The sequence below is a fragment of the Caretta caretta genome, chromosome 8, assembly GCF_965140235.1.
Source record: "Caretta caretta isolate rCarCar2 chromosome 8, rCarCar1.hap1, whole genome shotgun sequence".
Lineage (NCBI taxonomy): Eukaryota > Metazoa > Chordata > Testudines > Cheloniidae > Caretta > Caretta caretta.
Window position 1 is genome coordinate 10,103,036 of NC_134213.1, and position 576,716 is coordinate 10,679,751.

The window sequence follows — 576,716 nt, forward strand, 5'->3', positions numbered from 1 at the left end:
AGATAGCATGGCGATGGATACCTTCAGGAGAGACTTATTAAACAGAAAACCACAATTTGCAAAACCTAATTGGGGAGGAAACAAGCTTGGAAAAGAAACTAAGTTAATTAGGTTTTGCTTTTTTAATCCATTTTTAATACACCCAGTTACCAGGTTTTTGTTTTAAAGTACATCTTTCTAAAGACATGACATTAACTTCACAGATTTAAGAGCTGACATTGAACAGAAGTACAGTTGAAAAATAACTGAAAAATAACACGGACCAGGCACTTCAGCACATGCTTCTATTGCTGACTCTAAGTACGGCAATACCGTAGTTTGGATCCCCACAGTATAAAACAAAAGGAAGGCAATGCGGAGTCGCAGACAAATTAAAATTTATTGAGACAGACAAAAATTTAACTATTTAGGACTACAATTAAGCATTTACAGTTAACCAAGGAGGTTAACAAAATGTTCACATTCCAGTTAACGCCTCATGAAAAAGCATTCAGAATTTATTATGCTAATCTAATTTACTATGACAGCCTACATTCCATCTACAGTAGGGACATCAAACTTAAACACGTAATATTTGGATTTCTCCTTACAACACACCACATTTAACAGTAACGGATATCAGCAGCATTGAGAAAAGTATAAAAAGACCAAAACCCACCTACTGTAGAAAGGGCTCTTTCATGTATAGTACCTGTACAAAGCAGTCTATGAACTAGAACGACATACAGAACAGACTGCAATGAAAGCCAAAAAGTGTAAGAAGCTAAGCATGAGAGATCTTGTGGTCTGTAGCAAATGACGACCTTAGATCTTATGTCATTTGCTGCCTGGGGTGAAAAATGCTGCAAAAAACATGCAAACATTAAAATATTCCTATGCCAGGAAAGTACACCGAGACTCTAGAGTAGGCTGGATAGGCAAAGAGAAGCTTTCACTAACAAATTGTGTTGTTTTCAAAATAAACTTTACATCGGAAATATAAACTGTAGAATAAATATTAAATAAACACAGAAAATGGGTTAAAACAATAGCCAAAATATTTTGATCACATTTTGATTACATCGTGTTCATGAAGATGCCAACAACAAAAATTATGTCAGAAACTGAATTCAAGGGATATTTTGAGTTAACAATACTAGTGAAAAGGACACTTGGAAACATAAAATAATACTTCACGATGTGTCATAATCCTTCAAAGGAAATGTGATAAAATTAGTCTCCATCTTTAAACAATGGAGCTCCTCTGTTTCCATCTTTCACAATGAGAAAACATTTGGAAGGTCAACAATTTGAGGCAAGTGGAATATTTGACTTTGTAACAAAAATGGGAATTAAATCAAGCCAGAAGCAAGTGAAATGCTCCCTACAAACCTCCTGATTGTCATGCAGGCTGTTTAATTCTGTTGCAGTTTGCAATGGCCACTGGCTCTGGATACAATGCACTGAATGCCTCATTGCTTTACTACTTCAGTAAACTGGGAGATCTTCTTAAAGCATCTTCTACAATTGGCCGGAAAAAATCAATAGAAAGAACTCTGGTTTGTCATTCCACCGTTAATGGCATGTGCTTTACCTGCTGTCTTAATCTGACAACAGCAGTAATAAAATAACAAAAAGTTAAAAATCAGGAGTTTCTGTACTCGGTGGGAAACTGTGATTGGCAAAATTATATTATTCTGCTGAGCAAGTTGATTTGCCAGGTGGCAGGGGGTGGAAACTGTTGTAGCTCCATTGACTTCAATGGAGCTTTATATCAGCTGGGGATCTGTCCCTAGATCCAGACATATTCTTAACTGCTTTTCTCAAAGCATGCAGCTCCGTCTTACACAGTTCTTACCAAAATATGGGGCATTATTTTTTTATACAATCTGTATAGCTTTTTACATGATACATTGTATTTCTACTCTACTAAACTAGATAATGGTGTTAGTCTTCTCAAATTATGACCTCCATTCAGGAAAGCACGTAAGCATATGTTTAAAGTTAAGCACGCAGTTAAGGTGATTTCCTGTAGAGGGATGCTTTCCTGAACCAGGACCTGTGAGCTGAACGGAGGCAAAGAGCTTTGCACAAGCCCTCCAGACCAAGTTGAGTGTCACCCAGGGAGCTACAGCAGAAGTTGTTCAAGGTCAGATTCTGCCTTCAGATGTACACACAACACCCCATTGACTCTGATGGGACTTGTACAGGTGCATCTGAGCACAGGTCTTGGACTGTAATGCATTCACTTTAATGTTGATTACTTCATATTTGCTGAAAATAAATGCAGCCAGTCTCACCTGGAAGAGTCAGGTGAGAAGAGGCTACAGGATGAGGCCCTAGCGCTAGAGAGAATGAGGATGAAGACCAGCTGGGCATTGGAGTGACCAGAGTGCCTGTCAATTAAGCTGTAAGACTGACTAGATTTATTTAAGGAAATATTTAAAAAATGCAGGGAATGAAAGAGGATCCTACAGGATCTGTAGGAATGTGGATGCAGTAACCTGACGCCCTGTGCAAATGGAATAGAGAGGCTGCAGCCACTACTCACATCTTCCCTACCCACCTGCGTTTCTTCTGAATAGTACCTGATTATACAGGCTGTAAGGGAGCAGAAGATTTGACTCTCAAAGCTTTATGTGGTGCACAGCACTGTGTAGGAGCCAGCTGCCCTGGGCTGAGTTTAGCACTAGCAGAATGTTGGTATGGTGTCAGCTTTCATGATATAGTTCTTAATGATTGTGGAGACCCCCTGGATTTCATGGCACGATGGGGTGCCCCTTCTGCTTTGATGGTGGGGCCTGGAGTCTGTGAAATGGCAAGGCCGTGGGCTTGGGAAAGGCAGTGGGCAAAACCAGAGACTTCATCTGATTAAAATCAAGCTCCGAATGAAGCCAGATCTGATGTGCGAGATGCAAGATATTGACCGTGCTCAAGTAACAATGATGTCAAACTACAAGATGTGTTTGTTCCTTTTGAAAATCGCTATCTTTTTTGTCAAAGGCAAGGAGAAAAGAGAATTCTTTTCGAGGTCTGTAATTTATAAAAAGTGATTTTCAAGAGATGGAAGCAAACTAAAAGGAGTCAAAGCCCAGCTTCCTGAGGCTGTTCCAAATCACTGGTTTGGTCTGGAACACACTGGGGATGCTGTTGATTTCACAGCAGTTTTATACCATTTAACCCCAGTAAAATCAATGGCCTTACTGCTGATTCACACCAGTGTAAATGAGGTCAGGGCCAGGCCCATTTTGTTGCTGTTCTCGTCACTCATTATACAGCAGAGCAGAATGAGCTTCCCATCTCTGTCTCTCTTATGCTCATTTGGTAGCAATCTATAAACATCAGAAGTCAAATAAAGAAGTTGACTCACCAGCATCACAGACAGGACATAACCATCTGGATCATGCAAAACAGTAGCTGCATTTATTTCTTTGCACATACACAACCCCCTAAAACAATGCCTCCCCCCAATTTTAGCATAATGAGAAATTCATTGCGGGATTCTCCTGTGGCCTGAGAGAGCATCTGGAGGCCATGTCTGCTTAGGGTTAAACAGTACTCTCGTCCTGCACGGGCACAAAAGTTATGTCTACACTGCATTGTAAACCTGAATCTGTGTGAACCAGGCTTGTGTATTTCCAAGCCCATGCTTGAGCATTCATACTGCATTGTATAACTGGGCTTACAATTGCTGGATCCAGGTCTCATAGCTGTGCTAATGCACCCATACTGCATGTCTGTGGCTTGAGCTGCATCCACACTGCAAAATGACACGGGTTGGACTGAGTCACAGTCCCTAGCAGGGTCCTAGGACCTAGTCCTGAGTGTTTGCTGGCCTTAGTCAGACTCATTGATGTATGGACAGAAGGGGCACTTGGGCTCAAACCTGAGTCATGCCCTGTGCATAGAGTGCAGTGTAGACATACCCAGAGAGGAGTAAGAGGGAGAAAGGCCCCCTCACTCCATTCTCCATGCAGCCTCACAGGACCTATATGGATCTCGGTCTAGTGGCAAGACGGCAAGGCTGCATAAGTGGTACTCCCCCATGGGAGTAAGTGAGCAGAGGGAGGTTGGGGAAGTGTTGAAGATGGGCAAGAAGCAGGTAGAGTCATGGCTCCATGCCCCACCACGCACCGGTCAGTGGAGCTGGCTGCATGCAAGAGGGAGATTTATGCAGCATACTCCCCGTCCCACCCAGTGCATGCAGGGAACTTTGGAGGAACAGTGCCTCCGAAGGCACAATGCTTTCTGGGGGCTGCTCCGGGGCTGCGGAGGCTATGTGCTGCTCAATGCTTAGGGCTGACTCTAAAGGCTCAATCTTGCCCTAAAAAGTAATCACCGTGAATCAGAGTGGATTGTAGGATTTCCACCAATTGCCTTAGCTGCCAACCATTTTTCCGCACAAAAACAAAGAGCAAACCAAACCACAGTGGATACCCTTGCTGCTTCCTTTTCTATTAACACCAATCATGCAGTCCTGCTCTTTATTAACTTTCAGGTCATGACTCCAGACAAACAGAGAATAAAAGAGCCGAAAACAACTAAGCCCCTATAACAACTTGTGTTTGAAACAGTAAAATATAAGCTCATTTGATGTTCACAATTCCTGTTGTCAAGGGACTTTCCCATTTTGTTGCGTTATTGTACCAGTGAATTCCATGGATGCATGTGTGAATGAAGCCTTCCCTTTTACTTTCAAATCACCTGCACACTGGCTAGATAAGGAGAAACAAATTATTTCTCCCCTTCAGACAAGTTCTGTTTGTAATGAGAAAATTTTCTTTCTTCAAAACAAATTGCAGGCAAAGGTTTTGAAACAAGACTTTAAAAATAAAACCAGCTTTTGCTGTTTATAATGTCAACTACAGGAGCTAGTGTGTATTTCAACTGTGTGTGTGTGTGTGTGTGTGTTTGTGCACACATGAATTCTAGCCAAAGATTCAAGTTAAGTTGCTAAAATGTTTTAAGTCTTAGCTACGAGCACATAGGTGCTGTGATGGTGTCCAGAAAACAATGCAAGGCATACGGAGTCCATTTGTTGGGCTTGCATAATAAGATCATACATACAGTGGATTCTCTAGTATGAAACCTTTGGGTTGGAGCCTGCAAATCCCTACTTATGTGGGCTGAAGAATTTTCAGGATCAGGCCTTTATTTGGAAACATTTAAAGCAATGCTTTTCCCCTCAGTCACTAAAGACCCATGAGATGGTAGACAATACAAACACCAAGGGTAAAGTACACCCTGAGAAGGATGTCTGACTTGGGCTCATGTTTCACAAGAGCAATGAATTCAGACTGCTGGCTTGAGGACATGAAACCTAAAGGAAACAGGTGAAATATCCTGCTTATGGAATGGAATTTGGCATTTATATTGGTAGATTTCATTTTGCAAACTTTACCTTGTAATGACATGATTCACCCCCAAAAACGAATCATGGAACATGCAAGATAGATAAGCAGGCAAAGTACTCCTTATATTGACTAACGGTCTGGGGGTAAACTGCACCGCACAGCTGCTTTTGAAAATGCAAGTCAATTCACCCAAGGAAGTAGCATCTTTAACAGAAATATAAAGGCCTTCTTTGAAATGCCTATTGGCCAAAATTCATTTCTGGTATAACTCCATTAACTTAAATAGAATTACGCCTGCCACCTCAGGGTGCATTTGGCCCTAAAAGATTTTGGAATTAAAGTTCTATCATGGGTCACTTTTGTCCTCTTAAATACAAAAATGAACTGCTTACAAACGTATTCTGTCCCATGGTTCCTCATCGTTATCATGTTTTCCGATAATCTGGATAAAATAACAAAAGGGATAAAAGACATGATATGGTACATTCATTTTACCCATGACTTTCAACAGGGAAGAGCAGTAAATATTTTAGCTTCAGAATGCTGTCATACAACTGTGGAGATATGAATAAATGGGAATGGCTTAAAGAATCATAGGATTCAATTTTAATACTATTCTTCTATTTTATAGGTGTGTATTAGGAGTGCATGATATTTCATATTAAGCAGAAAGGATGTTAGTTGGAAACATGACTATCTTAGGTTGTTTTTTATACAGACTAAATAAATATTCACAATTTAAAATAAAGAAGAGACAGCTTATTACTTTTGATGGTGAGTATCTTTGACAGCTTCCTAGCTTTGGAATGAGGAGTTACTTAGACTAAATGAAGAACAAGGGATTTCCAGCAGATCCATTAGTGTGTTATTCCAGAAACAGAGGCAGCATGCATGACATTTGGGCAAACTCTTAGTCCAAACTAATTAAAACAGAAACCCAAGATTTGCTAGTTGGAAAATGGTTACAATGATCTAGATTTACAAAACATTCCAACATTCTGGAAGGTGGTTAAATCATGTTCCTTTGCTATGAGGCTCAAAGTTGGTGGTAGCTGTAGATGCTCAGCATCTCTCAGGATCGAGATCATATTGTTTACTATGAAAACTAGGTGACAATGATCTGATCCTGCACATTTGCAGACAACGGGAGTTTTAACATTGACTTCAATAAGGGCAGAACTGAGCCTGTAGTAATCATTCTTAGAGCAAGTAAAAAAAAAATACTGATGGATTTCTTCCTGATTTAAAACCATCAATATTAGCGAGCCAGAAGTTATTATACACAGATGACTGGCTCTTTAGCGACAAGTGGCAGACACAGGAGAGAAATTGAGGCACCTACTGCATAAAAGAAAAGCGATTACTTATAGCATGGTCAGAAAATTCAGTTAACAGCTGATGACAAAACTTCTCCAATGTTGATAACATAAAACAGGCTTCTAATTCTTGCACTGGTTTGTTTTTTCTCTCTTATTTTTTAATCCCATAAACTATATTTCACAAGCTGTGTGGGTGGGGATTAAGCTATGAAACTTTGCTTAAACAAAACTAACAAAACTCAAGAGCCCTGTTGATAGAAAAAAAATTCACTGCATTCAAACCAGTAGCTAGTTGGAAAAAAGCCATCTTGAAAATTATATATACTGTACAAAATTAAACAGAGAGGAGAGAGATTTTGTGCCTGATGTTCTCAGACACAATTGCAGAGATATGAAGTGACTTGCAATATTGTGCAAAACATGAGTCCTCAGAACGGTGACAACTACCATATATAACCAATTTCATCATCCTTATCATCATCTTCATCTTCATCATCCTCATTAGCTGCTCTTACATGAATCTTCATTTTCCCTTCTTTGTCCTTTTTCGCTGCTTCACGGTCCTGTTCCAAATCATCCAGTAATACAACAGATCCACCACTGCCAAAATCCCCTGAGGTTTCTTGCTCTTCTTCTAAAATAGGTAAGAGTAAAAGGTCATTCTCTTACCCAACAACCCAAAAATCTCTTTAGTCAATGCTTGTTAATGTTCTGACTATGCAAACTACTTTATTTTTTTTGTGTGCAGTAAATTGATTTTTTAAAGAGGCAATTTAGCGAAGGACAGTACAGCAGGCCCCCTTAAAAATGTACATACATCTGTTGTGCCCATGACCACAAATCTGGGAGGAAGTAATACTTCAGTGGGATCTAGAATTAGATACAAGGCCTTGCATCTCTAGATTTCCAATTTAAATCCATCCAAGGTGAATGGTGACTGAAAATCATTACCATCTGATGATTGTTTGGTGGTCTACATGAAATGAGTTGGTGGTCTCGGATCAATTCCTGAAAGTCAAATGTCTACATTAGAACTGGATGGAAAACAATTTTCCCAACCCATGAAAACTGTCAAGATTTCAAAAAAAACCCCACAACAAAAAACAACCCAACCCGTTTGTCCTGATTCACGACGAAATATTTCACAAACTGAAAATTCCCCCCAACATTTCATGTGGTTCAGCTGAAGCATTTTGTTTCAATAATTTCAAAACACTGTGTTTCAATTTTGACTGTTAAATGGGTTTCTTTATCCCAATTAGCTTTTTTTAAAACAAAAAGTTGCTTTGAATCAGAAAACCAGAATATTTCAGTCAGAAAATACTGAGGCAATTGTACTACTTAAAAAAAAAAGTGAGTCAAGAAAGTCAGCAAAACTGACCCTTCCCTGCCAAAAGTTTCGGTGTCGATGAATTGACAATTTTCCATTAAAAATGTTTTGTCAAAAATTGCCAGTCGGCTCTCGTCCACCTCACAAAATCCCTGTCACAATCAACACTAACTTCCTTCTCGGAGGCCAGCCTCAGCGGAGTACGAAAGAACTGAATGTGCACAGACACTGAAATGCCCTCTCAGTGCAACTGATTCACACAAAAAGAAAAGGAGTACTTGTGGCACCTTAGAGACTAACCAATTTATTTGAGCATGAGCTTTCGTGAGCTACAGCTCACTTCATCGGATGCATACCGTGGAAACTGCAGCAGACATTATATACACACAGAGATCATGAAACAATACCTCCTCCCACCCCACTGTCCTGCTGGTAATAGCTTATCTAAAGTGATCATCAAGTTGGGCCACTTCCAGCACAAATCCAGGTTTTCTCACCCTCTACCCCCCCCCCCCACAAACTCACTCTCCTGCTGGTAATAGCTCATCCAAAGTGACCACTCTCCCTACAATGTGCATGATAATCAAGGTGGGCCATTTCCAGCACAAATCCAGGCTTTCTTACCCCCCCACCCCCATACATACACAAACTCACTCTCCTGCTGGTAATAGCTCATCCAAAGTGACCACTCTCCCTACAATGTGCATGGTAATCAAGGTGGGCCATGTTCAGCACAAATCCAGGCTTTCTCACCCCCCCCCTTTTTTTCCCGGGGACACACACACACACACACACACAAACTCACTCTCCTGCTGGCAATAGCTCATCCAAACTGACCACTCTCCAAGTTTAAATCCAAGTTTAACCAGAACGTCTGGGGGGTGGGGGTAGGAAAAAACAAGGGGAAATAGGCTACCTTGCATAATGACTTAGCCACTCCCAGTCTCTATTTAAGCCTAAATTAATAGTATCCAATTTGCAAATGAATTCCAATTCAGCAGTTTCTCGCTGGAGTCTGGATTTGAAGTTTTTTTGTTTTAAGATAGCGACCTTCATGTCTGTGATTGCGTGACCAGAGAGATTGAAGTGTTCTCCGACTGGTTTATGAATGTTATAATTCTTGACATCTGATTTGTGTCCATTTATTCTTTTACATAGAGACTGTCCAGTTTGACCAATGTAAATGGCAGAGGGGCATTGCTGGCACATGATGGCATATATCACATTGGTGGATGTGCAGGTGAACGAGTCTCTGATAGTGTGGCTGATGTTATTAGGCCCTGTGATGGTGTCCCCTGGTGGCATAGTGGGGATGGGGCAGTGCTGTGTGGGTTGGGGTTGGACCACCAGGGAGTTGGGATCTGCTTTCTCATGCACACATATGCTACCTGCCTATATTGGATGCGTATCTGGCTGGGGTGAGGACAGAGGTGGGCACACAGGAATCTGCGTGCCCATCTTTGGTAACCACACGTGCAAATGGTTCTCCAATGCTATGCATATGTTGCAATTGCTTGATTTTATGTACACTCATGCACATCGGCTCCTGCAAAAGCACCCGCTGACCCTGACAGAGCGACTTAGGATGTAATCATGTACATTTTAGAGCTTCTAAAGCTTTGCCTTCTCTATTTTTGCTGGAAGTAGAGCAACTGAAGCTATCATTACACTGAGTCACACTGAAGAAATTTTTGTTTGCCTGATTATATAGAGCCGTCCAGTAATTTTACATGTCAGTGTAATAATACTGTAGTATCAGCACTTTTATAGGGCCTGGTTGTTAATTTATAAAACTTTGTATAGTTAAAAACCTTCCCTTCTCAAGAAAGCCCTGATTTATGAAGCCCCTGTAAATGTGGATTCTACTGTATAGGGAGGACTATATTTAATAACCAAGCATAACAACCGCATATATTTTATTTTAATAGCATCTACTGCATTTGCCAAGCTGGTAGGAAAAACATTTTCTTATCAGTGGTTATTGCCAATTTCATACTCTTGTACACACGCTCCAAGACAAAGGTACATCTGTGAGCACACAGACACTTTTATATTGTGAACTGGAATACATGGGAACATTTGGGACTCTGCTAATTATGTTTCCTGTATTCAGAGGAACAGCCGTGTTAGTCTGTATTCGCAAAAAGAAAAGGAGTACTTGTGGCACCTTAGAGACTAACCAATTTATCTGAGCATGAGCTTTCGTGAGCTACAGTTCTGATGAAGTTTATCACGAAAGCTCATGCTCAGATAAATTGGTTAGTCTCTAAGGTGCCACAAGTACTCCTTTTCTGTTTCCTGTATTGTCGCTTTTTGTTATCATGGCTGATCTTACAGCAATTTCTGGGCTTACAACAATGTTAATTTTTGTGTTGTCTTGGTCATTACTCACCACAACTAACGGTGCCTTGTTTTCTTGAGCCGGCAATCTCATTTCCATATTTATCAACACACCAGCATTGCCCTGTACTTCCATGACACTGAGTTGCTTTGTAATATCCTTCCTCATTGCACCGTGGAAGGAAAACACCTGAATAAAGAAAAAGGTTTCCTTAGTAAATCCTAGTCTTTACAGGATCAAGCAGGAAGATATACTGTAATTGGCCTGTTTCTTGTTTAAAGTAAAATGCCTCAATATGGCATAAATTACAAATGGAGCAACCTGGAGTGGCTCTGGTTTTACAAAAAAGTCCTGGATCAAGTTCTGGATTTACAAAACTAACACTCAAACTGTGGATTGTTTGGCCCAAGCTCCCATTTTAACTCCATCTCCGTATATATATTTGCACCTAGTGTTTGTTGTTGACTTCAGTTCATTTGTTGCCCATTGGGAGTATCTGTGTGTAGATAGATAGATAGATATAACTGAAAACATTTGCATTGGTTCAAATTCTAGCCAGTGGTCCTGATTTCTGAACCACCTGTAAGATTTTCTCCTTTTTGATTAAAAGTAGTGCCATTTTAAAGTGAAAATATACATTCTGGACTGCCAAACTTGGCCTCCTATTCTTATCTCTCGCAGAAGCTTGCTATGTCCAGCGCTTCTGGGGAGAGGTGGCAGAACAATTGCTTGACACGCTCCCTGTTCCTTCCCCCCTACTTGCTCACAAGAGCACTGGCTGCGCACGGGCTTTGCTGTGCTGAGGATCCAGACAAGGATTGGGATAACCCTAATGCAACCACACAGGATCGGGATTTCTTAATTCTCTTTACTCCCTCTGTGTGCACTGGTGCCAGCTACAATACCTCCTTGAATGGTTAACATCTCTATAGGCCTCCTTTCAGGGTTAAAATGCCATTCTTACGCCTTGTCCTCCCATATGTAGCCTTACCCAAGACAAAATTATTTCCATGTTTCATTTTTAATTTCCATTTTTTCTGGTGTTTATCATATGAGTCCTTCCACAATATTATAATTACACCTGAAAGGCATCAGCCACCTGCTTGCTATTTAATTTATACTAAATTGAAGTATAACTCCAGATTTCCTAAAAGTATTAAAGAATCACTAATACTTGAGCTTTTCAGGGAAAGACAGTAGGATACTGAGGCTAAACAAAAAAATAGCCCAAGATTTGTCTCATAACAAAACCATTGCACATTAGCCTTTCAGAGCATGGTGCATTCTTGTTTCTTGAGACAAGAGAAGCCAGTATTATTTCTGCCACCACTTTCAACAGAGGTAATGCAGATGTGCTGCCATATAAAAAACCCACTTGTCCTCGGAGATCAGTTAGCTTCATTCCCAGGGGAGGTCTGTATAGACACCTTCCATTCTCTGCTGGTTGCTTCTGTTCCGGGAACAGAAAAACCACCTCTTATTGTCTTAAATGATTTTTGAGAAAGTATATTTTCTCTTTGTCGAAGAGCCCAGTGATTTACTGCTCACACAATACTTACTTTTCTACTTCAGTGTGTGGAGCATCTCTACAGATTGTTCATATATGTCAAAAGGGCTATTTCTACTACATTTCCCATGGAAAAAATGAATGAGAAAACATTGCCCAAATGCTCTGCAATTACTTATATAAAAGACATAGAAATGGGAAGTCAGTCATATATACATTATGAATGTCTGAATTTACCATCTCATCCCACTGCAGATATTAAAGTGGATGTCTAATTTTTAAATGTCACAAATGTAATTCTGAAACATTTGAACATTAACCTTTCTATATCTGACCTGATCTCAGAGAACATTTTCATACTTATTAACTTTGCTATTTCAAGCAAGCAGAAGCAGTGGTGTTAGCAAGTTCATATACCAGGACAATTGAAAGGAAGATGAAAGATTATAATCCCCAGAGACACATCTTCTTTATTTACCCACAGTCCAGTAATAGTGTGGACATGTTCAGCCATAAAGGTTTTCCAAGTTCACTCATTGCTCAGTCACTTGTTTCAATATTGATCCTGAAGGACTTTCCATATTCATACTCTCTTCCTTTCTTATTTAAAGACTAAGACATGCATTGGACTAGACAAACCTGAAGAAGATTACAGAGGATCAGATCCTGAGTGGGTGTAAATTGACATAGTTTCATCAGAGTCAATGAAACTATGATCCTCAGCTGGTACAAATCCATTCAATTCAATGGGTCTATAGCAATTTACACCAGCTAAGGATTTGACTCCAAATAATGACTGATGCATCAGTCTGATATTATATATATAAAAATATTCTTGTGACTTTTCGTGAGAAACTAACACCTCCCCTGGCCTTTGAAATTCAGCATGTATCATTTGTGCAATGTTCACACAAATGCTTTACATGTGTTGCAAAAGATAGATTTAGAAAAATAATGGGCCAATCTCTTTGTTAGCATAAGTGAGTGCCACTCAGTTGTTCTGAAAGCAGTCCTCAGCTTTGGTGAACTTGGCCCCATTTATCTAGGAGTTTAAAGGAAGACCAAGAACGATGCACAGAATGATGGCAATTTCCCTGTAATTTTGCATGTGCATTTAAATAGGGCTTTGAATAGCTAGTTGTGGGTGCAAATCAGGTATCTAGAGGAGGAGCAAATACTCTGAGTTGGGGCTGCAACTCATCTTGCATACCATAGTCACTGCTCATCTTTCCCGGCTGCCAGAGTAAGGACCACATTTTAATCCACTCTAACTTTTTCCTTAATTTATCAGCTGGTGGGAATAATCTGGTGGGGACAGAGTGTCCCCAAGAGCTTACTTTCCTATGAAACAAAATATTCCTTTACAGTAATCATTTTCAGCGTTGACTAAAGGTGAGTCACACCACAAATCCAGAATGTCTGGAATTTAGATTTCACATTTAGGTAATTTAGATTTAGATCCACATTTGGGGGATAGTTTGATCCCAGGTTTTGGGATGGCCCATCATAAAGAGGGAAACGATCAGGAGCCAGGGCCACATTTCTTTTCTAATCCCCCTGCTCATACGGCTGCCATCACTGTAGAATCTGAGGGCCTTCCCCAGTGAGTGAGGGTCATATATGGGGTTTTGATTTGAAGCCATCTCTAACATTAAAAGCATGTCTACATTACCAGTGCTACAGTGGCACAACTATGGCATTGCCGCTATGCAACTGCAGCACCAGAGCATAGATGCTTTCTACATTTACAGAAGGGGCTTTTCCTTCAACGTAGGCAATCCCCCTCTCCGCGCAGTGGTAGCTAGACGGATGGAAGAATTCTACTGTTGATCTAGTTGACCTAGCTATGTCTACACTACATGCGTGGTCAGCTTAACTATGGTGCTCAGAAATGTGAATTTTTCATACCTGGGAGTGATGTACCTAAGCTGATCTAATTTTAAGTGTAGACCAGGCCTAAGAGTTAAACAAACAGGCTGCCAATTGAGTGTTTCTTGATTTGGTGTTCAACATCCCTGTCCCTCTTGTTCTCTGTCCTCCTCTGTAACTGCTCCCTTTGTCTCCTGTTCCCACTCTTAGCTTCACATCTTCTTACTGCCCCTTTTACCTGGCTCAACCTCCTATTCCCCAGGAGTCAACTGCTTCCTCTCTTCTGCATCAAACCATCTTCTTTTTTGATGGTGGCTCTGTGTTTCCTTGCATTTCAACTATCATCCTATACCTGAGGAGCGGGGAGTGTTTTGTAAAACTCTGTGTATGCTTACAGCACCCGAGAAATGATAGACTCCTATCAATATGAAAACACTGCCGCTGTCTTAACTTTGGTATTGCTACTGCTCCACTATAATGATAACGGATAATAATCAATGGCCATCTATTGTGGAATATATAGAAAACATTGGTTAGAGTGCTAGGCTGGGTTGTGGGAGGACGAGGTTCATTTCCAGTTTTGCCACACACATCCAGTGTGACCCTAGGCAAGTCCCTTTGTGTCTCAATTTCCCACATAAAATGAGGGTGATAGCACTGCTGTATCTACAGGGGTGTTGTGAGGATAAATGCATTGAAGATTGGGAGGTGCTCAGATACAGCAGTGATGGAGGCCAGACTAGTATCATACATAGAATTAACAGCAAAGTTGAGACCTACAGAAGAGCCATGTAAGCTTCTCTCTCTAACCAACCTAAGTTGGTCCAGTAAAAGATATTACCTCACCCACATTGTCTCTCTAATACCCTGGGACCAACATGGCCACAAGAACACTGCATACAAGCTGAGGGCTGGCAGGCAGATCCCTGTATTAGCTGTTATATCACAGAATTGATATAGGAGAAGACCCAATTTGAAGATACTGATGAAAGCAGAGGTTAGGTATCTTAGTGATGTAGGAGAAGTGTGAACAGGCTAAACCAGTGGTTCTCAACCCACAGCCCAATCAGCACACAGCTGCAGCCCATGTCACATCCTCAGGGCCATACAGGCAGTATATAGATTGTGTGGATGCAGTCCACATAACACACAGAGAGCTGCATATGTGGCTCACAATGGTAAATAGGTTGAGAGCCACTGGGCTAACCAGTTTTGCTCTTTGAAAGTGGTGTCTTTACATTTAATTGCCCCCTAGGTAAATCTGGCCAGAAAAGATGAATGGGGCTGTTTACTTTTTAATTCAAACCACTGGGATGATGGACTTCATTTGAAAGTCTCCAAATTCAACAATACAACATGTTTAATGACAATGGCTTTGACATACTTTGTGGCAATTCTCAAACTCCTCATTTTTTCAATGAATACGAGTTTACAGAAATCTTCCCTGTGCACAGTGTCCAGAATATAAATATTTCATTTTACATATCAGAGAAAGAGAATAATTAAAGAACAGTCTCTTTGACGCTCGTATCTTTTTTATCTTTACTACAAGCAGCATTTTTGTCATGTGAATGTTTTGTTTTCCAGCTGCACGATTTTGCAACTGACACAAGAAAAAAACCCCACATTGTTCTACTCTGTCTAAATAGCAGTGGGATCAGATAAGAGGCTCTCCAAAGGGTGGTGTTATGCAGGAAGACTTTCAAGTTGCTAACTGAACCAGAGAGTTCCTCTTTTCTGTATTTTCTTCTAGCCCGTAGAGCAAAGTATTACAGAAACCTACTGATTTGTTGAATTGAGCCAGTTTTTTTCCTTCCTTTTTTAAAAAAAAAAATATTGTAGACTGACATAATTATTTGTGGGAAGAGAACATTTTATACCAGTGTTATTTTGTCATTTTACTCCAGCTATTGTGATCTGATCCCACTGGCATGCAAAGGGGGTTGTTTGTATCGTTGTATGTTCTACACACTGTGTGAACAGCCGTTATTTTTCCTATGTGTAAGAACAAACCATTTTTTAGCCTAGCTGACATTTATTTCATACTGCACAAAATAAAGACTGAAGAAATGTAGTGCTGGATTTTCCATGTTGTCTAATGGACCTGGACACCCAATTCCCATTAGAAAACAATAGGAATTGGTCAACCCATTCTGTTAAGTGGCTTTGAAAATCTCACCCATAAAAGCTTCCATGAAAGAGAGAGAGAGAAAACAGCAGCCACCTATGCAACCATCTGCATCTGAACTGAACCATTTGCCCATTCCACCTATCCTAGGTGTTCCCTAAAATTCTCAGGGATAATTCCAAGGTCTTTGGAAACTAAAATAATTTTACATTCGTTGCTAATCTGAATCTTCATGAGTCAGAATAGGATATCAGACAGCTATGCACCTTACACTTAGTTGGCTTGTATGTTCTATATTTTGCCTAATTAAAATTTGTTAAATATTTAATATGAATTGCTGATTATCAGGCAAATCTTGCAGTCTTTATACGTGCAATTTTCAGTCAAGTAAAACTCCCACTGATATCTTGGGGCCAAATTCAGTCTTTTTACTCCAACTGTTGCCAATACCCACCCTGTGTGATTTGGCCCTACGTAAATTAATGAATTGGAGATGCACTACAATAATGCCACATAGACTGCAGTCCACAGAACACCTTGAGATTTCACTGGTGTCCAATTACCAATTTAACAGTTTGACTTTTCAGCTTTTAAAAAAAAGAAACTATGTGTCCCAGACCTCAACATCGCCAACAGGAAGTAGTAGAACAAAACATTTAAAAGTGTAATTAGACAAAATTTAACTCCAACAAATGTATTTCCAACCTTATAATTGGAAGAATCTGAACTCTCTTCATCTATATACTCTGCTTTTTTAACTAGTCACAGGAGATTTGAATTAAAAATACTCTCTTTTGCCTTTACATGCTCAGATATGCTCAGCATGCTTTACATGCTCATGATGACAAGCATGGTGTAAGAACCTATATAAAATAACATTCATGTTTTTGGGGAGGTGGTATCAATTTGTTCTGAATTAGTTGCATAAATTTATGTTGACACCTCATTATTGGTTTAATTTCATGAAACATCAGGCACAGGCTCAAAATATTAATTTCTAATTGAAAAACGATAACTGCACACAAAGTTACAGTGATCACAGAGCTTTAATTAGTTATTGAAACGAATGGCATGTGATCAAACTTACCCAGCAGACTCTTCCCTCTACTTAGCTTTTGAATCCTGTTCATTTCATTCTGGCAAGGGAGACCTAAAATATAATGTATGAAAGTCAGTTTCCAGATGGTACGGGACAGACTCTCTAATGATTGGCTTCACTATTTACATGCAATGTAGTCTATTGTACACCTGGGACTGAAATAACCCCATATGCTGGTAATACACGGCAAAACAAATGTATGTCATTAGCTTTACTAATTAAAAAATTCAAAACACAGTATATTTAATAATAGTGTTTTGGGGCCATTTGGGTTGTTAAACATTTTTTTCTTCTCCTTCATCAAACTGAAATAATGCCAGGCTTCTAATTTATGATTTCCTAATAAACTAATTTCCACATTAATAAGAACACAAGGTCATAAGCCTTCTATTAGCAATAGAACTAATTCCTGAATTGGAGTGCCAGTAATTTGATTGCTTCTTTGTTTGTTTCACCAGTGAAATACATGTAATCGACAATATTTGCCATTGCTACACAATGCCCTTTCTCACCAGGGATACAGAAAAGGGCTTTTTATTTTTAAATGAAAAGGGCTATGAATTACCAATTCAAAATAAATGGCAGTGCAGTCAAAATGTAAGAAAGATGTTGAAACCTAGAAAATCCTAAAAAAATACTACATATTTGTGAAAAAGAGAAACCAGAACTGTTTTCTTATCAAGGCAACTACAAGGTATTAAAATGTATAATATTATTTTGAAATATTAATCTGAATATGGTAACATTTAAGCCAAAAGTTTTAAATTTGTCTGGCTACACTTGGGTACCTAATTCCATATTTAGGCACCTACATGAATAGCCTGAACTTCCCATGCGAGGAGCACCTACAATTCCCACTGACTTCAGTGGCAGCTGCAAGTTGCTCAACACTTATCTGGCCATTCTTATTTAGGTGTCTAAACATGATTCCCAAGTTTGTAAATGCTCCCTAACATCCTGTCCAATGCTCTGGCCACTGAATCATACTTAAAAGCTTCTTATCATCATCCCAGGACATATGGTGATGGCTGTTTTGCATAAATATTATTATTAATAATAATAGAAAAGCCATTTTGCCAAATTACATTTTCCATACCATTATTTTAGCATCTATAGTAATGAATTATAAATCAGTTTTATGTTACATAAGGGAATGACTTACCTCCTGGCTTTTGAAAGCAGTAGCACCATTCATTGTTAGAAAGCTTTCCGTCCTTGAAGGAGTCACATGAGTTGAAGAGGGGCTTAATGCATGGCTCATACTTATCAAGATAAATTGCATTGATCTCAGAGTGATCCAGCAGGAGGTCATAGTTCATATCAAGTTTGTTGAACATCCAGCCTAATGAATCCTTACAGATTGGTAGTATGCTGGTGTCAAACCCTACGAGAACACGGGCAAACAACCATTAGTGAGTCACACCACAAAGGCCTGACATGCATCATTGCTCAATTAGGATGTTCTCTCTCTTGCATGTTCTTTTAACTGAAGTATGGAGTGAACTTTGTTTCAGATTAACCCCTTTCTGCCCAACCAGTAGGAAACCAGAACAATACCAACGAAGAATGAATGAACTGGTTGAATCAAATCAAGCTCAAAACTAGATTTGATTCTGACCCAAACCCTGGATAAGAATGCCACTTACATTTTTTGGAGAAAAAGGGGGTTGGGGTCCACATCTGATTACTGCAACTCAAGCCCATCTTTACTTAAAAATCAACCCTAACTTACTTTTTCCTCTCTTTTTTTTTTTCCATTTGCAAGTGTATTGGCTTGGTTTCAGGAAGGATCAGAAGCAGAAACACCATGAAAAAGGCTAACTTCACTGTGTTTTCAAAGTAGCTGAAAGCAGAAAGCAACAGAAATCTTGAGAGAAAGCCTATCCTTGTGTGATTACCAGCCCTGTTTCTAGTCATCTTGCTGAATTCTTTATTGGCTGCTTCTCACCTTCTACACTAGATCCAAGCTTCTTGCCCTCTCCTTAGAGACCCTGCATGACCTTGCCCCGCCTGCCGCTCTGCTCTAATTTCCTTGTATTCCCTCTGCCTACATTTCCCCCCCGCACATTCATATTTTCCTCCCAACTTCCTTCTTTGCATCTTTGTCCTTGCTTCTATTACACTTGACAGTGCACCAAATGACCTCTTTTTTGTTGTTCTCACATCCCTTTTGAAAACTCACTTCTTTCACCAATCCCCTCAATCCTAACTCTACATTTCTGGAAGACCTGACCCCCCCCAGTCCTGTAGTATATCTGACCCTGAATTTTCTTTATCTGATCTAGATTGTGAGCTTCTTGAGGTGGAGTTCATGTCCTCTTGGCTTGCACTGCTCTGAATAATCACAGTGCGGGGGTTTGCTGAGACCACAAATGCACATGGAATTGGGCATTTGCACTCAAGTGTCACAGAAGCCATCTGCATTGCAGCTGGGTTAGATCTTTTGCAGCTGAAGAGGATTCTTCAACACTTCAGGGAACAGGATTCGTATTCATTTTAATATCCCACATCCTCTAAAGAATGCAGCAGGCAGGAGCATCAGATGAACGCCATTACATTCATGTGCATATTTGCAATTTGTACACATGCATTTCTGCAATCTTTATAAACACAGTTAGGGGCGTCATTTTAGAAACATTCTGGAGAAAGGGAAGGCAAAGTTGTGTCAGCATGTAGAACATTATTTGATTATATTATATTCTACAAAGTTGGGGCGGGAAGGCAAAAAGAGGAGCATACACACCTATGAAAAGCTTGGGGAAGGGGTGTGTGTGCGCGTCAATTGTGCCTCTTCCCCCATAGCAAATTATGCCCCTGAACACTGAACTTGTCGGAGGAGGGTCACCCAAAAGAGAAGCTGGGATTTGTATGTCCTCAGTAGTAATTAATATACTTACATCTTCAATACATGGTACAAATGCTAACTAACCCTACAACACTTGTCTGTTGCAGGAAAGTATCATTCACAATTTATAGCTGGGGAAACTGCCATTAAGAACCCCAGTTTTACAAAGGCTCACAAAACATGCATATGCTACTCAGGGTTTTGCACTCATGTAACCCTAATGAGTGGGACTGCTTCGTGTGACCTGCAGTCAGGGGCTGCATCAAAGAAGCCGTTATGGAAGGTCACTTATGAAGATAGTTAATTATATTAGTTTAATACTTTTCTATTGTTGCTGTTTTAAATAAAGAAGGGAGCTGTCATGACACGATCAGGCTTTTCAGGTTAAGGTTTATTACAAAGCCTCTCTACTAAGCAGACAGTGCAGTATGTAAGTGTTCAGCTATTACAGTGATGGATAGCTATTACTAACTAGTGAAAAGGTTACTATTAGGATGGCCTTTCAGCATGCAGATGAAAGTCAGACACAACATCAGTTTCTACCTGCACTTCAAATTGCCTCTTGATAAAAGTTTCTTCCAATAAATTACCTTTCTCCAGGTCAATATCAACAGTCAAAAACAAAAATGCTGAAACTCAAGCCCACCTCCTCCCATGTTCAAGATTTAAAACCAAGTGGACTCTCAGTAAATAAAGCTGAATTCACAGTGCAAAGCTCAGCGGGGTAAACTCTCAGGGCACTGTATCGGAAATCGTTCGCAGAACTCCGCTACTTTTAATTGGAAGTCACTGCTAGTATGTATAACTCTTTGTGCGCCACAACCAGAATTCACTCCACCTGCTGTAGACAATTGGCCGGAGCAACGATAAATGAAGTAATTGCACTTCTGGGACTTAAAGCCTTATGATAAATGTGACAATGTATTGGATAAAATAAATACTGTTTACTGCATTTCCTAAGTGAATATAGTGCTGGTTGAACAAAAGATACACATCAGGCAGCAGCTGGGTGAGCTTACCTCTATCATCCCACCCATCTGCCTCAACCCTACTTTGCAATGACCACCACTAAGGGTCAGAGTATAGCGCAGGCTTCATGCTCATTCACTTATTGGCTCCTCTGCAGAGACTGACAACAAGGATGCCAATTAGTGTCAATTGTGGCAGTGGTTTTTCTGATTTGGACACCTGTTCACTAGGAGCTGGACTGAGACCATTACATTTTACATTCCATCTGACAACTGCTCGAAGTCCTAACAACTTCCATTCACTATGACTCTGGAAGGGATTCAAACTGGTGACCTACATGTGCAAGGCTCCATATCCCATTATTACCCCCAAACCATCCATCTCCTCTGGATGCAAAACCAACATCAACAAAAAACCTTTATGTGAAATTCCTAATTAAAAATAAATATACCTTCTGGCACATAAAATTGCTTTTTTTTTTTTTTTTTTACTCTCCAAGAAGTGACTTACATGAGTTGAGTTTTAGTGACTTCATTAAATTATTCAACAATTAAATTAACAGGAAAATAATTAGCCTAATCTCCATCATCACTAAAAATACAAAACAAAATCCAGAAATATTTCTGAGGCTTTCTTTTTTACATTTCACACAGCTTCACCAAATGTAAAAGATAAACCTCCCAGACCAACTGAGTAGATTTTAGAAACAACATAACATTATGAACTAGCAACAGACTGAAGAGCAATTTGAATCTGATCCTAGCTACTAATTTGTTTATTTCCTTATTTCAGTGCATGTCCCTCAGTATTCATATTAGTGTTATGTACTGAGGTGCTGTCAGTTAGAGAGAGAGAGGAAGACATAGTGCCTGAAACAAGGTGCTTAATTTAAATCAGAAAAACAAATATTACATTGGCTGAAGGTCCAGTTCTTGAAACAGTGCAGATTTCCCTCTTTTTTTTTTGCTTTTAAGAGAGGAAAAAATAGGAGTGATTTTTTTTTTCACCTGGAGGTGAACTTAATACGTCCAAAGAGCTTATTTACACTCACAGTAGCATCTTGAAAATTTAATGTAGCACAGAGAAATCTCCACTGGACCACGTTCTCTAGACTGCTGCTGTGTCCAAGACATCTTAGTCATCTCTTTCCACTCTCTGCTCCTTTTTATTGCCACAGGGGCATCCCAAAATGGACTGCTTTGAGGATGTACATGCCTATTAAGGCTTCACATGCATAACCAAACCAGCTCAATTTAATGAAGTGATCAGCCTGCTGAGGAGGGGAATGCAAAGAGAGCAGTAAAAGGAAAGAGCTTTTTTGAACCCAGTTGTACTTTTGGCTTTCACAACATCCCCTGGCAAGGAGTTCCACAGGCTGACTGTGCTTTGTGTGAAGTAGTACTTCCTTTTGTTTGTTTTAAACCTGCTGCCTATTAATTTCATTGTGTGATCCTTGGTTCTTGTGTTATGTGAAGGAGTAAATGACATGTCTTTATTCTCTTTCTCCACGTCATTCGTGATTTTATAGACCTCAATCATCTTCCCCTTTAATCGTCTGTCTTCCAAGATGAACAGTCCCCGTCTTTTTAATCTCTTCTCATAGGGAAGCCGTTCCACACCCCTAATCATTTGTGTTGCCCTTTTTTGTACTTTTCCCAATTCTAATATATCTTTTTTGAGATGGGGTGACCAGAAGTTCATGGAATATTTAAAGTGTGGGCATACCATGGATTTATATAGTGACATTATGATATTTTCTGTCTTATTATCTATCCCTTTCCTAACGGTTCCTAATAGCTTTTTTGACTGCCACTGCAGGTTGAGCGGGTCTTTTCAGAGAACTCTCCACAATGACTCCCAGATCTCTTTCTTGAGTAGGAACAGCTAATTTAGACCCCATCATTTTGTATGTGTAACTGGGATTATGTTTTTCAATGTGCCTTACTTTGCACTTATCTACATAGAATTTCATCTGCCATTTTATTGCCCAGTCACCCAGTTTTGTGAGATCCCTTTTCAGTGTGTTGTAGCAGTGTCCAGGATGTTGTTATGCTGCAAGCTGGTGCACTGTATATAGACTCCTTGGTTTGCATTGCAGTGACTTGCCATGTAGACGAGCCCTTAGAGAGTTCGAACTATGTACCTTTCCTGCATGTATTTTAGAGGTTTACCCATAAAATGACATGCCTTAAAAGAACATAAGCTCACTTCAACTTAGTCTTTCTTTGTAACCCCTGTGTGAGTCTTTTCCTCCCTGCTGGGTAAGGGACATCAAAATTCATCACTTGAGTTATACCTATAGGGTGCTGCCTTTTTTAAAAAAAATAGGGATATCAAAAGCAGTAGGTGCTGTGAAGTGTTATTAGATACTTGGGACGCATTGCATGAATGCTTCTTGTTTTAGCACATACAATTCCAATTTTCTAACCTTTCTGCATCAACTAATCTGTCTAGGCCAGTGACTATCCTCTGGACATTTTCTTCCTATTATAATTCCTGTTATATAAGGCTAATTGGAAATAACAAAATGAAGCCCCAGTGTAATTTTCTCTGTGTTGTACATTTAATGCATATATGTCACATATTCTGTTTGCCATTTTGCCGACAGTCATATAATGTGCTAGCAGGTTTGTGATTCTCTCTATTAGTATCTGAACCTTCTGTGGCCATAACAGCAGGCCGATTGTCTAGTCCGAATTGTGTGTGGGTGTTTGTGTGGTATATGTCTTACTGTCTTCTTTTAGGACAGTTTGGGGTTGAGAGTGCATTTGTAACTCCCTTAGAAATCAATGGGAGCTGTATATTTTAAGCAACTCTTAGGATCAGGTCAGTTATATGGCACAGATATTAGTATACTTGCCCAGGGACACTATAGTGATGTACTAGGGATTGTATTGACAGTTCTGCCCTTTAAATGCATGTGAACTTGTCTAAAACTTTATTTTTATAAAGAGTTTTCTTACTGCCTTGTGCTGTGTCCGAACTTGTTGGTTTAATGACACGATTTGCATCCTCATGAAGAGCACCGAACCAATCTTTTAGTCGGGAAGCAAGACTTCTCAGCTCCTTGTCTGTGCAAGCTGTCAAAACAACAGAGGAACAAATTAAATTGCAAAGATCATGCAAGTTAACTTTTTTCTGGATCTTCTACTAGAACGTAATCATTTTTTGTTACTCATAGCATGGTCCTGGCCTAACAGTTTAGAAGTAAAAGACAGACAAAGGGTAGGGGAAAGGGATACAACATATAAGGAAATATAAATCACAATGAAAGGATTTTCTTCTTACTGTATTCAAGTATCTCCATAGAGGTAGATGTAATTTGTGATTTAAAATCCAACCCACACACCCATCTCTGCAGTTTCTCACTTAGAAATAGGTGAGTAGTTAAGGTAAGGGTTGTCACTTTATAGAACTTCAAAGAAAGTACATCAGTCAAACAGGAAAAAAAACCCCTCACCTAGAAATTTTATTAGAACAGGACACTGGGAATAATTTATAACCCATATTTGGGTTAGTTTAAGGCTATTGTTAATGCTATAGGAAATCTGTTTCTTAAAGAAAGCTGTCACGTTCTTTCAATTCTAGTGCAAATGAGGCTTTGCCATCTCTAAAGGTTGTCACAAGTCCTTTTGTTAGCTAGATAAAAGCATCTATTACTTGCTCCCCTTATGAATTTTTACTGAGAAACATCTAATTTTTCCATAAATTTCTACCAAGAGATTAACGCCCAGCAGAAGTCAATATTTATTAGAAAAAAGGCTACATTAGACACCATCTGTCAGAATGAATATTCCTGCTTCTGCATTATCTTTAGTGCTTGAATTCACAGATTCAAACCATTTTATCTTTCTTGCCATGAACTCATCCTAAATTTTCATAACAGGTTTTTAGAATACAAAACACGGTTCTGTGCAACAGAGTCAGATATCCCTCACAAAGTAACCCACAATGTATCTTCTCCAATTCACGGAACATTGTAATACTCCTCCCACTAACTTGCCCAAGAACAAGTCCCACTGCTTGCCTTCTCAGTGCTCTAATGAATGCACGGAATGAATCCATTATGAGTAGCACTAATATGTATGGGTTTGCCATTTCTTCTGTTTTCTAACTGCTCTGTTTCTGGAGGTAGCCCGCTCCTAATTGTCAAGCGAGACACTACAGCTTTTTCGACAATGTAAATTTTGTATTCGTTCCCCCCTCAAGCTTAAGGAAAAGTCCGTATGCCCTTGCCAAGTTGGAAGAATTTTTTTGTTTGGCCATCTCTACATTCTTGGTGAAAGTTTAAATTTTTTTTTTATTCTGGGTGGAGGGGAGATGATTTTTTCCCCCACTCCTCCATAACTCAGAAATGGTCTGATGGACGTACTTTACTCTCCTGTTAAAGAGAGTAACAATCACCCCCTCCACCCTGAGGCTAAATCCAAGGAAGGAAAGATTAAACCCAAAGAAGAAGTTTTGAGAAAGTAATGAGTATGTAAAAACAAGGGTTTATAGTGGAAGGCAATGCAGTATTAACTATAATGTAACTTTTATTACTGTACAAGCTTATATTTCATTTATCACCCTTTTATTTGTCACATCCCTATATTTATAATATTATGCCTTTGCAAGTAAGGGCAGAAGTCTTTGACTAATGAGATGCAAGGCCACTATGGAGACCTTCCAATAAGGAACCAAACTATTCAAGGTAACTGGGACTTCCAACACAGCCATCCATTTTGCACACTGTATATGTTGCTTCTGAAAGGTGTTGGTTTGTTGATCCAGATTGGGAGCGAAGTCCCCTACCCACAGAAGAGTCACAGCACAGGAAATAGCAGAGCAAGCTACACCAATGTGTAGATTGCAATCTGCAGAAAAGGACCTAGGGGTTACAGTGGACGAGAAGCTGGATATGAGTCAACAGTGTGCCCTTGTTGCCAAGAAGGCCGATGGCATTTTGGGATGTATAAGTAGGGGCATTGCCAGCAGATCGAGGGACGTGATCGTTCCCCTCTATTCGACATTGGTGAGACCTCATCTGGAGTACTGTGTCCAGTTTTGGGCCCCACACTACAAGAAGGATGTGGAAAAATTGGAAAGAGTCCAGCAGAGGGCAACAAAAATGATTAGGGGACTGGAACACATGAGTTATGAGGAGAGGCTGAGGGAACTGGGGATGTTTAGTCTACGGAAGAGAAGAATGAGGGAGGATTTGATAGCTGCTTTCAACTACCTGAAAGGGGGTTCCAAAGAGGATGGCTCTAGACTGTTCTCAGTGGTAGCAGATGACAGAACAAGGAGTAATGGTCTCAAGTTGCAGTGGGGGAGATTTAGGTTGGATATTAGGAAAAACTTTTTCACTAGGAGGGTGGTGAAACACTGGAATGCGTTACCTAGAGAGATGGTGGAATCTCCTTCCTTAGAAGTTTTTAAGGTCAGGCTTGACAAAACCCTGGCTGGGATGATTTAATTGGGGATCGGTCCTGCTTTGATCAGGGGGTTGGACTAGATGACCTCCTGAGGTCCCTTCCAACCCTGATATTCTATGATTCTATGAATGAAATGTCACCTTGACACAGTGTTCAAACCTGACCAGGAACGGCCACCTCTAGGATTGAGAGGGTAGGGAAAAACTAATTTAACAGGTAATGAGTGTTCAGAAACTGTCCAACCCTAGAGATATGTGAGTAACTTGGCCCCTGACTCAGTTAGCTACTCCCTTTCAAGGACAAAGAAATTCTGTGAGCTTAGGCTTGGCTTCCTGCGAATACTTTCATTAGGAATAGGGGTTCTCCCCTGCATAGAACTGGCTGGATGACAGCAGATCTGCAGAACCATAGATGCTGTCAGGAGATTCTGGCAGGCTGGTTTCATCGTTAGTTCCTCAATGGCATTTCCAAACCATGGATGGGAAAAATGGGTAAGTTGATGCCAAAAGGGTCAGTATTCACCTACCCATAAAAATCCTACAAGTTTCTAGGAGAAAAGATGCTAAAATCATACTCATCTCCTTAACTCTGTGCCAGCCTGTTCCCTCCCCACTAGCAGATCTTCTATCCCTTGAAGCACCAATGGGGATGTTTTGATGGAGTACAGGGAGAATGTAGCTGCATTCGCCCTTCAGTATGTCTCAGGCCAATATCCATCAGATCTCAGTCTCCTCTACCTATGAAGGGGGCAATGTGACTGTCATTTTTTGTCTGGGTATCATTATGGTACCACAGGAATGAGAGGACTGTAAAGATAAACATGTCACTCCTTTTTCATGACTGATGGTGGGTACCTATCTGGATCACCAGTTTTTGGGGAGGAGTCTACTCTTTCCATGTTGGCTTTCAAAATTAACAGCACCATTTTCTTTCTCAACAAGCGTTCGCCCTCGACAGTCACTCACTCACTCACTCACGGCCATTTCATTTGCAAAGTCAATTTTGAAGAAAAAGGATTAGAAATCAAGTGCAGCAGGGAAGAATAGCTAGTGATGTTTTCATTAAGTATAACAGCTGGGCAGGTCATTTATATTTTTAGAATATTTCCCAGTGTCTAATCCATTCTAAACTCCATATATAAATACTGCTTTGACTACTGACTATATTAGGGAAAGAAATTCAGTAGTCTAGAAAGAAGTAATATAGCCCCATGGTACACATCTGAAGTTTAGGAAACATTTATTTAGGAACCTCATTTCTAGGAAGCCTAGAATTGGAACTCTGGACTACTGAGTACATATCACTATGCCTCCTTGACATCTTCAGTGCTTGCTGCATAGGTAGAAAGAGCTTTACGGACTTTAATTCAATAAGTCAGAGGGAAAAATCAAAGAAAATATCCCGTCGTGATATTTTACTTACTCAGATTTATGTACTTTCAACTACAAAGACAACGTTACACACATGAGAAATATACGGTAAGTCAAGTGGACTCAGGCTGTTGTATTAAATCAGCTGTCAGACTCTGGGTACAATCCTGAAGGGTGCTGAGTCTCAGATGGGAGTTGGTGGCGGACAACACTTCCCAGGAAGAACTCAGTACGGTGCAGAACTGGGTCCTAATTATATTAGCTTTAATGGAAAAAAAACATTTCTAACCAAATCAGTTCACATCATCTGAATGCATGTTTTTAAAAGGCACTAGGCGATAGAAGCGAATACCCAAAAGGAACAGAACAGAACTAGAGTAATAAGCGAGCCCTGGTCTACACCACAGAGTTAGGCTGACGCAAGGCAGCTTATGTCGACCTAACTCTAAGTGTCCACCCTAAAATTTCAATCCCACCGATTTAACTCGCCCACTACACTGACTTAACTCCACCTCCAAGAGTAGACTCAATGTCACTGTAGGTAGGTCGACGCAGTGTCAGTGTAGACACGGAGTTGTTTACATTGACTGTTGCTGGCTTTCAGAAGCCACCCCACAATGCTCCACACTAACAGGATGTGCACTGCTAATACAAGAAGCAAAGTGTAGACATGCCCAAGTGATGCCGACGTAAATTAGGTCAACTTAATTTTGTAATGTAGATGTAGACCTGAGATTGGGAACCACTTATCCAAATAGTTTCGCCACTCAAACATTTGGGGTTTGGATAACATGTCCTTTTGATCTAAGCCTCTTTTTTGCAAAATCAAAATCATCCTCAGATTTGCTCATTTCTAAAATTAATGCGGCTAAGAATTTTAAGGGCCAGATTTTGCTTTCTGATGCACACAGTCCCACTTACTTCAATACACTGGTGTTATGCAGATGTCATAACCAGTTTGCAAAACCAGTCTGGAAATATCCTCTTTGGGAAATATCCCAAACATATACACAAAGATCCCTAACCTGCCCATATCATTCAATGTCATGGATCAATGTTCACAACACAGTCCCTGTCAATACCAGGCCTTGGATGGGGAAGCTAATGATCCAACCAGCAGACCAAATTCAGAGACAAATCCTGTTCCCGTGCCATCTGAGGCATGTTGTGTATACACTAAGAAGAATGGCAAAACACTGGGAGCAGACGCAGGCCCTTAGTTTGAATTGTGACATAGCAAGCCTGAGGGCACAGCAAACCTTGAAATCAATCTGTACCTTGCAGGATTGGACTCTGGAGGATGCATCCTCTACACTTCACTGACAACCCTGCTATATGCTGCAGAATGCTACAACCTTTCCTACTGTATTTTGGTATCCAGCATAAGGCAAGAGTCAGCATGACTTGACAGAAAGCCCAGCACAGGAGTTTTTAGACATGAAATTTGGCCTTATGTGACATTTTGCATATATGTCCTGATATTTTGTGACATTTTTTGGGTACATTGTTCAGGGACGATCCATCATGGAACATGATGAAAAGTTTCTCAATGCGGATTACAATCTTTCTGCAGAAGAATAATCCTTCATCATGTGGATAAAACAGAAAACCAAGGACCTGACAATCTGTGGTCATTAAAGAACCCTTGGCATTTTTCATAAATCTACAGATGTTAAGCCCAGCGCCCTGGTCAAATTTCAACTCAAATAATCTCAGTCTGCCTATCCAAATTTCTCCTGCACTTTCAATAAGACATTGTATTCTTTTCAATTTCCTGCGTTAAATTATTTTGTGATGCTACTGTGCACTATTCAAAAGCTGTTTGCATTTCATCCCAATGCAGCCGCATTTCAGGGGTGGAAATAATGAACCTACACCAACATTTGCAAAAGTAATTAGTGATTTTGGATGCCTCTGTTTTTTGGGAGTATTGCCTGAGATGCCTTAACAAGGCCTGATTTTCAGATGGTGGGAGCTCAGCATTTTCAGAAAAACGGGCCCATTCAAGGTGTTTTCAGTGAGGCACCTAAATCACTGGGTACTTTTATTTATTATTTGTGGTAGCACCTACTCTGTGTTAGGCACTTTCAAAACATTTAAGAAGGACAGTCCCTGCTCAGAGGTGTTCCCACTCTAAGGAAAATCTTGGCCCCTGTGTATACATTTGTCTAGCAGTTTCATTTATAAAACACTTTAGGATCCTTCTGAATGAAAGATACTTCGCAAACTAAAATTTATTATTATTATTATTAAAAAGGGGCTTCAGGTAACATTACCTAGATGTTGAGATGGATTAAGGCTGTATGTGTATAGATGAACCAATGGTTCCAGGTTGTTATTTGAAGATATGTAGAGTTCAAACAACATGAGTGCCAAAATGGATGGGAACACTGATCATACAGGGGCTTGGATGGGCACCAATATGAGGGAAGAAGTCCTTTCGTTGCCAGATCTATGGCAGCTAAAATGTGAACAAAACTAGTCAACATATGGTACAAAACCTGGTGTCCTAAGAACGAACATACGAACACACACACACACACACACACAGACGGAGATTTTTCTCTGGTGTACATTTTCTTCAAAAAGAGACGGATTTCATTTCAAATAATTTCCAACATATTTTGAAAAGTCAAAAATAGAAGTCCCTAGTCCTACTGTCCTTAACCACAGGACTTCTCTGAGAGTTTTGCTTGAGTACATATGCCAGGATCAGGCCCAATACATTATATTACATTAATCATTGCACCTTTTATCTGCAAAGCACTTTAAAAACATCAACTTTTAATACTCAGGTTACTCAGAGGTAGATCTGTACAATTATCCCCATTTTTTACAGACTGGGAAACTGAGACTGAGTGGTTAAGGGCCAGATTCTGTCACCATTACTCACCTTAAGTGGTATCTGACTAGACAGTGGGACCACTTGCTGAGTAAGGATGGCAGAATGTGGTCACCCTTAGTGGCTTGCCCAGGCCACAGTCAGTATAAGAAGCAGGAGTAGAATGAAGCCATTCTGGGATCCAAATGTTATGCCCAGATCAATAAACCAAACACTGCTCAATGTCCCTATACAGACAATTTAAGAGCAAGCTCTGAAACTGAAGATTTATTCCCAAAGGGTAAAACAATTTACATAACAGTTTGGCATTGTTTTATTGCTAACAAACAGAAAACACTGTTTTCAAATACCTATTCCCCCAAACAGAAATAATTAATCCAGCAGAATGTAAAACCATTAGCCTCTTGTAATTCAGTTGTGCTCAGATTTTCATAGCAGCACTTCCATTACAGAGTTTTTCAACTCCATGGTCACAATGGGGGTGAAGATAAACAGTGAAGCAATTTACTTTTATTCTTTCAGTTCGGGATATTCAGGAGCAAGTCAATGCTGAAATGTGAACTGACTTCTGCAGAGTTTGTACAGCCTTATTATTTTCCTGTCCGTCTGTGTGCATTCCTCCCTCCTCTCACTATTAGCATTGTTGCAAATTACTAGAACTGTTTGGGAATTTTCCATCCACATGATTTTTGGATGGAAAACACACTTTCTGCAAAAACAAAATTTTCCATAGCAAAAATTAAATTGTGTCAAAGCTTTTCAGTTTTTCAATGAGAATTTAAATATGATATTTGTGTTTCAGATCAAAATCTAAATATTTTAGTTTGTTGAACTGAACTGAAAGATTTAGCTTTCAGGCAGCTCAACATTATATTGCATCTGGATAGGGTACTGAGTGCTTCATGGGAGCTGTAGTTTAGGTACTCCATGCCATCATTATCTCCTAGGGCCAGCCTCCTTGGTCAGGCTACATCTCCCATGATGCATCACAGTCTCCTCCCTGAATGACCCGTGTGATTTATCCGGGGAGTCATATGAGTGCTCTGTGTCATGGGGCATGCAGTACGGCCAGTGTGCTGATCCAGTAGGGAAGACTGAGGGGCCTGAGGTACCCAAACTACAATTCCCATGAAGCACTGCACTCAATAGGCAGATGCAATTTAATGTTGAACTGACTCAAAATAAAACATTTCAATTTGGGAATGTCAAAACACTTCAACATTTCTGAATCAAAATTTTTCAGAACTTTTTGTTCTAGGAAAAGTTTGATATGGAGACTTTATCTTGATTTGGGACAAAAACAAATGTTAAAATATCAGAATTTCCTGGAGGATGGAAATTCCAAGTTTTGCTCAACTGCAAAAATTATACATACGCACTAACAAGGTAATTATCTTCAAAAATACCCAGCCTTTGTTGGCTGGGTTACTGGAAAGCCTCAGTGTATTTATGACACAAATATCCTAATTATAAATAGAATTTACTGCTGACATTTCCCTAAAACAGCAGAAAGCTTTTTTATAAGTATAAAAAAAGAGTGGTTAGCGCTGTAATTTTCATGAAGAATAAAGGGATCATACTCCATTACTTTGGGAAGGAAAGGTTTTTGTCCCATTCCAAACATGCTTTTTGAGCCAATAAATGAAAGTTTTATTTAAAATCCCACCTGTGACCCTCCCAACATTTCATGTCAAAGTTGTGCCCAGATATAGTTGTCATACAGCATGCTCTGGATTCTGTGGCTATCCTTCCACAGAGATGACACCTATCTTGATAACCACCTCTGATCCTTCTGTCACTTATTATTCCCAGTCCTATAAATAAAGCAGAAGAGGCCAAGATATTGTAGTCAAAGCTGTGAGATGAATACACGAGTAGCTACGTTACTGTGCTGAGGAAACAGGGTCTGATCTGAAGCTTGCATAAAACTGGTGCATTTATAAGACAAAGCTCAAGATAAAACAGTAGAGACAAAGAGTGAGGCCTATGCTTTCAAAGCGTACGTGAAGCGCAGTGTGACATTTTCATGTTGTCTCTTTTCATAGCTCTTAATGTCAGAAGCTTTTGTGTTAGTATTAATTAATGATGCGAAAACCTTGAAAGGTTTGGCTGTTCAGCTCAGCTAGACACCCAAAAAGTCTGGATGTTTATTTGAAATTCATCCAAATTATATGAATCTCTTGGGCCTGCAGAACCGGGCAGAAAGCCTTGTGACATTTTGTGACAGTACCAGAAGTGGTCAAAGATACTCCCCGCTCTGTGTTTGGCTCACCCTCCCAAAACTTATTTGTCAGATCATCCTCCTTTTCTTGTTCAAATCCTTCCTAAAACCTCACTTCTGCCAAGTCACCTCTGAGAAATGACTGAATTAATATTTATTTAAAAAACAACCAAGCCTGATTAGATGGGGCCATGCAGACATATACATTTTACTCAATATTGGTGTGATCTTACTACTGTAACCCTTTCTCTTCCCTTCTCACCCCTTTTTATTTGTTTATGACCCTCAATGTTGGCTTATGACTTTTGCATGCTGAGTCCCCAGTAGGGCAAAGACTTACGCACAAGCTTAATTTTGCACACTGTGAGAAGTCTAAAGTCATTTGGATTACTCACACTGTGTAAAATTAAGCCAATATGTTAGTCTTTGCAGGACTGGGAACTCAGACTATACATTTTGTGTAGCAAGGACTGTTTAATTTTTCAGAAGTGTTGCTCACCAATAACCATTAAAATGAATGGAAGCTCTGGGAGCCCAGCACTTCTGAAAATCAGGCCATCTGCCCTTACTAATTTCTGTTAGCACCTAACATGCTTTTAGTCCCTCATGATAACACCTAATAATCACAGCCACAATAAATAATAAAATAAATAATAAAATGATAATAATAATCATAATAATGCAGAGAAATCAACTTGTTCTGGGTTTAATTTGAGACAGGTTCAAGTTGGTTCTTTTATGCAAACGGGTTCACCTATCACACTTACAGTGCTTGCATTTTACATTAATGCATTACCTCCAAAAGTTCCAGCCCTTAGGTTAACTCTACTCTTAAGTGTAGACACTAAAGCTATGGGAGAGGTTCTCCTATCTCTAGTTAATCCACCTCCCCAAGAGGCTGTAGCTAGGTTGATGGGAGAATTCTTCCACCAATCTAGTGCTGTCAACACCGGCGGTTAGGATGGTTTACCTACGTCACCGAGGGGTGTGGATTTTTTACATCCTTGAGGGAAGCAGCTGGGTCAACCCAACTTTTCAGTGTAGACCAACCCTAATTCTCAAAAGAGTTAACCAGAGCAGAAGAATTTGTTTCCCATCTGAGGATCGCAAGTTGAACAAGAAAGGAATTTTAGATTTTGACCTTCACTTGAAATGTTCTGAATGATAATACTTGGAAATAAGTTGGGTAGATGGTGATAAGGGGCAGCTGCTAGTTTGCAGAGAGCATTCAATGATAAAAATGGTCTTCAGCTTGAGAGAGCAAAATTCAGGTAGTATAATTAGTAATTGGACAGTGTTTGGGGAGAAGTGGAAAATGTTCAATATGAGCAGAAAGATGATTGCCAATGCCATAAATTAAAGAAAAATAAACAGAGAAATCAATAAAAACAGTAACTAATTAGAGGTATTTCATAAAGAATTGCCCATGTTGAAATCTAATATTTGCAAAAGTCTCTTAAAATATTACATAATACTCAGTATTTGCTGAAAAACTGCTGGTGATATAAGCAAAGAAAGCAATGAAAGGCAGGAGAATTGTACTTGCTGAAGTTCCTTACCCACATCCTCTAACGAAAGGTGGGGCAAAATCCACCTCGAAATGAAATAATCTACGAAAACAGCTCATTTTCATGACATTTCAGGCAAACAGGATACTAATTCTTGATTTAACACCAGTCCTTTCGATCAATGAATTCTGGAATAGTTTAAAAGGATAAAATTGCTTCTTATAAGCAAAAAAGTATCCTGTTCTGATAATGCTCCATCCCCTGAAATGTATTTGTTTAACCTCTAAAATTAACGAGATTCCAGATGGTTACTGTTTTTCTTTCAAAAATATGATGTTTTCATAATTTGTTTCTTTTAGTTTCAGCCCATGGGAAATTTGAGAAGGAAAATTAAGATGATCCTTTTCTTGGCTCTCTTTAGTTTAGTGAACACTTTACTAAATAATAAAATATCTCCCCTATGTGTAGAGTACAGAAATAATTTGTTTTAATGAGAGCTGCTTGTTTAATGCGATATATGTATTTACAGTTCCAGCATTTATAACGCTTTACCAATGGATTAGCTGCATTAGCTTTCAGCCCATATCAAATATAGCAACTAATATAAAACGTACTTCCAACTCCAGCTGTCCCAGGTAGCCCTCTCAGGTGCTGTGTGCATGATTTCTAAGGGAGAACCAGATGTAAGGCAGTGTTCACTGGGAAGAGGTCAAGAGTCGAGAGCAAGTAAAGGACAGACACAAAAAAAGACAGGAAATTAAAGGAGAAATGGAAAATATGATCTTTTAAAGAGGAAAAGTAAAAAAAAGGGAAAAAAGGATTTCAAAGCAATCTTTGCTTTATGATCTCTATACTGACTGTCTAAATCTTAAGAAACCAGAGAGTTGGCTGGTTTAATCTGGAGACAGCACAAGCTAACAAACGTGAATATTTACAAACAAAAGAGAACAAAAAGAGGTTTGTGCTTTAAAAAGCCCTTACAAGCAGTGGAGAGAATAGTAACAAGAGAAGCTGGACTGTAGAAGGATCTATTTCCTTTCACTTCTCCATTGGCCGCCTCCCGCCACATCCATACCTGGAGGACCATAGTGGGTTGCTCCTATGCTCTGTGTATCTTGATGGTGCGAGAGTGTTTATGAATAGGGCTTATAACTAAGATACCTAAAAGTCACAGAGATGTGCTCCAGTAGCCTGACAATTAGGTGTCTATTGATTATTTATGTTCCCTGACAGGGCTATATGGAATATATGGACTGTATGGAAAACATTTTATTTAGGGCTGGACTATGTGCAGGTATTGGGTGGGGAGCATGCATACAAATCATCCCTCTTCTGTATTACATGCAACCCCTGTCACAACGGCACTTCCTGAAGTCAGGTGAATGCACTGGCTGCTTCCTCGGAGTGCACTGTGCCCCAAAAGCCAGCTCTACCAAAGGGAACACAATCCGACATCCTTCCCTGAGAGTCCCCCGTCCAACCCTTACTTCGGACACTTCCTAAACACTGCAAGTTTGGCCCAGAGATATTAGTTCTTGAACTGTATTAGAAGGTCGATATGTAGCTCAAAATACGTATCACCCACACAGAACATCAGAAGCAACTGGAGAAAACAACATAAATTTTATGGGGTTCCCCCATCTTTCTGAACTTCCTCAGGGATCCGTGCAAAGTGACAGATAAATCCAGCTGGTCTATGATTGAGCAAGATGGAGAGAGAGACTCGTGAGGTAGCATACGTTGGCAGAAACTATTTTGCTCCTCCGTTAAGCTTCTTTTGCACACCCTACTAGCACATGCTATTTTTTATTTTACATTGTGCATATACTGGTATCTATTTTGTGTGCCACTGCTGAATGTCTCAACTCTCATACCACCAGGGCTTCATTAAGATACAATGTTGTCTTGTGGTGAATTATTCTAAAATGTGAAAATACAAAACTCTAGAAAGGACAATGAGATGGGGTTTGGAGATGTCCCACAGGAATCCTCCCTGCAAATTGTTGGGAAACCTGATAGAAATGGAATGAGAAAGTGCAAATAAGACAACACAGATCCCCAGTGGACTGCAAAAGTCCCCTGGAAGGAAATCAGAAATCTCTCTGCACCACTGTAACTTCCACAATCAAGCAAAGGCAAATGTACTGCTTCAGGTAAAACATATTGAATCAACGTAGGAAATATACAGTGGCAACATGGTGTATATGAGAATACGTTAAAATCAAGTTATGATTTAGGAAGTAACTACAGAATAAAGAATAAAACTTGATTGGTTCTAAGACCTGAATATGATCTGATATTACACCAATTTTACAGCAGTAAAACTCCATTAATGTCACTGGAGTCACTTCTGATATATGAATCCAGTATGAAGCCAAGATCAAATGCCTAGATCCTAATTCCCAGGTTCTGAGCAGTGAGATTGCCAGCTGGGGCACTCACATGAGGAGAATCATCGGTTGGCTGGTCAGCTCAGCTTTACGATGCTTTGGTAGCATTGGTGGGACAAAGGGGTCATAGCAGGGCCAAAGACTTTGGCCCCTACTATTTAACTGGTGAACCCTGCAGAAGTTGGGGAGCCTGTGCAGAGTGGGCACATCCAATGCTCATTGTAGACCACAGTCACAAAGGTGAGTCTGAGGGTGAAGCAGGAGAGCTACAGAGGAGCATGGATGATTAGTTCTGGTTAGATGGAATCTATTCAATAGTCCTTCACTCTCGAGGAGAGTTTAGGAGGCACAGAAGCTACCTCAGCATCATGCTGTGGATGCAGCTGCAGAAGAGATTGTTGGCTTGGGAAAGGAAGGAGGCGTTCCCTTCAGAATGATCTAGTGCCCAGGTACTTGCCTGAATGTTCATTAGCAAGGTGGCGCAATGGGTTAAATTTTAATAAGTCTGGGTGCCTTTGGCAGGGGTGATCATTATGTTTCTGATGCTGGAGCCATAATGGCATAATGCAGTGTAGAGGACAAAGCTAGGAGGCTTTTACTCAACCGTAAAGGAAATATCTGCTGGATTAATAAGAGGGTAGTTAGCTGAGAGGAATATCAGAGAAGCCACAGATAAAAGAGGTTTAGAACAGCGATTACCTGCTGATATACCTACTGCTACATGTGCCATTATCTTATGTCTATGCAACAATTCCATTTCAATAATATATGGAAAAGTGGGAGCCCACCAATGAGCACCTGGTATTTAGACACTGAGATAATCAACCATATCGAAAAGGTATAGGACGCAGCTGGAAAAATCTCCCAACAAGACATTTATTTGAAGAAATCTGTAAAACGATGCAAATTGGGCCCCCACTCTTTCCTAAGCACTTGCTTATTTTTAATTCCCTTTAGAAAGAGGCGAGGCTTGGTTTTATGTGCTCATGGATATCATCATTTATTGAAAGCATCTGTTTTCTTAAAAAATATTTGAGCTATTAAAATATTTAACCACCAGCATGAAGGCAGAGGGCGAGATCAAACCTATGCTGTGAAGTTATACAAGCCAGGCACTGAGCACTTCTGAAAAAGGGTAAGAATGGCTTGTATGCAAGGAAATTGTTCAAAAATCGGACACATTTGGAACGGCAGATGAGAAGGTTTTGACATCTGTTGGGAAAATAACACAGTAAGGCACAGATTGTCCAACAAGTTCTTGGGATGTACTGGAGACAATTTTTTATTTCAGAAGGTGGAGACAGTTACTAGGGGAGAGGCTGCTCTAGATTTGATTTTGACAAATAGGGAGGAACTGGTTGAGAATTTGAAAGTGGAAGGCAGCTTGGGTGAAAGTGACCATGAAATGGTAGAGTTCATGATTCTAAGGAATGGTAGGAGGGAGAACAGCAAAATAAAGACAACAGATTTCAAGAAGGCAGACTTTAACCAGAAGATATTCAATGATCTTAAAAAAAAAAAAGTCCTACAAAAAGTTGAAAATCAGGTCAAATTACAAAGGATAAATATAAACAAATAACACAAGTATGTAGGGACAAAATTAGAAAAGCCAAGGCACAAAATGAGATCAAACTAGCATGAGATAGGGAACAAGAAAACATTCTACATATACATTAGAAGCAAGAGGAAGACCAAGGACAGGGTAGTTACTCAGTGGAAATGGCAGAGGTGCTTAATGACTTCTTTGTTTCGGTTTTCACCAAGAAGGTTGGTGGCGATTGGATGTCTAACATACTGAATGCCAATGAAAATGAGGTAGGATCGGAGGCTAAAATAGGGAAAGAACAAGTTAAAAATTACTTAGACAAGTTAGATGTCTTCAACTCCCCAGGGCCTGATGAAATGCATCCTAGAATACTCAAGGAGTTGACTGAGGAGATATCTAAGCCGTTAGCGATTATCTTTGAAAAGTCATGGAAGTGTGAGAGTTTTCAGAAAACTGGAAAAGGGCAAATATAATGCCAATTTATAAAAAAGGAAATAAGGACAACCTGGGGAATTACAGACCAGTCAGCTTAACTTCTGTACCCGGAAAGATAATGGAGCAAATAATTAAGCAATCAAATTGCAAACATCTAGAAGATAATAAGGTAATAAGTAACAGTCAGCATGGATTTGTCAAAAACAAATCATGTCAAAGCAACCTGATAGCCTTCTTTGACAGGGTAACAAGCCTTGTGGATGGTGGGGGAGGAGGGATAAAGTGGTAGATGTGGTATAGCTTGACTTTAGTAAGGCTTTTGATACTTCCTCGCATGAACTTCTCATAAACAAACCAGGGAAATGCAACCTAGATGGAGCTACTATAAGGTGGCTGCAAATCTGATTGGAAAACCATTCCCAGAGAGTAGTTAGCAGTGGTTCAGTGTCATGCTGGAAGGGCATAACGAGTGGGGTCATGCAGGGATCAGTTCTGGGTCCGGTTCTGTTCAATATCTTCATCAGTGATTTAGATAATGGCATACAGAGTACACTTATAACATCTGTGGACAATACCAAGCTGGGAGGGGTTGCAAGTACTTTGGAGGATAGGATTATAATTCAAAATGGTCTGGACAAACTGGAGAAATGGTCTGAAGGATGAAGTTCAATAAGGACAAATGCAAAGTACTCCACTTAGGAAGGAACAATCAGTTGCACACATACAAAATGGGAAATGACTGCCTAGGAAGGAATACTGCAGAAAGCGAGCTGGGGGTCATAGTGGACCACAAGCTAAATATGAGTCAACAGACTAACCCTGTTGCAAAAAAAGCGAACATCGTTCTGGGATGTATTAGCAGGAGTGTTGTAAGCAAGACACAAGAAGTAATTTTTCTGCTCTACTCTGCGCTGATTAGGTCTCAACTCGAGTATTGTGTCCAGTTCTTGGTGCCACATTTCAGGAAAGATGCGGACAAATTGGAGAAAGTCCAGAGAAGAGCAACAAAAATGATTAAAGGTCCAGAAAACATGACCTATGAGGCAAGATTGAAAAAATTGGGTTTGTTTACTCTGGAAAAGAGAAGACTGAGAGGGGACATGAAAACAGTTTTCAAGTACATAAAAGGTTGTTACAAGGAGGAGGGAGAAATACTGTTCTTCTTAACCTCTGAGGATCGGACAAGAAGCAATGGGCTTAAATTGCAGCAAAGGAGGTTTAGGCTGGACATTAGGAAAAAATTCCTAACTAGCAGGGTGGTTACGCACTGGAATAAATTGCCTAGGGAGGTTGTGGATTCTCCACCATTGGAGTAGGTTAGAAAAACACCTGTCACGGATGGTCTAGATAATACTTAGTCCTGTCATGAGTGCAGTGGACTGGACTAGATGACCTCTCGAGGTCCCTTCCAGTCCTATGATTCTGTGAAAATGGCCAGGCTGACAGAGCAGCTTTTGTAAAGTAAGCAATTACTCTGATCTTCCTATAGCTCAGACAAGTCTTTGAGCAAAAGAGCAAAGCAAATTGGAAGGGAATCCCACCCTCCCCCAACTCTCTCAGATGCTTAGTTCAGAACAGCATAAGCTGCAGTGAAAACAATCTAAACTTTAGTAGTTCTGAAGAAAATTAAATAGCTGGAACTGTAGCTATTGAAAGAAAAAGCAAGGAAAGAGAAATACTCTGGGAATTGGCCAACAGCCCTCATTTAAATTTAGCTCTTGTGTGGTTCTTTCAAAACAATCTCTTGTCAGTTCTCATAGGTGCTGTTTGGAATAATTATTTAATCAGAGTGGCTATGGATCAATGCACTCAAAATGTTTGCAATTAACAAATTTTGTAAAAGGTCCAGCCAGGAATTCTTTATAACTAAGTATTCTGAGCTCGAAATGAGACTTTTACAATATGCATACATCATCAACTTTACAGTGGAGACCATTTAATTGCAAATAGGTTAGTGACATTCACTGTACGTCCTTAACAGGTTTAGTTTATAATGTGAATGGATTTATACAGGAATTCACTGTGTATCTAAACTGAGATTCTGCCTTGGTTATTTATCAGGTTTATTCAACTGATACTCTATACTAAAGGTATGTCTACACTACGGAATAAGGTCGAATTTATAGAAGTCAGTTTTTTAGAAATCGGTTTTATATATTCGAGTGTGTGTGTCCCCACAGAAAATGCTCTAAGTGCATTAAGTGCATTAACTCGGCGGAGCGCTTCCACAGTACCGAGGCTAGAGTCGACTTCCGGAGCGTTGCACTGTGGGTAGCTATCCCACAGTTCCCGCAGTCTCTGCTGCCCATTGGAATTCTGGGTTGAGATCCCAATGCCTGATGGGGCTAAAACATTGTCGCGGGTGGTTCTGGGTACATATCGTCAGGCCCCCGTTCCCTCCCTCCCTCCGTGAAAGCAAGGGCAGACAATCATTTCACGCCTTTTTTCCTGAGTTACCTGTGCAGATGCCATACCACTGCAAGCATGGAGCCCGCTCAGGTAACCGTCACCCTATGTCTCCTGGGTGCTGGCAGATGCGGTATGGCATTGCTACACAGTAGCAGCAACCCCTTGCCTTGTGGCAGCAGACGGTGCAATATGACTGGTAGTCGTCCTCGTCGTGTCCGAGGTGCTCCTGGCCACGTCGGCTGGGAGCGCCTGGGCAGACATGGGCGCAGGGACTAAATTTGGAGTGACTTGACCAGGTCATTCTCTTTAGTCCTGCAGTCAGTCCTATTGAACCGTCTTATGGTGAGCGGGCAGGCGATACGGACTGCTAGCAGTCGTACTGTACCATCTTCTGCCGAGCAGCCATGAGATGTGGATGGCATGCAGTCCTTCTGCACCATCTGCTGCCAGCCAAAGATGTAAAAGATAGATGGAGTGGATCAAAACAAGAAATAGACCAGATTTGTTTTGTACTCATTTGCTTCCCCCCCTCCCCTGTCTAGGGGACTCATTCTTCTAGATCACACTGCAGTCGCTCACAGAGAAGGTGCAGCGAGGTAAATCTAGCCATGTATCAATCAGAGGCCAGGCTAACCTCCTTGTTCCAATAAGAACGATAACTTAGGTGCACCATTTCTTATTGGAACCTTCCGTGCAGTCCTGCCTGAAATACTCCTTCATGTACAGGCACCCCCTTTGTTGATTTTAGCTCCCTGAAGCCAACCCTGTAAGCCATGTCGTCAGTCGCCCCTCCCTCCATCAGAGCAACGGCAGACAATCGTTCCGCGCCTTTTTTCTGTGCGGACGCCATACCAAGGCAAGCATGGAGGCCGCTCAGCTCACTTTGGCAATTAGGAGCACATTAAACACCACACGCATTAACCAGCAGTATATGCAGCACCAGAACCTGGCAAAGCGATACCGGGCGAGGAGGCGACGTCAGCGCGGTCACGTGAGTGATCAGGTCATGGACACAGATTTCTCTGAAAGCATGGGCCCTGCCAATGCATGCATCATGGTGCTAATGGGGCAGGTTCATGCTGTGGAACGCCGATTCTGGGCTCGGGAAACAAGCACAGACTGGTGGGACCGCATAGTGTTGCAGGTCTGGGACGATTCCCAGTGGCTGCGAAACTTTCACATGCGTAAGGGCACTTTCATGGAACTTTGTGACTTGCTTTCCCCTGCCCTGAGGCGCATGAATACCAAGATGAGAGCAGCCCTCACAGTTGAGAAGCGAGTGGCGATAGCCCTGTGGAAGCTTGCAACGCCAGACAGCTACCGGTCAGTTGGGAATCAATTTGGAGTGGGCAAATCTACTGTGGGGGCTGCTGTGATGCAAGTAGCCCACGCAATCAAAGATCTGCTGATATCAAGGGTAGTGACCCTGGGAAATGTGCAGGTCATAGTGGATGGCTTTGCTGCAATGGGATTCCCTAACTGTGGTGGGGCCATAGACGGAACCCATATCCCTATCTTGGCACCGGAGCACCAAGCCGCCGAGTACATAAACCGCAAGGGGTACTTTTCGATAGTGCTGCAAGCTCTGGTGGATCACAAGGGACGTTTCACCAACATCAACGTGGGATGGCCGGGAAAGGTACATGACGCTCGCATCTTCAGGAATTCTGGTCTGTTTCAAAAGCTGCAGGAAGGGACTTTATTCCCAGACCTGAAAATAACTGTTGGGGATGTTGAAATGCCTATATGTGTCCTTGGGGACCCAGCCTACCCCTTAATGCCATGGCTCATGAAGCCGTACACAGGCAGCCTGGACAGTAGTCAGGAGCTGTTCAACTACAGGCTGAGCAAGTGCAGAATAGTGGTAGAATGTGCATTTGGACGTTTAAAGGCGCGCTGGCGCAGTTTACTGACTCGCTTAGACCTCAGCGAAACCAATATTCCCACTGTTATTACTGCTTGCTGCGTGCTCCACAATATCTGTGAGAGTAAGGGGGAGACGTTTATGGCGGGGTGGGAGGTTGAGGCAAATCGCCTGGCTGCTGGTTACGCGCAGCCAGACACCAGGGCGGTTAGAAGAGCACAGGAGGGCGCGGTACGCATCAGAGAAGCTTTGAAAACCAGTTTCATGACTGGCCAGGCTACGGTGTGAAAGTTCTGTTTGTTTCTCCTTGATGAAACCCCCCGCCCCTTGGTTCACTCTACTTCCCTGTAAGCTAACCACCCACCCCTCCTCCCTTCAATCACCGCTTGCAGAGGCAATAAAGTCATTGTTGCTTCACATTCATGCATTCTTTATTCATTCATCACACAAATAGGGGGATGACTACCAAGGTAGCCCAGGAGGGGTGGTGGAGGAGGGAAGGAAAATGCCACACAGCACTTTAAGCACAGCACTTTAAAAGTTTACAACTTTAAAATTTATTGAATGACAGCCTTCTTTTTTTTGGGCAATCCTCTGTGGTGGAGTGGCTGGTTGGCCGGAGGCCCCCCCCACCACGTTCTTGGGCATCTGGGTGTGGAGGCTATGGAACTTGGGGAGGAGGGCGGTTGGTTACAGAGGGGCAGCAGTGGCAGTCTGTGCTCCAGCTGCCTTTGCTGCAGCTCAACCATACACTGGAGCATACTGGTTTGGTCCTGCAGCAGCCTCAGCATTGAATCCTGCCTCCTCTCATCACGCTGCCGCCACATTTGAGCTTCAGCCCTGTCTTCAGCCCGCCACTTACTCTCTTCAGCCCGCCACTTACTCTCTTCAGCCCGCCACCTCTCCTCCCGGTCATTTTGTGCTTTCCTGCACTCTGACATTATTTGCCTCCACGCATTCATCTGTGCTCTGTCAGTGTGGGAGGACAGCATGAGCTCGGAGAACATTTCATCACGAGTGCGTTTTTTTTTCTTTCTAAGCTTCACTAGCCTCTGGGAAGGAGAAGATCCTGTGATCATTGAAACACATGCAGCTGGTGGAGAAAAAAAAAGGGACAGCGGTTTTTAAAAAGACACATTTTATAAAACAGTGGCTACAGTCTTTCAGGGTAAACCTTGCTGTTAACATTACATACATAGCACATGTGCTTTCGTTACAAGGTCGCATTTTGCCTCCTCCCACCGTGTGACTACCCCCTCAACCTTCCCCCCTCCCTGTGGCTAACAGCGGGGAACATTTCTGTTTAGCCACAGGCAAACAGCCCAGCAGGAATGGGCTCCTCTGAGTGAAGAACGGATGTTGTTTGAATGCCAGCAAACATACACTGCAATGCTGTGTTCTACAATGTTTCCCGAGTACGTGTTACTGGCCTGGAGTGGTAAAGTGTCCTACTATGAAGGACGCAATAAGGCTGCCCTCCCCAGAAACCTTTTGCAAAGGCTTTAGGACTACATCTAGGAGAACCGCAAATGCCAGGGCAAAGTAATCCTTTCACATGCTTGCTTTTAAACCATGTATAGTATTTTAAAAGGTACACTCACCAGAGGTCCCTTCTCCGCCTGCTGGGTCCAGGAGGCAGCCTTGGGTGGGTTCGGGGGGTACTGGCTCCAGGTCTAGGGTGAGAAACAGTTCCTGGCTGTCGGGAAAACCGGTTTCTCCGCTTGCTTGCTGTGAGCTATCTACAACCTCCTCCTCCTCATCATCTTCTTCGTCCCCAAAACCTGCTTCCGTATTGCCTCCATCTCCATTGAAGGAGTCAAACAACACGGCTGGGGTAGTGGTGGCTGAACCCCCTAAAATGGCATGCAGCTCATCATAGAAGCGGCATGATTGGGGCTCTGACCCAGAGCGGCTGTTCGCCTCTCTGGTTTTCTGGTTGGCTTGCCTCAGCTCCTTCAGTTTCACGTGGCACTGCTTTGGGTCCCTGTTATGGCCTCTGTCCTTCATGCCCTGGGAGATTTTGACAAAGGTTTTGGCATTTCGAAAACTGGAACGGAGTTCTGATAGCACGGATTCCTCTCCCCAAACAGCGATCAGATCCCGTACCTCCCGTTCGGTCCATGCTGGAGCTCTTTTGCGATTCTGGGACTCCATCATGGTCACCTGTGCTGATGAGCTCTGCATGGTCACCTGCAGCTTGCCACGCTGGCCAAACAGGAAATGAGATTCAAAAGTTCGCGGTTCTTTTCCTGTCTACCTGGCCAGTGCATCTGAGTTGAGAGTGCTGTCCAGAGCGGTCATAATGGAGCACTCTGGGATAGCTCCCGGAGGCCAATACCATCGAATTGTGTCCACAGTACCCCAAATTCGAGCCGGCAAGGTCGATTTAAGCGCTAATCCACTTGTCAGGGGTGGAGTAAGGAAATCGATTTTAAGAGCCCTTTAAGTCGAAATAAAGGGCTTCATTGTGTGGACGGGTGCAGGTTTACATCGATTTAACGCTGCTAAATTCGACCTAAAGTCCTAGTGTAGACCAGGGCTGAGACTCTGGGCCTCAGTCTCCTCCCACTGACATTGATTTTGCAAAGGTGTAAGTCCATTTGAGTCAAACCTGATTTACAAAGGTGCAGGAGACAGAAGGACTATTTGTAATATTTTATCTAGTCTCTTTATTAAAAGCCTGTCTCACGCTCTTTGGATGTCAAGGTGTCAAGGTTCCTCCCCCACTCTGAACTCTAGGGTACAGATGTGGGGACCTGCATGAAAAACCTCCTAAGCTTATCTTTACCAGCTTAGGTCAAAACTTCCCCAAGGTACAAAATATTACACCCGTTATCCTTGGAATGGCCGCTACCACCACCAAACTAATACTGGTTACTGGGGAAGAGCTGTTTGGACGCGTCTTTCCCCCCAAAATACTTCCCAAAACCCTGCACCCCACTTCCTGGACAAGGTTTGGTAAAAAGCCTCACCAATTTGCCTAGGTGACTACAGACCCAGACCCTTGGATCTTAAGAACAATGAACAATCCTCCCAACACTTGCACCCCCCCTTTCCTGGGAAATGTTGGATAAAAAGCCTCACCAATTTGCATAGGTGACCACAGACCCAAACCCTTGGATCTGAGAACAATGAAAAAGCATTCAGTTTTTTACAAGAAGACTTTTAATAAAAAATAGAAGTAAATAGAAATAAAGAAATCCCCCCTGTAAAATCAGGATGGTAGATATCTTACAGGGTAATTAGATTCAAAAACATAGAGAACCCCTCTAGGCAAAACCTTAAGTTACAAAAAAGATACACAGACAGAAATAGTTATTCTATTCAGCACAATGCTTTTCTCAGCCATTTAAAGAAATCATAATCTAACACATACCTAGCTAGATTACTTACTAAAAGTTCTAAGACTCCATTCCTGTTCTGTCCCTGGCAAGAGCAGCATACAGACAGACCCAGACCCTTTGTTTCTCTCCCTCCTCCCAGCTTTTGAAAGTATCTTGTCTCCTCATTGGTCATTTTGGTCAGGTGCCAGCGAGGTTACCTTTAGCTTCTTAACCCTTTACAGGTGAGAGGAGCTTTCCCCTGGCCAGGAGGGATTTCAAAGGGGTTTACCCTTCCCTTTATATTTATGACACAAGGCCCCCAGCATTTTCCAAGTGTTCCATGCTCAAGATGCAGGGATTTGGTTTTGACTTCTGGATATTTTAAATGTCTCTCTAATTGGCTAGAATGCTGGAACCTATTGTTCTCATTATTTCTGAGGTGTTAGGACATTAAAAGAGCCAACTTGGATCTCAGGAGTTTACAAAACGAGCAGTACAATTTTTTTTCTCCTTGCTGAAGATGACAGCCATAGCACATAAGGAACAGAATCCTATTCATCTGTTCCTAATAATCAGCCACAGGATATGTGGCATTCCAGTCTTAGTCCAAAGACATTAAACTTTTAAAAGGGTTAAAATAATTTCCAGATTAATATAATCCAAGAGCATATGTTGGCAGTAGATGATGGGTGTTGTACATAAATCCTTACGTTTGAGTATTATTCAATGTAATTCCTATTTTCTCATTTTAAGTTTCAGACATAATATGTATTTATATCCTTCAGGGAGACGGTGTACCAGATTCTGCTCTTGGCTACTCCTATGTTAACCTAGGTGAATGCACAGGTGTAGCTGAAAGCAGAATTGGGATGCCCACTGTTTGTGTTACGTAGATAACAATAAAAACTGCTGTTTGGATTATAAAATTTGGTCCCCAAATGATTCAGTAAACTTGATAATCAAATCTGGTTTAAAACATAATCGGCGGAATGGTTTAAAATATTGATATTAATGGTAAAAGCTATATGCTAAAATGGGTAAATTTATCTATTAAACCAATGAAGATTATTCTGGGTAACTTGATTTGAGGAGGCTTTAAAGCCCCCCTTGCTTCTAATGATAATCCTTCATCCTGAAAACAAGCATTTGAAACGTTAGCAGTTGTACAGCATTTGTAAGGTGCAGCAACGGAGCAATCCATTTTGGCCTCAAAATTAACTCTAAATACCCTTGAAAGGCTTTTAACTGGGGGGGAGCGGAAAGAGCATGAGAGCCAATTGTTGATGAAGTGAGCTGTAGCTCACGAAAGCTCATGCTCAAATAAATTGGTTAGTCTTTAAGGTGCCACAAGTACTCCTTTTCTAATTGTTGCCACTATTCCCCTCCTGGCTGGCCAATGAGAGGCAGAGAAGTCTTCCCACCCCGGCACATTCCCACATGCATCACAGATCGGGGGAGGGTTCCCCCACCTAGGAGTTTGCCATCCCCCTACTAGTCAGACCAATTTCCCCACTCCCACTGAGATACGGAGGGGCATTCTCTTCCAAACGCTCATGCATCTGTAGTCTCTACAGGCAGGATGTGGACTGGAGATTCGATGAGCCGAAGCATCTCACAAGGAGACACTTGGTAAGGAAGAAAAGTATCTGGTGATTTATCTCTCTGCCTGTTTGTCACAAGCATTGCCAAAGGGCCATTAGTTCTGACTGATGGAGGGGCTGGGCAAATACAAAGACTTATGTAAATCACAGTGAGAGCTCTCAAAGTAGCTCTAAAAAGTGCCTAAGGGGCTTACAGTAAATAATGTTTTTGGAAAAAGGGTAATCAGACTGCATTGAAAGCTCCTGATCATAACACCTTTCCTTTAGATCTTGTTAGTTCTGTGCATCCTTACAAGAAGGTGCTCTTTGAAGCATGTGTACTCCACTCTACCCATCATAAATGCCCTCTTTATAAAAGCACTTTGCCACTGCCCACACATTTTTCTTTCCAAGAGTTAACTCATTTCCAAAGCAGAATCAGACGGCAGTGATTCCCCCAATACAGATTCACAACTTTTGTTGCTTTTAGTAAATTATATATTAAGACAAATATATTAAGAAAATAATGATTAACACCACTGTACAAAGCTTTCCAAAGGTATAGATAAAAAGGAAAGCTCTTTCTTTAGCAAGTAAGTGATGTATTACATCAGGAGAGAGTAGCACACGCTATAGTTAATGGCCGAGTTCCAGCTTTCATTTTAGTTCTTCCTTTGCAGTTGCACACAACTTTCTTAAACAATTGCTAAAATGTTCTGTGTGTTGTCTCAGCCAAAAGGTGATTTTTTTTTAGAATGTTTGAACAAAACCAGTGAGACACTTTAAAGTTATGGGAGCATAAAATTATATTCCCCCCTCAATATTTCCTGCTCGGTTTTTATACCATGATCATTACCATAGCAACTGAGCACCTTGGGTAATTCAGAAGTATCTCAAGCTAGGAACTTCAAACTTGAATTTTTTTAGTAGATCTCACTGGCTTCTTATTGAGATTTAAGCAGCAGCAAAGTGAGTGAAATGACTGACCCATGTGGACTCAATAGGGCTGTGTGCGTCACGTGCATTTGCCCAGGTGGACCTAACTACAAGATTGCGGCCTCAGTTATAATACACTCCTATGCAAATTTATTAGAATAAACAGTTTTATGCTTAAGCATCTCTATCTTTCAGTTTATGCATAAAGATAGATCTAACATTAGCTTAATTAGAAGAAAAGTGTCTAATTCAGTTGAGTAGTTCAACCATTGTAAACAAAAGTGAGTAAACATATTTAAAATGTGAGTGTTGGAGCACCAGAAAATTTAAATTTATTTATTAATTAATTTGGGATGGCTGGTTCCTGGTCTGTAATTATGTTCAATCACAGTCTGTCAATACAATTTTGTATCAATTGTCACTTTATATTAAGTATAATGGGTTCAGTTGCACATGTGCTGTAACAGTCTGTCACATGAAGTATTGTTACGTGCTACTCAAGGAAAAAATAGCAGCAAGATGTTGACAATGAAAGAACTATGTGGAGATGGCAGAATCAGGGCGACAGCTGATCATCAAGATGGACCTAGTGGAAAACAGCTAATAATTTAGGCTTTAGTGGAGTTCCACTAAAGACAATGGGGACATGGAGAGGATAGAAAAGTGCACCTTAGACATATACCATGTGATACAGGGATATTGCATGAGAATAAATGATGGCACAGAACTATACCATGCCCACATTTACATCCATTGCTTGTGTGTAACAGCAGAATCTTACCCTTTTTGTGACAGAGGAAGTGGTATCAGACCCAGAGTCTTATCACTGTTATTATTATTAAACATTTATATTGCAGTAGCACCTAGAGATCAATCACGTCAGTGTCTCACTGTGCTAGGCACTGTACAAACATATAGAAAGTAACAGTCTCTGCCCCAAAGAGGTTATGTTCAAAACCTGTTTTGAAAAAAATTAAAACACAAAATCCTTATCCCTGAAGGGATTACTTGATAAAACTTACGCAAAGAAATTACGATTATAGGTTTCAAATGTGAAAAAAGTGAGGTGTCTTTAACAAAGCTAATAAAACACAAACAAGGACAGTGCCACTTGCTTTTTCAAAATGCATTCACGAATAGAGTGGTCACATAATTTCTACAACATTCTATACGAACACAATGGAGTCTGATCTCAGCTACATCATTTAAATCCAGAGTAATGTTATTCCCTTACTAGGAGATAGCCTATAATTAAACCAGTGTAACTGAGAGCAGAATTTAGCCCAAAGTCTATGTAACATACTTTAAAATCAGAAAAACTCGATGATATCAATTATATTGTGTCTTCCTCTCAAAATAATAAAACAAAAATGTCATCTCAGTTTAAGAGTAATGTAGAAGTTAATTCTTTACCTCAAATATCCTTAATTTGTAAAAAGAGGCCTAGTTTATACAACAACATCTGAAGCATATTTAACAGGAATACTGTGAAATACAAAAGCACATACTCATGTATTTATAATGAGCAGTCAAAAGGTAGCAGCATAAAGTAGCACATTACTGGAATCCTCAAAGGTACCGCAGAGGTGTAAGTTATAGATGTCCAGAGTAATCAGGAAACAGATGCACCAGTAAGTGGCAACACAGTGTAACTTGCACTGATTTGGCATTCAGTGGGAACGAAATTCAGCTGTGGAGTAAGTTGTTGCAACTCCCTTTGATGCCAGTGGTCCAAATTCTGCCTTAACACTTCACACAACTCTACTAATGTGAACGGACTTACTCTGGATTTATGCCTGGGTACATGACAGCAGACCCTGTGTGAGCTGTGTCAACTTACTCTGGTACTGCATTTGGCCCTACAGGGGATAGCGCACAGAGGATGGTGCAGGCCTAAATTAAGAGTACTGTAGAGAGGCATGTTTTATCTTGCAATATGTCAAAATGTCTCATTAGTTACTTTTGTCTGTTACTGCCCTTCCGGTCCTGTATTTTTTCCTATATACAACTAAATGAGTACTTTCCACTCCATTATAGACATAAAATCAATCCTTTTCCTACTGCACTACATAACTAAAGTATCATGTCAGGTAATTTTGTATGTTCAAGCTAATTAAAATCCCTTTACTAAAAAATAAATGTAAGGCTCGACGGGTCAACATATATAGTAAAATATTAGCCCTTCCTGAGTGATCAGTTAAAATAAATAACAACAACAACAACAACAAAAATTGAGGACCGAAAAAGATGAATTAAAAAACTTCCGGGCAGTACCTTCTCCGTTGAACATTCACAGATTTTTCACAGAATGCACTGCAGAATTGACTGTGTTTAGCTACCAATCTGTAATCACATTTTCTATAATAGAAAATTCAATTATCCTGGTTTCAACAAGTTACTTTTGTAGAAGTTGCATTTGTTATACGTGCTTTTACTTTACCAGGCCCCAGAATAAAAAAATGCAGTAGCTGCTGGATTCAATTCAGAACGCAATTATTCCGCTTGTTCGGAAAACCAAGAGATACTAGTTCTCTCCCCAGCCACCTTAAATCACTTAAAAAAAGATTGATATATTTTAGTGAGCAAAAGATATACGTCTTTTGTTACCTAATGACAGGTTTCAGAGGAACAGCCGTGTTAGTCTGTATTCGCAAAAAGAAAAGGAGTACTTGTGGCACCTTAGAGACTAACCAATTTATTTGAGCATGAGCTTTCACGAAAGCTCATGCTCAAATAAATTGGTTAGTCTCTAAGGTGCCACAAGTACTCCTTTTCTTTTTGTTACCTAATGTTTCTTGTTTCAGAGTAGCAGCTGCGTTAGTCTGTATCCACAAAAAGAAAAGGAGTACTTGTGGCACCTTAGAGACAAACCAATTTATTTGAGCATAAGCTTTCGTGAGCTACAGCTCACTTCATCGGATGCATCCAATGAAGTGAGCTGTAGGAATGCATCCGATGAAGTGAGCTGTAGCTCACGAAAGCTTATGCTCAAATAAATTGGTTAGTCTCTAAGGTGCCACAAGTACTCCTTTTCTTTTTGCGAATACAGACTAACATGGCTGCTACTCTGAAACCATATATATATATATATATATATATATACACACACACACACACATACAGATAAGTTGGAAGTTACCATACAAACTGTGAGAGGTTAATTAGTTAAGATGAGCTATTATCAGCAGGAGAAAAAACGTTTGTAGTGATAATCAAGATGGCCCATTTAGACAGTTGACAAGAAGGTGTGAGGATACCTAACATGTGCAAATCCTACAGATGTTCCCAAATCTCTGTGGGATGATGGCCTTTTAAATTACACCATTGTCCTTTGTTGTGAAGAACAGGGCTTGCATAAATCTCAGCAAAAGTGTATTTGAAGGAAAAGCACTCTAGTTAAGGATAATTGGGACTTGTATCTTTCAAAAGTTGAAATTACTTGCATTACTTGGTAGAATTCTACTGTAAAAAGGTGAAAACAGCATAGATGGAAATACCGATAATTCAGATCCTTCAGACATTTCTCAGTAAATTATGCATTTTTCCACCAAAATCTAACTTTAAGGATTAAATCAGGGCTTAAATTCAGCCAGACTCATCTGGAGCAGAGCTCTGGTAAATATTTTCAAACCCGGCTGAAGCCCCGAGCCCCGGCAAACCCTCCCCAACCCACAGGGCTGAAGCCCCGAGCCCTGGTACTGCCCCTCATGGGGCTGAAGCCCCAAACCCCAGGGCCACCCCCTGTGGGGCTGAAGCCCTGAGCCCCCTTGCCCCGCAGCTGAAGCCCAGAGCCCCGAATGGGCGGGGAGGGGGGAGAGGGGAGGGAGAATGGGAGGCTCTGGGAAATAAATTTTGAGAATTTAAGAACTGAATTAAATCCTTTGACAATGACTGGGGAGGGTATCTTAAACCAGAAGACTGAGGTCAGGGGTCTGATCCTCAGCCTGGTGTAAATCAGTATTGCTCCACTGAATTAAATGGAGCTATGCTGATTTACACCAACTAAGGATCTGACCTAGTATTTTCAATCTATCTTAGAAAAATAGTGAACCTTTCATTGACAGTCTTGTTTTTAATCCAGTCTCACCCTGTAGTTTAGGATTGTGGACTGCTTACTTTTTGTCATAGAAGTCCATGCATCATTCTTTCATTTCTATTAGACAGCTAGTCTAAGGAGATAAATGTAAGTGGCAATCTACAGGATGACTTCTCAAAGTGGATCTAGCCCACTACTGGTATTTTTAACTGGACTCCTTTTAGAATGGCTGGTAAAGATAAATGACTTCAAGATTTTGAAGCTAATTTTCAATATACACCTATAAAGAGGGGAGAGAGCCATAAATTAGGTGATGTATGACCTCTCCTTTACTTCTCACTCTCCTCTGGTTCTTTGCCCTCGCAATACAAGCATGCTCTAGTCTCTCTCATCTTAAAAAGCCCACCCTTCCTCTACCCCTTGTCTCTGAGTAATCTAATCCAAAACCAAAAATTCAACTATCATCTCTATGCTGATGATTCTCAAATCTACCTCTCTTCTCTGCACTTGTTTCCTTCTGTCTAAACTAAAACCTCAGCCTGTACCTCTTACATCACCTTGTGGATTTCCACCTGCCAGTTTAAATTCAACATCACCAAAACAGAAATCTTAATCTTTCCTCCCAAGTCTTCCCACTCCCTTCTTTGTCAAGGTAGACACCACCACCATACTCTTCATCATTCAGGCCCATGAACTGGGTGTCATCCTCTACTCTGCCCTCTCTCTCTAGATCTTCACATCCAGGTCATGGTCTAATCTTGCTGATTATTTCTGCATAACATCTCTAAAATATGACCTTTCCTCTCCACTCACACAGCTACAACTCTCAGCCACCTTCTCATAATCTCTTCTCTGGCCTGACTAATCCCATCTTGCTCTGCTCATATCCATTCAAAATTCCATTAGAAAGATAATTTCCTAGCTCATCTCTATGACTATGTCAACCCTGCCTTTGCAGTCCTACACTGGCTTCCCTTTCTCCATTGCCTCAAACATAAATTTGTCTTTACTTTCAAGGGCTTCAGTGGCCTATTCCCACCCTTCATCTTTCATATGCTATAGAAAGGTCAACTCCCGCCTTCACTCTGACAGTGATGCTGGTTTTGCCCTCTTGTTAAATATTCAAATAAGCACCTTTGTGCTTTCTTCCATGCTGCCCCTCACAATTGAGAGGAGCTCCTCAAACATGTGCAAAACTAATGCATTGTCCTCCTTCAAACTCTCCTTGGCTGTGATGCCTACAAAAAAACATGATAACACTTAGACAGCCGGTTTGTGTGACCAGTGCTTATCATGCTGGCCAACACTGTTTCATTGTTTCCTTGTACTCCCCCATCTGTCTATCCGTATCTATCTGTTGTCATGTCTTAGACTGTAAACTCTTTGGGGGCAGGAACTATCTTTTTGGTCGTGTTTGTACAAGGAATAGCACAATGGAGTCTTGGTCCATGACTGGACTCCTAGACGCTACAATTAGATACACAAATAATAAAAAATATTAATAACAAGATCCTTAGATAAAGAAAGACATATCTGAAAAGGGTGCACTGTATAACCTCTTTGAGATAGACAAATATATTCTATGGGCATGAAAAATTAGTGTAATTTACTTGGCAAGTGGATGGATGGGAAAACAATAGTGTGGGTACAGATAAAGTACTAAATGCTTGATCACATTTGTGCTGTTTGTCTGGATTAAACCTAATGTAGTCAAGGAAATTACACCAGATTTACAACTGTGTAAGTGAGATCAGAGTATCCAAGGATACCAGTCCCCTGCTTTGACTACGAGCCAACATTCTTACTCCCCCATTCTAATAGATGACACATAATTCATAAAACACACACTCACCAGTTCATATTGGTTGGAAATCCTCTACCCATTCTTTTGTGAATTGTGCCAAAGGATTCTTTGAAGCGCCTCCTAAAGTTTCCTTTCGAACTTTTTTGCATGGATCCCTCTACTCCTTATAGATGGTTGCTTTCCAGTTTGGAGCACCTACTCTGGAGAGATCTGCTAGTGAATCATCAGTTTCAGGGAAAGTCGGTCAGAGAGCATTTTCAGGTAACTTTTCTGGAGCTCCTGACTGGTGGGTGGCACTGAGTGAACCCTCCAGTTACTTTAAGTTACATTTTTATCAGGTGAGAGGAAAGGCAACTTAAAACAGCTCCAGAGAATACAGCTGAAAAGACAATCTGCCTAGCAATCATGTTTTCCAGAAGCAGATACTCAGAAACAGAAAGAAGTCATCTAGAGGAAGAGAAAGAGCAGAGCACAGTGCAAGCTTTGTGCTACACGAGGATTTTCCTTGACTACTCTGATGAGGTGTCTTTCCAGCTGCTTTGAGTACAAACCTGTTCGATCAGGGGTTGAGGAGTGATCCGCTTACCTTCAGGTTTTGTTCAAAATGAGTGTCACTTGGATGCTGATGGGGAGGGAAGAGGGAAGTGTAACAGGAAAAACAACTAGCAGAGGAGTATAAGATAAAGTAGGAGGCTTCAAGACAATTTGAGCCTGTTCCTGATCTCATTTACATTAATGTAACACATGACAACTACATTTGGAGTTAACAGCACTTACAGTAAAACTGGTATGAAATCAAAATCAGGCCCTCCGTTCATTTGATATACTTTAGTTCAAAGGATGGTTTGTGCCCCTATCTCTAGGCCAGTCTAGTAGTTCCTTTCTTCAATACATTACTACAGTTTTGATGATTGCGGAAATAGCATCAGAACTTTTCTAAAGACATACTGGCAGAAGCCTGTGATGAATTATGCCCTTGCAGACACAAACTTACAAGGCCAAATTCTTGTAAGTTACAGTAATGCAAATATGGAGTAACTTCACTGTTCTCAGTGAAGGTACATTGGATGCAAGTCAATGCAGAATCTGTCCCATGTTTGACTCTGATGGATGACACCACATTGATTACTCCTGTTTTTCTCAGATTATTCTCTCTCCAGTCATTTACAGATGAGTTTCGAATCACAAACCCTAAACTAAATCTTTCTGGTTACTACCTTACATTACCTCTCTTTTCCCATTTTGTGCAAGATCACCTATTCCTGCAAAGTTCAGGTGAATTACTGCTATCTCCACACTGTTAAAAAAAATCCCGCCATAGTTTTCATTTTAAGAAGTAAAATATTTCTTGATTCAGACAATTCTGTTCTGTAGGTTTGTTCAGTTTTAAAATGAAGAGATCTGCTTATGAGTGGGCAGAGTTTAGGGAAGCCAAAGGCCTTTTCTTCCTTCTGTGATTGCTGCAATGCCATACCACCACCTAGATATTTAACTGAGTATAATGACAGCAAGCATAGAAAAGCTGTCGGTTCCTGTATATCTTAAGTGATCTTTTTTCATTTGTCTCTTTTGCCTCTTAGGTGCATCAATAAAGGCAGTTAGAACAAATTTACATTGTATATTCAAAAGACACTGTAACTAAGTATGGGTGGCCTAATACAGAGCATGGTTACCAGGAAATTACAGTTACAATGCAAATAAAGGCAATAAAACCCACTTATCCATAACATGAGCCATAATGAACAAATGGCAATAATTATCCTCAATAAAGTGTTCCTGACCTGCTTCAACACTTCCTTCCTTTCTCTCTCTCTTATCATTTGTTTTAGAAAGTTTTGCAGTTGATTTCTTGACACCCACACATGCACTTACCAGTTTGTATTTCCCATTAATTCTGCCTATAATAAGAAGAATCACTTCTCCTTGAAACACAAGTGCAAGTTTGCTTTTTCATCACCTAAAAAACTAACTTTCCAACTTTGTGCTCAGCAGAGCTCAACACATCTCATGGACCTTTACTCTGATAAGACTCCCACAGAACGAGAGAACGCAGTGAAGTATGGTAGGTGCAATTAAAATTGTGTTATGCTGCTGATCCACTAGGCAGATAAATTCTATAAGCACTAAATCACATCAGTTGGTTTTAAAAAAAAAAATTACATTTGATTGTCACTTCTGTAAGTACTACATTGGTTTAAAGATGTGGAAACCATCCATCTGAAATGAATTACAGCAGTTCACAAGTTCTTTAGAATAAACATAGGTCTGTGTGACTCCCTACCAAGAGACGACTCCCTACCAAGAGACTTAAAGGTTTATGCAGAATGCATTGAACCAGTTTAACAACAATTACGAGCAGAAGTGATCCACACACACAGATTGCCTGACTAGTGGCATATTAATCCATTTTATTCAATCCAAAGCATAGACTTTTTAATGGAAAATACAGAGATTTTCTAGGGAAGCAAGTCAGAGGTTCAAATGAAAATGTTTTGGTGTCTTTTTTTATTTGCCATTTGTTGAACAAATTAGATTAAGTGAAAATAAACCCTGCGTCACATGTCATAGTGTGGGCAGCCTCTTCGGTTTGCTCTTATTTTCAATGGGATATGTGGCTATCCTCCCTGTGTATTAATCACTAACATTTCATTATCATTTAGAGTCAAATTACAGTAAATTCCACGTGTCCTATTATAAATCAAGAGTCCTGTTTACGCGTCAAATACGTTTGAGAGTTCAAATGGGCTGGCACTTTACGGGAAAGTTGTCCTTTTATTACACTCATCAGTCTGCGAAAATTAGAGTAAAAAGTAATCAGTTTCAATCACATCTAGCAGATTACCACCATATACACATCTTTCACAAACACCATATCCTCTTCGACTGTAATGGTAATGCGAAGAAGCTAATTAAAATGACTTTACAGATGCAAGCAAATTATTGGATTAAAATAAGATAAAGATAAAATGCAACTGCACAATGTTTTCAACTAAGCTTATGTAAAACGTTTTTATTTCATGTAAATGCTTTTTATGGGATATGTTTTGAAAACAAAAAATACATTCATATTAAGTTGCATTTTTGACTCATGTATATTTGGTAATTTTTGGAGTATTGGAGTATTACTTTATTTATTCATAAATTATTTGGCACTGAGACATAGCATAATACATGATGAACAGCTGACAGAGAGGACCGTGATGTTGAGAATCAAGAAATCTGGGTTCTAATCCCAACACTGATGCAAACTTTTTGTGACCATGGGCAAGCCATGTTATCCTCCCTATACATTTGCTTCCCTATCAATCAAAAGGGTTAATAATACTTTCCTGACACACAGGCGTGTATTGAGGCTAGACCCATTCATGTTTGGGAGGCACCTGGAGATGGGTGCTATAGAAAACATGTGTGTAAGTGTTGGCAAGGATTGGCGGGGGGGAAAGGGGGGAACATGTTCCCCCTCCACTTTTTCCCTCCCTGCTTATATCCCCCCCAACTCTGCCGGCCCAATGGCTGGGGAGGTACAAATGAAAATGCTCCCCCCGCTTTCACCTAAAACATGTCCTGCTGATGCTCCTCCCCGTTTCATATTGCCCCAGACCAAGCAATTCCATGTCTCATCTGGTTCAAGCTCCTGCTGGTGAAAGATGAGAAGAGCCTGTCTGACCAGCCCCAAACTTTGCAGTAATCTACTGAGGCTCTGGTTGATCGCTTTAGAATTGGAATGTTTTCCCTGTATTTTAGAGTCTTTTGCCTTGTGACAGTCAAAAACAGGGGTGCCAAAGTAGTGAGAATAAACTAAATATGGTCAAATAGTGACACAGATTTACCACTCATGTTCTTCACCTACACTTAGTCCTTCATATCAGTTTCTTTTCTTCACTCTTTTGTAAGATCTTACTGCTAGTACGGTCAGCCATACTATTAATCTGTCACATCACACTTTTTATGGTCAAGGAGACCCAAGACCCCAATTCTTCATTTTATTTAGAGTAATAAAAATTTCAGTACCAGAAAGCTATGCTAAAAGTACAGATATAGGACTTCTTAATGTGGTAATTCTCATGCAACTATTGCATTTTTTGGTTCCAAAGTTATAATTCTAGCAACTTTTAATTTCTTTCTTGAAAATTAGAAATTTAAAGAGACTTTTAAAATTGCAGCTTGAATGCCAACTTTGACCAGATGTGTATCTCAAGTCTTTCATATACTCAGTGAAGCTTATGAAATGGAATTACATGCAAGTGTTCCATTCACCATCATCTTTAATTTCTATTTCAGTTTATGTCTCCTGAAAGATATTTGTCATTTCCTTGAGTACTGAACTTTTAAAAAACCTCTTTTTAAAAAGTCTGTTTTTTTAAAATTTTACCTCAGAAAAATTCCAACTACAGAATTGCCTTAGAATAATAGTATGGGCTTGTACATGGAGTTATTCAGGAATAGGTGTTGCAGAGTAAGTCCACATATGGAAACTCTTATGCCAGAACAATAAAATAAATACTAACTAGTTCTTATATAATTTTTTCATCAGCAGGTTTTAAAATACTCTGGGTTACGCTAAACAGGAATAAGGCACCCTTATTCTCTGGGCCAGCCTTAGGGGTGGGTAACACAGGCAACCGCCCAGGGCACTGTGGTTGGGGGTTTGTGCTGTGGTCAAGAGGCAAGGAGTAGGGTTGGCCTGGTGTGCAAGGCCGCGGAAGGGAGCTTGGGCTAATGGGGGGGGAAGGCAGAGAGGCCTGGTGGCAATATGGGGGGGGGAGGCCGGGGAGGCAGTGGGGACCATGGGGAATTGTGGTGAGGGGGAGGGAAAGAGGGAGGCAACAGGGGCCAGAGGCATCATAATACAAGTTTGCCTAGGGTGCCATTTTACCTAAGGCCGGCCTTGTTTATTCTGGAATAAGAGCGTCCACACATTGAGTTATTCAGGAATAGCTGTTTCTGAATAATTTCATGTGGAGCCAATCTCTAAAGTATATTATATTCTCCTGCCATTCACAGACTTGGTTTACAGTTAGGAGAGTAAGGATTAGAAAGCACTTTTGGGAAAACATATGTTGATTTGACCTTTTGTTTGTGACCTTCTGAAGTAAACTTACACTATGCTTACACTTACAGCCATCTTTTCCCTCTTAACCTACCTATATATTCAGATTCACTGGAGCAGGGAACAAAAGAGCAGAATCCAGTACAAACTTTTGCAAGATGGCAAAGAAACTTGGAGAACTAGCTCTCTTAAACTCCACCAAAGATCATCAAAGCAGTCCTCCGAAAGTACTGAATAGCCCAGATATTAGACCTACTACCCCCCCATTAAATATTAGATACTACCCCCCCCCATTAAATCCAGGTGAAAAAGAAGTCTACCTGGCTATACCACTGAAATCAGTTCTTTTTGTGGACAGTTCAAAACACAAATCCAGACCAACATATGGGTCTAAACTACCCTAGCCGTTTGGACTTCATAGTCCTAAATCAAACAAATTTTTTTCAGGTAGTCTTAAATTGTTGGCTTCTTTGAACAGCTCAGTTTTTGAATGTATTTTGTTCTAATTCCCCAATTCAGGAAAGCATTTAAACATGTGCTTAACTTTAATTGCTTATGCACCAATGCAGTCAAAGGCACCTAAGGATAGGCTTAAAGGTCAGCATGAGCTTAAATGCAATCCTGAGTAGGAATGGACTAAAGCACATGCTTCAGAGCTTTCTGAATCGGGGCCCTCGTGAGTATTACAAATTGTTTATGTCCCTTGGCCTTTGAGTCTTCATCGAGAAGCAAATCTTTAGTGTGTACATTTTCATCAAGATGTAGGTCCCATCAGCTGGGATATCAACACAATAACAGAGGAACTGAGAGTATAAATCAGAGGGAATTTTGTTTGTTTGTTTGTTTGTCAGGTCTAGGCACATTTTCCGTCTAACCAGAAGGAGAAATGGCTGATAATATTAGCCATACCTGCAATGTTACAGTTCATTTTTGGCTTAGCTCCTCTACATTTACTAAGGTGGAGCTCAGGTTTCATTCTTTGCTGTAAGCCTAGCTGCGATTTATTTGTATAAAGACCTGAAGTAAGAAGGTAAGAATGCCAGTTCCATCAGTAGTCAGCGTTCAGCCTCTGATACAAATGTGAAGCAGATCTTGTGATTACAATGTTGAGAATTTTGCAAGTGTAAAAGGTATTATTGTCCATTCTTCTCACAATCATTAAACACAAAATCAAGTTATGTTGTGACATTTTCAGTTCTCGTTATGATCTTTGCCACATGAGGGTAATTTAATCTCACCATAAATTCTCCGAAAGACAGCAGCATAATATGCACTAAACACATTATACATTGTGTAATATGACCTGTTCACAGTTCTACAGTTTGACTGTCTGGTCACTCCTGTTCTTCTACTGCCTTCGAAATTGGAGAGAAACAGGTGGAATGGCACATAATTAAAATACTGAATCTTTAAAAGTTCTGCAAGTGACTGTCTTTTACAAGCTAATATGTACAGTGTATTCATATGAAGCCCTGAAACCAGCCTTTTTGGTTAAGTAATACACAAAACTCACCCATATCCACCCTTATCACCCCTTTCCCCCAAAAATCTGATCAGGCATCTCCCTATTACCTTTAGCTGCTTTCTCAGAGGGGCCTTCTCCTTGCCCATACTCTCCCCAGAATGCTCTGCACCAGACACTAGCTGACATCACAGAGCATCTCTGCCTCACAGAATTGAACAGCAGGACCAAAGGAGCATTTCCAAGTTGTCCTGCTGCAGAATAGGGGTAGACAGGTACGTTGCTCATTGCTCACAAGGGAGCAGCTCATGAAAATACCATCTGAGTTTACGAATTTATTTTCAGAAAGACAAAAAATCTACTTGCATAAACAATTGATCCAGTGACCTTGCTCATATTCAGGCTTATCTTGGAAATGGATCAGCAACTATGTGAGAACTGAATTCAACTACCAAGATTGTTTTTAAAAAAAAATACATTTAACCACCCCTAGAGACTTCCTCTCCATAAAATGCTGTATCTACAGGGTGCAATATATACATATGAAAGTGCATATATATTCCCTTTTTTCCCCTTAAAAATATGAAAACTTGAACTAGCACAATCCACAAGCTGGTGACATGCAAGTTTGAGATGAAAGGGGAAACACAGGGTCACGCACAAATCCTGCAATTTGTTAATAGGATGCGTGATCTTACCTTTCACACAGCATCTCAATAATGTTTAGCATCTGCCTTTGGGGGCACATACAGCATTATGAATCTTTCTCATTTGCAAAGGCAGCCATTTACTGAATCCTAAGGGGGGTCACCGTTTCTGAAATCTGAGAGAGCTGAATGGCTTTCACCCCATGTTCTTTCAGTGGTTTTATTTCTGAATAAAGGAGAAGGAAGAGATGGAGATGAATACTCTGGGCTAGATCTTCAGCTGGTATAAATGAACTTAACTCCACAACTGGCCCTCTGATGCTACAGAGAATGCTAGAGAAAACTACAACTATTTTCAGAATCCCACTGAAAACAGATAACCCAGTCCTTCCTATTTTTAATTTCTTTTGTTTTATTTCATGGAACTTTCATTACATCACAGACACCTACCACACCTTTGGTACATTTGGTACATTGTAGGGACCTACCACACCTTTGGTACAAACCATTAATAATGACAAAAAACATCATAAAGGTTGGTTCTGAGAGGCTTTTACATGGGAGTAGCCCCACTGCCTTCAGTGAGGCTAGTTGCATGAGTACAGGTTGAAGGATTGGGTCTGTAATCTGAACCAAATACTTATAACTGTTATAAAATAAAGAGAGAGAAACTGGGTGAGGTAATATCTTTTATTGGACCAACTTCTATTGGAGAGAGAGACAAGCTTTCAAGCTTACTGTAAGTTGGTCCAATAAAAGTGTGATAGGGTGGACTAGGCCCAAAGGCCCCCTGCTGAAGGCCTCAGGGTCCTGCCACACCCATCCCAGGAAAGGAGCAGTGGAGCTAAGTCCTCCAAGCGTCTTAGAGAGATTGCATAGGAAGCAGCCAATCAGGGAGGCTGCAAGAGAGGATTATTAGCCAATAAGAGGGTTGCAGGCGAATATAAAAGGAGCTACAGTGCAGACCAGTCAGTTCCTTGCTGTAGCCAAAGGAGTGAAGGTGGTGCTCCTGGCTGGCCAAAGGGAACTGCAGCACCACGGACAGCTCAGTGCTGGCATGGACCAGGGAGCAAGGAAGAGCTCCTGGCTGGCTGCTGGGCCTGAACACAGAAGAGCCTTGACCTAAGGGTGAGGCATCGGTGAAGGCTGGGCCACAGGGAAGTGGCTCAGGGAATTGAAGGCAGTTTCGTTAAAGGGACATGGTGACATGTGGCTACTCTTCTTAGGGTCTCTGGGCTGGGACCCAGAGTAGTGGAGAGGCCTGAGTTCCCCCCCCCCATAGGCAACTGGGGAGGTGGCCTACAATTGTAATAAGCCCCCAAGAAGAGGATCTGAACTACTTAGTTGGGGAGTGAGGGGCCAGAAGTGCCTAGAGAGGGTGAAACTACTGCCTTCAGGAGGAAGCCCTGGGGGTACGGGCCAGATACCAGGGCCGGGACTGTTTAAAAACGGCAAAAATACCCAACCAGAAGGGGTGCTTGTGAGAGGTGGGTGTCATGCTGTTACAAAAATATATTAACTCACCCACCTTGTCTCTCTAATATACTGGGACCAACATGGCTACACCAACACAGCATACATAAAATGAAGAGGCCATTAACGTAAATGCACAAAGAGAGCCAATATTAAAAAAGAGCAGACCAAATTGACTATAAAACATACATAGAAAAAGAGACCTCCAAGCCATCATGTTCTAAAAAAGACAAAAACACAGATAACTGTTATTATATTTCGGTATGATAATATGGGGTTATGAGAATTTATTGCTATAGGCAGTAAAAAAATAACCAATAGTTTAGTGATCATAAATCACCTCAATTCTCTCATCTAGTTAAAATATAGCAATATTATGGGACTGATTTTCTTCTCACAGTGCTTTTGCAAACAGTGTTACTTCCTTGACTTTATTTACTCTGATGCAAGAAGAGAATCAGGCTCTCCATGCGAAAAACTCTTATTTGTGGATTATCTAATATTGCAAAAACAAACTCTGCAACATCCGGCCGGTTTGTTTACCTGTTGCATCCGCGGTTTGCTGCTCCAGGCCAATGGGAGCTGCTGGAAGCGGCGCGGGCCGAGAGACGTACTGGCCGCTGCTTCCAGCAGCTCCCATTGGCCTGAAGCAGTGAACCGCAGCTGCTGGGAGCCGTGATCGGCTGAACCTGCGGATGTGACAGGTAAACAAACTGGCCTGGCCCGGCCCGGCAGGGGCTTTCCCTGCACAAACAGCGGAACAAGTTTGGGAACCACTGGTGTAGAGAATATGGATGGCACAAAAGTCCCTTAGGCAAGGTAACAAGCTGAAAAAGAAAAGGATATGAACAGATGCTGTGCAAGGGCCATCAGGGCAGTTTAAAAGAAACTTCTTTATGCAGAAGAGAGTAATGTTTTGGGAGGAAGCATGGTTCAATGGTTAAAGCATGGGACTGGAGTCAAGAGCTCTGGGTTCAATTCCATGCTCATCCCAAGACTTACTGTGTGATATTAGGCAAATTACTTAACTGCTCCGTGCCTCAGTTTGCCCATCCATCAAAATGGAAATCATACTTTTCAGAGGTTGTGTGAGGCTTAATTTATTAATATTTGCAAAGTGCATTGAGAAACTCAGAATAAAAGTGTTATGAAAGTGCAAAATATTAGTATTTCTAATAAAAATGTATAGGCAAGGAGGAGCTGCAGCACAAATATATTCAAACAAATTAGACAATATACTTCAAAAACAGATATTACAAGGAACAAATGCTAAAGAAAAACGAAGTTGTTAAGGACCTTATGTGGCTAGCCCACAAGACCTCCTTCCCACTTAATATCTTCATGCAAAATGAATCATTTTGCATAGATTTGCATGTTGTTAACACAAAAAGGGATATAATTAACACCACAAATTACATCTCACTTAGATTTCATTTATTGCTCTGAATTAGATGATGAACAAGTATCCTGGCTCCTTATCTCTCTGTGTAGACATTTACACCAGGCTTATCACTATAGTATTGAAGCGATTCTCTTCATCCTTGCTATAATGCAGTGATTCCTAAATTTGTTCTGCCGCTTGTGCAGGGAAAGCCCCTGGCGGGCCCGGCTGGTTTGTTTATCTGCTGCGTCCGCAGGTTCGGCCGATCGTGGCTCCCAGTGGCCGCGGTTTGCCGCTCCAGGCCAATGGGGCTGCTGGAAGCGGCGTGGGCTGAGGGACATACTGGCCGCTGCTTCCAGCAGCTCCCATTGGCCTGGAGCAGTGAACCGCGGCCACTGGGAACCGCGATCGGCCGAACCTGCGGACGTGGCAGGTAAACAAACCGGCGTGGCCTGCCAGGGGCTTTGCCTACACAAGTGACGGAACAAGTCTGGGAACCACTGCTTTAATGTCTAGGAACCGTATCTCAAAACAGTTATTGAGAAAGAGTTGAATCTAAATATAATGTCCCAGATGAGCATTTTGGAGGAGGGGGAGAGAGAGCTGGCAGAATACAGAGGCAGAGCAGCGTTATGCCTTCTTAAAATGATGATTTCCTAAAAACATTTAATATTTAAACTGACCCGCATGAAGGCTGAGATTTTAATGGGCATTAGGCACCTAGCTCTCTTACGTTCTTTTCGTAAATCTCAGTCTCAGCTCAGGATTCTGGACCCTTTGTAGCCTGGCTAACAACCTAGTCATCAGACCTTCTGGCTGGTTTGCTCTCTTCTGGCTACTTTGTCACCTTCTTATTCATCATGACCTACAGCTGAGGACATTTTTTCATACCGCAGACTCATAGAAAAGCCTTGTATCATCTTGTTAAAGGTTGGCATACTTGGCTTGCAACATACACTTGTCTCCTCAGGAAAATAAACATGTTTAAAGAAGCTTTGGATTTGTAAAATGACAACTAATATAACAGCCAGTTTTCTACTTGCCAAAGAAATGACTAGAATGAGGGGTTTAATTTTTTACATGCCATTGTACAAACTCATCTATATTTTTATTTCTTTATTACCAGCATGTTCTCAAGAGAAGCCGATTTCTCATTCCAGCAGCAGTGACTTTAATAAGTCAAAGTATCCAATTGCTCGAGGAGGCTTTACTTCACCTTTCATCATTGAAATCCCGCTGTGGAATGCTAGCTGTTTTCAAGGCAGTAAGGAGGTGAAGGACGAAAACAAATGGCAATTATTCCAAACTGTGAAGAGCTTGAAGACTGACATTCTCATACAATGAGAATTAGGGTAAGAAAACAGAGTCTTCAATATGTTGCTAAACAAAACACCATGACCCTGAGGAGGACACTGAATTCTGTGCTGGTATCATTTGCTATGCTATAAAATATGATAGTGTTATATATGCAATATTTTGTACAACTCTTCATTAGGAAGCAAGTACGTTGTGAGGATGACCAGAGATTGTATTCACAAACTACACTGGTATGATACTTAACAATACTCCAATATTTCATGAGTAGTAAAAACTCTGCTACTATTCTTCCACTTATCATGCTTGCAAAATTAACTTCTGAGCAAACCCCCTGACCAGCTAGTTGTAAATAAGAGACAGCTCCTTCTAACTTCTTTCCAAGCCAGGTTCATGCAGCATCTCTTTCATGAACTACAATTGTGTCTGAAATAAAACCCACTTAACTTGTGTTTTTGCTTTGCAGGCCTGACCAGTTGGAATACAAGAATGTGCGATTCATCCATATCTTTCCATAGATGTACTGGCTTCACTATTAGCCAGCTGAGAACCATGCAATACTTACTTTAACTCATGTGAGGTAGGGCACTAGAAACAGTACTGAATAAAGATAAAGTAACCTCCCTCTTAAATACCTTCATCCATAAGCTATATTTCTCATACTCGTCCATATCTAACTCTCCTTGCCATTTTTTGTAAAAAATCAGTTTTTGGGCATAGAATGATGCTTTTACATCTTTGCCTTAATATGTAGATATCTGAAGACATCATTAGACTCTGCTACATTCTTTGATTAAAAAAAAAACAACTTTCAAAATCTGCTCTAGTAGCTTTGTTAGGTTTCAGAGTAGCAGCTGTGTTCAGAAGAAATGAATAATATCTCTGAACAGTATAATTTCACTCTGAAAAGATCTGCAATAGCTACTCCTTGACTTCCTTGGTTCTTAGAGAATGAAACAATTCCAAGCTTGTTTAAAAACGAGATATTTTAATTTTCCTACACCAACAGGAGGAATTTATACGTTTCAAAACCCGCATTTTTAACAGCTGTGTTCGCTAGTATGAATTGACCTCTCCAAATTTCATCGGGTTCTGAATTTATTTTTGAATGAAAAGGCCAAATCTCTCTCTCAGAAGCTTGCTATATTGTTTTCACTTGCATTTTCTTAATTGTCACTGTTATCCCCAGGTCTCCATTGCACACAGCATCTTTCCTTTCTTTAGGGCTGCAGTTAATCAGCTGGTTCTATAAAGTACCCATAAATTCTGTTTTATGAATTCTTCATATCACAAGAATGTGGCCAAATACCTTGTGCCCAAAGGTAACACATGACCTTTGTACAGCCATGCAAAACTGTCATGAAAATTATATCTGTCCAAGAACAGAATCTATTCAATCACCCTTGTCAATAGTGGTGTTAGTAATGCAAAAACTACTGACGTTTTACTTACCAATCACGAAGAAAAGAAAATTACTCCGGGTGAGTGAATGAGTGAGTAGAATTTTGCAAGGTTGCCTTTGCAACGTACTGAGGCAGAATCAAATCAATGTCAATGATAGACATGAGCTCACACTTTCCAAATCTCTCAAAAGCTGGCTTTCGCTTCTTTAAACACCTCACTTATTTTACACCCACCTACTGGCTGAATAACTGAGAATTTAAAAAATAATGTGCAAATCATACTCTTTTTTTTCTATTAATACATGCTAAACACCTGCTTTTAAATCCATAGTTATACAGTCATTTACATTTTCATAACACACAAATATATCTCCCTTTAATGGGCTATAGTGTAGCATTCTTAGCAGTTAATATGCTATATTGTGCATTTGCAACAGCCACCCAACAAAAAACATTTCAGACGTATGATCAATTTTATCTCTGCGCAGTTCAGTTTGATTTTTGAAATCACTACAAAATTAAGAGCCAAATGTGGCTTATTTTACTCAAACTTGTAGTACCACTACATTTATTAAGTTAATTGACTTCAGTGGAACTACTCATGAGTGATGCAAACAAGGTTTAGCCCTAAACGTCTGTCGCTTTTCGGACTAATATGCTTGCTACAGGCAGGGCCAATCGGGGGGGAGGGGGCAGGAGGGCCATTTGGCCTGGGCCTCAAGCTCAAAGGGGACCTCAAATTTAGACACTTGTTAATTTTTTGGCATTTGATAAGTTTCGCAACTTGTTTTTATGCACATCCCTATCAGCTCAAAATGTGACACACACTCTCAGCTTAGAGCTGCAAATTAAAGCAAATAAGAGATGTGATTTGGTAAAAGACACAATTTTTTTGTTAACTGGTATAGATTTTGTCATATGAAAGAGTTAAAAATGTTCATAAATATTAATAAAATATATCAGCTCTGATGCCACAAGATTAGACCATGATGAACGTGTCCTCTCAGATCAGCTGATTATATAAACAAACCACTACTAGTGGCTGGTGCTGGATCAAGTGCTTGTTGAAAGGTAGAGAATTGTTGCAATTTGATGTCTTTACAGTTTTACGTCTAGTTAACTAAGGAATTATTTATGTGTGAGAATTCCTCATTATTATCTCCTTTCTGCAGCTGAACAATTTCAGCAACAGTACAACAAAAAAATCTCAAAAGATCTCAGTGACACGGTCATCTTCCTCAGACGAATATATTCCATGAACTTTAAATTGGATTGCAAGCCAAAGGAATTGCTTCAAGAAATAGTCAAACGTGGACTCTCTGGGGTGTTTCCTAATATCACGATTGCATTGTGTATTTTTGTCAGTTTGCCTGCATCAGTGGCTTCACGTGAATGCACCTTCAACGTGTTGAAGCAGGTAAAGAACTATCACCATTCAACTATGGGACAAGAATGTTTGAATGGGCTCACTATGCTTAATATCAACTGTGACATTGCACGAAAGCTAGATTTTTCCCCAATAATTAGTGCATTTGCACAGAAAAAGGCTAGAAAAGTATTTGTTAAATAAAAAAAATTCAAATTATGTCTCTCTCTTTTTTTGGTGCCTTATTTTGTTTTCATGTGTCGTTATTTTTTATTTATATTTTGGCTAGGGGCCTCAAAAGCTGGAAGTGGCCTTGGCCTCTCTAGACCTCTAAGAGGGCCCGGCTACAGGGCACAGAATTTATGTATAACTTTATGACTGTTGATATACAAAAGTTTTTTGTTTATTTTTAAAAAGAAATGTGAGATATTATAAATCTTTAAGCTAATAGATCCCTATTTTTGCATCCTGCTTTGCATTCTGTTCACTGAAATGCAAATAGAAGAGATCACACTTTCACGTCCCTCTTTCCCATTAAAATGTATTTTAATTATGCATTTCCTCCTGCAGCTCAGTGTTCTCTAATGTAGCTACTGTACATTCGGCAAAGCAGTCACCATATATCTTTAATCCTAACCCATTCCAAAGAACCAAAACACTTTTAAAAACACGTTCAGTATAAAAACAAATTCTGCTTTAAAAAACCTTGTAGAAAATATTGTTTTTGATCAAGAATAGAATGTCATTTTTTCCTGTCAACGTAATGTACTATTACACAAATAGGAAATAGGTTGTATTGTAGGGTCTCATTTAGCAATGACTCATATTTAAAGGCAAATTTATTAATATAAAATTATTTTAAAATTCCAAAATGCTATTGTAAAAAATTCAAAATGAAGGGGAAGTCCCATGCATATTTCATCTCACAGTTCAGAGTTTTCTATTCCTGGCATTTTCCCTGTTCTAGTCTATGCCTCTAAGATAACTACCTATCTCCCACTCTTACACTTCTAAGAGTTATTCTCTCCCAGCCTTTCCAGCTCATCAGGCCAAGAAGAAAGAAATTCACATGAAAATAACATGGGATTTTGCATCATCACCTAAGGCACACCACACTGCAGCTGCTTTCGAAACTTCAGATTCTTACCTTTTATTTTTATTCAAGCCTGTACCAGCCTGACAGTGAACAGGCTCAGCAGGACACACGCAGTGGACCTGATCCAAAGCAAAATTAAGGCAACGGGTGTCTTTTTATTGACTTCAGTGGGCTTTGGATCAGACCCAATGACGCCTGTGAGTAAGGGAGAAAAAAAGCCACACTAATACTGCAACCACTGTGACTACTGCCTTATGGAAATGTAGCTGTTTCTACTGCTACCTTGATCTCTTATCCACTTTCTCCTCCAGTTGTCTGTCTGTTCACTCGTTGCATATTATCTAGATTCTAGGTTCCTAAATACAGGGACAGGGACTGTGCTATCTGTTTGTACTGCCTGGTATACTTGAGTATAATGCAGAATAGTGGAGTATAATGGAGCCTAATCCCCATTTGGGGTTCTTATGCTGTACTGCAATAGAAATGATAAATAAGAATTCCACATATATTCCTCTACTACAGAGGGATCAAGTTGCTTCAGCATAGCGTGATAAGCATTGGGAAGAAGAAAAGCATCAGAGAGCCATAGTCAGGGTCAGAAGAAGAGAAACACAACTAGGGTCTCAATCCCCAGCACTTACACACACGCACAATTTTGGTGACGGGTTCCACTGAAGTCAAAAGTACGTAAGATTTGTTTTACATGCAAAGCTTTTCACACTTCTTTAGTGGACAGACACCTCTTGATTATTTTCCTCTGTAGGGGGATGACTGGGAGTGGGAGCAGCTCTCTTACTTTCACTAACATTCATGTTCAACATTCTTGTTATGTTGAAATAGCTTGGTATGAGATGGAGAGCGTATATGAACACTAATTTTCATCAGCCTACATCCACCAATTCTGGAGGTCTGTAATGTACACTGGCAATAATGAGCCCCAGTCTTCCACCCATGCAAGATCAACCACATCACTCAAGCAGATTTTCAAATTTTTAAAAAGTGAGGAGATGCAGTGGTCCCCAGAATCCATACCCATTTAAAAAGGCAGAAAAATCTCAACAGTTTTCTCCCTTCAATATGTAAAAGACATTTTCTGAACAAAGTAGAACACCTTTCTGGCAGTGTAAATGCAACTCAGACCCTTTGTGTTATATGGCCTTCATGATTCATGCAAAAATATGCATCCTGTGTGTGTAGTTATAGCCCTACAATCACATACTATATTGTGCCATGATACCATCAATATTTGTATCACACTACGTAGCATCAGTACATTGCATTTGCACACTGGCTGTACATAGGGACAGTCACCATGCAAAAGAGCATGTTAATCAATTTACAGAAAAAGGAAAACTGAATTAGATTTCTCATTTCACACTAAAAAGATGCTGACTTATTATAAATTCACACATGCTGGGAAGGAGAGCTTTTATCTGGCAAACTGCTTTGTGGCTGTCTCACCTAAAACACTCACGAGCCTGCAGCTCTTAGCAGTTCAGATTCCTTCTACTTTTTGTAAGTACCATACACATCAACAATATTTGCAGCCGTTGTAGAACTGAAAGCCTAAATTTGAACTTCAAATCATGGAAGATCAATGAGGCATTTGTAACACGCAATTCGCTGCATGAAATGACTAGTACTTGATTTACTTTTGCCCAGTTTTCATTTTTGCTGTTGACAGGAATTGCCTGATGAGTGCAGACGAGCTGTTATAGGCAATAATTATAATACTGACAATAGAGAAGTTGCCCAGGCCTGATATCTCCTAGGTCCCATCTATTACTATACAAAAATTGAGAAAATAGTATAGGAAGACACATACAATTATCTTTGGACAAGGAAAATGGAACCAAGGCCATATCCTCAAGCAATTCCATTGTATAAATGGTATGTTTATAAATTAGACCTAAATGATACTCCAAAAACATTCATTTTTAATGATTAACCACTAAATTCTGTCCACATTTGTTGCAACTATATAGTGTAACAAATAGCAGTGGCTGGTTTCAACATCTCTGAAAATCAGTCCCCATACCTAGAATGGACTGAACAGAAATCCTAGAATTTGGATCCAAAGTTTTTGTCTTGAACTCCTTCTCTAATATTTATGCGTAAGCAGAGTCTGAATGAGCTCTCCCCTGACATTTAGTGAGGAGCTGTGGGAGAAAACTTCAGGAACTGACCTTGTTTGCATAGACATGCCCACTCTGCCTAAGTGCACAGTATGATGGGGCTGCTTTGCTCAAATGATAACTTTTGGTTGGGGTTCTATTGCAAGTCACTTTGTTATTGGGTGCAGGGATAATAAAAAGTGTTGTTACCCTTGTTGTTCGAGTAAAGGGCGTACCCTGATTGAGAGCAGTCACCCTCAACGGAACTGCACTCACTAAGCAGAAGCTGGGGGACTACAGGCCAGTGAAGATAAGAAAGGGCGGGTACAGGTATTTGTGCCTGGTCATGGGGCTCTGTCCAAAGAGTGCTAGAAACCATTTGACCCTTGCCTGCTCCACTGTTCAATGATAAGACTCAGTTGAGAGTCTTTTGTTATGGATCACTAGGGATGATGAGGTCTAAGCATTAGACCTGCTTGGGATAGTGTCACCCAGCCTGTACTAGCAGTAAGGATCCCCCACTAACGGCTGAAATTACTGAGAGCTGTGTTAAGTGGTAGGACCTCAAGACATTCCGGAAGTTGCAGTAGAGAGGGCAGCAGTGGAGTGAGTAACCGCAGAGCGCCAGACGAGGCATTGCTCGGTGCCTCATTCCCCCAAGAGCGGGAGATGAACTCACGCAGATGCACCTCTGAACTCTGGGTCTTCGTTGAACAAGGACAACTGAGAGTGTGGTGCAGTGGAGGGAGAGGGGAGTGGCATGATAAAGGGACACTTCTTTTGTCGGACTTCCACAGGAAGACTCGTAATTAATTGGGATTAAAAGCATGGAAGAAAATAGAAAGGAATGAACCATCTGAAATCAATGAATTGGGGCCAAATTTTGTGTTCAGTTACACCAGTGTAAACCTGGAATAACTTCATGAAAGTCATTGGAGAAGAAGTTTCACCAGATTTATAATGGTGTAACTAGGAGCAGAATTTGGTTCTTAAGATCCTTCAAAGGAAAAAAAAAAGGAAAATAAAATGGTATATTCCTGTTGTATTTTATTGAAAGAGGTTTGAATTGTTTAGCTCACTGGAAAAACATTAGCTTATCTCACAGGTGGATTCTACAGATTTAACAAAAAAAATTCTGGCATTAAATTGAAACAAAAGTTACAGAAATCAATACTCAGGAGAAAAAAGTATCTGAGATCAGACTCATTGATTTGATTTTGCTCATTACTAGAGAGATTTTGCAGCTCTAATTGTCATTATCAGTTCACAACACCTGCTGATTATAGCTGATGCTTCCATTAACACACGGTGCTACTTCAATAGTTTTCTGGTGGCAATCCAACACCGCATTTCTTCATGTCTGAAAATTATTGTAACTTACTGGTGCTAAGTGTTGAGTATGTCTATCATTTTCTAATCTTTTATTTATAGGGAAAAAACCCCTAATAACCCAACCCCTCTTCCCCACTCCTCTAAAAAACCCAAACCAATAACCATTTTGCTTAATACGTTTTTACAAAGCTTGTTTACTATTTAGGTAAATGTTTACCATTGAAGTAAACTCTCATCACATTAGGTTGGTTCCTATTCCCAAGGGATAGCTGTGTTGTGTGTGCACTAAAGCAGGGTGTTATTTGCAATTTCAATAACACAGCATGACATTTTAGAAAAAGGACGAAGCCACATGCCTGTCCATTGCCGTACAATGTCAGGAAATTCACTGCAATCATATCAACTACTAAGTGACAACATTTAAAAAATACCAATTGCAGGCTCAATCTTGTCAGCTGCCTTTCAACCGGGCTTGAGGTTTCAGTTTTCACCAGATAAATCAAAAGGCAAGACAACTCATTTAGGTGAGCTGGTTTAATAAGGAAGGGAAAAGGTGAAACCTTATTAATAGCTGGGGCTGCGTCTGCACCATGACACGAAGCAATGGAGATGTGTCAATATCTTAAATGAACACATGCTCTGTCACATCTCGGTGCTTGAGAACAACAGGCAAAGGACAGGACAAACACACACAAACAAATTAAACATAGCTACAAGCTGAACTTGGTCATCGCACAAGCACAGCAGCACAGCACACGAATGAGAACGCAGAGTTGTCTCCTACATGCAACCGTCCTTTACACCATCGCTCTCCCTTTGCAAATAGGTATTTTTGTGACAGCAGAACCATAAGTGAGTTAAACTATTATCTTATTTCACTGTTTGAGTTCTGAGTGATTTACTATAGGTACTATAAAGACAACACGGAGCCTGCCTGACTCTGGGGGCTTATAATCCGATGGAGCCATAATTCAGTTCAGACACATAGGTTCAAATCCAAAGGGTGTTTTTACTTAGTCCTTCCATGGGAGTTTTCCTGAGTAAAGACTTAGGCCCCAAGATTGCCTATGCATTCTTCTGTTGCATGAGGCTCCCTGAATGTAATGACTCTCCCGCACCAAAACTGGGGTGGACCTTGAATCCGCAGGAATTTCCTGTTTCCAGGGATTCCCTTTACTATGTCTGCACCATGAAGGGAAGGGGGTGGGATCTTCAGTTCAACAGGGAAGCAGCACAATCACTATTTCCCCCTGTCAGTTTTGAAGTAGCATGAGAAGAATTCAGAGGAGGCCCAGCCAGGACCTCCGTCCAACTTGGCCCATCCTTCGGAGGTCGACTAAGCCAGAACTGGGGGGCTAAGGGGGCTTCCATGGGTTAGGGAAACATATCACAGAGGCAGAACACCTCATCTCGGCAAAAGGAGGTTATCTATCTGAGGTATTTATATGGCCCCCATTACCATAGTAACTGAATGCCTCACAATTTTCAAGGTATTTATCCTCACAACACTCCTGTGAGGCAGGGTAGTGATATTATTTCCCTTTTTCTAGATGGGGACATGACACTGTCACATTCTGGGATGCAATCCACACCAATGAGGGGTTGTGTCACCGCCTGGCCTGTAACCTTGGGTGCCTCACAATGCTTGCTGCTGTAGCTCCCAAATGGGGCTGCTCACAACCAGCCTACAGGCCACAATCTGAGTATGTGTGTGCTAGGCAGTCTTGGTTCAGCAGCTCTGACTCCAGCAGCCTGTCTACAGCCCGACTCTGGTTTTCACCGGCCTTGGTTATTACTTGCAAGGTGATCCCAACACACTCCCAGGCCCGGATTTTCCCAAAAACGTGTGTTCTGCAATGTCCATCCCTCTCCTGGACAGTTCAGCTATTAAGGGTCACTGTCCCTGTAATGAGTCAATATTCAATAGTTTGTTACTCTAACTGGAGTTACCAAATGGTTCAGTTTAAACCCTGCACAGGACTGGCTTAGATTAAAAATAAAACACGTTTATTAACAAAAGAAGATAGGATTTTAAGTGAATTCAGGTATAAGAGATAAAGTTAGAAGTGGCTACAAGCAAATAAAAGTGAAAACACATCTAAAAGTCTAAAACTTAATCTAGCAAGTTTTTGTTCAAGGGTTTGTTTACAATGGTGTTTCCCATCCCCAGTCTTCCATCAAGAAGGTGACTGACCCTTTCCTTGGTCAAATTTGCTCCCAGAGCCCCAAAGGTGCTGGTGCCTTTATCTTCTTAGGTGAAAGAGAGAACTTGTTCTGCACTTTTCTTTTATCATCCAGTGAACCTCTGAAGTGGATTCGTTTAAGGTGGGATGGGCAAATTTTCTGGCCTGATGGCCACATCGGGGTTGCAAAACTGTACGGAGGGCCAGGTCCAGAAGGCTGTGCCTCCCCAAACAGCCTGGCTCTTGTCCCCTATCCGCCCCTTCCTACTTCTCGCCCTCCTCTGAATCCCCGACCCATCCAATCCCCCCTGCTCCGAAATCTGTTCTGGATTTGGCCCACAGAGTTGAGTGACATCTTTACCTAAGCGATATGCAATATTAGCAACTATTAACGAGGCGGACATAGGATGTGAGAAGAGGACCAAGACCAAAGCCCCACTGGAAAAGACGACACAAGGGAAGATCCTCAGCTGGAGTAAACTGTCGCAGATCCATAGAAGCCAACAGAGTTCTGACAATTTACTCCAGGGGAGGATCTGTCCCAAAGCCTTAACCAGAAACAACAAAAGAGCTATTGGTGATATAGAACATCCTTTTAGTTTCTTTTACAAGGCCAGAAGAGGAGCTCCTTAGACTACTGGTCACAATAATCACTACAATGGAGGCACCATGTTGAAAATAGGAAAGAGTTCAGAGAAGAGCCATGACAAAGATTGGAGGATCAGAAACATGCCTTATACTGATATACTCAAAGAGCTCAATCTATTTAGCTTAACGAAGAGAACGTTAAAGGGTGACTTGATTACTGTCTATAACAGTGGTTCTCAAACTAGGGCTGCCGCTTGTTCAGGGAAACCTGCTGGCGGCCCGGGCTGGTTTGTTTACCTGCCACGTCCACAGGTTTGGCTGATCATGGCTCCCACTGGCTGCAGTTCGCCACTCCGGGGCAATGGGGGCTGCGGGAAGCGACATGGGCCAAGGGACGTACCGGCCGCCGCTTCCCGCAGCCCCCATTGGCCTGGAGCGGCGAACCGCGGCCAGTGGGAACTGCAATTGACCGAACCTGTGGATGAAGCAGGTAAACAAACCGGCGTGGCCCGCCAGGGGCTTTCCCTGGACAAGCGGCAGCACTGGTCTATAAGTACCTACCCAGGGAACAAATATTTAATAATGGGCTCTTCATTCTAACAGAGAAAGGTATAACACAATCCAATGACTGGAAGCAGAAGTTAGACAAATTCAGACTGGAAATAAGGTGTATATTTTCAACAGTGAGAGTAATTAACCATTGGAACAATTTACCAAGGGTTATGGTGGATTCTCCATCACTGACAATGTTTAAATCAAGACTGGATGTTTGTCTAAAAGATCTGCCCTTTTAGGAATTACTTTGTGGAAGTTCTATGGCCTGTGTAATACAGGACATCAGATGAGTTATCACAGTGGTCCCTTCTGGTCTTGGAATCTATGAATCTACAAAACCATGTTGTTATTTTGTCTGCTGCTCCTACCACCCACCATGCTCTGATATTAGTCTTCATTGGTGATAGTGAAGGAGTTATGTCTTATGCTCTGGTACTTCCCAGGATCATCAGAGCAAGGTCTGTGGCAATTACTGTTTCCATATTTTATTTCTCAAAGGGAAGCATCTTTGTTAAAAAGTCCAAATCTTGTTGACTGTGATGTTGTCGCTACCATTAACATCACTTCCACACACTAAGTAACTAAGAAAAGCAAACCGAGTGGTACCATGCACTCTGCTACTTCTTCTTTCATTCCTCACAGTTTGTCTGTCACTTTCACCTCTGAAGTACAGAGTGAAGTTGTCTGCTATATTTTGGAAACTGCTGTAGTTTGATCAAATCAAAAGATGAATGCACAGTGAAGGAAACATTTAGTCAATGAATGGTATCACCCCTAACTTGTTATATGTCTAGGGTCTGGTATGATCAATGTTTCTGTGCTTCATTTCAAAACCTTTGAGCCAGAGCTAAATGCAAAGTGGTTCCTGCAGAGAAGAGTGCTTTCTCCATTTCAAGCTCATGTTAAAGCAGGCTTCATTCATACACAGCAAAGCAGCTTCTCTGAGTGAGTGTTGAAAGTAAACAAAATATTTTAATTTATTCTCTTTGGTAAAATATTTATACCCTTGTGGGGTAAAAACATTCCAATAACACAGGATCAATTCTGAGTTTAAACTTCAAACCCAATGAAGCTTTATGGGCAAAGCATGCTCCCAAATAAAATAGACATGATGGAAAATATTCAGGGAAAAATATACTTGATTTTAGTTATGTGACTATTTTGCATACATCATTTTTCACTACCTTAATATGCACCGCATCTAGTAAGGAAAAATGTAGAGCTGAGTGAATAGTGGGGAAAACCATTTCCAGTAATATTTGCTCAAGTTGGAAAGTGAATTTTGATTTCATTTCCCTTTCACAAATTATGCTCAAATATTTGCCAAAAGTAAATTTTAAATTGTGATGTTGTTCGTAAAATTAAAAAATTCAGTTTATCTTGGTTAATTATATAGCCACGCAAAGTTATGTAAGTCTGTTCCAATTAGGGAATAGAAACAATATCATATGACATGTGTAACTGACCAAGGGACTGATCTTGTAAATATTTATGCACTTATCTTTCCTCAGATGAGCAGTTTCAGTGAAGTCAATGGGACAACTAACCTTAGTGAAGTTATTCATGAATGCAAGAGCTCTATGACTCAATTCTGACTTTTGAATTTCTAAGAAGCTATGCACAAATGAGCTGCTGACCAAGAATGACTCATTTAAGAAATCGTCAAATAATTTGAAATAATGAGAATTTGATATGTTCAACTAACAATTCAGAAAGAAGAGACATTCCCTGAATAAATTATTTATTGAAAAGTATTTGCTCAGTTCTAGAAAAATGTTGTATTTCAAAATGATTTTTTAATGTTTAAATTTTTTGAAAAGTCGATTTACATATGCAAGTCACACTAGTTTTCTTTTCTTTACCTGACATGACTAATGTGTTTGTTCATTGGGGTCCTGATCCTGCATTCCTCACTCAGACAGGATACCCTATTTTTCAAAGGAAATGTCACCTGAATCAAGAATATAGCTATCAGACCTCAATTCTTCTTCTGAAGCAGAAATATAGAATGCTGAATATGCTAACATTGCAGAGAGTCTCAGGGCCTAATCCTGAGAGGTGCTGTGTGCCATTCAGCTCCTATTAAATTCTTTGGGAGTTGATGGTCCTCTGCATCTCACAGGACATGCAGCAGCTCATGTCTGGATCAGGACTGGGCAATCATTTGCACAAAGGGAGTCAAAAACTTGCTCTCCATTCCACATACTTCCTGTTACAACCCAGATGTTCATGAGAGAGCATTAAGAAATAACCTAAATTTGGAGTTGATCTAGATGATTTGAGAGAGAGCTTTCCAACCTTTACAGAATTCCTAAAATTTTAAGATGATAAAGCTGTTGGCTCCGAGGCCTGTTATATTTTGCCAACATAAACCTTTAAGATATTGGTATCCTCACGTATTCTACGTTATGACTTTTTGATTTTACATCTTGGACATTTTTTCTTGTCTCACTTCTGAAACACAGCAAAGTCACTTAATATGTTTTTGATGGTTGTGAGGTTAAGTAACAATAATTAGAGATTTTTCATTGAATCTGAAGGGAGACAGTAACTGCTATTGATTGTTGGCCTACAATTCAATGCAAAAAGACGTATGATTGGATGTTATTGATAGGAATATCATTTGACAGTGATCTGAATAGCAGTTCTAGTGCATCCCAATTAGTGACATCTGCTGGTGGTTTATAACGGGTATATGTTCTAGGGTGATCAGGTTTTCAAAACGAAACAGCAGGATACTTGCTGTATGTGCAGAGGGGCGTTGGGACAAGGGGTGCGCAGAAGCTCTCATGCAGGCATGAGGTGGGTTTCAGGATGGTTTGCCCAGCAAGCTTTTGGAAGTGTGGTGGGGGTACCCCACTCTGCTAGTTAGTTCCAAACGCCTTCCCCGCTTGCCTGGGAGGGGAGACCTTCCTCCAGCCTTTGGAGAAGCAAGAATTCACATGTACCTCACTCCAACCCAGTTATAAGCAAGCAAACAATTCATGTGCCCCTCCAACAGCAGTCCCTTCTTCACACTTCAGGGTCCCTCCTTCTCTTGGGATTCTGGCCGATTCTCGCGTGTAGTGCAGGATCACAGCGGTGAAACAGACAGGCTGCTCTCAGCTCCGATGAGCTCCGATTCTGAGCTCCGATGCCGGGTCTGCTGCGTCCCTGCAGCAGCAAGAGCAGCACATGCCTTCTTCTGCAGCCCGCCCATTCTTCTCTCAAATGGCTCCCCTGTCGCCCAGGTAGGGGAGAGCCTGGCAGAAGGAAGCAAGGATGGGATTTCCTGCCAGCTCCCTAGCCAGCCGGGGCTCAGAAGAAGCTGGCCCTTTGATGATATGTGCAGTAGCATCTCCACAGAACCCAATACATGACAAAATATTTAAGAAGTCTAAATCAAAACAAACCATTTTGACTTTGTTGAAACGAAGCGTTGACATCGACACAAAACAATTCTTTTCCAGAACTTTCCTTTTGCAGGGAATTTCAAATGAAAATGTCCATGAAAAACTACAACATAGTCATTCTGAAAAGAGCATTCTACTGGCCATGGCCATCAACCGGAGTCCAGGGAGCTCCTGCAGGAACAGCCCCTTTCAAGGTAATGGAGCTCTGGTCTGAAGCTGCTGAATAATGCTTCCTCTCCCAAGGTCTCAACAAGAGTTTAACAGCATACAGAAGTTCAATCATAACCGTTTGATGAGCCCATTAAGAACAATCCTTAAAACAGGAGATATCAAAACTGTGCGTTGCACAAATATAAAAATACCAGATGGAATTATCATTCCAATATTACTCTTCCGAATTCACATTAATAACCTTCCCACAATTCTTCCCCATCCCTACTCAAAAAATAAACCAATCTGCAGGATCACTGCCTTATTAAAGACTTGGTGGTTGTCACATAAGGTTGGCTTGTACGGTGTCCAACTCTAGACTAACTTACTGTACAAAATATTTTTTTCGTAAGAGACAAGAAATCAAGAGCCTGAGTGGGATACTCTTGCTCGTATGTTATTCCATCACTACTAAGTATGAGGTAAAGGCATCAAAATCTACCTCTAAGTTTCAGGATGGGTGCCTATGTTTGAGAATTGCTAGAATGTGTGCCTCCAAAATCTGTGAATTCCCACAGATCCACCAGAGGCCAGAGTCATCTGCATGGTGGCCCTGTGCCTCAAAATTGGCTCACGGATTTTGCAAAAGCTGCTCTCCCAGGATGTCTGATTGCGGCTGTCCCCCAACTCCCTCTCAGGGGGCAGTTCATATGACTATAGAAGAACCAGCACACATCTGGAATTCATGGGGGGGGGTTTAAGGGAGGAGGATGGGATAAAGCTGGACAGCACCACCATCACTAGACTCCCCAAAGGCCACCTCCTCCCTGTACAACCTCCAGATGGTTTCCTTGAGGGAAATAGAGGAAACATACAATGGAGTCAGTACTTTGCCCTTCCATATTCCTTTTCATCCTGGATTCACTTTCTTTTTGTTCCAGTTGCGGAAAGAGGAGGGAGTCATTACCTGGCCCACAAGGAGCAAAAATATGAATTCTTGATTGCTGTTTTGCTTTATTTTAATTAAACATTAATTAGGAGACTTGACTGTTATCCACAGAAAATATTCAGCAAAAATGAAAAAAGTTAATCTTCCAGGCTTTTTAGGCAGAGAATAGTAAAGGCTGATTTCCTTGTGTGAAAGCTCTTAGGCGAATAATAATAATAAAACATGTACAGATGCTACACAATTCAAATGTGCCTAGCTAAGGGCATTTCATCATGTAACAATTAAAAAGTGTTAACTGCACTACTGATGTAGTGGACAAAAATGTTTGGTGGGGTTATTTTTGCTTTTCATTAACTTGCTCATCTACAGCAAACCTTAATTAAAAAGGATCATGAACAAAATATAACCATACAGTACACTTGTAGGGCCTGATCCAAAGTTCACTGAAGTCACTGGGAATCTTTCCAAGAACCTCAATGGGTTTTAATCTGGCCTATAGTGCTTGTCATCCAAGGATCATAAAATGCTTTACAAACAATTCTATAAGCTCCACAACATCCCTGTGAAGTCAATATTAGTACACCTGTTTAATACACAGATAAAGTGAGGGTGATGTAGAGACATTAATGCCACAGTGTTTAGACATGGGAATCTAAAATTAGACAAGCAAATCCATAGTTGGGCACCTCAGTAGGAGTGTATTGAAGCCAGTGGAAGCTGTGAGTACCCAGCACCTCTGAAAATAAACACACTCATTTAACTGTACACATTGGGTTGCCTAGCTTTAAGCACCCAAGTTTAACTATTTTGACCTAAATGACTTGGCTGAATGTCACAAGGTGTGTTAGGAATGAAACCCAGACATCTTGATTATCTGTTCTCACCACTATAGTTTATTGCTTCCTCTCAGTCATCAGGAAACATAAGCCTTTCAAAATTAATTTCTCACATGTTAAGGTGCCGTTCCCCATGATAACAAGTTACCTGGAGAAATTCCATGACTAATCATTCCATGATACCCACTTTACAAAAAGAGTCAACTAAAAATTGAAGTACTTTGCTGTTGCAGAATGTTCCTAGGGTTGGAGATTTTCTGAATGCGTAACCCTTAACAGTAATGTATATCTGGCAACACATACACCTAGTTCTCAAGCCCCTAAAACGCGATATTCTCATTTAATCAATTCCCTGCCATTTCAGGGGCCTTGGGCATTGTTTCACCTGGGTCCTTCCTGTTCTCTGCTGATGGCACATAGAAGTCCAGTCTCCTGAGGGCTGTAATACTTTGGTTTAATGTTGGTTGTTGGGGTTAGTGTGCAGGTTCTGGGTGGTGTTGGTGGCCTGGGATATACAGGGGGTCACACTAGATGACCTAGTGGTCAACTTCCGGCCTCAATATGACTTATGGCAATTCCAGTCTTCAATGCGAGGGAAAACGGAAAGGAGCCTCATGTATAAAGAAAGAATAGTCAAGGAGCATTCCCACAGTTCAATGCTGACACAATAGCCTTGCATTTTAGCAATCTGTGTCATCCAGGGATAATAAAGAAATGGATCAAGATATCAACAGAAACTACACATAGCTGAGTTTTGATTTTAATGTCAGCACTCATACAGAGACTTCCTTTTGTTTTTCCTAATAGAAACAAATACCAGTACATCTCAGATCTCCAAATACACCACCCGTATCAAGAAAATATTCAACCTTGTGATCAGAATAGACTAACACCCATTAGACCGAAAATTTTGGATTTAACAAATGGATCAATAGTCCTACTCTCCACTCAACTCCAGAGGAGTGTGTCAAAGCCTAGAGCACAAAACTGACAGTTAGAAATCTGGGTTGTCCCTGCTTTTACCCTAAGTACTGTCCAACTTGTGAAAATCACAAAGCTTATCTATTAATTGGTTTATCCCTCTTTAAAATGGGGATAATATAAAACTCACCTTGTGGGGTTGTTGTGAGACTTCATGTTTGTAAAACTATGAAATGTTAGAGAAAAAGGTTTTATAGTTATTATGACTATTAGAAATTGAGCAGGATTTCTGTTTTATTATTCCATGAGTTTGAAGCCATTCTATTCAAATGCCTTGCTTAAAAAAAATGGCCCCAAATTTAAGTATGAGATAAAGTTTTGGCTCAAAACTAAAGCCAAGGGGAGAAACATTTCCATAGGTATTAATTCAAATTCATGAACTAATTTAAATTAATCCATGTTAATTATTCATTTTTACTTTTCACAAACATTAAAGTGATGGAACTTTACAGGCACAAATACTTGTGAATAGGTAATTCTGAGATGCAATATTTGCTGAAAGCACATTAGGTGTGATACATTCAGGGTTTGTCTACAATGCTTTGCAGTTTGGATTACGGGGGCGTGAATAGCAGTGCACACATGTACTGGACTATATTAATGCAAACTAGGAACCTTTGAGTTCGTTCCTGCAGCATCCATACAGGGGAGCACTTTGGTGCACACGGCTATTCACACCCCTGTAGTCCGAACTGCAGGGCTCTATAGATTTAGCCTAAATTGTAGTGTTTGAAATTTAGGATGCGTCTTTTAGTTATATAACAGTCAACCAATCAGGGATCAGAAATAGTACAAATCATCCTCTCAGGGAATGGGCCATGACTTTTGTGAATGAGCCCAAGGCACAGGTTCCCTGATGCTCCTTCTAGGGGTACTGAACTTCTGAAACAATCACCCTCCCAGGCCTCATAGGTAAATACCACAATCTAGATCCTAAACTGTACTAGTTGAGAACAAGTAGACACTTGATATAGCATACCAAGCTCTATTTCCTGTAACTTGAAATGCTTTCATCAGTTCCTTTTAGGAAACGATGTAAGTGAATATAATTTTCTTCTGCCTATTGACCTTTCATTTCCCTGACCAAGACTATAAAATTTCCTGGGGGCATTTTTGCAAGGTCAAAAAGACTTAATCCACTGATAGTGCACATTCAGGGATGAACCTAGTTTGAATTATTGCATCAGTTCACACTCCACTAGATCTGCAAATCTGGATGGAAACAAATCAAAACTGGTGTGTTGGAATAGGGAATTGTGCTTCCTAGAAAACATGAAAGGGGGACAAAATCAGGAAGAGACACAGTGACATTAAACATTCACCATCCTGTGGGGCTGTTGTGCTGTTAATGCACTCAAGTAATAGGAGTTACAAATGTGTTCGGGCAGCAGATAGACTCTGGAGTGCAGAGATTGCAATTAAGAATTCACATTTGCCAAGAGACGTCACCATGACCAAATTGTGTTGATTCTTTAATGGGATATACTGTGTGTTCAATGCAACTCTCTTCCTTCATCAGGAGGTTCTGAAGAACTAACGCCCATGGAAAAGTAAGACCATCACTGTTTCTTCTCTGAAGTTCTTGGCTCACTTGGGGGAGCAGGGTTCTAATCTATTAATGTTAACTGAAGTTGCACCTTCATAAGGACCGTTAGTTAATTTCTAATACATGCATGGTTTTTAGAGAGATTTACATGAAAACCACAAACAGAGAGGATTTAACGTCTTAAATAGGTGCTGTCACAAAGGCAGCACTAAGAATTGTATTTACTCATTTCAAGTCCCTTTTTTTGCTGAAATATTGCCTTTATTCATTTTATAGCGTTACATAACATGGAACACACTCTCTGAAAGGGCAGTAAACTTCAGGGCAGATTACAGATGAACCTTTATCTCTGGGTAACTGAGTTGGAAATTAGTGGTTATCACAGAAGCATATTGTAAAGCATAATGCTGCTGTGAATAATGAACCATAGCTAGTGTTTTGATAAACTGCAGAGATCTAGCAGAGATCTAAATGGGTCTTGGGGAAAAAAAAAAGGCAGCCAGCACTAGTGTCTGCTCCCACTTTAGAAATAATAATGAGTGCTCCGATTCTCAGAGGACTGAGTAAAATTCAATTTTAAAAATGAAGAATATGATTCTGCTATCTCTTCAAGGAGATAACTTTATAGTGCAAAGCTCTATCCTTGGTGTTTATCATTAAAGATAACTAGCCTGGTGTAATTTTCCTTCCCTACCATTTGTGTTGTTTTATTTTTATTAACTCCTGTGTAATACCTATTACTACTGTGAAGGGAACTTCATAATTAAAGTAATTATTGGTCTTGATTTTTGTTCTCTAAGCTGGGTTGTTTTTGTAGGAGCATAGTGGAAGAATAGGGAAATATATCTCAAACACTGCAGTCAATTGTACCTCAGAGCACATACACTTAGATTGCTTTTCTTTGATGCTGCTGCCAATTTCATTCACAAGCATATAAAAAAAAAGGTCATGACATTTAGAACAACAGTACTCTGGAAATTAAATGTTCCTTTACATTTTTAATTTTTGAAAGTAATGTATTATGGAATAATATTTGAATATGATTGAATGAATGTGTAAGGATTAATGCAAAGTTGCCTTTAAATTGAAGTTCGCAAGCACATATCTTTAACCCTGTTGTACAAAAGGTATAGAAGAGTTTATGCAATAATTCAAGGAGCTGCATTTCCATTTTCCTGGAAGCACTACTAGTGTAATTTCTCTTTATTATTTTTTCGTTGACATTCCTGTGTGAGGCATCAGCTTCAGGTCTCTATCTATTTCTCCTTAACAATATGCTTGTGTTTGAATGCATTTCAAAACTCGGTTTCTAATAAGGAATGGGCTATAGGGTATCCTCTGTCAACACAATTCTTTTATATGAATCCAGTGCTTGAAACCCCATTTGAGAAAAGAAATTAATCTGAGAATCTTTCTGCCATTTATACCAGCACAGCAGGATCATGCTAATTATATAATTGTACTGCATGAGGAAAACTAAAGCATTCGTCTTTCATACAGGACTTTATGCAGCTCTTCTTTCACATCAAAGAAAGCCAATGTCCAGGGAAAAGTCAGGAACAACAGCTTCTCGCTCAGACTAAAGATGGGAGAATACAATAGCCACCAACCTTAACCCCAAACTCAGATTGCACCTTTTCTTGAAAATCTGAAATACTGCTGTTAACGAGAGAAAACCATTTGTTTTTGTACTCTAATGATTCTGTGACCAGAGACGCTTCATGGTAGTCAGCTGATCTTCATGTCATGATCAGATACATCTCATGGGTATTAGCTTGGCTAGAACTCAGAGCATAATACTGCAAAAACACAGGTGCCCACCGCTTGAGCTAATGGAGAATGCCCATGAGATGTACACTTTCCACAGTATGCATCCGATGAAGTGAGCTGTAGCTCACGAAAGCTTGTGCTCAAATAAATTGGTTAGTCTCTAAGGTGCCACAAGTCCTCCTTTTCTTCACGAGATGTAGAAGTACTAAGGCTTCTCTCTTGTGAAGTCAGCAATTAAGCATTCAACATCATCACACAAGCCTGAGCAGATATGACTACTATCCATCCAGTGAATGACCAACACACACACACTGCAGATTCCCTCTTTGTATACTGCTAAAATTATACCTGGGGTATAATTGATACTGGCATGTGGGGTTTATTCCCATGCTCGAGCAGAAACATTTTTGTGGGAGCCCCTGTAACAAGATTGACAGCACACAAATGATGAGCTGAAGACTTCCTTAGCCTCAGTGGGCCAAAATCAGAGGTCACATGTAAGAAACCGGGTAAATCCAAGGATGTATTACTTGGTGTAATAGGCATGTTGAAGGGGCTTGAGGAAAATTTAAGTTATACCAGTTTAGACTGTCCCTTTGATTTTGATCACTTCTTGTGTGCCTATATCTCTTGTGAAGCCATGGAGGATTGCCCACTAACACAGTGGTTCAGTTTGGCTCTCTGAATTTATAAGCATAAAGCCAGATTGTGCAGCTGCTCTGTTTGTGGTACAACGAAGCTCTGTGCGTGGAGTGGCGCAGAATCAGAAGGGTAGGTCTCTAAAGACAAACGAACACTCTAGACAGCTATGACTGCCATTGCATCTCTTAAAATGTAGTTTATACTGGCTAATTTTCAGCACTTCTGTTAACTTAAGAAGAAAGCATCTGTTTAACCTGCCACCCAAAGATACCGTGATATAGTAGCAGTTGTCAAAAAGAACTGTGTAATCGTTCGTTCAAATTATGGTGCCAGCGATGAATCTCATGATATTTTCATTTGTATCAATTCCTGGAGCACCCTTCATGGCTTTTGAGTACCTGGATTTTCCAAAGATATGCACAAGGCATGCCTACAATTATACACATCTGCTCAGCAGCTTAATGCTTCAGTAAATTATATAAACCCACCAAGGGTCAAACGCTGGATGACATGGAAAATCTGCCCACACAAACCAGAACATGTAGATGCTGTAAAAGTGGCACTAATATATACCTGTAGCCTGCCTTATGAGCAGTTCCTTTGCACATATTGCGCATGCAGGAGGAGACCATTTCTGTACTCATGTACATATATACATACTGACTTCATTTCCCATGTGGCCATACCCCTGCACAATGTCAACTAGAGAAGACCTACAGATTGCTCTCTCCATGCCTTTCTGGGTGGGGAAGAATCTAGATAGCTATTGAACTAATCTAATGTGTTCTTACCGCTGTCACCAGTTCACTGGCATGCCCATTGTCAACCGGAATTTGGCCCCAGGAAGCAGTAGTCAGAAAAGCAGCTGTGTAGATCAGCCAAGCCCTAAAGTTAATGCTTTGCATGTGGAGTTAAAAAGTTTGAAAGACAAGCAAAACAATAGTCTAGACTGCAGAATACATACATCCTGTCAAAGCGGATTTATCAAGATAAGGTTTATTAGAATTTTTTCTGTTGTCTGAATGAAATTGTAAGCATAAAATGTCACTGAAGATTTATTAATCTGATACTATATCTGATCAGGGCAACGAAGAGGTCATATAGGGAGCAGATTATTAGAAGACAAGTGTGTGTGTGTGTGTGTCTGTGAAAGACAATGAAAGACCATATGAATTTATCAGTGAGTATTCTGTAAAATATAATTCAGCCACATAAAGCAATATTGAAATTATGCATTGTATGACACAATCTCACCAGCTAAAATGTTTCATCTAAGTTTGATCACTGCACAGAAAAAATACTGATGCCTTCCAAAAGAGGGAATAAAGCTGAGTTTTCAAAATCTTAGCTGGAGAATGATGCCTCATTGTTCTAGAAAGAAGATAAATCTTTCCAGAGCAGACATTAAATGTGTCATATTAAGTTTACTTTGTGTTGTTGGAGGAATTTTCAGACAAATAAAAACTGCAGCAATATGAGTACTGCTGAACAGAGCAGTCTGAGTACAAGTTATTCTGGTTTTATGTGGCAAATCCTATCGTCTCTATGGAAGGAAAACTCCCACTTATTTCAAATTGAGTTTTGCCTGCGTAAAGGAAAGTACTGCAGGATTTGGTCTTTTGTGTGAAGTTGAATAAGCACCTGGGTGTGTGTGTGTGGGGGGGGGGGAGAGTACCTATACGTATGCAAGTTATAGCTATATGCACCAGGACCTCAATTCTGCTCAACTTCAAGCCTGTGAATAGTCTAACTGGAGTTAATGGGAATGCTCCAGCACAGTGAAGCATGTGGTTAACTTTCTGCAGGACCACTCTTAGTGTGAAACTCACCCTGGTGCCTAGCACCCACACAAGGCTCCTGCAGCACATAAACTCTTAATGTGAGGCTTCTGTTACAGGGAAGCCCTAATGCTGACCCTCTGCACCAGCTTTTCAGCGGCTTAGTGTGAAAATAGGTGGCAGCAGTCCAGAGCCTAGTTCCTACCAGCCAGGTGTCTGCACTACAAACCAGCACCCTTGTTAGCAATCTCAGCAGAAATGCCAGAGGATGGAAAGACCACAGAGGCCTTCTTTACCCTATACTTTTATTCTTAACATTTCCCATTGTTACTATCACCGGTGCAGCTCCACAGTGGGGAATAATATTATAGACAGGATGCCAACTATGTTGGTCTTTTAAGCACTACGTCCTCTAATCCTTTAAGGAGGATTAGACAACAGTGTAATTAAAATGCTAATGGACACCTGCAGCCCTGCTGTTGTTGCTCCCCCATGCGGAGCTGCACTGTTACGGAAAAAAAAGTCCAGCGGGGTCACAGCCAGAAAGCAAGCTCCTTTTGCTCCGTCTCTCCAGAAGAGGACTGAAGCACAGGGCAGTTGTGAGAAGCTTGCACTGCTGCTGCTGCCCTGCCATCCATTTCACAGATAGGTTTTAAGCTCCTTTTGTAAGCACTAATTCCCCTCATACTGGACCATTCCTATATGGTTCACGATTGCTGAAGTGGGGGGAATTAGCCCATGAAACTTGCAGATGTCCTCAGATCTATGCATGGATCTCATGGCAGCAGCCAGAGGGAAGAGCCATTCATGTGGGGACCCTTACCTTTAAGTTTCTCTATACAGTAATTCAGCATCAGTCGGCTACTGTATTGTAACTGTCGCAATGTCAACCAGCCAATCTCTCAAATACCTGTGTCTGTACATCTTTAGGCCTCCTTACTCAATCTGTCACATAACCAATTCAGCTACTAGTATAGTTTTGTAAGGAAAAAGGCTGCCTTGAGAGAACAATAAAGTCTCATATATTATCTTCTACTATAAGAATATCATCAGGCCAACTGCCTCCCAAGTGACCCCTTGTGGCCTGATGTCACCCTGCGGCAACCCTGCCTCAGTTTCCCCACTTTTCAAGGCTATCTCAATCAAACTATCAAACAATTCTTCTCTGGGGCAGCACACCCCTCTTTGGGGCTGGATTTATTAACATAAAATTATTCCCAAAACAAAGTTGTCAAAAATCCTTATCAAAGCCATACTCCCTGTCAATTCCCTGCTTGGCATCTCCCAGGCCTTCTCCACCTGGAGCCCTTTTTCCTGTAGATTCAGGGCTCCCTGCTGGAGACTACTCACTCCCAGCAGACTCTGTACTGTCTCCCTGAGCATCCCCATCTCTGCAGCTTCCTGCTGCTCTTTATAGGAGAATCCGTTTCTCCATACCCAGTTAGTTCTACTAATTAAATCCCACATCCCATCCCAGCTGTGACATGTAAAACTAATTGTATGGGGCTGACCAGCACCAGGCCTCTGGCCATTTAAGGGCAGGCCACCCCATCATATGAATCGAGGAATTTACTTTATGCCTTGAGTATTTTCCACTCAAAATAAATAAACGTTAATAACAATTAGCTAGAGCACAAGTATTCTATGACACAGTCTATAAAATGGGTACCAGTTTCACTGTGGTTAAGATGTTTGAGAGTTCAGTAAGAAAGCATTTTAAGTTTAGAAAATGATTTGTCATACACTGTCTAGCTGACAACATGACTTTCTTAAAGCTTCCTGAAACAAGTGGTAGAAACAAAATATTTCAAGGTGTCTTAAGAACAAAGCAGTCCCAGTAAATCACTTAACATTGCATTCAACAGTTGAACTCACCAGTCTTCTCAGCCTTGTGTTTTGGGCTTTCTTGTCCTGGAAGGCACGGGCAGGGCCCCTCACATCGCGCTGCAATAGTTTTGTCAGAAGTACAAGCATGAAACTCCAACTTGCACTGTAATTGCAAGAAAACAGGAATGTACTTTGGTTTAGGACAAACTGTTCAAGCAGCAGCTATGGGCGAATGAGAAATCACACTTAGCCATACTAATATTTGACAGATTAAAAAAATTAATCCTTTACTAAAGGTGTTATGATTTTTAATTAATAATACCACCTACTTCTTATGTAGTGCTTGTCATCAGTAGATCTAAAAGTACTTTTCAAAGTATCATTATTCCCATTTAACAGATGAGGAAACTGAGGCATGAGGTGACTTGCCCAGGATCACTCACCAGTCCAGTGGCAGAGCTCATAATAGACCCCACGTCTTCTAAGTTCCAGTCAGTGCTCTATCCACTAGACAACTCTGCCATACTTCAAATATGTAGTTCTAATTTAAAATCAAGCTAGTCTCTGCGGCCTGTTTCTCACGGACTGCTACAGCTAATATCACTCATACAGTGGTACAGATCAATGACCTGGTCCTATGAGGTGCTGACTGCTCTCAACTTCCAATTAAGTTAATGGTCCGCACTGAGTCAATGGCAAAATTCCACTCCAAACAATAGTGGGGCCAAAGGGAGTTGAGAGCATTCAGCACTTTGTGTGGGAGAGACCAACCCCTAACCAACACGAGTCGCTCTTCAATGTGCAGCCTTCCGCGGGACTCCTCATATGAGGAAGGTTTTAATCATTCATACAACATATATCTATGGGCTAGATTCTAAGTTGCCTGAACAACTGTTTAAAAATCATTCTCCATAAAAGCAGAGTTACCACTGAGCAAGGTAGCCAAATCCAGAAATATAACAGGATCACTAGCTAATCAATTATTAAAAATTAAAACAGGCCAGCCGGTAAGAAGGTAAGTGAATTGGGGAATTTTCCCATACTCTCAGTCCTCCTCCAACAGCCTTAGCAAATGGGCTTTGAAGCATGTCTTGAAAATCAGGAGATTCCGATCTTTAGGGGAATGGGACTTGGAAAGTTTTGGATCCAAAGGGAGGCAACTATGAAAAACTATTGTTTCATAAACGTGCTAAGAAAAAAGTGCAGGTCCATAATGTACTAACTGTTCATTACCTTTACTGTTAGAATGATATGCATTATACCACGGATGTCCTTTTAACAAAGAGTATATTTTCAATTGTCCTCCATGATCCAAAGATCTTTTCCCCACACAGAACGTTACAGTAAGACAACACAACAATAAGAAGGGCTGATCATACAAGATGCCAGATAAGGCCTCAAATCAGTACTTAACAGTGCAACTGTTGGAAGGTGGACTAACCCACAACTAGGGTTGCCAACTTTCTAGTTGCACAAATCCGAACACCCTAGCCCTGCCCATTCCCCGAGGTCCCACCCCGCCTCACCTCTTCCCTGAGGCCTCGCCCCCTGCTCACTACATTCCCCCTTTCTTGGTGGCTCACTCTCCTCCACCCTCAATCACTTTCACTGGGCTGGGGCAGGGGTGTGGGCTCTGGGCTGGGGATGCTGGCTCTGGGGTGGGGCCATGGATGAGTTTGGGGTGCAGGAGGGGGCTCCAGGCTGGGGGGTGGGGCTGAGGGATTTGAAGTGCGGGAAGGGGCTGTGGCTTGAGGCAGGGAGTCAGGGTGCAGGAGGGGGTGAGGGCTCTGGTGTGCAGGAGGGGGCTCCAGGTTTGGGGGGGCTCAGAGCTGGGGATTGGTGTGCAGGAGAGGGTATGGGCTCTGGGCTGTGGATGAGGGGTTTAACGGTGTGGGAGGGGGCTCTCAGATGGGGAAGGGAGTTGGAGTGTGGGCTTACCTGGGGCAGCTCCCAGTCAGCGGTGCAGTGGGGGCGCTAAGGTAGTCTGCCTGCCTGTCCTAGCACCGTGCTGTGCATACCCCGGAAGGAGACAGCTGGTCCGGATCCTACATGGTGGGGCCAGGAGGCTCCATGCACCACTCTCACGTGCAGGCACCACCCACCCCCCCACTCCCATTGGCCGGTTCCTGGCCAATGGGAGTGCGGAGTCAGTGCTCGGGGCAGGGGCAGCATGCAAAGCCCCTTGGCTCCCCCACCTAGGAGCTGGACCAGCTGGCCACTTTTGGAGTGCAGTGCAGTGCCAGGACAAGTGGGGACTAGCCTGCCTTTGCGCCACAGCACCGCCGACCGGACTGAAAACCAGTCACCTGGTCACCCTACTCACGACTAAAATGTTATTAACGATAAAACAACATGGATTTTTATTAGGGAGATTCTTATTTTTTTCCTTTTTTTAAAAAAGTAGGTCAGAGTATTTAGGACCCAGCTGCAGTGACACAATATGTTTTGAAATGTGTAGATTGATTAAAAGTCTGTAATGTTACCCAATCAGAATGCAGTGGACAAACGTAGCTTCTGCAGCAAAACCCACTGAACAAAATAACAGCATCTTTTATTATGTTGGTACAATAGAAGCAGAGCAAATGGACTAGGATGTTGTCACAAAATAAATGCCTCCTACTTTGAAAATACTGTAAATATCTTCTTGCCTCTGCTTATTTTTTGTTGCAAGGGCTCAGCTTTGCCCAGGCTTTAATCTAGCAGCTGGAGACCATTATCCTGCGACTACATCCTATTCTGTCAACATTATCTCCCAGGCCCATTTTGAACTTCAATGCACCCTGGTGGTTGTATGCTCTGTATGATGTTCTGCCCTTCTCATTTAGAAAATGTATGGACATGCATACGCATGTGGCTTAGCTTAGCTCGAGCTTTATAGTACTTATTTCATGCATGGCTATGGAGAATGGAAGTACATATTTTTCACCTTTATGAAAAAGGCATAAACACAATTGCTTAATTTATGCTGATTGTGCAAACCATACACAACGAAAAGCAGCTGAGAAGGAAAGGGGAATGCTCCCTGATTAAACGGTCCTGGAAGCGAAGGCCCTCTCTGAACAGCCTGTTCTTCATATTCAGGATGTTACTGAGAATACAGCAATAAATCTTTCTGCAGCTGAAGTTCCTGATGACTTAACCCATTACAGCTCAATTAATTACCTGTTTTATTAGCTATAATAAATGCAAATTATGTATCACAGCATTAGCAATTATAATTCTATTACTTATTTATCCTTAAGATGGTAAGAGCAATTTCAAACCCATTATCACAATCTGTTAAGAAAGAAAGATAGATTAGTTTCTGGAAATGTTCAGGCCAGTTTTTCATGGCTTTCCTTTCTACTGCTAAACAAAACCAAAAACTGCCACCACCAAAAAACACCAACCCAAAAACCCAATGAGGAAACTGGAATCTGATTAAAACAGAGTAATTCTATGATAAGAATGTACAAGGATAAGAATGAGGTCACTGAAGGACACAATTCTGCAAACACTTACACACTTGAGTAACTTCACACATGTGCAATCCCATTCTCACACTACTCAAGTGTGAAACTAGCTATACACATGTTTTGTGGGACTGGGGCCTGAGAATGGCCCAATTCTAAATATTAAGTTAGACTGATGCCAAATACAGAATAGGGTCATTCAGGACACAAATATGCCAGTCTCTCTAATCATTTTCAGTTCCCTAAAAAATCTCCAAGGACATTGTTTATTTTCCCTAGGTTGTCCTGTTGCCTTAATCATAGAATCATAGGACTGGAAGGGACCTCGAGAGGTCATCTAGCCCAGCTCCCTGCACTGATGGCAAGACTAAGCCCTGGTCTACACTAGGACTTTAGGTCGAATTTAGCAGCGTTAAATCGATGTAAACCTGCACCCGTCCACACAATGAAGCCCTTTATTTCGACTTAAAGGGCTCTTAAAATCGATTTCCTTACTCCACCCCTGACAAGTGGATTAGCGCTTAAATCAACCTTGCCAGCTTGAATTTGGGGTACTGTGGACACAATTCGATGGTATTGGCCTCCGGGAGCTATCCCAGAGTGCTCCATTGTGACCGCTCTGGACAGCACTCTCAACTCAGATGCACTGGCCAGGTAGACAGGAAAAGAACCGCGAACTTTTGAATCTCATTTCCTGTTTGGCCAGCGTGGCAAGCTGCAGGTGACCATGCAGAGCTCATCAGCACAGGTGACCATGATGGAGTCCCAGAATCGCAAAAGAGCTCCAGCATGGACCGAACGGGAGGTACGGGATCTGATCGCTGTTTGGGGAGAGGAATCCGTGCTACCAGAACTCCGTTCCAGTTTTTGAAATGCCAAAACCTTTGTCAAAATCTCCCAGGGCATGAAGGACAGAGGCCATAACAGTGACCCGAAGCAGTGCCGCGTGCAACTGAAAGAGCTGAGGCAAGCCTACCAGAAAACCAGAGAGGCGAACGGCCACTCCGGGTCAGAGCCCCAAACATGCCGCTTCTATGATGAGCTGCATGCCATTTTAGGGGGTTCAGCCACCACTACCCCAGCCGTGTTGTTTGATTCCTTCAATGGAGATGGAGGCAATATGGAAGCAGGTTTTGGGGACGAAGAAGATGATGATGATGATGAGGTTGTAGATAGCTCACAGCAAGCAAGCGGAGAAACCGGTTTTCCCGACAGCCAGGAACTGTTTCTCACCCTGTACCTGGAGCCAGTACTCCCCGAACCCACCCAAGGCTGCCTCCTGGACCCAGCAGGCGGAGAAGGGACCTCTGGTGAGTGTACCTTTTAAAATACTATACATGGTTTAAAAGCAAGCATGTGAAAGGATTACTTTGCCCTGGCATTCGCGGTTCTCCTAGATGTACTCCTAAAGCCTTTGCAAAAGGTTTCTGGGAGGGCAGCCTTATTGCGTCCTTCATGGTAGGACACTTTACCACTCCAGGCCAGTAACACGTACTCGGGAATCATTGTAGAACAAAGCATTGCAGTGTATGTTTGCTGGCATTCAAACAACATCTGTTCTTTATCTCTCTGTGTTATCCTCAGAAGAGTGAGATATAATTCATGGTCACCTGGTTGAAATAGAGTGCTTTTCTTCAGGGGACACTCAGAGGAGCCCATTCCTGCTGGGCTGTTTGCCTGTGGCTAAACAGAAATGTTCCCCGCTGTTAGCCACGGGAGTGGGGAAGGTTGAGGGGGTAGCCACGCGGTGGGGGGAGGCAAAATGCGACCTTGTAACGAAAGCACATGTGCTATGTATGTAATGTTAACAGCAAGGATTACCCTGAAAGACTGTAGCCACTGTTTTATAAAATGTGTCTTTTTAAAAACCGCTGTCCCTTTTTTTTCCTCCACCAGCTGCATGTGTTTAAATGATCACAGGATCTTCTCCTTCCCAGAGGCTAGTGAAGCTTAGAAAGAAAAAAAGAACGCACTCGCGATGAAATGTTCCCACACTGACAGAGCACAGATGAATGCGTGGAGGCAAATAATGTCAGAGTGCAGGAAAGCACAAAATGACCGGGAGGAGAGGTGGCGGGCTGAAGAGAGTAAGTGGCGGGCTGCAGAGAGTAAGTGGCGGGCTGAAGACAGGGCTGAAGCTCAAATGTGGCGGCAGCGTGATGAGAGGAGGCAGGATTCAATGCTGAGGCTGCTGGAGGACCAAACCAGTATGCTCCAGTGTATGGTTGAGCTGCAGCAAAGGCAGCTGGAGCACAGACTGCCACTGCTGCCCCTCTGTAACCAACCGCCCTCCTCCCCAAGTTCCATAGCCTCCACACCCAGACGCCCAAGAACGCGGTGGGGGGCCTCCGGCCAACAAGCCACGCCACCACAGAGGATTGCCCAAAAAAAAGAAGGCTGTCATTCAATAAATTTTAAAGTTCTAAACTTTTAAAGTGCTGTGCTTAAAGTGCTGTGTGGCATTTTCCTTCCCTCCTCCACCACCCCTCCTGGGCTACCTTGGTAGTCATCCCCCTATTTGTGTGATGAATGAATAAAGAATGCATGAATGTGAAGTAACAATGACTTTATTGACAGGCTTCAGAGGAACAGCCGTGTTAGTCTGTATTCGCAAAAAGAAAAGGAGTACTTGTGGCACCTTAGAGACTAACCAATTTATTTGAGCATGAGCTTTCGTGAGCTACAGCTCACTTCATCAGATGTGTACCGTGGAAACTGCAGCAGACTTTATATACACACAGAGAATATGAAACAATACCTCCTCCCACCCCACTGTCCTGCTGGTAATAGCTTATCTAAAGTGATCAACAGGTGGGCCATTTCCAGCACAAATCCAGGTTTTCTCACCCTCCACCCCCCCCCACAAATTTATTGTTGCCTCTGCAAGCGGTGATTGAAGGGAGGAGGGGTGGGTGGTTAGCTTACAGGGAAGTAGAGTGAACCAAGGGGTGGGGGGTTTCATCAAGGAGAAACAAACAGAATTTTCACACCGTAGCCTGGCCAGTCATGAAACTGGTTTTCAAAGCTTCTCTGATGCGTACCACGCCCTCCTGTGCTCTTCTAACCGCCCTGGTGTCTGGCTTCATGTAACCAGCAGCCAGGCGATTTGCCTCAACCTCCCACCCCGCCATAAACGTCTCCCCCTTACTCTCACAGATATTGTGGCGCACACAGCAAGCAGTAATAACAGTGGGAATATTCGCTGAGGTCTAAGCGAGTCAGTAAACTGCACCAGCGCGCCTTTAAACGTCCAAATGCACATTCTACCACCATTCTGCACTTGCTCAGCCTGTAGTTGAACAGCTCCTGACTACTGTCTAGGCTGCCTGTGTACGGCTTCATGAGCCATGGCATTAAGGGGTAGGCTGGGTCCCCAAGGACACATATAGGCATTTCAACATCCCCAACAGTTATTTTCAGGTCTGGGAATAAAGTCCCTTCCTGCAGCTTTTGAAACAGACCAGAGTTCCTGAAGATGCGAGCGTCATGTACCTTTCCCGGCCATCCCACGTTGATGTTGGTGAAACGTCCCTTGTGATCCACCGGAGCTTGCAGCACTATCGAAAAGTACCCCTTGCGGTTTATGTACTCGGCGGCTTGGTGCTCCGGTGCCAAGATAGGGATATGGGTTCCGTCTATAGCCCCACCACAGTTAGGGAATCCCATTGCAGCAAAGCCATCCACTATGACCTGCACATTTCCCAGGGTCACTACCCTTGATATCAGCAGATCTTTGATTGCGTGGGCTACTTGCATCACAGCAGCCCCCACAGTAGATTTGCCCACTCCAAATTGATTCCCAACTGACCGGTAGCTGTCTGGCGTTGCAAGCTTCCACAGGGCTATCGCCACTCGCTTCTCAACTGTGAGGGCTGCTCTCATCTTGGTATTCATGCGCCTCAGGGCAGGGGAAAGCAAGTCACAAAGTTCCATGAAAGTGCCCTTACGCATGCGAAAGTTTCGCAGCCACTGGGAATCGTCCCAGACCTGCAACACTATGCGGTCCCACCAGTCTGTGCTTGTTTCCCGAGCCCTGAATCAGTGTTCCACAGCACGAACCTGCCCCATTAGCACCATGATGCATGCATTGGCAGGGCCCATGCTTTCAGAGAAATCTGTGTCCATGTCCTGATCACTCACGTGACCGCGCTGACGTCGCCTCCTCGCCCGGTATCGCTTTGCCAGGTTCCGGTGCTGCATATACTGCTGGATAATGCGTGTGGTGTTTAATGTGTTCCTAATTGCCAAAGTGAGCTGAGCGGCCTCCATGATTGCCTTGGTATGGCGTCCGCACAGAAAAAAGGCGCGGAACAATTGTCTGCCGTTGCTCTGACGGAGGGAGGGGCAACTGACGACACGGCTTACAGGGTTGGCTTCAGGGAGCTAAAATCAACAAAAGGGGTGTCTTTACATCAAGGAGTATTTCAGGCAGGACTTCATGGAGGGTTCCAATAAGAAATGGTGCACCTAAGTTATTGTTCTTATTGGAACAAGGAGGTTAGCCTGGCCTCTGATTGATACATGGCTAGATTTACCTCGCTGCACTTTCTCTGTGAGTGACTGCAGTGTGACCTAGAGGAATGAGTCCCCTAGACAGGGGAGGGGAGGAAGCAAATGAGTACAAAACAAATCTGGTCTATTTCTTGTTTTGATCCACTCCATCTATCTTTTACATCTTTGGCTGGCAGCAGACGGTGTAGAAGGACTGCATGCCATCCATATCTCATGGCTGCTCGGCAGAAGATGGTACAGTACGACTGCTAGCCATCCTCATCTCTTGCCTGCCTGGCAGAAGATGGTACAATACGACTGCTAGCAATCCTCATCTCTTGCCTGCCCGGCAGAAGATGGTACAGTACGACTGCTAGCAATCCGTATCGCCTGCCTGCTCACCATAAGACGGTTTAATAGGACTGACTGCAGGACTAAAGAGAATGACCTGGTCAAGTCACTCCAAATTTAGTCCCTGCGCCCATGTCTGTCCAGGCGCTCCCAGCCGACGTGGCCAGGAGCACCTCGGACACGACGAGGATGACTACCAGTCATACTGCACCGTCTGCTGCCACAAGGCAAGGGGTTGCTGTTACTGTGTAGCAAAGCCGTACCGCGTCTGCCAGCACCCAGGAGACATAGGGTGACGGTTACCTGAGCGGGCTCCATGCTTGCCGTGGTATGGCGTCTGCACAGGTAACTCAGGAAAAAAGGCGCGAAATGATTGTCTGCCCTTGCTTTCACGGAGGGAGGGAGGGAACGGGGGCCTGACGATACGTACCCAGAACCATCCGCGACAATGTTTTAGCCCCATCAGAGTGCTCCATTGTGACTGCTCTGGACAGCACTCTCAGATGCCCGATTGTTTGCCGTTGCTCTGACGCAGGGAGGGGCAACTGAGGACACGGCTTACAGGGTTGGCTTCAGGGAGCTAAAATCAACAAAGGGGGTGTCTTTACATCAAGGAGTATTTCAGGCAGGACTTCATGGAGGGTTCCAATAAGAAATGGTGCACCTAAGTTATCTTTCTTATTGGAACAAGAAGGTTAGCCTGGCCTCTGATTGATACATGGCTAGATTTACCTCGCTGCACCTTCTCTGTGAGTGACTGCAGTGTGACCTAGAAGAATGAGTCCCCTAGACGGGGGAAGGGGGGAAGCAAATGAATACAGAACAAATCTGGTCTATTTCTTGTTTTGATCCACTCCATCTATCTTTTACATCTTTGGCTGGCAGCAGACGGTGCAGAAGGACTGCATGCCATCCACATCTCATGGCTGCTCGGCAGAAGATGGCACAGTACGACTGCTAGCCATCCTCATCTCTTGCCTGCCCGGCAGAAGATGGTATAGTACGACTGCTAGCAATCCGTATCGCCTGCCTGCTCACCATAAGACAGTTCAATAGGACTGACTGCAGGACTAAAGAGAATGACCTGGTCAAGTCACTCTAAATTAAGTCCCTGCGCCCATGTCTGTCCAGGCGCTCCCAGCCGACGTGGCCAGGAGCACCTCGGACATGACGATGACGGCTACCAGTTGTACTGTACCGTCTGCTGCCAGAAGGCAAGGGGTTGCTGCTACTGTGTAGCAAAGCCGTACTGCGTCTGCCAGCACCCAGGAGACATAGGGTGACGGTTACCTGAGCGGGCTCCATGCTTGCCGTGGTATGGCGTCTGCACAGGTAACTCAGGAAAAAAGGTGCGAAACGATTGGCTGCCCTTGCTTTCACGGAGGGAGGGAGGGAGGGAATGGGGGCCTGACGATATGTACCCAGAACCACCCGCGACAGTGTTTTAGCCCCATCAGGCATTGGGATCTCAACCCAGAATTCCAATGGGCAGTGGAGACTGTGGGAACTGTGGGATAGCTATCCACAGTGCAAAGCTCTGGAAGTCGACTCTAGCCTCGGTACTGTGGAAGCACTCTGCCGAGTTAATGCACTTAATGCACTTAGAGCATTTTCTGTGGGGACACACACATTCGAATATATAAAACCGATTTCTAAAAAACCGACTTCTATAAATTCGACCTTATTCCGTAGTGTAGACATACCATAAGTATTATCTAGACCATTTTTTTCTTGATTTTTTTTAAATTGAGGTTCATTCCACACAAAGCCCCCCCCCTTCCTGTATTGCTTCGTATCTCCTTGTCTGATCATTCAGCTCTGTGAATTCCTTTTGAACCAACGCTTCTAAAACTCAGCAGCAAATCCAAACTATAATATACTGGGGTTCTATAACACTTTGTTTGAAATGACAGTACATTGTAATGCTTCGTCTCTATCCAAATAATAAAGAGCTCAGTCCTGTAACCTGTCCTCATCTCTAGTCCAGTTGAAGTTGATCGAACTACTGACCTGAGCGTTAGGCCTTAGTATTTTTTAGAAGCTCTTTTAAAAATTGTCCTGAACACAACATTAAAGGATTGGAAAATAGAATTAGTTGGACTGAATACTAGATCCTGTCAATGTCATTCATGGGAGGATAAAGATGTGTGTGGGATATTTTTTTATTAACATGTTCAGAGATGATTTCAGTGACTTTTCTTTGGACAGGTATGTACAAGGTTGGTGTATAGTACTCGATAATAAAAATAAAAAAATCAACAATGGTTACATAGAATCATAGGTCTGGAAGGGACCTCGAGAAGTCACCTAGTCCAGTCCCCTGCACTCATGGCAGAACTAAGTATTATCTAGACCATCCCTGCCAGGTGTTTGTCTAACCTGCTCTTAAAAATCTCCAATGATGGAAATTCCACAACCTCTCTAGGCAATTTATTCCAGTGCTTAACCACCCTGACAGGAAGTTTTTCCTAATGTCCAACCTAAACCTCCCTGTTCCAATTTAAGAGCATTGCTTCTTGTCCTAGCCTCAGAGGTTAACGAGAACAATTTTTCTCCCTCCTCCTTGTAACAACCTTTTATTGTAACAACCTGTTAACTCTGAAAACTGTTATGTTTCCTCTCAGTCTTCTCTTTTCCAATTTTTTCAATCTTGCCTCATAGGTCATGTTTTCTAGACCTTTAATCATTTTTGTTGCTCTTCTCTGGACTTCCTCCAATTTGTCCACATCCTTCCTGAAATGTGGCGCCTAGAACTGGACACAATACTCCAGTCGAGGCCATATTAGCACGGAGTAGAGCAGAAGAATTACTTCTCCGATCTTGCTTACAATGCTCCTGCTAATACATCCCAGTATTATGATTTTTTTTTTACAGCAGTGTTACACTGTTGACTCATATTTAGCTTGTGGTTCACTATGATCCCCAGATCTCTTTCCGCAGTACTCCTTCCAAGGTAGTAATTTCCCATTTTTTAGGTGTGCAACTGATCGTTCCTTCCGAAATGGAGTATTTTTCATTTGTCCTTATTGAATTTCATTCTATTTACTTCAGACCATTTCTCCAGTTGTTCAGATCATTTTGATTTTTAATCCTATCCTCCAAAGCACTTGCAAACCTTCCCAGCTACTTTATCATCCGCAAACTTTATAAGCGTACACGCTATGACATTATCTAAATCACGGATAAAGATATTTAACAGGACCAGACCAAGAACTGATCCCTGCTTGCTCAACTGTGAACCACTGATAATTACTCTCTGGGAATGGTTTTCCAACCAGTTATGCACCTACCTTAGAATAGCTCCATCTAGGTTGTATTTTCCCTAGTTTGTTTATGAGAAGGTCATGCGAGACAGTATCAAAAGCCCTACTAAAGTCAAGATATACCACATCTATCACTTCCTCCCTACCCACAAGATGTGTTACCCTGTCAAAGAAAGCTATACGGTTGGTTTGACATGATAATCAAAAGACCACAACCTTATTCCATATATAGGAGCTGCTGATTTTTAATGACATTACCTGCATCAAAACAGGTGGAGATCAGAGCAGGGCAGGTCACACAGGATTTCAGATGGAGGAATAAAAAGGCTGCAGTCTACGCCACTATCAGGTCTGCATTTCAGGAGTACAAGAAGGAAAGATCTCTCAGTCCTCCCCAAGCCACAGAGCCTGAATCATTAGTTCCATAGAGAAAAATAAATCCCCTTCTTCCTCTTGCCATCTCCTCATACAGCAAATAAAGAAAAGCAAAATTCTCAATACATAGCAGGGGGTATTACCGAGGGTCTGATTCATAGATTTTTAAGGCTAGAATGGACCATTATGGTCATTTACTCTGGTCTCTGCATAACACAGGCCAGAGAACCTCACCCAGAAATTTCTCAAGTGATTCTACCACTCCTTACTCATGTTGAGGCTAGTCCTATTGCTTTAAAGGCACTGTCTAAGAGGAGCAAAGGGGGCAAAAATTGGGCCCTGCATTTGCCTGAAGTTCTTCTATGTTTTCTATTGCTATCTGTTGCGAGTTTCCTCTGGTGTAGCTCACTGATGGTGCATGATACTTGTGTTTCTTGTTAGCTTCTTGAATTGAGCTGCATTTGTCTAGAATGATCCCTAAGGACCAGATAAATGTTTCTAAATTGTTTTATTGCAAACGGAAATCAGCTCTGTTTTTTGTTGCTAAATGTATATTGATGTCAATAAATTATATGAGGGGAGGAAAATGGAGGAACTTATTCACAGAAAATTCACAAATTAATTTATTCACTCAGTTATGGGAAATTATTGCAAAAGAGTATTTTGGCTAAAGCTTTCCCCTGAGAATTTGCTACCCTACTTGCATGATGATTCCATTTTTATTGTCAGCAAACCTCCAGCAATGTGTTTTGCATAACATTCATATTTTGCAGGGGAAAATAAAACAGCTGCATAAAATTTATTCTCTCTTGTTTTATCCTTGCTGTTGTTTGCAGGTCTCCAACCTGCCATCTCCTACCAGGAAAAGCCACCAGACACTTCCTTGGAATGTAACTCAAGTAGAATGTCTCTGTCTCTCTTTAATTTGGCTTTGGACTTTTGGAGGCCAGATTCTGGTTTCATTTATACCTGGGTAACCTGTATCTGGGAACCTGTGAGTTCCCCAGATCTCATTTATGCTGGTGTAAATCCGACTAGCTGTATTGTATTCAGTGATTTTTACTCTGGATTTACCTGGGTGTAATGAGATCAGAATCTGATCACAGAAGCAAGTTTCAGTGGCGTACAGCAGTAAGGGAGAGTTGGTGGGTCAGTTGTACACTCTGCTGTGGATATTTTAGATGCCTTGGAGTGTGTATTATGTGTGTATTGGAATGTGTATTTTGTATTATATAATGAATCAATACCAACCAGCCTCTCCGGAGGGCCTTTTAAAACAATTTTCTAAATATAACACTGTCCAAGGGAAAATATTCACTTTGAAACTTCACATGCTTATGCCATAAATTGAAATATTCATTCTATATGAGAGGATATGAATAAGTGGATGTTTTTGGTGGATTAGACAGAGATAATACACATCAACAGAGAAAGTTGCCATAAAGCCCCCTCCTTCAAAGTCCTGATGCAAAGTCCTGACTAAATTTTACAGGACATTAAATGACATTAAAAAAAGCTGAAATGCTCAAATCTTACTAACAACAGGCCTCAAGCCTAGAATACCCGGCATTCTTATTTAACACCTTGCAGCTTCTTTCATTCCCACAGAGAACTATTTTAACACACTGTTTTATGGAACATCTTTTGTTCGCTCACAATGTGTCTCTTCTAAACTTCAAATATAAATAAGAAAAGCTCATTATTTTCTTCCTAATCTTTTACATACTGCCTCCCAAAGACAAAAGCCGAAACTTTTTGAAATTACAGCGTAGATATTTTTCATCTAGAATTTCTTTATATCAGTGTTTTTCTGCTTCCCTATCTGTCTTAGCAGATAATTAGAATCCATTGGAATTCAGACACCACTTTAAGAAAGAGTTGTTTGTTTACACGCATTAAAGCGGTGTCTGTTCTTACTTCTATAGCAATCGTTCTGTCAGCATTTCCATTATAAACCCCTATATCTGATGTCTCCAGCTTGATTGCTGAAGAATAAATGAAGTTGCTATAGGCTGTGTTAGGAATATGAGACAGCCCAAAAGCCAAAGATTTTCTTTAAAACAAAAAAAGACCTAAAAAATATTGGCACAACAAAAATCAGTTGAGTTATTTTTTTAAAACTCACAAGACTGGAAACGAATATTACTGTTGCTTTCAAAAATGTTTCCCCCTCTCCGGCTCCCATCTGACACGTACTTTGAAAGCAATAGGTTTTTAATGGGGATTTTGCTAACCTTTAGGACTTAGGCTCTGATTCTTCAAACACAAACCCATTGAGAAAAGGAGTACTTGTGGCACCTTGGAGACTAACCAATTTATTTGAGCATGAGCTTTCGTGAGCTACAGCTCACTTCATCGAATGCATTCAGTGGAAAATACAGTGGCGATGCATCCGATGAAGTGAGCTGTAGCTCACAAAAGCTTATGCTCAAATAAATTGGTTAGTCTCCAAGGTGCCACAAGTACTCCTTTTCTTTTTGTGAATACAGACTAACACGGCTGCTACTCTGAAACCCATTGAGGTTACGCATGGTAGTAAAGTTAAGTATGTGCTTGAGTGCTTGTCTAATCCAGGCCCTGATGGGAAAAAGTGGGCCGAACTCTGCTCTGAGCACCACAGATTTCAGTCAAGTTAATCTGATCTACATAACTATTACAGAACAGGAAGTGGACCAGGTGCCCTCATGCCACCAATATCGTATCATTGTTTCCTTGTGCTTCCATATCTGTCTCTGTGTTCACCTGTTGTCTCTTCTCTTACACTGCAAGGTTTTTGGGGCAGGGACTGTCTTTTTGTTCTGTGTTTGTACAGCATCCAGGACAGCGGGGTCCTGCTCCATGACTGGGGCTCCTAGATGGTATGGAAATGGAAATGATAATAAAAGGGGAGGCTGGTAAAAAGCCATTTCTCTGGCGTATAAAAGTGGCTCCCCTACACAAACACACTCCAATTTTCCCCTTCAGCAATCACATAAGGATTTTTTGAAAAATCACAATGCTCATGACGAGCTCTGTTCTCCTGGTGACCATGCATAGTTCCTGTTAATATCCATTATAGTCAAACCTGTTGTCAGGGTTCCCTCCCCACTCTGAACTCTGGGGTACAGATGTGGGGACCCGCATGAAAGACCCCCCTAAGCTTATTTCTACCAGTTTAGGTTAAAAACTTCCCCAAGGCACAAATCCTTCCTTGTCCTTGGATGGGTACTGCTGCCACCACCAAGTGAGTTAGACAAAGATTCAGGAAAAGGACCACTTGGAGTTCCTGTTTTCCTAAAATATCCCCCCAAGTCCCTCACTTCCTTTCCTGGGGAGGCTTGAGAATAATCTACCAACAAAATAGGTAAACCAGGTGAGCACAGACCAGCCCCTTGGGTTTTTAGGACACTAAAAACCAATCAGATTCTTAAAAAACAGAACTTTATTATAAAGAAAAAAAGTAAAAGAAACACCTCTGTAAAATCAGGATGGAAGGTAATTTTACAGGGTAATAAGATTTAAAACATAGAAGATTCCCCTCTAGGCAAAACTTTAAAGTTACAAAAAACAGATAAACCTTCCTCTTAGCAGAAGGAAAATTCACAAGCTAAAACAAAAGATACTCTAACGCATTTCTTTGCTATTACTTACTGTGTCTGTAAGTTTAGATGCATCATTCAGTAGGAGCTAGATTACTTTCTTGGTGTCTCTCTTTGTCTCTGGAGAGAACACCCAAGCCCAAAACAAAAACCTTCCCCCACAGATTTGAAAGTATCTTCTCCTTTTATTGGTTCTTTTGGTCAGGTGCCAACCAGGTTATCTGAGCTTCTTAACCCTTTACAGGTAAAGGAGGGATTTTATGCTACCCTTAGCTGTAGGTTTATGACACCTGTGGAATAGTGATGAAATAGGCCTATCACTATTAATACATGCAATCGACAGTATAAATGTGTGTTTTTGAAAAGCTGGGCTTTCTGAAATGTGTATTATTTGCAGCTTTGATGTTATAGCTGATTGGGTCAGAAATCCCATTTTTATTAGTGATTAAACATAGATTGACATGAAAGACCATTATTGTGTGTTGGGGCTGGGTAAACAAGTCCACATTTTAAAAAGCCCCACTCACTGCATATTTACACAACAGACGAGAGAGTATTAACCCACTAGGAAAAGAGAACAGGTTTCTAAGGGGCTCATATTAAAATTGGCTGAATACATATTTATGATCCCAAACAAAGGGCTTCATGCAGCAATGTTCTGAGCACATTCATATACCAAGAGCAGCTCCGCATTTTGCAGCTGTGCACTCTGTAATCCTGCAGCCCTAATGAGTAATTTAAGGATATGTCTACACTGCAATGTGAGACCGTGCTTGAGCCTGGGCTCAAGGCTACCCCCTCCTCCCGCCCTTGAGTCTATACTGCAATCGCATTAACCCAGAGCTTGGACCCAGGATCTTGAAGGGCTGGAGAGTCTGAGCTCGAGTTAAGCCGGGACGCAGGATCTAAACCCTATTGCTTTGCAGTGTAGCCGCAGCCCCGCTTGACTCGGGTCATGGGAGTCATCTGGAAGTATCCCACAATTCCATGGGATGACTTCCTTAGTTCTCTCTATCCCAATAATCTGCAATCCATTTTACTGAAAACAGAAGCTGCCCTCCCACCTGAGCCCCCGCCAAACAGCAGCAGTTCAGGTCAGCATTAACTCATTCTCTTCTGATCACCGATCTGCAAGCGCACTATCAGAGAGCCTCTTTGGTTTTCAATGGAGAATGAATCCATCAAAACTTTTGCAAAGTGAACTGTTTCCTGGTAACGTGCAGGGCAGGTCATAAAGTTTTCCCACAGTGCACAATGGGCAAGAGCAACCACATGGGGAGGAGGAGTGCTAGGGACTCTGGGATACGGATGATTTGACTCTGGTCTGTTCAATGTGGTGTGGACACCAGAGTCCTAGGTGTGAGTCTTTACCTAGGGTTACAATACAATGTAGATGCTAAAGCCCAGGGTTCCCTAACATGGGTCAGCTGATGCAAGTCCCACTAACACTGGGCTTTCACTGCAGTAAAAGACTGTAGGACTTCATCTGAAGGGTGAAATTAACCCCTGTGCAAAGGGACAGAAAGTGGCATATGAACCCTTCAACTATCACTCAAGCCCTGAGATCACATACTCAATATTCCCCACCTCAAGTGTTCAAAAATGATGTTAGGCCTCCAAAATCATGAGAGTGGCTTAAAAATCATGGGATTTTATTTTAAAAAATATTACATTTGGGTCTGTTTACTTGACTTTCGGTTTTGGAGTTCTTGGAGGATAACATTTTCAAGCTCTGCTCTGGAAGCATAACAGCTAGAAAATTTCTTTTTTCTTTTTTTTTTTTTAAAAAGGTAAGCTTGGATTCTCACGTAATAACACGATTCAAGTGGGATTTAAGTAAAACACCAATTGTTGAGACATTTGTGAATAAAATCGCAAGAGTCGGAAACAGGGTGGTAGCGTAGTATCAGGAGCTGTACCTTTAAGTCGATTAGCTTCCTAGATAGGACGTCTGGGCAAGGGACGCTGCAGAAACCCATTTTGTTTTGTAGAGGTAGCTGGGAGCTGTGCTACCGGAGATGGGGGTGGGGCAAAGGGCCATTTGCGCCCTTTGAAACAGTGGGGTCATGCCTCCCACTTTTGAGAACGAGAACTCGCAAGCCCAGGAGGCCCAGGCCTCCCCCTAACCCTTTGGCCCCTGACTGGAGCTGGGTAGTGTAACTGTGGGGCACCCCCTTCCCTGCTGGCATGATGGAGGGGCGGATGAGCCAAATTTGAGTGAAAATAGTAGTTGAGTGAGTGGTGTCATGACCTAGTGCACAGGGTTGCAACACCATGCAAACCTGGGCCAGCTTGGCAGGTTAACCTGGGCCCCCTTCATAGCAAAATTCTAGTTGTTCCCCCCCCCCCTTTTCTGTCTTCCTGGTGCCTCTGTATGTCACTAAATTAAGAAGATCTTTTTCAAGCACCTTGGGCTTAGAGTGATTACTGAACACCACAAACACTGCATACTGCAAATAGGGAAAACGCTACATACAAAAGGTTTAAAAAGGGATGACAGCACTTCCCTGATAAGTCAGACACCATTCATGCTTGAAGCTCATGCTAGCTGAATAAGACTGTCCCATAATAAGGACACTTTATACTTTCTGGTAGTCTCCCACTATAATTAAAGCTACATATCTTTCTTTCAAAATTGGTGTGAACTTGTGCTTGTCAATCTTTCCTCGCCCTCAACAACTAATGTGTAAGCTGTCTTAAAAGTCAATAGGCTTAATTCTCTCTGTGGGTGGAGGATCAGTGAGCCAGTTCTAGCTTCCTGATTCTCTTACCTCTGAATATTTCTAATCTTATTGACTCTACACTAGTGGATGATAGGCCATGCCCACTCCCAACACACCTACTATTCCAAATGAGGGGAGGAGGTAGAAAAGAAGACAGCAGGTACAGGGCACATCTGCAGAACAGATGTGCTAGCAGAGAGGTCCCCTCCAACAGGGAAATCCCTGCTGTCCAGTAGCAACCATTTTCCAGTCCTTTTGCACCTCGAGTGACATAAGGGAGTCCGATCTGATTCCAGATTCCAGCCTAAAGACTCTCAGAGGTAAAGTCAGATCCGTTTCCACATATCCTGCCATTGGTTTGTTTCAGGACTACTCATTTTGGTTATCTTACAAACTTGTAAGTGGATTGATAGTTTTCAACATTAAGTTGGTAAATAATAACCAATGGGTCTACAGTTAAATGCTATCCGGGTGGCAAGAAATAAGGAAAGGCCAAGAAACTGTAGGCTTAAGAAATTTTCCAAGCTGAGTCATTTCTGAAGAAGCAGTAGGGCTGCCATTCCAATGTTCCAGTGGCAGGACTGCAAACCAAAGAGATAATCATGTACTACCGAAAAACTGCTCCTCTGAGCATAGCAGAATCAGCTAATTTGTGGACTTCTGGACAAAACACTTACGTACAAAATTCTGTTTTGATATCAAATAAATTGCCCTTAGCAATAGCTAGAGATCAGCTCACGCAATGTGAAACAGGAATGTTCAGAAAGGCAGTTAATTGTGTCAGTTGGACAGCTGGACAATAAGACATGTAAAGGAACAGCTAGGATACACTGCACCAAAGGAGATTAGAAAACCTAGAGATTATTTTCACACTGAGTTTATAAGGCATAGAATGAACACTCCTGCATAGACACACGAAAAAGCAACACAGAAATAGCTTTAGTTCATGCACTAGAGCCTGATAACGTGGTACAGAAATTACCTTTCCCTAAGGGTCTGTCTACATTACAGCGGCTACAATGGCACAGCTACAGTGCTCCTGCCATCGCTGAGGCATTGTAGTGTAGATGCGTCCTACAACAATGGAAGGGGTTTTTCCCGTCCATGTAGGTAATCCACCCCTCCGAGGGATGGTAGCTAGAATCCTTCCTTCAACCAAGTTGCATTAACACTGGGGGTAAGGTCAACCTAACTATGGTGCTCAGGGTGCAAAATTAGCTAGAGCTGACCTAAGTTTTAGATGTAGATCAGCTCTAAAGGCCCAATCCTGGAAACACTTAGGTCTTCTTCACTAGGGAAAAAAAGATGTATTCTTAAGTCATGTTAGCTAACACAAGGTAAAATCCTAGTGAGGACAAGATGATTTTAACATGAGTTACCACAGCAAGGTAAACCCACCACTCCCTGGTAGTCTTTATCTTGACCTGCTAACACACGTTGAAACCACAAACTGCCTTGTCCTCACTAGGATTTTACCTTGCGTTAGGTAATTTGAAGTAAGATCACACCTTTCTTATTAGTGAAGATGCACCCTTAGGGCGAATTGCTGGCCCTGTTGAAATCAGTGCGAGTTTGCCACTGACTTCAGTGGAGCTAAGATTTACCTTTACATACCAAGGGTAGTACTTACTACCATGAGTAGTCCCATTTTCCCCATGATCCTAGTTTCATAGATTCATAGATATTAAGGTCAGAAGGGACCATTATGATCATCCAGTCTGATCTCCTGCTCAATGTAGGCCACAGAATGCACAATGCAGGCACCCACCCACTCCTGTGATAAACCTCTCACCTATGTTTGAGCTATTGAAGTCCTCAAATCATGGTTTAAAGACTTCAAGGAGCAGAGAATCTTCCAGCAAGTGACCCGTGCCCCATGCTACAGAGGAAGGCGAAAAACCTCCAGGGCCTCTTCCAATCTGTCCTGGAGGAAAATTCCTTCCTGACCCCCAAATATGGCTGTCAGCTGAACCCTGAGCATATGGGCAAGATTCACCAGCTAGATACCCAGTAGTGGATAAGCAGTCTGCTTGGTACTGTTGCAGATTCAGATCCCAAGTTAAACAGTGGCAGAAATGTCCTAGCTCCAGTCATTTTAAAATGAACTTACTCTGTTTATTCTGATTTTATAATACTACTTAAATACATAGCAAAGCTAGAAGATGAATGTTCCCTGTTTGTAAATGTGAAACAGATTTCTGTCTATGGGAACTGTATAATAACCTACTAATCTACCGTCTGTTACCTGCATTTGTGAGTTACCGTCTATTAATACATTTATCTTCCACCCCAAAAACTATTAATGACTTTAAATTGCCTTGCTATTGTATTTAGTTTTTTCCTTTGAATATGTTCTTTAAATTCTTCTTTGCACCTGTCAAACAATTCTCTATTTTTAAGCACTCACAGTTAAGAGTTGACAGTTCACAACTAATAGCATTATTCAAGGTTGAAGCCTACTTACAATTTATTTCTAAAGCAAAATTATCTTAGTATAAATGTAAAGAAAACAACACCAATACTTCTAGCTTTCACGTCTGGGTATGAAAACAATCAATGCTGCCCAAAATGTACTGCCATGTAATTGAGATGCATTCCAATGCAATTGCTATTTACCGATCACACGAGAACAACAATTTGTCATTTTTACTATCTTCAAATTATTAGAGGCAATTTAGTTTCTCTCATGGAGATGATATACCTGGTAACATGAATATAATCAAAGGGTAACAATCTGTGGCTCCGCATACATACAGAGGCTCCAGTCATCAGCTAAACAACTGTATGTATATGGCATGGAGAACTTGCTGTATGACCTTCAACTCCTCAAACATAGGCTTCTACCCAGTTACCTTCAACTAATATGATTCCATTGATCTAGGTTTTGATGATTGAAGCAGTGCTCCATCCACCCACCCACCCTCTTTCACATCCATCCATCCATTACATGGGTACTGGCAAACTTGCATCTGGTGACCTGTATATGAGGGCAGGCGTATTCTATAAGTCTAGGTTTTTATACCAGTCCCATCACTGTTGGATCTACCTGAGCATCTCCAGTACTTCACACCCATATCTCCCCTCCCTTTTGTAATTCTGAGGCCACATGCCATTCCTGCAATATTCTCCTATTGGGAGCATTTTCTTAGTTGTGGACATTTGTTGTAGATTTCTGTAATGGATTTGGAGTTATTTTAAAAGGGCATAATATCCCTGTTTTATATAATATGATGGCCCAAATTCCATCTGTTTGGTGTGCAGAGGCTGTCACAATTCTGGGCTAGCCGTACCCCAGACCCCTCTCCAAGTGCACCCCCTCCAGGTTTTATATTGCTATCCTTTACCTTCTTAGGGTGGAATCTTGCAATCCTCCCACTCTCAGGCCTGGGTGCGAGTCTACAGTTTCCTGTTACCACCTGCGATAGCTGAATCCAGATGTCTTAGCTTATCCCAGATATCCCCACTCCTATGGAAAAGGTTTCACTCCGCTTTCAGCAGTCTCTCTCCCCCCCCGTGATTCAGGGGTTCAAGTTTTTATCCAGTCCAAAGTTCTTTGTTTCAGTTTCCTGCCTGGCAGCCCTGCCTCCCAGGGTTACCCACCAAACTGCTGTTCTCAGTGCACAGTGGAGGTAAAACTCCAAAAGGAACTGACACCTTCACCAGTACTTAAAAGGACAATGCATGGGGCTACCTGAAGCTATTGTCTGCTTTCTGGTCTACATGCGGTTTGCTCTTGTTGGGCATAACCCCTGGTGACCCTACTGCAAATAACACAACATGCAAACAAATGATCATATAATCCCAGTGGGAGAGCACATTACGTAATGTTAAAAACGCTTCTGTGGAGCTCAGGCTATGCTTGATACAGCAAAATATTTTATTCAAAATGTACTGGCCACCACAGAGGTTGCAGAAGACAAAGGCCTTATACTCTGGAGTTCGTTGGTGCTGTAACAAAGGAGGAACCCTGATGCATATGCTGCACGACTGTTCCAACAGTCAGGCAGTTGAGGGAAGAGGAGGACACATGAGTTAAAATAGCGCTCCGCTTCAGCAGCCAAACCTCAGTGAAAATTATATCCCAGGCTATTTACCTTCTGAGATGGAGTTAACTTCACCACCAAGACTTTCGTTCCTGAAGGCTGCCGTGATCGCCAAGTGCATGATTTAAAAAAAGTGGAAAAGTAGGCTTATGCACAGAATGGAGCAGTGGCATTCGGAGTCAGCAACCAAAGAAAGACTAGTTAATTGCTGTAATGAGCAATCATTGGCCTTTATCGAAATTTGGACTCTGTTTCTAGATATATTGGGATAAAGATGTTGAGCTGGCGCAAAGAATGTTAGACTTCAATTCGACCTCTTCCCCCCGGTCCCATCCGCCTCTCTCTGTTCATGTACATCTTCCCCTATGTTATCATTATTCCCCCCTACCCTAACACGTTAAGGTGGTACTGTCTGGACTTGCAGCTTTGACAGGTTGTAAAATGATTTCATTTCATAATTCTATCAGCAATCCCATGAAGCGTGAAGGATTTGGAAACATACACAAGCTGTACATCAGTTACCTTTTTGTACTTTTCATTGCCTGCTTCTTATGAAAATCAAGGCAAATTAATCACAAAAATAATATTCATAAAATATTACAGGTCACTCCCATGTCCTTCACATAGGCACAAACCAGAAAGACCCTGGACAGGAAGCAGGTGGGGTGGGCAATATCCAGATTTGTGCCCACAACCCACACGGAGGCCATTTTGCAGGGTCTCTATGGTAAGACCCAGAGAGAAACCCAGGAGTCAGTCACTGTGTTCTACACATTTATGCTTGTACACTCCAAACCAGCAGTGGCAAGTACGACATTCCCTCCTTCTCAAACACAGGTTGTTTGTGCTCCCAGCATGAATAATCTCGTGAGGTGAGCCTGTAAAGTCGGAATATAGGTGCACAGAAAGGCCACTCAGTTTAGCGCACCTGCTGAGGGTCAATTTGGCCGAAATTTGGCCGAAAGTTTATATATTCTCACCACACCTTTCAACTCACTCCTCAGGAAGAACTCACACCTTCTTGTCAACTGTCTAAATTGGCCATCTTGATTATCACTACAAAAGTTTGTTTTTTTCTCCTGCTGATAATAGCTCATCTTAACTAATTAGCCTCTCACAGTTTCTATGGTAACTTCCAACTTATCTGTATGTGTGTATATATATCTATATCTATCTTACTATATGTTCCATTCTATGCATCCGATGAAGTGGGCTGCAGCCCATGAAAGCTTATGCTCTAATAAATTTGTTAGTCTCTAAGGTGCCACAAGTACTCCTGTTCTTTTTAGTAAGAAAATAAGTCACCAACCTACCTACAAGCAATGGTCACATTACCTGACAGAAGTCAATAGGTTCTCTCTGTGGTTCCCGAAGACACCCAGTGTGCAGCTCTAACTCTGAGAAGTGCCTCAGTAAAAACAGCAGCATGGGGTTTCATATTGGTTTTCCAGTACTGATTCCACATCATTCTTGCTCAGTTTATTAAAGAAGGGTTGTTCCCCTTGCCAACCCTGCAAACTCAACATGGGAATTGAAAGTAGTCAGTCAGCTTTTTTTTTTTTTCTTTTCATACTTCACCACCAGTAATAAAATCCAGTAGGTCAATTCTGCCCTCAGTGATACCTGTACAACCTAATTCCCCTCAGGACTGTCCAACCCTACTTATTTACAGTGGGTTTCCTCAGGTGGGACTGAGAGAGTTGACCCACATGGTCTTTTTTACTTTTAACGATCCATGAAAAGTAAAGAACAAATTTGACTTTCAGAACTCAAGGTGAGTTTCTAGGGCTTGGCAGGGAGTGTCTGTAAGAGGAGCAAACTTGAGGAGGAGCTAATAATATAAAATAAACCTGGAAGCCCATGGCGCCATTTTTGCTGTCTCTTTCAGAGCACTGTATTTAAATTTCTCAGAATTTGTAAAGCATAAAACAAAACAAAAGCCAATGAATACACCAATGAAAAACAACTGGCAGCAATGAGAGAAGATGCTTAGCGAATGTATTTAGGAACATAGTAACCAAGGACTAAGCTGATGTTAGCTTTGAAGCTAAAGCTTGCAGCACTCTTTCTGATTTCTAAAAAGAACAATATAAAGAAAAAAATTAAACTAAAAACAAAAGCTGACTGGGCCCAGGTTCAACATTCAGAGAACAGACTGGCTGTGAAAGACGCCCATAAAAAAACCAGCTGAATTAGTCTGTTTGCTCAAAAATCAAGTAACCGCAGCTAATCCTTTTGCAGTATTACCCTGTTTCAACCTTTGATAAATCTGTCTTAAATTAAAGAAGAGACCAGCCACGAAATACCTCCTTTGATGTTTTCAATGGTTCAAACAACCCATTTGTCAGAGCTCAAAATGTGAACTAAGTATTTAGAAATTGTAAAAAATAGTCACTTTCAGAGGCCATGTTTAGAGGCAGGCTATTCCCAGGAGGTTCAGTTTGTGCTGATGACCACAACATTTGGGCAACTCGAACCCCAATGCATCTTTCTGTCCATGCACTGTGGATGGGATCCTGGAGTGCAAGTTTCTTATGAGATGGCCCCTGAGAATCATCTGTCTGTCTCTTTCCTCTAATTTGATGAAGTCTGCATTGCATGAGCAGGAATTGCAACATCAAAGATGCACTGGTTTAGTTAAACTGATGCGACATCACACCTTAAACTAGTCAACGTGTGTGTGTATGTGTGTGTGCGCAGATAAGCTCTTTAACTCTTTCTTTGGAGTGTTTGATCTTCAGTGTTTATCCCTCTGCTGGGTGACTCATAACCTGCACGACTTTAGCACCTTTTACCATGGAGACAGTGGTGGTGGTTTTTTAAAGTACTGGGTTAAAACATAACATGTATACAATACACACTCACATAAACAGTGACAGACTAATCTCAATCATCCACAAACCCATGGCTAGTGATGCTAACAAAGGTAATCCACGGAACGACAGTCATTACTGCCACTTCAGACAGAACAGTCTGTATACAACCACAATTTTCTAAACTCTGCCCTTCACACTCTAATTCATTTGAATTGACAGTCACTGCTGAGACTTTAACCAAGTTAGAAAAGACACATGATTATCATCATCATCAAGATCACTAGAATCTTTCAAAACAAACATTTTCAGTTCAACCAGTATTTGCTTCTTTTTCCCCTTAAGTGTGACATGATTATTTTTATTACAAAAGTTATCGCCCAATCAGATGAGTGAGAAAATTGGGTTGCCATGAACCTGCTAAATTGCAAACAAGCATCTCCACACTGCTCTTCCCATAAGCCTCATTCTTAAGTCACAAACCCCGTTATTCCTTTGCTAAGCTTCTCTTAAAAAGAGAGAGCGCTCACTGAACCCACCGCACAGAAGTGATACAGGATATGGAGGAAGACAAACTTGTTGTCATTGAAGTCAGGATTAAAATTTGCGTCTCCACAGATGAAAGGTTAATATGCTAATGTTCGATGTGATTACCGCTTAATTACCTTGATTATCCAAAAAACACGCAGCCTGTCACAGGTTAAGTATTAAATGTTTTAGAGTATTGCACTCTTTTCTATACCATATGCACTATTTTGGAGAAATATATAGCCAAAGATGTTCCAGTCTCACACTTCCAATGAGGAATTTTTCTTCTCCTTACTGAAGAAATCCATTTCCTCTTAATTCTCCCCTCCCCATGTCTGTTATGCAAACCTACACATTTGCCTCCATCACTGATGTCAGAATAACTCATAAGTTTCATTGGTCACTTTGTACTTTTTGCTAGCTTTGAAGCAGAAGCAACAAATACAGCAGGGTCATATATAAGCAGTGGCCATGATTTTTGCTCTTTAAATTCTTTGTGACAGAATGGTGTGTACAAATATAAATGCGCACACACATATATACAGAGGGCTCACTTTAAAAGTTCTACCCTTTTGAAAGTTGCTATTTCCTCTCTCTTTCACATGGGGAATTCCACCGTGGTCTGTGACTGCTGCTTATTGCATTGTTAGTGACTGTTACTATTCCCTTGTGCTCCCCTTGTCTGTTTGGCATATTCAATTATGTCTCTAGTTTTAGACTTAGGCCTTGTGTACACACAAAAGTTGCACTGCTTTAAGTATACTTAAAGTATAGATGCAGTTACACCAATATAGCTTACTCCCATATGGGAAGAGGAATAAGCTCTACTGGGGTAAAGGCACCTAAACACAATCTGTAGGTAGCCTAGAGCTGATCATGAATTTTTCAACAATACGTTTTTTTCATTGGAAAATGTCAATTTCTCAAAACCAATTTTTTCACGGGAACGCACTGGTTTCAATAAAATACTTCTTCTGGAACATTTTTCAGGTCCAGGATGAAGTTCTAGTGAAAACCAGGGAGAGAGACCCACCCCAGAATAGCCAATAGCTCACCTGACATGTGGGACACTTGGATTCAAGTCCCTGCTCTGACTGATTCAGACCAGGGACTTGGACATAAGTATCTCACATCCACGGGGAGTGCCCTAACCACAGGGAAATTGGCTATTCTGGGCTGGGTCTTTCCTTCTCATTTTTTTTAATCATAGCACTTTAAAAGGTCTGTTTTGTCGAATTCTCAAAAATTTTCACTGGGAAAAAAAGCCATTTATCATTCAGCTCTAGTGTAAACTAGGTCTTAGATTTTAAGCTCTTTGAGACAGGGACTGTCCTAGCACAATGAGATCCTGACCTCTAGGCCTACTGCAATATAAATAATGAACAAAAATAATAAATGATAATAAAAGGTAACATCTTTCAAAAAGGTTTTGCAATTTTAAGGGTCACCCCCCCACCCCCGAACAATGTGAAAGATATTACTCAACAAGGTGATGACAATTTCAAGGCAAGTTGAAAAATGACTTATTCTAGTTCCTTATGGTTTCCACTTGGAATAATACAGATTATTTCCCACTTTGTATTCTTTAGAATTCTCATTAACCTTTTTTGTCAGGTTTGCATGGGACATGCCTTGTTAGTTCACTATGTTCTCTGAGAAATTTGACACGGAAATGAAAAATGCTCTTTTAAAAATCTCTTATTTAATGGACTGGAGATCTAGAAACAGAATACTCTATTTGAGAACAGAGTTTTGGTTTTAGCTGTACTCTGCTTTTGTACTTCAGTGAACTAACCAGATTTTCAGAATTGCATGAGTATCTGTCCTCAGGGCATCAGAGGAAAAGGTCAGGGCTCCTTGGAGAGTCAGCAAGCAGACAGTACTTCTCCCCAAAAGTTTGAACATTTTCTAGGATTCTAATAAGGTATTCTGCAGCATGAGTGCTTCCTAAACAAAACGCTTTTTACAATTCATCTACACTGCCCTTCCTCTTACTATGGGTCACAGCACTACATTTCTCAGTCTATATCCTAAGGGCATTTCTAAGGAGACACTTTACAATCTTGGTGCAACACAAGGTAATATGAGAAATGAAGGTGCCTGAATACCTACATTTAAGTAGATTTTATAAGGCAGTTATTATACATTCAATAAACACTAGCCAGTTATCAAAACATTTGTTAATCTTCAATAAAAACATTTTAATTAACTGGTACTGATGTAACATAATTGTCCTATTAAATCCATTTTTTTATTTTCAGTAAGACAATTATGCAATGAAATTTCATTTATATGGTTGCTTTCATGCACAAAGGGAAAAAAAGTCTTTTTACAAATATCACACAACTACTGAAAGTGCAGCCACTTCTGCAGCAGAAATGTCAAACATAATGCATAAGTACATTGACACAATAGTTGTGGTAAGGAAGTGAAGACATATAAAATTCAGGTGGGGGAGGGGGGTCAGGAGGGGCAGGTAGCTAGATTAGAGTATTTAACATGTACTGTAATATCACCAAGGTACATGGGTTAACACCTCCATCTTCTTACACAGAATCATCAACTAGAGTTTCACAGTTAGACAACTGGCAGGTTCTAGGATTGTCCATAGAGATTAAGATCTCTTTTACTGACAGCCTAATATCAAAACAGATGAGTCCCATCAGGTCTAATCCAGAAGTTATGGGATTGTCTCTCTTAGGCAGAAGGAACTAGAACTAGGGACAGAGGGTTCCTCCCAGGGAAAACAAATTTTGCAGAAAGCTTAGTCTAAAGCTCTGGTTTTTGGTTTTGTGTTTTTCTCAATTGTGAAGTTGATTTCTGGTTGGTTTTCAGAGGTGACAGTTTTCTCACCTCTCTCTATATTTCCCTACCTGTTTAGAGGTACACCTTTACCCTGATATAACGTGACCCAATATAACACGAATTTGAATATAACGTGGTAAAGCAGCGCACCGGGGGTCGGGGGGGCTGCACGCTCCGGTGTATCAAAGCAAGTTTGATATAACACGGTTTCACCTATAACGCGGTAAGATTTTTTGGCTCCCAAGGACAGCGTTATATCAGGGTACAGGTGTGCATAAATTGGTCAAATCAATTCAGTGTCTCTACAGTTATCACCCTTAAAAAGCAACAAGTCAGAATTAAGAAAATTATACAAGTCCAAATACAGAGCCTGTAAAATGGTCTGGACACTAACAGCAGCAGCATTATTAATTCCTGGAATTAATATATTCTCAGTCTCTAAAAGGATCACTCTGCACATGAGGTTTGTGACATATATACTATTATTCCCCACCACCATAAAACCACCAGGAATTAGTAAAAGTTATTAGTAACACTTAAATGCTATCTCTCAAACTACTCCAAGGCTCAGCAGGTTAAAAGTGTTTCATTGCAATAAGATGTACAATGACCTCATAAATATTAATAGATCCTTTGAACTGGAAAATGCCAGCTATGAAATGCCACACTACTAAACTCAATGAAATATAAGCACATTCTTACAAATACTTACTTCCTAGGAAGCCTAAATAAAACAGCAGTTTGCAAACCATATTTGCATGCTTCAAAAGTCCATGAAAAGTGTTTGGAGAGTCCATTTACACATTCAAAATTGATTCAGTTCATTAGGCTGAAATGATGTTTTTTCCTAAACAAAATATAATAGCTTAGTAGTGGAAAGATTTACCTGGATACTAAATTGTTATAGTTCAAATGGTGTTCATTAAATACCTCACTATATCTAGACAATATCCGGCCCACACACACAAGAGATTTATTTCTAAAAAGGATCTCCAACAGATTTATGAAGCATTAAGGTTCACGTGTTTACTATTGTACATTCAGTTGACCAGTTATACATCCATTTAGTTGCATGTGCAAATACCATGATTTAATATTTATGCTGAATGTTACATTAGTTTCAAATGGCTGAGCTGAGAGTGAGTAGCAGCAGTTAGCTGTGTAGCTCCTAACCTATTAGTTGTGGCCACAAATCCTTTATGGCACCAGTCATAGTTCAGAGATATACATGTAAATACTTTAAAATGAGTGCCTTTTTAAAAACCACATGCTTTCTAATAGCATATAGTACATATCCTCCCAAATGCCAGTATGTGACCCAGCTGGCTGGCTAAGACAACTGGCTAAAATAATACTGTAAATTAATATTTAAGACTGAGAAAATTAAAATTCAATGAAGGTTGCTTTTTGCAGGGATACTACATTAACAACCACCTAAAAGTCTCTGGCTTTCAGATGCAGTAGGGTTGGCTGTGGATTCTGCCAGAGGCCAGAAACACAGGACCTCAGCTGGCCAGAGGGTGTTACTTGTGAGATGCATGTAATTGTGCCTTACCACACAACAGAAAACTCTGCTTAGAACTCAGAGCACTTTACAATCTTTGCAGAGTCAGGTTTGCTCTTTGCTTGAAGGGGAGACTGCTGTGGAAAACTTTGGTCCTGCAGGAAATGGTATCATTGAGTAATGTAGCAGTTTTCCTTCTCCCAGTGTCTTGGGATGGCATGGAGGAACATGCCTTTTTACAGATAAGACAAAGGTCTCCCAGAGCGTTTCACAAGAATAGCGGTGTTAACTGGAGAAGCCTGACTAAATTCCAACTTGGAGAACTAGATTTTCCTGCTGACATTTCCTACACAATTTCTGTTGCACATGGGGGGCATTCTTTACTTCCTGTCCTAAACTGAGGAAGTCTTACAGTGCACTGTTAACCACTTGCTGATTTTCCCCAGATGTTCTTGCACTTTAGTTGTGGGTGAAGGGATTCCTCCATTTATATTTGGTACAAAATCAGGTAGGTAAAGATTTTAAAGTGCTTTGGAGTCTGTCTGAATGAAAGATGCTATAGAAACATTAATGGGTCAAATTCAACTTGGATGTGAGGCCATTCATTCCAATAGGCTCATACCAGGGATGGCTCAAGGCCAAGAGTTTCAGCGTTAATGCCACCTCCACAGATGTATGCTGTCTGTGCAGCACTCCTTGCTTATGACAGCCTCGAGAGCAACGGACCAGGTGTCTGATGCTGAATGGGATGTGGATGTCATAGACAAAATGATTCTTTTTACATGCAGCACATTCAACTCCACTACCTACCCTGAATATTGTGCTTGAGTATCCAGTCCAGCTCTACTGAAAAAATCTTTGCAACTGTGGCTTTCAGTGAAATGATTTTGAAGTGTATGAAAAGACTGAGATACTTTCATCGGTTTTAGTTTAGCAAGAGAAATACCGGAAGGCAGAAAATACTAAAAATGATCAACATGAGGTGCAAGAAAAAGATATCACAGCTGGAAAGGCTCCACGCAGAGTGTGGTGCAAAATCAAACTGCCCAAAGAGTTTTAGGTGATGGCATGCTGTGGCCTAACATAACACTGCATGGGGCCTCTCCACTTCAGATTATTCTGTTTCTTAAGCTGTGGCTAGGACATGAAAACAAATGCTTAAGGACTGTCACCAAAAAATCCCAAGGAAGGAAAGTGCGTGCACACACACACTTCAAACAGACTATATTAGTAAGTTCACCACATCTTCAATGTGCACCTGGGTGTCAAGGCTGAATAATAGGAATTTCTAAAGCTGATACTAGAGTGGGATATGCTCTGGATTGCCCAACTTGCAGGCTTTTCATGGCTTGCAACAGATTGAGCTCCCAGACCTGGCTGGTGATTTGTAGGCAGCCTACGTTGGCCCTATCCTTAAAACATTACTTCATAAATTATTGCAACTATATAAGGTGACCTTAGATCTGATGTCTGATAGACCTCCTGTGGCACCAGGAGGGTTAAATTTCTCATTTTTTAATCAACACCACATGAACTCAGAGATTACTGTGCAATGAAAGGAATATTGGTATTTTTATTGAGAAACCCTTCAAATACTTAGAAATGGAAGTATCGAGCACCACTCATTTTAGCAGGCATCCCACAGGCTGCTCACACGGCTGGTTTATCGTGCATGCTGGGTGTTTTTTTTTTTTTAAAGTTGTGATTTTATTGAAATTCTGAAAATCAATATATAATTTGAGTTTATGTAAAAAGTAGCATTTTCTTTCATTACTTGGTCGGCACAGTAGAAGGATTACCTTGCTGAACATAGGTCCATTAGGACATTTGGTTGAAGAGACCTTATGCTGACCTAGACCAATATAAATATTGGAAAATAGCAGAGGGGGAACCAGGAGGTGGCTCCTTGTGCAGTCCTTCTACCCCCAAGTCACTGCAGAAGACCACTGTTTGCTCCCTCACCCCTGGCAGAACGACCCATGGTTCTGTACCTGTAGCGGGGCACTCACCCCGGTCTGGCTCAGAAGGGGTTAAAAGCCAGCCCTTGTGGAGGGCTGGGACTGAGAGACAATCAGAGAAGGCTGGGAGGCAGCCAATCAGGGCCAGGCTGGACCCTATAAAAGGGCTGCCAGGCCAGAAGGCTGTGTGTCTCTCTCCAGCCTTGGAGAGGGAAAGACTGGCTGTCTGCATGCATAAAGGAGTACCTTGGACAGAGCAGTGCTGGGAAGAGCAGGAGGAGCTCCAGCCTGGCGAACTCCCAGGCTGAGGCTTTGCTTCCAAGGCCTGAGGAGGTACTGGGGCTGTGGGGAAGCAGCCAGGGAAGGAAGTGGCAGCTGGTCCAACCCCCTTGCCAATGATGAGTGGCCACTTCAGACTGCAGTTTGCCCCTGAGCGATGGTGCTAGGTGAAAACCTGCAGTGGGTCACTGAGGCGAGGCGGGATGAGGGGATTGGAATTCCCCAGGGAGGGGAGAACCCCGAGTATGGGGGCACTGCTGTGGGGCAGTACCCCAGAGAAGGGGCACCGTGGGCCATGGGGCCTACACTGACGCCAGTGGTAAGACAAGTTGCGACAGCAGGAGAGACACCGGCCAACAGAAGGCGCTCCGGATCTGGAAGAGCTAATTCCTGAGGTAACCAGCAGGAGGTGCCGTGGCGGCGACTCTCGCCGTGCTACAGTCCCAAAGAGAGCAGACCCCTCTAGGGTCTGTGTGGATTATTGGATGATGTCTGTGGCACAGAGCTATCTTCCTCCTTCCTGGTTCTCAGGCTCTGTGGTTATCCTCTCTTGTCCACATGGCAAGTCATGTCATCTAGAGGTGCGTTACCAGGAGACAGTTTATTCACAACTGCACGAGGACTTTGAATGAGAGCATGCCCAGTGCAGAGAGCGGCAGAGGAAATCTTTCCTGTGTAATCTCTATGGGACTGGTGGGGAGATGATGTGCTGTGTACCTCGTTCCCATCTCAAGCCAACTGGCCTGGTCCCTTCCACAACAGGGAGATGGTGACATGGAGATGTTTGATCCCTCCATTTCCTTGCAGAGGGTGGAGGCACATTTAACAGTCGTCAGTAGATTCTGATTTCTGCTACTCTAACCCATGGGGACTGGGACCGAGAAATAAGGTCCAGTCTCTTTCCAGCACTCTGGTGTGTCACTTCTTTATTCCAATTCCATACAGGGAGGGCCCTATTTACACACACACTAACGGTATGTCTACACTGCAAACAGACACCTGTGGCTGGCCCATGCCAGATGACCTGGGTGCGCGGGGCTCAGGCTAAGCGGCTGTTTCATTGTGATATAGACATTCAGGCTTGAGCTGGAACCTGGGCTCTGTGACTTTGTGAGGTAGGAGGGTCCCATAGCCATCACAGGTATCTAATTGCAGTGTTGACATACTCTTAGGAGGCAGGATCAGGTTCATGCCACAATCAAAAATGGATAAGCTCTGCTGTCAGAACTACATGGATGGATGAAGCTCACGAGGGGAGGATGGCTGAAAGCAGCATTTGTAATTCAGCCATCGTGCCCCTCAAATGATCACCAAGGAAAGTTTCCTGCCACTCAGCATACTGGCTGGTTGTTGGAAACCAAGGGAATGTTACTGATTCTCACAACTCCCTCAGTATAAAAATATTTAATTTTAAAAAGATTAGATGTCACAATTGCCCCTGACAATCAGCCCCTAAGTAACCAGGCCCCAAGCCCACAGTCCCTGGTAGCAATATGCCCTAGCCAAAATCTTAAATATAATCTCAAAACAGGCAGTCAGCAGTGCTACATTTCCTTGTCACACTCTAAGTGCAACTGATTTGCCAAGATTGAGAATATATTGATGATCAGTGGCAAGGATACCTAACCTGAATTATAGAACCAGCTTTCCTCCAAAGCCCCCAGATACATTAAAGAAATGTTTTCCCCCATATATTATTACTTTTTATATCCACAAGTGTCCTGTAACAGTGTGGTTTACTTTACAATCTCTTCTTTGCCCTCAAAAGACACATTGGCTACTACATGTGAAAACTCGTATAAAATGTGTTAGTATCAGAGAGCCCTCACCCATCCCCCAAACAAAATAGGAAGGGAGGCAGATGACATTGTCTTTTCAAAGTGAATTTAGTGCTGATGAAAGTTGGTGCTGGCTTATTTCATTCCCAGAGGGGCAGGTGAAGCCCCCCCATTATGGGGGCTCCATCGACACAAGCAACAATGGTCTCTCCCTCCAATAAAAGGGGGGAGGGGAAGGACAACAAAGACATGGGAATCAGCTGATTACAGGAGACCAAAAAAAAGAAAAAAAGAAAAATAAAACAGGAGCAAGAATCACGCTATAAGGATAAAAGTGTGAAGAGAGGACACAGAGCAGAGAACCTCAGACCTCACCCGCTGCTTCGAGAAGGCACAAGCAGTCAGTGGAGTGAAAGGTGCTGACAGGTAAATTCTAAGTTTAGCAGTCAGAGCCCAAACCCACCCCGACCCCGCCTTCAAATGACACAAGAGCCATAGAGCCCAGAGATGAACAGACTATGGGGGAACCCTGAATCAAAAAACAGGGACAGGATGTAGGTTACTGGATCAAAATGAGGGATCCAGAGGGGGTCACCAAGCGGAAAACTCAGTGTCCACTGCTCTGAGGAGGCCTCAAAGTCAGTGGAGTGATAGGTGCTGGACTGACAGCCCTGGAGGTTGAAGCGACTACACCACAGAATGTGACAGAGCAAGCTGTCCCTTTGCAAACACACCTCAAACCTGACCTAGAGGGACCGCCTCTAAGGCGAAGAAGGTATTGGACTCTGAGGGCCCATTCAGGTCTTGGGTTCCCTGAGAAAGGGGTCAGTTAGTGGCCTGAGGTGGTGCTTAGTTTTATATGACACGATACGTGTCCACTGGGAACTGGTGTGAGAGCACCTACCATTTTCAGCAAACACAAATCAGATGGCAACAACTTTCAGACACTGATGGACAGAGCTTGACTTGACAGGGCAATATAGAGGTGAAAACCTCTCTCTAATCACCTGAGCCATGTAGCCTCCGCAGATGAGGGAAAGGTAAAATTCACTGCAAAAGGTTATTTGCAGAAGGGTAGGAGAGAGTGGAGCCTTCCAAACACTAAATCAAGTTGCTCTACGTAACATGGCATCTCCCTCTTGAGTGTAGCTGGTTGAACTTTTCTCATCAATACTTTAAAAAAATACTTCCAAAAACAAAATTGTGAAAAGAGGAAAAAAATATCAAAGAAAAAATCAATGACAATGAAAAAAAAAAAACCGTCCATGAGGGGGGGGGAGAAAAAAATCATTTCCCAACCAGCTCTGTATTTGAGGAGCAGAACAGTTTCGGGGGCAGTAAAAGATCTGACTGGTATAAATGGGATGGTTTTAAAATACAAAAGCCACTATCTATGGCTATCCTCCAAATATTCTATCCCCTACCTACTTGCAGGTAAGCCATTAGGAGAGGGGTGAATAATTCCCACCATTTAATTTATCCAACACCTGTCACCTATGCTTTCTGTTCACAAATTGTCCTGGAATGGCTTACAGTTTTCTTCACCAGGGGAGCTGGTTAGATACCAGCAGTCCGAAAGAGATCCTACAAACTACATCTACTTTACATCAAATGTAATCTGCATCATCTCCTGGTTTATGCCTAATAGAAATAAACACCTGGATGAAGAGCAGCTGATTGAAACTGACAAGACAAAAGTGCTACTAGTAGAAAGACGAAAGTGCTTTGGAAAACTTGCCTCCTTCAATCTGAGACCTCCTGACTGTAGGGCCTGTTTGCAGCCGTGAGGTTCTTTTGACTCCTCAGTGCCTTTGGATGCCCCAATAGACATAGTTGCAAGTGGTGCCATCTTCCGTTTGTGGCTGGCAACAAAATGCACCACACCGTGTCAGACAAGAAACTGGCCATTTTGTTATCCCTGCGTTTGTGACCTCCGGGCTTGATTCTTGCATCTCCTCATACCTGGGAATGAAGCCAAGCAGCCTGAAAAAGCTTCAGCTGGTTCAAAATGCAGCACTCTGTTTTCTCAGCCCATTGTCCTGAGCTCGTGATCCTGATGCTCTACTCTCTGCTCTGCCCTCCCACTGAATGCATAGAGGGTACGGACATGTCTGCATTGCCCCGCAGTTCAGACTACTGGGCCGGGAATAGGAGTGCACATCAAAGTGCTGCACTGTAACTGCCCATGTGGATGCTGTGGGTCCAAGCACAAAGGTTCCGAGTTCACATCAATACAGTCCTCTTCAAACAGGACTACGTTAATGCAAAGTAGGAACCTTTTAGTTTGCCCCCACAGTGTCCACGAGGGGGAGTCATAGTGCAGCACTTCAATGCACACTGCTGCTCAGACCCCTGTAGTCCAAACTGTGGGGCAGAGATGTGCCCTAACTTAAGGTCTCTGTTCTGATGTTCATACAGCTCCACAGGATTGGCACTAGTGTAAATCTATTAGTAGAAGGACATGGTAAAATTGTCAGTAATTTTGCAGAGATGATTGAATATTTTATATTCCAGCAGAAACTAAAATAAATCAATAAATAAGGCATGCATTTTTTTTTTAAACAGGAAGGTAATTAACCATTGGAACAACTTACCAAGGGAGTGGATTCTCCATCACTGGCATTTTTAAAGCCAAGGTTGGATGTTTTTTTAAAAGATCTGTTCTAGTTCAAAAACGAATGATGTCAGGGAAGTTCTATGGCCTGTATTATACAGCTCAGACAAGATGATCCCAATGGCCGTAGACTTTATGAACCGATGAATCTCACATTTAGATACATGCTTTTAAATTTAAAGAAAGACTTAATCTTTAAACGACTGCTCTGGAGTTTACTGACTTGAGATGAAAGACCTTTAAGCACCCCATCAAGGAGTTATATACCTCAGAAGGGTTTCTTTGTTCGGTGCTGTCTGTGCAAGATGTATTTAAGTAATAAAACACATTTCCAGCACTAACTCTCCTAAAGAGGCCCTGTGATGATAGATTTTAGTTTTTAAAATATGGAGAGGTCTGTGTACAGGCAGCTATTTCTCTTCCGTTGAAGAGGGTGTAAAAAAAACCAAACCAAACCGAACTGTTTTGATACCAGCTCCTGACAAAGCACAGTATGCAAGGGCCAGGTTTGTTCTTGAGTGTAACCTGGCTATATTCCTGCTCCAGTGCATTGAATCAGTTCAAGTGGCTTTTCATTTCCGTTTCCCTGCAATCTAAATTGTCTATGTATCATCTGTAAATGTGTCCGATCTTCAGACTTCACAATGTATCTTACAGTACATAACCCCCTTGGAGGCAGGTTACTCACTGAAGTGCCTGTCTCTCTCAAAAATGCTAAAGATTTTCAAATTGGAATTTACAGTGGGTAGGTGTCTTGTGAGCATGAGGCTGAATATTCTAAAAATAATTTGGAATCTGAAGTTAATAGGGTAAAGTCCATTAACAACTTGAAGCCATGATCTACAGGAGGCTTTTAGCACTCCATCTAATGTAATTTGTATTTAATACGACAAAGATTTTGTCACGGTGCAACTGCAATCACGAGCGGGAACCTGTGTGAATGAGATTAATTATTTTGGGGATATTATACTTTTTGCAATGTGTAGTTTAATATCTCAAGGTCTTCTATGTTCAGAACTAATATATATCACTAGTGTTGCTTTCCTCTGTAATCATGTCATTTCCTCAGATAATTAATCTCATCAATTATTTCCCTCTATTTGTTGCTTTTAAAGGAAAACATTTATGAGATAGTTAAGGGGCTAATAGCATATGGTATTTTCAGTCACTAACTTCTACTTACAACCATGTTGCAACTAGGTCAAAAGCAAAATCTCCCCCCAAAAGGACAGGCTGTTGATTTTGATGAAGGTCAGGAAGCCTTCCTTAGGGAAGTTGTTTATGGACCTGGTCTTAATGAAGCAGCCTGGGATTAAGTACAGTAGAACCTCAGAGTTACGAAAGCCAAAGTTACAAACTGACCAGTCAACCTCACACACCATTTGGAACTGGAAATACACAACCAGGCAGCAGCAGCAGACAGAGAGACACACACACACACACACAAAGCAAATACAGTACAATATTGTGTTAAACATAAACTACTAAAAAATAAAGGGAAAGCAGCATTTTTCTTCTGCACAGTGAAGTTTCAAAGCTGTATTAAGTCAATATTCAGTTGTAAACTTTTGAAAGAACACCCATAACGTTTTGTTCACATTTACGAACGTTTCAGCGTTATGGACAACCTCCATACGCGAGGTGTTCATAACTCTGAGGTTCTACTATATGGTTTTTGAGTCATATCTGACCTCTTTTTCTTTAGCTAGCCAGTTCTATTCATTACACGTGGCTAACATGTGGCACTAAGCTGTGCAGAAGTTCATTGTCTCAGTGGGACTTTTAGTAGTCAGAGAAAGGTCAATTCATCACATAGCGTCAATGTCACCACTGCTTTGCTACATGGTTTGGGAGAGAATGGGGCCTGGTCTCTGCTCCTTCTCCCCTTTGCAAAGGTGAGATGCACTAGCCCTGGCAAGTTCCCAAAGGGCCCCACAGGAAGGCTGGAGCAGAGTTTAGGGTGATCTTTAAGGAAGCAGTGGTCAAACTAACTTTTTAAAAGAGATTTTTGGGCTGATGATATTCGAGGCAGATTGCTTGTAATGGGGGAAAATAAGTAATTGCTTTGTCACAGCAAAGAATGATAAAATAATCAGTTTTAAAATATGGAAAATCAAGGTGCATTGTTTTCATGATCAGGCAGTTTCTTTTTCACTAGAAAAGGATTACATGGTTCTCATTAATAGTTTACCACAATTCTTTATGAAAACACTCCCAAAATTACATTTTTTGTCTCAGAAACTATGGCCATGATAACCCTGCAGCCTGCCTCCCTTCTGCACCCAGAAAGGGACTGTGTGCAATATCACATATAATGTTGCCTCTGTGCATCTCTGGGAATGCCAAAAGACATCTGGTATAACTATCTTGTGGCATTATTTAGGGATGGTTTAATCCTCACCAACAAGAAATCCTTTAGAACAGTTATGTGACCCATTGCTTCCCTAGAAAACACCATGAACTCCACTTCAGCCACTTGCCCTAGCCTAACAGCTAGTACCAAGTAGTACTAAAATTAAAGTGTTAAAGTACATCTCTGATAGCCATTTTGACAGAGTCTATAGCCTAGCTCAATATAGAAATAAATGATAGAGAAGATATAGCCTTTTGCTTGGTAACTTGAGTGTTAAGTTTGGAACCAAAGAATAACTATTTCTCTGAGACATTTCAAATAGAGGATGACAATGAATGGCATTCCAGTGGATAACAATTTAGCTTCAGTTACCATGTACAACAATGTTTGTAACTTTCCTTGCCTTGTGTCTCTTCTGCAGTTGTTTCCCCTATTTACAATAAAGGAGGTACGGTGTCAGATCTCATTTGCAACATGAGATTTTTAAGAAGCTTCTTTTAATGATTTTGTATTATGTTCTTCTTGTATAATAATGGAAACAGAAAACAGCACTACACCAACAAAATGCACTGTGTTACATTGCCTTGAGTTAACTGGTTTACCTAAAAGAATGTGTATTTAAAAATAACACAGAAAAACAAACAGAGCATAATTCCCTGGATGCATAGTGAGGTGGATAATGTTCTGAGAGTCCTTGATGTTAAGTGGAACACCAAGCTTCCCTTGACACGTTTGCCAAAACAAATCCAGGTTCCCAGAAAATGATCTGAATAAAAGTGAGCTGTAGCTTACAAAAGCTTATGCTCAAATAAATTTGTTAGTCTCTAAGGTGTCACAAGTCCTCCTTTTCTTTTTGCGGATACAGACTAACACGGCTGCTACTCTGAAATCTGCTCTTTTAAAGGCATCTTTGAGTAGAGAAAATGTACGTGAAGACACTGAAATCCTTTTTTGACCAATACACCTCCAACTAGGTGAACTTTACTGGTTTAAAAAAAAAAGAGAATGACACCAATGCCTAGAGCAAGACAAAATTTCATGTCACGCTTGCTAGTAGATTGTAATCTCTTTGCGGCAGGGACTATGGTCTTAATCCTCTGCCACACCGAGGCTTCTTGGGTGGGGGGGAGCAGTAACTCAGCTGACCACAGCTCACTGGTCTTTGAGGCTGCTATAAACTATACCCAGCTGTTCTCCAGCCATACCGCCTATGTTGGAGGCTGGGAGAGGGGTGGCATACAGCCATCTATCTACACTACACTTTACTCTACCTAGGGATTCCCTCTAAACTAACAGAATCCTTAGTTGGTTGTTTGAACTAGCTTTGTACGGCCAGACAACACAAAGGGGCTGTAGCAGAAAACAAGGCCCTGTGTCTTTTATAAATGCACAATACAGTATAAAAACTTTTGTGCTGCAAAGTTGCTAGCACATTTTGGAGGTCATTGCGACATCAATTATAAATAATAATTCGTGCTGGTTGGAAAATGGAATTTCTCTCCCAAAGGAAATTGTGACAGTCTGAATCGGAGCAGAAAGCCAACGTTTTTTTTTTTTTTTAAACAGAATGGAAATTCTGAAAAAATTGAGATTCAGAAAAATCTAAACCTTTGGTTTTCATAAAACTGAATCATTTCAATAAGGTGACCTATTTCACTTTGATAATGCCAAAACACTGTAATATAGAAAATATAAATACTGAAATATACAAAAAGATAACATTAAAATTAATTATAAAAGTCCAAATGAAATGAGAAAGTTGAAATGATTTATTTTGACACTATCGCATCAAAAATGTAGTTGAAATGGACATGTTCCCATGAAATGTTTCCATTTAGAAGAAACTGCATTTCCTGATGGAAAACTGTTCTATCAAAAAGTCGAATCTGATAATAAAAGTAAAACACAACAGGTAGGTGCTATGTCAACTTCTTGAGAGAGATCGGTTTATGCACCACTCGCCACTCATTTAATACCGGATCCCTGCTCAGAAACCACCACCTGTTACATTACAAAGCTAATGGAATAGTGAGTCTGAACTGCTGCTTTTGGGGTCACTATGCTATTAAATGCCCTGTGCTGCAGAGAGACCACAGTATCCCTGACAATGTGGGAGTTAAACTTTTAACTTAATTTTGTAAATGTAAGTAATTTATATTTCTTTACCTGATTTATAATAGCAGTAATAATCAGCGGCTCAGGTAGCTCCCGAAAATTAATGACTGGCTGGTTTAAGAGCCCTTGGCTTTGACTCAAGATTCCGACTACTTGGCTTATCATTCACTGCCAGGAAATGCTTCCTCATTGATCATCATTCCCTGAGTTAGTGAGGAGGACAAATATCTACTGGCAACTAGACTGAGACCATCAGACTCATTTTGCTGGAGACCAGAATCTTGAGCCCAGGTGATAACCTAATATATTACATTACACAGACTCTCATGCACAATCATTAACAATGAGCATGTTAACAATCATGAAAGAAGAGAATATATCTATTTAAATGCAATGGAAACTATTTAGAACAAAGGGTTCGGATCATGCAAGGTTCGGATCATGCAAGGTTCTGAGCACCCTGACCCTACTCCAACAACGTATTGAAGCATGTGCTTAAATTTAAGAATGAAAGTATTCCCATTAACCTCAATGGGACTCCATACATTGGGTTGAGTCCAAAAAGATGCTGCTTTTGATTTGGGCTGTAACCGCTGCCTAAGGTGAGTGCTCTAGGGCTCTGAATCTGTTCTCTTTCCTTAACTTGCAAATGGCTGGAGAAAAAGAACAGCCTCAGCACGCCCAGGGGAGGCCAAATACTAGTTATTGGCATTATCTTCCATCAGTTCCAGGCCTGTGGAGAGTCAGCACACTGTGGAAGTAATTAGTTCTGTCTTGGGTAGGAAGAAGAGGTAGTTGCTGAATGGCTCTCAGATACCCAGATTCCTCCTCTCTAGTTAATCAAGTGAATCCATCCTTCCAGCTAGCTCCTAATTGCCAGCAGAAAGGGGGGAATAAATTTAAAAAGGGAAGATTCAATGAAAGGGAAGGCGCTTTCTGTGCCGGATATTTAATAGGCATAAACGAACAGAAGAATATTAAATATTGTAATTTGGTTCAGGTTCTATAGGAGAGGAAATGCTATTCTCAAAATGAGATATTAAGACTATGGGTCACTTTCAGGTCCTGTTTGATACATGAGCAGACAGACAGATGAAAACAGGGCAAAATATTCTGATGCTCCCCCTCAGGGAGAGTCCACAAGCACATTACTCCTGCTGGGGGAGGAAGTCATTTGCCTGAGACGCACAGTCACGCAGTGCTTATGGTGGCCTTATAAAAGTGGCGGGTCTGTCATCACCCCTACGTCGGCCTCTTCCTCTGCCCAGCAATTGAGTCTGCCCCTCAGCCCCCAATCAATCCTGTCTGCTCAGTCTCCCTATCAATTCAGTCCCCACATCTGCTCTGCCCACACCCCAGCCCCACATCAATTCTGTCCCCCCAGATTCACCTCTTCTCCACCTGCAGCTCTTGGGGTTCTTCACCCTCCTCTCCCAGGCCTGAAGAGGTGCTGTGAGGGCCTCACTCCCCCTTCCTAGGCTGGGCCTTGCAGGCAGGAAGAGGTGCAGAGGAGCTGCCCTGTCCGTCCCTATTGCTCCCCGTGTGGGGGAGGACAGAGCCGAGCTAGCCTGAGCTGCTAGACTCTTTCTGCTCTCTCTCCTCATGCGAGAATGGTGTTGGCTCCTGAGGGGAAGAGGAGAGACCTATGCCAGGAGGCAGGCAGGTGGGGAAAGCAGCCAGTCAGACAGCATTTTCTCCCAGGTGATACTAAAAATATGCACTCCTTTGTGAGCCAGCTCTCTTTTTAGAAATGTTATTTCCCAGATCTGTGACTAATTGTAACCTTGTGCACGTTAAATACTGCAGTCAGGTGAGGGAAATCTGCACTGTAAGGTGCGTAGCATGCGCCCTTGCACTATTCTAGAGCATGACTTTCATTTGTGGAGGTCCTGCAGAGCGTGAACTCTGTGCGGGTTTAGATGGAACCCAGATTAGCGCAGGATGCAACACCAGTACCCGGCTTGGCAGCCCGAGTTTGGCTGAAGGCATTCTCAAAAGCCCCATCCTTCTTCTGTAGTTCTGTCTTTCTAGCAATATTTTCTTAAACTTCAAAATATGAAATGCAAATGAAGATAATGCTATGTCTAAGCCGGGATTTGAAAAAATATCTTGCCATTCAGTTTCCTGAAGAGATGAAGATTCCGAAGTCTCTCCTGCGCTTTACAGTATCTACACTACCTAAAGAAACTTTTATTTCAAAAAAGAATTCAGCACGTCCCCCCCATCTCAGTTATTTTCTGAAAAGTCTTTTTGATCTGATAACACGGGTCATTGAAATTCCTCTGAGATGACTGCACTATCAATCTGCAGACATTCATACTGAGATCTCACAACCAGCGGTATTGAAATTTGAACTTGGAAGCTTCCCTTTTGCCTTTTCATCAGCACCTCACATAAGAAAAAGTGAATTCAACCAGCAAGACCCAAAATGACCTTCTCTAGATTCTTCTCTCAGCCTATGCACATAACAACAATGGGAGATAGTTACTTTCATCAAGAAGAAAATATCCCCTGGTCTTACAACTCTAACAAAATATATTACCTGGTTCTCTTCCAGGGGAAGTATATGAAATGTTTCTTCAGCAAGGACTTAACTTTTACTCAGATTATATTTTAGCAGGCTGTAGGGATCTTGTATGCATAAAGCCATTATTTACTTATGAGTTTTGAACAATTCTATTACTTCCTCGTATATATTTGTTCATACACATAGCTCGTATTTTCATGGATAAAAAGCGTATGTGTCATTTGGAGACTTCACTGTAACTGTGAGAAGATCAATGTATTTTAAATAACGGAGCACCCACTCCTAAAATCACCACTGATGAAAATGTTGTGCAGGGGGGAAGCTGAGGTGTCACGTTTTGTTTTATGTGCAGTGTTATTTTCACAAACAAAACTCATCAATGGATTCAGGAATTCTACTACTGTATCAATTTATCTATGTAGATCTTTATACGGCAATCATACGTCACGGAGGACAGACTCGGCATTAAAAACATCTCCTCTCTCCCGCTCAGGTCATAGAGAAATAGTTGTATTAGTCTATCTGTTGTGTGGGAAGAACTTATGGAGAATAGTTAAGTGGAGGAGACATTACTTGCATTGAATTCTGAGTGTCGTGAGGTTAATTGTCATTCTTATCTCTTCTGGTAGTGAGGTCCACAGTTTAAGTCCAGCTCCTGTGAAAGGTTATTTTTACTCCACTCAAGTCTCCCTCTGTTGGTCAGAGGGTTCCAGCAGAATGCAACAGTCATGGGAATTTGTGGTAATATAAGGAGAAGAGAACTCTCTACAGTAGCCATCGCTAATCCCAGGAGCGCCTTGAATATCAGCACAGATGTCTTGAACTGGACTCTTTATTGAATTGGGGAGCCTTTGAATCATAGAATATCAGGGTTGGAAGGGACCTCAGGAGGTCATCTACTCCAACCGCCTGCTCAAAGCAGGACCAATCCCCAATTTTTGCCCCAGATCCCTAAATGGCCCCCTCAAGGATTGAACTCACAACCCTGGGTTTAGCAGGCCAGTGCTCAAACCACTGAGCTATCCCTCAGCCATGGTGATGTGTTTGTGATGTGCTATCCCTCATGGTGATGTGGACAGCCATAGTGTTGTGTTTTGAGAAGCAATGAACTGCTGCGTTTTGTGCCAGTTGGAGCTTTCTAAGAACTTTGTTCTCATGAATGTCTTCACTGGCATGGTCAGATCTGTATCTGATAAAGAGGGTCAGCCAACTTCTGGATAGTCACACATGAAAACGGCTGCTCTTTTCCTTATTTTACAGATAAAGGGGAAATGAAGCTAAGAGAAGGTAATTAATTCACTCAAGGTCACAAAAAAAAGTAAATGGCAAAGCAGAAATGGAACCCAGAACCTTTGACTCCCAGGCTGGTGCCTACTTCACTGGTCCGCATTCCCTTTGTGCCATCAGAACTAGAGGTGAGTCAGAGACAAAGCTAGCTCTGGAGACTGGGGGTTTTACCTCCATCTATCCAGAGCCAAAAGATGAACTATTTTGTCCTTCAGAACAAAGTTAAACCAAATTAAAGCAGGGTAATTGACAATTACAGCTGCACCTTGTCAGTTTTCTTCAGAAACTCCTTTGTATCATCTCCTCAGCTGCTATCATTTGGACCTGTATATTATCCTTACGGACCTGAGAAAAATCACAGATTTTTTTTTTAGAAAATTCATGGCCATGTCAGAGGTAAAGTAGCAATTTTCACAGGATGTGCACAGAATGCAGTCAGCAAAAGGTTACTGCTGTATTCCTTTGCCCCAAACCGGCCGCTGAGTCCCTCACAAATTACTGTGATTGAGCCAGACTTTTTCTTCCCTCTCTTCCTTTCTCCAGCTTGGTGCTTGCCCACCAAGCCGGATCCCTGCCGCAGACTCTTGTGAGGCAGCGCTGATGCCGCTTGGAACATGAGCAGCCCCAGCCTCGGCTGGGAGGTGGAAGCATGCGCCGGCTGCCAAAGTCCTCCCAGGACTGCTGAGATTTTCCCCAGACAGCAGGGGGGTGAAAAGCAAGCACCTGCGCATGCCAGTTTCGCGCTTGGTATGGCCTGTAGCCCGCGGCCACGCCATGCTGAAGCATCAACAGCTTTTAGGTGTAAGAGTCAACACCCTGCAAAGACCACTGGGGCAGTCCATGTCTCTCAGAGCTATCATTTTAGAGACTCTGCAAACCCTGGCAGAAAACACAGGATGCCTGCAGTTCATATTTTCAAGGTTCTCTCTGCAGCCACATGGGCTAGATACGTAACTTTTTTTTAAAAAAAGGAAAGCCAAGTCTTTGGAGCACAAATACGTGGCAAAGGGAAACACTTGTAGTTGATGCTATGGCCTTGCCTGAAAACTGAAAACTTGAGGCCCTGAATATGCTTCAAGATGATCATTTGCCATGTCTATCATAGAATCATAGAATATCAGGGTTGGAAGGGACCCCAGAAGGTCATCTAGTCCAACCCCCTGCTTGAAGCAGGACCATGATACTTTCATGACATTTGGATTGCTTTCCGTTTGAGAAAATCCACAGGGCAGATCTTAAGCCAACTTCAAATCGACCTATGACAATTTACACTGGCTGAGGATCTGCCCCAGAAGCATCCAAGGTAAGTCCCAATTTCTGCTACTATTCCTCCATCACCTTCCGGGCCCATTATTCTAAAAGTTGGATCCTTCCAACCCTGCACAAGATTGTGAGCCCATCTGGGTTGGTTCTTCACCCAACACTTATGTACTTTAATGAGACCATTAGTCAATATTTAGATCTGCTAATTTTTCCTTGATTGCTGTAGAAGGTTTTCACCCACACATGCTTGCTGGTCCAAATCATTAACCACTGATACTAATTTGTCAACTTTTTCTATGATTGCAGAAATTGCTCCCTTTAGTCTATCTAGTTAATTCTTTTTTAAAAATGCCTTGTCTCCTAGATCAGTCCTTGAGCACAAATGACAGTGGATGCAATAAGCAACTCTTATCATTCATTTTCTGTTTATAGTGTCCCTGACATAACAATCTAGGCTTATCACACAAAAGACGTTAAACTACACCCAACACCACAGAATATTGTGAAGGCCACAAGTATAACTAATTGGGTTCAAAAAAAGAACTAAATAAGTTCATGATGGATAGGTCCATCAATGGCTATTAGCCAAGGGGGTCAGGGATGTAACCCTATGCTCTGGGTGTCCCTAAACCTCTGCCTGCTAGAAGCTGTGACTGAACAACAAGGGATAGATTACTGGATAAACTGCCCTGTTCTGTTCACTCCCTCTGAAGCATCTGGCATCGGCCATAGTCAAAGACAGGATACTGGGCTAGATGGACCATTGATCTGACCCAGTATGGGCATTCTAATGTTCTTAATTCAAATTAGCATTCCAGGATTAAGGATATCAGTAAGGTCACTGCCACTCACAAAGGAGGCTGTGGGGGAAGTGACAGTAAGACAACCCCAACTCAATGCACCTCCTCAGAGAAACTTCTCAGAGAGACTAGGCTAGGAATAGACTACGCCATTGGTGACCTTGGAAAGATCAATTTCACTTGAGTGGATGGTTTGATGGTGAGGGCACTAGCCTGGGACTTTGGAGAACTCAGTCCCGTTCTCAGCTCCACCACACAGACTTTCCTGAGTGATGCTGGGTAAGTCACTTAGCCCCCCTGTGCACTAGTTCCCCATCAATAAAAAGGGGCTAATAGCATTTCCCTACCTTACAGGACTGTTGTAAGGATATATACATGAGGATATATATACACATTAAAGATGGTCAGATGCTCAGGCAACACGGTGATGGGGGCCTTATCAGTACCCATGATAGGTAGATACTAAAATAAAATGATTGAACTTCCTATCTGATTACCTTCCTCTCATGCTGTTACTTCCTCCTCCCCGTAACACCGTCTCTATTATCTCCTCACTGATTATGCAAAATAATGTGACTCCGTATTTTACTTTTTTAAAATAAAAAATGATTAAATGTATTTTGTTACATATAAACAAATTGCCTAGTACTAATTCAAGCCAACTTTGTTTATTGTGCACATATATCACACCAGTATTTCAAATAAGAGACGTGTTTTCTCCCCACCACGGGCTTCTTGCCACATTTTGACAACTCACTGAGTAATATCAATCTCAAGATGCATTTTATAGTCCAAGTATACTGTAGGAGCACACTTGAGCATGATACATCATGTATAGTAAATACACACACAGACCCCATTATTGGTTAATGTAAACTATATGTGCACTGCACTTCCCCACACAGTGTTTCAAAACTATACCCCACAGTATCATTTTAAATAACTCATGTATTCTACGTGGTATAAACCAGCTATTTAAAAACTATTCCTTTGCCTCCTGTGTTACAAAGGGACCAGAGATGGTTTACAAAGAATGAACCTTATGGCTTCAGTCTCTCTGAGTCTTTCCTTTTGCATACTAAAAATGTAAAGCAGTCTGTATCATTGAAATAATCTCATTTTCCAATCCACCTTTGTTAACTTTGCTGGGTGAAGCCAATTACAAATGCCTTAAGGCTCACAGGCTCATAATCATTGTGTGACAGGTCAAATTTTATTGTTTGCTCCATCCATCATTACTGACATGCTAATTCAAAATATGCAAGGCACAGTCTACTCGCTGCTGCTTCTTCCTTCTCCCTGTGTACCAGCTGTAATGTTAATGAAGAAGGTTATTAAGAAGCACATTGTCTGCTGTCATTCAGAGCTCACTTATTCCATGCATTTGAAAAGATTGCCCATAATTTTATTTTCCCTCCGACCATGTCTAAAGTTCTTTACTGCCTTCGGGCAAACAGACCCAAAGAGGTCATCAGAGATGAAGTTTTCAAGCAACAGTCTATTTTCAAATCATATTTTGTAATAGTAATGGGTTTTCTAACACTCAGTCACGGAAAATCTGGATATTACCTATCTGAATAATCTAAGATGTTCACTTGCTTTGTAAAATGCTGATGTTAGACCAACATTTTCAAACCGAGGTGCCTAAATGTAGGCACCTAAATCCATATTGAGACACAACAGTACAGCAACAGCGTTTAACCATGCACTTAATGTTAAGCACATTAAGTGCTTTGCTGAATCGTGGCTTAGGTTCCAGTTCAGGACAATGCTTAACCATGTGTTTTAATCCATCCTTGTTGGAGGACAGCACTTAAGCATGTGCTGAATATTCGCTGAATTCAATCCTGGATAGTGCTGCTTTTTCAGAACCCATGGCCTGCTTTCCAGAAATACGGAGCATCCGACAGCTCCGATGGAAGACATTGAAAGCAGTGAATGTTCAGCACCTCTGAGCAGTGAGGATATTTAATCAGGTCCTTAAGTCTGAAAATTTGAGAACTACAGTGTCGTGATGAATTGAGAATTTGGGAGGAAAAGCTCAATAAATGTGGCAAATAGGCAAATATTAAGAAATATTCAAAATATCTTCACGGCAAATCACAAAAAGCCTTGGGAGCAATAATTTCATGGGGTTTGCTAGCCCTTTTCAGCTTTATAAAAGTTCACTATCAGAACATTTTCAATGTGTCTGTGTATATATATATATATCATTTTCAATGTGTCTGTGTGTGTGTGTGTGTGTGTATATATATATATATATATATATATAAAATTCCAGAAATTATCCCTTTATTTTTTTAATTCTGGGCACCACACTTTACTTGTTCTTATAAGGAGCTATGCTATGCTTCTTTTGCTATCATACTGATAGACTAGTTCAGTACAGGGTCTGGAGAAAGAGTTAGCAAAACTGTATGTTCGAAGGAAATCATGCAATGAGTATATTCTGTGTAAACAAGTTACATTTGAAAAATTAATTCTATTCATTAAGCTAATTCTTTTAAATGTGTGCAACCCAAAAGTAATCAATAAAATGTTGCATACATCTTATAGGGAGACTGTTATTCTGTGAGGGCACAGGTCAAGCTCAAGTCAATAATAATAAAGCCTTGCACTTCAATTGTACCCTTGAAGCCAAAGATCGCCAATAACTTTATGAAGTACTACTAGCCCCATTTAAGAGATGGAAAAACTGTGTTGTAGCTTAAGTGTCTTGGATGATTTGAGAATAGAATTTAGGCTTCCGAAACTGCACCTCTTTCTCTAGTTACTCAATGATAATGCTTCCTTATTGAAAATCTGGAGGATATTATTTTTGCATTGGTATATTGTAGGATCTTCTAGGCAAGATTTGAGTTTTCGTTTGTATATGCTGTGGCAAATTGCTGGCACTACTATGATGGGTCTCGCGCTTTCTCTTCTTGGGGAGGGTTCAGGGCACCATTTCTTGCCCCTGAACTGGGGTATTAACTGCCCCACTAATGTCCTTGAGGAGGGGAGTGGAGAGGGTGGGACCGTCCTCTACTCTGGGTCCCAGCCCAGGGGCCCTAAGGATAGCGGTAAACCACTTGAACTAGCGGTTCCTTCCCCTGGGCTACTTCACTCTCCTGCCCTTCAGCTTGTGGGGTTTCCTGCCCTCCCTCTGCACAAACCAGGTGCCCTTTTACCTAGGGTCTTGGTTTTCTTAGCCCACCGCAGCACTTCTCCAAACTCTCCTCTGCTCCAACACCAATCCACTCTGCTTCAACACCTCCAAACTGCTCTCTGCTCCAACACCAATCCACTCTGCTTCAACACCTCCAAACTGCTCTCTGCTCCAACACCAATCCACTCTGCTTCAACACATCCTCTTGTCTGACTGAAGCAGGGTTTTTTTCATCCGGTGACTGGCTTCAGGTGCTCTAATTGGCTTCAGGTGCTTTAATTAATCTATAGTAAATTTTCTTCCCTCTACAGGGAATAAGGCTCCCTTCTAGCACTCTCCTGCTGCCCTCTGGCCATGCTGTATCACAATGCTCAGAATACTAAAATGGTTCGCCTAATGATTCACCATTTACTTCAAGAAGTATGATATGGAGAAATTGTTCTGTTCCCCCAAACATTGTGATCTTGCATTGACAACTAAAACCTTGCAGTGGTGAGTAAGCACAACTATGGAAAAAACAACAGGTTCAGGAATAAAAATATAGATCTAGAAACTGACAAAACACGATAATGACAAAGGAACCTGGCTGTGCAAACCCAAGCTCCTAACAGTCTGGAAACAATTTGTAAATGGTTTCTGACTGAGTAACATAAGATCAAATGGAAACAAACTAAAAATACACCGATCTGATAGACAGGGTCAGAGAGGGTACGTATACATTGCACTTGGGAGGTATGATTCCCATTGCGGTAGACAGACCTGCACGAGCTCAGCTTGAGCTAGTGCACTAAAAATAGCAATGTGGATATCACAGCACAGACCGTGGCTTAGACTAGCTGGCTGAACTCAGACCCACGGGGTTGGGTGGCCTTGGATTTGACCAGCTAGCCCAAATCGCCGCCAGTGTCACAACAACCAATGCATCCGATGCATCCGATGAAGTGAGCTGTAGCTCACGAAAGCTTATGCTCAAATAAATTGGTTAGTCTCTAAGGTGCCACAAGTACTCCTTTTCTTTTTGCGGATACAGACTAACATGGCTGTTACTCTGAAACAACCACACTGCTATTTTTAGTGCACTACCTTGAACTAAGATTGTGTAAGTCAGTCAACTGGCGCTGGGAATCACACTTCCCAGCCGCAATGTGGACACGTCTAAAAGGGAGATCAATATTTCTGGGTCTCTACTAGGCTGGCTGGCGTTATCACATAGTCCATGTGACTTCATACAGCTTGAAGATGGAACTTTTGACAAACACTTTACTATTTTAAAAGGAAATTTTCAAATTTGACCTCACTTAGAATAATAGAATATTAGGGTTGGAAGAGACCTCATGAGGACATCTAGTCCAATCCCCTGCTCAAAGCAGGACCAACACCAACTAAATCATCCCAGCCAGGGCTTTGTCAAGCTGGGCCTTAAAAAGATTTCATCACCTCCCAAGGTAACCCATTCCAGTGTTTCACCACCCTTCTAGTGAAACAGTGTTTCCTAATATCTAACCTAGACCTTCCCCACTGCAACTTCTCCACTTGTATCTGTTTGCAACTCCTTACATGCATATTATTTCCAAACAAATGTCTTAGTTGTTACCAGAACTCATAAGCAGTTGTCTATCAAAGAAGAATGCACAGGTCATGGAGGAAAACAAACTTCAACAGGATCATTTTAGTTTCAACCCTCCCACCAGGCAATTAAACCAGCGCTGATTAAAAATTGATATGAAGGATACCTGGACAGTTTCCTATTGTCAATCCATTGGACTTACTTTTGAAAAAAATTTCTGCATATGATTATTCCTATTATGTAAGCTGTATGAGACACATCCATTTTGTCTAGTGACAATCCACAAATGCCTTAATTGACAAATAGATTATTGTGACTACTTTCTTCCTCTTCTGACATGCCCATTGATTAGAGATCAGTAATGATTCTGCTTGTTCACGCAGTTATCAGGTTGTGCAGGAAACCTAACAGCCAGGATTCATGGGTGGGTTTAAACAGCATTTGCAGGTACTGTACAAGTGCGCACACACGCATCCCTTCTGAGCACCGCTGTCCCCTCCCCGTTTGCACTTTGACCTCTCCACTCTCATTTTTGCTTTTTTAGGCCCTGAACTCCTCTTCCCTCCCAACCCAAGTAGGAATCTGATTAAAAAACCCAGGTTCCAAGAGGTGATGCCCCATTCAGCCCAGATATTACACTTGTATTTGCAGAAAGCATTTTAGAAACAGTAGCTCAAATCCCAAAGTCCTTACTTTATAGTTGTTATTTGTATTGTGGCAGCACCCAAGGGTCCCAGTGAGGATCAGATCTCCCTTGTGCAATGCCCTGTACAAAGATAAGGTTATTAATCCTTAGCCATTTGGCCCCAGCAGAAGGTGGAGTAGCAGGGACCTACACTAGTGGAAAATCAGGCCAAGTGGAGCTCTGCCCACACCCCACCCCCCAAAATGCACTTGACTCTACTCCTCTCTTTTCTCGTGTAGGACGTGAACAAAGCTGGAGGCCGAATACCCACGTCTGCCACCTTTCCAACAGTGGGGAGTAACCTGAGCAAAACACAGTAAGGACAATTTGTCCAGGTCCATGATCAGGAGGCTGAGAATGAAAGCAGGACCCATGCTGGAAGAATCCAAAAGGGTTCTGGTTTCTCTTAAGAGTTTCATGCAGACCAACAGCATGCAGCAAACGTGTATTTTCAGAACAAGAAGTTAACAAGATTTGTATTACGAATTGAAGCTTCTCTTTCCCCGCAAAGAGTAAAGCAATGTCAGCAAGTGTATTTGCAGACAGACCATCACCCTCTGCTCCACAGTAACTTCTGATGAATTAATAGCACTGTCAAGTCTTGCAACATGAAAGAATAGGAATTGCCCAGTAAAAAACATCACTGCCTTCCTGTGTGCTGATTGATTGCACAAGCCTCCTGGGTAGGCTGAGCAGATGTCCTGGCTCGAAAAGAGTTTGTTTTTCTTTGAAAAAAATTGCTCTAACTTTGCAACTTTTTTTTTTTTTGGTAAGGACACAGAGATGTCAGACAATGCTGGACATTAACACACATCATCAAGACGACAGCTCTCTGGCAGTAGAAAAACTAACAGATCTTCTAAACTACAGCTCTTTCTCTTTCTCTTCATATAATATATATGAGGCTAGCTGAAAAATCTGAACACCACCTGTTTATTTATGGGCCCGGTATTGGGCCAGGCAGAAGAATACACACAACTTACAGGTGCCTACAGGATGGCAATTTCTGGTGGTTACTCAAACTCACATCACAGTCAAGGTGGGAGGGGAGTTGGATATTTTAATTGTTTTTTTCAGGTAATGGACAAATCAATGCAGGTGATAAAGTGCACAAAAGCTACTCCAACTCCAGTAAACAGCAGAAAAATGAACCTCCCCATCCCCCCCAAACAAAAGGAAGGCTCAGGAAATTGTTGCATATGTTGACACTGTATGCATGATTAAAAAGTCATTCATTCCCATGGCCTCATCTACTTCACAATTCCACAGAGCTTAGCTCCAGCCTGAGGAGACTCAGATCTGATTGTCTAGGATGGCTTCATTTCCACCTTGGCTTTGTGAGATGGGCACAGGAGACAGAAAGCCACTTGTTTGGGTACACTGGCACAAGTAAAAGCCTATTTTATAATTCTAGTGTAACTTTAGCGCCCTTGTGGCCAAGATGGAGTCTGCTCTGGCCAAGAGAAGGTATGTGCTGGAATGCAGCAGGAAAAATCCCTTCCACCCTGGGGGCACCTGTTCCAAGCCCCCCAGAGTGAACACACCCACCCACCGGAAAAGTACAATGGATATAACAAAGGGAGATATTTATTTACAGAGGGATGAGAGGAGAAAAACAACAAGGGGAAGCAGTAAAACAGGGTTGCATCCAAACCAAGGCCCCACAGGCCCAGTGGTAGCACAGTCTGAAAGGGCAGACACTGAGCAATGTGTCTGCACACAGAGTTCAGGAGTCCTGAGCAAAGTTCCAGTCCAGTGCTGAGTCTTGAGTGCTCCTGGTCGCCTTTGGCGCCAGTAAACTTTCCCCAACAAACCCCTCCGGTGCCCTCTTCTGCCGCTTTCTGCAAAGCCACACAGAGCAACAACCTTCCCACTTAACTAGTTAGCAGCCTCTCTCCTTGTATCCAGTGCAGAGTTACAAGCCCCAGTACTCACAGCCCCATGCAGCTCTGGGCAGCGGTGATACTGGGTCCAGCTCCGGCCTGTCCTTCTCGGGCGATTTCTCCCTGGCACAGTGCTTCTTCTGGCTCCTGTCCTGGGGTGTCCCCGATCGGCCGCTCAGTTCTTCCCAGGCTTTAGGCAGGTTCTCTGCTGCTTTACTTTGCGAGGGCCTGCTTGCTGCAGCCCATCTTTCCCCTCTCTCCAGCTCCAGACCCCACCTCAAGTTTTCCTCCTCTCTCTCCCCCTACACCCCCCCGCCAGGAAAAAGAATTAAAGGGGCCATGCTTTCTAAACCCCAAGGAGTTACACTAGGATTCCAAATGCATGTGTGAACATATCCCTAGGAGATGACTGATTGGAAGGTTGTGCTGTGGGTTCTTGGGAATGTGTTGTTCTCTTGATTCCTACCAACACCTCAATATCCCGTACATGTAGCCTTCAGTATGACTCAACACTGAATGGGGACTCCAGGATTTGGCCTGGAGCATCTTTATTTACATTGATTTTCAGCCTCCAATTTCATTGAAGAATTTTTCTTAAATGGACTTTGGCTTCATTTCAACAGGCTGAGAGTTAAAGTCTGCTCTCAGCCATACCGGTATAAATCGAACTGCTCCAAATTCTCTCTGGTGCAAGATTAGAATCTGGCCCTTTTAACACAGGCTACACCCTGATCTCTGCACAAACTGATTAAACCAGAAATGAAAAACAGCCAGGAGCCAACGCTGTGTAATTTGCAGGATTTATTTGCTTGTATGAATGAAGATACTGCAAACTACAGTGATGGTAACATTTGTTTATGGTGTAAAAGGTAACATATATATTTTATTACAGTCTGAGTCAACATTTTTCCAAACTGTTTTTCTCTGAATTGTTTACATGGCATTGTCTTTGATCATAAACAAACAGTTGGCCAGAGGCTCTGCTGAAAGACAAAAAGGCCCACTGTTTGCTAGCACATTAGGCGTAGCCAGGAACAAACAGATAAGATCAGAGGAAGGGCGGCATGACTTAGGCCTCGTCTACACCTAAAACTTAGGTTGACTTAGCTACGTTGCTCAGGGGTGTGAAAAATTCACCTCCCGCTGCTGCTGTCCCTCCTAGGGTTGCCAACTTTCTAATCACACAAAACCGAATACCCTAGCCCCGCCCCTTCCCTGAGGCCCCGCCCCCTGCCCCGACGCCCTGCCCCTTAATCACTACATTCCCCCACCCTTGGAGGCTCACTCTACCCCACCCTCACTCACTTTCACTGGGCTGGGGTGCAGGAGGGGATGAGGGCTTTGTCTGGAGGTGCAGGCTGAGGGGTTTGGTGTGTAGGAGGGGGCTCCGGGTTTGAGGGTGGCTCAGGGATGGGGTAGGGGGTTGGTGCATGGGCTCCTGGTCAGCGGCACAGTGGGGCTAAGGCAGGCTTCCTGCCTGTCCTGACTCCGCACTCCACCCCGGAGGCAGCCAGCAGATCCGTTCCTAGGTGGCAGGGCAAGGCAGCTCTGCACGCTGCTCTCGCCTGCAGGCACCGCCCCCGCAGCTCCCACTGGCCGCTGTTCCTGGCCCATGGGAGTGTGGAGCCGGTGCTCGGGGCAGGGGTAGCGCATGGAGCCCCACGGCCCGCCCGCCTAGGAGCCAGACCTGCTGGACACTTCCAGGGTGCAGCGCGGTGCCAGGACAAGTAGGGACTAGCCTGCCTTAGCACAGCACCGCCAACCAGACTTTTAATGGCTCAGTCAGTGGTGCTGACTGGAGCCGCCAGGGTCCCTTTTCAACTGGGTGTTCTGGTCAAAAACCGAACACTTGGTCACCCTAGTCCCTCCCCATCCAGTCGGGCTGGGGGTGTGTGCATCGGGCGTGTGGCATCCTCCTGGTCTGGGTGGAGCTAGTGCGGCCGCCCGAGCCGAGCTGGAGCTAGGGGGTGGGCCTGGATTCTAAGTGGGTGAACCGTGGCCCACCCAGGCCCACCTGTAGCTATGCCCGTCTTACAGTGTAGACATAGCCTTAGTTCTCACAGCGTGACTTTTCCCTTTGTTTTAACAGGCTTGAATGTAGGAGGTCTCCAATCTTGAGTAACAACAACCACAGCAACTTGCCTTTTAATTTATATGGCACCTCGTGTCCAAAGGCCTCTGGATGCCCAACAAAATGTAACTAACGCATGCCTTGCAGAACTACTAAAGCAAACTAGTCCAATAAATGCCAAGGAGGTTTAGGAACAAAATCACCCCCTTCCCCCAACAGCAAATACAAACTAGGGGCAAGTAAATCCAGTATTATTTAGCACTTCTATAGCGTGCTTCAACCTGAGCATGATGCTGTGCAGACATTGTCTACTTCATCCTCTCAATCTCTCCACACCTTGACAGGCAGGGAGTTCCTGATCCACTTCACCAACAAGGACATTAAGGTTGGTTAAGGGATATATTTTCAAAGGCACAAATGGCGCTTAAGTGCAATCTCTGCCTTGGGAAATCCATTCCTTGACTAAAGCTACCCAATGCTTTGCAGGATGAGAATTCCCAGTTCTCTGCTCATTCCTCTAGGCCATGTGGCTTCACCTATAGAGAGAGAAACAGTAGGCCAGAGCTGGGGTTTCTAAAAGCAGTCAGCATTGGTTTAACTCTGCTCCCACTGAAGTCAACTGGAGTTTTACCATTGATTTAAATGGGACCAAAGTGAAACTACTACAGTGAAACTACTGAAACTCGTAACTCAGATTACTTGCTGAAATAAGGGAATGCTGCTCCCAGTCAACTAAATGGGGAGGATGCCTCATTAACTCCAGGACTGAAGCTGGCCTGCCAACTTCTGAATAGTGCCTTGCTGGGTCATTAGGAGCACAAACCAAAACCTGCTGCAGTTAGTAGAAAAAGTCCCACTTAAAGTAAGTGGGGGTAGGATCAGGCCTGCACTGATCTCAAATAATGCAGCAGAAAAGGTGTGTAAAGCTCTCCCTGGGTTAGAAGTCAGGAAATATCAGATCTAGCCCTGCAGTCCTTTCCTTACTCAGACAAAATTCCCACAGTCAGTCAATAGGGATTTTGTCTACCTTAGAGTAGGAGGATTTTGTCAAAAGTGTGACCCATTTTAGGACACATTGCAAGACCCTGCTTTTTTATATAGATTTTCCAGCATAACTGAAAAGGCGGGGGGGAGGGGGGGGAGAACCCTCCTCTTTCTATGACTTTCTGTATCCTCCAAGCAGAGCTACCAGGAGTCTGGCTAGGGGGAGTATTTTAATATAATGTAAAAGTCTAAATGAATGAATCAAAAGGTTAAAGTTGAAATGAAATGTCTACTTTATCAAAACATGCTTTTATCTAAACAAAGTAACTTGTTGATATCAAAACAGGCTTCAATAGTCTCAAATGAAAATTTTCCGGAGTTTTCATTTTGTTGAAAATTCTGACATTTCTAATTTTTGGGGATTCCAACTCAGAACGAAAAGCCAAATTTTCAAAATTCCCCACAAAATTAAAACTCTGAAAAATTTCAATCTGAGCCTATTGAAACTTGTTCTGATAACAGCAAATTGCTTTGCTAAGATAAAAATGTTTCGGTAAGGTAAACATTCTGTTTCAACCTTATCCTTTCGATTCATTTTGCTTAGATGTTTATATTACATTAAAACATTAAGTTTAATATATTATAGCTATGTATGTTACAAATAGTATATTTAATATTTTAATATAATAGAGAAGTTAAAAAAGAAACTAATTGAAACAAAGCCAAAACAAAATATTTTACCTTATAGAAATTTAATGTTTCAACCTCACTGAAATGAAAGAAGAAAGTCAAAATGATTCCTTTAGACTTTTTCCCCTCAAAAGCAACACATTTTGATTTCAATGAAACTGCTTCTTTTTCTTTTTATAACTGTTCCATCAAATATTCTTCAACCAGCTCAGCGTGAGGACCAGAGAACTGTATGAAGTCCACTATAGACTTCCATGTGCAAGTCTGTGCTGCCTTAAATACTATCCGGATGAGTGCAATAAAAAAAGATGGATATTAACACCTAGCTCTTATATAGCACTGTTCCTCAATAGATCTCAAACACCTTTGCAAAGGAGGTCAATGTCATTATTCCTGTTTTAGAGATGGGGAAACTGAGGCACAGCAAGGGGACGTGACTTGCCCAAGGTCACCCAGCAGGCATATAGCAAAGCCAGGAATGGAACTCAGGTCTCCTGAGGCCTGATGATTTGGTGATGTCTGGTCTTTCAAAGACAAGATTGAGAACTAAGGAGAACAGAACACGTACCTACATTAAAAAAAATAAGAACTGCAGAAGAAAGACAGAGGGCTGAACTATTTCCCACCAACAAATTCTCTTTTATCCCCAAACAAAGCATGGGAAACTGAGAGACTGGGCTGCCTTTTATCTCCTCTTCCTCAGTTTGCTTTGATTCTTTCCCACCAACGCTTCACTCTCACTAACTTTCTTTTCCTGTCCCCATACTAATCTCTGTGCTTTATTTTTTCTTTAAATTATTCATTGATAGAGAACTCCATCCAACTCTTTGTCCAGCTGAGGCCCTAGCCCTAGCTTTTGCCATGGGGCTGGTGTTTCAGAGGCACTGTGTTTAGAGCTGGGTGAAATTTTTCCAACAAAGTGTTTACTTATTGAAACATGCAGTTTTGGGTTGACCAAAACTGACAGGAATTCGCCAAAAACATTTTCAGGCTAGATTCAGAAGGGGAGTCAGGTGCCAATCACAAAACAATTGGAGGATGAAGAGCTGCTGGTGCCCCCAGCCCATACAGTGAGTAAGCCACTCAGCTGGAATGTGGGAGACCCAGGGTCAAATCTCCATTCTGGAGCAGCAAGTTCAACCCAGATCTCTCCCTTCCTTGGTGAGTGCGAAACCACTGAGTACAAGAGAAGTACTTCCTCCTCTGGTTTCATGACTCCATCCAGGGGTTCCCAAACTGGGGGTCGGGACACCTGAGGGGGCTGCAAGGTTATTAGATGGCGAGGACGCGAGCTGTCAGCCTCCACCCCAAAGCCTGCTTTGCCTCCAGCATTTATAATGGTGTTAAATATATAAAAAAGCATTTTAATTGATGGGGGGGTGGGGGGTGTCACACTCAGAGGCTTGCTATGTGAAAGGGGTCACCAGCACAAAAGTTTGAGAACCACTGCCCTGCACCATCATTTCCTTTGCTTTTATTAAAAAACAAAAAGGTTAAAAAAATGCCTGGAAACCAAACACTGCATTTTAGGTTGAACAAAATGTTTCATTTGCCCCCCAAATGAAAACGGTATTGGCTTTTTTGATTTGCTGAAAATCCCAAAAAATGCCAGTATCTGTTTCGGCCCAACTGTCTATTTTTTCGCGACTGTAAGTGAACTGAAAAAAATCAGTTATTCGCTCCACTCTAGTTGTGTTCAGTGTCAGACAACCAGCGGTGTCACCCAGCAATGCCCATTTGCTGGCTAAGAAACACCAGTGCGGGAGAACGCTGTGCTAAAGGACAATTAGCTAGTGGTCCCAACAGTCTCCATGATACCCTGCAGCTAGGTGGGTTATGAAATTCTAAGGCACATTGTGCTAAAGGTCTGGCATCTGAAGTCTCTGCAGATATTTACTAATTGTGTTTCTGAGATTGCCTGCAGGGAGAGCATTTAAAAAAAAAACATTCTGAAAGAACATAAAGTTTGGTTATTTTAGCCAATCTTGGTTGGTGTTTTATTTTCTCTATTTTCATGATTCCTGGAAGCAACCTTATTTGCCTCTTGCTTCCCCTAATATCAAATTATTTACCTGGTGCTATGACAACAGTAGGTGACTTTTCCATTTTCAAACAAAAGAGACATGATCATGGGCTTAATTAGTTTGCAACGGTTTAATTAAAATTTGCAAAACAACAATGTACCTAATTACAAGCATAATAATTATACCAATGTACCTTTCAATCTTTTAAGGGACTGTTAATCATTGAGGTGTGTATTTTGTAATTGAAGATCACCCTTATTTTCATTTTCTGATTAGTTAAGTACAGCCATTGTCATGTTCAGGTAATTGCTTTATTAACTAGCTTTATTAAACTTCCTGTAAAACTGACAGCTATGCAGTTATATTTTTAATGTGTTGCTGACAAAAGTGTTAACAAATTACATAACACTCTTGATAGGGCTTAGGCACCTCACTAGCTTAATTCATTAGTATTTGCAAAGAGCATTTAGAACCCTGAATCGAAGATGCTGCAAAAGTGCCAAGAATTATCAGAGTATAAAATGGACCTTGGAGAAGTCTCGATGCAGAAAACAGCAGCTTCTCTTTATAAAAGAAAACTTTATCATGAGAGAGAAATACTGCATATTATAAAGCCTCTGCAACCCCAGCAAGAGCTGCATTCTGTCTTTACTGAATGTTATCTTTCTGGTCTATGGATTTCTTTTTTACAATGAGTTGAAAGGATGAGGGGAAGCTGATATTGTGATAAGATTCTGTTATTCCAAAAAACAAGCCCTAGCACTGCAAGCATGTGTGGGGGGATTCAGGTGGAGGGAGGTACTGGGCCCTGCTGCCTCTTTTGTTTGAATTTATCTTTCTGGCACCTAACACATAATAGGGTGTGACCCCAGACACCTCAGAATGCATAGTTTGATACTGTGCAGAATGCAAACACAAAAGAGGGGAGGGCATAACATGTGGCAGCCCAACCACTGAGGCATCTGGGTGCACCAAAGAATTACTAGATGCACTGGAAACAACACTTCCAAGTTCATTTTCTGCATAGAGCTAAGTCCACCTTCCTGGACCTCAGCAGTGGTTGTGGGTAGACAAAGTATGAGCCACCACTGCCTTGGCCAACATTAGGAGCAAATTTTCAAGAGAGCTCAGGAAAATATTTGCGAAGGCTCAACACCCTCAACCAGGGACAGATTTTCAAAACAACCGAGCTCCTATTTCAGGACCTAAATGAGGTGCAGATTTGTGAAAGTGCCACGCATGCAGCAGCTCCCGTTGCGACATGACCACATTTTCAAAAGAGCTCAGCAACCCAAGTGCCGAGCTCTTGAGAAAGTCTGTCCCAGTTGGTGTTGAACTAGCCTTAGTGATTTTTCCACTCTTTTCATGGAGACTCTTGGCTCTCCAGTGCAATGCTGTGGAGAGCCAGGAATTTCCTTTTACCCTCATTGTCCATAGTAGCCTCAGTTTCGGTTAACATTAGCTATCCATGTAATGAGAGATGTTGGTATATATGTAAATGCTTAACAATATAAAGTGCCAGAAGATGGTGCTCAAGAATATTCAGCCTGGTCCCTGGGTTTTGTAGGCCCAATAAAACTTCTAATTGTGTTTCCTTGGATCAGCTCTTTGCAACTATCCCTCATGATCATTGTGGATATGTACAGTCAGTTCCACGAATCACCAGCACCGTCATTAACTTAAGTAAAATATTTTCTTTTCAATTGTGGTTGAACAGTTTGATTCCTATATGAAGTAGCAGCTATTGGTACAGCCCCTTGAGGAGTGTAAAGGGCTAGCAACCTTCTAAGTATTATCATGTAATACAAAATAATATGGTGATAATGCTTTAAATTATTTTGTCATCCAGTTTATAAGAATGGAAGATTTTATTACCCTTTCAAGAATGACTAACAACATTTAATAATAGCACACATTAAAAAAACAACAACACATTTTTAAATTAATGTATTGGAAGTGAGTGCCCCAAAGCTTCTTGACACTTTTACAAAATAAGGACAACTCCACCAACTCTGTCTCCCTATGACCTCTCTGAAATACTTAAATCTAAGTCACTATCCATCAAACCAATTACTGTTGTCCTATTTCTGCCTTAGACACTGATCCCAAACCTTGAAGGTATGCCATCATAGCTGTGCAGAAACTTCATGAAATTCTCTATAAAAGGAGGTTCATGCCTGAGCAATTGTTGGATGGAAAATTAATGTCAGGATATTATTTTCTGAGCAGTCATGCTCTAACTGGGGAAGAGCAAATTGGTGACATCACTCCTACTCCTCCTGCAAATATAGAAGGGGATGCTGCAGCTTTTCTTGAAAATCATTGCCTTTCAATTCATTTCCCTCCCCCCACCCCAACCCCAACTGACACCGGTTCAGAGTCAAGGTACTTACAAACCCCCGTGCAAACATCACTGAACAGAGTGTTTATTGATAACCTCATTCCGTGGTGAAGTGCTTTGATACAGCTGTCTCAAGCCACAGTGGATACATAGACCTATGCACAAAAACTGTGTCCTGTCCTAGAGAATCCACTGTATTCTGAAGGGGAAGACCGTGACAAACTCAACCAGGACAGATTCCAATAGTGACCAATATAGGCCAACTACAAACTATATAACTTATCTAAACTGCACTTTATGCATGGTTATCAGAATAGATGACCGATGTACATATTCATTTTAAATGACTTTGTCCCCAAAGTAGGTGCTGCCCTCTGTCTTTTAGATTTGAACTTGATAGCGAACTTTCTCATTTGCCATATCTCCTCCTACATGACATTGTACTTATGCAAACTAGTTTGTGAAGGGGCTGACCGCATGTGTGCCCATTAGATGCATGCATATGCACAAATACAGAACAAAATGTTACATGTCCACCTTAGATGAACGGGTATTTGCATGGTCCATGCTTGATTATCCACACTACCTATAGTAACAGTCACCAATAATACTGCACTGGAAAGGAAAGAACCAAAGAAGAGCACTGTGGTTTTAGAAACTACCTGGTCAGCAGGGTTATTGGAGAAAGGAGAGAAAACACTGCCCTGAAGCCCCCTCGGGAGTTCTAGGAAAGTAGCTCCAACCCTCTTCTTAATTTATCAGAGACATTAAAAAAAACCTGTTACTTACAATAAATATTTTATTTGTTAGAACATTTAAACTTGACCTTTAGTTTTGTAGCAGTCATTTGTAACTGTTAAGATTATGCTGAAAATAAAATAATCTGTAATGGCGAAGAGCTGAAATAAAGGCCAAAACTATAAAAGCACCTGATTCTGACATGTGACAAGTGCATTACAGTAAAATTATTATGCATTAGGCTTGTCAACTTTAATTTTTTCCTTAGAGTTGAGCCCTAATATACAATTTGCTAATATGTAAGAGCTATTTAAGAAAGCAAACGTGGGAGCTGATTTGAGTGGAGCTATATGATTCTACAGAAGTTTTTGTGTGATGGCAGATGCTAAGACCTGCCAATTGCTACTCACAGAAAACACTTGTCTTCCTGTGCTGTGAAATTCTTCTCTCTCTGGTGACGTTCTGCAATTGCTAACCTCAAGATATCAAGGGCCTAAAAAGTCTGATATTTGAATGGCATTTTGCCACAGAAGTCATGCCATTAGAAAGACCATGCCATAAATTAGCTCCTGCATTCTAGCCTCAACAGCAGAATTTATGTGGCAACGGTGGCTACTTTAGGAAGTAGATGTTTTAGGCGGGCTCCCTATGGAGTGTCACTAAAACCTTTTAACTTGCTATAGTTGCTACACAGAGAAAGTGGGAGGTAAAGAGGCCTATAGCCAACTGATTTCAAAATGAAATCACTCAGTTTCTGTGGATTGAGTGCAGGATAATCTCGAAACTATGAGTAACTAAAAGGAATTAAAAATTGAAATGGCTTCACTCATGCTTATTTAATTTATGCTCCTTAAAGTAAGTACCCTAAGAACAGGATACTTTAGAAAGCCAGAAAAAAATAAATACAACTTCTCTATTAGGTATCCAAAAAGAAAAAAATATAAGGAATCTGGGAAAACTAATGGGAACGTATTCCAGCTATTCAACAAACTTCCAGGGGAGATTAGGTGAATCTTTAGGAAATGCTGCAAAACTTTCCTCTTTGAAAAGGCCTTTCTACCATAAAAATGGTACTCACCTTCTCTTTCCCACCCAATAAGAAAACCCCAAACCCTGACTGAAATAAAACAAAGAGAAAAAACCCCAAAGTACATTAATATTTAAAAAAAAATCAAAACCAAACACCCTACTCCAAACAGAGAGATCAGACCCTGTAAAGGGAGATGTGCCAGTGACTCCATGAAGTCCATTAAGGACTTCACTATTGCTAGTGATTTTACATGGAAGATGCTCAGATACTACAGCGATGGGCAACAGTATAAAACCCTAAGACAGAGCCTACCCTGTGAAACAGGATTCTGCAGTTCAGACCCTTCAAACTAATGTGTGGGAACACTAAAGAAAACATCCATCTAACACGCTGATGGTCCTAGCGGCTGACAGCAGGCATTGCTCTTAATTAATGGGCTAATTTTCAGAGGTACTGAGCACCCACCCATTCTATTAAAGGTAATAAGAGAGTTGACCATGCTCAGTGCTTTTGAAAAATCGAGCCATAATTCCAAGATCCATTGTGCTTTAGAGAGAGGTTCTGTCACTACGATATGAAAGGAGGGATCACCCAGGGGTTTTCTCTTGAACTGAAATGGCTCCCAGTCTTTCTCTAGATTTTAAAGCCAGCAGAGACCACAATGATAATCTAGTTTGACCTTCTGCATTACACAGACCAGAGAACATGAGGCATCAGAACTACATCTCCCATGAGGAATGGCAGCAGCTATGGGGCACAAAGATTAATGTTGAATTGTTTCAACATTTCTGAATCCATTTTTTTCACCTCTTTCTGTTCCAAGAAACATTTCAATATTTCACCATTTCTTTCCTGATTCAAGATGAAAACAGATGTCAAAATCTCAGAATTTCCCACAGGATGGAAATTCCGATTTTCAACCAGATCTAAAGTAAACTTGCCAAAAGGTAGCTCTTGCTAAAAAGGAAACTGAGGAGAGCTTTTATGGGGACGCTTGTAGTGAAGGCAGGAGCCACAGTGCTCCGCTGGCTACTGTAACGATATGCACTGTATTGCACGAGGCATTACAGCTATATATTCTTACAACATACTGCAAAGAGCTATTGCAGAAAATTGCTACTACGACGGATCTGTTACTTGTTTAGTAAAGGTCAAGCATGGAAGCATTTGGCTGCTGGGGCTGACATGGCTGTTCAGGGATTACTGATCATTACATGGTGCCAGGAGAGGCTTCAATTCAAAGGAGATCTAAAGAAAAGCAACTACAAATGTGCAACATGAGAAAAAGATAAGACTTCTGTGCTACACTACAATGAAAGCAATCAAAACTCACAGTTCCCCAGCAAATGGTAGGTAATATTGACAATAACTGGAAAACTTTTAAGCAGAGATTCACGCTACACTGCACAGTAGTTGGTGCATTTGAAAAGTCTGACCAAAAAACGTAGCTGCGTATCTTACCACTCCAGGGACTTGAGCAATATATACAGAAATAGATAATAGATCAAGATGAGCCAGGGTTGCTTATTCATGAGTCTGATGTGTATCGCTCATAACAGAAGGAGACTAGTAAGAGGTAGGTCTTCCAGAGAAGAACATTCAACAGTTGGAGTCATTTGATACCTTCATTACAGCCCTTAGTTTCACAGCTTAGTTGCAACATTTTGATGAATTTATAACATCAGTGGTTTTGGATCAAAAAGTATTGGGCGTTAACAATAAAAAAAAATCAGAGGGGGATCAGCTAAGAGATCCAGTCCTCAGGCTGAGTGACAGAGGTATGCTGAGCGACTGAAATAGTGTGACTGAATATACAAAGGAAACCACTTACTACCGATTTAGCAATTTGTTCTATCTGATCATGTTCCAAAGGGCTAAGAGGAGAGGAGGATGGAAAGATAAACATCAAAGTAACATGAAAACCTGTTTTGGGAGGCAGGGAGCTGGGGTGGAGGGGAAAGGAGAAATCAGGGAGTCATGTACAGTTATTTGGAGGAAAAGACTAGTAACTGGGACAGGGCAGGCAGCAGTAGAAATGTATTTCAGTCATTTGACTGCAATTTCAAACCAGCTCAAGGTTTGCCCAAGGCCAAACACTGATGATGAGAAAATACTGTCTTGGTTGTCATTCATGGTGCACAAACTTAAGGAGGATAATAGATATTAAAAGTGACATGTTCAGTAGACAGTTCATAGCATTCATTTTTTACTAGTACATGGATGCGGGTCAAGACAGAAAGGAAAGCTTCTGCTATTATTTTCTGTTGGCTATGGGGATCTTCTTGCTCAAGTAGAACAGGAGTTTAAATGGATGAGCCACAGCCATATGCGAATGTCTGTATCTATCTATATTAAGGATGGAGTATTTTACCTGCAGAGGCAGCGAGAATACAAGAATTAGTGTTACTGACCCAAACTATGCTGCCTTGCTCTCCTCTGATATGTTCCAGAACTTTCTGCTACTGAGCATTTTATTTTCTTTTTGGGCCATCTTGAAACTTTTAAAGGTAATTTTACTGGCTGTCAAGCCATATTCTGGCTGTTAGTAGAGAAGAATCTATCCCTAAAGACATTAGAGACATTCCCAAGACATAATTCCCCATGCCAGGAGCATGATATATAAATATAGAGCACTGCATTGTACAAACAAGGAAGGCTTAATACCAACAGCATGCGATTTGGACTGCTGACTTAAACATGGTTGTGGAGCTGGTTTCTTTTATTGAAACAAGCCCTAAGGCAATCATATTGTCAGTATAACACTGGGCCAATTTATACCTGCTGGGTTCTGGGAGTACTTTTTTCTCAGCTATAATGTATGCTATTTATGGAACACAAGAATGTTAAAACCATGACTTAAGTGAACTGTAATATGTTATCCACGCAACAGGAAATCCATCTCAGAGTGACATTGCTCGTCTGAGGACAAAGCTGGCAGTGAGAACTAGGGTTTTTGTTATCTAACCATACGATGAATGAAATGATCTAGTGCATCGGGGAAAGAGCAAATATAAGGCAATATTAACTCAGAGGTTCCAGAAATGGGGATTTTCAATTACACATTGGTGTTTCCCCAAATATCATAATTATAAAATCATCAGCATTTTTAATATACAGAAATATGTGGCCTTAGCACCGGTTTCTACAAACTGTTTTAATACGATTTGCTTGCTACAAATAGAACTTCTCCACATTACAACCTGCGCGGCCCTTGCAGACCGAGTTTCTGACTGTAAAGTGAATTTACCTTGGAAGTGTAAGTATGTCCATCAGAGCCACAGACAGGGCTGGCATGCATCACTGGACATGGCTTGCACTTGACTAAATTGGCTGGTCCAATCCAATGTTTCGCGGCCAGATTTCCTTTCTTTTGCCAAAGGCTGCAAAACAAAACAAAAAAAAATCAGTCTTGAGATATGAGTGTGAAAAACAAGAGCATGAGAACTTCTCTTAGTCATTCAAATCCTGTTTATTTACTGTATTCATTTAAAAAATCCTGAAAATTAAATGTAGCTCCTAGCTATACCCTCATAATTTGGAAAATTATAACATACTCTCTACAATGCCTCTACAATACATAGCTCTCTTCCAATCTATAATTAATATACTTTACAGTTACATTAATGAACTTAGCTGCTATATTTTACTTTATAACTTGAAAAAACCTTATTTACAAATGTAATATAGCTAATCCTTGCAACATTCCTATGTGGCAGGAAAATACGATTATCATCATCTCCATCTTGTATTTGGAGAAATGGTGACACAGAAGACCCGATTTTCAGCCCCTGCCTTATTTGGGTCCCTATATTTGTGCCAACAAGTAATTGCTTATGTAACTGACAGTTTTTTAGACATCTATGTACCTGATTGCACTTGCAAATCAGGTAAATGCACATCTAAATGACAAATTCTGCCTGCAAACTTTGTGTTCACGAAATGGATGACAGGTTTCCAAAATCTGCCCTAGAGAAGTTAAATGACTTACACAGTCATATATTAAGTCAGTCAGTGGCAGAGTTGATTTTAAGTGTTCCAGCTTTCCAGAAAATTATAAACAATGAGAAACTTCTTAAATACAATTGTTAAGATGGAGTTCAGGATCAAAGTGTTTAACAACAACTTATAGGCAAGAATCCCTAAAGAAATGCTGCAGTTTACATTAAAGATTTAAAAGTATGGACATGCAATTAAGATCATGCAACCAATTTTTGCTCTGCACATGTAGTGACATCAGCTTCCATCTTCCCTTCACATCAACTTTCCAATGTATGTTATTTTTGGATCAAGAACATTCCTAAAGAATTTAGAACAATCTCGAGAGATTGTACCACTGTCATCCTTCCTTTCCTTTATATACATTTATATACTTTCTATATAAAGTACCTTTCCCAAAACTGTGGAAGACTCAGTTACAGCATTTCAAAAATGTGTATGAAATCTTTGGATTTTAACATCGATCTCAAAAAGATAAGATGAACACCCAATAAATGCAATTGATTGCTAAAAATGCAGATCAATAGCTTCACTTTCCTATTATAATGAACTGTCTTGAGTATTGTAATAATTTACATTACCAGTAAGTAGTGTGGAGTGTATGTGGCACCCAAAAAAAGAGAAATAACCACTTTTTGGCAGTGCTGAAAGTCAGGGTCCTGGCCTCTGGGCATGTCTGCCAATCAGAATAGCATAATGGTTCTGTCTTGTATTTGATTGGCTGTAAGGGATGTCACTCAGTATTCCGTTGGAGTGGCATTCTTTGTAAAACAGAGACAGGACTCCATCTTGGTGTGTAGCTTGAATTTAGCTCTTAACAATATTAGATGTTTTTCTAATTCACTTTCAGGTTTCAGGACCTGATTTTTAGAAACCAGACACCCAGTTCTATACCTATCTTTGCATGCTACCTACCACATGTGGGAATCTCCCCAAAATGGCATTCCCTGTGCATGTGGCTAAACAGATGGCTATTCAGTCATGTGGGAGTGCACGTGTAACGTGTGCTGGAAACGGCCCAACTTGATTATCATATACATTGTAAGGAGAGTGATCACTTTAGATAAGCTATTACCAGCAGGAGAGTGGGGAGGGAGGAGGTATTTTTTCATGCTTTGTGTGTATATAAAAAGATCTTCTACACTTTCCACAGTATGCATCCGATGAAGTGAGCTGTAGCTCACGAAAGCTTATGCTCAAATAAATTGGTTAGTCTCTAAGGTGCCACAAGTACTCCTTTTCTTTTTGCGAATACAGACTAACACAGCTGTTACTCTGAAACCTGTGTAATGTGTGTGTATGTGGTAAAAGTGCATTCAAAAGTCGGCTTGCATATCACTCCACTCCATTCATTACAACACAACAAATGAATCCGCAGCAACTCAAGTATTCTTCTTTCATCATTAAAAATGTTTGTTTGGAGAAGGCTCTCTAGAATCCCCCTCATAATCCCCCACTATCCTTGAAGAGCCCATATCACTGTAACACTGTGTATTTCCAAGCCTGACCAGTATTTTCAGGCATTATATTAAATCTATTGAAAACACATTGTTATGTTGCTATTATCATTAGCATACAGTAGTAAGCTAATAACATGCTTTTTTTTTCCATTAACCACAAGCCATGTTCACCATACAGATAAGTTCTTCTCTTTCAGGCATCAAAACATTTACTAGCGAAGGACATTGACTTCATTGCAAACACGAAGAAAAATAACCATCATCCGACTGTTTTGTCCTTACAGCATAATATAAAATATATCATCAAGCAGTTTAGCTATAAATGCATTTCAAAGTACCACTGAATGACTTTATCACACTTCTAGAAAAATATATATGGATACATTTTTAAAGCAATTTCACTACAGATTGCAATTTGCTACACAGTACAAACTCTGATGTAATGTTACATTCAGCTGTTAACATAATAAAAATTCTATTCTTCCATTTCAGCTCAAGTTTTCTTCTATTCTAACCTTTGTCACAGTGATAAATAGTGCTATTAGGAAGCAAGTGTCCACAGAAAGAACCCCATCACCATGTCATAAGACCTCAAAAATTGGAGCCTGTGGTCAAAGTCAGAATTCCCCTGTAATCTTGAAGAAGCCCCCAATATATAGGACAACTCTCGTCTCTTGACAAGCGCATTCAATTTTACATGCTAGAGTTACTATGACTAACAAGCTAAATCCTCTGATGCAAGCACCCAGAGATTACAGAGCTTTCGGTTCTGAAGCCCTACATCCATATCTGACTGGCTATGGATCCAAAACTGTGTGTCCGGGGAAGAAATATCCAGCTCCAGACAAGATGGCCCAAATCTCATGAGAAAATCTAGCCAACTTTTGGACCCATTAGAGGCCACTGTCACTTTTGCAAGAAGCAGCAGTTTGTGCAGCGGCAGCAGCTACAGGTCTGGGATAGAAGCAGGGGCAGAATACGTTGCCTACGTAAGCCCTTTGGAATGGGGAGAAAATTTGGGGGAGTGATATAAGGTGCAGCGTGACAGAGGAGGGAGGAAGGGAAAAAGTTTTCTGTGGAGGAAGCTGTACACTGCAGCCCCAGCACCCACACACAAACACACAAAGTTAGATACAGCAGCAGGAGGAATTCCATTCCCCATCTCTCCCCAGACAACACCCTGATCCACAGACAAGTTGGAGGGTCTGAGGAGAAAGAGAGCTAAGGATGCAAGAAAGGACTTTCTTCCTGACCCTCTGCCAGCAGGGAGCTGCTTACTGAAGCCTCTGCACGGCCACCCACAGCAGGAAGAGTTTTACTGCACCCTGCGGTGACTAGACAGGGCTCTCCACGTGCTATCACAGTGATCTCCAATCTAGACAGCCACAGGAAGCAGAGTGGTCAGATTTATAAAGTGCAAACAGGATGGATTCAATGGAGCATCTCAACTTACAAATCAACCTGTCCTTTTCCTCCACGTTGATCCCGATTACCAGTTAAACTAGGGTCCCTTTCCCTGACACAGGGCTTCCACCCCATGTACATACTGTCTTTCAATCAGTTGGCACAATTAAAATCCTGGCTTTCCTTCACCATGGTATGTACGTGTGCTGCACTTTTTGACGTATCGCCTCTACTTGGAATGGTGTATGACACTCAAAATGTTGAGGTAAATTTAACTAAGAGAAGAATAAATATCAAGATGTCAAAGACACCCACTGTACACACACACACACAGAGTACCATCTGGGACACACTCAGTTGTCTTTCACACAAGGCTGTTTGATGTTTGCATGGTGTGGGACCTGTTCATATGAATGCATATCCAGAGCCCCTATCTCATGACTCATCCAGCTGCCACAGCAGCGGGGATCTGTATGGTGTGTACAGTTGGACTCACGCTCTGGAAACACAAATCTCGTGCCTTGCTTGGCAATGTCCAGCTGCCCTTTGTGTGTGGACGTGTCCTGTGTACTCTGCACCCTTAAATAGTCTCCATGTCACTGAGAAGCCGTGTGCAGAGCAGTAATGGAAGATGAACAGGCCATGCACTCTTCTCTCCTCTGAGCAGCTTCCAAGCTATCTGCCAGTCTCCAGGCTGAACTAGTTCTGATTCAGGCCGAGGAGTGACTGCGTCTCATGCCTTGCCATGCTGCATTCTTCGACTCTGCTCCTTTCCACCTTCTCTCTGGCTGCAATTCATTCACACGTTTGATCCAACTCTTCCCTTTATCCCATTAATGTGTCTAGAGCTTCTTAGAAATCACATTGGAATCAAGGCTGGATGCGTATAATACACTCTGCTTCGAGTAACACCATCGGCTAGTACAGAACATGTCAGCCCTGCTTACTTACTGGCGACTCTCACTCATGTTGGGCAGCTGGGAATAGCTTCTGATTCTCTTTCAGGTGCTATCCAAGGTTTTGATTGTAAGCTTTGACGCTCTAATGCACTTTGGACCTGTCTTCTTTAGAGACGACCTCTCTCCTGTGTTGCGCTAGCCAAGATCACCTGAGGTGCTTGAGCTGCCAAACTCCAAGTTTAGAGAGGATACAGGGTATTTTTGGTGAGTGGTACTTGACTTTGGAATTCCCACTAACTCTGGTCCATCAAAGCCCAAGTTTAATGACCTTTAGGGCACAATGAAAAGCCCATTTATTTTCCCAAACTCTTCCAGTGCATGTGCATGTACATGTATGGGGGGTGGGGAATGTTGGACTGAGTAGGTGCGAGTGGATCAGAGGGAAGAATCTCATCATGGCTGAGTGGTGGACGGGTGGTGCACAATGATCCCAATTGTATACGTCTGGACTTTGTAGATGTTATGTATTGTACTTAAGGCAATGGATAGATACATTTAAAATAATTCTAACTTAAGAAACTTAAATAAATATGCTTTCTTATCGTTGCTGCCTGTGGGAGCCTTTTACTGTTTCTTGTGAGATATGACTCCAAAACCAAAAGTGATCTTGGCTTGGACTTTGGAAAGGCAAATGCATGATAATCATGGTTTTGCCAAAGCAAAAACTAAAGTACATCTGGTCCAGACTCATTTCTATAGATCATAGGGAGCTGCTATTTGTTTTAGTCCATTTTAAACATGCACATACATTATTTTCAAAATCCTATACAGCTTTCTCTTGGGAAAGAAGAGACTGAATTTGCTTGGACTACAATGAGAGGAACAAAGGTCACCAGAGGTAGATGGACATCCCCCTTCACTCTCAGACTACATAACACAATGTGTGGTGCCTAAGACTACCCCCACAAGTTCTGTCCTGGTCTAAGAAATCACAGAATTGACTAGTGACCAAACTACAAATCCTGGTTTGTTTAAATAAATAATAAAAAAAGACTAAACAATCTATAAATGGAATTGTTGATACAAAGTGAAACATTGGGCTCCTCTGATTTACAATATCTAAACCAGGGGTGGGCAAACTACGGCCTGCGGGCTGGATCCAGACCACCAGCTGTTTTAAGCTGGTCCTCGAGCTCCCACTGGGGAGCAGGGTCTGGGGCTTGCCCTGCTCCGGCGCTCCAGCCAAGGAGCGGGGTCAGGGGCTGTTCCATGCGGCTCCTGGAAGCAGCGGCATATCCCCCTCTCCGGCTCCTATGCATAGGGGCAGCCAGGGGCCTCCGCTCTGCATGCTGCCCTGCCCCAAGTGCCACCCCTGCAGCTCCCATTGGCCAGGAACCAGTTGCAGGTGTGGTACCTGCAGACAGGGCAGCATGCAGAGCTGCCGGGCTGCACCTCACGTAGGAGTCAGAAGGGGACATGTTGCTGCTTCTGGGAGCTGCTTGAGGTAAGCGCCGCTTGGAGCCTGCACCCCTGAGCCTCTCCTTGTGCCTGAACCCCCTGCTCCAGCCCTGATCCACCTCCCACCCTCTGAACCCCTCGATCCCAGCCCAGAGTACCCTCCTGCACCCAAAACCCCTGAACCACAGCCCCACCCCAGAGCCCGCACCACCAGCTGGAGCCCTCCCACCCCCCACACCTCACTCCTCTGCTCCAGCCTGGAGCCCCCTCCTGCACATGAACTCCTCATTTCTGGCCCCACCCTGGAGCTCGCACCCCCAGCCAGAGCCCTCACCCCCTCCTGCACCCCAACCCTAATTTCGTTTTCATGGCCCACCATACAATTTCTATTCCCAGATGTGGCGCTCAGGCCAAAAAGTTTGCCCACCCTTGATCTAAACAGAAGACAAGAAGGACTAGTGAGCAGTCTCATCTAGAGAGGAAGGATGGTTTTCAGATAGTAATCACATCCTACTCACTTAAAGTTATAGATTTAGGCTGAGATTTTCAAAAGTGCCTAAGGGAGTTAGGCACCTAGCTCCCATTGAAAATCTTAGCCTTATAACTTAAAGACAGGCCAACGGACAGATTTTAAAAAGTATTTAGATGCCCAAGTACCTTTTCAAATCTGGTAACAAATCCTGAAGATTCACCTTAATTCTTAGTCAGGCAAATGAAGCCAGGAAGAGTTTTGAAGGAAGAAGGACATCAGAATTTGGCCTACCATGCATAAGCTAGGTTTGTTTTATGCTGTTGTGTGTTTTTTTTTAAATTTTTATATAGGTAACTTCATCCCTGAATAGCTAAGCTGAAGAAACAAATCTTTTCAGTCTGTTGAGGATTTCTGACTAAAATCAATGTGTACTGTACTTTCAATTTTAATTTCTCAGCCGGCAGCCATTTGAGTGAAAGTATATTTTTAGATTACCATTTGTAATCCAAGATTACATGAATTTAAAGTAGTTACGATTAGTATTTAACTTATTAGTCATGTACAAATTAATACTCAATCAAATAAGTGATTTGGTAAAATGATGGCCATTACCCTTTTCTAAAAGTAAGCAGCATTTATCATGCTCTATTGGCCTCTAACATATCATGAATATTTTACTTTCTGGAGCTGTTTCCATTACAAAGATTTTTGTCTTTTCAGTTTGACAGGAAAATGTGTTCATTTACCTTTATCTATGTGTCCTGCACAGTTCTGGGAGCATACAAACTCAGAGTCAAACTATGATCTGTCAGAATACAGAACCTGAGAGAAAAAGATTTTCTTCCCTTATGCCCGCCCGTCTATTTGGGGGTGTGATCTCATATATGACATTTATATTATCTCGGGGGGGCTTCTTTTTGAACACCCACAGAAAGCGTCCTGTTGTATTTGCCGCATTTCTCACTGAATAGAAACTGCTCAAGTTAATGACTATTATGGGAATAAATGGAATGCATGAACTACAACTGAATACTAACACATCCTGAATTTTTTATTTATGAATTCCGATGCTACTCACTACATTATTTTTCAAAATCCAGTTCTACCATTACATCATCATTTAGGCCCCAATCCTGCAAACATTTACATACAGGCTTAACTTTATGACGTGAGCAGTGCAGATGGGACTACTTAAGGTAGTAATGTTGAATAGCTCTGGAAGTGTTTGCAGGATCAGGGCCTTAGGTTCCATTCTAGCAAAGCTCTTTACGACATGCTTAATTTCAAGCGTGTGAGTTGGTCCCACTGATATCAGTGATGTTTCAAGCAAAGCACTTAAGCTCGTCTGTGAATAATTTCAATGGTGTCAGTGGACTACTCAGATACTTGAAGCTAAGCATATGCTTAAATGCTTTGCTTGATTGGGGCCTGACAAACCTGATCCTGAGACATTGACTCATGGGTATTAAAGATCTGAATTTGATCCACATGCACAGTTTAAATTCATGCTTTTCTTGAGACAACCTTGTAAGATTGACAAGATCCAAGAGTCATGTGTTTGTTTTTCCCTGTTTGCATGGCCTCACTGCTCAGACCATTTATAACTCATATTTTGTCTCTCTCAGAGTTCATATTTTGGGGTCAGTGGCTGAAGTAAGATTTCATCTGGTGCTAATAAAATTTTCTGACCTCCCATCCCCACTCAAAAAAAGTAATGTAATTTGTCCATTTCAAGTAATTTCAGTAACTCGGAGTCTGGTGGCTTTTTCCACCAGTTTAGTGAGAATAAACGGAACACACACACACAGCCTTGAGGCTAAATTCTGCTCTCCATGCAGCAAACTTGAAGTCAGTGACAATTTGTTGGTGTGAATGCAGAAACCAGGCCATTAGGCTATTCACTCGAACGACTAGGGCCCTGTCAAATTCATGGCCATGAAAACGTGTCACGGACTGTGAAATAAACGCTCCCCTGTGAAATTCAGCTATTGGAGGGGACGGAGAGGGGTAAGTCTGAGGGTGCCCAGGCCAGGGGCTCCTACCATTCATTCCCCAGGCTCCAGCTGCTAGTCCTTGGGCTGTAGAGGGATGGGATTTGCTCTTCCTCTGCATGGCTGCTCTCGGGGAGGAGATCAGCCCCACCTCCAGGTACCTCCCCCCTGCTGCAGGAAGCTCTGGGGCTGCTGCCCAGCTGCCACAGCTTCCTGCAGAAGGGGGCAGTATCCGGAGGTGGGTGTGATCTCCCCCCGAGAGTGGCTGTGCAGGGGAAGAGCAAGTCTTGTCCCTCTCCAGCCTGGCCAGGACTACCAGCTAGGAGCCCCTAGCTGGGGGGCTCCCAGCAGCAAGGGGGAGATCACACCCACCTCCACGATTGCGACTAAAGCTGGCCTCTGAAGCTGGCGCAGAAGTGAGGGTGGCAATCCCACAACCCCCCCCCCCAACAGCCTTAAGACCCCCCCCATCCACTTTTAGGTGGAGAATCCCACCTTTACAACACTGTGACATTTCAGCTATAAACACCTGAAAATGTGAAACTGACTAATTTTCAAATCCCATGGCCATGAAATTGACCAGAATGAACCATGAATTTGGTAGGGCCCTACTAATGAGTAACACTGATTTAACTGATTTTGGTTTGAGTTATTTTATTTACATACTGCATAGCAGTAGAATTTCCTTCTATTCCTTTCAGACAGTTCATTTTCCACCATGAACACATTCCTTTGAAGGCTCTCTTTCTTCTGATTGAAACAAATTTACTCTCTCGAACAGAATGCTATTTAATAAATGTGAGCATTAACAATGGTGTATTATTCTTTCAAAGAGAAAATGCAACTTACCAGTTTTAATAACAATTTGTTTAACATGCACAACTGAAGCAGAAGATATATGCAGGAAATTTGTTGTGTTAGTTTCTTCATTCATGGCTCAGTTCACAGTACATGACTGCAACTCTCTCAGTTGTAGGAGCCCATTCAAGTTTAAAAAGTGATTATATTACTTAAAAGGCTGTAGAGGAGTGTATGGTTTTGTCAGAAACAATAGCATATAATGTCACTATCTGAGATGAGTCAAATTCATTTTAGTCAATAGGCCAGCCATATGGCAGTAGCTCAAATTTTGAATTGGTTGTATCAAATTCTTCTGATGCGTGTGCTGAAGTATAGGTAAATCCCTACTTCCTAAAAATGACACACATCCTCCAAAAATAAGAGTGCATTTTTCTATAGAGATTTTTTGAGACATTAAAAGAGACATTTTTTGGATGCTTTTTAATCCTATAACCGCTAACACCACATCAAATGTCAAAACAAACAAATTAAAACTTAGTCAAGAACACTGGCTGCCATAAATTGACAGACTGCAAATCTCTGTTCAATGGAAGGGAACACACACACACACACACACACACACACACACACACACACCACGTTTGTCTGTGCCAGTAATCCTGCTTATGAATGAATGTATTGGGAACACCAAGGCCAAAGCAAATGAAGCCCTTTTTGCTGAAATTTAACTGATTCTAATCCTGCTTTAACATTCATAGTTGAAAGGACCTACTTCAAAACATTAGAAGAAACAACTAGGAATAGGGAAGCCACCTAGAAATTCCCTCCTGGGTGTAAAATGTTGGAGTATCTACAAGAAAACAAAATACAAGTAAATTCAACACTCAAATACAACTAGAAAAAAGTGGGAACCTTTTACCCAACTCTAGGCGACTTGGATACAAACCACTGCATACTGTGGTGGATATATACCATCACTTCCTTCATATTGCTGAACTAGGGCACAAATGGGTGACAGTTTGATAGGATTAAGTCAACCTCTTAACATTGCCAAATTATAATGCCTATCAAATTTTTAATGGTTTAAAGAGTTAATAGTATGTCAGTGTAGTATCACACATTGGCTCAACTTCATCACATAGAGGCATATACTACCAAAATGGAACTGCTGAAGTTCTGCTGCATATGGGGATAGGTGAAATGGGTTTAGCCATGTTACTTGGGTGAGGAGACTCTGTACCACCTGAGCACCACAGAGGATTTGATGGATAGCAGTTTCCTCCATGGTAGTGCAGAAGACCAGGATTGGGAAAGCCCGTGAGAAGGTCAGGAAATACAGCTAGTTGAAATTTTCTGAGTGAAAAATTTTCCTGTTGAAAAATGGGGTTTCATCAAAAACATCTCCCCTCCCATAAGAGAATGTTGTTTTCAACTAAATTTTTCAATGGGAAATTTAGAAGTGAAATGATACATATGAATTTGAAGAAATGTGGACCCTGTTTCTAGACACATTTGGATAAAAGAGAGGGCTCAAAGAATGCCTGATCTCCATTCCACCTAGCCCCTCCTCCTTTTTCCTCTTCCGTCCCTCCCTCCTCTCCCTATTTATGTATGTCTTCTCCTATTTTATTACGGTAACCCCCACAATAACATGTCTATGTAGTATTGTCTGTTTTTTTATGGTTTCCTTTTGCAGCTTTGATGAGCTGTAAAATTGTACAATTCTATTGGCAATCCCGTAAAGTGTGCCATAGTCAGAAAAATATACAAGCTGTAAGTCATTTACCCTTTTGTTCTTTTCATCCTCTGTCTCTTTATGAAAATCAGCACAAATATTAATCACAAAGAAAGGAAGATGAAATGATATGATACATTAGTTTAGTTTCAGTTCAAATTGCAATTCCTAGATTTTCAAGAATCATCTGACCTCCTGTATAACACAGCCCATAGAATTTCACTTAGCTACCATTGAATTATTATTGAGTATTATTATTATTGAGCCCAATAATAACTTGTAACAATTTGAAATGATTTTTCCCCCATTTGAAATGTCCTGGGAAAAATTACAAATGAGTAACTAAAATTTTTCATTAGAAATTTTTCATTAGAATAAAATAAAATAAAATAGAATAAATATTAATAATAAAATAAAATAGTTCTTTGACTAGCTCTACTGGGCACATGACCAGTCTGAAATTTTGAGTCTATGGATGATATTGATCCAAGATCCCCCGTAGGGAGCACCTCCCAGGCTGTAACCACTACTATGGAGTGGAGGCTCTGGAGTGGCTGAAGATTCTATTGCCAAACCACTGCACAAAGCTCATTGGCTTGACATTATTTGGGGGCAGGGCAGAGGATGAGAATTTGGACCAAATCTGGTTACCTGTTTTACCTGTGGATGGTTTTCATGCATAGCTATGCTGAAATATAGTATGATTTTTTCAGTAGCTTAGTGATAGGCTGGTACATAAAGGCACGAAATTAATAAGTGACTTTGCAAATTTAATATAAAATAGGTAAATCAAGAATATGGGGTTTAATTTTCAGACAACAGCTTAACAGACAACAGCTTACCAGAGAACATGGGCCTGTTGTGCTTTCCACTAGCTGAATAATTTTGCTACCCAATATAACGATTCTGATGATTCAGAGGAACAACTGAGAAATTATAACGCCATTTTAATGGCAAGTGATATTGATGGACAACATGTGCCCCATTTGAATCAACATTCATCATATCAGAACTGGTTCAAAATAGTCAAGTTGTCAATAATATTTCATAATCAACAAGCAAGTTCAAATGTAATTACATAAAAACCTGATTTTACCAGAGCAAATTCAATCCTGTTTCTAAATGAATGTAATATTAATAAGAAAACAAAATGCATATAGTTCAGACTGTGTATAAACAAGAGCTAATACTATTGCAAAGTGTTTAGCCTTTGATTATTTTTAGCCCCGAAGATGAAAAATTATTTACTAAATTGGTGCATAAAGTACTATACAGAAAACTCTTTCTAAATATAATGTAATGGGATTATGAGCCTGAGATTTCAGCCGAAGACCAATGAGGTTCTTTCTGAATATGGTTATGCACGTCTTTTAAAAAGATTCAGACTCCAGCTCATTTAACCTTTGTTGCCAGTCAAAAAACAAAAATATCTAGGAAATTCACGCTGGGGGTTAAATTAACAACAAACCCACACATGTGACAGTATGCAAAGTCACACCTTGAGAATGAAATGGGGCGAAGATCTAACTAACTACTGATAATATAAATTTCCAGAAGAAATTAGTTGGTGGCCTGAATCTAATTCTGAGTGGACAACTTCCAACATATGGAAGCACTAACTGACTCCTGGCAGACAAACAGGACCAAGACAGAATGGTCCAAAGAGATCCTCTCCTTTCTGTAGTTTCAGAACAGGATCAAGGCACTTTGGCAGGAAAATCCTGCCATGGCAGTATCAATGCCATTCATGTTCTGCGGATGAAGGAAGGGCCTCCGTCTTCTGGGCTGTCTTTACAGCACCACATTCATTCAAAAGGAACAGAAAATAATGATCAAACTGTTCAAACACCCTATGAAGAGAGACTGAGAAAGATCATTCTCACTGTGTAAGTGTACTAGTATTTCACTAGTCTCACATTTTCAGAGAAATGAATAGTTTTCTAACTAAGAGAAAAATGGTTCCCTCACACATACTTTGGTCACAAACTCTTTTACAAAGGCTAGAGGGCTGACTAATGTACTTGGCTGTTGAGGAAGACTGGATTTTTGCCCATTTGGAAATGGGGAAGTGTATAGTAGCATTATTTATTTGTATTGTGGTAACATTGAAAGGGTCCCATCAGGGTCCCCATTGTGCGAGGCTATATTTCTATGTGCATGTGCAATGCCTAGCAGAATGGGGCCCTGGCAGCTTTGGTGGAGGTGTAAGGCAGCTCTTTAGAATAGAGATGGTCAGTTATTAGTTTGGTAGCACTGCCAGAATTTTCCAGAGGAATGCAGCAAGAAAGGAAATTAACAGCTTATAACTCAGGTCACCTTGAATGTAATTTCATGGGACAAATAAAAGGCACTTCTCTAGCCCAAGGGTTTTCATGCTGCTGAGTTTCAAAGGCCTGCTGCAAACAATGGTGGAGTGAGAGAGTTTCTCAAAAATAAAATAAAATGAAAAAAATAATTTTTAATGGAAAGTTTCAGACAACCTAAATATAGGGGTTGCTAACAACTCTCCCTATAAGAGGGCTTATAAAGTTCCAGTGAAAGTATGCTGGTATAACGGAAGGCAGAATTTAGCTCAGGGTATAACACCGTAGGCTACATAAGACATCGATTATTCTGTACTTGTGCTACAAAGAAGTATACGTCTATCTATCTAAGGCACCTATTTGGCTCCCAGTACCACAGTATCTGATCACCTCACAACCTTTAATGCTTTTCCCCTCACAAAATCCCTGTGAGGTAGGCTATTGTTCCCTTTTATAGATGGGAAACTGAGGCTATAGCTGCTCAGAAAAAACTTAGATGAAACAATTTTCCATGGAAAATGCTGCAAAATTGTGTTGATTTTGACAACATTTCTTTTTGGAGGCAAAAAGGAAAAAAACCCTGATAATGCTGAAATATTTTGTTTTGACATTTTTGGAATGAAGTGTTTCAATATTTCATTTTGAAATTCCTTTTCATTGCAATGTTTTTATTTTGTATATCACACAGCATTATTGTAATTATTAGAATACAAAATAAAAAGATCAATTGATTTTGATAGAAGTGAGACCCCCAAGGCACTTTTGGAAATACCAATTATGTGCTTATTTGCATCTTTAGATGAATAAATTCCTTTAAAAGTCTGGCCCTTAGGAGACTACCTATAACTATTGTCAATGAGACTTAGGTTCCTAAGTCTCTTAGAATATGTCTAAACTGCAATTAAAAAGCTGGGTCTGGCCATTGCCAGCTGACTCAGGCTCAAGGGGGTTGGGCTAATTGATTGTTCAACTGCAGTGTAGATGTTCGGGCTCGAGTTGGAGCCTGGGCTCTGGGACCCTGCGAGGAAGGAGTGTCCCAGAATCCAGGCTCCAGCCTGAGCCTGACCATCTACACCACAATTAAACAGCCCCTTAGCCCAAGTCAGCTAACACAGGCCAGCTGCGGGTGTTTAACTGCAACACAGACGTGCTCTGATTCTCTTTTGAAAATAGGGCTAAGGAGCCAAAGCTACCAAAAGTGTTGGCACTTTTGAAATTTTTACCTTAAGTAAAATTTTACCTATTTTGCCCAAAGCCACACAGGAAGTCTGTGGGGGAGCAACGAATTACATTGGAGTCCCTCAGGCTAGCACCCTAGCCAATGGACCATCCTTCCTCTGTAAGGATAAGATACACCCTATCTTCCCCCCTCTTCCCAAAAAGCCCCATGGCTTTATCTTAAAGTAAACCAACATATGTGACCCTTAATATCAAACAGGAGCTGAATGTTACCTATGAACCAAGATATGTTTAAAAAAAAAAAGTTGTGTGCAAAAACAGTGGTCCCAAGTATTTACTTTTACTGAGAAGATAGAAAACATTTTGAAAGTCAAAACAGACTTCAATATTTTACTGCATGGAAACTATTCTTTTTTTGAAAGGGAACAAGTCTTAAATCTAGTGTCTGTACTTTCTCTGTTCCTGGTTCACAGTGTGCTCTTGTCTCCAAGAAAGGAAGCACAATACATTCAGCAGTCCTTGGCCTGCTTCTGTCTTTCCTCTGTATAAGTGGTTTCCCAGTTTCTGAGGAAGAGAATGATGGATTTGAAATTTGTCAGTATGAATGCCAGAGCCATTTTTCTCTTTACATCACCTCTGTTGAACCTTTACTTGAGTTGAGAGTTAAGACTCATTTCTACAATCTTTTAAAATTTTTATGAAGACAGCATATCTCTTCAGCAGCCACTAGAATTGTTCCACCATATTTCAGTTGCGTGAAGAAAACAGTCTCCTTGTATGCGAACACAAAGGATATTGTGCCTTTGATTTAGACACAAATTTCTTCATTTAATACAAACATTGTGAAATGACTGCAGACATAAAGAAGTCACTTCTCCACCTGGATTTTATATTCTCATAACAAAGAATAATAATGTACAGATTTTTCTTGGCATTTTATCACCATCCCATTGAATTTGGATGCACACTAGCTTTCTTTGGGAATTTCCATGATTTCATTAGGGGAAATGACTGCATTATCTGAATGTATTGAGACTGCCGATTGCTTTCTGTTTCTGCCTGCAAATCTACTCCCATATAGAACAATGGCCACTACGTTCTCTACTGTCTGTGTGTACATGTGTATTTGTATGTGTGAACATGCACGTTCATACACTGTGCTGAGTGGACCTCATACATTGCTCCCACACTGAATGTCTTACTGGAGGTGAGCGCTGATGGGCATTCCAGTTGCTCTTTCTGTGCTTCAATGCAATGCCAAAGGGATTAATTTGTTCCAGTATATGGACTGTCAATCACAGGACTGTTTCCAGCATAATTTACTATGCAAAGGGACTTGGAGTTTGAGAAGTACAGGGGAAGCTAATTGAATCCAGCATGGTGGGGTTGGGAAGAAGGGAGAGTCCGTGTGGACCAGCCTGCATGGTACTTGGAAGGAAGAGCTTGGAGGAGGCACCAGGCAGTCAATTAACGTGTGCAGATGGCTAGAATGCTAGCTGAAGTTGCAGCATCTTTGTAAACTGTCTTAATAAAGAGCCAATCTAGTTATACAAACATGGAGTCCTCTCATATTGCTACCCAGCACATGGCACACGAAACAACAGGAATAACCCCCATGCATAAGAAGACTGAAGGTGCGCCTACTTCCTCAAGGGCAGAGGAAAAGTAGAGACCCTTTATTTCCCAGAAGCCAAAAGAAAGAGGGAGAGAAAGCAGAAAGAAGAGGACTCTCAAACTCCCAGCAGTCAGAAGATAGAAGAGAGTGGGCCTGGTAAACAGCAGAATGTGACATCTAGAAACAAGGAATGCCAGAAATGTGGGTGTTGCAACGTAATTGCTTACAGAAGACCACCGCATTCCTAAGGGAAATTCCATTGAAAATCCTCACGTGGATTCTACTGGTTCCAGCTAGCAACTAGCTTTCAGAATAGAGCAAAGGGTCTATTGGCCTGCTGGGTCTCAAGACTACTTGCTCTACAAGATGAAGGAGTCTAATTGAGTTTATTAAAATTTATACTAAGGCAAGGGTGAGCAACCTTTCAAAGGGGGGGGTGCGCCAGGCTGGGGCAGGGGACTGGGGTGCAGGAGGGAGTTCTGACCTGGGGCAGAGGTTTGAGGTGCGGGAGGGGGTGTGAGGTGCAGGCTCTGGCCAGGAGGCGTTTACCACAGGTGGCTCCCAGCTGGCGGTGCAGCAGGGCTCTGGCCTCATGCCACTCCTGGAAGCGGCTGGCTGCTGGCACGTTTCTGTGTGCCCCTGGCAGGTGTGTGTGGGGGGGCAGCTCCGCACACTGTCCCTGCCCCCAGCACCGTCCTCACCGGCCAATGGGAGTTGTGAGGGGGGTGCTTGCGGTGTGGGCAGCGCATGGAGACCTGCTGCCTCCCTCCCCCAAGGGACACGCAAAGACGTGCCAGCAGCCAGCTGCTTCCGGGAACAGCGTGGGGCCAGAGCCCTGCTGCACTGCTGGCTGGGAGCTGCCTGTGTAAACGCCTCCTGGCCTGAGCCTGCACCTTGCACCCCCACCCCCAAAAACGGCTGCCCGCAAGGGGGAAGCCGAAGAGGCACAAGTGGCTCTGGAGCCACAGTTGCCGACCCCTGTACTAAGGCGTTTTTGAAGAAAGAAGATCAAAGAGTACGGAAGGGACTGAGGTACTTTGGAGAGCCCTAAGGACTACAGAAACTGCTTTCTGCTTGGGCCTATTGGCACTGACTTCCTTAAAGGGGGCAAAGGAGGACAAGGCAATGGTATAGGTAGGAATGGAAAGTACAAAGGCCAAAATATAAAATATACACCCGCTATATTTTAAAGCCATTTTGGTCTACTGAGTAAACAACAGAGCTTCTTAACGCTTCCAGCTCTCATACATTTTCATAAGAGAATTGTTTTCCTTTTCATTGTTATCTTTATACTAAGCTAAAAGAGAATCTCAGACACAAAACTATGTAAAAATAACACCAAGAGTTTGTAATTTCAGAGGCGGCAGAGAGATGGCAGGAAATTTATAATTAAAGCTGAAATCCTCTAACTCCTGTGTTTGTGTTAGACTTCAGAACACTGGATTTTGCACACTGTATAAGCTGCAGTACATTGGCATAATATGCTCAGCGGTGAACTGCAAAGTAAATGCCACACATTTTTGGTGTTTGGTTTTAGTTCCCCTTTGTGATGTAAAACGATAGCTTATATTTCCCCCCAAACTTCAAAAGAAAAAAGAAAAGAAGGAGAAGGCAACTCTGTTTGCTGTTTTAGTATTAAAATATCAGGCAGATCAGGTCTGCCTCTCTTTGTCGGAGGGCTTTGTAAGATCTTTTGAGGACTTACAGTCTTGGGTGGAACCAGATTTCAAGATGAGCTGCTGCTTTCCTTCCCTCCAGTGGAGTGAGGAGGAATGCTGATTGTCATCAACTGTGCCCCACATATAATGTGGTTAGGTGGCTTTGTAAGTGGCTGTATAATTCAGCTCTTTGGCAAGATATCATATGAACCTCTGTCAAAATGTGCAAATAGACATTTCTTCACCATCTTCCAGCTCCCCAGCTTGCCTGCCACCATTTTGTGCTTCTCTTGCCACAAGAATAGGCTTTTCTCATTTCTCCAGAGAGGGATGCTTGGTGGGTTTCCAACACCTGTTCATCTTAAAAAGAGAGGGTCTGAAGTAATGAAAAAGAAAGACTTCACAGCTCAGAATGAAAGAGAGAGACTTCATAGCTCATAAATTTTGGTGGATCTCTCTGCAGCATCCTAATGAATACCATTGGTGCTCAAATGCTCTGGCCCTGCCTCCAAGAAGTGTCAGGGCTGAATGTCCTTCTCGGGCCAAACCCAGAGGGTCATCATGGGCAACTGTTTCTCCAGCATCAAGGCCCTGCCATGGAGAATCCCACAAGGCTCAATCTTCTCCCCAGAATATTCCACATCTATGTGAAGCTGTTGAGTGAGATGAATGGGCTGAAATGCCAGTAATATTCAGCTGACACCCAGCTACTTCTACATCTCCTTCACTTACTTTAATTTCACAATACTGTTTTTGGCAGAACTCACTCCACTGCTGGAACAAACAACCATTGATTACAGACAACACATTTCTTACTTGTGCACTTTATAGAACTAATATCCTAAGAAGTGTGGTGCCAGAAAGCTTTAGTCACTTTGCAACCATGGGGGAAAAGGGAGGGGAGAGCATCCTTAGACATTCAGTTCAACTGTGTTCTGCTTCATTATGTTGATTTTTCTCTTCCTATGGCGAATAATACGCAATCTTCACAGAAACTGACACATTGCTGGTAGTGACAAGAAAGTCAATGCATTTTTTATAAAACTATAGTAATTCACTGCCCTTCAGGCAATGAACCAAATGTTTCTTTTCTAAAATTACTGCACAGTACTTCTGGTGTGCACACGTACGCACGCACACACCCACACCCACCCATCACGGTGGTATGAACAATTAGTTACAAGCTGTGCTAGCAAAATGATTGCCCCTTTGGACACCTTTTATTAAGAGGGAGGTTTGTTAAATTCTAAACAAGGCTACACAAGATTAAACTGTAGGGGATTTGTACAATTAGTGTCCATTGCCAAAGAATTCATATATGATTTCTGTACAGAAAGAGGTTATTATTATCCAGTCTTGATGATCATAATGGTCCCTTCTGACCTAAATATCTATGAATCTAAGAAAGAACAGAGTGTAGAAAAAATACAATTCCCCCCCGATCCTTCCGAGTGCAGTCAAAATCGGATGTTAAGGGTAAGTTTCAATAAAATCTGAAAGCTGTTATCCACACCAGGATAAAAATGGATATTAACAACTCATGATAACCAAATTTGTTGTAAATTTTAAAAGGAGCTGAGCAAGTTTAAAATCTCATTCTTTTTAGTATCACAACAGCCTAATGCTCCTGTTGTTTATTCAGCACTGTTGATTTATGGTGAAACTGCATCTCATGTAGACCCCATCAGACTATTTCCTCCTCTCCTTCCTTGTCGCCATTATCTCCAGCATCCCTGCTTCTTCCCTTTCTTTCGTCCTTTCTGACTTCGACATCACGCTCTCTCTGTCCATTACTTCTCAATCTCCTACCTTAGCCGTTCATGAGTCCAGCTAACAGTGATATCCAACCAACCCTGTAGCCTCCCCCTGCTTCATCCTCATCATCTCATTTGGCCTAATCCTGAATCAACTCTTACCCACGAAGTGAACCTAGATAGCATATGTACCAATAGCAGTGAAGCCATGGCCGCAGGGATCTCAGTGTGGACTAGCCATCTGAGTCATTCCCCAGGGTCCCAGGCAGGTTTGTGTTGCTGTGGCTTCACTACTATTGGTACACAACCTCGCTAAATCTAGCGTGGGTATGTCTACACATGCTGAAATCACACTCATGCTCCCTCCCTTCTCTGACGGCTGCAGAGTAGGCTTCTCAACATATTCAGTGATACTAGAGTTGAGCCATTAATATCCATGCCATTCTCAGCATTGAGTCCTCAAGACCATTAACCATCTCATATCAGGCTGTTTCTTAAGGAAAGGTGACTAGAGCCTTGGGAAAGTCCCAAACCAACAGATGGGATTTCCATAATTACATTAACTTGTGGCACTAAGTGAACCCACATTATCCAGTCTGGAGACAGTGAGTGCTGAAACACATATTTAGGGAAACTTGAATATGAATATTATTTTTAACATCAGCCCCAAATATCCCAATAATTGTATATACACTCACACACAAATCACAGGAAAGAAATTTCCTGATATATTTCTACCCACCTATTAAAATTTCTTTTAGGTGACCTTGAATCACGAAGCCTGGCAAACCTTGCTTTATGTACCATCCTGTCCGTATTCCTCGAATATGTTGCTACAGATGTTACCCAAATTATGGAGGCTCGAACTGCCATTCAAATGCAATATCTCCATATATTTACACTTTTGAAAGTGTCAGCATTTTATAGCACCTTCTACAATGGCATGTTTTATTTTGTGAAAAAGGAGTGGGAGACCGCCACTGATATATTTGGAAATAATATAACATAGCCTAAAATATTCACAGGATTTGTACAAAGATATATATATATATATATATATATATATATATATATATATATATAAATATAAATAACTTAAACACTTCTTTTTACATTGGATAGCTCAGATGATTTAATTAAAGTCAATAAACAAATAAAAAATCAGACAATGCTCTAATACAGAGGAAGAGCACCCGTGCAGAGTTGGGCTCTCTCCCCCAATTTCCAAACCAGCCCTTCCCTCCTTTGAATTTCACCCCATTTGACTATTTCCTCTTCTTCTTCCTTGTTGCCATTATCTCCAGCATCCCTGATTCTTCCCCTTCTGCCGTCCAATAGCAGAAAACATTCAATATTGAGTAAGGTAATGCACACTGGAAAGACTAATTTGAATTATTTATACATGTTAACTAACTAACCAACCACTCAGGCAAGAAACCCCTCTCTGTTCAATGTGCCAAGCAAAAAAGCAACTAAAGTGTTAGGATGCATAAGGAGTGGGATACAGAAAATATGGGGCTTCATGCATCTTCCTCTGATGCATCTGGGTCTGGACAGGTCAGAGAAGGCGACTAGACTGGAGGCATCGGTCTGATGAGGCACGGGTATTTCCTCTGTCTGTAAGTATCCCTAGTGTCTCAACTTCTTGCCACATTGGGGAAAATAAAAGTGGCTGTGTGTATGGGGGTGGGGGAGGAGGAGAATAAAACAAAGACTTTAACCATCTGCTTTACTACCAAAGCTAATTAGTCCTCTGTAGTTTTGTTAACTGCTGATAACAGTCAACTAATCAGGAATTTTTGTTTTGTTTAATGAAAGAAGACTGAGTAGGAATCGAGAGCTGGAAGATGGATGTCAGGTAAATTAATAAGACAACATTCTTAATAAGACATCATTCTAGATACATAATTTTTAATTAACATTTTCCTATAGCTATTATGGTATTAACGCTATGACAGGGTTACTGGAACAAACCTATCATGACTAGGCATTATCCTTTCATGCTAGCCATTATAAAGTAGGATTCTGGGCAATAAAAAGTTAATTTTCTTTTCAGTATCTGCACAAATACAATACAGCACAGCAATAAGCCGTAACAGAAGAGGCATTAGTAGGCTATTGGTGCACACCATGGGTGGTTTGAGAGACATAAGGCTGGCAGCCATCTGAGAAGTTCACCAGCAGCCTACTAATGCATACCCTGGCATGGCTTACTGCCGTTGGAGTGTCAGTCCTTTATTGCAGTGTCTCTCAACCTTTCCAGACTACTGTGCCCCTTCCAGGAGTCTGATTTGTCTTGCATACCACTAAGTTTCACCTCACTTAAAAAGTACTTGCTTACAAAATCAGACCTAAAAATACAAAAAAGTGTCACAGCACAGTATTACTGAACAATTGCTTCCTTTCTCGTTTTTACCATATAATGATAAAATAAACCAATTGGAATATACATATTGTACTTACATTTCAGTGTATAGTATACAGAGCAGTATAAAGAAGTAATTGTCTGTATGAAATTTTAGTTTGTACTGACTTAGCTAGTGCTTTTTATGTAGCCTGTGGTAAAACTAGGCAAATATCTAGATGAGTTGATGTACCCCCTGGAAGACCTCTGTGTACCCCTGGTTGAGAACCACTGTTTTATTGGGAAGAATTCTGAAAAATCCCACCTTTTTAGCTTTATGCAACATATTCTTTCATTATGAAACACAATCCAGTGAAGAAGGGCTGGAGAAATTACAGGGTAAAGGTAATGTCTCTCTCTCTCCACTATTTTGACTGTATTTATTCAATTAATTATTTCTATCCTATTTTTTCCTCCTAGGCTATTCAGACCTTTTTTCTTATTTCCCATGAGCTCTACCTTTTGAGCAGGGCTTTGTGGCCCAATGACAATTTCCTGCTCATTTTCTATTGAAAAATTAAAGTGGAAATAATACTCCCATATTAGTTTAACAACAGAGAGTGGGCCTAATTATCCCATGAAATTCACAATGCCTTTTGAGTTTGAAGTACCCTGTCATAAATATAAAGAGAAGGGTAAACCCCTTTGAAATCCTTCCTGGCCAGGGGAAAGCTCCTCTCACCTGTAAAGGGTTAAGAAGCTAAAGGTAACCTCGCTGGCACCTGACCAAAATGACCAATGAGGAGACAAGATACTTTCAAAAGCTGGGAGGAGGGAGAGAAACAAAGGGTCTTTGTCTGTCTATATGCTGTTTCTGCCGGGGATAGACCGAGAATGGAGTCTTAGAACTTTTAGTAAGTAATCTAGCTAGGTATGTGTTAGATTATGATTTCTTTAAATGGCTGAGAAAAAGAATTGTGCTGAATAGAATAACTATTTCTGTCTGTGTATCCTTTTTGTAACTTAAGGTTTTGCCTAGAGGGGTTCTCTATGTTTTGAATCTAATTACCCTGTAAGGTATCTACCATCCTGATTTTACGGGGGGGATTTCCTTATTTCTATTTACTTCTATTTCTATTAAAAGTCTGCTTGTAAGAAAACTGAATGCTTTTTCATTGTTCTCAGATCCAAGGGTTTGGGTCTGTGGTCACCTATGCAAATTGGTGAGGCTTTTTATCCAAAATTTCCTGGAAAGGGGGGGTGCAAGCGTTGGGAGGATTGTTCATTGTTCTTAAGATCCAAGGGTCTGGGTCTGTAGTCACCTAGGCAAATTGGTGAGGCTTTTTACCAAACCTTGTCCAGGAAGTGGGGTGCAAGGTTTTGGGAAATATTTTGTGGGGAAAGACGTGTCCAAACAGCTCTTCCCCAGTAACCAGTATTTGTTTGGTGGTGGTAGTGGCCAATCCAAGGACAAAGGGTGGAATATTTTGTACCTTGGGGAAGTTTTGACCTAAGCTGGTAAAGATAAGCTTAGGAGGTTTTTCATGCAGGTCCCCACATCTGTACCCTAGAGTTCAGAGTGGGGAAGGAACCTTGACATACCCAGAGGCCCACAAATTGCTGCCTAAAGGGCAGGAAGCAGCAGTTTAAAATTGCCACATTTCCTCCAGTCCTTTAGATTAATTCACCTGCAATTACAGCTTAAATATTACTTTAAGACAGAACTGGGAGTCTTACACCAACTCCCAGTTTAGCATGTTAAAGCTTAAGTTGCAAAGAACCTACTAAGCAGTGCTAATAAGGACTATGTCCCAATTTTCTTAGAACAATTTTACAAAAGTGCAGTAACTCTGATTTTTCAAATGCCACCTCCAAAACTTTTAAAAAACAATCCTCTCTGGCAGAGAACCATCCACCAGAAATTTATAAAAGATTGTTTCAGTTTAGGTCAAAAGTGGGTTTTCAATGGAAAGCTACCATAGTCACAATCATCACTGTCTGTAGTCTACCATTACCCCGTATTACAGTACTCCAGCAAAGAATGAGAGAGATCTAAAGAGAAGAATATTATCTTGTGTGCCAGTGTATGCATAACACAAACAAATATCAATTTCCAAAATAAACAGAACAAAAAATATACTATATGGTCAGAAATAATTGGGATTCCAATCTATTGCATGGTAAAGCAGTTCAGGGGTATATTTTTCTTTTTTGATCAGGTAGTGTCTGTATAAAATTACACATGGCTGTAACAGCCTCAAGCTGGAAAAGTTGGCTTTTATTTTAAAACCATGTCAAATTGTATAGAGTCATGTTAACAACGATGTGTGAGATAACTCAAGCCCTCAAAAAGGGGACACAAACATTGCCTTTCCAAGTGTGTATCTTCTAGGCAGGTTGGGTAGGATTTAAATACAGGGACTGTTAGAGAAACTGTCAGATGGTATTTATTTTGAGGACTGTAAATGTTACTGCAAGACACAACATATGGTACAGCCAAAAAAACTGCAGTGCCTAGAGTGACCATATCAACTATTCACAAGATTTTGGGGCAATTTTTTGTAGGTTCTATGGAACCTGAAGTTGCCACAGTAGACATATTTTTAAGCATTTGCTTTCTTCTGTGAAAATACCAAAATAAACAAAGAGAAATTACCTATTGCTTACTATGCAAAGGACTGCTCTAGGAAAATGAAGCTCTGTAGGAAAGCTTTACTGCCCAGGTTCTCTGGAAAAAGACATTGATCCTATTCCCATTGATGCCCTGATACTATAGTGCTATCCCACTGGAAAAAGAGAGAAGAAACAGAGAAGGAGACTAGGAATTGTTGCCACAAGCTTTGGTGGAAGTCAATTCAGGCCCAGACAGAGGACTTCATTTTCCAGGATTGGCAATCCAGTACCATTTACCATCACTCCATTCATTTAAATTCTGTTTCAAATGTTTTAAAACAAACTAAAACTATGAAAGCAGCATGGCTATTTTAATTTGGTACAATGAAAGCAGCAGAGAACGGCTCCAGGATACACAACAGCTTTCCTACTTCCCCAAGAACACAGGCATGTTCAGTGTCTTGAGACAGTTATGGAAGAAAAGTATGTGTCATTTTCCCTACTTATAAATTCGTAATTGAACACATATAGACTGACAGATTCCAAGACCAGGAGGGACCATTGTGATCCTCTAGTCTGATGTCCCATATAAAAAAGGCCATAGAACTTCCCCAAAATAATTCCTAGAGCAGATCTTTTAGGAAAACATACAAGCTTGTTTTAAAAAGTGTCAGTGATGGAGAATCCACCATGACACTTGGTAAATTGTTCCAACGGTTAAAAATGTATTCCTTATTTCCAGTCTGAATTTGTTTAGCTTCAACTTCCAGTCACTGGATTGTATTCTACTTTTCTCTGCTAGATTAAAGAGCCCCTTCTCAAATATTTGTTCCCCATGTAGATACTTATACAGACTGTAATCAAGTCACCCCTTAACCTTCTCTTTGTTAAACTAAATAGATTGAGCTACTTGAGTCTATCCCTATAAGGCATGCTTTCTAACCCTTTAATCATTCTTGTGGCTCCTCACTGAACACTCTCCAATTTTTCAACATCCATCTTGAAATGTGGATACCAGAATTGGACACAGTATTCCTTCACTGGTCACACCAGTGCCAAATACAGAGGTAAAATACCTCCCTGCTCCTACTTGAGATTCCCAATCACCTGTTTCCCAAGCATTGTATTAGCCCTGTTGGCCACAGCTTTGCAATGGGAGCTCATGTTCAGCTGATTATCCAAAAAAAAAAAAAAAAAAAAACCAAAACCAAAACCAAACCCAAATCTGTTTCAGTCATTTTTTTCTCAGGACAGAGTCCCCCATCCTGTAAGTATGGCCTACATTCTTTGTTGTATACTCTAGATGTATACATTTCCATTTTCCCATAGTAAAACTCATTGTTTGCTTGTGCCCTGTTTACCAAGCAATCTAGAGCACTCTGTATCAGTGGCCTGTCCTCTTCGTTATTGACCACCTCCCCATTTTTAGTGCCATCTGCAAACTTTATCAGTGATGATTTTATGCTTTCTTCCAAGTCATTGATACAAATATTAAATAGCATGGGGCCAACAACAGATCCCAGCAGTACCTCGCTAGAAACCTATCAGTTTGAAGATGGTTGGCCATTTACAATTTCATTTTGAGACCTATCACTTAGCCAGCTTTAATCCACTTAATGTGTGCCATGTTAATTTTATTTTTTTTCATCAGAATTTCATGTGGCACCAAGTCAAACACTTTAGTGAAGTCCATTACAACAACACTATTACCTTTAACAAGCAAACTTGTAATTGAAATATTTTGGGGGCAGCTATATACTATCAATGGTTTGTGTGCCCCTAGCATAACATGACTTTATCATACTATCAACACAAGGAGCTAATTCACTGAACAAGTCTTGCCTCTTGGTCTGTGGGTTGGAAAGTCACAATAATGGATGGAGTTCATGCTGCCACTGAAATGACAGGAAATGCTATACTACAGTATTAACGCAATAGTCAAAGTTGAAAGATGGTTTCTATTCTAAGCCCTATATCTGATTCCCCTAACTTTCTCAAATTACATGTAAATCTAAAAGATAATTAGAGGGCCCTCTTTGTGCATTCAGATTAACCACACAGACTTCAATGGCTATACAGAAATTTCTATTGACTAAAAACTAACCCAAAAATTAAGGGAGAATCAGGATCAAAATTTCATATTTTTAAATACTGTACCTAATTAGAATGGTTGCCATTATAAAGCCAGCAGTTACACTGTAAGTGAAATCTGAGTTATCACATTTTTTCCTACTGAAATTACAACAGGAAATAACTGTGTGGTATCTGCTGGCAAATGCTGATGTTTTAAGTTGTGACCATTGTATATGATGTATTTACCTGTCCGATGGATCACGTGTGATCTAGGGAGAACACAAACCCTATACAATTGCAGTACAATGGACCCTTGCAAATCCTCATGTCACTGATTTGCAAACTTCATAGTCCTCCAAGCAGTCTCATCCCACTATTCAGCGAAGATTTAATAGCCCAGATCCATAGCAAAGTCTCATGTTAATTAAGCTTCATTTCAGAATATACTATAGTACATTTATTATTATTTTTTTTATTTTAAGAACACTAAAATGTACCCAATTCTGCATCTTAGAATAAACATACCTTAATAAAATACGCACTACTGGATTTTTTACAGGAGAGAGAAAAGAACACAAAACCCTGCCCCCCAAAAAACAAATGCAATGGGCTTCTGACCTTCAGGCCTGGAAAAATTAGATAGTTTAACTATTAGGACTTGTTATAAAACCTCAGGCTTTGTGGACCTATTGGTGGAAGTGAATTCTAGAGTCCAGAGCCCTTCACTGGAATGCATGGCCATAAGCCACCAGACCATGGAATCTAGGGAGCTAAATCCTGAGAGGTACAGGGCTGAGCAAATGTAACTCATGAGTTTCAATGTCAGCTGCAGGTGCTCAGTACTCTTCAGCATTTGGCCTTGTGACTCTCAGCTTGAACACCTGGCCTTGATTTTGACAGTGGCTCCCAGTGAGAAAGGCAGATAGGCACAGCCCAAACCATTTAGAGCATAGCAACCTGCCACCAAATTTTGTTCTCTCACTTGCTAGTTTTCACAACTGAGTCATCTGCAGTTAGTCTCCCAGTCGTCATTGTGAATTATACAGTAGGTAAGAAGGTATGAACAGGAAATATTCCCCTACAAGGTTAACAATGGAGACTCGGCCATGCTAAATTAACAGACATATTTAAAGAAGCAAAATGTTTTGGGTTAATTTCAGACCAGCATTATTAATTCCTATGTTCAGAGCTTGAAATAGATTTTGTGGCTGATGTCCATAAATGATGTCATTCATGGTTCATTGGTCAAATTAATCGGATATAAAATAACTAAATTGAAAATCAGTAGGTCGAGCTCTTGTTGAGTTCTGCTGGAGAGCTAAGCAGGCAATCGCAGGCTTATTAATGAAAAAAGAGAAGGATGAAAATTGAAAAGTTAAAGCAGTAAAAAGCAACAGATTGAACACTAAATTTGATAACAACTTCCATCACATAAAAAAATACTTGCTCCCTTTTTACATTCAACTCCATCAAACTCTTCCCAAGTTAACTAAAAAAGCTCCACTGGATTTAGCTACATAACTCCAAAGGGGGCAATTTCAGACCAGGTGAATTCTCCATGGCTTCAGTGGTGTTAAAACTTTTTCTGCTAATAGCCAGATTCAATGCCACAGGGGCTACCCAGGTTTATTTGCCCCCGGTGGTTGTAAATCTATCTGGACAAGGGTTACAATGGTGCAAGCTACCTGTAACTTCTGCTCCAATAAGCAACCTGGACCCCACTGGTGCATCCCCCAAAGTGGTAGGTCTGGAGAGGCAAGGCCAGTGTGGCAGGGAGAGGTGCTGATTCGGAGCCTCTCCTAGGTAGATTTTGTTGGTGGACCATATTTTAAACCCACTCTCTCCAGCGGAACTCTGGAAAAGAAAGCTGCCACCCACGCAGGGAATGAAGCTCTCCCTTTGGCAAGGATGTCCCTCAAGTCCAGAAGGGTGCACTTCCCCACACAGGGAAGAGTGAATCTGCCTCTAGGTCTCAATTTGGCCCATAAACATAAATACCTTCCACTGACTGTATTGAGAGGGCTGCTGGATAAATCCTAAGCGAATCTTTAGTACCTTAAGAATAAAAAGTATAACATTTTGCACAAAATAACAATCAATTTCTATTTGATTGTGTTTAAAATTATGTACACATTGAGATTGTGTGTGTCACACATTATTCATGTCTAACAGATACAGCTTTGTAAAGAAAATGACTTAACACGCTGACCTGTGTCAAATGAAATGCAATATTTTTGAAGGGCTAATCTGCAAATTTCATACAAAATATTTTAAGTTTATAATACACACTGCAATAGGAATTTGCAATACCATTTACCCAAAGGCAGATTTTAAAGGGGTGAACATTTAATACTTTTTCCAATATAGTGGGATGTTGTAAATTGAAGAAAGGCTTTTATAAAACCCTTTTCCTGTAAACATAAATCCCAATCTTATAAAAACAAGCCTTTTATTAGCACTAAAAAAGACTTTTCTACTCAACACATTCACTTCATGTCCTGGGGCCTCTACACCGAACAAAACCCCCAAACCAGCAATAAATTTAGAATCTCTAGTAAGTAGGTTATTATATAAATAGGGAATAATTTACACAGCAGCAGGGGTCATTTGTAAACATTAAATAATTTCTGAATGAATGGATTACTCAATAAATTTCAGATACAGATAAACAGCAAAAATACAGACACATTAAAAAATATTACTACAGTGTTGCTGGCAGCAATTCTATGGTTAAGATTTTTGACATATTGAAAACACAGCAGTCTTTATTTAAGATATATATCCTTAGCCATGGCAAGCCCAGTAAAGACTGCAGACCCTGGTTCGTATGGGAAGTCAGTCTATTCACAGAAAAGTCAGCCAGCTGCTAAGGACAATAACAAATGAAAAATGACAAAGTCAAAAGTGGTGGCACTGACAGAGAAGTGGAGAGCCTCTACAACTATACCCTTGTGGCTTCTAAAGCCTGATTTTGACAGTTTATAAACCTGTGCCTGTGGACATGCTGAAAACCGGTGCATGGGCTCAGAGGTATGATGCTTCTATTTTAAATATTAATAATAATGACGATATGATCCAAAAAATGACAGCAGAAGAATGTTAAAGTTGCTGATTAAACACTCAAAAGTCAAGAATTGCCAAAGTTAATGATGCGCAAGCAATCTGAACTCTTCCCCCAAGTGCAGGGGGATGCAGGTAGAGGATTCCACACACTCCTTTAGTTATTTGTCTATTTAAATATCATCAAGCCCTGCATGTTCTTTTTTACTGTTCTTATCCTGGATGACAGTCCTTTCCTGAGGGTTGCTGAAAAGGAGACATTTCTACCAGCTTTTTATTGTTATAATTTGTTTTGGTTCATGCCCACAACATGCAAGGGGCTTTCCACACAAAAAGGGACTAACTAGAACTTACAGGCTAAAAGACAGGAATGGCCAAAGGATAGGTGTGAGGTTTTGGGGATTACCCAGAGCAGTAAAGGGTATGGTCACCACCTGCCTGTAACCAGGGATGCCTTTATTCTGTGGAGCTTTGGCTCAGATCCCTGACACAAGCACAAGACCTCACCCTGATTTCCACCAGCCTAGTTACTGCTTGCAGGGTGACCCCAACAGCCCTTCCAGTCCCAAGTCTCCCCAAATCCGTCCTTCCCGAGTTCTTAACTACCACGCACTCAGACTTTTCCCCTTTGGTTCATCCCCCCCAAAAGAGTAAAACCAGCCCTCCGACAGTTTTCAGTTCACTTTGGGACACATATTCCACACTGTTTGCACAACAGAGACCAGATTGGGACAAAAATAAATAAATATATTTAATAGAAAAATCACAGATTTACAGAGGAAGCAGTAAGGAAAAGCAGACACAAGTTACACAGAAATAAACATAAAGATGCAACCTCAAACTTTTCACTTCTATATTAGTTAAATTCTCTTTTCTAATACAAGTTACCTTTTGCCTCTGAACAGTTTCTCAGTGTCCTCTGTTATAGAAGTGGTCCAGACTTTCACATATAGCACCCTGCTTAGATGCTGACCCTCAGTTTCTGGAGAGCCTTTACTTCAAGCCTTCTTCCCTTTCAACAGGTTTTGCAGTTTCTTTCCCCCTTTCTCTCAGGCTTGATCTATACTAGTAACTTATGTTGGCATAACTACATCACTCAGGGGTGTGGAAAACTGTAAATGTAAACAAAACTTGTTTGTCTTAGTAACTGGCTGCACAGGAAGTAGGACTGAGTGGACTTGCAAGCTCGAAAGGTTTACATCATTTTGTTTTTGAATGCAGTTATGAAAAAAACAATTCTACATTTGTAAGTTGCACTTTCACAATAAGGAGATTGCACAAGGAGTACTTGTTTGAGGTGAATTGAAAAATACTATTTCTTTATCTTTTTTACAGTACAAATATTTGTAATCAAACATAATAATAAATTAGCACTGTGCACTTTGTATTTTGTGTTGTAACTGAAGTCAATATTTTTGAAAATATAGAAATCAAAAAATATTTATAAAAATTTAAATTGGTATTCTATTATTAACAGTGCAATTAACACTGTGATTAATTGCATCTATTTTTTCTAATCTTACAATTATGATTGTTTTTTTAATTGTTTTCCCTCATAAAATACTTTTTAAAGCTTTTCTCTGAGGTCTTGATATTTTACATGTCATGTGATGTACTCTGCTCTGACATCAAAGACAGCTTTCTCTTTGATTGGTAGGGCTCTCATAAAAGGATGTAGGTAGGCACTTGCATTTGCTTTTGTTACAAAGTTGAGCTGCATAATGTACCACAAGTGATTAGATATTAGCAAGAAAAATAGTAATGACAGAGCAATGTAGGAGAGTTTACAAACTACACAATATATCATTTACCATATTCTATTCACATTTAGAGCTTTCATTCAGAGACAATTACAGTAATTTTACCAAGATAGCGCAAGGTAGGACAGGCTCAACATTTGACAATTGTTTTTTATGTTACAGTATATTTGTTTGAATAAGTCCATGCAATTTGTGTTTTTATGTGCATGGGTTTTATCACATAATTCAATGCTCTTTCTTCTAAAGCAAAAATCAATACTGACAGATAAGAAAAATCAATGTTCAGCACTCATAAGCAACCCTACAGCAACAAGCCTGCATATATAGCCCACAATTCATAAGCAACTCTGGTGTAATAAATAATAACAACTTTGCATGTTTATAGCGCTTTATATCTCCAAAGCACTGTAGACATTAACTCTTTAATCTGCACATCAGTCTTAAGAAGTGGGAGGGTAAGCACTGTCATCGTAACGAACTAATGTCTGGAGGCCCAGCGCTCATGGATAAAGTTCCTGGACTACGTACTACAGAAACTTGTCATTCTAGAAAAGACTTCAGGACTCTGCTCAGGTTTTTTTTCATATCCAATGCAGCCTATATTGTGGGTGGATGGGGTGTGTCCTGCTTCAATCTGAACTGTCACTACCATATTTGTGTTTACTAATATTAAATAATAGCAACATAAATAATACATGTTTTCCTGTGGATTTTCCAAACTTCCTGCAAAATTTGATAATATTTCCTACAGCAACCCAGGGACCATACTCATGACAAATGGCGATCTGTGACTGTGGTGTGATGGGGTAGAATATTCATAAATAAGGGATCATGCTTCCCTTCCCAAGCTCCTTCCCGAGTTTTATCATAAACAGAAAGAAAAGGAAGTTTCTAACTTATCTGCAAAAATCAAACACTGTCCTTTGGAACAAGAATAAATGAGAAATAGTAGTAGTTTAGCTGGTTGGCTGCTCTCAGCAAAGAAAAGGAAAGACAAAACAAAAAAGATACAGCACAATGGTGCCCTATCACTTATCTTGGGCCTCTGGTCCTAAAGTTGCTGGTCGGCCTTTGTAGAGAACAGCCAATAAAATAGTAAGCATCGTAAAGCAAGTACAATTATCTCAGTGATGCACGGATAAATATACCAATGCTTAGTGCACTCAACTGAGCAATGTTATTTTTCAGTTCCCTGTGGGAACAGTTTTTCTAAATATCACCTTCAAAAAACCTATTTTCTGAATCCAAAAAACAAAACAAAACAAAAAACCAACAACCACAACACAGCATAAAACTAACTGGGGAACAAATGATGCTATTACTAGCTCCACAGCTAATTACCATCTCCCAGGTTTGATTGTGTTACAACACATCAAAATACAGACTGCTGACTTATTCAAGCTTTGATAAACATCACCATGTAAATCACTTAGCGTTAAACAGGAGATTGTGTAAGAAACAAACACTCCCTCAACTTGGGCAGGCCACTAGTCAGGTGTCCAGTACAGGAAGAAACTACCCGCAGAGGAATGCTTGGATTCATGCCAATATCTCAATAGCATTTAGCATGACTGGCGGAACACGGAAGCAAGCAGCAGAAATGCGCAGACATGCAAAGAGACAAAGAGGAGATTAAAGCAACAGTGTCAAGGTAGACAGGCTCCACATTTCACACACATTAAAAGCAAAAGGTAAATGTTTGTACAATACAGAAAACTAGTAACAAGGCTGTTACAACCCATGCTTCTTATCTGGGTAACCTTTCAGAAACGCTCTAACAACAGTGGGTTTGCTGTGATCAAAGATGTGTATATAGCACTCTGACCTCTACCATCAGTCCTTGAAAGCAGCCTAGTTACTAGCATTCTTGCTATTATTAATCTCTCTCTTTCCTGAATTCCCTTTCAGATCCAACCTAAGCCAAACAATTAGCATGTGAATCAGCAGTGGTACAAAACATACACAGTTTCACTCCTCTTGTAGCCAGGTTTCACAGCGTTTTTTGCCACAGGACCCTAACTAACCAGAAACCACAGTTTTCTAGTGTATTACCCAAAGATATTTTAGAGAGAGAGAGAGAGAGAGAGATATTAGTTCACTCATGAATAAATATAGCTGTCAACAATGACTTCCTGGTCAGCCTAATCCTGTGATGTGGAATTTAGAGGGATAGATGTTTCATCTGGTAAACTTCTCCAGATCTTGAAATAAAATAATAATAATAATAACAATAATAATAAATTAGTGAGGCATTCAGTACGGACTTCTCTCAGTAACAATGGTCAGTATTACTGGCGAATACTGAGCTAACAGCTTGACTTTTATGAGTACAGAGGTATTTACAATATATCACTCTGGGATGATGAGCTAACTAGCAATCGCAAATTACATGGGTCCAATAAAGCATTTTCAAAGTTCCGGTCAAGGTTGTTACTCCTTTGCCAGTTCTTTTTGTCCTCTCTGTGTTTCCCAGAACTTTCCTTCTTATGAGAGGCATTCACAGAAGAAGCAGAGGAGCAGGCTGAAATCCTGTAAAGTGTTGTGTCAAAAATGCAACGTAGATAACTAAATATCTCTTAAAGAGCTATTTACTGTGTTTTGTGTATATTCAAACCAATTAACAATTTTCCTGAAAAATCTTGTCCAATTTAAAGGAAGTTTGCTCCAGCTACACGGTTTCACAAGTTGCTATTATGAATCGTGTGCCTATTGAACATATAGGAAGACTTTCAAACCCATCTCTTTTAGGTATTCTTCAGTCACTGATCTGCTACGACTGTCTGCTACCCCTTGCCTTTGTTTGTACCAGGTCTGCCCAATTTAGATGGTAAACTCCTTGGGGCAGAGACTTATCTAATCTATGTGCTTTGTTAAACACTATGCATACCTATAATGCCATATATTGTAGGTAAGACGTCTCAGGACCAGATCCTTAGCTTGTGTAAATGAATATTCTTCCATCTAGGTCAATTTTATAATTACCACCAACTTACTGTAGTGGCTTACAAAGCATGCACCTCAGCACAAAGAAAATGAAGCAGCATTATTGGGTGTTGCTGTGGGTGGTTTGAAAGTTAGCTACATTATGCATGGAATAGATACACTTTCACTGTGCAGTAACCACACAACAGGCCAGATCATCACTTGGTGCAAATCACTGTAGCTCCATCTGCTGCTCCAGCCCCAAGATGTTGCTCTCTCATTTTCTTTGTGCTGAGCCTACATACTTTGTAAAGCCACTGCAGCAAGTTAATAATGATGCATGAAATGAAAAATCCTTCTGAGTGCACCTGAACACACAGAAGGATGGACAATACAATCATTGTGATGCTGTGTTATTTCATATCTGCTACTTTATATATACAGATAGACAGGCCCCGTTCTCAGCCAAACTGGATTTACACTGGTGTAACTACACTGAGTGTATTGGAGTTGCTCCTGATTTATATGGGCGTAAATGAGACTGGTATCAAACATACAGTATTCTGTATGCAGTGTTGTAGCTGTGTTGGTCCCAGGATATTAGAGAGAAGGTGGGCGACGTCATATCTTTTATTGGACCAACTTCTGTTCCTGAGAGGGACTAGCTTTCAAACACTCTAAGCTCAAAAGCATGTCTCTTTCACCAACACAAGTTGGTCCAGTAAAAGATATGACCTCACCCACCTTGTCTCTCTAATATAGTATTCTGGTCAGGCACAGCCAAAAGAACACAAAGTCTCAAAATACAGAGACGGAGGGCAAAATTCTCTATTGTCCATTGGGTCAATAGATTTAAGTCCTCAAAGAATTTGGCTGGCTACAGTCTTTACTGATATTTTTAGCCTCTGAGGAAATTAGCTAGCTGGAGATTTTGAGAGCGAGAGCTATTCTGTGACACAAGCGCCCCTACCGTGCATCAATAGGACTGTTCACAGTACTACAAAACTTGCTGGAAAATGTTTGAAGACTTTTTCAAAGCAAGGTGGAAAAAGAATTAAAAATGGTCACCATAGCCACAGTGGTACTCAAAGTCTACCTGAAATGGCTGCAGGCAGTAGAGGAATGCTAGAGAGATCACATAAACTTGGGACTGATTTCTGAGACATGCAGCTTCCACTTCGTACTGTTCCTTCTGGGCCACTTTGACCAAGTTGTCTGATTGCTTCTGAGACAACAAATATTGGAAATAGCCCAGGAACTATGTTGCTCAACATTTATTTTATTTATACTTGTGATATACAAACAGTTCAATTTCTTCTAAGGTGTGACGTGCGGTTGCATAATATGCAAAACTTCCTGGTAGCATAAGCGCTACATACAACCATGAACTTAACCTTACAAGCGTCATTTTATGCTCCAAATTGCAGGTTAAAAATACTACTTTGTCCACTTTAGCTTTCTATGATCAGGCAAAATATATTTCAAGAAAATAATTTTACTTGTCTGAGCCATGTATTGACACCAGAATTCAGTTATGTATTGGACAAAACGCTCTTCAAAGAACGATTTTTCCCTAACCGTACGAAAGAAATTGGAGAACAGATTGCAAATATTAAGGTCTTGATCCAGCAAACACATGTGTGAGTAACATTACTTATGTGAGTAGTCACCGACTTCAGTAGGATTACTCATGCGAGTAAATTTTCACGCGTTTGTCCCTGAAAGACTGGGGCCTAAGTCTTTTCCATTCTTGACAACATTCTTGAGAGGTCTTTATAATTATTTGGTATTTATTAAATATTGGATCTGACATAAGTGTATGAAACTGAATGATTTTTACTGTGACACGCAGGCACCCTCTGAAAAGTGTATTTCTTTGGAAACTCTATTTGACAATACAACATTGACACTTTCTACCAAAGCTTAGCCTGTTGCTCCAGGCTTATCTCTGGACTGCCATCAGCATCTCATACCAAAGTCATGCCAGCTTGATCCCATGCCTTTGTAGGAAGGATCTTGTAATCCTTGTGAATGAAGCTTGATTATGATAAGTATGTTTTACTGAGCAAGCAAATATATCTTGGCTCAGAAGCATCAGCATGGGACAGGAAACAATCACACAAGTACTCCAAGATCACAGGATATTCATCCTTCCTTAAAGCTTTCCCACCTGCATCCAGTAAAGTAACACTCATTTTTAAAGTCCCTTTACTGATGTTCAAGGTTTTCTTACTCCGTTTTATTCTTCTGATTATCTTTCAATGTATATTGCAACTTGTCTTTTGGGGTGGAATTTTCAGGGGAGCCAGTCACCTAATCCCCCATGAATTTCAAAGGGATCTGGAGGCCTAAGTCCCTTCGGACTTGTCTCCACTGCAGCGTTAGCTCAAGATATAACTCGAGTATAGCCCTTAACCTGACTCCAGTCCACACACAGAAGTCTCTAGCTTGAGTTAACTGGTGCTTTAAACTGGAGCTCACTAGCTATCAGCAGGTATGGGTTAAAAGTGGAGTTCTGTAATGCAGTGGAGACTCTGCCTCTTGGTGCTGCAAATCCAATCAAAAATCCTAGAGCTTTGTTTTACAGTGTAATGGCTCTCACTCCAGTTAGGCTAACTCAGGAGAAGTTAACTCAAGTGTAGGAGAAGTTACGTCAGCTGACACTACAGCAAAGAAACCCTTAGTTTCATCTGAAGAATCCCAAAGTTCTTAAAGTACCTGCTATTTAATTTGCCCTTAATTTAATAATTCAGGGACCTGGAGCTTTCTGTAATTTTCAGAGTAACAGCCGTGTTAGTCTGTATTCGCAAAAAGAAAAGGAGTACTTGTGGCACCTTAGAGACTAACCAATTTATTTGAGCATGAGCTTTCGTGAGCTACAGCTCACTTCATCGGATGCATACCGTGGAAACTGCAGCAGACTATATATACACAGAGAATATGAAACAATACCTCCTCCCACCCCACTGTCCTGGTAATAGCTTATCTAAAGTGATCATCAGGTGGGCCATTTCCAGCACAAATCCAGGTTTTCTCACCCTCCACCCCCCCACACAAATTCACTCTCCTGCTGGTGATAGCCCATCCAAAGTGACAACTCTTTACACAATGTGCATGATAATCAAGTCGGGCTATTTCCTGCACAAATCCAGGTTTTCTCACATCCCCCCCACCCCCATACACAAACTCACTCTCCTGCTGGTAATAGCTCATCCAAACTGACCACTCTCCAAGTTTAAATCCAAGTTAAACCAGAACATCTGGGGGGGGGGTAGGAAAAAACAAGAGGAAACAGGCTACCTTGCATAATGACTTAGCCACTCCCAGTCTCTATTTAAGCCTAAATTAATAGTATCCAATTTGCAAATGAATTCCAATTCAGCAGTTTCTCGCTGGAGTCTGGATTTGAAGTTTTTTTGTTTTAAGATAGCGACCTTCATGTCTGTGATTGCGTGACCAGAGAGATTGAAGTGTTCTCCGACTGGTTTATGAATGTTATAATTCTTGACATCTGATTTGTGTCCATTTATTCTTTTACGTAGAGACTGTCCAGTTTGACCAATGTACATGGCAGAGGGGCATTGCTGGCACATGATGGCACATATCACATTGGTGGATGTGCAGGTGAATGAGCCTCTGATAGTGTGGCTGATGTTATTAGGCCCTGTGATGGTGTCCCCTGAATAGATATGTGGGCACAATTGGCAACGGGCTTTGTTGCAAGGATAAGTTCCTGGGTTAGTGGTTCTGTTGTGTGGTGTGTGGTTGCTGGTGAGTATTTGCTTCAGGTTGCTGGGCTGTCTGTAGGCAAGGACTGGCCTGTCTCCCAAGACTTGTGAGAGTGTTGGGTCATCCTTTAGGATAGGTTGTAGATCCTTAATAATGCGTTGGAGGGGTTTTAGTTGGGGGCTGAAGGTGACGGCTAGTGGCGTTCTGTTATTTTCTTTGTTAGGCCTGTCCTGTAGTAGGTAACTTCTGGGAACTCTTCTGGCTCTATCAATCTGTTTCTTTACTTCTGCAGGTGGGTATTGTAGTTGTAAGAAAGCTTGACAGAGATCTTGTAGGTGTTTGTCTCTGTCTGAGGGGTTGGAGCAAATGCGGTTGTATCGCAGAGCTTGGCTGTAGACGATGGATTGTGTGGTGTGGTCAGGGTGAAAGCTGGAGGCATGCAGGTAGGAATAGCGGTCAGTAGGTTTCCGGTATAGGGTGGTGTTTATGTGACCATTGTTTATTAGCACTGTAGTGTCCAGAAAGTGGATCTCTTGTGTGGACTGGACCAGGCTGAGGTTGGTGGTGGGATGGAAATTGTTGAAATCATGGTGGAATTCCTCAAGGGCTTCTTTTCCATGGGTCCAGATGATGAAGATGTCATCAATATAGCGCAAGTAGAGTAGGGGCTTTAGGGGACGAGAGCTGAGGAAGCGTTGTTCTAAATCAGCCATAAAAATGTTGGCATACTGTGGGGCCATGCGGGTACCCATAGCAGTGCCGCTGATCTGAAGGTATACATTGTCCCCAAATGTGAAATAGTTATGGGTAAGGACAAAGTCACAAAGTTCAGCCACCAGGTTAGCCGTGACATTATCGGGGATAGTGTTCTTGACGGCTTGTAGTCCATCTTTGTGTGGAATGTTGGTGTAGAGGGCTTCTACATCCATAGTAGCCAGGATGGTGTTATCAGGAAGATCACCGATGGATTGAAGTTTCCTCAGGAAGTCAGTGATGTCTCGAAGGTAGCTGGGAGTGCTGGTAGCGTAGGGCCTGAGGAGGGAGTCTACATAGCCAGACAATCCTGCTGTCAGGGTGCCAATGCCTGAGATGATGGGGCGCCCAGGATTTCCAGGTTTATGGATCTTGGGTAGTAGATAGAATATCCCAGGTCGGGGTTCCAGGGGTGTGTCTGTGCGGATTTGATCTTGTGCTTTTTCAGGAAGTTTCTTGAGCAAATGCTGTAGTTGCTTTTGGTAACTCTCAGTGGGATCATAGGGTAATGGCTTGTAGAAACTCGTGTTGGAGAGCTGCCGAGCAGCCTCTTGTTCATATTCCGACCTATTCATGATGACAACAGCACCTCCTTTGTCAGCCTTTTTGATTATGATGTCAGAGTTGTTTCTGAGGCTGTGGATGGCATTGCGTTCCGCATGGCTGAGGTTATGGGGCAAGTGATGCTGCTTTTCCACAATTTCAGCCCGTGCACGTCGGCGGAAGCACTCTATGTAGAAGTCCAGTCTGCTGTTTCGACCTTCAGGAGGAGTCCATCTAGAATCCCTCTTTCTGTAGTTTGGTAGGGAGACCTCTGTGGATTAGTATGTTGTTCAGAGGTATTTTGGAAATATTCCTTGAGTCGGAGACGTCGAAAATAGGATTCTAGGTCATCACAGAACTGTATCATGTTCGTGGGGGTGGAGGGGCAGAAGGAGAGGCCCCTGTAATTTTGTGATTTATCTGTGGATTACTCTTCCTAGAACCATCAAAACCTCCAACCTTATCTTACTAATAAGCACAGATTTTGCTTATTTAAACAAAACCAGAAATTCCCTTTGTTTGCTTTTGCTTTTAATGGTTTATACTTAATTGATTTGTATTGTAGAAGTGTACAGCATCTGGAACGTTTTCATATTTCTTGAATTCAGGCTTCTATGCACCATGTGTTTTGTCCGAACAAACTTCTTCCAGAGCTAGGTAGTAGGTATGCTGCAGTGTCTGCAGTGTTGGTACCCTGTGTTCCAAAACATCGGATTTTTCTGGAACAGTTCCAAACCTGCTCTAGCCTCTGTTACTATACATGTAAATGTTATACTCCGCAACAAAAGTAAATGTAATTTAAATGCTCAAAGAATGTCTCAAGAATCCATTTTAATGTTCTCTTTAGAGTTTTCTAATTTTGGTGTCCATGGAACTTTACAAGGGCATAATAGAAAGTGTGTAAAGACAGTGCATCCTTACCTGTGTACCAGCTGCTTACGGCTTACACAAATAGCAGTCTCATAGTCGTGAGTGACGCACACTTTATGTGGGTTGCACTTCACCTTCAAACATGGATCTTTGGATGGATCAAGAGCTATTAAAAACAAATGTAAAAATAACAAAGTTAGGAGTTTAAGTGAAATTCTCTCATCATTCCCAATTCAAATAAACATGCAACTAGTGGGAATAAATATAGAATCATAGAACTGGAAGGGACCTCGAGAGGTCATCTACATCTAGTCCAGTCCCCTGCACTCGTGGCAGGACTAAGTATTATCTAGACCATTCCTGCCAGGTGTTTGTTGAACCTCCTTTTAAAAATCTCCAAAGACTCCACAACCTCTCCAGGCAATTTATTCCAGTGCTTAACCACCCTGACGGTTAGGAAGTTTTTCCTAATGTCCAACCTAAACCTCCTTTGCTGCAATTTAAGCCCATTGCTTCTTGTCCTATTTTTAGAGGTTAACGAGAACAATTTTTCACCCTCCTCCTTGTAACAACCTTTTGTGTACTTGAAAACTGTTATCATGTCCCCTCTCAGTCTTCTCTTTTCCAGACTAAACAAACCCATTTTTTTCCAATCTTGCCTCATAGGTCATGTTTTCTAGACCTTTAATCATTTTTGTTGCTCCTCTCTGGACTCTCTCCAATTTGTCCACATCCTTCCTGAAATGTGGCGCCCAGAACTGGACTCAGCTAGAATGTTAATGAGTGGGTTCTGTGAGGCCCTAAGGATTCCCCTCCAGCACATCACGGAAGAGGTCAGGATCTTGATTTTAGGTCTCCCAAACATAATGGCAAGGTTGCATCTCCAACTAATTTAAATTATTTTTATATCGTTTTTATTTGGACTTTAATTTTATTACTTCTTCCTCCCAAAGATTTCCCCTAATTCCTACCTCGCATCCCCTTCCTTCCCACATTTATTGCTTATTTGAAACATTTTTGTTTTCATTTTGGAACTCCACATAAGGCGTTTATGTCAAATTACCCTGGCTGCTTTTCCCATCATTGGTTGATGCCCAGGGAAGTTTTTTTTTTAAAAAGATATTACTTTTTACAAAAAAAAAATGGAGTAATTTTTAAGTTCCAATTCAATTACCGCTGACGTTCTCCACATGGCAGCAAATGTATTTCTAACAACCAGAGGGTTCTTTTGCTCTCCTGCAGTGCCGAAGCATTGCAGCTGTTCTGCATTGGTTTAAGCAGTCAGAGCAGCAAGAGCTCACCACATTAACACCCATTACAGATTTGTAACGGGCAATTGAGCACAACCACTGCGTATGTATTTAGAGGAATACAAGGCGTTGGAAGTCTTAAAAACAAAACAAAAAATGTAAACAGCTTTTGCTCCTAAATCCATTAAACAGATAGAAAAGGTGAAATGGGGAAAAAGGGCATAAGTTTCCAATACTATTAACATCTAATGAGTTTCCATTAAGCAAATATATTGTATTGTCTGTCTCTACCTAGTATGCTTCTGCAAGCAAGGATCATGAACTAAATTGAACCCAAATTATGGTAGGGATAAACTTGGCTTTATGGATAAAAGCCTGCTGATTTTACTCAGGGAAATCAATAGTAGTTTGGCATGAGTAATAGGAACAGGATTTGGGCCATTATGAAGTATATGGCACTAAACACAGAGTGAGTGCTCAACAAATAAAAAATGGTACTGAAGAATTCTATCTGTAATACTCATCTTTGCAAGGTACAATTACTTATCTGCACGTGAATTCTGAAACCAAGGATAAAAATTGGTGCAGCTGTAAAAGTGACTAAATCCTAAAACAGTGTCACATTACAATATATTTTAATAAAAAGGAAACAAAATGTTTAAATACTCTTCACAAAAAAAATAGAGGATTCCAGTATGGGAATCAAGTCTCAGAGAAGTAGCTGTGTTAGTCTGTATTCACACAAACAACAAGGAGTCCGGTGGCACCTTAAAGACTAACAGATTTATTTGGGCATAAGCTTCCGTGGGTAAAAAACCACTTCTTCAGATGCATGGAGTGAAAATTACAGATACAAGCATAGATATACAGTAATAAATCTGTTAGTATTTAAGGTGCCACTGGACTCCTCGTTGTCAGTATGGGAATGGTGCAGCAGAACTTTCATATGTATAGAAAGCATGTATTGAATGCTCTTGTGTTTAAAGATTTCAGTGGGGCTAGAATTTCACTCCTGGATTCTATTTCAGTTACAGACTCACACCTTCTCTGTGTTTCAATATTTTCTCTCTCAAATGGGAATAAGAATAATAGAAGGGGCAATCTATACTGGGTACGAGAGATCAAAAATGTGATTGCCAAAGAGTTTAGAGTCTTAGAACATTAAAGAAATTTAGAAGGTTATACTAATACTATGCAATACAATCCCTATAGACAGGGTACAAAATAAGAAATAATTTCTAAAACATACCAATCAAAGATCATGCTTTGTGAATCAGGTTTCTACAACACTAGGAGCAGATGCTCATCATCTGCAGATGGCCTTTGGGAATAAGATGAAATATAAAACCCATATTTGACATAACAGTTCTGTGTGTTCTACAGCAATGAGTGTGAAGTCTTTGAAATTAAGAACCAAAATTATAAATACACAAATAAAGGGAGGGGGAAGGGCAGGAAAAAAGTAATTTTTTAAAATAAAAATCTGAGGTCAGTTTTATTACAAAAATAAAATTCCTTAAGCATTCAAGGGAAACATCAATATTCTGAAACACATTTTTCCTGTGAAAAATTTCAAATGTTTGACTTCTCATTCCAATTCACAATGCTTCTCTCTCCCCCCGCATCAAAACTTTTGCTGGAAGGAAATTCCATTTTCTGGCCAGTTCTGCTGTGCATCTAAACCCTGCAGTCTCTAGCTATCTGACAGAGCAAGAAAGGAGAGCTCTCTGGGGCAACCCAGGGAGTGATGAGGGCATGGCTAACGAGTCCAGTACCTGTATAGATTCAACAGCCACAAAACTTCTGTGGGAAGGTCAAGCAGCATTGGGCCTTAGCTCGCTGGCTCTAAAGATTAGCTGCATAAAAGTGCCAAGGTGCAGTGCTTCCATTCATGTGTGATGTTTCCATCCCCAACACAATGCCAGTTTATTCAAGCTGTGAGCATGGAACCAGAATTCCAGCCATAGTCATTGAAAAGCAAAGTGGGTACATCGTAGTACACAGGTGTCATTTCATTTTCATCTGACCTTTCATTATTTATTTATAGCAATGTATGCACCTTATTAAATCTATAACTCCTCCGATTCCCTTTTAGAGATATTAAACTAATTGGGAAATAAACAGTAGTGATTGTATCAAGCCATTAACAACCTCCTAACAGTATGTTAGCATCTCTTTTTTACAGGGCATTGTTATGAAAATAATGATGGCACTTACACTCTGAGTGTCTTCCCCCACTAGTCAGAGAAGAGAAGAACACCACCAATTATTCTCTCCGCATCCCCAATACTTGTCACCAAGCGCTCCAGGTTAACAATATAAATCATTGTTGGCAAAGAGCTAACAACAGTACTTGAGACACTTTTCCATTACATTTCTGTTTTTACACATTACTACTATAAAGGAAGACGTATGACTGATAGGAAATGCTGGGATTCGGGCAGTAGCAATGCACGCATAGGGTTGCAATATAAGACTATACTGTAGATCAGGGTCATGTTAATCGCAACGGAGCAAACTTATTTTTCACATATGTAACTTTGGAAGCGTGGTAACAAATAAAATATCTCTTGCTGCAGCGGCTGTGCAGTTCTGCAAAACTTGTACGGCTAGTTCACAAGGGCAGATTTATGACCTTGATGCTGTTTTCATGACCATTCTTTTGGGAAGAGTTCAAATTCCAAACCCGCACATTTTTAGTAAAGTTTATATAAAAAAGCCAAGCAATCAAAAAGAAAATGACATGTAAACACATTTGGTTTCAAAATTGCCAGACAATAAGTGCTATGATCACTCCAAAACAAAAAGACTTTTGAAAAATGAAATGTCAAAAGCAGTTGCCTCACACAGTCCTCTTGGAACTGTTCTCAGCATAAAAGAAAACAAGACCATCTGGTAAGAAAAGTTATGATGAACTGGAAAATGGGACCTGAAGTCTATAATGCAAAGATTCTAGTTCATTTTGTATCACAATAGAGCATGGTAATAAAACATTTATTTTAAATGAGACACTGAAATGTAGTTCTGTATTTTATATATTATTTGTCTCCAGCAGTGCCCACAAAGATCTTCGTTCTGTGTAAACACAGAGGAAGGCACAGTCCCTGACTGTACAAGCAAGCAGAATGGGGTCTGAATGGGGTGGGGTCAGAATGGAAGCCTGTGAAAAGCTGAGTTAGGGCAAAGCAGAAGACCACTACTCATTACGCTGGACTATTCCCTGCTAGGCATGAAACCATTATAATGCCTAAGGCTGAACTTCAGACTGAGGCAGCAAGGTCTTGAGTCATTCCCTACTCTCTCACTCACAGCAGCCCAGCAACTGGCCAAAGCACAGGGTGAAATAAGCAGCTCACTACTGACTCCAATAGGCAATGGATGTGGGGCAGGTCAACATGAAACAGGCAGCTTCCAGAATCAATTCCGCACAATCATACACTGAATTATGGGCTTAGACCCAGCACCCACTGAGAAAACAAGACACCTATACTATTCGGCCATCACTTGACTAAGAAAAAGTTGTTTTTAACATTTATTAAGATCCTAGTGTAGGCGGAGATCCTAGTGTAGGCGGTTCTAGTTTTCACACTTGTTAGCTGCTTGACGTAAACCCCAAGCTACCATTTAGGCTTTACCTTGACCAGCTACCATGTTAAAACTAGAATTGCCTTATCTATGCTAGGATTTTAAGATGTGTTAGCCAACCCTGTTTTTAAAAGAGCCCCTTCTTCCTAGTATAGACGTGTCCTTTGTGTTTGTTGTTGAGCACATTCAGTTTAAAAAACTCTGCTCTCTTCTTCCTCCGAAAAGCCTGGCTCCCAGTACAGATGAAGTAAAATATAACCAAAGTGAGTTCTGAGCATATACTAGCATTAAAGCAAAGAAAATTAGGAATCTGATTACCCTGCCATTTGTGTGCGCAAGGTCACAGTGTGAGTCAATGGCAGAGGCAGGAAAAGAATGCAGGAGTCCTAAATACTAATCTCTTACTGTGCTCTAACTACCATAAAACAACTGCAGTCTGTTGATACCTGTTAGACACGAAGCTCCTTCTTCCTATTCTACTTAATCTTATGGTTCATTAAGTCATGGCATTGATTTGATAAGAAATATTTTTTGGTTAGCGTGGTTGGTTGTAACCTTTGATGCCATAGGTATAATATTGTTAATAAACTTGTTTTTACAAAATACTTTGCTTGAAAGAGCAGATTAGAAATCCCCAAAATATCAACGTCAAGTAATAACCACGTTTTTTATTCTGCTTCTGCAAAAGTCAGCATAAGTCATTCTGCTTCATTAGAGAGAAAATTGCCATTACCCCACCCCGCAGGTCTTGAGGAGAGTATGTCTTCAACTAGTGTACTCAGATATTTAACTCTCACTCTCTCTCGCCACATAATTACTGGTAGCAATTTGCATACAGAAATCAATTCAGCTAAAATTTAATTACCACAGGACCAAATGCTTCAAACATGTATGTGAATTATTTTCACAATGCAACAAAACAGCAACAAATCAAGTTGTTAGCATTTATTGAATCCCTGTACTGTTGTTGTGTTTTAGAGAAACGGTAACGTTTGAGCAGTTAAAGAGATCAGTATTGTGGAAAGAAACATCTATTTTCATTTGTATGGGCACTTTCAAAAATGATTTCTCATAACCAACATACGATCCCTTTTGACATTGCTGAGGGCTACCCAGGCTAAAGATATTGTAAAGGACTATGTGTTGGTTTCCTTGCCAAGTAACATGATAAAGAACATGAATAATAAGTACTCCAGTGGGCATTCTGCACCAAAAAATTAAAAATTAGGCACCACAAAATTAAAAATTCTGCACCCAATATTTTAAAATTCTGCAGATTGTATTGGTCAAAATAACACTAAATTATCATACCAGTTTCAATTATTTTGATAATTTATTTCAAAATACCCGTCAGCAAGTACGTCTGCAACAACATACACACACAAATTACCCCAGGAGTAGAGAAACCCATATGTCAATTCCAGTTCCTGTTTCTCTGGCCCCTTCCCCGCCCGCTCCCAGAGCCCAGCTGCAGTGTCCCCCTGGGGCAGATACCCACACCCCCTCTCCTTCAGAGCCCAGACATTGGGACCCTCCTTCCCCAGATACCTGCAGAGCTTCCCCCCGCCCCACTCCCCACCCTGTGTGAGTTTCCTGTGTGCTGCCCTCTCCTTCCCTCAGGGCATGCTGGGAACTGGAGCTGCCAGAAAACCTCTAGCTCCCTCCCCTCCCACCCAGCAGTATCTTCTATGTGCCAGCTGAGCTCTGCTGGGTCCAGTGGCCCCTAGTGCCAGCTAGCAGCACTGCAGCCCATTTCTGTGGGGGAAAGGAAATTCTGCATGCACGTTCATTTCTGCAAAATTCTGCATTGTGCGGTGGTGCAGAATTCCCCCGGGAGGGAATAAGTCTGCTTGACAAACCTATAGAAATGAGGTGCAGTTATAATAGGTGAAGAGAAGATAGAAAAGACAGGACTTAATGTCAGTTAAAAGCCTGCTTATGATAAATATATGTTGCTGAATTTAATATAATTAACATGCCAGTGTATAAGTATTTTATTCACTTAAACTGTCATGCAGATTTAAAAAGTTGCATGCAGTTAGTTTATTTGCAAGGTGAAGAGAATCTCCTGGGAAATGCAAAGCATCCTCGACTCCCACTGAACTCTTCTGAACTGTTGTACCTCCCAGGATCAGGCCCTTTGTGATCCACCATCATCATTCCCTGAATCCATTCAGCTAGCAACAGTGTATGGACCTAGTCCTGCAAGGTGCTGAGCACTCACATGCTTGAGGATGCTCTGCATGCCACAGAATCAAGTCATATGAAAGGAAGGGGAAACATCTAGGCAACCTAGGGTGAAACAAAACAAAACTAATCCTTTTACTCCTCCAAAGAAAATGTCTCAGGAAACTACAGATACAGCAAACACTACTATCAGAAAGCTATTGAGACACTTATTATAATATTCTGCTGTGGTCCAATATATCATAAGAGAAGGATTACTGGTAGCTTGATTGCTAGATAGCTGTGCCTTTTGACAAGGGAAAGTTACAATTTCTCTCTCAACAGAGAGAGTAGTAATATTAGTAATATTTTCTTACAAAGGGACAGGAGAATAGCCCTAGATATACCTGAGTACATAACGGTGTTGCCAACCTCAAGATAGCAAAAATAATGAGTCAGATCTGCAAAAAATCATAAGATTGGCCCCACAAATCATTCAATTTTAAGATCAAACTATGTTTTTTAATCCATCTTTTCATTTTTAACCCCCCTGCTTCTGACTATGTGTGGGTATAATTTCAGGTTGAAAAGTCAATCTTTAATATACACAAAAATGCATGCCTCCCCATGGCTGCTCAGATAGAGACTCCACTTACCCTCTCCTCATCCCTAAGACAGGTGAACTGCTATCTATTTCCTATTACTGTCTTGATTCCCCTTTCCCCCCTGCCTTGCTGCCCCCAGGGGCTCCTCCCTTTCTCCTTCTCCTGACTCCTCCTTCCCCTCCTCACTGCCTCCTACAGGTTATTTCCTTTGCCTGGATCCCAAGGAGAGCGGAAGTCCCAATGCAGCATGAAGAGGGGGGTGTTGCTGCTGGGCCACAACAACAGCTGTTCCCCAACTCCCCACTCCACTGCCTCCCACTTCCCCAGAACCTCTCTCTCCTATAGGGCTATACATGAAGGCAGGGCCAGTGGCAGGGCATATCTGTGTCCTCAGCACTGAGGCTCTCACACACAGTTCTGCCTGCATGGCCAGCCCTAAAAACTGTGGGAATGGAGTTTCTCACATCATCACAACAGTTCCTCCAACAGCTGCCAAAATCCTATGACTTGTAATCAGATGACGGGAGTTGGCAACATGGCAAAACTGTCTTCCCTTACCTGTTCAGAGGGGACTCACTTTCCCCACCCCCAAAGGCTGGAGGAGTGATCCCCTGCGTCACCCACCCCATCTCTGTCTTCTGCACACCCATCAGTCTCCTTCCTGTCCCCTCTGACCCCCTGCTGTCAAAATATCAGCGACTACCTCGGATTGATTCAGCTTCAAGCATCCAGGGATGTAAAGGCTGCAGAGACCTACAAAGAATTATTAAAATTACCTGTAGCTGGTAAAAAATAAAAAGGTTGTGAAAACACATGAAAACACCCATCCAGGATCACAGGACACCTGTGAGCGTTATCTGGATCAAAGAGAACCTCCTGGATCTGAAGAGTGAGGGAGGGTATCTATGAATGATGGCAAGAGGAAGTCATTGGGATGAGGGGGCAAAAGATTAACTTATTTTTGGTCACGCTCAGTTTTGTGCACTCCCTCCAAATGCATTCAGTTTCCCACTCCTTCCACAGTCACTCTGCCATTGCTCCCAGGTACCCTGCCCTGCCTGCTCTTCATCTCTAAGGACTTTTAACGCAAGGGCTTTTAAAGGGCTTCTGGGAAAGCTATTGCTGATGCCATCCATTCCCTGCTGCTTCCAGGTCCAGCCATATCAGGTCTGGTCCCAAATATGCTGCCTCACTCTTTGCCTGACACCTCCTGACTGAATTTTACATCCCTCCCCCATGCAGTGTATTATGATTATCAAATTCATTTGAGGACGAGAGAGAGGCAGCACATTGGGTACAAGCATGGGCAGAGCTGGTCCCATGAGCAGCAGAAATTGGGTGAAGACAGGAGAACCAAATGGCCAGCTGACGACCTCCAATCAAAATGGGCCAAAATCGAGTGGTAGTGACAGAATTTATGTACTTACATCAGAATCTCAGCTTTTATTGTAAAAGAAGTAACATTCTAGCCCTCTTGGCTGAAGAGAAAATTTTGAAAATGAACTTTAAAGGCTCAAAACCCAGAAATCACATAAAAGACTTCAAAATTATTATTTTTTTAAAGTCTCATGATAATTAAACCAGTCTCATGATTTTGGAATGCTTGGTGTTGGCAGTACTGTGGTGACTCTACACTGACAAATATCATTCTTGATGTAAACTCTCTTGGCCAAATTCAGCTCTCAGATACACCGGGGTAAATCTAGAGCAATTCAATGGACGTGAATAGAGTTTCACTAGCTGTAAACTGAGAAAACCACTGGTCCAATGCCTACAGAATATGAAGCAGAAGAACTTTAACATTTACATGTAGTTAAAGACACACTTTTCCCCATTTTAGACGAATATAGATAAACATTATGAATGGCTCACGACAGAGAAGTTACAGAAATGTTTCCTAGCTCAGAGTGTAACTATTCATTGGCATTTGTGAAATATGCTTTACCTAAAGTGATAGTATGATCACGGGGAAAAACTAAGAATTAATTCAGATTGCTGATTTCTCAGATACCAAACTCTCTTGCAACTTTGATTAAAAGCAACATTGAATTATCAGGGTGTGAACTAAGTGAGTGCAAAAACAAAAGCAAACGGAATTGAAACCAACTACCTCAGGCTGTACACTTTCCTCCTTATTCTTAAAACAAAACTTTTCCCCAAGCGCATTGTATAGCTTTTCAGTAGATATTTTATATTTTTAAATCTGCACTGAAAACATACAAATAACATGAATGTTTTATTCTTAGATTTGTAAACGAAATGTGTTTCAGAAGCAAAATCGCCTCATTAACAACACTGAGCACATTATCATTTAGTAAAAATTAAACACTGAATTATCAGGTTTACGAATCTATACTTCAGCAGGAATAATAATGTTTCATTTCTAGTAAATTGCTACATGCTCTTAGCGGTGTGCCATGAGCTTTGGAAATTTATATCCCTGAAGGCCGAAAAGTCATGCGTGAGATTGGTGTGTGTGTTGACAGTTTGAATGTTAGTGTTATTACAGAGGTAATAACTGCCAAGCAGTGAGCCAATCTTATGCATCCAGAACATGCTCAGATTTAAATCTTACAATTAGACACAGTGGGAGATGAATTCTGATTTCGGTTACCACCCTACACAGAAAGAGAGGCCCCACTGCTTTCAGTGAAGTTCCTCTGGATTTACATTGAGGTCAGAGCAGAATTTGACCCCAAATATTTTCATCTAACTAGAGCAAAATATATAGGATCATTTTATGCTCCATGAATTCAATACTACAATGTGGCCTTCAATCTCACTAGAAACAACATGCTCAAGAAAGAATCACCATTTTTTCCTTGATTTTATTCTTGCCCTCAGTATCTTAGATAATGCATGGTAGCGGACAGTCTTGTTGCCCAGTGATTGAAGTTGGGACGCTCCCTGTAAATCAGAAGGCTTCATTTCTCCTGATGACGCTCACTGTGTGACTTTGGGCAAGTCACTTAGCCACTCTGTGCCTCGCTTTGTCTGTGTTTAAAATGGGGACAATACTACTTACCCACTTTTATGAAGCACAGTGAGATCCTCAGAAAGCCCTAAAGCATATAAGCCCAGAGTCATTGTGAATGACACTCACTGACTGATAAAGAAATTACACAAAATGGCTAAAATCTTGCAGAACTATGAGCCAGGTTCATTTATCACAGCTTCTGACTGTTGCCATGGAAACACATGCCAGCACTTCATTTCCTTTTTCAGGACATAAAGACTTGCTTCCATATTACATTAGTTTTAGTCCACACGGAGCAAAACAAAACACTAGAAAAGGAGAGAAATGTCCAAGATTGATCTGGTCCAATGTTCCCTCTAATTTTTGACAGGCCGTGTGCGCAAAAAATTTCTTCTGTGCAAATTTTTGACAGGCCGTGTGCACAAAAAATTTCTTCTGTGCAAATTTTTGTGCTTTGGTGCAAATTTTTATGCGTGCAGTGTTTCGCTGTGTGTACGGGGTTTAGGATCTGTGTGCACGCGCAAAAATGAAAAGTTTCAAAGATAGGTGACAAAAATGAGTAGAAGACTCAAAAAATTTCCCTATGAGGAGATATTTGAAACAACTGGAACTGTTTAGTTTAAAGAGGAAACTACTCAGAGGCATATGGAAAGAGTAGATGGTATAGAAAAGGTGAGCCAGGGACTCTTATTTACTTAGTTCTGTTATAAAACAAGAACAAGGGGACATCCAATGAAGTTGAAAGGTAACAAACTGAAAATGGATAAAAGGATTACACACACACACACACACCTCTATATATAATTATACCTGTAAAACTCACTATCAATAGATCATTGAGGCCAAGAGCTTAATGTGATTAAAAAACAATTAAGCCTTTAGGTGGATAATGAGAACATCCCATTCACATCTGCATCAGACAAGACATTTTCTAGAAGGGGTATAAACCCTTATGGTTCAGGGCATAAGTTAATCACTAACTGATATGAGTAAGAAAGAAACTTCCCCTTTGGCAGATTAACAATAGCTCTGGGGTCTCTTGAACATTCCTCTGAAGCACTGGGTACTGGGCAATGACAGAGATGGGATACTGGACTAGTATGGCAAGTCCTATGCTCCTGTATTCCTGACTTAAGCAAAATTCCACTAATATCAATGGCAGCTGCTGAGAACGAGGCCACTTATTTAGATAGCTAACTTTAAGATGCCTTAAGACCTCTCTTACTCAGTTTTACCTGCTGAACACCGGTATTGTATACCTTAATTACAGTAATTCACATGGAAAGATTCTTGGTATTGTTATCACACTAATTTTTGTGCATATAGATACATAATCTAGGAATTTGTACAGTATAAAATAAATGCATTGTGTGTCATACTGGTTGCTAGCCTCATTTTAGATTTTTGGTAGATGTCATTTTCAACACTTTCAAGAGAAATTACTGTGCTCAGAAACGATAAAGATCCGGTGTAGATAATCAGCTAGTAATATACCTTATAGAGTAGAAATTGTTGGTCAGCCAACTATAAGAGAGAATCAATCATGGCAATCAGGACAGTATATTTAAGGGATCTGAGGCAGAACTTAAACAGGATGTTTTTAAAATATGTGAATTGTAATTATAGCATAAAATACCCTCAATTTAGGGTTATTTAATAGAAACAAGTGTTGTAGATGTCAATGAATATCTAATAACATTACTCACTTAACATTTCAATTGATGTTTTCTAGTCTGAAACCTACAAAGACGTCTTGAGAGTTCTTAAACTAGAAAACTACTCTATTCATAAAATTCAGTTGCACTCTTGGGGGAGCTATACTTAATGCTGCAACTTCTAGATTAAAAGACTAAAATATTTGCACATCTGAAACAGTGGGAGATGGGGGCTTTGGTACACAATGTGGCAGTGAAGGAGTAGGATAAACTGATAATCTAACTAGAGAGCAAAGCTGCGTTGTCAAAAATGCACTGCATGATCAGTGTCTAAAAGACTAAAAGTGGAATAATGCTGCAGTCTCAAATCATCTAGTGGTAAAGAGGAATAATATCAAGTTAGAGAAGTACAGTACTACAGGACAATACAAAGGAAAGAAGAAAAACATCCATTCCTTTCACATATTATTTTTTATAAGCATTTTGAATAGATTTGGTAAATTTTAGAGCTTACAAGAGTGATTGAGGACCATAAATCGGAATAGCTCCTTTGGCTCTGACACCACTATGCCAATTTACATCAGTTGAGGATCTGGCCCACAGAGTACTTGTTAAATTTAGGCACTCTGCAACCTTCTCCTCACTGTTCCTTAGCAAATATCTCTCAAGTCCAGAACTGTAGCATCCATATGGCACCCCAGAAACTTCCCTGAGCAGAAACTGACACATGTTTCAAATAGTCAAGAACTTTTCTGATTTGGACAAATACCATCTAGTAGTAACTAGACTGAGAACATCTGCAGTTCATTAAAATACTCTGTTCAAAACTATATATTTGTAATGATCCTACAGAGAAGAATTATTATTTTTTATTCTGTCAAATGCTCTAATTAAAATACTTCTGAAAGCCATGTCATTTTTGAAAGGACTGTTGTCGGAACTGTGGTTTGGACACTTGAATAACTGTCTGGTATAACTAACATGTTGTTATGTCCTTTTCCCACAGAGCAAGGAACCCAGGTTGCCTCTGGCAATACAAGTACAAATTCTATAGCTTTGTACTCAGCATGATAGCTAAAATCTCCTCCTACAGCAGAGAAACAACTATTCATAGGAGAGTAATTTGATTTCTGGTACACCTGGCTAAGAGATGGTATAAAAACCAGTTACCTACCGTTCATAACTGTTGTTCTTCGAGATGTGTTGCTCATGTCCATACAGTGCTAGCTGTGTGCGTGCCCATGTGCACAGTTGTCGGAGACTTTTGCTTTAGTGGTATCTGTAGGGTCGGCTGTGGTGCCCCCTTGAGTGCTGCATTCATGCATCGGTATATCAGGTGCCGGCGGCCCTACATCCTCTCAGTTCCTTCTTGCCGGCAACTCTGACAGAGGGGCAGGAAGGCGGGTAATGGAATGAACATGAGCAACAAAGCTCAAAGAACAGTTATGAAAGGTAAGAAACCGTTTTTTCTTCTTTGAGTGCTTGTTCATGTTGATTCCATTCTAGGTAACTCACAAGCAGTATTCCTGGAAGTGGGCTCGGAGTTCACAGACTTGCAGCTTGTAATACTGCTCTACCGAAGCCAGCATTGTCTCGGGCTTGCTTGGGTAAGCGCATAGTGAGACCTGAATGTGGGAATGGATGACCAGGTGGAGACCTGCAGATACCAGGAATTGGCACATGGGTTAGGAAGGCCACCGCCGAGGCTGGTGTTTTAGTTGACAGGGCGGTTATAGTCGCCGTGGAGGCACCTTCACCTGACCATAGCAAAAACAGATGCAGGCGGTGATCCAAGATGAGATTCTCTGGATTGACACTGGACAACCTTTCATCCTATCTGCCACTGTGACGAATAACTGTGTCGACTTGTGAAATGGCTTGGTCCGTGCTCTCCTGATGTCCAGGGAATGCAACCTACGTTCCTCCTCAGACTTATCAGGCTTTGGGAAGAAGACTGGCAAAAATATGTCCTGGCTCATGTGAAATTGCAAAACCACCTTGGGCAGGAAAGCTGGATGTGGCCACAATTGGATCTTGTCCTTGAAGAACACCATATAGGGCGGCTCCAAGGTAAGTGCCCTAATCTCGGTGACCCTTTCGGCAGAAGTTATCACCAGCAGGAATGACACCTTGCAGGAGAGCAGAAGGGAACAGGACACCAAGGGCTTGAAGGGAGCTTTCATGAGCTGCACGAGCACTAGATTCTGACCTGGGGATAGAGTCACTCCAGACCTTTCAAGAAACAAACCGTCATTTCTGAGCAAAGAGCAACCTGCCCTGGAAGGGAGGGTGAAAGGCTGATACGGTGGCCAAGTGGACTTTAATTGATGAAAGGGACAAACGTTGGAGCTTGTGATGCATGAGGTAGTCCAGGATCGACTGCAGCAAGGCCTGCTTGGGCCCACCTCCTTGGGTTGAGGCCCAGCACGAGAATTGTCTCCATTTGGCCAGTTAGGTCACTCTAGTGGAGGGCTTTCTACAACCCAGCAAGACCTGCAGGACGCAGGCCGAGCACTCCTGCTCTTCGGCAGTTAACCATGCAGCAACCAGACTGTTAGGTCCAGCGCTGCCAGATTCGGGTGCAGGAGCCTGCTGCGATTCTGGGACAGGAGGCCAAAGGGGCAGCTGCATCGGGGTCATCACTGACAGGTCCATCAGCGTGCTGAACCAGTGCTGGCGAGGTCAAGTCAGGGCTATCAGGATAACCTTGTCCTTGTCCTGCTTGATCTTCATGAGGACTCTGTGAAGCAATGGCACTGGTGGGAAAGTGTACATCAGAGTCCCCGACGATGGAAGTAGGAAGCCTCGGTGTCAACCCCCCGAAACGAGCAGAACAGGTGACATTTCATGTTCTGGTGAGTCGTGAACAAGTCCTCCTTGTGAGATCCCCACTTTTGGAAGAGCCTGTTGACCATTCGTGGCGAGATGAGAAAGCTCTGCTGAGGCGATCTGACAATACATTCCTGGTTCAGGGAGGTGCGCTGCCAAGAGATGAGTGGCATGCTGCACACAGAAGTCCCAGAGCCAGAGGGCTTCCTGGCAGAGGGCTGATGGCCTGGCTCCACCTTGCTTGTTGACATAAAACATTGTGGCGGTGTTGTCCATCAGGACATGAACCACTTTGCCTTGTAAGTGGGCCCGAAAAGCCTGACACACCACACAAACTGCCCTGAGATCCCTGACATTTATGTAGAGGGAGTGGTCGACCCCCAACCAGCGGCCTTGTGTACAGAGCTCGCCCCAATGGGCTCCCCAGCCCAGGTCCAAGGCGTCAGAAACCAGAGTTAGCGACGGGGATGGGGCCACAAAGGGCGGTGGTGAGTGGGTGACCCCTTACATGGGAGACTACGTCCAACATGGCTTGGAAACAGGCCTCCAGAAGGAAGGCCCTGGCCCGCATGGAGTCGAGGACCACTCTGATAAACTCTATCCATTGCACTGGTACGAGGGTCAATTTCTTTTAATTCACTAACAGGTCCAGGTGATGGCAGGTAGAATGCACCAGATCGAGACTGCTCTGCACTTGATGCCGCAATCTGCCCTTGATGAGCCAATCGCCGAGGTAAGGACAGACCTGGACCCCACGACTCTTCAGATAAGGGTAAGCAGCTACTGGGGCCATACAATTTGTAAATAGAGAGGCCAAAGGGAAGCGCCGTGAACTGGAAATGGTGCTGGCCCACCATAAAATGGAGGAACCATCTGTGTCCTTGAAAGATAGAGATATGGAAATAACCATCTGTCAAGTCAAGAGTGGTGTACCAGTCTCCCAGATCCAGGGAAGGGATGATGGAGGCTAGTGAAACCATGCAAAACTTCAACTTCTTGAGGTACTTGTGAGTCATCGCAGGTCCAGAATGGGTCTTAGGTCCCCTTTTGCTTTTGGGATCAGGAAATAGTAGAAACTTTTCCCCATCATTTCCTGAGGGACCTCCTCCACCGCCCCCAGTTGTAGGAGGTTGTTTACCTCCTGAACGATCAGTTGCTCATGAGAAGGGTCCCTGAAATGGGCCGGGGAAGATGGGAACATGGGGGGCAGTGGCCAAAAACTGGAGAGTGTGCCCCAGTGACAAAATCTCTAGCACCCAGTGCTTCCGCCTGTAAAGCCCCAGGAACTTTGAAACTCTCCTTCCTGTTTTCTTGGCAAGTGCTCACTTATCTGACCAGGTAACAATGGCTGCTCCAGGGAGCAAACGATCCCCTGCTTGGAGCAATGCTGAGCTACTGGAGCTGATCAGTGTTTGGGGAGACGAGGCCGTGCAGGGACCCAGGATGCCCCAGGATCACCCTCCCGCCCTTCCCACAAGACCTACAGTCAAAATGGAGAGAACTTCACTGTGGGATAGTTGCCCTAGGGCGCTGCTCTCATCCGCAATGGAAGTGCTGCAAATGTAAACACTCTGATGCCTGAGGAATTAACTGAGTACACAAACCAGCGCTTTTCTTTCACCGGTTCCCTTTCACCGGTGAAACTGACAGTGCAAAAACTCTGCAAGTGTAGACATACCCAAAGAAACACATGTAGACCCCCTGGGTGAAATTCTGTAACCCTGCTAAAGTCCATGTGAGTTTTGCCATTGACTTCAATAGGGTGAAGATTGCATTCACTGACTATAATGCATGGGGCAACCAAGTTGGTAAGGGAGAATCGAGTGTGCAAGTCATTACCTTAGAGTCTAAAGTTTAGAACGAGGGGTTTGGATTCAATGTTCCAGTTCAGGCTGTTTCATTTTAACTATTTAAACTATGGTCTTCCTCTTGCACACATGATGATGTGTATATATGAAAAGTGAGGAAGTCATTACATAAAATTAAAGGACACGTCCGGCCTTTTAAATATCATTCCCTGTGGATGCGTAAAATAACTGTGCTCTGAAGACACATCATAAGGACTCCCAACAGCAATAGACTTTGCACTGACATGTAGGACCTAATGAGGGGATTCCTTTCTCTGTTCCTCTGCAATATCAATTTCATGCCCTATAGCTTTTAAATTGCCCAACAAATCTCCTTGATATTTTCCTCCTCTTTGCAGAAAAATGACTACATTATCTGGTGCTTTTAATGTGAGGTGAATAATCAACAAGGGCAAAAGGTATTTAATAACCATAATAGACCCTCCATCTTAATGTATATGTGGGGACATGATCAGTTGTAGATATGCAGTTTCTGTGTTATGAGGATTAAATTCTGTCCATATGGAGATGGTTGTGCATAAACAGTAATACTTCTGTTAGGTTTTGTTTTTGTAAAGGCTGACAAACATTTCAAATAGGGAAGGCACCAGTGTTATTGTTTCAGAAGAGAGATCCTTATTTCCTCTTTTCAATGGACTGTCTCATTATCCTCGCTCTGAAATTTTGTATCGAGCTAATTAATTTAGCAGTTTCCCAGGCTGGGGGATGATATTGAAACTCAGCACCCTCTGCTAGTGATGATTTGTTAGTGTGTCTAAATTTTGCATAGTTAAGCAGCTTTTTCGGGTGTGTTTTCAGCTCCAGGATTTTAGGAATAATTTGGTCCCCTAATGAAAGAGGACAAAGCCAAAGGTTTGGGGCTATAGTGGCTATGCAAACATCTGCCACCTAAATACAGACTGAGAAAGAAAGTAAACTAAGGGGAAGTCCTGCAGTTTTATGACTATTAAAATAGAAGATTGCTGCACAGCTTTACTGGTTGTGAAATGTCTGCTTTTCGTATAATTTAAATAAAATAATCCCATAATCACAATGTTTCGCTTTCAAGTAAAGAACACAAATAATAAGCATTCATCCTTTTAAAAATTCTTGTGCATTACAAGTCTGTAGTAGGTATCCTGCGAAAATGCTGAACACCCACAACTTCTACGAATGGTACTAATTGTCAAATTTTAAAAAATTTAAAAAATTAAAAAAAAAATTAATACAAGTGTTAGTTATCCACAGCCATCGCCATATGGAAAGTACTGAATCTCCAGAACACAAAACTTGCATTATCTACAAATGGTCATATACCCGTATACACTTACATTTGTTACAATGGAGGTTCGGGGTGAAATACTGGCCCACTGAAGTCAATGGGAGCTTTGCCATAGATTTAAATGGGATCAGAATTTAACTTTCTGCCTTTAAATCACCCTTGCTGAGTGATTCACCCAATAGGGCTAGTGGGAAGAGGGCAAGGGAGGCAGAAACAGAGTTCCCCAAAAAAGAGGCTTTACTTGCCAGAGGATTAAAATACTTGTATTCTGTTGATAACGTTGTATCTAGAAAAAAACAAAACCAAAACCTTAATTCTGCCCTCCAATAAGCAATTGCATATGCTGACATCCCCTGGGTCAATACATAGAAGAGTGCATATTGTGGTGAAAAGAATATGAACCATCCGGTGATGGCTACGGTCACAGACATAGTACTGGACTTGATGGATCAGGCTACTGATCCGGTCTGGCAATTCCCATATGAGTAATTCACCTTGAGGCTATTTTTTTAACCCTAAATATTTGGTCCCAAAATGAGAGACAAAAGTTAATGGAAACAGGTAACTGTTGCATACTTTCCCTATCGATTTTTGCTCATTAAAGCATAGATACCAATCTGTACAAAGCAAAGGAATCTTCATCCCCTTGAACTACTCCAATGTGTGTGTACTTGCAATGTAGGAGGGTGGTATCTTAAAAGCCCCACATAGTTATTAATGCCCAGCTAATGCATATGGTATCCAAGGTTGTCTAACACATTATAAAACAATGCATATGATATTATACGTCCATGTCCTGAATTACACTGTAACTATACACCATGGGTGTCACTTGTTATGTGACGATCTTTTAAAAGAGCACACGTTGCTATCACTCTTTTTTTTTTTGCAGATGATTTGCATTATATGATGCATAGCTACTGCAGATGGACAAACCCTGAAATTACTCATCTGCTGCATGTCCGGGGGACTGAACAATTTAAACAATCACCATTCTTCATTTAAGTGTCGCAAGCTAGAGAGCTGGCCAAACATGTGATTGACAGTCATTGATAATGTGCCTACACACGATATTACCTCTAGGATCTTCACAAAGCGTATAACAATTTTTAAATGTTAATTTGTTTCATCTATTCAGTGCTAGAATTGCATTTCCGAGAAAGGCATACTACATGAGGTTTGATAGTTTTCTGATCCCATTCTCCAGGGTGTGTTTGTATTTGACAATATTTTATAGACAATGATTTTTTGGCAGTACATGACTCTGTAATGAGGGGACGGGTTTCTTATTTCATTTTGATGATTGTGTGAGACTTATTTTTCCAGAGAGTGCTAAGAGCTGGTGATAAAGGCAGCAGGGAGGAATCATTATACAGAAAAGTATTCTCTTTATGTTATTACCTGAGAGGACAGCACTGATCTACACTCACATAACAGTCTTGAAAGGACTAGTTTTCTTAACAGCAGCATCCGTACAACATAGGAAACGGTCATGGGCTTCTGTGTTGCTAATAGACACTGTAGATCATGTGAAAATGATGAAATTATCAGGCATTATGGCCCAAATCCAGCTGAACTTTGCAATGGCAGCTGGGGCAGGACCATTTTAGAGTAGTCTCAGGACTGCTCTAAATTGCAGCAGCTGCAATGACCCCCCAATCTCCTCCAAGGACCATTCTGGCAGCCAGAGATTGCAGGAGTGCTTTGGCAATGTCCCCTGTGATGGGATTGTAAGTCAGGCTGTATCCAAGGCAGAAACCTCCATGCGTTATATGGAAACAAAAGGATGTGAGATGGTAACAGGATGAACATTTACAACAAAAGTGTTGTAACAGTTAAGCTGCATGCAGCAGAAATTTGGACTTCAAAAGGGAAACAATAGAGTGGCCGCCAAATAACCTGCCAAATGTGAAACAAGTGTAACGATGCTGCCTCGCCTAGATAAATCTGGAGACAGCCTGAAACAATAGCTCTGAGAGAAGAACTTGCAGCTCCCACTCATCTCATTGGGATGTTACCTCTGAAACTTACAGCCGCTTAAATGTCAACATTGTTAAATATTTTAGCAGAGGCATCCGGCTCCAACCCCAAACCACCTTCCCCAAAACCAAAAGCCCCAGCTGTATTTTAACCAGCGGATAAAACTCCCAGCTTTCCCCAGCAACTTTGACAAATAGCAGTTCTCCTTTCTCAACACAAATATGCATGCCAAATTGAGACATGAATATTTAATGATAGGGTAGAATTAATTTAATTTCAAACTAAATGCAAGGACTGCTTTTTTACTGCATTTGTTAATTCTCAGACTCAAACAAGCTGTCTGTAACAGGATGGCCACCACCTGATCATCCCCTCATAGCCAGAAGTCACTCTGCCTCAGTTGGTTTTCTTCAAGGCTCCTCCAATAAACTCCACCCGTCTGGAGTCCTTAAAACATTCGCCTCTGGCTCTTTACAGAGACCAGCTGCTCTCTATCAGGCCCCATCAGGAAGCTGTTAATGAGGCATAGGGGGGCTGAACCTGTACCCTTTTAAAGAGCACAGTCTGCCCTGCAACACCCTTCATTTTAAAGTTTATCTGAATCTGATGCAGACTTTTCTTAAAGTGCCTTGGAATTTAGGTCCCGCTTGTTGTGGAGTACATGGGGCTTTGCCTACACGGGACATAAAGCGAGACCTTCTCCAGTGTATGTCTTCTAGGGGCTGATCAACAAAAGGGAGGAAACCCAGACAGCACTAACTAGACTAGAGCAAATCAAAATTTCCATTTAGCGCAAGATGTTGCTTTTGGAGAGGTTTGCTCTGAAGCGGTTTGCATGTAATGTAACTGATGACCACGGCTTCTTTGTCTTCAGCTGTGAATTCATTAACACATCATTCATTGACCTGATGTGTAAGAAGCAGCTGCTCATCTGATTGGATTTTTAACCACACTGAAAATTATGTGACTCAGGCAGGTCAGTGGGAGTGAGGAGCCTTAGAAAAACATGGCTGATCAGGAAATAAAAAAAGAAAAAAAAAGAAAAAAAAAGAGAAAACACTGGCAGGAGTGAAGTGCACTTACTGAAGGCAGCTCCATTACACTGCGTGCAGAATGGACGCTGACAGAATGGCAGGAAGAAATGGTGATGGCCACCAGAAGGCAGGATTTGGATGGAAAGAGGTGGTGACAGCAGTAACTGGAGAGAGAAATTGGAACGGGGAGACATTACAAGGCTGGCCGCATTGCGAAGCAGGCATCAAACACTGAGGGCATGGCACCAAGAGATACAGCTGTTCAACTGTAGCTATTGTACGTACAGACAGACTGCTATTTTTGATAGCTCTTGAATTCCTATGTTCCTATCCGTAGTCTAGTTGATGAATGTACAGTTTATCATCTTGATGTACTACACAAAGAACAATTTCCCTCATTAATATAAATTGGACTTTCAATTGCAACTCACCAGCAATTTATAAGGGACACTCAGAACTTCAGCTCCCGTGAAGTAATTGAGTTGATGCACTCAGCACCTCCCAGAACTCGTTACTAATTAATATGCATGTGATAATTTTCTTTATGCCATACATTGCAAAATTTTGCATTGCAAATACATCATAAAAAGGCTTAAAATACTAAGAATAACTATGTTTGAAACAAAGGTTCAGACTCAAATTTTTAAAACAGAGGAGCTATGAAGTATTCACTTGCACTCTAGAACTTCATATGGGGCAAGACGTATACTTTACTGCATCATAATTTGTTACCACTGGATTACCTTTTATTAATGGCTTTGATTTAATTTCCCATATGAATATTTATCCTGACTGCAGAAGTTACTTTTGCAACAGATGGCTGACTCAATGGAGTAAATTGCAGCGTTTTAAATGGGGGAAGGGCACTAACTTCAAAGGAAGAATTTGGCCCCAAAGCTTTGATAGCTTTTTATTTTTGGTGTCCTGAAACAATACAAAGAAGTATATTGTTACAGCTCATTGCACCATACATACTTTTAACAAATGAATTTCAGTTCCCATATTGTAACTAAAAGTCCTAGAAACGATTCAAAAATGCTATCGTATCAGAGGAGAGAAACTTTTATAGATAAAAATATATTGACATTGATGTTAACTGATGTCAACTGACTAAAGAATTGAAAACTACAGTTGGCTCCTTTGCCTGGGCCATTCTCGATTTGAAACACTTAAGCTATACCCAATGTAAAGATATGTTTTTATCTCAAGGTCCTGGTGAAACATACCAGCCTCTTGAAGTTTCATTTTCATACTTTATCTAAACACCAAAGTTTAGCTTGGATAAAAATTATGGCAAAATAAGTAAAATAAACAGGTTTCAAAGAATAAAGCAACAAAGAAACTGTTTTATAATCTCAATTTTTTACTGCTATTTTGCTTCTACAAAACATATGATTCTGTTAAGTGATCTCATTATTCTGGACAATTTGGATTTTTCTTCTGCTTTTAGACACAAAAAAGACACCAAAAGACTATAGGTGAAATCCTGGCCCCACTGAACTCAACGACAAAACTCAATTATTTCAGTGGGGTAAGGACTTCCCCCTATATACTTATAAATTGAATCCAAATAACAGTACGTAGAAATCATTCTCATACAGAAGACCATCACTGAAATACTACCACCTCTGACAGCTGTTACTTTTCGCAGCACTACTACATGAAAATTCATGAAAGGAAGGGAAAGATCTTTTATCGAAGTTCACGGGAACCTTCTAGATAAATACTAGAATTTGGTGAAGATGCCAGAATTAACATCCTTTCTTTTGAGAATTCCACGGACTCTTTAATTACCATAAATGGTCAGACTCTCAATTCTATATACACATCACAAACAGCAATTCCAGCAGCACAATACCGAACAACACTCTGCTGAGAAATTGGCTCAGTACTATTTCTAGGAAGAGTATCACCACCTATGGAATCACCAATATTACAACCTCCAGCAGCCAGCTTCTAGTTAGAGGTCTCCCAACCAAGTTCTAACAAGGTCCTATTTATTTTATGAGATGGCATAACATTTAAAACTACTTCAGACAAACTCTAAGGACTTTAGGATTTGATGTTCCTTGAGAAATGATGAGCACCTCCTGAACACCTCTCATGATTTGGCCGCAGAATGTTTTATTGTTACAAAAGGTTCAATTTAAAATCTCATTCAAGATGCCTGAACACCTGTTCTAGCAATTCTGCTGCATGGTAAGAAACCACGTGGAGTTCTTCTATGCAGGCTGCTAATGGTGATGGAAATTGTCATTTCAATAACATTTTCAGGCTAAATTATCTTCGCTATTGCAAAAAAGATTTTTTCAAATTGCTTGCTGATTATTTTACTTAAGGGACTGGGTCCATGCAATACATTTTGTTCCATCTTTTTTTCCTCCAAATTGATGCCTGGGGGGCGAGAGGGGAGTATTATAAATGGCTATAAATCTCCATTTCAGCTTCTCTCAAACAAGAAATGAAAACATTTACCTCATCTAAAAAATAACACAGTCAAATTTCTATTAAATTTTAACAAATCTAAAATTCTGAAATGGTTGAGTCCAGGGGTCAGGAAATAATTATATATAGAAATGTCAAGATAACCTTTTCTGTGACCAGGCTACCTACTGATAATGTAATAATGTATTGGGGAAAATGAGATTACTTCAGTCTGTTCCTATATTAATGCATATTATGAGATGGCGAGGTAAATACTAACAATATTTCATTGCTATCAGTGTGTTCACACAGGAAATCGAATTATAGAAGAGTCTACATAAATATCACAGAGAATCTAGGAACTCTCATCTTCATTATTTCATTTATCCTTGGATTTGGGTGATTTTATTAGGGTGGCTTCTTTATATGGATGGACATATCCAAAAAAACTCCAGAAGGCATCCACATATCGAATTTGGATTATATGAATGGGTATCATTGTTATTCATTAATCTCTCACTGTTTTCACCTAGGGACCTGACACTGCAAGCCTTCCATGTGTGGAGGGCATTGCAGGATCAGGCTCTCAGAATGTCTAACTGCTGGAGGAATCCCAGTTTTAGACCATAATAAAGTAACTGTCATTCTTCACCTGAACGTTTCCATTTTATTCAGCTGTGACGGCTGATAGCTCGTTCTTATTTATATTCTTAACTTCAACATATTTTACATTCATTAATAATCATGAAAAATGCTTATGAAATGTTATTAGCCAAGTTTTACTATGTGGGAAAAATGAGGCAAGAAGATTATGAGATTTGGGAAAGGAAATAGAGGGAATGAAAGGCAGTTTGACAACTGGTCCTGTGCTCAATCCACTAAACTGAACCTCCCTCTCTCAATATGAATTATCCAGATTATACACCAGACTCCCTGGGTCTGCAGAAGTTAGAAATTTCTGGTTGTGACTGTATATGCACTGAAAGATAAAGACTCTGTCATTACTTATAGCGGCCTCTATCGGCTACTTGAAGTACTGGTATTGATAGAATTAAAGAGGAAGGATTAGTCTATTTGTGCTGTGTACAAGAAAAATCCCTGCATCTTCACAGAGATGCGAACAGAGCCCTAAATGTGACATGGTAAATCTTAGAGGAGATGCTGGCTCTGCTCCTCAGCTCAGAGCTCTTTGCTGATGAATTACAGAGATGCTCTGCGAAGCAATCTCAGAGCATTCTTTGTGTCTTGCATTACCAGCCAAGCGATGAGTGCCACAGTGCCTGCCAGATAGCGACGGGGTTTAGGAGGAAAAATCAGGCAAAAGCTTTCCCAGAACAGCAAAGTTTGGAAGATTTTGTGTGGAGTTTCCCAACCACAAAAACGAACCAACGCTCAAAAAGAGTTGGAAGAAAACAAAGTGCTATCAATAGGCATTCCACTGTATGTACTGAGCTAATTCACAAGAAATTAACAATAAAATCATACCACAGTTTACCAGTAGCATAATGGACAACTGCAGCAACTGGAGTAGAGTAGATTGCTTTATTAACGCTGTAAAAGGATAATTCATGCTACCAGGACTACCGCATGCCACACAAATTTAATACTAGAGCGGCAAACCTAGCATTTGCAAAAACTTAAGATCTCAACCTGGGTTCAAATTTCCAACATGCACCTCCCTGTGTCACAAAGTTCGGCGTGCCTGTGCAGTGGTACCCCCCAAATACACCAGTGAGATAAACAAACCTGTTGAAGCTAGTATTTAATGAGAAGATTTTCTATGGCACTCTGCACCATATTAGTAGAGATGAGCGCCTCATAAAAACATTCCTGGATTTACCCTCAACTCCCCTGGGGAGATCAGGATGTATTATTAACCTCATTTACTGAAGGCATTGGAGGCACAGAGTGATTGGGATGCAGCAGAAGTCCATGAAAGTGCCAGGAGTAGAAGCCACATATCCTGATTCCAGTGCAGGCCTTTAACCACAAGACCGTCCTTGGACTCAACAGAATAGCTCACAACCTTTGCTTATTGTCATAGACAGAAAAAATCCATAAAAAGACTCCAAAATATAATGAATGCTGACAGCATAAAAGGAATTCTTTTTCTCTCCTTTATTCTTTTATTTCTGTACTTGTTTTCCAGACAGATAATTTATAATGGCATAAAAAGCCCCTTTGGGAAAACAAACTGCTTAAGCAAAAGGAAGAATGATTTTTAGTTTATTACATCATCCACAACGAAATGTTACTCCTTCAGGAAGAGATTTGTGTCCTCACATCTCTCTCTGATATTTATGCAGATACTCAGAGGGTCCTGTGTTTCTCACCAGGGAAAGGAACTTTAGAAGCCCAATACAAAAACGGAGCCTAGTGAGCAGGTGACAACAGCCTATCAAGTACAATGGTGGAGTAGAGGCATCTCCAGGAGCAAGGGATATGAGAGAGGCATTTCAAGACCACTTGAATCTTCCCAGGAAATATGTAGAATTCTCCATAGAGTTGAAATCAGTCTCCAATGTGTCAATGGAAAATGTCATTTACCATGAAGGGATAGCTCAGTGGTTTGAGCATTGGCCTGCTAAACCCAGGGTTGTGAGTTCAATCCTTGAGGGAGCCATTTAGGGATCTGGGGCAAAAATTGGGGATTGGTCCTGCTTTGAGCAGGGGGTTGGACTAGATGATCTCCTGAGGTCCCTTCCAACCCTGATATTCTATGATTCTATGACGAAGACTGATGCTGGCATGCAGTGGACCAGTGTAAAGTGGGTTTTGCAACACAGTTTTTGCTTCTGACTTGCAAGAGTTCTTCTGATGGATTTTCACACTGATTTTCATGGAACAGTGCAACATGGCCCTCCATGCAGCAGGTGCTCACCCTCTGTGTGCTCATCCTCTGTCTTTGGACTATGAAACACTGTTTTTATACCCGTCCCCTATACTGCTTTACATTTCCAGTACTTTTGTACTGTCATCTATAACAATCGAGTCTGAAGTGAAGCTATTAAAGGAAGAAAAAAGCATCTTGCTTCATAACTCTCTATAAATGAAAAACATATTCCTAATTTCACATTTGCAATTCATTTATTTAAGGCTTATGAAAAAGGTCTTGTTCTCGAATCATATAAATGGGCAATATATTTCCGTTTCCATTAAGCCTCTGATGTCAAATTTTCCTTCAATATTTGAGCTGAAATTTCTTGTTATTTTCTCACATATTCTACTGAGGATATTTGGTCCTTATTTGTAAATGAATGTAGCAATAAATGGGGAGATGATAGCTTACAAAATGAAAAACCTGCCTAGCTACACAGCTGTCTCTCTGAACATTTAGATTCTACCAAAGTAAACCTTGAAAGGTTATAATTGAAAGGCGCTACACTCCTGACAGGCTTTACAGTGATAAAAAGGCCATGATAATTAATCACTTGCCTTATTAGAAAGATATGTTTCTTCACAATGATTAAAAATGACTACAAGAGCTGATAACCTGTTAACTCCTTAGGAAGACAGCTCTGCAAATGTAAGAGACAAGAAGCGAGAGTTATGCCACTGACAGAATACAAATGAACTACAGGAGAAGACATAAGGCCTGTGTTGGCATTCCTAAGAGATTATTCTGATAATACATACTTTGAAACAATCCCTGTCTGACTTGAAGGAACACTGCAATGATGAGTAGTATCAGCTGGCAAGAAAAAGTCAGCAAAGACCTGTGGGAAACTGGACAGATCTTTATTCTTCCCTCCACTCAATATCACCCTCTTTTCCCCCTTCATTCATTGTTAAGCAACCCTCTGGTTTCCTACCTGAACATGTTTTGCTCCTTGTGCTTTTAAAATGACCATATGCTGCCCAGCATCTTTGGTCTCAGATATTCCGCAGAAAGAAAAATATGCACTAGCTTCTAGCTTCGAAAAGAGACGTTTGGGGCAGCTAGCGGAAAGGATTCTAGGGTTTCATCTGACACCTGAGTGTGCCAGCCTACCTACAGACTCACTAGAAATAGCAATGACCTGTTCAGAGGCATAATCCAGAAAGAGATCAGAGAGCTGGTCCACTTAGAATAAAAAGCGACAGAGCTTTGCTGTGACTTGATGACACCAGCACTGGTGGGTTCTGACACCAGCATAAAAGAAAGAGACAGAAAAGCCAGGTTTGTTAAATTATAAGGTTAAACCAGCCATTTTAAGTGATTCCCGCCTACACTCCCGAGTGACATATAAGAAGGGAGAAAAGGATGGAGAGAGACGAGATGGGGTGGGAGAGAGAGTTTGTGGGAGAGACAGAGAGCCACGTTTAGCTATGAAATTCACCCCTGCAGAGGGCCAGCATGAAGTTTATGCCCACGTACATTTTTAATACAGGCCTAAAGAGGGACTGAGGTTGGGCATAACACCTTTGCTGACCCCCTGAGCAGGGCGGAAGTTATCCTTAAGCAACAACATATTCTGATTTTCTTAGCCAATTGAAAGTAGACTATTGTTTATTTTGTAATCCAGCTGAGTTGCGTGTCCCTAGTTTCTGGGACCTCATTAGTGATACAGATCAATGAGATTTTTTTAAAACCATTCTGCATGATGAGTGATCACACAGCATGCACTCAGCTCCCAGTCTTCTCCCAATATGCACTAGATTCAACGTCGCCTTGGGTTTGTTTCTCTGGAGGCCATGTTATCTTTGGTTCTTCTAAAGGGTAGGTAAGGAATCCTGGGATATCCCAGGATATTGGTGACAGCAAAATACTTTAGTGAGCTATAACAAAAACGATATTATTCCCAGATGTTTTCTTGTTTGTTTCACCTTACCGCAGAAATTAGAACTGTGCACAAATACAGAGAATGAAACCGAAACAGCATGAACATAAGGGCTGTGGAGATTCAAATACCATCGACATTCAAGCCAAAATTATTTTGTAGGGAGACCTTTGGAACCATGTTACTCCTGCTGTAGTTATGTAGCAGTCCGTTTACGCATAACAAGCATGATTCACCGGCCTTGTCCGCCCACTTCTCATCTCCTCAAAACTTCTTATTAATTATCTTCTGTGTCAAAATATATGGATGCTTGTCATATCGTAAAGCCATCTAGTAAATAATCATATAAAAAAACCAAAATTTTACATCACAACAGCGCTTCCAACTAGGAATGTCCACCAGTAGAACTGTTTATCTTTGTTTGAATAGGGGTGTGATGTTCAGCACATTGTTGTTAAAGGTTTTGAAATATTTAAGCATCCAAATCCTTGCGCTTACAAGACCATTACAAAGGGAAAAATGTTAAGGGGGGGGAATAGGACATGGAGGGGAGGATAGTGATTGGTGCTCACCATAAATCAGAGCAATCTGAGCACTGATTTAGATGCAGTATTTAAACTGGTCACACAGATTAAAAAATGGTCTTTCAGGCTCTTGCTTTGATTCTGCACCCAAATTTCTGCACCCAAAGCTTTAGTATCTCTGCCAAGACACGGTCATAATGAATAAAGAGAAATAAGGCAACAGATGGTTCACCCGAGCTGCTTATTCTTTGTAGATTCTAGTAGCACAGGTTTTGTAACATCAAACAAACCCGAAGTGAGTGGACATGTTACCGCCTAGGCTGCTGCTGGAGCTATGCCGTCATCAGTGGTTCCCAACCTGTCCAGTAAAGGCAGCGATGCCATTAAACAGTACCCCCATTGCCACCGAAATTAAGGACCCCATTTGCTGCCTTCTTTACTTATACAACAGGCTGGCAAACAAACAAACGACAAATGCAGCCGTGCATCTCGTAAGCAACATGGGCTATTGTGGGGCACGTTAAACCTGACCTCCACTTTCTTCACTGGCTTCCCCCAGAATATTGCATCAAACTCAAGGTCTCTGATCTTATCCTTCAAGGTGCTCAGTGGTTGGGGCACAGGATGCCTCAAAAATTAGCTGTAGCTCCAGGATGAGGACTGAGGTAGACAGCTCTCCTCCTGGGATACAATGGGGCCGTCCATTGCAAGGGCCACGCTCATCTGCATGGGAGACAGATTTCTTGGGGGCTGATCTGAGGCTGTGGAATGAACTTCCACAGGAACTAAGAACCACTTCAAACCTCACTTCCAGTCTGTGTGCACCAGGCACATTTCTCTGAATTTGCTTTCAGTAACAGACAGCACAGTAGCCATAAAGCCAACATTAAATAAAGGAACCTCACATAATGTTCCCCTCTGAGAGAAACTGGAGAAAGGAGAATCAATGTGACAAATGCTAGTCATATCACTTAGTGCACTACAGGAAGGCACTCAGATATTTAAGTGATGAGTATAAGAACCTGAATAGAACAGAACAAATAAATTAAACACACATTTGTTGTTGAGAGAGAACATAATAAAAGCATATCAAATAATTAATGGTCTAGAGATGACAGATCGGAAAGTTCTGTCTGATAACACAAGAACAAAGGGACAGTCAATTAAATTAAAAGGTAGGAAATTCAAAAGAAATACAAGGAAATATGCTTTTACACAACATTTAATTAGACTGTGGAACTCACTGCCACTGAAGTAAAGTATTTAAGATTCCAAATTTATATGGACATTTATATGGACAACAAGAATATCCAGAGTTGTCACAATGTTTTTGTGGCAGGGATAGTAAACCGAATGTTTCAAGGCTTAAGTAAATCTCTAACTGTTAGAGATCAGGACAAGACCTGATCGTGGGAGGCTGATTATCCCACATCCACTGCTGTGGGGTTCTTACACCATCTTCTGAAGCATATGGTGCTAGGTGCTCTTGAAGACAAGATACGGGACTAGATGGACCATGGGTCTGATATGGTGTGGCAATTCCTATGTGGTTTGTCCTTGTTGAACTGATAGACTTGTTTGAAGTTGTACCTGACTTAAAAAAGTAAAATAGTGAAGTGTGTCAGGTGGCTAGCACTCCCCCTGGTGCACAAGCACTTAAGTACTCCTTACATGATGCACGGGACTTGTGCTGGCTGTATGCACAAGCTTTAATGTCACTCCGCAGAGGCTAAGGTCCCCCTTGCTATTTTGAAAAATATCCATGAAACAAATGACACTACCGCAAATCACAATGACCTTTAGTTTATTTCTCTTCATCATCTTAATGGACAGTGAGAAGATCAAAAGGACCAGCTGAAGAGATAAATAAAACCCAATGAACTTTAAAGTTACTTGAGATGCTGTTACTATTACTCTTTATTATTTATATTGTAGTTGCTACAGGTCGCAATCAGGGATCAGAGCCCAATCAGGGATCAGAGCCCCAGTTGGAATGAAAAAAAACCCAACAGTCCCTGCCCCAAAGAGCTCTAAATTCCACGCCAGCAAATATTGCTTCTCTTGTGCTTCTAAAATGTGATTACTAGTACAACTCATGCCAATGCACAAGGATCTCCCTCTCTCTCTCTCTTCATATGTAACAACTGTGGGTGATTCCATTCCCAGAATCTGTCCATCCAAATAAGGTAAAATCAAAAATCTATGTGCCAGATATTCACAACCATATGTGCGCAGCCCATACCACATGCCAGTTATTTTAGATAGAGTGGGTTGGAAGAGGAACCCACTGGATGTCCATTGTTAATTAATAAACAAACATTCTACATTCCTTTTATCTCCTCTGCCTTTCATCTGGGGATGCCACTGGCATCTGTAGCAGCAATCTAGTTTTAGATACAAATAGTGCTTCAAGGCTTGTACATAATCCCCAAACTAGTTAACAAATTACTGGCTTGTGGGTGGGTTGTTTTCTTTTTTTTAACCTATTCGGTTAAATTAATTTTGGTAGACAGTATTTAAACAAAACAGCTTCTTCTGATGTGCAGATTGGCAGATCGAGGAAATGTAATCACTGAACTAAATCTTTCCGAGAAGCACTCTGGCATGCAAACACTCATTACAGCGGTGTTTCTGCTTATTTAGCCTCTGAGTAAAGTCTGTAAAGAGAAATAGAGTGTTAATATGACAGAGCTCAATGACTGGAAGGTGTGGAGAAGTAGATTTTGATTTAAACTCTGATTAGTCAAAGGTCTCAAGACCACAACAAATCTTGACAATCTGGGGGACAGGAAAATTGAGGGAATTACAAATAACCCCAGCACAAGGAGCAAATAATCCAGGATCGCAGACATTAGTACAGCTGTATTTAGTTATTTACCATGATGTGTGCAATACTCTGCAGTGCCATAATTCGATATATTTTACCAAAATCTCAATTTTAGGCTCCGAGAATGCAAATGTGCAGCAAGATTTAAATATGTACTTCTTATATTTTAATGAAAATTACTCCTTAAATAAATAAGGTCCTTACGACACAAATGAGTACTGTGCCTGCTGTAGAGTGATTTGAAACCATGGGAACTATGACAGAAGCACTAAGCTCATGGTCACTGTGGAATTTCTAATGGAGGCGGCTTTGAAACAGAAATGTGCAGGTTTTTTTTTTTTTTTAATCGATCAGATGAACAGAAAACAACATTGTGTTGAATTTCAAGGACATTTCAGGGGCAAGACATCATCCCCACTCCACCCCACCCCAGTTGAAATATGCTTCTCCTCTCTCAGCTCTATTTACGTTCCAGGGGACAACCAGGGAGGTTCCTGTCAAAGTACTTTGTCTCCACTCCTCCCTCTCACTTCCCCCTCGCCCCAGACAAAACTATGTCCTACTTGACTGATCATTAGGAAGCCACAAGAGGTGTTGCCTCCACAGCAGCTCTCTCCCTGTTCCCGTGGCTCTCTGGCAGCGTGGCTCCTGTGGCCACAACTGTCCAGAGGGCACACAGGGACCTGTGCAAAAAAAAAAAAAAAAAAAGGTAATACAACCGGGGTTATTTGTCTAAGGACGACAGGTGTGGAAGAAGGAAAATGTGTACCTCCCTTCCCCGATCCCAACCATCCAATCTTCAGCTCTCCAGCCATCCAATCTTCTGGCTCACCCAGTCTCCACCTCCTCACTGTGCATGGATCCCCAGACTCCATCCCTGTGTGGGGCCTGGTGCCACTGGGGTAGCTCAGCCATCCCTTCCATGCAGGAAAGGTTGTGCACAGATCTAGGGGATATGACTCAACCCCCCTCAGAAATGTTGAGCATTTGCTCAGCTCTCATACTCGCACTGAAATAAATGGAGTTGCAGGTGCTGAGCACCTCTGAGGATTTGGCCCAGGTACATACATGTATAGGTATATACGTGTGGTGTTATATGTTTTGACATTTACTACCTGCTTGATTTTTGTAAGTGTCTAAAACCAGTCTTCTACAGCTGAGATGCCACAAACATAATTGTATCCTATATCCTATAACTGTTGATCGGGTCTTTAATGATGGATACTGCAGTAATATATTCTAGAAGGGTGACTAGGTTTGGGGTTTTGTTTTTGCTCTAAACGAATATTGCAGGGTCACTTTATTGGTGAAATGATTAACTGTACCTTTTCCCTTGACACTGCATGTATTTGTTCAACATATTTTCTAACCACTAGAGAGGATTTGATTAAAAAAAAATTCAAGCTGCTTAAAAGTGGCAAGGAAAAAAACATTGCTTTGGCTCTTGGAAGAATGACTGTTGTGAGTGCAACCACTACTGGCCAGTGAGTGGACAAAGGAAGAACCTTTCTTACTCTTATCTTGAGCAACACTTATTAAACAGAGCTACCACCTTGTCTATAGATAATGAAAACTCTGAAGCATTAAATGAAAAAAAACCAAGATCAAACACTTAGTAAACTCCTGGTGCAAATGCAGGGTATACGTGTGCTCTTGCTAACTGAATGAGTTCTCACAGCTCTGGATAATATATGATAATTTAAGCCTATCATGGTTGGATGGTTGCCTGGCTGGCTCTTTGGAGACTTATCAGGCTGTTGTCCATGAAGCCCTCCTATCCCCCACATTATGCCTTACAGTCAACTGTAGTCAGACAAATAGAACAAACAGGAAAGCTCAAATGTTTTGCAGCTGACGTATCTAGCTGCATGATCATTTCGTTCACCTTTAACACTGTAACATTGCAATAGAGAAGCAAACAGGATCTGTTCCTCACACTACAGAGCTACTCCGAGAAAATCAGAAATAATTATATGCTTTAAACTTCATTTGGATATCAATATGATTAAGGTGTTGTCAAACTGTCAGTTGCTGCCTTTTCAGCTGCTCCCATGCTTATGTATAAGTTATACTGAAGTGTGTGCTTGTTTTTTTTTTAAAAAAAAAACATTTGCAGGTCTGTTATCCAAGATATATGCTCCAGTTTAAAGAAATATAACACTACAATTTTGGGATTAAGAGCATGAAAGTGGCTAAACAAGCCTTTAGGCAGAGACAGTTTAGAAAACTAACGCTGAGACATTTCTGACACACTGGCTAGAGCACCAAGTTTTAAGCTTTTTAAGCCCACTTACCATAAATCTATGTGAGTAAAGAAGAAGTCTCCTGGCCCCAAACTATTTCACGTACATCTTCCCACCTCATGCTTAATGGTCACAATCTCCAAGGAACACAGTTGACTCTTAACCTGCTACTAGATATGGCAAGTCCAGTCACTTTTTTGGATGCATGAATAATTCTCTTCCCAAATTGGTTTCTTAGCGTAAGATGCACTGACATTAACTGTGCAGTGTTTTATAAGCAATACAAGTGCCCAAAGCTGACAACAGTTACATTCCTTGGCACGTAGGACAGCTTTACCTATTACATGTGAAGAAATTTACAAGATAATTAGTGCCCAGTGTAGACATTCATTTTACTTTTCAAAACTGGAGAAAGAAACAGTGTAAGGTTTAAAATCACCACATGAAAAAGGAGTTTATATCTCTCTATATAATCTACCTACATCTATATAGACTGTTTCACTCTGGTTCTTACAGTGCAATTCAGCCTCTGCCATCTGCTCAAGACATGCTAGAGGAGCGTGGCACCATTTGGACATTTCATTCTCACGGTGGCAGGGAGGCAGCTTCATAAAGACAAATGTTTGTCAAACCATGGAAGGTTTCTTTGAGAACAGTGCCTCAGTTGTGGAGTGCAAAATTTTAAAATGATTGGAGTGGAACAAGTGTATAATGCCTTCTCACCCAACAGGGCACAAGAAATGAGACAATACATGACCGTCTCCAATATGACCTGTCATTATGCAAGGCACTGCATTTAGCCGTATGGAGTGGAAATCTATCAACTGCATGAAGAAACTTGTACAGATACAGACAGACATCATCTTCCTTTCCAAATGCAAACAGATGGACATCGTACCAAAAGGACTGAAGGTCAAAAATCCATTACAATCTACATACCACACAGACTATGCTGACAGCTTGTGCCTCACGCTCTCAAAGAAACTGCGGAATCACCTGATCAAGATCCTCTACAGCAAACAGGGAAAGATTAAGAATGAGCTCTCAAAAATGGATACTCTCATAAAGAACCAACCTTCCACACAAACTTCCTCGTGGCTGGATTTTACTAAAACTAGACAAGCCATTTACAACGCACACTTTGCTTCTCTACAAAAGAAAAAAGACACTAAACTTTCTAAACTACTACATGCTACAAGGGGCCACAGCAATGGTTCCCTCACCCCACCTAGCAATATTGTTAACCTATCCAACTATGCTCTCAGCCCAGCAGAAGCAGCTGTTCTATCTCGGGGCCTCTCCTTCTGCCCCTCCACCCCCACGAACATGATACAGTTCTGTGGTGACCTAGAATCCTATTTTCGACGTCTCCGTCTCAAGAAATATTTCCAAAATACCTCTGAACAACATACTAATCCACAGAGGTCTCCCTGCCAACACTACAGAAAGAGGGATTCTAGATGGACTCCTCCTGAAGGTTGAAACAGCAGACTGGACTTCTACATAGAGTGCTTCCGCCGACGTGCACGGGCTGAAATTGTGGAAAAGCAGCATCACTTGCCCCATAACCTCAGCCATGCGGAACGCAATGCCATCCACAGCCTCAGAAACAACTCTGACATCATAATCAAAAAGGCTGACAAAGGAGGTGCTGTTGTCATCATGAATAGGTCGGAATATGAACAAGAGGCTGCTCGGCAGCTCTCCAACACGAGTTTCTACAAGCCATTACCCTATGATCCCACTGAGAGTTACCAAAAGCAACTACAGCATTTGCTCAAGAAACTTCCTGAAAAAGCACAAGATCAAATCCGCACAGACACACCCCTGGAACCCCGACCTGGGATATTCTATCTACTACCCAAGATCCATAAACCTGGAAATCCTGGGCGCCCCATCATCTCAGGCATTGGCACCCTGACAGCAGGATTGTCTGGCTATGTAGACTCCCTCCTCAGGCCCTACGCTACCAGCACTCCCAGCTACCTTCGAGACACCACTGACTTCCTGAGGAAACTTCAATCCATCGGTGATCTTCCTGATAACACCATCCTGGCTACTATGGATGTAGAAGCCCTCTACACCAACATTCCACACAAAGATGGACTACAAGCCGTCAAGAACACTATCCCCGATAATGTCACGGCTAACCTGGTGGCTGAACTTTGTGACTTTGTCCTTACCCATAACTATTTCACATTTGGGGACAATGTATACCTTCAGATCAGCGGCACTGCTATGGGTACCCGCATGGCCCCACAGTATGCCAACATTTTTATGGCTGATTTAGAACAACGCTTCCTCAGCTCTCGTCCCCTAAAGCCCCTACTCTACTTGCGCTATATTGATGACATCTTCATCATCTGGACCCATGGAAAAGAAGCCCTTGAGGAATTCCACCACGATTTCAACAATTTCCATCCCACCACCAACCTCAGCCTGGTCCAGTCCACACAAGAGATCCACTTCCTGGACACTACAGTGCTAATAAACAATGGCCACATAAACACCACCCTATACCGGAAACCTACTGACCGCTATTCCTACCTGCATGCCTCCAGCTTTCACCCTGACCACACCACACGATCCATCGTCTACAGCCAAGCTCTGCGATACAACCGCATTTGCTCCAACCCCTCAGACAGAGACAAACACCTACAAGATCTCTGTCAAGCTTTCTTACAACTACAATACCCACCTGCAGAAGTAAAGAAACAGATTGATAGAGCCAGAAGAGTTCCCAGAAGTTACCTACTACAGGACAGGCCTAACAAAGAAAATAACAGAACGCCACTAGCCGTCACCTTCAGCCCCCAACTAAAACCCCTCCAACGCATTATTAAGGATCTACAACCTATCCTAAAGGATGACCCAACACTCTCACAAGTCTTGGGAGACAGGCCAGTCCTTGCCTACAGACAGCCCCGCAACCTGAAGCAAATACTCACCAACAACCACATACCACACAACAGAACCACTAACCCAGGAACTTATCCTTGCAACAAAGCCCGTTGCCAATTGTGCCCACATATCTATTCAGGGGACACCATCACAGGGCCTAATAACATCAGCCACGCTATCAGAGGCTCGTTCACCTGCACATCCACCAATGTGATATATGCCATCATGTGCCAGCAATGCCCCTCTGCCATGTACATTGGTCAAACTGGACAGTCTCTACGTAAAAGAATAAATGGACACAAATCAGATGTCAAGAATTATAACATTCATAAACCAGTCGGAGAACACTTCAATCTCTCTGGTCACGCAATCACAGACATGAAGGTCGCTATCTTAAAACAAAAAAACTTCAAATCCAGACTCCAGCGAGAAACTGCTGAATTGGAATTCATTTGCAAATTGGATACTATTAATTTAGGCTTAAATAGAGACTGGGAGTGGCTAAGTCATTATGCAAGGTAGCCTGTTTCTTCTTGTTTTTTCCTACCCCCCCCCCCAGATGTTCTGGTTTAACTTGGATTTAAACTTGGAGAGTGGTCAGTTTAGATGAGCTATTACCAGCAGGAGAGTGAGTTTGTGTGTGTATGGGGGTGGGGGGGATGTGAGAAAACCTTGATCTATGCAGGAAATAGCCCTACTTGATTATGTAAAGAGTTGTCACTTTGGATGGGCTAGCACCAGCAGGAGAGTGAATTTGTGTGGGGGGTGGAGGGTGAGAAAACCTGGATTTGTGCTGGAAATGGCCCACCTGTTGATCACTTTAGATAAGCTATTACCAGCAGGACAGTGGGGTGGGAGGAGGTATTGTTTCATATTCTCTGTGTGTATATAAAGTCTGCTGCAGTTTCCACGGTAAACATCTGATGAAGTGAGCTGTAGCTCACGAAAGCTCATGCTCAAATAAATTGGTTAGTCTCTAAGGTGCCACAAGTACTCCTTTTCTTTTTGCGAATACAGACTAACACGGCTGTTCCTCTGAAACCCATCCAATAAGAGGACAGCTTGTTGTGGATCTAAATATACGGTCATGTATTTTGTGTGTGTGTGTGTGTGTGTGTGTGTACACAGAGCGAGTGAGAGAGAGAGAGCGTGCGCGCCATGAGTGCAGAGGACTGGACAACCTCTCGAAGTCCCTTCCAGTTCTATGATATTTGGATCCACAATAACCTGTCCTATTGCTGGAGACAGCTGTGTATCATCTCATTTCTTGTTCCTCATGCCTTTCTGGTTAGAAGGCATTATGCACTTCTTCCACTCCAATCACGTTTTACTTGACCAATAACCCAAAAATATTATACCCTGAAAATATTCACAAAGTACAAATGGAAGCTATGCCTCATTTAGATATAAGCATCCCCAAGTATAACGAACATGAATGACGCTTGGAGGAGACAGAGACTAGCAAACTACAACACTACATCTAGATAAGCTATGAGTAATGAAGCATTGTTTGGAGGCAAAGGTTTAGATGAATATAGATTAACCAAGCTGCCCTATGAGTAAGATTTTTTTTTTAAATCTCTTCCTTAGGGGTAGGTCGAAAATATTTGTTGCTGGGAGAAAAAAGCTACCAACCTAAGACATGCAGTAGCCATTTGTGCCTGCAAAACTAGAGGGCAGTGCCTGAAATTCTGTAACATAATGCCTGCAGATGCTAAAGAGTTAATCATAATGGTCAATATGCAAAGCTTCAATACTCATAACTTGGCAGGTAGAATAGAGACGTAAGAACTACTGGGGCTCCCAAGGGGGATACTAAACTCTCAAATGGTTTCAATGCGAGTTGAGGGCACTTAATACCTCACAGGAGATGCTCCGCACCTTGAACAAAGTCCATAAGAACTATTCATTATTATAGTTTATAGCATTGGCTAAACTTCCTGGAACTGCAGCTGTTATCCCTCCTGCCCCACCCACCTAACGTACATCGCATTTTATGTTAAGCAAGACCAAAATGCACAACTCTGTGAATGGCCTCTTATTTTCCACATTGCCTATAATCATATGAGTGGGTCCAGTAAGCTGTTCACATGTAACATCTCCGAAACCTCCGTCTCTCCATGCCTACTGTAGTGCACTGTCAATACCTACCTCCATGCCTTAGAAAAACATTGTATTGTCGGCATAAATAGTGTACCAGATTGACTTGCCTGTCATGCATTTCGTAGCTGTTTGCACTGTTGTTGCAGCCCCGTTGGGCCAAGGATATTAGAGAGACAAGTTGGGTGAGAATATCTTTTATTGGACCAACCTCTGTTGCTGGAAGATACAAGTTTTTGAGCTACACAGAACTCTTCCCCAGACCTGAAGAACAACTCTGGGTAGCTCAAAAGCTTGTATCTTCTGCCAACAGAGGTTGGTCCAATAAAATATATTACCTCACCTACCTAGTCTCTTTCATAAACGTTTGAAGTTTGCTTTTTTTTTTTTTGGTTAAATGACTAAGAGCAGCAATTTCTGAACACAGTTGTGAACACAGATGACTCAGAGATGGCATATTACAAATTATGAATGAAGTGACAAATCAATCTTCCCACAGAGATTTTCTTGAGATAAAAATATGGCTTTGTGCCAAAGGAAGGCAATGAAGGTTGCCAATTTGGGACAGACAAAGGAGAGAGCAAATCATTCACATATTACACACAAATGATGACACACCTGCCCCCTTCCTCCTCTAGTGCAGAAGCCCAGTGGCAGCAGAACAGATATGGTTCCTCTACAGAGGAAGGATTTGACAATGTACATAGGAAATGTACACCCCCTGCACAGCATGCAGCTCTGTTCCACGGGGATTCAAGAAGGCCCATGTGCTGCAAGGATCTTGGAATGAGCTAGTGTATCCATTCTAGAACAAATATTAGGGATTCAAGCACGAAAAACCTTATAAACATGCAATCAGATCTATCTAGTAGAGAGTGTTACCTCTAGTGGACCATATCCTGTACTGGAGGCCAGCCTTTGAAAATGTAAACTATAGTGCTGATAGAAAATAAGGGACCCAGGAAACATGCACACCATAAATAATTGTATTGAAAAAGCACTGAACTTTGAATATGAAACTGTCTACAATAATAGGGAGATATGAGAGCAGGATGTTTCAGTGGTCTCCCCAAGGGTTTGGGCATTGTAGATTTGAATTTTAAGATGTTTGTTCTATGGACAAGGAGTGAAAGAAAACATTTGTGCCTATACTGTACGGTTATTTGACTATGTCAAACTGCCTAGGATACCAGATTAACCTAGTGCATCAGCACTTAGAAACCTGTGATGATTAACACTACCCAAGTACCACTGAGCTATGAGAAAGAATGGGTGTTAGTACACTCAAGTACCCATCCTAACAAGTTATCACAATCATCACAACGTTAAAGGATAGAATTTGTTTTTGGCTTATTGAATGCCGCTCCCTGACATGCTTTTATATAATGCACCATGGTTAGAGGAATCTGTCTCCAGAGACGAACCAGATCCATAATGGTTATTTGTAGTATATACCTAATTAACACAGCATGTTTTAAGGTGGACTGATGATTTTATTTCAAACACAGGTCTTAATCCGGCAAAGCTCTTACACAGGTGCTTCATTTTAAGCACGTAAGCAGTCCCAAGGGAAAACACGACCAGCTATTGTGATATTTAAGATGGGAGTTGAATTCTTTTGAAAATCTAGCGTTTTGTTTGATGTATTTTCTTTAGGTGCCTGATCCTGTACTCCTTATTCAGGCAAAACGTCCAGTCAATTCAACATCAGGTTCACCCCTTCTGTAAATACATAAGCTTCCATGTGCTCACACCAGGGATGCACTTAGTCTCGGGAATTATGCCTGTGAAAAAACTGCAGATGTGGGCCCCAAAAAGATCTCTTGCCAACACAGCTGGTTAAACAAATGCAAACTCTGCACCTGTCCAGTGGGGAATAGGAACAAAACCCCCACAAGCGGTAGCTAAGAATCAGAGAAACTTGAACAAGAAGAGGTAAAATAGACAGAAGCACAATCTACTTCACTGTTAAAAATATGCAAATTTCCTTGGTTTGTTTATTGATCATGCACCCAAAACAGATTAGTAGTAAAACTAATGTAGCAATGACAGGAAGAAGTAGGAATGAATAACCACTCTGAAGCCTTTCTGAATTAAAGGATTAATTGGTAAAAGCCTCATTATTTTAATCCATTTTAAGTTTTTTTTTTTTAAACTAATGTTTATTGAAAGCTTTTGAAGGGAGGATGGATGGTCTTGTGGTTAAAGCACTGGAGTGGGGCTCAGGAAATATGGGTTCTGCTCTGAGGTCTGCTACAGATTTGCAGGGATGTCCTTCATGCCCCAGCTACATACACACACACATAAAATTGGTAAAATAATAGTTCCCTAGCTCATGGAAGTGCTGTGTGGATATATGTATTAACGTTTGAGAGTCACTCTGGAACGAAAGTGATTGGTGCCTTATTATTATTATTATGACGCCTTCTGAAACAACCACTTAGAAAAAGTTTGTGAATCGAGAAACCAAAAAGCAGGTTAATAAAAACGTTTCATTTTGATAATTTCAAAATATTTCATTGAGATTTTGACCTTTTGACTCAGAAAATTGTAATTTTTTTGTTTTGAAAAATATCTACACAAAATGTTTCAACAAATTCAGAACTTTTTTCCATTTTTTTTTTTGAGTTGGGAGATTTGTGAAACTGACACTGTTTCACAAATAATTTCAGTTTTGATGAACTGGCATTTATTGACAAAAATTAGTCAAAAAATTCAAGACCAGTTCTAGTGGTTAGCCAATATTAAGGGCCTTGCAGGTTGTTTCTATGAGGAGGAGCAACTGATGACAGAGTAAGGTATTTCTTTGATGCAATCTTGTTTATATACAAAGAATGTTCACAAAATCCTGTTTCACTGAACGGAGTAGGAGTCAAACAACAAGAGAGAGTTTCCCTGATCAATATTCCAAGCCTCTTTTTCCAGGGAGCACTCTACCAAAAAGCTCTCTACTTTCTCTGATGATCACACTACCAATGCTCCTCTGGCTATCCTTAGCTTTCTGCTGCCTCCTCTGTTTCTGTTGCATTTCTGGCTGCGCTCTCTCTCTCTCTCTCTCCCCCTCCTCTCTCTCAGCTCCCCCCCAATGTGGCTATCAACTCTGCTCCGGGGGATTCACAAAATATTCTGAGTCCTGCTCACACTGGGCAATTCTGTATGTGTAATTTCTTTGCAACTTCCTGGCACCTGTATCTATTTACCACGGCTCACAAAGGGGTTATATTTTGTTTCCCCTTGGGAAACTATTTCATTCTGAGACCTCCTCTGGGCTGCAGGCAGGGCTTACATTCTAAAGCCCTGGACTGCTCAGCTACAAAGTGGCCGGGAATAAATTTCAGCTGGACATTGGAAGGAGTGATGTGGTGGAACAATCTTGGAGCAGAGGGCAAACAACCTCACTAGTTTTAAAATGGAGGTTGATAAATTTATGAATGGGATTATACGTTGGAGTTGCCTGTGATAGCAGCAGGCTGGACTCTATGACCCAAGAGGTCCCTTCTTGTCCTATACACTCTCTTGGGTGAAAAGGGCAGATTTGATTAGCAAGTCTGTTATAGATGTTGGGGAATCTAATCAGTAAGACAATAGGACAGGAAAAAGATAGAACGCTAGTAATTCTAACAAAACCAATGCTGGTAATGAATATTTGCAACAAAATATTGAAACATTAAGGTTCTCATTAATACACTCTAAAGAAAAGACACTTGCAATTAGTTCGGACATACTTATCAGCACTATATAACGTTAATGAGCTCTCCCTGTTACGAATAGCTGTTTCTGCATTTACTTCCTGGGCTCTTGCTGCAATGTTTATCAAAAATGGAAATGTTACAATATTTCAATTTGTTTTTATGGGAATTTTAATATTTCCCTTGTTAATATATAAGGCTTTATTGAATAAAGTCCCCTAGACAGCTATATTAGGATCAACTCTAAGCCCTGCTGCCAAATTCTGAATTTATCATTGGAAATTAAACAGGATTAAACTTTGACTGTGATGGATGTGTACTATATATTATTTTTTATTTGGAAAAATTGTGATTGATTGTTGTGGTATAAAAACTGATAGTCTAGACATCTAGGAATGAGAAGACATGAAAAACTTAGCTCAGTAAGATATAGTTAGAATCAATTATAAGGAGGTAAAACTGTAAGCTTGCTAGGAATTAATTGCATAGTGCATTAATTGCTTAGCACTTATACAATGGTTCTCATTTTCAAAGTGCTGTACAAACATTAATTAACCCTTACAACACTGCTGTGAAGTACAGTCAATATAATTACCCCCTTTTTAAAAATGACGGAATTGAGACATAAAGAAGTGCCTTGATATAGCCACCTATAGCTCTTTTCATCCAACATTAGCCAGCTAACCATCAAGGCCAACATTTGCAAAGCCTCAGCTGGCACAAGTGGCCTTTTGAGCACTCAAACTGGGCTGCCATAGAAGTTTCAATGTTCAAAGGATCTCAGAAGAGGTACTGAGTTGTGCCCAAGTCATCTGAATGCCACGGGAGCGGACTGTTCCAACAGGGCAGTGCTAGGGATGGGTAAGAGGCTGGGTGCTCAAACATAATTTTCAAAAGTGCCCAGAAGCCTTCACATGCTCAGAGAGGAAGGTCAGGAAGCACAAGTTATGAAAGTCATTTCTGCACACGACGCACATTCCCTACTGCATTTGCATTTTAAAATACCTCATGCAGGCAGGACAGCACAGGGGAGAAAAATTCTGAGAGATGCAGGCAAGAGGCTTTGATCCGGAGTTCTGGTTGAGGGCCAACGCTGTATAAAAGATATTGTCAAACATTCACAGACTCAGATTTCTTCACTGGCCTTTATTTGGAACATCTTAGAAATGGAAAAGGCCAAATAGCGGCAAACTATTCACTGCCTCAAACTAAGTAGCTGTCTACAGACAGCTAGGTCCAATGAGTGCGTAGGGCCAATGGATGAGAGGATAGGAGACATGGGCTATAAATAAATGAATGCATAAATATTCATGAATTGTAAACCTTTTAAACTTGCTGGACAAGTGGTTTAATGAAAAAACAGATCTGCTGATCTGAAGAGGTTGTTTTAGGAATCTCATCCATATTCTATACCGGGATGTTCCTTAATCAACTAATCAAAGCGCTTGACTAATTGGATGTTGATTGCTTGCTGCACTAGTGTGAGACTCGGCTATCCTAGCCCTGGCTGGAGTGATTCTAAGAATTAATGATAGTTTGGTTTTTAAGCCATCTGATTTTTCATTAGTACATTATCACTAATGAAAATTCATTCCACTCTACTGATTACCTTAGTTTAAAAAGTAACTGACTGGCACCATCTCAGACTTTCTTTCTAGTAACTGTTGCATTAGCAATGGCTGATAAACTTCAAGCATTCACTGCGTTACCAGACATTACTACTTGGGGTTCCAGCTAAAATACACTGTTCATGGCCTTGATGAAGAAAAATAAGAGATGTGTGTCCTGATTGTGCAATCCTTACTCAGGCAAAATTTTTACTGATGCCAGACTAAGACCTCTGTTTAAAAAGCATATGTGAGCACAAGGCAAACAGATCCAATTTCATCTGTTCTGCACCAAACTCTTGGGATAAGAGGTTTTTACTATCTACCAGGATTTTTTTTTTAACTTCCCAAACATTGTTTACATTTCATATTTTTCTTAGAACACCACAAATATTATCTTTAAATAGGAACCTAAGTAATTGAGAAAATAGTTTTGTCAGAATGCTCAAAACTTTTTTTTTTTACATCTGATAGCATTCAAACTAGTTTTCATGTTTCTTACCAAGCCTTACTGTCAAAAATTAAATGGAGCAGGAAGCTCCCATTTTAATAAAACACCATATTACTGCCACATGTAAACAAGAAACCATTTAATTTAGCTCTGAGGAATCATCTTTAATGCAAAAGTGTCTCTCCTTAATTTACTTGATCTGAGTGACAGTTTGGTGGAAGAACATTAAATAAAAATATCCCTCCTAGAGGATGGGAATTAATGATAGTCTAAAATCCCCACAAAATACATTAATTATTCTGTGGTTCAAAATGACTGGTGAAAACAGAAGGGTGTCACGTTGCCTTTCATTTCTGCTCTAGTATGAGTGCTGCTGTCAGAGTATGAAAGAGCATTAAAGGATACTGTCACTTTGCAACACATATACATCCTCCTAGATCCAGCCTTCATTGTTTTTGATGAGTTTAAGGCCCATGAATGATGCTGCACTGGACTGACAGCTCTGGAAATTGAAGTCTTTTGCAGATCCACACAAGCAAAGCTACACAGCAAAGGCACTGCAAGCTTCTTGATATCACTGTTGCTCAGTCCTGACCTGGAGAGACTACCTTTTCAGGTGAGGAGACAGTTCCTGTGCCCATTTGAATACTAGGACTGTCTGTTGAGACTGCCAGGATTGCTAACTAGTGAAGCTGCATTTTATGATGTGGATATCTAGTCCCCAAGAAGTTCACTTCACGTTCCAATCCAGAAAAAAAACATATGCACATGGTTCATTTTATGACCTGAGAGTATTCCCTTTGGGATTACTCAGGGTATGTAAAGTAAAGCCCACGTGTAAGTGTTTCCAGGGATGGGTCTTCATTTCTCAGAGGCTGCTCAGCAGCCATACAGCAGCAGAAACTTTTGGTTATAACCAGTACGAGCTGGATGCTAAGTGGTGCTCAAATAATCCTTACTAATCCCTGAGCCAACTATTCCCACCTGGGTGTCAGACTATGTTCACAGGAAGAAAAGGAGTACTTGTGGCACCTTAGAGACTAACCAATTTATTTGAGCATGAGCTTTCGTGAGCCACAGCTGAGCTCAGCTGAGCTCAGCTGTGGCTCACGAAAGCTCATGCTCAAATAAATTGGTTAGTCTCTAAGGTGCCACAAGTACTCCTTTTCTTTTTGCGAATACAGACTAACACGGCTGTTCCTCTGAAACCTATGTTCACAGGAGCATTCTGCATTGCAGTATTACAGCATAGTGGTCAAATCAGTAAACAAATATTAAAACACTTTCATGCTCAAAATTAATGTTATAAGGGCCAAGAAGTAAATAAATGCAATGACTGGATCCAGTGGGTAATTTAATAAAGAAAAAATATGCACTATAAAGGTACAGGTGGTTATGAATATACAAAGGTAGAGACATAATGGAGCCATGCTGTATGTCGGCTGTTTCAAATGTGAGAGAGTCCACTGAGCAGCTGAAAAGAAAGGTGATGTTCAGAAGACAATGATTGGATATGTGTGCTGTCATTCAGAGAATGGCCTTGATTTTTTGGTGTATGGGTGAGGTTGGTGAGACTGAGTAAACTGCTAAACCCTCAACCAAAGGAGGATGGAAAGAGAATACAGAACAACTGGTACTTCATCAAGTCAGAGACCAAGGGTGGGGCTGCATGTGTACCCCCTGACTTATGCACACCAAGAATTTGGGGAAGGACTGTGCATCCAAGCAGAGGTATGGCTGTGCACTGCCCCCAAAGCAGGGTTATGCCCGAAAAACCGCGCTTTATAGTTAAATAAGCAATATAATTTACTGGTCACAAAAACTTACAAAAGAGGAACTATCAGTTTTAAAAGAAGTAGTGCATTCCTACTTCATACGGTATGTGGAACAAATATACCATGCGGCCACTTTGATTCTGGAACTGTAGTGTACTGGGAACTTCTAAGCACAGAGGGGCTTTGGACATGTCCTTAATTTGAAGGAAAGAGAGGATTACTAATACTTTGAAAAGTACATTTAAAACATAAGCCTAATAAATGCAGAGAGCATTTTTTTTAAAAGGAAAACCTTTCTACAGTAGGTTTCAGAGTAACAGCCGTGTTAGTCTGTATTTGCAAAAAGAAAAGGAGTACTTGTGGCACCTTAGAGACTAACCAATTTATTTGAGCATAAGCTTTCGTGAGCTACAGCTCAGGGACTTGTCCATGTTCTCTGAGCACTTGCTGAAGCTGAATAGCTGAACATGTAATTTGCTGCTACCCCGGGGCTATAGTTTTGCTTTGTACTGTTACATAAAATTCCAAGGATAGCTTTCTCTGTACATTTACTCTAACAGCCAGCACTGAGTTCCCACTCTCAGTTACTCCAGTGTAAATCGAAAGCAAAGCCAGGAAAGTCATTTGTGTTACCGTGGATTTACAATTTTGTAACCAAGAGCAAAAATGTGACCCTAAACGTTCCAGTTTATTATGGAATAGTTTGCAGGAGGGAAGGATGTTACTCAAAGGATATTACTCTAACGACAGAACACAGAAATTAATCAAAAGGGAATAAAGTCAGAACAATGTGACACTTCCAATCTTACACAGAACAAGCAGAAAATCAACATGTCTTACCATAGCTACATTTACACTAATCCATTTTTTCAGCAAGTAGAGGTGTAATATAATTGAAAAGCTATCTAGCTCCCATAAGCATGATGTATACAAGAATAAGACTCTGCCAACAATCTCACAAAGTCTTCAACAAAACTTTACTACTTTGCAAAAGTCACTCTTCCTTGTTTTAGTAACCTTACAGCACCGTACTCACCTTTGTTTGTGAGACCACTGTGGATCATTTTTTTCTAGTGCTTCTAACTCACCTTGCAGGTAAGATATCTTTATAATTTATTCCCTTACTATAGTAGCTCTAGCCTACAATGGAACAGTTTCTAGTGCCATTTTCAGTCAGTCACTTATACATTTTCTAAATGTCATAGGATCAGAAGGGACCATCATGATAATCTTGTCTGACCTCCTGCACATTGCAGGTCACAGAACCTCACCTACCCACTCCTATAATAGACCGCTAACCTCTTGCTGAGTTACTGAAATCCTCAAATCATGGTTTAAAGAATTCAAGTTAGAGAGAATCCACCGTTTACACGAATTTAAACCTACAAGTGACCCATGTCCCATGCTGCAGAGGAAGGCGACCCCCCCCCCAACTCCCAGGGTCTCTGCCAGTTTGATCTGGAGGGAAATTCTTTCCCAACCCCAAATATGATGATCAGTTAGACTGTGATCATGTGGGGAAGACCCACCAGCCAGACACTTGGGAAAAAATTCTCTGTAGGAACTCATAGCCCTCCCCATCTAGTGTCCCATCACCAGCCACTGGAAATATTGGCTGCCAGCAATTGCAGATGGGCTACATGCCATTGTAGGCAGTCTCATCATACCATCCCCTGCATGACTTATCATGCTTAGTCTTGAAACCACCGCTTGGAAGGATGTTCCAGAACTTCACTCCTCTGATGGCTCCGTTCAGGCAGAAGTTTTCCAGGCACGTCTATTGTCCAAAGCAAAAACTTTTAGTAATTTAACAAGATGCTTCCACCTTTTTTGAGAGCAAGGAGATTAGAGGGAGGGAAATTTTTTTTTTTTTTTGCATTTTACAGCCCCTCACCCATACCACAGCTGAATGGCAGAAGGCAGAAAGTTAAAAGTTATTTTGATTTCACTGGAAAGTGCCTTTGAGTGCTCTGGTTAATCTGGTTTGGATTGCCATCAGTCCTCTGCACAATGTATTTTTTATGGTTTTGCTGAGTTCATTGAGTGTGCATCTATGGATGTCTGCACTACATATACATATATGGATGGCTTCCCAAAAGGCCTGCATAGGTGTACTCTAAGGAGCCCTTGGCTCAGTCTCTGTGGGCCAGGTAAGGTACAAGGGAAACTGCTGCACATTTCACAGTGAGCTCACAGCTTCTCGGGATGGTAAGAGAGGGTCTCTTTTCCTTCATGCACGTCTTAAGGTGAACAAAACAGAAGCTGTCTCCTGCACACTTCATAATGTGCATGGAATATGCTGTTCTCGTGATGTCTACTGAAATAGTTCTAATTTATGGAATGCATAGACAATACTGCCAATTTGTGGGACGTAGTTGTATTTTCATGTCTGTTCATCCCTTGATCTCTCTGCCAATACACCCAATAATGACGACAATCTGTGCCAGTTATGGCAGTCATTTGGAAAGGTGGACACATGTTCACTGAGAACTACACTGAGATGCAGGACATTTCAGAAAGACCACCCAATACTCATCAAGGACAGGGTCACTCTCACTGCTGACCACTGTTCGAAATGAACATTAATATACATCTGGCCAGGCTTCTCCAGCACCATGTTTCTTACAGGCAGTTGAAAATAAAAACTATTTCGCTAGAAACCAGTCATATATCTTACAGCCAGGCAATTCTTGGAACACTGACACTGTACAAGCACCCTATTCTGCTAACAAACAGCTGCACCATTGACCTTAGTGTTCATAGCCTTAAAAAAAAAAGTATGAAAGAAGATAGCCAAAAAAAAAAGGAATGAGAATGCAAGCTTTCGGGATATTAAGACCTCTTTCTGCAGCGTTGTCAGGTTAATGGATTTATCACTGATAGACATGGCCCCATAGAGCATTCTATTAACATTCTAACCCTTGTAAAATGTGAAGACAAATATTTTACCTGCCAGAGCCAATTCAGGAACACATGCGCTAACAACAGTTAGTTATTCACAGTGTGCATTTACTCTATGTTGGTTTCATTTTTTCTCAACGGGAAAACCTTAAAGTACTGCAGAAAATTGTTAGCAGTACTGCATAACTTGCGTTTGGATACTGTAAATGTAATACTTTGAAATGTAAAGCAATACTTCCTCTTCTGGCTCTACTCAAACTGATAGAAGCACTCTAAATTTACTTACCAGAAGAAGGAAGTGAGGCACATTACCATAGGCAGGAAATACAAAACTATTTTCATATCAATTTGTTTAGCCATGTATCCGGAGGCTCATTATTTCTAGCTTGTGAAATAGATTACAAACCACTGGCTAAACATATAGACCGTTACTGTGCGTAACATATAAAATTCCTTTACAGGCTTTAATGTAGATGTCAAAGAAGATGCAAAAATATGAATCATCTGAGAGATTAGCATAATCATAGAAGTCACAACTGAATTTCAATTAATCAAGGTATTGGTCATTTTCCTTTACTTTCATCAAACATTAAAAAAAATATACCAGGCAGGTAAATACAGGAGTTAGAATAAAATAAACACTAAACCCACCTAAAATACACATTTGGTTAGTCTCTAAGGTGCCGCAAGTACTCCTTTTCTTTTTGCGAATACAGACTAACACGGCTGTTCCTCTGAAACCATTCATTGCACTGTGTCAAACCTAAATTTCATGCCCTTGATTTAACGTTAACACATTACGATTTCTAAACTCAAATGGGTGTCTGTTCCTATAATTTGCTAGCAAAACTTCAGTATGAAAATTTAATTGATCTTTTTTCGTTTCAAAACTGATCTGTGGTATCATCCATATGTAACATATTACCTACGGTGAAAAAAAATTTCTACTTCATTTTTTTTTCTTCAGTATGCATTCAGGAGAAAGCTTTGGGAAAAAAAGTGTAAAACTGGACAGTTAAATGAAAGCACCTTTGATATTTCCACTGTTACAGTGGAAATAAATCCACTGCAGTGTCATATTTTTCAAGTGATCTTTGTCCACATAGCCTTAAAAAATGCAATTTATTTGTTGCAGGTGCCATACCATTATTCTGAAAGAGTTATAATTGCGTGTTATTTAGTACCTTTCATTCTAAATAATTTGTGAATTAATGGCCCAGTCCTCAAAACATTTGTTACAAGTACAGGCTTGCAAACCAATTTGCATAGATGGGATTTATGCCTATGAATCCTTTTGCAGGATTAGGACTAGTCCCTTTTGCAGGATCAGGATAGTGCTTACTCGCAGGGTTCAGCTGGACTACTTAAAATGAATAAGCACTATTCCCAGAAACTAGTGTTTGGACAACGATGCAATAATGCATCAATAAAGTGAGGCCACCTGGACAATGCAGCCGAGAACATTAGCCAGGCAGACAACATGCTGCACAATAGTAGGTTAGAGAGAAAACATTCACAATTCCTCCCCTGCTCCCCTCTTGATCAGAAGAGAGGGGAATTAGTTGCAACACCCCTTGCTAGGTTGCAGCATACTTCTCCCTTGCACCTGGTCTGCTGTGCTGGGTGGCACTGGCTCTAGCCTCGCCCTGTGCCTTCCAACATTCAAATATTCTCATGCACAGAGGTCTGAGTTTGGTGATATCCCAGAGCTGCCCATACTTTAATGAAGCAGTAAAAGCAACTCAATCCTCTAGGAGTAACTTTTCTAGTAAGACAATATTATGGTTAAAATTTTCAAAAGTGTCTTAGTCCCATTTCCAAAATGGAACCTAAATCTTACTGAAAGTCAACAGGCCTCAGGGTCCAGATTTACAGAGGTCTTTAAGTGTCTAAAGATGTAGACAGACATCAAGTGGGATTTTCCAAAAAGCTTAGGCACTAAACTCAAAATTAAATCAATGGAGTTTAGGTGCATATGGTCACCCCCTCCCCAGGCACCTATGTGCATCTTTAGACATCTGAAGACTTTTGGCCTCATAGCTCCTATGTGCCCCAGTTATATTTGCATTTGGGATTAAGCTCCTGCGTCAATTAGGTGCTTTTGAAAATGTTACTCTCTATCTTTCTTTAAAATGGTTTATAGGCCAATCATTCATCTTGGGTTACATCAGATGGAATGTAATCTAGCAGCTTGTTCTCTATTCCTGGGGCAGTCATTAGAAGTAAACTCCAAGAATTAAATCTGCTTGATGCAAAGCTTTCTGCTGCACCACTTTACCCTTACAAATTTACGATAAGCAACAAACTTCCTTACAGGAAATACTTTCATCATCCTAACAATTTGTCTGGCACTCTGTTTATATTAAATATGCTTTTTTATGGGACCAAGACTAGTAATGTTCAAGTGACAAAATCATTTGTTCCAAATTCATAGAATATCAGGGTTGGAAGGGACCTCAGGAGGTCATCTAGTCCAACCCCCTCCTCAAAGCAGGACCAATCCCCAACTAAATCATCCCAGCCCAGCTATGATATTCTATGATTCTATGAAAATATAGTTAGGGTTAAAGTTTATTTGTTTTCCACTCATATAACTATGATATGACCTATATATTTACACTGTAAACATGCAAGTATAATTGGTCTTAAATGTTGTATGAATACCTTCTCATTTTCACAGCAGGAATCTTTTGTAAAGCAGTTAACGTGGGTTTCATTGTCAGGTGTGTAATACCAAGTGGTGGGTCATAATGGTTCTACTGAAGTTTTAAGTCAAAATATAGTTGAAATTGTTTTGCAAAATACAGAATCTTGATGTTGATATGAATGGCATAGGGGAAAATCTTCCACCCAGCTACCAACCCAAACAGATTAGCTGGGCAGTAGGCAGTTGTTTGGAGGAAATAAATGTCCCCTTTCAGGTCACAGAGCAGCTATGGAGCCATTCAATGGAGGGTATTCCAGCTCAACAGGTAGAGAAGGCACCATGGCCCCTTAAGAAGCCTGGATGGGAGGATCTACATAGCTGCAGATTTCTTCCTGTGCCTTCCCCCCCTCTCCCGTCCTGTCATACCCTCTACTTGCTGCATTGCAGAGTGTCCCCACAGAGTCCAAAGGAAAGCTATACATGAGCAGTATTAATAAAGGATGCATTGTACTGTAAACAGAATTTAATCATTTCACATTTTAATTGCATATCTAAATTAATATGTGGTCCAGATGCTGTAAAGCATCTTGGTGGAAGATGCATTCTTTGCTGCTAGGAAACCAACAAGCCTGAAATGGAAAGGAAACTATCTTTCTGATAATGAGGTTTGAGATATCTTGTCAAAAGAGAAAGCAAAGCAAAATACAACTAGTAGGGTGAATGGAGAATTCTGATTTGATGGAGTTTTAAATTATTTGCACAGTAGTGGGGATTCAGATTTTTGGCAGTACAAATTTTAAAAGGCACTTTTTACAAATAGTAAACAAAAAGTTCTATCAGGAGGATCCTGCAAGGCATGGGGGATGCATACAACACATTCTCAACAGTACATGCAGTATTGGTTGAAGTAGCGGGCATCCACCCAAACTGCTAAAATGACCACACTTAAATGGAAATTGACATTTTAAAAGGTGTCTCTTTTTCAGAGTGGGTTTCACTATATTAGAGCTAACATTATATGAAGGAGGAAGTTCACTGGTGCAAATTAATCACATGTTCTAATGAATACTATCTTAACACAGTGCAAAACTAAACATATATTTGTATAATTAAAAGAGATAAATACACAATTTAAGCAAGGCTTTAAGTAGGTAAAAAAGATTAGCCATTTCATACAAACTCGTGTAGTCATTTATACCTGTGCAAAGTGGGTGTAAAAACACTCATTACCAAATCAGAAACATCAACATCCAAAATGCACGTGTAAATGACTAAATGCGAGGCAGTGAAAATAAGGGCCAGATGCCTATTTCTCCCATCCCCCAACACAGAAACAACCTTACAGAAACAGACCTACTCTCCCTAGTCTGTTTCACCTAGCTGCATCCGGTGACTAATCTTGGAAAGTACTGAGCACCTCCTACAAGTTATGAAGGGTGTGTCTACATTAGAATTAAAAACCCACAGCTGGCCCATGCCAGCTGACTTGGGCTCATGGAGCTCAGGCTGTTTAACTGAGTTGCAGACGTTCAGACTTGGGCTGGAGCCCGGGCTCTAGGACCCTCCGAGGTGGGAGGGTCCCAGAGCTTGGGCTACAGCCCAAGCTCGAACGTCCACGTTGCAATTAAACAGTCACTGAGCTCAAGCCCCGTGAGCCTGAGTCAGCTGGCATGGGCCAGATGCAGGAGTCTAACTGCAGTATAGACATATCCTGAGCGTCCTCTACTCCTACTGATTTCAATGGAATTTGATGGCATACCACCTTTACAGGAGATCTTAGTACATTCACAGGATTAGCCACTTGTTTATATGATCCTCCCACAGGAGAGAATAATGGTTTCGAGGCCGTAGGGGTGAAGCATGAAGAATGAATGCTCTTGTACTTTTTAGCCTGTGTATTTTTAGCCTAGTTAGTGTAAGTACATATGCATGTATTGATTATTTAAATGTCTGGTTTACAACTTTGTAAAACAGTTGAAAGAATAGTTGGAGGATTTTCCAGCAATACTTTTTAAAAGAAGGCCTTACTAAGAAAGTCACTGGGCGTAGCAAGTTTTCAGCACCATTCAGACTACAAGCATATGAAAGTTGAAGGAAGGGCCCATCATTACTTCCTGTTAACAGCCACACTATTTAAGCATTAATGTCCATGTTTAAGTATCAGTGTTATTTTGGAAGTGAATGAAGAAATATCTGGTTACCGGACACATTTGTATATGATCCAACGCTTGTATAAACCAATCCCCTAATTTGGGTGTGAACATCAGAAAAAAAGTCCTTGACCGCCATCTCAAATGATTAGGTCTATACCCAACTCTAAACATCAATAGTGTGATAACATGGGGGGAGTGGCAGGAAAATCTGGATAGGGATCCCAACACCTGGACAAGTGAAGATAAGCCAACAAGAGTGTAGAATCATATGGAAAAGAATAGAAACACTGCCCCTTTGGATCTTAAAAGTTCTGTTTGGGAGAAACTCTGACTAGAGTCCTGCTCTTGCAGAGTTTATAAATTGCACAGAAGTGTTATGTCACACAGCTCCTACTTGCTCCTGAAAGACATCCAAACTCTGTAAGCTCCTTAGATCTGGTAGGTATCTCCTTTGCTGGCCCAGAAGTCTTTCTAGTCCTGAGGAGGCTGACCCTACTGGCTCTCTCTCTCTCCATACCTAGAACATATAAACTGCATAGGCTCCCCAGGTCTGGTGTGGCTCTCTGCTCCTGACTAGACACACTTGCCAGGTCTAGGGAGTCTGAAGTTTATAAATTCTACATCAAGAGATGTAAAGCCTGGTTCTCTGCAACATACACTCCCCAGACTTAGTGAGTTGAGTGGAGTTTAAATTCTGTAGCTGTTCCAGTCCTTGTGGCTCTCTTCATTCCTGTTTTTGTAATCTCCTCAACCTTAGCAACTTTCCCTGATCCAGCAGAGTTTATGATGGGCTGGTACCCTGACCACAGTACCGTAGTTGCAGGCAAGGTCTTGCCCTCTCTGTTTTTTGGCAAAATTAAGAAACAACGTTTGGTAATCTGCAGACTTTGTAAACTCCACAGGCTGTGGAGGAGCTCACGGGTATTAAACAGAAAGTGTAATAACTAACTCTTCAAGTGATCCTCCAACTATCTCCAAAGTATTTGAGAGTCACTAATGCCCACTAAGGAAAATGGAATAAATCAAATCTGAAGTTTGTACACCAAGTTCAAAAAAATAAATAAATAAAAATTATTGCACTTCTATTCTTTCACACTCTCGTATCTCACGAACAGCATACCCAAACATTTTTCTCCGGCATAGACCAATCACGAGAGTTCAGGTGCAATAATTTTGTTTTGGTGGTAGCCAAAAGCCAGCTGTATAGAACGCTAGATGCAATCTTTTCTAAAAGTTGCTGCTATGGCTCCATAATTTTATACGCTTACGATTAAAATAATCGGATGATTCTGTTTAATCTTTCATGTGAGTGAAGAAATAGCTCCTTCCGCAGAGCAAATTCATGACCTGTTGTGTGCAATAGGTCAAATGGGTGACATTAATTGCCTATTTTCATAACTGCTCAAGCAATCATCGTGTGTCACTCCCTATCTGTTTACAAACAACTTTCAGGCATCCATAATGTTTCTTTTCCTTTGCCAAATTGATTTTGTTTATATTTTCTCTATTTTTCATTCACTTAATCAAAGCTGAGGAGGCCCGAGGGACCAGGAACCTGATTCCCCTTGTCACTTAAACAATGTGCTTATGGCAGTTTTGGAGCTGATCGTCTACAAATTCAATACTGCTATGTAAAATATATTATGGGAATTACTGCTCTCATTCAATAAAAGACTCCTGCCAGGATTCAAAGGGGGAAAAAATAGTTACATCAAGGGCACGGTTACATCAGTATCCTCTAGCTGCTCTCAGGGCCTGCAGCTGTTATTTGCAAGTAATACAAATCTTTCTTCTACTTTGTTAAATAATTTTTAATAAGACAAGCGTTAGCGTCTCTGGCCTAGTCAGACGCTAAGAAAGCTAAAAATGCTCCTTTTCAAAAGAGCGATGCTGGGATTTTCAACGGTGTCTAAGGGAAAGAGGTGCCCAAATCTCTGCAAATTTCAGGGAAGTGTGTGTGTGCGCACGCATGCGGGGACAGGGTAATTTCCTTGGAAAATCTTTGCCTAAATCCCTTTAAGTGAGTGTCAAGAGACCCTCTTCCCCATTAACTGGATGACAGCCACAAGCACGACCTGAGAAACGTTTTCTTTCCATTGCCCAACACTCAGCTTATCAGATCCACAACAGAAAACTTAATGTTTCTTCACTCTGGAAATGAAGAGACACACATTTCTGAAACATTCAAAAACAAGTAACTTTGAAGAAACAGTCAACCCCTATATCCATAGTGCCCTCTCTCTAGGCACCTACAACATTACTTTTAGCCACGTTGGTAGCTCTGTGCAATAGCTTAATTCAATTTTAATAGTTAACCATTTTAACTAGCGACTGACCATTTCTTTCCTAGCGTATCCCTACCTCTTCCTGCCCCAGATCTGTAGTCTCCTAAAAATGAAGCAGAAAGGAAGGTCCACTAGCTTAGTGCTTCTCAAGCTATCTGATGTGGGCGACCGGCAATGTTTTCCCAAATGTGCCCGCAGACCAGCAGCTGATGGCTCGTGGACTGGCACCGGTCCGCGGACCACCACTTTGAGTAGCACTGCACTAGCTCATTCTAACTCATGAGTGCAAAGCCTACGTGTGAAACACTGGCCCTGTGTGGTGGCATGGAGAAAGAGCACAAGAAGTGCATCAGAGGACCAATCCCATAAGATTTGTTCTGGCATAGCCTATGGATAGGCTAAGCACGGAAAGGGCATAGATCAAACAGGAAAGAGCAGAAATTGGAGATTTTGGTATTTGGTTCCACTAAAAATTAAACTTAAACATGAAGAGCCTGATTTGCAAAGATGCGGAATCCCTGCAGTTCCCAATAATTCACTTTGAGTTTTGAGTGATCAGCACCTCTGAAAAAAAAAATCAGGCCTGGGGTCCCTAACAAACCATGTGCAAACACTGAGATCCCAATTCTGATCCAAAAAGTAGTTGAGTGTCTCTGAGTCTTCAGAAAAAAACATGCACTGTACAAAATATTAAAAATGAAAAAAATCATAACCTAATGGTTTTGGCTGCTTATTGGTATTGGGTGGGATTTTCAAAAGCACTTGAGGTAACGTGGGCACTTTAACACCCTTAGGTGCTTTGGAAAATCATACCTACCGACCTTTCAGTGACCCCAGCACAGGTTCCAAGCCCTAAAATGAACAACTCCCCACTGTAGGGCATCCATAAAACCGCAGAGTGCTTCAGCTTCTACATTTCATTTTTCAACAACTAAAAAGTTTTAACTCCTTTTACTGGTACTAACTGGCAATAGACACAGGCGTATTTGATTGTATCTCCCTATGAGAGATGCAAAGACAATGACAGGTGATTTTTTCCCCCCTGTTCTCTTAACAGAGTCTCAGAATTTTGCCTAAAATGTTTACAATCATGGAACTTGGCATGATTGGAAACTACTTTGTCTATCCTCTGACTGCCCTTACTGCACAGCAGAAAAACAATGTGAGCCTGAACACTCTCGCAGAATCCTCAAGTCCTGTGCTCTCGCATAGCTCTGAAACAGTGACTGGGAGGACCCCTTTATAGTGGTAACCCGTAGGGTCTCTCACTCTCACTGGGGTAAGTCCCTCAGTTCACCGCTTTCTGGAATCATACCCTGGAGCCTTCAGCACTGCTGCTTACTCTGTGAGCTCCCCCCAGTGAGTCCACTAGACATGGACACCTGGGGAAGGCTTGCACCCCCAAAGGGAGCAATGGACCCCCAAGTTCCCTCGACTGGAGTGACTCTCAGACAGTGTTGTAAAAGCAACAGTGTTTATTACATGTCTAGAAGACAGAGCAGAAAGTAGCATAGAGAACAGAAAAGTTACAGTTAAGTCCATCTGGGTCAGTCCAGAGCCCCTAGCTGTCTCTCACCCCCATTAAGTCCCAATCCAGAAGTGTGTGTCCTGCTTCCAGCAGCCCACACTACCAACACCTGGCCCCTCCTCCGTCTTTTGTTCTGTTTCCCAGGCAAAAACAGGTCACCTGTCTATCCACCGTTAGCTCTTTGTTCTCCAGTAGGCGGCTTCCTGCAGAGGGTGTTGGCAGTCCGTGGGAATCAGCTGCTAAGCGCCAGATGTCTGAGTCTATGCTGAGACTCTGCCAGGAGTAAACCACCCTTCCCACTGTGACGAGTTCCCCCTGGGGTGCCACCTGGAACTGGGGTACCACTGAGCCCTCTGACTCACCAGCCTGGGCTCCCTCTCACTCTATGCTGCTGTGATGAGCTGTAGACCCGCTCCTGGTCCTACACTTCCACCAGCATTCACACATGTAGGGACACACCCAGCTGCAGTTACATGCAGGCTATCTGACCAGCCACTACATGAACCAACAACAGAGGGGTTACAGCCAAAATAACTGCCAGCTTCCCATCATAGGAATCCAGAGCTGTACAGTCCTGCCCTGGTCAAACCCCAACCAGTATGAATTTATTATCCAGTTCATTTTCCCCTCAATGCAGAGAGGAAATCCAACAACCTTTTCACCTTGACCTAAGATTCCCACGCACTTCACTCCAAACTTACTGGTTTAGATTAAAAGATAAAATACGTTTATTAACTACAAAAAGATAGATTTTAAGTGATTATAAGTAATAGCAAACAGATCAAAGCAGATTACCTAATAAACAAAAACACAAACTAAGTTTAACATATTAGAAGGCTAGGATTTGAATTAATCTCTCATCCTGACTGATGATACAATCAGGCTTGCAGATTCTCAAGACACAAACTTTGCAGCTTGGGATCCCCAGGTTTTCATACACAGGCTAGAAATCCCTTTAGCCTGGATCCAGCAGTTCCCCCAGTTCGGCCTTTTGTTCCTTAGGTGTTTCCAGAACTCCTCTTGTGTGGGGAGTGAAGGACAACAGATGATGTCACTCCCTGCCTTAAATAGCTTTAGCATATGGTGGGAACCCTTTGTTTTAAACTTGGTTCCCAGACCATTTTGTGGAAAAATACAGACATCCCAAAATGGAGTCCAGAGTCCTGTGGCCTGGTCACATGCCCTTGCATATTTTGCTGAGTCATAGTAGCCATTCCTTACAGGCTGTCTGGAGCATTCTCAGGAGGCTCACCAGGTGGGGGATAAGCTTCTCTTAAGGCCTATTGTTTCCGCTAATGGCTCATTACATTGAATAGGCCCTTCACAGTCAGCTGTCTAAACTGGAAGCATTTTGCCTAGTGGGTGCTACCCATGTATAATTACATGTGAAATACAGATACATGGTCAATAGTCACAACTTCAATACAAAAATGATACATGCATACAAAGAACAATCATATTCAGCAAATCATAACTTTTCCAAAGACACTTTACATGACCCAACCTGTACAAAATGCATCATAATTATGTCATAGTAATATCATAATCATACAACTATGAAGAATATGGGGTGCAGCATCTCACCCACCACCTAGTTAAACATGCAGTATGTAGAGGAAACTGAGGCATACACAGCATTCGTCCCAACATTAAGAAAATTCCCACCTTGTCACAAAGATATAAAAGCTTATCGGCCCCTTGCCCGTTTTCCAGGGCCCGACCCCTTTCTTTTTTTGTATTACAGGATACCAGCAGACTCCTTCCAGCTATGAGTTTGCCTTGGACAGACAGTATAGTGCAATACATTATTGACATGGCCTATCACTCAATACCAAACTTCCACCTGGCACTATATCTACCAACTGCACTTTCTGTATTCTGGCCCATCATCTTCTGTATCTTGCAAAAAAAATCCTAAAATTCTAAAGATTCTATTTTATTGTGAGATGCTTTACACAGCTCTACTTATAAACCCAAGAAATGCTGACAGGACATGATAATTGTATTTTAGCTACAGCAGAGTAAACAATCCTATTACCCATATATTGTAACATATGAGCCAATTACGCTGTGAAGTTTCACTTTGGTTTCAGTGAACCTCATGACATTTGAGGTTATAAAAAACTCTCAAGCAATTTTTGGGGTGATTAAAACTTTTTTGAGATCATAAACATTTTGTTGCTGTAATTTAAACCCCTATTTTTCTCAAAAATGATTTAAACAAAAATCCACAATATTTTTAGTTGCAGAAAATCTGAGTTGTGTATTAGAGATAGAATAACTCTACTCACAAGGTAGGCTGGTATGAATGGATAACCTAGATACAAAGATTGCAGATATGGGAATAAATTAGAATGGAAAAGTGGAGTTGTTTGGCAAGGAAAAATTCTGTCATGATGCCCATAATGAATAAGCCAATGAAAATAAATTGTATCCTCCCCTGCGACAATTTTTGATGCTGTTCTTGCAAGAACTAAGCCTATTTAGCTTAAACAAAAAACACCCAAACCCCAAGCCTCCCCTCCCCAAAGCCACACCAATTTCATTTACACTGCCACATCTTCACTTAGTTTCCAAGAAAACAACTCTGCCACCTTGCATCAGTTAATCTTATTGTTGTTACCCCTGTCCTTCCCTATGTTGCCCTCTCCTACTCTTTGTTAACTCTACTCACTGGGTCATGCTTGAAATTAGATTGTAAACTCTGCAAGGCAGAGACCATGTCTTTCTGTTTGTATTGTCAAGCACTTTGGTAGGGACTGTTATACTCTCTGCATGCACCATGCTAATATGGTGCACGTGCAAAGAAAGAGTTTAGGCCAAGGTTGCAGCTACTCCGGGAAAAGTGGATCCCAGAACTGACTCAAGTTTCAGAACGGTGCAGTGTGGGGGGAAACTCCCTCACACTTCCACCCAGCTCAGGCTTCTACTCCTGGCTAGCACATGACTTGATGCCTTACCAACTCCAGCAGGCTTCAGCTCCCAATACTTCCTGCTGCATACGGCGTCAAATCTGAGCTGAATTGGAGTGAAAAAATTTAGGAAATCAAAACTTTTAGGAAATCAAATTCAAAACTCAGGTGGTTAAAAACTCTGGTGAACTGAAACAAAACCAATGAGATTTGCACGACACTTCTCAGAATGGAAAGAACGAGGAAATCCATTAATTAGCCTAACGCAACATCAGCATAGAAATTAACTGTGCATGTGCAGCTTAGACCGCTGACCACACACTCACAGCGGCAGCATAAGCCAGTTTTCTAAAGTACAAAATACTGAAATGGGTTTATTTGTATTTAAATCAAAACAGAAATGTCAGGAGCCCAGTTTCCATAAGGTCTCTCTTCCCTTTTCTCATGCCAGGCCCAAAACCATCATGGATTAAAAAAAGCCATAATAAGGATTTAGAGAAAGCAACACTGAGATGCACAAACATCACTGAGGAAGTTAGAAGCATTAACCAAGGCCTAAAAATACGGTAGCATTGAGACCTAGTAAAACAGCAGCAACATCTACCCTCTAATAAAGATTCACAACCTGATCCTGGGCTCTTCCTTAAATACACTGAACATTTTAGAGCTGTCTCCTTTGCGGGATCTGAAGCCAATATGAAATCTCAGGTGACTGGATGGTTGTTTGCACACATCATCAAACCTGACTGAACATTTAAAAAAGAAGCAATTAGCAATCATCTCACCATATACTCTGCAGGCATGACCGCCAAAAGGGAGGTGGAAGCAGCATTACCTCAGCCAAGTCCCTGAATTCACTGACTAACAAATTCACTCCAGCACCTTACACAAAGCTGAGGGTATTCACTGACACATTGGTAGTGTTCAATATTATTGATGCTTCGTGCTTCTGGCCTCTGGAGTTTTTCAGTCAGAGGGCTGAAAGCAAAAACATTCTACATTTAATTGGCCGCAGTTTCAAGTGCTGCATTTCAAATGATCTGAGCTCAAGGAGCTAATTTACTTTTGTCTGTTCCTATCCTTTGGTATCTCAATCTCAAACATTTAAGGAGTTCCTAGAACAGCACACCGTTATGGGAAGCCTTTCAGGTCCAAGCACTTGAAGTGCTTCTTGCTCAGACAGGCCTGCCCAGCCTGGGATATAGTTATGCTAAAATGTGTTCAGGTACTAGGTAAACATGAATGAAACTAAACAAAGCTCCTTCACTCTACATTTCAATATACTGACCCAGTGTTTCTAATGGGTAAGGCAAAGGCTTCCAAAGGCTGAGCACAGAGATTATCTTGCACTGTGTACTGATCTTTCTGTGAATACAACTCAATCCCTAGCAGAGGCAGTATGCTCTGCAAAAAGAAACCATTGTGACTGACAATGAGAATTCATAGTATCCACCCTCAGTTGGTGATTTCAAAAGTGCTATGTGAATGAGGAGCACAAATCTCATTCAGAATCAACTGGTGAAATCTCAACTCCGCTGAAGTTAATGGCAAAACTCCCACTGACTTTAGTGGGTCCAGGATTTCAGCCAATGAGTTTTAGGTCTCTAGATCTTGAGAGAAAGTGAGATAATGTGCAAATTGAATGTATCTCCAAGCTCAAATGGATGTGGAGATGTCCCACAACTTGTCTTACTGATGGTGAGTACTAATGTTATGGCTTAAAATGACAATAAGCTTAAAAAGTAGGGAGCTCATAGAAAAGTCTGGGAATTAAAGTAGTTATAAACAACAGGAGTATTTTAGCCATGTTGGTGCCAGGATATTAGACAGACAAGGTAGATGAGGAAATATATTTGACTGGACCAACTTCTACTGCTGAAAAAACAAGCTTTTGAGCTTACACAGATGCAGACTTGAAGAAGAGCTCTGTGTTAGCTCAAAAGCTTGTCTCATCCACCAACAGAAGTTGGTCCAATAAAAGATATTACCTCACACACCTTGTCTCTCTAAGAATACTTTAGTCGGTCTTATTTCATTTGTTATAAATAATGATCGCAAAGACACAAATCTTGGTTCTTATGCTATGGCTAATAAGGATGAGCAGAGCAGTTCTGCTTTACTTATTCTGAGTCTGATCATACAATCTCTCCAGGCAAGGAATTCAAATCAATAAGAGCCTCCCATGCACAAGGACTGCATGATTGGACCAAAAGCCATCCCTGAATCTAAACTAACAAGAGAGAAATGATAGAGAGAAGGTGGTCATCTTTTTCTTTCGTACAGCTTGGGTAGGTAGCAACAACTACAAATTTATATCTAGGTTTGATAGCCAGCACATTGCCGCAGCAGTGAGCTGGTGAATGTCCTTCAGACCCCTGGCAAAAGGACGAAGGGGACATTCAAATATGATGTGCTCTATCGTTTGTGCCTGGTGACCACAATCACATACAGGTATTTGCCTCATTTTCCATTTCAAGAGGGTTTGTCCACATCTCCCATGAGATGTCCTGATGCGATTCAATCTGCACCAGTCTTTCTGACATAAATCAAAACCCGGTGGTTCCTCAACAGAATGAACAACAAGCTGTTTGTCTGAGCGGTGGAAGTGCTCCATGTGACTCTCCATTGAGCCTCAGTGTCAAAGTTGGGTGTAGGGATCTTGATACGGTTCCATAGAGGGTTGCGGGATTTTAATCTCATTTTTGGCGGGTTCTGCAGGACATGGTGCAGTGGGATCCTTGTATTTGCATTGACATGATTAAGAAAGCAACAGAGAAGGTGGTGATGTAATATTTTTTATTGGACCAACTTTGTAGGTGAAAGAGACAAGGTTTCAAGCTATTCAGAGCTCTTTTTCAGGTCTAGTTCCGTATAAGCTCAAAAGCTGGTCTCTTTCACCAAAGGAAATTGGTTCAATAAAAGATATTACCTCACCCACCTTGTCTCTCTAATATCCTGGGACAAACATGGCTACAACAACACTGCAGATACAAGAGAAAAGCGTGCTTTAAGAAGTTAATTGGCTGAGGGAGGATATATTAATTACTTTAAAACTTGAAAGAGTAACACCACTCCCTGCATATAGTGTCTGATCCCAAGTTCATTGAACTTCAGGGGGGAGTCTTTCCATTTACTTCAGTGAACTTTGAATCAGGATTTGACAGTGGCTCACTTAATCCAAGGTAACAAACCATTTACAAAGCTTCATTTATCCCCACCATTTACCAAACTATACATAGAGTGCAGGATATGTAGCTACATGGTAGGGTGTAATTCCTGTATCAATACCAATGTATAACGTATTACCTTTTCAGAGGCACTATCAAGTCTATCAATATTCCTGATAGCCAAATTTGTAGACTACTGGGATTGGCAAGAACTTTAAAATCAGAATGAACTTTAAGTGCACCCACCGTAACATTTATCTTGCACTAGCAATATGAAATGTTATGATCTATTTTGCTAGACAGGGCTAACAACAGCCAACTGAACCAGAAGCGGCTCTCTGGCATTTAGATGATAGGCTGTACCTTCATGTGTGTGCTTTATCTGATGCCAAGTCACATGTATTCCCTTTCTTTAGGCAAGAAATACAGGCTTCTCCATGGAGCTCCTCAAAATAATATACCCAGCTTTGTCTACAGACTGAAGAATGATAACAGAAAATGCAAAGGTAAGAATTAAGACTACACAAAAAGAACTAAACCTGGAAATGATGAGGATTTCTCAAGACAAGGCTATCAGGGGCCTGCACACATTTCAGTTCAATTATGCTGCGTTTACTTCAGAGTTAATATAAATCTACAGCATAATGCTTCTTTATGGAGATTGATGGACATGTTTCTTGACAATTCTTCCTAGAGTTAGTGAGCCTTTATTTGCCATGCCAAAGAAAAAATGATGGCAGACAGCCTAACAGAAAGGCCACTGAATTCTTTAAAATGTCATTAAGTTGCAAACGAAATTAAACTATTGACCAAATTAAACTGTTTACCACACACATATGCCAGGGCTTGCTATTCTTGACTTTAGGGCTAAACTGGGTCTCAACTTTTTAGATCAATGACACTTGGACTTCACAGCAAAGACGACATGGTAGCAATGAACATCAAAAAACGGGCATGTAAAACAGAATTTTAATCCCTTTTAATGGATTAGATTAAAAAATGACTAGGGAAAATATAAGGAAATAATACTGCTGTAAATATAATTAACCTTAAGAGATTTAAACTGTATTCGATTTAGAACACAATAGCTCATTTCTTGAGTCTGCCATGGCCCTTTTGAGCTGCTCTGCTGACACAAAGAGATTATAAAGCTGGCAGATCTGGCCAGCTGGGAACTCCCACTAAAAAGGATGATCCCGGAGTTGAGCAGAAGCCAGAATACTGGCTGCACGCACTCCTTTGCAGCCTCTAAGGTAGGGGATTTGGCTGGCATGCCACTGTACTCTGGCTTTTAGAACAGCCCTTTGGGGCCATAGGCAGCTGGGCATAAATTAGAGAAGACCTGAAGATGTTTTAATTTGTGCTAGGGGCCAAAACAGATCTCAGTCAGCCTGTGATCAGAGGAGTCAAAAAGATGGCATAAAGCCACTTTTGTTTCCTTTGGGTTTTGTGCTAACTACAGCTTGTCTAAGGGTACAATTTTCAAAAGCATTTTAGTCCCAGATTTGTAAAGGTATTTACAGGGTTGCAATGCTTAACTGATTTAGGAATCTATCATTTTCAAAAGGGATTTAGGCACTTAGAAGCCAAAAACCCACTGACAGTCAATGGGATTTAGGCTCCTATGGGCCTAAATCCCATTGAAGATTAGATTTAGCTTCCTAAATCAGTGGGAAGTGATGCTGAGTGCCGCAACAAATACATACCTTTAAGAATCTATGTCGTGCCTTGGTCACCTTTGAAAGTGGGACTTTATATCTAAAGTAAAATTTTCAAAAGCACCTAAGAATCAAATCCACTATTTCCTCAATATCTGTCAACTCTAGTTAAGTACATCCTGGGTGAACTTCATCCCTGCTATAATTCCATGGAATTCCATGGTTTTATACCAGGGATGAATTCGGCCCCACATTAGTATAAATTGTAAATTAGCTTATGTATAACAACATTTTGCTATTATGCTAGAAAAATCTGTAAGTGCTATTATTAACTAGTGCAAGAGGAGATGCAGTTCCAGGTTCTGATCTGAATGACAAGAGTATGCATCCAGTGTAATTTCACTGAAATTAAAGGAGTTATTTCAGATTTACATCTCAGTGTAGCTGAAATCAGTCTGGTCCCCTGCACATATATTTTTACATTGTATTTGTAAATAAAAAATCCTCAAGTTTTGTCAGGCTATTTAATCTTTCATACACGTATCTAAACCATAGATATGTCACAATAAGAGCTGAAAGCTCAGTCCTGCAAAGTGTTCAAGTCAATGGGACCCAGAATTCCAGCCAGCAAATCTGAAAGTACTTTGTAATGATGTTGCATAATCAGTAAACGCACCAAAGGGTAAAATAGCAGAATCTTCTATAGGCTCAAATCCTCATTCTAGAGCTAACCCAGAGCAGCTGTTTTGAGCACAGGGTGGATGCATTTGGGGCCTGGTGTAAGAATATCCTCCCTAGCAGATGAATGTCTGCAGTGCTCTTCTGTGGAGTTACTGCCTAAAGGAGACTCTGCATCTGTTATGTGTCCCTGCGATGGGCGAAGGAGCAATCTAACAACAAATACTCCGGCCCCTATGGGCTGCTATGCAGGGAATAAGAACAGTCCGCTCTCCTCTTGCTCTGTGCACCAATGTCGGACTTGGGTGAGCCTCTGCAAGGCTTGTCCAACAGTCAACACAGACACAATGGCATTGCTCATTGTGAAGTGAAATGCAAGTCTCAGATTGTTTCACTAAACTAAATTTTTCTGATTTTAAAAACATGCGATCAAGCAGCACCTCCCACTCCTCCAGCAAACTTAATTTTCTTATTTCCTAACATTAGCTCTTTGCTCCTGATGATTTTGGATTAAATTCTCACACCACCAGCAGGAAAAGAACTTAGTTCTTGATAGTGAGCAGCCAACTTCTGTGTTTTGATCCATATGGTAACTGCCCATAAGATGCAGAGAAAACATGATCCATGGTCAATCAGCCTTGTTCCCATGGATCTCTGAAGCTGCATTATCTGTCACTGGATTGTTGTCCAGACTCAGCTATTCAAGAGGCTGCAGCTGCATAGGATCAGCATAGATAATACCCTAGTAACACTAGGATAATTATAGTAGCTACAAAAAACAGCACAAAACAATCTGAAATGAATAGATATATTTTTTTAATCTTTGTACTGAATTTTAACACTTGGGACTTTATAAGTTTTAGTTAAATGAGGACAAATATGGAGAAAAAGAGCTAAACTGTCTAGCCCATATGCAGCCAGGCCATGTCTGATTGGTAGAGGAGAAAGAAGTAAGAATTCCCACCCCACACCTCTTGTGCAGATCCTGCACGCAGGCATCACAGAAGCTGCTACTGAGTTGTTCCTTTCCAGGAGCGGCTCACTGGGGACAAGCCTCGTGTAGGGGAGGAGCCAAAGTGAAGGGTTGGGGTTGTAGCATATTGCACCCTTTAAAGGTCTGTGACAAATTCCCTTCAACCAATCAGATTCTCAAATTACGACCTTAATGGTGCACTTGTGGAGTAATGTTCTACTCAATGTGAATAAAAGGTGGCAGAATAATTCCCATAGATATTTCTTCAGTCACTAAACCATTCACAATCTAATCTTTAAAATTAAATGTGGAGTATAGAATCTGTGAGGGTGGGGTGGGTGGATAGCGGGAGTTGCACTGACAGATATTTACAGTTTAATTACTATACAACAATCATTTTAGGAAATCTATTTTTCCTTGGTGAACTCTCAAAGCCACAGAAACAATCTCAACACATGACTTCACTAATTATCTGGTTTTGTTGAGATCTGCTTTAATCCAACAGTGTGGGGGTACATTTGTTAAAGTCAAAAAATGCAGCAGATACATTTTAATCAGAAGAATTAATGACAATCTAACCAACATCACCATATTCCTTTACCAAAAATAATGCAATGTAAGTTCTAATGACAGTTTTATCACAAACATACATATTTTGTTTTGGATGGTCTTTTGGGGAACCCATAATGGTGCAGAGAAGAAAAAAAAACTTTGGAGAGAAACTGCAAATGGCACACTTTGTAACTGAGGGAACATATTAAAATGATGTATACATTTGACCAGTGTACTATTCATTTTTATGGATGAGTAAAAATAAGACAGACTGGGAAATGAACATCCCGTTCGGGAGGCTCTGAAAAGACATAAATTAGATTAAATTGCTCTTGTCTTTGTGTTTGAATACGGAAGCAACAAAAAGTAATTTGAGTCCAGAGAAGCTTAAGGTAAACAATAGTAATCTTGGGTTTCATTTTCATACCAATAGGTCTTCTCATTGATGGATTCTCCTTAATTGCTTTTCTAGTTATCTAGCAGAGCATAACGGTGTGTGATCATATTTAAACAACCTCGCTTGGTTTTATTAACTCCTATGGGCCCAAAGCTTCATTTTGACAGTGCACTATGCATTTCTGGCTTTCAGGAACAGAAGGCTAATGTTTTAATTGTTTGCCTTGTATAATATTGTAAACATGTGCACACATTTTAACGAAGTATTATTTATTATTATTTATTGTTTCCATTTAGGAATTTCACATTTAATTACTACCCCTAAACTCATGCATTGTGGTCACATCCCATCATTTTGCTTTGTTGCTTTAAGCCTGGTGGGACTGACAATGCATTCCCACCCCACTGAGCCTGCTCTGATCTATTTGATCACCTACTACTCCCCTCTGTGCTCTTCACATGTAACACTGGTAGAGTAAGCAAATATGGATTAAAGGGAGCAATCAGCCCTGCTAATATGGGAAGGACATAAGCAGCTCTTCTTTGAGGTGAGAGGGATATAGAGGAGAGAGAACGAAAAGGAAAGAGGAGGGAAAAGATGGAACAGACTCAGCAAGGATAAAGGTAATGAGAGGAAAAGCAGAAGGGACACCTATAGAAGAGGTGTTTCATAGAAGCGAGAGTAAAAAAAGACATTTGAAAAGACGTAAAAAGCGTTACGAAATCAAAACCAAAGGGCAAGACCCATCTCAAAAATCATGCACCTAAGCAAAGAGGTTTTTTTGGGGGGGTTCAACAAACAGATACCTTGGAGGCACAACTTCAGATTAGCTCATGTTTTCCCCCAACCGTTGGGGGAAAACAAAAGATTTGGGACCCCAAAATGGTTCAGACAAACTCAGCTTTGTTTCATTACTAGCTTCAAACTGGTCAGTGCATGAATTTCATAAAGTTGCCAGTGATGACATGAAACATTTGGAGAGGAAAGCTAAAAAGAGACACTACTGAGGTAGGAGTACTCGTGGCACCTTAGAGGCTAACACATTTATTTGATAGTTAATTTATTAGGTAGTTAAGCTAACAGGAAAAGGATGAAGGCAGCTAATGGAAGAACAAGTCAATGCCAAAGAGTTGTAGGGAATAGGAAAATAAAGTTTTTACAGATATAGTGGTGGGAGAGGCCTGAATAAGAGAGACGCTGTTAGGAGGTCCTGGTGCAGAGTTCCTTTAAAAAAAACAAATCAAACCCCATCAAACCCACACTCTTTTCCAAGAAGCAGAAGTGTGGACTTTCAGGGACTCTTACCTGAGATGCGCTTTGGTGTAGGTGTGAATGATAAATAATACGTATGCCGTTGTAAAGAAACTTCTGGGAGAATAAAGCATGCTAAGGAAGAGAAGTACAGCAACCCCTGGCATTGCTTGAATAGCTTCTCCTTCTGCCAAAGCATATGAATGCCACCAGTCAGTAGCTAAGTGGGCGCCTGATACAGAAGTTGTAACCCAGGTAGAAAATATTCACTGGTAGCAGTGAAACATAAGGAACTGAGTCACTCCTATGTCACGCCAGCCATTGGCTGGTTGTAATAAATGTTCCCGCACCGGAAGTTATTCCTCTGTTTGGCCTAAGAATTTTTGGCATTGAAATTTTTTGATTACTTTCAGCTGATAAAAGGGTTGCTCCTTTCACTGGTCCAAAAATAACTGTTCAATTGACCAGTCAAATATCGGTCAAATATTGTCAAAATGTCAAAAAATGGTCACATATTTTAAAGCATTAATTAATTAGAATGAAACCCCCCCCCCCAAAAAAGAGTAAGACTATGGTCTCCCAGTAGCCTTAGCCTTTGACATATCCTTATGCCGAATTACAAAAACAAGTTAATAGTTATTTTAACTCAGAAAAATGTGAAAAAATTGAATGGAGCTCTAAAAATGAAATCATTATTATTACTTGTTTAGCTTTAGGTTAGCATTTACATGTGGATGTTATTCAAGACTGAACAGTTACAAAAGAAAGGAGAAAGGAAAACAAACAGAAATAAAACAAACAGCGACTATAAAAGAAAAAAGTAATTTTTAAATGCACACATGCTAGGTAGGCAGCAGGTTAACTCTTCAGGTAGCTTCATGGCAGAACATATTTTCTCTTTATGTTGGGGAGGAAGATTAATGACTGAACGCTCCTCTCCCTCTCCCATTCCTTGGGAGTTAATTTCTGTACATTTATCTAGTAAGTTTAGATTATAAACTCTTTGGGGGCATGGACCACATCTTTTAGCTTGTTAAACACGCTTTGTAAACAAACATGTACACTGATGTCCTGGTATACAAATAAAGATATGTAAACATACATACATTGTTTGCTCTAGAAGATTCCAGCCAATGAAGATGTTCAACTTTCAATTAGTTCATGTTTCTCCAACAAGTGGCATTAGGATGTAGTAAAGTGAATGATCCAGACATTTAAGTAGGCTTGCTGACAGACAGCACCATGATGCAATCAAAAATGTAGGCTGCCACCTACATCAGGGCATTCTTGTAGAAGTATCTAACAGTATTTCACTGTGGTCAAATAATAGGTGGTCAGTTGACATTATTTGATCAGTCAATTGACTGGATTGTCAAGCATATTCGATTATAAAGGAAACTACATCTACTCAATACAAACAAAAAGAGGACAACTAACTAGACCAGAATCAACCACTAACTTTCAGTGTTTCAGGGAAAGAGGTTTGTACAACAAATAGGTAGAACAAATAAGGTTGACATCAGAGAAAAACGGGGAGTTTCTGGCCATGTATACCACTTTAAAGGTTAATATGTAATTTAAAGATGCTAAACCCTTCCCGGTAATCCACATACAACTTTTTCTACCTATACCTACTAACATATTTTAAAGGAATTCTTCTGTTGTAAAATGCCATAATTTAATGCATGGATAGTGATGCTGATTCACCTTTCTGCTTGCATAAGCATCTTCTAAATCCCTTATTATGAAATAACACAGTTGGCACCATATGCAAGAACTCCACTTGTAATCACTGAAGCAGCCAGAACTAATGATCCAGTAATGACGCTAATGTTTGATAAACTGATCAATCTGACCTCATATACCGTACCATAACATGCATATGCATCCATTAGTAAAGCAAAAAAGACAAGATTTGTTGGTATGGAGCATGGATTAAATGATTATTTAACTGTATAAAAGCAATGAGGGTGAAATTATTTCTAACAATGTGGAAACACTGCTTGTTTTTTAAGATGAAAGCTAGAGAATCTGGTAAACGTTCTGACAAAGGCAATTGCTGGATTGTTTTGTTTACGGAAGAGATACACCTAGTAAAACCCAAAGTGCATAAAAGAAATGCCCAATTCTGTTTCATTTCATGTGCAGTGAAGTTGCATATAAGAAAGAAGGCAAAAATTTATTTTGATCAAATATGTATTCAGGAACAAGTATAGGAATGTAGATGTCCAAGACCAGCAAAATAAGCTATCAACAGTCAAGCCGGATGGTGGGGATGTATTGCAAACCTTTTATTCAGCACATTCAATAATTGGCAAGAGACTATTATTTGCTACCTATGAGATTTCTTATGGGTCAGTTTAGGCATACGTGCCAACTGTGCATGCTCTAAGCTCCTGTTCAATGGGAGTTACGTACACACATGAAATGACTGCAGGATTAGACTCAGTTGTGAATAAATCACTAGACAGGATTTCCCATTAGTTTAAGCAGTAAGAAATGTTCAAGGTGGCTGCATGCAAGGAAGGAAGGTAGAAATAAAGAGGAAAGAGTAGAAGGAAAATAAGATTGGAACAAATTGTGTCCCCAGGACAAGGTCCTTGTAGTCAGGCTTTATGTGCCGGGCCTGCAGAAAGGGGATGGAACCCTGGTGGTAAGACGCACGCACGGCTGCAATATGTTCTCACCTGCGGTGTGCTAGTGTTGACAGGGGACGAGCACAGTTGGGGTCTAACTAGCCGCCCGCCTCATCCAAACACGCTAGCGCACATGCAGACGGACTATGGCGCCCCAAAGCACTGCGCTAGGCGTGGTGTCCCTCAGCACAGCATCTCCACAGCCTGAATCCCTGCCCCTCGGCCCCGAAACAGGAGAATCGCAGAAATCCTGCGACCTTTTGTACCGTGGGAGAATGCGGTAAGAATTGGTGGCAAATTACTAAGTTTAAAAAGAAAGCAAATCACTTGAAAGTGTGAGATTATTGCCTACTTCACATCCTACTCACTCCTCTCCTTCTCCCAGTCCCCTTTACACACACACACACCCCAGTTGGGTTGACTGAGATGCACCATGCACATAAACACTATCTACACAAAACCATGCATAGAACAAAATCACAACTCTCTAATCTTTTTCTGAACATCACTTTATCTTTGAAGCTCCAACTGGCTTTCACCTTGCAGACTTCTGAAGGGCTGCTGGTTTTTCAATCTACAGAGCTGTTCCTGTCAGGATCACTTGAATACAAAGATAGTGGACATATTTAGGCCCCCTAAGGAACAGGCAGGTGGATTTAGCTTCCAGCAAGGTCAGCAAAGGGCCAACTGCACCCTTTTGGCATGTGCTGTCTCTGAAGTTGTCTCACCAAAATCTTGCCAACAATTCCAACCAAGAGGAGATCAGACACTATATAAGCTATTACCAGCAGGAGAGTGGGGTGGGAGGAGGTATTTTTTCATGCTTTGTGTGTATATAACAAGATCTTCTACACTTTCCACTGAATGCATCCGATGAAGTGAGCTGTAGCTCACGAAAGCTCATGCTCAAATAAATTGGTTAGTCTCTAAGGTGCCACAAGTACTCCTTTTCTTTTTGCGAATACAGACTAACACGGCTGTTCCTCTGAAACCTATATAATTAACCAGACTGTCATGTGAAGGGAGGATATGGGCTTGAGCGATGATCATACAAAAGCTTTTTTAAAAGAAGTTGGCTACCTGCTATCACTAATGGAGGTAATGCCAACCCCCGCCACAATGGGCCCATTTCTTCTCCACTCATCCTCACCAGCGAGGGAGGATATGGGTCAAAAGCACAGGTTGCAGTATTCAGTACTCCTAATACATCCAATACTCAGTGAGCAACTGACCTAGGAAGGAGTACTGAGGAAAGGGATCTGGGGATCATAGTGGACCATAAGCTAAATATGAATCACAAAAAAAAGCACGAACATCATTCTGGGATGTATTAGGAGTGTTGTAAGCAAGACACGAGAAGTAATTCTTCTGCTCTACTCCACGCTGATTAGGCCTCAACTCGAGTATTGTGTCCAGTTCTGGGCGCCACATCTCAGGAAAGATGTGGACAAATTGCAGAAAGTCCAGAAAAGAGCAACAAAAATGATTAAAGATCCAGAAAACATGACCTGTGAGGGAAGATTGAAAAAACTGGGTTTGTTTAGTCTGGAAAAGAGAAGACTAAGAGGTGACATGATAACAGTTTTCAACTACGTAAAAGGTTCTTACAAGGAGGAGGGAGAAAAATTGTTTTTCTTAATTTCTGAGGATAGGACAAGAAGTAATGGTCTTAAATTGCAGCAAGGGAGGTTTACGCTGGACATTAGGAAAAAATTCCTAACTGTCAGGGTGGTTAAGCACTGGAATAAATTGCCTAGGGAGGTTGTGGAATCTCCATCATTGAAGATTTTTAAGAGCAGGTTAGACAAAACACCTGTCAGGAATAGTCTAGATCAGTGGTTCTCAAAGCCGGTCTGCTGCTTGTTCAGGGAAAGCCCCTGGCAGGCCAAGCCAGTTTGTTTACCTGCCGCGTCTGCAGGTTCAGCCAATCGCGGCTCCCACTGGCCGCAGTTCGCCGCTCCAGGCCAATGGGGGCTGCGGGAAGGGTGGCTAGCATGTCCCTTGGCCCACACCACTTTCTGCAGCCCCCATTGGCCTGGAGCGGCGAACCGCAGCCAGTGGGAGCCTCAATCGGCCGAACCTATGGACACGGCAGGTAAACAAACCGGTCCGGTCTGCCAGGGACTTTCCCTGAACAAGCGGCGGACCAGCTTTGAGAATCACTGGCCTAGATAATACTTAGTCCTGCCATGAGTGCAGGGAACTGGACTAGATGATCTCTTGAGGTCCCTTCCAGTCCTATGATTCTATGACCTAAGCCTGAAGAGAGAAAACCTTCTGTTCGAGGCAGTTCAGTCCAAATCTACCAGATTTTATCCTCAAAGTAACATGAAGTGAGGGGGAGAGGGCTGCGTGTGGCATGTCTGAGGTGAACCTGGCTGTTGGCGTTTATATCAGAGGGACTGGAAGATGTGCAATAAGCACTAAGCCAGCTATTTTCAGCTATATGTTTTCCTTGTGAAAGCATCCAAACAATGCGAGACCAGGTTAAATTCAGATTGTCTTTTAATGATCTGATCCAAAGGCCCCTGCAGTCAATCAAGCCCAAAGCTCCAAAAACTTGCTACCCTCCACACTTCTACACCAACACTCAAAGTCCAAAAAGCAGCACAACTGAGTGCTGTGGTTCTGCTGCAATGGGGCAGAGAGGTCAGAGATGTAGTTTCCATACCCCTAGTATGCTTCAGAACAGTGCCTGGCTTGACTCCAGAGAGGTGCAAATTCTGAGAGCAGAATGTGACGCTTTTATAGAACTCTGCTTTTGCAAACTACTACTAAGTATTCCACTTTAAAATCTATTTGTCATGCACTTCTTCAGTGTTTATATTCACTCAAAAGAATATCAACTGACTTTTCCCCCCAGAAAAGAACCCAAAGAAATTAATTAAGATTTAATGCATAATTTTAATTGCCAGGCCAATGCAATTATATTTAAATAAAATCCATTCACCACACACATACACACCTTAGGCTCTTTAGATTGTTCAGCACCATCATGCAAATTCACCCCATTCAACGAAAAGTAAATGTTACTATTAATTTTTATTAAAATACTAGTTAATTCCCATCTAGCATAACTGACATCCAAGACAAAACATTGTTATTAGATCTCTACCACATACCATAAAAAAGATTTTAATGAATTTTTTATTGAGTCAGCATGCTGAAAATTAATTTCGCAGAATAACTGTTCTTAGCAATGAGATTGCACACACATAAGGACACCCTTTTATAATTATTCAATGTCTTATAAAACCATGCCTGTGAATATTTTAACCTTTAAAAAGAAAACTCTTAAAAATGAAAGTGTTATTGTATTAATTATCTGAAACAATATTCAGCAGGAGAGATGTGAAGGGAATTTAACACACAATTCCCTGTACCCAAATCATCTTTAACTCCCCCACCCCCACCCCACCACACTCACACCCACACTATTATAACTAGAAATGGGCTGAGCTGCAAACTTCACATCTAGAGTTGATCTCTTTTCCAAAGTTTGGAGGGTTCAGATCCTGGGCTTTGGTCCAAAACAACAACAACAATAATCAATACTACAAAACCTGCACAGAGAGATGGGAAAATACAGCCCACGTCAGAAGAGTAAGCAAAACTCTCTCTTCACAGGAATGACATAATAATGGAAAGGAAAATCAGACACATACAAGTATCATCACGCAGAAAATTCAGCATTAAAATGTTTGACCCTTTTCCAAGATTTAATTCTATTTAAACTTTATTCCTCTTACATGTGGCATTTTCACTCTTCTGCTCCATGAGCCCCCTCACCCATGACGCTGCTCTGACAACCTTGCTTAACACCCGAATGTCTCCTTTCACTGAAGAACTGATGCTTTGTCAGATTATTAGCTGGATGAATGTGCAAACACTCCTGGGTCCCACTAAGATCACACAAGTGCATGCAGGGGCCAACATTTTCAAGGAGGGAAATGGATTGTGGGAATGCTAGGAAACAAAGGAAGGAAAAATCCCGTTCTTAGGGGAGAGCAGACTCTCTGTAATTTAGTGAGGCACATTTCTTGTGAGCTACTTTTGAAATGGCATTACCTGGTAGAATATAGTGCGACTGAGGTGCTCAGGAATAAGGGGCAGTTTTCAGTCATTTGTGGTTCCGAGGCTAACATTATTAATATTAGGTTTCAGAGTAGCAGCCGTGTTAGTCTGTATTCGCAAAAAGAAAAGGAGTACTTGTGGCACCTTAAAGACTAACCAATTTATTTGAGCATAAGCTTTCGTGAGCTACAGCTCACTTCATCGGATGCATTCAGTGGAAAATACAGTGGGGAGATTTATATACATAGAGAACATGAAACAATGGGTGTTACCATACACACTGTAACGAGAGTGATCACTTAAGGTGAGCTATTACCAGCAGGAGAGCGGGGGGTGGGGGGGGAAAAAACCTTTTTTGTATTGCTCTATTCTCTTGCCCCCTTCGCCCTCCTTCCCTTTCTGCAGACTTTTTAAATAGAAAGCATCTATTTTATTTCTGTAGAAGGTGAAACGTTGCACTCCATATGATTTTATGAAAATATGCTAATAAGTGTGAATATAATGCAATATATGCTTCATGCAAAAGGTCTCTTGTAAGGTATCATTACAAAGCTTATAATCTATTGAGTGTGGTCATCCTATTTGTATGAATGTATCATTCTTGTATCTGAAATAAGAAATATGAAATATAACTCTGAGGTCCTACTGTAATTATGCAAAGTGTGGGCCATTAATGGCGGTTTGGAATCTTGAAGGCTCCCACTAACCAGGACAATTGACTGTAGATGGCTCTCTTTACTTGCAAGCCTTCCTGTGAGTCAGGCCGGGAAGAAAGAAGGCTTGGGGTCTCTCAGGACATGTGACCATGTCACCTGGTACTGGAATCCATCTTAAACCTGGTGTTTTTCCATTTAGAAGGTGGGGTGGGGACCCAGAGAGAAAAGATTCCTGCCTTGTGCCAAATCTAGAGAGCTGGTGGAACAGAGCAAAGGAGGCTGCAGTCATGAGAAATCCCCTAGCTACCACCTGAGCTGGAACAAGGACTGTACCAGGGAAAAGGATTGGGACCAGACTAGAAAGGAGTCTAATCTGTGAAAGAAGCTTATTGGAACATCTCTGAGGGTGAGATTTTAATCTGTAATCGGTTTCTTACTGTATTAAGCTTAGACTTGTGTGGTTTTGTTTTATTTTGCTTGGTAACTTACTTTGTTCTGTCTGTTACTACTTGGAACCATTTAAATCCTACTTTTTATATTTAATAAAATCACTTTTGCTTATACATTAATCCAAAGTAATTAATTCCTTTGGGGGGAGCAAACAGCTGCGCATATCTCTCTATCAGTGTTATAGAGGGAGGACAATTTATGAGTTTACCCTGTATAAGCTTTATACAGAGTAAAGCGGATTTATTTGGGGTTTGGATCCCATTGGGAGTTGGTGTCTGGGTGCAAGAGATGGGAGCACTACTCAAGATGTTTTCAGTTAAGTCTGCAGCTTTTGGGGGATGCGGTTCAGACCTGGGTCTGTGTTTGCAGCAAGCTAGCATGTCTGGCTCAACAAGACTGGTCACTGAAGTCCCAAGCTGGCAGGGAAAACAGGCTCAGAGGTAGTCTCTGCAGATCAGGTAGCAGTCCCAAGGGGGTTTCTATGATCAAATCCATCACAAAAGGCTCATCCCAGGCTCCTAGTTCTCTCAGTCACTGATTTCCCTCAATCTTTTTCCAACACACACACCGTGCACAGAAACTGCAATGACAACAAATCATGCTTCAGAAGAAGACTATGACAGAGGTCTAGCTGTCACCTTTCACCTTTGAAGCATCACTGGTCATCACACTGGACCAGCTAGAATTCCTCACTGGCTTTAGGCCCAGGTAACCCTCACACCACCCTACAGCTCTATCAGGATCTCCCCTGACCACAGCTGTCCCCAGGATTCCTTTTAGAGGGAGGTTCCCTACTGTGAAGACGACCCTGTGGGACAGAGAACAGACTCAGGCATTTCTCCCGTAAATGCCATGGGGCCAGTCAGGAATAATGTGTATCCCTGTGGGTAGCATCCCTACCCAATTCAGGGCTATTAACTCCCACTCAGCCCCACTTCCTACCCCATTTGGGATTCCAACCCCACACAGTATCCTCAGAGGGCCTGAGCGAGTTCTACTATGATGGTGACCTCCCGCCTTCTCTCTTGCTTGGGTGTGGAGAGATTTGTGTTCAGAGGGTCCCTGTCTATACAGAGATATAGTAGACATGATCCGGCCCACGGTATCTTGTTAAAGCTTGCCATCTGCTAAGACGAATTCATTTTCTGTGGAAAAAAAAATATCACCAGCATGGCAAGATATAGGCTCTTCAATATAATCCTCCACCCACTGGGCTTCTTCCCTGATCCGTCTTCCTTCATCTCTGACCTTTTTCTATTTTGAAAACTGAAGTTCCTAATTGACTGATGCAAAAGCCTATTTTCATATCACAAACAGCTGCATCCATCAAAAAGTTCATCTTCAGTGCAATTTCAACAGCCACGCTATCCACGCTACGAGTAACAGTTCCATATATCAAGCACACTGCATACAAAACACACCAGATGACGGTTTAACAGAGAATGCAACTTCCTATACAAATTCAAGGAAAAGCACAATAATAAAAGCCGAAAGACCATGAATTGTATCACACGCAGTGAAGCCCAGCTGATTGCAATTTCTCTTTATAGCCAAAAGAGTATTTCATTTATTTATAGCCAATGGCAAAATATTAATGGTACAGGTACAATATGCAAATACACATTTGATAAAAAAAAGAGTGGAACAGAAACAAAGATGAGAAATCTGTGCACAATTAATGGACCATACTTCACGTGATAAAATCATGATGAAGCCGAGAACAAAGTCATTAAACAAGATGTTAGAATTAATAAGCACTGCACATTTCCAGAATGAGGGTTGTTGGTTTTTTTTATTATTATTAATTATAATTTGTACTGTGGTAGAGCATAGGATCCCCAGTCATGAGCCAGGATCCCACAGTGCTAGGAGCTGTACAAAGAAAACCAAAGCTCAGTAATTTTTATTTTAAAAAGATTACATTAATTAATGAAAACTATGTAAAGCAATTTAATCTATGTGCTACTTTCTCACTGCCATTCCGACTGTACATTTGAAGGCACAGACACAGGTATATGTGAGATTAAACATGCAGAATTCAATTTTCCAAGGCAGGAGCAATGGGTAAAACACACACATTCCACATTTACACGGCAAATCCCATATTTGTATATGCACATTGAGTAACTGTGTAGGCAACTAGGTAAATGAGAGCAAAATCACCCAGTCTCCACGTTCGAATTCCCATTTTCACTGCGCTTCTGTAGGTTTGCAAGCCTTTGAAAAGTAAGCCTGCCCGGCACACTTACTTAAACAGTTAAGAGTATTATGCTCACGTAAAATTCACAGTGGGAAATAGAACACTTGACTTGTATTTCATATGCTCGGTGTCTAAAAACATCTTTGCACAATGATTTTCAGTCATTCCCATTACTGCTTAAATTAAAATGGATTGTACTGTATTATAGCAGCACCTTGGGAATGTCATAATAGTTAAAGGGCTGTAGGTGTTTTTATGATAGACTAGCTTTCCATGGCTTTACTTGGATATGTCAAAGTGCTTCAGCCTGAAAGCTAAGAGACTTGTCAGACCAAACATGTTTTTTTTTTTAAAACCCTGACGGTTCACACCTGGTTAGGAAGAATGAAGAAGAAAAGCCTCATGTTTGGGTGTGTCTAGATGCTTTCTTGCCATGCTCTAGCAAGACAGAGTTTTAAACTGTCACTAATAACTGAAATTGTGGGCCAGATTGGTTTTAGCCCTCCCCAAGGTTTGCAACAGAGTGGAAAAGCACAAGCAGGCTTCCCCTTGCTGCACACCTGACGCACAGGGCGGGAAGGTCAGTGCTCAATGCTGCCCCTACCAAAAAAAAATAAAAAATTATGCTCACTCATTCAGATTTTAAGCATTTCCTTCACTTATGCTTGCATCCCTTGGCTTAACTCTCTCTGAATACCCTAGTGAATGAGTTGGCACTCTCTTAACTAATCAGTGTGATGGCCTCACTTCAAAACTGGGTGGTAATTCAGGGGCAAACTGCAACATCTATGTATTACAATGATCATAACTGGCTCTGTGGATATGGGGAAAGCAGTGGATGTGATATATCTTGACTTTAGCAAAGCTTTTGATACAGTCTCCCACAGTATTCTTGCTAGCAAGTTAAAGAAGTATGGATTGGATGAATGTACTATATCCACTATAAGGTGGATAGAAAGCTGGCTAGATTGTCGGGCTCAACAGGTAGTGATCAATGTCTAGTTGGCAGCAGGTATCAAGCGGAGTGCCCCAGGGATCGGTCCTGGGGCAGGTTTTGTTCAACATCTTTATTAATGATCTGGATGATGGGATGGTTTGCACCCTCAGCAATTTCGCAGATGACACTAAGATGGGGGGAGAGGTAGATACGCTGGAGGGTAGGGATAAGGTCCAGCGTGACCTAGACAAATTGGAGGATTGGACCAAAAGAAATCCTGATGAGGTTCAACAAGGACAAGTGCAGAGTCCTGCACATAGGAAGGAAGAATCCCATGCACCGCTACAGACTGGGGACCAACTGACTAAGCAGCAGTTCTGCAGAAAAGGACCTGGGGATTACAGTGGATGAGAAGCTGGATATGAGTCAGCAGCGTGCCCTTGTTGCCAAGATGCCCAACGGCATATTGGGCTGTATTAGTAGGAGCACTGCCGGCAGACCGAGGGAAGTGATTATTCCCTTCTATTCGGCACTGGTCAGGCCACACCTGAAGTATTGTGTCCAGTTTTGGTCCCCCCACTACAGAAGGGATGTGGACAAATTGGAGAGAGTCTAGCGGAGGGCAACGAAAATGATCAGGGGGCTGGGGCACATGATTTATGAGGAGAGGCTGAGGGAACTGGGCTTATTTAGTCTGCAGAAGAGTGAGGGGGGGGGTCTGATAGCAGCCTTCAACTACCTGAAGGGGGGTTCCAAAGAGGATGGAGCTCGGCTGTTCCCAGTGGTGGCAGATGACAGAGCAAGAAGCAGTGGTCTCAAGTTGCAGTGGGGGAGGTCTACGTTGGATATTAGGAAACACTATTTCACTAGGAGGGTGGTGAAGCACTGGAATGTGTTACCCAGGGAGGTGGTGGAATCTCCATCCTTAGAGGTTTTTAAGGCCCGCTTGACAAAGCCCTGGCTGGGATGATTTAGTTGGTGTTGGTCCTGCTTTGAGCAGGGGATTTGACGGACTAGATGACCTCCTGAGGTCTCTTTCAACCATAATAGTCTATGATTCTATGAATTAAGACTTAAAAGGCTTGGTCCTTCAGAGCAAAGACACATATGTGCTTAGAGGCTACAATATATGTATTGATTTTTTTTTTCAGTGTTTAAAAGTGCATCTCCATACATGCATGAAGGTGTCACATTAGAATAATTACACAAGCGTTTATTTATATTGCATTTTAAAAAAGCACTGAAATGTGCAATCAGTCCTCGGATTGTTTATCTGTGCATTCATTTATCATGGAGTTATGATTATCTGATGTTGAGAATCTGATGGAGGTAAAGTGAATTACCAGCTCAGCTCATAAATTAAGCTGCCCAGGGATAGCTTCAACTTACACTGTAGATTTTGTTCTGCTGTCTTGCTCCTTGGCAACAGAGAACACAAGTAAGTCCTTCACTGTGGACAGTACATCCTATCCTGAACCACTCATTCCCCTCGTATAACTGCCAAGGTGCTTGGGGATGGATGCCCAGTTCTCAGCGAGAGAAGGCAGTTTTCATATAAATTACAGAATAGAATAGTATTACTTATCAGCCTCACTTGGGTAAATTATAGCAAATCCTGAGGTAGGTTTCACTTAACTAGTAGCAGAATAGGGACACACATATCGGTGCTCTTCAAATTGATCTCCCTCCCATCCACACCCAAAACACAACGAATGGAAAGCCCACTCATTGAGTTGAATGACATTTTGAAAACAAGCTGCTGGGCAGTGACTGATAGTAGGGAGATGTGTACCAAATGAGAGGCAAGATGCACTGCCATGCCATAACCAGAATGGGGAGAAAAATAAAATGATCAGTGTAGGGATTGAACTTTACCTACCAAACGGACTTTATATGACACAGGGATATGATTATAACAGGAGCAAAGAGAACCCTGTTGATCAAATGTCAGTGGGGAAAAAGTCAGAAAGTGCAAAGGGGGATGAGGTTATGCATATGTCGTCTTCTTGGCAGAATCTGGGAATCTGCACTATAGAACGTCCCTGCTCCGGAAGTATTTATGGTCACTCTTAATGCATTCTGAAAGGCTGCCTTCAATTTACGCTTTTAATTTTTGATTTGTGAGAACTGCAAAAGTTATTAACACACACACACAACAGGTAACATTTCTTTTCTGATGGACACAACACAATGTGATGTGAAAATATAATTTTTTTAAACATGCCCTTATTACAAATTACTGCAATATTTTTTTTTAGATAATAACAATCCATCAATATCTACTATAAAATGACTGAGGGCTTCAAAGCTGGTAGCTAACTACCCAGATCAGAGGAGAAATAACATGGGTTTACACAATGGTATTGGAACATACATTTATGAAATTCTGTTTTATTTGATGGAATAATAATAGAAGGAACAATAGCAATGATCCAGTTAGTGTTTTGGAGACCTGAACGTTTAGATTTCTGGTAGAAGGATGTTTAATTCATAAATATATGTGTAATATAGCACCCACAGATTTTTTTTTTTACTAAGTTAGGAGAGAAAAGTTGTCTTAACCCTCACCTAATCCTTCAGACTAAGCAGAGAATAGGACCCCAACTCCACACGGCCCCCAACCCATTGAAGCAGATATAAGATCCAAATTCTCTGGGTGGCATATATTTCCAGTGACACCATATTAAAAAGTGAGCCGTTAGAAGCCAAAGGAGAAAAGGTAGTCAGGATGCAGTGCACCAAATTCAGCCAATCCCCTCTGAAGTCCATGCGATTGCATGACTAACTGACAGAATAATTTATCCCAAAATTCTGGACATCACTCCCATCAAACATGTTCCTGAATGGAAATTAGCACAGCTTGCAGCCAAAGTGATGTGCTAGGGGAGAAGCCTGTTTAGGACGTGCTGTAAACGGGAAACAGAGCATAGACTATTTCTACTGAAGTCATTGTTTCTATTTGTTTATTCTCCCATCCTTCGACTAGGAACCAATTTGTTTGGAGTACCTCCTTCAGCATCCTTCATATTCTTTCACCATGAAATGGAATGGTCTCCATTAATTAGAACACAGGGATTATATACAGTTACGAACTCTCAACTGGACAGAATATTATTCAAACATTGTGCAAATTACTTGTCTGATTGGCTAATGATCTCAAAACTCACCATATTACAGTAATTATCTATCCTTGTGGTATCTAAGCAGCATCATATCTAAACCTGAGACTCTGCCCTTGGTATGTCTGGCCTTAGATATGGTAGTTAAATCTTACCGTAAACAGAAGCATGCTCGGTTTAAGTAATATCTTGAGGTCAATAGTAGAGCAATTGAAGTCCAGAGCACCTACAGCAGGAGGCTCTAAAAGCACACCTGCAGGCGCTTTTATTAAATGTACTTCATTCTTTTAGATTTGGGGCATGTGTTATTTTTTTCCCCAGAAAATATTTGATTACACTATTTGAGATCCTATACATTGTACAGGACTGGAACCATCAGGAATCCAGAACTCTACATTCTTATGGAGCCCAAATTCTGTTTCCACTGAAGTCAATAATGTTCCCTAAATCCTCAAGATCAGTCTCATATGTAGTATGCGTTTCCCTTTAAAAGTGCATGAATGTTAGCTGCATATTCACTGAGATCAGCGATATTAAAAGAAAATCAGTAACATTACTGACAAAACTAACAAGAGCGCTTGCTCTCTCTGTGCCCTTCATCCTTCCAAAGTACAGATAAAATTCTAGACAGAGCAGCCTATTGATCATCATCTAAATTTAAGAGCATTAGCCACAGTATCACCACAGAGAGGGAACCTGTCTTCATCACTTTTGATGTGATATTTCATTATAAAGTTGGTTGCAAAGCGATTTTAATATTACTCTAGTAACATATGAAGACAACTATATATATGTTTTCTCTCTCAGCCTATGGCATGTGAGCTACCATAGGTGCTCAGAATATATCTGATGTTGTTTATTTCCTCCGCAGTATTTTGGCTATTGTTCTCTGTTGATTCACTTGGCATGTTTTAAAACAGTGCTGATTTACTGATGATTTACACACACACAATACATACACATTTTTCCTATTAATAAACCTCTAAAAGTAATACAACAGTCAAAAACTAAATTGCAATATAAGTTATTCAATCAAAATCTGCCATGTGAGACAAAGTAATAGAAAACGCTTCTTATAAAACCAACATATTTATGTGCAGAGAGATAGGTACGGCACTGAACAACTCTTGAAAATGGATTTATTCAGGCTCCTTTGAAAGCGCATCTAAACCAGGGCTAACAGGAAATTGCAGGTTCAAAAATAATTGTAGGTTCCATGATTTTCAGCCTGCCTAACAATTCTATCATTTTATTGGAATGCTCATTAATTTTAGGCTACCTTCTTTTCTCCAGTGCTGCGGGAAGCCATATCTGGAGTTGGAATTCAGCACTCGGAAACTGGAAAGAAGCAGATACAATTCACTGCAGATGAAAAGGAGGCATATAGATGCAGACATGAGTCTAGCGAGCACATATTCACCTCTGTGGGGCTGCTGGACTGTGAAATACCCGGGCTATGCAGCACAAGAGGCTGTAGTCTACTCTGAAGAGGCATTCCCTCTTCAGAAGTGAGGGTATTTTGCCAGTTCAGTCTTCCACCACTGCACAGGGGGAGCTCTTGGGAACAATGAAGGGGGATGTGCCTGAAACCAGTAGTGTTACTCCAGTCTGCACAAGCATATCTGAGGTCAGAGGGCTGGATCCCTTTGATCCACACACAGAGGAAGACCTCTCCATGTGGATCACAGAAGGGAATCTTTGTGGTAAAATCCACACTTCCCCTGCATCTCACAGAACCGTCTGTGGGCTTGTGAATCAAAGGCATCAGGGAGAATGGGCACGCTGGGGTATGCACATAGTGACCCTGTGGCCCTATAAAGATTGAGGTGGAAGGATACAGGAAGTTCTAGGCCATATTCTTTTTCTATCAGGTCTCCCGAAGGTGAGTGGGTGGGGGGCAGAACCCCAGAACTGCTGCTGCCTGCAGGAGTCCTGACAGCATGATTTCACCAGAACTGCAAGTCCGGATGTTGTATGAACAGAGCACCTGATTGGCAAAGGGGACTTAGGAGTGCTGCAGCCCAAAACCAGATTGCTACCACTCAAACAGCAGAGCCTCAGCATGTAACACTGGCTTCTCAGCATGCTCACTCCAGATTTCTTTCCTATGATTCTACCTGCCTGCTGCATTGCTTATTGCTAATGAAACACCAAGAGGAGAGTGGGGTTGGGGGGTAGAGGGAGGAGAAGGGATGGAATGGAGATATGAAGGCGCAAATTGGGGCAGAAAGCTTTATTGATCCTAAGGATGTATGGGGTTCAGGAGCTTTCCCCATGGCCTGTTCCTGCAGCAATGAAGGCACACCCAGGTTCCTAACAGAACAACTGGGTACAAATATCCATAAGGAAACCCACAGAAATTCTTTAGCCTTTTTGCTCCACAGAGGGATCCCCCTCACACACACACACGCACGCACGCACAGGGGGCAATTGGGCCCTGCATGTGGCCCATGGTGCTGCTAATTATTTAAAACCACACCCAGGGCCCTGCAAAGGGGTGTAATCAACTCTCAAAGGTTGGTGAAGGAATCCACCTGGGCCAGAAATACCTTCTTCCAGGTTTCTCTCAGGACATTTGGGCGACAGGGGCATAGTTGCTGAGGAAGGAGAAGTGGTCTCAGAGGCAGTTTGAGATATAGGGAGAGAGGGGGAACCCAGACTGCTGACTCTGGTTTTAGGGCCCAAGACAAAGATTCCAATAGCAGGGTGCAAGGGAACTCTCCTCACCCACGAGTGGCGAAACTAACTACTGATGGTGCCAGCTGCCTCCTTTGTCTCAGGTCAGAAGAATGGGGCAGGATGGAAAATGTAGTTCAACTGGGCACCCCCTCAATCCACTGAAATTAACGAGAGCTTTGCCTGAGTAAAAAAATAGGTTTAAGACCCAACTTTTCTAACAGGAGAGAGAGCTGATAATTCTTTGAATTCTTAGACTCTTGTACCCACAGTTCTGGAAAACTCAGCATATCGCTAAGTATAAGCGGAGTTTTCCCACTTATCATGCCCTTCTACTGGCTTATTATTAGGAACAGTAATGATGATTCAATAGCCCCCAACATTTTGAATTCAAAACCTATGTATTTTCAGTACAAAAAGTGCATCCCATCATTTCCATGGTTTCTATCCTTTGGGTGATGATGCCTTAAAAAATGCCATATGGCAAACACATTGTGCACAGTTTCAAATTGTTTCAACAACTTTAAGTCTATCAAAATCATTTGTCATTTGTGCATAGTACCAGAAATATTAATAACATCTGTTTGCCTATCTAGGAATTTAGCATAGCTATTAAGAATAGAAGTGGCTCTCAGCAGACATTATAAAGAAAGCTGCCTGGGATTTATTTTGTTTGTTTTTTATTTAACAGCTTTCACTCATAATATTGAATAAACTCTTAATGAGTTAATTTACTGGCATATGCAATTAGTTGTCCTTTATTATACACATTTAACTGATATACTGAAACCTTTGAAATGAAACTATTATGCTGTTTTCCTTTATATGCTCCCCCCTTACATGCAGCCTACTGGAAAAGCATGTTAAGCGAGATCTGTCAACTGCTTAAGAACTTTCCAATGACCTTGTCAAAAAGAAAGTCTTTGATTTATTTTTTAAAAACCCTAACTAAACCTTCCCCTTACGCTCTCTTGCTTCCTACCATCTGCATCTCTGACGGAATCATGTTCAATAATAACGGCTACCAATCATTTTTAGGCTCCAGGCTCTCCATGTTTTTACAGTTCCAACAGCTTGTCACAGTATGGCGCAGTCGGTAGCTCTCTGACCTTTGAACTGGCTTCCAGTAGGTTCATGACTAATACAAAAAACTGAGCTAAAAATGAATGCTGATCATTGAAGTACACTATTAGAGGATGCTGAACTGTCATAGAAGCCTTCCTTTAGATAGCATGTGAAGCAAAGCTACTTTGCATCCATCTCTAGGGTCTGTCTAGTAGGCGTTAAAGATGCTATGTCCATTTTCGTATAATATAATGAATTGTTCATTCATTGTTAGGGAAAGAAAACAGTTATTTTTTCCTGCATTACAAGCCATCAGAAGGCACACAGAAAAGATGACTACAAAAAACACATGAATCATCTTAACTAAGCCAATAACTTTCCAAAAAAGAGTAAAGTGCCCCGGCCCTCATTATAATATACAAACACACCCACAACCAGACAGTGGAGCTATGCTGCTTTACACCAGCTGAGAATTTGACTCAGTCTAATGTCTGTGTGTAAGCTGTTGCTGCTCCATATGCCTTTGTAGGGCCAAGCCCGCAGAAGTACAGAACACCTGCAATTACCCCTAAACTCCTGCCCTACCCAAGTCTCAAATGGATTTCAAAGTCAGCCTTGTGTTCACCTCAAGATAAAGACACTGAAACTGCAACCTAGTTAAGAATCCTGTTGGTGATATACAAGCTAGCCAGTCTCAAAATGATAATGATGCCTAATGATGCAATTCAGCTCCTACTAAGTCTATGGCAAAACTCCCACTGACTACAGGGAGATCAGGCTGGGGTTCCTAATCAGGGAATCTGAACCCAAGAGTCTGAGAATTCTCCAGTCTCCCGCCCACCCCAAGGAATACAAAATAGCTTTTCTGACTCCAAAATTATCGTAGATTTGGTCTTGCCCAGGAGAGCAGAAGAACCTGTTAACGCTGGAATGCTAACATGAACTTCATGGAGTTTTATTTCATGGGGAAAGTCTAAAAGAAAGACTTTTTAATATAAATGCTACTGCTGTTACTAGCAGCCCTTAGAACTTTAAATCCTTCTCACTGTTCCCTTTCCCTTGTTTGGAACTTGCCAGACAACAAGACTGTGGTGGATTATGTGCACATGAAGAGAGAGCATATTCCTTTCTTTTCATCTCAACACTTACCCTTCAAATAATATTTTTATCTTTTACCAAGGTTTAATCTTGTCAATATCACAGTCTTACATTTTAAGTCAGCAATTTTACCTCTCTCCTTTCCTCATCTTCTGGGGAAATGACATATGAAAAGGCCTGTGTCTACAGATTCACTCACTATACAGAGGATCATCTAGGCATTTTTAGCTTTAAAATTGAACTAAAGCTCCAACAGGTGAATGTCTCATCCCCAAGCCAAGGGGAGAAATTACAGCCTCTGACTGAATGTGCATGCAGTTGATCTAAGGCTAAGCAACTCCTTTCTAACTCAGGGAGGCAGCATTGCCTAGCTGATAGAGAACTAGACTGGGACTCAGGACACCCAGAGCCTAATCCTGGCTTGGCCATTGGCCTGCTGGCTGACCTTGGGCAAGTCACGTCACACCTCTCTGCCTCAGTTTCCCCAAATATAAAGTGGGCATAATGATGCTTTCTTCCTTTGAAAGGTTCTGATTGAAAATAACTAGGTTTTATTATTAATCCTATTTGGGTTTTTCTATAAGAAACCCACATAAGATACTGTTCTTTATTTTGGTAGTTCTTTCTGGAAGAATTCTGCCAATGTAGAGTGGGCCAGTGAAAAACCTGTTGCACCATTTAATCACTCAAGATAAGGCTTACCTGGGACTAAAGAGGTGCATAGATCTCTGCACTAGGGTAAATTTCACCCTTGCAGTGCATGGTTCAGTTACTCCTCCTTCTAAAGATAGACCTTTGCATATTCTAGGAAGAGAGATTATACCATGCAAGAGAAATTATCTCTTCCCTTGCTAAACAGACGGGAGCGTGTAACAGATCTGTGTTGTTTGTTTGAATCACTTCAAGGCATCCTGGTGTAATTTAAGATTCTCTCAGATCATTCATATTTTTGCCCACAGCCAGAAATCCAAGTAAACATTGTGCATCAGACACTTGTAGAGAAGACAGTTCAGAATTCTGCAATGCTTTACTAGGAGGTACAGAAGCACAGAGGTTCACAAGGGATTTAGGAGCACAAGTCCCATTCAAAGTTTTGTGCTTCTAAATCTCTTATGAGGTTTTTGAAAAACTCCCCCAAATACTCTTACTGGCTTTTATTACAGATACACAGCTTGATAAAAATCATCATCTGCCGCTTTCATTCCACACTGAAGTACCCTTTCCACATGGATATAGGAACTCCATAGAGAGAGCTGGCTGGGAAACAGGTTTCCCAACCGATGAGACTTTCTGACATTTCAGAAATTTTCCCATTTCACTTTGGGACAAAACAGAAACATCTGAAGTTTTTGAGACACACCCCAGAACAGCAAATGGCCTGGTTCATCAGGGCATTCGCCTGGGAGGTAGGAGAACGGAAGAATTCCCAGGTGAGTGCCATCATCACCAGGTTATTGGCTGTACTGGGGTCTCTCTCTCAAAAACTTCATGTCTCCGTTTTGTCCCAATACGGAAAGGGCAAGTTTTTGAAATCTCAGAAAAACTCAAGGCTCGGGAAATCTGTTTCTCTCTATGGAGTTCCTTCTTTATTCCTGGTGTGGAAAACAAATGGCAGCCAAAGCTCAAGTCTGAAACATACGTGTACAGTCTCATTCCCTGCATCCCTTGCTTTAGCATCTTGCTCATTCAGGCCATCCCTTCCATTCACCAATCTCTTCTCCTTCTTTCATCTCCACTGAGTCGTTCTTCCTCCTCATTCATTCTGTAACTCACATTCATTACTGTATCCACTCTAACTTTCCCTCTACTGCACACATTCCTGACCTCATTGACACTTAAAGAGGAAGAGAGAGTGAAAAGAGAAACAAGGAGACTAGCAGCCCCAAGATTATCTGGGGGAAAAGAGATCAACCTGAAGGTCAGTAGCTCCCCAGCATGGCAGCAAGGGGTGTGGCTTCACAAACATATGGCTAAGGGAGAACCCTGACTTTCTCAAACTGACACCTCAGGGGCCAGATTCTGATCTCAGAAACTCTACTTTGAGTCTTAAAGTCAGTAGAGATGCCTTGGATTTAGAACCATGTAGCTGAGAACAGAGTTTTGCCCCCAAGCTTTCATGCAATGCACACACACAATTTCTTGCCCGTGGAGTTTTTATGTTGGGCACATCCTGCATATCATTACATACCAGGAATACTGCACATCAATTTTACCTGTTGAGTTAATTGCTCTTTTCGCCTTTGCTAATCAACTGGGCAAAACTGGTTACACAAATTAAAACAGGGATCTAGGATCTGCACCAGCTTCCAGTGTATTTCCAGGTACAATTTAAGGTGATAGTTTGAACAATAAGCATTCTAGCTACTATCCATTGGCTTACTCACAGGGACACTGGAGGCAGATCTTTCTCAGTGAGGGGCCTATCATTTTTGCCTTGGTTCATGAGAGCTGTACTTCTTTGACCATCAGGTCGAGGCTCATTTATTTTCCCAGGTATTTTTTGTGGGGGAGGCATGAATAGCTGGCTACATGACCATGTATGTGTATTTACATATTGGGGATTGGTGAGAATTGGTTTTGTTCTTATAATATCTGTACGGGCATCCAAAACACAGGATGGGTGTGTTTTTCAATAAATATGTTTAAATTGAAAGGCATGTGAATACTTCACCCCACTCTGACTATTGAAAGCCTAACTGAAATATGTTAGATAAAAATAAGGAGCCTATACCTATTTTCCTTTTCCGAGAGAGACCTTAATGACACTCTCAAAGATAACTTACAGGCAGTCTAAGCTGTATTGTATTTATTGACTCTGAATGCCTGTAAGTTGCTCATCATTTCGCTTGTCCTGTTCTTAGGAAAATAGAACATGTCTGTTAATTGCCTGAGAATCCATTTTCTTATATAACTTCCCAATTTATGAGGTCCTATTGCTGAATTGCTCAATCATTAATTTAAAGCATGGATACTAATTAGAAGTCAGAATACAATAGCCACACTTGGGAGTCTTTGGAAAAGATGTGCAGAGTCACTCCAAAAGCCCTGCAAAGGGAACAATACAGTCACAGGAGGGAGCAGCGAGATTAGAAGTTTGAACGCAAACCAATTACAAACTCGAAGCAGGGAAAGTGACAATTAAAATTCTAAGAACACAAGAAGATCAGCATCTCAGGAAATGCAAGATAATAAAAAGTTTCAAATAATGCTGAGTAGGAACAGAGGCATGTGGAATATTTATTTAAAATCAAGTTATATGTAAATACAGAATTTAAAAGAAAACAAATTGATGGCCGATTTTTTTTTAATTTCCTTTTACAAATTGAGTTTACCTGTGTGTCCAACAATGTGTCTGCTCACACAAATACTGTTATTGCCTGGGAAATCACAATGATTACACATCCATCTGACTACTTATCCATCTAACTGGTCATTTGTAATCAATGGGAGTTAAATTCACCTCTGCAGGGACGGCCAGCACAAAGTTTACTCACCACTTAAATCCTACTTAAGTCCTCAAAATAGGGCTTAGCTGGTGTAATGGATTGTGCTGAATGTTCTCCACAGGGGTGAACTTCATCAGTATTGTGGTGACTGTGTATATATTTAGGCATTTCAAAAAAATGTGGTCCTAAGATTGCATCTGAAAAGCAAGACATGATAAATTCTAGGACACACAAGTACCAGGAGAGAGAAATTTTAAAAGACATGCGATGATTCGGGAAGTTCTACAACTTAAGAGATAAGATACCCAGTAATGAATCAATACTAGTCAGAGAATCCTGCATCACATGGTCAGGAAAACCTGGCCTCTGGAACAGGTTAATGATTTGTCTGAGATTTCATAGCTGAAATACATTGGCCCCGATTCTCCTATTACACAACAGTTGAAGATTTACATTACACTGTACACTGGAAAAGTGTGCGGCTGACAGAAAAGCAGAGATGCCCTCTATGCAGTAGACATCCGTACACATTACACACAGAACAGGTGATAGCTGGGTCCAGTTAAACATAAAAGGAAGTGTGTCTTTGGAAAACTTAGTTGCCCCATTTGTTTCCCCAGAAAAAGCATATTTTAAAAAGGCCCAAGAACATAATGAAAAGCAACTCCAAGTAGCTTCACCCTATGCCCTTTTGAGATATAGGAGTGATTAGCGTCTCAGTGCCGAAGGCTTTTATATAATGGCATGTCAGCAACATGCTGCCTTTCTGAATATGAGGTGCAGTGGATACATAATGATTACCAAGATAAAATGGAACCTTCTGATCTTAAGTATACAGTGATGGCCTATTATCAATTTGCTTTACTTTCATGAATGCCTTTTAGACAAACGGATTGTTACAGTTTCTTTGTTTCCACTGCCCTTTACTGAACTGACACCAACCGTCAAGCACAGAACACCTAAAAATATCATGGCTTTTAGTGTGTCCACTGACATTCTGCTGTGATCTCCAGGACAAATGTCTTCCACTACCAGGCCTACTCCCTGAAGAGTGCATTTCTGTCTACAAATGTCAACGTGTCGTCATCTGTGAGAACATTCCTTAGGTCATTGCTACTCCACATACCCATCTAGCAAGACATACAGGTTTCTTTTCCTTTTGCTTCTAGTTTATCATGCTGGCCATGTTACACAGAAAACTTGTGCTTCTTTTTTCTTATCTCAGGACACATGCCCTGTGCACTGGGCTCCTTAGATCGCTGACCTGCTTGCTTAATGTTACCAGGTTTCTCTGGACAGGGACCAGGGTCGGCTGCGCAGTATCTTCTGTGACCGGCCTTTCTGATTCCGATTGCCCATATCCAGTGCTGCTGTGCACTAGTTGGCTCCTTCAATCCTTGCTGAATGCTGACCTATTTCAGTGCATAGCAGGGAGAAAAGTCTTATGTAGGTCACATCCTTCCTTTTCAGAACATTTTCTTTACCCCTGCAGGCTTCCTTACACTCAAGAGGACAATTGGGTTTTAAACAATCCTTGTAGTGCCAGTATGATTCAGTTGCTAATACTCACCTTTGGGTTATGGGTCACGTTTTCAAGCCCAAACCAAGACATTTTTTGCACATAATCATTGTTGAAAGCTGCAGCGCAGAGTACTAAGGGATGGTGAATTGGTAGAGGTTCCTTCGGTCAAGTAAGACACTATACTAGATCCGGTTGGGCAAGTAAATATTTTGATACTTAACTCGTTTTTCACTGTATCTGATATTACATATTGAAATATGAGATGTGAATAAAATTTGGCAGGAAACAAATTCCATTTCTTCAGCTTGCATGTTGTATTAATGTTGCTTTCTCCTGGTAAGCTGAATGTGAACAACGTGTTTTCTCAAGTGAACACAAGAATTCAGTCATCCTAAGGTCTCCTTGTTTGTGCTTTTGTATTATTGCACCATATCTATTTTCTCTCATTTGGCTACTATTTTAGGGCTTGTCTACATGTGGAAATTTAGTGGCATAATTATACCAGGATGCCTTCCTATGTGGACACACTTATTCCAGAATAGAAGTATGCACCTGGGGAGTTACACCAGCATTGCTCTAGCGGTGTCTGTGACAATTTGGGGGTTCTGTCTGTATTATTTCTGAATTGTGGATAATTTTATGAAACTGTATTGGATATGGATCCACCATGAATTAGCAGGGCTGTGTCAAGCCCCGACCAGGCCAAAGACAATAGGGGGCAATTAGCACTCCATGTCATCTATTCAAAGTACAATACCTTGGGACAATGGCTTTGATGTAGCTGGGAGAGGACACCTCCTCCCTTTATCTGAAGGGAGGGAAATTTGCGTGCCATGGAAAAGTACCAAAAGACTGAACAAAAGAAGGTGATCACAGCAGGAGTCTATAAAGGGACTCACCGGGAGGGGCATTTGGGAGGGAGCCATCTTGCACCAGATTAAGATGTGGAGGTTGCTGCAGAGGTGATACAGGCAAAGGGGTCGAGGACCCTTCCCTGCATGAGCTACGGAACACGGATGATCTTCCAAAGTAAGGGTGAGCTAGTGAGGGTTGTTTTATTGTTCTGTATAAAATGTACTCTCACATGCTTTTTCATGATTAAATAGGAGCATAAAGATGTTACTGGGCAACACGTGTGTTTTGACTACTTCACAACTACTGAGTGCCTCTGGGACACTGAAACTGCAAACCAGAAGCTTCACACCTGTTGGGTGGAGTTCTGGGAGAGGGAAGCATTTAAATATGGGGGAGTCTGAAGGGTAAGTGTTGCACCCAGAGGGGCTAGGCAGATGAACAGTGGGTTACAACACTTGGAATGGGGGGCAGATAGAAAGTGTGCATCCTGAGAATGTGCCTAGGGACGCCAAGATTGGAGCAGTGGCTGGATGCCATTCAGGCTCCAGGAGCTTGAAACACCATAGAAATCCAGAGCACAGAGGCTGGAATTCCCCTCACAGTAGTCCCAGTGAGGGGCCAGAAAAGGGCACTCACCAGGATCTGTGACCATGTTATTACACTGATATCAATATGCTGCTACATTTCCCCAATTAGCCAGGTCTACACTACGGAGTTAGGTAGACACTTATGGCGACCTAACTCTAAGTGTCTACACTACATCATTGCTCCCACCGATGCAAGTCCCGCACTATACCGACCAAATAACTCCACCTCCACAAGAGGTGTAGCACTTAGGTCGATGTACTTAGGGCAACAGCATCTGTACAGACAATGCGGTACTTGCATCATCTGTCAGTTCTGCACCTTGTCTGGTGCGGAGAGCCTGGCCTCTCAGCTAGCTGGGGGTTCCATAGAGAGCTGAAAGCCAGGTTGGTGCAAGTGCTCCTGGTGAGGACATGCACCACTGACAAAAGGAGGTTGACTTAACTGTGTAGTGTAGACAAGGCCTTAGACAAGCACTCAGATGGTGGGAATATTGCCATGACTTAACTGACTGAGGCAAAGAAAATGCAAATTGTTTTAGGAGTCATAGCTAGTACCAGCAGACATACAACAGCGTCTTCGCTTGGGAACCAATTCTGCAGTCCATTCTCAGACTTAAAATGCCACTGAACGCAAGTAAGAGGCACGTGAGTGTTAGACAATAAAAACAACGTAAGTTGCAAAAATACCCATTTAACTCAGTTTTCAACAACTGTTAATGTATGTTAAGTAACTCATGTTAGATGGCATTGTTAGATACAGTGTATCTTTCTAAGTATACACATTACCACCACATGCAAACAGGAATGGAAGAGCACTGAAAAAACACAGTTGTAAAATACAAGACTAAGTCAAACCCTCAGATTTAAGGTATCCCAAACTTTGAATAAATTTGGAGTTGGATCAAATTTTGCGGCACAGCCCACCTCTGACCGAAAGAAAGAGAGAAAAAGAGAGGTATGTGTGTACATCATGAAATATTTTTACCTTGATCAAATGGTTTGTTTGGGTTCCAGTTTCTGAAATAATCATCCTAAATGGGGGGGAAAAATAGGAAATTTAGAGAAAATGTAAGCAGTCTTTTTGTACAATTTTACAAACAATACCTGCCTTTTCACTGCTCTCTGAAAATAAAATAAAAATTAAACAGATAAAACCATGAGCACAGTACATCATAAGATACAGACTGAACACCATTTGGTAAATTAAAATTAAGAAAAGCTTACAGGATTCAGCATTTCACTTCAATGCCCTCTTCCAAAATTGTTTTTGCAAGTCTGGATTTTCATCAAATAACTTCTGTAATCTCCAGATCATTTCCTAGCATCTTACAATGACGTGACAACTTGTGGCAATAATGGAGATAGTATGTTGTTTGAAGAATGCAGTATGTGCCAAATCAGGCTACTCCCATTACCATACACCAGTGTAAATCCAGAATAATTCCACTGATCTTAGTGCAACTGCTCCAGATTTACCGTGGTGTAGTACATCACGATTTGACCTTAAACTCTGCACTTCAGTTCTAGCAAACACATAGTAGCAATGATGTAATTGAGCTATATTTGTCCATGTTCCCATTAGGATAGGAGTTTGTAACTCAGCTCTAAAAACATTATTCTACAATGTGACTTACAGCTTTGTTTTGTAACTCAGATTCTCACTTAATTTACAGCAGAAAACATAGGAAATAACTTATCAGAAGCTACTAGTGTATCTAGACAATAAATACCCTGTTTTCAAAAATAAGCGTATACAAACCTTCTAGCCGAAAGCATAGAAAACCCCTTTCATGCCTCTGCCCAAAGTGAATTTTATACTCCTAGCAAATGTTTATACGTTGGGTAATTTTATATTGCTCCAGCACGCCATCAGCTTAGGCCCTGAAGTATGTAGATTCAAACACAAGGCCCCTTTATCTGGTTTCGGTATACAGTAACTCCGCACTTAACATTGTAGTTCTGTTCCTGAAAAATGCAACTAAGTGAAACTGTGTTAAGCGAATCCAATTTCCCCATAAGAATTAATGTAAATAGCGGGGGTTAGGTTCCAGGGAAATGTTTTTTTGCCGGAGAAAAGGCATTCTATACATTTTAAACAATTTTAAACAAGCAATTTAATACAGGTATAAGTTTTAAACAGAGGAGATGCCCCTGCCTGACCCAACACAGGCACAGCCCCCTGGCACTGGAGATGAGGCAGGCAAGGAGGGTGAAGGTGTTGTAGGCTAGGAGAAGCATGTTGCGCAGCAGCTTCCCCTACTCTGCAAGCACCAGGTGTGGGGGGGAGGCCTCAACGCTCAGCCCGCCCACTCCCCCCTTTCCCCTAAGCCCCCATCCTTGACCCACCTCTTCTCCCCACTACCTCCTCCCCCTTTACTTTGCATGCTGCGTCCTCACTCCTCCCCCCTCCCTTCCCTCCCTTCTAAACGCTGCCAGCCAGCTGATTGCCACGGGCAGGAGGCAGGAGAGGGAGCCGGGAGGCGCGCCGAGACCTCACTCCTCCTCCCGCCCTCCTGCCTGGAGCAATTAGCTGGCTTGCGGCATTTTGGAGGGAGGGGGGAGGAGAGAGGACTTGGCGCACAGGCTCCCCCTTCCTCCCCCCGCCTCCTGCCTGCGGCAATCAGCCGGCTTGCGGCATTCCGGAGGCAGGGGAGGGAGGGGGAGCCTGCGTGCCAAGCCCCCCGCAAGCCAGCTGATTGCCGTGGGCAGGAGGCAGGGGGAGGAGGGGGTAGGCACTGATACGCGGGGTCTGCCGGTGGGCAGGAGCCACTGGGCATGGGGGGGGGCATAGGAAGGCTCCCAGCTGTGGAGAAAGCAGGCAGCCAAACAACGTAAGAGTGGAGCATTGCACAACTTTAAACGAGCATGTTCCCTAACTGATCAGCAATGTAACAACGAAACAACGTTAACCGGGATGACTTTAAGTGAGGAGTTGCTGTATTCCATATACCACTCACATAGCCTTCTTGAGCAGAAGTGATCAAAACTGAACAAAGGATTTGAAGTGAAGGTGCACAATAGATTTATATACGATTATAATTATTGCATATTATTCTTTGTGCCTTTCTCACTCTTTGCAACCGGCTCACTTTGCATGCTGGCCTCACTCTATGACCTGGCATTGAGTGGTTGTAGGACTATAGCCTCCTTTGGGGGCACCTTGCACGCTTAGAGGAGGATGGATGGGGGCCTCCTGTGTTCAGCGAGCACTGGGGATGCAATTCTGCCTGGCTCTTACATTGACTATATCATTGGAGAGTGGAATAGGGCTTCCTGTGCCATCCCATTTGCACACCCACATATGGGTAAGCAACTCTGGCCCAAAGCCTGTAAAGACCAAGGATAGTTATGATACCCAGTAGCAGCTTCAGCAAAGATGATTATTTATAATTTATTTTATAGGCATCAAAAGCGTTCTAGGCTTTTTCTTCAAAAGGACAGGATCCGGCACCAAGAATGGAGACTCAGTCTTGCTTTTGAATTCTTTAGCTTTGTTATGCTGAAAATCTTATTTTCATACAATGTTTTGTAATTGATTATGCTTTGCTGCTGGATTTACCAAGCATTAATCACTTCTGATTAATGAGACTTTTTTAAACCGAGTCCTTTCTTCTGGTAGCAGAATATTCTCTTTTTACCACTTACGATTTTTTAAGTGTTCATTTTGCTATTTTTTTTTAAAGCAACAGAAACTGTTTAATAATTCATAGCCCACAAAAGATTTCTTATGCTGCTGGCATATGGAACTAGTTCTGAAATCAGGAGTAGAGGATAAACCTGATGTGCAGGCACTTGAAAAGGGTTTTAGCTTAATTTCAGTGTTAAATGAACATTTTACTGCAAACACACCTTGTGCTTAATAAGGTGCAAAATATAGAATTTTTTAAACCTTTGTCTAGTCCATCTTCTAATCCTATTTGTCCTTTTTTAAAAAAAGAGCAAAAAAAGCTGAAATAATTTTGTTTTAGAACATTTATGACCAGACTTCATGCCAAAATATCATAGGAAAATACACAACAAAAAAACCCTACAAAAGGGAAGAAAGTTTGAGTTTTGTTGGTGTGGTTTTTGTTTTGTTTTTAATAAAAGCTTTAATGGCTTACAAAAGAGTAAATAATTAGTACACGCAGCTTCAGAGAGACAACTGCTCAACTGTGAAGCAAAGCAATACAAAACAAAACAAAAACAAAAAAACCCCCATAACACTAAGTTTCAATCTGATGACATTCATTTCTGGCCGAGCCAGGAGCTGATTGGTATATTAAGGGCGAAATTACCCATTCATTTCTGTACAGAAGGCCCAGAAAAAAGTTTGTCATATTTAAGTCCTACCTAAGATGATGATTTAAGTGATGCATTGACTCTGTGTTGGTTCTCTGCAGAGGGGTGAAATTCACCCTAAACTAATTTGATATACGATTTTTGAAACCATATTTTTAGAACTACAAGATGCTCTTAATATATCTCTCACTGTAAACGGGTCTTTCAAGCGGCTCCCTTATTACTGCTACTTCCTACAACTCAGTCCAGTACACTGATATTAGGTCATTTAATGCCTCTCTGTGTGAAGAGACATCAAAACGTGCAGAAATGTAGGTGACAGTTCTCTACGGCAAGTTGTGGCACAGTCTGCCATTGAAGGTGATAAAATAAAAATATAACTGGCAATAAGATTGGCTAAAAAATTAATTCTAAACACAAAATAATGAAACAAAATATCAGAACTGCTGCACAGAAACACATGCAGTTTCAGCTTTTTTAATTAGGATCGGTAGTAACATATGTGGATAGTTCTTCCAGTGTATGAGGATCAATTTCTGCACAACTGTACAGTACCAGTGGAGTTTTTAATGAGACCTACACTTCTCTACAGGACTAGAAAAGCCTGATCAAGCCCTGCCCATGATTCCATGCAGCTGTGTAACCTGCAGAAGCTTGTAATAGGTTTAACAGTGCATTATAGATGTTCATTATTTTTATCCCTAAACACCCTCTTTGTTGCTGAATGGAATATAGGCCTAGTTTGACCGTCGCCATCTCGGTCAACATCGGGGCTTAACAGGTGATCTCCAGAAAGTGCAAGTCTCTGTATCTTACACTAAAAATCTGAGCTCTGTAGCTAGGGTTCCCAGCCCTGAGGTGCAAAAAACCCAGGATATCTGGGATGATCCTGAGCCCATAAAATTGGACAGTTAGCAGTGTATACTGAGCCGTCTTACAGATTTTCCCAAGACAGCTATCTCAAAAGAGAAATCCTTGGAAAATCTGGACAGGTGGCAACCTTACCTGTAACTGAGGTCTGCACCAGAATTGCGGCTCAGACACAGAGGGGGACACAACACACACTGACCAGTGGGTTACACTTGAATCTTTATACACATACCTTTGAACTCACTATCGGGTCTGCCATTACATGCATTGCCAGAATCACACAAGTTGTTGTCTGCAGCAACCTTAATGGATAACCTATCATCATTTTACCTTTTCTTAAAACAAGGTCTTGTACATTTTAAAGAGGAAAATTTAGATTAAAATGGAAAAAATCACAAGAACTCCATATTCAACACAATATGAAAATATTTCAATTCAGCAATACTGCTGTGGTACCTTATGGGAGCTGAATTTTGGGTGCCTCAGGCTCTCATTCTTCTCTATATGTCGAGTACCCTGGTCAGACTACATCTCCCATGATGCACTACAGTCTCCCTCATGATAAGGGAAGGGTGTTTCATTTATGTGAGTCTCTGCCAACCTGCATCATGGGAGATGTCGTCTGACCAGGGAGTTCAGCCCACAGACAGGAATGGGAGAACGAGGAAATTACGCAACAACAGCCATGAGGCATCGTATCGTAGTGGGATATCCTAATCAAAATATTTCACTTTTTGGCTAAAATACTTTAGATTTTAACAAAACCTCCAATAACTTCAGTTTTTCAACAAAACCCTGAAAATTTCTGCCAGATGCTTTTCATGAAAAATTCTGTTTACTCACAAATGCAATTATCCACCCTAAAAAAATAAATAATTAAAGTTCACAGAATATTTTTGGTGAACCCCCGCAGGCAGGCTCTCTGGTGTTTGTGCTCCTGCCAGGCAAGACGCACAGATGTACAGTATCGACAGCAGTGTTCGATATCCCAAAGCAGGAGGCTCTTCTGCTTTGACACTAACGGTCTGTCTACATTGGAGCTGGGAGGTGTAATTCTAAGCGTGCGTAGATGTGCCTCCAGTCGCTCTGCTTAAGCTAGCAAGCGTGCCCGTGGCCGCATGGGTGGTGCTTGGGCTAGCAGCCCAAATACACACCCAGGTGGGCAGGCAGGACTGTACTTGGGGCATCTAGCCACCAGCACTGCAGCGTCCACGCTGCTATTCTTAGGCTCTAGTTTAAGCAGAGCTAGTGCAGGTATGTCTATGCAAACTGGTAATCACACCTCCCAGTTTAAATGTAGACATACCCTCAAAATGAAGAGGGACCAGAGCTGGAGCAAGTATCCACTGCACCCTTTTAAGGGATCCCGGCTCCCACTCCTGCATCTCCTCCCCCAGGATTCCTAGACACAATCTGGTGGGATAACCATAATCCTGCCAGGGACTGTCACTGAAACAAAGGGCCATCCTTTCTATTACTGTCCTTCTGTCCCTACCTCCACTGCCTGCTCCCATTTCCCAAATGTTGCCTGCCCGTCCCTCTTCACCCTAGCTAGGCATTGGCAGGGGCATTAAGAGCAGAGGGAAAAGTCTTCTTGCAGTGCTCCTGGTGACGAATAGGTATAATTCAAGCAAAGACTGTTGCCAAGTCTTTGAAGCCCTGGTGGATGGCTAAGATTCCAGCAGCAATGTAGGAATGCATAACAGGAATGCCAAATGCAAAGTCATACCCACTGCATAACACTTGGCAGCCTTGCTTACACTACCTTTTGCTGCAGCTTTTCAAAGAAGCAATGTGATGCACCATACTATGGGTCCATTACATATGTCTACACTGCAATTAAGAACCTGCAGCTGGCCCTCGTGCCAGCTGACCCAGGCTCACAGGGCTCGGGCTACGGGGCTGTTTAATGGTCGTGTAGGAGTTCAGACTTGGGATGCAGCCCAGGGTCTAGGACCCTGAGAGGTGGGAGGGTCCCAGAACTTGGGTTGCAGCCTGAAACCAAATGTCTGCACTGCAATTAAACAGCCCTGTGAGCTCAAGCTCTGTGAGCCTGAGTCAGCTGGCACAGGCCAGCCACGGGTGTCTAACTGCACTGTAGCCATACCCTTAGACTACCACAAAGAAATTTGTCCTGTCTGCCAGGATGTGTGCAACTGCGGATAGATCTGCTTCCCCTTTCTGTGTTGGTCAGGGCAGAATTCAGCCTGAAGTCAGCAGAATAGCGGATAAGAAAATGGATATATTTCCATGCAAAGTTTCATGGAATATTTCCCCCTCCATTTTCCAATATTTCTTGACCAGCTCTACTGAGCAGATAGACAAGATATCAGCTTCCTGTTTCTTCAGTGATTTTTAATTTATTCTTCTTGTAAAGGGACTGATCTTGTCAAGAGACTGCTCACTGCAACAAAAATAAGTCTAGCCACAAGCTGGAAACGCACCTGCTTTATTTATGCACAACACAACAGAGTATGGGGGAGGGGGCTAGGAACTCTCACCAACTAATCAGGAAGTAAAGGATGTGGAGAACATGGCTCAGTCCCATAATATTTGGAGTCATCCTTATTATAACCTCTTTACTACAATTATATTAAACAACAATTTAAAAGTAATTTTAATATAAGCCTATTACAAACTGAATGAAGCAATTATAAATAAGTCACAATTTTCTGTTTTTAAAACAGCCTTTGCTAAATATATCTCAGCACTTCTGAGAGGAGTCATGATTTTAAAAAATATGTCATTTACTCTTTATATGAATAATTTAGCATGAAAACACAGGTAATGACTGAATCAGGCTTGCACTGTAATTAATGAGTAAAGAAAGCAACCATACCATTCATGTGCATTTGATAAATTGAATCTACTGGGTGTATAATTGGGGGGGAAGTAACCTGGGAGCTAAAACACATTAATAACGGAGACTGACAGTTTAGAATATAATATACATTGTACTGTTACAAATTCTATTATTCATTCTGTGGCTATTTGCAATTTGAAAGTAAAAAAACCTACCTCAACTTCCTGCGTACGTAAGCATTATAAATGAGAAAAAATAAATAAATAAAAGAATGAACTCAAACAATACAAAAGAATGTTAACATTTTCCACTTTGGTCTCCCCTCCCACCCCCCAGCAAATTTTAAAAGTATAATCACTAGGTTCAGGAGACCTGAACCTTCAAATGACATCTGTATATTTTACTTTTTTGACAAGCTACTAGCATCCTTTGCTAGTCAGAATTTAGTTATTTTGTCAGCTGGCCTAATGACCATTTGCAAACAAGTTATTTGTCCCAAAAAAGATCGGAAACCAAAGAACCATTTCCTTTTGGCTGAAAAAACAAAGGCATGGGTTGTTTTCCCTCCTCCCCCCGCACCATAGCTAATAGATTTTTTTAAAAAACGGTTTTCATTCAACACCTTAACAAGTTAAAATACATTTGACTATTGATAGATTCAATAGGAAAGGCAAAACTGAGCATGTTTCCATTGTTTAATGAGAACAGAACCCTGAGGCCATGAACCTACAACAGATTTTTTTTTCCTACAGCAATATTTCTGCAAGACGACAATACCTTCCTCGAAGTCTGTGCTCGTGTTTGCTTTTACCACATTAAAAGTACCCTGCTATGCATAAAATAATCACTAATAGGAGTTTTGCTTACAGATCTGGACACTAAGTCAATCCTTTAAGTATGTTAGAGTAAAATTCAACTCCGTTCAAAGGGCCTGCCCAAGGATCTGTGCATCACTAAAATCCTGTAATAAGGTTCTCAGTGGAACTCAGATGGATCTTGTGTAGGATCTCTGCACAGGGACCTATCTGACCAGCTAGTGAGTGCATATTCAGTTATATGAAAGTGTTATACAGCAACACAATAAAAACCAGAGGGTCACCCTTACTCACAGTCACATTGAGGTACTCACTGTGGGTAGTCCCATTAACTTCAGGGGCACTACTTGTACCGTAAGGTACCAGTCAATGTGAATAAGAATAAATTAGAACTGGACCCTAAGTTACAGTTTCTGTTTATGATGTTTGAGGTCAACATCTAATAGTAGCAGGATAATTGAGAGCCCAGTAAAACACTAAATGTTGCCTCCACACTACCAAAGCCTAAAGCTACAGCATATTTTAGAGAGTCAAAATCTCAGGTATATGAATGCAGAGGCTGCCTTTGAAAAATTGGTCCTGTGTATCTTGCCTTGTGGCAAAAATATGCAGTTACTGTGGAAGTGAAAATAATACGTTGTTTCTCAACATGCATAAGCCAACCAAACACGCGTGACATTTACTGACAGAACTCTAGAGGCTCACAGTTTACAAAATTTATCTTTCCTTACACTAAGAGCCTGACAAAAGACCTTGTACAACCAGAAATGAAATGCAGCTTCTGCGACATTGTCTTCATTATTACATCTAAATGTTCACCAACTCTTGACTACACAAGAAAAAAAAGTGCAAGATGTCAATGATCACGGTAAAAGTCTTTTAAAGCCACAGAGAATGATTTAGCCTCTGACCTGCTTTTTGTTAACCATGGCTAACCCACCTCATGCCCTACGGCCAGCTGAGGAGGAAGCCTTTTGCACGGAAAGCTCTGTGAGGATTTCCAGGTGAAGATTTCCCTATAGCATCCCATTGTGAGAGTGGGGGTTGTCCCCACGGTAAACCTGCGCGACCTGCCCCACACCTGGAAGATGGATAGTACGTCTGACTCCTCCTTTCCCTTTGGAACTGCACTCCTAAGGTCTCCCGAGCCTGAGGAATTTATGAGACCCCTGGGGCTCTATTACATTTTCCTGGTCTGTGAGCCTGGAGCGGGAGACATTTTTCATCCCCACTAGCTTTGCCCCAAGCCCTTCCAGTCTCTTTCCCTTCCCCCAGGGAGGGACCTTGGACAAGCAAAGATGGCAGGTCCTGGGTGTGGGTGCTACAGAATCCACTGAATGGAAGCGGAGAAATCCATGTCTGCTGGACCCCTACATGCACAGATCAATGTGGGATTCAGAATGTATAGCAAGAAAGACAGAAGGAGCTACTGTCAAGATAGTTGGTGTTCTCCTCTAAGCTCCATCTCCTGGAGTCTTGGATTTAGAGGAGAATACCAGTTTTTATTTAAAAAGAAAAGTTTGTAGCCTTCATGGCTATGAAGAAAAGTTTGAAAATGTTACCCAAGTGCGTCCCAATGGCTCAGAAAGCAGAAGGCAAATAACAAGAACCCAACATTTAATTAAAAAAGAAAAGAAAAAAAACAATTAATGTTTTTTAGGCCAGTCTCATGATTTGTGAGCTTTTGGGATTAGCAATAATGAGAGAGACACGGAAGAAAGAAAAATTTAAAATGTTAAAATTTCTAGCACTTTTGGCTCAGCTCTTGTGGAAGAGTTTAGGAAATGTGAAGGAAAGAAGAAGGGACTGGGTCATTTTAGTCACAAGAAGAGCGCAAAAATATGGATGCAAAGGCATCCCTCTGTCCATCCTTTCAGCAATTATAGATCATCTGGGGACACAGGAAACATCGATAAAGCCACTGCGGGGAAGCTAAATGAATTCTTTGTATCAGTCTTCACTGCAGAGGATGTGAGGGAGGTGCCCACACCTGAGCCATTCTTTTTAGGTGACACATCTGAGGAACCTTGCCTGGCTGAGGTATCAATAGATGAGATTTTGGAACAAATCAATAAGTGAAACAGTAATAAGTCACCAGGACCAGATGGTGTTTACCCAAGAGTTCTGAAGGAACTCAAATGTGAAACTGCAGAACTATTAACTGTGGTTTGTAACCTATCATTTAAATCAGCTTCAATACTAAATGACTGGAGGATAGCTAATGTGACATCAATTTTTTTTAAAAGGCTCCGGAAGCGATCCTGGCAATTATAGACCAGTAAACCTAACTTCAGTACCAGGCAAATTAGTGAAACTATAGTAAAGAACTGAATCATCAGACACACAGATGAACACAATTTGTTGGGGAAGAGTCAACACAGCTTGTATAAAGAGAAATCATGCCTCACCAGTCTATTAGAATTCTTTGAGGGTGTCAACAAACATGGACAAGGGTGATCCAGTAGATAAAGCATACTTGGACTTTCAAAAAACCTTTGACAAGGTCTCTCATCAAAGGGTCTTAAGCAAAATAAGAAGTCATGGGATAAGAAGGGAGGTCCTCTTATGGATAAGTAACTGGTTAAAAGAGAGGAAACAAAGGGTAGGAATAAATGGTCAGTTTTCAGAAGGGAGAGAGGTAAATTGTGGTGCCCCCAAAGAGCTGTACTGGGACCAGAGCTGTTCAACTTATTTATAAATTATTTGAAAAAAGGGGTAAAACAGTGAGGTGCAAAATTCGCAGATGGTACAAAATTACTCAGGATAGTTAAGTCCAACACAGACTGTGAAGCACTACAAAGGGATCTTACAAAACTGGGTGACTGGGCAACAAAATGGCTGATGAAATTCAGTGTTGATAAATGAAAAGTAATGCACACTGGAAACCATAATCCCAACTATGCATACGAAATGATGAAGTCTAAATAAGCTGTTACCACTCAAGAAAGAGATCTTGGTGTCATTGTGGATAGGTCTCTGAAAACATCTGCTCAATGTGCAGCAGCAGTCAAAAAAAGCTAACAATGTTAGGAACCACTAAGAAAGGGATAGACAATAAGACAGTAAATATCATATTGCCTCTATATAAATCATACAATTTTAAAAAAATGTTAGAATTGGAAAAGGTACAGAAAGGGGCAACAAAAATGATTAGGGGTAATGAACAGCTTCCATCTGAGGAGAAATTAAAGAGACTGGTTCTGTTCATCTTAGAAAAGAGATAACTAAGAGAGATGTGAGAGAGGTTTACAAAATCATGAATGGTGTGGAGAAAGTGAAGACGGAAGTTTATTTACTCCATCACATAACACAAAACCAGGCATCACCCAATGAAATTAATAGGCAGCAGGTTTAAAACAAACATAAGGAAGTAATTCACATAATGCATAATGAAACTGTGGAACCCACTGCCATGGGATACTGTGAAGGCCAAAAGTATAACTGGGTTCAAAAAAGAATTAGACAAGTTAATGGAGCATAGGTCCATCAAAGGCTATTAGACAAGACGGTCAGGGATTCAACCCCATGCTCTGGGTGTCCTTAAAGCTCCGATTACCCTCTGTTGGGCCTGGATGACAGGGGATGGATCACTCCATAACTGCCCTGTTCTGTTCATTCCCCTCTGAAGAGCACCGACCATTACTGGAAGACAGGATACTGGGCTAGATGGACCATTGGTCTGACCCAGCATGGCCATTCTTATGCTAACTATGTTCTAATATTCTTCACTATTGATTACATATGCACCTTCATCGCTGACTCCTCTTTCAATAATCATGACTTATTTTCTTTTGGATGATTCTTAATCCTGCTTTGACGGTCTCACGCATGACATTGGTAATGGTCTTTTTCACAGAATCATCATATGGGTCCAACACAAAAATGTCACCTGCAAAGTCAAGATCTTGAAGTGTTCATCTATTCCTTTTAAGTCCTGTATCTTCCTTTGATGTTGCTTTTTGCATCACAATCTATCACAATGTAGAAAAGCAGAGGTGATAAGCTCCCTTGTCACCCTCCAGTGGCTAGGTCAAGCCAGTCAGTCTCTCCACTTTCTGTCCTTACACAGCATTTTGAACCTTCATACAGCATCTTAGAGAGGGACACTATCTTTCTGGAAAGCCCATATTGTTGCAAGAGCTTCCATAACAAAACTCTATGAATGCAATCAAAAGCTTTGGTGAAATCTACAAAGCCCAAGACCAATCTTCTCTGGTAAGCAAGCCCTTTCTCAATCAATCAATCATCTCAGGGTAAAGATGTGATCTATACACAATCTTTTCAGTCTAAAGCCTGCTTGCTCAGTATGCAGTTTTTCAACTATGACTACCCTGTCCAACAGTACATTACAGAACACTCTTCTGGGTGCCTGGAACTGCTCTCTCTTGGACTAATCCTGGACAAATGAATTCTGTGGGAGCTCTGAGCACTGATCTCACTAGACTCAGGGTCAGCCCCTCTGGGCAGCTTCCCTCCTGTTTCTGAGGTTTCTTCCTTGCAAAAACCTAGTATCTGCCCAGGGCAGATACAAGTAAGACAAATAAATTGTTCCTGCCTCCGACACACAGAAAAATTCATGCTTGTATGACAATTTTAAGCATCCTTAAATTTACTTAAATTGCAAGCTCTTTGGGACAGGGCCATCTTTTGTTGTATTAGTACAGCACCTAGCACAATGGGGTCCTGGACAGAGGCTGCTAGGCATTACCATAATACATATAATACATAATAACAATAATAAGCGGAGACATGTAGGTAAGCAAGTATACACTACAAGGCTCTTGCGTTAGTTCTCTATTGGATTTTTACTACTCTGTTCTGGGTGATCAAGAGATGAGATGAAACTCATTTTAAAATGATTTAAAGCCCTTTCACAGTATCTCACATAATACTTTTTTTTTTGCGCTAACAAGAGAGAAAATTTTTTTTATTATTCACTATGTGTCAAATGTAGCCAACTCAGATGGATACTATCATCAACAAAGTCAATCTACTGTATAACCGTATGTTAAATTAAGTACTCAAAGGGTATAGCAAAAAAGTGCTAGTTTAAGAAGCTGCCATTAACTCTCACTAAAGCCTCTTTATCCAATTTCTGACAAATATTCTTAGAGGTTCCCACCCACTTTCATCAACATTTAACCCAAGGACACAGAATACATAGGAGAATTGAGCCTGAAAGTAAAAATTGTATTTGTACATTAACTGGATTTAAGGCAGTTCCTTTGATCTTTTCCCTGGAGAGCACACAATTTTCAGTCACACAGTGCATAATGAAACCATCTCAGGAAAGAACAAATATATTGTGACAGAATGAATTTATCCCCACTTCTAAAAGGAGGATATGGAAATTGCCAGCTATTTCATTATCCATCTAGATGAAATATTGAAAGAGACAACAAAAAAATACGATTCTGGCAGAACTTTTCAGAAATCTTGTCAGCTAGGTTTTGATTTACAAAACTAAACCTTGAACCAGAAGAGGTTCTGATCCAACCTCCTATTAGTCAGACCAGAAAAGACCAAGGATGGGAATCACCTCTAAGACCAATACATTCCCAGGTGTTGCAGGAAGCAGTATGGCTAATTCAGTAAGTAACACACACTGAGTCATATCCCCCTTCACCAGGATGACTGCAAGCTTACAAAGCTAAGACCAAATTAACGCATACATGTGACTTCAACGCACCCATCTTTAAATTAACTAAGTAAACAAATAATCCCGTTGCCTTTTGCCTCCTCAGGACTTCAAATGCATGCAGTGAGACACCCACCAAGCTAACCAATTTCCTCCTATTGTTACTTTTTTGGTTTAGTTGTTCCCTAATACTTGGCATCTCCAAAGAGTTAATGAAAACGGCTGTCTGTAATGCAGAGGCACTTCCTATAGATATTTCGCTAACTTGTCTAAAAGCAGCTTTCACAGGGTCCTCGTATTTATAAATAGTAGGGCCATTATCTAAATGGGTGCATAAATATTTATGTTTTGTCAGATGAATTACACTTATCAGTTATTTGTCTGTATCTAGTAGAAATGAGATGTTGACTGAAAAAAACTGCACAGAAAATCCTCCTCAGCCTGCGTCATTCACACATTTGGAGAACCGCAACACTGATTTGAAGCTTGTTTTGCTCTCCCCCCCGAGCCCTGGGAAGTGTACATGGTAAATGAAACAGGAAAGCCTGCTGCACAGCAATCATTAAACCACAGACACAGCTATTCCTCTGGAGAAGAATAAAAACAGGACCTCATTCTGAGATGTACAGGACACCTCCTGTGAGGTAACGAGCACCCTCAACTCCCACTGGAACCAAGAAGGTCTGAGGTTCTTAAGTACCATAACAAAAACTGGGGCAATAGACTTTATTAACACTGGTTTGCAGCCCGTTTACTGATTTTCTTTTCCACCCTAGACCAATCATTAAACCTCTTACCTTCATAAAGAGCATTAGGGAAGGATGGTAATTACTACCTCATTGCTCTTTTAAAATTAGCTCTAGAAAGAGGCAGCTGCACTTGTTTGCTTCATTCTACCCTCCTGCTACAGAAGATCATTCCAACATCGAGCAGTTTGAAAGCACCAGCTGCTGCTTCCTAAAGTTAATCTAGCCTGTATCATAAACGTCTCCCCAAGGCCTATTGCCCATTTTAAGCAAATAGTTTGTGTCAGCAAATTACACACTTTATTTATTTATTTATGTAAGACAGGGAGAAAATATTTTACACCTCTGGTCTTGCTGTGAATAGCAATTTCCCAATGGTAACTTGTCTCCAAAGTATGCATTAATCTCAAGAAGTGATTCAAAATTCCTCTGCACATTAAGACATTTCTAGACACTTCTGGGGCTTCTCTCTCTTTTCTGGGAAATGGGAATATGCATCCAACCAGGATGGTCTTACTTAGCAAATGGGTAGTGTATTCTGCTGCAGATTTTTCAATTCATCTTTGGCAGAAGAAACCTTTGAAACACCTAGTGATAAATTTCACAGGAAAGCCTTGAGTCTATGGGATCTAATTCTGGACCTGGCAACATAAAGTGATAAAAATGTAAGAGGAATTGTTCAGACGAGAACAGCATCGTGTGCAGAGAAAGGGGGGAGGTGCTGGGGCCTACCTAAAGTACTGAAGTTAAGTCACTAATAAAGTGTTTAATGAAGACCTTGGCTTAGAATAAAAATAAGGCTGGCTTAAAAGGGCTTGCATTTGAGTATAAAAGAACTAAGAATATATATACAAATACAGCATCTCTCAGATCAGGGACCTCACCAAAGCTCTATGACCATGAATACTTCTCCACCAAACCTCCACACACATTTAGGATGTAAACCTTCAGTTTCTGAGACTGGTTTACATTTCTGCATTGCTCATTCAGTTATAGGTGATGTGCAAAGGATATTTTGTTAAGTGGGTACAAAAAGTGTTGCTATGATGAAGAGATGACCTGAAGTTTTTTTTGGTGTGGTGGTGGGGTTGGGGTGGGGTTGTGCGCAGTGGGTTTGTTTCACTTTAGAAATAATTCAGGAATGCCAATGCTTCTAGTCCCTAGTTTCAAAAGGTCTCAGGGGGGTTTATGAGCTTTAACATCTTCATTCAAGGTGCAAGGGTGTTGGAACCTTTTACAAACCTTCCTTTACTCACAATATTAATTATTCATTACTGTTAAATAGGTGTAACCCTTCTGCCTGTCAGAGCTGGCAGCAACAAGGGCCGGGTTCAGTATCTAGGGGTTCCATTCTAATAACGCTATGCAAAACCGGCTCGAGCCCCCACCCAGTGACCTGGGACAAATATATACCACCCCCGCTGGGCACCTCCAAGAGGCAATACTTCCCCTCTCACAAGCACAGAGTCTGAGTGTAGCAAAAAGCCTTTTAATAACAGAGAGAAACAATGTGGCATTACGTTGGGGAAATATCACCAACAGGATTCATAACACAAACCATGAGCAAAAACCCACCCCAAGCAAATTGAGGTGTGTCCGTTCCCTTAGGTTCTTGAGTCCAGCAACCCAAAATCACCCAAAGTCCCAAAAGTCCAATGACCCAAAAGTCTCTGTCCCTGGTCAGGGCAGCCCCAGAGTTCAAAAGTTTATCTGCAGAGTTTTATCTCTGAACCTGGGTGGAGATGGGCGGGGGGGTTAAGGGGCACCTTACGTGGCCCAAAGCTGCTGGCCCCACCTCTCCATGGGGCTCCGTTCTGCCAACCGCCCCATGAGCTGCTCTAGGCATCCGACAAACCGCTCTGCTCTGCTCCAACAGCCACTCCGCTCCCCAAGCTGCTCTGCTCGCCGTCCCACAAACTGCAATGCTCTGCTCTGCCAGCCGTCTCGCAAACCGCTCTGCTCCACAAGCCGCTCTGCTCTGCTCGCCGTCCCGCAAACTGCTCCACCATATATCTTCAGGCTCCCCCACTACTTAACGCAACACGCAGTGATTTCAGCTCTTAGTAAGTTTAGCTCTTTTATGATTTCAGCTTGTAGCAGGAGAGCCTCAGTGCTGGTGCACCATTAGCCCAAAGTGAATTCAGCTCAGCAGCCTGTAATTAGGCTCCTAATAGAATCAAAATTAGCTTTGATATTCCACAGTGGAGAGAGGAGGAAGTGCAATTAGCATATAAGGCCCTCACCAGAGGTCCCATGCCACCAAGTATTAATACCTGTCCCCAACCTCTCTCAATTCACAGAGTTTTGGAACCCATGTCCCTTGCCTAGCGAATGCTACTTAGTTGATGGCGAGTCCCTCCATCATAACAAAAGGCCAAGTACAGTTCCACTGTCCTTGATTCACATAATCAGGATAATAACAATTTATTCTTCCTGCCCCAATAACAGACACTGGGGATCCCACAGCAGCCAAAGTGACCATTTGGGCAGCTATGGGCTCATGCTAGGTGGGGTGGGTGTGCCTATGCAAATGAGATCAGCCCCTGAAGTTCTTTCCCACAATTTGCCACACCTCACCAACAGATGTCAGGGTGGAGCTCATCCTGACTCTGCTTACATAGGCATGAATAAAAAGAAAGAAAATATCATGAAGTTATAAACAATCTGATTAAAAAATCCCTTGCTCTCTCAGTTCCTCAACTTTTACTCTCTTGGCTTTTCTGGCATCACCATTTCACAAATCCTCCTTTATCCATCATAAAGAAGCCCAAAAGGGCAAAAGCCCAATTTTATTTTTCTTTAAGGTCATCTTTAATAGAGTAACTTTACAAGCAACTCCTCTTATTCCTGCCTGAACTTTTCATCTACTTAGCATCTACTAAAGGGTCTACTTTCCCCTTCAAGAATGAAAATAACTCCTATTGACAGGCCAGTCCTTGCCTACAGACAGCCCCCCAACCTGAAGCAAATACTCACCAGCAACCACATGCCACACAACAGAACCACTAACCCAGGAACCTATTCTTGCAACAAAGCCCGTTGCCAACTGTGCCCACATATCTATTCAGGGGACACCATCACAGGGCCTAATCACATCAGCCACACTATCAGAGGTTCGTTCACCTGCACATCCACCAATTTAATATATGCCATCATGTGCCAGCAATGCCCCTCTGCCATGTGCATTGGTCAAACTGGACAGTCTCTACGTAAAAGAATAAATGGACACAAATCAGATGTCAAGAATTATAACATTCATAAACCAGTCGGAGAACACTTCAATCTCTCTGGTCACGCGATTACAGACATGAAAGTTGCGATATTACAACAAAAAAAACTTCAAATCCAGACTCCAGCGAGAAACTGTTGAATTGGAATTCATTTGCAAATTGGATACAATTAACTTAGGCTTGAATAGAGACTGAGAGTGGCTAAGTCATTATGCAAGGTAACCTATTTCCCCTTGTTTTTCCTAACCCCCCCCCCCCCGACGTTCTTGTTAAACCCTGGATTTGTGCTGGAAATGGCCCACCTTGATTATCATACACATTGTAAGGAGAGTGATCACTTTAGATAAGCTATTACCAGCAGGAGAGTGGGGTGGGGGGAGGTATTTTTTCATGCTTTGTGTGTATAAAAAGATCTTCTACACTTTCCACAGTATGCATCCGATGAAGTGAGCTGTAGCTCACGAAAGCTTATGCTCAAATAAATTGGTTAGTCTCTAAGGTGTCACAAGTACTCCTTTTCTTTTTGCGAATACAGACTAACATGGCTGTTACTCTGAATCCTATTGCCATTATTTATGCTATAGTTCTTCACATCTTGGTGTGCCCTGGCTTGAGCTGTAGTCTGATCAGCTATCACAAGCCAGGGCTAGTCAGGCCAGAGAAATATTTTGAAGGAACCACTAAGTTCCCCCAAAGGAGATGCTGGTTCTTCAGGAAGTGGAGCTCTTTCCTCTGCCCCATCATGGCATGCATGTGTGAGGAGGCAGCACGATGTTACTGGAGGGTGCCATCTTTCATATCAGATGTAAAAGCAAAGCCTCGCAGGATATGCAAGAACAGGTTTACGGTCTTACCTCCTTACAGTGAAGATAAGAACATGTGTCTTAACTCCTTTGCCACAACCAGAGAGAGTCATCTCCTTAGTGGAACTGGTCAGTCATATTAATTTCATTTATCTCTAGTGGGGGATAGGATGCCGTGAGATATGGACACAGCCTTGTGCTGCTATGCCAAGCTCATCGGGTTCATAACATGCTGCTGCAGAGGAAGGGGTTGGAAGGAAGAAGATTGGGACAGGGGATGGGAGTGGGACCAGAGGATCTGTAGCTTTGTGTTCTCCCCATCTACCGGGGAGTGTATATTTGCGTTCACTTCACCCTGAGGCTGCTGTAATAGCCATGGCATGTCTCTGTTGCTGCTCTGCAACCTGGTACAGGGATTCCTTCTCTCTGCCCCTGGAAAACACCTTGCATTACAGCCTGGTCACGTTGGCTGCACCACACAGGAAGGGGGATATTGCTTAGAGTGCAAGTAGATACCTATCTCTGTAGACTACTTCTAACTACGTTTAATGCTAACCGGTGGTATAATGATGATTTTTCCATTTCTACTGCAATAGAATCTCCTCAGGCAGTCAGATCCTGTATCACTCTGTATAGGGATGCCAGACAGTCACTGACCCCTGGCTGCACTCCCAGGGTCCAACTCTCCCAGTTACACCAGTGTTATCAGGGAGTTTGGGCCCCAGTTTTCTGATTTGTATAATCACACTACGGTTATTTCTCAGTAACTATTGTGTGCTAATGCAAAACTCTCTTCTTGATCAGCTGCTGTTTCCAGAACTCCTCGTCCGTCTTCCACAACAAACATGGCTTCCTCAGTTTCTGAGCCCCTAGCCCAGGTAGTAAATGCAATCCCATTTTATATTAGTTACCTAGAAGTATTATTGTTTGAGCATGTGGGGGGGAGCAGTGGTGATAAATGGGAGAATGGCTAACGGGGAGCAGAGGAAAGTGGCTGAAAAGACTGAAGTTCAGTACGGTGACAGGAGCGTGGGATTGAATTGAACGGCAGCTGTCTGCTTCGAAAGACGACGGGGTAAGCAGCAAAGCAGTTTAGATACTGTGTGTCATGCTGCTGCAGCACCAGAAATGGCTAAAAAGTCCAATTTTCAAGCAACAGTCCTTGCCAGAGACAATGCAGGCATAAGGCACAGGGCCAGAGGATGAAGCCAGCGCACTGTTACCACTTGAGGCCTTCTGATCTTTCCTTTTAGCTCTCTTCACTTTTCTCTCTCTCATGGAGCAGGTCCTCAAAGAATCAATCCTGAAGCACTTGCATGAGAGGAAAGTGATCAGGAACAGCCAGCATGGATTCACCAAGGGAAGGTCATGCCTGACTAATCTAATCGCCTTCTATGATGAGATTACTGGTTCTGTGGATGAAGGGAAAGCAGTGGATGTATTGTTTCTTGACTTTAGCAAAGCTTTTGACACGGTCTCCCACAGTATTCTTGTCAGCAAGTTAAGGAAGTATGGGCTGGATGAATGCACTACAAGGTGGGTAGAAAGCTGGCTAGATTGTCGGGCTCAACGGGTAGTTATCAATGGCTCCATGTCTAGTTGGCAGCCGGTATCAAGTGGAGTGCCCCAAGGGTCGGTCCTGGGGCCGGTTTTGTTCAATATCTTCATAAATGATCTGGAGGATGGTGTGGATTGCACTCTCAGCAAATTTGCAGATGATACTAAACTGGGAGGAGTGGTAGATACGCTGGAGGGGAGGGATAGGATACAGAAGGACCTAGACAAATTGGAGGATTGGGCCAAAAGAAATCTGATGAGGTTCAATAAGGATAAGTGCAGGGTCCTGCACTTAGGACGGAAGAACCCAATGCACAGCTACAGACTAGGGACCGAATGGCTAGGCAGCAGTTCTGCGGAAAAGGACCTAGGGGTGACAGTGGACGAGAAGCTGGATATGAGTCAGCAGTGTGCCCTTGTTGCCAAGAAGGCCAATGGCATTTTGGGATGCATAAGTAGGGGCATAGCGAGCAGATCGAGGGACGTGATCGTTCCCCTCTATTCGACATTGGTGAGGCCTCATCTGGAGTACTGTGTCCAGTTTTGGGCCCCACACTTCAAGAAGGATGTGGATAAATTGGAGAGAGTCCAGCGAAGGGCAACAAAAATGATTAGGGGTCTGGAACACATGAGTTATGAGGAGAGGCTGAGGGAGCTGGGATTGTTTAGCCTGCAGAAGAGAAGAATGAGGGGGGATTTGATAGCTGCTTTCAACTACCTGAAAGGGGGTTCCAAAGAGGATGGCTCTAGACTGTTCTCAATGGTATCAGATGACAGAACGAGGAGTAATGGTCTCAAGCTGCAGTGGGGGAGGTTTAGATTGGATATTAGGAAAAACTTTTTCACTAAGAGGGTGGTGAAACACTGGAATGCGTTACCTAGGGAGGTGGTAGAATCTCCTTCCTTAGAGGTTTTTAAGGTCAGGCTTGACAAAGCCCTGGCTGGGATGATTTAACTGGGAATTGGTCCTGCTTCGAGCAGGGGGTTGGACTAGATGACCTTCTGGGGTCCCTTCCAACCCTTATATTCTATGATTCTAAGTACCTCTCCATCCTTTGTGGCTCCCTGGTGCAGCACAGCCCTCCCGGGTAGCCTGGGGTGTGGATGGCTTCAGAATGTAAAGCAGCCATATTTTATTGTGGGCATGTTAATTGGGAGGTCTGAGAGAAAGAGCCAGCCCAGTGCAGAGGAGATTTATAGTAGCCAATAAAGTGAGATTTATAGTAGCCACGATCAGAATCAGGGCCAAAAGTGTTTTGATCTCACTGACACACTCATCTGCTGGGCTTCTATAAATCTGTGCAGAGCTGCCTCGAAGCCAGTGGGTAGGGCCCGTGTAGAGCTGCCTTAGCAGTTCTCGTGATAATCTCCTCCCAGCATCTGCTGTAGGGGAAGTGTCTGGAGAACAGCAGGTATAGCTGAGGGCAGCCCAGCAAGTGCCTGCAAACAGCTAGCAGCTGGTGCAATATAGCGTCGTTTTCAGGCCCAACAGCGAGCAAGATGTTGATCTGGGGACTGCAAAGTTTACCTATAGCCACTGTAGCCCCTCCACCTCTGATCTTGCCTCATGCACAGTTCAGCCAGGGCAGCAAATCTGGCCCACAGAGTCTTGTGTATCTAATCAATTGCAATCTAACCTCACTTCACAAAAACAACCCCTGCATCAGCTGGTGTAAACTGAAGTCAATGGAGCTAAGCTGATTGACACCAGCTAAGAATCTGGCTCAGTGTTATTTCCTCTTGCAAACTTTTGACATATAAGCTCATTATTCATTTATCAAAATGCTTGCCTTTATATTTCCTGTTGCTTGGTAGTGAATATTGATAGAGTCTAGCCAGCTAGTGGTTCTGTATAAAGGGAAAGATACTGTGAACAAATCCAATTCTTATATAGAGTCCAAAATACTGTATGTGTGACTCTTAAAACATACATCAGAATGAAAGCTGTTTTCCAGTTCTTAAATTTTATTCAAAGAATTCAATGACATTCCTAGAACACACGTTTTGACAGATAGCCGAAAAGCCAAAACGTTATATTCAAAGGTTATGTAAGCTACCAGGGAAAATTATTTCACTTTAGATATCCTTGTTACTTTGAGAGTGCATTTGCTGTAACAAGTTATGACAGATTCCCCAGCTCTTCATATCTGAAAATTTTTGGTTTTGTGTTTGGAGAATTACATATCCACTCTGACTCTTTTAAAATCCTCTGTAGTAAATACCAGGGGAAAGATTGCTCATGGTAATGACACACATAGACAAATGTCTTGTTTTGCATTACAAAAAAAACTTCAGAGTTCAATACATATTGACTGGTGTGGTTTTAAAATTTATCATTATGGAAATGAATAATCTGAGTGAAAATAAGCAAGCTCCAGATTGCAAAATTCTCTGGACTTTAAATTATGAATAAAATTGTAATTGTGCTCTTCCCAGACCTACACATCCCAGTGGTTATAATCTACAGACAAACAAAAAGCAGATGAATAAAACCAGTTGATCTCACTTTGATATTTAGTGACACACGTTTTTGAGATCCAAGGAGACAGTTAAAATAGCGATGGTCACAAGTCTTCCGAAATACTTCTTTAAATGAATAACTAATGTCAGGCAAGAGAGCATCTGGTTTCTGCCTTGCATATATGTTGAAATTATGGGCTAGATATGCCCTTGAAAGCACACATGGATCACCCGTTTACTTCACCTGCATCCAAGGACAGAATTTGGCCCAAAGTACTTTTGTAAAAATTCTTTATAGAAAACAGGCAATCAAAATATACATGCTCCTATTGAAAAGCTCAGTTCATCATCTCCAGATGTAAGTTGCTTAATGCAGTTTCCTAGTGCTGGATCAGGAACAAAATAGCCAAAGTCATCTTGGCCATAACATCAGCAGTTACTGGGCCCATCAGGCATTTCTAGACATTTTCAGATGTAAACATCAGAAACACTACCAATAATCACAAATGTGTGTTTCCATTCCAGTTTACATATCATTTCATTAGTTGGTCCTGACACTTTCCCCATCTCAAAAAAGGACAAAACATCAGAAATTATTAGGCAAAACCGACAGTAGACTTAATAGAAATAAAACATTAGATGCATTTGTATAAAGCTCTCAACAGTTACCATGTTACTTCAGCTACAGCTACAAACAAAGAGCCCAATCCTTACTCAGGAAAGTGGTCCTTACTCATGCAAGTAGTCTCACTAACTCCAATATACTCCAAGCTTACTTTAATGAGGCATCTGATTCCACTACCCCAGCCAATACTAGAAATGCACAGAAACTGCACAAACATAGTCAGTTATCTTATTCATATTGTGTATTAATTTATCTGAACTATGAACAAAATGGTATAGATTATTGTGAATATTCAACATTAGAATAGGTCTCTCTGACACCAGGCAAACTAAATCTAAAATTGTTTGCATGGGCCTCCATGAACTGAGAGCACTGGGCTCTGCACCGTTCTGCTTTTAAACCCTACCATGTGTTATTTGCCAAATTTGCCTACCCCATGTTATTGAACTAAAATGAAAAGCAGGGGTGGATTCCTCAATCCTAAATAAATATGTGCTAGAATATTTTCTTCAACCTGAAATGTAGATACAAGCTTTTTTCCTGTGCATAGATGAAATCTTCAGCTTCCTTTGCAAGATATATGGCTTTGAAACGAAGAGCAAACTAGATGCTATTATCTATGGGAGTTATAATAGGATAACAATTCTAATCCTGCCTCACAAAGATTATTTATGCAACTCTGTGAGGATACAAGATACTTAGCTAGTGCTATCTGAGGGAAGTGACCAGCTAAATCCAAACTCGGTCAGTGGTGACCAAAACACAGGCCACTTGACCAAGGCATACTCTGCATCACAAACACTAGCACCATAACTGTCTATTCGGTGACCGTCTCTGCAGAGGGGTCAAGGAGACCAACTTGCCCTTCCCCTTAGAAGCAGTACTCCTTCACTCTGGGATTGAAGCAGATTGGCAGGACAGCGCAAGGACATTTGTACTGCTGCTGCCATTCCTGTTCTGTGAAAACAGTGAAGACTCGGATATGCAGGTCTATCAATTTGACATCATTCCTGAGTACTAAACTCACTATATTTCTGCAGTGCAGTGGTTTTCAACCTTTTTTCACTTGTGGACCCCTACGAAATTTGGAATGGAGGTGCAGACCACTTTGGAAATCTTAGACTTAGGCTGCAGACCCTTCCAGAGTTAAAAACCACTGTTCCGCAGTAACGATAACCTTTCACAGACCCCTTAGACATAGTATGCGGACCCCCACAGGTCCACAGATCACAGGTTAAAACCTTTTGCTGTAGAGCAACCAACTAGACAACCTAGAGTTCTACCAAAACCTGCAACTTCCATTACATCCTTTTAAAAAGGCTTGAAAATCTATTAACCAGAGTCCAAGAAAGACTGGACAGTGCTCACCAATAAAAAGCCAACATCAGCCAAGAGTTTCCACCTCAGAACCTGCAGACATTTCCCATTCATAGTATAAGGAAATATTGAAACATCTCTGACACCATAGTGTGGTAATGCTGACGTTTCAATGGAGACTACAGGAAATATGTGATCAGAGGAAATCTACCACTGACCCATCTTCAGTGGCTAGTCCTGTAATTTATTAGCCTTCTTAGCTGTGAAGGCCTGGAATCAGGAATGCATCCCATTTGCTAAAGAATGCTGTCTGAAACAGCTACTGATGATTAATAGCTGAGACTTTCTGTTAATGCTTTAAAAGTTAGACAGGAGGCAGTCCAAGTTTTGTCAATAACGATGCGCAAACTCTGTGATCCTCTTTGTAACAAAAAACTCATATGTCTGGTACCCCACAACTCAACAAATCAGGAGATAATTAAAAAGAGTATTTTATCTTTATGTTTGAATAAAATTCATCTGTAAACAAAAATCAAAATGTTATACAGCACCGACAAACTCTCCATTTCTGTGTTTTCACAAGCACATAGACTAATCTCAGTGCTAAGTGGACAACTAATATCACTATAAACTACAGAAGTTCGGTAAAATCAGGAAGTTCGATAAAATCTCTACAAATGAGCTTTGTTGAAAGCCAAACACTAATTCCAAACTTCAGCTCTAAACTGAAAACTCACACACTAATGCCTAGTATTACAGATATTATAAACAATAATAATCTCTTGTCCTTTGAAACATATCCAATTTTAGAATGTTCTGCATAAGTCTACAGACAACTCTGGCTTTTTAGATATGCACCACATTCTGGTAAACATTTTTTGCTGGAACAGCGTTACAAAAGAATCAGCTGGAATAATCAATAAAAATGGAATAAAAAGATAAAAAGGCCAAAAACCAATATTCTGGTTCAGGGTATGAATTGCTGAAGTGCAAAAATGGCCCCAGTGGGACTTAGATGCCAAGGTTGTTAGTGCCCACAGCGCACACATTTCCATAAGGATTGATTCTATTTTATTTGCGCAAAAAGCAGCATTTGACTCCCCCAATTTTAGCATAATTTCTTCTTCAGAAGAGCTCCACACAATATTGTACAAAGGCAACTTTAGATCAATGCCCAATCTTTTAAGCTGGATAAATCAGACTCCAGGTCCACTTGCATGGTCAATGAAAAAGACTATCTAAAAAGTTTAATTTGCACTCTATTTTTTTGCTAGAATGAATCTCTTATGTCTCAGACAGTGGCCAAAGTCAACATCATCACCAGGAGTGCAGGTTTTTTCCTCCCCATCACAGTTGCAAGTATCATGATACTTTCCCTCCAACAAGGAGGGCAGGACATGTGAATTGGCACTTAGATGGCAGCATGATTAAAACACTGTCACCTTGTCCTGCCCTGGCCAAATGCCTAAGCTAAGCTGGTTGGATAACTGTGTTACCTAACTAAACAAAATTTCATCTCAGGCAAGGCAAGGCCCTCAGTTTTTATGCTGCTAATGCTCCCCTGTTTGTTTGTTTTTTAATTCTCTTATCTCAGGTAGCAGCTTGTGTAACAAAATAACCTCTACTGTTAACAACTGTTTATCTTTAATTAAAAATAAAATCACAGTAACTAAAATACAGTATGGGAGCAAGAGCAAGGCCCTGCTGGGAACCTACAACTTTCTGGTTGGAGTAGCAATGCCATTTCATTAGGCTTCCTTGCACTATGTTCAGTAACGATGCAGTTTGGTAAGGGCTAATTAACAGCACACTTCAGTTACATAAGAACAATCTGAAGTTAGCATCATAATCAATCACTTTGAAAACCTAGCAGGCAAGCCTTGCTTTGAATGGGAGATATTGTCCATGTTTATAGTTCTATTAAAATAAAATTCTGCTAAGTAATTAACCTTCTCATTTTAATAGGATTTCCCTGGAATTTCCACACGGTGTAGAACTTTTAGCCTAACAATTCTGTATGAAGGGGGTGGGAGGGTATGTTGCAAATATATAAAATATGAGCCAGATTCAAGCCCCTTTGAGCCACTCAGGCAGCGCAATGGGGACGGAATCTGACCACAGCTGGATGGCTGAGAATCCCTTGGTATGAGGAAATCCTCAGCTGGGGTCAGAAATCCCAATTTTTTTTTATAGAAATCCCATCCCTCACCACTCCCTGTGCAGGAGGCATGTTGAGGGAAGGAGAGAGTTAGGGTAGATTTCTGCTGTATATATCCAGCAATGGTAATAGGCAATAGCCAACTGATTTCTTTGGGGCAGTTTGTGAATCATGGAACCATAGCCAGCTCCCTCCCCTTTGCCTGTCTGGAGACAGATCTGAAAATATTATTTTACGTTTGCGGCACTCAAAGACCCAAACTAGGATTGGGGCGCCATTGGGGAAGGATATGCGCATGCCCATAAGTTTACAAGTTAATCAATGTTGTTAAATCCCACACCAAGAGTATTCTGCTTGAGAGTAGAAATTAACTCTACTTTAATACAGTTCAGTTACTATTTTATTTAAAAAATGTTTTTAGGTTTTGTGAATTATGAATAGTGGCTCTATTCTACTGTGTGAAGGGTTATTTTGAGGCCCACCTGACCGGCTTAATCAGAAATTGGACTAGGGTCCCATTCCAGTTTTGAAGTGATATAAAATTAGTACTATGCCCTGTTTTTAAAAATTACTAAATACTTTATGGGACCAATCTTGGGATGGAGAGGGAGAATTTGAACTTGTGATTCATAATAGTTGTTTTCCCAGGGAAATTGTTGATTGAGTACATGGCTACTTAACCAGCAGAACGGACACTTCCAGCCTCTCTCTTTATACTCCAAAAGAGACAACTCATGCCAAGCGTGGCACGCACACAAACATTTCAATGAGCTTTTAACAACCTTTTCACCATCAGCTTTCCACAAGATTTACTGCTTCTCGGCCAGGCTCCTACCAGATAACAGGGGGTATTCATCACTATATGGAATCCGATGCATCCGATGAAGTGAGCTGTAGCTCACGAAAGCTCATGCTCAAATAAATTGGTTAGTCTAAGGTGCCAGAAGTACTCCTTTTCTTTTTGCGAATACAGACTAACATGGCTGCTACTCTGAAACCTGTCTATATGGAATATGTTCATCCTTCTTAGACTAGAGTAATTATTTTCTATCATTTGTCCTGCTTGTTTCAACTGTAACAAATCACTGTGAAACTAATTATGAGCCAAATCTTGCTTGGGTCACTCAGTCAAGTGGTCTCATAGAAGCCAACGGACTCCCATGAAAGATGGCAGGATCTAACCAGCATAAATTCTTACATATAGTTGTCAATACAGTATCTCAAAATTTTCAATATTTGCTCTTGCACCCTTTTTCCAGAGTGAATGATAAGACAATTAGCACAACTTAGCTGGGGCAGGTTTATAGATTCATAGATATTAAGGTCAGAAGGGACCATTATGATCATCTAGTCTGACCTCCTGCACAACGCAGGCCACAGAATCTCACCCACCCACTCCTACGATAAACCTCTCACCTATGTCGGAGCTATTGAAGTCCTCAAATCATGGTTTAAAAACTTCAAGAAGCAGAGAATCCTCCAGCAAGTCACCCATGCCCCATGCTACAGAGGAAGGCAAAAAACCTCCAGAGCCTCTTCCAATCTGCCCCGGAGGAAAATTCCTTCCCGACCCCAAATATGGCGATCAGCTGAACCCTGAGCATATGGGCAAGGTTCACCAGCCAGATAAAGGTTACTTTATACATAACAACACGTAAAGGAGGAAGGGGGATTCACCCCTGAGCATTGTTACAGGATCATTCAGAAGCTCTGGCTGCCATCGTGGCAGAGCCTGAGGGCACCTAGCTGACGGGTCTTGATGTAGTCCAGGAGTGGCCAAACTGCAGCTCGTGAGCCTCCCCGCCCCCGGCTGCCCATTCTCCACCTACCAGACTGGGGCATGGGGTGCTCTGGGCTTCTGCCCTGTGGCAGAGTGGTGGGGCTAGGGGCTTCTACCCTGTGGGGAGCGGGGGTTTTGTTGCTTCAGCCCCTCAGAAGGCACCTGCTGGGGCTTGGAGCTTCAACAAGAGCGGGGTTGAAGCCCCAGCAGGCGTGCCCCACAGGGTTGAAGCACTGAGCCCTACAAGGCATGCTCAGCTCTCAGACTTCTGAAGATTGTATGAGGCTCAGGGGATCAGTTAGTTTGGCCACCCCGGATATAGTCATCACCCCCCCACACACACACAAACACACACACACACAGAATTCCTCTGCTCAGTTGTGTTAGGAACACCCCGGAATAGATTCAGAGCTAACATCCTATTGATACAAATAGGGCAAGTCACACCTCTCTGAGCTATTGGTACAGGCTCTCTACAAGCACAGGCATACATCACTGCATCAGCTATGCTCAGGTCAGGTCTTCTCCACAACCATGAGGGCTAAAAACAGAATTTTAATAAACATAAGCTGAGATGCTGGTATCATCATGTGACTCTAGGAGTTCAGGCCCTGGGGATAGGCCTGTGATGCCTCTCCCTAAATTCATCATTTAAAAACTCTTAGGCCTTGTCTGCCATACAAAATTAGGTCAATATTATAGAAGTCGACTTTTAGAAACCGATTTTATACAGTCGATTGTGTATGTCCACACTAAGCACATTATGTCAGCGGAGTGCGTCCTCACTACCATGGCTAGCATTGACTTTCAGAGTGGTGCACTGTGGGTAGCTATCCCACAGTTCCCACAGTCTCCACTGCCCATTTGAATTCTGGGTTAAGCTCCCAATGCCTGATGGGGAAAAACATTGTTGCGGGTGGTTTTGGGTACATGTCATCAGGCCTCCCTTCCTCCCTCCGTGAAAGCAACGGCAGACAATTGTTTCACGCCTTTTTTCCTGGGTTACCCGTGCAGACGCCATACCACGGCAAGAATGAAGCCCGCTCAGCTCACCGTCACCGTACATATCCTGTGTGCTGCTGGCAGACGTGGTACTGCATTGCTACACAGCAGCAGCTCCTTGCTTTCGCAGCAGATGGTGCAGTAGGACTGATAGCCGTCTCCTGGGTGCTCCTGGCAGACCTCGGTAAGGTCGATCATTGGCGCCTGGACAGACATGGCTATCCTCCTCTTAGAGCACGGAATGGGAGCCAGAGATTCCAGGTCATTCTCTTCTTTAAGTTTCGTCTCATGGAGATTCAGTCCTGCCTGGAATATCAGGCGAGCTGGAGGCTTCTGGCTCAGGCAGCTCTCCTAGCTGGCAGCACCGCGTGGTCACACCTTCCCCAGCCTACCCTTGCTCCCATGCCTCATGAAGCCTGGACAGTAGTAAGGAGCAGTTCAACTATAGGCTGAACAAGTGCAGAATGGCGGTAGAATGTGCCTTTGGACGTTTAAAAGCTCGCTGGTGCTGTTTGCTGACTAAGTCAGACCTCAGTGCAACCAACATTCCCATTGTTATTGCTGGTTGTTGTGTGCTCCATAATATCTGTGAGAGTAAGGGGGAGACGTTTATGGCAGGATGGGAGGTTGAGGCAAATAGCCTGGCGTCCGATTTTGAGCAGCCAGACACCAGGGCGATTAGAACAGCACAACAACGTGCACTGCACATCAGAGAGGCTTTGAAAACCAGTTTCATGACTGGCCAGGCTTCGTGTGACAGTTGTGTGTATTTCTCCTTGATGCAAACCCACCCCCTTTGTTGATTTTAATTCCCTGTAAGCCAACCACCCTCCCCACTTCGAAATAAAATAACTATTGTTTTGAAACCATGCATTCTTTCTTAATTAAAAAAAATGAGATAATGGACAAGGTAGCCCGGAAGGAGTGGGGGAGGAGGGAAGGACAAGGCCACATTGCTTATTGTAACTACGCTAAAAATCAAACTGTTTGAATGACAGCCTTCTGTTGTTTGGGCCATCCTCTGGAGTGGAGTGGCTGGGTGCCCAGAGCCTCGCCCCCCAGGTTCTTGGGCATCTGGGTGAGGAGGCTACGGAACATGGGGAGGAGGGTAGGCGGTTATACAGTGGATGCAGCGGGCGCCTATGCTCTTGTTGGCTTTCCTGCAGCTCCAACAGATGCTTCATCATGTTCATTTGATCCCGTGTTAGCCTCAGCATCACCTCCTGCCTCTGCTCTTTGTGCTCACTTAATTCTTTCCTGGCCTCTGCCACTGAATGCCTCCATGCATTAAGCTGTGCCCTATCAGTGAGGGAGGACTGCATGAGCTCAGAAAACATATCGTGAGTGCGGTTTTTTCGCCTTCTAATCTGCAATAACCTCAGGGACAGAGATGATAGGGGGACCGTAGAAACATTCTATGCTCTACAATTCTGGGGGGACTGCATGGTCACCTGTGCTGCTGAGTTCGCCACGCTGACCAAACAGAAATGAAATTCAAAAGTTCCTGGGGCTTTTCCCATGTACCTGGCTAATGCATCGGAGTTCAAAGTGTTGTCCAGAGCGGTCACAATGGAGCACTCTGGGATAGCTCCTGGAACCCAATACATTGCGTCCGCACTACCCAAATTCGACCCAGCAAGGTTGATTTCAGTGCTACTCCCCTTGTCGAGGAGGAGTAAAGAAGTCAATTTTAAGAGCCCTTTAGGTCGACAGAACGGGGTTGGTTGTGTGGACGCAGTCATTTTTAAATGGACCTAACGCGTCTAAATTCGACCTAACCCCGTAATGTAGACCAGACCTTAGTTACATAGATACAGAGAGATTCACCCAATGTACTGTCCCAGGAGCACTATTCTATACGAACAAGCATGATAAACCATTGAATTGTGCTCAAAGTTGCTTACAACAGGACAAGCTTGAATGACGAATTTATATATTATATATACAAACACACACACACACACAAAAAATGCTGACCCATACACGGGGGTCAGCAGCAGGGATCATATTTGGGACCTCTGGAGCTGAATGCATGAGCTTCTACTACATGAGCTAAAAGACACATGGCTGTCAGCAAAGACTGTAGCAGGCTCATCAATTTCTAGCTGGCTGAGCCACCACAAGAGGCAGACAGACTTCCACTGAGCAAGCAGCTGTTACACCAGGGGTGGGCAAACTTTTTGGCTTGACGGCCACATCAGGGTTCCGAAACTATATGGAGGGCAAGTGTAATGTATTAAATTGTTCCCCGTAGGAATGTGCTACTTACGGTGTACTACTTACGGCTGCCAGTCCTGGTGCTCCATAAATAGCACATTTCTATGGGGAGCAATTTAATACACTACACCCAGTGGCTCTCACAGCCCCACCACCCATAGTACTGGCAGCACAGTGAGCTGAGGCTGCGGGGGAGGAGCCGGGGGCTAGCCTCCCCGGTCAGGAGCTCAAGGGCCAGGCAGGACTGGCCTGCGGGCCGTAATTTGCCCACCTCTGGGTTACACACTGAGTTTCTATATATCCCCTGATGGTAACAAAGCAGAAAACAAAGCTTAGATCTTCTGTTCCAATGGAACCAATTATAACTGCATTTTTTTTTTTTTTTTAGTTTTTAAACTAGCACAGTTACTTGATCAAGGACATCTGGAAATGTTCGTTGTAGGGAAATGTAATGCACTCTTGAACTTGCCAGAACATGTGGCTTTATGCTCCAGTGACAAAAGGTCAAAACATGACATGGCATGGGATGAGATGAACAATGACCCGAGAAAATCAGATGTAGCAAAACATTATTTTACAGCCTTCAGACACCTTCTAACCAATTAACCACGGCTCAGGAGAATACACAGCTCCCAGGCTTCTATGCTGCAGTTTTGCACAGATCTGCTGTAAACAGAAATATGTTCCTGATCTCTAGACATCACAGTTGCTCTCTGTTAAAGGGATTAAATGAGGAAATGGAAAAGACCTATTAAGTCACAAGAGAAGATTAGAATTCTGCTCAGCTGTGATCTGACACAGAGGGCATCAGAGAACTAGTTATTTGATTTTAGTAACTGAAAAATAGCTCAGATATGTGGAGTAACTAATCTTTCACATATTAGAGGGTGCTTTTAAAATCAGAGAAAACGTATGTCCTAACCAGCAAGTGTACCTTCAGAATATTGGCTTAAAAAGAAAACATACCAGGAATGCCTGGAAGAGTGCTCTAATAGGAAAACCATTGCTGTTACTGCAAATAAGATTTGGTAGATCCTCGAAGATTGCAATGACCAAACATTGCCATTATTGTGCTCTTTACCTGAACTTTGCTTCTTTCATACTGGTTACCCAAAACTGCAGTTTAAAGTAACATGCCTCCCAGATTAATTGCCTTCTTGGCAGCCTGCCCACTCCCCTGGAGATTGGAAGAGGAGAAGAGAAAAGTAACTTGCAGTGACATGATCCGGAGGGCCAGAAGAGAACTCTCTTATCGGCAATGTACCAGAGAAGGTGTCCCATGGAATCTGACTCCCCGTGAAATATCACTGTCTGGTTTCTTAGCTATATATTGGGCGTGTTTCCCCCACCAACCAAACTAAGCTTCTAATTGTCCAGGATCCAATCATATGCCTCTCGTGCTCAGTCCTGTTGAGAGAAAGAGCAGCTCCAAAGATACAGTTGATCTTTCCCATCTAATCCAGGGCCAACTGCCGTTCAATAGAAAGATCAGGCAGCTGTTGCCTCCTTTGCAATTTTAACCCACAACCTTGGCTGGACCAGGGGAGACTTTGGGGCATAGTTCCGGTTATCGATATACCCACATGCCACTTCTGGAGCTACATAAAACCTTTGTTTCCCTCTGTCCGTCCCTGGCCTGGTGAGCATCAGTCTTTAGCATTAACTGCGCGTGAATGAGAGCGTGTGCACTGCTAAGCTAAAGCCTCGAGTTCCTGTGTGTCTGTCACAAAGGACAGATGTCATCATGTGACAGCAGCATGAAGTGCTCTTTTAGCTGAAAGATGCTAATGCCTTTTTTTTAAAAATGTAAATACTTGCAAGTTCCTCAAGCCACAAAGTTGAGACCTGGAGTCTAATATCTTCAGTGTGTAGGAATGTAGTCAGATCCAGGGCTCCCTCTCAGTGAACGGAGTCAGTGAAAATTTCAGATCCTCCTGAACCCCCCTGAAATTTTGGGGGTTTTGGTTCAGCTCATCTTTAGTAAATGCCTTATATCTGAGACAGTCACAGATAAATCTCAGTTTTAGGGTTACTTTCAAAATGTCCCTGAGCAACATTCTCTTTTCCTGACTTTCAGCTATCCCAGTTCAATCTTTCATGGAATATTAAGAATGTAAGAATTTAGTTTTAAAATATTTCAAGTAACAGCATCTTAAACTGGGAATTCGGACCTTCCCAGCAATACTAGCTATAAAATAAATCCATTGTCAATATGGCATCACTGTTATAATGCATGGGGATTAAGGCACAGCTTTTAGTACTGCAATCAAATCAAAATACCCATTTGTACTTCTCACAGAACAGCTTTAACAGCTAATAAAACCCCAAATTAGAAACTACATTTCCAGGAGTGTTGATACTGAAAACCCCAAATCACAAGCCTTAATTTCCACAATCAGTACAAATTTGCTACCTCATGTGCATTTAAGATTTATGAACAGAGGAATAACAGCAAAATATGGAGGCATGTATAACGTACGCACAAGGGCTTGACATGTAGCAAGTGTCATATCAAGCAACTTTCACTGAGAAAAATGGTTTCTCTGAAGCAGATCTTGTTTACTGGTTGTGAGATCCAACGGAGTTTTGAAACAGTATGTTTTCAATACTGATTGAAACCTATTTGATTCTAACATGGAAGTTAATTCTTTTAGCTATTGTACATTAAGGTCATTCATACTGTTTGCTGAATCCCAAGCTATTAAATTTCTTAATATATAAACTAACAAGAACACACAAAATGTGAGCTATAACCAACACAACAGTACAAAACAAAAGATGCTACTTACAAGTACCGTCAGCCAAAAAACTACGTATTCTGAACTTGGAATCCTGTTAGGTGATTAGTCTGGCCAATCAAAGGTAATATGAGTCAGTAGAATATTTTAATAGAAATGGCCTCATTTTCATTACAGCATCTTGAGAAATGGTTGTGAGGAAAATTGCTACATGAAATCAATAGAGACACATCTGGGGTTTGGCCTAATGATAATGGACTGGAGAGGAAAAGACAAATATTCCTTACAGTATTATCTCCTAAGATGTACAGGTCTATGTGTGTTCTGTAATTTAAAGTTCGTCTCACTGAAGTTGCCAAAGATTTTCAGTAGATGCTTAGCTGGGAAACTTTCCCCTTTTTGCTCAGTATGAGAGTTGAAGGCTGATATGTGACATACGCTGCCCGTCATGTCAGAATGGTGAAGTGGACAAAATGTAAATCAAGTTTAAAAGCGGCAGGAGTGAGTTCCCTGCCTCAGTTCAATGGCCTCAGGCTGAAAAGTGCTATCATATGAGACACTGGAAGGACTGGGCCCACTATGGAGAGCAGATTTTTCATCTGCACAAGTAGGTGTGTGGGTGGATGCCAGGGGAGGGAAACCACATGTTTCTATACCTCACCCTTCATCTTATTCCCTCTTCCTCTTCCCCAATCTCTCTCTCCCAGGCATTCACACCGACCCTCCCTCTGTCTCAGCCATGTATGATCCCTCGCCTTTCCCAGACATCCCAACCCTCTCCCCTCAGCACATTACCTTAACTGACTGGGGCCCAATTTCCTCAGGTCCTTACTGCTTAAATACTGGTATATTAAGGGGATCCCCAGGAACTGGACTGTGGGCAGGGCCATGGTGGTGACTGAAGGGAAGCCTGCTGGGTAATCCGGCTTGTGGGATGGAATCCAAGGCAGTGCGAGATGGAGCCGGCAAAGGACGTGAAATAGCTGCAATGAGACAGACAAGGGGAGTAAGGAAGCAGCAACCAGGTGGGCAGTGGGACCCAGAGAAGCAGATGGCAGGTGGGCCTAGGTCTGGATTTTTGAATTATTCTCCCCCCTCACAGCAGACCTTCCCCTGAGATTTATATCTGGAGTAATTATTTCTGAGAGAGGCAGGTAGAGCCTGAAAGTTGCTGGAAGGCATCCTTATACATCGGTAACTATCCTTTCACCCACCAGGTATCATTAATCATGATAAGAGACAAAATAACTTGAGGAGATAGGCCATTATGAGTTTAATGTCTATTCAGAAAGGATGAATAAATATGCAATTCATACCAGTGCCCCCCCCCCTCCAAACAATCCAGCACTATTTTATCTGCAGTACATTCATTACAAAACCAAAATGAATCCTGCCAGGCGTACAGGCATTATGATGAACGTGTATAGGCCTGCTTATTGGTAAGAAAGATTAAACATAGGCATACGGGTCTGGGAGAGTTTTCAAAGATGCAAAGGGCAGTTAGATACCCAAATCCCATGGACAAGAAAGGGGGCTGGGAAGCTAATTGCCCTTTGTGCCTTTGAAAATCACCCCGAACTCTCAGAGCCAGTCTTTTATTTTCTGCTGCAATTCATACAAAGCATAGGAACAGGACAAAGAACAGGAACAAAGAACAGGAAATCTTTTTCAAGCGTCAAAAATGTTCTTAAATAGCAATTTCCAGGGTTCTTACCCAAGCGCGAAATCCTAAATGGCAATGCAAAGCGAGGGAATGTTCTAAATAAATGCAACTGCAGCTGTGACATTCACATCCGGGAGTTTATCTAACTCAATTAAAAACAGACAAGTCTGGCAATTACTAGGAGGGATTGGAACCATTACAACTATCCCCCGTACTTTCTTACACTCTGAAAAAGTGCTTGGTAAGTATTTCTTTTCATTTATAATCTACACACCACAGCTGCAGCATGAAATTGGAAGGGAAGTTTTGTTTTTAAAAAGGCACAATAATGATAACTGTTTACTCAGTTTTCTTCAATAATCTGCTGTTGATTTAGAGGGGAGATATTTTCAGCCTGGATTTTCTACTTCAGGCTCTTTCCCACCCCCATACAGGGCTTGATCCAAAGTCCACTGATGTCAATAGGATTCTTTTCATTGACTCCAGTGGGCTTCATATCAGGCTGGTGGTACTCTGCAAGGTGGATGCCTGCATAAACAGCATCGCTGAACCAATCTGCTAGACTTGTTTAAATGACAAGCACATGGTATTTTCAGTCAATTCAATACGAATGCATCTGTGTGAAGTTCAGGGGTTGAGTAGGGTGGCCAACTTTCTAACTGCACAAAACTAAACACCTTAGCCATGCCCCCTGTCCTGCCCCTTCTCCAGGGCCCTGCCCCCCACTCACTACATTCCCCCTCCCTCAGTGGCTCACTCTCCCCCACCCTCACTTTCACTGGGCTAGAGTGCAGGAGGGGGTGAGGGCTCTAACTGGGGGTGCTCCGGGGCTCTGGGGTGGGGCCAGAAATGAGGGGTTCAGGGTGCGAGGGGGCTCTGAGCTGTGGCAGGGAGTTGGGGTGTGGGCTCTGGCTAGAGGTGCTGGCTCTAGGGTGGGGCTGGGGGGTTCAGGGTGAGGGAAGGTGTTATGGTTGAGGCAGAGGATTGGAGTACAGGGGGGTGAGGGCTCCATCTGGGGGTGCTGGCTCTGGGGTGGGGGCCAGGGATGAGGGGTTTGGGGTGCAGGAGGGGGCTCCGGGTTTGGGGTAGGCTCAGGGCTGGGGCAGAGGGTTGGGGCTCAGGCTTACCTCCGGCAGCTCCCAGTCAGCAGTGCAGCGAGAGAACTAAGACAGGCTTCCTGCCGGTTCTGTCTCCGTGCTGCATCCCGGAGGGCCAGCAGGGCCAGCACCTGAGTGGAGGAGCGGCAGGCAGCTGCGCGGCGCTACTCTCTCCTGCAGGCACCGTCCCCGTAGCTCCGATTGGCCGCGGTTCCCAGCCAATGGGAGTGCAGAGTCGGTGCTCGGCATGGGGGCACCGCATGGAGCCCCTCCCGCCCAGGAGTCGGACCTGCTGGCTGCTTCCGGGGTGCACAAGGAATACACAAGAAGCTGAAGGTTTCTACTCAGAGCCACTGTATCTGCTCACCCCCATCCAATGGAGCTGCACTGTCAGTTTGGCCACAGCTGCCCCTGGGATGGGGGACCTCTGCTGACACCACCTTTATTTTATCATTTCTACTTGGTTGGCAGGGAACTGAGGGCATCCCTCGGCCCTGATGTCAGCCAGCCATGCATTGTATGAATTCACCACTCCCCACTCATGGCCTGCCCATTCCCATACAGAATATAGTTCCAGGAAGGGAGGGATGATGTTGCAGAGGCAGTTGACTCCCTATTTCACACAGGTCAGATTGCCATAGCATTATATGGCTTTTATGGGATGTCATCACACAAAGGAGAGAGAGAGGACCGGTGGTCCAGTGGCTAGGGCATTAGCCTAGAATTTTCAACTCAAGTTTCAAATTCCTTCTCTGCTACATACTTCCTGAGTGACCTCGAGCAACTCCTCTAACCTTTCTATGCCTCAGTTCTCTGTCTATAACATGCAGATAATAGCAATTCCCTACCTCCCAGGATTGTTGTGAGGATAAATATATTAAAGATTGTGAGGTGCTCAGATGCTACAGGAACAGAGGCCAGATAAATATTTGAGATAGACTGAAGATAAAATGATCTTATAAAAATAAATAAAAATCTTGTGAAATTGGAAAAAATGGAAAACTCACTGCTTGGGTTGTGTAAAAATTCTGACTTCTTGTTATTTAATTTTCAGCAGTTTTGTTTGGAAGACTTTGGAGAATTTTAAAAAATTTCACAAGAGTCATAATCTTGGTGTGCAAGCTTGAGATTTGCAAACTTGTGTGTTTTTCCGACCTAAAACTACATTTTGGTTTGAAAATCGGGCCTGTTTTCACAGCAAGTGATCCCTTATGAACATGATGGTTTTCTGAAAGTTTCACAAGAAAAAGAGGACCAAGTTTGAATTTGTAACAGACAATAAAAAATTGGAAATTTAAAAGCATTTTTAATTGGGTTGCAAACCTCTTATGAGCCTCTATTATTGGGTCATTATTGTCTGCCCCAACTAATGCAGGACTGACTACTATGAAATCTTTTCTAGCCTACTTTAAATGTCCCAAGTAATGGGGCCCCTACCCCTTCCTTTGGGAGACTATACCAGAGTTCCCTTACTCCAGCAAAAAAGGTAACTAAACCCTGCTCTCAGGTAGTGGGTTTTATTTTATTTTTTTTAAACAAAACAATTGGAAGAGAAGCAAGTTAAACAGTTATATAGCTCAGCACTTGTTATGGCTCCTGACTTGCTGACCTCATTGCACTAAAGTAGCTTGGCTGAAGGAAACAGTACAAGATCCACTAGTGTCATATATACTGTTAAGCTCAGCACCTAATGAATGCAGAATATTATGAACTCAGTGCTTCAAGCTGCCCCTATCATAGATTCATAGATATTAAGGTCAGAAGGGACCAGTATGATCATCTAGTCTGACCTCCTGTACAATGCAGGACACAGTATCTCACCCACCCACTATCAGTTCCACTCTTCCTCACCAGTTATTTCAACATTCCAGTTCTGCAGTTACAGGCACAACAGATGGACTCTCAGGTCTTCCAGACAACAAGACAACAAATAAAAATGAAGAAATGGGTTTCACGCAGTTTAGAGAGATCCAATATCAGGCAGCAAAGCAGCTGTTCCCTTCCAAGTTATATATTACTAAAGTCTAGTCTGGGGAGTTAAATGAGAGAGAATAAATCCACTATCAGGGATGAAAAACAATGCCCAGTGCATGGTATCACAATAATTGGGAACTCTAATGAGAAGACAGGAAACTACATTACAGTGACTGCATCAACAAGATACACATAGAAACAGTGCCACAAAGAGAAGCCTCAGAGGAAAAGGGACATACATTTTTCTCAGCTATTACTATTACAAAAAACACAACCCAAGAGAAAACTGATTCATAACAGAGATACCTACCTTGGCAGCTTCCACAAGTGCTGCGGGAATCAACATCAAGCAGAATAATTTCTTCCAGTAGAAAATCTATTATGGTATATTCCTGAAGTAAGTTCTTGCTTTGCATTCTAGTGGCTAAGATATCAGAAGGTCAGCTTCCATGTTTCCAGTTAATAGTGTTTCAATGACTCAGGTGCCGGCCTATAGTGGTGGAGAGGTATACCTATTGCTCCTCTGCCTATTACAGTAATCTGTAATGTAAAACTCAAAGGGTAGGATTTTTCAGAAATGCGGAGCACTGGCTTGAGTCTGCTTCCATTGAAGTCAATGGGAATTTGACCACTGATTTCAATGAGAGCAGAGTTAGGCCAATGCTGAGTGCACGTTTGGAAAATTCCATTTTAAGCCTGTGCAATTAGGTGTCTTTTAGAACCACAGATAATATTATCTAATTTCTATGGCACCACTTTCTACTATATGAATCCTGATTATTATAGCTAAACAGAACAGAGAACACTTGATAACAGATTAAAAGTGTAGTCACCTTACATATACAAGTCTAAACTGAAATCACATCAAGAGTTGGGCAATGCCGGGTCTTTTTGCACCAGGATTAACCTCTCCAGACCACGTGGTAGCTCAGGGTATAAGTGCAAATGTATCATACTAGATGCTATTTGTTCAAAAGATTGAGATTAATTTACTGTTTAACAAATTCATTTTCCTAAATGCTCTAAAATCCACACACATACTCAGATTGTCTTGAAAACTGCAGTGTCCATGGGCAAGAGTTATTGGTCCATATTTGAGGTCATTTGATCTAGGGGTTCCCGAGATACCACCACCACCACCACCACCTCCCCCTCAAAAAAAAGTTATGTGACATGAAGTTTTATAGGTCTTATGTTTTTTGCAGACACATCAGGCTCCAAATATGACTCTGATTCTCCTCAAACACATATCACCTGCTAGGGATTGATTTCAGCTAGTGCCCATTGCCATTGCCCCTCTGGAGAAGCAATATTTTAAAAGTTATTGAGGGTAAAAGTTGGACCTCTGAATGTGACTTGAGCCAAGTTGATGAGCCAGAGAAAATCATCTGTGTATGTGCAGCAGGACTGGGTCTGTTTGCAGAGCCTCATAGCAGAGTAATTGGGTGGCTTAAGGTGATATGCTGTGCCCACTAGACCCGAACAGCACCTATATGCTATCAGCTTGAGTCCCGCCCTGGGCAGTTTTCTGAAAATGTGTTGTCCATTTAAGAGCTGATATTTCAAAGTGACCTAAAATCCACTCACATTTTACTTCAGAAGCATTGTCAAGGACAATAACATGCATTAAAGAGAGGGTAGGTGAGTCACAAGTACGCAGCCGCATTAGTGTAATGTAATAATGCTGGATGCTCCTCAACTATTTCCTGAACAGGACTGAGTGTGATCAAAGAAAATCAACTAGCTGCAACTCTCAATGTCAGCATGGTCAAAGGGGACCGTCCCATATAAAACAGGATGCATAGTCACCCTACTGAGGGAGGCAAAATCATTATTAGGAAATCTTCATAACCCTTGATTTTAAGATCTCAAAAAAAATTCTAAGTTTTTTTTTAAACGTAGTGAGGTTTTTTTTTTTGGAAGATTTGTTCTAACAATAAAGAGCACTAGACAATTACCTGTATATATATTTTCTCTCTCTTTTCAAGGTTCAGTGGCTCTACATTTTACGAAGATCATAAAGATTTCTCTGTGAATGTTGATTCCAGCAACAGAAACACTGTTTACCAATGATCTTAGCAGTTATTTCTCCCGAGACTGTTGCTCTGCTTTCTGCTTTAGTATGCAATTCCCCAAACACTTCTTGTCTCATATCTCTCCTCCATCTTGGTTCAGTCCTCCTCGACTTTATATCTACAAGTCAAATTCAGCCTCATGCATTCTCTGTTTAAATGCCTGTTACATTCCCTTCCTTTTTATCTTGGTTTTCAGCCTTATCTTTGTCAGTGCATGAAAATATTATAGAAAAAGGCAGTTTATAGGTGATCTCTTCACTCCCCACAGTCTTTCCAGCTAAATAGCAATAGCTTGCTCTCCTTAGTGAGTATTCCTGATTTTATCATTTCTCTTATTAGGACTATAGTCCAGCTTTGCAATTTGATATCTCTAATACATCCTACATTGTTATCTCTCATTCTGGCATTTGGTCAGCATATTTTAGAAAATAAATTTCTATTCTGCAGTCCATTTAACTTCTGGCTATCATCTAGTGCCTTGATTTTTCATTGTCCGTTCTGAACCATTTGATGGATTCTATTCCACAGTCCGTCTCTCATTTGTCCTTGATATCTTTAATTATCTGTTCCTCTCTGTTTACTTTATGCTCCCTGACAGAGTATGCTCTGAGCTATACCAGCATAAATCAGGAGTAACAGCATGTGAGAACAGATTCAAGCCCAGGGAGTTAACTGGATCCTGGTGGACTGCTGTAACAGGGCAGAATGTGGCCCAGCATTTCCAATCCTTCTTACTGTGCTATTACAGAATTCCTTTCTGAACATTCTTAGACCCCTTTTGCTGTTGTCAACCTCTAGTAGCAGAGTATTTAGAAATACGTTGCTCCATGGAATGCTGGTACTGCACATGCAAAAACAGGTATGTGACAAGGTACTGCCAGTATGTTCTCTTTCACATACCTGCTATGTAACACAGCAATGAAGGTGGGATTTTCAAAAGTGCTCACAGGAGTTAGGCACTCAACTCCCATTGAAAGTCAAAGTGGCTACCCCGGATACTCATCAGTTTCAAACTTATTCTGTTAAAGTGACTTATTTTGCTGGCATAAGGATTTTCAGGACCTTACCACCCACTCCCCAAATTCAGTTTTACATTTTATTGAGGACAATGGCTCACACCGCCTTGGCTTTCCATGATTCTGATACTTTCAAACTCCCTCTGCTCTAGTCACGTTTTCAAAGTTATCTGCATAATTATTTACACAGCAATACTTCTGGTACTCCAATGCATAATGGTTATTACCACCACTCACTCCGGGATACTTTAACTAGGGAGTACGCTTGTCTATCTTATTCTGAATTCAAAAAACACAGACTGTTAGATTCCGATGCAAAACCAAACCTGGTAACAGATTTTCATTTTTGCAGATTTAATCTTCCAGTAGGTTCTTTGCTCTCTGAATATTTCATTCAAGGTGAAGAATTTATCCCCCAAAGACTGAGAGTCAGTACTCTGTACTCCTACCAGGACACCTCAAAGGGTTATTTCCAATTAGCTCAGATCATGGCACAATCTTCATTCTACATCTCTGTCATAGCACTGGACCATGTGTATGCCCAGAACACTTCCAGCCTCAGAACTCCCAGATTGGATACAACAGACTCCAGTTTTTCTTCATTCCAATGAGCTACAATTTACCTTCTCAGTTTCATTGATCAAGTTTTCAGTTCACTAGTCAGAAAATCTCCAGTCAGAACTACAATTGCCTCTAACCACTGACAAAACGTGGCCTGACAGTTTAAATGCCACCTTGGAAACTAAATGGATTTGGGAAACACCCCGGTGCCCCTGCTCATCACTTCCTTTTTTTTCCTCTTTTGCATTCCCCCAGTTTTCTTTCTTGTCGAACGTTTATAGCCCTGTCACAAAGGCTGTCACTCTAAAGCTCTTTTTTTGCATAGCTACCTGCCTAGCTGTGATAGCAATTTAATTTCTTTAAAACTGACCAATTTCACAAAAGGAAGCATGACTTTGTCTGTTCTCCATGGCCATGTCTACACTACAACTTTTGGCCATCACAAGTAACGTGGACATAAAACCATCGCCGTTAGTATATTGCTCATGCATGTACACACTTTGCTCCTTGTGTCAGCACTGCACCTATACTCACAAGAATTACTTGTGTTCGTGCATGTTGTCGAGCAACATGGGTAGATATGCCACTGTCCAGTGCACTGTCTTTTGGGAAGTTTTGGCAATGCATAGTGGGGCAGAACCATATTACGCAGGAGTGATGGAGAGGAAGGGGTCAAGTTACCAGCACGCAACTTTCTCCATCACTTAATGTCATTCCATACACAATCATTTTCATGCCTTTGTTAAAAAAATCCCACAAACCTGTGAAGCACTTCTCACTGTCTGCCATCTCTGACAGAAGCATGGAACCTGCACATTTCTGCACTATTGTCGTGAGTGTTGTAACAAGGTTGCATAATCCTCTCATGTTTGCAGAACCAGAAGAAGCGCATCGATGGGGAACATGACAATTTCATGGATGGACAGCTTGCTGTGGGACATAGCGAAAACCAATTCAAAGTTGGTGGCGCTCATGAAGCAGCGACAACTGGATATGAGAAACAAAGCACTGAGTGGTGGGATCGCACTGTAATGCATGTTTGGGGTGATTAGCAGTCTCTGCAGAGCTTTTGGATGCCAAAGGCCACATTCCTGGATCTGTGTTCCAAACTTTCCCCAGTGCTCCAGCAAAGGGACACCAGAATGAGAGCTACACTGACAGTGGAGAAGTGAGTGGCGATCGCCTTGAGGAACTTGCAACTCCGAACAGCTACCAGTCAGTGGGAAATCATTTTGGAGTTGGAAAATCCACTGTGGGGGTCATTGTCATGCAAGTGTGCAGGGCCACTAATCATCTCCTGCTACCCAAGACAGTGACTGTCGGCAATATGCAGGACAAAATGGATGGATTTGCAGCAACAGGGTTCCTGAAATGTGTTGGAGTGAGAGACAGCATGCATATCCCTATTTTGGCACCAGCCCACCTTGTCCCAGAGTATATATAGACTTGTTAGGTCTACTTTTCTGTGGTTATGCAAGCATCGGTGGATCACAGGGGACACTTCACTGACATCAATGTTGGCTGGTCAGAAAAGGTGCATGATGTTTGCATCTTTAAGAGTATAGGCCTGTTCAGAGAGCTGCAAGCAGGGACTCTCTCTCCCGACTGGTGGATCACCATTGGTGATGTTGAAATGGCAACAGTGATCCTGGTGGACTCAGCCTAGCCTTGGTTCCCATTGCTCAGGAAGCCATACATCAACCACCTCAAAAGCAACAAGGAAAGATTCAGCTAGTGGCTCAGCAGGTGCAGAATGACAGTTGAATGTGCTGTTGGTAGATTGAAGGGACGATGGCGTTGTTTACTCACAAGACTGGCTCTCTGTGAGAAAAATATCCCAATGCAGTGTCCTGATTAATATCTGTGATGGGAGGTGGGAAAAGCTGTCACCAGAGTGGAAGGCAGAGATGGAGGGGCAGTACGCTGAGTTTGAACAGCCAGACATAAGGGCTATTAGAAAAGCTCAGTACAGAGCTAGCTGGCTGAGAGAGGCTTTGAAGGAGCATTTTAACAGTGAGCCACAGTAATACATTGTGATGGATTGTGTTCTACCTGGCCTGGCAGTTTCGGGGCCTGGCAGGAATTGTGTACTGCTTGTTGTATATTTACAAATTTAACACTGTGTTTGTCACTGACCCTGTGAGTTCTGTCATACTGTACAATAACAAGTAGGTGCTTTCAGTATCACTAGACTTTCTGCATGCAGTCTATGTGATGAACTAATAAAGATCAATTATTTTCCAAAAAACAGAATTTTACTGAGTAACAAAATCTGTGCAAAAAATCAGTGCAATTTGAAGGCAAATATGTTAAAAACTTAATAAATTAATGGAACAGAATTTAACAAGGCAAAAGAACATCCATGTCCATTTTGGCTGCACATACAGACTACACATATGCATAGCTCTCACATGTGAAGTTGTGGTGTCCTTACTGTCCCCCCAGTGTGGAGTGGTAGGGGTACGAATGCGGCCCCTGATGCCACGTGGGATGTTGAGGAGGGGGAAGTGCTAAAATGGAGTTCTCGATGGACTGTAAAGGAAGGCAAGCCCGTGACTGTCGAACCTGTAGGTCCGCAAGAGTCTGCATCATCTGTGCTTACTGTCAGAGAAGCCCCATTTTGTCCCTTGCCTCTTCCTGAGCTTTTCTCTTGTCCGCTCTTTCCTTCTCCATACAGTTTGCAATATTCACACTGCAGGCCTGATGTTCATGTTCATGGTCTGATGCAGTACTAGCTTGCAGGATCTCGCTGAACATGTCATCCTGAGTCCTCTTCTTTCTCCTCCTTATCTGGCTCTGGTGTTCTGTGGGTGTGGAGGGGGAACCCCTGTAGGCCACAAAGGCAGCAGCTACAGCTAAAACACACAAAGGTACCATCGTTGATATAGTCACAAAGTAAAGTGAAAGTTAAGATCTAGAGCTTCCTTCCCTTGCTTTACACAAGTTTTACAAAAGACTTGATTATTGACACTTCTGCTTCAGAATGCTTATGCACAGTGCCACTCACGGCTCCAGCTATGGTCAGTATGGCCCAGTGGGGTGAGGAACATGAGGAGGGAATTGCTTGGTTGTACAAAATTATGAGTATAGGGCAATGGCACTGACTCCTGGCACCATCTTCCACAGGCAGTGGCGATTTTAGCTGATATCTCACTCCTAAGAGTATCAAAGGCACAGAGAGCACAGCTGCTATTGGTATCCTGAAGCCATCCGGGCACATATACCGCTAGTCTGTTTACTGTAATGGTGCCTGCTGATTATCACCAGATGGCATGGGAAAGCGTCCTGCTGCGGAGAAAAAAAAATAAGGCTGCCATCCCTAGAAACCACTGGGAGAGGATTGCATGAAACATTCTTCAAGAGCTCTCTGGAGGATTCAAGGGGCATCCCTGTATACATAAACTGCTCTGCATGGCCCTCTGCCCCCCTCCTAACTCTACAAGGGAACGAAAAGCAGACAACTCCATTTCTCTTTGTTGTACCGCTACCTCTTCCAGCATAAGTAAATTAATGAAAAGTCGATAGCTGTGTACTGCTAAATTGGGGGGTGCCATTGGTATATCACTGTAATGGGAAATAGATTAAACACTTACCCGAGGTTCCTTCCTCTGCCTCACACTCGCCCATGCTCAATTGCCAGGACTGACTGGACTGTGGTGGAAACTCAAACAGGCCTGGGTTCATGTTCCCCATCCTCCTATCTCCTCCTCATCCTCAATATTCTCGCCGGAGCCAGTGACTTGGGTTCCTCGGAGGTATCCATGGTGGTCTGTGAGGTGGCGTGGGTCTCCGCCATGGCATACAGCTCACTGGAAAAGTTGCAGGTCTGTGGCTTGACACCAGTTCGACTGCTGGCCTCCCTGGCCCTCTGATGTGCCTGACACAGTTCTTTTACTTTAATGCGGAACTGCTGCTGCTCCCAGACGTACCCCTTCTTCTGCATCTCCCGTGCAATCTGCTCATAGATGTCCATATTTCAATGGCTGGTCCATAGCTATGCCTGCACACCCTCCGCTCCCCACAGGCCCAGGAGATCCCATATTTCCTGGCTACTCCAGGCCTGAGCATATCTGAAGCGAGTACCTTGTATGGTCGGCTGGGCAGTTGCACACAACAACAGAAAACTTTAGATGTGCTCGCCAAGCTGGGCCATCAGGAAAAGGCATTTCAAAAATTTGCAGGGTTTTGGGTGGAGGGGAGGGGCTTCCAGTTTACATGACCCCTGAGCAACAGAGTTCAAAACTGCGATCAGAGCCATCAATGTTGGGCATTGTGGGATAGCTGACGGAGGACTGTTCAGGTCAACATAGGTAACACAGTGTCTACACTCGCACTGCATTGACCTCAGTACATTGACCATGGCTCAATGCTGTATGGGAAGGCAGTATTACTGTGTTGCCGTAATGGGGTGCTTACATCAGTGGAAGTCAAATTTAAGCATAGACACACGCACAGCTAGGTCAAAACAAGGCAGCTTACATCAACCTAACTTTCTAGTGTAGACCAGGCCTATCTCAGCCACATATCTTGTAGAATCGCTACTCTTCTATCTTCATTCCTATTTATCCAATGACAGAGCAGATATTTTCATCCTTCCTGAGTGAACAAAGTTTTCTTTGCTCTATCACCTCACAAATTTCTTCACCTACTTCCAGCTTTTCTCATTCAGGACCAGTGTTGGCTTCACAGCCTGTTACCTAGCAGTGCTAGACTCAACTTTCAACTCCTAGGATGCTCCAATGTAGAAGTTTATCAATCATACATCATAAAGGACTTTTCAAGTTTCAAGAGGGGCCTTTCTTTGTCAATTCATTGTCAGTGTAAGCTGAGTCCTGTGTGGGTCTTTAGAGAACTGAGCTGCCACATCTGTGAGCTGAGTTAATACTGGTATCTGTCCTCCCAAAAAGATTTATAGCTTAATCATTTTTATTAACACTATATAAATTCTGCGTGCTGTCACAACGTTTAATTTAACTTTTCTGGAGTGCACTGCTAAGAACTCTGATGTGGGGGGAGGAGGGCGAGGTTTTGGATATAGAGAAGTTTTGGAGGAGAGGCAACACTTACTATTCCTCTAAACCAGAAGTGTAACTAGGTCACCCTTCAGTCAGGCCACCCCTTATTTAGATAAAAATTCTTCTTATTCCAGCTCATCTGCCCTCCTTGGCAATTGCATAGCTGAGAGTAGGCAGAATGGTCTAGGTATATTTTATTTCCAAGGGCAACTTTTTATAATCACATTGATATCCAGTTCAGTTAGAGAGACTTTTGTCTTCTAAAATGTGATGCCCTGAGCTTCCAAACAACAAATGCTTAACATCTATTTTGCTATTATAATATTTACTGCAGTACTTGGTCAGATGCATCTGCCTCACAACAGAGCTTGAAAAAAATTCTTTGAATGTATTAGGTGCTATTTTCAAATTGTGTGTTTTCAACTGATATTTCATTTTTTCTCTAATTGTTTGATACAGGCAGACGATCTGACATAAAATATTTTTAACTTAATTTTTAAAAATCAAGAAGCTCATTAGCATTTTAATTCATATACACACCCGGGCATGCACATTCACACAGTACTCATACGGTGAAGGTTAGTCATGTAACATAGCTGCGTAAGTGACAAACAATCTCCCTGTCCCAGTGCATTGCCAAAGACAACATAAATATGTAATCTATTCCTCTTTTCCTACCACAACATTTCACTGGGGTGTTTCTGATTAGCTGTTCCCCTGCTGCTGGAGCGAAATGCTGCAGAGTGGCTGATGGATGTATACAGGCTGTGAATAAAGACAGTTTCTGCAGCCATCCATAAACCCAGCTCATTTAAATTGCTAGCTGTCTCCTGCTACCTGAGAAGGATGTCGGGGGTTGGGGGTGGGGGTTGGAAGGGGGGGGCGGAGGGAAAAGCTTTTTAAAAAGAAAGAAGTTTGGCTATTTTGTCTGGAATGTCCAGTAGAATTATTGTATCCTAACATAAGCCCAGATACCACTCCTGGTTATGATTAAGGTATACTTCTTCCCTTTGTCATTCATTTCCCAGTGAACCAAACAATGAACTGAAAATATGCAACATCAGATTTCCATTCTTCTGGAGCTTTTTCTTTTTTAAAATGCATAAAAGCAAGAGACACAATTTTTTGATAATGGCTAACTCATCAAACAAAAAAAGGGCCTATCATGTGAACACCAAGAAAGTCAACTCCACTTATAATAAAGCAAAGCAGGCAAAAGAGTATATATATGTCACTGATGTTTTAGAAGGGGCTCGAGGGGCTTCCCAGGAACCTGTTAAAATTCTAACCCCCAGACAATGAGATAGGGTGAGGTCCTAAACTGGTGTCAATCAGCATAGCTCTAGCAGTTGAGCATCTGACCCATGGATTGATGACAACTGAGCTTAACAACTGCCAGAGATGACGTGAAAACACTTCTGAAGGATGATTTTTTTGCATTTAAAATGGATCAGAGTTTACCAAGAGACAGATATTAAAAAAATAGCCTCCCTGGGGAGGTTATCTCCCACCAAAAGATCTTCATCCCAACTCTCATTTAAGATTACATACTGGACACAAGGCTTTTAATATACTCAGTACTGAAAACACAGTTGAGACCTTGGAAAAAGACACTGCAGATGTTGGTGCAACCATAGAACCACGTGAATAAAGCTGAAAAAACTTTCAACTGGTCTAATGGAAGAAAACAAACACCATATTAGAGAACTGGCCTGTATGGCATCATGATACTATCGTGAGCTGACTGGCTTTTCAGGACAGCGATTGTCTCTGTTTGCACCGTACCGAGCACAATGGGATGCCCCATTCCTCACAGGGACCTCAGAGGGCAACTGCAATACAAATGAAGAATAAGTAATAAGAATGACAGATAAGAAGATGTCCTTAGGTCACTCCTGGAAAGGTGGTTATCCAACAGATATTGCTAGATTTTGGGATATATGAGACAAAGGCTACATCATAAAATTTGACTGTCAAGAGGATATACCGGTACTTTATACCAACAAAATCTCATTTATTTCTACATAATGAGTAGTGCCAGTCAAATTTTTTTTGCCTTTTTTCATTAAAAAAAGGGGAAGAAAGTCACATAAATGTTGTAAAAAAGGACTTGTCCCTCTTTTTGACCATCTCCAATATTCAGAACTCAGATTTAAGTTCCGAAGGGACTACGATGATAATCTGTTCCGGCTTCCTGCATATCACAAGCCAAAGAACCTCACCCAATAGTGTCTGCATCAAGCCCATAACTTTTTTGTGCCATAGCATCTCTTCTACAAAAAGATACTCAGACCTGATTAAAAAATGTAAAACTGACAGAGAATCCATCCCATCCTAGGTAAGTTGTTTCAATAGTTAATTACTCTCACTGTTAAAAAAAAGTGCATTTTATTTCTAGTCCGAATATGTCTAGCTTCAGTTTCCAACCACTGAACCTACCAACAGGACAATGAGACCCTGCACACTATTATAAAGGAAGCATTTGCAAGGAAGCACATCTTCCCTATTCACTGAAAATTTGAGAATATGAAATGCTGGCAGAAGATTTACCTTCTGGGATCCCAGGCCACCTGCAGGACTACAGGCAAAAAGTGTAGACTCATCAGCTTTGCCGATATATGAACTCAGATGCTTGGTGTAATTAAACACAAAAATTTCTAGGACACGACTATGGAAGCAAACCAAACTTCTCCTTCATGAAGAAATAGCTGAGGTTTTAATGATTTATTGCAGATAATTCTGTCATTTGGTTTTTATTATATTACATATTCAAAATCAGATTCTCAACTGGTGTGTATCGGTGCAGTGCATTAAATACCACAGACGTATGAAAGCAATTAGTTGGGGGAGAGATAATATGCTGCAAATATAAATTTTTTTTTTAATAAAAAAAAGATTTCCATGCCCTGTTTGCGTTGGCCTGGCTACACAAAAGAACTGCCACCTGCATGCCTGTCAGAGATTTGTAGAAGCTGCTCAGTGCACAACAATCACGCTTTACTTACAGAGCTGCAGGCTGAGAATGTGCTGCTTTATTCAACTACTACATACACAAACAGAGGAGGAAAACCCAAACTGCCTAAAATTGGAAATAAGGGAGGAGTAGAGCATGGCTCTGAGTAACCCAGTTAAGTTAACCCCTTGATGACCACTTTAAGGTTGTAAATTAGGAGGGGAAGGATGTAGTAATTTACCATTTACTACGAGATGTAGTCTTTTATTCAACCAGGGCTGGTTCTCTCTCTCGCACCGGGTAGTGCCTCCCCATGGCAGCTGAGGCTGCCTCCCAGTCCCACTTCCCTCACCAGTCTGGTCCAACACTGTACATAACCCCATCTCAGCCATTCCCAGCAAAATCGCTTCCTTTCCTGTTCCCAGATGATCACCACTAGGGCCCTAGCAAATTCATGGTCCATTTTGGTCAATTTCATGGTCATAGGATTTTAAAAATGGCAAATTTCATGATTTCAGCTATTTAAATCTGAAATATCATGGTGTTGTAATTGTAGGGGTCCTGATCCCTACAGCTGTGGGAGGGGGGGTTGAGGTATTGCTACCCTTACTTCTGCACTGCTGCCTGCAGAGCTGGGCTCTCAGTCAGCAGCCACCACTCTCTGGCCACCCACCTCGGAAGGTAGCAGTGCAGAAGTAAGGATGGCCTGGTATGGTATTGCCACCCTTACTTCTGCGCTGCTGCTGGCAGGGCGTAGCCTTCAGAGCTGGGTGCCCGGCCAACATCTGCCACTCTCTGGCAGCAGCTCTTAAGGTAGCTCAGAAGTAAGGGTGGCAATCCCGTGACCCCCTAAAATAACCTTGTGACCCCCTTGCAACACCCTTTTAGGTCAGTACCCCCACTTTGAGGAATGCTGGTCTCCCCTGTGGAATCTGTATAGTATAGGATAAAAGCACACAAGACCAGATTTCATGGTGGGAGACCAGATTTCAGGATCCATGACACGTTTTTCATGGCCGTGAATTTGGTAGGGCCCTAATCACCACCCAAGCGCAAAGGCTCTGAGTGCTTGCACGTCACTCCATGAGCAGACATGATCCTGATGTTGTCTTACAACTAGACCATCACTTAAATGGCCTTTAAAAGACTAAAGGTTCACTTTGCTTTAGCATCGTACCAGAAATCCACATTGGCTGGCCCTCCGTCAGCAGCTGTTTTTTAATCCTCTCATTAATACTACAAACAAATCTGTCCCACAACACATCCTCAAAGACATAGTCGAATGAGCAATATTCCTTTCATCTTTTCAGTTCTGCCAATACACAGCTACATTCTCCCTTTGCCTCTCATTCTGGCACAAAACTTGAAATGTTCCAGAATAATGTCTGGCTCTCAGATATAGTGCTCTGCTTAGACATTTTGCAGGTCTTCTGAACTTTTGTCTCCTGGCTATTAAGAGAGCAGGTTTTGCTGCCACCAACACTGAGGAATATTGCTTTCCGTTTGTCATTATCTGTAATCTCATTTGCAAGTAAACAGTGGCTCAATCTTTCAATATATCAATGCAGAAAATGAGGATTAGCAGCAAACGCCTCAGTTTCCCCATGAGTTGTCATTCTTATGAATTTCCTTGTCACCAGTTTTGTAAAGAGACCACTCAGTGCACAAGAATCATGCTTTACTAAACAGGATGGAACAAGGTTCCAACCCATAATACTCCAAGGAATTCAGTTAACCCCCTGATTACCACTTCACTACACAGAAAGTCTGTACACTACAGCTAGAGGTCTGACTGCAGCACATACCCAAGCTATAACTGCTATTTTTCTTCAAGCTAGCTGGATCAGAACGAGCTCAAGTATGGCTATCCGTCCCTCTATCAAACCTCTGATTGCACTGTAGACATACCCTGTATTTCATAAGTCATAGCGCTTCCTGGAGCTCTGAAACAGTCACATGCGGCACAATCTGTTCCATATTCACCCAGAGTTCTCCGTCTACAGGGTCCTAAGTGCAAAGTTTGCGAGAAAGAAATGAAACTACATATAGACACAAAACAGACAAGATACAGTGACTCACACATTAATATGGATTTCCTAGTTGGGTTAATGGGAGTGTCCCTTGCGACAGTTTGGTGATTCGTCTCACATCCCCCAAGGCTCATAATTTTACTTCTGTTTAACCTGTTAAGTGAATTTAGCAGCAGGGAATGGACCAGGAAACAGAAATCCTCTGTTTATCCAGAGAGCAGGTATTGCCATACAATGGTACAGACATTCCTAATGATTATTCATATTTAGCTCTTTTTACCAGTAGATTTCAAAGGCAGTCAGTACTGTCACTCCCATTTTACAGATGGGGAAAGTGAGGCACAGGGAAGTGAAGTGATTTTCCCAATATCAACCAACAGTCCAGGGGCGAGAACTGGGAATAGAACGTGGGTTTTCTGAGTCCCAGTCTGGTCTCTATCCAGCCTGGGCCACATCATCTCCCTAGTCAGAACCATTTTCCCACACAAACTAATGCATCTCTGATCTGTTCTAGAGGGAACAAATTTAGAAATGAAGAGCTAATTTTACTTCTAAACCCAGAGGCCCCCCATCAGGTCCAAGCCTGCACAGACAATCCAGGAAGTTTTTGGAAAGTGTAGGGGACAATTTCCTGGTGCAAGTGCTGAAGGAACCAACTAGGGACAGTGCTCTTCTTGACCTGCTGCTCACAAACCGGGAAGAATAAGTAGGGAAAGCAAAAGTGGATGGGAACCTGGGAGGCAGTGACCATGAGATGGTCGAGTTCAGGATCCTGACACAAGGAAGAAAGGAGAGCAGCAGAATATGGACCCTGGACTTCAGAAAAGCAGACTTTGATTCCCTCAGGGAACCGATGGGCAAGATCCCCTGGGAGAATAACATGAGGGGGAAAGGAGTCCAGGAGAGCTGGCTGTATTTTAAAGAATCCTTATTGAGGTTACAGGGACAAACCATCCTGATGTGTAGAAAGAATAGTAAATATGGCAGGTGACCAGCTTGGCTTAACAGTGAAATCCTTGCTGATCTTAAACACAAAAAAGAAGCTTACAAGAAACAGAAGATTGGACAAATGACCAGGGAAGAGTATAAAAATATTGCTTGGGCATTCAGGAGTGAAATCAGGAAGGCCAAATCACACCTGGAGTTGCAGCTAGCAAGAGATATTAAGAGTAACAAGAAGGGTTTCTTCAGGTATGTTAGCAACAAGAAGAAAGTCAAGGAAAGTGTGGGCCCCTTACTGAATGAGGGAGACAACCTAGTGACAGAGGAGGTGGAAAAAGCTAATATACTCAATGCTTTTTTTGCCTCTATCTTCACGAACAAGGTCAGCTCCCAGACTGCTGCACTGGGCAGCACAGCATGGGGAGGAGGTGACCAGCCCTCTGTGAAGAAAGAAGTGGTTCGGGACTATTTAGAAAAGCTGGACAAGCACAAGTCATAGAATCATAGAATATCAGGGTTAGAAGGGACCTCAGGAGGTCATCTACTCCAACCCCCTGCTCAAAGCAGTACTAATCCCCAATTTTTGCCCCAGATCCCTAGATGGCCCCCTCAAGGATTGATCTCACAACCCTTGGTTTAGCAGGCCAATGTTCAAACCACTGGGCTATCCCTCCCCCCGTCCATGTAGCCGGATGTGCTGCATCCGAGAGTGCTAAGGGAGTTGGCTGATGTGATTGCAGAGCCATTGGCCATTAACTTTGAAAACTCATGGCAATCGGGGAGGTCCCGGATGACTGGAAAAAGGCTAATGTAGTGCCCATCTTTAAAAAAGGGAAGAAGGAGGATCCTGAGAACTACAGGCCAGTCAGCCTCACCTCAGTCCCTGGAAAAATCATGGAGCAGGTCCTCAAGGAATAAATTCTGAAGCATTTAGAGGAGAGGAAAGTGATCAGGAACAGTCAGCATGGATTCACCAAGGGCAAGTCATGCCTGACTAATCTAATTGCCTTCTATGACGAGATAAATGGCTCTGTGGATGAGGGGAAAGCAGTGGACGTGTTGTTCCTTGACTTTAGCAAAGCTTTTGACACTGTCTCCCACAGTATTCTTGCCAGCAAGTTAAAGAAGTATGGGCTGGATAAATGGACTATAAGGTGGATAGAAAGCTGGCTAGATTGTCAGGCTCAATGGGTAGTGATCAATGGCTCCATGTCTAGTTGGCAGCCGGTATCAAATGGAGTGCCCCAAGGGTCAGTCCTGGGGCCGGTTTTGTTCAATATCTTCATTAGTGATCTGGAGGACGGTGTGGATTGCACCCTCAGCAAGTTTGCAGATGACACTAAACTGGGAGGAGAGGTAGATATGCTGGAGGGTAGGGATAGGATACAGAGAGCCCTAGACAAATTTTGGGATGTATATGTAGGGGCATTGCCAGCAGATCGAGGGGCCCACTATTCGACATTGGTGAGACCTCATCTGGAGTACTGTGTCCAGTTTCGGGCCTCACACTACAAGGAGGATGTGGATAAATTGGAAAACGTCCAGCGGAGGGCAACAAAAATGATTAGGGGTCTGGAACACATGACTTATGAGGAGAGGCTGAGGGAACTGGGATTGTTTAGTCTGCAGAAGAATAAGGGGGGATTTGATAGCTGCTTTCAACTACCTGAAAGGGGGTTCCAAAGAGGATGGATCTAGACTGTTCTCAGTGGTAGCAGATGACAGAACGAGGAGTAATGGTCTCAAGTTGCAGTGGAGGAGGTTTAGGTTGGATATTAGGAAAAACTTTTTCACAAGGAGGGTGGTGAAACACTGGAATGTGTTACCTCAGGAGGTGGTGGAATCTCTTTCCTTAGAAGTTTTTAAGGTCAGGCTTGACAAAGCCCTGGCTGGGATGATTTAGTTGGGGATTGGTCCTGCTTTGAGCAGGGGGTTGGACTAGATGACCTCCTGAGGTCCCTTCCAACCCTGATGTTCTATGATTCTAAGCCAACGGGGTGAGGGGGACAGGCTTGTCTGACATGGGGTGGGTTGTAGAGACAGCAGAAAATCTCTTTATCGTCCCTTAATTGTCTTTTAATCAATAACAAGATGCTCTGTACATCTGAAGAAATAGGTACTGAGCTATCTTCTTTTCTCAGTTGCACCCATGCCCACACAATTAAAATCAACAGGGTTGTATGGATTTAAAAGAAGGTAGAATTTGGTCCATTGTTCTTAAGTTACTGTTGTTTTTAGATCAAAACCAAATTGCATGGTGCTAGTTCATTCCATTATATAATTCAATTGTCATCCTCTCCATCACATTTAATTGTTACATGGAAAGAAAAATCAATGCTTCCCCTCCCCCACTCCTTTCTCCTCCCCCCCTTGTTTTGTGTCCTTTGGATGGATGGAACATGGATGAGCACATTCAACACTGGGGATGTTGTCCTGGTGAGCGTGAGTCGATCATTTTCTTTAGTCCCTCTGGCCTGCTGTAGAAATCTATAGCACATTAATCATTTCTGAGCTCAATGAAAGTGTGAGGCAGGAGCACTGTAATTTACTATGCCTGCATTCGATTTTTTTTCCTTTCATTAGCTTTTTATACAGCTCAGTGGTAGAAACCTGTACCTCTAAACTTAACAGGAATGTACTTCTGTAGAGGTTACAAAACTCTTAGCAAGATGTGAAAATTAATAATTAAGTTCCTTTTAAATGAATATTCATCATACAATAAATCCTGAATTAATTGATGCCATAAATTAAACCAGATATTTTTTGTCCGGATAAGACAGTTGATATATATAGGTGTTGAGATACTATGGTGATGAGTGTAATAAAAATGCCTAAACAGAGAGACAAAGTGGGTGAGGTAATATCTTTTATGGAACCAACTTCTCTAAGTGAAAGACACAAGCATTTGAGTTACACAGAGGGTATTCAGTGTCACAGCTAAACACAAGGTGGAACAGATAGTAAACTACTTATGCTAAAAGAAAAGGAGTACTTGTGGCACCTTAGAGACTAACACATTTATCTGAGCATGAAGTGAGCAGATACAGACTAACACGGCTGCTACTCTGATACTTATGTTAAACACATATTCTAAGAGAGCATTCAAGGTGAAGTGGCCTGTTAATACCTATCATATCAGATGCATGCCGTGGAAACTGCAGCAGACTTTATTTATACACAGAGAATATGAAAACCTGGATTTGTGCTGGAAATGGCCCACCTGATGATCACTTTAGATAAGCTATTACCAGCAGGACAGTGGGGTGGGAGGAGGTATTTTTTCATATTCTCTGTGTATAAATAAAGTCTGCTGCAGTTTCCACGGCATGCATCCGATGAAGTGAGCTGTAGCTCACGAAAGCTCATGCTCAAATAAATTGGTTAGTCTCTAAGGTGCCACAAGTACTCCTTTTCATTCTACTATATGTTCTACTAGATATACATTCTTAAGAGGAGAAATGTGTGTGCAAATGCTGCAAAGGCTACACTTTCAGTTAAAATACAATGATTTTCTGTCTCCTTCTATTGTGAAGGGAGTTGATTAAAGAGGTTTATAAATAAAAATAATAAAATAAATACAATTTAAATATTTTTAAAAGGCACACACGCACACTTATTCTTTGCAGACTTTATGAATGTCATAACTCAGAAGTACATACATTGGTATGAACTTGGTTCTCAGAGCCCTTACATTATGGTGCTGAATAAGAAATTAAGAATGTTCTTAATGGTCCTGGAATAGGATTTGGAGCAGCTCTTTCTTCTTTTATAATGATAATAATTCTCCTCTCTAGAGGGGACAGAGAACTTATGGGTCCAACACCTTACTACACAGATCTACGCATCTATATACAAATTGATCTAGAACACAAGTAGGCTGCGCCTGTTCAATTAGGCAAAGCAATCATACACAAAATTTAAGTGGCCATTTAAAACAATTTTACAGCTGCTTTGTGTTACCAGTGTGAGGCAAAGTAGCCAGAGCATGCTGGTGAATCTGGCTCATTAAATATAGATACATTATCTCTTTTTCTGGATGTACATTATATGTAGCACAGGCTGCACGTAATACACATATATGTATTGCTAGCACCATTCTCTGCCCATCCATCTCTAATCCATGTCCTAACACTTAATACAATGCCATGCTGTAATCTAGGAGATCTGTAAAACGAGTGCTGCACACACAATTCTGACCCTGGCTGCTGCAGCTTTTGGGCAGACAGACTTTGGCACTGCTTGCGTAGGCCCACTACACAGTGCATAATATCCATAACTGCAGGTGAGAAAACATGGGAAATATTTTGCTATGAAATTGTACTTTAAAGACATGTCTCTTCACTATCAGGTGATTGCAGGCCTTTGACATTTTGGTTTTCCTAGAAATTTCAGGGCAATTGATAATTTTCTGCATCAAATGACACGAAAGTGGAAAGAGCCACTTTCACACAAACCATCATGCTCACAGAATTTCAGGTAGACGTGGAATGAACTCCTCTTGAGATGGAATGAGAGAAGACAGGAGAACATGACTGGAGGTGTGTGAAAAAATGTTTTTTTTGGTTCGTTGGCAACTCCAAATCTTTTTTTTGAAAACCCACACATTCTGGGTCGAACCATTTTTTAAAAAATTTTTACCAATTCAAAATCTTTTTTTATTTAAAAATAAATAAAATTAGAGGAATTTTTGAAACAAGGTAATTTCAAACTGAAAAATCAAAAAGTTCATTTAAAAAAGTTGAAACAGAATGTTTTAATTTTTCTTTGATTTTTTTCTTTGATTGTTTTTTTTTTAAACCAAAACAATTTGGCAAAACCAGCACAAATTTGTGAAACATTTCCGTGTCACTGAAGCTGACTTTTGTTTGATGAAAAAATTCAGTATGAAAAATTTTCACCCCATTCTATAAGTGAGGTAGAAAAAGCTCCCACAGACCTATTCCAGAATAGGTGGTGATACAGAGCCGTATTGCTCCCAGGGAATCTCAGGAAGGGCTGAAATTTCATACTGGCCCTATGTGAAATATATAAAGTTAGAACCATGGGAACCAAAGGAGAATGGGACCATTGTACCAACTCATGCCCAGATTTTTGTTTTAAAGCATAAACTGAACACAAGTGGTGCAGAGGTCAGGATATATGTAGGCACAGAGGGGCAGAACCCACTGACCACTTCTCCGATAGGGTTGGATTGAGAACAAATCCTCCTACTCCATCCTTGATGGAATGTTTTCCCCAAACATGGAGTTTCCTCCACCTTCCTCATTGCCTCTATGGGGGTTTTCCCACTGAGTGAGTGTTAGTATGTGGTCCACAGCTTGCCTAGCAGTTTATATTGGAAAGCCTGTATAGTATATTCACAATAGAAGGAGACAGAAAATCATTGTATTTTAACTGAAAGCGTAGCCTTTGCAGCATTTGCACACACACACCCTCCACTCTTAGAATCCCTAATGCGTTCTATGCCCACAATTTTCTCCTCTGTGTAGTGCTTAGGCAGGATTTGTTTTGCTTTTATTGTGGGAGTAAGTACAACAATGCTGCAGAAGGGTCGGGGCTTCATTAGACTCTTCTAAAATTATTGCAGGATTTCCACCAACCATTCTCAAAAGGGATGTATCAAGTGCCTATAATTACTTTTGGTTCCCTAAACCATAAGGACTGGTTTTATGCCAAGTTTCAAACTTCAGCAATGTTTGCCCTAGCTCTGTTCAAAAAAAGCGTGCTTCGAATATTCCCACAATAAGAACTACATATTTTATCTTTTCCCATAGCTCAGGAACAGTCAGAGAAATTTCACTCAACCACATGTGTGTGTATATAGATACACACACACACACACAAATACACACAAATCAGCTTTGGGCAAAGACCAGGCATAAAAAAATTCTAGTCCGGATTTAAATGTTTTAGAAAGCTAGGAGTGTGTGAAGACAGGGAGCTCGGCTAAGTGTAACCTTAACTGTGGGTATCCGGCATAACATATAGAATCCATTTCCCCCACAAAATTCAGATGATTTACCTAGAGAGTGAGGACACCTGTTAAACTTTTAGGCATTTTTATTTTTTACTCATTCATCCCCTCTTTCTACCAGCGGTCATCTGGCAGTTAAGAGTTAGTGTATTAGTAAAACACCAATATTCCATATTGTTCTTCAATATGAATTTAGAAACGGAAAAACAGCAATATATTCAACTGCCAAAACACCACAAACATTGTATTTAGCCCATGCAATAGCATTCATTATTTATTCCATGTACTTTGGAAGTATAATGAGTCACACCTTACTTAATCACCTGTTCTAAATGTAGCTTCTTTCCGTCATTTTCCTACTTTTTATAGTAATTATCTTTTATTGAAAATGCTGAGTGCAAGCAAAACAAATTTGTGCATGACAGAAAACAAACAATTCCAATTCCAGACATTAAAATGCACCAGAAAATACATAATTGTAATAATAGATGCATAATATATTCCTAATGTCTCTCATTAATCAAATCCTGTTTATATTAGGAGGGGAGGGAAATCACTGTATCCACATTAAGCTGCCAATATCAGAGATATTATTTACAATCTGGAATGAAGAATCATTACATGCAACTATGTTACAAAGTCATTTTGATATAAAGAACCTTACTATAGTAAGCACAAGAAAAGATATGTGAGGGTGTTTCTGCAGGTACCGGGGTATCTGGTGGCAATGAACTAGAGATGGGGCATCTGTAGCCCACCCAACAGCTCAACTAGAGGGCCAAATTCTCACCTCTCTTACGCAGGTATAAATCACTGGAGCATATGTAGTTATGCTCATGTAAGTTAGAGGGGATACAGGGCCTGAAGGCATCTGATCTAGAGTGGGCAGGCAGGACTGCCCTTAACACCTCTGGCCCTGGTCCAGGAGTGGCTGGAGTTAGTGGTTTGACGCTGGACTGGTTAAATCGGGCGGTGCACTGGAAATGGATCTGATCTCAAGAAGGGAGGATGCAGGAGATCCAGTTCTCTCTTGCAGCCCTGTGAGCAGACGACCTCAGAGGGGAGGTGAAAACAATGGAGAGGATGCTGCTGGAGGCACTTCCATGTAAAATGGGCCCTTTTATAGGCTGCTTCTAGAAGAGTGCAGTTGCTGCTGGGGGCCCTGTATGTGCGATGAGCCGACCGGCTCTCACGATCCAGCATCCCTGGAGCAGCTCCCCAGGCAGGCTGGAGAGGAGGAAAGATGAGTAGGTGAGGCCCACATGGAAACACACAAAAGGGTAAACTCAGTGCAGAGTGACGGATGGAGTGGGTGATCTACAGGACTGTTGTGTCTAAAATAGACCATGACAGCACATAAATCACCATATGACATGCAGAGACAGCCCTCAGCCACGGTCAGGGGAATGCAGAATTGGCTCCTTCAATGCAACATATAACATACCAAGAACATTTTTTTTAAATATTGAATCAAGTCCTTAATGAGGTAACAGTGGGATGGGGGAGGCAGGTAGCCAAACCAGCCATTTAATTTGTGTAACTGGCTTGGGGGATGAAAACAGCTGTCACCACTCATAGAAAGTAAGTGATCATTTTTCAACGTTTATATATATATTTATTTTTTGATTCCAGCGCTGCCAATGGAGACTGCAAAATCTTTTCTGTATTGGCCATTTGCCCCAATTTCAGTCATTGGGGGCTACGAGTGCAGCAGCACCAACACACATCCTGGGGTAGACAGGGTAAATGGCATGAATCTGATTTCCACTGGTGCAGTTTCCCTGATGTCAAGCAGCAGGAAGTAGCATTGATGCAAATAGCAACTTTGCACAGCCACAGCCCTGGCCAGTGGTTGAAAAAACCCCCAAAAGAAAGAGCAGACAAGGTCTAAGAGATATAGAACTGTCCCCAATTCTACATACATGATCTCAGATCCAGTTATCCAGACTGTCAGTGACAGAGTGTGACACAGACCTGAAAGAGCCTGATGTAATTGTAGGCTTATGTTCCACTTGATGACTAGCCTTACACGGGTCTACTGAGTGCGACTGAAAGAGAGGCTAAAAGGTGCCAACAGAGGTTAAAACAGGAGCACTATCTGGGGAACGAAGTTACATATAACACCACCATCCCCATTTAGCATGTTTCAGCTTCCATCTATCCAGGTACTTACATGACCCTTATCACATAGTATCAGAGCCCCTTCAGAATGCTTTAGCAATATTAGCTACTTTATTTGTGTGATTCCACTCTGAAGTGAACATAATGATCCCATATGGGAAAACAGAGAGGGAAACAGTTACGAGTCTGATAATGCTATTCCTACTCACCTGGAGTAATACCTTACCTCGAGTAGCCCATGTGAGTAAGGGTGTCAGAATCCAGCTCTTAATAACAAGGTGGTGATGAAAACCTTGACTAGCAAAAATTGGATTTCATAAGAGCATGTATGTGACACTACAGCAGGGATGGCTCTAATCGTTCATTTGTCTTCATTTATAGAGCAGTGCCAGCTAGCAATGTGTGATTGTAATGATATAGCAATCTTATATATCACTTCTAGGCACTCGACATTGAGCCCCTATGGACAGCTGATGATCTCAAAGTGATAAGCCATGTCACACAAGGTTTGAAAAACATTTCTTTCCTTAAAGTAAATTGAAGATGAGGATTAACAACCCTCTTGCTTTGGGTACATAAGCAGAATTCCTATTATCCATCTGTCAAAGAAGCTATATTATTTAGGAAATATTTGAAGGCAAATTATAAACTTTTTTGTAGAATACAAAAATAAAAAGGTTGACAACACATCACGCTAAATCATGATACAATAGAGCTATTCAAGGAGTAAAGTGCTACCCAACTTGAGTAATGGTGGCAGAATCAGGCCCCAAAGGAGAACAATATTTCAAAAACCCATAGAAAAAGAAGTCATTACACTTATGCTAACAACAAGAGACAAAAGATACTGATAGATTCCACAGAGAGTTTGGTATTTGCGCAGGTTCACTCACATCAGTGGTAAAAACTCCATACACCAGCAGAGTCTGCCTTATGCTAGGGTTTCTATGGTGGTACTGATGGCACTAACGGACATTTTTTTGCTAAAAATCCCTAGTGTAGACCCAATATAAGAGAAATGTGCAGTTCACCTGGATCTCAGGTGGTGGTAAACGGAATTATGCTCTGGCTACAGAGTCAAGCAGCAGAATATGCTGCTAAACTGGACACTACTGATGGCAAGACATACCAAATTCTGCAGTGCGGGCGTGTCCTTTTGATGGAGCTCAACCTATTTATAACTGCATGTAAATATGCAAGACCCTACAAGATCTTTAAAAATGATTTTCCTGCTACTACCGCAGAGGTGGGCAAAGTACGGCCTGCGGGCCTGTCGTGCCCGGCCCTTGAGCTCCCTGCCGGGGAGGCTAGCCCCCGGACCCTCCCCTGCTTTTCCTCCCCCTTCCCCAGCCTCAGCTCGCCGTGCTGCCAGGGCTCTGGGCGGCAGGACTGCAAGCTCCTGCTGGGAAGCACAGTGGCATGGCATGGCTGGCTCCGGCCGGGTGCCATGCCACAGCTGCCACTGCTGGTGCTCTGAGCAGCATGGTAAGGGGGAAGGGAGCAGGGGGGTTGGATAAAGGGCAGAGGGTTCCGGGGGGGCAGTCAGGGGATGGGGGCGATTGGATAGGTGTGGGAGTCCTGGGGGGCAGTGAGGGGAAGGGGGCAAGGATAGGGGTCGGGGCAGTCAGGGGACAGGGAGCAGGGAGGGTCCTGAGAGGGGGCGGGAAGTGGCAGACAGGGGACAGGCTGTTTGCGGAGGCACAGCCTTCCCTACCCGGCCCTCCATACAGTTTTGGAACCCCAATGTGGCCCTTGGGCCAAAAAGTTTGCCCACCCCATACTACAGTCTTTGAAAGTAAAGAATTCCCACCCCCACACACACGGTCACAGATGCATACATATTGCACATACTACATGACCATAATAATTTGCTTCTGACTGAGTTTTAAATGTAGTCTTTATGTTCAATATTATTTATGTTAAATATTAAGAGAAAATATGCAAATTATTGTTACCCTGGATAACGGTGGTAACAGCGAAAGCTAATATTTTAGGATTTATTATAGGACATAAGTATTTATAAACTGTCATAATTTATCAGCTTTAACACTAAAACTATAGGCAGAATCCACCTGGTTATAGCTCATAAGCTAAATCCATAATGTAAATTGCTGTATCACTCTGCTAGAGCTTTTAATATAGTTGTTGTAATGCTAAATCAAAAGAGGTCAAACAGAGTTGAAATCCCCAGAGAAACCATATTTCAGTAATGAGAATGTTTCTCCTGAAAGACAGTATATTACATCTGGCTTAAACATTACAGTTGTTTGGCTGCACATTTGAAGTTACACTGATGAGTTTTTTAGGCTAGCTCCATTAAATTCTCTAGGATATTTTATTGTTATTTTGTATTAATCAGCACTAGATAGTTTATTTTCCCTCAAGGAAATATTTCCATCTCAGTCAACTCTTGTCCTTGTAGAAATATATAAAGCCAACCACAAAAAAAAAAAAAAAACACCCTCCTTTTTTTCCAAATGTGCGAACAAAACCCTTGAGAATAGCTTAAAATTCCCATTGTACTTCGCATGAAGTCGTCATCACGTTTAAATATTCACATTTACAGTGGCACCACCCTGTTCCTAGTGAGGTCAATGACAGCACAACTGAGCCTCTGGAAAGTTGAACTTTCTTATTATTTTATCATGGAGAAAGAATACTGTGGTCCTACAGGGCTGAGCGCCACAAACTCTTAAGTCTGAATGCTAGGCGTGCTGTGACGCTGATTCACTCCGTAAACTTCGATAAGTCACTCTGGCCCTACTCCAACGCCCAATGGAGTCGATGGAAAAGCGCCCATTGATTTCAGTGGGTGTTGGATCATACTCAATATCTCTGGCCTCGAACATGCCACATCCTTCTTGTGTATAGGGGTTCTCCATATGTAGTCCTTCCTTCTTCCACACACAAATGTGGCTTGGGCGCCTCTACAGCACCGTGCCCCTCTCCTTCAGCTCTTGGCATCACCCAGAATTTACGTAGAGGAAGGGGCTGAAGTTGGGGCAGGCTCAGGAGTGAGCCCTGCGGAAGATATCCGGGAAAGTTAATACAGCCTCCTTATACCTACGTACCTACCCCTCTCCCAGGTACTTGAGAGTGGAAGTAGCCAGGGATTGGGAGGAAAGTGGATATTGTGGCCCAGAGCTGCAGCAAGGTATGGGGCCTCTACTCAGATGTCCCGTCTCCCAGAGATCCTCTGGAATTTGCCAGCCAATGATAGGTGACGAGTTGGCCTAACAAATCCTGAATTTCCGAAAAGGCTCTAGGTCAGAGACATGGGCAAATGTTTGGGCTAGTTCTTATTTGAGCCAAACTTGTTTCTGTGCAAACTACATCCAGCTAAATGTGGTTATTGCGCAATATATCCACAGGAAACATAATATTGCTGCAATTGCAAAACATTTGACAGAATACCACAGAATACAAATACCTGAGAATCATTAACATGAAGTATATATTTCAGGCCTGCCTTCTTCTATAACCATTTAAAGAATGAGAGGCGGATTACAACCTAGAAGTCAAAACTGTTCAAGTATGTTCATTCAATGTGCATTAATAGTCTTCATTACCGCATGGCATGGTTACTAGAATCAGGACCTACAACAATCAAAGCCACTTCTATTGGCTATATTTTGACTGCATTTTCAGAAAGCTGCTATTCTATTTGACTGAATAAATAGCATCCACACCATAGACAATGATGTATACAGGAACATGACATTACTGCAGCTAGAACTACATTTAATACCCAGAGAAACAACAAGAAGAAAGCTAGGAAAGTGCAGAGTGTTGATAAGTGCATTTATAAAGAACTGGCTTCCAGTGCTTCAACTGATGCTAGACTATTAGCTGGAGTCTTTTTAGATTTCAGAGTAACAGCCGTGTTAGTCTGTATTCGCAAAAAGAAAAGGAGTACTTGTGGCACCTTAGAGACTAACCAATTTATTTGAGCATGAGCTTTCGTGAGCTACAGCTCACTTCATCGGATGCATACCGTGGAAACTGCAGCAGACATTATATACACACAGAGATCATGAAACAATACCTCCTCCCACCCCACTGTCCTGCTGGTGATTTAGATAAGCTATTACCAGCAGGACAGTGGGGTGGGAAGAGGTATTGTTTCATGTTCTCTGTGTGTATATAAAGTCTGCTGCAGTTTCCACGGTATGCATCCGATGAAGTGAGCTGTAGCTCACGAAAGCTCATGCTCAAATAAATTGGTTAGTCTCTAAGGTGCCACAAGTACTCCTAGTCTTTTTAGACTGATCACAGAATTCATGCCCTATTGTAAGAGTGGGAATAGGGCTAATGTTTCATTTGTAGGGGTCTCAGAAGATTCCCCACAGTTTTCCAGAGAATGTTGTACACTTCCCCTCGTTTCTAATAGCCTCTTAAAGACAAAACAACTAGTTCTGCTTGCATGGATGCTCTTGGCAGCTACGTGGCACACAGTGACATTTGTGCTTCTTTTCCGGGAATTTCACTGTGCTCTACCGCGGCTTCCTTGCAATGCTGCTTCAACTGCTGCAGCACAGACCACACAAACTTTTTTCTAATTTGTTTTTCATCTTCATAAAATCTTATTGGGGAGATTAATCTTTGGAAAATGTTTGGAGGCCCTCAGATGAAACATTCTCTCTAGAAGGAAAGGAAAAGTAATTTCTTTGTGTGTTTTAGATGTCTATAAAACCAGGACACTTGGCAATTTGTGAGCCTTCTTGGCCACTGAAACAAAACCTGTAACCCTTGTTTACTAAAGCAGAAGAAGCTGGATTCCATGAAGTGGATGACTTGCTTCTTCTGACACAGAAAATACTTCATCTCCTTTCCTAACACATTCATTCTTTTTCCCTGTTTCTTTATTCATGGGTCTGCTCACTTTGGTAGACTCATCTAGTGGGAGTCCTCAGTTGCATATTGAAATTTGTCATGCCTGAACGATAGCAAACAAGTCCACTACTAGAATGAGTCTTCCCTGGGACATTTTACTGCCATACTTCAGTATCAGCGCTGAAATACAGAGTGCAATTTTTTGCCCTATATATTTAACTAGCAAAAATGGCAAATGTAACATAAGTCAATACTTTGCATCTGCAAGGAGTTCCCTAACAAACATAGAGAAGGACATACCTCACAGTGTTCCATTTGACTAATTACATGAGACTAGGAGGAGGTATGGGTCTAAACTTGCTGCCTTTGAAGCCAAAACAGAGATTTTGCTGTTGTCTTGAATAGGAGCAAGTGATAGAACTATGAACACTTGGGCACAACCGACAGGGCATTTATTCTTATTTTAGTGCTGGACATGCATTTCTTCATTATCAAATTGCACAATCCAATTATAGTGTAGAATTCAGTACCCTATGCTAGAATTTCCCATCCTTCTGAATTGGCAGCAGACATTGCTACTCCAGATTTTTGCCAATCCAGAATTTTCTAAAATAACAAGGGTCTGATGTTGATCTTATTTACACTGGTTTAACCTCACAGGCTTTGGTGGAATTACCCCGGATTTATACCAGGGGAAACGTGACCAGAAACAAGCCCTCAGAAAGAGGAGACAAGCATACTGTACTAACAGGACCTGATGCTAATATACGGTGTTTGATTCTGATCACATCATATCTGAAAGGATACAGCAGAAATGGAAAAGGTTCAGAGAAGGATAACAAAAATGAGTAGAAACATAGACTTTCACAAGAGGAGAGATTTTAAAAGGTTAGGACAATTTAGTTTAGAGAGTGAATAAGAAATGGCATGATAAAGGTATGTGAAATAATAAATGCTAGAGAGAAGATCAATCCTATTTATCATTTCTTATAATATGAGCAGATAACCAATGACATTAAAAGGAGACATTTAAAATCCTGCTCCAGAGGCAGGATACTGGACTAGATGGACCAATGGTCTGATACAGTCTGACAGTTCCTCTGTGCCTATAATACTACAAAACTCTCAGCTGAAATCTAGCAGTTTTTTTACATTTAGTTCAAATTGCATTAGGTCTGAAGAAAGCGTGTAACTCCGTTCAATCAGCTATTTTAACACACTTTCCTCTCTTCAGCATCTCTTCAGTACACATGTGATGTTGCTAGGAGGACAAGATTCTGCAAACAAAAAAACGGTGGCAAATACCTTTCACAGATCCTTGCTCCTGACTTTGCACCAGCGTGGCAACCACTGATGCATATGAGTAACAAGTTACTCATCCATGTAAAGCTACTCACTTGTACATGTATTTGCATAATCAGGAATTTAGGGCTAGATCACAACCAAATGATACTCATGGAATAGAGTGTTGCTGCACTGCAGGAAACGGGGAAGGGAGTGAGATTTAGGGACTCACAATCACTGACCTGGTCTCCCTGTTGGTCTGGGGAGAGAGTAAGCTGCACCAGTTCTATACCCAGTGTACGCTCCCTGATGCACCTGTGCAGCTACATTGCCAGGTGTGTTGGGGGCACGGTTACTGTTCCCTCCCACCCGCCAGCACAGAGAGGATGTAGCAGTTCTGCAGAACCTGCTTCCCCTTCCTATATATGCCATAGCTGGCACCTTACACTCATGTATCCTTTGTGCCACTGCATAAATCAGGTCAAGATTTGGCTCTGAGCATGTAGAGTTTTCTGTTGCAATAAGTTTAGAAGGGTAGCTGCACCTTCCTTTGCTCTCATAATAGCTAGTATGAATGCGTTGGCGACTGCAGCAATTGGCTGGTGTGAGGCTGGGGAGGACAGCAACTCGTTTGAGTGATGGATTTGAATTTCTTCACAAAGTCCACAAGCAGCATTCTGAACGATTTCAGAATCCTTTCTACAATACTGCTCCTCCAAAATTCCATCCTTGAACCCTGAAACCCAAAGGATATAGTCTGTGCTCTATTATTTCCTTTTGAATGCCAAGAAAAGGGTCATGTCTTAGTGGTGTAGAGAGAATCCACACAGATGGTTTCCCACTGGCTAAGGCGGTCAGCCATCAGCCTTCCTTGTGAATTTGTTCATTTGTGTCACTTGCAAGTCACAGCTCAAAAGGAAGACTTTCATGGCCAGCAGGCCAAAAACCAACCTACTGTATCTATTGTGATTTTAATTTCACATTTGTACATTCTGAGTTTCTCTATACTGTGCAAGTTTGCTTCTTTCATGCATCCTTGCAGTAATGTGAAATTTATAAGAATAATGCTCTCCGGGGCATACAGAATGCAGGATTATTGTAAATATTGCTTTACTGCTGTGCCTTCATACAAACACCACAGAGAAATAGGGGACTGCCTGACAAACACATGTATGCCAGCCTTGCTGGCCCATGGTCATGAGGACGTAAATTAAAGGTGTGTCTGGGATGGTCTAGAAAATACTGAATCCTGTCGCAGTACAGGGCGCTGGATTAGATGATCTATCAAGGTCCCTTCTAGTCTTACACTTCTATGATTAGCTTCTTGCCAGAAAGGCTTTTGAAACAGATTATTTTAGCTTTTAAAGCAGTTAATCTAGTAATTTTTCACAGCTGGTCCAACCCTGTTCTCATACAGATCAAACAGTTTTCTTTGTCAACATAGTTTAAAAGAAAACAAAATAGCCAAGTTGATGTGTTCAAAATAATAGCAATACTTGACTCTTAAAGAGAAACTTAAAAATGAGGCCCTGACCCAGCAAAGTACTTCAGCACATGATTCATTTTAAGTACGTCAGTAGTCCATGTGCTTAAAGTGAAATGTTCTTAAGTGCATTGTGAAGATTATTCATGTGTATAAATCCTTTGCTGGATCAGCACCAAATTTTGTTTGAAAAAAAACAAACTTTTCAAACTCAGACCTGGTTCCCACTTCCAGCTTGAACTGGATATTTACAGGTAAGTCACAATACCATGAAAACAGAAATTTATAAAGGAAATGCAACTTGAGAGTCCACTGGCTTCCCTGGGCTTACTGGTATGAGTAAAGTTTCTCGCGTGTGTAGATATTTGCTGGTCTTTATGCATAATGTTGAAATACCAAATCTTAAGTGCTTTCTTTCTCTCTTTTTTAAAATTTTTTGTATGAAGTACGAAACCTGCATATCTTTCCGATACAGAAAATGCAAAATGAAATGCGTCACCTCGTGAACTCCTCTCTGAGGAATGAGTTCTATTAAGTGCTTGGTGTGTTGTCCTGGGGCTATGGCTGTCCTGCAGAGAATATGATATTAGAGAGGAAAATAACATGCTTCACCACAAACTCAGAGACTTGAGGGCACTTCTTAAAATTTCATCAATATATTTTTCCTTCCCTAGGACTGCACTGTGAACAGCAGCCACTTTATTTTGCCGCTCAAAGGCAAGAACTTCTAGCTGCAAGTCCACTTTTAGCAATAAACCCTTTTCTCAGACAAAAGAAAATAATCTAACCTATATGTGACTTGGTTTAAACCAATGGAGATTTCACCTGAAAGATTTATCAACCTCTAATAGGAGGCAACAGCAGCCTTATCAGTATAACTCGGGTATCCATAGTTCAATTAGGATAGTTTGCAGCTCATTCTCTCTTTGAAGCTAGATGACCCAAGGTTGGTATTGATTGTATAGATATTGATGTGGATTTTTCCTTAAAAGCGGTTTACAGCACCACAAAGATAAACAGATTAAGCTAGATATACAATATGCACGCAGAGAGAGGGACCACAACAGCACTGCAGAATGGGTAATTATTTTTATTTGTTACAGCATCATCTCTTCTGAGTTACGCTGTTCTTTCATTGGTGGCAGACTCTTGCTCCCATTAAAATGAGTGTTTGATTATCTAATTTGACATTATATTCTTTATACTATACACTGTGTTTACCACCCTTCAAATCTCCAAAGTGGAGGACAGTCAAAACTTTCTCTAGAAACAAGCAGATTCTAAAACTGGAAGGCTAGTACTCATTGTATCACTTTAAAATTACTCCTTTCTATGACACCTCTTCATAAAAGCCCCATGGAATGAATCTCAGTGAGTTTCAAATTAATAATTCTCTTGATTCTGTTGGACAGATATTTCTCAGACATGCTGAATGAAAGTGAAGTTGCTGGATGAAAGTGAAGTCTTAACAGGGCTTTTAATAGCCTCTGCTGTCACCCACAGCCCTGATTTTAAAGAATGTTGATGCATAATGCATCAGAGCCAATTCCAGAAACAGCATGGGCTTCCACCATTAGAAATTATCATGGCAAAGTAACATGCATGAGTTTCAGATACCCCAGTTTTACAAATTCCAAATTTGAGGAAGGACTCAAACTTTATTTATAAAGAAAAGCCTATAATCAGGTGGGAAATCCTTAACCAACATCACAGTCACCCCATGCTTGGTGCAAGAGCCTTTACCCTGAAGCATCTCTTGGGATATATGGATACACACTGCATGACTGGGAATAAAGCTATAGTACTTAAAAACCACATTAACTTGAGAAATAGACAACGTAAAAGTAATAGAACTTTGCTGCCTACAGCTTCTGGGATGAAATCCTGCTCCCCTTATGTCAATGGGAATTTTAACATTAACTACAACGGCGTTGGAATTATACCCCCAATGTCAAGGTAAAACCCTTTCAGGTACATGCAGGTGCCTGTCACTGGTGGGAATTAAAATAGACCCGGAACATCCTGCCCTCCCAAGTCTTCACAATTGAAATCAGATAAAGTTCACACTATATATCCAGATCTCTCCTCATCCTCTAACCACCTGCTTCCTCTGTAGATTAGGTTCAGATCTACCAACTTTAGAGACAAAAATAAGATTTTACTGCTTTGTAACTCCTTCGGCTCTGGCAGAACCAACACAGCTAGGAGAGTGTGTGCTTGTTTCTATTCCTTCTTGAGCATCATCCACAGATTTGAAGGAAAGTAGATGTTTTAGCAGAACAACAACAATATATCAGTCTGCTAAAGTACAACATGGGCATTTAAACTCAAATTTCTTGCATTTTTGACTTCCAAAATGGTCTAATGTATTGCCTGCACACAAGTTATACTACTATAACCATGCCAGCAAAGTGTGGCTGCAGTTATATCAGTATAAATGCACTCATACCAGGATAGCTCATTCCTGGATGATAGCAGGTATAAGCTATACAAGTACAAGGCACCTTTAAACGAGCATAACTATATCCACCCTAGGGCTTGTTCCAGTTCAAAGTCCACCCTAACTGAAACAGTTATATCAGAACAAAAACTGTGTAGACAAGGCCTTAGAGAAATGCAGAGTTCCAGGGTCTAATCTCCCTTTTGCAACACTTGTAAAGAGCAGCTGTTTCAATCTTTCAGCTTTGGGTATTTATGTATCCTCTGAAGAAGGAATTCACAGTAACCCCTAATTGTCTATAAATTCCAAACTTCCACACGAACATGAAACAGCATCATATGGACCACCATCACATATATTTAACACAGGATTTCCCACCTGGCAATCGGCATTAGAAACTTCTTATACTAGTTAATTTCTAATCTTATTTTTGTAACTGACATGAAACTAGGCAGTAATACTTTTAAACATCTTGGTGTCAGTAGAACAGCTTTCATTTATGGATGAAGTTATATTCTCTTTTCAGCTCTCATGTAGATTGCTTTAGAAGACTAACAATTTTATCTTGTTCTTAAGACCTAATGAAACCTACTCAACACTGGGAACTTCATTTCAGAACAGTTCTCTCCCGACTTTGAACTCATTCAGTCACTTCATCGTTTCAACGGCACAATGATTTCCTGTTGTCAAGCCTTTCCACTGAATCAAAGAAACAAGTAAGCTCTCAGTTACAAGGTTATCAAGGGCAGAAGTCTCCCTTTCCCATTGTCTAGTTGTCCTCTCCTAGAAATGCTAAGGAGAAGTATATCTGCTGACAGACGGAATATCCTTGCATCTACTACTGTGATCACTGTCATGAACAGCATGTTTTGCATTGGTTTTTGATCAAGATTGCCAGACAGTGCATATGCCCATTCCACTGATTATTCTCACTCTTTATATTTGACCCCGTTATTATGAATCAATGTCCTCCAACAGTATGCGTTCTCACTCTCAGCTCCTAGCACCTCTTGCTCCCAGCTCCTTACACATGCACCACAAACTGAAGTGAGCTCCTTTTTAAACCCAGGTGCCCTGATTAACCTGCTTTAATTGATTCTAGCGCCTTCTTGATTGGCTGCAGGTGTTCTAATCAGCCTGTCTGTCTTAATGGTCTCCAGAAGGTTCCTGATTGTTCTGGAACCTTCCCTGTTACCTTAACCAGGGAAAAGGGACCTACTTAACCTGGGGCTAATATATCTGCTTTCTATTACTCTACTGTAGCCAACCAGCCCGGCCCTGTCACAAGGTACTATCATTGCAATCCTCCAACAGGCTATGATCCCCAAGTTTACGGATTTCTTAAAAATTCTTGTTAATGGGCTTGCAACTTTATGTGCCAGTTCCTTTCATATTCTTGGAGGGAGATTATCCAGGGCCCCCAGTTAGGTCCCAGTAAGATGTTTGAATTTGGCTTCCACCTCAAATGTGATAATTTCTGCTTTCATAGCCTCATTCACATTAGCCACCCTGACATTGCTACCAAGCTTCTCATTAACCTTATTTAAAACTGAGACAAAGTATTCATGCAGATGTTGGGCCATACTTATTTAATCTTTAACCTCCACCTCATCATCAGTGTATAGTGGTCCCAACTGTTAATTACCTGTTTGAGAGGCTTTTTCATCCAGTTTGATCTGCAACCCTTCCTCGTGAATTTTTCCACCGTGTTTGGGGTGCAGGCTCCAGACACTAAGTCAAACTAAATTTCAAGCCTCCTCCACATTCAGATACTTGGGTTCTTCAGTCCAATCCACTTCCCTAACTAATTCCCTTTTAAAATAAATAAATAATAAATAAATAGAAGGTGCCTTTTTGAAATCAAAGACTCTTGTTGCGAACTTATTTTTGTTTATCCTTCCATTTAGTTTAAAGTGAATTAACTTATGATTACACAGAAAAAGGCTGTTCACTACAAGTTCTTCTGTGAGGTCCTTGCTACTCACCAATACTAAATCTAAAATGGCATCACGCCTTCTTGGTTCAGTGACTACTTAGTGATGAAATTTGTTGGCCATCACATCCAGGAACATCTGGGCCCTACCATTAATTATTAGCATTTCTCCTCCAAAAGTATCTCTCAGAATAGATACATCAGACAATTCCCAATAGTATTTATTTGATTAGAAATATTAAATAGGTCTCTATTCCTATCCAAATGAGATTATAGGGGTCTGTAGTACACCTCAAGCACTATCCCAGTGGAGCCTCTGTTACCATTCTTCCCATGATTTTGGCACAGATTCCGTTTTATCCATTACATCATTTTTAATTTCTCTACAGCCTACCCCATCATTAATATACAATAGGACTCCCCACCTTTACTTCTCTGTTCCTGAGCAGCACATCCTCTTCAATATCTGTACTCCAGTCATGACTACTGTTCAACAATGTTTTCCTGCACTAGTCTTTCTAGTTCCTCCACTTTATTAACCAGGCTCCTTACATTGGTGTACAGACATCTTAGTTGTTTCTGCTTGGCCTTACCCAGATTCTTCAAAAGATTAGGTATAGTTGTTTTACTGTCAGTATTGCCTACTATCTTTTCTTTTGTCCTTCATTCTCCTACCCTCTGTTGTTTCTTTCTCCATCACCATATAGCCTCTTTTTATGTTGATTTCCCCCATGTTTAATACCAGAATCAGGCATGGGGATTAAACAAGCATCTCTCAACCATCTCTCCTGAATTCCTAGTGTAAAGCTCTTTTAATCAGTTGTGCCATCCTCCACCCTAGAATTCTATTACCCTCCCTACGCATAGAGAGTCCATCCCATTACTAGTAACTTCTGTCCATGAATGCCTCAGAGTGGTTGAACATCCCAAAACCATTCTGCACCACTGCCTGAGCCATCTGTTGATCATCAGAACGTTGTCTCTCCTCCTCTAGGAACAGACAGAATCCCACGGAAGATCATCCGAGCCTCCATTTCTTTAATTATTTTTCCCAGCCTGGTGTAGTCTTCCTTGCTTAATCCCAGCAACAATCCAGCAGTATCTTTTGTTCCCATGTGAAGGCCAATCAGTGGGTTCTTTTCAGCTCCTATTAGGATCCTCCTTAGCTTCAGATCCACATCCTGTATCTTAGCTCCCTGCAGACAACACACCTTTATGTTCTCTGGATCAACTCTGGTGAGAGGCCTGTCTGTTTTTCTTAATCCCCAGTCATGTAGTATTCTGGGTGGTGATGCAATTCTCTGGCCTTCTGTTTTTTCTGGCTGCAAGTCTTCCTCCTGCACGGTGATCCATTTAATGGGGTACTTTGGTGGAAAGGACAGCAAGGCTATGGCCAGGGTAAGATAAAAATCAATGATTTTTTTTATTTAAAAAAATTTCTTGATTTAAATTAAAACAGGTTTATTTTAAAAAAATAAACCTAACCTATTTGAAATCATCAGCCTATGTTAAGGCCTACATTTACTATAATCTATTAAAAATTATTGAAATTAAATACAAAAAGTATTAAACAGTGCATGTTTGCTGCCAAGTTTTAAAGAAAGTCAAACCACTGAACTGATTTTAGTTATGGGTTAAGCACCTGCCGTCCGTTTGTTGAAGTGCTATATCAGCTTTCAACAGCAGAAGGCTCTTGTGCAAATGCAGAGAGAATATTTTCTTTATATCAGTGTATTCAACTATTTTAGTGCAATGTCTAATTTATTCAGAGTTTAAAAATCAATTGGGAGTTGAAAAAGCAGGTCAGCTTGTTATCCTCTTCCAATTGATTACAGGATGAGATCTACTAGTTCTAAAACTCTTGAAGGTGTGATGAGCAGAAATAATCAGTTCAATTTATTAACTACATGGCACTACCTCCCCATGAAATCTTTTGGGTCACCACATGCTGCTGGCTGGATAAGGGAGGAGCAACTTCCGTACTCCCCTGAGCTAGGGATTGAAATTCTTCCTGGCTTTTATGCAGACTGTGCTATGGAAAAGGAAGTCCCCTACTCCCCCTTCTCTCTCTCTCTCTGCACTCATGTAAGAGGGAAGCAAAATCTGGTGTTTCATCATCAACCTATATCTCTAATTAAAAGACTAAGTTTTTCCATCCATGTAGAGAGATGTTTTCTAAACAGAGAAGTACAATATTAGGAAGGCAGTGGATCCTAGTGCACTGAACTGGGACTTGAGAGGCTTACGTTCTATTCCCAGCTCTGCCACTGGCTTGTTGGTAACCTTGGGCAAGTCACTTCACCTGCCTATGCAACAATTTTCCCATCTGTAAAAAATGGAGATAATGATACGGACTTCCTTTGTGAAGTTCTTTGAAACCTAGGGATAAAAAAGCACTACTAGGTATTGTAATTAACATCTGAAGCTGACATTCTATGAATTAAACCAGCAATAGATTTAGGACTCAATCCAAGGCTCACTGAAAGAACACTCTCATTGACTTCAGTGAGTGTTGCATCAAATCTAGAGTATGCACAAGTTTACATTGTGTGTTTAATTCAATCAGTGTTTCAGAAATTTGATTTTTTTTATGATCCCTAAAGGATTTTATGCCTTTATTTTGGCCTACTTGGCGAACTATAATGTACTTAGCCCTAAATAGTTTGGCTAGACTATGAGGAATACTTTGAAGCATTTGAATTATGAAGTCATATTAACTCTATGTTGCTTGCATAATATATAGATGAAACAATACATAATATTGATATATTGTGAGGAACAATGTAGTAGGTTCTGTTTAAATCTTTTTCGAAAGCAAATAACTCTATTTTGGCTAATTGTTAAGACCAATGATTTCAATATAATTGAATGGAAAGAATGTAGTTAAACATTTAAGACTTCAATAGCCTTTCTAAAAGTCAATACTTCTTTTAAACTAGTCTCACAGGACTGAGATTTCACAGGTCTGTAGACAGCTAAAAAAACCATAGTTCTGCCGAGCTCTGCATATTTGTCCTGCTCACATAGATGACTTAGAGAATGAAAAAGAAAAGTTGTTAAAAAGGGTATCTATGGAAAACTCTATAAACGAAGTCAGAATCAATATTTCTCTGGGGAAGAGAATGCAGGATATCATTACTGCTAGTTTGCGTATGTATAGCTGTCAGTGTGTGATTGACTGTTTGGACTTCTGATGGTAAAGATCAATAGTTTCTTTTAAAAGAGCTATATTCGTGGAATATGTTGGATCCAACTAGTTTATTGGCTTGTTTTCATCCTTTTGTCAAATGGCAGCCCCTAGAGTCACTCATGCAGTTATTTTGGACGGTAATTTCTTTGTAAGTTCATAGATTCATAGATATTTAGGTCAGAAGGGACCATTATGATCATTTAGTCTGACCTCCTGCACAACGCAGGCCACAGAATTTCACCCACCACTCCTGCAAAAAACCTCACACCTATATCTGTGCTACTGAAATCCTCAAATCGTAGTTTAAAGACTTCAAGGAGCAGAGAATCCTCCAGCAAGTGACCCGTGCCCCATGCTACAGAGGAAGGCGAAAAGTCTCCAGGGCCTCTTCCAATCTGCCCTGGAGGAAAATTCCTTCCCGACCCCAAATATGGCGATCAGCTAAACCCTGAGCATATAGGCAAGATTCATCAGCCAGATACTACAGAAAATTCTTTCCTGGGTAACTCCGATCCCACCCCATCTAATATCCCATCACAGGCCATTGGGCCTATTTACCATGAATATTTAATTACCAAAACCATGTTATCCCATCATACCATCTCCTCCATAAATTTATCGAGTTTAATCTTAAAGCCAGATAGATCTTTTGCCCCCACTGCTTCCCTTGGAAGGCTATTCCAAAACTTCACTCCTCCGATGGTTAGAAACCTTCGTCTAATTTCTAGTCTAAATTTCCTGGTGGCCAGTTTATATCCATTTGTTCTTGTGTCCACATTGGTACTGAGCTTAAATAATTCCTCTCCCTCTCCAGTATTTATCCCTCTGATATATTTATAGAGAGCAATCATATCTCCCCTCAACCTTCTTTTAGTTAGGCTAAACAAGCCAAGCTCCTTGAGTCTCCTTTCATAAGACAAGTTTTCCATTCCTCGGATCATCCTAGTAGCCCTTCTCTGTACCTGTTCCAGTTTGAATTCATCCTTCTTAAACATGGGAGACCAGAACTGCACACAGTATTCCAGGTGAGGTCTCACCAGTGCCTTGTATAACGGTACTAAAACCTCCTTATCCCTACTGGAAATACCTCTCCTGATGCATCCCAAGACCGCATTAGCTTTTTTCACGGCCATATCACATTGGCAGCTCATAGTCATCCTATGATTAACCAATACTCCAAGGTCCTTTTCCTCCTCTGTTACTTCTAATTGATGCGTCCCTAGCTTATAACTAAAATTCTTGTTATTAATCCCTAAATGCATGACCTTACACTTCTTACTATTAAATTTCATCCTATTACTATTACTCCAGTTTACAAGGTCATCCAGATCCTCCTGTAGGATATCCCTGTCCTTCTCTAAATTGGCAATATCTCCCAGCTTTGTATCATCCGCAAACTTTATTAGCACACTCCCACTTTTTGTGCCAAGGTCAGTAATAAAAAGATTAAATAAGATTGGTCCCAAAACCGATCCTTGAGGAACTCCACTGGTAACCTCCCTCCAGCCTGACAGTTTACCTTTCAGCAGGACCCGTTGTAGTCTCCCCTTTAACCAATTCCTTATCCACCTTTCAATTTTCCTATTGATCCCCATCTTATTCACTTCAGTGTCACACTGTTTTTCTGAGTTTAATGAAGACTACAAATAAATAAATAAATAAATAAAAAACCCTCATGTTATAGAATAAGGATAATCATACACATCAACCTCTGAAGCTGGCACTTAATGGAATTTATGCTACAAGGAAACAAAACAATTACTTTCAATCTCTTATCTCTGGCCTATCTATTGGAAAGGTGTTGACTTTGTGTTGCTAACTTTTGAATATCCAAAGAGTAAAAAGAGAGAGACAATGTGGGTGAGGTAATATCTTTTATTGGACCAATTTCTGTTGGTGAGAGAGGCAAGCTTTCTAGGCACATTGATCTCTTCTTTAGGTCTGAGAAAGGTACTTCGACTGTCCCAGCAAAATGCAAGATGAAACAGATTGTTTAGCATAAGTAATTAGCACATATTCTAAGGAACCATTCAAAGGGGAGAACAAACAGAAGTTGATCCAATAAAAGATACTATGTCACCCACCTTGTCTCTCTAATATCCTAGGACCCACATGGCTATAACTACCCACATTAAAGAGTTTAAATATTCAGTTTCAGTTCAAATAATCATCCAAATGTTTGGATTCAGAGTAGCAGCCGTGTTACTCTATATTCGCAAAAAGAAAAGGAGTACTTGTGGCACCTTAGGTTAGTCTCTAAGGTGCCACAAGTACTCCTTTTCTTTTCATCCAAATGTTTGTTGACTCATCTCAAGCTATTTTAACTACCTAAATCTTCTTACAAAAGCAGACTAGAAATCCATTAGCCAATGCTGGTGGCATATTCTTCTCTTCTTACTTGATCATTTATGAAGTAGTCAACCATAGTGACACATCAATAGGTTCCAGAGTCAACACAGTGTGGCCAGTTCACACCTGTCTCAGAGTTATGGTTTCAGGCTGTTGGCCATCTCAGACAGACATCAGTTCAGACTGGGATTCTATTCTGAAGGATCTGCATACAACAATTAACTAAAGATAATTTTCTTTTTAACTGAAAGCTTGGATCCTGAGTAGCCTCCTGAAAAAAAACTATGGCTACCTAAGCCACTACAAAGACAACCTTATTTCACCTCTTGATGAATGTTGGGATGGTCAAGATCGGTCACACGAAAGTCGGCTGTCTTTGTTATGTCATCTTATTAGACTGGGCCAGTTTCTGAGATCCCCTGCTGTACAGCACAAGTGACTTCAGCGTTCAGCCTCCTGTGCATCTTCCGCACGCACACACAGAGGAAACTGTCAAATCTTATTTCAATGTTATTTACAGAAGCACTAACATGGGACTGCACTGATGATTGCAGAGCACTCCTCAGGCTTTGATACAGTACATTGTGTTCTCCACTATATAAATCTATTTCTTCCCACACAAATTGCCAAAACCTATAAAAGCCTTGAAGTTTGATTTCTTGACAACTTTACCTCACATTTCTGAGCCATGGGTATAAATGTAAGATACACAGCAATGATTAAAACAGGACTAGATCTATATACAGCAGATACAGTCTTGTCACCGATTCTGAACAGCCAGGACTCAGGTATGATTGATATCATGGTGATTGGGTGATAGACAGTTCAACAATGAGATATTCCCTTGTCGGGAGATAAATGGATGGACACAGTAACATGATGCCTTAGCTTGGTCTACATTTATTCATTGCTTTTAGAGAGAGAAAAGCAGAGAATATCCTGCAACTCTCAGATCTGAAGAAAGCAGCATCAATTGCCAGCCAGATTCGCTGTCCTTATCTGCTTCAGGAAATGTGCACATATCCTCTTGCAAACATGTTAAATCTTTTATGCCAGTCACAATGTTAAAACTGCCCATCAAAGCCACCTCCTCTGCCCTGTTATTTGGTAAAGATGTCAACAAGAATCACTTCTGAAGTGGGGCTGTATCATCTGGAATTGTCAGAGAGCGAGACAGCTGTGTGGCACACCGGTTTTTGGAACATAAAAAAAATGCAGAGGAGTTAGTAACAGAACATGGTTATGGAAAGTGCAGCATGCAAGATAGCAGCGCGTACCACTTTGAAGACAAAGAGGGTACATCATTTACACAATCAGTCATCCAGTTTTCAAGCACATCTCTGCTTAGAGCCTCCCTAACTTTTCTAGATCAGTTTGGATAAAGGCTAATATTATAAATACCATGTAACAACCTGGAAGCTACTATCCAAACCCATGAAATTCCACTGCCTCCACAATCTGAGCCCTCTGCTTGAACAAATTCCTACTTGGGTCTCCCAACTGACCCCCTCTTTCCTCTTCCAAATCCCTCAAAACCTCCTTTTTCCATGTAGCATTCCAACACTGATCCCCTCCTTGATCATGCCTCCACACCTTCTCTCATATCACCACCCAACCCAGGTACTTATTCTCTACACCAATACTGCCTTGGACTCTTAATACATTCCATGGGTGGCGAACCTGAGCCCATTTATCCACTGATGTTTTAAAAACTCTCACACCCCAATCTGGATCTATGCTGGTTATGTGATATGTATGTATCTCGTGAACCTTGTAATCGACACTTGCAATCCCCCATAATCCAAGCCCGACCCCAGAGGTACAGTACCTTCCCTCTTAACTTGTGTAAATTTGATTTTAAACATTAACTTTAATAAAATTTTTAAATCTGTTTCACTCCATATCTTGTGATTCACAGGGTTAGGCTGTAAATTCTCCAGGCCAGGACGCTTATCTATTTCAGTGCTGCATAAAGCACCACATGATGCTCTATGAAGATTATAGTACAGTCGCTTCTCTATAACTTAGAGCCTTAGAATCAGCTCCTAGTGTGAATCCAGAGTAATGCCACTGAATTTAATTAAACTTACTCCAGAACTACACTGGTACAATATACATCAAAATCTTGGCTTTAGCTGAATTTCACCAGAATATCCATTTCATTATGCCAGTTAAATGAGATAGATTAGGCCAAATTCTGCTCTCAATTCCATCACTGTGGAATGGCAATGACTTGTCATTTTCACTATATCAATCTTAAATCCTGCAATGCATGTACACTACACCCCTATTTTACTAATCTTACTAACCACTACTTAGTAAATAGTTCCACTAACTCAATCCCACATTGTTCAAAAGCAAAGACTATCCACTAAATAAAATATGGTCACATGCACCATACAGCTGAGAATTAAACTGAATGTCTCAATTTAGAAACCTGCAACATCTGTCTACTTGGATTTCATACAAGTCTTTTTTTTATTGTAACATTATCTGAATATCATTTTTGTAATTACTGATTAGATAAAAGTGCGTTCAAATGAACTATTACCACAGAGGCAATTCACCCCTTAGGTGAGAAAGGCATCAGCATTAGACTGGTTCTGCTTAATACTCACTGAAGAGAATTTAGCTACTAGCAGATAAGAAGGTAATTCACTTGCATGAGAAAAATAGAATAAAACCCCCCATGCTTGTGAAGGCAGACAGGATTCTATCTAGAATACTTTTTTAAAGTGTAACTTATTTGGGACAGGATAGGTTTCTTATTTCGTGTATGTACAGCACCTACCACACTGTAGGCAACACAAATAAAGAGCTCTATGTAACTCAAAAGCTTGGCTCTCTCACCAGCTGAAATTGGTCCAATAAAAAATATTCCCTCACCCAGCTTGTCTGTCTAATCAAAGGAATAGTAATATTATAATGCATAGAAATACTTTCACTTCAATAGTTTCTTTCCACCGAGGATCTCAAAATGGTTTATGAATATAAATTGAGCCTAAGATTGGGAAGTAGTAGATTAAATAAATGGAACAAAGGAGACCTCACTTACAGAGACCTACTTTAAACACAAGGCTTCAGTTTCAGTGTTACTCTTTTTCTGATTATTAATGTTGTGGTTTGCAAAAAGGACAACGTTCATATTTCTCCTTTTCCTTAATGTTGTAGAATAAAAAAAAATCTTATGGGAAATTCACTGAAAAAAAGTTGGAAAATTTCTTATAATTTTTCAATTGTGTTTTGCTTATACTTCATCAAAGCCAATAAAGTTCCTGGTGAAATAAATGCATTGGTCAGTCAGACTCGCTGGGTAGTCCATCACATTGCTGTTGTGTAAGTGGCATATTGGCAGCATTCTCAAGTGCTCTTCCTTTGCCTGGAACAAATACATTTCTCATCAGATAAGAACAGGCTACTTGAACACAGGGAAAATATGCTAAGTTTATTAAAATGAGTCAAGCATTCCTGATCAACAGCCAGTTAACAGCTTTATTATCAGAGTGACAAGTGCTGCAAACAGCTGCAAGGGGAAAATTCATATATCCCCTTCGGAAAGCATTTTCAGTCAACCTACCTGCTTTGGCTACAAAAACGGTTCCAGATATTTATCTTCAAAACAATGGCTTGTTCCAGAGACAAATGCAGATAAAGTGATGGGACAATAATGGGAAGGAAGAGATCTTGGCTTCTGGTATCACTCTATTGTTCAGCATTTTTCAAACTAGGCTGTTAAAGGTGACCTCCAAAGGGAAATAAAATGTCTATCTTCTTTTTTGTTTCTTTATAACAGCTTAACAGTTTCTTTTAACCCACTATCCCTCCGCTCTACCACTACCAATATTGTAAAAAAGAAAAATGTTTATTACTTATTCCATTTTACATTAGTTCAGATCTGATCTATTCTGGAAGACACGATGGTGACTGGACTCCAGCTGGGTGAAAATTTTAATTTTTTTGGATTATGATGATGATGTGAAAAAAAGTGAGGATTTGGGTGAACCGAAATATTTCACAAATGTGTTTCAATTTCACTGCATTATTTCAGTTGAAAAAAAGAGAACAAAAGAAAGACCAGAAAAACACTGACATATTTCATTTTGACAGTTTTGAAACAAAGTTTCAATTTTTCATTTCAAAATGACTTCATTTTGAAATTTCCTTCAATTTAATTTTACAAACAAACAGCTTGAAATCAAAATGAAACATTTTTTGATTCCCTGAAAATTTTGAAACCATTTTTATTTCAGGTTGACCCAAAATGAATTTTCCCTTTGATTTTTTTCAAACCATCAGTGAACTGAAAAATCTTGTTCTTCACACAGCTCTGCGGTGAAAAGCTAGAGAAACAAGGTAGGTGAGGTAATCAGTGTTGCCAACTCTGATGATTTTGTCATGAGTCTCATGATCATTATTGTTATCCTTAAAGTCCCAGCTCCTGGAGTCAAGTGAATGTGATAATTTCAGCCTTCATTCTTAAAGAAAAAGTTTTTCACCCTCACTGCTGTGAAGAAAGCTTTAAAAAGTGAGCCCCGTGCACCCTAAAAGCTCAAACAGTGTAATCTTTCTTTTGAGGGACAAATCCCGGACCTAGCAAGCAGTCTCCGTGGCCAGACATCAGCAGAGCTGTGGCATGAGGGAGGAAAATTCTCTTCTCCCAGGCTACAGAGTGGGCAGCAGATATAATAGGCCAGGGAAGCTAAGCCTCCCCTGACACAGCCACTGCAACCTGCCGCCAGATGCCTGTGCCATGGTGGCCCCGCCTGTGTTCTGCTTCTTCCTCTCCCTGCTCTGCCCCTTCCCCAAGGCCCCCACTGCCCGCAACTGCCTGGTGAGTCCCTCCTCACTTCACTCCTCTCCACTGTGCACAGACCCCCAGAGGTCCCCGCCGCTCACCGTTTTTCTCCTCTCCTCCACCCCCTGAGACCTCCTCCACTCGCACTCTCCACGTCCCTCCTCTCCTCCACCCCCCAACCGCGGGGGAGGGGGATGGAGGAGAGGAGGGATGTGGAGAGTGCGAGTGGAGGAGTCTTCAGGGGTGGAGGAGAGGAGGGGCAGGGGGGCTGAGTAGGGGAGGGGCGGGGCCAGGGGCAGAGTGGGAGTGGAGTGTGGGCGGGCCATGAGCGGAAGAGGTGGGGCAGGGAGCTAGCCTCCGCCAAGGGAAACGTCACCCGCCGCCCATGGTGCCCGGGTAGCATCCGGACTGTAGAGGTGCCCGTGGTTGGTGTGCTCAAGTGCTCTCCACTAGAGAATGACCAATGGATATATGCAGCCGGGAATCTGCTGGATCTGCTTTGCTCCTTATCCAGAAATCAACCCTGCTGGGATGAGGAGGAGCCACCAAATCCTGCTCCCCTTTGGGCAGCTGAGTTTACCTGACATGCTGGGTTTAACCCCCAAGTCCTCTGTGGTTACAGGGAAGAAGACAGGCTTGAGCCTAAAGTGATCACATTTCTGCAGTAGGGATTAAGGGGAGATTAATTCCCAGTGAAAGCCAGACACCTACCTGCCATTTGTGACTCTGAAAATCTCCCCCCAAGTAATTAAGAATGATGCCGTTTAAAAACACGTAAAAAGGTAAACAATTTTGTGTGATCAGCTTCAATATCAATTACGTTTCGCCACATGTTTGTCTGGACATAGTGAAGGGCAATTCAGCTGAAATCACTCCATTTAATCAATATTCATTTTATTCCTGGGAACCATATGGTGACAGCTGAATATTTTCTTATTTGATATTTAACTAGTAGCTGAAAGCTCGGGCTGTGGCACACAGAGTCATGCGTGTAAAAAAGCCAAAAATGGCTGAGAAGTTAAAAACTGAACAGCAGCCACCTGTGAATCCCAGTGATTAATCAGCCTGGTGATATTCTAAACAAAAAGCACTCTCAGCCATGCTTGTGCTTGTTGCCATCCCTTCACACTGACTCAGGCATTCTAGGCTTCTGAGTGAGAATCCTAGAATCACATCACATAGATTTCAGAGTAACAGCGTGTTAGTCTGTATTCGCAAAAAGAAAAGGAGTACTTGTGGCACCTTGCATCCGATGAAGTGAGCTGTAGCTCACGAAAGCTCATGCTCAAATAAATTGGTTAGTCTCTAAGGTGCCACAAGTCCTCCTTTTCTTATCACATAGATTGTAACTGGAGAAGCTGATAGAGATACAACAGAATGATCCTTTTATTTGTTGGTCACGCTTATTTCCAAGTTCCCACAGTGCTCTGATCCACAGAGCCACTTGATAGAATTCCAGTTTGTCTTTTGCTGGCAGACAGATTTTTAAGTTATTCAGATGTCTACAGACGTAGGAAGGTACCTAACGGGATGTTCAAAAGCACACAGGCGCCTAACGGAAATTGATTTCCTAACCCAAATTGAATAAATAGCAGGAGGAAGATAGCCTGAGAAAGAGATTTACTGAGATTGATTTTATTGGGAGTTAGGCACCTAGACACTTTTGAAAGTCCCACTAGGTGCCTAGCTTCATCTTTAGGTGCCTAAATACCTTTGTATGTCTGGCCATTGGTTCTTACTATGAAATCACCAGTGCCTGCTCAATAGATATTTCGCAAAGGGAAACATTTGCCTCCATTTGAAAAGTGCTGTATGACAGTTAGGTATTACACCTTGCCCAGCGAAACCAGCAAGAACTCAATCCTGCAAACACTGAAGTTTGTCAGGAATCCAACTCAGAGTCCTATTGAGAAGAGTGACTCAACGGGCTTTAACATTTTCAGGACTGGGCCTTAGGACAGTAAGATTATGCACATACGTAAAACCGCTCACACCAGATAGATTTTACATATACACTTTCTCCTCTCCTCCTTGCACTGATAAACAATGTGTGTAGGATCATGCCTACAGCAACTCAAGGGAAAATGCAAAGTACCCTGCCAGCTAGATGACTGATTGGCGCTATGTTCCTCATGCAACGCTTTTCTTTCCACTAACACCAGCTACGTCCTTCATCTGTGAGGAGATATACTTTTAAAAATCACCATTACCTTTCCTGATTAAGCAAAGCAGGGAAAGGGAAAAGGGAGCTGCGGAATCCAGATGGAAGACACCTTGACACTAACCCCTGCTTCTTTTTTAAAGCAAAGGGCTGGTAGCTCGAGCACATTCACAGATTGTCTTTCTGACATCACAACAAACTGGAGCAAAGGCAGTTATTTAACTAGGCAGGCACTTAGGACTTTACAGGTCAAAATCAAAACTTGGTTGAACAGCCAACAAGTACTGTTGTAACATATTCACTAAGTCATCCATCGTTTAATATGCGGGAAGCTATATTTTGCACTAGCGTCTGCATGCTCCCAAGAGGTAACCCCAAGTAAAATGCATTGTAATAGTCTAATCGGTAACTGAAATGACAAGCACTGCTTGGCCTGATCATAATACTAGAACAAGAACCTCTTGTCATCCTTACCTGCCTTGAGTTTATTGGGAAATGTAACAGATGTATGGAAACCTCAGGTCTGCAATTTAGATGTCAGGACAAGAAATGCCTCCCTTCTTGGCAGAGTCATTTTGCCAACATCAAGAAAGGCAGACACTTTTTATGATTTCAAAAGCTATTAGTGGTCTCAGCATGGTTAATGATTTGCTCGTGATCAGGTGTAAATCCTAAAGGAACAAACAGCTTCGTCCAGTGCATGGAATTAATAGCTTGGCTAATAAAAGTGATCTTAAAAGAAATGTGAAAAAGCTTATTAAACAGCAGGGACTAATTCAACAAGTGAGTTTTTTAAACCAGAAACTATCAGTGAGACAAGGTGGGTGAATATCCTGGGACCAGCATGGCTACAACACAGATGCAGAAACCTTATCAGTCAGTGCAGTTTCACTTATATTGCAATATTCATGTACTGGGCATTTTTTGTATCATTTTGCCAAGTTTTCCACATTCTCAAGTTCAATATAGCATTCTGTTGTCTTTAATCAATACTCCTGTTTGCAACTGCATGTCATCAACCTGTGATTGTGTCTCAGAGCTTATCATTAAGATGTTTCCTAGTGTTACCCAGAAAAGCCAAACAATGTTCTAAATTAGACAGTCTAAGTGGAACAGCATCTAATTTAGAATCAAATGAATCAAATTTTGTTTGCAGAGACTCATTTGCAGTACATATGGTGGGATCCATTCTGATCTAAATACACCAGTGAAACCCCACTCATTTAAATGGATTTACTCCAGATTTACAACAGCATAAGGGAGAGCAGCATCAGTTGAGCTAAATCCTTAGAAGCAGCATTAGTTACAGATTTACGAACTTGCTCTTTTTCAGCGGCTCATACAGCTTCCCTAACGTACACAGAGGTGTATGTGTAAGGGACAACAATGAGAACAAAAGCCCCCATGCACCATTTGCCATTCTGATATTATCATTATTGATGAGCCAGGCATCAAACATTTTTCAATTGCATCTCAACCCTCAGCCTGCCCTCTCCAGGAGATAAGTGAAAGAAAGGCCACATTATACAGTCACAAAATTGCTGGGATAAAAAAAGTCTGGAGAGAAAGGAACAAGAAAAACAATATTAAAACGCCCTCAGTAGACCATGACAGCAAATAGGGCATCAGTGTATTTCCCCGTGCAGAGCTGAAATGAGCCCAGAGGGACTCAGAAAGAAGGAAAGAAAACAAGGAGGACACAAAGTGCATCTAATAAATAGAGATGAATATAACTGGAGCAAGGGCTTTGTCCCCAACATCAATACTGGGTATGCTCAACTGCAAGAGCCTCCAGCGATCCCAGCAAGTAACTTTCAAGACACTGGTGTATGCTTATATTACTGGAATAAATTCTGCCCTTGCACCTAAGTTCAGCCATGCACCCAAGAGACATCAGTGGAAATGATGCCTATTATCGTCATTGCAAAATTAGAAAAATATTAAAGAACCCATTGCGTGCGCTGCATAACTAAGTAAAAAACGCACTTGATCCCCGACTGTAACTGCAGTGAAGTAATGAATCAAAGAAATGAAAGATGGAAAAGAACTATTAGATCATCTCTTTTATTCCCTACCAATACAAGATTGTTCCTACAGCACCTTAATTCAGGGTTCTGTACAGTTCCATTTTAAATGGCTCAAGGGATGGATCTTTGGTCTTAGGAGACAATTCCGCAGTCTGACAGATCTTATAACAATGAATATTTAGCCTAATTTTTCCTTTGTTTAATTTCATCCTTTTACTTCTAATTGTTTTCCTGAACTAGCTTAAAAAAATCTCTCTCCCTCCGTAGTGCTTAAACCTTTCCAAAACTGCTGGACAATTATCATACTCCTATAGCCATTTGCTGGACAAACTATACATATTTACTTTTTAATCTTTCCTCCTAAATTAAGCCCACCAGCCCCTTTTTAAATTGTTATTGCTCTTCTCTTAACATCCTCCAATTTTTCTGCCCAGTTTAGTTTCCTAGGTGCTACAACTCCACTGTTCTCAGTGCAGTATTGAAGAGCATGATCACGTCTTTCACCTCTGACAGATTATATCTAACCTACAACTGCATTGGCTTTTATTGCTGTCATTTCTCATATCTCATTTGTTAACCTGGGTCTCTCTCAGCATTACTGCTTTTCACATAACTCCCACTGGATTTCTGTACTTTGTATTACTTTTCCCCAGATGTACTTGCTAGCATTTGTCAAAGATGGATTTGAGTTGGTTATTCCCTGCCTGCAGTTCAAACTTCTCTAGATCACTAGATATTACATCTGTGGTCTCAAGAACATTCACAATTCCTTCCAGCTCAGTATCCTTGGTGAATGTAATTAGCATGCTCTTTATCCACCTGCAAATCTTTAATAAAGTGAACCTGGCCTAACACCAGTCTCTGGGACTTCCGACGTGATACTGTCCCACATCCCAAACCACGTGGCAGTGCTCTGCCCAAGCCGTTTTGAATGGATGTGTCTAGTAAGATTTTGCAAGACACTGAATCAAACACATTATTGAAGCTTATCTGTCTGCTGAGCTATGAATTGCAAATGCATTCACCACTCTAGGATCTAGTCACCAATTACAAGTATTAGTAGAAGCAGCTTTGCTGCCAACTAGGACTCCATTCTCCATCACTCCTGATGATCCGGGGCATTTCTATAAGATTAGTCCCAAAGATTCATTATAGTGGGAAAGAGGAAGAAATGATGTTTTGCTATTTTATAGCCTGCTTTACAGTGGAAGGTCTGTGAGAGGTGCAAGACTTGCATTGTGCTCTTAACATGATCAGACTCAAGCTCAATCTGATCACTGAAGACTCCGCAGAGGGACAGCTGCTGAGAACACCCTGCCCCTCGCCACCACATGTTACATGCAAGACTGTCAGCCACAGTGTCTCTGTTGAGCAGAGCATGATGGATGGGTTTTGGAGACTATCCTGGAGATAGGTGGTAAAATCCAGTGTCAAGAAAAGCGTTAGGGAAAAAATGCAGGGCTGTTTATCGAAAAATATTCAAAATGTTATCAAAACGGTTACGTACATTTTAATGTATCAAAATCCAGGTTCTCAGTAAACAGAAAAACATTGCAACAGTTTTGATAATGATTTTGATAAAATGTTTTACAAAAAACAAGAGGCACAACCACTCCCCCCGCCAAAACAAACAGTTAATGTCAACAATTTTGCATGAAAATTTGTGTTTGTAAAAAGAGGCCAGTTTTTGATACAAAAAAAATTGTTTGCAACATTTCAACCAGTTCTAGCAACGATTTCCTTTGAGGGCTTTGAGGAAGAGGACCACAATGCTGAAGCAGCTCTGGCATCATGTGGGGAGCCAGTGTAGGGCACTGAGCGACAATGGGATTATGCTTGTGTACTGGATTAATTTAGGAGCTGGGCTGTTGCACATTGTACCAGCAGATGCTTTCCTGTGGTGTCCATTGTCAGGCCTACTTAGGAAGTTTTGTGGTAGTCTATCTCAGATGTGACACAGGCAAATTTTGGTGGCTATGGCCAAATCTCAGAGGAAGGGATGCAGTCATCTGAATACCAAAATGGAAGACAGCAATTTTCCCCACCATTATTATTATTCTACTAGAATTTGCTCTAGACTTTTTGGCTAATAATCACCAGGGTTATTTTTCTATCCATTTTTTTTCTTCATTTAAGCATATTTGCTTTTTTTCATTCCACTGGTACCTCCCAGGTTTCCCATGCCTTTTAAGCGTGATGGTCAGAGGTTTAGCCACAGACTGAAGAAAGCATTTAAATACTTTATTTTAAGCATTAAGCTTTACTTTAAATCCCATTGTCTTCAGCTGGGCTTAAATGTATGCTTAAATGCTTTCTTGAGCAGGATTCCTTCCTAAATTGGGGCCTTATTAGTTCATTTTCTTAACATCCTCTGATGTATCCATCATCTGCGTCTGCCAATTTGCATGCACAGATTCCCTGAGCAATCTCATATCTAAGTTTCTTACTTACATTTTATAGCTATTTTTACAAGATATTCATTAGTTCTTAGCTTTAATACCTCTTTTCCTTATTTTTATTTTCGAAGTTGAATTTTAAAAAGCCCTTCAGAATCTCAGCAATTTTAGAATCATTAGTTTCATTCTCCTTTATTAGTGGGATTAACTGATTTCTCTCATTAATTTATCACCAATATACCTATATATTTCCTTATTTTCCGCTTTGCCTCCATTAACTCTTTCTGGTTTGTTGTCCCCTGAAAAATCTTAACTTACTCTGTTCTTAGAGGAGGACCAACACCCTTTCCTCTCATTTAATGATCCGTTGTACATCCTTCAACCCACCTTTACACATAATGAATTTTGTTTGTGGAAATCTTACAGGAGAAATGTGAATGAGCAGCAAAATCAAAACCAGAATCCCTCTGGATTTTGTACCATACCAAAAATGATATACATTTTAAATCCCACCAGTTGAAATCCATTAATTGTAGGATTGTACAATGCATGGAGAACTACAGTTATCACCAAGATACAAAATACATGTACAATGATTTGCATTGTAGCAAACATCTCCCTTTGTGTTACAGCTTTTGAATTAAAATATGAGCTGCACCTTATTATTAGTATTCTCTAGGAAGTGTAAAGAGAAAACGAGGAGGACTTGTGGCACCTTAGATACTAACCAATTTATTTGAGCATAAGCTTTCGTGGGTTAAAGCCCACTTCATCAGACGCATGCAGTGGAAAATACAGTAGGAGGATGTATGTATTATACACACCACACACACACAGAACATGAAAAAATGAGGGGTTGCCATACCAACTCTTAATAAGACCAATCGATTAAAGTGGGCTGTTATCAGCAGGAGGAAAAAAATCTTTTGTAGTGATAATCAGAATAGCCCATTTCAAACAGCTGACAAGAAGGTGAGAGTAAGAGTAAGGGGGAAATTAGCGTGGGGAAATAGTTTTTAGTTAGTGTAATGACTCATCCACTCCTAAACTCCTCGTTCTTTCTGCTGATACAGACTATCACAACTGCCACTCTAGGAAGTGTCGAAACTGCAGGGTGACAGAGATATAAATGTTATAGAAACGTACAGTACATTAAACGTATTTTGGGGTATAGTCTATCGTTTTGGGGGCACATTTAACATTGCTGAGCCCATTGTTTCATATGATTACATTGAGTACTATTACTAGACAGATATGGAAGGGCTACAAAGGTCATACCAGTCTTTGTATGGGTCATTCCAGTGACTTGGTGCAAACCATGCTAACATGGGAGATTATGCTTTGAAATAACCTTTTGCACAGACGAGCAGCAATTTTGCATGCTGCAAAACAATTCCTCAAAGCATTGAGGGACTGTGTCTTGGAAAAAAGGAAAGTAAAATATGGTGGTGTGCACAGATATTCCAAATGTTGTATGAACAGGAATAAAGCATCATACTTCTGTGGGGGGAGGGGAGGGTCTGTTCTCTTCAATGTATGTGCTTAAAACTCTCAACTTTAATGGGAATCATGCATCCTGTCACCAAGAGGATTGCAGGCCCTAGACTCAACTTACTGAGCCTAAACAAGCACCACACAGGACATCGAAACTTTGCTCAAGATGCACGCCTCCTTTGATAACCCCTTGTGGATTTATATAAAAAGCTTTACAATGTTGCTCTGTTGCTTTGAAGAAGAAGAACAGAAAAAACACCAGCCGTTTTATCATTGATTCTCTTTGAGGAACTTTGCACTTTATTAATCTCTGTCAAGTGTCTGGAAGCAGACATTCATACTCCAAGAATCCAACCCAGCTCAGCCGGCAGCACCAATTCTTCTCCAACCTGAGGGTGACATGCTACTCTGCTCAGAGGCCATCTAATCAGCAGTGAAATAAAGAACTGCCAGATCTAATAAAACTTAAGCAATCCACCTGAAAGAAGTGTGCTGTGTACGCCACAGGGAACTGGTACTAAACAGGCACTGTAGCATTTAGAAGCCTTACTTTAGATTCAGTCGTACCATTTTACTTCAGGATTATATTTTAGTGTGGGCAAATATACTGGCCTATGCAAAACAAGGATTTGTAGTCACTCAGTTTAATATGAGGATGGAAAGAATATTTATATAGGGCTACGTTTTGCCCCTAGATGTGTGTGCACAAATTCCCATTGGGTCTTTTGAAGCCAATGGGAATTGAGAGCCCATAGAGCAGAGCAGAACTTGGATCATAACTGGATAGATGTAAACAACTTTGAATGTATCTCCTGTAACAGAATAGGCATGGAGGACACGGCTGGGGAAGGGGGGGGCGGGGAGGGGGGAAGAAGAAAGTTTGGAAAGGAAGCTCATGCTTTTTTTCCTGCAGCAGCAGAACTGCTGATGTGACGTGAAATGTGCAACTGCCTCAAAGAGCCTGGAGCAGCTGTTAGCAGCTCTCTCTGAAACCCACAGGCAGCTTAGAAGAGTGATAAGGAAGGGAAAAGACCTAAAAATTAAAGGAACGTATTTGCCTCCCAAACTGCAATTTTGTTTTCAGTCCCTTAACTCCATCAGCCCAGTCAAAGGCCATTCTCTTCACATGCTAGCACCATAAGGCAGAAGCCTTTGTCTTTTCTATTGCCTTACGGAATAATTTTACTGGAGAGAAACATATGACGTAGGTTGATTTCTCTGCCTACCGGCTTACTTTGGTTCTATTTTATTCGCTCTTATTTCTTTGCTCCTGGGTGCAGAGAGAACCAGGATGAAATTCAGAAGGGAGCGTCAATCTATACAGCATCTAAGTCAGTAACAGGGTCTATGTTACACCAAGTTAGGCTAAGTCTATACTCACGGTGGTGTGTAGAGTACAAGTTAAGACATTTCTACACTTTTTGTGACATTAACAAGAGCCCAAGGGACACCCTGATATCCGAGAATGAATTTCAGCTGGCTTAACCAGTTATAGTGTACCCTAATTCTTTAATTTCATGAAATGTATCTGATAAATGTCATGCAAGGCATCAATGAAAAGCACATAACTCACCGGTTATTTTTTCATAATGTACCGGTGCAAGCAACTGATTCAAAGTTATGGACATAAACCGAAATTACAATTCTTAAAATGTGTTTGCCAGCCAAGCAGGAGTTACCCCATCCTTGTCAAGGTTCCTCCCCCACTCTGAACTCTAGGGTACAGATGTGGGGACCTGCATGAAAAAACCCCCTAAGCTTATCTTTACCAGCTTAGGTCAAAACTTCCCCAAGGTACAAAATATTACACCCGTTATCCTTGGAATGGCCGCTACCACCACCAAACTAATACTGGTTACTGGGGAAGAGCTGTTTGGACGCGTCTTTCCCCCCAAAATACTTCCCAAAACCTTGCACCCCACTTCCTGGACAAGGTTTGGTAAAAAGCCTCACCAATTTGCCTAGGTGACTACAGACCCAGACCCTTGGATCTTAAGAACAATGAACAATCCTCCCAACACTTGCACCCCCACTTTCCTGGGAAATGTTGGATAAAAAGCCTCACCAATTTGCATAGGTGACCACAGACCCAAACCCTTGGATCTGAGAACAATGAAAAAGCATTCAGTTTTTACAAGAAGACTTTTAATAAAAAAAAGAAGTAAATAGAAATAAAGAAATCCCCCCTGTAAAATCAGGATGGTAGATATCTTACAGGGTAATTAGATTCAAAAACATAGAGAACCCCTCTAGGCAAAACCTTAAGTTACAAAAAAGATACACAGACAGAAATAGTTATTCTATTCAGCACAATTCTTTTCTCAGCCATTTAAAGAAATCATAATCTAACACATACCTAGCTAGATTACTTACTAAAAGTTCTAAGACTCCATTCCTGTTCTGTCTCTGGCAAGAGCAGCACACAGACAGACACAGACCCTTTGTCCCTCTCCCTCCTCCCAGCTTTTGAAAGTATCTTGTCTCCTCATTGGTCATTTTGGTCAGGTGCCAGCGAGGTTACCTTTAGCTTCTTAACCCTTTACAGGTGAGAGGAGCTTTCCCCTGGCCAGGAGGGATTTCAAAGGGGTTTACCCTTCCCTTTATATTTATGACACGCCCCCCAAATCTCAGCTAGGGTGAAACACTGGCTGGGATTTCTTCCTGGAGCTCTAGGAAAACAGAGTTAATAAGACACATGCATCTCTAAATATACTACCAAGTACATAAAGACTAACAATATTTTCCACATCTCAAGGACGATTTTAACCAGTTGATTCTGGGAAACTTTCACGGGAGAGTGCATCAGCCACTTTGTTAGAAGCTCCTGAGATGTGTTGGATGTCGAAATCAAAATCTTGGAGAGCTAAACTCCACCGAAGAAGTTTTTTGTTAGTTTCTTTGACGGTGTGAAGCCACTTTAGTGCAGCATGGTCGGTTTGCAGGTGGAAACGCCGTCCCCAAACATATGGGCGTAGCTTTTCCAGAGCGTAGACAATGGCATAACATTCTTTTTCAGTGACTGACCAGTTGCTTTCCCTCTCAGACAGTTTTTTGCTGAGAAACACTACAGGGTGGAATTCTTGATCAGGTCCTTTCTGCATTAAAACTGCTCCCACACCACGCTCGGATGCATCTGTGGTTACTAGGAATGGTTTGTCAAAGTCTGGGGCCCTTAGTACAGGGTCAGACATGAGTGTCACTTTAAGCTTGTTAAAGGCCTTCTGACACTTTCCGGTCCACTGAACAGCATTTGGCTGTTTCTTTTTGGTTAGGTCTGTCAGTGGGGCAGCGATTTGGCTGTAGTGCGGTACAAATCGTCTGTAATAACCGGCCAAGCCTAAGAAGGATTGAACCTGTTTCTTTGACTTTGGGACAGGCCACTTTTGGATAGCATCCACTTTGGCCTGTAGGGGGCTGATAGTTCCTTGACCCACCTGGTGTCCAAGGTAAGTCACTCTGTTTAGGCCTATTTGACACTTCTTAGCCTTAACAGTTAGTCCTGCCTCCCTTATGCGCTCAAGGACTTTTTGTAGATGTTCCAGGTGGTCTGCCCAGGAATCCGAAAATATGGCCACATCGTCAAGGTAGGCGACTGCATATTCTCCTAATCCCGCTAGGAGACCATCTACAAGTCTTTGGAAAGTGGCGGGTGCATTTCGCAGCCCGAAAGGGAGTACATTAAATTCATACAGCTCGAGATGTGTGATGAAGGCTGACCTTTCCTTGGCAGATTCGTCTAGCGGTACCTGCCAGTACCCCTTGGTTAAGTCCAAGGTAGAGATGAACTGGGCCCGTCCCAGTTTCTCTAATAGTTCATCTGTGCGTGGCATGGGATAGTTGGCTGGGCGAGTTACAGCATTTATCTTACGGTAGTCCACGCAAAAACGTATTTCCCCATCTGGTTTGGGAACTAGAACCACTGGAGATGCCCATGCACTTTCAGAGGGGCGGATTACACCCATCTGTAACATATCCTGGATCTCCCGTTCTATAGCAGTTTTAGCTTGAGGAGACACCCGGTAAGGTTGGACCCTAATTGGGTGAGCATTACCTGTGTCAATGGAGTGGTATGCCCGTTCAGTCAGTCCTGGGGTGGCTGAGAACGTTGGCGCGTAGCTAGTGCACAGCTCCTGGATCTGCTGTCGCTGCATACGCCCAAGGGTCATGGAGAGGTTCACCTCTTCCACACCACCAGCACATTTCCCTTCGTAGTAAACACCTTCAGGCCACTCAGCGTCGTCTCCTCCCTGGGCTGTAAACTGACAAACCTTTAATTCTCTGGATCGATTAGAAGATCTGAGAGGCGGTGGGTTGCTCCGTGCCGCCGTCCAAGCTCTCTGGAGGCTTTCATCTGCTTCCTGTTCGGTCTGGAACTGTTCCCTTGATGCTGGAGACATCAGTTCCTCATGGGATTGTGGACCTAGGCTTGGTCCCTCTGGAAGCGATATAGGGGATGGAGCTGTTTCTGTTGACTGTGAACCGCTCTCCGCTGGTGCACTATGTTGGGATTCAGGCTCCGGCTGAGCCTCTTGGGTCGGGTTATCGGCTGCTGCCAGTTCAGGTTCGGTGGGGCCCTCCGTTGTTGAGGTTGCAAGTACTGGATTCAGTGCTGACACGGGGTCTGGTGTTGGTTGTTCGGCTGGTTCCGGTTCTGGGACTGGTTCCGTCTGGGTCTCTGGGACTGGATCCACTACTGCCGTTGCAGACATTGGCCTGGAGTCCAGGTCCATCACCTCTGACTGGGTCCTGATAGAAGTTTCCGGAACAGAGCTAGGCCTCACGGCTTGTTTAGCCTGGCTGCGGGTGACCATTCCCACCCTCTTGGCCTGCTTCACATGATTGGCCAAGTCTTCCCCCAACAGCATGGGGATGGGATAATCATCATAGACTGCAAAAGTCCACATTCCTGACCAGCCCTTGTACTGGACAGGCAACTTGGCTGTAGGCAAATTGAAAGAGTTGGACTTGAAGGGTTGAATCGTCACTTGGATCTCTGGGTTGATTAAATTGGGGTCCACTAAGGAAGCATGGATAGCTGACACTTGTGCTCCGGTGTCCCTCCACGCGGTGACCTTCTTCCCGCCCACACTCACAGTTTCCCTCCACTCCAAGGGTATCTGGGAGGTATCTGGGCCTGTGGACCTCTGGTGTGATTCCGGTGCAATGAACTGTAATCTGTTGGGGTTCTTGGGGCAGTTGGCCTTTACATGCCCCAGCTCGTTACATTTAAAACATCGTCCAGCTGACGGGTCACTGGGGCGAGGAGGGCTGCTGGAGAACGGGGTGGTGGGACGATAAGGGGTCTGGAGGGCTCTTTGGGAGGTAGGTGGGGCTTTGGGTGGCCCCCGGTAATAGGGTGTGGTCTGGGGTGGTCCCTTCTGGTCTCCGCTCCAACTGCGACCAGTTTTCTTCTTCTCTGCCACCTCCACCCATCTGGCTCCAATCTCTCCTGCCTCAATTACAGTTTTGGGTTTCCCATCTAGGATGTATCTTTCTATTTCCTCAGGAACACCCTCTAAGAATTGTTCCATTTGCATTAGGAAGGGCAAATTTACTGGAGATTCAACACTTGCTCCTGATATCCAGGCATCCCAATGTTTCACAATGTGGTAGGCATGTCGGGTAAATGACATGTCTGGTTTCCACCTTAGGGCTCTGAACCTCCGACGAGACTGCTCGGGTGTTATCCCCATTCTGACTCTCGCCTTGGATTTAAACAGTTCATACTTGTTCATGTGTTCTTTAGGCATTTCAGCTGCCACCTCAGCTAAGGGTCCACTGAGCTGCGGCCTCAGCTCTACCATGTATTGGTCAGCAGAGATGTTGTACCCAAGGCAGGCCCTTTCGAAGTTTTCTAAGAAGGCCTCAGTATCATCACCTGCCTTGTAGGTGGGGAACTTTCTGGGATGGGAAGTGGTACCTGGAGAAGGATTGCTAGGGTTTGTTGGTATATTCTGCTGGGCCTTTATCCTCTCCATCTCCTCCACATGCTTCCTCTCTTTTTCCCTCTCCTCCTCCACATGCTTCCTTGCCTCCATTTCTTGTTCCTTCTTCAGCTGCATGAGTTCTATCTGTCTTTCATGTTCCCTTTGTCTTTCCTCAGCCTGAAATTTGGCTAATTCGAGCTGTAGTCGAGCCGCGGATTTTGCCATTCTAACCTCTCTGTTTTTACTAACTTTACACCCGAGGTTTAGAAATAAACAAACAAAACTTGGCTGTAAAATTTTGCTGTGCTGGAATAGAATACCTATTCTCTGATAGTGATTGTCAGCCTACAGAAAAAGACAATTCCCTTGTCTCTGCTCTGGGCCCAAATTAAAGCAAAAAACCTCCAACTGCTTGGAAACCTGCTTACCCAGCCCAAAGAAAAAGCAAATGGGTAGAACACACACCCCCTATTTACTTTTAGGAAGAAAAGAAAAAAAAACAATGGGTTGGAAGACTGTGAATTTCCCTGCAGGAGTTAAGTACCCTGTCTCCAGGCAAAAAAACCTGCAATTCACAAGATAATCCCCTTGTCTCTGCTTGGCCACAAAGCAGAGAGAAACCAAGCTGCTTTCAGTTTCTTTCCAAAGAAAAAAAAATTTCCTTTTTAAAATCTGTATTTCTAGTTCAAAAAATCTCAACTGGATCTCAAATGATTTCAGGTTAATCCCACCACTGTGCCACCATGTCAAGGTTCCTCCCCCACTCTGAACTCTAGGGTACAGATGTGGGGACCTGCATGAAAAAACCCCCTAAGCTTATCTTTACCAGCTTAGGTCAAAACTTCCCCAAGGTACAAAATATTACACCCGTTATCCTTGGAATGGCCGCTACCACCACCAAACTAATACTGGTTACTGGGGAAGAGCTGTTTGGACGCGTCTTTCCCCCCAAAATACTTCCCAAAACCTTGCACCCCACTTCCTGGACAAGGTTTGGTAAAAAGCCTCACCAATTTGCCTAGGTGACTACAGACCCAGACCCTTGGATCTTAAGAACAATGAACAATCCTCCCAACACTTGCACCCCCCCTTTCCTGGGAAATGTTGGATAAAAAGCCTCACCAATTTGCATAGGTGACCACAGACCCAAACCCTTGGATCTGAGAACAATGAAAAAGCATTCAGTTTTTACAAGAAGACTTTTAATAAAAAAAAGAAGTAAATAGAAATAAAGAAATCCCCCCTGTAAAATCAGGATGGTAGATATCTTACAGGGTAATTAGATTCAAAAACATAGAGAACCCCTCTAGGCAAAACCTTAAGTTACAAAAAAGATACACAGACAGAAATAGTTATTCTATTCAGCACAATTCTTTTCTCAGCCATTTAAAGAAATCATAATCTAACACATACCTAGCTAGATTACTTACTAAAAGTTCTAAGACTCCATTCCTGTTCTGTCTCTGGCAAGAGCAGCACACAGACAGACACAGACCCTTTGTCCCTCTCCCTCCTCCCAGCTTTTGAAAGTATCTTGTCTCCTCATTGGTCATTTTGGTCAGGTGCCAGCGAGGTTACCTTTAGCTTCTTAACCCTTTACAGGTGAGAGGAGCTTTCCCCTGGCCAGGAGGGATTTCAAAGGGGTTTACCCTTCCCTTTATATTTATGACACAGGAGTTACCCCATCCTACACAAAGGAATGTGGTTTCTCCACCTGAAAGTTACTTCCACAGTACTTTGAATGATGATGAGACAGATTGCAAAACAAACTCATCAAGCTAACAAGGGGTGGAAGTAAACCGCACGCTGCCAGGGCAGGGCGGAGACTGACAATCACACATTTAACGTTCATTCAGTTGCACCAGAAGGGGCAGGAACTAAATTTGCATTTTAGCAGACAACTCTGCGGCAGAAGAGCAGCAGAACATTTTCTTAAAGCCGAACTCCATGATGCCTACATCAGAGCTGGAGGTCTCCTTCAGAAGAATCCATTTCAAAGATTCAGTGGACTATAAAAGAGGGGTTCAGAATCCCACGTGATCTGTCTTTCACTTAAGATGACAAAGGATACAAGCCCTTTGACTTTGAAGGATAGATCCTGACCCAGGAGGTCAGCCAGCCGTCTTGCTGGAGACATGTGGTAAGGATTTTACCTTGAACCAAGTTAGCGTGCTAAGTTTTAGTTACTAGAAAGCGTTTTATCTTTTTTATCATGTAACCATTTCTGACTTTAATCCTTGTACCTGTATTCACTTAAAACCTCTGTCTTTGGAATTAAATAAACTTGATTTTTAATTTAATTCAATCTAGTGCTGACTGTGGACTGAATCATCTGGTAATTCCAGCTACAGTAAAAAACTGTTGGATATTGACTCTTTACATGAGCAATGAACTTCAACATTCCTCTGACTGTTCCAGGACAGGACTGGACATTTCAAAACACGTGTTGTGGGGACATTCGGAGCTGGAGAGAGTGTGGCGTCACCTTACCAGTTGTTAACCAAGGCAGATGGAGGTCAGTAGCAGTCTGTAGGATTGCAGGCAGGCTCTTGGATCCAAAGCGCTGGACCAGGGCTGCCCAATACATACATAGAGTGCATGCTTGTTGCTGACTGTGGGCATCCCAGGCAGAGAGCTGCAACAGTAAAGCTTTTACAGCACTTAAGGGTTCCAGAGGTAACAAGTCTTCACAGGTCTGGATTGCACTCCTGAGCATAACACGTTTAACTAAACACCACAGTGAAAGGCAGGCTGGGTCCACATTTGTCACTGCGGTGTGTAGCTACACATGGCAGGGAAATCCTCCCATCTTTGACACCAAGGAGGAAAGGCTCTGGTAGGGTGGGGAGAGGTTCTGACAGGGGTGAGCTGCCAGAGTCTTTCCCCACTGCCTCGCTCTGCAGCAGGAAAGGCTCCAGCACCGGGGAGGCAGCAGGATACTACATTACAAACAATAGCAGAGTAAACATGGGAGGCACTGTTTGGGAAAGACATGTAGGGTATATAGCCTCGGGGCTCCGGCGTGCAGAACGCTATTCTACTCAAGCGGTGTCTCTCCGTCTACATGGTTATTTAGACCTGTGATAGCTGGGCATGCAGTGTCTGTACTCGACATGCTGCCATAAGGGTAGATGTACCCTTAGACTCTAAGCTCCCTCTAGAGTTCCTTAGACTCACACCCACTTATCAAACTACCTTACCTGCTTCCACCTCATCTCCAATTCCCTATGCCTGAGCCTAAAGGACTGTAAAGTTAGTTTCATATTCCAAAAGTATATGAGAAAAGAGGAGCAAGAAATGCAAATAATGGATGGAAGTTAAAGGAGATGTTAGACTATGCTGACTTTCTTGGATCTCTGAACCTCCTCTTTAAAGGAGATCCTGGAGTTGCCATAGAAAAGGGAGATGGGGCATGGAGAAGCAGTACTACAGGGTCCAATGAATCGATGAGGACGGGAGTCTCAGCTGAGCCTTCCTACTTGAAGTGTGGGAGCTTCTGGGATCCTGGAAGGAGGAACAGCAGCAGGAACCAGGACCCATTCCTGTTTGCAACAGCTCTGGCACTTTAATCCCTGCTGCTGAGATAGCACAGACTTTTTAAACTAAACCTGTATCCTTCTCAGATTGCTTTGAATATCCTCTGTATTGTATATTACAGTGATGCTACAGAGAATATTGTTCCACAATAGCGCAAGTTTTTGTGAATACAAAACAAATATCCAGATTAGAAATAAGTTTTTAAAAGTGAGAGTAATTAACCTTTGGAACAATTTACCAAAGTCCATGGTGGATTCTCCATCACTAGCAATTTTAAAATCAAGATTGGATGCTTGTTGAAAAGATCTGTTTTAGGAATTATTTTGGGGAAGTACTATGGCTTTTGCTATGTAGGAGGTCAGACTAGACGATTACAATGGTCCCTCCTGGCCTTGTATCTCTGGATGGCGCTGGTCTCCAATGGAACAATTAGACTGCCTGCAGTTTTCACCCAAGTGATTTTATGTTAGCATTTTAGTAAGGCTTCTGAAACAGTCCCACATGACATTCTCAAGCAAACTAGGGAAACGTGGTCTCTTATGCTGCCCGACAACCTGTGTAAAGGGAATGGACTTGAGAAAGGGTGTATGGCTCTAGCAATATTTGACTACTAGAATGGCCTATGGGTTGGTGTAAATTAGAGTGATGTTCAGGACATGCTACACTTTTTAGGTGTAGTCCAGGATTTGGCCCATTAGTTGCAAACACATTGGAACAAATTATAATTAGTTTCTGAGTTCTCAGAACAGAATCTAACTCATTGAATTAAATTCTTCCATGGGACATGAGGAAACCCAGTACACTGTTGAGTAACTGCACGGAAGTCAATAGAATTACTCCAGATTTCCACTAGTGCATTAGTGAGCACAATATAGCATAGTGGGCCAAATCCTTATCTGGTGTAAATTGGCATAGCTCCTCTGGAGTTAATTTGGGATTTGGCCCATTGTGAATACTGCATCACTGGCTTTTTCTTAACCCTGTTTTTGTTTATGGGCCATTCTGCCTACATAAAGGCAGCAGGTTTTGGCTCTATGTACACAAACGATTTTGGATCCAATCTTGCACACTTTTCTCAGGCACTGGGATAGCAATTTGACCCTGCTCCTAAAGCCCGAATGCATGGGAGTACCCTCCAAATGGCTCTCCTACCACCAGGTGAACAGGATTTGACTCTAGGATTTCGGTAGCTGTATTTCCTTCAATGACAGTCGACTCCCCTCCTTGCTTTCTCTAATCAGAACACTCATTCAAAAGGATGAGACTAAGTTAATTAATGTAAAAACATCTCGAGCTCAACAGGATTTATATCACTTACATTATAATTTACTGCTTTTTTAGCATGCGCAGTAACTATTATTCATGCAATCAAAAATGTTTTCCTGGATCAATTTATGCAGTTTTCAAACACACATTGTAGCTAACCTTATTAAATATGCTGAAGCACGACTCACACAAAAAAAAATCACACAAAAGCAGTTTGTAGACAACCTTCAAGCAACATCAGTGCTAACTGCTTCCTATTTAGCATCTAAGAACTCACAGCATGGTATGAGTTCTCAGATAAACTTCTGTGTAGGTCACACCTTGGCGAAAGCTCAGCCACTAAAACAACTGGAGAAAGAAATCCCAACAACTGAAAACAACTAACAACCCGCAAGCAAGGAATTTACGTCTTCTCACTTTTCTCAATCCAATCTAAAACTACTATAAATTATGCAAACATACAAATCACAACATTAGCATTTCCTTCATTAGTTTAACAATGGAAACTATTCAGAACATTAGATAATTCCATACCTTCTGCATGGCTATCAGAAAAACATACTTGTTAAATAGTCTAAAGATCAGAAAGACTCATTTCAGCTGCATGTCAGTCAATGGATACATTCCCCCGAGGACTTTCATAAACAAATTAGTATCTGCATCAAAACACAATATGTTAGCATTATTCCTTTGCTATCTGGAACCTGAAAATAATTTCTTAAGTAAAGGTGGCTAAAACAGATCACATGTTCCATACATGCAAAATAGACAGTATGTAATTGTACTTTGGCTATTATATGTACAGTCAGTTTTGTTACTTCCTTTTATTTGTATTTTGTACACACAAATCCATTTTACAGATGAGGGCATTAAGGCATAGAGAACAAAGTGAAAACAAAACAAGCAAAAAACACAAAGGGAAAAATTGCTCACAACCAATTTGCATGAAAATTATGCATTTTAACCATTAAGACCACTGCCTGACCCAGCCAGTAGACATTGGCTTAGCTACCTTGAAGACAGTAGAGCTATACCATTTTGCAACAGCTGAAGATCTGGCCCCTTAAATTTTATTCATCTGAAAATCTGAAGAGCAACTGGATGCCATTTAAAAAGTGCCTATTTCAGATCTATTCTAATAGGATGTTTACCTACTCCGCCACCAGTCAGGAGTTGGACCCTGCTCAGCGTAGTCACCACTGAGTCTCGGTAACCAGAAGGATACAATGGGAGAAAAACAGCATGGAAGTGCCCCAAATAGTCTTGCACCCAAATCAGTGGAGAGAACAGACATTATTGGGGAGCAGCCTTTCCCCCAAGTCTGCTGGTCCCAGTGTGTGACCCATCATGCTGATCACAAGATTTGATCAGTAGGGGCCTAATTTCCAAAGACGCTCAGCACCTGCAGCTCCCATTCCCTTAAACTGGAACTATGGGAGCTCAGCACATCCACGAATCAGGACCAATGCTGTAATGAGCCCCTCCACTTTGTATCGGTGATGGTAAACAGTAACTCAGATAAACTTTTTCAAAGCAGATAAAAATGCTACTATGAGACTGGTATTTGGACAAAGCAAGGACAGTAGGATGGAGGCCCTCACCGTTATCTAAAGGGCTTTTTTGTGATTACTTTTTTATTGATTTTCATAAAGAAACAGAAAATGAAGAGTGCAAAACGTTAAATGACTTAGTTTGTATGCATTTCCAAATACCACATGCTTCATGGGATCACCAATACAATTATGTAATTACACACTTTTACAATTTGTCAGAACTGCAAGACCAGACAATACAAAAGCAGACAATCCTATACAGACTTAACACATTGGGGGGGTGTTACAGTAATAGTAATGTTATAATAGCAGAAATAGTACGTGAATAGGAGAAAAGGGAAGGGAAAAAGAGAAGAGCTTCGGTGAAATGGAGGTCTTGCATTCGAGCCATCTCAACCTTTTCTATCCAAATCTATCTAGAAAGAAGATAGAAATTTCTTTGAATTCATATAATTGCTCTCTACTGCGATTCTTTGGCTACGAACAGACGGTCTCCAGCTTCACTCAATTGAACAAAACATCTTATTCAAAACGTATGGGATGCCACAGAGATCACCCAAGATAAAGGCCTTATCCTTTGATGTTTGTTGATGCTGTAACAGAAAAAAAGGAATCCTGATGTATATGCTGCAGGACTGTCCCGCAGTCAGGCAGCTGTGGAAAGAGGCGAACACGAGTTAAAACAATGCTCAGCTTCAGCAGCCAACCCTTGGCTGAAAATTATATCCTAGGGTTACTTACCTGTTAAGCTGGGTTTAACTCGACCACAAATGCTTTGGTTCTCAAGGCTGAAAGATCATCAAGTGCATGGTTTTAGAAAAATGAAAGAGTAAGCTAAAGGACTACGGTATGCATTTAAAAATACTGTCTATTGATTTAGCTCTGTCCCTTGACAGAGCTAAGGAGAAGTTGGTACAACAGAAAGGCAGCTGAGAGAAGTTTATTGGCATTGTCCAGACAGGATGTTTATTGGCTGATGACAGGCCGGAGGAGTAGACGATAGTGAAGTTTAAATGATTAAATTTAGCTTTTTCACTTTTCTTTTGTTAATTCTCTATTTATGTGCTTGTTCCCCCTCCCGTTTCACTGATCTCTCTTTCAGCGTCTTTGTCCTTTTAGTCTACCTCTTTAAATATTCATGGCCTTTTGTCGACTTCATCGCTTTTAAGATCATTTTCTTTTGATTTCCTTGTAGATTTACCAGGCATGGGACTCATGGCCAAGCATGTTAAAGAATCTATCAGTTTATCATATTAAAATGAATTGATGGCATTTTGTCAAATCAGAGCAGAAGGTTAATAACCAGAGATTTATTATACATATTTTAAGGTTAACCCATAAGTAGCACCTAAAGGTCAAAATGGAGACCCTTCAGTTGTGTTCGTGAACACTTACTTCCACAAGTTTCAGAGTAACAGCCGTGTTAGTCTGTATTCGCAAAAAGAAAAGGAGTACTTGTGGCACCTTAGAGACTAACCAATTTATTTGAGCATGAGCTTTCGTGAGCTACAGCTCACTTCATTGGATGCATACCGTGGAAACTGCAGCAGACTTTATATACACACAGAGAGAATATGAAAAAATACCTCCTCCCACCCCACTGTCCTGCTGGTAATAGCTATCACCAGCAGGAGAGTGAATTTGTGTGGGGGGGTGGAGGGTGAGAAAACCTGGATTTGTGCTGGAAATGGCCCAACCTGATGATCACTTTAGATAAGCTATTACCAGCAGGACAGTGGGGTGGGAGGAGGTATTGTTTCATATTCTCTGTGTGTATATAAAGTCTGCTGCAGTTTCCACGGTATGCATCCGATGAAGTGAGCTGTAGCTCACGAAAGCTCATGCTCAAATAAATTGGTTAGTCTCTAAGGTGCCACAAGTACTCCTTTTCTTTTTACTTCCACAAATAATCCCATCAGATTGCATTGGAACTGCTCATGTGATTAAGTGCTCACCACACCAGCAAGAGCTAGACAGAGTTATATTATACTAATTCATTAATTTATAGAAGAACTTTAACACAATGATTATAATTCATTTCCACTGCCTAACACTGATGATGTGGGCCAAACTCTGATCCCCACACCTTTTAAGCCCCTTCTTTAGGAACAAGAAAGGTGCCATTATTCCACCAAAAGAGCACATCTCCAGACCTGTGGGCCAGTGGAGAAGTTGAAGCATTCACACAGGAGGTCAAAACAAACATGCTCTTGGAAATTAATTGTCCTAATAATTTTCCTAAGTTTAACCATGACTCAGTTTCCACACAAGCATTACTTCATTAGTCCAAAGGCTACTTGGTGTTGGTTACATCCAAAATACAAATACAAGCATATACACACTTCTACTCTATATCCTAGTAACAATATAGTAATAAAGTATTGGCCATATACTCACATCAGGGTCAGGCCAGGGAGATACTTTCCCATCATGGCATGACTCAAGAGGTATAAAGGAAAAGCTCTGACAAAGAAACCCCTAAAAACCTTGCTTATTATAGTATATAAAAAGCAAGTGACGTCATTGCTGGTTATCGGGCCTCAGCTAAGGCCAAATGAAGCAGTTTAGGGATGAACCCAGTCCTCTGCTTTGGTCAAGACAAGATTAATTACTGCAAGGTATTCTTCTCATCTTATTTTGCCATATTTCTCCGTAGCTACTGAATTTTTAAAAACAAACACATTTTCTTTATAACACTAAATCTTAAATAAGGTAACACTGATGTTTCAAGGGTCACTACAAGTCTAAAACAAAAATCCCTTCTTTCACATCAGTTCATAGATTCATAGCTTTCAAGGACAGAAGGGACCCCCATTGTGATGACCTCCTGTATAACACAGGACATAAAAATTCCCCAAAATAATTCCTAGAGCAGATCTTTTAGAAAAACACCCAGTGATGGAGCCCCATGTTTACCTGTCCCACCCTAGCAGCATATAGAGGAGGGGTTTGCAGAATGCACCCTCCAGTGCCACTTAGACTTTGGTGGAAGACCAGGGAAGAAGCCATCAGCCAAAGACTGGGTTTCCACTTTGCATAGAAGTCCCACCAAGCCCTCTACTTCAACACCATGTAGATAAAGGGGGCTGATAGACCTCCAATAAACATCTATTTGTAGGAGTCTCCCACTTCAGTAACAGTTGCAGAGGACTCTGCTGGATTCTTACTTAAAAAGGCCCTATGACCTTCCCAACATAAAGTCCACAGGTATTGGAAAAATTCCAGGCCAAGATTTCTTCCCAGCCTCCACTGCTACTAACGCACCTAGATGGAGGTAAAGGATATCTAAGCAGCCTCACTCTGAGACCGGTTTGTTTTTTTTACACTCTGAAGCTTGAAACTGCTAGCAGGTGTTGCAGAGTGGGACCAGCCTCAACCCAGATCCATGCCAGGCTATTAACTCTCTTCTGCCCTGATCCAATGTGGCTTTTGTCATCACAAGCTCCAATTCTCTTACCACCTACCCTTATGTAAATCAGGAGTCAATCCACTGATGCCAATGAAGTTACACTGGTGTAAAATAGGTATGAGAGGAGGATCGGTTCCTGTGTATTTAGTTATGAACCCGGTCATTGTCAAATTGGGCTACTGAATAAATACTTGAGTAGTTGAATTTCCATTCCTGGGAAGGTGCAGAATTGAGGAGTCAGGACTATCAGAATGCCTTAGTTGGGCATAATTCTGATGTGATACGGATAAGGTACTCAATGGGTAACAGACAAACTATGCCACTGTTTTAAAGTAGAAGTGCCCCCATTGAAATCACTGGGGAGTTCTGCTTGAAAAGGAATAGAAACTGTGGCTCAAAATGAAGAAACACTATATTGATTGACAGATCTACTAGCATTCCTATACCATTTGATTTGCACACTGTAATAGGCAGCCCTCCTCACAAGCCATAAAGGGGATAATGTCTTTGATTTATCCTCATAAATTATTTTATTCCTAGCCATAACACCACAATGAAACACTTGAAGTAGTAAAAACAGGAAAGCTGTGAAGACATGATTGAATTGAGCTGACCTGTCCCCTACAAGATGATTTGACACTCATATATGAACTAGACCCAAAGATTTTTCCAGTTATTTAAAAATGTTATTTTAAAATTTAAAGGGCAATGAAGAGCAATTTTAACAAATGCTAATAAGGTTGTAACAGTAACAGGAATGGGAGGCAAAAGGTGAGGAATTAAAACAGCAAATTACAAGCAAAAAAGAGTCAAAGAGGAACAAAAGGGCAAAATGATTTTTTAAAAATTCAAATAGGAAAGAAATCACTTTAAAGCATCTGCTATGCTCAATGGCACTTGCTCAATAAATAATATGCCCGTATAATATGCTGCAGTAATAAAGACACCAACGTTCATAACATGTGTCTTTTTTGGCATTTAGCTGAAATGGTAAAGTCACCAGTGCATTAAGAGAAGCTAAAAATGAAAGAGACCGTCTTTCACCATCATATATAAACCCATTATATTCTTTTCTATAATAATGAAATTCCTCTCATAATAACTTTTTTCTTTTGAAAACAATTTCAGTGTATGAAGTGTTTCCCTGAAGCAACTTAGCCATTGCCAAGTGTCTGGCTTAGTTACTTTTTGTCAGAACATTTACCTTTTGTAATATTTTGCTAGGAAAGTTCATTATAGATTAAGTTGATAATCACAAATAGTTGTCAACTGTATTCACACTTTGGGAAATGTGAAGGGAATGTAATAAGCTGCTTCAAAGTTTGCTGGCTGAAAATCAGACTGCAGGCAGCAATACATTGTACATACGTATATTGAGTAGGATTGACTGAAAATATTTAATTAAAAACATTTTAGTGGAAAGTGTTTATTTTCCACAAACAATTTCAATTTTTCAAAAAAAGTTTTGGAAGTTTTTGGTCCAAAGATTTTTCTATTTTTAGTAACTAAAAAGAAATGTTTTTTCAAGTTTTTGGTCAATGAAAAGTCGAAAATTTCCATCGGATTTCCGCCTCCAACCAGCTATAACACTTACCAAATGAAAATATTGTGTAAACTATACAAAACGTATTGGGGGAGATGGGGGAAGTTCAACAGGGAAGTTAGCGAAATCTTAGCTTCTGATCATTCCAAGGGTTTCAATAAAGTAAGGACTTCAGGTTCCAGCTAAGAAAAGAGATAGCCTATATATGAGTATAGAAGGGAATTTTTCTGAATGTTGCTAACAGGCTTTGTTGCTAACAGGCTTCTCCCTAAAAACAGATTACTGGCATACTGTATCCCAGTAGATGTTCCCAGGTAAAGCTAAGAATATGTAAATTATTCATCATGAACTCAGATTTTAAAACTAGAAGGGACCATTATGATCACCTATATTAAGGATCTAAGCTCATCAGGGCACAGACTGTCTACTACTCTATGTTTGTACAATGCCTAACACAATGGAGACCCATATTTGGTTATCCTCTTGGCACTACCATAATGCATACATATGGTACAGCATCTGCTCCCACAGGCCATAAAACGTAACCCAGTAATTTCTGCATCAAGTCCACAACCCTTGCGGAGCTAGAGTGTTCTTTGAGACTAAATTTGTTTTTTTGTTTTTTTTAAAGGAAGTCTTAAGCATTTTTATAGTAATTTTTGATAGCTTGGTAAATGACAAAGGTCATACTCCTGCATCCCATTGCAGACAATGGGAGGTTAGCCATTAGGTTCAGTGGAAACAGAATTGTGCCCAATATTTAGAGAAGGCCAAAATTTTAATAAGTGAGGGGTTAAAAACTCAAGGGAGATTAACATGAGCAACACAGTTTGTTCTGAGAGGCTCCTTCCTTTTAGCATTTACTGGTCCCCAAAAAGATTAAAGATTTGTTTTGTTTTCTAATGATGATTGGACACATGGAAGCTCATTTGGCTTTTATAGATTCATAGATTTTAAGGCCAGAAGGGACCGCTGCAATCTGGTCTGATTTTCTGCTTGTCACAGGCTATAGGATTTTGCATTATTAATTCCTGCTTCATGTGCTCTACATCAAGCACAGGTATTGGACGTCTTTTAGAAAAATCTGCCATTTTTATTTTAAAATTTTCGGTGATTGAGAATTCACTGCAAGGTTTGGAAAATTTGGAAAGTCTCAATTATTGTTGTTATTTATTATGTACTATTTGTACTTGTATTACAATAGTGCCTCAGACCCAACGCAAATCTGCCCTCTATTGTGATAAGCACTGTACAAACAGATAACTGGAGAACTTACAATATAAACAGACAAGACAGACAAAGGGAACAAGATGAAAGAGGTGAAGTGACTTGCCCATGGTCACACGGTAGGTCAGCAGCAGATCCAAAAGTAGAATCCCAGACTCCCGACTCGCAGTCCAGTGTCATCTGTACTGGACTATATAAAAAACATTGGGCCATACTTTGTTCCATTCCATTCCATTCCATTCACATCTTAATCTAAAGTTAAAGTCATTTTTCTACACTGCAATAAATCCATCTGAGGTCCCCATAAATTTGGTGCAAAGGAACTTAGATTTTGGAAGTATCATATGAGACAGTAGAAAAATAATTAACTCATTTGCCACATATTTCTCATGACCAGTGTTTAATTTAGGCAATGAGAAATATCCAGCTGTAAAAAGATACATTATTTCAGGAGCTGAGAACATGAAAAATGTAATACATTCTTAAAGTCGGAAAAGAATAGAAAATTATTCATCAAGAGACACTGATATAGTGTTGTTTCTGGATAACCCTCAGAAGTGACATTTATTAATGGGTTGAACTACAAATGGCAGACAACAGGAGAAAAGCAGATTACTGTAAATAGCACAATCTGGCAAAAGGAAAATAGTATCGGCAAAACAGAGAAGGACAGTCAGAATAATAAAAAATACTAATACCAACTAGCTCTTATCTAATACTTTTCATCAGCAGATATCCAAGCACTTTACAAAGGAGGTCAGTATGAATATCAACGTTTTTCAGATGGGTAAACTAAGGCACAGAGAGGCAAAGCAACTTGCCCAAGGTCACCCAGCAGGCCACAGTCAGAGCCAGGAACAGAACCCATGTCTCCTGAGTCCCAGTCCAATGCTCTATCCACTAGGAAGACAAAGAAATATCCAATCACTTAAGAGGGTTTTATATAGCAGATGAGTTAAAAACATTGTGGGTGAGATTTTCAGAAATGCCCAGCATTAGCTTACTTAATCCCACTGAAGTCAATGGAAGTTCCATTGGCAAAGTGAGGCCAATGGCAAAAGCTTTTGGGGGAAAAAAATCATATCTTATAACATATAGGGGACAGTCTTCTTTTAAAAGACTGTGGGGCAGATCGCCAGCTGGTATAAATTGTCATAGCTTCATTGAAGTCAACTGAGGATGTACCCCTAAAAATAATTCAACATATAAAGTCTGGAATTCTAGGGTGCACAGAGGGTAATCAGTCGAGGAAAGTATGCTCTCTATCTGGTCTTGTACTGAACACTGGCCACTTTGGTATAGGCAGAGTTTCAGTTCTTTTGTCTGGGGGTGTTTCACAAAAAACCAGCCACTTTGTCTTTAATATATTAAGTGCATTTAAAATGCAATAAAAGGACTGATTTGGATGTACAACACTGCATTACAACCCATGTGACACTGCAGTGAAAATGGATACAAAACAGCTTGCCACTTACTTTGACAGACATCTTGTTTTATTTTATCAAAATAGAAGTTGGCTTGCCAATGATGACAGACTACCATTGAGCTCAACATTTGGCATAGACATGAATGTTTTTGATGCAAGAGATGAAGTAATAATGAATGAAGCCAAACACCATAGTGATTACAGCCCATTTTGAAATGCAGTCGACAAGCCTGGCATAACAAGGTCATCGGCTGAGTAATTTCTTCCCTCAGTATGGAAGCTAAGAATTTTGAATAGGAAGACATACCTCTAACCTGAAGGAAAAATCTCTCCCACGAGGCCCTTCCAATTGGTGACTTATATCTTCACAATTGCCTCCGAGCAAACCTTTACATGTAGAGAATGCATGTGGTTGGATAAAGCTATCATCTGAAATGCTACACTAAAACTGAAATAAATGGGTTCGTCCCATGACCAGTCATGACCAAGGAAACTCCATGAGTTTGCATTTGTCGAGTTTCCCTAGACACCTTCTGTTGGGATAAGAACGCTTCTGTATTTCCTGGGAGGGGGAGGGGGATAAATACACTAAAAACTGTGAGGTGCTCAGATATTTTGGGGATGGGGGCCATATAAATGCCCAGGAGAGTGAGTTAGATTCCCCTTCATCCTTTCTATGGAAATGCTTCACAAACCTAGGAATTTCAAAGTATCCAATGGAGAAAAGAGCCATTGATGCAGAGGGCCAATGCTCTCGTTCTGCTACAACTAGGCTTCCCTTGCCTCTACAGCAACATGGTTCCCATTAACTCCCATGCAGGCTGCGACCCATTGAACTTTCCCTCACTGTGGGAGTTTATATCATGGAGGGGGGATGCTTGTACATTAATACCAAACTCACTCTCTCCCCCAGTAATCTACTGCTTCCCAAGTGTAGCAGGGCGAGCATCCCGCTCCAGAGAGAAAGGGGTTAAAACCAGCTCTGGGAAAGGGCTGCCCTGAGGAGCCAATCGGGGAAGGCAGGTAGCAGCCAATCCAGGCCCGGTAGGGCTGGTATAAAGAGGGCTGTGAGCTAGGAGGCAGGCAGTCTCACTCCAGCCTTGGGGTGGGAAGGACCGGGCTGCGTGAGAGCACAGAGTACCTTCAATAGAGCAGTGCTGGGGACAGGGCAGGCTGAGCTGGGGAGCTGAGGCCTGGCGACCTCACAGGTTGAGGCCTGAGAGGAAGGCCTAAGGAGGTACTAGGGCTGCAGGGAAAGGCAGCAGGTCCAACCCTCTAGCCAATGACGAGTGGCCACTTCAGACTGCAGTTTGCCCCTGAGGGACGGGGCTAGATGAAGACTGGCAGTGGGTCACTGAAGCGAGGTGGGCTCAGGGGAGTGGGGTTCCCTGGTGAGGGGCAGCACCTCAAGGTAAGGGGCACCGTGGTCCAGAAGGGATGCGAGGCCTATATGTGGTGAAGATGAAAGGACTGCAGAGAGGTCGGTAACAGAGGGCGAGACACTGGCCCATAGAGGGCACTCCAGGACCGAGAGCACTAATTCCTGGATGACCAGCAGGAGGCGCCACGTCGCCGAGTCAGTTATCTGCTACACCAAGTTACAGAACCAGACCTCCACAGAAAACCTGTAGAGGGGCTTCTCAAGGCAACAACAATGCAAGCAGCAGCCCTCCCCACTACCATAACTCCCAGCCATGTTTTCTTCCATAGCAGACAATCTAAATCCATGTTCAGTAAAGGCCTAATCCTGCATTCCGTGAAATCTATAAGAGTTTTGTCTAAGTAAGGAACTGCAGTCTCGGATCCTAAATGCAGTAACCCCACATTTCAAGGCAAAAACCTTTCCACGAACAAGGTCAGTCCACAAGTATGTCTTTGAGCTCCCTTAAATTCATAAAAACTCTGGTTTTGCAGACATCAGTGGGAAGCTATTATCAGCCCTTCATCACAACAAAGATACAGCAAAGCGTTTGAAGAGAATTTCATTATTCTGAATATATGTTAATCGCCTGAAACATAAAATAGATCAAACAGCTACAGATTCATCTTTACCTCAAAGAAAGAGAATGATCAGACTATAAGGGGAATGTGTTTCCAAGGCTTCAACATACAAGATGAGAGACTTAACATTCAAAAGATGCTGCCAAAGTGGCAATATCTTTGTTTATTTTTTGTGCAACTGTTTACAGGGGTGCAAGGTTTTCTTTGCAGCAGTTTTTGACAGCTGTAGGATCTCTCATCACTTTTCAACTCTATTATAATGATACAAGACAAAGAAATTTTAATCTTTTTCCCCATTTGTTCATTTTGATATCCATTAATTATCTATTATGTATGTAGGTGACAGTAACATAGGCACCCCACTTAGGAAGCCAAATGAAGACAAAGATTTTTTGAAAACAGACCTATAAATCAATGCTAACTGACAAACATTTCAAATGGCATGGCTCCTTTGAAATTTTACTCCCCAGAAAGGGTCAGCAAATGAATGTGTTTTCAAAACGATTCAGACCTTATTAAGGATGTCTTAATAAAATGCCAACCATAATGGCACTAAGAGACAATCCCTTTTGTAAAATGAATCAAACAGAAAACTGTCACTTACCACTTACTGCCATGTGCAAATGGGGAAGCTGAAAAATTGTGTCTCGATTCCTTTTCCTGAGCAATTTTAGTTTCACTATTTCATCTTCGATATCGAGATCCACCTTTAAGTCACCTTAAATCAGTTTTAAGGGATACTGAACATAATGATGCTTGTCATTGCCAATGTGCAAAAAAGGCATACAAATAAATCGAATTAACGTGCACTTCTACCACTCACAGAAGCTAAGGAGGAAGTCAGGCTGTACAAGGAATGCTTGCCCAGAGGCTCTGCTTGGGCTGGTATATTTCCAAAGGGAAATTATGGCACTGACAACGCACCCCTGACCAGGGGTGTAGCAGAGCCCAGCTGCCCCCGGAAGAGCAGCAGGGAGATTATGGCTCTGGCCACATCTCCCACTGCTGTTCTTTGTGCACAGGCAGGGATTAGGTGGAAATCTGAAAACAAAACAGAAGATCACTTTCAAACAAATTATTACAACCATTATTTGTATTATGGTAGCACCTAAAGAGCCCAGTTTAATTCTCCTGCTATCTTTTGAACAGCTTAGAGTTGGCCAAAACTTTCAAAAATTTGAAGTTTGAAAATTTTTCACAAAAATTTACACCCACCAGCAATGGGGCAAACATATCCTGTACACTATGCACTGATTAATAAAGAGCAGCTGTATGTAAAAGGGAAAGAAACCCTGAAGAGCTACAGTGTCACCGAAAGAAAAGGAGTACTTGTGGCACTTTAGAGACTAACAAATTTATTTGAACATAAGCTTTCGTGAGCCACAGCTCACTTCATCGGATGCATTCACTGGATGAAGTGAGCTGTTGCTCACGAAAGCTTATGCTCAAATAAATTTGTTAGTCTCTAAGGTGCCACAAGTACTCCTTGTCTTTCTGCGAATACAGACTAACACGGCTGCTACTCTGAAACCTAACCAAGTCACCCATTTCCTTTGTGTGTCTATCTAGGCGCATACAGCATGCTCATTCCTGTGGCATGTTGGTGTCCGCACCATCAAGAATCCTCTCACTTCCTATAGCACAGAAAAGGATTCTCTCTCTGCTTTCCCCCTTTAAGACTCAAAACTAACATGTGGCAAGGAATGGACTTGTGTGGGAGAGAAATCAGACTCAGATCCATCAACCAGGCTGGAACGGCATCCAGAAGCACATCCAAATTAACTAAAGGAGCCAATCTGGTGAAGTGCTGGGTTTCTTTAACACACACTGATGCCAAAGAGCTGGCTGGACAGGCTACTTTAAACTAAACTATGTTTTAAATTCAGTTTTTGAAAGCAAAGAGTTGCAAAGTAATTTCTGTGTGCCTGTCAGGTTCCCACAATTGGCAGACGTAATCAGGGGACTCAAAGAAAAAACAAACAGCCCAGGCTTCCCTGTGTATGTGTGCAGTGACGACGTTACACAAAGGGTGAGCAACAGGGAAGTGAATGAACAAATATGGGCAAGCTACACTGCATATGAGGCCTAAACTGGAAGAACCACTGTAGAGCAGTCATCATGGCCAAGAAATATCAGCCAGTCGCTTGCCTATAGCTATGAAGGCCAAAACCCAGTGCCACAAGCTCCACCACTAAGCCATTTGCTTTGTGTCCAAGAGCAGAACTACCAGCATCAATAATCTCCCTGCCAGGGCCACCGATGCCAATATCAATACACAATCTGCTACAACTACAGCTGTTGCACTACATGTGTTCCAATCTCTCTCACAGTCCATATGCGATTCATATTCGCAGTAAAATTAAACCTTGATGAATAAGACTTTTAAAAAAAAAAACCACATCTTTTGACATTTCCTTCCCCATATCAGGATACCTACTAATCTAAGTCAACCAAAACTGTCTTCATCTTTAAATGCAACCTTTTTCTGGAACTTTCAAGGAAGAAAGATGCTCTCAGACAACATTTTATACACTTTAGATACAGCAGCACTTCTTTTACTCACATTTCATATAATTGTAGAGACATCCACTAGATTCCTCTTTAGGGTGCTGAAGGGAAAGGAAAAAAACTGAGAACTATGTTTTAATGTCCACATTCACATCTCCACTGTCAATGAAACACACAGACCTCTTTTCTTTTCCTCTACCACCAACCTCTCATGAAACATCTATACAAAGTTCAATAAAATGCAAAACAGAAGGATAAAATTTCAAAGCAGACAAAGAAGTAGACATTTTGGGCCAGATTCTGATCTCAATTATATCAGGGAATGCCATGGATTTACACCAAAATCTGGGCATGTTATCTTTAAAACTCATCAGGAGATGTTCAAAGCTACAATAAAATCAGAAGGCAATGTGCTGAAATTATGAGAGAAGATATATACATTTAAGTAAGTGTTGAAAAAAGTTTTAAAGAAGATTAAAGCAGAGAACCAAATTCAATTCCCCCCCACACCTTTAAAGGGGGCTCAGACCCTCAAGATGAACAAGATGACCTGGTTAGTTAACAGTGAATAGGTCAGAGAGGAATTGCATAGCTGATTTAATCTTATGAATAAGTTTATTTAGATAAGGAGTTTATTTTATTTTTCAGTTGATGCCATAATAAGGCAGAATACAATTTACACAGGACAGAGGTACTTCCTCTTGTGCTTAGTCTCTTTCTGTTCCTGGATAAGTGCTTAGAACAGTGGCTGGCTGGCAAGTTGCACATCTTTTATCATTAATTATTATTATTATTTCTTTCCTTCCCTTTGGAATAAGTTTACCATTTTCCTAACTGTGCTTTTCTGTAGCACTGAAAATTATAAATAAGTGCTTATTGTTTAAAAAGTGAGAACGCATTTTTAGAGGAATATTAACTTTTATCATAACCCCTTATGCTCTGCATTAGAACCATATCTGGTATCTGTTGGCTTTTGTATGTTATATCTTTCTTTTTATAGCACAGATCTACTGTTAGAACACCTAGTCTAAGACCTTCTGATGATTGCCGAGAACTGTACAGTAGTGGACATGTGCTGTAATCTGTTTCCTATTTTTGCTATCTGCTCACACTTTAATCCCAAGCCCTATTACAAGAATACTCTGTATGCAGCAAAGCATGGGGTGATATATTTACACTCTGTTGGCAGTTTTCTAAATTGCTTATTGAACAACGCATAACACAGTTGCTTTATGCATTGCATGTAGCAGAGTGCAATTATATCATGTTATGTTTTGTAATTAAACAATAAAAATATAATTTCAGAAGTACTGTATACTAGTTAAAAAGATACATGATTGGGAGAAAGATGTGGATTATTTCAGCTCTCATTCTAAATGCCAATAGCCTCCCCCACTTTTCAAAAATGTTTCTGTTTCTCATATAGCCCTACATTTTAGGTTAGTTTAGACCAGAAGTCCTTGCAAATCTTACATATCCAATTACACATTTTATTCTTGCCGTCATGACAGCTAGTCATAAATCTCCCTCTGATGATGCTCCTAGGGATGAAGATGGACTTGCAAGTCCATTTTGAAGAGCTCCCATTCAATTCAGTTATTTATTCTTTAATAATTTTCAGAATTCCGTGAAAACCCAGTAGAACTGCAGGGAATGAGATTTAACAGCTTGACCATTCTGTTGCATCAGCTAAAGTCTAAGTACAGCATATCGGTCTTCCTTGCACCAAAATCCAAAGCAGAGATATACATGACTAATAACAAATCATAAATCTAACAAAGCTAAAGTTAACTATATATACATATTCTAACTTGTCTAACCTTTCTTCTCCAGGAAATGAAAAATCAGCTTCAACTTCTTCCATAATCATTCACCTCTTGGCAGCAACCAGATAATCAAAAACACATCTGTTGTTATGATTCTCTCCAAATGCAGCAAGCACTGCTAAAGTGAACGAAAACACAGTGCTGTAGAGTCTCTCAATCAAAAGAGAAGACAGTCTTCTTAAGACAGATTTAACCCACAGGAATCTTATAGGTCTTCCTTTGTTTTCCATTGTACACTTCATATTTGATAGGATAGGCCTGAATTATCAGACTATCAGTGGAACAATTAACCCTGTGGTGGTTCAATGGAATAATTTTATTTTAATATTCTGAAAGGATTTTGCAGGGGGGGGGAGGACATACAATTTTTTCCTCTATTTTTATTTTTCCACTCAACCTCTGAGCACATCATTTTTCAGAGAAAATGTTACTATTAATCAGTACACGATTTGGGGTTTGCAACAATGAATAGTCAATCCATCACTACATCAAATGCTGCCACTTAAAGTTTGTATGACCAGAATTTTCTTCTCTTTTCCTCTTAAAATAAATCCTCTTTTCATCTGTCGCTCAATTCATTAAGCCTGTATTCTTCTGGAAACAAAGCATTAATCTGGGGAAGTTTTCCTTTTTTCTTAGGGCTGAGATCAATACCTGGTGTGTAATTCCGGCCCCACTGAAGTCAATGGCAAAACCTCCATTGACTTCAATAGATTATACCTCTGGGGTCTTTCCAGGTATTACACCATTACTTCCAAAAAACCTCTCCAGTCATGAAGTTACTTGATTTGGATGAGGAGGGGGTAGGGAGATAAAAAAAAAGTGATTTCAGTTGTTACCACAGTATAGGATTCCAATGGAAACAGAAAATAGGCAGTCCTAGGTGTCTTCTAGTCTACGTGGCTATCCTTCTAGACAGAGACTAGACAGATTATTTCCTAAAGCAAAATATAAGTGTAATCCTGACCAGGATTTCACCTATGAATTTTATGTATGTGCCCTTGCAGCCTACAGTACACTGCATTACTTGTCACACAATGATAATTTTTAAAATTTTAATTACTTGCTTTAAAATATTCTTTATTTCACTCAATTTTACCGCCACCAAAAACTTGCCTGGTTTTGTTCCAGTCCACAACCCAGAAGGTCACAGAAGTCTATGAACTGAATCATGTGGTCCTCAATTAAGCAAAGCTCCACTTGTCCTCAATGGAATATCTGCTCATTTAAGGGCTAAAGAATTTGGCTCTATCACACTTTTTGTGACCCAATGCAAGTAGCACGGTATAAAGATTAAATTTAAAAAAGAAAAAGAAAACAGAATGTTAGCTTCTTCTTCATCCTACCAGTCAAACCCAGAGCAGGGACATTTGGTGTAGAAAAAAAGATGAACTTTTAAGTGTGTGAGAGAATCAGTATTTCTCAGATTTTGAGCCAATTTATGTCCCTATATGGGACTCTTTTTCTAAGGGCAGCATTAGCCACCTGGCCGTAAATGCCTCAACATGACTGAATTTTATAAATATTAGATGAACTGAAGAAGAAAAGGCCACTTAATGGTCACAATATAAATTTAGTTATTCCTTCTTATAAGATACAGCTGATTGGGCAGAAAATGGTTAAGTATTTGGAGGGGAATAAGGGCACACTTATCCTACTCTGGCCTAAAAATATCCAAACGTGATGTCCTCGTATTATACAAATATACTGAATATGACAGAGAACTTCTATTAATGACTTAGGGTCATCACCCACATGCTGACTAGTGATGGAGGAGCATAGAAGCTAATATAAAACACAAGGGCCTGATCATGAGAGTAGTTTACCGCTTGCTAAACATCTGCAACCTCAAAGCAGATGTCAGTGTTTCCTTTCCACAAACTTTCACAGCTGTCTCATCTGAACAAGCACCTTGGCTTTACTGATGCATTCCCTTTCTCCCTCATTAATGAAGCTTCTTGGTCCCAGGAGCTAGAACTGCTTGGTGATGGTGCCTGAAAGGTGATGAGCACCCACAACTACCAATGAATTAATCTTGCAGGTACTTGGCACTTTTCAAGATCAACCTCACAATGGTGGTAGCTTCTAGCTATATAGGAGTAAGTTGTACATCGGGTAGGAAGGATGGTCTTATGATCGAGCACTGGACTGGAACTCAAGAGACTTGCGCTCATTCCTGGCTCAGTCACACACTTCTTGTATGACCTTGTGCAAGTCATTTAAACTTCCCATCTCTACAATGGGGAGAATATCTCCCAACCTCAAAAGGGTGTTCTGAAGGTAAAATTCATTAATAATTGTGAGATACTATGTTAAGGAATGGTTTCAGAGGAACAGCCGTGTTAGTCTGTATTCGCAAAAAGAAAAGGAGTACTTGTGGCACCTTAGAGACTAACCAATTTATTTGAGCATGAGCTTTCGTGAGCTACAGCTCACTTCATCAGATGTATACCGTGGAAACTGCAGCAGACTTTATATACACACAGAGAATATGAAACAATACCTCCTCCCACCCCACTGTCCTGCTGGTAATAGCTTATCTAAAGTGATCATCAGGTGGGCCATTTGGTGGAGGGTGAGAAAACCTGGATTTGTGCTGGAAATGGCCCACCTGATGATCACTTTAGATAAGCTATTACCAGCAGGACAGTGGGGTGGGAGGAGGTATTGTTTCATATTCTCTGTGTGTATATAAAGTCTGCTGCAGTTTCCACGGTATACATCTGATGAAGTGAGCTGTAGCTCACGAAAGCTCATGCTCAAATAAATTGGTTAGTCTCTAAGGTGCCACAAGTACTCCTTTTCTTTATGTTAAGGAATGTCATAAGTATCAACATAGGGAGAAATCCTGCTTAAAGAGGATAAAAATGGTGCACAATACAGCCGATAAAAATTTTGATACGTTTCAAAACTGAACTTCCCTGTCCCTCACCCTGGAAAGAATTCAATGACATTTTCATTATTTACTCCTGGTTTTGGCCAGCTTCACAGCTGGTCTGAATATTCCAGTTTCAAGATTTCAGAGACACAAAAGATCCAAAAAGCTTTCATGGAAATTCTCCCCTTCATATTTTCAACCGGCTTTTGTGCTGAATCCTTATGCTGTCCCTCTGCACAGGGTGAAGGACACCCCACATGATAAAAATTCGATATCAGGTTTCACAATCGGTTCTAAGATTGTAAGCTTTTCAGGACAGGGTTCTTGTTTTCCTGCACTAGTACTATACAAATATCATCATCGTTTGACATAGCACTGGTAAGACCTGGATAGGAATAAAACAGCAATACTCCATCCCTAAAGTACTTTAGAAGTTACACTGCCTCTCTTTGGTCTACATGCTGCCTTTAAGCAATTTATTTAATTTTCACCACTCAGAGTCTCTCTCTCACAAACCTTTTCAATTTAAACACGAATTTAAGAGAACTGAACATTTTTCTATTGACCATGTAAAGGCTTGCAGCTGTGGTGGTGAAAAAGAGGCTGTAAGGGGAAAAACAATCGTTCACTCCTGATAATCCACTTGTCATTGTACATAGCATTTTTTAAAATAAATTGATATAATTACAGAAGACAAGAAAGTAGCACAACTGCACACAGCACTCAAGCACAAATCAAAAGCCTATTCATGAGCTGCACAGAAGCATTTTAAAATAATTTTTAAAAATATTTTCTCTCTCGCTATTACAATTCCTTGGGCTGAAATCTTTTCCCATCAGTCTGTTCCCCGTAGTTGCTTCTGTGCATCACTTTAGGTTTGTATGGTTGCCTGCAATAGCAAGGATGCTACATTTGCTACTTTTAAAAAGGCACTTGAATCATTTGTTTAGTTTTGAAGAAAAACAATCAAAGAAATCCATGGCCTTTTCAAAAACATTAAAGATAAGATTAATATTTTGATTAAATTAATTTGAATGAATTTGTTCCTAGTATGCTTTAAAATTGTTCTTTTAAAAAAAACTACACTTCTAATTAGTCTATTTCAATCCAAATGGGAAAAAAAAATCAAGATTTTTCAAGTCAGAACCATGGTCACGGGAGATCTAGCTGACCTACTGAACCTATCACTTTGCCTGAATCTAAGTATGGGCCACAATATGGAATGGAGATCCTAGCTGAGAGGCGATTTAAACAACCGAGCCTCGAACTATTAATCAGATTTCTTTGAAAGAAGGAACACCTTCCCCACATATTTCATCTGAATTTTCTGTCCAACGAGAGAGAGGTTTCCAACCAAAAGCAGTAGCTTTGGGCTTGATCTCTGAAGTCTGCAGATGTCCCCAAACCAGCAGAGACTACAACACGTCTTCAGAAACGAACACCATCTATGTGGTGGTCCTATGCCTCTACGCTGCCTCTTGGCACTGACAGCAGTCCCACTGCAGCAGCAGCCACGCTCCCATGGTATTTCCAGCTGCCCACTGTCCCAATATTACAAGTAATATTGTAAAGACTGTAAATTGTTGTTATGGAAAATCATGCCTCACCTATCTATTACAATTCTTTGAGGGAGATCAACAAACATGTGGACATGGGTGATCCAACGGATATAGTGTACTTGGACTTCCAGGTCCCTCACCAAAGATGCTTAACCAAAGTAAGCAGTCGTGGGATAACAGGGAAGGTCCTCATATCAGATCAGTAATTGGTTAAAAGACAGGACACAGAGAGTAGGAATAATTGGTCAGTTTTCACAACAGAGAGAGGAAAATAGTGGCTTCCTGCTGGGTTCAGTATTGGTACCTATGCTGTCCAACATATTCATAAATGATCTGGAAAAGGGGGTAAACAGTGAGGTGGCAAAGTTTGCAGATGATATGAAATTATTCAAGATAGTTAAATGTGAAGCAGACTGCAAAGACTTACAAAGAGATTTTAACAAAACTGGGTGACTGAGCAACAAAATGGCAGATGAAATTCAATGTTGATAAAATGCAAAGTAATGCACATTGGAAAGCATAATCCCAACTACACATGCAAAACGTTACCACTCAAGAAGATCTTGGAGTCATTGTGGATAGTTCTCTGAAAACATCCGCTCAATGTGCAGTGGCAGTCAAAAAAGCAAACAAACAATGTTCAGAACCATTAGGAAAAGGATAGATAAGACAGAAGATATTAATGCCACTATATAAATCCATTGTACACCCGCACCTTAAATACTGTGTGAAGTTCTAGTTGCCCTATCTCCAAAAAGATGTATTAGAAATGGAAAAGGTACAAAGAAGGGCAACAAAAATGATCAGAGGTATGGAACAACTTCCCTATGAGGAGAGATTAAAAAGACTGACTATTCATCTTGGAAGAGACAATTAAGGGCGGATATGATAGAGGTCTATAAAATCATGAATGGTGTGGAGAAAGTGAATACGGGAGTGTTATTTACCCCTTTACATAACAGAAGAACCAGGGGTCATCTAGTGAAAGTAATAGGCAGCAGGTTTAAAAACAAACAAAAGGAAATACTTCACACAACATACAGTCAACCTGTGAAACTTGTTGCCAGGCAACGTTGTGAAGGCCAAAAATATAACTGGGTTCTAAAAAGAAATAGATAAGTTCATGGAGGACTGCCAGATGCTGGGACTGAATGAAAGGGGATGGACCACTTGATAATCTTCATTCCCTTTGAAGCATCTGTCATTAGCTACCGTTGGGAAACAGGATACTGGGCTAGATGGACCACGGGTTTGGCCCAGTGTGGCTGTTCTTACGTTGTACAGTTGTAAATTAACTAAGATAGTAATAGTAGCAGTAGTAGTGTTACCATAGCACCTAGGAGCCCTAGTCATGGCCTAGAACCCCAGTGTGCTAGGTACTGTACAGACACAGGACAAAAAGACAGTCCATACCCCAAAGAGCTTACAATAGAAATATAAGACAAAGGACAGATAGATGGGTGAGTACAAGGAAACACTGTAACAGTATTGGTCAGTAGGGGTGTCAGAACACCAACAGCCTGCCCTTGACAAGTTTTTCATAGGCATCATGGAAACAGTTTTAAGGAGGAGGGTGGGGTGGGGGGGGGGCGATTCGAAGGAGGACACTTACATTTAAAAAAAAATGGTTACTCTGCCATAAAACTAACAACATTTCTTTGGCCAAAAGAAAACTAGGGAAATATCTGCCGAAGTTGTTCTTGCATGCAACATGTATTATATAAACAGAATGGAGGCACAAGGGCATGGATCTCCAAAATACATATTGAAAAGTTTACACCTAAATATTTCTGAGAGCAGAATGGTTTGATTTTTAGAAAAGCAGTGGACTCAGCAAACTCAAGGAACCAATCGTGGAGTCCATCGTGTCAGAAAATAGCTCTGCCTAGAGGAGTTGTCAACATAACCTTGCATTAAATGATGAAAATCTAAACAATGATATTTCCTCGTTTCAGGTTCCTACTGTGCAAACTATGTACGAGTATAAAAAACATAAGCATGCCACTGTGTGCTTGCAAAGCAGGAGGACAGAAGTTTATCACATTAGTGAATTTTATTATTCACTACCACGCTCTTTAAATGGTAAAACATATTTTTCCCTGACACAACTCCTCATTTCCAATCTATTCCTTTAATTCTCCAGGCATCTATAAAAACGTCAGATACACAATTTCTTTTTAAATGCCATTATCATATTAATGAAGAAAAGTCAGCAGGTATAATCTTTGGTTTTAGAATTACTCTGCTTTTAAAATGAAATGAAGCATTATCCAAACTAAATACTCACTTAATGTGCCCTGTAAGTCGTTTGAACATGGACAGTACCTTCATATTTACAATTAAAAAGGGCTCAAATAACAAACTGACTGAGATGAGCATTAGGCAGAGAAAATGAACAAGGTCCAGATGTTTCATTCTCAAGGAAAAGCTAGTCCAAAAACTTCACAACGATCACCATACAGAATTGGAGCTGCATTCTCCCCTCCAGATCGCTGGCTACTCCTTGTAATGGCTTTCCCCTGAACTGTCCTGTCTAAGGCCTGTACTCTCACATGGTAACATGGCTTTATTAAGAGCACTGTTGCCTCTGGCTGCTCCTTATGTGCAATGTTTATATCTCAGGCCCGTCTGGATACACAGGAACTTGCACACAACTACTTACTCCAGACTGGGGATGGCAGGGAAGTAGGGTTGCCAATTTTGATTGGATGCATTCCTGGAGGTTTCCTCACGACAATCTTTAATTAAAGACTAATCTTTAATTCCTGGAGACTCCAGGACAATCCTGGAGGGTTGGCAACCCTGCGGGGAAGAAGCCTTTCTTGCAATAAGGCAGTGGTTGTCAAATTTGTGTCCTGGTCACCCCTTTCATACAGCAAGCCTCTGAGTGTTACTCCCCTTATAAATTAAAAACACTTTTTTTATATTTAGCAACATTATAAATGCTGGAGGCGAAGTGGAGTTTGGGTTTGAGGCTGACAGCTTGTGACCCCCGTCCATGTAATAACCTCACGACCCCGAGGGGTCATGACCCCCAGTTTGAGAACCCCTGCAATAAGGGATCCAGTTACAAAATAGCAATACTAGGTTTAACTCATTAGTGTCTGAACAGTACACACTAGGCACCTGAGCACTACTTCCATCTTTGCTGCCAAGGGGAGATTAGGCATATAAAAAACATAGCTATCCTCCTGCACAGATTTCCCATGGGTGTGCAAGGCAGCAGAGAATACTGTACTTCCTTCTAGCTCTGCTCCCCTCAGGTCTGCTGCTGACTCAGGGAGCCCGATCTCAGAGACCCACTTGCAGGGGCTCTTTCTGGGCTGCTAGGGAAGGGGGGCATGCCAGAGAACCCTTACTCCTCCCTCTCACACTTCCCAGCCCAGATCTGCCTGATTGCTCCCTTCTACCGGCATAACTGGAGACCCAGGCATTTATATTTCAAAGTGCAAATCACAACTGCATGTTAGGTATCCAGATACATTACCATCATTACCTGTCAGCAGCCTCTTTTATGCTTCTGACTGCCTCTGAGAACACCCGCTGCACTCATTTACATTGTATAATACCTACACTGCTCTATCTAGGGATAATTAACTCAGAAGAGCTCATGGAGTTCCAGCTTGTCTATCTGTCCATCTGCAAACATTTTTGGATCTATGGGATAGAACTCCCATGTGACATGGCTACAAGAGCTGATGCTCATTCTGCCCTAAACTTATCCTGAAAGAATTCTGGGATTAATGTAAACTTTGCACACAAGATGTCTAAGTGCTGTAATGAAAATGCCAGAGGAATATAAAAATGTAATGGGGGGGGGAAGATAAGCAAAAAGAGCCACCAGATATGATAAAATTATCTAAAGAACAATTCAGAAAATTTCATGTTAAACAGCTGAGAGGAAGAACAATAATTAAAAAAAAATAAGTTTGGCGCAGTATGCCTTCTTCTGATGCTTGTAATTTGGAGCCAGTTTGCATCTCTGCAATGCCACTATTGACCATTAGGCCCTGATTCAGCAGAGCACTTAAACACATGCTTAAATCCAATCCTATTCAACAAATGCTTAGTGGGAGATTTTCAATAAGAGTTAGTTGTCCAAATCCCACTGGCTTAATTGAGAGTTGGTTGTCTCCCAATCCTTTGTGTTTCTGAAAATATCCTCCTTAAATATGTATTTCACTTTAAGCATGTGCTTAAGTAATTTGCTGAATCAGTTAACAGATCGATTGGAGAAGCTTTGAAAAAAAGAAGTGGTCACTGAAGTTTTCTATTTCTTCTCAGTAAGGCTGACCCAGAACCCTTTGAAGTCTTGGAAAGACTTCCACTGATTTCGCTGGGCATTGGATCAGTCCTAACATGCAGTGTTTCCTACTTGCAAGGTTTTTTTAAAATCCATTTTTAAAAATTTTAATTTGTGTAATAAAGAGCTTTTGGCAGTTATAGCCTCGGTGAGGTTCCTGTGCAGTATAAAGATGGATGAGCACTATATTAACAATATTTTTTATAATCCATTTTAAGAATATTGCTTTAATCTGAAGAAAAGCGGTAACATCATTCAGCATCACCTCAGGACAAATAATAAACCAGTAATAAACAGGTCTCAGAGTAGCAGCCGTGTTAGTCTGTATTCGCAAAAAGAAAAGGAGTACTTGTGGCACCTTAGAGACTAACCAATTTATTTGAGTATAAGCTTCCGTGAGCTACAGCTCACTTCATCGGGTGCAGGCCCATCTTAGTCCACTAGCTCCTCCACAAGGAAACTGAGCTTAAAATCCTGATAATGGTTGCATTTGCAAATGTCGCTTTGGTGTTGCCTCACTAATGAATATTGTATGATACAGTAACAAATCTGTTGCATCTGTATCACTGATTTCATAATACAAGGTCCATTCCAATTATTTGATCTGATATACAAATCATACCAACCGACTCACAGTTGCACCAAACATTTTGTTTAGGGAACTTCAGATACATGACACTTAGCAACTGAAAAAAGTGAGCCTAGACAAATACCGAACTACACAGATAACTGGTTCTCTAATTAGAGAATTTGGCAGAATAGCAGAACTTTATGTTTACTTCATGGATATTATTGCCATAATTTCTTGACAGCTAAGTGATCAATAAAATCTGTACTACAGCACCTGTTTATTTTGTAAATGAATTACAAGGCTGAGAAGTATTTTATAGACTAATTTGAATATATTGTCTGTAAGGCCCCCCATTACTGTCGAACCTGAAAGTTTAATATGTTTATTCTCACAATACCTCTATTTTACAGAAAAAATTGAGACCCACGGAGACTTTGGGCATGTCTACACATCACCAACAAAGCACTCTAGACTAGAGGACCACGATTTGTAGAGTGCTCTAATGTGTTGCCCTCTAACTGCCCTGTGTAACGACTGGTGACCTAGCTAGTCTTTAATGCACCCCAGCAGGGTCTATACGGTGCAGGCAGAGTGTAACACATGACAGCACTCTAACAATCACACCCCTCTAGAACACTTTGCTAAGCCATATAGAAAAGCCCTCTGCGACCTGCTCAATGTCATAAAGAAATTCTGTAGTGGAGCCAGGAACAGAGCCTACGTCACCCAAGTCCCAGGGTGGCCATTGAACCAATTATAATGTTCTGCTGACCAAAGAGATGGCTTCTATAAGAATACTTTTTGCACACAGCTATGATTGTGTGGATGTGCTAGGAGCCCATAAGAAGGGCGGTCAGTCTCTCTCTCTTTCTCTCGGTGACCATATTTCATTGAGACTACTGTATATAGGATTATTTATTCTTTATTTCAGAAATCTGAGAAAAGCATGTGGCTTTCATTTATACATGAAAAGGAAAGGGCCGTGAAAGTGGTATGGGAGAGACCACAGGCCTCAGGTCTCCACTACGACTGAGAAGAGTGGGTGGGCCGCTGAGGCTTAGACTCAAGTCTGAGCTGTACAGGGGGCAGCCCTAATTTCCATGCCTGGTTCAGGAGACACTATCAGAACAGTCAACCTCCTTCAAGGGCTCCACTTACCTGGAAAAGGCAGTAATCAGATACGGTCCCCTTTTTCTCATACCCATCATAACTTGCCAGAAGACCGGACTACTAAGACTGTGTGGACTACACTTACCAGCCTCTGGTTCTGTCACCGTCCTCAGAATGGCTGGAACCATCAATAGCTAGCCTGGCTCCTTCTCACTGATTAGAGAGGACAGTTTCAGCCTACTCTGTCCATGGAATGGCAGCCTCTGGGCCTAAATCCAAAGTTGTGAAAACGGGCTTCTTTATAAACCCTAAACTGCTTCCTCCCACAAAGCTGACAGTGGCATCTCATTTTTATAGGCCAGGATTAGCAGCGTCAACCATAGGAATCCTCATAAGACCTGCACACCTCACTGCACTCAGGTTTTAACCCAATTAACAGCAGATTGTATGTTCTATTCCAAGTCACCAACAGTGGCATCAGCACTGCATACTAAGTATAATTCTTAGGTTTTTGTAAACAACAACAGAATTTGCAAAAAGAAAAGGTGTACTTGCATCCGATGAAGTGAGCTGTAGCTCACGAAAGCTTATGCTCAAATAAATTGGTTAGTCTCTAAGGTGCCACAAGTACTCCTTTTCTTTTTGTGAATACAGACTAACACGGCTGTTACTCTGAAACAACAGAATTGTTTGGGAAAAGTGACGCCAATATTTCAATCTGATCATCCCTAAAATAAGGCGGATGTGATCAATGCTTGTCACTTCACTGCACTTGAGCCTCAAAAAGAGCCAGAAAAAAAGTCTCTATTATTTAATGGATACAAGAAAAGATAATTTCCCTGGAATTCATGCAACATCTACATAAGAACAAACAATGCTCAGAGAATGGATTTCCTGAAATGACTAATATAAGGCTATTAAATTACTAGTTTGAAACCTGTGTTTAGGAATTCACAGATTTTTCAACTTGAACTCTCATTTGCTTGAAAAGTCTTATATTAAAAATGACAAGTTATGGAATCATTCATGAAACATACTAATTAGGAGAGCTTTGCCACTTCCCCTTAGCCACATGCATGAGACCTGATCCCCCTCTTGTTTGCACCAATGTAAATCAGGAGTAACTCCATTAAAGTCAGAGTTATACCACAATAGAGGAAATGATAATCAGGCTCAAGGAAAAACCCAAAAGATTCACTTTAATCAGTGGAATCCACTTAGGATACTACTGTAAACACTGAAGTGCACGGCTCCCTTGAGTTTCCTTAGAGATGTAAGACAATCACAGATATTCCATAATGTGGAAGGTCTGCACTGAGTATGAGATTAATTTTATAATGTCCTTCGGAGTTCACGGTTATGTGTTACCAGAAATTGCTATAATTACCTTAAAACTGATCCTTTAATCTTTATCCTCTGAATGGCAACTAACAGTCCGTGCTTACAGACAGCCCCCCAACCTGAAGCAAATACTCACCAGCAACCACACACCACACAACAGAACCACTAATCCAGGAACCTATCCTTGCAACAAAGCCCGTTGCCAACTGTGTCCACATACCTATTCAGGGGACACCATCATAGGGCCTAATCACATCAGCCACACGATCAGAGGCTCGTTCACCTGCACATCTGCCAACGTGATATATGCCATCATGTGCCAGCAATGCCCCTCAGCCATGTACATTGGTCAAACTGGACAGTCTCTACGTAAAAGAATCAATGGACACAAATCAGATGTCAAGAACTATAACATTCAAACACCAGTTGGAGAACACTTCAATCTCTCTAGTCACTTGATTACAGACCTAGACCTAAAAGTGGCAATACTTCAACAAAAAAACTTCAGAAACAGACTCCAATGAGAGACTGCTGAATTGGAATTAATTTGCAAACTGGATACAATTAACTTAGGCTTGAATAGAGACTGGGAGTGGATGGGTCATTACACAAAGTAAAACTATTTCCCCATGACAGGTTTCAGAGTAGCAGCCATGTTAGTCTGTATCCGCAAAAAGAAAAGGAGGACTTGTGGCACCTTAGAGACTAGCCAATTTATTTGAGCATAAGCTTTCGTGAGCTACAGCTCACTTCATTGGATGCATTCAGTGGAAAATACAGTGGGGAGATTTATATACACAGAGAACATGAAACAATGGGTGTTACCATACAGACTGTAACCAGAGTGATCACTTAAGGTGAGCTATTACCAGCAGGAGAGCGGGGGGGGGGGGGGTGAGGGTGGACCTTTTGTAGTGATAATGAAGGTGGGCCATTTCCAGCAGTTGACAAGAACGTCTGAGGAAGGGGGGGAAATCATTACACAAAGTAAAACTGTAGCTCATGAAAGCTTATGCTCAAATAAATTGGCTAGTCTCTAAGGTGCCACAAGTACTCCTTTTCTTTTTGCGAATACAGACTAACACGGCTGCTACTCTAACACCGATATGTGTTACAGTAGGAATTCCAAGGATTCCTAGAGTGCCTCTACAGCAGACTATTAATTATCAGGTTTCAGAATTTGTTAGTCTAAGGTGCCACAAGTACTCCTTTTCTTTTTAATTATCAGGGTTGCAATGACATACTGGGAAGCACATGTACCACATTTTCCCCCCCAAAATGTAACCTTGTTTATTGATTTTATCGCTTTAAGGAACGTATTGTTGATTTTCACCTTGTAATAGAAAAAGTACCTAAACCACAAACAAGCAATTAGATATTATAATTGCCTCCTGTGGAACATGAAGGGGAAAAAAAAATGGAGATGGATCCATAAGAGCCTCTTTTCAAAAGGTGACATTTTACCATCACTCATTTCCTATTCCATACGTAATCATTTCAATATTGTTTAGACTATAAGTGTATATGTATGATTAAAACATATGATTACTGCGGTGGTATAAAACATATGATTACTGCGGTGGTAAAAAAAAATTATTCGGCCTGATTTGCCACCGTGTTACTGCAATTTTGCTCTACTGAAATCTGAGTTCAGAACTGAAGTAAAACAGTGATGGATTAGGACCAAGATTACAAGCTGATAAATGACCTGCTTTCTTAGTCATGAGCTGCTTCCATTTTTAAATTAAAATACATTTTAATAATTTGTTTTCCGTGATGAAACTGAATAGTCTGATCTGTTTGTACAGCACCCCACACAATGGGAACCTATTATATAACAGTCTATCTGCAACCTGTCAATGCTTGTTTTCCTAAACCATTCAGTCGAATTTTAAATTTCTAGAGACAGGATTTCAATAAAACTGGTCAAACAATACAAACCTAGTGGCGCCCTGGTGGAAATGCATTCTCCACCCATATCCAGATGGACATTCATGCTGGGGGAGTCCAGTCCCGAAGGATTAGCAGGAAAAAGATAATTTATTTTTTTTGGGGTGGGGGAGGTGGGAGAAGGTTGAGAACTTCTGTACAGCTCTAGATGACAGCTTTTGGCAGGTTTCCCTTCTTCCTTACTCATTGTGGGTCTGATTCTCATTTACACTACCCCACTTTAACGCCCCTTTACACAGCCAGAGCAGCATGAAGGGGCCTTAAAGGAAAGGAGATTCAGACCCTGCATATTTTTTCTTTTTTTTAGTTCAATGCATTCTGAAGTCTTACTTCTGCAAACCTTAATACGTACCCAAGTATTCTGCTTTATTAGCATGCTCTTGATATCCTACTTTCACAGATACTTAAATCAGAGTGATTTTATGTTTTAGTGTAAACTACCTATCAGCTAGGACATGCTTTTCAGATCACAATCAGTCCAACTACCGTTTCCCCTTATGTTTTCAGTGCTCTTTCATGTGTATCCTTTGTTTAACTTCCCTTCTAATAATATATAATTTTAAAAAACAAACCTTGGATGTCAGAACAAAATTTTAAAAGGATTTAAAATCTTACTAGCTATCATGAAATCAGAGCTCCTTCTGGCTGTTATAAGCAACAAGTAGAGAACAAGTAGGTGATAAGGAAATGGGAACAAATTTCATATGATGTTCACATATAAACATAGGGCAAATGCTGCATTTCTTACTCAAACAATAATATTGAATTCAACTGAAATCTTGCCTCAGTAGGACTGAAAGGTCTGGCTCACTCTGCAGTCACTAGAAAACCACATAATATATTTTATTGTACTGAAGAATGAGCACATCACGAACAGAAACAGTTCTGCATTTCTGAAATGGTTTAATTATCTTCATCTCGAGCAGAACTAAAGACAAATCAATCAAGGAAATAAATAAAAATTGCATTTATTTACATGTTGTATCAAATTCCATTTGATGCAAATTTTACTTTCACAGATTATTACTGTTACTACTACTTAGATTCCAACAACAGAATTTGAGCACTAAAATAAAGAGCTAAAATTTAAAAAAATGAGTTTATGTTTAGATAGGATTACTAATGGCATTCATACTAAGAATCTGTTCCAGAATTAATTCAACAGGATAATAGTATGCTACAGAAAATATTACCCTATTTTCTCCTATAAAACTACAATACACCAAACTCCACTACAGAGTTATAGAAAAATACACCTAAAATGTATTTCCCTCTGTATTGGTTTATCTCCCACTCACTACCAAGTCAAATTCTCTCTCTACTACAGAGTGTAAGTACAATCTCTGTTCTGCTGAATATCGAAGCATTTTGATACTTAGGTCCAGATTCTGATCTCAGTTCCAAGGATGACAGAATTAATAGGTGCGTGCAGCACACTGCTGTGTCTAGAAGCCAGTGGTGCATTAGGAGGGACCAGTTCTGCTTTGATGGCACTAAAAAAAAACCCCAAGCTTTACATGTAGTGTCTGCGGTAAATTTAAAATCAAATCACTTTTTAGTCTCTGCAGTCACAACTCAATCACCGTACAGATCCTCAAGAACAGATTTTCAAGAGCTCAGCTCCCTTGTGTGCACCTAAACAAAGCGCCCAGATTTTCAAATGAGCAGTAGGACGCTGAACTACAAGAGATGCTGGGCATTAAGCATTCCTGAAAATGTTCCCACTTCACTTCGGTGCCTGAATGGGAGCGGAGCTCTTTTAGTCATCTGGTGGGTGGGTGAGGACATGTTCATTCCTTCTTTGGCTCCAGAAAAGAATTCTTATTGCCAACTAGCTACCTTTTATCTTCCCCCCACCCCCCTCATGCAGCGATGGAAGCTAGTCACAGAGCTAGGCAGCTTTGAAGTCCATGACTTTGGCAGCAAGGAAGAGTAGAGCCCAACCAGCACCATCTTGCTGGGCAAGGCAGCCTGGGGATCAAAACACCTACTGTACGTGGCCCTCAATTGCATGAAATGGAGCATGGGTGAAATGGCAACCTCCACAGGAAACAGGGATAAAACAAAAGGAGGTGAGGGGTGGCGAGCATGCTATTTTCCCACCTTCATAGAGTTCACTGAGAGTAAAAACAAAGAGGGGGGAAAAAAAGCATTTGATAACAGTTCTTCTAAATCTTCCTGTTTTAGTAGGTGCCCTGGCTCGGAGTGTAATGTTGGAAGAGCTCTGGAAATAACATTTCTTGTTCAAACAGGTCTGTGTCGCAATTTCATGAATGGAGTAGGAGTTGTTATTTTTAATGGCCACTTAGAATTCAGGGGGATATTCCCCACCATGTCATAAGAATCAGAGCTAATATCTGAGGCCAAAGCATGTGGCAAAATCTTTTACATTTTGTAAGGGGCCTGTCTTTTTTCTTCCTCTTTCCATTGCTGAATGTGGTCTCAGAATGGTCACATCCAAAAAATTGCACTGCTATTGATTTTTAAAATAAATTCTTGACACTTAAGGAGAGGCGTATTTTGCATTAGCATCCAGCTTGGCGGAGAGCAGCACCCACTGAAAAAGAACACTATGTCCCAACTCCCACAGAATGTAGCTCAGCAGGAATCACGTGTATCACAGATGTTCAGGCAGCCACTCAATAAGGGCAGCAATTTCAGATATACTAGGCCAAACAGTTGACAAAAAACAAAAAAACACCCTTCAACAGGGCAAGAAGTCACCATCCAGAGTAGTCTCACAGTCTGCATGTCTTCCACCTCCCCTTACAGAAATGGGATATGGACTGCAAAGGAGCATAGGTTTTAATCAGCAGTGATTTCATTCACACCAATGCTGTTTGAAGTTGTCAACATGCACACAACTCACAGCAAAGAGCATTTTTCTGCATCCTCTACAACGTTGGAGGTGCTTTAGACGTTGCAGCAGGAAAAACAGGAGGGACCCAACTAATTTCTTCTCAACATGGTTTCACGCAGGCATGCAAAACTTCCTCAGGCTTCAGCCAAGTTACACAAGGGTGAAATTAATCCAGCCCAGAACCCTGAGTTTGGGGCTCAGCAAGGACCGACAAAACAGCAACTGATTTTCTGATGTTTTGGAAATGTATTTGCAGTATTTGAGCCTACTTTCACAATATAGATCTGCAAAAAGAAAAGGAGTACTTGTGGCACCTTAGAAACTAACACAAGTACTCCTTTTCTTTTTGCGGATACAGACTAACAGCTGCTACTCTGAAATACAGATCTGGGATCTTAAACACGTTCTTGAAACATATTTATAAATTAGAGAAAGCCAGACGTTTCAATTTAAAACTCACATAAGCCGCTTCATTTTGAAAGAGCAGAGAACTCATGATAAGCTCCAAAACATTTTCTATTTGTGTTTTATTTAGAATTTTAGTTTATCCTGTAGAATTCTGAGAAGTTCAGGACTAAAAAGTAAGTATTTACACTTCAGGTAGTTTGTCACTCTTTGGGCCACGTGTACACTCCCCGAGTCAGGATATATTATACTGAAATGAGCATAAGATAGTAACATCCAAAAAATGAGATTTATGGCCAATTTACTGGTGCTGGGTATGCCCACCTGCAGAAATGAACATGCATCTCTCACACCAGAAATCTCTTGCCTTTGGGCACTACAGCAGCATTTGCCTCCTAACCAGGAAACTGCACAACTGGCTATCCATTTGCACGGCTGGTTATGCAATTTGCACAAAAAAATGGCCATTTCCAGAGGCACTAGTGAGTCACACTCATTTTTATGGGTGCCATTCACTCTGCACTACTTTGAAAATGGTGCTCAAAGTAGGGTTGCCAACTTTCTAATAGCAGAAAACCGAACATCCTCGCCCGCCCCTTCCCAGAGGCCCCGCCCCCTCCCTCCCTCCCTCTCCCCCACCCTCACTCACTAGCTCATTTTCACCAGGCTGGGGAAGGGGGTTGGGGATGCAGGAGGGGGTGAAGGCTCCGGCTGGGGGTACGGGCTCTGGGGTGGGGCCGGGGATGAGAGGTTCAGGATGCAGGAGGGGGCTCCGGGCTGGAGGATAGGGCCAAGGGATTTGGAGTGTGGAAGGGGGCTCTGGGCTGGGGCAGCAGGTTGGGGTGTGTGTGTGGGGGGGGTTACGGGCTCTGGGTGGGGCCAGAAATGAGGGGTTCAGGGTGTGGGAGGGGGTTCCAGGATGGGGCAGGGGTGCAGGAGAGGGTGAGGACTCTGGCTGGGGAGGTGGGCTCTAGGGTAGGGCCGGGTATGAGGGGTTTGGGATTAGGAGCGGTCTTAGGGCTGGGGTGGTTGAGGTGCGGGAAGGTGCGTGGGCTCTGGGACGGGCTTACCTCAGGTTGCTCCCGGGAAGCAGAGGGGTAGGGGGCTCTGCGTGCTGCCCCCGCCCAGAGGCCCTGCTCCTGCAGCTCCCATTGGCCGCAGTTCCCAGCTAACGGGAGCTGCGCAACTGGCGCTCGGGCCAGGAGAGGCGTGCGGAGCCCTGTGGCCGCCCCTACGCCTAGGAGCTGGACATGCAGTCAGCTTCCTGGGAGCCACACGGAGCTGGGTAGGGAGCCAGCCTGTGCCACCAACCAGACTTTTAACGGCCTGGTCAGCAGCGCTGACCAGAACCATCAGGGTCCCTTTTCGACTAGGTGTTCCAGTCGAAAACCAGATACCTGGCAACCCTAGCTCTAAGAATGAAAGCGCCCAGGACTTTGAATGCTTCTGTAAAACCATTTCTGAACATTGGGCAAAATCGTCCTCTTACACAATGCCTTTGTAGGGGGCTACGAAACTCCACAGATTGCCTCCAGGGAAGGGCTGTTGCTGCTTTGCCAGAGGTCTCAGGACACCCAGGACTTCTGCACAATTCCCTGTGGAACTGTACTCCCATGGTGCTCCAGCTGACTAGTACCTCCAACCTCCCTTTTGCATTTCTGCAGTGTGTGTGAAGACACTGTTCCATGCTAGTGCCCCTGAAGCACTACCAACCCCAAAAGGAAGAACATGACTATGCCTCACCCAGCCCCATACCCAAGAGATGAACTGACCAGACATAGAAGGAAGTGCACACTGCATCCTTCTAAGAGGCATTGCAATGGATGTGATACCAATGTATGTTCAGGAGCAACTGAAAGAAATGCTTATTCAGGCACAGCGTTTTGGGGAGCTTTCTCAACATGGGCCTCTGCTTTACTAGCACAATCTAGTCCTCACTGTAGTCTCACAGTTATAAAGGTCAGTAGTAGCTTTTTCTAATGTTAAGATGCACCATCTGAAGGTCTTCTGTATCGATTGGTCCATAACGTTTTTTCATTACCAGTATTCTAAACCAACATTTCATTTTGGTGTAACACAGTGGATTAGTTCACCCAGGAGAATAACATTTATTACTAATGCTTTTATTGATCTAGTGATTTTTGTAGTTTATTTTCCTGAAGCCCGTTAAAATCATGGTGTAGTGAAAAAGACTAACATTAGGAACCTGCCAAAAAAAATTAAATATAAATCTTAACATAGTATATTACATCAACTACTCTGATCAATATTCTCCCTCACTCCTGTTAGCCATTGCTAGAAACAGAATTCAGTTTAACTCTTAGAAATTGCGCAAAACCTCTAATACTAATGAATCACTGTTTGACTTTTACAGGTGCCCTGAATGTCAATTGCTTTTGATCTTTCAATGTGTATCAACTTTTTCCCTAGATTTTAAAGGTTTCCATATTATTCCTTGCACAATACTACTCACCAAAATGCTACATCTGGTTTGGATCATGCCTACTTTATGCTAACGAGGACACTATGGGTATGACTACAGCTCAGACAGACATACCTTCAATCTAATGAACACAGTGAAGATGCATCAGCATGGGCCGTACAAGCCCTTGCAGAATACTGGGTACTCACACTTCTACACCACTGCCCTGAGTCCATACTACTGCGTATTCTGTGCTGTTTTCAGTCGTGCAAGCTAGATTAAAGCTAGCATGCAATTGCCTATCCAACCTGCAATCACACCTCTGACTGCAGTGTAGACATACCCTGTATTAGCCCTGAGGAATCACAGAGGTGCAGCATTAAGGCAGCAAATTGTGATGTCAGAAAACAGGTCTCCTCTGTTTTTGCTGGGCCTCTGAAATATAGAGGCAAATCATCCACTGGGGTAATTCCACAGAAGTTATGCCAGCACATAATTTGGCCCATAACATTTTATATTTAGAGGATCTTTGTAATACTACAAAGTCCAGTTCATCACAGCGTACTCCAGTTGTACACTGGTGTAACACTATTGACTTCAGTGGAGCGGAAAACTGGGGTCACAAAGCAGTGAATTAGGCTCACAGGACATTGCACGAAAAGGTTTCTGCATGCCCTGTCATTTGGTTCTCCGCAGTGGGACTTGGGAAATAGCCAGTAGCTTGCAGCCATGGGAGGTCGATTACTAAATCAGCCACTATCAGTGAACAATTTATTCCAGAACATAGGCTTGTTTAACTGTATATGAATGATTTCTGTCCTAAGATAGATATTCTGCTTACTTGTTTGCTAATGAGGTTGGCTTGATAGTACAAAGTTATTAGCAGGATTAACCCCATAATTAAGGCTTGTAGAAATTGCATTTAACTGATTAACTAGATGCAGACAAAAAAGCTTTTAGATTAGACAGGGTGGGAAGGTTGACTGGAATAAAATTGTTTGAGGACTAATTGCATACAAAACTGACACCGAAGGCCACCCCAATGAGAACAAAGTGAAACCACGACACAACTTGCAATTACACTGAAGACTTTTGTTGTTGGTTGGGTCAGGGGATACAAAGCAGCATGTAAATTGGGGAGTGGGTGCACAGATTTGCCTCCAACCCTCCTCTTCCCCTCTCAGGTGCCTCCCCAACATCCTGATGCCCCTGGCCCATGAGGCCCTACACCTACCCCCTGCAAATTCGAGGAAGTGGCCTTGCTACCTGGTGTGCAGGATTACAGCATCACCCAGGCATAGCCTGGCGAAAAAGTGGTCAGGGCATGGTCCATGTGACTGCCCTCTCCACCCCCACCTCCATGGCCTAAGGTGTTGGTTAATATCGCTTAGAAGAGATTTCCACAAGCTCTAACTTTATATTGTGTTAATACTTACTGAATACCTTGAAGTCAGTGACATTACACATGTAAATGGAAGATCTATCACAGCAGTTCTCAAAGTGTAGGTTGGGACCCCGAAGTGGGTTGGGACCCCATTTTAATGGGGTTGCTAGGGCTGGTGTTCGGCTCTGGGCGGTGGGGCTCGGGCTTCGGCCCCAATAAGTCTAACACCAGCCCTTGGACTTCAGCCCAGGGCAGCGGGGCTCAGGTTACAGGCCCTTGCCTAGGGCTGAAGCCCTTGGCTGTCATGTAGCAATTTTGTTGTCAGAAAGGGGTCGCGGTGCAATGAAGTTTGAGAACCCCTGCGACGGGGGGGGGGGGGGGGGGGGGGGAAGGAGAACAGTTAATAAGGACGATGTGCATGCATTTTGGACATGCTCACTCACAATGGGGTTTGATGTCCCAGGCTTACAATAGTAGAATGGACACAGCTGTCAAGTTAGTCCTCCAGTAAAGCTGGGTGGACTATCAAAGCTGTGTCCCCTTCACCACCACCTCTCTTGGCGCCTCTCTCCACTGCAGCAGCTTCGGGGCAAGAGGAAGCAGGAAAGGAGCCCATCCCCTGGCAGGTCCAGGCCATGGATGGGTCTGGGGCAGGCCGCCCTGGGCAGGGCTGGGTTCAGGCCAGGGTGGCAGAGTTGGGGCCAGGGGAGGGGTGCCCTGGCTGCATTAAGTCTGGGCCACCCCAGCTGCGGCAGGTTGGGGGACAATCTAGGTTGGGGCTGGGGACGGGGGAGTGGGGAAGCACCTCTCCCCTGGCCACAGCAGGTCCCTGGGCAGGTTCCCTGAGGGCCTGCACGGCACTAAGAAGGCTGCTGCCCAGTCACGCAGCTTACAGGGAACTTAACTGCTGACCCCAAGCATTCAAAACATCATGAGTCAGTTTCTCACAACATCAGATGATGTTAAGCCATAATTATTTTTTAAATAATAAAATAGGTGCACGTGAGGGGGATGTTATTTGCCTTCTACTTGTTAAGCCTTTAAGGTGCATCTCAGTCAGGTTTTCAAGCTCTTCTCCACAACCATGAGGGCTAGAAACTTGATTTTATTAAAAAAAAATGAAACCTCAGCTGTTCCTAAGAGCTGACCCTTTTAAGGGTGAAAAAAAAAACCAAAAAAAACCAAAACACCAAATATCGTGAGATTCATGATGAAATGGCGAGCATTGGCAACACTATCTCAAACTGGGTCTACATTAAATGATCCCCTTATTTCCTAGTCTTGCCACCTTTGGTGCAGCTCCTTCAGTGGTAGCAATGCTGGACGTGCAAGTGCGGACATAGCTCCATTTTAACCAATGTTCTACTCAGAGTAGGTCTACATGACCTACCTGGAACTGGCACGGAAGGTCAGATTTGGACAATCTGGGGGCCAAGGCACACCATGATCTGTGTGCCTCATCCCTGCATTGTGGCCCTGTCCCCAGTGGGAATAGCAATCATCCCATGTGGGGGCATTAGAGGCAGCAGCAGAGGTCCCCTCTCCTCCCTGGAAAAGGGATGAAAAACAAGTGCATCTTCCAGTAAGTGCATCTTGAGCTGGTGGGCAAGAACTGCTGTGCTCTTCTTTGCCTGACACTGCTGGGATGGAGTTAGCTGGCTCCCAAGGCAGCGGTCCCAGATGTAACCCCTCATGGAGATGCGCAGGGCAGTTCACACTTCTCAAAACCATTGTTTGAGGATCTCTGCAGACTCAGTTGACATCACTACATCAGTGATCCAGATTTTCAAACTTTTCTTCATGACTATGAAGGCTAGAAATTGACTTTTAAAAAGATGAAAGCTGAGATTCTGATGTCACCACACAACTTAAGGAACCAGTGCCCTAGGCCTATAATGTTTGTGCCTTAATACAGGCCCGCTTACACCTGGTGTGCACTAGTACCCCCCACAACCAATAATAGTGGGGAGCTGCCCTAAGAGTAACAACAATGGGAAATTACAGGGAAAACAGTATATTGTTGGCAGCGTCATATATAACCAAGATGAATTAAAAAACAAAGAAAGAGCAAGAGCCTATATCGTAACAAAGCAAAATATCAAAAATGCAAACCTACAGAAAAAATAATTCAGTTGAGTCCAGTTGTATCAAATTATTTGGAAGTTCTAATAGCTATAAGTGAGGAAACAATTCATGACAGAAATTCCAATTACAAAAAGAAATTATCTGCAACCGCAATTTTAGTAACATTTATAAACACAAGAAATCATGAAGCTTAATTATTTGAATGTACTGGCGCTACGGACGCTGCAGTGAAATCTAATTAAAAAGATCCAATAGGACTTTCAGACTGTGGACTTCACGTGGGGAAATCTGCTGATCAGTGTATTAATTTTTACAAGCAATTCTAAATGACCTCTAAATAAAAGGAGAGTCTGCCTTTATTTAGTAATCATGGGGAAAATATATCTTTGTATCTTGATTTTGGGTGTCTCTCCTTGAAAAGCATTTCACCTCAATACAATGTCTTAACAGGTTTGCAAAAATTCTTTAACTTAATCTGGACCAAAAAAATATTTTTCCTAGACTCAGGCTCTTGTGAGATATAATATTGCTACTTACGTTCCTTTTTCAAAAACGTTGATTAGAATACCAAAGCATTTCTTTTGCCTTGTGAGATGGGGCCCAGGCACAGAAAAAGGAAGCATCTGTTTATTAGAATAGTTTATTTTTCTCATACTTCTCTGGAATTATATATGTTTGTTCTTTGTTCCTAAAATCTAGATTAACTCAGTAGATATGACTGAGAGGCTGTAAGAAAGGTTTAACAAAAGTTCATGGGTGTGAGCTTTCCTCTCTCTTTTTTGGCACTTCTCAAATATTACATATTTATTCAATACTTTTAATCCCATGATTTTTAGTAAAATAGCAAACGTTAGCAGTTCCATCACTTTCAGACAACCTTGTGCATACATCAGAGATGATGATGTCTGAAAATAAAGAGCTGCAGAAGGGATTGTTCGTACCGTGGTTCTGGCATTCTTGTTAGGTTCCCAAAACTAAAATCCTCCACAGTAGAAAGTGGCTGGCTATCAACTGCCACCATTTCCCCCAATAGGTATCTTAATAGAGAATCCACTCTCCATGGATTTCCGCGAGTTCACACTCTACCACCATGCACCAAAGGGCTCTTGATGTTTGTGGATGGACTAAAGCACAAATACTCTCTTAATCTTTTGCAAGAGCTTTTTGTAAATTTGCAGTCAACAAGCCTTCCAGAAGGCTATGCAAATAAATTTCCATTTTACACAAGTTACATCCATCTTTAGTTGGATTCTTATCACTAAGGAAAAATTCCCACACAGTGCATTTTGTGCCGCTTCCTCAGTCCCATCATCTTCCAAAATGAAGGCCTCCCCTGGGGGTGGGGGTGGGACTGGCAGATTTCAACCCTTGATTGACAGGAGTCTCTGTCTGAGCAACTCCAACCACCACCAGAGAGTGGGATTATGTGCAAACAGATTACAACTTGAGTATTCATTCTCTGCTTTATGAACATATGTTTAAAATGCTGCCAATTATCTGAAATCTTTCAAAATGAAGAGATCTTTATGGGTCCTTCTGGTTTTATTTGTTGATCCCTGGGGTTCTGAGTTGTGCCTTGTCTGAAGTGTTAAAATTCTATTTTTTTTAATATGTCTGATTTTATGTTTCTGGCCATCACACGTAACATTAGAAACTGCAGTTTGGCCAGGCCTCCATGGTGAGTGAGAGTTTAGCTCTCCTTGGTGACTCCTCAATAAAGTTTTTTATTTCAATTAATTATCTACAGATTGGCCCAAAGTTGAATACCTCTAACATGAGCACACCTGGACGCAGGACAGTTTGGAACTAGATCTGGATTTGAACTTGTGGCTCAGAATCAGAGCTGCTCGAATAACTCTTCTGTCACCCCATCCTGCCCATTGGTGCAGGGAGCACAGCTGAGGAAAGAAAACCTTACACATCATAGAACTCTGGCTACCATAATGGCCTGTTAGGGCTGTTGGTAGCCAATGTATGCTAGAGCAACTTTCAGGGTCCTCGCTGATCTGGCACAAGCGGCCCCGGGACTGAAGCAGCACAAAGGGCACCTTTGGATCTTTTCCCCCTTCATCACCTGCTATGAGCAGGGCCCTACCAAATTCATGGCCATGAAAAACACATCATGGACTGTGAAATCTGGTCTTTTGTGTGCAATACTAGGGTTTCTCAAAACTTCATTGCACCACAACCCCTTTCTGACAACAAAAATTACTACATGACCCCGAGACGGGGGACCAAAGACCAAGCCATTCTGTCTAGGGCAGCAGGGCCAAATCCAAAGCCTGAGCCCTGACCCTCCCTGTGTAGGGGGGGGAGGGGAGAGAAGTGAAGCCAAAATTTGAGTGCTTCAGCCCTGGGCAGGTGGGAGCAGGAACCTGAGCCTCGCTGCTCAGGGCTGAAGCCCTCAGGTTTCAGCTCCAGCTCTGGAGCTCAGACTTTTTTTTGGGGGGGGGGAGGGGGGTGGGGGGGGTGGTTATTTCCACCCTTATTTCTGCACTGACTTCATAGTTGGGTTGCCGGAGACAGCATCTGTTAGCTGGGTGTCTAGCTTTGATGGCAGCACCCTGCCAGCAGCAGTGCGGAAGTAAGGGTGGTAATACCATACCATGCCATCCTTACTTCTGCGCTGGTGGCTCTACCTTCAGAGCTGGGCTCCTGACCAGCAGCCGCGGCTCTCCGGCTGCCCAGCTCTGAAGGCAGCGCTGCTGCCAGCAGCAGCACAGAAGAAAGGGTAGCAGGACCGCAACCCCCACAACTCATTTTTGGATCAGAATCCCTACAATTACTACACTAGGAAATTTCAGATTTAAATAGCTGAAATCATTAAATTTATGATTTTTAAAATCATATGGACCAAAAATGGACCATGCATTTAGTAGGGCCCTAGCTATGAGCAATCCTGGGTCACAGCTGGCAATCTTCCCCCTTGAATATCTACTTCTCCACGTTCCATTATCTTGATTAAAAGCCTGCTTTAAATTGAGTGGTCAGTAAATATAATTGCACACCAGTAAAAGACAAATGCAATCCCATATTAGTTCTTTGTGGACTATTATTCTGTATCACAAAACTACACATATGCAGCACACTCAACAGTCTCAGCATTAACATCCAGAAAGCCTGAGTGCTTATTTGACAGTGAATATCTCCAGTGGTTTCACAGACGCAGATTCCCACCGTCAGAAGACACCACTGTGATCATCTAGTCTGACCTCCTGTATAACACAGGCCAGAGAACTTCCCCAAATAATTCCTAGAGCAGATCTTCTAGGAAAATATCCAATCCTGATTTTAAAAATGGTCAGTGATGGAGAATCCACCGTAAACCTTGGTAAATTGTTCTACTGGCTAATTAATTTCACTGTTAAAAACGTACACCTTATTTCCAATCTGAATTTCTCTAGCTTTAACTTCCAGATATTGGATTGTGCTATACTTTTCTCTGCTAGATTGACGAGCCCATGGATAAATATTTGTTCCCATGTAGATACTTATAGACTAACCTAGATACCTCTCACTCTTCTCTTTGTTAAGATGAGGAGATTCAGCTCTTTGAGTATCACTATAATGCATGTTTTCTTTAGTCATTCTGGTGGCTCTTCTCTGAACTCTGTCCATTTTATCAACATCCTTCTTGAACAGTGGACATCAGAACTGGGGGAGAGGGATAGCTCAGTGGTTTGACATTGGCCTGCTAAACCCAGGGTTGTGAGTTCAATCCTTGAGGGGGCCATTTAGGGATCTGGGGCAATAATTGGGGATTAGTCCTGCTTTGAGCAGGGGGTTGGACTGGATGACCTCCTGAGGTCCCTTCCAACCCTGATATTTTATGATTTCAGCAGTGATTGCACCGCTGCCAAATACAGAGGTGAAATTACTTCTCCTTAAGGTTCCTCTGTTTACGCATCCCAAGATCACATTTCAGAGGAACAGCCGTGTTAGTCTGTATTTTTGTTAGTATTTTGTTTAGTATTTTGTATTTTGGTTAGTCTCTAAGGTGCCACAAGTACTGCTTTTCTTTTTAAGATCACATTAGCTCTTTTGGCCGCAGTGTCACAGCAGAAGCTCATATTCAGCTGATTACCCACCACAGCTCCCAGGTCTTTTTCAGAGTCACTGCTTGCCAGGATATAACCCCCCATCCTATAAGTATGAACCAATGACCTGTCCCTTGTATTATTTACCTATCTCTACAAACTTTATCAGTGAGGATTTTTTTTCTTCTTCCAGGTCATTGATAAAAATGTTAGATAGTGTAGGGCTAAAACCAATTCCTGCAGGACCCCACTGGCTTAAAGTGCATTAGCCTCTTGACAATGACACTTAGAATTTCCCTGCATATATCCCGTTTCCTGATGCAGGATACTGCCCCTGGCCCAGCCACTCTTTACAATTAATGAAAAACACTCCCAAACAAAGACCAAACTAGCAGCAACATCCACGCATTGCATAAGTCAATAATTAAATCAGACCTTGCAGGGAAGGCAAAATGAGCAATAATACCCACCCTTCTGAAATAGTTCTCCTCAAGGCACACTCCCTCACTGTCTCTGTAAAAGGAAGAACTTTGAAGCTTTGAAGATCAACAAATTTAGACTATTTCAGACCACAAAAGACAGGTTTCCTTATCGAGAATATCCTGTGAGCAACTCCCTCCCTTTTCTACTGCAAGGACTCCAAGCTGAATGTGTCCACTAATCTCAACTGCAGCAGTATGGCAAAAGAAGAGAAACAGTCTGTCAGTTAGGTACGTTTAACCCATTTACAGATTTCAAGGACAAACATGCACTTTAAACTCCATCCAGAAATCCAGAGGTGGCCAGTGCAAATAATGGGGTCATACCCTTGCAACAAAAGACCTTGCTTAACAAGAGGTTTGGCATTCTGCACCAGCCTCCATTTCTAAACGCTGATGCATAATCCCAAGGAGAGTGCACTGCTGCAGATGACAAAAGCATAAATCAGTTAGTGAGGTCCACATTGGGGACAAAAGGTTAAGAACAAAATCCCATATCCAGTGGCCATACACAAACTGTGGAGAATTGTTCAGAGAGCTTGTGGGGTCATAGAAACACCTACCAAAAGCTGTTCATTTTCAGCATATATCCCCAGCAGAGAAATGGTAGAATTCTCTCTCTCAGTGCCAGAGGAACTCCCTAGTGCAGAGCTCAGTTACTCAGACTGTATGTGGAGGCCAGGAGCTTGGCCTTTGAGAGGAGATTCACATTAGCAGGGACTTGATGTACACATAATTAGACATTTTCATTACACTTCAATTCCAGAGGATCACTCTGCCCACACACTCACTTAGCAAGGTGTTCCTAAAGACTTTACAAACATGTTCAGCGTCTTGAAGGCAGGCTTTCGCTGTGGTAAACCAGTATTGAGACGTTTGCAAAGAACTACAGCTTCTTTAGTGTCTGCACAGTGCACAGCACCGTTGGCACTACTAGAAACCAAAAATTAAAAGTTAATTCTGGAGGCAGCAAAGGCTTGACCCTGCCCCACTGAAATCAATTAGAGATTTTCCATCAATTTCAACTGAAGCAGGATCAGGCCCTTCGCCCTTGAAGCAGACTGAGCCCTTTCAGCACTTGGTAAAATAAACAGAAGGAGCTATACTAAATCCAACCTCTTGCTGGGAGATACAAATTACACCTCCCTGTGCAATCTGATCCTCCGTACCCTGGGAGGATGCACACAGAGAGATGGCAGGTGGGATGTTGACACATCTTGCCCTTCCTCAGTGTGTTCATCTGGGGAGGGTAGCTTTAAGTGATGGTAAAGGATCCACAGGATTCTCAGTGGGCTGCCAAGGACATTGCACCTTTTTGCTAATAAAAAGAGAGCTTAGGAAAGAAACAAAAGACTGAACTACATCGTTTTAGTTTGTTTTTAAATTATAGTGTAGCAAACCTGTGGCCACTTAGGAATTCCTAGCTGTCACTCTGGGGCATGCCACAGACTTCAGAGTGACAGCATGTCAGACGCTCATTGCTTCATGGCAACAGCAAGAAAGGAACTCAGATCTGTCTGCTCCAGAAGCTCAGTTCTCTTCCACCTGAATCAAAGTTCAATCTCCTTTATCTGTTAGTTGTACAAAGCCTATGACACACAGCTGCGCAGTTATGATTCTTTCTAAACAATGCAGTGACACACACACGCTAGCCTGCCCATTACAATAGTTTAATTTGGAGACATTTCTAGACTGTTTTGATTATTGAAGGTAGGATTTTGTTCCCAAATATATAACTAAGCCAGCTATATCTGAACATCACTTTCAGTTCCTTTGCACACTACAGTACTATTATAGTTAAAAATTGATCTGAAACGTAATATCTGTTGTAGTGAAATATAAACCAGGTGACAGCATAGCCATGAAGTATGGCTTTCTTGACACCACTTTCTGGGACTTTTGCTACTTCCATTATATATATAATTGCACACACACGGAGACTAAATGGTAGCTAACAGCTTGTAATAAGTTACCTGGTTTTAACCTTAGACTCATACTGCATATAGCTCAGTAGCTACATTTTCTAGCATAGAGATCAGTGGCACATTATTAATCTTGCCCGACAGCAAGTTATTTCCACTGTCATCTGGGGCAATACATCAGCAAATTCCACAAAGTAGTTTTCATGACAAAAGAAAATCCATATGAGGATCCTTTCAAATGGAGGAAATGTTGCCTTGGAAGTGACAACACAAGACCTTATAATGAAAAGTGTCACTCATGTCCTCTTGTGTTTAACAGTTATCTATTGACTCTACGAAACAACCTCACCATGCAGCCAAATGACCTATGATGGGTATGTAATAAATCAATAGCAACCCTAAAAGAAAGAGTAAGGATATGAAAGAAACACAATGGGCATGTTTCCAAATGCCATACCATAATTCATTGATCGACATTAACTAAGGACATTAATGTCTGACACTTAGAAAAATATTCACTTTTCCTTTCATAAATTGCTAAATAATAACAATGTAAATCAGGGTTTCAGACAATCTACAGGTTGTACAACTGTGCAAGTGCTAAAGTAGATGAAAAAATTATAAATGAGGAACTGCCACTAATGTAGCTTTATCAGCAATTGTTCTCTTTTAAAGTGCTCCTTGCTACTTCTCTAAGGCTTCTGAGAGCCAGCTGTTGCAGCTTTGGAGACACCTGCTGGATTGTGCATTAAAGCTGCTCCAGAGCTGGACTGTATCAGAAAGTTATTCCATTCAATTAAATAGCTGTGAATATTATGCCAGTATCAGGATCAAGGGTGATTTTATTTTCTCTTTTTTTTCTTGGGGGGGGGGTGGAGGGGGGCTCCCCTGCCTTTCCCCCACGTATGGGGCAGCACACTCAAAGGCAGAGCTGCCACTGAGAACCTTCAATAACTTGGTGCTTCCTGACTCACAACATATCATATGGTGCTTTGTTAGGGTATTGAAACCTCATGCCATGCTATTTATCAAATTACAGCCATTGCAACAACACTGTCAACTTCAGCACAGTCTCTCTACCCAGGATAAAGGAACAGAGCACATTAAAAAGCTCTAGGGAGGGTTTCTGTATCTGCACACAGCTAATTATAGAGGTTCCTAGGAGATAGTGGAAAAATGAAAATTAGTTTGTTGCCAGGCTGTTTATCTTTTGATAATATTTTTAATAAGATAAACGCAAAGTTTTGCTTTTAACAGTCTACTTAAAAGTGTTTTGCCCCATAAAAAAACCATGTGAATTATAACTCATTTCCTTTGAGCACTTGAAAGATATTTCTTTAAATGCATATGCATATTAGAGAGACAAGCATTAGCTTTACAGGTTTAATAGGGCTAAAAAGCATAGTCATGCTGTATTAGCAGTGAACATTCATGTGCTTTTAAAGAAAATGTTCTATTTGATCTTTTGGTGTCTCACTGATTTTTCTGTCCATTAGACATCAGTCTAGTAGGAGAAGAATCACGGCACTTAAATGCAGCAAGATGATGCAACTACACTATTGTAAAGCAAAAAAAACACACGGTGCCATATCCACAGCACTGTATTTCACTCTCACAGGAGCCTTCACCAGAATGGAGGCCAGGACCCTGAAAAGCCTTTCAGCCAAAAGAGGCATATGCAGATCATTCCAGGCAATCGATGCATTGGAGCCAAACAGAAGAATCCTCAGAGTGAACCTAATGGACCGACAAACTTTCATGTGGTACAAAAGTGGCTCCCACAGAAAGGTCAAGGGACCATAATATTGACCTTTAGAACTTTCTATTTTACATGTATGTAGGGACTTGACACCAAAAAGGTTTGAATGGCTCTTGAACTGTACTGCATCTATATCCACTAATGGCTCCATCCTGCAGGGCGCTGAGCATGCCAAAGAAGTGACCAGTGCCTTCAAATTCCACTGAAGTCAGTGAGAGCTCAGGGTGCTCAGTATCTTTCTAGTTGAAGTGCTTAAGTTACATTACTCAATCGTGCAGTGCTGGAAAGCCATTTCATCAAAGGGAGAAGCAGCTGAGTCTCACAAAATAGTCATGGTGCATTGACATGACAGTGACTCTATGATGATGCCAAACCAAATTCACTTTAATCACGTCATGAAAAAAATCATTGTACCCACAGCGTCAGAATGACTATTTTTGGGGCACCCCCTGCTAAATTCTCTATATATACACTTACGACAGAGGACATTTTTCTGCCATTTTAAGTAAAAAAGAGTCATACAAGAACAGTTTGTGAGATTTTTTGGCATGTGCTGAATTCAAAGACAAATCTGAATTCTAGGCCTGATTGGGCCTGGAGCCTCCACTCCAAATTCCATCCTACCATTAGCATAGATCAGGACAATGTCTCACATGGACACTTCTAATCATACTAGGTTACTGAGTCTTCCTTTGCTTCCATAACAAGACTATTTTTCAGGGACCTCTCCTGTGTACCTCATTTTATAGGACTATATATATGCATTGCAGTTCCCTAAAAAATAATGCAGAAAAGGGATAAACACACATAGAAACCTGCAGAATACCACCCTTACCAGGCAAATTTTAAAAAGTGCTCCAAAAGACAAAGATCATTTCTGCTCCACATTTATTAGAACACCCCTGGGTCAACCATCCATTTCTGTTGGTCACTTAAGCAGTTAGTTAAGACATTTTTCACAGTATGTATTATTGAATATTACTGCTAAACAAAAGAATAGCAAGGGACCATTCAAAATCCAGACTTTATATTCTCAGGCAGTTGATACTTAAACTGAAGCAGTACAAAGTACTGTATTTGGGGCAGTTTACATGGGCTGTCAAATGAAACCCTAATTCAATATCCAAGGAATAAAAATCGAATACAGAACACTGCCTATATCTGAAATTACCCTGAACTACAGTACTGGAAAACACACATACAAATTGATTGAGCAGAAATATTGTCACACGCAGACCAGAAGCACACATTTAAACAGATTAAAACTGCTAATGCATAATCTAGGTAATGCCTCCCTTATAAAATGAGAGTCGAAAGAATATGGTTATTGCATATCGCAGCAAATCTAAATCAACATATTGGGAAAGGATTTAGAGTTCTGTTACAGTGCAGTGTAACGGAACAGCTTGAACCAGCTGACAGAGATGGGGATTTTCTGGGCTACGATTTAGAAAAGAGGTGCTATTTTTAGGATGATTTTTGTTAACAGTACAAATATAAAATAAGAGTAAAAGCGTTAGATATCTAAGAGTAAATATCTTTTATTCATTAAGTACATAACTACGGGGTCCTTCTTGGATCCTTTGGTCTTACTGACCATGGTAACGATCATTATCTAAAGATGCCATACGTCGTTAGCCAAGAGCCAATTTTAAAACAGCTGAGGGTCTGGTCTGGGGTCTAGAAATGGTTTAATCACTGACCAAATAATTCAGATTCTAATCCTTCTGACCGGCTGTTATTTCCCAGTGAAAATAAGCACTCTTGTCTGTTCAATGTTGAAAATGTTCCATGAAGAAATTTTCAGTTAAATTATGTGGCACCAACTACGGTGTCTTGTTATACTTCCAGTGGTTTCGGCTGGTGCAAAAAACCAGTCACGGAGATGAACGGATGGAAAAAGAGGAAACTAGGAAAGGGAGAGAGTAGCAGAGAGGATGAGGGGGAAAGATATGGGGAGGAGAGTGATAAGCAGAAGGTGAACGGAGAGAGACAAGAATCATAGAAATGAATGGTTGGAAGGAACCTCAAGAAGTCATCAAGTCCAGCCTACTGAGCTTGTAGACACATGGTTAAAAGAAGAAATGAAACAAATATAAAAAAAGAGACAGAAGGAACTGGATACAAAAACAAGGGGAAAATAAAGTGAACAATACAGATTAAAGGGAAAGCTGGAAAAGATAAGATAGATTCAAACTGTGAAAATACAGGAAAAGAGAAGCCACAATACAAGAAAAAAAAAAGAGAACATTGAGCATATTATTGGGAAAAGCCACTTATATCTTTCTGTAAAATGAAAATATTTTGACTTTCTTGTGGGGAGGAATCCCAGTTACAGTTAAATGCTATGCAATAGACATCTGAATGCCTCTTCGTGCATGAAACTATACATGCCTTTCAATAAAAAAAGCCCTTAACAATACAGCCCCACTATTCTTTGCTAAATTAGTATGTGAACTCATCGGGGCAGGGATTGTGTGTTCCTGTGGGATTTTTACAGTGCCAAGCACACCAACTACTGAAATAATAATACATCTTCAGCAGATAAGAGAATGGTGGTGCATATTTACAGTTAATGGGAAGAAAAAGTGATGGCTGATTGTACAGTGGACCTGATGCATGTTGTCCTGTTTAGGCAAGGTTAAGTGGCATAGTTAACATGTAGATCTTCTGCACTGTACTAAAATTCTGTCTTCCCCTCTGGGAAGTATAGGCAGCTTCAGACATAAGCTGAATTGGAAGCTGTTTAGTGTACCAAAATAACAGTGGGGCCACCCTGATCACCTGCCAGGGGGTCACTCTGGAATTTCTTTTCTTTGCCTAAAGAATCTTCCACCATCAGCTACAAACCTCCCTTCCTTATAAAATATCCTTTTAAAGCTTCTTTCCTTAAACTGGAGTGGCTGAGCAGCACACATTTTTTAATGCTTATGGCAAAGGATAGGGGAGTTGCACTAGCAATGACTCATGAGAGTTGAACTGGAGGCCAAGCAGTTGCCGCAGCATCCCACAAAGCTTGCACTGATCCTGCCACAGGCCATTTGTAAAGGCTGCTTCTGAATATTTTCCATGTTCTGCTTTGAAATTACCTCTTTGAACCAGACGTCTGTGTCTCATAACTTATACATAAAAGACAGATGTCACATGAATGGCAAAGGAGGGGAACAACATGGTGATTAAAATTAGACTTCTTCATTTTTTCAGATTTTCTTATCCTTATCCCAAAAACAAAAACAAAAAAATCTGTAAAAAACAATGGAAGTGGGGCAAACAGTCACGATTAACAGTCTGAGGGTGAAAGCCTGGCCCCATTGACTTAGAGGGGCCTGGATTTCATCCTTAACGATTGCAAAGGTTAAGGGTTACTATGTATACATATGAAATTGTTACCATATATGGGCTTAAATCGAAGAAAGAAATAAGGGAAGGGTTTAGGTTCTTGAACAAATGGCTCATTAAATTTTGTTAAATAACAAAGAAAGAAGTAGAGATGGGCCATCATGGAGGCGTTCAAGGTTGGATCTGGATTAGGGTTATGCTAGTGAAGGGATTAAATTTGGCTTCAGATTTAGTCTTGACAGATCAAAACCTCACAAGATTTCTACCCAAAATAATGAAAATCTTACAACCAAGTGATATTTCAGCTGGCTTGGTCTGAAATCTTTTATGTTCTCAGAGGATTTCAGCTGCCTTGAAACCAGGAGAGAAATACAGTCACTTTACCATTCTGGAATTGACCTATAACCAAACACATAAAAATGGGGAAATTCAACGTAAACAGTATTGAAACTGAATGTAAAGTTCTGGTCTGAGCTCAACTCTATGATGAAGCTTGTAAATGATCCTGGAAGATCTTGTGAAATCAGACAAATTATGTTCTCCAACATCCAGCTCCCATATTATTTAATCATAGGAGTAGCCAACCTGAGCCTGAGAAGGAGCCAGAAGTTACCAATGTACATTGCCAAAGAGCCACAGTAATACATCAGCAGCCCCCCATCCACTCCCCGCCCCCCACTCCCAGCACCTCCTGCCCACAGGCAGCCCTGCCGATCAGCTCCTCCCCCTCCCTCCCTGCACCTCCCAATCAGCTGTTTCGTGGTGTGCAGGAGGCCATGGGGGGTAGGGGAGGGGGAGGAGTGAGGACACGGCAGGCCCAGGGAGGGGGCGGGAAGAGGTGGAATGGGGGCAGGGCCTGTGGCAGAGCAGTGAGCACCCCCCCCCCCCCGGCACATTGGAAAGTTGGCGTCGGTAGCTCCAGCCTCGGAGTCAGTGCCTACACAAGGAGCTGCATATTAACTTCTGAAGAGCCACATGGGGCTCCAGAGCCACAGGTTGGTCACCCCTGATTTATCAGGTTTCTTTATCTGAAAATTGACCAATACCGCATAATTTTAAAGCCGCGTCAGACTGCAAACGTGTCAAATCTCAAGCCAATCAGGGTCAGGATAGGTCAATTCTTGCATGTGACCAGGCTGCTACATTTTACCCTTGAGGTGGTATATTTCAGTGATAGGCAAAGTGTTTCATATCTAGAGTTCTTAGCCCTATAATCTTTAATGAAAGTTGTTCTTCGGTGGGGACTCCTCGACTGAATCAAATCTGTAAGTCTATCGACAAAGTTTGGGGGGGTGGGGGGGAATCAACTTTGGGATCTGTCTGGATAAAGGTACTATATAAACATAAGATCATCAGAATCAACACAGAACTCGTTTCTCATCATGTACAACAGAGATATCACCAAGGACTTCATGATCCTGCATTTTTATTTTTTGTAAAATAAACAGCTTTCAAAAAGTGATAAATATAGAAGAATTTGTATTATACCAGCCATTTAAAAGATATCAAGAGGCCCAAATTTTCCAAGTTGGGTACCTAAATGTATATCTAGGATCCAATCCTGAAAATGTACATGCGGGTTCTTTATTCTGAGCTTGTGTGTAAAATTAAGTACATGCTTCAATCTTTGCAGGTTCAGGGCTTATGTGTGAATGTGCTATAGCTTTGCTACAGTTACAAACATGTACTGCACCATCATTGCCTTCTATTAATAATATTTTTAAAATAGCAAAAAAGTTATTTGTCCCCCTTCAGAAAACTGTTTCATATGGGGCTCTCTACTTTGGAGGAAAAACTGGATTTTTATACCATTCCTTTAATCTTCAATTCCCCTCTTCGGAAGATAGCTGTGTGTGTATTCAGGGAAGGGACCATAAGTATTAACATCCTGATAGGTCATCCTTTCTTGGTTTTGTACAGTCCTATCCCCTGCATATTAGCTCTCTCTACCTTCCCACAGTGACCCCTTACTGGCTCCAGAGGATCTTAAAAGAAAATTCTTTCAAGTCGACAGGCTGCTCTAAATCTGGCTCATAGAATGTGGTTTTCTGGAGATTTGAGGATTGCTAGACAGCTGAGACAATTAGGTGGGGCAGGCTGCTGAAGGTCATCAGGAAAGCCTGTGCTGCAGATCTTTGGACTACGCCACCTATGAGACAGCAAGCCCCAGGAGAAGGAATAAAGAGAAATTAATATCAGAAGGCAGCTAAACAGAAAGACAATTTATGACCAGCAGGCAGAGAAGGGTGGAGCATAAAGAAACTCAGACAACAGACTCATACATTTTAAGACCAGAAGAGACCATCATAATCATGTAGTCCGACCTCCTGCACATCGCAGGCCATAGAATCTTAACCAACAACTCCTGCAATAGGCCCATACCCTCTGACTGAGCTACTAAAGTCCTCGAATCTTGATTTAAAAAAAAGACTTCAAGCTACTGTGAATCCACCATATACTCTAGTTCAACCGATCAAGTGACGCAATGCCTCACACTACAGAGGAAGGTAATTCCCTGCCCCCAGGGTCTCCGCCAATCTGACATGGGGGAAAATTCTTTCCCAAAATGGCAGCCCCTTCGTCTTTATCCAGACACCTGGGAAAGAATTCACAGTAGCAACTGAGAGCCCTCCTCATCTTGTCCCCCATCTCTGGCCCTTGGAGATATTTGCTAAAAACAGTCATTGTAGGCAATCAAGCTCAATCTTAAGACCAGTTAGGATTTTTGCCTCCACTACTCCCCGTGGAAGATTGTTCCAGAACTTCATTCCTGTGATGGGTAGAAACCTTCACCTAATTGATGGCCCCCTGCTGTTTATCCCTCTGATGTATTTCTAGAGAGCAGTCATAATTCCGCTCTTCCTTCATTTTGTTAGGTTAAACAACCCACGGTCCTTCAGTCTTCTATTGTAAGGTCGGTTTCTCTTCCTCTGATGATCCTAGTAGCCCTTCTCTGCACCTGTTCCAGCTTGAATTTATCTTTCTTAAACATAGGAGATCAGAACCACACCCACTACTCCAGATGAGCGCTCACCAGTGCCCTGTATAAATGGTTGTAATACCTCCCAATTGCTACTGGAAATACCTCACCTGATACATCCTAGGATTGCATGAGCCTTTTTTCATGGCTGCATCACACAGCTCATAGTTATCCTATGATCGACCAGTACACCCAGATCTTTCTCCTCCTCCTGTCGCTTCCAACTAATACGTCCCCTGCTTATAGAAAAAAATCTTCTTGTTAGTCACTAAGTGCATAACTTTACACTATGCACTATTAAATTTCTGACAATAAGATATAGAGTATAATTTAAAAGATTTAATTTAAAAACAAAATCTAGGGACCATGGGAGTTTCCCAGGGAACATGAGAATTTCGCAGACTCTTATTCCTTGGGTTACAGAGCGAGTCATTTAAATATTTCAGATGGGTTTATGCCAACCAGCAACCCCCATAAGATTTTCTTTCACAAGAGAAGTGATATGGGACTTCAGAGAAAAAGAGATATGCTTCATGTCTAAAGCTCTCAGGGTTTCAAGAAATTTCTCTTTTGACATTAAGTGACCAGATAAGTAGAAACTATGGATTTCCAGGGAGAAGATAAGAAAACCTAAAGGGAATTACCACCTAAATTTCTTAAATACACTGAAACAGTATCTGAAATCTGAACATGATAAAGTTTTATCAGGCAAAGCACTTCACAACTTCATTATAAACAGCAATTGGTCTGGCCTTCAGGCATAACGTTTGAAACATACTGTACATATAACTTCTATAGCTGCAAACTTTAAGTGTAAAGCATATTACATTAATATTAACTTGATCAAAAGAAGGAATTTTAATTCCATTGTATTTTACATAGTAATGATACAAAAATACCATTTTCATGAAAGATCACTTGACATTTGCAAATGAAATTCATTTTTAGAGTACAATATCAAATGCTATGTATCTGCTGCTGAAAGCCTTAATCTTAGGTTTCAAATGACTTTTTTGCATATGCAACTTGCTATACACAATAAACTTTCATTTCCTGTATTAAATTAGTGTATCAGCTATCTTTTAGCATCCATCCTTTGTGCAATAGTCCAAGACTGCTGCGTTCAATTTATTTTCAGAGCAGACAAAATTATGCTTGTTAATGAAATCCTGTCTAACAGGTAAATTAATGGCTTTAGTTACGCTTTAAAAACTTACTGGAGAGATTGTACTAACTTGATATTTGTACACCACTTGACATAAATCTAAGTTTCCCTGAACAGATTAATAATACCAGGTATTTATTTAGCACCATAAAGTTACACAAAAACCCCAACCATAATATACCCAGCACTTTACTGAAATGCAGAAAAGGACATTGTCCTTGCTCACAATATAATATAGCAATGCAAAATGCAGGACAAAAGTTGACGGAAGAACCAACTTTGCTAGTAACAGGAGGAAAGATGCTCAAGGGAACAGAGAAGGGGAGAAGCCAGGGGGAGAAAAGGAGGGCAAGAGGCAGGAGAATTGTGGGGGGCATAATACAAGCAAAGGGGAGAGAGAGAGCGAGGAGTATGCAGATGACCCAGCAGGGGAAAGTTTACATCAGTATGGTGACTAGGGCTGCAGAGGAATAATACAGGCCACAGAGAGAACTTGGCTGTGAGGGAGCAACAAACTTGGCTATGGGTTTTACTGAGCTGCCTGGCAAGGGAGCAGGACCAGCACCCCTGATATCACCAAGGAACCACTAGGAAAGCTTCCGAAAACTTCACTGCACCACCCTCTCTTTGGGCCTGTGTGCTACTAAGCCACTACAGAATAGAAGGCCATGCACCACAGGAGTTAAATCTGTATTAAGCTCAGTTTACATCAATGAAGATGCACATCAACTGACTCCAGAGAATGAACTATCACAGACAAGATCATCTTGGAGCTTTAACAACACCGTGAATGTTAGTGACAAGGAGAATATGATAGCACTAGCTAGAGGCTACAAATCAGGCTGTGCCACCTAGGCTCACTCCAGGCTGGAAACCACACTGTTCCTGATTCCCCTTAACCTCTTATATACTCTCGATTGTGCCAAGTGGTTCCGCAGTGCAGACAAATGTCCAGTAAGGGTTACAGCAGCACTCAAACCACCCTGCTCATTTTTCTTGTTGTGTGTCCAACTATAACCCAAGTTTACAGGCATTAAAAAGAATGCGCCCTACCACAATGAGGCACTTGCTTCCTGATGGCTGACTCAGGAGATTCAGAATTGCCATCGCTGGCCAGGTGGGCACTGACTTTCATGCAGTATTTGTATTACTTTTAAAGCCTCAATTCAGCAAGATACTTAAGTACATACCTCACCCTAAGCACACAAACAGGTCCACTGAAGTCAATGAAACTACTCATGTGCTTAAAGCCAGGAATGCTGTTACAGAAACAGAGCTAGCTGCACCTCTGTTCCCTTTCTGGTCTCTGAGTGCACCCCCCTCAGTGACAGGACTTTCTTTCCCTTCACTGTTTGGGGGACAAAAATCTCACAATTCTTCAACTCAGATTGGGTCCTGGATATGTAACCCCCATATACCAACCACTTAACACTCTGCAGGTCCGACTGGGTTTTGAGCACCTGTGTTTCCTTCCTTTGAAACCTGTGACCAGTGAGATGGACCAACAGCCTTCTTAAAACGAAGTATTTTTATTTAGCAAAGGTAAGAAAGCATTACAAGGAAAACAGGATTTTAAAATGGCCTGCATACATGACTATCTTCCCTAAAGTACTACCATCCCATAATGGTGAAGTAGAAAGGGTTAGATTCTTCAGACACAGTGCTGGGATCTGGTTCACCACCACATCAACACTATTTGCCAGCAGCGTTTACTTTTTCTGGTGGAATCTAATATGGGACATCCCTGGGAATACGGAAAGCATGCAATTAAACCCAGCTGCACAGAAGAGAGGGTGTTCTGGGTTAAAACCTCCTGAGTTCCAGAAGCCTGTTCATGTCCAAACATGACAGCTTGTGAGGAGGCCAGAGCCAGCCATTCCTTAAGCACAAGCATCAGGAAAAGACACCACAGTTGCAAAAGAAGGAGAACCAAGTGAAAAAAACTGATGGAAAAAGGAGAGTTGGAGGAGAACTTTGGAAAGGGAAGGGGGAAAGCGACTGAAGAGAGAGTTAAGCAGGGGAAGAGAAGGGGAGCTGGGGAAAGGAGACAGGAAAAAAGATGAGGGAGCTAGACAGAGAGGGAAGAGAAAACAGGGAGACAAGACAGGAAAGAGTGTGGTACAAAGCAGACAGAAGGGATGAAAGGAGAGATGATATGAGGGAGAAGAAGAAGAGAGAAATCCATTTTAAGCCTTCGAGGTATGGCAAATGCAGGTAGAATGTGCATGCGTGCCTGGGCCCGGGCCCATTGAGCGAAGGATAGTGTGCGCATGCCTGGGCCCAGGCCCTGTGGTAAGTATGTACATACTTGCAGGAAACAGGAGAAGGGTGTTCAGGCCAAGTGTTGCTCTGTGATGCGGGCATGAGCACTTTCTTCCTCTACCTTGAGAGTAGCACCATAGGCCACCATCACTGCAACGCACAGCCCTGTGGCCATTTTTCACAGTACAAGTGAAGGAAGGAAAAAATCCCTTTCTTTCTCTTCCTGGTGAGTCAGATATTATAAAAACACGTCCAAATGAACATCAGCTCTTCGGCTCATCTTTAGTCTTAACTATGACAGCTGTTTGCATGACTCAGATGGATGATTCAGCTGCTGTTGCCCTCTCAGCTCATTATAAAGTGGAGCGGGAGGGGAAGAGAGAGAAAGATTTATTTTTAAAATGTCTTGTTAAACATATTTTAGTGAGAAAACTTTTCAAAAAAAATTTTTTTCCTTGAGAGCTTCCTTCCTTTTTACAGCCAGCTTCAGAGATAACGAAGAATAGCTGGCTTTCAGGGAATCTGGAGACAAAGCAAGGAGTCAAAGGATAGAAAGTATATTGTGCCATGTCATTTCCTGCTTTGGCCTGTCTAAGTAATACATGCCCTCAATAAAAGCATACAGCTCAGTTCTCCATTGAGTTAGAACTGTATTACGCCACTCCAGAGTCCAAGGCAGCCCTAAAGCTACTTTAACCAGCCACTGATGAATTATTTCCTTTGCACAGATCTACAGTAGCACCCAAGACCCTGAGCCACCAGAATTAAAGCAACACTGAGGCTGCTCCCATTGAATCAATGGGATTGTCTCGGTGGCTGGACAGCTTAGGTTTAAGGGAGCACCTGCTCAGTTGAGACAAGAAGTTTCATGTTTCTAATCCTCTAAGCATCCAAAACTGGGTTTTATCCTAGTTTGCCCTTCTCAACAAGATACAAATTTTGACTGTATTCCATAGGGCCCAATCCTGCTTGTTCTGAAATCAGTGCCCAAACTCCCATTGACTTTTGGCCCTGATCCTGCAAGCACCTGCACACATGATGCACAGGCAGAGACAGCAGTGTACAAAACTACCACAAATGTAGTTCAACAGTAAAAACGCACGTTATAAGCTGCTCAAAATACTATAATATGTATTAGCATTTTATAGCCCGTGTTAAATGTTACTTTACAAGTGAAAAGGGTTAAAAGTCTGAGATTTGACTCAGCTGCATTTTTAGCTCAATAACATGATAGAAAAGAAACAGGAAAAAACTTCTGCGTTGTAAATATATAGAAATGGCAATGTCATTTATAGAGCAGAGTGTGATAGTTTAACTTCTGAACAATGACTCAACTTTATTTCACATTGCAACCCTAGCACAGTCTGTGATCACAGTAAACATCTGTCAGACCTCTGCAGGTACACGTTATTCTGAAAATCCATCACATATTCCAACCCAATAAAAAGACCACAATTTTATGATTCTCTAAGGGTCAGAGTGCAAACCCCTTAATCACACTGCTGAGCAATAACTCATGTAAGTAGCCCATTGAAACTGATGAACCACTCACATAAATGCTCACGTGTTTGAGGAAGAGCTCCTTGTCTGGCAGGAGCTAGACATATATCTGAAAAATAGTAACAGTGACTATAAAAAGTGAGATAGCTAGCATATATTAATTTCAAATTTTAACTTAAAAAGAACACTTCTGGTCTTTTCTCCCACTTTGCAGTCAAAAGTTACTGAGTTCTAGTCTTCCTTTCTGCGGTATTAACAGAAGACTTGTTGGACACAGGTCTTCTCATAGACCGCGTGCTTCCATCTCTACATGCCCAGCACACTTTCCACATCCGGAATGCCCAGGGATATCAAGTTTGAGAAGGATGAGAGCACAGAATGTAACACAAAATGTTCTTGATGAGTTGCCCCAGATGATCTCAAATTCCTTTTAGAAATGCTAAGTAAGCATCAGACTTTCCCTGTGGACTAGGTGGAAATTATAGTTGGTGCTCACAGGGGTAATCTGAAGTATAAAGAGGTTAACTGAATTCCCAAGAGTCAGGCACCAAGTTACTGGAAGGATAATAAAGACCAGGAGTCCTGCCTTTCACTTCGGTGACTTAACCACCGCTTACTCATACTTCACAGTACACACAAAGAAAGAGAACACTTCCCCCGTAGGAGAGTTTCCTTGGCTGGAACAATTACTGACATGCTAAAACATATGTCTACACAGGTGATGCCAAATTCTCCCCTCAGTTATACTGGTCCACCTCCATTAACTTCAGTGGGGAATAGCTGGGGTAACCGATGACAACATTTATCATACTAATGCATCAGAGATATCTTCAGAGTTCTGTACAATGTAAATTACTAGGCAGGATTCTTTCTGCAGGGAGAGAACAAGTGAATTCTAGTGGTCTTGCAATAAGATTTTAAGGCCGTATATGTTTATTTTAGTAGTGACGACAATAGTGAACTGTCCTGTTCCTACATGGCCTTTGCCCAAGGAGAAGCAAAGAGTGACATAAGTGCATTCCATAGATGCTGGCAAAACACAGTATAAGAAATCCCTGTATGTGCCTATTTTTCCCCTTTCTCCCAGAGAACGCTAGAGCTATTTCACAATAAGAACAAATGAAAGTTACCCAACCAAGTTTGGTTTCATCAGGATTCTGCTTCTTAGCCTAGAATCTGGGTTAATTTTCTCTAAATCCAGGTCATTTCAATATATCCTCTCTGCAGGAATCAGTTTGTATCTGTATTTTCCCTGCTTTGTGTGTTCACCGAATTTTACGCTGGTCTCTGGAACACACTGTTCTGCTTTCTATGAAGAAGGTTTATTCTGTTGCGCCTGGAGCAATGGCACTTTTGCAGTTGCCTAAAGTGATTTCGGATCATTGGCTACTGTAAAAAGACCTTTAATGAAGATAAAAAGTAAACATTACAGAAGGGTGACTGTGCCTTCCCTATTTTAAAGCATTAAGTGGAGGGACCTGCAAGACCATATCTAGACATTTCAGCACTGTAGAAAAAGTTACAAAGGCAAAGCCACACCAAGATGTTTAGTTTCCAAATTACTGTTTGGGAGAGAACTGGGTTAATTCTCTGAAAACTGCCCCTTAACAACATAGTGCTGACAGTGGTCCTCTAATACCGTACGCTCAGGTAGAAGGAAGTAAAATGCTTACCAGTGCAGTAATTCAGAAACTAGTCAGGTGCTATTGCTCTGAATTTTCTGAATAATAGGGAGAGTGACTTCTTAGCACTCAGCATATTGGACATGCTTGATAATTCTACTTGCTCAAGACCTGAGTGGAATGGTCTATACTAGGATTTTTGGCTACCGACACCAATGGTGGAAATCTCAGTGTGGACTTGGGATACAATTTTGAAAAATGCCTAAATGATTTAGGAGCCTGACTTTCAATGAGACTTTGGCTATTAGATACAAAAGTCACTTTTGAAAATGTGACATAGACACTTAAGAAAATTTAACCACAGACCAAAGATCCTTGTCTTTCTCTACAAGTGCAACCTCCGCCCCCCCCCCCATCATTGTTTGTATCCGATTCTTTTTAATGCTGGGTGGTTATTGTTTATTTTTTAACCTAATTGTGAGGCTGCCTAGAATTTCCGGTCTGGTCTTTTCATTATTTAAATCTAAAAGGAATAAGTAATGTTACCATTAATGATTTTCAGTACCTGACTTAATACATTTGAAAAACTCCTGATCCAAAGCACAATGAGGTTAATGGAAAGGCTCCCTTTAATAGGGTTTGGAGAAACCCTTATAGAGCGTGCAAGATTTTTTTTTTTTAAAAAAAGAGTTTGTTTTGCTTTTTGTCATCTGAAGGTTAAAAATAGAAACAAAAACAGCTTGTGCACCTTAAAGTGTGTTAAGCATAGAATGCTCATCAGAGAAATGTAAAGTCTCCTCACCAGTCTTTCCTGCTTGCATATGCTGTGCATGTGCAAGTGACAAGAGATAATAGAGGACGTTTCACTAAGCACAGGATTGAAGTCAGCATCAGGTCTGCAGGGAATGATGAATTAGCAGATGCTCATTAAGGGCCAGGCTGTAGGTATGGAAAGATCACTAACAGTCTCCCTTTGCAGTTCGAGTGCAGGGGCTCTAGGCACAGCAGGACTTCTTGCAAACAAGAAGTGCCATTACTGTAAAAGACTAGAGATGCTGAGGTGCTAGCTTTCGCAACGGCAGCAGGCGAAGGTAGAGCTGGCAGAGCTGCCTGAGCACAATGGGGTGTAAATGCTGCACCACGTTTCACCATGCCATACCAGCAGCACTGCCTGAGGGTTTGGGGAGGCAAGCACTCCTAAATTAGAAATTAGATCATTTTAGAGTGAAAACAGGCAAGAATGTGCATTGGTTGCATATTTCAATGTGCATTTTCTAAAGATTTCATGAAAAATAAGATCACTGGATTGCAAATCACAAAATATTTTTTTTATTGCATGAAATGTCATGTTTTTGGGGAGCTCATTCCCCAAATCACAAGCTATGAGCCCTTTATCTGAAAACTCCTCATTCAATATTATGGGTTACACGCTTTGCCTTTAGGCACAACCTTGTGCAAGGGGCAGAGGTGTAAATTCAAGGCAGAGCCCCGGGAGGCACTGCCACTGACTTACAGAGTCACGGCTCTGCTATGTTCTACTCCTGCTCTGGGAAGATTACAACATCCCTGGAAAGACAGACAGACCGCTCCTTGGCCCACTATGCACCGTTGTGGGAGCGTCAGGAGCACATCCCCTCTGCTCTACACAGGACCCAGAACTAAGATCTGAAGAGACCAAACCTGACCATGCAGGAAGGCTGTGGTTGCCGGACTCTTACTTCTCTCCATCTCCTCCAGAATCACATTAGTGTTACTCACAGTATGGTCTATGAGGAATAAGCATGTGGTTTAGCAGCTAGTGCTAAGCCTGCTATTGGAGGAACTGCTGTGCAACCCTCCTGCTCTTCAAGCCAGTTAAGGTTGGAAGCAGCAGAAGAGCTACAATACTTTTAGACTCCAGGGAAGGAGGTCATTTTGTCTTGTTACCTCTTAAATCAATTGCTGAAAGTATGAAACATCTGCTTCAGAGGCTGTGTATTATACTTTTTTGGTCCCTGGAAAAATGCAGAGAGCACCAGTTTAACAACTGAGAATAGGAATGAAAGGGAAAATGGGAACCCAGGATGATGAAGAGTAAATCTAGAAGACCTACATACCCAAATCAATGTATTGGAGTTCTAATGGCAAATGTTTTAGGGTAAAATGAAGAGCCAATACTAAAGTTGTGTGTCTTTCTTCCAATCATATGCTTGCCCTTGCCCCCCCCCCCCCAATGCAATTTAGGAAAAACCTTTTAGAGGTTATGTCTACATTGCAACTGGGAGCATGTAGCTGTCTGTCCAAGCTTCCACCTGTGCCGCAGTGGCCAGACCGCTATTTTTAGTGCACTAGCTCGAGCCGACTTAGCGCGTCGTCTGCCTGTGCTGGGAAGCATGCTCCCAGCTGCTCTGTAGACAAATGGCACTATTTTAACACATTTCAAATGGAATACTCCTTTTGTTCAACATGACTTTTGGGGCACTATGCGGAAAGGGAGACAGCGGATGGTTTCATAGAACACAATAATTTACTGTGATGTTTCACACTGGACCTCCTTTTTGCACAATTATATGCATGTAGCGTTCTCGATAATCAAGTAGATGAAGTCCACATTTATTCTTTTACTTACCTCAATACCTGACATTGTGATGGCTTCAGCCCCCCCCGCCTTTTTTTTTAAAAAGTCTCCAACCGCCAAATAAAATGTACAAACATGAGGTGCAGTTGTGCAACGAAGATAGCATGATGCCTGCACTTTGAGCTGGAAGTGTAATTTCCAGCTCAAGGAGACATACTTGTGTTAGCACAGTTCAAACCAGTGTGCCAAAAACAGAAGCGTAGCTGCAAAGGCACAAGTGGGCGGCACAGGCTAGCTGGCCCAGATACAAGCCCATCTGAAACCCTAGCCATGTACTCAGGATAGCTAGCCCCTCCTGCTGCTTGTGCCACCTCAACTACACTTCTATTTGTTGTGTGCTAACTCGATCAGACTTAGCATGGGTATGTCTCCTTGCACCAGCATTTAGACCTTCCAGCTTGAAGTGCAGACATAGCCTATTTGCTGGGTCCCAGAGTGTTCTCTCTCTCTCACACACAATATGCAAGAACATCCCTTTGCAATTATTTTTCTTTGTTTTGTCTTTAATGAGAAATGGCATTTTAAATCCATTCGTTTAGCTCCAAAAAGTGGGGAGGGAGAGCTGTGCAAAGGATCAACTGGCTCCAGCAGTTTTAATGGGATTTAAGTAACACCTCTGACAGCAGCTTGTTCAAGGAGGTGAGTCTGACTGTGTTCTAATAGCCTCAGGCTTAGTTCTGTTGCAAAGTGCCTGAGAAAGCCGCAGAAATGAAATTGCTCTTATATATCCTTGAAGAAAGCTATCAAACCAGCTTTATATAAGTTGGCCAACAGAGGGAGGGAGGTAAGTATTTTACAGTCGGCATTAGTCAAAATAACTGCTATCAACATGGTCTTGGGGGGGGGCAGTTATCTTGTCTAACAGTAACTTTAAAATTCTTAAAAAGAAAAGGAGTACTTGTGGCACCTTAGAGACTAACCAATTTATTTGAGCATGAGCTTTCGTGAGCTACAGCTCACTTCATCAGATGTTATACCGTGGAAACTGATGAAGTGAGCTGTAGCTCATGAAAGCTCATGCTCAAATAAATTGGTTAGTCTCTAAGGTGCCACAAGTACTCCTTTTCTTTTTGCGAATACAGACTAACACGGCTGTTCCTCTGAAACCTGTCTTTAAAATTCTTGATTCAGGAGGTAGCTTGAAACTAGCCAATGGCCACACAGGAGTTCAGACTATCTTTATATAAGGTCTTTAAGGAAGAAGGGGAGATACTCAAGGCACAGGGAGTGAGAACAAAGAGGAGAGTCAGACACTTCAAAAGATGCACTCTCAACAATGCTCACATGAACGTCAAGCAAACCCGCATGCCATTTCTTAGCAAAGTCTTCTTAGACCACAGCAAGAGTGACCTACTTGGAGTGACAGCATCTAGAGTTGGGTCAATGAGAGATTTTCCAGATTGTTGGCAATTTCAAAAATTAAAAAAAAGGAAGGAAGGAAGGAAATGGTTTGTTTTCACAAAATTTAAATGTTTGTTTTTGACCATTTGTAACTGTTCTTGAAGTTTTATAAATAAACTTAAAGGAAATTTTGAAACAAAATTCATGCCAAACCTTTTGTTTCTAACATGTTGAAATGAAACGTTTTGATTTTGGGGAATCTTTTTTCCCTTAAGCAATTCAGCAACATTGACACAAATTAATGAAATGTTTCAGTGTGCCCAAATCTGCTTCCCCTCCTCCCCCGTCCAAAAATACAGACAAAAAGTTCTTCCCCAGCTCTAGCAGTGTGGTCAGTGGACAGTGCACTGGACTGAGAGTCAGAAGACCAGGGTTCTAGTCTTAGCTCGGACACTGGCCATGTCTATTCATAATATTTGTATTGCCGTAGTGCATATAGACCCAACTAAGATCAGGGCTCCATTGTATTAGCTGTTTCACAGACAAACACATAGTAAGAGACAATCCCAGTCCCAAAGAGCTTAATAATCTAAATACACTCCAGAATCAAACAATTCCCAATTGAACTGGCAGCACAGAACCAATATAAGTGCAAATAGTTCATTAACTTCATGACAGTGGTGAAACTGGTGCACCGTATTTAGAGAGCTTTTAGGAGGGTAAAAAATACACAAGCTTCAGCTTTCTCATTGGAAAAAAAACACATTGAGGTCTTTAATTTACGAATTGGCACTTACAAGATTTTTCAAGCAAATGCAAAATGGTTTAAATAGTTATCCTGTTTAGTACATATTGAGGAGAGATACTGAAGCATATGGTGGAGTAAGGAAATACAGCTCACAATATATCATCAAAATTTATAGTTCAGCATATAGAGCAGGAATAGATGCCATGGAAGATTACTTCACTGGATATTACTGATACTGTCCAAAACATACTATGTGTGTTTAGAAGAAGCAGCAATGCCATCCATCCAATCACAATTTTGGCAGAAATATTTTTATATCTGTATCCGTAGAGTCATAGTTTGATGGACTAACAAAATACCCAGTTCACTGTGACTGGAAGGTAAATACAGGTCATCTCATCTCAACAACAGTTTCTCTCTCCTAAAAAAAATAATGAAATACTCCAATGTTGACTGTACTGGACAGGCTGTAATAATCTATCCAACCTCATGGGGATAGAAAAACAACTAACATTTGTTAGATTAGAGGATGAAGAGTAATTTTGGAACAGTTTTCTCTCTCCTAAGCCCCTCCAAAATAATTTAAATATATTTTAACTTTTGGCTTTGGAGCAGGGACCCTTACAACTAATCAATTAGCTTTTGCATCTCAGATCTCATCAACCTGAACATTACCTCAGACAAATCTTAGTGATTGTGCCCCTCAGGCCTACAACTCCTTTCTAAAGAGATCACATGGACCAAAAGAAACCACTTTGTTTTGCCCTCTGGCTTTCTATGTGTAACAAGTGTCATGGTGAAAGGCTGACAAAATCCTCTATTGGGTTTTCTAACTGTGAGGAGCTAAAGCATGATGCTAATGTTAGAACGGAAAAGCATGATCAAAATATATTCACATACTCCGACGTGGTGGCACACCATTTATCAGAACATGAAAAAAATAAAGAGAATCGTCTCCCTCGGCACTACTGAAGAAGTGAGAACACAGAAGGAAAAAGCCTTTTCCAGCTGTCTCATTTATAGGACAGCAGAATTTACATGAGCTCTACTTTGAGAGCTTAAGTGTGACCTCAGTAGTGCACAGGCCTTGTGCTGGTCACCCCGTAGGGCACTTTTAATTCACCTTCCCTCCCCACACCAGGATATTCAGTAGACAGAAGTAAATTCCTTTCCAAAAGAATCAGCAGCAGCACAGGACCAGTTAGGGGATGCAGAGCTTTAAACCAAGCTCTTACCATCTGTTTCTCCTCTAATTATGAATGCAACAGATATTCCCAATTACATCAGCAGAAAAAAAGTTATAAGTGATTAAAACACGTGTTCTTTCTACAATGCCTCTGCAATGTTTTTTCCTCAAATTAAGATCAATACCACCCACCACGCAACCTGCAAATCACACATCGGGAAGACCTCACTGGGGTAGCTGTTCCCAGCTCCTCACCTGGCAGGGAGTCAGTGGTGTGCTTAGGGCCCTGAGCAGGCTGTCTGAGCATGGACAGATGGTCTTCCCATTGTGCTGCAGTATAAGTGCTGAGTGGTAGAGCTTCTAGAACCCAGAGGGACGTGAAAGCTGTCCATCAAGGCCTCTGTAGTTCTGACTTATTTGCACTCCTGCAGCCTAGGTCAGGGAGTTGCAGAGCTTGATTAACCATACAGCCCACCACCCTGGTGGCTAGCCAGCAGTGAGTCAGCATGGGTTCATACGGAACCCATTGCCTTTCTTTTTTCCTATCCTAAGCAATATGCAGACAGCTCTCTCCAGTGTAACAGGCATTTTCCAAGCAGAACAAGGTTTTCCCCATCCACTTTACCCATGTGCTGCCTCGGTGAGTCCTTCCACAGCTCATTATGCCATTGCTTATTCTGCATAATTCCCTCCATATGCTTAGATCCAACCACCTCTTGCAGTTAGAAAGGAATTCCTTCCACTGGGTTTTCCCACCTACATTTGGCTCTACAAAGGTACATTTTTATCTCAAACAGGTTTTTCCTTTCTTTGGGGCTACTGAGTTATTGCACACTTATTTACTCGTGACAAAGCTAGTGGGTTTTGGTATTTCTTTGCTTGCTCGTATTTGTAGTCCTTGCAGATAAAGAATGCGTAAGAGAGGCAAATTCAGCCAATGATCCCAATTTCAGCATTCACATTCTTGGGGGAACCAAAGCATACAAGCGCTGATGGTCTAAAGCCTCACCCTTTACAGAAGACTGTGGGACACCAAATAAAGAACCAAATTAACCAGGTGGGACCTTTGCTAGGGCATGGACATTCAGTCCCTCAGTGGAACATACCAACTGTACCAGCCCTGGATGATCAATGCAGCTGGTCCTGCAATGGTTCAGACCAGTTTTGGCAAGGATTTCCTGCCGGGGCTAGGTTTCAATTCAGGCTTGTTCTATTACTTACAAAAGCAGTGACCAATAGGAGCTTACCACGTCCATCTTTTTTACACTTTCCTCTCTGTAATACTGACACAATTACTCATCCTTGATTATATAGGGGCACATCCACCACTGATCCATGCACTGAATTTCTCCATTGATTTCAATGGGGAGTTCTGGGTTTATAAAAATACAAATAAAAATCAATAGCAGGAAATGATCCATGGTGATGAGTGTTTTTTAATGTTGTTGTAGTAAAAAAAAATTTTTGCAGGAGAGATGACTTCAGGATTGGAAGCCTCACTATATTTTAGAATGGCACTAAAATATCTCACCTTCCTTTTATATGACTGCATCTCACAGTTCAAAAATAGCCTGTTTGTGCCTATTAAAGTTTCTTCCACATTTTCTGTATCTTAAGTCTCCTTTTCCTCCTACAAAGCTTTACATACAGTAACTATATTTAACAGAATCTAGGGGATGCTTGCTCACCATATTTAACCATCGGTGCTTTTAACAATTGTATGCGCCACTTAATTTCAGGGTCACAGATTTCTTAAAACATTATACATGAAATGTTGCTAAACCAAACATAATTTTAAAATTAGTTTACCAAGGCACAGTGCATGTTTAGAAACAGACACACAGATTCACAGCAGAAAAAAAAAAACACCAAAAATTATTCTGTGCTACATAATAATCGTGATTTCAGTCTAGCCCATCTATTGTAACAATAAAGGAATAAATAATTCTGTTATGTAGGTGAGACACAGAGTAGGTCAGATGTGACATTTGCCCTCATCAACGAGGAGATTGATCAGCTTTGTAGCCAGGAGGGAGTTATTGGATGTCTCCTCATGAGTAAAGAAATATGTCATATTAGAGCTCCTCATGTGGCGGCACCTATGCACAATTGATTGTGCCGTGGTTTGCCTGTTATCTCATTTTCTCCAATTTATAATTACATTCTCAAGTTTAAAATATTTCCTTTCAGCAGCCGCTTCTGTTTTGTAGGCTGTTATCCACATTATATCCAAATATAATGTGAGATTTCTGGTTGTGTTTAATGAATGTCGTTGGTCATGGAAGCATGATCATGTATTTGAAGAGACACAGTAGCTGATCACCAGTACAGATTTTGATTTGAGTGGTGGGTTACTAAAAAGACAGCCTTCTCCTCTTTATCTGTCTCAGGCAAATTAAGATCACTAGATTTTAAACTTACCATCAGTACATAGTTTCAACAGACGGAATTAAATATAAAAGTTAAAATAAATCAATACACATGGAATCTGTCGTGGATGGTATCTCAGCTGTAGCAATACTTTCCCCTGGGAAACACCTACTCCCATATCAATATGCCATCATGAGGATTGTGTGTATATGTGGTATAAAGACATATCCGCACAATGTCAAACTAGATCAGCTGCTAGGTTTAACCTAGATACTATGGACAAAAATCATCCCTGACACCAGGGATGATTTTCAACAAGTAAATTCTGTTGTCAGATACTCATGCATCCAAGGAAAGCATTTGGACCTAACCCTTTAAATTTAATTTTTCTTGATTCTAGCAGAGAATGTGGTTTAGCAGATAGATCTGGCACTCAGGAGCCCTGAGCGCTACTCCTGGCTCTGCCACTGGTTTGAAGGTTGACTTTGGGTAAATCATTCTAATACCCCGTGCCTCAGTATCCCCATCTGTAAAATGGGGATAATGATACTAGCCTCCTTTGTAAAGGCCTTGGAGGTCTACTGAGGAAAAGCAATATATAAAAGCTAGGTATTAGTATATGATGCATACAATGAACCTAATCCAATGATTCAGTACTGGACAGCTCCTTAGGTGGAAAAGGCAAAATCCTGTCACTAACCTCATCCAAGGCTGCAGAAAGGCTACTACACATCAGAATGGCCATAGTTATGCAGCGCAGGGTGCGGCTGGCAAGTGGAGAAGCCGAGTATCCCCTTTGTGAGCCAAGGAGTTTGACTCCGTGAATCTTACTCCATGGCAGCGTATGGGGGAGGTGATGTTGTGGGTACACACCTGGTATGTAGGGCAGGTATGGCAAAGGTATTGCTAGTGGGGCTACAACCTGTATGGACCCATTGGCCACTCCTATAGTGTGCAGGTGCTCTAAGGCCTGCCTGTAGGATGGCTGCTGAATAGTTCCAATAGGCTCATATTATGTTTTATACCGCCACCACCTAGATTTTATATGGCACTTTTAATCAGGAAACCTCAAAATGCTTTACAAGGGAGGTCAGTATCATCATTTCCATTTTACAGATGGAAAAACTGTACAAACACATATTAATACAGCCCCTGCTCCGAAGTGCTTACAGAGTTATATATTCAAAAGTGCCTAAGTCATTTTCAGCAGGGACTTGGGCACTAGGGACTTAAGTCTGCTTCGAAGTCAACAGGACTTACCCATTTCGTAACATTTTACCTATACAGTAAATAGACATAACAGAATGAGGTTGGGAGAAAGGAATTATTGTTCTCATTTCACAGATGGGGAACTGAGGCACAGAGATGCTAAGTGATTTGTCCCAGGCCACCCAGGATGTCCCTGGTAGAACCAGAAGCCAAACATAGGAAGTCCAGCCCAGTATCTTAAACACAAGACCACAAGCCAACTTCTTCCTATCACTTGTAAATTTAATAATCACTGATAGGTATGTCTCCCGATGCATCACTCATCAATAAAAATGGCTGATGTGCCTATTGTCATGTACTGTCTTGTCTTAATTGGTCAAAGACGACCCTATTTGTGCTTACCAACTAGATTTTAATGATCCATGAAAACAATTCTGTAAAGTTAATCATTTTTGTGGTCTTTATTTAGTAGAATTAAACTAAAAGGTCTTTCACATAGGATCACCGCTGATCTTTTTCCCCAGCTGAAGAACGTTAACTGGTAATAAGATCATACATCCATCTGCTATCAACTAGCTTCCCACTCTCTGCTGGACTGGTCACCAATTTAAGAATTAGGAGAGTAGGGTTCTATTACCAGCATTGCCGATTTTGGGCAAGTGACTTAGCATAAAATGTTCAAAAGGGCCTAAGGCTCATTAAAAATCAATTCCCACTGATTTTTAATGGGACTTAAGTTCCTAAATTACTAAGCACTTAACTCTCTATGCCTCTATTTCTCATCAGTAAAATGGAGATAATTCACTGGGATTTTCAAGGGAGTCATGTGCTCAAATCCCATTGACTTTAAAAGCCCAAGTCATAATGCTTAATCACCTCATAGTGCTGTAAGGCCTATGGAGGAAAGCAGTATACAAATGCTAAATGTGATTAATAATCCTCCAAAATTTCATTTAGTTTACAGAAGTGGAAAAGCTTTTTCTCCCCACAGGGCTCACCTTTTGTTAGTTAGCAAACAAATATCAAGTCATCCTCAAACATTTTAACAGTACCCATTCCACAAATACGCTGTACTAGATCTGATTTTTAAGTTGTTTAGGGATAAGGTGGCTCAGAAAACTCAAAAACTTGAAGCTTTATTTTACTTGTCATGAACAGTGAAACTCAACTCCCCTGATCGTAATCAATCCCATGAGCTGATTTTCATGCACTCGGACCATGCTGTAGAGTTAAAGCTTCAGATATTTCAAGGACCAAAACCTCTCTTAATTGACATCAAAATAAGAAAGACACACATTCACTAAATGCAAGCGGTCTTTAAAATCAAAACTAAATATTCGGCCTCACCTATTTGTCAGTGCCCTTTGCAAATCACATCACACTTGTTGGAAGCATTTATTCAGACTTGGTCCTTTTTTGCAGCCTTTGGATGAAATTCAAATCACTGCTTAAAGCCCAAGTGAATGGCTTTGCATGAAGTAACAATGTAGGTGTGGAGGGAGATGCCCAAGTCTCTTCTCAAAATGAAACTCAGGCACCTTTTTTGGAAAAAGTGTAACCCTGTAAGCTCTTTGGGTGCAGCAACGACATTATGATGTGTTTGTACAGTGCCTTGCACAAATCCACAATCTCAGTTGGAGTCTCTGTGTCCTACCATAGTAGAAATACAGCATACTCCAAATTATCTGAATAGCATGGGGGGGGGGGAAGACTGATTTCATTCGGATAATTGATAGGGCAGGAACCATTCAGCAGCAGGGTGGCATACTCCATAGCCAGGGGCCCCTCCTCGCAGTCCTGACAGGGGTCTCGGCTCTGCCTCCCTCACTCCCATGACAGCAGGGCTGCAGAGGGCTCCCTGCTCTGCTGCAGGGCCAGCAACACTCCATCCTGCAGGCGCAAGGTGCAGGGCAGAGACCGCCCCCCAGTCAGGACTCTTTGCCCTGCCAGGACTGCAGCCTTCCCTGCACCTTGTGCCTGCAGGGATTGGAGGTCAGCGGCCCTACAGCAGCACAGGGAGCCTTCTGCAGCTCCGCTGTCATGGCCCTGCTCATTCACTCAGTGAGGTTGTAGAAGGCTCCCTGCACTGTCCCAGGAGCCATTCCTCAGCGGCAAGGTGACAACTGCAGGAGCCAGGAGCTTCTCCTCACAATCCTGGGGAGGGGCATCTGCTCTATTATCCAAAACTCCTCATTTTCCAAACCCTTCCCTTATCCTGCAACAGGAAATCTGGAGACCTAGGGAAATACAAAATTCTTTAAGACTTTTCCTCAAGTTTAGCTAAAACTCTGAAAACAATATTCTGAAGTCCCGATTATCCAAATGTTCTTATCTTTACAAAGTAACCTCTTTTCTCCATGTTATGATTACTACTCACACCCAGACCAAGTGTTTGCATAGCACATTCCATAAGCTTAGGAAAACTTCACTGAAATCAAAGAGACTAAAGCCTTAACATATTGGATCTTGGCACATATAAGAGCAGTATATGAACAACAGCATTCTTTCATAAGTGTTTAAAATACACCAGACTGGGAGAAATAGCCATACGTCTGCTACAGTTCAGTTACAGAAACACTGCTGTGTGGTTTAACTATATAGGGACCACTTATCTGAATCTGTTATAAATAGGCTTGGAAGGATTAGATTTTTATTGGTAAAGGTCAATAAAAGCTGATTTCACCATGCACACACAAACTGACAAAACCATTATTGATAATAATCAAATTTGCTGCTTGAGAACTTATTAGAGTTCGATTTAAGGCAATTTACGTTAATATTTTGACATATGATGTTGACAAAGTTTTAATGTTTTTGAATCTCAGTGTCTTGCCATAAATAATTGTTTGACACCCCCAACACTTTGATCCTCCCATAATTTTGCACAACTGTGAAAAATTTAAATCAATATTAAAAAAATGCTTAACACATTTATTTGTGCTACTGAGAAAATTTAAATAGATAAAAATTAAAAAATGCTTAAAATAAACCAATATTATCCATCACAATTATAACAAAAAATAAAAATTAAATTCTGCCAAGCCTAGCTGTAATGGATTGAGGAGAGTTCATATTGAAATAATGTGGACAGATAGCTAGATGGATGATTACATGGTGTGGTACAGTCGAAAGGTTTTAATGCCATGAGTCTGGGATGACTGCAATCTTCAGAAGATGTGATAAGCCAGTCATTCTAAGTGAGAGGATGAAAATATAAAGAGAGGAAGAAATTGCGGCCAATGGATTTTAGGAACTTCTGAATGTGATCTAAAATAGCTCTTCTGTGCATAATAATGTGGAGATGTTATGGTGCTACTGCTCATGTTAGAAACAAACGTTACATCAACTGAAAGGGACATTCACAATCTCCATGGGATAAAACACTCATTTCTAGTCCTGATGGTTCACAAGATACTGGATGCTAAATGTTGTTGGTCCATGAGTATTTCCTGTGCTGGATCTCGGACCAGTGTAAATGGAGAGAAAATCCACATTTGGGGAAAGAAGGAATCACTTTCCCACTGTTTATCACATGGACATTGCCACAGATATGTAGCATGTAAATAATGCAGCAGGTTTTGTTTTAAAGGAGATAATTGTTTCCATTCTGTTTAAACAGTTTAAATGCAGAACCAACTCCTGCCCTCTGCTGCAGTTATGCAAACGAGTAAAGATGACCTTCATGGTCTCTACACAACAGACAGGACAGGTTCCTTACTGAATAATCTGGGAACTGCTAGGGACAGGGACATGCCAGAGCACTGTGGACAGCGGCGCATGGTTTGCAGGGTAGGGGTATCAGCAGCTCTCCCAACTGACTAGCCCATATGCAGTGTTCTGCAGCTATAAACTAGGCAGAGGTTATAGATGCTGGCCTATAACAAATCAGCAGCTGTGTGCACTTGACCGATCTGCATTTCCCATTAGCCATTCCAAGAGAATCCTGCCCTGACTGGCAAACAGCAGCACCATAGGTTTCAGAGTAACAGCCGTGTTAGTCTGTATTCGCAAAAAGAAAAGGAGTACTTGTGGCACCTTAGAGGCTAACCAATTTATTTGAGCATAAGCTTTCGTGAGCTACAGCTCACTTCATCGGATGCACCATAGCTTCCCTTCTCATTGCTAACCAGAATTTGGCCCTAAGGCAGGATAAGTTTGAAGGGTCTCTCTTGGAAACCAGATTTAACCCTGGCCCTAACGCACTGGCCTTACTGAAACAAATTTCCTATCAGTCCTGGAAAGGGGACTTTGTGAAGTGGATTTATAATACAAAGTTCATTAAGAAGTGAGCGAAGATTGCAGAATTAATTTAAGTCCACGTGCACCTATTTCAGGAGAATGATTTTCTGTTCCCCTGGATTACAAACCAAGCTGTATTGGTGACAGGCAATGACTAATCTACTGAGGCACAACAGCCTCCCTGCCAAAGCCTCTGTTTAGTAACTTAGCAATTAGTTTAGCCATAAACTACATTTTGAAACAATTTCCCCTTGAAAGTCACAGACTAGGTATCTGGATCAAATGAGCCATTCCATTTTTAGCTGCCACAACAAACCCACTGATGAGATGACCGAGGAAGTGCTATCTATATTCCCCAGTCAAAACCACTTTGTTAAAATCGAGTTAAGGCTCAGATACAGCAGTAATTTAGGGGAAAAGTACATTGCAAGGAAGTTGAAGTTATAAATAAAAAACAAGCACTATAAATGGAGAAACTTTTAAGGGTGCCATGTGACTGGAAGAGACTTCAAGGGCTAAGTCTTGTGTAAATCAGCGTAGCTCTGTGGAAGTCAATAGAGGCGTGTCAGTTTATCCAGATATTATGCGTCTTACAAAGTAGGAGTAAAGATGGGAAGACTGAGGATGGTCTCACTAGAGAGGGCAAAAAAATTAAGGTCACTTTTGGTGCCTTAAGTGTGAGTTTCCACATTTTCAAATCTTTCACGTTTAACCTTAACTCTTCTTCTCCAGTGAAGCCATCCTCAGTCTTCCCACCTTTACTCCTAGTTTGTACAATGCATAATTTCTAGATAAACTGGCTCCCCACGGACTCCCATGGAGCTATTCTGATTTACACTGGGTGAAGATCTAGCCATTCAGGTCACTTTCAGTCATGTGGCACCCTTTAAAAGTCCACCACAGTCTGGTACACTATTCAGATTTTCTTAATACACCAGTGACTAGCTTTCATCTTTCCTTGGCTCAGATTTGACCCTATTCACTAAGGATGAAATCCTGCCCTCAGAATCAAGGTGAGTTTTTTGCTCTTGACTTCAATGAGGCCAAGATTTCACCCTAGATCTTTCAAAGTTTCAAGCAGAAGCAATTTTTAAAGATGAGACGTGTTCAAGAATTCTTAAACAGAATTTGCAAACCATGAACACCACAATCCTCCTCCCCAGAGTCCTGCATCTTACAACTGATTTGTCCAAATCACCTCAAATTCACAACAAACACTTGTTATTTGTTCACATGCAAAAAGGAGAAATGGAAATGACCTTTTAAAGAAGATTTTAGAGGAGATGGGTGGATCACAGCCAGGCAAGTTTCATCCTTAATACTCTATTATTTGATAATGCTGTACAGCTCTGGTAGCCTGTTTAGCATTACAAACATAGGTCACTCAGAAGGAAGACAAATGCTGGTATATTTAACACCTTCAACTGTTTGTACATTCTAAGGAGACTATTCCAGAAATAATTACCACAATTTCCTCCACGAATAATCAAAAGCAAGAAAACAACATGGAGGCATCTGTGTTGATATATTTAAGCACACCTGAACTAATAAGGCTGATTCTCCTTTACCTTAAGTCAGGTGTAACCCCACTGACATCATAAGTATAAACCTAATATGAGAAAGACTCAAATCACACATTATGAGCAGAGAATCACAAACCCTTCTATACAGCCATGTCATTACATAACAGAATGTGGCCTAATATGCCTACTTTTAAACCCACTGTGCCTTATACCTGCTCTAATGAGTAGGTTGGGACAAATTTTGCTCTCAGCTATACTGGTTCTATTGTTCCTAGGATTTCACTAATATTGCAGACAATGGAATTAGCTCACATTTATTTTTATTTGAGGAAAGCTGGGGTTTGATTAATATAAAAATAATGCATACCCTAACTACAGAGGTTTGGGTTTGATTTGCCTGACCTTCTCCATTCATGAAGGATCTCTCATTATTTGCCATGTGCAGGTATTTGAGCTTCCCGATTCTCTCTTCATTTCTCAACCTACCATTCATCAAAAAACAGAAGATTTCTCTTTTGTCCCTCCAAATGAACAGCATGTCCTCTACATCACTATATTTCCTATAGCTCCACTGCAATGCTCAAATGTACAATCTATATCCAGAAACATATTATAACTTTCTCACCTTTAAGGAATCTGACGCAGATACAGTTTTAAATCTGTAATAAAATGATACTTATGGGGGAAAAAAGTCCTATAAAATGTAATGTGGACAAAACCAATAGTCCTTTAGTCGTTACTCTAAAACCCTATAGAATTTAATAGACATTTTTAAACCTATAGAATTCTACGGGCCTTTCCCATAAGGGAGGAAGCCATCAAGCTTCAAATCACTGTTTTATATTTCCATATAATATGAAATTAAAGCTAACGCTTTCCTTTTCTAATTATTAGACCTATTTAGCACTAGAATCTCGGGTCACTCATAAGCAAGCTATGTGTGTCAGTTAATTATACACATTGGACTCTACCTTCTGAGTTAATTATTCCAGAGTTAAATGCCTCTATTTTTCTCCTTGTCCACAACAAAAGGAAAATGGCCTGATGGAAAACGGCATTAGAAGTAGTGATATTCAGAAAGCATATTTTCCTCTTTAAAAACAGATTAAGAATTAATTTAGTCAGATCAGGGCCCTAGTCTTTTGCTGCTGTTATTTAAGCTTTGGCACACAGCTCTGGTCACTGTCTGCACCTCAGTTCTGCTTTGCAACAACCTATGTATTCCAGTATTGTTCCTCTGTTGAATAGACATTGCCATGCATGCCAGACTGTGCTGACATGTCTGGTAAATGTACACAGCCCAATTCAGCCATGATGTAAGCAGGTGCAGGTCTGCTGGAGTCTATACACACAAACATAGGCTAAAATAAAAATTCATCCTCAATTAATTCCCAAGGCAAACTCGGAATTCAAGTGTTCTGATGTGAAAGGCTAGGGTCTTTCTGAGTCCCATGACAAAACCTAGCCAGTTGCTGATTTGATACCTCTCTGCTATATAGCACAATTATGGACCAGGCTGTATCCCCTATATCTGTGCCTGTCGGCCTCTCCACAAAACAATGTGGAGGGGTCCAGCAGCCTCCACAGCAGTATCCCCACCACCCTATGAATCCCGTACAGGTTGTCAGGGCTCCTAGCTGGAAGGAGGAGTGGAAAGTGAGAGAGTCAAGGGGAGAAGGTGGGTGGAGGGAGGGGGAGCAATGTGCCATCCCTGCGGAAATTAGATCAGAAAGGACACTATAGCCTGGGACTGTATTATTTTTTCTATGAAGCCCTATGTGCTTTTGCAGTCAGGGGGAATCCCTCGCAACATGGCTCCAAGTGAGCTGCACTACCAGGCAGCATCCCCCACCCCGGCAATCAGGCAGCAGAAGGCACAGGCCTACAGGGGGACAAAAGATCTCTGGGGATTACTATTGCTATTTACTTGTATTACTGAGATCAAAGCCCCGTTGTGAGGAGTGCTGTACAAACACAAAGTGGGAGAGCAGTCCAAATGATTCAGAGTTTAAATCTAAATAGAGAAGATGGACAAGGCAGGTAGGAGGATAAGAGGGGCAAAGTGGTTTTACCAAGGTCACACAGCAGGCCAGAATTTGGGAATAAAGCTCAGATCTTCTGACTCTCAGTCCAGTGCTCAGTTCACTAGATCACACTTCCCTGCCACGTATGAGGGTGGGTCCCCTAGGCAATTCCACAGGTCAAGCAGGATGATGTACAGGAACCTCCATGAATGAATTCTTGCAAAGAGTCCCTCCCTCACATTTCACCACTATAATTTTTTTCTGGGATGGAATAATGGGGGCCATTAGTATCACAAGCGTCTCAGGAAAGCAATATATTTAAACTAACCGTAACTATTCACAGTGCTCATGTGCGCTAAGTTTGAGGAACTGGTCATTATAAACATGCAGAGGACACCACTTCATGCCCTATTTATTATGCATATACACTGTGTTATACTGAGTATATCATCCTCAAGCAGCTCTACACTTAGAGAGGTTTGCATTCTCTCTCACCATAAAACTCCATAAGACAGAAAATTCAGAGAATACTTAGATAGGGCTCAGAAGTTGGTCTGACATTCTGCCATGCACAAGCATGTGTTAAAGGAGGAGTTCAAGCCAAGATTTTTAGCTTTCTTTCTGAAATGCCTTATTATTGGATCCTTTATATTCAATTAACTTTTTCAAATTTTTGCAGTTTAATATACAACTAGTTGAACCTATTACATTGTTATATATAAGTATTAATATAATGTAGCAGACATGACTTCTAGCTGGAAGTAATAGAATTAGTTCAGCCATATAATTTTGATTAATGACAGACCTAACATTAAAAGAAGACTCACGCTATGCCTTATGTGCCAGACCTCCACAAACACCTGGAGCTGTGGCAGACGGGCTTATTATTCACAATAATGCATATGGTTATTCACATCACAGGCTCATAAGAACTCAATTCACTGCGCTTTGGCCTCAGTCACCTACTCAGGCACAAAGATCCATCTACACAGATTTGATTACAGAATTGAGGCCTTACACTGTATTTTGGAAAAATCAAAGGGCCTAATTCAACCTGCAGATACCCATTGCCAGCTTGCTTTAAAACAATGGAGTGGGAGCCATCAGCACATACTTGGAGGAAAAAAATATTTCTGTGACACAAAAATATGGGCCTTTTTTGTTAATTTGTTTTTTCTTGATTTCAGCTGGGTCAAACTCTTTTCAGCAGTAACTGCAGGCACAACTGATGTTATTTAGGCATCTATTTACACTGTAGATTGTACAATATTGCAATGATATAATAGGTATTTATGCATCTAAACAACATTAATTGCAACTGCAAGTAATGCATTTAAAAATTTCACCTTCTAAGTGCAAATAAAAAAACCCCAGCAAATCAGAAATAACTTCACTCCTGTCTTCCTAAACTACTAAGGGCCAAATTTAGACCTAACGCAATTTCAATGACTGGAGTTACACCAGAGCAGGAACTGGGCCCCTATGTTAAGAAGCTTGTTGACAACATGCACATCAGACTGACCTCTACCCAGCCACAGCAAATCTGTCATGTCTGGAATGCTGTTGTTTCACTGTGAATCATCAAAACCTACTCCATCCATACCGCAACCCTCTTAAGCCATCAGAGTGCCCGTCTCTGGAAGCACCAAAGCAATTAGCTGTTGTACCGTTTATAAACGGAGAACCCTACAATGACTATGAAAAAGGTGAGGAAAAATATACACTGTGAAGTTAGTGCAAAAGAAATTATTCGCAGTTTAGAAAACCAATCCAGAAAGTCAACCCAATCAGCACAGTATCCAAGTACTGTGGGAGGTAATTTAAATAACATGTTTAAAATTACCTTCAACTATATTTCATATTTTTCAACAACAGGACATGAAACTATTTATTTTTTTAAAAAAAGTTAATTTTAACTGAATGCTTTAAGTCTTTTAATGGTGTTGAAAGGTCATCAGTTCATGCTATTAAAAATTTAGTCAGCCCTTAAAAGCAATACCCCCCACACCAACCTGATCATGCAGACTTCTCTGAGGTGCACTTCACTGCTCTGTTCTCATAGAAGAGTAATGACTACTGGGCCATCATATGCAACCACCCTGCTGTCTTTGCCCAAAAGAAAAACGGATTGTACTAAAAAGACAATCAATAGCGATCTTCCCAGAGCAGACCATATTGGACCATTGCTTGATACAGCAAAAGAACCAATTCATTTTGCAAAATATTGCCAGAAATGAAAGAAGCTTGATTTAAAATGTCAGGTTTAATTATACGTCAATTTCAAAAACTACATTAATGTAAGATTACAACTGATATTTATACATGCAGAAAAGTACAACGAAGTGTTCAAAGTTCACATTTCTATAGCAATCATATCTTGGCTTTCTTGTGCCTGTGTAGTATTCTCAGTTGCCCTAATTGTGCAAACATTTATGTGGATGAGTAATCTTATCCCTGAAGTTAATTGGATGACGCAAAGTAGTAATAACGATTGCCCCAGTCTGGCTCCCATTGAGGTCAGTGGCACAAACTCAGGCTTTCTGCCCAAAAGCGTTGGCAGGATAAGGCCCTACAGTATTAACTTTAATTCCTTCATGTAAAATGCTGGCCCCATGTGCAAAGCCTAAGTAAAATACTTTGTCCAGAGATGCTGTATGTCAGTGGTCACCAACCCGTAGATCGCGATTGACTGGTCGATTGTGGAGCCTCCGACAGTCGATCGCAGTCTCTGGCCGGCTCCCTGCCTGCCCTGGCCCCACGCCGCTCCCGGAAGTGGCCGGCACATTCCTGCATGTGTGGGGCGGTAAAGGGGTCTCAGCACACTGCTCCTGCCAGTAGGCACCGCCCCCGCAGCTTCCATTGGCTGGGAATGGGAAACTGCAGCCAATGGGAGTGACAGAGGCGGTGCTTGAAGGGAGGCGCAGCACGCAGAGACCCCCTTCCCCCCACCCCAGGGACCACAGAGACGTGCTGGAAGCTTTTGGTAGCGGTGTGGGGCCGGAGTAGGCAGGGAACCTGCCTTAGCCCCGCCACCCGTCCGAGTCAAGCGCCGCCCAGCAGGAGTCCACACCCCTCCTTCACCCCAACCCCCTGCCCCAGCCATGAGCCCCCTCCAAGAGCCTGCATCCCATATACCCTTCTGCACCCCAATACCCTGCCCCAACCTGGCATCCCCTTCTGCTCCCAAACTCCCTCCCAGAGCTTGAACCCCTCACCCCTCCCGCACCCCAGCCCCCTGCCCCAGCCCACTAAAAGTGAGTGAGGGTGGCGGACAGCAAGCAACGGAGGAAGAGGGGATGGAGTGAGCGGGGTGGGGCCTCAGGGAAGGGGCAGGTAGATCCTGGGTTGCACTTAAATTCAAAAAAAGTGATCTTATGCTTAAAAAGGTTGGAGACCACTGCTTTATGTGGTAGCGGTTGGGAGTAAAAGACCTTTCCCCTGGTGGTGCACACAGCACCTGCATAGTCCCTGTGCAGTTGGTTGCTGCTACACACTTAGAGGATGTCTACATTGGGACCCTCAGGAAAGTTAAGGCAAATCAGCTAAAACCATGAAGTCAATGCACATAATTTAAAGCATATTAAACTCCCAGGTGGAAGCTCTAATTCAGGGGTAAAGTGGTCTTAGTTCATTGTAACTTAATCCTCACTATGAGCTTTCTACACAAAAGGTTCATCAGTTGATCTGTGGGGAACATGGCCTTAAAACTGTAGGTAGTGTGGAACCACACTAGTTTTGCTCTGATTAAGCAGATTCTCTCATGGAGGATTTGGCCCTGAATAAATACATAAAGCACGTGGCATACAGTTGTTGCAAAAGCCATAACTTTGAATTTCCTGACTTCTGTGTGCTTAAAATCTCATACAACATTCATGGAGTATATTTTTAGTGAAATAAAGCTAACAGGAGCACAACTCCACACTACCATGAGAACGCACGTAGACTTTTATTATTTCAAAAATCAGTAAAACATGCGTGCAACCCCACTAGAAGAGTATGAGTCTTTGTCTCTTCCCCCCAACCCCCCAGTAAGTCACTTCAGCAGCATCAAGTTGATCATAGAATCCTAGAAGCGTAGGACTGGAAGGAACCTTGATAGGTCATCTAGTCCAGTCCAACCTCAGTGCAGGGGACTAAGTATTATGTGTAGACCATCCCTGACAGGTGTTTGTATAATGTATTCTTAAAAACCTTCAATGACGTAGATTCCACAACCTCCCTAGGTAATTTATTCCAATGCTTAACTACCCTTACCATTAGGAAGTTTTTCCTAATGTCTAATCTAAATCTCCCTTGCCGCAATTTAAGCCCCTTACTTCTTGTCCTGTCCTGGGTGGCTAAGGAGAACGATTTATCACCCTCCTCTTTATAGAACAACATTTTACGTACTTAAAGGCTGTTATGTACCCCTCAGTTTTCTCTTCTCCAGACTAAGCAAACCCTTTTCCCCTGCCCCCCCCCCAATCTTTCCTCACAGGTCACGTTTTCTAGACCATTAATCATTTTTGTTGCTCTTCTCTGGACTTCCTCTAATTTGTTCACATCTTTCCTGAAGTGTGGTGGCCAGAACTGGACCCATTATTACAGCTGAGACCTTGTCAATGCTGAGTAGAGTGGAAGAATTATTTCTTGTGTCTTGCTTACAATACGCTTGGTAGTACATTCCAGATGTTAGCTCTTTGGGGGTTTTTTTGTTTCAAAGGTATTACAGTGTTGACCCATATTTAGTTTATGATGCACGACAACAGTTTCCTGCAGTATGCCTTTCTAGGCAGTCATTTCCCATTTTGTGTTTATTCAATTGATTAGTCTTTCTTAAGTGGAGTACTTTGCATTTGTCCTTACTGAATTTCATCCTATTTAATTGAGATCATTTCTCCAGTTTGTCAAGATCATTTTGAATTTTAATTCTGTCCTCCAAAGCACGTGCAAGCTTGGTATCTTCTGCAAACATAAGTGTACTCACTGTGCCATTACTGGAATGATTTACCGTTATGTGTGCATTCACCATTGTTGATTATACACATGTGAAATCTGAACTGGCTAAAAAGAAGTAATTTAAGCAGAAGGATATTTGAGCAATCCCTTCAAAAAGTCCCTTTGCTTATGTTTAGGTATAGAGGTGCGCAAAAGTTTTCCATACATTTTTTTTCCTTCTAGAAAATAGCTTTGGCAATGAAAAGGAAAAAATTTGTAAGAAAATTCTCTTTCTTCAAAAATTTTGAATGCTTTTTCGTCAAACAAAAAAAATCAAAATATATTTTGTTTTTTGACAACTGAAAAATTGAACTTTAAAGCTTTTGGTTGTCAAAACCAAAATTTTGGTTTTGACACAACCCCACCCCCCAAAATTGTTTTTTTCAAAGAAAAATGTTGATGACTATGAAAAAAGGTTATCTTCACTGAAATTTTTCACGGGGGAAAAAAAAAGATCATTTCCCAGACAACTCCATTTGGAAAATTAAAAAAAAACAAAAAAACAACAACCCAGGTGATTAAACTTTCTTCAAACCTTTCAGCTGGAAGAAGAATGATACGTTTCAGTTTAAGGGTAATTTTTGGAAGGGCTCAGAATGAAAGCAAAGGGGCTCAACTGTTGGAAGATGTTGGGAGACCCTTATTAAAATTCTGCCCCCAAATCAAAGGGAGAGTTGGACTGGTTGATTTGCCTTTAATAGTTTTCACCCTCTCTCTAAATATTGCTAAATCATCATACGGAGATGATGCAGAAATTATTGGGTTAAACCTCATAGCCTCTGTTATGAAGGAAGCCAGACTAGATGATCACAAGGGTCCCTCCTAACTGAATATCTGTGACTTCATAATATGTATATATTTGTAGGAACCATTTGTTCAAATAGTAGCTACTGCATATGTACAACTTTTCCTAAGTTTCATCAACAGAGAACAACTTCAGACTCAACAGACGGACCTTGTAACAGGAGGTCATGGACCTATTTCCTGACATTAATTTCTACCAATTTTAAGGCAATACTCTAGCATACTGAGCTCCTTATGATAGTAAGAGCCTAAGCAATCATTTGTAACTCCATGAAAGAAGTCTAAAGTTTAAATGTAAAAGAGAGATAGCAAGGTTTCTCATGAAGGGAGAAAACAAAAAGGCAATCTGCATACCCAAGACAAAAGGACAGCAACCTACAACCACAATTAAGATTTAATCTATAAAAACCAGACAATTAGGTGCAATTTTAATTATTGCACCTTGCCCCACTCTGTGCAAGGCCTAACACAATGTCAAGGATGCAAAGCATAACATTTTAAGTTTTTAATATATAGTGCCAGTCCTTTTTTACAATGTTCTTTCAACATAACAGCCAGCTGGCTATGCTCCCTTCTTTCGTTGCCCATTTATAGAATCACACTGCAGACATTTGCAATAAGGAATATTTAACAACATTGCTAATAGTCAGCATTAGTAGTTATGTGCCCTCTATTCAGTCTTGAATAGACTCAAGCAGGTCTCTCAATATCTACCTCAAATGTTAGCTTATAAGACCAAAAGGAGCACAGGGAAACATGTTTCACCTCCTATCGCATTGCCTCGCTGTACCCCTCTGCCTAGAAACTATGGGAATTCAAGACTTGCTCCTTTCTGCAGCATAATACACTGAAACAAACAGTGCAAAGTAGCTGTATTCCGTTGCACAGATACATGCTATAAGGTCAAGTTATTTCATGCTGCTTTTTGTTACAGGAAAATGTTCTCTCAGAAAATTGCTGCCTTAACCCAATCATTTCCATGAGCTGAACTGATAATAAAATCGCCAGCTTTATTTTCCTACCACCTATGCAGGAGAAAAGGTTTCATGGTTTATCACCTTGTCCGTGGAATCAATACATTTTTCAATACATTTCATCATTTCATTTCACAGTTACTGATCTCTTAATCAGCAGGCAGAGAAACTTCTCAAAGTTACTCCCCGACAGAATATTCAAGATCCCACTCTTTTATGTTGGCTGACATCTAGCTCAAAATGCTATTGATCATTTGGGTACGACTAGCCCATGGCTTTTGCTTTTAAAACATCTTTCTCTGGACAACACTAAAGCTCAACCGGTGGCATCAACAACACCTTCCCCCCCCCCCCCCCACCACTAAAAGACAGGAGAAATACACTGACAAACAGGTGCCTTGGTAAAGAAAGAAGTACTTACATCCCTGAATTTGTTCCAGTATTTATCTTTCTGATATTGCGAAACGGTGCTCAGCCACTTGTCGTTGTCCAAGAAATTGCCATTGTTGTGGTGACTGGGGAGGATGTCTGGATGCCTGCCTTCCACTTGCAGAAAACACCAAGCAACAATTACCACTATCCTAGTCATCTGCAAAGAGAGGAGCAGCAGAGCGAGCAGAGCTGAGCGGCAGCCAGGTTCGGGGGACGAGATGGGGGGAGTCTGCTTCCGCCACAGCAGCGCTGCCTGGGGAAGCCTTCGCGCGGGATGGATGGGGAGGTGGCTGGGAGAGCCGGCAGCCTGCTCCCCCAACAAACCCCCGCGGGTTGCGGGCATCACCCCTGGCCCCGAAACCAAGCTGCAAGCCGCCCAGCCTGGCAGGGGCGGACAGGCGTTGCCCGGGGGCAGGGGAGTAAGTTGCCTTTCCTTGCAGCCCCACAACTTCTGGGTGCAGAAGCCCCAGAGGACCCCCCAGCCCAGCCCGGGGGCAGGAGCCCGCCCGCGAGCAGACGGCGGGGGGCAGCGCGAAGTTTGCAGGCACTTACCTTGGGGCCAGCCGGGGCGCTCGGCGCGGGGCGTGCAGCCGCTGCCGCTGCTCGGTCCCTGCCTGTGGGGCGGAGACGCGGCGAGCCCCGAGACGGCTTCGCCCCGCCGCTTTGTGCGCCTGTCTGGAGGTGGGCGCTGCGCTGCCCGCGGGCGGCCGGCCGGCCGAGCGGCGAGATCTGGCGCCACCTGCCGGCCGAGCGCGGGCCAGGCCGCTGCAGCGGGGGGGCGGGGCGGGTCCTTTGGGTGCCTCAGCTTCACCCCCGCTCTGCAGGGCGGGTGCGGGGCCGCCACGCCCGCTTTGTCAGCGGCCAATCCGCTCTGCTGCCAGCCCCACACGCCTGGGCACCCCCTGCCCCACGTGTCATGGTGACCAACATTTTAACAAGGGGCTCCCCCAAAGTCGTCCCCCCACCTTGGCTTGCAGCACAGCCAGGGCAGCAGGGCAAGCAGGGAGCGAGCACCCAAGGGTGGGTTCCCTTTGCACTCAGGCAGGAGGCAGAAATGTGGGCAGACAAGTTATAGCCACTTCCCTGGGTGGGCGTTTTCAGACCTTGCTCCTTGGAAAAAATCCACGGCGCCTACTGATTGCGTAGGACAGCGCTGTCAGGTCTCGGGTGGCCGGATGGAGGAAGGGGCCGAGGGGGCCTTTCAGAACTTCTAGGACCTTTTGGGGTATCCTGTGCAGGATTTTTTATTTATTTATTTATTTTTATGAAACGTGACATTTGCTAGAGTCTGATGCCTCCCAAAGCCATAAAATTGCTCCTCAGAAAAACCTTCATGAGACCCAGGCCGGATAAAACTGATCTCTGGCAGGCTGGATTGGCAGTGTGCAGGGAGAAGGTGACTTCAGCAGAGGCATGGAAATCCTCCCGACCTTCCCTTAGTGGCAGAGTTTTGGCAAGGGACTCCCCCGCCCCCCATGCTCCTTCCCACTAAGAAACTCCTGCCTGGCATCCCAACATCAAAGAGGGGAGAAGAGATCCTAATTGGAAAACTCGCACCCTCAAAAAGGGAAAAGAGACACCATCCGTATATCCCAGGAGAGCAAAGAGACTTGAGGGGGGATAAGTCCTGGCCAGTGAGTTTAGGTGAGAGGAGACCTCCTCACTCGAGGGGAAGAAAGTAACTACTGCCCTCATCCTGAAGAGATTCCACTTGCAGGCTGAGATGGAAGATAAGATTCCCATACCCGGAAGGGTTGGGAAAAGACACTCTTCATCTACTTAGTGAAAGAGATCGCTGCCTGGAGTCCCGGGATGAGTAGAGAAGAAACCTTTACATGGGTCCTCACCCCTGAACAGGGGAGCAGGGATGCTGATCAGAGGCCCTGTCTCCCAAGAGGGAAAAAAATCACTGCCCACATACCCCAGGAGAAAGGAGATTGGGGGTAGTCTGGAGACCCTGTTCTCTTAGTAGTGTGGAGGTGAAAAGGTCCCCAAGCCCCCATCGCTGAATGGTGGTGGAGTGGAGAGAGGAATCAGTCCTAATTGGAGAGTCATTGTGAACTTCCTTGCCCACACCAAAAAAGAGAGCCCATCACCCACATCCCTCAGGCTCGAGGAGAGGAGAACTCATTCCCCATTAATTAATATGATGTCCCCGAGCAACAGCCTTTTCTTTCACTGACCATCCATCCTGAATCCAGCTGTGAGCCCTGTTCCTTGTGACTGTTCCCGAGGTTTTGCTTCACACAGTGCATTGTGATTGCCTTCCCCCCTTCCCTGGGCTACTGTTTGACTGAGGGCTTGGCTACACTTGCGAGTTACAGCGCATTAAAGGAGCCCCAGGTGCACTAGCTCACTACCCGTCCACACTAGCAAGGCACGTAAAGTGCTCTGACTCCGCAGCTAGAGCGCTGCTGGTACTCCACCCCAGCGAATGGAATAACGTTTTGTGTGCCCCTGCTGGAGCGCCACGGTGCCAGTGTGGACGCCCTGGTCTGTTAGTACGCTCTGATCGGCCTCCTGACATGTCCCACAATGGCTGTTCTAGCCACTCTGGTCATCACTTTGAACTCTACTGCCCTGCCCTCAGGTGACCAACCGTCAGATCCGCCCTTTGAATTCTCTGGGAATTTTGAAAATCCCCTTCCTCTTTGCTCAGCAATTGCTGGAGTGCTCTCAGTGAATCTTTCCAGGTGACCATGCCTCCACATGCCAGGCGATCCCCTGTATGGAGCCATGGTGAGGTGCTGGACCTCATCAGTGTTTGGGGGGAAGAAGCTGTCCAGTCCCAGCTGCGCTCCAGCCATAGGAATTATGATACCTTTGGGCAGATATCAAGGGACATGATGGAAAGGGGCCATGACCGGGACGCACTGCAGTGCAAGATTAAAGTGAAGGAGATGCGGAATGCCTACTGCAAAGCCCGCAAGGCAAACAACTGCTCCGGTGCTGCCCCCGCGACCTGCTGTTTCTACAAAGACCTGGACGCGATACTTGGGACCGACCTCACCTCCAATCTGAGTACCACCATGGACACTTCAGAGCCCAGTTCAACAAGGCAAGACGAGGAGGAGAAGAAGGAACAAAGCGGGAGCGAGGGTGCTGAGTTGGAGGAAGACACCCCAGAATCCCTAGATGCATGCAGCCAGAAGCTGTTCTTAAGCCAGGAGGAAGGTAGCCAGTCACTGCGGCCGGTGCTTGGGGAAGGACATCACCAGAGGAGGTTCCCAGTCAGCAGCTTTTATTTTGGGAAGGAAGTTATTCGGTGCAGGCTCTTGGGGCGAGGAGGCTTAGGGCTGCATGCATGCCTAGATGCGGAATAGGGCGTTGATGTGCTCTCTCGCATCGTGGTAATTGGCCTCAGTGATCTCTTCAAAGGTCTCATCCTGAACTTGGGCAATGCGCTTGCGCAGGTTTCTCATGAGAGCCACTGTGTTCCTTGTCCCAGTAAAGGTAACTTGTCCACGCCACTGAGCCGTGAGGGGTGGGGGGACCATTGCTTCACACAGGCAAGCTGCATGTGGGCCAGGGCGGAATCCACATTGCAGTAGAAGACCCTCCCTTGCTTCCCAGGTCACCCTCGGGAGCAAGATATCTTCCAGGATGAACTCCTTTGGAAAATGTGGGGACTGTGTTCAGTACAGCGGCCCCCTGCAGCTGTTGGCTCTCCCCAAGGCACAGAAACCCAGAGGACAGTTCAGCCGTGAAACAATCAGTCACGCTTAACCCTGTGCTTACTCACCATTTTGGGGCTCCTCTGGGTTATGTGCACTCACTTTGGGACGGGCTCTCTGGCTGTTCAAATTCAGCCTTCAGGTGTTGAACCTCCGAGTTCCATGCCTGACTGAATTGTTCACCCTTCCCTTCACAAATGTTACGGAGGGTACAGCATGCGGATATAACCGTGGGGATGCTGTCATCGGCCAGGTCTAGCTTCCCATACAGAGAGCACCAGCGGCCCTTTAGACAGCCAAAAGCATACTCCACAGTCATAGAATCATAGAATATCAGGGTTGGAAGGGACCTCAGGAGGTCATCTAGTCCAACCCCCTGATCAAAGCAGGACCAATCCCCAATTAAATCATCCCAGCCAGGGCTTTGTCAAGCCTGACCTTAAAAACTTCTAAGGAAGGAGATTCCACCACCTCTCTAGGTAACGCATTCCAGTGTTTCACCACCCTCCTAGTGAAAAAGTTTTTCCTAATATCCAACCTAAATCTCCCCCACTGCAACTTGAGACCATTACTCCTCGTTCTGTCATCTGCTACCACTGCGAACAGTCTAGATCCATCCTCTTTGGAACCCCCTTTCAGGTAGTTGAAAGCAGCTATCAAATCCCCCCTCATTCTTCTCTTCCGCAGACTAAACATCCCCAGTTCCCTCAGCCTCTCCTCATAAGTCATGTGTTCCAGTCTCCTAATCACTTTTGTTGCCCTCCGCTGGACTCTTTCCAATTTTTCCACATCCTTCTTGTAGTGTGGGGCCCAAAACTGGACACAGTACTCCAGATGAGGCCTCACCCATGTCGAATAGAGGGGGATGATCACGTCCCTCGATCTGCTGGCAATGCCCCTACTTATACATCCCAAAATGCCATTGGCCTTCTTGGCAACAAGGGCACACTGTTGACTCATATCCAGCTTCTCGTCTACTGTAACCCCTAGGTCCTTTTCTGCAGAATTGCTGCCGAGCCATTCGGTCCCTAGTCTGTAGTTGTGCATTGGGTTCTTCCGTCCTAAGTGCAGGACCCTGCACTTATCCTTATTGAACCTCATCAGATTTCTTTTGGCCCAATCCTCCAATTTGTCTAGGGCCCTCTGTATCCTATCCCTACCCTCCAACGTATCTACCTCTCCTCCCAGTTTAGTGTCATCTGCAAACTTGCTGAGGGTGCAATCCACACCATCCTCCAGATCATTTATGAAGATATTGAACAAAACGGGCCCGAGGACCAACCCTTGGGGCACTCCACTTGATACCGGCTGCCAACTAGACCTGGAGCCATTGATCATTATCCATTGAGCCCGACAATCTAGCCAGCTTTCTATCCACCTTACAGTCCATTCATCCAGCCCATACTTCTTTAACTTGCTGGCAAGAATACTGTGGGAGACAGTGTCAAAAGCTTTGCTAAAGTCAAGGAACAGGTCCACTGCTTTCCCTTCATCGACAGAGTCCATTATCTCATCATAGAAGGCAATTAGATTAGTCAGGCATGACTTGCCCCTGGTGAATCCATGCTGACTGTTCCTGATTACTTTCCTCTCCTCTAAGTGCTTCAGAATTGATTCCTTGAGGACCTGCTTCATGATTTTTCCAGGGACTGAGGTGAGGCTGACTGGCCTGTAATTCCCAGGATCCTCCTTCTTCCCTTTTTTAAAGATGGGCACTACATTAGCCTTTTTCCAATCGTCTGGGACTTCCCCCGATCGCCATGAGTTTTCAAAGATAATGGCCAATGGCTCTGCAATCACATCCACCAACTCCTTTAGCACTCTCGGATGCAATGCATCCGGCTCCATGGACTTGTGCGTGTCCAGCTTTTCTAAATAGTCCCGAACCACTTCTTTCTCCACAGAGGACTGGTCACCTCCTCCCCATGCTCTGCTGCCCAGTGCAGTAGTCTGGGAGCTGACCTTGTTCATGAAGACAGAGGCAAAAAAAGCATTGAGTACATTAGCTTTTTCCACCTCCTCTGTCACTAGGTTGCCTCCCTCATTCAGTAAGGGGCCCACACTTTCTTTGACTTTCTTCTTGTTGCTAACATACCTGAAGAAACCCTTCTTGTTACTCTTAACATCTCTTGCTAGCTGCAACTCCAGGTGTGATTTGGCCTTTCTGATTTCACTCCTGCATGCCCAAGCAATATTTTTATACTATTCCCTGGTCATTTGTCCAATCTTCCATTTCTTGTAAGCTTCTTTTTTGTATTTAAGATCAGCAAGGATTTCACTGTTAAGCCAAGCTGGTCACCTGCCATATTTACTATTCTTTCTACACATCGGGATGGTTTGTCCCTGTAACCTCAATAAGAATTCTTTAAAATACAGCCAGGTCTCCTGGACTCCTTTCCCCCTCATGTTATTCTCCCAGGGGATCTTGCCCATCGGTTCCCTGAGGGAGTCAAAGTCTGCTTTTCTGAAGTCCAAGGTCTGTATTCTGCTGCTTTCCTTTCTTCCTTGTGTCAGGATCCTGAACTCAATCATCTCATGGTCACTGCCTCCCAGGTTCCCATCCATTTTTTCTTTCCCTACTAATTCTTCCCGGTTTGTGAGCAGCAGGTCAAGAAGAGCTCTGCCCCTAGTTGGTTCCTCCAGCACTTGCATCAGGAAATTGTCCCCTACATTTTCCAAAAAACTTCCTGGATTGTCTGTGCACCGCTGTATTGCTCTCCCAGCAGATATCAGGGTGATTGAAGTCTCCCATGAGAACCAGGGCGTGCGATCTAGTAAGTTCTGTGAGTTGCCGGAAGAAAGCGTCGTCCACCTCATCCCCCTGGTCCGGTGGTCTATAGTAGACTCCCACCACAACATCACCCTTGTTGCTCACACTTCTAAACTTAATCCAAAGACTCTCAGGTTTTTCTGCAGTTTCATACTTGAGCTCTGAGCAGTCATACTGATCTCTTACATACAGTGCAACTCCCCCACCTTTTCTGCCCTGCCTGTCCTTCCTGAACAGCTTATATCCATCCATGACAGTACTCCAGTCATGTGAGTTATCCCACCAAGTCTCTGTTATTCCAATCACATCAAAATTCCTTGACTTTGCCAGGACTTCCAGTTCTCCCTGCTTGTTTCCCAGGCTTCGTGCATTTGTGTATAGGCACTTGAGATAACCCGCTGATTGCCCCTCTTTCTCAGTATGAGGCAGGAGCCCTCCCCTCTCACGCACTCCTGCTCGTGCTTCCTCCCAGTATCCCACTTCCCCACTTACCTCAGGGCTTTGGTCTCCTTCCCACAGTGAACCTAGTTTAAAGCCCTCCTCACTAGGTTAGCCAGCCTGCTTGCGAAGATGCTCTTCCCTCTCTTTGTTAGGTGGACACCTCTCTGCCTAGCACTCCTCCTTCTTGGAACACCATCCCATGGTCAAAGAATCCAAAGCCTTCTCTCCGACACCACCTGCGTAGCCATTCGTTGACTTCCATGATTCAACGGTCTCTACCCCGGCCTTTTCCTTCCATGGGGAGGATGGACGAGAACACCACTTGCGCCTCAAACTCCTTTTTCCTTCTTCCCAGAGCCACGTAGTCTGCAGTGATCCGTTCAAGGTCATTCTTGGCAGTATCATTGGTGCCAACGTGGAGAAGCAGGAAGGGGTAGCGATCCGAGGGCTTGATGAGTCTCGGCAGTCTCTCCATCACTGTACCGTCTCTCCGTCATTCTGTACCGGCTCAGCCTGTTGTTGAACCGCTCCTTGCTGCTGTCAGGGCTCCCTGTGTAGGGTTTCATGAGCCACAGCATTAAAGGGTAAGCGGGGTCTCCAAGGATCACAATGGGCATTTCGACTTCCCCTATGGTGATCTTCTGGTCTGGGAAAAACTGTCCCGGCTTGCAACTTCCTGAACAGGCCAGTGTTCCAAAAGATGCATGCATCATGCACCTTTCCGGGCCAGCCTGCATTAATGTCGATGAAACACGCACAGTGATCCACAAGCGCCTAGAGAACCATAGAGAAATAGCCCTTCCAATTAACATACTTGGAGGCTAGGTGGGCTGGTGCCAGAATTGGAATATGTGTGCCCTCTATCGCCCCTCCGCAGTTAGGGAAACCCATTTGTGCAAAGCCATACATGATATCATGCACGTTACCCAGAGTCACGGTTCTTCTGAGCAGGATGCGATTAATGGCCCTGCAAACTTGCATCAACACAATTCCAACGGTCGACTTCCCCACTGCAAACTGGTTAGCAATCGATCGGTAGCTGTCTGGAGTTGCTGGCTTCCAGATTGCAATAGCCACCCACTTCTCCACCATCAGGGCAGCTCTCAATCTTGTGTCCTTGTGCTGGAAGGTGGGGGCGAGCTCCTCACACAGTCCCATGAAAGTGGCTTTTCTCATCCAAAAGTTCTCCAGCCACTGCTCGTCATCCCAGACTTGCAGGACGATGTGATCCCACCACTCCGTGCTTGTTTCCCGAGCCCAAAAGCGGCATTCCACGGTGGTGAGCATGTCTGTGACTGCCACAAGCAAACTCGTGTCATATGCATTACTCGAGTCGAAATCATCGTCGGAGCCCTCACTGTCACTTTGGATCACAAGGAATAACTCAACTGCCAAACGTGACGTGCTGGCGAGACTCGTCAGCATACTCCTCAGCAGTTCGGGCTCCATTCCTGCAGACCGAAAGGGAAGACAGAGTGCACAGTACAAAAAACGTTGAAAGGTGGAGCCAAATGTGGACAGAAGCACAGGGATTGCTGGGATGCGAACCAATGCATCACGGGGCATTGGGACAGGACCCAGAATGCCCTGAACCCCCGCCCCCTTCCCACAAGCCACAGCGCCAGAATGGGAAGAGTTGCTTGTGGGATAGCTGCCCATAATGCACCGCTCCCAATACCGCAGCAAGTGCCGCAAATGTGGCCATGCCAGTGCGCTTGAAGCTGTCAGTGTGGTCAGACTGCAGCGCTTTCCCGACTGCGCTCTCTGAAGGCAGGTTTAACTCAAAGCGCTCTACATCTGCAAGTGTAGCCATGCCCACAGTCATCCATTAGTGGTTTCCTATATAGCTCTGGAAAGGGTCAGGTTTGCAAGCTCTTTAGTGCTGTACCTGTGCACTGAAATCAGGATAACGTTAAGGCATTCTTCCTAGCTTTGTTGATTAAAATACAGCTCCAAAAAGCTGTATAAACATAATACAAACCTTTGAAAGACCAAGGAACAATGAGGGTTAATTTCTAACTGTGGAGAAAAATGTGTGCCAGTGTAAGACCAAGGATTGTATTCTCCTCTTGATGCACATAGAAGTTAATAGCAGTTACGTCCCTGCGGCAGGACAAAATATATTCCAACAAAAACCAATAAAGAGGGGAGACCAAATCAAAACTCTGCAGAGTCTGGATCTAAATCCAGATCGAAGCACCACACATCACTCTAACCTCTCTATTGGATGGCACCCCCTTTCCCACCACTGGCCAAGATCAAGGCTCCTCTATATTTTTAAAATGTTCAGACCTGCATCTCTCCCATCTACAAATGTAAATACCTTTAAAAAGAAAAGGAGTACTTGTGGCCCCTTAGAGACTAACAAATTTATTTGAGCATAAGCTTTCGTGAGCTACAGCTCACTTCATCGCATGCATGCACTGGAAAATATAGCGGGGAGATTTTATATACACAGAGAACATGAAACAATGGGTGTTACCAGACACACTGTAATGAGATCAGGTAAGGTGAGCTATTACCAGCAGGAGAGAAAAAAAACCTTTTGTAGTGATAATCAAGGTGGGCCATTTCCAGCAGTTGATAAGAACGTGTGAGGAACAGTAGTGTCCCCCCCTACATTTACTCAGTGGGGTAAGTGTAATCCTTCTCCCTTTCTATTTAGATCAACAGATCACTGTACAGTTTATTCTGCATAGGCTTTTCTCACAATTCTATCAGCTGTGTATGGACATGAAAGATCCTGAACCATTTTTCATAAGATTAAGGGATTCCCCCATTGTCTTTAACCAAATACTCATTTGTGCCAGTGATCTGTGAAGTCCTCTGTTCCAGCTGGCTGGTGCCTTCCACCCCAGAGATACCCCAGTGGTGTTATACATGTATGATATCATTTGTTAACTATATGAGGAATTTTCAGATGAAAGCAGAGGTGAAAGTAAGCCGGTACGCTACGGTATGGTACAGCGTACCGGCAAAAGCCAGTACACAGCAGACTGTACCGGCAGGGTCGCTGACGGGGGCCAAAAGGGGCAGCTTCCCCGGGACCTGGGCCCGGGGCTCCTAGCAGCGGCCGTAGCCTCTGGCCCTTTAAATCACCGCCAGAACCGTGGGGGTCCCGGCCACCGCTGCTACCACTGCCATGGGGCTCCGTCAGTGATTTAAAGGGCCCAGCGCTCCTGGCTGTCACTACTGCAGCTTGAGCTCCGGGCCCTTTAAATTGCTGTCGGAGCCCTGGGGTCGTGTCAGGCTGTGCTGAAGGGCTGGCTGGGGGAGTTTGGCCCTACCCCCGCCCCTTCCAACCAAGGCCCCTTCCAGTTGAGCCCCTCACACCTTGCTCAGGACCCCGGCCGCCCTGTGTACTGTTAAGTCCCTTCAGTTACTTTCACCCCTGGATGAAAGCTGCAACTCCAATGTATATTGTTATATATGCTAGTTTTTACTTGCTGGCTCTTTTTCGATATAATTCAGATTTACATCACCCTTCATTTCAACTGTTTCTTCAGCAGTAGGATGAGATTTTCAAAAACACTATCTTCACTGGCCTAGCTCTGCTCCCAGTGAAGTCGGTGGGAGTTTACCTCTGGCTTTAGGGGAGAAGAGCTATGCCAGTGGTGAACTATTTTAAATATCCTACGCGAGAGGTATGCAATGCATTTGTCAATGGCATAGTAGGCCAAACTCAACCTGGCTGTCAATCGTCCAGTGACTTCAATATAATTTAATTCAGTTGGTCTGCCTTTAGCCCAATAAATCTACTGGCCAGAGGTCCTAATGATTTATGTAACTTAAGCAAAGGATGTAAATCAAGTAACATAGGTGACAGAAATGTGTTTCTTCATTTATCCAAATACTACATAATCCCATATTCAAAACATTGTTAATCTCTTGATCCTACAAAACATAGACTCCATGTTTAATCTTGATAGTAATCCATATAATTCAGCAGCTGCAACTCATCACCTCCATCTCCTTTATCTTTCATGGCAACAATTGAAACACCTTGTCTGCTGGTTTTTATTACAAGACACTACTGTAATAGCTCCTAATTCTGTTGCAGGGATAACTTCACTGTGTAGCATTAGGATATGTGCAGTCTCTTGTTAGGAGTTACATGTTTCTAATTCTACATTGGTTCTTCATCCTGTGCTTATTTTGATCATTGACGGTATCATGTAAATTATCTCTTCTGTCAATGAGTGTAAGTTCTTCATCCCCTGATTTCATTGTTTAAATCATTTGATTTAGAATCAAAGTAATTAGGTAATAGACATCCCATGCTAGTAGCTGTCCTTTCAGCTAGCCTAGAACTCATTGTTCAAGTACAGTCCTGGAACTGGGATCTTCTGAGCTGAAGGGTGTTTCCAATTGAAAAACAAAAGGCCAGATCCTCAAGCCAGCCTAAATTCCCTGTATGCATGGGGGAATTAAAGCTGCCCCATTAGGCCAACTGGAGATCCACATGTCAGAGAGAGCCTTCAGTAGCGCAAAGCTAGCATGCACTCCCAACATCTGTGTATAGAGGTTTTTCTGAGTGATCGGGGCCATAGCAGGAGCATGCTGCATTCTTCTTGGGCCAACAGAATGGTGGACTCGTCCAGCTGATGTGAGTCAGAGCCACCTTTGCTTCCCCCTCTTCACTTGCAGGGAACATGAGCTCATTACAAGTTAAAGGACTAAGCTCTGAGTTCCCACATAAAAGACACTGTGCCTTCCTATGGGACAGGTGCTCCAGGACTGGAGCTGTTGTCCAGGCAAGCCATAGCACACCACCATACGGCTAGCTAGAAAGAGAAGATTGCCAGCATGCCCTGTGGCATTGGAACAGGACCAACACATAGGAAGCACTGGCTTAGGAATTCACATCCTGCTTTTTTCCCTGATATATTTGTGATCTCTCCTTCCACATAAGTTGCTGGATATATCTGGCACAGTGTATTGGGGGCATTAATTGCCTGTAACTGGATCAGCCCCTGGTACCTTAAAGAAATTGCTGCGAAAGACAAGCAACTGCAGTCTTTTTTCCAAGCAGAGGGACAGTATTAACCACCTTCCCTGTCAATCCGCAAGTGATCTCTTGCAGCTGTTGAGGTAATAGCTGTAGGGTATTTTAGACTTTTACTGATATTTTTCCCTTTCTGGGCTATGAACTTCCTTTTTTTAACCTTCCTGCAATACTGAGTGACCCTCCACACCATCCTCCAGATCATTTATGAAGATATTGAACAAAACCGGCCCCAGGACCGACCCTTGGGGCACTCCACTTGATACCGGCTGCCAACTAGACATGGAGCCATTGATAACTACCCGTTGAGCCCGACAATCTAGCCAGCTTTCTACCCACCTTATAGTGCATTCTTCCAGCCCATACTTCCTTAACTTGCTGACAAGAATACTGTGGGAGACCGTGTCAAAAGCTTTGCTAAAGTCAAGAAACAATACATCCACTGCTTTCCCTTCATCCACAGAACCAGTAATCTCATCATAAAAGGCGATTAGATTAGTCAGGCATGACCTTCCCTTGGTGAATCCATGCTGGCTGTTCCTGATCACTTTCCTCTCATGCAAGTGCTTCAGGATTGATTCTTTGAGGACCTGCTCCATGATTTTTCCAGGGACTGAGGTGAGGCTGACTGGCCTGTAGTTCCCAGGATCCTCCTTCTTCCCTTTTTTAAAGATTTTGTTTCCTCTGCACTGGAATCAGATGCCATGAGTGCAGGGGACTGATCTAGATGACCTATTGAGGTCCCTTCCAATCCTATGGTTCTATGGTTTCCTTCTCCATGCTTCCTGGGTACCAGGGTGGGACAGGGTGCAGCTGTCATTGAGGACAAAGAAGAGAGGCTTCTGCTTTCACATCTGCTGCTCAGACCCACTCCAGCCTGGAACAGCAATTACAGGGAAAGTCTGGCTTTGTCCCTATATTCCTAGTTTGAAGGGAACATGCTAAGTTGCTCTGTGGTGCATTTGCAGTCTGGTCAGCACAAGGTGCTTTGAGCACTGAAGCATGCTCAGTAAGGATGGACTATTCAGATATTTAGGTGCTAAAACTGAAGAAGTCTCTAAGGAGCTTGAGCAAACTGATTTTTTCAAAGGTTTCTAATTTGCTGAAATTCAGGCAGATATTCATTGAGATGGCAAAAGGCACATCCCTGACACAAAAGCTCCCTTCTTGCCAGATCTGCTCCAAAGCATGGGGGCACTTGAGCTTCTCAAGGAAAAGATCACCAGCATTTTCTTAACATAAGCAAAACATCTATATTTTCCCCTTGCCTCATTCTTGGACATGGCTGAACTGTTTTGGCTGAAACTTTCCAGAACAATCCAGCGAGAGAGCCATTCAGCCTGGACAATTTCAATCCAAATTGTTAAAGTTTGGTAACATAATTTATAAGCAAATGAAAACAAGGCCTTGTAATGGGAAGTGTCAGGCAATCTTAATAATGAGCAGTGCAACTAGGTCGGCCTATATGTACACAACAGTGTAGGTTTCGGGCCTATACTTTTTCAGGGCAGGTACTGTCCCTTCCTGTGAGTTTCTACAACACCTAGCACAATTGGACCCTCTGGGTAATACCACACTGCGAACAATACGCAATGGTGATGTGTACCGTATATATTCACAGCAGATGACAGCTTTGAACGCAGAACATAAAGGTAATATTCACACTAGAGAAAATTATTTTATTTTTACATGAATGTAAGTCTGAATTGCTCCCATTTCTTCCCCATATCACCCCTCTCCTCCCTTCTCTTCCTCCTTTTTATTCATCCTCTCTTTGCTTCCCTATTTGCCTTCACTCCTTCATACTCTTACACATCTTGTTTTTTCCATTCCTTTCCCTTTGGGATGCCCCTTCACGCCCCTTTTTTTCCAGATTGCCCCTACCCCTCTTCTTTTCTTGCACTCTTCTTCTTTCTGCTCTTTTCTCTGTTCTTCTCCATCACCCTTCCTTTGCTTATTCCAACATGTACTAGGGCCATCACTAGAGTGATGGATTTCATGGAGATTATTGTGCAAGTCAGGGAAGCATCACTGCATTATGGAGAGTTTCCCAGAGCACCTTTCAGTTTCAGAGGTCAGGCCTGGCACCAGCTCAGATGCATATTTAAAGAACAGGCTTGAAATTGCTGAGCAGTGTGAAAACTGCAAGATGTAGGGGTTTATTGTGCCAAACAGTCTTCTGGGCTTCTTGATCAACTCTCTTCTCATTAAAAAAAATGAGAACAAAAAAGTATTGATGTGTAATAATTAAAACAATGTAGATGAGTCATAGAGGAGCTGTAATTGTTTCAATGCCCATAAAATCTTCCAGATTTTTGTTTCTTAGATGGTTTCCAGTAGGGGATGGCATCAACTCTGCTAGAATGTAATACACTCCGTTGATTTAGAGCAACAATCTCTTTTTCTTTCCCCCCTCCTTTAAAATGTTTGCATAGAACTGGTGAATGCTGGCAGTGGAAAGAAAAAAGGAAAGATGCAAACAATCTCTGCTGTTTGGGAGCCTCTAGGGAAATTACCAAATTTACTTATCCTAAAACCTAATCCATTATGGAAAACCAGGGGTCATTTTGTGCCTTAACATACATACATTTATGTACGTAGTAGCCTACAACAGATGGGAGGTGTGAATGCAGTCTGGGCTTGATTGTCTCCTGCCCCAGCAGTCCATAAGGGTGCAGAAGCGGGGGCAGTATTGGAGTTTTGACTGCCTGATTCTCAGAGGCCAGCCCCAACCCTGATGAAGCTGATTAATTATGTTCTGCCACTGGCTTAGGGACCCTATGCCAGTTGAGGATCGGGGCAGATCTCCCTGACCTCCACACTTTAGGTATCCACTACACAGGGGTGACAAGTGTAGATGCAGATCCAGCATGCCTAGACCTAGCAGAGGGTTCCCCTATTTGTGGCCTGATTGTGCTCCTTTGCACTGGCTAAGTACCACAAACAGTTTGCAGCCTCAGTTCCCTGTTGTACTGCACATTGTGATTGGATGCCCAAATACACAACTCCAAAACCACTTTCATGCATGGTTAGCTGGAAAACTATGCCCCCTTCTATCAGTTTCAGACCTAACCACTCATGCTTTCAAAGCATGGTAGCTTGCAGGTCATCTGGAAACGAAATAACTCATCTTGAAAGAGCTCCAGCTGGTACAGAATGCAACAGTTTGTCTGTGCAGCAACACACAGCCATTGTGAGCACATCACCCCAGTGCTCTTCCTCCTGTCCTTACGATCTCTATCCTGATATAGAGACTTGGCCCTAGCTACCTGAGAAATTGCACTGCAGCCATGAAACTATTGGCCAGCAGGGGAACACTTATGAGAGAGGGAGACAGAACTTTCACAGAGCCAGACAGACCTTGGCATTCACTCCCTGAAGATGTAAGAATGACTACTAGCCTCTGTACATTCAGAAATAACAGCCAGGCTCATTTCTTCCCCTCAGCTTTCCCTCAAGTGACACATCAGTGCATAAAGAGATGGCAGATAGAGTCACAGGCAGGATTGTTTCATACAGAATAAATTTTGCCAGACAGAACGAGTGAATGAAAAACAAGCAGTGTATGTAATATATTTGTATTTTAGTCAAGTGTCTCGCAAAGCCTGAATGGCAGGGATGGGTGTCATATATGACATCTTAATCAATTACCTGGTGGAGCAAGTAATCAGCACAGTAATGAAATTTGTAGATGATACTGAACTGCGAGGAGGTGGGGACACCAGTCAGGACAGAGAAATAGTACAAAGAAGAGGTGACTTAACTTTACACTGTGGTGAAGATAGATAGAAATCAACAAGATTTACACATGGCAAGTGTATATAATATTAGTTTATTGCACAAAGCGCCCTTTGGGAAAAGCATAGGTAGGTTATAGCCTCTCCTTATTTTAACAACCCATCCAATCTGAAAATGCTGAGCACAGGTTCTTGAAAACCGTTTGGATTAAGGGATACTGTTTCCACCAAGCATCAGTCATAGGTATTGTAACACGGACAATACATTCTCTGATGAAGACAAATACACCTTAAAGAAAAACAAATCACAAGAGATATTAACAATTAGCAACTTATTGGAAATGAATCAAGAAATCTACCTTAATTTAATCTTGCAAAGTTTTAATTTGGAAAGGTAGTTCAGAGAGACAAGTCAGGGGAATTTAAAAGCATTAATCTACATATATTCAAACCCACTGAGGATTTGAATGTATATTTGACCTCAGATTCCCAGAGGTTCTGAGCACCTACAAATCCCACTGAAGTCAATGGGAGCTGCAGGTGCTCAGCACCTTATCAATCAGGCCATCTTAAGCGGTTATAAATGGCAGGGAATACAGTAGTGTGTATTGGCAGAGTCCTTATCTCTACGTTACGGAGGCAGTTCTTGTGATGCAAAAATGAGGGCTAGGCATCCATCACTTTTGAAAATTCCACTAAGCACATGTCTGTACCTGTAGGTGCTGAAATACATTTAAAACTCTGGCCCTTAACCTCTCTGTACCTCATCTCCCCATCTCTAAAGTAGGGATAAAGTAGAGATACCCGCTGTGTTGTGTCTTGCCTACTTCGATAGTAATCGCTTTAGGGACGCCCTCTTACTGCTGCAGTTTCCACAGTATGCATCCGATGAAGTGAGCTGTAGCTCACGAAAGCTCATGCTCAAATAAATTGGTTACTCTCTAAGGTGCCACAAGTACTCCTTTTCTTTTTGCGAATACAGACTAACACGGCTGTTCCTCTGAAACCTCTTACTATGTGAATATACAGTGAAGCCCTGATCCAGCTGGACCTCTAGGCACTCCTGCAATACAAATAGCCATAATACAGCTCATATTAGATTTATTCATTCTGATATTCGTGAACAGATTTGCATAGCTGAATTGTTTCACACCCTGTTGCCCAAACACACTGATTGACTCAATAAGAAAATTAATAAAAGTGCGTTCAAATAGACTTTGCTCCACGGCACTAAGTGGAAGAAGTCCCAGATTTCTATTGCTTAGATATTGATCTATATTGGATGAGGTAGGACTCACATAGTCAAAATTAACCCCATCACTGCAATCTGACAAGATACACAATCCAGTTGTCAGGCCTGAACAACAGCAGATCCTGGGTGGAATTAATTTCCTCTTAAAAGCAACGTTCCAACACTTGCTGTAGCAAGTATCCCTTCCACTCCTTCATATCTTCCAAAGCTGGAAATTTATATTCTTGTATAAAGCCGATTGCTATTTGATTCACTCAGGGGGGTTCCCACTCAGCTATCATTCCTTGCATAGTTAATATTTGCAAGCCAAGTCTCATTGTGCCCGTTTTTATTCTAAGAAAACAAAAGCCCCAGTTAGCTAGAAACAGCGCAGAATACATCTTGCAGGCTGTAATGTTTGGGGGTTACAATTCTGTAAGATTTACTCACTTCTGTCATTCCAAAGAAAGCATGATAGGTGGAAGCTGGGTTTTGTATAAGGCACTAGAGTTGGATTTACAAGGCCTGGAGCTGATTCCTGGCTGTGTCACAGATTTCCTGTGAGACCCGGCGGAAGTCACTTAGGGCCAAACTTTTAAAGATATTTAGCTCCCTAAAGATGCAGACTGGTGTCAACTGGGGCTTACATAAGTGCTTAATTGTCTATATCTTTTAGGCTCCTAAATACCTTTAAAAATCTGGCCCTTAGCCTCTCTCTGCCTCAATTTTCCTTCTGTTAAATGGAGATAATAGTACTTCCTGTTCTATCTTGCCTATTTAAACCCTGACTCAGGAAAGTATCTTTATATAGGACAGTACTTAAGCACATGCAGAAGTCCCACTGAAGTCAATAAGACTTAGGCACATGCTTATGGTTAACTATGTGTTTAAGTGCTGTCCTGAATGGGGTCATGCTCACGCATAGGCTTAAGAGCTTCCCTGAATTGGGGCCACATACTGTCTCTATGCAGTGCTCTGCTAGCATAATGGGACCCTGATTTTGTCTGAGATTCCTGTAATTTAAAGTAGCAGGACTACATTACCCCACTGTTCAGAAATGAAATAAAAGACAGTCATGTTCTGCTCTCAGTACTGCAGTGGTGTAAGGAAGAGAGGAGTCTGGCCTGATAAATATAGGGTGAATACAAATAAAAACTGCCTAGCACTGAGGTCTAATGGAGAGTGGAATAAACTCCTGAGGGAGCTATTGGAAGTCCCATTGCTTGAGACTCATAAGCCTAGACTGATTAATGCCCTTGAGAATGTACGCAAGGGAACCATCCTGTAATGACAGGGGAATGGACTAGAAGACCCAAGAAGTAATTTCCAGCAACGTCTAGGATTCTGTGACATGGAATGACATCACTAGCAGCCAATCGGGAAACTCCAGAGATGTAAGATTATTTCCTATGTATATAAATTCAGGTATGGGGATCGGAAACTCTTGTATTCAGCACATAAAAATACAAAGCTCTGTGATCTTAATACTGAATACGAGCAGTAATGACAGTGATGCTTAAAATATACACACAGTACCTGCCATGATATTTGAATACATGTATTTGAATACAAAATGGGATACTTCTATTTTGTATAATTCCTTTTGATTTTTAAGTTTTTACAGTAAGGGTTGAATAGCATTTTTTTTTTACATTAAACAGTAACATCATGGATGGTAATCCTTAATACAAATTGACTTTCTTAAGCAATTAAAATCTGTGTTTAAAAATAAAAATTTAAATATTGTGACATACAAAAAGCAACCGAAGGTTTGTGATGATTAGAAGCAGAAAGGGGGAAAATGTATTATTCAAGCTCCAGAGCTTAGTGCAAGATCAATTTTGTTAAGTGTTGCTTAGCAATGGATTACGAGTGCAGACCGTGCATATTAATGTGGGGTGGGGATAACAGCATCTCCTGTGACAGTACACATTTTTTAGGATTTTCTTGACGAACTATAGGCAAATGTATCCCCAGAGAATTCCATTAACACAGAAAACCTGGCTTCCCCCCATGCATCCTTGACCGGCTGCTAAGCTAGATGGATGGGAACAGATAGCTCTTATATGCTGTTAATAATGTAGATATATTTCTCATACATACCCAAGATACTGACCATGGGTCTGCTCCTGATCCCTATTGAAGCAAGCAGCAAAACTGCCAAAGACTTCACAATGGCAGCAGGATCAAGTCCTTTATTACATTCATTTTAAATGAAGATGTCCACTATTGCTATGATATCACATTATTTTATATTTGACACCCAATATGTTTTGCCTGGATGTGTAATGAATGAAGACAGGAGTATTATTTCCATGAGGGAAAGTACAGTGAACTTCTGCTCCTGATTGGGAAATAGGATCCTTACTGTCTGGGATTTACGTCTCTCTCTTATAAATAGAATTAGTGTTATTTATTTGTATTCTGCCAAGAGGCCCCAACTGAGATCAAGGCCCCACTGTGCTTGGCGTTGTAGAACTGTTTATTAAAAATAGTGATTTAAGACAATAATACATTATTTGCAGGGAACAGTGCAAGTCACCTTCACGCAGTAGGCTGACTAAGGCTCTCCGTCTGACTCGAAAAGGCCTCCCTACCGGGTGGCTCTGATGTTGATGCTACCTGTGGAGTAGAATAGGCCAGCAGGACAGGCAGTGATAGGAGTACACTAGTGCAGAGGAGAAAGGATTCATGGGCAGGCTTGGAAGAACCACAGAGACCCTGTGCTATGACTCCATTCCTGCAATTAGGGTGACCAGAAGTCCTGATTTTATAGGGACAGTCCCGATTTTTGGGTCTTTTTCCTATATAGGTTCCTATTGCCCCCCCCCCCACACACACACACATACCCTCTGTCCCGATTTCTCACACTTGCTGTCTGGTCACCCTACCTGCAATGGAGTTGAAGGTTTGGATTTGTTTTTGGTATAGGACTCTCTCTATCTACAGGATCTTCCAGCAACGTGCTTGAAGACAGCTCTGGGCTGAGAACATATTAGCAACATATTGAAACCACGTCACTGTTTTATATCAGTCTCAGATAGTGCCTTCGACCTCTAAGGTTGCCGCACAGTTCATAATTTAAACTGTGCAATTGTAACATGGTGTCAACATTTGATATGACTAACCCTGAAGAAGGCCGTAAACTATATCATTTCGACCTTCATTTTAGGAAATACAGTCTCTGTTGTTTTTAAAATTTTTTGATGACTTGAACTATCTGTCAGTTCAGGGCGAAATGGAAGGCAATTGTAGCAGTTTATGTGGGAGACAGTATTGTTAAATTTCAGAGTAGCCGCCATGTTAGTCTGTTTCTGCAAAAAGAAAAGGAGGACTTGTGGCACCTTAGAGACTAACAAATTTATTTGAGCATAAGCTTTCGTGAGCTACAGCTCACTTCATCGGATGCATGCAGTGGAAAATACAGTGGGGAGATTTATATACACAGAGAACATGAAACAATGGGTGTTACCATACACACTGTAACAAGAGTGATCAGGTCAGGTGAGCTATTACCAGCAGGAGAGTGGGGAGGGGGGAACCTTTTATAGTGATAATCAAGGTGAGCCATTTCCAGCAGTTGGCAAGAACGTGTGAGGAACAGCCGGGGGGGTGGGGGGCGGGAAGAGATAAACATGGGGAAATAGTTTTACTTTATTGTTAAAGGCTCCCATTATTTTCTTCTAGCACCTGACTTTGTCATCAGCTAATGCTTCCGCGGCACCTCACTTCCTTGATCATCGAGGACGGAATGCAAGGAGTGTTGTTGCTTGGAAAGGTATCAAATTCACCATGATTTTCCGAGGTTCAGTCGGCACAGATCTTGGGGACTCCCAGTTTATTTCTCTTGAGACCAACTCTTTGCTAATGGTGTAATCTCTAACAAAGTACTTATTTGACTCTTTTTGATTATTGTTCATTTTACTTGCACAGGTTCTGTCGAACTAAAATATTGTTTTATAGCTGTTCAAGTTTATTCCTTTCTCCCTACCCCCCTATTTCCAGTAGTCTCAGGATATCTTGCTCACTTTTCTATTGCTCGTTTTTCTCCCGTCAGACCTAGCTTTATTATGATACCATAACTCATGTTCCTTGGACGTACTTTTAAATAAAGTATGTGGAAACAACATTGAGAAGAGAGATATGTGTATTAGCCTATACATATATGTTAGGTGTAGTATACACCTCATTAATAGGTATCACACACACAATATTAATATGATATTCATTGTATATAGTTGATGGAAAGTTATGTTAACGGAATGTATTATGGTTTTCCCACAATTCTGTTCCTCTGTGTCAAGTATCCCATAATATTTTGCACAGCTGAAGTAACCATTGGCATTAGAAAATAGAAAACCTGTCAAAGACAAGGTACATGAATGGTGTATACTAGCATAGGTTAGGATGTACCTCTATGCCCAGCTGGTTTAGAATGTGTTATTCAAAGAAAAAGATAAGGAAGGTACACCTTGGTACCTAAAACAAGGTAAAAAGCTGATCAGTGAATTTGAGACCTGGATGATGTATATAGTGTTTTCTAAATTGTAAACTGGCATGATATAAATAGAGGTAATTTTGGGGGTGTATCTTCAAACCACATCTTTGAATATGCTGTGAGATAAGAATTGCTTCCAGAAAGTAGTATTATGGATGTATCCTTTTCATATTATACTGTTTTTAGGCAGTAAATTGGCTAAGCTTGGTTAGTTAGTCATTTAAACATCTTTAATAATGAATCATGAGTGTAGTCAAGAAAACTGGTTACACTTTTAGCATTAGGTGCAATTGCTGATTTTGGTACACCAGTACTATTTTCAGCTAATTATTAGATTGCAAACTTTTCAGGCCAGTTACTGTCTCGTACTCTGTTTGTCAGCACAATGGAATCCCATTCCTGGTTCGCTGATAGGGTCTACCCTAATAATGTTATTAAATATAATAATTTTGTTATTAGCAGTATTATAAAAGCACCCAGATATCTCCTTGTGCTGGATATTGTACACACATAAAATATGAGACAGTCCCACTCCCTGCCACAGAGGGCTTAGAGTTGGGGCCCTAATTAAACAAAATGATTAAGCATAAGAATAACTAAACATAAGTAGTTTTATTGATGTCAATAGGCTACTCACATAATTAAAATTAGGTATGTGTTTCAGTTCCTTGCTCCACCCACTCAACCTTGAAGAAAGGGGTGGTGGTTGTGTAAGAGACAGAAGGATGGGACAGGCAAAGAGAGGGGGAGTAACAGCAAAGGGAACACAGGTTACAGAGACACATCTTTGGACTATGTCCAGTTCCTTATGTGATACAGGAGGAGCAGGGAGCGAGTGCTAGAGGGGAAATTTATAAGCTCAAGGCTAATTAAGGTGTGGTTCCCTGTAGACTAGGGAAGGTGGCTACAGGTTAATTGGAGCACCTGCAGTCAATTAAGGCCCTGTTAGGAACTTAATAAAACCCCCTGCATCAGGCAAACAAGGGAGGAGGAAGGGTTGAAGTGTGGAGGGGTGTTGTGAGATTTGGAAGACCTGAGACTTGGAGTAAGGGAGACACTGCCCAGCAGGACTGGGAGGCTCCCTTCCCCCAGCATCTAAGGACTGAGGGTAACCCCACCTAAGGGGGATGAGGGTTAGAAACCCACAGGGGTTGAGAGGGGCTGGGACTCAGAGTGAGGAACAAACCCAGATCCCTCCCTTGCTTCCCTCCTCTACCACCTTCCTGGGCTAGTAGCGGGGCCCTTGGCACCCAAGAGCAGGGGCAAAGGGTGGCATCTTAGCTCCCTGCCAAGAAAAGTGCAGGACCCACCAAACTAAAATTGGCCATCTTGCCACACTTAGTAGAAAAGTGCTCTATTTTCCCTTACATATTTGATAACCTTTCACTAAGGTGGAACATTACTCTAGCCTTTAATAATTTGTTCCTTCTGAATTTTGCTGCTGAGCAGAAATGTTTTGATTAGTCATTCATAATCTAAAATGCATTAAAATCTGGGACACACAAATTCACAGAAATCTTATTAGTCAAGGTAACATCTCCAGTATAGTCTGACCACTCAGGCCTTGAATAACCAGCAGGGAACCTTCAGTGCTGTTTTTCCCTACAGGCACTTCTCTTGATTAGTAAGGCTAAATTACCACCTTTTATCTCTTCCACTCTCATGAGCTTAACCACCTCAAGATTTGTAACAAAATCCTTTGACAAAGAAAAGAAAACATTGTGTATGTCCTAGAGATTTTAAGTCATGCTATATGGTAGAGGAAGGCTTAGCCTCTACCAACTAAGAGGTTAGTAGGCCATATATTGTAATGCAAGTTTCACAGCTATGCTCCAAATTTCTGTTTAAAAAAAAATCTTCATGATATCTGACTCAGATAGAATACATGACAGACCAAATATAAAAAATGATATGTTTTGGACAAAGATGTCTATCAAATCTAGCTGCCTCAGGTATTTAGAGGGGCCAATCCCCATAGTATCTGAGCACCTTTCCATGATGGGGGAAAAAAGAAACTGTTTTCATTTACAGGCTTATTAGTCCATGTACTAGTTGTTCCAGAATTGCAGGTGAGACAGAATCTTTGATTACAGAATAAATTACTGAAGTCTGGGAGTATAGTTATAGTATTGAAAAGGCATTCCATTGAATCTATTTCTCTAATCAGCGTAGTTTGTTTATGTTCTGATTGTCAAAGACACTAATGAGATCTACCATAAACTGTCCCATTTAAGGATCAGTTAATCTATTCTCATATAAAATATAGTTCATTTTTAAAGTGTAAGGCCAGACTATGCAATATGGTCCCAGTTCAAGAAAGAACCCCTATTCAAGGACTTAAGTATGTTCTTCACTTCAACTCTTATTTGCATCACCCTTCAGCCAGGTGTCATTAGCAGGAGCGATGTCCAGCTCTGATTTTGTGTAAGGGTCCCTTTAAAATTAATGAAATGATTGGCTCAAACCCTTACCTATAACCTTAGCCACTCACAGCTTTTAGGAAGTTAATCGTACCCCTCAGGTCACCTTTGCAGGTGGTTTTCCTAATGCAGGAGTTCTCTTATTAGAAAAACAAGAGGATATAGTTACATAACAAATTAAATGAGCAAAAGCCCAAATAGTGGGACCTCCACAGTCCCAGTTATTAGTTGCCTGGGTTGTTGGGGACCAGAACTCTTATTCATATCACAGTCCCCATCAACCTAAACCTCATTCATGAATTCAAGTAGACACTGGTGGAGGTCAGGCAGTAGCAGCCCCCCACAGCAGTCTAGTGACATCAGCTGCCAGGTCAGGTTCTGCAGAGTCTGATCCTCCACCTCAAATTCTGCCCTGTCCGGTCCCGTGAAGATGGCTTCACCAGCTCAGTTGTTACCTGGTCTGGTTCTGCAAAGTCAGCTCCACTAGATCTAGTCCCACAAAGTCAATGCCACATAGTGTCTGCCATCAAATTTCCGGATGGGAAAACCAAAGCAAAATAAGACCCTTGGACTGAGTCCCTGCTCTGTCTCTAGCCTTTTCTCTTCTTGAATTTAGGTTCTATCCAAGATCCACTACCTGTCAGTTCAGGGTGACCCACGTTCCTTAGACAAAACCTGTCCCAATTTCTCTCTTCCACTTAAACACACTTACAGACACAATTTAATATAATTTCCAAAACCAGAACACAAGCTCCAAACAATACAATGTTTTACAGAACCTCAATGGAGCAACATTACAATGCATAAATTAAGGCTGCCAGAGCTAGATTCTCCTCTGCCTCCTATGTGTCAGGAACTGCAATGACAATCCAGGGGCAGTGCCTGAGGTAGAAGGCAAAGATAACTCCTATACCTGTTAGGTGGTAATTCTTTGTTCTCTATGGAGAGAGCACCATAACACTGCAACTTTCATGATCATTAAAATACAATTATATATATAAAAAAGGCTAAAATGTTATATTGCAATATTCTCTTGTAATATTGTATGCACACTTGTCTCTCCTGTTTTATATTACACAATGGCTACAAGTATTTTCCATATGGATATCAGAACCAAGGTCCTCTCAATATTTGAATCAATTACTAGTCACAGGGCTTCAGTTCCTAGGTTATGTTCTGCGCTTATGTTTTAATGCATGAGATTGTGTTTTCTTGGCCGCATAATCTTGATACATTTTTTTCTTCCTTATATAAACAAATCGGAGAGACATTCTGTTTCAGTTTCTGTCAAATGGATCTTAGATTCAAAACATCATTCTATCTCCATGGGCTATACATGCCCACTAAAGCAAATATTTTCTTGGCTGAATTCCAGTATGGAGCAAGGGAAGAAGTTACAGGGGGAACTCCAATTTATAGCTACATGCTGGTCACTTTTGAAGTTACAGAGCTCAGATAATTGACCATCTCTTTTAAAGTGCAAGAGATTTTTGCACTGCTGGGATTCACATACCGCAGAGCCTGAAGAACAAAGAAAACTGGTGTGGTTTCTTACTGCTGAATTATTTACATGAAAATTTTGTGAAATTAGATCCTTATTCCATAATATTCTTTACACCTGTATAAAACAAGTATTTTCAAAGAGTCTGTACATCATCCCTGTATTTTATCTTTATACAGCATCTCCTTTAATCCATCATATTATCTGGATGTCTGTGAAAACTGTGAATCACTTTGCTGAGCAAAGACATGCTTGAAAAATGGCAGTGATGTGTCCATTAGGGGAAAATGCTATATTGGTCTAGATCTTTTCTCCCTTTGACCATTTTATTTCCCCTCTCATTTTACTTGGGCAAGTAGAGCATTAACATCAAATCACTACTATTCCTGCTTCCTTCCAAACCAATGGGGACACAATGGCACAAACATATCTTAGACTCTAACCAATTTATTTGAGCATAAGCTTTCGTGAGCTACAGCTCACTTCATCGGATGCATCGATGTAGCTCACGAAAGCTTATGCTCAAATAAATTGGTTAGTCTCTAAGGTGCCACAAGTACTCCTTTTCTTTTTGCGAATACAGACTAACACGGCTGTTACTCTGAAACAAACTTATCTGGAATCTTTGTTGGCTGCAAGTGGGGAAGTCGGCAATTGGAATTTGCTGGTCCCCAAATGTGGACCATACGCAGTACAGTAGGGTTTACAGCTGCCCTTATCTTCTGCATGGAAATATGGCATGTTCAGGCTGTAGTCCCCCAATAAGAGGAGGTCTAAGGTGAAGTGTTGCATAGAAGCTGCATTGAGAACTGCAAACTGGGACCCGTAGTCCTTAGGCAACTACAACCTTCATTAAACAATAGGTACGGCCCTTGAGTTGTTTGCAAGATACAAATGCAACCTAGTCCACCGTGTGCCCCCCCCGATTTATATTTTTAATTTTATATTCGTATTTTGTCATTTGGCAACATTCATGGTACTGTATATTTATCTCAAGCCCAATGGTAGTGTCCATATTTCCAGGTGACTGGCTCTGTGTCCTGCAGAGTCAACATGCATAGTGCATCGCAGTGGTGGTGCTGCTGGCCAAAAGCAGGGTGGGAAACGGTTTCCTCAACTCAGGATATTTACCTTCACAAGCTCACCATGGGCGTGCACGGCCGAGTAGGCAGATAGTGCTCTTTTCAATGCACTGGCTTCGATGGGGCCTGTTTTCTGTAAGAAGTAAGATGTCTATGAGAGCTAGCACAAAGTAGCATCTCAGTACCTTGCCCTAGAGCAGAACAAGCTTCCTTACTCTCATAGAATATTGATGGGCTGTGTTAGTCTTTGAGCATATGAAAACTATGGTTTTGAGATTAGCGTTATGCTGAAAGGTCTACACCCACCCTTCATTCAGGATAAATGTAAGAAACAATCAAGCTCCTTTATGGAACCAGCAGCTCAAACAGTAGGAGCCACCGCAGGTACATGGCAAGACTTGAGAAGATGCTGAACGATGTGGCCCAAGGGGTTTCCTTGGAGACTGAGAGAAAATGCAGGGGCTGGGGGATTGACTGCTTGAGGGGTGTGTGTGTGTGGCAGCAGAACACACAGGACAGAAAAGAAACAAAGTAGCCTTAGACACAGCAAAAGAAGCCCTGGTAGCATGACCCTGGGGGCAAGGAGCTAAGAGAGCTTTTAGGTCAAGTGCTCACAGGTCCAGGCTCCTCTCAGTCAGCAAAGAAACGCTCTCCTGGCGATTGATTTATTCCCACTGGATTTGGAGAAACAGGACTTTGTACATTCTTTGAAAATAAGCAGGATTGCATCACACAAATACCTGACTCTATTATCTGTTTCTCCTCCGAACCAAAACAACCTGCTAGACTCTCAAAATGAACTAAATACTCTGGTCAACAAGGGATAATATATCAACCTAGATTTGAACATGTGCAAGCCTGCCATATGACTTGTGGAAGTAGATTATTGTGATTCAATGGGTAGCAAGGCACATGCCTGGCATTCTGATTCTGCTCTCAGACACACCAGTCTAAATCCAAAGGAATTTAGAGGAGAATGTGGCTTTTGTACACATCACCAAGGAAGCAAGGCTGCACAGTTCCTTACACACAGCAATGAAAATTAATCCCTAAACTTCTACAGGGAAACCATGCAATTTTTCATCCTACAGCGAGAACTGTTCTCTGAAGATGTCTTTGAATATTCATTGTAAAATCAAAAGAAAGTTCAGTTCCTTGGATTTAGTAACTAAAAAGAAAAACCTTAACAGATATTCCCCAAACACCCCCACTGGGCTTCAGTCTGCATATGGCCATACTGGATGTCATTTTGCCATTCCTGGCATTGGTATTATAGGGCCAAATCTTAATCAGTTTTTACTCGGCCTTTGCACAAGGGTGTTCCCTTTCCCCCCCAGTATCCATGTTCTTTGGGCTCATCAAGACTGCCCCATCATAGGAATACAAGAAGAGGAAGAGCTCCTTTTGCCTCTTCCTGCTACCCACCTTGCATGTCACAGACAGTCCCTGAGTGTGTGTTTTACTGTTTGGAACAGGAAGTTCTATTGTGATTGTTGAAGACAACTTGATTTGTGGATCTGCCTTTTATTTGGTACTGATTTTCCAAGATCCATTCATCCTTAAAAACACTTTACCTTTATAATTCTGCACAGCTCAGTAACTTTTTTAATCATTGGGCATATTAATGACAGACAAGCTAATTCCCCAAAACAGCTCTCAGCTGAGTGCTTGACTGAATTGTTTTCTATAAGTCTATTGTCTCTAAGAATCAATAAAGCTTGCTGAGATTTTTCTCCATCACCTCTCTCTGTGCTGGACAAGTGTCATTGCATAGTAAGATGCCACAAGACAACCACCTTTGGCCATAGTTTTATCAAAACACTTTATATTTATCTGTCCATATGCAAAATGTAAGTCCTTTCAGTACATAGTTCTTCCAAGATTATGTATCCATAAATAAAATTTAAAGGATAGGAAAACCCTTGAATAAATGGTCAGGCCAGATCTAAGGCAGCTCTTAAGCAAGTGATGCTGGCTCTTTGACTTTAGTGAGCAATAAGCATACGCTCAAGGATTGTCCTGAATAGCACTGCTTTCCTAAATGTAGCTCCAGCATGTTGAAGTGAGGAGTTTTGTTTAAGTATTGTATTACATTTTTCATTAAAACATTCAGTCTGCGTCCTCTGTAGTTTTATCTGCAGATCCCCTAAAGCTGTATTTTTAGTTTTCACATTCATCTTTTTATATATGGCAGTTTTAAACATTCTCCCAATAGCTAATGATTCATATGGTGAATAATGATTTTGGTAAATTACTGAGAAGCCATGCCTCTGAATATATAAACAAACAGGACATAACATTTTCCGCCTTATACTTGATTCCAAAGACATATCCCTCATTAGTTATTTTCATTCTTTTGTCTGTGGATATTTAAATTTCAAGCAATTGAGAAGTCTTTCTCATGGGTCCATCAATCAAGTTGTCAGAGGTAGCAAGCAATATTTTCATTGTATATCATTAGATTTTTGGCAATAATGCAAACATCACCTTTGTTTAAAAATATTTTCGTAGATGTGGGAGGATGACTCCTCTTGTAACCTTTTGGATACTGAGAGCCTGATTCTTTGCATTTACGTCACTGAAAAGCAAATGCAAGATGCTACCAAAACCAAATGGTATTCCGTTTCTACTGGTGTAGATGACTAGAGAAGGTGGCAGGTAATGGAAAACTATGATCCTTATTTCCAAAACTGCATAGGTCAAAGGTCTACAAAGTGGTGGCGTATTTTGTCTGCTTTGTCTATTTGTGCAACAGTGAACATCACTCTCACTGTTGCTTTTCATAATGACAGGTTTCAGAGTAACAGCCGTGTTAGTCTGTATTTGCAAAAAGAAAAGGAGTACTTGTGGCACCTTAGAGACTAACCAATTTATTTGAGCATGAGCTTTCGTGAGCTACAGCTCACTTCATCAGATGCATACCGTGGAAACTGCAGTAGACATTATATACACACAGAGACCATGAAACAATACCCCCTCCCACCCCACTGTCCTGCTGGTAATAGCTTATCTAAAGTGATCATCAAGTTGGGCCCTTTCCAGCACAAATCCAGGTTTTCTCACCCTCTGCCCCCCCCCCCCCCACAAACTCACTCTCCTGCTGGTAATAGCTTATCAAAAGTGACCACTCTCCCTACAATGTGCATGGTAATCAAGGTGGGTCATTTCCAGCACAGATCCAGGCTCTCTTAACCCCCCCCCCCCCCCCCGGGAACACACACACACATAAACTCACTCTCCTGCTGGCAATAGCTCATCCAAACTGACCACTCTCCAAGTTTAACCAGAACGTCTGGGGGGGGGGGGTAGGAAAAAGCAAGGAGAAATAGGCTACCTTGCATAATGACTTAGCCACTCCCAGTCTCTCTTTAAGCCTAAATTAATAGTATCCAATTTGCAAATGAATTCCAATTCAGCAGTTTCTCGCTGGAGTCTGGATTTGAAGTTTTTTTTGTTGTAAGATAGTGACCTTCATGTCAGTGATTGCGTGACCAGAGAGATTGAAGTGTTCTCCGACTGGTTTATGAATGTTATAATTCTTGACATCTGATTTGTGTCCATTTAGTCTTTTACGTAGAGACTGTCCAGTTTGACCAATGTAAATGGCAGAGGGGCATTGCTGGCACATGATGGCATATATCACATTGGTGGATGTGCAGGTGAACGAGCCTCTGATAGTGTGGCTGATGTGATTAGGCCCTGTGATGGTGTCCCCTGAATAGATATGTGGGCACAGTTGGCAACGGGCTTTGTTGCAAGGATAGGTTCCTGGGCTAGTGGTTCTGTTGTGTGGTATGTGGTTGTTGGTGAGTATTTACTTCAGGTTGCGGGGCTGTCTGTAGGCAAGGACTGGCCTGTCTCCCAAGATTTGTGAGAGTGTTGGGTCAGCCTTCAGGATAGGTTGTAGATCCTTAATAATGCGTTGGAGGGGTTTTAATTGGGGGCTGAAGGTGACGGCTTGTATGGGGGTGGGGGGGTGAGAACCTGGATTTGTGCTGGAAATGGCCCAACTTGATGATCACTTTAGATAAGCTATTACCTGCAGGACAGTGGGGTGGGAGGGGGTATTGTTTTATGGTCTCTGTGTGTATATAATGTCTACTGCAGTTTCCACGGTATGCATCTGATGAAGTGAGCTGTAGCTCACGAAAGCTCATGCTCAAATAAATTGGTTAGTCTCTAAGGTGCCACAAGTACTCCTTTTCTTTTTACTGTTGCTTTTGTTATTCTTGGAAATACTGCTGCTAACAGTAGGTTTTCAGGGGAACATAGTCATAGATGCTAGTTGGCTGACTCAAAGTCTTAGGGAAATGAAAAACTAAATATGGTGTCTTCTCCGTAGGCCAAATTCTGACCTGTTACATGAGTGTAAATTCAGAATAACTATAACCAGAGCTAACTTAATGAAGTTAGTCTGGATTTATAGCATTGGAAATGAGAATCTGGCCCTGAGGTTAAACTTTTTGGAGTTTGTGGAATTCTGATTTCCTCATGCAGGTTTATTGATTCTTGCAATAGGCACAAATAGAGATTATTGAAAAATGTAAACCGATCCCTTTGCAGCCAAAAAATGCAAACTCACCAACACTGACATCTTAGGAATTTGTGTGTCAATTTCACTGAATTGTTTTGGTCAAAAAAACCAAAACTAAACCTAAAAAAGTTAAAGGGAAAAACACATTCTGGCATTGATTCAAAACAGTTTTTTTATTTGAATATCCTTTAATTTTGTTAAAAAATGTAATGTTAAAAATGCTCAACATTGAAATAAAGCATTGTTTGGCCCAATATATATATATGTGTTTTTTTTTCTTTTTTACTTTTTTTCCCCCCTCCTTATGAAGTAGATTAAATTTCTTACCCAAATTTATTTGCATACAAAGCTTAAAATATTCAGCATTAGCGATTCTGGTATAAGCGATACACCTCTGTTAGTAAATACGCTTTGGCCATTTTGCAGGTGACACATCTCATTTGAGAATTGTCCACCTCCTTCAAATTGTGGGAGATTTTGCATTGCTTGGATTGCTGTACATGCACAAATTGATGGATAAAGTAAGCTAGGCGCATTAAATAGCTCTTTATTCCAAAAAATAGTTCTATTAACTTCAGTGTAATTCTATCAGAATCTGACCTTTAGTGATTTCTGCCATGAATACAAAAAGCTAACAAGCTCAGAAATGTATTAGCAAACATGTGCTCAGAATTTGTATTCTTACAGCTTTTCATTTGATTGTATACATTCTTTATCCAGAGGCATCTACTGCTGCTAGGAAGTTATTTTCCTGGGCCAAAAGACTTTTTTGGTGGTTCAGAAAAGGACAATTAAATATTTCCCTCTCAGATACTGAATAGGTCATATGAGTCCAAATAGTATTTTACATGTTCAGAGATGTTTCTGTCCTGTCACTTTATACTAGGAAGTAGTTTCTTGCTCCATAGTTGTGCCATTGGCTGGTTCCTTGTGAGAAAAATATGAGTTTCAAGTCCTAGTCCCTTAGGAAGATGCAAGGAGTAATTCCTTAAAGTTTGCATTCATCTTAAAAGTAAGTACTCAGCTGTCAGAGGCAGGAGCTCAGTGGCTAGGATTAGCAGCAGGAGATTTTGCAGTTAATCAGTCCTGTCTTTAACAATAAGTATTTCTGAATTAATAGGAATTAGTATAGAAGTTTGCAGTTAACTGGGGGAAATGTTAGCTGTCCAGAAAATAGCTAGTTGTCCTAGTCTCTCTCTTCTATTAAAAATTATTAGAGTTCATGTTTGTTATGACTTACGGGTACAATTTTCAGATGTTGGTATATCTTATAGGAATAATAGCTATTCAATTATTGTTTATCTGCTCTATCAATGAGAATAATAGAATGGATTGAGCTACAATTACATAATGCTTTGAGTTTAAGGACTCCAGTCTTGTGATTCTAAAGACTCTTATACAATGAGAGGTGGAGGAGACCAATAAATTCTCAGTTGTTTGAGACAGGCTTTAATGTTGGGTTTTGCTCTACACTCTTTCGGTACAAATGAAAACTCACTTTAAATCCTCAAATGTGGATGCTGAGTTTTGATTCAGCTGCTAACTTGTAAGATTCTGCAAAGTTTCATAAATTTACCTATAACTAAGCTAAACTTTGGAGTACACTATGCCTACAGATACATGGTTGCTCAGAAAATGTCACTTTTGGTTCACTATGCATGAAAAACGACTTAGGCCCTGATCCAAAGTCCACTGAGGTCAACAGAAGGTCTTCCATTAACTTCAATGGGTTTTGGATCAAGCTGGAAAGACTGATATCTGATGCTAGGTTCTGAATGCTCTTAACTTCCCTTTGAATTCACTAGAAAAAGCAGAAATATGCCCTGGAGCAGCAGGAAGTAGCTCAGCAACAGCACCCAAATTATCTGCATTCTTCCTCAGAGGGAATATCGGTACACACCGGGTACCTGGAGGGTCAGCATAATCATGGAGCATAGGGTATATAATCATACCTCCATGCATATTTATTAGTATAAATGGGAGCCATGAACTTTCACTGAGAAGAGAATATATCCATAAGGATCTTTAGAGAAATTCACTGTGGTCTTGTCATTTAGCGCAGATGACTGGCAGCCAGGAATCCTGGAATCTCTTGACAATTCTGCTATTGAATTGCTCTGTTCCCCAGAGTAAGTCATTTTAACTTTCAGGTTACTCATATGTAACAATTTAAGCTTTGGTAACTCCTATAGTATTGTGTGTTTCAATGTAGGTAAAGGACCCTGCAGGGCATTCTGAATTCTGACTCAACTTTCTTTGCGGTTCAAGGGTTTGGTTTTCTTTTTTTAAAGACCAAATCCAGATAAATTTGAGATTGCCCATGCCAGATGTTCTCCAACCAGAAAAACCTTTTACAAAAAACAAAACTATTGAAGTGACAGTCTACTCAGCGGTCATATCGTTTACAGAGGAAAGCAAACAAATGGTTAAGGGTGTCATAAATTTTGGACATATAACAAACAGATTATTCCTTTCAAACAAAGACATGCACAGGTCATCAAGACCCAAAAACCTACAAGAAGGTGTTCTTACATAAGCAATGTGACAAAATTACTGAATAGCCTAAATTTTGCAAGCTATGAGACAACTGCAAAGTCAGTAGCATCACAACTTATTTACACAGCCTTAGATAATACCTAAAAAGAGGAGGTGTCTGCTCTGAAATCTATTAAAAATATAATACAAGGGTTGCCAGTGGGAATGAATCTAGCTCACTATTGGTGAAATAAACCCTACCTTCCCTCTTCAAAGTAGGAATGAATGATTGCATGTCTTCATCTCACAATTCTACAAACTATTACAGCTGTGCTGAATGCTGGGTACATAACTAATAGTGGAAACAAGACGACAAATGAAGCTGCCAGTGTTTGCCTGAAACATCCCACCCTGTTAATAGGTGCTGATCGTACTGAGAAAGTTAAGTGCATTGCATTGACTCACCAAGGCAAGTGACTTATTACTTCACATAGATATAAGGGAGAATCTAGGGTGTGGGCTGAGCACTCAGAGGAGAGGAACCCTAGGAACTCCAAAGCCTGGGAAGAAAGATTGTGCTGAACTTTCTCATTGTTAGTTCATGGGTCAGTAAAGCCAAGCCCCAGAAAGGGGATGAGGTTGGAGTCTGCTCAGGGTGTAGACTGCATCTGAGAGCATTTTGGGAAGGCAATATCAAGACATGAAGGAACTTGAATCTGAACTTTTGCTTGAAGCTCTACTTCCCTTTATGCTCTACTAAAGGTTAGTTTTAGCTTAGCAAGAATCAGCTCTTATTGCTGCAGCCCTTTTGATTTCAGCAACATTTGCAAAACTACTGTGTGAAATGTGATTTCCACCCCTCCCACTAGCCCCTTTCTGTAAAACCAGCAGAAAGGCACAATTCATCAGTTTCAAGCTTTTTACACAGACACCATTACCATATTTAGGAATAATTGCTCTCCCTAGAAGTGACTGAAAATAGGAATGCATGTAGCCTGGCAGAGCGTCTTAGTAAATGTATTCCAGACAAACTGCAACCAAAGAAACCAGTGCAGCTATCAAGAATTCAGCAAAAAGAAACGAGTAATAAAGCATGTAAGTGACAAATCCTAGCTAACGGGTATTTTAAGAGTGAGGTACTGGGTGCTTTGAATCACTTGCTAAGTTTCAGTTGGGATCTTCAGATTTCACAAACCCAATGAGAAGTCCTGAATCTTTGTGACTAACTACTGGCAGATTATGCCTTGTAGATACCAGACAACTAGGAAAAGGTTTGAACAGTCATGGTCTCTGAGAGGGAGAGAGTTCTGAAGCCTGGACATTACAAACACAGATATTTCAATAGATTGTTTGGCCAGATGGATGCAGGAAGATGTTTAGACTTGAGCAGGTATAAAGCTAGGATGTAGGTACTAGGACAAATCAGGTCCTTGTTACAGCAAAACTCTGCAAGCTGCTGTTCTGAGATTTCAGCCCATAATGGCAGAAATCAACTTTTTTTTTTTTGAGACTGCCAACATTTTGAATGGAGGAATCCTCACCAGATCAGCTTCCCTCTAAGATATCCACTATATTGGGCTCAAATTTTACAAGTAGAATAGGCTATTATGAAACCTCAGCTGCACCTCAAACAAAAGCAAAGAAGTTGCTTCCAGATAAGATCTGACCCAGATCCTAAGCTGGATGGGCACGTTCAGATCCTGGGATTTGAATCTGATGTTCTGTTTACCCACTTAAAAAAAAAACACATCAAAGGATTTGGATTCAATGTTCTTGTTTCTCTCTAAACTAGATTATTTTTGACACTTTTCTTTTTTTGCACATATAGGCTTTTAGACACATTGCTATCCTGGACTAGAAATTTTTTTTGCTTCATCTCTTCCCTGCAGGTTTTTACAATAAGACCATTTTAAAACAGTGATAGGAACAAATAGAGGCTCCAGTTGGCCAGCACTGTGCACCATCCATATGCAAGCCAGAGAAGGCAACAATACTTCTAAAGGGCCTTTCAGAAACAGCTACAAGAAAGAATGAGAAAATTGGGCATCCTGGTTTCCAGAGAAGAGTGTGTGCCTGGGGAAACTAGTAAAGAAGAGACCAGTTTAAAAGAAGCTACAAAAAAAAACCCCAAATAACAAAAAAAAGCACCCCCTTCAGAGTTGAAGATATTCCCTTGAATCTCTTTTGAGAGGTTTGGCCAAGTTAATCTGACTCAAAGTTTTCTTTTTCTACTTTTAAAGATAAGGAACATTTTGTTGGATGGATATGACTTGCTGAATCTCCTGGAGAGCCGAGTGGGAGACAAGAACTTCATATGGGCCTGGATCAAGCAAGCTGCTGTGCATGCGTGGCCTCCTGTGCCCACATGGAGCCCCAGTACCTCCCCAAGACTGTGTGGAGTAGCTTGAGGAATCCTACTCTTCACTCTGGGCTCAGTCCTCCTCTTGCTGAAAACAAGGAGGAAAAGAAAAACTTTCCACTAGGGCAGCCGACTATGTGCCTGATCCGAACCCCTGGGGCAGGAGGCTCTCTCCACTGGCTTTAGCTCAGGCCTTTCTGAAGTTAAGGTTGACTGGATGTGGAAGCCAAATGGGCAGCTTTTTCTTGGCAAAGTGGCAGAACCTCTCTGGGAGAGGTGCAGAGTTACCTCTTATAGACAGTAGCATTCTAAGCTGTTGCAACCTGCTAGAACAGACACCCAAGCAAAAGCATTCCGAGCAGTTTTAGTTACAGTCCAAGGGCTTATTAAAACTTTTACATTTTGTTGTAGACCAAGGTAACAACGTCATTTCTATAAACTCCAGACAATAATATATTAGCACAATGATATTTGTCTAGGAAATTAGAAGGCAATTTTCAAATACTGATTATTTGGAATTAGTCGAGCTGAAATAATGCCTTTTTTTATTATTGTCATGACATGACTTCCTGTTCTGCACAGATGGCTTTGTCTGTTGTCCTCTCATGGCACTTTTCTTATAGCTGTCTAGCAACCCATCTGGTAGGGTTATTATTCTTTTTGTCACAAAGCAAATATCAATTCTTTCAGAGGAACGAGGATAAAGATTTTTGTTTAAGGCTTGAATCTCACTTTTAATTACAATGTATTTCCTATCCTAATACAGTATAAATTCAGCAGATTTAAAGATAGATAATGCATCCCATTATACAGTATGTGCATTGTTCATTCAGTATTAGAATTTGAACAGGAATCCAAAGCCCCCTGGAGAATAGAACAATGCCTCTTAAATAAACATGTATCTTTCTCAGCTAGCAATATTACTTTTATTGGGAAATCAGTTCTCCTGAGTTAAAAGGACCTCTCAGGTTATTCTTTTCATGACACATTGTGCTTGTGCTAAATATTTGAATACCTTCATGTTTTTTTAACATTATGTATGAAGTATTCAACCAGAGCCTCTAACACAGCACAGCCTCTAACAAAGTCAAACTGCATCAATATCACCAGCTGGAACATAAAATGACTATTTGGAAGTGACAGCTAAAGGTGTTTTCTACCTGCTGTAACCTACAGGAAATGCCACAAAAATAATATAGCCATGGAAGGACCCGTTGAATCCCACTCGGGCTTAGAAATGCATAGCTATTGTGTGACTCAGAGCTGTCCCATAGTGAAGCATGGGAACAATGAGGCTGATCTACTTAAGCAATGGAACATGCATCTAGGTGAGCCACTGGGTTCTTTTCTGCACCAAAGTTCTGCTTGGTGTAGGACCAGACACTGGGCTCATAAGGGAGGTGGTTACAGCTTCCTGACTGAGGGTCAGTCCAGCTATGACAACATCGAGCAGCTACACCAGGGCGTCTCAAACTCAAATGATGAGAAGGGCCACATGAGGACTGGTACATAGGCCCGAAGGCTGCACCACTGACCACCCCCCCCCCCCGCTGCCCTGGCCCTGCCCCCACTCCACCCCTTCTGTGAGGCCCCACCCCTTCCCTGCCCCCAATTCCCTCCCCTTCAGGGGAGGTACCTGGAGGAGCGGCCAGGACAACACACAGAACCCTGCCCCCCCGCCGCCCAGGTCCCAGCCACTTTCTGGAGTGGGCCAGGCAGGCAGGGAGGGAGCCTACCCTGCCCCTGGTGTGCGCCGGGCCGGAGCTGCTCTAAGTAAATGCTGGAGGGGTGGGGGGGCCATGGGGAGCTGGCGGGCCTCAGAAATTAACCCTGCGGGCCGTGTGTTTGGGACCCCTGAGCTACACAATCCCTAATGGAACAGGGGAGGAGGATTAGCATGGTGGGGATGAGGGAGCATAAGGACAGGGTCTGGATTCACCAGGCTTGCACCAGTGATGAGTTGCCCATCAGAGAAATTTCCCTTGCTGAGGGGATTTTCAGCCAGATAACCCCCTCTTTACATAACCTGATTAATGCACAAGGGGCAGGAACTGCACAGAGAATCTGGCCCAACTGTTTAAATGGAATAAATTCCCTAAAGCAAGGTTGCGTATCCTCAGAAAAATAATCCCAAGGTCAATTTGGAAAAAAGCCCCAGCCTTCTAAAAGTAGGTCTATATTTAGTCACCCGTTTGACTTCAAGAGTAGATGCTGATCCTAATCAAAGCTTTTGAGGGAGTTGGGGGAGGAGAAAGGACTAACATCTCTCTCAACCAGAGCAACTCTGCTTTATAAACTCAGAGGATACAAACATTTACCTCTGACTGTTCAAGGTTGGCATCAAGTGTCTACAACTTGCAGAAACAAATCCTTAAACTTCGTAAATTTAGAAATCCCAGCCAAGACCTGTGTTTTGGGTGAGACAGAGAAACAGCAGAGCAAGAGGTGCTGCCTGGTATGATGCATGGCTGAAGTGCCATCCTCATTAGATAAATAGGAACACAGGGTCAGACCTCAGCTATACTTCAAGCACCCAAGAAGGCAGATTCTTCAGCTCAATACAAAATGAAGCATGACCTTAAAAGATACCTTGCCATGATTTTTCTCCTGCCAGCACAACTTCAAAGTAGGGAGATGTAGATAACTTTATACCAGCACTGAGAGGGAGAGGTCAAAATGTTTCACTTTCAGATAAAAGAAATCTTTAGCAAGCCAGTCATATTTAGCAGGCAATCTATAAACTAACATGGCATCATAGTTCAAGTACCTAGCTTAAATATATTGCAGTTCTTTCAGTTTTCATGACCTAATTTAGGGTAAATCTAAGTGGCAGAAAAATCTAGGTGGCCATCTCTGCTGGAATCCATATTTCTGCCTCTTCTTCTCACACCATAACTATTGAGAATGGCCAGTCAGTTCATCATGCAGGGCCAAATCCTGCTTGCTTTACCCATATGAGTAGATGTATATACTTAAATTTCATTGTCTGAATAAAGCAGGCAAGATTGTCTTTAGATGTCTAGAAGGAGATAATGTTGCTATTGTGGGACCATTCTGCAATACACTGAGCGCTGTAATATAGCTCTATGTGCAAATTTTATACGGAAGTGAATTGTTCTTGGGTAGTGAATAGAAATTCAAGCACTGGCTTGAGATAAACCTGTAACTAGGACTCAGGCTGTAACATATGGATCTCTTAGGTATGTGGTCCCCATTACCATAGCACTGAAATGACTCACTTTTTTATTCTCACAACACCCCTGTGAGGTTGGAGAGTGCTGTTATGGGAAACTGAAGGCCCAGAGAAGCTAAGGCTCAGACTTTTGAAGGATTTAGGTGCCTAAAAATGCCACTGGATACGCAGTGAGATTTTTTCCAAGAGTGTCGTTGCCTATTTTCAGACACCTAAATATCTTTAAAAATCTCTGGCCATTAGTGTCTTGCCCAATATTACGTCGGAAGTCTGTTGCAGAGAAAGGATTTCTGGATACCCAGGTAGTTCTGCTGTGTTTGGGTCCTGGGATTTGGATCAGACCCATCTCTATTCCTAACAGGTGTATCATCATCCATCAGTAGCATCACCTTTCGCTCTTTAGATTAGAGCTCCATTTTATGTAGCTTTACCTTTCAGCATCTCCGAGCGAGTCCTCGCTTGTCTTAATCTGCCCTTTCATTCTGGCTGAATGGATGCTTTGACACTGAGACAACCTTTTGAACTTGCTTTCTCAAATCTCGGTTTTTGCCTGTCACGGTGGCAGTTCCTACAGTGAAAGGGAGAACCAATTCCCTTTTCCTTAAGAAAAGGGCTACCTTCCAATTGATTGGTGGCACTGTAAACTGCCAAGGAAAAGAGCTCTTCTTCTCAACTGGGAATTGCTTTGTGAGAGAAGAGTTCTGCATGGTAAGGTCAACTGACAACCCCTACTCCTCAAAAGACTCCAAAAAACTATGCAAAATGTAGCCGTTTGACACTTTATAGATACCCCCAAATAAAGACTCAGACTTTTCAGTATGTAAGCATTAATTTCCTGACCCATTATTTGGCATTGAATTAGTTCTGATATCATCATCTGTTTTCCTCCACCCCAGCACAGCACAGACACTGTATTCCTCAGACACTGTTCTTGCCCAGTGCTGCAAGCAGCAAAAATTCTTCCGCACTCATGAAACCCTGGGGGCTTCAAAGAACATAAAGAACTGAATGAATTGTTCCCAGAGCTACTGTTGAGGTGACCACCAGGTCTTCTGAGCACTCTGTTATTTCCCATAAGATTTTTCTAGCAGCTGTAGGTGCACCTACAGCTCAACATGGTATTTTGCTTAAAGGTGCATCTTATTTATTTCAAGGATTGTGTAGGCACCCATTCCATTCTACGGTGAGGCCTGAGAGTGCCCCGAAACTTACAAGAACTACAGTGTGAATCCAAATTCAGTATGTGACTGCTGCTCTAGTTCCAAACGGTCTCACTTTTCTTACTCCCTAAAGAATTATCTAGTCTGTATTTGAAATTCCCTATTTTACAAGAAAAAGAGACAAGAAAAACAGCCCTTTGTACAGATGTTTGAACTTTAGAGCTTCCTCAAACCCTTTCCTGCCGTCTGCCAGTAATGTTGTGAAACTTCATTAACCTTTCCAGATTTACTGTTTACATACATGCAGCTCGGAGACTCTCAAAGGTCCAGAGTGGTATCTTGGCAACCAACCCAGCTGCAATTTGTTAGTGTTTAGTTCTGCCCTGAGGGGTGTAGCCACGATTTATTTTGCTCATTTATGGTTCAACTACTCAGTTGGATCCAAACTTACATTGCAGTGCTAACAGAATAACAGTATTTTTTTTTAACTCGGTACTTCAGTGATCTCTAACTGTACACTCAGTGTTGATGCTTTGAACTCCTTACTGCTGTAGCAAAAAAAAAAAAAAAAAAAAATTTCAAGTGATTACAGCTCCTTTCCAAGGAAGTCAGTATCTTGATGTTCTGAAAGTGGAAATTGGAGCTAGTACTTAAGCATTCACAATCACATCTTTCCTAGTTAGATGGAGGGAGTCAGAGGAAGAGATCAGCGCTATCTATCTATTACTGGTGTTCATGAGATCAAGGGAATACTGGCATTTGGAGTCAAAGTCTGTCAAGGTTCCTTCCCCACTCTGAACTCTAGGGTACAGATGTGGGGACCTGCATAAAAAAAACCCTAAACTTATTTTTACCAGCTTAGGTTAAAACTTCCCTGAGGTACAAACTATTTTACCTCTTGTCCCTGGACTTTATTGCTGCCACCACCAAGCATCTAACAAATATAACAGGGAAAGAGCCCGGTTGGAAACGTCTTTCCCCCCAAAATCCCCCCAAGCCCTACACCCCCTTTCCTGGGGAAGGCTTGATACAAATCCTCACCAATTTGCATAGGTGAACACAGACCCAAACCCTTGGATCTTAACAATGAAAAAGCAATCAGGTTCTTAAAAGAAGAATTTTAATTAAAGAAAAAGTAAAAGAATCACCTCTGTAAAATCAGGATGGTAAATATCTTACAGAGTAATCAAATTCAAAACATAGAGAATTCCTCTAGGCTAAACCTTAAGTTACAAAAAGACACAAAACCAGGAATCTACATTCCATTCAGCACAACTTATTTTATCAGCCATTTAAACAAAACAGAATCTAACGCATATCTAACTAGATTGCTTACTGACTTTTTACAGGAGTTCTGACCTACAATCCTGCTCTGGTCCCGGCAAAAACAACACAGAGACAGAGAGAACCCTTTGTCCCCCCCCCCGACTCCAGCTTTGAAAGTATCTTGTCTCCTCATTGGTCATTTTGGTCAGGTGCCAGCGAGGTTATCTTAGCTTCTTAACCCCTTACAGGTGAAAGGGTTTTTCCTCTGGCCAGGAGGGATTTAAAGGTGTTTGCCCTTCCCTTTATATTTATGACAAAGCCATTAGAACTGTAGCCCCGTGAACAAGTCCTGTTGGAAGACGCAAAAGAGTAAAAGCCCAGCTACTTTCTTAAGGGGGAGAGAGAGCAGAGATGCCTGAAGGGGAGGAACAGTTGCTGCTAGGTCTCAACAGGCAAGGTCCCAAAAAGGGGTGAAGGGGAATCAACAGACTCTAGTGAGAAGCTGTGGAAGCCTAATGAGAAGGCCTGGTGCAGAGCTGCCAACTCTCACCATTGTGAATCTCATGCTATTTAGTGCTTCGTGCTCCTGGACCTGTGACTAAATCCCAACTTTCACTTTTTTTTTTCAAAGTAAGTTTCCAGCCCCTGTAGTTGCACAGAAAAGCTTGAAAACATGACTTTGAGTAGCAAATAACCAGAAAAACAGTTTATTTTCAAAAACCATCATGATGTTTGGGGGCCCAGATCATGATTTTTGAATGTTTGGGTTAACAATAGTGGAAGATTCCTGTCCAAGTGCTGGGATAATTTTAGGAGACTTTATTAAAATGGACTGATGGGAGAGACCACCTTGATTTTGAAACTGTAGTAGTTGGGTGCGTATTAATTTACTAGACGCAGGAAGGAAACAAAGGTAGTAGCTGTACCTAGCACCCGAGACGGTGTTTCAGATGTGTTTCAGACTGTAAAAGGTGATGTGGTTATTGCCCCAGCACTGCAAATGGAAGCTACCGGCTGATCAAGATTTTGGAAGTATTTGCACAGCAGGGAACGAAAAGCTGCTGCAATCCATTGCAGGTGCGTGGAGACTACTCATGGGCACAAGGAGTATTAAGCAGGAGGTGTAGACCTCATAAAGGGTCATGTCCCTCACAGATCTGCTCTCTTTGTTTCTGAGAGCAGCAGGTGAATGAAGAATGGGTGCATGTGAGGAGATGAGGGATTCAATCATGTTCCTCAATATTGCATTCTCCCCTTAATCCTGATTCAGGCAGGAGTGATTCCGCATCTAGCACAGCAGCACCTTTATTAATGTAGGATTGCCCCCTCCCTTGTTAGGTTATCCACCCTGCACTCTGAGCTGGAGGTATTCAGGATCAAATCCACTGTCTAGAACAGCAAGGAGTCCAAATGCATTTATGCAGAAGGAAGGGAAGGTTAAAAACTACAGTGCATTCGATCGGGGATTTCTAGTCCATGGGAAATTCTGCCTGTTTGGTAAACAATAAAAAAGTTCTGAATCAAAATGAAAAGCTGAAATTTCAAGCTCTCCCATTAAATAGAAATTCCCTAATGTTTAGTCCAGTAATAAATGTTTTGCTTCCACTTTTATACTATTAAAATATTAAACACATTTATATTAAACCATTAATGTTTTTCCCATTAAAAGTGTCATTAAATAGGCCACATTTCCCACAAAGTGTTTCAGTTTTGACAACACTGCATTTTTCAGTGGAAAACTGCTCTATCCAATTTTTTTCAACCCGCTCTACAGTGCAGGGACTTGAGGAAGAAACCACTGTAGAAGTACATTGTAACATGGTGTTACTTGGGTAACAGAAGAACAAATATAGAAGCACAAAATGTGTAGGTCTTTTTTTCCCTTGGTAGAGGAGTAATACGCATGCTAATATAAAAATGTTACATTTAACATCTGTGCTGCAGTTTTTCCTAAAGGTAATAAGAGATCCCTGCTTGTATTTCCTAGACCTTGCTAAATGGAGTAAAAATCTTGGTATACTGCAGGTGTTGAGTCTTTTGGCTGTGGCCCAAGAGACTCTTTTTTTAAAACTATGAACGCTTTGTAGATAAGTAACCACTAATGTGGAATAAGATGTTTTGGTAATTCTGAAAGGGAGGTTTCTTTAACAGGGCAGACACTGGGATGCATTTCTTTTTTGGCTTGCTGCTCTACCTTCCCACTATGGGCCAGATCACAGCCCATCCAGCACAGAGAGACAAGGAAGCAGTGGCAGCAGAAAGTCTGTCCTTACTCCCTTGAGCCAATACGTTATGCTGTGTCTTAGTGCACACAGAGGTGAGTACAGCTGTGAGAATGGCTGATTTTTTCAGTTTGTGGCCAAACTGAAGAATTAAAGGAAAAAAAAAATTTCAGGTTGAACAAAATATTTGGAAATGAAATGTTTCACCGGACACCGTGTTTTTTTTTTTTTTAAACTACCCAACCCCATCTTTAGAAAAAATAAAAATAAAATGGAAGTAAAATTTGAAACAAAATGTCATTTTGAGTTGGAAAATCAAAATGTTGCAGTATGAAAAGGCAAATATGAAAGGTTTTGACTTTTTCGGAACTTCTTCCTTTTGGCTGAAACAATTTGGTGAATCTGACACGAATTTGAAAAATGTTTCAATTGGCCTCTTCTTGGTGAAAAAAGTTTCACCTGAAAAAATTGCCCAGCTCTAGAACTGAGCTTCATAGAGAAGCAACATTCTCCCTCCCCACCCATGACACGGCTGGGTAGGAAACAGGCAGAGCCTCAAGCGTACCTTCAACACACCTGGCGGTGGCATTGTTACATTGTCCCAGCATACGCTCCCTGCTCCAGCAGATATAGACTTGTCACAATTTACTCCCTCATGAGGAGGGGGATGGACTGGGAGGCAGATTGTGACTGAGACTCAATCTCCCTCCTATGATGCTCCATGATCAGTGCGACATGCTGATCTTTCTTATGTCCTAGGCAACAAACTGACAACCTCGCCCTATGTGACAAACTCCTAATGTGAAAGAAATAGGTTCCATTGTCTCCAAAGGGCGTTTGCTGTTTAAATCACAATGCTGCCAGCTCTTGAGAATTTAATCATATTTCGTGATTTCCTTGGAGCTCCAGCTTCTGGAGCCATGTGGTTGTGAGAATCTCAGTTCTCATTAGAAAAGGAGTGCGTTTCTTCTAGCCCTCATGGTTGCAGAAAAAAAAGTTTGAAAGCAAACTCTGAAGACTCAAACCCCAAAGGCAACTATGCCAAATGTATTTTTTTAATATAATGATTTTTAAGCCAATCTTATGATTTTTTGTGGGCCTGAATTTTGAACACTTCAGTCGGCAATGCTACATCACTATAGGTTCTTTGGTTTTTTAAAAAAGTGTTAACTACACCTCCTACTCCCCTACACCTACAAAATTTCTTCCATAGATCACAAAGCACTCAAAAGGCCAGTTTCTAAATCATTGCTATGACTGTGAAGTCAGTCAGCACTACTCAGTGTGAATAAGGGGAACAGAATCTGACCCAAGGGAAGGTAAGTATCATCTCCATTTTACATGGTGAAGATGGAGAAACTGAGGCACAGAGAAAAAGTGACTTGTCCAAGGTCACATAACAAGCTCAGTGTCAGAACTGAGAACAGAATTCTGGATTTCCAGTCTGGTCCCCTACCTACTTAAATATGTGGTTGCCTCAAGAGTATGCCATCCTGAAAGAATAATCCAAAAAGACTAGAGTTCTAATGCAGGGAGAGTAAAAGTCCTTTTCTTCATTACAAAAACTAAAATTAATTACTTTAGTAACAGCACTGAACAACAAATGTGTGGGCTGTTGATTGGATCTGTTTGGTAACTAATACATAACATTTTCGAGTGGAGTTGGTAGATGGCTAATAATCAGAGAGCCTGATTTTGTTCTAATTTACATCAATTTTAAACAGGTGTAACTATAATTACATCTGGACTAACTCCATTGAAGTTTTCTGGTGTAACTGAGATCAGATCTTGGGATTTGACTGGTTTTGGTGCTGCTTTGGCATCCATGGCTTCTGTTTAAGGAGGAATTAGAGTTCTGATGCTGGGAATGTGGCATTTGTTAAGTTAGATTTTATCAGAGATGGGTAATAGCAATTTTTTTTTAAAGTTGCCATGATTAGGGATTGTCTTATGACTTTTTAAGGTGTAAAAGGCAGATCAGGGTATTTCAATATTGACAGATTAGGGACTTTGGTTTCTGTATGTCCCCTATAGACTATCTGGAAGTTTGTACAGTAGCTGTACAACTGTAGCAGCCTTTTAATCCAAAAAATATTTGCAACAAGCATAGCAAATATATTATTCTGGGCACATTGATTACCTGCTAGTGGAATATTTGCCTTCTTGCTTGCTCTTAGTAATATCTTCACTCAATGCTTGTTCAGTGTAATGTTGTATTAAATCATTTCTCAGTGTAGTATTGTCACGAACAATTGGCCATTTTGCTTAAGCTACAGTACCTACGGCTGAGCTAATTAAACAGAGAAGAATGGTTGGGCTCCACAGGAATTACTGAGAATTAATCCCATGGAGGCCTTCACTGTTGTAAACCACAAGTGTTGAGCCTGAGTCAACAAGTGACTCACTGCACTCCATTTTTTGCTTACAATATTCAGATCCCAAGTAAGCTTCAAATGCTAGAAACAATTGTATGTTGATGAGCACTGGACCACAAGCAGATGAGAACATTTTGCAACTATTAGAGCTATTGCAAAAACTGCACTGTAGTCCCTTGAACTACAATTCAAAAATGCATGTTGAGCCGATATGCATTAAGGGACTTAGATAGAAAAGATCACCACAGCTCTGGCGTCTTATGACTAGAGATAAATGAAAGCCAAAGAGCAAGTTTCATACACCCCTTAAACCTTGCAGGTAAGGAATACAGAATCCTAACTTAGATCTGAATTTTGTTGTGGAGATCTCTGACTTTTGGATGTTGGACAGTAGCATTCTGAGGACAAAATGATTAAGACTTTTAGGCAGTACTTACTGGGCAAATTAGCACAATAACATACATCACACCAGATGGATAAAATTAATATCTTCATGAAATGAATGGGCCAGATTTTCCACTGTTTTGCACCTTGTACAGTCATTTACACCTGCACAAAGGTGATGTAAAATGCTATAAATTCTAATTTGCTACAGACTCAATTCATAAAGTTTAATGCATCAATTCTTTGTCCTAGACACTGGAGCATGAGGATCTTTCATTTGCATTTCTTCCGCAACAGATTGTGTGTGCTCTTGGCCCTTTATATATGCATGACCAGTTCATTTCCCCACATGAATCTTGCCCTGTTTGTTGTTGCTGATCTTTTTGTAGCTTGTATTTTCTACCTCTAAACACATGGGTATGCCCTTCTGAATGGGAATCCTTGCAATTTGAGATTCATAAAGACAAACCAGTTGTTTTTTGAATTGTATTTATTCAGCTTAGCTTTCGGCTCATGACCGCATACTTGTCCTAAGCTATTATGCATTTATAAAATGCTTGGGGATATGTTAGTATGAAAAGGGTTGGAGCCATGAAACAAGTGTACAGTGAATTCTCATCCAGAGATCTCATTATGTTTTACTAGTGACAACATTTAAGATTAATCTAAAATGTATCTTCATCTGAAACCTGCATACTCTTGGCTCTTTAGAGGAACTGTCCCTGATTTTGCTCTTCAGTCCATGATTTGTGATAATGTTTGTCCCAAATGTCTATGCAGTAGAAAGTTACGCCAGAAGATCAGTAACAAATGAGCTCTGAAGCAGGGGTGGATTTACCCACCAACAACACGCATTCTATGTAAAATCAAATCTTAGTTTTACAAAGGAACATATGGAAATATGTATAAAGAAAACACCACTCTTCTAATTGTGACTAAAATCACAAGGATTTCTCCATGAAAGTCACATTGGGGAATTGCAAATTTTTAAGACCAGATCCTTGCCTCCAATGAGATTGCTCATACATTTAGCTCCAGAGTTCCCAGGTTCAATCCCTCCCACCGATGACTGGGGTCTGTCGGTGTTACATATGCACAAGGAGGAAAGGATTCCAGATGTGCACTTTCTGAAAGAAGCAGTTAAATGCACACACCAGATTGTACATGTTGAAATTAAGTTAAATTTGTGATTGTAAATACTGCCGCAAACCATTATTCTAAAACCAGTCACTTATCCTGGAGTAACAGAGTTTTATTCCTTATTTACACTAATATGAGAGGCAGGTGGGAACCACCCACCAAGAATGAAGTGACCAGATGAATGTAAATAATGAAACATAGTGAAGGTGCTTAATGAAATCATTTTAATGTCCTGCTCTGAAGGTGCTCTGAAAGTTTTACATAGTTCTCCTATCCTTCAGTTACTCCCATTCTACTCCCCCCAACACACAATAACTGAGGCTACAAAATGGGCCAGATCCTCAGCTGAAGTTCACTTCAAATTGAGCTATGATGATCACACCAGCAGGGGGTTTGATCTGGAATGAGCCACTGGGGGAAAATTAAAGGGGGAAGAGATGAAATTATGTCTTTTGTCTGTCATTTGCTGAACCTGCAAGAAATCCACTACATAAAGAGAAGCGTTAATTGAGACTCTATGCACATCTCCCAGTTCATTTCAGCATGTCATAGCCCAGAGCAATGGATTAGGTTTGAGCTGCTATCAGTGAAGTATTAGTTTTTACTATAAATGACTAATTCCAGCATTTTTCCCTATGATAAAGATTCTTTGCTTTTAGCACACGAGTCATGAGTGAATGAATTCTTTTTCTGCACAGAATTATACCAATTATACTGTTTCAGCCATTTGATGCATGAAGAATATTACTGATGTTACCATCAGACTATGGTGGAAGAGATGATGAGTGTGATGGATCTAATGTTCAAGGCTGATAGTCCCACACAATCAGTTTGGGAGAAGTTTAATGGTGAGTTGGTTTACAAGGCAGCAAAGAGGCATGCCAATGACATAAACAGATGTCAGGGTAATAAAACAAATGCTACAGTAAATAGATATGTATTTACCTACTCAAGAGGACAGCAATGGGGACATTCTCATCTGCTACCATTTGGACTATCAGATCAATGGATTTAAGAATTGAAAAGAAGTCATGGTTTCTCTATAAAGCTGTCAGTGAAAGTATCACATGCAAGGAGAGTACTAGCTCTCAGGGTATCAATTCTGAGTACCAGGGTATTCCCTATGACTCTGATCCTGCCATGAACGCTATGTGGAAATATGTGTCCACGTACAGGGAACTCATTGTGGTACCAAAGCTTAAAAAGGAGGCCACCAAGCAACAAGATGCATTGTACAAATAAGTGACTTAGATGAATGTAGTTTTAATGTATAGATAGGGAAGCAGACACATGCTACATCTTTATATTTCAGTGTTGCTAGCTACGCACAGATCATACCATTGTTACTTTTCATCAGGAACTGGCTAATATGTCACTAGTTAACAATCACGGAGTTAGGTGATGTTTGTTAAGAGACTGCAAGTCTTGAATCTTCTGCACTAGTCAGTCTCAGCCTGAGTCTGGCTACAACTCACACTCCTCTCAAAATGTGCAGCCCACTGGGTTACTAGAAAAGTCCACGAAAAGCTTTACAGAATCGGCAACAGTTGAGTACAGAGGTGGAGCTACAGTCACAAGAGGGAAAATGTACTGTTCTAAAAGAGACCGTTATCAGGTGCCTGTGTGAGTGGTGCACGACCTAGGAGCATTGCTGTCTCAGTTGAAGACCTTTCCACCCAAACACTTCTGAGTGCAGAACTTGAGGACCTGCCACGCCAAAATGTATGTCTGATTTACCCAAATTTAACTCTGAGAACCAATCAACCAAACAATTCAGAAGGCCTGTGGAACATACAGCTTCTGTGTTGTTTCTGATGATGAATACGGCAGCATAACCATTTATGAGTTGCTTGTGGAGGATGACAAGATGCTCTGTTTTACAGAAAAAAATGCAATTCACTTAGAAGAGTTCCTGAGGGGGGGGGGGGGGGAATGGGTGTCAAGTAGTATTATGCTGCCTTTGGGTGTCCCTGCCAAAATTGTTTCCCAAGATATATGAAACAATGGCCTCACAAAAGATCAAGGATGAAATCCTGGCTATGTTGAAGTGAGTGGGAGTTTTGCCACTGACTTGAATAAGACCAGATTTCACCCTTAAAGAGTTTATCTGCATGTATTTTTTCCTTTTGAGAACTAAAAGATACATCTTAGCTCATAAAATCTTGCATACATCACCTCTTCCTACCAATACCCATCCATTCTTCTATTGATCCAGTTCTTCTCTCCTGTTTTTCTTACTCCAATTCTCTCTCCTGTCTTCTTAAAGTGATCCACTGAATTGCAATAATGGACATGGAGGAGCAATAGCATGATACAACAATTTTATTTATCGCATAAGTGAGTTCTTTGGTTTATAGACCAAGTTTTAATCCTTTCAGTAAGTAAAGAGTGAAATTTGTATTTGTCTACAATTAGAACTGTGCCTTCATTCATTTGCCTTCTTCCTTCTCCTATCTGCTGCCTAGTGTTGCATAGCATGATGTCACTCTTTGCACGGCAAAATGTGCCATTATGAAGCATGTATCCAAACATCACCACACAGCCTTTCCGAAGTGCCTGCAGCATGCAGAAAACTTCAGATATGCCTGCTGAGCAATGTACAAATTGTTCTCAGACAGTTTGGTGGTGCTGATAATACGTCCAACCCTTTCACTCCAGCCCTGTTCTCAGAACACTTCAAATCCACATTTGTTCTGAGCATTAAATTAGCCTTGAGATGAAACAGCTGGCTGAGGTTCCTTGAAGGGGGGGCAATTTAGTATTAGGAGAGGCATTGACTGGCCTTGCCATGTTCCTGATATTGTCCTATCCATCCAGTGTCCAGAATGGTAGCAATGATCTGCTGCTGGAAGGTATTTTGTAGCTTGTGAATATATTCGATGTGCCATAGTTAAACTGATCCTCCTCCTTTCACACTCAATGTTCTTCACACTAGATTTACAAACAAACACACACACACACACCCCCACCACCACCATCAGTTTAAAAAACTGTTTTTTTAATCCTCCTGGTGTCTGTAGCTCTGTCACATTGAGCACAACTGAGAGTTTTAGCCCTGCTCAATTCAGATGCCACTAACATGGGAACATTCAGTCACAGTGTATGTCCTCTAGCTTTAAGAATAGGCAAAATACTTCAGGTAAATTGGAAATGGACCTATTTCTTATTGCAGTAGTTCTCCACAGGTTTTTCCTTTTAATTAGCTCTCTGCTTGTCCCTTTTCTTCCAACCATTAGCATCTGTCTACTTCTACTTGTTGGATCAGTGATGTGCAGTAGATGTTTTAAAAAAAGATAGCTAAGTGGAAGAAAATATACCCCAAGTATCCAGGGCAGAAGTACCTCAACTACTTACAACCTCAATATTTTACTATTTATCAAATCTAGAAATCAGCAATATCTGCTAGTACACAATTCTTCTGGTGCTCACATACGATATGTGAGCTTGTGGAAGTGTGCTTGAAGGTTTGGAAATTTTAGCCTTTCAAGCTAAAAGTAATTTTAGATCTTTCAAGTTCAAAAGAAAAAATCCCCCACTGCTCCAAACACGGTTTGTCATGTTTTTGAAATCCAACGGCTTTAAAAATGATCATCCAATTTCCAGCAATAGAAGGGAATGGATTGTTCTAACCATGTTCAAAAAAACAAAACAAAAGGTGAAGGGTGATTAAGTCACAAGACTCTCTAAAAGTGAAAAGATGAAATCTGGCTCCTTTGCAATCAATGGCAAAAATCCTACAGTTCAATGGAGGCAGGATTTCACGCCAAGATTTTACTGTATCTTTCACAATAACCGGTGTAAAGTTACTGTGTCAAATACGCTATCCCCACCTAAAGTGGAATTAATCATTATATTTTCTAGCTCAAACAGAAGTTATGAGTTTGAGGCAGAAAATACTGGTGAGGATCTCTGGCCTGTATTTTGCAGGTGATCTGACTAGATGCTCATAATGGGACTTCTGGCCTTAATAAAAGACCTACGAACAGAGGAAGCACAAGCCCCTAAATGAGTCTCCAGAGGATAAGGCTACAAGCATGATGGAGTTCTTGTAAGGATAGCAGAAATAGTATGGAATGGAGGCTTTGAAAGCTCGGTTCCAATTGGTATTTTTCATCCTCACTAAGTGACACTGCGGAGCAGTTACGCTCTGATTTAGTGCAAGTGTAGACTTTGGCAATAATCGGAGGCTAGTCTATTTCTTATATAATAGTTCTGGGGTTATAGTAACCTTAACTGGCCTGTGCTCTGTTTGTTGAAAAGTTTATGTAACTTCAGTCTAAATTAAGTACAGAGCATTTTCTATGTAATTGGAGTGGGAAGAAAGGAAGAGGGCGAGAAGGGTACTTGAGGCAGCTGCTTCACAAAAAAGATCCCTTATTCTACATTCAGACCGAGAATTCAGGTTTGAGTCAGACAGAGCAGGAGGATTTGAGATACACAGCATGCAATTCTCCGTCTCCTGGCTGCCCTCAATATTTTTGGGGCTATTGCACCTATGAAATTATAAATGCTGGATTTTTGGAGGTTTAAAGTCAGGACGAGATCTTTACAGCTCTGGGGCATCTCTACCATACACAGGCTAGTACCAGAAATGTGGACCATATGCAGCAACAGATTTTTGGTCTCTATTTTAATATGTTAAGGGTTTCATTTGGGTTTTTCCCCTTCGGTAAAGTTCCAATCCTTCTTGCACTGCAGTCAATGGAAAATTTGACTTTGACTTCTAAAGCAGAAAGATTGAGCCCTTAACTGTGTCGTTGCATTGTTTCTTGAAAGTCATTTACGGAACAGATTTTCTTAATAGTTCCTCAAACATTTTGAAATAGCTCCTTATATAAAAAAGTTAGTTACAGATGCATCTCTCACCTCCACATCTCATTTGATCCTCCCTCCATTATGTCTGATCTTAAATGCGCCCTCTCTTCCTTTCAGTGAGATGCCTCCCCTGCTGGAGTTCTCCTAAATGTGTAACATTTGAGAAGATGGAATTTAGATGGAGTGAGATAATTTGAGGAACTCTTCCTTTTGTCTAGGCTACAAAGGGAAGCTAGCGAGTAGGAAATCCATTGTGTGTGTTGTGACAGGGTCAGGCCAGATGGCTACAGGAGAGTAATAGAAGGCAGATATATTAGCCCCAGGCTAAGTAGATCCCTTTTCCCTGGGTAAGGTAACAGGGAAGGTTCCAGAACAATCAGGAACCTTCTGGAGACAATTAAGACAGACAGGCTGATTGGCTGCAGGTGTTCTAATCAAGAAGCTGCTAGAATCAATTAAGGCAGGCTAATCAGGGCACCTGGGTTTTAAAAAGGAGCTCACTTCAGTTTGTGGCGAGCGTGTGAGGAGCTGGGAGCAAGAGGCACCAGGAGCTGAGAGTGAGAACGCCGACTGTTGGAGGACTGAGGAGTACAAGTATTATCAGACACCAGGAGAAAGGTCCTATGATGAGGATAAAGAAGGTGTTGGAAGTAGCCCAGGGCGTTGTAGCTGTCACACAGCTGTTCCAGGAGGCACTTAGACAGCTGCATTCCACAGGGCCCTGGGCTGGAACCCAGAGTAGAGGGCGGGCCCGGGTTCCCCCCAAATCCTCCCAACTCCTGGGCAGACACAGGAGGAGTCGACCTGGACTGTGGGTTCAGAAAAACAGCCAAGCTGAGGGCCGCTGTGAAACTCCAAGACGAGAAAATCTGCCAATAAGCGCAAGACCCACCAAGGTAGAGCAGGAACTTTGTCACAGTGTGGAGGAGGGGGAAGAAACAGCTAAAGATGGACATACATTTCCTCACTAAGAATTACACACATTAATGCGATAACCAAAACCCGTTTTGTACATTTTTTACTAGTTACCAAGGAAATATAGCTATCTAATTTATACAGATTTAAACATTTATTTAAGTTGACTAATTTCAGAATTTTAGGATCATGACATTGCACATTTTAAATAGCACATCTTGATGTTTTTTATTTAGTCCTTTAAAATTGTATGGGTTTTTCTGTCTTCCTCCTGATGTTTAGGTTTCCGATATATGTTAGGTAAGTCTAAGAGAATCACCACCAGCATGATTCCATACCATCAACTTTCATTCACTAGAGCAAGGGTATGGTGGGGACTCCATTATATTCCAGCCATGCCTCAGCTGCTAGAATGAAGCCCATGGGTTGTTGGCTGTCAGTGTAGATTAAAGCAGCCTTCAGGCTTCTCTAGCTTATACTGGGAACCAACCAGACAACCTCAAGAGTGTTAGCTTCAAATATTATTAAAAGCTATTTTTGCACATCCCACCCAGAACGTTCTCCTGAGATTTCCCCAGCTGCATTTGAGAACTGAGACCACTGTCTTCTCCACCATCCCTGGAGATTCTCTTTCCTTTAAGAAAATTAAATACAGAATAATTTTGGCTAACAATGGAAGTGGGTCCAAATCAAGACTAGAGCTGGTTGGGAAATTTTTCATAACCCCACCTCTCCCCATCCTCCCGCTGTTTGTCAGAACATGCCCACTTGTTGAAACCAAAATTTTATGGGAATGTATCAGTTTTGATAAAGCTTTCATTAGGAAAGTCTGGATGGAATTTCTGATCAAAACCAGAGAGATCAAAACCTCAGAACAGTCAGGGGGCTGTTGGGCAAGGAACTCAGCCAGGCTGTGGAAAATCCAAGTTCATAATCAGCCTGATTCAAACTAGGGATTTGAACTTGAATCTCGACTCTCATACATCCCAGGTACGTGCTTTAACCATTAGGCTATTGAGTATTGCAGACTGGGATTTCAAGTTTTTTCAGGAAAAAACAAACAAACAAACACAAAAACCCCCAGATCTGAGTCTGATTGCGGGATGAGAAAAACTATTCCCCATCCTTAGGGGGCTTCAAGCTTTATCGGTGTTTGATATCTGACTTTTGTAGCTGGATCCCTCTCTAGCTTAAAGGCTTCTCTATGATTTAACCAGTATGTTGCCTGCAGTATGTAGTCCCTTCAGTTGTATCCACATTTGCAAGATTTTTCTACCTCAGTGGGAGATTAAGGCTAATAGGGAGGAGGGACAAAATAAAAATGGACTAATTTTTGATCTATAATTCTGATACACAGAAGAGAGCATTGTTGGCTGATTAATACTTAGCTCTGCTGATTAATTCCAGTTGCTCACTTGTTCTCTGATCCTGCTGCTCCCCATCTAACACTGTCCTTTTTAATGTTCACAACTCCTTCCTTCCTTCCTACTGTCTAGCTCTCACAAACATCTCCTGTAGTTTCCAGTGCTTTCAATGAACCGTCTCAAAAATGTACATAGGTTGTCCACACACAGTGATTTTGTTTATAAATTAAGCTCCACTATCCAATGCCATGCCAGATATCTGACCTCCTTTACAGTATACGCAATTTAGAAGACACCTTTTTTGTTTATTAAACACAATCTACTTGACAGAAGGCAAAGTCACAGAAAAGTGAAAAATACACGCATAATTTGGGAAACATAGACATTCAGGATCCAATATTCAAATTCTCTGAAGTCCAGCTTCACAAGCAAATAGGTACACACGCTGTGCAGGCTTAATACATACATGTACGTTGGGTATTTGTTCACACACACTGTCAATAATCTATGTTAGGGTTTTACGTAGTGCCAATTACCATATTATCTATGTCAGAAGCTCAGGTGGCCAGTTGCACAAGCAACTGGTCCTAAACACACTTGCAAATAAAGGCACAAATATATCTAAGGGCTTCAAAATCAGGTCCTATATGGTTTTGCACTAAAAAGACTGGATTTAATTAGAATGGGCAAATCATTTCCCGATGAGTAAGAACTGAATTGAACCTCCACCAGCTCATCCAAATGAGCAGTGGAGCTTGAATTGCTGCTGACTTAACTTTTGCTGAACCAAGGCTGATTTCCATGGGAAGCCTGTTGGTGTTCGTTCTAAGGTCAACAGCTCTGCAGCAGACAATCTGGCAGCTGGGTATCGGGAGTCCAGTGTGCTACAGCAGTTTCACATGGCGTTTCAGAAATATCATCATGGTTTTTAGGGTGTCCAGAAATGAAGTTTTTGATTCACTGAGAAATTTCATTCAATTTGGTTCTGTTGCAATGCAGAATGAACCCAAGATATGAAACCCCCAAGTTTACTGCGAACCAAAAATGGGACTTTTGGCCAGCTCTGGTCCTTACCATGGCTTGCTGGGCATTGCAAGATGTACAACACCAGAATGCAGAAGCACAGGGGTCCAACAGAATGACTATCAAGGCTGCCTCCTGCAGTTTTTACTTCTGGACGGTTGGATGGAGGCCTCCTGGCCTTCATGTACATGATTAGCAAGTTGAAAGTGGATAAGCAGCTTATCTGGACTGCTCCTGAAGCAGAGCAGAAGCAGAAGAGAACCAAGAGCCTTCAGCTTCCTCATAAAGATGCTCCTATGTGGTGGAAGGTAGGAGTAAGCTGATCACATAAGTGTGGCACTGGAGTTGAGATTAGGGTGTAGCTCCATGGAGGGAGGGAGGAAGCTGGAGTACTATAGGGGTGTCACTAAAGGGAAAAGTGCTGTGAGATAGTTAATGGGTCTGAGGAAGCTACCCTGGAACTTATTCAAAGACTTTATCTAATCCTTTGTAAACATTTCCATCACTTATATCAGCTCAGGTGACAGCCTAAAAGAAAATGGTATTGTTTGAAAGACAAGTTACTTAAGCAAAAATAAGGTCTGTTTGAGATATCTTACATGGCTTCAGATTCTAAATAGGTTTCATAACATATGGACTGATTCTAGGTCAGGCTTTTTCGCACCAAGATGAAAATGTAGTATTTGCAGAGACAAGATAAATGTGGCAAGCAGGGACATAGCTGCAGGACTTGTTGTTATAATAGGAGCATTGCAGCTGTATTCTCCCGCTGTGCCTGCTGATATGGGCCCCTGAACGACTCTACAGGTAGCGATGATTTGGAAGTCACTGTGATCTAACAGGATTTTATGAATGAAGAGACATATCTGAATTTTATTTCACAGTCTTAAAGACCATTCCAAAAGAAGTCTGCCTTTCGGAGAGGGGCACTGCCCTTTACACATCGGGATTCATCACTGACAGGAAGTCCTCTAAAAATCTTAATCACTCAGCAATAACTTCTACTGACCTATCTTCATTCACACTCCTAGCTTTGGGGACACAATTCCAAAGAAAACATTGAATATTGTTCAGACCCGTGGCTATTGCTAGCAGGTGCCTCATGGCTGAAGTTGGGTCCTTTATTTGAATGATAAATTTGAGGGCAACATTCAGCCCTCACTTATACCTGTGCAGTCAAATTAATGGCCAAATTTAGCTCTGTATTTGACACACTGGGTGCCTCTTGAGAGCCAGGAAAATTGCTATAGATAACTAGGCAGAATCCAGGACACTGAATATTTGCTGTTTCTATACGACATCCTTGACAATCATTACATTAACTTTAAAATAACAACTTATAAGTTTTGCTGAACACTCAGAGAAAGGCTTCCATCATCCTCCAGCTGATTGTCTGGCCAAATGCAATAACTTAGCCCTGGCTTTGGCATTGGTTAGAAATGTTCTTGTTTTTAAATTTATCTGACTGTATTTAAGCTGAAAATGTATCAATGGCGCCCTCTGCTGGCTTCTTTGCTCAATTTGGTCTATTAAAACAGGCATTTCAAAACGGTGGTCCTTACTGTGCGGATTGAGGCCAGTGGCTCCTTGTTAGGGTGACCAGATAGCAAGTGTGAAAAATCGGGACAGGGGATGGGGGGTAATAGGAGCCTACATAAGAAAAAGCCCCAAATATCGGGACTGTCCCTATAAAATTGGGACATCTGGTCACCCTACTCCTTGTATGCTTAAAAAGTAGCAGTGAATGGGTCATTAAGGAATAATTTTGAAATTAAAAAAAAAACATTGTACAACATTCATGCTGTGTTTTCTTGTAATGTCAGAAATGAATAAATAAGACTATTGGGAAATGTATTAGAAATGAAACAGGCAAGTGGCACCATCTAAGGATATAAATGAACAGAAGTCATAGCAGTAAGCTCCAAAACTGTGGGCTTTTCGATACTAAAAACTCAGCATAGAAACAGCCCCAAATTAACTAGCATTTAATTCCAGAAATTCAGACTATTACTTTGGTAGCCGCTCATGCAGTTACCCACCAGTGTACTGAAATGAAGGCACTTCATAGGTAAAGCTGTCACTTTAAGAAATATTTGATGATCAATGAAGTTACATTTTCCTTAAAGTTCATTGTTAAGAGATGCAGGATTTTTTTGTCAAGATTAGCTATGGAAAAATATTTCCCTGTTTATTTCTCTTAAGCTGGAAAAAAACCCCACCCCAAAACGATGCAGTTCATTCTCATTTTACTACAATACCGGATTAAGAAAAGCCATCCTGATACAAATAAATTACACTGACAAATTCAGAGTGTGTTTCTACTTTGAAATGTGACACTACTTTGCAGTGCTCCAGGTTTTCATGACTTACACGAGATGCCCCTGAATTGAGCAACAGATGAGCAGACCCCTATGAAACTGATTGAAATCAAAAGTGTTGTGACTTTCAGGATGGAGATCCAACCTTGCAGAATCGACAAGAAAATAACTCTGTTAACTCAGCATAGAATCTGAAAGTCACACTCTGCTCCTCCTGTCTCATGCCTCACTAACAAGAAGCATTCTACCATTGGAACATAGCTGATGCGCATTGTGAACAGAAGTGCAACGTAGGATGTAATTCAGCGCACTCTTCTATAGATTCATTGGCACCGAGGGGCCAACAGGGATAAGTTACAAGTGTCTTATTGTTGTTCTTCAGGTAGATGCCACTTCGCATACACACGGGGAGCTGCTCTTCAGAGCGTGAAGGTGCCCTTTTTACAACAGGCATGTTTCAAGCCATCAGAGCACCGGTTGGCAATGACAACCCAGAGCTGTGCTATGGTACTGCTGGTTGCACGTGTTGAGTGCCATACAACTTGAGTTTCATGTGTATTTTTACACTGATTGGGCTACAGTTCAGTACTAGAACCTTGTCAAAATGCTGCAGAACTGCAGGTCCAGATTGTACCTTCTAGGGCCACGCATTGAGGAGAGGTTCTTCCCATGATTCGCTCCTGTGTGGAAGTGGGAGTCAGCTTCCCCTGCAATACCACATCCTCCCATTCTGGGCCCGGTGGAGGTTACACTGTCCCAACGCCATCACCACAAAGCTTAAATGGAAAGATTAATACAGGTCAGGGTTCTGTTCAGTTTCTCCTGGAATGCCCCCCCTGCGGCAATGTAGTGTATAGGCATTGGGTAGTATCCCTTTAAGTAGTTTGGGAGCCCCACGCCCCTTTTAAAGGGCTACTACCCAATTCTTATACACTACAAGCAGTCACAGGGAGAGGTTCTTCAGATTGTGTCTCTCTGATCACTCTGCAAGACTTACATTATTCTACCTGGACACTTAAACTCCACCCTATACTGGACCACACACAGATATTTGTGCTTGTTCCTGATATATTATGAGGCCCCTCAGGCACTTCTTCAGTCTGTTCCCCTTCAAGGACTGAGACTGCAATAGGACGGCCATGTGTAACCAGGAAAAAGTTTGCAGGTCTAGAGCAGTACTACTGCTAATTTCTGCAGTGGAGTTCACTGAACATGGCACCCATATGGCGGTGCGTCCACACTCTAATTGCAAGGTGTGACATTTTGGGGATCACTCAGACCAGTAAGAGGTTATATCACCAGCTGCCCTGTAACCGTGGGTGTCTTTATGCTGCACCACTTTGGTTCAGATCCCTGACACCAGTAGCCGGCCCACAACCACAAGGGTCTTACCTGGCTTCCAGCAGCCTAGTTACTTCTTGCAGGGTGACACAAACAGCCTGTCTAGTCCCAAGTCTCCCCAAGCTGTCCTCACCAAGTTCGTAGCTACCAGACACTCAGACTTTTCCCTCTGGATTGTCACACCAAAAGATGTGAGGCCACCCCCCAGTTATCAGCTCACTGTGGCACACACACTCCACACAGTTTACCCCAAGCAGCTCTCTGTTGTGCAATAGAAAAATCATAGATTCAAGAATGAAATAGAAAGGGCAACAAACACATACAATTCACACAGAAAACGAAAGGTGCAAACTCAGGCTTTACACCTCTATATTAGATCAGATCCTTTTTCTAATACCAGTTGCCTATTGCCTTTGCACACTTTCCATGAGTGTCCCTAAGTGTAAGGGGATCCAGTGTTTCACTGACAGCCTCCCACCTAGAGGTTGGCCCTCAGTTTCTGAATGCTAAGCCTCAGAGACAAAGTTGCTTTTAAAAGGTCTCCCCTCCCCCCCACCTTAGACTATGGTGACATGTTTGTTCAGAGTGTGGAAGCCCCCTCTACATTCGAGAGCCGGTACATTTCAGTATATGACCATTATCTCTAATGGTCCCCCCCATCGTCCTTTCCTGAGCAGGACAATGGATGGGTACTGGAAATTGATTTTGTGCAAACAACTGGCTTGGGGGGGGAGGGGAGGTGGTGCCTCTCCCTGACTGATTGTTCACTGTCCTGCTGTGAGGTGGAGCCGAAGATTTATGAGCACAGTTCTCTATATACACAAAATATATAAAATCAGAGCCATGGCCTGTATACCTCTCTCATAATGATTGAGTAGCTTGGAATATTACAGACTTTCATAAGAGATCTTACTGGACATGTTTTCATAGTAGAAGAATGCTGTACACAATCAGTGGATTCAACTGCTTATTCTTTGGGGTTCAAGCTCCCTGTTCTCCTCTGGGTGTTCTGGGTCCCAAGTGTCACAGTAGCTAACGTGGGTACTGAGACCAGTGAAGCGGTGGTAGCACGGTGCACAAGCCCACCTGGAGCCCTACACAACTACTCAGGTGGCTAAGCCCGCGTTGAAGCCTGAGCTGCTGCATCCTCTCTATATCGACCCAGGAACTAGCTAGATTAACACTAACCTGGGCATGTCTTCATGTGCTGCCACCATACTCCTCGTTTGCTATGTAGGCACACCCACTATCATCCTGAGGCTTCAAAAAACCGAGAGGACCACCTTAATAAGGTGTCAATCACCACTAGGGACAACCCTGGTACATACTGTGTCATAGATTTAGCTTGCAAACGCAGGAGTAGTCTCTAGAATCTAAGGGGCAGCTCTGGTTCATATTATTTGTTGAATGAGTGGCTTTTCATCTCTCACGAGCATCACATTGTCAAGACTTTGCAGCCAATTTGTGAATCTTCTGCCTATCCCCATGCTCAAGCATTCTTCTCTCAGGGCATACCTGCTCTCAGCCGGTGAACGCCATCCAGAACAATACACCATTCCAGGAACCTCCGTACAAATAGAACGGCAGCCACCAAGACCATAGCTGCTGGCATCAGTTGCTACAGGACTTGGTGTCATCATAAAATGACACTGCTTCACTTGATAACCTGAAGGCTGAACTTTAGATAGGCTGGAATTTTCTAGACAGGGATTTTATTTATGTTTAATGGAGAGATTGATTGAAGACTGCTGAACTTTTGTTTCCCTTTGAAGAGCAAGATTTTAATTTCAGAAAAGTGTAATTGTGCACTGAGTGGCAGTTAAGTGCTCCTAGAACTGAGAGCCTGAGTTGTAAAAGATCGTAAAGCTTAATTAATCATTCCAAGAGTGGATAGCCCTGTCAAACTGTCGAGCAACTGCATTGATCTTAAGTGTAAGCTCAGTGTAAGTCAAAGACCAGCAAAATAATTTTCAGACTGTGTCAGAACAGCAGTTAACGATGAGTTATAATCATGGAAAGGGACAGATAATGCACCGACATGAAAGATTAAAAAAGAAAAAGTGTGATGGAGTGGGATAATACTTCAATGGGAAATGACCACAAGAACTGACACTTGTTTTCAAATTAAGACAGTTGGCTACAAGAATATTCCGGCTTTGTTTTGTCCATGACTGTAGAAAGCTGCATGAGAATGAGTCAGAGGAAAAGTAGCAAAGCCTAGAGATCAAAGAAATGATGAAGAAACAAAGGGAAGAATTGAAAAACCAAAAACCCAACCAACCCCAAGACAACAGTGTCCCATGCTCTGTAGATGTTCCAGTCTCCAGAACACACAAGGTATGTCTACACTGCAACTGGGTGCATATCTACCAGCCCATGCAGACAAACGTGCTAGTTTTACTTTAGCTATTGTGCTACGAATAGCAGTGTGGACATTGAGGCTTGGGCCGCAGCACAGTCTAGCCACCTTAGTCTGGACCCAAAGGGCCAAGCTCGTACTTCGATGGCTAGCCCATTCTGCTGCCCAAGCCTCAACGTCTACACAGATATTTTTAGCAAGCTAGCTCATACCCATCTAGTGTGTGCCTGTCTTCCTGGGTTGGGGGGCATGCTCCCAGCTGCAGCTCAGACATACCCAATGCCTGAGGCCTGGTCTACACTTAAAGCTTAGGATGACATAGCTATGGTGCTCAGGTGTGCGAAAAATCCACACCTCTAAGTATTGTAGCTATGCCAACCTTCCCCTGGGTGTAGGCACAGCCAGGTCAACAGAAGAATTCTTCCGTCAACCTAGCTACGGTTGCTCAGGGAGGTAGTGTTCTTACAGCAATGGAAAAATTTCTTCTGCCACTGTAGGATGCGACTGCCCTACGGGGTCATGCTGGTGTAGTTACAGCACTGTAGCTATACCACTGTAGTCCCACCAGTGCAGAGATTGCCTCATGGACAGAAGCAGCAGCTGCAGCATGTCCCACTGGACTGGTTCTAGGACCTGCGGCTGAAGAATTAGGCAGACTTCTTGCCTCCATCTTTAATTGGAGCAGCTTCCCTAAAAGAGCAGGAAAGAGAGCAGGGCAACTGGGTACTCCTTGAAGATCCTACAGGAGATCAGTTCTCCTACAAACATATGGCGTCTGGTAGTGGGAGTCCGGATTTGCTGGTAAGAGGGGGGTGAGTGGGAGGTTTAGAAGTGAAGGTGGAGCAAAGACGCTGTAGTTAAAATAGTGCTCCCACATTTTAGATAGGAGGAAGGCGTTACTGAAGTTTGAGACTGGACCATGGGAAATTAAGCCCTTTACAATATTAAAGGTCAGAAACAGCAACACCAGTGGGATCCACTGGAAGATGTATTCATTCGAGTGCAGACACCTCAACAGTCAGTCAGTCACCCTACACCTGCTGAGAAATGGGATGAAAGAAAGGTCTTAAAAGAGTTCGGAGGGGACAAGCGGTCATTGAACAGAAACATCGCAGAGGTCTGGGAGAAGCACACACTCAGTCACTTCAGTCTTAAGTTCCAAGGACATGAAGTCAATCTGGTGAGCTGTTGCTGTCAAGTTTATCAATGTATTCCTCTTGGCACCTCTGACAGTAGCTCATCTTTGTTACCTGAAGAGAGCAGAGATCTCCGCAACAGCCCTCCTAGTTAAGGCTGATGGAAAGGAAACATTTAGTTTCTCTTCAATGTCTTCATCCATGCCAGTTTCTCCCTTCCTCAATGGTTCAGAAACTTAGATTCTCTCATTGAGAATCTATTCTGATATACTTACCGATTGTGTTTTTAATTTTTCTGGCTAATTGCTCTTCAAAATCAAATCCCTTCATCGAATTTCCAGGTTACATTTTATCTGCCATTGTTTTACTTTCAGTTGAGCTAGATTTCTTTTTTGAAGGATACAGTACTAGTGTTTGGTGCACATAACCTCTTGATCCTTGACATTTAACGTTACTGGGTTACCTTTGACCTTCCTGCTAGGCTTTGTAAGTTTAAAGAGCTTCCTTCCTCAAGCTTCCTTAATTTCCTCACTTCTGAATTATGAGCCTTTTTGATTAGTTATCTTATTATTTTGTTATATTCCCCTGTACGTAAAACAGGAGACCTGTCCTAAGAGCTAGCGATTAAGTTGTTTGGCCTCCTGAGAAAATTGACTAGGAAATGACAGAGATCTTAGCCATTGACGGAGAGGCAGTTTTCTGTACTAGTCCTCTCTTCATATTCTTGTTCCTTTTCTTGTTTGCCGGTGAAGGGCACAAAACACCCTCATTATGGAGCTATTTTTGTTCACTGACATTAACAAAAAAAATGTAATTCATTGACAAAAACCCATGATCTGGTTTGACAGTTGGGGGTCAAAGTGAGTGATACATTTGGCTCATCCTAATCATCAGCCAGTGATTTCTTGGTAACTGTTTGACTTTGCTTTATGTGACATAGCTAGAAATTGGTGGGAGGTCAGGAAGTTTGACAGCACTCGTTCAAATGCTCTGAATGTTGACTTTTGTTTTGGAATAAAACTTAAGGTCTAAGGAGGCTGAACGAGGTAACAGTCTAGCAACAGAAAACACACATGTCCCACTAGGCTTGTTTTCAAAATTTTTTTTGCACGTTTCTCAACTTCATCTTACCTAGGGAAGTCCTAACAGTTACATTCCAAGTATTCTAGTAGCATGTGCATATAAGGAAAATAGAGGCTATACTATGATTCATGGAAAGCATTTACTTTAGACTCCAGCAGTGAATTAACAGAATGGCTAATATAGATGTTTCTCCATAATGTAGAATTGAAATGAACATCACATAAAAATAAGGCCATGCACAAGCACCTATGTGCATTTTTAAACAAAAGCTTTGGATTTACTAGGTTTCTTCAGAATATCTGCATGGGAGGGAATAGCAGGGTTGGAATAACACTCCCCCAACCCAAACAGGGATTAAACCTGCTCCCCCAAGCATTACACACACACACACTTCAGGACTGCAGATGTAGGAAGCCATCAGATAACTTTTCTGCCTTCAACACACTCCACAGAGGCACATGAGCACGCCCCACTTTACACAACTCACTGTAGAGCATGAACAGATTTGTCACCACTACACCTCACATGAAGGTGACTGATGCTACATAATATTGTAATGAAGATATTTCTATGGCTATAATACTGTAGGTGAAGATACTTAACAGTCATTATGGTTTAGTAATCTAGGAAGAAAGCTGAGAGTTTTCCAACTTTACTTTAGAGAGAGTTTATCCTGGGTGATTCAGATTGAGTCTATAGGGCTGATTGTTTCCTCTTTTATGGGATGCACCTGGGAGGCCCCGCTGTTGTGGTGGGACTATAAAGGTGAGTCATAGATCCTCCTTCAGGGGAGTCTAGGCAGGGAGTGTGTCTGCCTGCCCAGTGTCTTAGTATTTGTCTCTAGTACAGTGTGGTACCATACATCCGCAAGGTATGAATTCTAATGCATACCAACACGTTGTGTGCTAGCTAATAGTACTAAGTTAGTGGGCAGTAGGGAACTTGTAGGGTATGCCGGCAGGGTCTACACAAGCCTGTTAGTGTGTAATGCATTGGTGCCCATTAGAATTCATACGCCTCTTGTACATTTTGCTGCACTGTGTTGCTCCAGCTTTTTAAGGTTCACATCGTGTTTATGATGACGTTATTTACTTATGTTTCAAGTAGCCTGCTTCCAGTGGAGCCCAGACTAAGACGTTTAACAGAAATACCCCATTTTCTGTCAGCACACCCTCCAGCAGGGGGACCTGACAACATCCTCATCAGCACCATGTACGATTTGAAGGGTGTTTCTTGTACTAGTCACCCGCTGCTGCTTCTGACACCGACTTATGCTTAAATTTCCCTCATGGCATAAGCAGGAGAAAAACCAGAAACCTAGGGTGTGGGAAGAAATAGGATCCAGATTCTCCCTGCCCACAAAACATACCTTCTAAAGATCAGCAGTAGTGGGAGGACAGGAGCCTGTGACTCCAACTGATATATCAGCATACAGGGCAGCCCTCCAGGAGACTGCCAGGTGGGGTTGATAGGCACAAGCCTGTTCCCCTCTCCCAAAAAGCAAAGGACAGCATCTTGTGCTTAGATGCTCCATTCTCCAGTAGGCAATGCCTGGATGCAGGGCCTGATTCCTATCACCTGGAGACTTGTATAAAGGTGGCACCTAAGAAGGTGACAGCGTGGTCTAGTAGATAGAGGACTGGGACTCAGGAGACCTGAGTTCTTTTCCTAGCTTTGCCATTGGCCTGCTGGGTGACCTTGGGCAAGTCACTTCCCTTCCCTTTGTAACTCTAGCCCTGACACGGGGCTGCAGCCTTTTTCCCTCAGAGTTCTGGGTCCTGAGTTTGCCGACAAGAACACTTGGTGCCTCCACCAAAGGAAACCCCGCCTCAGCCTCGTGGGTTTCTGGTCTCTGCTGAGATGACTCTATTCAAAGTCCCAGAAATCCCAGATGGACTCACAGTCTTCCCTTGGGTAGGCATGTGGAGGGGAGAAGGATCCTCCCAGGCTGTGATGCTTTTCTCCCTGCTACACTCCAAAACGGAAAGTAAAACCAAAGCCTTTGTCTCTGAGTTCTGACTTATGATTGGTTCTGGTATTGTAGTTTTCCAGTTCTATCTCCATCCTGGACCCTAAGCAATCTGGGAAACAGTGTCCTGAGCTTTTGTTGCCATTACTGCTGTAGTCAGGGATGAGTCCCCTAGAGGCTCAGTGTGGTATTTCAGGAACACCAATCCAAAGGGGTTATATTTGTGTCTCAGTTTCCCCATCGGTAAAATGGGATAATGATGCTGCACCTCCTTTTGTAAAACACTTCAAGAGCTACTAATGAAAAGTTCTATAACAGAGTTAGCTAGATATCGTAAGGCAGGAAAACCATCACTGAAGTCAGCACAACTGCAACACTGTAAAAGTGATGCAAGAGCTGACTCAGGTTCATAGCACCTGCGCAGTCCATCCCAGAGAGCTGCCGACTTACCAGTCGCTAGCAACTTGTCATGTGTGATGAGGTGTGTGCATGAGATGTTGCTTGTTACAAACCAAGCATGTGACACTGCATCTGGAGGCTGGAAAAGTTAAACTCAGCTGATGTTTCAGTGCAGAGCAGCTTTCACATCAAAAGGAGAAAATGGTTTATTTTTAGTGACAGGTGTTCCATAGACACTGATTAAATGCCGATTTCAGAGGGGGGCAGTGCACGCCAGCCATCATGTTTCTGTAATGACAGCTATCCCACTTCGAAATGGAAATGGTGGGCTAAAAATATGTGTTTTAAAAAAAGTTTTCAGAGCTTATGGAAAGGTCCAAAAGAATGTAATAGAATTTGATAAACTTTCTATATAGGTTTTGAACCATCCTATAAAATATAACAGAAAATGTCATTCCTGCTGTAGAATTCTATAAGAAAGCTTAAAATAGCATAAACACCGTTCTCCATTAAATCTGGCAGGTTTAAAGAGTAATTTCATTAGAACCCTATTACATTTCTACACAAGCCAATTAGTTTCAATCCTACTCCATTCCTCAGATGGCCACAACATCACAGGAACCCCACAGCTTCTCGGATACCAGGTAGGCACCATTCTCTCCTAGGGTCATTGGTCTAACTCACTAAAAGTGTGTCTACACGGCATTGTACACGCAGGCTCAGACGCATCCACACACAAATCGGTGTGACTCGGCTCAGCAAGCACTGAGGACCCATGTCCTAGGACCACGTCTGAGCCTGAGTCCTGCTGAGATTCAGGTCCAAGCCCTGTCATTTTGCGGTGCGGATGCAGCTTACGTGGCAGACCTGAGTCAGAGGGTCTGTGTAGGGCAATATGGGTGCGTTAGCGCGGCTCTGACACCGATCAGTTGTAAACCCAGGTTTATAATCCAGCGTGGATGCTGAAGTGAGGGTTTCAAAACACGGAGTCCACAAATGCGGATCCCACAGACCCAGGTTTACAATGCAGTGTAGACATACGCGAAGGCATCCCTTTGTGGCATCCCTTATTTGAAGGGAACTAGACGAACCTGGAAAGGGCTTGGCACTGGCTGTACTGAGACTTGTTGCAGATAGAAATGGCAATTCAGGAAGAGCATGAAATTTAGGTGCAAGAGCCTCAATGCAACAGCACTAAAACTGCATCGTCGTCTGTGGGAAGCATCGCAATTAATGTGACACATGCATGAAGGGTGGCAAAGAGAACTTCAAGGCAGCCCTCCTTGCAGATGCTGCATCCCCCACAAGTTGCACTTGTGGCAACTACAGCTTCCTTTAGGGACCAAAAAGCTCTAAGCCCAGATCCTCAAAGGCATTTAGGTCCTTATCTCCCACTGAAATCCCCTAAGTATAGGAAAACTATGGGCTGCTCTTGGGGTCCTGGCAAGTTGCCCAAGGTGGATCCTGACTTGTGCGTTCGAGAGCCTCACCGCAGGACAGAACTCTCAAACTCTAAGGCACCAAATCACTGAAATCAATGGCTCTGAAATCAGTGGGAGTTAGGTACCTAAATACCTCTGAGGATCTGAGCCTTATAGTTTGGCAAGTTCTGTTTTATGGTGGGGAGATGAAACACAGGAGCCAGGATCCACCTTGGGCAACTGTCAGGAGTCCGAGAGCTGCCCCTAATTTCCACGTACTTAATTACATCTGAAACCCAAACTGAATACCCACATCCACCCTACTGACTGGCATTTCTGTCTCTTATCAAAGAATACAAATCTCTTGGTTGTGGAGTTCACCAGCAATACAAAGTTGCAAGAGATTAACTTTTTCCTTATCCTGGGTTAGAGAGAGTGTGTCCGGGGAGGGAGGTGTGTCACATCTGGGTATCTCTGATTTAACAAGTATAAATCCCTTCTCCAGAGGATTTAAAATTCTCAATTTAAAGATCTGTAAAGATGTTTCTGACACTAGAGGGCAGCAAAGCCCTGCACAGTAACCAAAACCAGTCATCAGACTAAAAGAAAAGGACTTGTGGTACCTTAGAGACTAACAAATTTATTTGAGCATAAGCTTTCGTGAGCTTGCATCCGATGAAGTGAGCTGTAGCTCACGAAAGCTTATGCTCAGATAAATTTGTTAGTCTCTAAGGTGCCACAAGTCCTCCTTTTCTTTCTGTGGATACAGACTAACACGGCTGCTACTCTGAAACCAGTCATCAGACTGTATTAGACAGGACTTCAATTTAGTTACAGAAAACAAAAGATAAACACCATAAATCCAGCCATGATGTGTTTTATGGTAGCCATAAAGAAAAATTAAAACAGGGAATTGTAATATAAAGAACTGAGAAAGAACTTAGTTGGCATAGAAGCATCTTAATTTACATAGACACACTGAACACATATTGAAAATACGGACTGAGAATATACGCTGTCTGAACAAAAGAATGAAGAATGCTAGAAAATTCACAAGCCTTTGGATTAAAAATATGGTGTAAAATAGGAAATATGCATTTGTTCGCCTCACAGTATATATATGGTCCAACCTCTTAGGGCTGACAATATCTACAATTATTAAAGGCGTGTGTATTACACATATATCAGAAAAGAATAAGTAGTTTGTGAATTGCTCCTGGCTCAGTAACAATATATTTAAGCATCAAACCAATTATTTAGGACTTAATGTGTGAATCAATATGGGTCATATGGTTTGCCAGCCACAGAAAGGGGAATTTGCCACAACTTGCTCCATACTCACCCCAAGGAGCATGGCTAGGGATGAGGCTAACAATGGGGCAGTCAGCACACCAACCCAGGTCTCAGGACTCATATACTCAAGTGAACTAAACACTGGGACTAGTCACCTCCTGTGTCTGAGGCCAGTTGCAAAAGCGCAGCTGCCCTGTCTTCCTCTTGGGTCATGCTGAACCAACTAACCACCTGGCTAAACCATCCAGCCAGTTATGACCAGTGCAAAGGTCATTTACAGATGTGGGTGATCTTATTAGGTATTGACCTTGTGCTGAAGATTTGGATCCCATTCAATCATTGTCCTATGCTCCTGAGATGAGACCCCACTGTGTCCATGGGGAAAAATATAAATGTCCTCTGCCTGACATGTGAAACTACCCATACCTATAATGGCATAGATTAAAGGATTTATGATGCTCAGATTAATTCTCCTCCCTAGTCCTTTGAAGTCCTAGCTGTTGGCTATCTTGTAGCTAGTCTTAGTTACCATAAAATGTCTACTGAAAAATCATAGTTGCTGAAGTTGAGAGTTTGAGTAGGGACTTTCAGAGCAGGGTACAACGATCTTTGTATTGATTGCTCTCCAAATGTCTAAGCCACACAACAAACCAACACACGCCAAAGCGGAGTAACAACCAAGACTCCCCACCTCTAAAAGAATTAAATGGTCACTTTTCCCTCATGCCACGTACCATACTATGCTGATAACTACCAGTTCAGGGTAGCTAGGGACCCCTGCTGCTGAGGCTGGACTGGTGAACTATACAATGAAACAATGGAGAAGATAAGTCAGAGGAGCAGATCGTGTGGGAATTGCACATAACACCAAGGGGGATCAGTCACATTATCGCATGATTACAAAATCATTTTATGGCAGAATGGTTCTGTACACATTAATCATCCAGACCAGATTATATAAACATGTAAAATAAGCAACATTATGATTTCAATCATTTGAATAGGATTGTCCTACGCTTTCCCGTTAACTTGAAGATAGTAATAGTAATATACTATAGTAACTTTTAAAATAATAGTAACTTTTCAAACAATGCACAGCTCCCCACGGGCAGCTTACAGGAAATGGGTGCAATTAAATGATGACACCATATACAGGATTGGGGCAAAGGCTAGGGTGACCAGGTGTCCGGTTTTCGACCGGAACTCCTGGTTGAAAAGGGATCCTGGCCGCTCTGGTCAGCACTGCTGTCCGGGCCATTGACTGTCCAGTTGACGGCGCCAAGCAGTGGGGCTGGCAGGCTCCCTGCTAGTCTCCGCACTGCACAGCTCCCGTGAAGCAGTGGCATGTCCCCACTCCGGCTCCTACATGAAGGCATGGCCAGGGGGCTCCGCACACTGCCCACACCCCAAGCGCCACCCCCACTGCTCCCAGGGGCAGTGCCTGTGGACGGGGCAGTGTGCGGCACCCCCTGGCCATGCCTTCATGTAGGAGCCAGAGTGGGGACGTGCCAATGTTTCTGGGAGCTGCTTGAAGTAAGCACTGCGTGGAGCCTGTACCCCTGTACCCCCCCCCATGCCCCAATCCCCTGCCCCAGTGCTGATCCCCCTCCTGCCCTCTGAACCCCTTGATTCCAGCCCAGAGTACTGTCCTGCACCCCAAACCCCTCATCCCCAGCCCCACTCCAGAGCCCGCACCCCCAGCCGGAGACCTCACCCCCCCACACCCCAACCCCCTGCCCCAGCCTAGAGCCTCCTCCCACACTTCAGACCCCTCAACCCCATCCCCATCCCAGAGTCTGACCCCCCAGCCAGAGCCCTCACCTCCCCCCGCACCCCAAGCCCCTTCCCCATCCCAGAGCCCCCTTCCACACGCTGAACTCCTCATTTCCTGCCCCACCCTGGAACCTGCACCCCCAGCCCAGAGCCCATACCTCCTCCCACACCCCAACCCCCTGCCTCAGCACCCTCCCATACTCCAAACCCCTTGGCTCTACCCCCCCAGACTGGAGCCCCCTCCTGCACCCCAAAACTCTCATCCCTGGTCCCACCCCAGAGCCCACAACCCCAGTTGGATCCCTCACCCCCTCTCACATCCCAACCCACTGCCTCAGCCTGGAGCCCCTCCTGCACTCTGAACTCCTCATTTCTGGCCCCACCCCGGAGCCCGGACGTCCAGCCAGTGCCCTCACCCTCTCCTGCACCCCAGCTCTCTGAGCCAACCAGGTGAAAATGAGCGAGTGAGTGAGGGTGGGGAGAGCGAGTGACAGAGGGAGTGGGGGATGGCCTGAGAGGGGGGTGGCGCCTCGGAGGAGGGGCAGGGCAGGGCGTGGGCAAGGGTGTTCGGTTTTCTGTGAGTAGAAAGTTGGCAACCCTACCAGAGGCAGTGACTTTTTCCTAATTCTTTGAATTATTCATATGTGCATAAAAGGCGAGTACATTCCATTATATTCTGAAATATTCTGCTTCCCTCTCTGCCTTCAATATTCCACTTCGGCACCAAACACAATTAATATTCTCAGTGAAGAAGAGAATTTTTTAATAACACTCTAAAGTATTCTTCAAGGCCCATTGAAAACTCTCAGCTTGTACAATGGGTCTGTTTAATGTATGTTTACACAGAGAAGTGCTGTGATTACTTCTCTAATGTTTCCCCCCCCAAAAATTTCACAAATGAGACTCTTCCACTTAATGACCATCAGCCAAACTGTGACCATGCAGCTACAATGATGTGTGTAGGTGTATGGTGAATCTGGAGTAACTCCTTTGGCTGATGGACCTGAGGTCAGTCCCTGGCTTTTTGTGGAATACATTTTTGGAAGACTGACCGTAAGAAATGAGTATTTATTCTCTAAGACAAAAACACATAAAGAATTACAAGGACTTTGCAGACAGGTATTTAAACTAAGGCAAGCAACAGTCTCTGAGCCATGTTATTTTCTGAGATCTGGCCCTTTGCACCACTCAGGCGGCATAAAGAGATCAGATTTAAACTCCAAATTGTCGGTAAAGACTTACCCTGGCAGCAGAACTCCTGCTGGTGCATCTCAGCCTGCCTGGGGCTCTGTACCTCTAGCCATTCTCCTCTGCTCTGCCACAGCAATCCTCCATTGGGATGAGATCCATCAAAGGACCCTGTCTCAGAGACAGATCTTAGAGCTGTCCAGAAGCTATTCTACGCACCAGCAGGGCTGGGACTGGCCTTGAGATCCAGGGAGGTGACACCACCTTCGTGACACGCTGTTGCTTCCTTCTTGTGACAGCCAGAGCTCTGACGCAGGGGAGAATCTACGTTCATGACTAACGATAGAAAACTAAATTTACTTAAACCCCCACTACACAGAGTATGTTAAAAATATCAGTGGTTTTCCATTAATGGGAGTTAGTGCCAGGAATACTAACTGGCCCCTCAATAGCATACTATCTGAGCAGTAGGTAGCATGCTTCTCTTCAGGGCATTTTTTTTTACTGACAATGTTATTTTGACAATCTAGGTTTTTCTTTTTTCTGGTAGACAATGGCCAGTAAAACAAAGGGAAATATGCAGATAATGAAATGCCTAAGGACTAAGGCACTACTAAAACTGGGTAATACCACAAACCAAAATTTTGCTTGTAGTTATAGATGAATTTGCTTTGGCTGTAGCTGAAATTCTTCTCTCTTTCCTTTCTGTCAGCAGTTAAGTGTTGAGTTTTGCCTACACAACTTTACTGCTAACCAGTGAAAGAAATGAAATAGTAAGAGTTGCAAGCATGGCCAAAGCCAATGGAACATTAAGCTAATGCACATTAGTACTCTCATTGCAAGTGATATATTTATAGGGGATAAGGCACTGCAAGCAGAGGGACAGGGTTCCCCAACCCCCTTTCCATAACACCGCAACAAAGATAGTTAAATAAGCCAGGCGGGATTCCTTTCACACCCGGGAATGCACATGCACATGCAATTGCTTTGTGTTAGTGTGGTGAGAGAAAATTAAATGTAAACCCTTCATAAAACCAAGAAATTGGGCAAAGTATAGCTGATACTGGAAGGAAAAGTTTTAGAGTTTTCTAAAATTCCCTGGATCACTCTAGACGTTTCCCTTTCTCTGAGACATCCAAAGCCTCAGTGGCTTCTTCAAGTCCTCCTCTTGATTACAACAGTTTTGCTAAGCCAATCAGGGAACAGACACAATATCATGTGTGTTATGTGACCAATCACAGTTAGCCAGCACACATGGCGTTTCAAATATCAAGTAGTCCACATTCAGCAGTTGGAAAAAGAGTACACATTCCTTTAGTAAATTATTCAATATGTGTTTGTAACCTTCTGCCCATCAGAGTTGGCAGCAACAAGGGCCGGGTTCAGTATCTAGGGGTTCTGTTTCAATAACACAGTGCAAAACCGGCTTGAGCCCCCACCCAGTGACCTGGGACAATTACATATCACCCACCTGGGCACCTCTAAGAGGCAATACTTCCCCTCTCGCAAGCACAGAGTCTGAGTGTAGCAAAAAAAACCCCTTTTAATAAAGGAGGGAAACAATGCAGCATTATGTTGGGAAAACACCACAACTAGGGTTCATAAACACAAACCATGAACCAGAAGACCCACCCCCAAGCAGATTGGGCTGTGTCTTTTCCCTTTGGTTCTTGAGTCTAGCAACCCAAAAGTCACCCAAAGTCCCAAAAGTCCAGCTCAGCCCCAGAGTTCAAAAGTTCACCCACAGAGTTTACCTCCTAGCTGGGTGGAAAAGGAGGGGAGCTACGGGGGCACCTTCCATGCTCCGCTGCTCGTGTTGATGGCCGACTGCCCTGCCTTTCCACAGGGGTCTGCTGCAGCCTTCACTGCAAGCTGCTCCATTCCGCCAGCCATCCCAAGAGCCACTCATCTACAACAGACGTCCCTCTAGCCGCTCACCCATATATCTTCAGGCCCCCACGCTACCTAACAATGCTCAGTGATTTCAGCTCTTAGTAATTTTAGCTCTTTAGTGATTTCAGCTTGTAGTAGGGGAGCCTTAGTACTGGTGCAACATTAGCCCAAAGAGAATTCAGCTCAGCAGCCAGACTACTAATAGAATCAAAATTAGCTCTGATATTACACAGTGGAGAGGGTGCAATTGGTGTTTAGAGCTCTCAGAAGGAACCCATATCACCACTCACTGGGTTCCAGAACCCATGTCCCTTGCCTAGTGAGTGCTACTTAGTTGAGGGCAAGTCCCTCTATCATAAAATGCCAGGTACAGTTCTACTGTCCTTGAGTCACATAACCAGGATAACGACACTTTATTACTCCTGCCCCAATAACAAAGAGACTGGGGATCCCACAGCAGCCAAAGTGACCATTTTGGCAAGCGGTCCCATCATGCTAGGCGGGATGGGTGTGCTCATGCAAACGAGATCAGCCCTTGAAGTCCTTTTCCACAACTCACCACCAGATGTCAGAGTAGAGCTCAGCCTGACTCTGCTTACATGTTAGTCACTCAACTGTAACACTTCGCATCAGTTCATATAGGTCACAGAAGAAGATGCTAAATTGATGAAAATAATACTTTAAAATTATTTCTAAACTTCAAATTAGTAATCGTAAATAAATATTACGGAGGTATGACCATGGTTTCACATCTAAGTCAGCGAATGTGTGTAATACTTTGGCAGCTCTGTGAATTTCTACATTTCTTTAGTGCTATCTGAGGAAACAGCAAATTCTGTACAACGAGATAAATCTGAATGTTTTGCTGATACAGTAGCTAATAATTAGAGCTGTTTGAAGTGAGCAGTTGCAATATGTGGGGGATTCATGAACAAATGGTAGTGTTGTTTGGAGTCATAGGGAGTTTCACTTTGAGCAGACGAGGTAACTTGGAATCAACTTTATTTCTAATAATAAAAGAAATGGCAAACGTAGATATTAATTTAATCTCCATTCTCCCCACTCTTCATATGGCACTTGTCTTCTAGGGCCTCAATCTTACAAACTGCTCCACACAAGTAGACCCAGGATGGATGGGTGCCTTAGTGTGTAAGCTCTTCAAGGCAGAGATGATAGATATATTTGTATAGTGCTTCGCACAATACGGTTCTGATCTGAATTGGGCACTACATTATTTGTTACACCTGTTCAAACCAGAAATGTAAAGTGAATTTTTTCTTTGTTAACCAAGATTTGCCCATGTTTGGGTCATTAACCATGTAAAACCATCCACTTTATCCAGGTCTCCATCCTGAGCTAGAAATGAGGCCATGACTTGAAACTTGATCAAGGTTCACTGAACAGCCGGCACCAATTTCATTAACCCTTTCAGTAAACAGGGATAAAGTTCCACATTTATAAACAAACCAGACTTGCCTGTTTAGTGTTTGCCAAGTGCCAGGATTCAGGCCTGCTTACAAAAAAAATTGCACAGCTCATTTAACATCACATATTTAGATTAAAAGTCCCCAGAGCTAACAGTGGTCTAGATGTCACTGCCTACAGCTTATTCTACCTTCAGAAAAATCTTTCAGTACAGAAAGAACAGCAGTTCTGTCATTAGCAGCCAGAAAGCTATCAGATCAGTACACCTAACATATGTCAAATTGCCTTTTTTAATTTTGCAGCTTATTTTATTGGCTATTACGTTATAGATGTAGGAGTGATAATCAACTAAGCAGTGCATGGCATGAATTTGCAACAACACAGACTTGGAGCCATCACCAACAAAAAATCATTCTGCTATGTTTTTGCAGCAGTTGGTCAAAATCAAACAAAATCTGTGTGTACCAGTGCATAAAAGCACCGTGTAGTATTTTTAAATTATCACCAAAGCATTTATGTGACAGCAGATAAACACAGTGATTTGTTGCAAACTAAATGGGGTCGATTTCAAGGACTATATATTGGGGTAAGTCTGTTTGTGCCTTAATAGGCATCATGTGGAAGATGATGAATGAGAAGGACTGAGATTTACCAATGCCTGTCCATCCTGCATTATTAGGAAATTGATCATATGGGATCAGTGGTGGATTAACTCATGGGCCCAGAAGCTCTGGCCAATTTGGGGGCCCCCCAGGGAATGAGGGGCCCAACTGTTCTTTTTGCCCAGGGCCCCAATAAATCTTAATCTGCCTTTGCATGGAATATACCCTCTTGATCATAAAATGATCACCGCTCAGTGAATCAGAAGAAGATGAAATAGCTTAAAGCTTCCTGCAAGTATGTTGTTGGGGGAATTCCTTCCTTATCCCAATATTTTTTAGATAAAACCTCTCTCAATGGGCTGGGAGTACTGGAGAAATTAATTATTAGCAAGAATATTCTTGCATCGATTTTGCTGTATCTACTCAGCACTACTCAACAGCTCCATAACATTTGCTAACAATAAGACATCATAAAGTACTCAAACTCTATTCATTGGATAAAGAAAAGCTTCTTTAAATTCTTTTTTCCCCCCACTCAGCCACTCAAACGTCCATAATCTCTTTCAATTACAGACAGACTTCAAAGATGTACTAAAGAAAATCATTTAAAATATAAGTTGACTCAAACTCACCACATGAAAATGAGCAGGAAGATGGCGTGAGTGCTAGTAGCATATTGCATAGACTGACCAATTGCAACATAAAGATTTTTTGAAGTTGGATGCAGAGGATAAGAAGGGAAGACAGGTTTCTTTTTTTAACCCACGGTGTTTACCAAATCCTAAACAACAGAACTGTCCTGAATGACAGTCAGCCCGGTCAATCTGGGTTGACTCCACTAGGTAATAAATTGAGTTTAAATTACAGATATGTTTGTATGGATCCACGCCAAGCTGTCTGCCTCTGGGATGGTAGAATGGTATCTGAAGGTGACGAATCCAGAGCATTCTTTAGTTTCTTCAGCTTCATCCATTGTTTCTTCAGTTTCATCCACTGAAATTCTGGAGATCCCAGGGAGGATTTAGGCTACCACCCAATAGTTGGACATATGCCCTTCCTAGTTAGTGAAGACAGTGGGGAAATACGAGGCCCGCTCTTTGTGGAAATTATCAGCACCTCTCTTTGGGAGGACAGTGTGTCGGCTGGCATTAAGGAAGAAATTGTTGGTCTCTTGCTCAAGTGAACATGAATTATATGGATAATCCTAATCCTATTGATCATGGATATCTTTCAAAACTCCCTTTTTGGGAAAAATAGGTGAGGAGGTTGTAGTGAGACAACTCTGGTAATACCTGGAGTCCTCAGATTTCCTAGACCCCGTTCAATCTGGTTTCAGGCCTGAGTATGAGTTGTTCTGGTTGATTGTCTACTTTTTAAACCACTGGATTTAGGGATGGTCTTAGATCCTCAGCTACTAAGAGATGCTTAGAGAACAAAGTGGCCAGGATGGTTTATTTGCTGGTTTTTCCTTTTTTCTAACTGTGTTTGTTTAGAAGGCTCAAAACTTTTGTTTTGGGGATAGACTTGGCTACACATTTTTTGTCACCTCGAGATCAGACTAATACAGTATGCTCTACATAGAGCTGCCACTAGTTATGATTAACTATTAATTATTATTATTAATAAACATGTATATTGCAGTAGTATGTAGAGGCAAGCCAGGTCAGGGTCCCATTGTACCAGGTGCTGTTGTACAAACGTGTCAAGACCATCTAGGAAACTAAGCTCGTGCAGATTGTGGCTCCAGATGGAACTGGTTTGGAACCTACATACTTAGCTGACAGACAGCATCTCTCCCAGCATGATACCACACAATGATGGCCAGTGGGAATGCTTGGGTTAACAGCCTGCTGGTTAAAATGGAGGTGTTCGGGGGGTAAGGAGTTCTTGGTGAGAGGTATGTGACTGTGGAACTCATTCTGTTACCTTGGTCCATGAGATCCTTACTGTAATTATCTGCAAAGCTTGTCTACATTCCCAGGTTTTGCGGGAAGGTGTAAGGTAAAAAGTTTGGATTGTTTGATTGGGGAACGTACTATTTTTGGTGCGCTAAAGGGGCAATTTATATTTTGAGAGATTGGGGCAGATTGGCTTTCAGGAGAATGGTTAAGTCTTTGATTAGAGCTATTTGCCCTTTTGTTTGCATGCTTCTAATATATGTGCAAGAACCTAGAGCCTTGGATAGGCACGTTTAAGCATATTTAAACATACACCATACATGTGGAACCATTTATCTCATTTTCTTGTAAACTTCCTGTAGCAAATCATTACAGTCTTGGTTTCTGTAGTATTTTAGGTGAAAGTGTTATGTTATTTCCAAAATAATAATTCATGCAAATATTTTCTCTTTGGCACTTTGCATGCACACACATGTTTTGCATTAACGAGAAATGATAACTGGATCTTCTGCCGGATTTACTCAAACCTGGATGGCAAAGCTATTTATATCCTGGAGCTAAAGCTGCTCATACACATTTTCAGAATCTTTTGAGTTTCATTTCAGCTTTGAGGAACCCTTTAATTTCTTTTCCTTGCCTTCCTTTATCCTCCTGGGATCGCTTTGTACTGACCGGATTGTCATTGATATTTGCTTTAGCTATTCTGTAATTATTGCCATCCTTGTCATACTTTTATAGACTGCAGGAGGCTTTCTTCTGCCACATGTCAGTTACACTGAACTGAAATGACTGGATTGTTTATGAGCAATGTTTGCTGGGGCATAACATCAGTTTCAGATTAAAATAACCATAAAGGCTTTAGAGCAATGTCAAACAAAACCCTCAACCCTAAATCCTAATATTAGCTGTCCTACCATGAAGGCAGCATCCAGGAAAGAAGATCACTGCTTACTCTACAAGGGAAAAGAAAACAAAGGCAAAATAATGGAAAAACTTGCATACAAAAGGTAAGAAAACAAAGTCTACAACTAGACCAGACATGGCATTAGATTTCAGAGTTTTCCATCTAATTCTGCAGACAGAACTCAGATGTTTATTACTGATTGTTGTAATGTCACTGCTTTATGAAATGAGGCCTGTATATAAATAGTGTACCTGAAGTATAAAACTCCCCATCTTTCCATCCCTGCTACTCAGTTATTAATGAGCTATTGCCCCTTTTCCCAAGATTCATAAAACTATTAGCTTATGCAAGGTTTGAACCAGAATTCTGTTGTCATTTTATGGGAAGTATTACATTGACACTTTCTCCTTAGCAAGTTCTGAGGATAAGAAGTTTGGTCCCATGTTGCTAAACACAATTAGTGAAGCAGGTCATGTGTGGTGGGCAAGGTACCTGGTGGGGAGGACAAGGGAAAAATGAGAGGAATTGGCATGTAGTGTCTGAATGCAGGTCAGTTCGTGATAGAAAACTTCAAACATTTTCTGAGGACATAGAAGGCCTGATTTTCCTCTCCCACATTGATATAACCCAACTGAGAGGTAAATAAGGCCCAAAGTGTGCAAGTAGTCCTTAAGCCTATCTTAATTTAAACCCCTGGCACTGATGGAGAAGTGAATCCAGGCTATTATATTTCTGAAGATTGAATCTATAATCATTTTCTCCCATAGCATTTGGACCAAAATTATTATTGTGATCTATATCTATCTATCTATCTATCTATATACACACACACACAGACACAGAGAGAGAGAGAGACCCTTTTTATTCTGGAATATATATATTTCTAACATGACCAATATATGGAATAGGTTTAATACAGTTTAGGCTTATTGTAATAAGTCACTAGAAGGGACTATTAAACAGATCTAAGATATAAAGAAGTAAAATGTGACTGAGGTCTCTGTACAGAATTGTATTTTATGATATGAAATGTGAGCCTGACAGAACATTACACAAGTGAAGCAAAGTGAAGCCACGAAGAAACAAGAGGTCAGTTCATGTTCTGTATTATACCGGGGTCAGACTAGATTATTATTATGGTTCCTTATGGCCTCAAAATCTAGGAATCTATAAAATGACAGTAAGAGATGAATGACCATGAGAAAATTGCGCAACACCTGCCCTAGTTCCCTGGATGAAGCTGTAGTATGTTGGGATTATCTTGAAACTAGAAATGGGTGAATATTCACAACCAATGATTTTATATGCTGAATTTTGCCTTTTCCCACCATCATTCTCAAATTGTCCATGAACAGACTGGATTATGGCATCCTTAAATTTATTAGTTATTCAGAATTAGTGATCTGTGAACATAGCCATAATTGATTTTCAATATCAATATTTCAGGGAAAATATTTTTCTACTATTTGCTCAGCTGGAATTAAAACAGCACTAAAATATATGGCAGCTTTCAGAGTAACAGCCGTGTTAGTCTGTATTTGCAAAAAGAAAAGGAGGACTTGTGGCACCTTAGAGACTAACCAATTTATTTGATGTATCCGATGAAGTGAGTTGTAGCTCATGAAAGCTTATGCTCAAATAAATCGGTTAGTCTCTAAGGTGCCATAAGCACTCCTTTTCTTTTTACTAAAATATATGAAAGTTCTACTAAACATTCTAAAAACATTCAAAGCCAGATTCTCAACTGGCATAAATCAGCCCTGAATGTTTTAATTCAGCAGCCCTCTGCCAGAGGTGTCCGAACTTTGCCCAATTTGCCAGATGTCTGAGGGCTGTTCCTAATTTTGAATGATATGGAGAAGCCTAGCCAAGTCCTCCCCTTGGACCAGAATGAAGCATAAATACCATCCCCTCAGGCCATATCTCCATGTTAAAGAAAAAGGTAGGCGTGACCTATATTTGACCATCCCTGCTGTTTCAGTGCTCAGAACCTCCTGAACAGTGGCTGAATTAAAAACACAAATCTCAATAGGTAAAAAAACAGCCTCAAAGATGTTTTTCCCTAATACTAGCAGTAGAATGTTCTGGAAGAGTGCGTTAGCTGAACTTTCTGAGGCGTGTGTGTTAGAAATATTCAAAAGCCACTAGGGCCTCCTCACTATAAGGGGATTGCCACGTTCTGAGCTACTTTGTTTTTTGAACTATTCTGACAGGGTCAGGTTTGCATAGTGTCAGAGACTCATCTATGAAGCCAGCAGTAAAGGGCGAGGTGGAGAGTTCATTGAAGCTCAGTTACTGTTTACTCTGAATAGCTGTCTCTTTGTCACTTCACATCCATGATCAGTGCAGAAAGGAGCGTCTGTCTGCTGAACTTGAGGAAGGAAGTTATAGACTTTGAATCGAGGCTGATCAATAAAAGGTCCCCTTTCACTCCCCCACAACTGCTGACTGGGGATTCTATTCATGAGAGCTTGTTAGAATATGCAGCATGAAAAGCTAGTCTAACACATTTTTATGACAGACACAACCAGAGACAGTTGAGGTAAGATTAAAAATCAGCCTGCTCTGAGGATGTTCAGTGGCAGCAGTGATAGGAAATTATTGTACATGGTTAATGCCATGTTTATCTCTTAACAAGGGACTCCCACAACGAGGTTCCCTATTTGGCTGTGATACACTCCATGTGCAGTATGGACAAAGGAGGGATCAAGGACAAGGGGCTTTAGGCTTTTCCTGACCGCCATGTGTAGAGAGGAAGGGGAGGGCTCTGTGGGTCTAGTGCCAATGGCAGGTCCTATGGAAAGCTTTGACATTCTGTGCACTCCCCGCTGTCCGCTGGCCATACTGGTTTGGGGAAGGAGCACTGGGAGACCAAGGAGTTCCATAGTCCTCTCCCAGCAAGTTCCTCCCTATATGGAGGAGGGGGAGGGGAAGTTTCAGCCTGTTGGCCTCGCTCTGGGTGTGGTGGAGATCGAGAAGGTCAAGAACCCTCTGACTTATCCCTTGAACCATGTTTGGCAGGGATGATTAACAGTGTCCATTCAGGGAGTGAGGATCGTCAGCAAAAAAGGAGGCTACCCAGCCCTCCTATCAGTTTGCAAGGAGAAGTTTATCAAGAGGCTCCTGAGAGTTCCCTGTCACTCAATAATGGCCAGTCGGCATCTCCGAAAGATAGGTGCAATCACCAGGCTTGCAGCAGACACAGCACATGCCATTGATTTATTCCTCTCCACTTTATTTTAATCCTATTGACAATGGCTGGTTGTGACAGGTGGCTAAGCAGAAAACTGCTTAGCCCACCCTCTGTCACTCCAGCTCCAATTAAGGGAGGGGAATTGGAGCTGGGTAGATCACCTGGCCCTGATTGGGAAAGCTGGAACAGCTGCTGCCTCATCAGGCTGGGGCTGGAGAAAAGCCCCAGGGGAAGGAAGCTGGGGAGGAGCTGGACAGGCTGTAAGCTGCAGTAGAGGAAAGGCAGTGCAGGGAAGCAGAGAGAGATAGCTTGCCCCTTCTCCCCTGCTGGTAGACTGTAAGAAGGAGGCTATGTGTAGGATGGAAAGGAGGAGAAACACAACCTGTAAATAAAAGCACCAGGTGAGCACTGCACCAAGATCTGTGTGTGACTTTCTCAGCCCAGTGGGGGCAGGAGCCAGGAGGGCCCTGCAGGGACCCTGTTACACGAGGGGGCTTTTCTGGGATTTGTGCCAGAGCAAGAGTTTGGCAGCCTGAGGTGGAAGAGACCTTGCAGCTGCTGATCAAGCAGCAGGAAGAGCTGCAGAAGGCAGTGCGAACATTTCAGCAGTCCCAGCAGCTAGAGAAGCAGGCCCTGCTCAGCTGCCATGCTGAGCAGCAGAGGAGCCTGCGAGACTTTAATTGGGAGCAGAGATGACCATTCAATAGCAGCTCCTCCAGAAGGCAGCGAGTCCTCCGGTGGGGGATGGCATGCGAGCACCAGGCTTAGGACTATGTAAAATGTGCCCGGCAGACGACCCTGATGCCTTCCTAGGCACTTTTGAGCAGGTAGCTATGGGGGCAGGATGGGACAGAACAACCTGGGCCCTACCTGGCTGGTGAAGCCCAAGCTGCCTATATGGCCCTGAGTGAGGAACAGGCCAGGAACTACGACACGGTAAAAGCAGCTGTCCTAGGGCTGTCAGCTGAAAAATACTACCAACGCTTCTAGGCGGCAAAGTGGACAGGGGGGTTGAGGCCTCTGGCCTTTGCCCAGAAATTAATGGACTGGGCCACCCGATGGTTGAGAGCTGGAGCCCAGATTGTAGAGGAGGTCATGGATGCGCTCATCCTGGAGTGCGTTTTTACAAAGCCTCCCTGAGAGGACAAGTGTATGGGTGGAGGCTGCAGTAAAGCTGACAGAGGAGTATGTGGAGGCAGACTCCCCCAGGAAGGAGGGGCATCCCTATAGGGATGAAGACTGTTGGAGAAAATCCACGGACACCCTGAACGGGAAGGGTCTGGAGAAAAAGCGGGAGTCCCACCAGGGAGCTCCCACTGGGACCAGGCAACTTGTCTGCTGGCAGTGCGGGCGAGTGGGACATAAAAAGCAGGGTTGCCCAGATATGGACTGCGGCTTTGCAGAATTTTGTGGGTGGACCAACTCTGGAGGGTGGAGGAAGGGGCAAAAACTGTCCACCATTCCTGTGAAGGTGGGGAGGAGACCCCAGCGGGGTCTGGTGGACTCGGCCTCGGCCTGCTCCCTAATAAGGAGGGGGCTAATGAAGCTGCAGTGAATAATCCCTGGGGCCAAAATAAATCTGGGATGCATCCATGGGGATGAAAGGCAGTCAATGGCCCAGGTACCGCTTGAGGTTTGGGGCCAGTTCGGGGTGGTAGAGGGCCTGCCGTACCCAGTGGTGGTGGGCACCAACTGGGACCCCGGCCCAGAGGGAAAGGAGATGGGGTGAGGAGGCCCGAGAGGAGAGAGAGACCCATTGAGGAAGGGGGAAGAGGTCTTGGAAATAGAAAGCCCTAGACAACAGAGCCCGAGTCAGGAAGGACGGGACAAGGAAAAGGAGAAAAAAGATAGGGAGGGAGTATCCGCCCCAGGGCTCTCAGCAGAGCCAGTGCATCCAACAGAACTCTCTGTAGGCAGACCCCTAGTAGACGAGGCCCGAATCCTGCTTCAGGGGTCTTGGGAATCAGAGGTCCCCGGTGCCCAGGAGGAAGCTGGGACCAATCCTGAATCCCTGTCCAAGGTGAAGGAGCGCACCGAGGGGTCTGACTGGTGTGATGACCTCTCGGCGGAAGCAGCACTAGGGGGTGGCCCACCCCCCACGCAATGTACTTGCTGCAGATGGGGGATGGCTGAACCCTGCAAGGAAGCCCCAGCAGGTCACCCAAAAGATGAAGGCCTCCCCAGTAGGACCCCACCCATTAGAAGGGACCTGTACGGTTGAAGCGGGTGGTTCAGAAAAAGGCAGGAGGCGAGTGACAGGGTGCTAAGCAAAAAACTGCTTAGCCCACCCTCTGTCACTCCAGCTCCAATTAAGGGAGGTGAATTGGAGCTGGTAGATCACCTGGCCCTGATTGGGAAAGCTGCTGCCTCGTCAGGCTGGGGCTGGAGAAAAGCCCCAAGGGAAGGAAGCTGGGGAGGAGGGAGCTGGACAGGCTGTAAGCTGCAGTAGAGGAAAGACCGTGAGGGAAAGCAGAGAGAGATAGCTTGCCCCTTCTCCCCTGCTGGTGGACTGTAAGAAGGGGACTATGTGTAGGGTGGAAAGGTGGTGGGAACACAACCTGTAAATAAAAGCACCAGGTGAGCACTGCTCCAAGGTCTCTGTGTAACTTTCTCAGCCCAGCAGGGCAGGAGTCAAGAGGGCCCTGTAGGGATCCCGTTACACTGGTTTTGTGCTTCACCAGGTTTGCCGGCATCAGGCAGCCAAGTTTGACAGCTGCTTCCAGACTCCATGGAATATCTTATTTTGCACTAACCAAAAGCATGCTCTCAGCTCCTCATCCAACAGGTGATACTTCAAACAGCTGGATTTTCCTCTGAAGCAGAAAGTGATAAGATATCTGAGGCTGCTTCTTTTCTGTACGAGGAGTTGGTTACAGGTCTGTGTCATTAGATACTTCTATAAATGCAGGCTTCAAATAGTTATTCTTTCAAGCTAGCCCAGCTGCTGCTTATCTGCAATACAGGGGTTAGCTGTACACAGCTTATATAAGTCAGTAAAATAGAGCTGAGCAGGAAATGGTTTTCCTGAGCCTCTGAGAGTTTGAAATTTTTTCCCATCCTGAATCAGGCTAAAAAGTTGAAATCTTGTTAATTTTTCACGGACCAATAATCTGAAAAATTTTCAGACCAGGTCACTCAAAACATCTTGATTTTGACCCTTTAATTTTTTTAAACCTTCTTAAAAGGTACAAATGAATTAAAATTTCTAAACAAAAAGTCATTTTGAACCAAAAATTTCATTTTCAAAACGTCAAAACAAGATGATAAAAAAAGAGAGAAAAGTTTTGAAATGGTCAAATCAAGAGATTCTTCAAAACGGACTCTTTCTCGTGAACAGTGTTGATTTCAAGGAAAGATCATTTTCTGAAAAAGAGACTTGTCAGAATATCCCTGACCAGGTCTAGTAAGTAGAGAACAAACAACTGAAGATGAGAAACCTTGCAAATGCTTGTGAAGCTTCACTCTCTTTTGATCAAATTTGTCATCTGGACAATTGCCAGGTGCTGAAAGAAAATGGAGCAGTGTGCGAAGAGTGAAGGAAAAAAGGAAATCAATAGAGAGCTAATTTTTTTTTTGGATTTCCATATGAAGAATCACTGTCCACCTTGTTCTATTTGCTGACAGGATAGGTGCCAAGAGAAATAGCAGATGTGACCTTAGCTTTCCTCCTGCCACCGAGGATATGGATGGTTGCTTTTGTGATAAACATAGCTGTTTTCAGCAGAATTAAATAAATTAGTTTTACATTCATTACCTAACCACTTTCCTTTCAAACACCACTTTAGATCCCCAACCATTACTTTACCATGCTGAATGGGTAATTCTGAATGCTAATTCAAGCACATGAGTAGTATACTCACTGAGTTCATTGGGACAACACACATGCTTAAAATAGACACATGCTTAAATATCATGCTGAATCTGGGTCTAAAGTAATTGCCATTTCTCCATTCTGTGATCTCTGGTTTTTCTTTTCACTAACTTGACCGTCTCTTTTCCCACTGTTTTAACACATGCAATGCCAAAATTGTATTTTGGGTGCCAGCTAAGTGACATTCTTTGACGTGGGTGATAGAACATGCTAGTGGAAATTCCCTTCCCTCCCTCCCCCCTGCTCCCCAGTGATAGAAGGGTAGACTTTTAGAGCCGGAGTAACTGAGGCCAACTACCATAAGGGATTGGCAGCCACCAAGTCTGAGTTGTCACAGTATTTATGATGTCAAAACATATTGGGCCAGATTTTCAGCCAGACTTGTATTTTGTATAGCCACTGATGTGAGTGTCCTCAGCTACATGTACTAAAGTGAGCACATAAAATCAGAGGACAAGGCTAAATAATTTGCCCATAATAAATATTGCAACAGGATAGCTCTTTTTAGATTAAAAGTAAAAATGTTTAGACAACCTGTTGTGTACCTTAAGGCCTCACACCCAAAATTTCCTCAGATCCCTAGGAATCAGATCCAGAAAACCCTAGATTAGTTAGCCAATTTATTTATATTTACAGTGTACGTATGCCTTTGTCAGTTTTGTGCTAGGAATGTTTCTAGACAATAATGGCTTGCTAATTGGAAACCAAATCAATACACAGACAAATATGTGTCTGAAGAAAAAACGGAACAAGTTCTTTGCTTTTTCAAAGATGCACAGAGTACTGTTTCAGCACATTAATTATAATGGTGCATAGGGCAGTGAAGAAATCCTGTTCCAGGATTTTTAGTGACTGTCCCGGATGAAAAGTTAGCTAACAAAGTCCACTCTGTTCTAGTGTCACATTCCTTTATTGTGTATGTTGCCTAACATCTTTTAACAGTGACAAGTCTCAGGTAAATCAGAGACGAGAGTTTCTTCCTCAATAAAATGGATTCTCATAATGTACATATCAGAGCTGGTCAGGAACATTCTATCAGTATGAGTTTCCAATGGAAAATGCAGTTTCTGCAAAATTGAAATTTTCTGCAGGAAAATTTTGATTTTTCCATTAGGAAAATTGAAATGAAATACTTAATTTCCAGCCTGTTTAACTCAAATTGGAATATTTCATTTTTTGAACTGATCCAAAATGCTTTGTTTTGAATCTGTTCAACAAAACGCTAACTTCATTTCCCTGTTGCACTCTGCTTTAAATGGGAGTTGTACTTTCAGCTCCCAGTCTCTCCTATAACCTGGGCTCCCTGGAGGACTACGTTTTCCATATGCATTGATTTTCTTTTGACCAAGCTGTGTGGTGCATCATAGAAGACACATGCCTCTGGGTGCATTATGGGATTGATAGTGCAGTTAAGGATCCTAGCCCACAAGAGGGAATGGGGGCTGGAACTACAATTCCCATAAGGCAATGCAGAGTAGGGAAATACAGTTTAATATTGAAATGACTGGAAACAAAATATTTTGGGTCACTTTTTCAACAAAGTGAAACAAACCATTTAAAGCTTGGAAATGTCAAAATGTTTCAACACTTCTGAGTTGAATTTTTGGGGAATTCCCATTCTGCAGAAAACTTCAAAATTTCAGCTTTTTGTCCCATTTTGGGATGAAAACATGTTAACGTCAGAATTTCTCGTGGGATGGAAATTCCAAATTTCTCGTGGGATGGAAATTCCAAATTTCTCTCAGCTCTAGTACACCGTGGTATGTGAATCAATGTTTACTAAAATGTTAATGAAATCAACTTTATTATTATTTATATTGCAATCAAAGTGTACTAGGCGCTTTACAGCCAAATATACAGAGCAGGTGCCTTCCTGAAGTGCTCACAATCTAAATAGCTACAAAAGTTGAAAAGAGGATTTGTCCCTGAAGAGATTCATTTACTCAAGCAATTTTGCACCTACAATTATTTGCATCTGCAGGCTTAGTTGTTAGATGTGTATGGGTCAAATTTTCAAAAGAATTTACATGATATAGGAAGCTAAGCCCAGGCTGCTAACTCACTTGAAAATTTGTCCCTAAATCCTGAATGTGTAGGTTCAAACTGGGATTTTACCTATTTGACTTAAAGTACAGATGAAAATAACTGTGGGTACATATTCGTCATTGCAATTTACATCCACAAGAAACAGATGTGCCAACTCTCATGAATTTATCACGAGAGACATGATTTCTAAGTAAAATTAAGCCTCACTTGTGATCTTGCAAAAGAACTCTGAAATGTCAGGATTTTTTTTTTTTTTCAGCCGTGGGAAGATGAAGACTCCAGAGAGAAGCAGAGCTGAGACCGGGAGGGCTGAACTCTGGCCTGGGGACTGAAGTGAGGAGGGTCGAGGCTGTTGGGATGGGGAGGGGCTGTATTGATGGTGGGTTCTGAGCATATCAGGTGAGTGCTGGGAGGGTGAACTGAGAGTGGTGGGGGTCGATGGGGTTGACCTGATGGGGTGGTGATGAATGGGGTCGGGGGACTAAATTGAGGGGGGTTGGGTGGGGACAGAACTGATGGGGGACAGAATTAATTGTTGGACAGGAGAGGGGCAGATGTGGGGGTGAGAGCTCCTGCAGCAGGGACCAAAATAACCGTACCCAGCCAGCACTAATTGTCACATGCACACACCCTGGAGATGAGCAGGGGGAGTTCAAACATCAAGAGACTGACCTAGAAAATGGAGTATAATCTTTTTTTTTTCCTAAATGTCATGCTTTTTTGGGCCTCTCTCATGCTTTTTGGGGGTCCGACTCAGGATTTTTGAGCTCTTGAAGCTGGCAATACTGAAAATTAGAGATTGCAACACCATCACAATAATCTCATCTGACTTCCAGCATAATATAAACCATAGCATTTCACCCAATAACTCCTTCATGAAGCTCAATAACTTCTGGTTGAGCTAGGGCACCTCTTTTAAAGAACAGAAGCCACTGTCTTCACATCTCTCTTGTTATCTTATACTGGTTTGTACAAGTTAACCCCTTTTAAACTATTACATAATCAATCCCAGCTTCATCCCTCTCCCGTATTTTTCCACAGCTCTCAAGTCTTCCTCTGTTTCTATGCTCCATTTTATAAATGGACTCTTATTTATACAGCAGATTTAAACAGTTACATATCTTGACCTCTACCATTTACTATGATGTACATTTATTTGATACTACAGTAAAACCTGTGTTATCCGGCACTTTATCAGCCAGAACGCTCTAGTAACCGGCATTTCTGTTATCTCCCAATACAAATCTTCACTCTGGTAACTGGGACTAGTATACTGCCCAGGAGGATGTACAATTGCACGTTCTGCACTCCTTTATGCAAAGGAAGCAGAAGACAAGTCAGCAAGCTGATATCAGGGATTTATTCAAAAAAGCAGCTTCCAGGGTGTGTCACAGGGTTATTAGAGATTCAGCCCAATCTCCTACACCTTCTACATCTACAGTGATAATTGATGTTGATAATAATGACCCTGAGGCACTGCAAGACCCTGAAGTGCCTTCTGAATCATCAAAGAAAGATTAAATTATGTTCAGTATAGTTTTAGTGTTAAGTGCATTTTTAGTGATCTGGGTGTATGCCATGCGCTGCCCATAGTGATATGTAGTGTCATAGGATAACCTACTTTATTCCACCAATATGCCGGATAACAAAGCTTTTATTGTACTACTAAACAACTATATGAACTCTTGCTTTTGCACTATTTCAGGCACCTATAATCGTTAGCCCTGAATGTCCACTGTAGGACATGGCACTTTAATATAGGATGAAATGTGTTGATAAATTAGACGGTGCAATAATGTTTCATTCATGGATTTTAATTTACTTCCAACAGGGTGGTATTTCTTAGTGTCCCAGAAAGTTGATGTCACTGTCAATAGAGACACTGATCACCACTTCAACTATATGGTTTAACTTCCCTAATCAAATGCACAGGTGAAAGAAACTACCGTTCTAAAATTGTTCGTCATTCAATTAGTACTCTCTAAATCTACCATTCTCAAACTTGATACCCTTTATACAAAAGTAATTAAAGCTATTTACAGCAAAACATCAAATATTGCAAAGAAACACTCATTTCTTTGACGCCCCGGTGCGCCTCGTGATGCGACTGACCGTGTTTTGTTCATCCTTTGCTTCTCTAGGATATCAGGAATATGACTGAGATAATGCATTTGTGAGACATCATTTAGGATCTCTGGAGAAAATGAAGCATAAGCACAATTTTGAAATACTGTGTACTGCAGCCGACTTTGTGTAGTGTGGTTTATGTGCACATACAAGTAAACAGATGTTCTGATGGCTAAAGATAAGATATTGCTGTATGAAATGCCTTTTTTAATCTGGGAATACTTTTGAATACTAATGATCTCAGAATGGTCTCAGCACTCCTCCACTTAAGTGCTTAAAACATTCTTTATTTTGCCATTGTACATTAGGAGCAAATGCAACCTTTAAAGTTGTAGTTCTGAATCCAGGGGCAAGATCCTCAGGTGTTATGAATTATCATTGCTCCGTTAACTTCAACGGAGCTATGGCAGTTTGCACAAGTTGAGGATCTGACCCCAGATATTTCATTTCACGTTAATTACCACTGGCAAAAACTCCCTGTGGCAAAAATGTTACAGACCTGACAGTTTTTTACAGCTTATCGGTACTTTAACCATGCAGCTTTTGCAACACAATGGCACCAAGTCAATCACGAAGCTTTCCTCTGGAGATATGATCCTTAGCACAGTACTCCTTCCTGCTGACAGCATGGGCCCCATATGTAGACAGGCATTTCCTTGAAGAAAATGGAAAGAGCAGTGCCAACTCCTGTAAATCAAGTGGCTATACCATGCTAACATGAAACAGCTTTTCCATCCCACATGCATTCTTTAAATGAAAGACACCTTCTTTTCCCTGTCATCGCCTTTTCTTGTACTGAATGTAAAACTGTCTAATTACAGCACAGTGATGGACAGACATTACAAGATACAAAGGGTCGATAAGTATCAAAAAGGAGAAAATGCTTAGCTGATCTTGATGTATGCAAGGCAGTCACTGAGGGATTGAGCCTGTGAGTAAAGCGACTATGAGTTGACCCTAACTAAATAAAAGCTGCTCTTACACTTCACATATTTTAAATCCATTTGTTAGTTTCATTCAGATTCCTATGCTACTGCTACCTTTTAATTTTTTTTAAAAATGGCTTCATTACGTTTAATAATGGGTGCATTACAGGACACTCATGCTATCAGACATTACATTTCCCTATTTCCTACCTGGTACATTTTGAGTTAACTACTGATACGCTCTAACCAGAGCTGAGTGACTTGCTGGCTGGAGGGGGAGGGGAGAAAGAACAGCCATGAATATATTCATTTGAATCTGAATTTCTGGTCAGTCATGTTCATGATCCTTTCCCACTCGCCTTCCACAGACATTTGAGTTTTATTAGCATAACTGCATGTGAAAAGTGAATGTTCAATTTAGTCAATTTGCTAAAAGCAAATTTTACTATATATATATTTGATTTTACAATTAGCAATTAGAGCCATGTGGGTTAATTATGTAAGTCACATGGTGCTGTTTCTGTTTCCTAACTGGCTGATTTATGTACATAATAAACACAGTAATTTGTGAATAAAGCAACTGAATTGTTCATGGAAGAAATTCACAAATAATTTCAACTAACTGTAACACTTCACAATTTTGCAATTTTCTCAGACCATTAATGAACAATAAAAAATGTTGAAATATACCAAATAATTAATACAGGGTGAGTTATTTGCTCAGTTCTAATTCTAGGCTAAAAGCAGCTGTAGGTGCATGTCAGCTTCCAGAGGGAAATGCATCCTGCAGCTCTGTTACTTTAAATCTTCCTTTGATAGGGTGAAACCCCATAATGGGCTGGAAAGGGGTTAATAGCCAATTATTTACAGCACAGGTGCAATAAATGTAATTAATCAGTTGCTTCTCAGCTGTAGAGGTGGGTCTGGGAGGCATCAGGTGAAAACTTAGTAGATACCTGGCTTCATAAAAGGGGAAAGAGTTCAGCTTGAAGGAAGCAACCACAGAGGTTCCTCTGATGGGACTGGTGCTAGAGTCTGTAGGAGAATAGGCATGTCAGAGAGATGCAGTCTAAGGGACTAGTGCTCGCTGCTAGAGCTGGTGAGAAAACTGTGGATTGCTAAGAAGAAGGAGGTTGAAGACAGAGCCCAGAAGAAGGGTAGAGTGGTTGAGAGACTTTTTGGATGTTGGTTTGAGCTTTTTGTTACCTCACAAGGCAGCTTCTCAGCTGGGGAACTGACTGGCTCCCAAAGGCAAATAACCAGCAGGAGGTGTGGGAGATGCAGATCCTTGAGACATCATGCCCTGCTGCCAGGGGATGTTCTAGGGTGAGTGTGCACCACGCTATGGCCACTTGATGCCGCTGTGGATATATATTTCCATTCATATTACTCTTCCTTCAATCACTGTATACGACTTACTCTCCTATCAGCCACAGCACACGGGATGTCTGTCCTGCAGCTTCCACTAACTCCTTAAGGCTTATTTAATTTCCCCTCCAGTGTCAGTAGCAGTTCTGGAATGAGCAGGAGGGGAACCTCTGCAGCTCATGCCTAAGGAGCAGTAAATTTTCCAAAAGCCATCAAGTGATGGTGCCAGACATTTGCTCTCCTTAGTCTTGTGTGAAAGACTCATGATGGCTTTGCTTGGTGCTAAAGCAGCTCTAACACCGAAGCACCAGTTGGTGGGGATTGTACTCTAGGTCTGAGCAAATTATTGTTTCAATTGGGGATTATTTATTTGACATTCAAGCCTTGCAAGCCCCTGAGCTGATTGATTACTCTGTCCAATGCTTCTGTTCATTCCCTGTCATCTCTCTGATGGGCTGGTCCCCTCCCATTAAAGTCCATGTCCGTTCTGCCATTGATATGAATGGGCGCAGTATGAGACCTTTGCTTTGTGGGTTACATCTATGCTTAAAAGGCTACAGCTGTGCCACCGCAGCGGCCTCTGTGGGATGTAGATTTTTTTTTTTTGTACCCCTGAGTGACAGTTATGCCAACCTAATTATTTTAGTGTAGTCCGGGCCCAAGTCAAAATCTTCTTTCTTAAACTGTGATTCAGTACTTTCCTCTGGATTACCATGATGGTTCTAGAACTGTCTTCTAGTCTGGGATTGGTGCCTTGAGTTACCTTCATGATTGGCTATTTTTATCCCATGTGGAAACTTACTCCTGATTCAATAATATGTAGCTCTCATACAGTGCTCTTCATCCATAGATCTAAAAGGGCCTTACAAAAGAGGTCAGTATTATCCCCATTTTAGAGACGTAAAGCGCACATATGTAAACCCTGCGAACATGAAATATGAACATTTCTTTTGAAAAAAACATTGACTTGCTTTGTCAAATTATACCTGCTTAAGGTGATCCTCAACCGTCACTCTTCCCTCAGCCCAAATCCACTTAACTGCACTTAAACCTGCAACTAAGAAGCCACACACAATGTCATGAACTTGCTCTCTGCCTCAGAAAGTGGCCAGATGAAACAAGCTCAAACAATGTCCTGTTGTTGGCCAGAGTTGCTCTGCAATGAGAGCAAGCAACAGAATTCTGGCCAATCACCACTTCCACAATGGGACAAAGGAGAGATCATTGCTTTGTGCAATAAATTCACAAAGTCTTCTTTACTATTGTCAAAGCTGGCAGGCACAATGCTTCCCCTTCAGAAGACTTATGACACCATTGTGTTGTGGGGTTTTTTATTTTCATTTTTCTTAAGAACTGTGTGAAATGCACCTGGTTTAATCACAACTCACACCCCATTTGTCAAAAGCTTTTGTGAAGGCTAATGAACCTTCAAGTGATCCTGACGTGACTTATGGTTTTCTATCAACTAACGTTTCAAGGTTTTATGTGCCTTCAATTTGATGTGAAGAGAATGAAACTCCTCAGTTTTTACTGACTTTTGCTTTGTCATTTTGAATTCATTTGAATGAACAAGATTTGTGTTTGGATCTATAGGATGGAATGTTCACATGTCCCTACTGAGCTTTGCATATTTCTTCTCTTGCTCACATTGCCATGCCCTCTAACAGATGGGACGTCTTCCCCCAACTCTCTCTGGGTGACTTCCTTCCCTTTGCGCCAATCCCTCCTTGAGACACACTTCTACTGTGAAGCCCACTGGAAATGAGTGAATCATGACATGGCACAGGAATATCTATTGATCATAAATTGTATGTTGTCAGAGTGCACATGCCTTTGATTAGCCACACAAGGTCGATTTTTTTCAGAAATGCTTAAGTCCTACTTTTAAGAGTACCCAAGAGCCATATTGAGGTATGTAGGCATCTCAAGTTGGATAGATACCTAACGGGATTTTCAAACGTCCAATAGGTTAGGTGCCTAAATGCCTTTGAAAATCTGGCTTTCAGGTACTTAGCCTAAATCACAGACTTTGAATGGGACTTGAGCACTTAAGCCATTTAGTTGCTTTTAAAAAATTTTACACACACTCTTGTTACTGACACCTAACTTTCATACAAATCCCTTCCACACTGTGTTGCTCCTTCATTGCAATGTATGAAGATTTAGACTGAGCTCTCAAAGGCAGGGTCCAGACACTCTGTCTGTACTCTGACGTGTGTAACATAGCTCCAGGTTCTTGAATAATCTAAATTTTTAGTTCTAATGTTTCTCCTTCAGTTGCATTAATATGAAAACTTTTTGTCCTGAAAGCAACTAAAATGTATAATAAAAACCAAGGCCTTACTTTCCTCTTGAAATTGTATTCACCTTAAAGAAATTAAATAGGGTTGTATAAAATATGCAGAATATAAAATGTGAAATGAGTCAGGCTGGTTGAGAAGGCCTATAGGCTTAACAGGCTGCAGGATATTCCACTCGTTACTTAAACTTCTTATTTATGTTGTCTGGTTATTCAATAGAAAACAGTTTTTGACAACTGGATGCTGACTTAAATTAATGAGGTGTCCAACATGTGCTTATTATAGTTATCATTCAACTAGGAAAAATGTGAATACCTGACCATTTAGAAGCACATTTAAACCTTAACTTGATAAAAATTGGTACATTAAATTATTTAGCCTTTAGTTCCTTGTTACCCTATTAAAAGTAAAGTTCAGCAGAATCCTGGTTTAAGAATAAAAGAAAAGGAGGACTTGTGGCACCTTAGAGACTAACCAATTTATTTGAGCATGAGCTTTCGTGAGCTACAGCCAGCTGTAGCTCACGAAAGCTCATGCTCAAATAAATTGGTTAGTCTCTAAGGTGCCACAAGTCCTCCTTTTCTTTTTGCGAATACAGCCTAACACGGCTGCTCCTCTGAAACCTGGTTTAAGAATGACACTTGTTGAAAGACGCAACAGCATGGAGGAAACCTGCCGGATTATCTCTAGGTTCTCTGTACTCTGAGTGAGAGGGGGAGCCACTAGTTCTGATAACTACGTGTTCTGCTGCAAGTGCTAACTTCCCTAAGTAGTACAGAGGAGCAGTGTAAAGGCTATACCCTACCTCCCCTGGTGTAGTATGCAGCATAGTTGGCTGGCCACAGAGAGAGAGCAGGTGTTGTGCTTATTAAGACTTGCTGGAGCTTTCTTTCCCTGGCAGCATGCACCGTCCTGGAGCTGGAGGAGCGACAGAGTGCTGTAGCCCTGGCAATTTAGCAAAAGCCCGTGCATCTAACCATTCTGCAATCAGTACAGGTTCTCCACTTGCACCTTCTCTGTTTCCTGCAGACACACAGGACCACATGCTGATGTCAATTCCACTGATGTAACTCTGGGGCAGTGGAGTTACTGAAAAATAGACTCCAATCTAACTATAATTGCCATCTGCTACCGATATTACTACACGTCTCATTAAAACAAGCCCTCCCAATAGTGAAGATAAACGTATTACTAGGGGCACCTAATGGCCAGAGTCTATCTTTGGCGCAAAGAAAGGGATGAAATTGTGTATGACAGTTTGTTAGCATCTTCCAAATCACACATTCCTCAAGGTCAGCTCCCTGCCAGCTTCAAAAAAATCACACCAGCAAGGCAGAACAGAGACTCCTAGCACCAGCTTGGAGCTGTCCTATCCTGTTACAGAAACTGCTGCTTTGTGCGGCAAGCAAGATTGCCCTGAACCATGGTGCTTAGGCAGGCTAATGAGCCAAGATACACTGAGTATTTGCCTTGTAAAGAGAAAAGGGAGTTGAGGTATAGACAGAAAAGCATCATATCCTCACAAGCTGGGTTTAGATGCTAAGATATTTAAACAACAAGGAGTCCGGTGGCACCTTAAAGACTAACGGATTTATTTTTTGAGATCATAGAATCCTAGAATATCAGGGTTGGAAGGGACCTCAGGAGGTCATCTAGTCCAACCCCCTGCTCAAAGCAGGACCAATCCCCAATTAAATCATCCCAGCCAGGGCTTTGTCAAGCCTGACCTTAAAAACTTCTAAGGAAGGAGATTCTACCACCTCCCTAGGTAACACATTCCAGTGTTTCACCACCCTCCTAGTGAAAAAGTTTTTCCTAATATCCAACCTAAACCTCCCCCACTGCAACTTGAGACCATTACTCTTTGTCCTGTCCTCTTCTACCACTGAGAATAGTCTAGAACCATCCTCTCTGGAACCATCTCTCAGGTAGTTGAAAGCCGCTATCAAATCCCCCCTCATTCTTCTCTTCTGCAGATTAAACAATCCCAGTTCCCTCAGCCTCTCCTCATAAGTCATGTGTTCCAGACCCCTAATCATTTTTGTTGCCCTTCGCTGGATTCTTTCCAATTTCTCCACATCCTTCTTGTAGTGTGGGGCGCAAAACTGGACACAGTACTCCAGATGAGGCCTCACCAATGTCGAATAGAGGGGAACGATCACGTCCCTCGATCTGCTCGCTATGCCTCTACATATACATCCCAAAATGCC

At 41.8% G+C, this 576,716-nt stretch overlaps 1 protein-coding gene across 4 annotated transcripts; it reads right to left on the reverse strand.

Annotated features, from left to right (window-relative positions):
- Positions 1-360: 360 nt before the first annotated feature.
- On the reverse strand, positions 361-480,790 carry SPOCK1 (SPARC (osteonectin), cwcv and kazal like domains proteoglycan 1). Of its 4 annotated transcripts, XM_048860611.2 has the most exons (12): positions 480,642-480,790; positions 480,079-480,246; positions 293,629-293,674; positions 197,761-197,875; positions 157,565-157,697; positions 90,305-90,419; positions 23,704-23,820; positions 18,089-18,310; positions 16,915-16,977; positions 10,375-10,512; positions 7,604-7,660; positions 7,124-7,286 (listed from the first exon to the last, which is right to left on the reverse strand). In XM_048860611.2, the coding sequence occupies exons 2-11, from the start codon at positions 480,244-480,246 to the stop codon at positions 7,626-7,628; spliced, it is 1,152 nt and encodes a 383-aa protein (XP_048716568.1). In that variant the 5' UTR covers positions 480,642-480,790; the 3' UTR covers positions 7,124-7,286; positions 7,604-7,625. The 4 variants fall into 4 exon arrangements, with proteins under 4 accessions (XP_048716565.1, XP_048716566.1, XP_048716567.1 ...); XM_048860608.2 differs by lacking the exon at positions 7,604-7,660 and having other exon boundaries at positions 361-7,286; XM_048860609.2 differs by lacking the exons at positions 7,604-7,660; positions 480,642-480,790 and adding an exon at positions 290,944-291,091 and having other exon boundaries at positions 361-7,286; positions 480,079-480,215.
- Positions 480,791-576,716: the final 95,926 nt, after the last annotated feature.

Excerpts from the sequence above, each read along its gene's own strand:
- SPOCK1 (XM_048860608.2), bottom strand. The coding sequence starts at position 480,246 with ATGACTAGGATAGTGGTAATTGTTGCTTGGTGTTTTCTGCAAGTGGAA. Across the intron at positions 197,876-293,628 it reads AAACAAACCATTTGATCAAG|CTCTTGATCCATCCAAAGAT; the intron begins GTAAAAATATTT and ends TGTTTTTAATAG. Across the intron at positions 16,978-18,088 it reads CTGCTTTCAAAAGCCAGGAG|GTCTCCCTTGCCAGAATGAA; the intron begins GTAAGTCATTCC and ends ATTATATTTTAG.